Source organism: Dreissena polymorpha, chromosome 2 (assembly GCF_020536995.1).
Source record: "Dreissena polymorpha isolate Duluth1 chromosome 2, UMN_Dpol_1.0, whole genome shotgun sequence".
Lineage (NCBI taxonomy): Eukaryota > Metazoa > Mollusca > Bivalvia > Myida > Dreissenidae > Dreissena > Dreissena polymorpha.
Window position 1 is genome coordinate 8,305,107 of NC_068356.1, and position 576,716 is coordinate 8,881,822.

The 576,716-nt window shown below is 34.7% G+C and overlaps 21 protein-coding genes and 2 long non-coding RNA genes across 85 annotated transcripts; 11 read left to right on the top strand and 12 right to left on the bottom strand.

Moving 5' to 3' along the window:
- Positions 1-2,232: 2,232 nt before the first annotated feature.
- Positions 2,233-15,724, top strand: LOC127865779 (interferon regulatory factor 1-like). 2 transcript variants are annotated; one of them, XM_052405736.1, is made up of 7 exons: positions 2,233-2,399; positions 7,624-7,907; positions 8,663-8,848; positions 10,742-10,948; positions 11,485-11,544; positions 12,225-12,454; positions 13,242-15,724. In XM_052405736.1, the coding sequence occupies exons 2-7, from the start codon at positions 7,637-7,639 to the stop codon at positions 13,284-13,286; spliced, it is 999 nt and encodes a 332-aa protein (XP_052261696.1). In that variant the 5' UTR covers positions 2,233-2,399; positions 7,624-7,636; the 3' UTR covers positions 13,287-15,724. The 2 variants fall into 2 exon arrangements, with proteins under 2 accessions (XP_052261696.1, XP_052261697.1); XM_052405737.1 differs by lacking the exon at positions 2,233-2,399 and adding an exon at positions 7,148-7,283.
- An 11,132-nt stretch (positions 15,725-26,856) lies between these two features.
- LOC127865793 (uncharacterized) lies at positions 26,857-49,553 on the bottom strand. 2 transcript variants are annotated; one of them, XR_008042769.1, is made up of 4 exons: positions 49,381-49,553; positions 45,971-46,078; positions 35,081-35,271; positions 26,857-27,579 (listed from the first exon to the last, which is right to left on the bottom strand). It is a non-coding gene; the product is annotated as an uncharacterized LOC127865793 (long non-coding RNA). The 2 variants fall into 2 exon arrangements; XR_008042768.1 differs by lacking the exon at positions 35,081-35,271 and having other exon boundaries at positions 49,381-49,544.
- On the top strand, positions 28,831-52,210 carry LOC127865775 (interferon regulatory factor 2-like). 4 transcript variants are annotated; one of them, XM_052405733.1, is made up of 8 exons: positions 28,831-29,286; positions 40,596-40,818; positions 41,137-41,450; positions 41,736-42,024; positions 44,453-44,500; positions 50,208-50,381; positions 50,942-50,982; positions 51,410-52,210. In XM_052405733.1, exons 2-8 carry the CDS (start codon positions 40,623-40,625, stop codon positions 51,446-51,448), a joined length of 1,101 nt encoding a protein of 366 aa, XP_052261693.1. In that variant the 5' UTR covers positions 28,831-29,286; positions 40,596-40,622; the 3' UTR covers positions 51,449-52,210. The 4 variants fall into 4 exon arrangements, with proteins under 4 accessions (XP_052261693.1, XP_052261690.1, XP_052261692.1 ...); XM_052405730.1 differs by lacking the exon at positions 28,831-29,286 and adding an exon at positions 37,077-37,201; XM_052405731.1 differs by lacking the exon at positions 28,831-29,286 and adding an exon at positions 37,274-37,600.
- Positions 52,211-63,326: 11,116 nt separating this feature from the next.
- Positions 63,327-69,923, bottom strand: LOC127865784 (uncharacterized). 2 transcript variants are annotated; one of them, XM_052405744.1, is made up of 3 exons: positions 69,521-69,918; positions 65,352-65,471; positions 63,327-64,653 (listed from the first exon to the last, which is right to left on the bottom strand). In XM_052405744.1, the coding sequence occupies exons 1-3, from the start codon at positions 69,639-69,641 to the stop codon at positions 64,034-64,036; spliced, it is 861 nt and encodes a 286-aa protein (XP_052261704.1). In that variant the 5' UTR covers positions 69,642-69,918; the 3' UTR covers positions 63,327-64,033. The 2 variants fall into 2 exon arrangements, with proteins under 2 accessions (XP_052261704.1, XP_052261705.1); XM_052405745.1 differs by lacking the exon at positions 65,352-65,471 and having other exon boundaries at positions 69,521-69,923.
- Positions 69,924-71,985: 2,062 nt separating this feature from the next.
- On the bottom strand, positions 71,986-302,477 carry LOC127865788 (uncharacterized). The gene is made up of 4 exons (XM_052405750.1): positions 302,464-302,477; positions 76,918-77,106; positions 74,468-74,587; positions 71,986-74,141 (listed from the first exon to the last, which is right to left on the bottom strand). The coding sequence occupies exons 2-4, from the start codon at positions 77,039-77,041 to the stop codon at positions 73,561-73,563; spliced, it is 825 nt and encodes a 274-aa protein (XP_052261710.1). The 5' UTR covers positions 77,042-77,106; positions 302,464-302,477; the 3' UTR covers positions 71,986-73,560.
- Positions 85,672-87,819, bottom strand: LOC127865783 (uncharacterized). Its single transcript, XM_052405743.1, has 3 exons — positions 87,525-87,819; positions 87,224-87,343; positions 85,672-86,391 (listed from the first exon to the last, which is right to left on the bottom strand). Exons 1-3 carry the CDS (start codon positions 87,655-87,657, stop codon positions 85,739-85,741), a joined length of 906 nt encoding a protein of 301 aa, XP_052261703.1. The 5' UTR covers positions 87,658-87,819; the 3' UTR covers positions 85,672-85,738.
- Positions 115,212-119,077, bottom strand: LOC127865785 (uncharacterized). Its single transcript, XM_052405746.1, has 3 exons — positions 118,898-119,077; positions 118,648-118,767; positions 115,212-116,549 (listed from the first exon to the last, which is right to left on the bottom strand). Exons 1-3 carry the CDS (start codon positions 119,019-119,021, stop codon positions 115,936-115,938), a joined length of 858 nt encoding a protein of 285 aa, XP_052261706.1. The 5' UTR covers positions 119,022-119,077; the 3' UTR covers positions 115,212-115,935.
- On the bottom strand, positions 151,859-186,221 carry LOC127865772 (nucleolar RNA helicase 2-A-like). Its single transcript, XM_052405725.1, has 15 exons — positions 186,056-186,221; positions 179,639-179,831; positions 177,745-177,828; positions 177,565-177,584; positions 176,759-176,836; positions 176,338-176,455; positions 174,047-174,232; positions 169,951-170,090; positions 168,367-168,567; positions 166,049-166,153; positions 165,023-165,142; positions 163,316-163,389; positions 156,610-156,769; positions 156,103-156,234; positions 151,859-154,455 (listed from the first exon to the last, which is right to left on the bottom strand). Exons 1-15 carry the CDS (start codon positions 186,185-186,187, stop codon positions 153,910-153,912), a joined length of 2,289 nt encoding a protein of 762 aa, XP_052261685.1. The 5' UTR covers positions 186,188-186,221; the 3' UTR covers positions 151,859-153,909.
- Positions 196,497-207,412, bottom strand: LOC127865786 (uncharacterized). Of its 3 annotated transcripts, none has more exons than XM_052405749.1 (3): positions 207,261-207,412; positions 199,117-199,533; positions 196,497-198,178 (listed from the first exon to the last, which is right to left on the bottom strand). In XM_052405749.1, exons 2-3 carry the CDS (start codon positions 199,511-199,513, stop codon positions 197,805-197,807), a joined length of 771 nt encoding a protein of 256 aa, XP_052261709.1. In that variant the 5' UTR covers positions 199,514-199,533; positions 207,261-207,412; the 3' UTR covers positions 196,497-197,804. The 3 variants fall into 3 exon arrangements, with proteins under 3 accessions (XP_052261709.1, XP_052261707.1, XP_052261708.1); XM_052405747.1 differs by having other exon boundaries at positions 199,057-199,533; XM_052405748.1 differs by lacking the exon at positions 207,261-207,412 and adding an exon at positions 206,474-206,500 and having other exon boundaries at positions 199,057-199,533.
- On the top strand, positions 214,076-215,810 carry LOC127865781 (uncharacterized). Its single transcript, XM_052405741.1, has 2 exons — positions 214,076-214,243; positions 214,683-215,810. Exons 1-2 carry the CDS (start codon positions 214,226-214,228, stop codon positions 215,595-215,597), a joined length of 933 nt encoding a protein of 310 aa, XP_052261701.1. The 5' UTR covers positions 214,076-214,225; the 3' UTR covers positions 215,598-215,810.
- On the top strand, positions 217,743-220,335 carry LOC127865671 (uncharacterized). Its single transcript, XM_052405590.1, has 6 exons — positions 217,743-217,767; positions 217,799-218,179; positions 218,224-218,410; positions 218,811-219,175; positions 219,259-219,755; positions 219,814-220,335. The coding sequence occupies exons 1-6, from the start codon at positions 217,743-217,745 to the stop codon at positions 220,333-220,335; spliced, it is 1,977 nt and encodes a 658-aa protein (XP_052261550.1).
- LOC127865776 (developmentally-regulated GTP-binding protein 2-like) lies at positions 222,300-243,283 on the bottom strand. The gene is made up of 14 exons (XM_052405734.1): positions 243,114-243,283; positions 240,766-240,851; positions 239,756-239,827; positions 239,135-239,224; positions 237,090-237,150; positions 236,071-236,161; positions 235,438-235,510; positions 234,462-234,552; positions 230,318-230,415; positions 228,371-228,447; positions 225,390-225,478; positions 224,776-224,834; positions 223,566-223,619; positions 222,300-222,765 (listed from the first exon to the last, which is right to left on the bottom strand). The coding sequence occupies exons 1-14, from the start codon at positions 243,175-243,177 to the stop codon at positions 222,679-222,681; spliced, it is 1,092 nt and encodes a 363-aa protein (XP_052261694.1). The 5' UTR covers positions 243,178-243,283; the 3' UTR covers positions 222,300-222,678.
- On the top strand, positions 243,382-271,960 carry LOC127865782 (cytochrome c oxidase assembly protein COX11, mitochondrial-like). Its single transcript, XM_052405742.1, has 6 exons — positions 243,382-243,516; positions 245,185-245,622; positions 246,992-247,153; positions 250,668-250,793; positions 252,262-252,303; positions 270,389-271,960. The coding sequence occupies exons 2-6, from the start codon at positions 245,227-245,229 to the stop codon at positions 270,569-270,571; spliced, it is 909 nt and encodes a 302-aa protein (XP_052261702.1). The 5' UTR covers positions 243,382-243,516; positions 245,185-245,226; the 3' UTR covers positions 270,572-271,960.
- Positions 280,502-304,097, bottom strand: LOC127865774 (protein singed-like). Its single transcript, XM_052405729.1, has 4 exons — positions 302,853-304,097; positions 286,816-286,981; positions 284,468-284,757; positions 280,502-283,744 (listed from the first exon to the last, which is right to left on the bottom strand). Exons 1-4 carry the CDS (start codon positions 303,676-303,678, stop codon positions 283,542-283,544), a joined length of 1,485 nt encoding a protein of 494 aa, XP_052261689.1. The 5' UTR covers positions 303,679-304,097; the 3' UTR covers positions 280,502-283,541.
- A 3,099-nt stretch (positions 304,098-307,196) lies between these two features.
- LOC127865794 (mucin-5AC-like) lies at positions 307,197-317,037 on the top strand. Of its 50 annotated transcripts, none has more exons than XM_052405806.1 (11): positions 307,198-307,372; positions 308,344-308,501; positions 308,991-309,108; positions 309,736-309,878; positions 310,247-310,368; positions 311,280-311,676; positions 311,707-311,736; positions 311,974-312,063; positions 312,184-313,765; positions 315,409-315,500; positions 315,843-317,037. In XM_052405806.1, the coding sequence occupies exons 1-11, from the start codon at positions 307,334-307,336 to the stop codon at positions 316,012-316,014; spliced, it is 2,943 nt and encodes a 980-aa protein (XP_052261766.1). In that variant the 5' UTR covers positions 307,198-307,333; the 3' UTR covers positions 316,015-317,037. The 50 variants fall into 50 exon arrangements, with proteins under 50 accessions (XP_052261717.1, XP_052261719.1, XP_052261766.1 ...); XM_052405805.1 differs by lacking the exon at positions 311,707-311,736 and adding an exon at positions 311,854-311,883; XM_052405809.1 differs by lacking the exon at positions 311,707-311,736 and adding an exon at positions 311,854-311,883 and having other exon boundaries at positions 312,034-312,063.
- A 16,116-nt stretch (positions 317,038-333,153) lies between these two features.
- On the top strand, positions 333,154-341,069 carry LOC127865799 (mucin-2-like). Of its 4 annotated transcripts, none has more exons than XM_052405812.1 (6): positions 333,154-333,601; positions 334,247-334,361; positions 334,594-334,745; positions 335,033-335,154; positions 335,374-337,671; positions 337,888-339,098. In XM_052405812.1, exons 2-6 carry the CDS (start codon positions 334,287-334,289, stop codon positions 338,862-338,864), a joined length of 3,624 nt encoding a protein of 1,207 aa, XP_052261772.1. In that variant the 5' UTR covers positions 333,154-333,601; positions 334,247-334,286; the 3' UTR covers positions 338,865-339,098. The 4 variants fall into 4 exon arrangements, with proteins under 4 accessions (XP_052261772.1, XP_052261771.1, XP_052261770.1 ...); XM_052405813.1 differs by lacking the exons at positions 335,374-337,671; positions 337,888-339,098 and adding exons at positions 339,427-339,518; positions 339,788-341,069 and having other exon boundaries at positions 333,172-333,601; XM_052405811.1 differs by having other exon boundaries at positions 333,154-333,682; positions 335,374-339,098.
- A 1,749-nt stretch (positions 341,070-342,818) lies between these two features.
- On the bottom strand, positions 342,819-352,467 carry LOC127865802 (ankyrin repeat domain-containing protein 54-like). The gene is made up of 7 exons (XM_052405816.1): positions 352,323-352,467; positions 351,631-351,678; positions 349,212-349,310; positions 347,804-347,875; positions 347,559-347,606; positions 346,788-346,912; positions 342,819-343,833 (listed from the first exon to the last, which is right to left on the bottom strand). The coding sequence occupies exons 1-7, from the start codon at positions 352,357-352,359 to the stop codon at positions 343,660-343,662; spliced, it is 603 nt and encodes a 200-aa protein (XP_052261776.1). The 5' UTR covers positions 352,360-352,467; the 3' UTR covers positions 342,819-343,659.
- Positions 352,415-372,108, top strand: LOC127865800 (chitobiosyldiphosphodolichol beta-mannosyltransferase-like). Of its 2 annotated transcripts, none has more exons than XM_052405815.1 (13): positions 352,415-352,548; positions 358,096-358,176; positions 358,508-358,611; positions 358,771-358,919; positions 361,604-361,693; positions 362,951-363,061; positions 364,598-364,725; positions 366,459-366,497; positions 366,694-366,753; positions 366,943-367,053; positions 369,373-369,487; positions 370,871-370,946; positions 371,389-372,108. In XM_052405815.1, exons 2-13 carry the CDS (start codon positions 358,149-358,151, stop codon positions 371,536-371,538), a joined length of 1,161 nt encoding a protein of 386 aa, XP_052261775.1. In that variant the 5' UTR covers positions 352,415-352,548; positions 358,096-358,148; the 3' UTR covers positions 371,539-372,108. The 2 variants fall into 2 exon arrangements, with proteins under 2 accessions (XP_052261775.1, XP_052261774.1); XM_052405814.1 differs by lacking the exon at positions 352,415-352,548 and adding an exon at positions 357,115-357,416.
- Positions 372,109-379,020: 6,912 nt separating this feature from the next.
- LOC127865803 (uncharacterized) lies at positions 379,021-383,581 on the top strand. Its single transcript, XM_052405817.1, has 6 exons — positions 379,021-379,192; positions 379,826-379,951; positions 380,561-380,643; positions 381,612-381,697; positions 381,898-382,036; positions 383,248-383,581. Exons 2-6 carry the CDS (start codon positions 379,899-379,901, stop codon positions 383,274-383,276), a joined length of 390 nt encoding a protein of 129 aa, XP_052261777.1. The 5' UTR covers positions 379,021-379,192; positions 379,826-379,898; the 3' UTR covers positions 383,277-383,581.
- A 1,474-nt stretch (positions 383,582-385,055) lies between these two features.
- On the bottom strand, positions 385,056-394,230 carry LOC127865804 (N-acetylglucosamine-1-phosphotransferase subunit gamma-like). Its single transcript, XM_052405819.1, has 9 exons — positions 394,134-394,230; positions 391,619-391,664; positions 390,806-390,946; positions 389,647-389,730; positions 389,139-389,232; positions 388,285-388,482; positions 387,108-387,263; positions 385,896-385,956; positions 385,056-385,647 (listed from the first exon to the last, which is right to left on the bottom strand). The coding sequence occupies exons 1-9, from the start codon at positions 394,192-394,194 to the stop codon at positions 385,604-385,606; spliced, it is 885 nt and encodes a 294-aa protein (XP_052261779.1). The 5' UTR covers positions 394,195-394,230; the 3' UTR covers positions 385,056-385,603.
- Positions 394,231-398,623: 4,393 nt separating this feature from the next.
- LOC127865805 (18S rRNA aminocarboxypropyltransferase-like) lies at positions 398,624-405,773 on the top strand. 2 transcript variants are annotated; one of them, XM_052405821.1, is made up of 7 exons: positions 398,624-398,769; positions 401,623-401,782; positions 402,474-402,681; positions 402,909-403,102; positions 403,447-403,632; positions 404,970-405,045; positions 405,601-405,773. In XM_052405821.1, exons 2-7 carry the CDS (start codon positions 401,662-401,664, stop codon positions 405,731-405,733), a joined length of 918 nt encoding a protein of 305 aa, XP_052261781.1. In that variant the 5' UTR covers positions 398,624-398,769; positions 401,623-401,661; the 3' UTR covers positions 405,734-405,773. The 2 variants fall into 2 exon arrangements, with proteins under 2 accessions (XP_052261781.1, XP_052261780.1); XM_052405820.1 differs by having other exon boundaries at positions 398,710-398,862.
- Positions 405,774-497,056: 91,283 nt separating this feature from the next.
- LOC127865815 (uncharacterized) lies at positions 497,057-497,909 on the bottom strand. Its single transcript, XR_008042774.1, has 3 exons — positions 497,738-497,909; positions 497,460-497,591; positions 497,057-497,314 (listed from the first exon to the last, which is right to left on the bottom strand). It is a non-coding gene; the product is annotated as an uncharacterized LOC127865815 (long non-coding RNA).
- Positions 497,910-528,673: 30,764 nt separating this feature from the next.
- Positions 528,674-539,690, top strand: LOC127865809 (vitamin K-dependent protein C-like). Its single transcript, XM_052405826.1, has 4 exons — positions 528,674-529,102; positions 535,583-536,147; positions 537,182-537,315; positions 537,731-539,690. The coding sequence occupies exons 1-4, from the start codon at positions 528,989-528,991 to the stop codon at positions 538,451-538,453; spliced, it is 1,536 nt and encodes a 511-aa protein (XP_052261786.1). The 5' UTR covers positions 528,674-528,988; the 3' UTR covers positions 538,454-539,690.
- The last annotated feature ends 37,026 nt before the right edge of the window (positions 539,691-576,716 follow it).

Consider the following 576,716-nt stretch of genomic DNA (forward strand, 5'->3'; position numbering starts at 1 on the left):
GTTTCAAAATCGCAAATTTTCGTTTTAGTTTCGATATTTGTGAGGAAACAGTAATACTGAACATTAACCATGCTCTAAAATATCAATTATATGCATCTTTTGACGATTTAAAAACCTGAAAATTATAAAGCGGTGCAACGCGAAACGATTCCATAATTTGGAGAGTTCTGTGGTTGTCGTTATATTTTGGGATACTACGATGATTGCTTATACATCAAGTATAAAACACATCACTCATTGTATGAGCACGGATGGCCGAGTGGTCTAAGCGATAGACTTTTACTCCAGGGGTCAGTGGTTTGAGCCGAAACGTGTTTATATACTTAAGTATGAGACATGTTTCTAGATGACCATCTTTACTTATCAATACTATCTCGTATACTGGGCATGAGGCTGGGATGCAATCGACACCATTCGATTTAAACAAAGATGATATGAAACATGGAGGTGTCGCGAGTGTCCACAATATTTGAATCAGGTAAGAACTCCGCGAACAAGTTATTATGCAATTAATCTGGGGCGCTTTGTGGGGATAAGCGGGTTGGCTTACCAGGTACACACACGTAGCATGTTTACGAATTATTAAAATTAGATATTATAAAACTACTCTTCTTTAAAGGGGCCTTTTCACAGATTTTGGCATTTTTTAACTTATTCATTAAATGCTTTATATCGATAAATGTAAACATTGGATCGTAAAAGCTCCAGTAAAAAATCAAGAATAAAATTAAAAAAAGGAAAAGAACATCGAACCAGTGACCCCTGGAGTCCTGCCAGAGTCCTGAAGTAAAAACGCTTTAGCCTACTGAGCTATTCCGCCGAATACACATGCTGAGCGTATTTTAAACCTTATGTAAGCAATCTTCGTAGTTTCACAAAATTTAACGACAAAAACAGAACTCACCAAATTATTCAATCGTTTCGCGTTGCAACGCTTTATAATTTTTAGGTTTTAAAATCGTCAAAAGATGCATATAATGGCTCTATTAGACCATGGTAAATGTTCAGTATTACTGTTTCCTCACAAATATCATAACTAAAACGAAAATTTGCAAATCTGAAACAACTTTTTTCAATTTTGTCAATTTACCAAAGCGTGAAAAGATCCCTTTAAAAGGGAAGTCTTCAGAAGCGCACAGGAATTCTAAAATTACCAGACAGGATTCCCACAACAGTAACAACTAAACATATTTTGAACCAAACGCACAGTAATTCGTATCTCAACATCTAATCCAATCTACGATCTAATACCACAGTTCAAACAAAACTAATTCATGTTAAACAATGATAGTTGCTTTTAAACAATGACTGTTTTACGCTACGCAATTTTGAAAGGGTTAAAATTGTGGTAGCTTGGTTTGTACCTATTTACCTTTCATTATTAGTGTTATATTCTTTGATCATCTTTTATTTAACATACAATCTAATCCAAGCAAATTAAACTTTTATAAAAATGTCCCCTTCCTCAAACTGGTTTAATGTTAAAGATTTAGACCAGGATTTTTACACACGATTCGGATCGTCTCTCTTTGGCAATATCCTCAAGAAGGGAAGTTGTTTCTGCTGGTCCTCACATCAGCACGTAACACGAGTTACATCCCGTCAAATAATCGGACGTTCTATGATTATGTATAATAAATTAAACACAACGAGGACCAAACACCAATGGCACATGGTATTATTCATGAATTATAACCATAGATTGGATCATTTAACGTGAATCTAATGTTTATCGATGAATTAATATTTTCATTTAATCGCGATATAAAATTAAATTATATTTAAAAACGCATGGCTTTACTAATTATATTATGCATCTTATATATTCGCCCATTTTGTTCTAAAGAAATAGATTGAATTAGAAACATATTCCGCTCTGTAAAATATTATACTTGATTATCTGGTTAACACCTGCCGGTTTTATTGTTGTGGGTTTTTCTGTTAGTTTCACAAAAAAACTATAAATAGAAACTGCCTTTTCGGAAAATCCAAGGTCGCCTTAACTAGGTTAGTATTCTGCTTGATGCAAACACACTATGCAACGCATTTTCAATAAAAGAGACACAGTGCATTACTGCAAGAACCGTGAAAATCAAATTTAACAAATTCCCATAGCAGATATTGTCCCCATAAATAAGCCTTGTTGTGTCTAGCCGAGCCTTATGAGGAAAGTAATGCGTTATTTTCAGAAAATGTAAATACATCTTTTTTTAGAAATTCGGAAAGAGGTTTATTTTTAGAATTCCGGGAAATGAATTTCATAGAAGAAACCCGATATTATGTCACGTGAACACCGCTAATAAGTGGTAAACTGAAACTTCAAACGCACTCTGCAATCGTATCTTGGACAGACAAGTTGTGTTGCGACATTTGTGATCTTTTGTGATAATAAGACATTGGTAAGTGTTGAACATTCTTCATTACTTTGCATTCACGAAACGAGTGGTATTTAATGCTAGTATATGAGCTGTAGAACACGCACTTTCAGTTTCTTGCTAACGTTTAGTAGTTTCGGGTAATACAGTTAACAAAGTAGTTTTTCTGTACAAACACATTTATAATGATGTTTAAAATCTTGTTTTAAAAAACAACAACAAGCATTTAAATGCATGCGATTAACATAAGTAGACTTTAGTTTCTACTATTTGCGCAGATTGTGCAGTCATAGCCTAAGTAAATTCTTATCATGCGACATTACTAAATTTCTTTCATGCACTATAAAGCGATAGATATGCCGATGTCTCAAAACTTAGTCGCACATTTGCCTCTTCTGCGCATACATGTCTAAAATTTGGAATCATTTTCTGAAAATATTTATACAACGAACAAAACGTTAACAAAATTTTAATGACGATCAAAACTTCCTTGTCGGGCAAACTTGCGTTACAGGTAGATTTGCGCGATAACAATGGTGCTAAATCGATATGTTGGGTTAATAAAACTTCACGTCGGTATCTAGCAAATTTACTGATAAACTTAACATTGCAATGTCATTTGAACAGGTTAAAGAGATAAGATATAAACAAAGCTATAATTTTTGGCGTAGCTGTCTTACCTAGGTTTTCGCCTTTATTGATATTAATCAACAGCGAATAAAATCATGGCTAAGTTTCCGGCCAGAAAGACTGAATGAATAAATGAAATGTTTGCATTAGTTAAAAAGACCTTAAAGGGATCTTTTCACGCTTTGGTAAACTGACAAAATTGAAAGAAGTTGTTTCAGATTCGCAAATTTTCGTGTTAGTTATGATATTTGTGAGGAAACAGTAATACTGATCATTAACCATGCTCTAATATAGCCATTATATGCATCTTTAAACGATTATAAAACCTAAAAATTATAAAGCGTTGCAACGCGAAACGATTGAATAATTTGGAGAGTTCTGTTTTTGTCGTTAAATTTTGTATAACTACGAGGATTGCTTATATAAGGTATAAAATACGTGACGTATGTATACTCGGCGGAATAGCTCAGTAGACTAAAGCGTTTTTACATCAGGACTCTGGCAGGACTCCAGGGGTTATTGGTTCGAAACCTGCTCCGGGCAATGTTCTTTTCCTTTTTTTTAATTTTATTCTTGAATTTTTACTGGAGCTTTTACGATCCAATGTTTACATTTATCAATATAAAGCATTTAATACCTAAGTTAAAAAATGCCAAAATCTGTGAAAAGGCCCCTTTAACTAAGCATATTCTGTATTGTCTTCAGCAAGTGTCTAAAACATGTTAAAAATATGTTCGTTAAATGAAAATCATCCACCGAAGTAGGAAAAAAAATCGTCCATATTTTAGCAAAAACGTTTATTTCTGAGGTAGAGTTGAAATAACAATTGAAATGGAATAGCAGACTTGGTATAGTGGTAGAGGGTTTAACATGCATATAGAGGTTACGGTTATTATAATGTCTTTAAACTATTCTAAATATTGCAGTTTTTTTAGTAATTTATTTTATTGCAATTTGACCAAAAATCAGTCCCTTACAATACCGTCATGGGTAAACCCTTTAAGTTATTACGTATCTAGAATTAAAGCATTGAAAGTACCCGATGAGTCATAAATCACTGTTAGAATCGAGACAAATACTTCGTAGATATTGGAAAGAAAACTATAAGCTGCTTCACATAATATTGAGATTTGGTAAGATTAACAATGGTTATATTCTCCTTAGGAGTGGCGTCGAAGAATAGACGTCTGTAGAAAGCCGAGTTCTTCCCCTATATCAGACATAATGTCTGGATGATATCTACCATTGAGTGTTGTTTGTGTGTGGAGAATACACTTAAACTGGATATCTTGATCGAAGACCCGTAACCTCAACGCTTCTGCAAATTTATCTTTGTGCAGACGCTTTAACTGTTGGAATGAAATGTGACACTCGTCACATAAAATGAATTTTGTTACGGACATTATAGCTCTTCTCTATTTAGAGTTGCCCTAAATACATTTTAAATGAGATCGTGCGTTGGTGTGAAAACCGTTGGCATCCCTCAAGGAAACCTCTAACCAAAGCTCACCAGCACCGATAACATAAATGTATCCAACCATAGTCTCTTACATCAGTTTATGATTGGGACGGAGTGTACCGAGCCTTGACTAGCCAAACCGTACTTTTGGGAACCCTGCGATGACGTTGGAGGCAGTGGTTTTCCAAATGTATTTTGCCAGACGCTTTTTTCATGATTGTGCAATCTTTGGTTTGACCTTTCGAACAAAACATTTCTGTTTTCCCAGCTATTGAGCAGGCTCTAACTAAATGTTACAATTTGTTTCCAGAATAAAGCATGATTAGCCAGTCGCCAGAGTGGATAATGATGTTTAATAGTTATAATAATGATCATAAAATACAACTGGGACGAACGAATTTACGTCGTGTACACATTAATTTTATCCTAACCTTTAACACTGCCCGTACAAATTTATACACCCTATACCGTACCACGTGTGAAAACATAATAGTACTGTAATATTGCATTCAAAATGATTTAGTGCCGTAAAACAGATGTTCGTTAACTGCTGCATGTTTATTGACTCGTGCTATTTAAAGGCTTTGCACAGCGGCTATATCGGGTAGATAACTGAACATGCTCAAGGACTAGTTCTTCTTGAATGCTATGAGCCAGACCCGGAGGGTCAATAGCTGGGACTTGGATTATTGCAACTAGCTCAAGGACAAATCAATCTGCACACTTACACGCTTTGTTCGACTGCACACTTTAACGTCCTTAAATAAACTTGTTCAAGATTGTTGTTGATAATATTTGTTTGTGTTTTAACTTCAAATCTTGTATTCAATATGTCGCACACTCTTTCAGTATAGTCAAGTTACCATTACCGGATCATTACCCATAGCGGATCACTTTGATGTTCAAGACTGCGTATCGCGATAAATAGTTGATATTTTTAAATTATTTTTTGCACACAACATCTTCAAGGCCTGTTCTTTAAAACGCATTGATTGAGTCGTAATCGGAGCTACTCTTTTTCAAACATTTTGGTATGTTTTGCTTACATGTATATACCACTTTGTTGACTTCCGTCTCATTTCCAAATCGAGGTTGAACATTATTTGCGGCCACATGCTATAAATCTGTTGGAAAGTAAGACGTTTACGCATTAATTTAAAGGCCATTTAGTAGTCTTTCTGCCTGCAACAGTCCATTTCAGTTTTGATTCGTGTTTAAAATTTTGCAACACCTGAAGTGAAATGAAGAATTAGGGCAATAGCGGATTAAGCGTGATAATATGCGTATTGATATTATACTAAAATATCTGCAAATCTTGTTGATTCTTTCAATAAATGATCTCAATCTTAATGTTTTATTTATGTTCCATGTTCAATATCGATGATTAGATAAGATGGAAACATGGATTATAAGATGCCCATATCTGTTCGATCTATTTAGGATTTTCAACAGATAATTCATTTACGAACATCATGCGGAAAGTGTACATACAATATAACATATGGAAAACAGTTAATAACAAAAAAATGAATATAATTTATAACTGGCAATGTAACTTGGCCATTGTAAACAGCACAGTTCATGTTTCAACAGTTCACACAGCGTGTTAGATGCCCTACTGAATGGTTTCGATCACGTGATCCGTTATGGCTACAACTGATCCGTAAATGCGTGAATTCTGAGGCGAAAAAAAGGAATCACAAATACATTTTGCATGCGCTTTAAAATAAGACTATTCGCCGAAACAGTAAGCAAAGGTAATATTTAATCAAACCGGTGCATTGTCCCCAGGTTTGTTGTTAAAAAGTGTCATTATTTTGGTTAGTATACCAAAAATACTATGAAACTGTTGTTTTAGATTTAAACGTCTGTTGTATTTACTTTAAGCTACCGAGTTTTAAGAATAAAATGATAAATGGAACAGTTTCAGGGCTTACACTTTCCATGTACGGATATCCACGTATAACAGTACTACTGAGGTGTATGCGATGAGCTTAAAATTGAAGTCTACAAGAAGCGCTTGTTGATTAATCAAATTAGCGGCTGGAATTCAACCAAAATGCGATCTGGCGTGCAAGTAAAACGTTTAAATTGGATGCCGCACATGTGTTAACATGGCACGGATATCAGTATTATAAACTTTAAAAATGTCGATTCGATTTGATCGTACCTTGGTCGGTCTTTAACTGTCGTCGTCATATTTCATAAAATCAATATATCTGGAGCAAAAGATATGAGCTGGTTGTTATAAATAATCAGGTCTGCAGATACTTTTCCACGTATTTAAACTTGCTCTTAATAAACTTCCCTGTCCTGACAAGTTATTTGACGTGCACTGAAGTGTACACGGCTGTGTATTTCTTATTTCAACAAACTAATTCGATTAGACTCAAAGTTTCAGTATGACAACTCGCTATTTTGTTCCATTGAACAAAGGTCACATTTGGTGTTGTATTTTAATGCGATTATTACTCATATTTATCGCTCGGGTTACCATAACCCACTTTCACACTTGATCGGGATAGTGTTATGATTTTATCGCTCGGGTTACCATAACCCACTTTCACACTTGATCGGGATAGTGTTATGATTTTATCGCTCGGGTTATCATGACCCACTTTCACACTTGATCGGGATAGTGTTATGATTTTATCGCTCGGGTTATCATGACCCACTTTCACACTTGATCGGGATAGTGTTATGATAAGTGCTTTTTGCTATTTCTTATCAAGAAAGACGGTGCGTCCGAAGTGCGTTTACATGAACTTATTACGTGCATGTGTGCATGTAGCGAAGAGGACCATTTAATTTCAACAGTTGTGAGTTATTTAATACATTCATGCAATGTGAATTTCACTATAGGTCAGTGACAGGACTCGGATTATCGAAGAGAAGGATTGCATCTACAGACCTTGCATATATGTGTTATTCTCTCACTCGCTCACTCGGTTACTCACTTAGCCTCTCACTTATCAATGCACTCAAGCGATCACTAATATAGTGATATTATCTCACTTGTTCTATACAATTTACACAGTTAACAATTATTTGCCCATTTTCCATGTTGCAGCCATTCATGCGGACATCCTTGATAACACACTTAGCAACTTAAATTACATTGTCCTACTCACCAAAAACTTACGCGTTTTTTTTTTATAGTTTTCAGAGAATCATGCCACGGGGACGACCGCCAAAGTCTCAGGCAGGCTTGAAGGGGCGCGCGAACGGGCTGCGAGTGATTGACCGGAAGCCGATCCGACCGTTGGAGCGCCAGAAGATGCGGCCCTGGTTGGTGGACCTACTTGATCAAGGAGTCTGCAACCAGCTTGCCTGGTATAAGAAGCGAGAAAATCTCTTCCGGATCATGTGGAAGCACGCCGCTGGTCAGACGTTCAATGCGACGTGTGACGCTTCCCTCTTTCAGCGTTGGGCGGAACACACTGGTAAGATCCGGTTTTGTTTTTCTGGTTTTCCCGTCCCAGATGAAGTCTGTCAGAACTAGAGCAGTCTCAGTAAAACAGTTGGCAGTGTAGTAAAAATGACTAAATATCTCCCACGTATGGGTTATAAAAAAATCTGGCTCGAAATCTGAAGTGACGTAAGGGCAGGTGTATTATATCCAAAGCTTAAACCTTGTAAACAATTTATTTCGGTTCGGTTCAAAATAAATTATATTTGTAAACATGCACTTGTTACCAATAAAACATAACCTGCACTTGTCATTGAGTCTAAGTATTATTTAAAACCCGAAGAAGAATGGGGGGTTTTCAATCAAAGAACGTTCTGTGAAAACTTTCCCATTACATGTAATCAGTTTTAATACTTCATTTATGGTCATTCTAATCGACAACAGTAATTGTCAAATAAAATGACTTGATTATGAAATATATTAATGAACAAAAAGTTAACTCCTCATTCGTTTGTAATATTTGTCAACTTGAAATACCAGTAATGCGTTATTTTCGAATGATATGCTTATACCGCGATCTTCAGCAAACTAAAATGCGCCAATCTATGTAGTGAAGGGCGGCAAAATGTATATTGCCCTTCTATGTATTGATATGCAACCACTCCTTTGTGTCCATGCACTTAAACCTTGTAAAGCTGCTGCACGAGTAAGCATTTTTTGCACATTTTTTGCACAGCTGTTATAAATACTGCCACTACTGTTCGTTTAAATATAGCTTATGCTTCTCAGGGAAGTTCGTGCAAGGCGATAAACCAGACGCCAAGAAGTGGAAAGCAAACTTCCGATGCGCATTGCATTCACTTCCGGACGTTGAAGAAGACAGAGACCTCCGTGTGAAGCGGGGAAACAACGCTTTCAGGGTCTACAAGTTCCTTGACTCGAAAAAAGCGAAGAAAACTGCGCCCAAGAAAACAGGTGAATATAGACAATCGCAGAAATCGATAACGCCCGGATTACCGCCCCTGAAAACTCGCATGCTCCGCCATGACGGCACTGAAGAACAATGCAGGGGCCTATATGTTTGTATAGGTGGTACTGAAGAACAATGCAGGGGCCTTTATGTTTGTATAGGTTCATGAACAATAAAACGATGTGACGCGATTTTATAAAATAAATTTTAAGATTAAGATGATTTCTGTTATCGATACTACAGGGGTATACTCATAAAACAGTTCGTATCGATACTACAGGGGTATACTCATAAAACAGTTCGTATCGATACTACAGGGGTATACTCATAAAACAGTTCGTATCGATACTACAGGGGTATACTCATAAAACAGTTCGTATCGATACTACAGGGGTATACTCATAAAACAGTTCGTATTATTTAAATAAATATTTTATCAGGTTTGCGTTCGTGTTTTAATATTTTATTTTAAATCTAAACTTTATAGTGAACATTTTAGAAAGAAATTAAAACGTTTACGGAATATGGCGAACATAAATGGGACTTTTTCAGTTTGCGTATGACTACATATGTGTCATTTTGAGCATTTTTATCGTAATTTTAGATTATATCAAGAAAATAAAGTAAAGCTAGCAATCAGTAAAGTAAATATTGAGAAAAAGACAAATACAATTTGTTCAGGCTACAGACTTTGATTTTAACAATAATATGATATTTTAAGAAAAAAATAAAAATAAAGTTATAAGAAAAAGCAGAAATTCACTTAAAAAAAACTACACCTGCCATTAATATCCACTGGACTAGTTCATTTAAAAACAAGCGATTTTTAAATACAAGATATTTATACAAAAACACTAAAATTTTAGATTAAACCTTATACTTTTAATAAAAAGTCTCCCTCTACATGAAATCTTACAGAGTTTCGCTTATTAATATTTCCGGAAACATTTTAGTTTAGATCACAAACTTTATTCCGGCTATAGATTTTACATTACCTTAAAAATGACACTTAAATAAGAAATATTTATAACGAATTAATAAATCTTCAGAAAATCAAAGATATGTACTTTTCAATAACAATCTGTCTCGGTTTTGAATCTTATAAAGTTTCTAAATTACTATATCTGGAACTAATGAAATTCTTATAAAGAAATAATAATGTTTTAAACAAAGGCTGATTTTCAAAGAAATTGTATATCTCGGCCATAAATCTTTAAAAATATCGCTAATTAATATCTCTGGAAATATTAAATCTAACGCTAAAAATCACAAAGTTTACTCCAGACTTTATATGCGGATATAACGTTTATAATTATCTCAGAATAATAAAATTCAATACAGAAATAATTGTGTTTTATGCAAAAACATAACTGAAAGGAGTTCGTAAACTAATCCAGCAATTTCGGCCCTAAACATTACGTGTTTTCACTGGATATTGTTGGCATAGCCACCCATTTTCGCCTAACAATTATTTTATTTGCCGAAATTATTAAATTTTCGCATTTTGCGAATAATTCATAACAGAAAAATCACATTTTAAGTAAAACATTGTTCTATTCATTTTATTTATACTTACATTCATTTGATTACAAAAGTTGAAATCATTGTGGCAAAAGGAGACAATCCTACAATGGCTTTATATATTTGAAACGGAAGGCTCGCATTCTTTCAGAATGGTCTTATTTTAAATATCATGTTTTTTTTACTTTTTTTTACTCCTTTAGTGGTCTCTTAATACAAGGTTGACTGTATATATTTTGTTTTGTTTTCGGAGCTGAATGATCGAATTTTATGTAACAAGTTCTTGCTCATAGAATATAATATTTGCCAAAATGTTTTAACTACGAAAAACAATTATGACTGAGGTAATTGTTGTTATAACATGCGCTTTATTTTAGAGCAACCGAAGAACGTTGCCAGACGAAACGCACGCGTGGAAGATGGCGGATGTAGCGATGGCTACAGCCCATCACACGACGGAAGTCATTCAGACTGGGACATGCGCAGTGAAGACCGCGAGGCGGTGGAGAATTTGTCTTATGATGAAGAGTCGGATGAACAAGGCTCTCCGCTCCCCAAGTTTGAGGAAATCTGCCCATTTGCAGGTTTGTATGACACATTTCCGCCCACAGCAGTTTAGAATGGCGCGTATAACTTAAAAAGTTAATGTAATTTCTAAAACAAGGGTCTATGGTTAAGCCATCCTCGATGCGAACCCACCCCTAATGATGGATATAAGTAACAAGTTTACATACCGGGTAATACCATTATCGTTTGTTTGGATGGGTGATTGGGTATTTTTTGTTTGAATCAGTTTAGGTATGTGCCTTTCGCTTCTGAGTACATGACCTGTGTTTTTGTATGGCTAGCAAATTTGCCGTCTTAGGGGCAAACAACGACATTTTTATCAACGTTAATAGTTGGGTTTAACGTACAGATAGGCACCCAACTATTACCAGTACCTTCAGGTGTGTTAAGGCTATTAGTAATGTCTTTTTGAGAAAAGCAAATAAAGGATTCAGTGACCATAACACAAAGATAACTGGGCAATTTCACCATTGACGGCGCAGTATGATGTTTGGTTTCACATCAATAGTTTTGTCTGTAAAATATTATTGGTATTATATTTTTGTTTTTTCAGTAAAGTCGACTAAGTTTCCAGTTGCGATACCAATGATCTCCTCTTCGCCAACGGATGATGGTGAGCATTAATTCATCACACCATAGTGTGTTGTAGAAAATGAATGAGTACTTGGGTGTCATGTTGCAGAGTTGTGTGTATGCAGGTATGAAACGAGAGTTACCGCAAATCGCCACGAGATCTGTCTTATCCCGACACCCCTTACAAGTATTGATTGTGTCAATAACAAAGAATAAATAAAGTGACTCAATCTGCCTGCTAAGGTGTATTGATTTGTTAACATATTGATTATGTAAAGGATGATGTTCATCCGAGAAAATGACAACACGTCGCAAAGACGCAACTATAGCTTTAATAAGTCATGGTAATCAGTCTTCAAATTTGTAACGGTTATCAGTCTGCTGTTGTAACGGTTATCAGTCTGCTGTTTTGTAACGGTTATCAGTCTACTGTTCTCATACACCAACAAAGATTATGGTACCGGAAACTTCCGTGACTTTGAAGAGTTCACCTTTAACTCTTTCAGTGCTGGAACCGAATTGTGAATGCCTTTGCAAACAGTTTGAATCCAGATGAGACACCACAGAACGTGGCGTCTCATCAGGATCCAAACTGTTTGCTATTCTGATAGTATTTTTGACAAAAATCGAAGAAAATGCTAATTTAAGAAATTGAGCAGACGACATTTTTGCAGACGACATATTTCCCAGCATGCAAAGGGTTAATCTTTTTTGTGGTAGGTCGATCGTATCATCTGAACATCTATCAAACCGACGATTCGTACCAGATCGTACACCAAGGATGGGAGGCAGAAGATAGCGGACACTCGATCGAGGAGTACGAGTTCGATCCGGAACCGGAACTGGACCTGGACGTGCAAGAAGAAGTCGTATGCAGCAACACAGATGTCTGCAGCAGCACAGATGGGCCGCACGTGGTTGTTATGTGCGAGATGATGCCATATTATGGGGTATGTATTCAGATGGATATTTCGCCTCATTAAAACTCGACTTGGAACTCGATGATGTATTAATGTTATTGAACCGGTTTAGGTTTCGGTGGTAAATAATACAATTTGGTTGCAAAATGCCGTTATTTCATTTAACTCCTCGAACAAACAGAACGACTTAAAGGTTTTGTCTCGTCAAAAGATATTTGAATTTACCTGTCGCAAATTTTGTACTTGTCATTGCGGATACCTTTGGGTTAGTAACTCAAATTACCATCGGAAAGATTTTAAATGCATTTAGTCACGGACTGAAACAAAACACATTTGTATTGTCTTCTCATGTGAAATGACGGTTTTAGGATATCACAATCAAATTGAAAATATTCAAGCTTATCGTTTTGTGGACCCTATCAACGTTTTTAAAGAAGTAGTCTAGTCACATGTTTTGCTCTTGCACCTTTGTTTCTGCACTTGTGCAAATGATAACATTATTATGAGACCGGTCCCATGGTTTGCTAATCAATATTTTGGACTGTATCAGAATAAACACCAATTGATAGATAAACTGCAGGTCAAGGGCATATTTTATTGTAAAAAAATGTAGACTTTTGCGTAAGCAGTGTGTGGATATTAAAGCAGTTACTTTTTGTAGAAAGAACTTTGATAATTTAAGTAATTTAATGAGCATCGATCGTGGCTCAATACAATGTTAATAGTTATGTGAAAATGACTCATTGATAGTAAACAATGTAATTTACAAATGTTATTTTAATAATTGGTTCAAATTATCGTTTAATGTTCTTTTCAGGAGTATACGTCAATGGATCTCACAGAGGATATGACCGAGATTTAGGCAGCGGCAGACGGCATTGAGACTTTCTTAAACCCACTAAAACCTCAGACGCCAATTGTGCATAATCGCTATGTGTCTGTGACTTACAAACACTGCCTAACACGTGACAGTTTTACCACTTGACAGAATACCACGTGGCTGTGCTGTGAGAGATGTCAGAATGCAGTTTTAATGCTGTCCCTGGGCCATTAAAACCGCTTTCAGTCATGGTTTCATATATCCATCGGACTAGTGGCCGTCCTTCGACTGACGTCAGGCATATAGAGTGAGGTGTAACCCTTGTGTCTCTACGCGTATGCGTTCTCGACCCGCCCGAATGACAAAGAAACGAAGAACTGGCACATGTGTGTGCTTGTTGAGGGAGGGGGATAGACACGTGCATCACGTTACCGTAAGACTTATAAGTCACGTGAGATTTTGACATGCTGACTGATGTAAATGTATGTGGTGAAGTCAACACGGGCCACAAAATATTCTAAAGTTGAAATATGGTATACGTTGAAGCTTTGACAAAACATTTACAAGCTGAATCTGGCACGTTGGCTTCCAAATAGCATTGTATTCATGTACTGGTTGAGTTGCACCGTTTCTACTTCTTCAGGTGTATGCTGCATTGTTTGAAACAGATACTTATGAACATAATCTTGAATTGCAAAAAGGCAAGCACTCGAACTAGACGTAGCATCATTTTGTCTAAAATTTGTAAAATGTTGGCCATAAAAATAATTTAAGCCGGTCTTAATTTCGCAGCATCAACGTTAAAGTATATAAAACAGTAATTACAAGTTTGAATGTCTTGGTGTGTGGATAATGTGGATTGGGATTCTGTAACATGATATATCATCATATTCATCTGAAGTGTCTAGGGGAAGGATGCATGCGTGTGTGTTCCTTTTTGCTGAAAAGGTTAAGTTACGAGTGCACACGGTTTGTAAACCGAGAAAGACATACTTATATATAAAATACTTTAAAATATCACTGAGGAAGGATAGTTAAGAAAATAAGTTGTTAATTATAGCATGCATTTTTAAGCGAGGAACCTTCAAATTCCCTGATTTTATTTGAAAGTATGTAATAGATGGAAAAACATGAAATAATGACTATCATGTTGATTTATAATGAGATGACATGTAAATACATGTATATTTACAAAATGTACATATTTATACAAAACAATACTGTAAGCAAGGGTTACTTGGATGAGCCAACTTCCTTACTAGAATTACTGCAATTAAGTTTTCAATTGTTCTTAAGACCATGGTTTTAATATAGGTCTTTTAAGTGCCCATTTCTTCTTAAACACTTTTAAGCTGAGTGATACACCGGAAGAGCTCTTAATGAGGCCCATTGTTCATTTTTACGAGGTGATAGTTCTTGGAACCGTTATTTGCCACAATCACTCTAAGTGTGGGGATCTTCATAGATACTATACAATTGTATAGTTATATATATGTATATAAACCGTTCCTCTACTAGTGACCCGAAATTCAGGGAAGACTTATATTGTGTCAATCTGCTTATCCATTAATTTGGTCATAAAGTAGTTATACTTAGAATCACCGGTGTCCCTAAAATCCAGATCTTGGAATGTTTTGGAAGTTATTACGGGACGATATGTTGGCAATCAAGTTAATGTGCAAATTAGAAGTGTTTGTAGTCAAGTGTGAGTTGTTAGTGTACTTTGGAATGAAATTCAAGCATGTTAATTTACTGATTACTTGCGCACTATGATCTCGATTTGAAATGAGAAATCGTTGGGCTGTTGTAAGCAAGAGATTTACGAATTTCAATACATGTGTATTGCATATAATCTATTTTATAAACGGTTAAATCATTTAATTTACAAACCCAACACAAATCACCTGTCAACATGCCAAAGTCACTGCGTTATCTACTTGAAATTGGACCAAAGTTTGGACTTCGGGTTTTGATTGTGATGAATTGTTCATTTGTTAATTTAATTTACTCTTATGATAATTTTCAGTCGCGTTTTAGGAAATCCAGGCTTAATTCATGTCCAATATTAGCCAATGCAGTTCTGTAAAATTGATATTAAATGTATCTTTTAAAAATCTTTATTTCTAGTCAATGAAGTTTCTCTGTATCAATATCTCACCTTTTCACAAAAAGTATTTAATTTAGTACCAAGCGTTGAAAAGAATTTTTTTTAATTTATGGAAACTTTTGATGTTCGATTTTGTTGGTTTTGTTGGTGGTTCAATCATTTTTGTTTATGAATGCGTGCAATGATATTAGTTGTTACTGCATAATTTTTGTCAGGAATGTTAATGTTTGTATGAATATTGGTTTCGAAACTTGTGATATCTTTGTACATATTTGTATACATATGAATTATCGTGTTTAAAATTGATTGCAATGCCAACGTATTAAACATATTAAATATGACTTTAATATAAAATAAAATGCATTTGAAGAAACGATCTCGTCTGCGTGTATTTGTATATTGGGGAATGATATTCTATGAGTCTAACCCTTTGAATGCTGGGAAATTTGTCGTCTGCTAAAATGTCATCTGCTGAATTTCTAAATTTAGCATTTTCTTCGTGTTTTTTTTTTCAAAGAATACTATCAGAATAGCAAACAGTTTGGATCCTTATGAGACGCCACGTTCTGTGGCGTCTCATCTGGATCCAAACTGTTTGCAAAGACCTTCAAAATTTGGTTCCAGCACTGAAAGAGCTAAAGATACCATGACAATGAGACTATTAAATTACCTAGTTCTTTGAAAACTGGGCTTAATGCATCTGCGTTAAGAGTCGTCCAAGATTAGCATACATGCAGTCCGTAATGGCTTATCAGGAAGGACATTTTCCGTGTTAAGGAATGTTTCGTTTAATGGTAGTCTCTTAAAAAAAAATCCATTCAAGGCGGTAAGTGTCGTCCTTAATCGCTTTACGTTCATACTTCAAGTCCTGTTTTCACAGAGCGAGGCTCAATTCTTGTACAACAAGCAAATTCGTTGAATTGATATCCCCCGCCAATATGCTTCAGGACACAAAAGTTTCCGGAACGGATGAACAACGCCCTGTGACCTCAATGTGTGACCTTGACATAAGCCCTTAAGATTATGGGTGTTGAACGTGGAGCACCCCCAGATGATTCAGAACAACTATGGCAAGTTTCATGGCTCTGGCTCATGTGTTAATGGAGATAAAGTTCTAAGCTTATATTGAAAAGCATTTTTCAACATACAAAGGGCCATAACTCTGTTATTAACAGTCGGTGTACAGTGCCGTTTGGCGTGCATCATCCTTTTATCCATATACATACTGATACCAAGTTTCAATGTAATCCGCCAAAGCACTTCCAAGATATGGTTCCGTAAGGACGGACGCCAAAACAATATCCCTCGGCGGGTGATAATAAATACGCGCACATCATACACGTATATACGTGTACCGTTTTAAAGCACGTGCGCTGAAATGAAATATTTCATTCGACTACTCGAATCGTACTCGAATCGTTCTTGAAGATTGCACGAACACACGTGCAAATGGTGCAACTGGTTTGTATTTAAATATTCTATCTAGTTCTAAAAGGAAACCAACGGACTGCATCGGACTGCATGCGGACTGCATGTGTTTCTATATTGCACGATACTAAGATGGTATACATGCGTTACACTGAATAATTATAACTTACTAAGTAGAAGCTCTATTTGCGGAGAAATAACAGTGCTATTAAGTCCTGAACTGGACATAATGCATGTGCGTAAAGTGTAGACCCAGATAAGCCTGTGCTGTCCGCGGACTGCACAGGCTAATCTGGGACGACACTTCACGCACATGCATTATGCCCAGTTTTCTCAGAACGCGACTCAATTTAAAACGAGCCTCAAGGAAACAAAATAAGAGCATGAACAGGGAAAAACGCACAAAACCAAAAAAACGCGCAGTTTCCGATTTAATTACAATAAAAAGACTGCTTTACACTTAAAGCTTACAAACGGAAGTAAAAGCATAACCTTGATTGTTGTAATACGTGCAGGACTGCATAAACATGTGCATAAAAACGTACTGCTAGAGAACATTACTCCGGGACGCAATATGATTGAATTGTAGAGATTTATTTGTTTGGGCTTGGCAAAATGTATCAATGAACAAATAATAAGCAAGTAGATCTCAGGGACGGGCTTTTAATACAGCCTTTCACATATGAACTTGCGTGACTCTATAGCGGACATCTTACTCGCTCGGGAGACAAACTGTCGACTTTAAAATGTCAACTTGAAACGCGCCTGCTATGCATAACCAGCAGAGCGGATCGACATGCTATGTTCAAGTTGGTCTATACATTCTAAACTATCCAAGCAGTCTGGGCGCTTTCCTCTATCCTTAACCCATTTATTCCTAATGAACTCTCCCATCCTTCTAAATTGGATCAATTTATTTCCAAAACTAGGGATGTCTAGTATATTTATTTCTATATTTAGAAGATTTCTTACAGAAATTCCTTTCAGCAAACAGCGCAGACCCTGATGAGACGCCGCATCCTGCGGCGTCTCATCTGAGTCTACGCTGTTTGCAAAGACCTTTTTCTAGACGCTAGGCATAAATGGGTTAAGACCAAACAAGGGCTGTCTGGCTAGCGCAGTTGTTGGTACTCGCGCTTCTCACCTAGGCGTCCGGGTTCAATTCCCCACCGAAAGCATGTGAGTTTGCTCGGTGGTCGGCATATCGTTCGTGTTAGGGATCTTTCGGGGGAACTCAGACCTCCCTTCACATCACAAGACCATACCAACATTGACATCATTTCAGTAACAACAAATTAGCTGAATATCGCTTCTATATTCAAAATTCGTTCCAATTTTCGCGAGTCTCGTAAGTTTATTAGGTAGGCGTTTTGGGATACACTCAGGTACCAAACATAATGTAGCATAACATTAGCGGGCATTGGATTGCACTCTGGTCTGCAGCTACGCTTGCCGCTTATGGCGTAAGACTCTTATTAAGTGCGTTTTATTAATCAAAATTGTTGACGTATAATAAAAATGAGAATTATTCAACATTTAAGTGGTCTCATAAATCTGAATGTTCAAGGACATCGATCTAAGATACTGCGAAAAAAAAATCAGAGTGCATGTATGTGCCTATATAAATTATGAAGATTAGTTCTGTTTCATTCCACGAAACGGCAATTTTGTTTGTTTGTGTTTAAATAATATCAAGTCGGTCCACTGATACCCGCGCCACATTGTGGAAATCTGTAATGGACTTCAGCATTTAAACTTGCGATATAAATAAATATCAAATCACGATAAAAACCGTCTAATATTTCGTTGGTGGATATCGTTGTCAAAACAAACAAAAATGTAAAACGCATGAAAGCAAAAATTGAACACTGGTATACAAAATTGCGATCGTTAAAGGTTGTTATATATCCCATCATTTACCACGTATATGCGAGTTATAACAATATGCGAGATTAATATAGGTTTATCGTTTTCGTACAACGGCCGTACTACGGCTGCAAAAAGGGAGAAATATATTAATTATTATTTTAATATTTGATATTAAAAGCACTTTTGTCGTCGTGTACGTTCATGTACAGAAATCTTAGAAGGCGTCGACACTCATGCTGTATATATGAAAACCCCGTATGTAATTAAACCACATGAGGTTCGCCTGCCATTCCGTGTTGCCATTGATTTTCTTCCTTTTTAATCGGATCATTTATGGTTCGATCTGCAAAAAGAGATGCTCTTAAATGATCCTTCTTAAAATAAAAATCCATGTAATGGTTCTACCCAGGAAACAGCATCGAAAGTGTTAATATTTGTCTATATTTAAACGCAATTTAGCTATAATCCATACATTTAAACATTGCACAGGTGTATGGTACGGTCAGATTAAGTGTGTAAGCTACTCACGGTCCGCTCACACACTCCAGTGCCCCCACCCTCTCACACCTACCGCACATCCTTACCCCCCAAACTACGACTGTTACCCCCTTACACTTAGGCATAACTCTATGACTGTAACCCCCTTGCACTTAGACATAACCCTACGACTGTAACCCCCTTGCACTTAGGCATAACTCTACGACTGTAACCCCCTTACACTTAGGCATAACTCTACAACTGTTACCCCCTTACACTTAGGCATAACTCTACGACTGTAACCCCCTTGCACTTAGGCATAACTATACGACTGTTACCCCTTACACTTTGACATAACCCTGCGACTGTAACCCCCTTGCACTTAGGCAAAACTCTACGACTGTAACCCCCTTACACTTAGGCATAACCCTACAACTGTTATCCCCTAACACTTAGGCATAACCCTACGACTGTAACATCTAACACTTAGGCATAATCATACGACTGTAACCTTTAACACTTAGGCATAACCCTACGGCTGTAACCTCTAACACTAAGGCATAACCCTACGACTGTAACCCCTTAACACTAAGTCATAACCCTACGAATGTAGCCCCCTAACACTTAGGCATAACCCTACGGCTGTAACCTCTAACACTTAGGCATAATCCTACGACTTTTACCTCTAACACTAAGGCATAACCATACGACTGTAACCTCTAACACATAGGCATAACGCTACGACTGTAGTTCTAACACTTAGGCATAACCCTACGACTGTAACCTCTTAACACTTAGGCAATACCCTACGACTGTAGCCCCTTAACACTTAGGCATAACCCTACGACTGTAACCTTTAACACTTAGGCATAACCCTACGGTTGTAACCTCTAACACTTAGGCATAACCCTACGACTGTAACCCCTTAACACTTAGGCATAACCCTACGATTGTAACCCCCTAACACTTAAGCATAACCATACGACTGCAACCTCTAACACTTAGGCATAACCCTACGACTGTAACCCCTTAACACTTAGGCATAACCCTACGATTGTAACCCCCTAACACTTAGGCATAACCCTACGACTGGTATCTTTAACACTCAGGCATAACCCTACGGTTGCAACCTCTAACACTTAGGCATAACCCTACGACTGTAACCCCTAACACTTAGGCATAACCATACGATTGTAACCCCCTAACACTTAGGCATAACCATACGACTGTAACCTCTAACACTTAGGCATAACCCTACGACTGTAACCTCTAACACTTAGGCATAACCATACGACTGTACCTCTAACACTTAGGCATAACCCTACGACTGTAACCCCTTAACACTTAGGCATAACCCTACGACTGTAACCCCCTAACACTTAGGCATAACCATACGAGTGTAACCCCTAACACTTAGGCATAACCCTACGACTGTAACCCCCTAACACTTAGGCATAACCCTACGACTGTAACCCCTAACACTTAGGCATAACCCTACGACTGTAACCCCTAACACTTAGGCATAACCATACGATTGTAACCCCCTAACACTTAGGCATAACCATACGATTGTAACCCCCTAACACTTAGGCATAACCCTACGACTGTAACCTCTAACACTTAGGCATAACCCTACGAATGTAACCTCTAACACTTAGGCATAACCATACGACTGTAACCTCTAACACTTAGGCATAACCCTACGACTGTAATATATATACGAATATACTTAAAATTGCTACACGTTTTAAAGTTCTAGCACAATGAGTGTGTGTGTGTGCATTTAATTTGAGCGCATAACATGTTTTATTTTTTAGTGCGTTTCTTTCTATACGATTCATCTTTCTCAATTTGCTTCGTTGCTTTACAAATGTATTTCTATTTTCATTTGTTTTTTTCACTCAAACATGGTTCAATGACATATATAAAGCATAGATATATTATGTAGATTAAGGTATGGTGTGTCATTATTTATTTCCCCTTAAAATAGAAAAACATTCGAAACTGAAACATAGAACTGCGACACGCAGATTCTTGTATGTAACATGCATATTTGGTTTCAAATACCTGCTTTATTTTTTGATCATAAAATAACATGACTAAAATTAAACCTGAAACGGGAAATAAATATTCTAATTTTGATATTTTAAATTGATTTTATCTGTCCCCTTAACACTTAGGGGAATTTGGTTTTCCCAAATACCATTCCTATATATGAATTATTTGCGATAAATTTCAAACAAAACCATTGTCCGTGTGTCCTTCCGGGCTATCTAAACTATAGTCAATTGAATTGTTAGGACAGTTTAGTTCAAATCCGTAAGGTGTATATTATATGTGTCGTATAATGGCCTTAAAGATGCCTTTACGTGACACTATTAAGTAACATACCTGTCGTACTTTCTCAATACGCAGGCACAATATTGTCAGTGAAGAGCGATATATTGGCTCTTTTTGACAAGGGTACTTCGGTTGGAGGGTTCACATTCTTTCACCTGCGCTTTTATTGCGTTCGGCTGGAGTCATATCATTTAGATTGAGAGAATAACGGCCGTTAATCACGGGCGCCATCTCTTTTTGGCGATCCATTATTAAATGAGCCAATGCTACTTCCGGGGTGGCGCTAAGGACCGGGTGTTTTGAAATTTCATGGATAATTCTGCAGGGTGAATATATGTTATTTGTTGTTGTTTTTTACAACTTATTTTGCATGATTTTAAAACTTCGGCAATGTAGTGCGATTAAGCGACGATTAATTCATTTACAAATGTATAGCAACATGCAATCACAATCCATTTGGAAATGTAGGGACCTTAACTAGTTGTGCCATGGTGGAGTTTTTGAAAACAAATTGATGTTTTTGCCTGTATGACAAGAAATTGTCATAAAACGATTGCGCTCAATATATACTAGTTGCAACATGCACAGACACATTGGCCTCTTGCGGATCCGTTAGATAATTTTGTATTTTTCCAAAAAAGATGGAGCCAATTCTAATGATGTGGCGCAAAGGACAGATGGTGACGCCAATGCCTGAATCACGACATGACCTACATTTGATAGATAATTTTCCTTTTCATATTTATTTTTATTTTTAAAGATGTATACATAAACCATAATACGTACAGAACATAAACACATTCTATAAAAAAAGATGTAAATATATAAGAAACCAACTCAATTAAGATGTCAGCAGCCTGAATAAAACATATTGTTCTATAAAAATCCAAAATGTGTGATACTAAATAAATCCAATAACAAAATTATCAACATTCTCAAAACAGTTCTCGTACAACAAATGTGTTTATACAGAAAGATAATTCGAGAAATAATCAAAACATGTTACTATTGCTTGAATCGATGAGATTTGTCCCCTTATCCAAATGCTTTATTCACCTTAATGGAAAAGATGAACGAATCTTAATCGTTAACTTTGTTATTATACTGAAGTTCCAGTTTAATTGCATATTCAATGGTCGAAATCATCAAAATATTTTTGCAACAAAGTCATGTTTCTTCAGAATTATGTAAAATTTAATTCTTCGATTATATTTCATTATCATCCATTTAAGTAAAAAGATCGAGCATTCAACCTGGAATACCACACATAAAACGTAGGTCGGTAAGTTCCTAAAGAAAATTAAGACAGCTAAAATTGTGCATTGGTGCCACCTCCTGTCATTAGCGCCACCTCCTTGGCATTGGCTCCATTTCAATATACAAAATTATCTATTTAATCGATTAGTGGCAAATGTTTTTGTGTGTGCAACAACATGTATTTGTACAAAGCAATGGTTTGATGTCTTTGGCGTATAATTGGACCGAAATTCGCTCGTCTCACACAAAATAAAACATCGATATGCTTTTTAAAAATGCCACCATGACATAACTCATAAAGGTCCTCACGTTTGCAAATGGGTTGTAGTTTTGTGTTTCTGTACACGTGTGGATAAATTAATCTTCGTTGCATCGCACAGCATGCGAACTATGTTGAAAATAATATAAAACTTACGCATCCTTTAGAATTATCCGTGAATTTTCAAAAACATGCGGTTCTTAGCGTCACCTCGAAAGTAGCATTGTCTCATTTATTAATGCATCGCCAAAAAGAGGTGGCGCCCGTGATTAACGGACCTGCCGTAGCTATCTACGAAAGTCATCATGACTCTCTCTCTCACTGTCTGCTCGTGCGTCCGTATATATAGATATATACACAGATGTCTCAAAGACACATAAGCATGCATTTCTTTGAATATTTAACGTGGCTAGATACGTCTTTTGCGGGGGGGGGGGGGGTCATGAAATAACGAAGTTGTCACTAAGTATCCGTCCGTCCGTTCTTTGTGAATCATACAGCAGGAAAAACAACAACATACAACTCATTCGAGCAAAACAAGCTCCAAATGAACATCATTAAAACGAGCAGCAAAGCGACATTTGAGCCCATAAGGTTAACTAAGGCACACACTAAATTGGGAAACAAGTAATCCTCGCGAATCGAATAAATATCAGCCTGTTGCGTAAAATACATTCATTAACATGCCCACACATTTCGGAAATGAGTAATACTTGTATTTACAAATATGAACTGAAGGTTTTGTGAACTTTAAAAGTCGAAACCGAAACCTGTTCCTATAAATAGAGGTGATGGAAACAACATTTTTCAAAAAATGTGTCTGGGATTCCAGTATTACGAAAACAAAAATATGTGTTGCATCACTGATTGCCAGCACACGGTTGAACATGGAATTTGATCCTTTTTTATTGCAATAATATATGTTTCATATAACGTTTTAGCTTTTGTTGCAATGCTGCTCTGAAGGTGGTTGAAGTTACATTTTATTGTATTTATTTTACATTGGATTTATCAATACATGAATTCAGAGATCGATTCGCCTATTGTTGTCATATGCTGTTTAAAGGGGCCTTTTCACAGATTTTGGCATATTTTGAAGTTTGTCATTAAATGCTTTATATTGATAAATGTAAACATTGGATCTTAAAAGCTCCAGTAAAAAATCAAGAATAAAATTTAAAAAAGGAAAAAAAGTAGCCGGTACCAGGGCTCGAACCAGTGACCCCCGGAGTCCTGGAGTTAGTCTGAAGTAAAAATGCATTACCCCTCGCGGCTATTCCGCCGAGTATACACTGTTTAAGTATTTTATACCTTATATAAGCAATCTTCGTAGTTTCGTAAATTAAAACGACAACAACAGAACTCTCCAAATTATTCAATCGTTTCGCGTTGCAACGCTTTATTTTTTTTAGGTTTTCAAATCGTCAAAAGATACATGTAATGGCTATATTAGACTATGGTAAATGTTCATTTATACTGTTTCCTCACAAATATCATAACTGAAACGAAAATTTGCGAATCTGAAACAACTTTTTTCAATTTTGTCAATTTACCAAACCGTGAAAAGATCCCTTTAAGCCATATCGTGCAACAATGTGTATTGTGTCATACGCGGTTAGAAAAGGATGCGCACTCACACAGTACTATGGAGTTACCCTGTCCGCTTTTAGACACGCAATGTGTTTGGTCTCATTAATGGAAAGGGTAGCTCCTTATCAGACTGCACGAATGAGGTCACGCTGGTCGCATATGATATGAGAGACGTTTTGACCTGTTTACCCTGTTAAATTGAGTAAAAAAATGTCAATTTCTGTGAACGGAAAACGCTTTAATTTGAAACAATTATCAACTTTCTTGAATGTGTGCTTTAATCGTAATGCGACCTTTAACATAATGTTTGTCAAGCCACAGTCTTTAATCGTTAAATGCTTTGACTAAACGTAGAACATAGAGCACAATTCATGTTCCAATGTTTTGATTCCAAATTTCATTCCACCTCGTTGTTTTTAACAAAATATTTTGCTTCTCGTTTCCATTTTTTCAAGGCTTATTAATTTACAATATTTCTAATAAGAGTGTTGAATAATCTGCCTGTCTCTTTATGTTAAAAATTGAACACTTATTTAAAAACATCAACAACAGTTTACATGCGTCTGTGTCATTGATAGAATTATATACCCGTTTGTTGTTAACAAGTGATTTGTCAGTGGTTATATCGTATGACATTTGACGTGCACTCATGAAAATATTATTTTGCATTTATTGGTTTACCTAAAGGTAAGCTGATACCTTTCTATGAAAACATGCTATGCAGGCATTTAAAAAATCCAGAGCTCTTTGTTGAATCAACGTTTTTATCTTCGTCAACAAAACAGTTTGAATATGATCACATTCATGTGACATGACTGATTTTGCAACATTGCCAAAAAGCAATATGCTAATATTTTAAGCGGAAAAAGAAGCCGTTCTAAAAAATGCTTTTTCAAAATCACCCCATTTACGCCGATTAACAAAACATGCAGCAGATAAACCAAACTGAGACAAATGGAATCTTAAGTTTTGTGCAAGTTTCATATAGCATTATTTCGTTTTCTCTTCATTAATATATTAACATAACTGTTTTAACAAATGCATTTGCTTTGTTTGCATTTAATACTCAAAGGCAACACATATACACGTGGCTGTGTTACTATATAGCTTTGTACATTTTGAATATCATTGTTATTCTACAACTTATTATAATAAATGGAAGGAGATAATATATCAAAGCAAGTGCATGATGTTTATGTACTTAATTGTTTAAATATGCTCATCAAGGTTGAAGAAAATAGTCAAAATAGTCCGCACAGGCTAATCAGGGACGACACTTTCCGCTTTAATGGTATTTTTCGTTTAAAGAAAGTCCCTATTTACCGGACTGCACAGGCTAATCTGGGACGACACTTTACGCACATGCATTATGCCCGGTTTTCTCAAAACGCGACTCATATGTACATTCCTCAAAACTGCAGATTGCACTTTTGTCTACAGTTTGGTTTATTTGCTGCAAGTTAGATTTTTCAACAACTCAAACGAGATAAATATAACATAAAATACATAGAACGAAGTGATTTGTGTCGATCTAATTGTCGTCTGCTTGCACGCAAAGAATATTTGTTTTTCGTTTGAGAGTTAGTCGTTAATCGATTATTGACATTACGAAATTTATCGTATTGTTGAAACGTCAGCACAAATTAAAAAGCGGGACATTGATGTGGCAAAACAAATATAGGTGCTTGCACAATGCACAGTATAATTGATTAAAAAACAGATAGGCATTCTTATTGGTCCACTTTGCCAAGTCTGTATACTAGATTTCTGGTCTGTGAAAGACAGTGTTCGCTTCAACGTTATCGAACTCAGTTGAACTAAACATGTTAAATCTCACTACCTTGGCTTTGGATAAAAATAGAAACTTGAGTTGCTATTCTTGAAATGATTAAGCCGACTTTGCGATGGTGTCCGCAACTTAGGAAGTGTAAATGACAAATGAAAACAGGGAAAACGGGGTTTAATGCAAATGTAGTCCGCATAGGCTAATCAGGGACGACACTTTCCGCCTAAAATGGATTTTCAATTAGAATATTTTCTTTAAACGATTAATTCCATAAAAGCGGGCAGTGGCGTCCCTGATTAGCCTATGCTAATCAGAGGCTAGTCAAGGGCGACACTTAATGCACATTCATTAATACCCGTTTTCGCATAACGAGGCTCCAATATTAGTACTGGTTGTTCCGAGAAACATGACTCGATAGTTTGTTTATGTACCTCAGGCTTGGATGAATTGGACTTAAAAATATAATTATATTGTAACTAACTGTATCAACAACAAAGCATTTTGCTCCATGCCTTGTTTATTTTTTTTAACAAAATCTTAAAATTGAAATAGTAATTACAGTTGAACTGCGATAACTCAAGATAGCACGGGACTGTCCTCGATGCTCGAGTAATCGCAGGTTTCGCGTAATCCATGGTATTATTTGTTTTCACTGTTTCGGTTGGTGATGCTTAACTTCTGACCGCAAACGCTAAAAATATTTACAGGTTACAGTATACTAAATAATCTTTTCACTTGTAATTACATTATTATGCCCTCTCGCGCCGCGGCAAACATAAAGCGTTATGATTGATAATGGTGATAAAATGATGCACCGACGAGACATTGCGGTGGTCTTAACATTTCTGAAATATTTAAAGTACGTATCTATTTTTTGAATGTTTTGTACCAGTGTTGGCAAATTGTCAGTTTTGAGACAACAATTAAGTAAAACGATCTTTAACTCGCCAGCCATGAAGAAAACAGAGCATTGTTCAATAGAATTTTGCACATTCAATAGATTGATAAACTTTGGCAGGTTAATGTGTTTTTTTAAGTTGAAAATATAGACTGTACACAGCGCTGAACTAGAAAAAAAAACAACACAATATTGTTCCAAAACTACGTTCAGAAACTGTTTAACCAAGTGCGGACTGCACAGGGTATTCTGGGACGACACATACATCAAGCCCCGTTTTCTCAGAACGAGGCTGAAATGGACGGTGAGACTTGGACGCTGAACCTGCAATATACAAAATAAGGTTCACAATAAATAAATAATTCTGACTGAACATCTATAGGGAAGAACGGTTAAGAGTAGTTTGTAATAAATAATGGCTCTATAAATAAACATGAATCTACCAATGTAAAATATCATTAATATTACAACATATGGATGCTGGATTGCGGGCGTCTGACATCAACTTATCACTACAATTCCTCATTTGATGCAAGACAGCCACGTGGAATCCCAACGATGTAAACACATTCGACCTCATATAATGGCATCGCCGTAAATTTCCATGTTCTTATCCGACTCAATGATCATGAAAATTTAAGTGCAAGCGATTTCATTTCATTTTTGTTTTAAGTTTTAGGTTTGTTTTTCATTATATTCGTATCCGAGGTGCCAGAGCACAATGAGCAGGCAAATTGATTTGTTTCCCAATGTATGTATTTAATAAGTCTGATTCAAATACGGCACAAACGTGATCGTCTCCGTGGCATACGGGTTAAGGGCGTTCGCCTTCCGAGCGGGATTACAAGGTTTGAGTATCAGGCGGTGCTTGTTCGGACATGGTCGGTTACCACCAAGCAGTAGCTGATTTGAAATAGGAATCTGTAGCGATAGCCTTCATGGCGTGTTGGTCTTTTAATGTGTGTTATTAGTTAAAACTAAATGGTCGTTAGTCGTGAGGTGTGACAAAACAATTAACAAGTGCTCTTGTTATCGCGCTAATAGCTGGTTCAAAGACAAACACTATAATAAAGATAGACAATAAAAGACTTATGAAAACATTCAGGATTTTTGTTTTGCAAATACCACAGTCTGTAAAATTACAATCATTTTTGTTAAGTGATTAAGAAAACAATGTTTAAAATTACATCGGCTTAAGCTTTTTTCCTCAAAAGAAGTAACATATTGATTTTAAAATCATATTAAACTCTTTTGGGATATTCTTTTAAACTTGCATATAAACAAAGTCTAAATTTGACATTTAATGTAGTGCTTCTGAAGGACTATTTATGTGGTTGAACACTGAATGCTAATAATTGTATAGTGCATCAAATTGCCACTAAATTTTAATAATTATTGTCTGTGTTGATAGTATTTTTCGTCTTGAATGTCAAACGTTCGAGTAATATGGGATGTTGAAATAAATGTCTCAAGCCATGAGCCGCTGATCGGTTCCGTTTTGGATTTTCCGGAAATTCCAACCAATACAGGGAAAAACCTCTTCCATCTAATTACAGTATATACGTTAATCATGGTACAAATGTACGTTTCATAAAACATGTGACGTTAAAAACGCTAAGTGTAAGAATAACATACGATATTGGAGAAGGTTTACGTTAATCGCTTAAAGTTTTATTAACAACACAAATGTTCAGATTATTGTGCTTATTATTTAGATTACAGATAGCAAACTATGCGGAGACCGAGTTTAAATATAGCCTATCGTGATACATCGACTATCTCCGGAAATTGTTATATGCAATAAATCGTCAGTTGATCTAGAGTGTAAATATAGCGAGCCGAAAACTCACGGAAACGATTTTGCATTCACAGGGAATAGTGTTTACAAATCTAGCCGTTTTCTGAAAACGATGTTAGGAGAATACAAAGTGTCTTGCACCGGTCTTAATAACGTGCTGTTTGACTTGTACCGGTCTAAAGAAATTGTTGTTTTACGGATTTAAAGCGCGTTCACCGATAAAACAAAGCAAGGTAGGTACATTATATACTATTATGTTTATATGTTAACTCGATGAATACGTTTCCAAAGTTTTAAGATAAGTCTTAAATGTTGTTAATGTTTATGCTATCAGAGATGGTCAGTGTGATTCAAACAATGTTATTTGAATCAAGAGTATCTGCAACATTCAATAAACTGTTATTGATTCATGAACACAATTATCATGACCCATGTAGAAATACAACTACATGTAGACATTTTTATCTACATGGACTTCACATATTAGTGGACTTTGAAATCGGTTAACGCAATTAATCGAGTAACATTTTGACATCGAAGAATCGATGCTGAATTAAAGTGTATTATGAAATCGTAAGACGTTTGCTATTATCGTAATTTGCATTTTAATCTTAAAACATGAAGTTGCATTTTTTTAGAAATATATCATCATCATCGCAACAAGACATACACAAAAACAGCAAACGCAACGTTTTATGAATATACAAAACAATCACATCACAACCACCCCACTACCATAAACTTCTTCAACCACCAATAATCTCCACCCTTTCAACCAAAAACTAGTACAACAACCTGCCTTAAAACCACCAACATCAACGAAACCACAAAAACCTGCACAACAACGACCTTGGCAATCAACACAACCTCTACCCCAACCATCTAATAACCACAAGAGCTACACCCATGGTCACTTATCAACAACACTATAACATTAACATACACTGAAAACATCACAAACAACCACCACCGCCGCAGCCGCAACCATTAAATCTGTAAAGATCACAATCACCACAAATTACGTCAATACAACAACAGCCAATACCACAACCACGACTACAACCATCATCCAAACCTACATAACCATAACCACCATCACTACTCTCGTTAACAACAAACAACCCATCCACCACCACCACTTCTACCGCTAAAATATTATCGAAACAACCACCACCAAACAAACGCCAGTATCACAACCACTAATCATAACCTATACCACTGACTCAACAACCACTGCCATTTAAACAACTATCATTACAATTTACACTTCACAAAAAACAATCTTACCACAAAATAATTGAACGTAATTCACAGCCACATAACACAAACTACCTGTACGATAACCACTTATCACAATCACACCCACCTCATTCACTTAATAAAGCACTAACTACCACCTTAACAAACAACAGCAGCCTCCACAACAGCCCCCATCGCAGACACAAACCATAACTAAATCAATAACCCAACAGCGACAACCATCGATTAACCTGCCACCAATAAAACAAACAACCACAACCACGATCACTGCAACCATAACGAAAACCAGCTCATCTCAAACTACATTCACAAGCTCTGTAAACAATACAACGACCACAGTAGAAACAGCGCTTGAGCCAGGACTACCAGCCCATGCATTAAAAGCACAAATTGCCACCACAACAACAACTACCACAGCAAATGACACACACCTTATTGCAAGCACATTCACAACAACGCCAAATACTACAGCGTTAAAACTACAACCACTACTTATTACGCAACCAATACGAAGACCACCACATCCACCACTACAACCACCACGAACACAGTAACACTAACAGTAACAATAACGCAACACTCACAACAGCCACCCGAATCATCCGAACTACCTCAACAACTACAAATACCCCCATAGTTACAACAACAAACACAAAAACAACCACCACCACCTCCAAATTATCATCGTCAGAACGACACTACTACAATCACAACCACCACCATTACCACTCACAAACACCGCGACCACAGCCACAAACCACCACTATCAAAAGCAACTACACTTCATTGCTCACCACCCAACACCACTACCGCCACCACATTTATGACTCAATTTTAATGACTGTCTGTCAGAATGTTAATTTTGATAATATCTAGGCCAAGTTTAAATCTGGGCCATGTGCGGCCCAGTATTAGGTCACCAAGGTAATATTAGGGAAAAACATCATTATAGTAGCCACATGCTCTGAAGGAAACACATTGGGTTATAGATCATCATATTTTTTACGTATTGTGTGAAAATAGGGTATCATTTTTCATTTGAGTAGTAATTGATATTTTACTCTTCATGCATTACATTATTGATAGTATTCGCGTGTTTTGTAAAGTTTGTGATTGTATGCATTTTTTAATGCAATAAAAGCACAACAAATGAAATAACTTTCTTACCTTTACCCCTTTTTGCCTATCGCAAAAATACATATACTTGTGTGAACAATCTGATTTTTTGTGAAACATATTACTTTAGGATATGAATCGTCTCATTTTATCAGGTGTTGCGCAATTTAATTGACAGTTAGCAGAAAATGTGATATGTAACCACTGTCGTTGTTACAATATATGAAAAAAAGGTTTAATCAACAATTTGTACATAAACTAATTTCTTTTACTGTTGCGTGTTCACAAAACCATACTTATATCGCTGATTGGCATTTATGTAATCCCCGATATAGATATCAATAAAATTTTACTCACAATATGAGTTTTAAACTTTGCTTCACAATTTAGTTACGTGGTATACAGCTTTTGACAATGGCTGTGCAAACAAAAGTCCAAAGGGTCAGCGCGGTCCATGTTTGAATAGTGAGGAATTTATCTAGAGATCAAAGCGCTGATAACCGTTAAAAATTTAAAATCATGTTGGTCGATGTGAACATTCCTACTTGCCGCGTGTCATGCTGTCTTTGGACTGGGCTGTTTAATATGTATAACCTTTCAGTTGATCGTTGTTTAGAGGGCAATAAATAATATTCTTGAATTTTATGCTTAAACAAAATCAGCTTAAGTGGTTTAAAATTTTAAAGTCGCGCATCAGTTGTTTACTGAACCGATGTGTTTTGAAACTTAACTTATGCGATTAATAGATGCACGCACTTAATCGAGAATGTTATATTGCTAAATGGGTCGCATCAAAACAGCGTTTGATTCGATTACTCTTCATTTTCAACAATGTGCCTTAAGGTAGCGCACCTCTAATGGGCACATATCCAAATATAATCTAATTAATTATTTTCTTAATCAGCATCATTTCACTGAACTACATGCAAATTTGTAGGTAGGCTTTCCATGTTTTTTAAAAAAATATACCGATTTTTTCAAAACCACCCCCACGCTCGGCTTTTGTCCAATTTATTTTCACACCTGGGGTATATAAAAGTTCCGTAATTTATTCAAATTTCCAAATATGGGCATGCAGTTGGTGTGTACAGATGCTGTAAAGGTGTTTAAAGTTTAAACAATATGAAATAAGTATTATTTTACAGACATTTATTTTTTACAAATTTTTATCTATGGAAGAGCGCCATGAAATGTAAGTGATTTCAGCCAAGTAAAAATTGGGTCGGTTAAAAACAAAGTGTCATAAAATTCAAAATAGTATCATTTAAGTCATATTTTAAACTTAGTTTTTATTGAAACACTATAAACAGCAAAAATACCAAGAAATAGACAGATTTACCGTTCACTTTTTGAAATAAAAATAAAAATGCAACATGCATGGTTCGTATTTTCAACAGTAAATCACCCAATTTCGCCATAACGTTGTTTTAATTTTAGTAATTGAAGAATGTGCATAAAAATTGCAACATATTTAACAATAAATATGGCTTATATGCCATATTAAATCAAATTACGTTAGAAAAGAAATAAAACGCGTCGCAAAAAAGGATACGTCGTCGGCAGGATTCGAACCTGCGCGGGAATATCCCAAAAGATTTCTAGTCTATCGCCTTAACCACTAGGCTACGGCACCTAATAGTAGGCTCTTCAACCTTCGAAGAAATCGCGGGAAATCATTAGAGGTGCGCTACCTTAAATAACAAAAATCGCTGTATGATAATTTTCTTTTTGTTTTGTTTCTCACGATGGGAATAAGATTTTTAAGAAACGAAATATGTAAAGAAAGTAACTTGTATTATCCAACTCGTTTTCATTCCAAATAAATAAATAAAATAACAAGTATTCAAATTAAACAGTTTGTAGACTGATTCCAAACATGTTGCGTGTAAATTCCAAATTAGCAAACGCCTTTATTGGAAGCTTTTCAGCGTATATATCCGCCAACGTTCACAAGGTCGATCTCCACGCTGCAATAAATCGTCTTTTGCATGACACGTTAAAGGGGCCGTCCAGAATTTGGCATGTATTGAAGCTTGTCATTAAATGCTTTATATTGATAAATTTAAACATTTGAACAAAAAATCTCCAGTAAAAAACAACAACAATACAATTTAAACTAGAAATGGCGAGGCAGAGGCCGACGCGTATCCCCACGCCGCAAGTCTGACCCAGGGGCGCCCCAGGGTTGGTAATGGGGCCATGCATAGTTGAGATTGACCGTATTGTCATAAGAGAACTTCAGTATCAATTAGAAGTGAATCGGTGTAGAAATGAAGAAATTATAGTAAAAGGCAATTTTGGGTGGGCGTAGCCTATTTAGGCGGGCGCCCCTTTGTTGGTAATGGGGCCATGCATAGTTGAGATTGACCGTATTTTCATAAGAAAGGTTCAGTATCAATTTGAAGACAATCGGTGTAGAAATGAAGAAATTATAGTAAAATAACCTGAAAAAATGAGTAAAAATCTCTGCCCCGGCCCACCCCGACCCCCATTACTTTTGACCCAGGGGTCAGATCAAAATTCCAAATAGTTCACCGTCGCACATATGCTCATAGCTACCATGTGTGTAAGTTTCAAGGTTCTAGTGCTAATAGTGTAGAAGGAGCAGGTGGCCAGGACGGACATAACCACAATATCCCAACTTTTTCTCCGAAAAGCGTGGGGATAAAAAGGAAAAAAGTAACCCTCAACAGGGCTCGAACCACTGACCACTGGAATCCTGGAGTAAAAAGTCTCCCGCCTAGACCACTCGACCATCCATGCTCATTCTTAGAGCGGATGTATTTTTTTTACTTATATAAGCAATCCTCGTAGTATCCCAAAATAAAACGATAACAACAGAACTTTTCAAATTATTCAATCGTTTCGCGTCGCATGACGCTTTATAATTTTCAGGTTTTCAAATCACCAAAAGATGCATATAATAGATATTTAAGAGCATGGTAAATGGTCAGTATTACTATTTCCTAAAAAAACATAACTAAAACGAAAATTTGCGAATCTGAAACAACTTTTTTTTATATTGTCAATTTACCAAAACGTGAAATCTGTTGGACGGCCTCTTTAAATCGAGTTGAAGTGTGCTTGGTGCTTCACATGGGACACGGGATGGCCTCTGGAAAGGGACGCCTCCTGTTTATCGCATTATTTCCCGTAACCCAAGTAAGACGTCTTCTGAGGACGATGGCTATATTGGAGAATTCCTGATGACCTCGATACAAGGTCTCACGTTAAATGCTCAGATGTGTACGCAAAAGAACGAAGAAGACAGTTAATTACCATGTGGATAATTGTCAATAACCTCCGAGCTGCGTGATAACATTGGTTGTCCTGGGACGTCTTGGTCATTGGTTTACATTTATACACAAATACGGGTAATCACAGAAATTCGTGAAAACAATTCCATTAACCCTTTGCATGCTGGGAAATGTGTCATCTGCTAAAATGTCGTCTGCTAAATTTCTAAAATTAGCATTTATATTTCGAATTTTTTTCAAAGAATACTATAAGAATAGCAAACAGTTTGGATCCTGATGAGACGCCACGTTCTGTGGCGTCTTATCTGGATCCAAACTGTTTGCAAAGGCCTTCAAAATTTGGTTCCAGCACTGAAAGAGTTAAGCCGCAAAAAGGCGCTCTTAGTACGCATACCTCCTAATAGTAGTGTGCTATCCTTATACGTTTTAGAATATCCGTTCGTTTTGAAAAACACCTGGTTCCAGGGGGGTGGGGTGGCGAACAATTGATGAATATGTCCATCTTTGACTGTGTATGCAGTTGACATGGAAAGAGTATGTGCACAAACGTTATATACAGCATATGCAGAATCAACCAATTTTTCACTGGAACAGAGTAAAGCTCCACGATGAAACAGAATGCCGTGCAAGGAGATAATCTTTTAATTAATTTAAATACATTTGTTGCTTTCATTTATTGTTTCTTTAAGCGATTTTGATATAAATAGATAAAATTAACGATATAATATGCTTGTGTACGTAGTCTAATATGGTTTTGCGAAGTGAGTTTGCAGTAAGTTATTAACCCATTTATGCTTAGGGGACTCTCCCATCCTTCTAAATTGGATCAATTTATTTCCAAAATTAGGAATGTCTAGTGTATTAATTTCTATATTTAGAATATTTCTTACAGAAATTCCTTTAAGCAAACAGCGTAGACCCTAATGAGACGCCGCATTATGCGGCGTCTCATCTGGGTCTACGGTGTTTGCTAAGGCCTTTTTTCTAGACGCTTGGCATAACTGGGTTAATCACCGATTTCACGTTAGTATTACTTGTGTTGTCTAGTGCGACGTATTTTGAACGTCTGGTAATAGTTTTATAAATTAATAGTACGCATCGTAACCCAGATCCTGTAGCCGCGCACTCACAAATTATTTTATGACTCGGAAGAAAGTGTTTATAGATCCAGTACTATTTATAGTCAAGATGTTGATATCGTGGAAATATCCAGTTCCGAACGAATAAGTCGACGTTGATTTAGTTTATACTTCTGGTTCTGATTTTTTAATTCATTTTATGATTAACATAAACCGACCTTGATTACTTTCTTATGTCATTATGAGCATTACATGTCCATACTTATATGCCCGAACTGTTCACATTCCATTTTCATGGAATTTCAGTCCCGAACGTATGCGAACGTATTCAACCACCATTTAACTCAATAGTCCGTATTGAAAAACGTAAACTTCCGAACCAAAATGACATCCTCCGATAAAAACACTCTCGTTCGAATATATCCAAATTTACTTGAAACACGGTAACTAGACCGGTTTGGTTGTCGCACGTAGCATGTGTATTTCCATAGTTCCTTGAAACACGGTAACTAGACCGGTTTGGTTGTCGCACGTGGCATGTGTATTTCCATATTTCCTTTAAACACGGTAACTAGATTTGTTTTGGTGTCTCATGTGTATATCCATATTTGCGTGTAACTCTATTACTAAACTGATTTGAATGTCGCATGTGTACCGGTATATCCATATTTCGGCGTAAGACGGTCACTAGATGTGTTAAAGAGAGAAATATCGCAACATGTTCCAGTCGACGAGAAAAGTTGTCGAGTCAAAATCTAACTAAGACAGCTGCGTAGCATACATTTTTAACAATATCCATGTGTGTGTGATTTAATGCTTTCATTCCATCTGCGTCCTATGAGGGGAAACTCGATATCCTTGTTATATTATTCGTTGTGATTGTACGCAAACGTTGTACAATATTCCCATATGCATTTTTGCAAATCAGACTGTAAACAAATTGTGTTTGTCGTGAAAGTATTCCGAACATTACAACGAAAAATCCTCACATTTCTTATACGCTCAGTTCCAACACAACAGTTAGAAAACTTTAAGTCTATTCCAATACTTGAATAACAACAATAAGACTTCCAGAAAAGGAGAAATTTCGAAAACATTTCTGATAGATCTGTTCTTACTATTAGGTATTCAAAACAACACAAAGAAAATGTATCAGTAAAATTTAACAATCGGCTCGATTATCTGTCGAAAGTCACGACTTGGCGTCTTTTAAGAAATGCATTTTAACAAGCATTTTCAGAAATTGGCGGATTTCCTTTATTGATTGAACTGACCACTCTCTCATATAACCAAAAGTTTAAGTTTCGGTGACATGTACAACTTTCGGTTAATCTCATTGTGCAGGCGTATGAACATGCATTTTTTGAAAACATGGGAAAACGTTCTCCGTCCATTTGGAATTGTATACAATGGTCGTTCCATTCATAATCACAGTCGTGAGTATAATATTTTAATATTGTGTAGTGATGTTGAATGTGCAGATTGCAAATAAAAGATGTTCTTAAATTTAAATAATTGCATCAGAATAAATCAAATGCGTATATAACATCGTGTTTATTTTATATCTATGATTTCAAGTGTTATTAAATTTTCATTTGATTAAATTCAAAAATATATATATTAAAACTTTGCTTTCTGTGGATAAAGATTCCAGCTCAATGAAATAAATTTGTTTTCTCTGGAGTTCTTACTCATTATCACATTGTGCAAACACTGTAGTCACGTGATAAAAACATACCCAATATGGCGACGATATGGACTGAATTTTATTTTTAACGGAATAATTACTTACACTTTAGCTGAAAACCCAAACTTTCGCAAAAGTGTGCCAAATGGTGAGTAATTTGATTTCGTTTTTGGTGACATAAGATTCGCATTGTCTGGAAAATCGTCGAATGTTTGTGCATGCACTTGTATGGCGCAAGGCACCGAAAATGGCTGTCGATTCTGATGTACCTCTTGTCGCTATGGTCTCGAGTGTATGGATACATATAAAAAAGCATTTTGTATATTGAAAAAATACAAATACAATAATGCATAAGAGTAAGTCTACTTAATTGTTGTTGTTTCAAGTTGCATTAGTTGGTTGTTGTTGTTATTGTCGTTGTCAATAGTGGTGATGGTGTCACTGCCGATGACAACCCTTGCAAAAGTTTTGAAAATTCTCCAAATACTAACAATAAAAATTACACAGATGTTGATAATAACAACATAAATATAATATACATTAATATAATATCATTTTTTACTGTTATATTTTATATTCTCTAATGTTATTTTATATTTGATAGACTGACATTGTATTTGCTAAACAATAATATAATATAATATAATGATATATTATTTAATATTATATAAACTAATTAACTATAATATAATAAATCTTTATTATTTATAATAAAATAATTGTTTAATATAATATAATAAATATTTTTCAATATAAATTGTTGATGACCCAACATATATTTTTGTGTGTGTAAAACTGTGTATGCATACCTTTATTAATATTATACCTTATTGAAGAAAGTAATTGTCATGAAATGTGGATAACGAATGCTCATATATGAATTAATGTATTTTTAAGTCATTACAAGATGTACAGCTGTAATGTTTAATTAAAGATGCGTTGAAAAAGAGAGAAGATTTCACTATTTATGAGGATTTTTTGTCATTCATTCAAGTGAAAATAAAAGAAAGTTTTGAAAATTCTCCTACTAATAAAAATTACACTGATGTTGATAATAACAACATAAATAAAATATACATTAATATAATATCTTTTTTTTTCACTGTTATATTATATATTCTCTAATGTTATTTTATATTTGATACACTGAAATTGTATTTAATAAACACTAATACAATATAATATGATATATTATTTAATATTATATAAACTAATTAACTATAATATAATAATTCTTTATTATTTATAATAAAATAATTGTTTAATATAATATAATAAATATTTTTTCAATAAAAATTGTTGATGACCCAACATTTATTTGTGTGTGTGTATGCATACCTTAATTAATATTATACCTTAATGAAGAAAGTAATTGTCATGAAATGTGGATAACGAATGCTCATACATGAATTAATGTATTTTAAAGACATTACAAGATGTACAGCTGTAATGTTTAATTATAGATGCGTTGAAAAAGAGAGAAGATTTCACTATTTATGATGATTTTTTTGTCATTCATTCAAGTGAAAATAAAAGAATAACGTTTTTTATTTAAAATGCTAGTTATCACACAATAACAATAATTGTCATCGTAGATATAATAAAAAGGCAGACACGATCGCAAATTTATTACTTGATACATGGAATTATGAAATATAATATAAACCCTTTAAAAAGCCACTTCAAATTGCGCCGATAATTGAAGATATCTCAACCATTTATTTATTAAACAAAAGAATGAAGACTCATATATTAATGTTTTTAAATTTGCAAATATATTTAAACGTAACTTGCAGAGGCATTTTGCCATTTAATAAATTAAAATATTGTCAGAAATACCAACCTAATATTTAAAATAGATATAAATTAATAAATTAAATTCAGATATTTTTTTAATGGATTTCGTTGTTTCGTTTGTGATTAAATAACACATTATAAATGGTGCTAGTATTTTTTTTTATAAATAACACGTACAGAAAAAGACACTAAATTTCCGTTTTTTATTAAAAAAACCCAGATATTCTATGGTGGTTTGATAAAATATTCAGTACATTTTAGATTGTAAATTCCCGTCAACGGATACATTCTGCTCGTGAGTTGGAAAGAACTTGTGTTGTTGCTTCTTAATTTGCAATTGTGAATTATGTATCTAATTATTATTTTGTTTTCCACTTCGTCCATTAAATTCATTATTCAATTTTCGAATCATTTTATGCATTTGATTGCCGTTAAAAAACAATTTTAGTAATTTATCAAGCGACATGATTGAAAGCCGAACAACACATAATGGACAGTTAATCCGACATTTCCTGTAATATATCGTTTTTGTTCTCATATCTAATTATTCCATATTTCACTCGCATTCGCTGTCTGAATTGTACCTTGACCACAAAACGATATCATTATGATTCTATTTGTTCGTCGTTTCCTGTATCAATTTTCTTTGAGGACTTCAAATGAGTCTTTTTGTGTTATTCCTTCTCTCTTCCCTTTTAGTTCTTGCTGTCAAAATTATCGAACTATTACAATATTTGTTCGCTGTACATGAATTAAGTGTTGATTTTTTAAAGAATAATATTCTTAAATGCCCGGGTGTTTCCGACGGTCAAAGCTGTCAATAGAAACATTTAAGGTTTGACCTGGACCTTTCTCGATTTAGATCCCGTGTTTACCATTATCTAGACAAGTCGTTATTTTTATTATTCATGCATTTACCACATATTTTCCTTTCCTTCCATTGTTATCTTCTCAATGTTTTAGACTGTTTTCCGTTTTTCCAAGTCTCGTAGTTGCCATCTTTTATTTTGTTTGACTAGATTCATATGCCGTGTTTTTCATTGTCCACACCAGCTGATTTTTTTTTATCATAACGTCTTCCATTTCCTCCATTGTAATCATCTATGTTTTCCCTTTCCTTACCTTTTTAGTTGTTGTTTATGCTATCGAAAACTGTTTTAAATCTATTCCGAACGTGTGTTTTCATGGTCCACAACATCTTTCAGTTCAAAAGTTGCCCATTATCCGGACACATTTTCATTTCAAGCGTTTATCATACTCCATACCATCTTCAATTATTTCAATTAAGCGTTTCCATTGATCAAGACTATCTCCCATCATTTCATATTCGTGTTTTCCGTTCCCAGTTCCTTATCCCACAACAAAGCCAGCGAATGGCGCCGAAGAGACCTACAGAGCGTCAGTGCATGAGGGATTGGTTAATAGACAAGTTGGAGTCGGGCGAGTTCCGGGGTCTGCGCTGGCGGGACCGGAAGGAGAAGATTTTCAGCATCAAGTGGTTCCATGGTTCCCGGCACGGCTATAGCGAGAAAGAGTCGGCTGTGTTCGAAGCTTGGGCAGTACATACTGGTGAGTTCAGTCCTTAACTCGGACATGTTTAATTTTTTTGGAGAAAGAACAAAGTTTTTACGAAACTTATATAAAGTTGTAAAATGCATTTTTTCATTTTATCGCGTTAATAAGACTAGCAGTAAGGGCAATAGTTAATATTATTGTTAAGAACAAATATAATAACAATACTACACATACTAGTATTATCATTTGATAGTTTCATTAATTTTGTAGAGTAAATTGTACTCGTGTATACACGACTAAATTTAATACAATAACGTTTTATCTTATGTAGCAATGATATGTTTCTGTTTTCACACACAATTGGCATTACAGGACGTCGAGATAACAGCGACGCCAGACGGTGGAAAGCCAACTTCCGGTGCGCAATAAAATCACTGAAGGCCATCCAAGAGCTTGACAGTTCCATTACCAAAGGCCAGAACGCTGTTAGAATCTTCCGGTTCCTTGATACTCCCGCACCTAGGAGGCGCGCTAACAACCAGAACTCGCGGAGTACTGATAGCGGCCATAGTTCCGGTCCTTTAGACAAATCACCGACGAACAGCCACGCTGACTCTGGGATTTTTGACGAAAGTGACGAAACCAATGACGCCAGCACATCTTGTGCGGATGGCGATATTGTCACGGTGCGTTTGTGGATTGCATGTGTTATTACTTTGCCGTGAGTGATAAGCTAAATGAAATATTTCTCTTTCCATGTAAGAAGTACTTAACTTATTTAATATGTACTTAGAAACTCGTACACGTATGTTTCTGTAATCATAGTGGCTCAATCCATTTTTGGCTTTATGTCATTCTGGCACTATATTCTTTCAGATCTTATGTAGATTACCGTCATCAAAACATGTGACTAAACGCTCAGCCCTACCTGTTCTTTGATTACTTTCATTTAGGAGTGGTTCTAATTGTAGAATGAGACCAATGCTGCCGTAACCGAGCCTTTTGTTACTGGCAACAACGGATGGCCGACAGATCCCGTAACAATTGCAACGCATGCTAGCCCTTCCCCTGTGGCCCATACGAGTTATAATGCGGTCTCTACAAACGCGGCGTTTACATCTGCAAGTATTTGCAACGACAAATACAACGCCGAATATCACACCGCCGGACATGACGTCGGAGACTTTGACGTCACAGGAAGTTACGTTTCTACGGCATTACCGATGTTTGAGGAGATTTGTCCTGGCATTACAAAAATAGGTTAGTACATAATAATATGCACTCGCTGAATTATTTGCGTTTTAAAAGCTCACATTAAAGTAGGAGCATTTTGGGTAATGAGGAGTTAATTTTACCAGACATATAAGTTCAGGTCACATTAATGTGCAATTTTCTGTGATATATGTGATGAATCATTAATTTAATGATACTTGTGATATACAACTCACATCTAGGTTCAATCGTCTGTGATATGTGTGCTTCACTCATTTAATAAATGTTCAATTGTATGTGAACTGTGTGATATATGTAGGCGGACAAGCATTTTTCCTTTTGCCGTATTTGCCCTCTCCCTTTTAAGACAGGGTCGTAAGAGAAAACACGGTCATCGCTTAACAGGCACTCGCTATAAGCATTTTGTTGTCTTTTATTATCATAGTTTTAGGTCAAATATTTTAACAGAACGATACATATTTACAATTTAAATTAGTATCGACCCGAACCATCGATCATGCATGTTGTGCTAAAACGACTACACCTTCTTTATTGATATTGCTGCGAATTGTATATTATTTCGTTTGCTCAATAATTAAAGTTAATGATGGTTACCTTTAGGAATAATGTCAAGACATATACATTTAAAGTGTAATATTCTCCAGCGTTTTAGTTGTCACTATTTATAATATCATATGCGATATATTTTTGCCACATGTTTCATTTTCAACATTTGCCAATTTTGTCTGTTGTAAGTTTCAAATATGTTCAAATTCGATGCGTATTTGTGAATTTAAAAAAAGTGTACTCCGATGATTTGCCAGTGTTCAAATACCGAATATAATTCGATCAGACAGTAATTAGTTAAATAACTCTTTATCAAGACTAGTGTCGTCTTGCCAGTCATTATATATATATATATCATATTCATACTCGGGCGAACATGTTCAAAACGGTTTTTGTTTGTTTGTGTCGCACTTGTGAAGGACGTCGTGTAAATAATGACCCAGAGTTTTTTCCCCATATGTGGCCCCATCATTTTAGTGAAAAAAAAGTAACAAACTTTTAATTTTTGTGAATAAAATGAGTTCAAATATTTCAAATATTCAATTTAAATATTTTATTTAAGTCTCAATCACATTGCATGTTCATACTACAATTTACACATACAATATAACACAATGACATGAATGTAACCAGTCATAAATGACTTATTAGAGACTGTCCATTTTAAAAGACTTTACATTTAACTTGACTACAACATTTATAAGAAACCAATTTTTCATTTTAATTAAAAACATTTTTACCATTAAACATACTAAAAGATATTCTAACTAAGACTCTGTTTATACATGTATACAGTAAACGTATGATGATGTCTTTGAGTATAAAAATTGTTTGCGTTTATATAAAATCTTAAAGCAGGTTTTGGCAGCAACATATGCGTTATTATCATTTTTAAAAGTCGCAAGAAATTTTTCATCATCTGACAAATTTTAATAACTGACACTTGTCATATTATTTATTACAGAAATAAGTTCCGTTCTACACTCATTGTACAGTGGATAATGATATAGGACGTGCTTTTCCTCTTCTATGACATTCTGGCAATAAAGACAACATCTATTTTCTATTGCTAAATTCTCATATCTTCCCGTCTCAACTCGTAATGGTGCAACACCGCATCTAAATTTTGTAAAAGCTGAACGGTAATTAAAAGGTATATTCATTTTCAAATAATTCTCTGTACAAAAATCTGATTTAAAAATTCTGTAAGTTCTCAGCTTGTTTCCACTATTTCCTCTGATAGATGTATTTCTATCTAACAATGCTTTCCATTTCAACTTTTCAACATCAAACAATTTATCTTCAATGAGTCGCGAACTGTTCAAAATTGTGATGAAAATGAGTCGGCCACTTTTTTAATTGTGAAAATTATAGTCGATTACTATTTAAAATTAAACAAAAAGAATCGCGAATGCAATTTTGTGAAAAACGGCTTAAGCAAGTTGTGTTAAACACTTTGTTCTGTGTGAAAATCATCTGGTTCAAAAGGAAGACATATTTGATCATTATTCCCACTTCCAAGTGTATTCAAAATATTGATAGTCCCAAAGGGATATTGGAATAAATTTTATTTTTGATATATTTTTCTATGTACATAAGCTTTTATGGATAGCAACCATGACATATTCGCTGTAATTGAAGTTGTGTTATATGTTATATTGGAACAATGATCGAATCGCAAATACTCCAAACGATAATAGAGAAGGCTATAAATGTAAAACTATTGGTTGTGTCGTGAGCACTTACAGCAGTTTCACTTCAAAGCCTTGATATTCTCAAACTTATTATTGGCAGTGCAAAGGAGTTAGTTCAAGCAGTGTTTTTTTTGCCATAATTTCTATTCGTCGAAAAGTTTTCCCGTGACATTAGTGTCTTTTTCTTTGTTATTTCTGTGTTATTTTTTCACCAGATGTTTCCGAACGGAGATCGAAAGCTGTGACGTCATTTCCGATATATGGTACATCCTGTTCATATTGGTGATAGTGCATGTGCTGTTAAGCTAGTGTGCATATATTGTTATCGTGGTGTCATAGCTTCTGATATGATCGAAATAATAAATAACGCCATATGTTTATTTGACAGTATAAATCATACTTCAAATGTCAAGGTCACACTTAGAGGTCAAAGGTCGACTTTGGTCATAAAACAACATGAAAGTTCCTGTCTCAGCCATAATTTTGCCATATATTGTTGGATGTTCAAACAACAATGCACAAATATTAACTGCCATAAGACAAAGACCAGTGACTTGTTTTTAAAGCTCGGAAACAAGGAGACACAATCACATAATCATGTTTCAATTTTAAAAAGCGCCACATATGTATTCTGATTGGTTGTTAATGCCGCTACCACGAGTAAATTAACGCGTTCCCACGAGTAAATTAATGGTTCCAATTAGGTAACTATGTGGTTCATACGAATAGTTATTTTGTACATCGTTTCCACGAGTTTGATATATCGCCATCACGACATCGGAATCAGTTATTTCATCTTGGTAAAGCAATTTAGCAATTATTATTTTCACTGACTGATAACAATGACTATTTAGTCAGCAGCACCAATTAACAAATATCACTCTTTATGATTGCGAAAAAGTCTTAATTAATTCGCTGCTTTATACAGAACTATACATAATTAATATATTACAAAATGTTAATTTAATGTTTGCGATAAAATTAAGAAAAATAGTTTCATCATACATATATTTTATTCAAATATAAAATATTTGTGAACACATTTTTCTAAGAATTGATAGTGGTTTGTTTATTTATTTATTCAATGTGATTTCTATACCTGCAGTTGGAGATAATTATACAGATAACGATGCAACTTAAGTTGCAGTAATTGATTTCAAATGTCGAGTGTTTTATCAGTTGTCTGTGCATTTCATCGGGTTGCAAAAGATATTCAATACCGACTACTGTTTAGTATTTGCGGGTCGTTTACTGTAGATAGTAAAGACATTGTTTCGTAAATTCCCCTGCTTACAGAGTGATATCGCATGTTAAAGTATCTTTTGAATTGAACCGGTTTCAGCTGTGTGTTTTTTTGCATATTTGTCAGCACATTTTTATAAGAGAATGAACTATTCATGCGCGTTTTTCATTTCGTTTAATCAAGCAGCGTTATGAATATATGCCTTTATATGAATGAATGCTTATGCCCTGTTTGTTGTCATATTTCATTCAAATCAGAATATGCAAGTCATTGAAAGTAAACATCAAAATGCATGAAAAATAAATAAATAAGAATGATCATAATTGCCTATTGATATCATGTACACGCGATGTCAATAGGTTACTTTACTATTAATGGTCACACATCACAATATGTATTGAATTGAAATTGAAATGTGCCAAAATAATGATACATTTATATTTAGCAACATCATAATTTCGAAAACAGTAAAAAGAAGTGCAACACTTACAAACATGTGTCATATGAACAGCAAGTTGAAGTAAATAGTCTCGAGCCTTGGTTTGGAAGAACTATACGTGGGCTGTCTAATAGTTACCCTATATAATTATCAAGTAATCTGCAAAGAAAGAAACCGATGTTGGTGCAAAGATATAAATATTTGCAAAAGTACGGCGCAGCATATGGTTTAGACGAGCAGTTTACTTGTATTTATTGTTTAAAAATTTATATATGCATATGTAGTTTTGTTTTGTTGAGTTTACTATTGTTATGCATGCACGAAAGTTATTTTCAGTTATTGTGTTTGTTTTGCATGTAAGCATATTACCGGGTATGTGTCAAATCATTGCATGCAAAACAAGACAGTTAAGTTCTCTGTTTAATTAAGTTTTAAAACAGGTGAAATTCGTTTCAATTTACGGCTGTTGGACTTGCAGCAAGGGACACACTCATTCTCAAACATGAACAGTAGAATGGATCCTTATCGTGTTACGCAATACCCCGTATATTTTACATTAATATATATGAACGGGTGTGGGCGGTTTAAATGAGGGAAGTAAATGTTGGGAATAAATGTTGAAACTAAGCAATTGTTTCAAGGGCATGGTATGACTGAACCAGCGAACAACGTTTGTTAATCTAATGTGTTACAAGTGTGCGTGTTTTGTGAAAGTTCATAAGGTTCTTCTTGTCAAAACTGAATTATGTGAGAACTCGGCGTGTTTCTAAGTACATCTTCCTAATTTACTTGAGAATAAGCAAAATCAGAAAAAAAATATCTTCATTTTAACTTTACAGCTGCTTTATATTTATGCCCCCCCCCCCCTTCGAAGAAGAGGGAGTATATTGTTTTCATAGGAAAATTGATCATGACTGGCAGATGACCCCTATTGATTTTCAGGTAACTAGGTCAAAGGTCAAGGTCACAGTGCCTCTAAACAGTAAAATGATTTCAGGATGATAACTCAAGAATGCTTACGCCTAAACAGAGCTCCATATAAGGATTTGTGAAATTAGTAACGGTACTGCCACTGACAGAAAGAAAAGGAGTAACGCTGAAAATCAATAAGTACCTGTACTACCATATCCAAAAATACAGGTAGTACTGTACTACCCGTGTTCTTGTATATTGAAGGGTGTATAACTGACTTTACAGAAACATTTGCAGCAATTATAATAAATATATTTAGCTTTTTAAACAGTTACTTTATTAGGTTTTCCATTCTGAATTATGATACAAATAAAACTACACATTAAAACGCATGACTTAATACTATTTCTTCATTTTTCTTGACAAGAAAACACAAGCCAACTAGTAAGCTAAGTTAATGAACACTAATGTCACTGTCCCATTTCAAAAGAGTGATTGCTTTAGCAGTTTACTGTCAAAGTTGCAAAGTAGCCACCGATGCAATCAAATCGTTTAATATCGGGGCGACAATGTCTTTTTCTGGGTTTACATATTGAATATTAGGATAGTTAGACGACCGTATGTAGCCATTCTATGACAACAAAGTGTTTTTTTGAAACCGAAAGTTAGCCGGCCTTCCCTTGCGAGCAGACATATTGTTTTGACGGGTTTTCGAGTTACTGGAAATCACGCGACAGGATAGACAATAATATCGGAACCCAGTCTACAACTTTTCGGTAATTTAAATTAACGAAAAGCGCCGTTAGGTTAGAGACCAACAAATCATGCCGCGCTGACGGCCAGATTTTTTTCGTAAATGAAACTTCATAGGTACATTGATCATGACTGGCAGATGAACCCTATTGATTTTCAGGTCACTAGGTCAAAGGTCAAGGTCACAGTGACAAAAAACGTATTCACACAATGGCTGCCACTACAACTGACAGCCCATATGAGAGGGCATGCATGTTTTACAAATAGCCCTTGTTATATTTGAGACGCGTTCTGAGAAAACTGGGCATAATGCATGTGCGTTAAGTGTCGTTCCAGATTAGCCTGCGCAGTCCGCACAGGCTAATCAGGGACGACACTTTCCGCTGTTATGGTATTTTAAGTTTCAAGGAAGTCCCTCCTTACCGAAAATCAAGTTTAGGCGGAAAGTGTCGTCCCTGATTAGCCTGTACGGACTGTACAGGCTAATCTAGGATGACACTACGCACATGCATTATGCCCCGTTTTCTCAGAACACGACTCATTTATACTTGTTTTTTTATATCCTGGTATTGTACTGTGCATAGGAGGCGGGATGGGATGGCTGAGTACGAGAAGGAAACAGTCCTATGTGGTGACAACGTACCGAACTCAACTATGTTCCTTTCACTGTGTTATCCGGACTCCAACATAATCGCCCATTAAATGATTACATGATGCAATATAATTATATCGAATTATGGTATACAAATGCAATCATTCGTACACAATTTAGACTTAAAGATACATTTTATTGGGCTGTTACGCAAGCTGTATATAAGCGAAACATGTCGGGTTTAATGGCTCAGTTTGCATTGATTCTATAAACACATGAGGGGCGTTTATGTTTAACGCGTTTTGTTTAATACATAAATTCTGCCTTTATGATCATACGAATTGTTACACCCCAACATCAAATATGCAAGTGGCGACCGGTGGTAAAGCATGCTCAAAATTATTAATATTGTCGGAAGTTTGAACTTTACTTTAAGAGCAGTGTTAAGTATTCAAGCGAGACAGTGCTTTTACGGCCATTCGTAATTGGTTATATATCGTCGACCTAGAACACCTTCTTAACATGTTATTGGGATTCATTTGCTGTGCATATAGAACCAAAAAATAAGGGTCATTGCTTTTGAAAAAACGAAATGTACTGTGGAGAATATGACCGAGCTTCCGCACAGTCTGGTCAGGAGATACGCACGTTAATAAGACCACGGGAACTTGCGTTATGTTAGAGCGCACAGCGTAGCTCCTTGCCAGCGCAGGCTTGTCTGGAGCTACGCTGGCCGCATTTGGCATACGACCCATTTTCGCATGACGCGGCTCATCTTTGAATGAGACCATGTTATCTCGTAATGTTTTATGGTATACTTATTATTATTTGTTCTCTATATAGGGCAAAAGTTTCTGTTAGTTTCAAAAACAATTGTGATGTTGCTTATTTTACACCCACATTATTTTTTTTTTAAAGTATAGCTATTTGCATCAAACAAAATTCAAATTGCGCAACTTTTTCTAAAGATATTGACACAATTCAGAACAATTCATTATTATGAATAGAGAATTCGACGAAACTTGACTTATTGTACATCTATGCTCTTGCTTTATAATTCTGTGTTTATTTCATAGCTACTTGTATCCTATTAATTCAAATAACGTTTCTAAAGATTAAATTCAGTACAATACATAAATATGAATCAATCATGTTACGAAACTAGAAGCAATCTTAACATTTCCAATTATTAAAATTAACCAACCTCATTTTTTGAAAATCAAGTCCCATGAATTGAGTTAATCAACAACGTTTCTTATTTCTGTTCTGCAAATGGATTTAAATTCATTTCATAGCAAGACTTATTTCTAGGAAAATTGTCAACGTCTAAAATAACCATAAACGACCAGTTTCGGTTTCGGGTACTATTAATAGTTAGTAATTACATGGCACTCTGTTACCTGTGTCATTACATGCTGCACTTTGCAGTATTCTCTGACACGTGATGTCGTGACACACAAGCGCCGTGTATGATGGATAGGGTGGATCGTGTTTACCCGGCCAATAATAAAGCAACGATTTGCATTTCACATGCATGTTATGTTGTCGGCATATTTGTATGTCAAGATGTGAAGTATTCAGCAAATAGTTAACTATCGACAAAATATCAAAACTTATGAAAAATGCTAAGATTGATAGCGTTATTATAATTATACAAGCACATAACTAACTATACAAGTGATGCATTTCCGGTCCATGCTAAGTTTTCACGAAACATGGCATACGTTTATCTTTGTGGTTAAGTAGTTTTGACCTGATTTGCCGACACTCGTACGGAAATAAATAAATAAATATATATAAAGATGATATAGTTAAATTCATCAACACTCGTATATTACAATGTATGTAATCATAATACACACGTTCTTTAAAGACTTATTGTTAAGCAGCTTATGTTTATGCTTATTCTAAATATTGCATATTCCATAAAGGTTCAATCTTTTGGCTATGGGGCCTGACCTAATACGTTCAGCATTTTCACACTGACAGTTGTATTGCATAAGCTTATTACCGGTATATCGTTCTCCGCAGAGTATGGAAAGGACCACATCATTCGTCGCCATCTTTGCGGATTCAAAGTGGAACTAGGTTGCGCGGCGCCTCTAGCGACGACAGCAATCCCTGTGTCGTCATCACACTCGCAGCCGGATGTGAGTTCATCCATGGAAACGGTTGGAGGTTATGACAAATCAAGCGACGACGATGGTGAGATTGTTGAATCTGAAAGTAAAACAATAACAAACAAACGACAGTGTTTGCGTAATAAAATCATAAATTCGCTGTTAAGACCGAGAAGACTGACACTCATCAAATATATAGCTTTTGCAACAACTATTTCATGTATACGATTTACACGTTAGTGAATGTTTCATATATATCACTCGATAATTATGCCTTTATTTTAATGGTGAAATACGCACTTGTTGTTCAATTAGCTTTTAAGAAGCACTTTAGTGATAGGCAGAAAGTGAACTTAGGAAACTTACCTTCATAAGTTGTTTTATATAGACCCTTAAAATATATCTTAGAATCATTGTTATAGCATGTTTTGTTACAAAAACCTATATTTTGTGCACGAGTATGACAAATGCCAAATTATTATCAATGAACTAGAACCACATGCAGTTGCAATAAATGCATATTTTGTGCGGAAGTTTTTCGATAAAATATTTTATCATGTGAGTCAATGTTTGCATACTTAAAATGTGTGAGTACAAGTATTTTTATTTGGGTTGCTGCACATTATTTTTCGTTGATATTTACAGAATCCCAGTCCAGTCAGGCGCCAGAAGCTGACATTGATCTGGTAAATATAGACTGGTTTGATATTTTATTAAAATTCTTATCATACACTAAAGAGGAACCAGTTCGTCCATTTCCAAGTACAAAGGGACCATCAGCTTTCTTAAAAACTATACTAATACACCTTGTGGCTTTCAATTTACGACTTTAAATTAACGGGTCAAACACACTTTTGACATTACGATCGCAGATAGTCCCTTTGAGGATTCACTAGGAGTCTTTTCAAAAGAGGTGCGAATTAAAGTCATCTCAACTACATGTCTAATAGATAATAATACTGCTTAACTTTATTAGTTTCTTTTGCTAGATGTTTGGATATACATATGTACTTATTGCACATATTGGAAAGTATTATTTAAATATTTCATTCATATTGTTACATTCAGCAAGCTAAGCATATAAACTAGAAATTTCTCGACTTTTTATTTCAGACCTATGTTGCCAATGAAATCATCATCTATCATTCGTAGCCGACATCTGCATTACAATGTTGTCACGTGATATCCTGTAGACATGTGACAAGGTTATCGGCTAGTGAACAATACCCACATAACATTGCTGATACTTCTTCAATGTTTTTGTATGTAAATAACTAGTAGTTTGTAAATCTTTGTTATTGATGTGCCATAGTTTTGTTGAATGTTTCCATCACATTAGTTTAATCATGTTTAGATTGTTATTTTTATTACGTTGTTATTTCGGGTTTTCATTGACTCGATATTTTTGAACGGGTGGGGAATCTCTTAATCATGGTTCTTGAATATCAAATGACAGATGCACATAACTTTACACTTCTGTTTCGTGTACATGATGCTTTGTTGGGCCCCAATTTCTTCACACAATCATAATTTCACATCTGTGCATATTGAGATATTATTGTTCATAGATCAAACTGTTCATATTTAGATTATCGGCATGCGGCAAAGTTGCATATTGCCTATATATGTTTTTAGTTACACGTTGATATTATTCTGCTTTCCTTACTCACGGATCTCGAATTACATCCATTACAAGCGTAAAAAGTGATCGTACAACACCTTTATTGTAGCTGCAAAAATAATATTAATACTATTTGAGAAATTCCTCGTCTTTTCCTTGCGGGTCAAGTGAAATCCCTGTTATGTTGTTTTTATCACTTCTATTGGTGCATTTATTATCGCTGTCGGCATTTTCTCTGTACATGTACATATATCACTCATCGGGCATTTAAATAAAATGTTGCATATTTACAATCTTTTTTCGATTGTTCTTTATTTGCCGGCTACTTTTAGTTTGAAAGATTGTGTGTGTGTGTGTGTGTGTGTGTGTGTACACAACGGAATTCTCTCCCATATTACCTTCGCCACCATTAGACTTTTATTTTGGTTGTGCCGTATAGTTCATGGCAGAAGACGCAACATTTCGGAAACAAGCTGGAGTGTGTAGTGCTCGGTGTGAATCGACCATTTGGTACTTTGATTGAAATCATCGAAGCCAGTGCGTTACCACTACACCACTTGTTCGCTTGTTGTCCCCTACCGGTTTTACCGGAGGGGACTTATGGTTTGCGCTCTCGGTGTCCGTGAGTCCGTCAGTCTGTCACACTTTTCTGGATCCGGCGATAACTTTAAAAGTTCTTCATTTTTTTTTTCATGAAACTTGAAACTTGGACAGATGGCAATATGGAGATTATGCACGTCATTTCATTTTGTTCCTACGTCAAGAATTCTGGTTGCTATGGCAACAAATAGACTAGAAATACTGCTGAAAATGGTGGATCCTGCACACTTTTCTGGATCCTGCGATAACTTTAAAATTTCTTCATATTTTTTCATGAAACTTGAACAGATGGCAATATGGAGATAATGCACGTCATTTAATTTTCTTCCTACGTTAAAAATTCTGGTTGCCATGGCAACAAATAAAAAAATATGACAAAGTGAAGCCGGTAGGGGGCATGTATTGTTTAGCAATAGTCTTGTTATATTAATCATAATTGTTTTTTTGAGGGGGTGGGGGCATCTGCTAATCTGTTTTCTATGATTACCCAAAAAGGTAGAGGATAATTATCAGTCCAGCTTATATCATGCGATATCACATATCGTTACTATAAATAGTAACAAAATGACGTCTCGAGCGGGCCGTTATTCGTATCTAGCGGGCCAATATAAATTATATCAGCCCGCCGGGCCGATTTTTCATATCAGAAAAGAATGCAATCGCGCGACTAGAGCTTCTGAACAAAATAGCGTCCACATTCAGTCTTAGCCAAAGGTGATCAATAAAATTAAGCTCCAACTCAATGAAAGAATCGAACATAATTATAATTACACGTAGCACAAGATTTGGATAATTATTACAAATATCGATTTAGACTGAAACTCATCTGTACACTAAATTGATGCCTCTAGGCCTATATCTGCTTTTACAAGATTCATCAAACACTGAAACAGCAAAATTGATAGAAAGAGACACATATAACTCGATGACAACCTTAATCCGTTTTTATAATAACAAAATAACACAGATTTGTAATTCCTTTTTCTGTTATTCTATCCGTTTATCTTTTTGATTTTAAATCACACGATTGCATCGATTGCTAAACACTGTCCCCATATTGCCATAAACACGATTTACGAAATCGAATGTTGAAGCGATTACTTTTATTTTTATCGATGCTTTTAATTATGCATGACAACAGAGACGTAGATAACACGTCTCTGATGACAAACACAAAATCCGAAATACGTTTTAAAATCGCTCAATGTTTAAAAAATATCTAACTGTTAAATAAAAAACTTTCACGTCCGTTGTCCTAAAAACCAGAGATTTTACATGTAGGTAGTTTCGTCATTAAAATTACGTCACATGAATTACGTCATGAAGTGCGTAATCAATTGAATGAAATAAAAGTACGGAATACTGGTTATGTATAAATTTTGGTTAATGACCAAAAAAGAATGAAATATGTGATATAAACGATTGTTAATGTCCAAATATAAATATCTGTAAAAGTTCTCAAGACTAGATTGTAAACGTGAAACAATTGTCGTCAAATTCTTCCAATCATATCACAAGGATACAAAACAATCAAGTAAGTCAAAGTGGCGTAGCTTTGTAATATTATTGGCTTGAAAATAGATGTCATTACTGAATCAGGACATGACGTTAAATCATAAAATAGCTTCGGGGATTGATGTAACGGAAACGCGCAGTTAGTTTATTCTTGTAATCTTTTAATAAATCTCATTTGATTGATTGGGTTTTCAAGCGTTGGTTTCCCAGGTAGCCTATAGCACTTTGATGTTAGCCGGGATCCCTTCAGTCATGTTTGGGATTCAGAGTATTGCAGGGAATTATTCCTGTAACGCGAAGAAAACGAATGATTAAATCAACAATGGCATGTTTCCCCGTATGTTCATATTGTTAATCTGAAAGTCCTATTATTTCGACCGTTGGGCAAACATTTGATTGCAAATGAAATCAAGGACTTCACACTGCACATTTGCGTTCTTAACGGTTTAATGACTTTATTTGTGTTAACGAGTTGTCATTTTTATACATTTTAAATTTTATAATTGCATATGTAAAGAAATTAATTTAAACAACAATTTAAGCAAAAATACCACAAAAACAAATATTTCTTGAAATCGCTCGTACACACATAAACTAATAGGCAATTGTAATAAATGTAAACACGTGTACACAAAATTAGTAATTGAGAGTCTGGTTTAGCTTTGTTTCATCTACGATGTTTATTTTAAATCCTTTCAATGGTAATATCAAACGATCTTACAGAAAGACGTCGATGATATAAACGTTATTTTTAGTAAAAAAGCGCGTTGTTTGTTTAGTCTGAGTTGCCGCCGTTTCAACACTATTTCAGTCATATCAGGATGGTCAGTGAACGAACTGACCTGGGTTAGCTGGTTTACCAGATATTAGTGCACATTCTATCGCCCTTCCTTGACAGCTGCCCAACTTGTGTATGCGATATTGGGACAATGGCCGTAGAACGGATTTTATGTCCAATCCCCACTTAATTTATGTTGCCTTATCGGACAATGAACCCGCGATCATCGGATTTTAATTCCAGCGTTTTACCAACTGTTTAAGACGACCCACATAAATATAAGTTAAATTGTAGTTTAATGTACAAAAAGGTCTTTTGATCCGTTCGGTAATTCAATTTAACTTCGACTGCTGTGATTGCGTGTGGGATATTTGAAGGCATAATAAAGAGGACAAAAATTGCCTATTAAGCATGCGCAAGATTCAAATGCTCTTTAAAATTGGTAAATATTGAATTGCGTACGAGACGTAATCAATTTTTAGTATGAGCGTTAGCTCACACTTATGTTACAGACCATATTTTGCAAATCAGTATGTGCTTAGAAGCCTTAGGTACGGTATGGAAAGACAACCTCTGCCTGTTGCATTAGACGACAAATGCTATATAGAGCGTCTGCTAGGAAAGATAATTATAGTTCACCACTGGTACACTGCAGAGGGTTTATTTGACTAATAGTGTTTAACAGCTTGTAAGACGAGATTGGCCAGTCTAGTGTTTATCATTGAAATCTGTACATATTGGCTGCTTTTAGGGAAAACGGGTCTTAATGAATGTCAAATAAGATTAGCCTGTGCATACTGATTAGCCTGTACAATGCGCACAAGCTAATCAAGGACGACATTTTACAACAGCGAACACCTACTGTGCCTTCAGCGCTTTGATTCTTTTCAAGTGAAGAGTACACTCAGCTGAATAGCTCAGAAAAAATCTCGACAATTCACTTCGGGCTTGTATTCACCAACCGATTCTTAGACATAAGAATACAGAATAGACTTAGAACAAGAAAATTATGCTCAGTGTTTGAGTCTTTACAGTCTACCACTGGTGATTTTACCATAAACAAAGCATTCTTCTTGAAGAATGATGTAGATAGTGGTGATTAATGCCAAGTGTGACTCAGAAATTACCGTAAGCAGCTCTTGAATATCCAATTTAAAGAATATTCTTTATTCTTAGACTTAAGTCTAAGAACTGGTTGGTGAATACGGGCCTATAGGTCACAATTTGTGTAAGAATAGCAATGTTCTTATTAATACAAATGAGTATTCATAACAGCCATACAATAAAAACAACTTTATTCGTAATGTACCCAAATACTCGTCGCTAATTCCAACTTCTTCAATAATTGTGTCAGAAAAATTCGCATTTACAAATAACTGCATTTTACGCATTTACTGATTAATGTTTGCGGGAAACCACTCTATACCTTATTTCTAACGTATTCGTCAGAGGACAGCGTACTATTGGTTTCCAAATTGGCCACTTGCCAAATGACATGAAACTGAAACCTGCTCAAGGTTTAAATGTGATACGTTTTGTCACGAAATTCCAAATAGACACAAAGAATGAAATTTCAAAACAACTGTTATAGCACACATGTTAAAGGGGCTAATGGCTACTATAACATTTATCACATTTAAAGCAAATTGTCTGACGAACTGTTTCTGAGCGTTGCTATTTTACAAGGTGTATTAAACATTGCAAGCAATAGAAACACTTAATTGTCCTTATTACATAAAAACATGATTACATAGGATGTTTTCAATTCGACGGATAATTACATAGATTCACAGATATCCGCGCTTTTATTTTCGTCAATTTTTTTTCCCTACCGTCTGCAATATGTGGACTGGATTATTCAACCTTGACTAGCTATTATTTACCACTGTAATAAATCTTTTACTGTTATTATTTACCAAATTTATACAACGTTGGTAAGCTATTAATTTCCACTGTTATACAAGCTTGTGTATCTATTATGTTCTACTGTTATGAAAACTTGGCCAGCTATTGTTTACCACTGTTATAGTAATTAGATACCACTGTTATACAACATTGGCTAACAATTATTTACCTCTTTGATACAACCCTATCTAGCTATTATATATTATCTACACTTAAACAACATTGACAATATATTATTTTCCACTGTTTTACAACGTATGCTATATTTAATTTAAAGGTAATATATAACCTTGGATAGGTACAATATAGATCTGATATAAAACATTGGATAGCTATAATTTACAACCGTTATACAATTATAGCTACCGGTAAATATAATTTATCACTATAAGAAAACCAAGGATAACTATAATTGACCGACTGGGATAGCACTGATATACCACTGTTATCAATTACTGACTACAGTTTCATAACATTTGCTACCTATTATAACCCAATAATAAGCAAACTTGTACAGATATTCTTCGCAAGTGTCAAACACCATTGTTAACCTATCAGTTACCACTATTTAACAACATTAGTTAGCTGTTATTTTTAACCACTGGCATAGCTATTTTTAACCACTGGTATACAACTATGACTTGCTATAAAATTCCACAGTTATACAACCTTGACCTGCTATTACATACCACAGTTATTCAACCACGACGTGCTAATAAATACCACAGTTATACAACCATGACTTGCTATTAAATACCACAGTTATACAACCATGACTTGCTATCAAATACCACAGCTATACAACCATGACTTGCTATTAATTACCACAGTTATACAACCATGACTTGCATTCAAATACCACAGTTATACAACCATGACTTGCTATTAAATACCACAGTTATACAATCATGACTTGCTATTAAATACCGCAGTTATACATTCATGACTTGCAAATACCACAGTTATACAATCATGACTTGTTATTACATTCCACATTTATTCAATCATGACTTGCTATCAAATACCACAGTTATTCAACCATGACTTGCTATTAAATACCACAGTTATTCAACCATGACTTGCTATTAATTACCACAGTTATACAACCATGGCTTGCTATCAAATACCACAGTTATACAATCATGACTTGCTACTAAATACCACAGTTATTCAACCATGGCAAACTATTATTTACCCATGCTTTTATTTATCACTAGTATACAAGCTTGGCTTACTATCAGTTACAACACCTAACCTTTGGCTAGCCATTATTATCTACTGTTATACAGCCTCGACAACCTATTATGTATAAATGTTATGCCAACTTTGTTTAGAAATTATTGCAATTACCACTCTTATACAGCATGCGTCATCTTTTATTAACCACTCTGTAAGGATTGATTGTGAACTCCTTATTAAAAAAATGAGAAAACTGGGCATAATTCATGTGCGTAAAGTGTCGTCCCAGTTTAGCCTGTGCAGTCCGCACAGGCTAATCAGGGAAGACACTTTCCGCCTAAACAAGAATTTCGGTAAGAAGGGACTTCCTTTAAACGAAAAATATCATAAAAGCGGAAAGTGTCGTCCCTGATTAGCCTGTGCGGACTGCACAGGCTAATCTGGGACGACACTTTACGCACATGCATTATGCCCAGTTTTCTCAGAACAAGACACAAATGATCTTATAGTCAACTGCAAGTGTTTAAACGATATACCCCTTTAACAATGTCGTTTATAACATTAATAATGTTTTTATCTGTATCGACATAGCCGTGTTTTGTTGTTATTTATAGATGTTTAAGTTCAATGAAAATTGCAATAAACACGTTAAGATTGTAACGTTTTTGAAGAGTGTAGCATGTTTGTTAACTTGCACTTCATTTTATTGGAATGATGCAAAAATCTATAAGGCCGTGTTTTTTTAATGATATTTACTTACGTTGGTATAAGACTGGCCCATAAATTCAAACTGTCAAAATCTCATAATAATAAACAAAATTGAACTTGGATGATCAAAGATGAAAGAGTTTCCAGTAGGGTTGACACCTTTCACTCAGACCATTCACGATAGTGACTTCATTAAAGAGGCATCTTATTATGATGACATTTAAATTGAATCACCTTTAGTACTTGCCCCCCCCCCCCCCCCCCCCCCCCTCCCCTCCAACAAACATATACCGAAAGCACTCACTAACACACTCATATATAAAAAAGACTATAATCTATTCCCCGAAATCGATTTAGCACAGGGACAATGTTCAAGTGGGCAAAGTGTCTTTTGTATCTTATGTTATCGCACTTGACGTTAAGTTTTATCTACTGTTTACATTATATCAGATCGTTCGAAAAAAACGAGAACATGCACAGGGCAAACTTAAGAAATGTAACACTGACAATGCAAAATCGTCCATCTGAAAGAATGAAAGAAGAAATATTTGTTTCAATTGTCGGTAAGAATGTCTGACGCACGCAGTTTCAGTTTGCGTAGCAATGTTTAAAAAAAATCAGCATTTGACTAATAATTGTTTTTCATTAAAGGGGCAACAACGGGGTCACCCATCTCTGCAGTGACCCGCGCAATGTCTGATCATCATATTGGTTGAATGCGTACGTTAGTATTAAAGATAACGTATTAGATCGAGAATAGACGATTCAATGTCAACATTTTATGCTCGCGATCGAAACCAACATATTAATATAATCGAATGCTGTTGCATAAAATTAACTAACAAACTTGACATGATACCTTTAAAATATATTATTTACTTCAATGAAATAAATAGCAAACACAATTACGCCTATACCGTCTATTTGAAAAATAAGTTAATCAATAAATGCTGACAAATCATTTTTTTCAAATGATTTTTTATAGTTCTATTCTTCCTTTTGTAATGCTTGAAATACCACCGTCGTTTGTTTTGAAGTATGATCAAGATCGATAAGCGGACAAATACAATGTAGTGCGCATGATTTGGAACATTGCCACGTTCAAACGACACCAACCGTCACAGTCGGAGTCAATACCAAAATTAGAAAACTGGGACATCATTAAAATAAGTCTCTAGACTCTCTGCACATGTATTTCTGATTAATGAAAGGGGAGTTATCGCAATAAAAATGCATTTGTTGATATTTTATTCAATATCGGTTGTCTACCGTTATTTGTTGTGCAATACTGCAATACCTCGTATGTAGAATCTACGTTTAGAGACACACACATATTTGTTTTAAATGTCAAAATACGTATTCACTAACAACACTATAACATTTTGAATAATCATAAATTCCTAAAACCCGAGGAGCAAACTTCGAATTCGGTGTATACCTCTCGAACTTCAGATTTTCACTGGCAAAAGCATAAGCGCTACCACTGGTCCTTATAGGCGCTCGAAGTCAACGTCTTATTTTATATTAAAGAAACGTAAGATTGACTCGTTATGTACACATTTGCAATGGGATGAGTTAAAAATATAAAAAAAGTTCATGTGTTGTTCTATCACAAAGTTGCGTCCTAAGACGTTTTTTTACTCAACCAGCAATACACTATGCAGTCAGATCGGCAATAACGGAATGCTCGATATTTTTCTTTCGGTTTATCAATTGAAAGAAAGTTCAGCTGACAAACACCAAGTACAACATTCTCTGGATTATTTTACTTGCAATGTACTATTTCATTATGTCGGTAAGATGGATTATGTATGTGCATGGACTCACTACACAACGACTATTTTCTTCAGCGACTGTCCACGAATACCAAATTCTAAAAAAAATATTGTAAAAACAAAATGTATAGTTCTACAATAACCAAAACCACAGCAAATTATAGGCTTTAAATCGATATCTAGTTACATGCACTGCTTATATATTTTGTTGACAGTTGAATTCCATAAATCATTAAATAAAATAACAATTACTCATTATAATGAATGTTAACACGCAACTTTATTTTTTATTATTTTTTAAGTTTTTGATGTGACCACATGCGATTCAGGAAAATAAAAAAAACAATGCCTAATTTGACAGGTCGAAACACTGTTGAGACAACGCCTGAAAATCGACGCCATGATGATTTCAATGCTATATGCTACTTAATCTTGTTGCCAAACAATTAATTGTACAAGAAACAAGTTGCCGGTAAACAAATTAAGTGCATTAAATTGATTATACGTACTTTCAGTATTCGATATACGTTGGTGCATTTTGAACAACTACCACATTGTCTTCGAGATTGCTAGTGATACATTTGTTAAACATCGTTTTTCGATTGAAAGCTCGAATCTGTTATTCATGGAGTCGGGAATGCAGAGCATTATTTATTATGCTGTGGTGCGGATTGTAACGTTTACAGAAACACGTCGCAAAGTGACTTGAGCATAACGGTAATCATCTTTTTTAGACTACATCTATGAAATTTCACCGTGAATGTGTTCTCCGTTCGTCGCTGTCTGTGTTTCTAAACTATGTGATGCCTGTATAAAAATCGTTTCAATTTTTCTTATGTACTTCATTTACCGTATGCATCAGTTTGAAATTGATCCCGTTAACATGGGTACTTGAACTCTACTATAAGGAAAGCATCTTATGTGTATTGAGCGTTTGAGAGGTAGTAGGTTTTCCTTTGCGCATGTACATGATGACAATTCGTTGATGCAAGATGACTTGCCAACGTCCAAAAAAGAACCAGGCCTTTACAACATACTGCATCACGTTCCAAAACATTCTCGTTCTGAGGCATTCATAAAACCTGGGACATACTATCTGCCTGGTGCATTTTACAGTCAATTTTACCCTTGTATTACAACCATAAGAAGATGCTGCAATAATTAGTACATGTGTATAACACAACTTTGTTCTAAATCAATTAAAGTTGGATACCAATGATACCGATACAACTCTGGGAGACGTCTTGAAGACAGCAGAAGTTATTCCAAATATCAACGCACCGGCTCTACATTGGTGAAACACAATCAGTGGGAAACCATCTATATAGTAAAGGACACCAACAGAAGTAAGCGTTAATAACTACAACTTGGTCTTAAAGAAAGTTTCCAGCTTGCTTTGGGATTTTAGTTTATGTCAAACCTCTACTTTATTTATTTGTCGCATTTATCTTCTGAATAAAAAACATTTTTAGGAATGAACAAAGTCATAGCCCACTACTTATATAAGAACATATTTAAATCTAAACTGTTCTTCGCTTATTAGTGTTATTTTTAAAAATATATTTTCATAAAGATCATACAGACTTTTATGAATGTCCAGATAACTTTATGCAGAAAGTTACTTCTTTGAAACAAGATGTGTTTGTGAAACACTGTCCCCTCATATATTTTACCTTTACCTTGAAGGATGACATTGACCTTTCACCACTCAAAATTTGCAGCTCCATGAGATACACGTGCATTGCAAATATCAAGTTGCTATCTTCAATATTGCAAAAGTGTATATTAAATGAGCGATGTTGACCCATATATTTGACCTTTGACCTTGAAGGATGACCTTGACATTTCACCACTCAAAATGTGCAGCTCCATGAGATTCACACGCATTCCAAATATGAAGTTGCTATCTTCAATATTGCAAAGGTATTGGCAAATGTTAGAGTTTGACGCAAACCAACAAACCAACAAACAAACCAACAGACAGGGCAAAAACAATATGTCTCTCACTATTGTGGTGGGGGACATAAAAAGGCTTGTGAAAACAATTTTAGCAATTAACAACATGTAAGAAGATAACAGAAGAACATTTGTGTGTAGAATGCTTCTAAATGATACTGACATAACAATATAGGTCGGAACTTGCATTGGAACCAAAGATGCTTAACTCATAATTTGGTTAGAATAATTTTAAATCGACAAATGGCGAGGAAAATCGAATAATCGAAGACACAAACAATAATTCATTATCTGTTACAGGAACCTTTTTACAGATTTTGGCGGATATTGACGTTTGCCATTAAATGCTTTATATTGATAAATATTAACATTGTATCATAAAAGCTCCAGTAAAAAACATGAATTAAATTTAATAAAGAAAAAAAGTAACCCTCAACTGTGCTCGAGCCACTGACCCCTGGAGTAAAAGTCAAACGCTTAGACCACTCGGTTATCCGTGCTCGCTCATACAATGAATGATGTATTTTACACTTTATATAATCAATCCTCGTAGTGTCACACAATGCGAGATTGCGGTGTCACTTACCTTTTAGATGTTACCTACAAGATTAATTTTGTATATTACACACGGGTTAATTGACGGTTACATAGAGATCTTTGACCAACGCAGTTTAGAACTGGCTTACACGCTAAAGGAGAACGGACAAGGCGTCGGTAAATATCAATCAAAAAGAATTCCACCCGTGTATAGGCTCTTGAGAAATTATTATGTTTATTTTACATACAAATAAAAACAGAAATGTTCCAAATCTTTTTCACAGACACTCCGCTCCGGAAGTGAGAACACGTTTCCTGGCGCGAATATAAGGACAAAACGATAAGCGAATGAGCGTTTTCGTTTTTGCTACCACAATTGAGACCCGAACTTAGACTGAAATCCTTTGTGAGGAAGGAGTGAGGAAGACTAAATCAATGGGAATCCATCGATCCATGTAGTTTCTAAGGAAGATTTTTTTAAATTGTAGAACAAACAGAAGATAGAAACAATTGTATTTAAGAAAAAATTATAAGTTTTTTTACTACATTGGCTGCGTTAACTCAAAACAATATAATAAAACATATATGTTAAAAATTTATAATCGAAAGAGAACAAGCTGTTATATTTTTGTACATGCTGTTTCAGATATATATGAAATTGGTATCAATGTTATGCTATATTTTGTACAAAAGTAATTGTAAACATATGTTATACTATAATGCAACCATTACGTCCTTCAATACGTCATAAAGTATGTTAAAATTGCAAAGTTGACGAATATAGTTGAATTTTACGTTGATGATTGAATACAAAACACTTGTCCCATGTTCGTTTCACTGTCATCGGTTTCCCATAAAACGAAGATGGCACCTCTTTGGTGCAACGTGAATACATGTGCAGCGTCTTGTATTGAGTTATGCTTCGTTTGGCTTGATTTTTAAAACGTTTACTGCATGAACAACTGAAAACATGCATAGACTTATTCTTTTCAAAAGTTTCACTAGCCAGTGTGTTATTTCTCAGGGAAGCTCAATCATACAATGACTGCGCCACACACATATACTTTCACATTTTAACTGATTTTCAACTTATGTAATCTAGATTGAAAGGTTCAACTATTTTTTGCTTTGTGTGCGTCATTAATGCCTGTAATCGTTCGGACTCAGTCATATTTCAGAGACATTTCCATTCGTCGAATGGTGTCTTCAATCATTTCGTCAATACTGCTTTTACTGGGACACATTTCAAGCAGTTTGTCAGCTTTAGCAGAAATTTCCTTCGAAGTGTCCGGCATTTTATCCGTTGCCACGGCATGCGCGGAGTGCACAAGGAAGCCAATGTCAAGAGGAATTAGAGCGATTCCCACGACCCCGCCTGCTATATGTAGACCCCTGGCAGCAGTTGAAGTTGCTGCCTTCACAGAAACTACGGTCAGTCTTCCCACAGTAGCAGTGCCTTCTAGCGCTAGCTCAGCTGCGGCTTGACCAAGTCGTACACCCGTGACAATGTTGGAGATTAATTTCCAGGCAACAGACCAAGCTATTTTGGCTGACCCTCCGACGATCTGAGCAATAAATCGACAGCAAAGTGGAAATCGATGATTTAAGTCCTTTTGCCCAAGATGTTCTGCAAGTTCAAGTAATTCTTGTAGGACATCATTTCGCGTCTTTTCGTATCTTTCAATCAGCGCCTGTGCCTTTTCTACAGTTCTCTTTCTCCGGACTCCTTCGCCTATAGCAGCGCCACCAGCTGTTATTCCACCGGCAGCAGCAATCCCAGTACCTTAAAAAGAAACGACATGGCAATAATAAAGATAATGTTAGTTTGAACCTCCACTTCTTTGCATTGAACTTTTTCAAGCGTTGTCACCAACATTAATAAGTTTTATTGATGTTGTATCGCATGTTTTGTTCAGTATTGTATTGACGATTGATCACTTGCCTCACATGCACGACTAGGGCTAGAATATGTTTCATTAATTTCTCTTCTGTTAATGTTTATAGAGTTATTTTGCATTTTCCATGTAGTCATTCAAATGATTTCCAAACAGTTTTAGGGGTTTTGCCATTTTTTACACAAAATAAAAAAGTTAACAAATCATCTTTTAGCTCTAAATCACTAAAGTAAGTTGATTGATTAAAGTACTTTCATCGAAAATACTCAAATTCTTTCTTCTATCTTCTACATTATACGTGTATTCTTTGTAATACCCATCTTGCCGCATATTCCATGTAGTAATTCAAATGATTTCCAAACAGTTTTGGGGGTTTTGTTATTTTTTACACAAAATAAAAAAGTTAAAAAATCATCTTTTAGCTCTAAATCACTAAAGTAAGTTTATTGATTAATGTACATTGATCGAAAATTCTCAAATTTCTATCTTCTACATTATACGTTTATTCTTTGTAATACCCATCTTGCCAAAGTTATACAATTCGAATCTACTTGAATTGTGTTTTTGTTACCAATTAACAACTTACCAACCGCTGTTAATATTAGCGACGCCCCAAATGTGAAAAAGGAAAGTCCGAATCCTACAGCACCCAGTGTTCCCCCGACGATGCCGGCCGTCGAGCCTGCTATGGTCGCTTTCTTTGCATCTGTGACAAATAAAACAAGAGCACCGCATAACGGGTGCCAACGCTCGGCTGCGGGTGCAGTTTTTAATAAATGAAAGATTGTCAGAAGTTTTTTTTAGAGGTCACAGTGACCTTGACCTTTGACCTAGTGACCCAAAATAGGTATGGCGTGTAGAACTCATCAAGGTGCATCTACATATGAAGTTTCAAAGTTGTATGTGGAAGCACATTGATTTTAGAGACAAATGTCAAGGTTTTAGCAGGACGCGGACGGCAGACACCGGACGGTGGAGGACGAGCTGGCTATGATAATACCTAGGGTTTTGTCCGATAACAGCCGAGCTAAAAACGAGGGCCAGAGGTCCATGATCGATTACCCGAGACTTCATAGAACTGAATTGCTCTCAGCAACTTTTGAAATGTTTATGAAATATTTTTTCAAACTTGGCAAAAATATCAACTAGAGAGTTAACAAGATTTTACTAAAGCCATAGAAGGTAAAATGCCCACCCATAGCGGCAATATTTTTAAAAGAACCATAACCATTTTTGCATTTTCATCATAACTATCATTAGAACAAAACTTCTGACCAATTTTCATACAGATTTGACCATAAATTTGACTTCTAGAGAGCTAGCAAGGTTTTACGATAGCTATAAAAAGAAAAACGCTCAGCCCCTTTACGGCTATGTTTTCAACGGACGGGAACTTAACCAAGGTATCATAAGAATAAATGCTCGCACCAAGTTTCATGAAGATTTACTTAATCCATGTAATGAAAATTGCCCCGGCCTCTGGCGGCCATGTTTTTCAAAAGACCCAAAAGACCCAAACTATTTTCGAAATACTAGTAATTAAAGATATCATGCGTACAAGTGTTCAGACCAAGTTTCACGAAGACTGGACTATAAATGTGACTTTCAGAGTTTAAACAGGGGTTTATTATAGCCATATGAGGACAAACGCTCCGTCCCCTGGCGCCAATGTTTTTCTACGAACCAGTTTCGAACTCAGCCGAGCTTTTATTATTATAACAAAAGTTCTGATAAAATTTCATAAAGATTGGACCATAAATGTGATTTCTATAGAGTAAGGAAGGTCTTACGATAGCCATAAAAGGAAAAATGCCCCTCTACACTGCGACCTTTCTTCAACAGACCGGAATCGTTTTCGAACTCATTCAAAATATTATAAGAGCATATGTTCTGACCAAATTTCATGAAGATTGGACTTAAGATGTGACTTTTAGAGTGTTAACAAGATTTTACTATAGCCATATAAGGAGAACTGCCCCGACCCTTGGCGGCTATGCCATAACAACACATTTTCTAATGAAGTTTCATTAAGATTGGACAACAGATGTTACTTCTAGACAGTTAACAAGGTTTAACTAGAAACATATACAGAAAATGTTTCGCCCCTTGGTGGCTATGTTTTTCAATCAACCAGAACCAATTCCTAATTCGACCAATACATCATTGCAACAAATCTTCTAACCAAAGTTCATGAAGATCGAACAATAAATGAGGCCTCTACTGCCCTCTAGTATGTTTAAAAGGCAAATTTTGACGACCCACGACGCACGAAGGACAAAAGGCGATCATAAAAGGTCCCCATGAGCCCCGTGCGCTCAGGTGAGCTAAAAAAAACTTAACGGCTTATAGAAATTAAATATTATCAAAAGGTGTACGCACAATATTTCGCTAAATGACAGGTTAAAAAGCATGTTGTTCTTCAGAGTTTTATGTTTATTCATCATTTCATAAGTAATACAACTTTTAAACCTAGCATACACAGCATAAATATCAAAATAATTAAATATTTATCATACATAGCATATTCAAATGCATGTAGGTAACGATGTTCATATAAAATGTAAATATTATATATAATACTATTTTCTTTCTAAATGAAACTGTTAAATTTTGTATTTCATAAGAATTCTTGTGTTGACAATGCACACATTCTGTTTTATTACTGTTCATAGAAAGTCATATGACTGAGGAGCACCATAGTCATAACTAGGATGCAGAATCAACGGGGTTTTCATGGGGTTAAATACGGGCTAGACAGAATGTAAACACACCGTTAAGAATTTTATTTTTGCAAATATCTGAAGTTATTGAAACACATTTGCAAAAATCTTTATTGCATAAGACAGTTTTTCTTGCAGTTTATGCCGATATCTTAAGGTATAAGAATTAATCCTTGAATACGTCTGAAATCGGTGACAAAATTTCACCTTGCGTGACGCATAGTCGTGCAGTATACATTTAATTTTGAACAAGAACACAGGCTCATTAAATAAAGTAATTCTGATGTATTTCACATTGCCACAATCAGCATAACAATCTGCCTTATGCACTAGTTGAAGTTCTTAAGAAAACTTGTTTTAAAAAGCTATTTGGAAAAAAGCAGCACTTACCGGTGTGTTACTTCCAAGAACGTTTAAAGGGGCCTTTTCACAGATTTTGGCATGTATTGAAGCTTGCCATTAAATGCTTTATATTGATCAATTTAAAAATGTGACCTAAAAATCTCCAGTAAAAAACCCAAAAAGAATACAATTAAAAATAGAAAAAAACTAAGCCTCAACTGGCCTCGAACCACTGACCCCTGGAGTCCTGGGACAAAAAGTCTCCCGCCTAGACCACTCGACTCTCCGTACTCATGCTATGATAGGATGTATTTTTAACTTGTATAAGCAATCCTCGTAGTTTCACAAACAAGGGCTGTTTGTAAAACATGCATGCCCCCATATGGGCTGTCAGTTGTAGTGGCAGCCATTGTGTGAATACGTTTTTGTCACTGTGACCTTGACCTTTGACCTAGTGACCTGAAAATCAATAGGGGTCATCTGCCAGTCATGATCAATGTACCTATGAAGTTTCATGACCCTAGGCGTAAGCATTCTTGAGTTATCCGGAAACCATTTTACTATTTCGAGTCACTGTGACCTTGACCTGAAAATCAATAGAGGATATCTGCCAGTCATGATCAATGTTCCTATGAAGTTTCATGATCCTAGGCGTGAGCATTCTTGAGTTATCATCCGGAAACCATTTTGCTGTTCGAGTCACTGTGACCTTGACCTTTAACCTAGTGACTCAGTTATAGTGGCAGCCATTGTGTGAATACGTTTTTGTTACTGTGACCTTGACCTTTGACCTAGTGACCTGAAAATCAATAGGGGTCATCTGCCAGTCATGATCAATGTACCTATGAAGTTTCATGATCCTAGGCGTAAGCATTCTTGAGTTATCCGGAAACCATTTTACTATTTCGAGTCACTGTGACCTTGACCTGAAAATCAATCGAGGATATCTGCCAGTGATGATCAATGTTCCTATGAAGTTTCATGATCCTAGGCGTGAGCATTCTTGAGTTATCATCCGGAAACCATTTTGCTGTTCGAGTCACTGTGACCTTTAACCTAGTGACTCAGCTGTAGTGGCAGCCATTGTGTGAATACGTTTTTGTTACTGTGACCTTGACCTTTGACCTAGTGACCTGAAAATCAATAGGGGACATCCGCCATTCATGATCAATGTACCTATGAAGTTTCATGATCCTAGGCCTTAGCGTTCTTGAGTTATCATCCGGAAACCAATTGATGGACGGACCGACGGACCGACCGACATGTGCAAAACAATATACCCCCTCTTCTTCGAAGGGGTGGGGGGGGGCATAAGTATAACGACAACTACAGAAATTTCCAAATTATTCAATCGTTTCGCGTTGCAACGCTTTATAATTTTCAGGTTTTCATATCGTCAAAAGATTCATATAATAAATATTTTAGAGCATGGTAAATATTCAGTCTTACTATTTCCTCACAAATATAAATAATACAAAAATTTGCGAATCTGAAACAACTTTTATAAATTTTGTTAATTTTCCAAAACGTGAAAAGGCCCCTTTAATGGGAAAACCCAACACAGTCGCGTGATCCTGCACCCTGATAACGATCAGTAACTTTGTCCTCAGTTCTAATGTCAAATAATACAACAATTTATTTCATAAAAGGTACGAATATAAAAAGGTTCAGTTACTGCTTTAGTTTTGCTTACCTTGAAAGGATTTGTGAAACTCCCTTGCGACATCTTGCAAACAGCCAGCAACTTCCATTGTCTCTTTTCTAAACTTATTAAGATTTCGATGTAATTTTCGTAATTTTTCCACGTCAGACATATTTGTCTGTTAGCATAAACGAAATTTCAATACTAATAAATAATCAATCCTTAAAGCTACGACTGTATCTGAAAATATCACTATTACAGAACTAAATTCACAATGTATTTATATGTTGTGACATGTGATACCGCGCGTGTTTATGTAAATGTTATACACAGCTGGCTATGCATCAATTGCGTGTTTACTTGATGACTAAAAGCAAAGCTTGAGTGAGATTAATTATGTTGAATGGCAAACGAAAGTGTAAGTTGTCTTTGTGTACAGGTCAAACGTTTCGGATTCTCAAACACAACATGTGGTAACTCCATCAGTTTTCAAGAGTTTAATAGTTGTATTCAATTAAAAAACGTATTTATTAATAACCAGATGGCTTGATTGTAAATTAAGCTGTATGCCTGTTAATAAAGTTGGTCTGCATCTTTTTGCGGTTGATAACATAGGCAGAAAAAACTGTATGCATGTATTCTAATAGTGTGTGGATTTAGGCAGATGGTCATTGCTTGATTTGCATTCTCCGTTCGTTTGGTTGTTTAATTCATTATCACTCGCCAGAAAAGGAATTGTATAACACATTTTTCCCCAAACAAAGTTACTAGAACTATTATATTATTTATACCATTAAAAAGGAGTCAGTAGCTGCCAGTACATCTCCTTTCAAACATTTAATGTTATTTTGAACATATGGAGTAAGTTGTTTCGGAACATCACAGAACATCCTAAAACATTAACAGTGTTTCCAAAAAAAAGCAAAATGTATTCTATGGCAAGATGAGAGAAAAAATGATGAAGCTTATACTGCAATGGTATGTAGATTAAATATTCACATGGCAGTGAAAGGAATTCAAAACTTTAGTGACTATTGTGAGCATTTTCAGAAATCGTTAACTGTTTGTGTATCCATAATAACGACTGCATTTCATACAAACCTTGGACGTGAACATAAATCCTCTTTTTAAAGGAAGTTTTCTTTTCCATATTATTGCACAACCCCCCCCCCCCCCCAATATATTTCATTAGGCCTATATTTTTTGTGTGTAGATCTACATCAAGATGCTTTACATATAAGAATTCTTTGTTTTCCCATATTTGTTAAATTGTAAAAACATTAAAAACACTTTGATGTACAATTAGCAATACATGAAAAAATCCGTGCTCATAAATTGAGTGATGTATTTTATACTGTATATAAACAATCCTCGTAGTGTCACAAATATAATGACAGCAATAGAACTCTCCAAATTATTAAATCGTTTCGCATTGCAACCCCTTTGTAATTTTCATGTTTTTAAATCATCAAAAGATGCATATAATGGCTATTTTAGAGCATGGTAAATGTTCAGTATTACTGTTTCCTCACAAATATCATAACTAAGACGAAAATTTGCAAATCTGAAATAATGTTTTTTTCTTATGTGGTCAATTTACCAAAACGTGAAAAGGCCCCTGAATGCCAAGATGTCATTACAGCCCTAGTCCTCAACTTTCAAATAAAAACTACTGTTAAATCATTTTCGTAAAATAATAAGAGGGCCATGGGCCCTTAGGCCTGAGACCTGTAGGACTAATATTTCTCTATTACACTTTCTATATACTTTAAGCATGGCTTCGTGTCACAAATAAGTTAGATGGACTAATATAATGTATTTAGCCTATACATAATTATTGTTCAATTAAATGGTCGAAATAAGTCCTTCACTGCCCTAAAATTAGCTATGGCTGCTGAAATTTGGCTAAACTGGGACCGTCTCTTTCATGGAAAATAATATCACAAGACATCTTTTATGTTTGGATATCATTCTACACATAGACACAATTATGGTTGGAAAACAAATGCGTCTGTCACTATCGACATTAACTCGCTTCTTTTCGATTTCACTGACGTAAATAACATTTGATTGATGAGACCATTTTAAGATTGATAATTAGTTTTATTTAAAAATCTTCGTTCATAATTATATGTTGGTTTAAGATTGCGATGAAACAATATTGAAAGTCAAATGCAATATATCCGCTTTGATTTATGCAACTCATATCGCTACACATCAACTACACCCGGAAATATAAACAATGTTTAACACACATTAAATTAATTCAGTGGATTACTCTAGAATGACAGTTTAGTTCAGAGTCTGTTCATAAGTTTAACTGAACATTCGCCTTTGGTTAAATAAACAACATGTTTATACTTACCATCAAGTAAAATATAAACACATTTCTGAGTTAACCAGTCCAGGGGACAGCAAACGTGAATTTTATTATGAGCAGGCTGTAGCATTTTTAATTTTGTTCTTAATATTTCCGTCGACTATAACCTGGAATTTTCAAACAACAAAACAGGATAGACCCATACATTATTTTATTTCTTAGCAGAGCATATGATTCGTACAAATAATATGGTACATCGCAAATAGGAACATATGCCTATTCAACATCTTATTTTATCCTTATTCTTATCCCCATCACCGTAAGCCGCATACCATCTTAATAAGCAGCAACAACAGAAACGCATAAATTTTATCACCGTGTTCATTATAATCATTAATAACAAAGACAACAGGTTACCATCATCGCCATCATCTCAAATGTCTTCGTTATCAAGATTTCATAGTATCATCATGCTATCACTATTATCAACATATCACACACAATATGTTCGTCATCATAATTATAAGAGTGTGGATCACAGAGCAATACAAGAATAAGCAGACGCAGGTATTCATGTTATTTCATAACGAAGCGAATTGGTATTGGCCGATAAAGTGCAATACTGATAATCTGGTGACGAGAAAAATGCTGCGTATTATGCTTATATTTATTATGACGGTGGTGATGATGAATGCGAATATATAATATGACGATGGTTATAATATATAAAAAAAACAACAGCGATCTTGATTTTGATAATGATGATGATGCTATCGAGCTATGACAACGATGATTATGACGAAGGATATGATAATGATGATGAAACTAACGAAATGAGGATGTATACGCGCTTTTTTTCCCCACTATGTATGACCAACTTCAAAGTACTGTGGTGTTGTCCAAAGAGGCGAACGATCTTTGGTTTTGACGACCGCAGTTGGGTTTACACCAACGTTGGTACTACAGTGCCATCTGTTCAGACAAACGCACACAATTGCAATACTTTAAGCGATTTGATTGCTTTTGCAATTCGGGTTTACAGACTGATATACTGTGAACTTGGAGCTGCCAGAATTCTGTACTGCTTGGCCTCTGACTGCATGCTGTCAGGCAGCTAGACTGCTGGTCTTCAGCTTTCACGCCGCCATGCTGTTCATACCATCATCAAAACACAGTTTATACTGCATTATCACACTCTCTAACAGTCCGGCTATTAAATTTCGGCGTACGCGTACTCGCTGATGAATGTATGAGGATATAGATATATTAAAGCAATCGATGCAAGTATGATTTATTAGAAGTCTCAAAATCTCACTGACCTGTTGTTTTGATGCCATTCAAACCGTGAAACACGTGTACGGACAACATAGGGCTTGCAAATAGTAGCGTATAATACATATATAGATTTCACAAGCTCGCAGCTATTGCTGGTAAGGAATAATCATCAACAATTATAACCTAAACTTCAACTTGGTTCGTAAAAAAACCCTTTCCAATTCGTGCGTTATCTTTTTGTTCTGCAAAATGTTACATTTTCTCAAACATGTGAAAAGTACGTCATCAGACGCTGGTCCATGATCATCTACCTAAATATGAAGGTAATATCTTATGAACGTAAACAGTTCTGTACAGAATGATAAAAATATCTTTTTTCTTTATCTAGAATTATTTTTTTATATTCATTTGTTGCAGGAAAGTCAGTGCATATATTTTGAAAAACAAGTGGAGTGATACCTTGGTCATCTTCACATAAAACAATTATGCTTGTAATCTATAATCTTTGAAGAATATCCTCAATCATTTCATCAATTTCTCGGTCACTCGGGCACGTGTCTAGCAGTTTTTCTGCCAGGTCACAAATCTGTTTAGCCGTTTCAGGCAATTGATCTGATGACACGGCATGCACTGAGCGATAGAGGGACCGGATATCGACTGCAATAACTGATATCCCGAAAAACCCGCCCGCCATGTGGATTGCTTTTGTGGTCGCGCATGTCATCTTATTCATAGCTGAAGCCACTCTGCCTGCAGTACCAGCAAATTCCAATACACATTTTGTTGCCGGCTCTCCAACCTGTTTAGTTGCTGAAACATTAGTGTGCATTAACTCAGCGATGCTTATGCCTCCTTGTCCACCTATTTGACGCGTTATAACTGTAAGACATCTATTTTCAAATCCTTCTTGTTTAAGTTTATCAATTATCACACTGCAGCTGTCTACGATGTTTTTGCGAGTTTGTTGAAATTTGTTCAATAGCTCCCCCGCTTCCTTGCAAGCTTTTGTTCTGTATACGCTTTCAGCAATCGATGCGCCTACGGAAACTGTGCCTCCTAATGCACCAATTACGGCTCCTATAAAATTTCGATGAACAATAAGTACAAAAGGTGAAATTCGCATATTGAATCGGCTAAAGAAAACGTGCATGTATTAGTAAGTCACCACTTTAGCTAATCATGAGTGTTTTATCTTGCAACTGATAATAAAAGCAGATTAAGCCAACTGGTTAATATTTGTATTTTAGTATTTTTCTTGGTTGGTAATTAAAAAAAAAAACGAAAACGAAAGCAACAATTGACCGCTCATTTTAAAACCAATCGAACGAAGAAGAATCACGTGGTATTTTTATCTTCATTTGTCACAATTATGTACACTTGTTTATGAATCGATATTAACTTACCATAAATAATTAGTCCCATGGAAGCGTCGCTCGCGAAATCAGCAATACCCGTTCCCACGACAGCGCCCATTCCACCAACCACACCAGTAGTGGACCCAACAATTGTTGCTATGTGACTTTCTGTGAATGTGATACAATATGCGAATATATTATATCGTACTTATGTATTGTTTAACATGAATGGTCATGGTCCGTACTCAAGGTTAACTGTAAATATATTTTGAGGTAACATCAATTATCAAACTGTTGTAATTGCAGTTTATAACTATAATACATTTAAATCACTCATGTTAGTTGATAAGACCATATAATTCGATTGCTTGTTTATTGTAACTTGACCTTTCGAAACCTACCAAAAAGGGAGGAAACAATAGTCACTATAAAGTATTTATTTTATAATGATACAATATCAACATGCCAAACTGACCATAGTAATACCACCCGCAAAAGAAGTTTGACAGGGGTTATATAAGAGTCACGTTCTAGCTCTAGTTAAATACATGAGCAAATCTGAACGATTTGAGCAGCTTTGAAAGATTGCCATTTCTGTACCATTTTGAGCTTAATCGATCGAAATTCGATGTCAATAAGGACATGTCTTTTGACGCAAATAGTAGGCGAATGCCTCTATACAACACACAAAAACGGACGTCATACAGCCACGCAGCTGAAAATGTGACCATGGATTGTGTTCTGTTATTTCAACTTACATTTTTCAAGACTATTGTCTTATGCAACAAACCATCTATCAAAGCTCTTTGTCCTTGTTATTTCAGAGATGTTTACATTTACCATGCTATATAGGTAACCGTGTACTGCGGATTCACGTTTGAATACATATACAGTTTTCATGTGAAACAGACTAGTGTACATAATTCACCCTATTGGTGCAAAAAGGTACCACGTGACATTGAAATTAGATGGCAAATGATACCCTTTTTATTTGTAATTTTAAGTTTGATATTAAATGCTTCAACTTGTTACATTGAGCACCTTGAAAAGAGAGAGATTATAACAACATGAGCTTATTTTTTTAATGTTGGTATAGAAGTACGGCCAACGCGACAGTTGTATTGTATCGCTTAATAATGAAAAACTATTATTACATTTTGACAAACATATATTTTCAGTATACGCCGATGTCGGTAGTGATATTTTGTGTCACTTGTGCATAATGTTCTTTTATTTTCTTCGGCGCAGCTACCTTACCCATGATTAATTCATACTTAACATTCAATCAAATGATTGGTAGGTATCCATACAGTAGCTCCGAACGAATGAATCCTTACGTTTCATGTGTAGATTTTAATGCAATCCAAAGAAACGCCGGTTTGTTCATTTTTTCATGATGAATGACAAAATTAACCAATGTTAAAAATCCTAAAGTGATATGATAAATGTTTTTTCTTTAGAAATCAGATTAAAAGCTCGGAGATTGCAGTGTTTAAATCTGTTTTTATCTCCGGTATGCAGCGCAGCTTGTATACCTGTATTTACTGGCTATGTATACGCGATTTAACAAATAATGGCAACAACTTTGTTGCTAGACATACATATGTTGGAAATACGAACGCAAACTTTAAAATAAATAACCGACACGTTCAATACATGTACGTTTGTGAAGCTACACATATTTTGAAGTTCTTGGTTTCCGACACAGCGGCGTTGTAAACAACCAAGATTTATTAATATGCACTAATCTTATCAACACAAGCATGCAGTTTTGTTTACTTTTTCCCGACTACATTAAGCTAGTGTCTGATAGATAAATGCATGTATACAAAATCATTGGTATTTAATTCTGACTCATACGTAGACCGTCATTATATATCATGTTTAGTGATAAAGGCTTTTCAACAAATGGAGCGTTGGTTTAGACGCAGTCATATATTTATAGAACGTCCAAATAACGACCTTTTATCCGGACGAACCACATTGGTTCTATGATGGAGGTTAACATTAAACCTAAATAGTTATTATACTTAGTTGTGTTCTTGTCGGTTTAATAAATATAACGTAAGGCTTGCGTGGCTACATGATTATTCATTAATACCCAAGCTACAAGTGTACAACAAACTATGAAGCATAATCATAAAAAATAAAAATACAAGAAATAACACAGTAATGTCTCCTGAACTATGTCTTGGCAATATGCTTCATACTGGATATCTTTCATTCCGTAAAATATGTATAATTATATTCAATGTAAAAAATGCCAGCAATCGTTGATAAGTTGATTTAAGGTTCGGAACTCAGAAGTTCGATTTTATAACTAACTTTGTGATTCAAAAATAGATTTTATACTGTCCTGTACATTATAGGACAAAAAGTAATGATTTACTTGTAAAAGAGCAATATAAACAAGTTTTTGTATGTATAAATTGTTTATTTAAATTGTTTATTAAAATTTACTGAATTACGAGTGCTAGTTGAATTAAATTAAATCTTACTTTTAAAATCTCTCTGAAATTTGTTTGCGACATCTTTTAAGCTCTTAGAAACATCGTCCACCTCTTTTCTTTGGTCATGTAGTTTGGTTTGCAGGTTGCACAACTGTTTTTGCCGGTTATCCATGATAAGAAGTGAAACAAGTCTCTCAAAGCAGCATATTTCGACACTCAAATCAACAACAAAATATTTCTGAGTATCTGAATAGTTCCGTTTTACTTTTACTTTCGAATTTATACTACCATGTACATAGGCGTATAGTTTACAAAGTTTAAAGACACTTGTTCACTATTATGATATTGGCAATAATCCAACTTTTTATCACAGTTTCACCATAGAAAGTAAAATAACTGACAAAGACTTACTGTGTACGTTTGTACAAAATAATCTTTTGAACGTGAACGTTTAGAGTGCAAAACAATCTTTTGACATAATTATAGCGACTGACTAGCAAATTGGGTTATATGTAATGTGTGTCAGTGAATGCCTTACAATTATGGAATTAAACATCTGAGGTGTAGAGCTTCAGTATTATAACAATAATGTAATTTAAAGAAAGGTTGTGTCTGTTTTGCGTTCGAAACAGTGCTCTTTGGGTGAAAAGGCTATCATTATAACTACTCAGTTTTATGAACTCGTATATGATCTAACGCATTTAATGTGATACTTAAAATAATTTGATCCACGTGTTGTTACAAAAGTTTAAAGAAAACAACATAAACATTCCACATTCTTCGATCGTTTGTAACGCTTTAAAATTTTAGTAATTTTAAATGACGAGTATTCATCAACGAAACCTTAGTTTAGTATATATCTACGTCATTTGTGTTTTTTACTTCCTAACGTACAGTGTTCGTTTATGAAATATTTTACACAAAGTTTGATAACTTATATTTCGATAAAGTGAACAATATGTTTGTTAGGAAACTTAGCAGATGTAGCAGACCTAGCTGTCGTTTAACTCTGCCATAGTCCGAGTAATATACACTTTGACCCCTCAAAAATTGCTACAAAAGGTATTTTGACTGATCCTGGTAGGGTAGGATAATAACATATCAAAAGTTTACCAAAATCCGACTTTCGGAAAGTTGTTTTTTTCAAGATGGCCGCCAATATGGCCGCCAAAACCTATTGATGATCATAACTATGTAACTATCCACTCAAAATTGATTATTTTGGTGTCTTTACCTAGGTTTCTGGGGTCAAAAAACACTTTAAGATCACCAGAAATAGTATTAGTTTATTATTTGACACAGAAATCTAACATGACATAAAAAAATATGCACCGCCACAATAAGAAGGACCGCAAGTACATAACGATTGACTAAAAGGTGATGATTTTTTTTATATCAAACACCATATAGTTTTGGATACAAAGAACGCTATGATTGAATTGATGATATAATTAGGCAGTTGAGTAAGTATGAAATTCAATTTATGACATTCCGCTGTCCACTTATACAACATAACCTATGTCCAGTAAATTTGTCTCAGAGCGTTAAACAGTCCGTGACGTCCGCATCTTCTTCAGTACAGACCTCTTGTGAATTGTTTGGATTGTCACAGTTTTCAGTTTGGCAAGGGCCACATACAGCAGTTCAGGGGAGTCCATAGCGTCGGCAGCTGTATCGAGAGGATTTACATCCTACAGAACAGTTACATTGTATATAGTTCGTCAGGTGCAGGATTGCTTTGGGTCATGATTGGAATTAATTGGTCGTTTTCCTGTTTCCATCCCCATTCAGTAGGTTTCATATTATTTGCCATCCCCATCCACTACATGATTTGATAATATACGCGTTGGCTATGGCATTCTGTTGCATGCGATATCGGGGGAAGTCGCTCAGGAGTGACAAATGTTTCGGCACTAGCCACTTTCTTTGTGAAAATGTTATGGCGCAGTGATTCTAAGGAATCTTTGGACTTTCCACCAAACAGTTCCACCATTTAGCCTTTTCCAAGATTTGATATTTCCTCTTTAAACTTGTTTGGAAGGAGAAATGAACTAGCGCATAACTTCATGATTGGAACAGGTTTTGTTAATTTACAAAAGGCTAACTTTTTACCAATGCCGAACATCCTTGAAGTTGAATCACAGCCTGTGTAAGCATGAACAAAGAGCAACTGATTGCACATTTCGTCTCCTAAATGTTCTTTCAAAAGATTAATATTATACACTTTGCTGGCTCCCCTGGTGCAAAATATGCATCATTCCCTGCCAATTCGGCGTTGCCTGCGTGAAGCTAAAGGAGACTTCCCACAAAATATCGACCCTCTTTTCATAATCCAGAAATCGCGGCAGGTCCCCGAATACTACCTCATAACAAGCATGTCTTTGTAACCGGTACTCCAAGATAGGAATTTTTGTCTTATTTCTAGTGTTCAGCACTGAGGTCTGTTTACGCGGAATCAGAAAGTTCGTGCGTGCTCCAGGGGTGATAGATGCAATGATACCCATCCCATGAAATGTACATTTGCCATCAAGGGTGACAATATTGTGGTCAGCATTATCTGCGACAAAGTGAACAGACTTCTCCAACGAATCTATATCACTACCCAGGACATCATGTTCCATAAAATCCGCTGCATTTTTCTCAAATCTCGTAACTTCTTTATATGAACAACACAATCCCATTTCGTGAAGAGTATCGACAATGAACTTGGACCGATATAGATGATGGATTTGTACAGCAAGTCCCACTCGCAGTAGTGCAATGACAGCTCGTGGGCAACCTGCTTCAATAATAGCATGACCAACTGTCGCAACCTTGCGTCTTGTGTCTTTTCCATAGAATAATGTCTCCAGTAGTGTCCGCAGACTACATGTAGTCGGAAGGAATTATAGAGCTGACTCAAGCTTTAAATCCTCACTACTCGTATACCAATTCGTCAAGGTAACAACCTCAGACTTAATATCGCTTTTGATTAATCTAGAAGCAGTTTCAATGATAGCACGTTTCGGGACTCTTCATCTAATTCCTCACACTTTTGCTTGAAATACGATCTCAATATTTGCGATGTGTGTTCTCTCATCGTAACAATATCGTCCAAACCTTCTCCTACGGAAAAATGAATAGTGTCGTTGAAGCGTGTTTTAAGATGCTTTTTCAAACTGTAATTGTCATATGGTTCCGAATCAGGATTGCAAAGGTACCCTCTCATTATTTCTCTCAAAGACGTAATAGTTAGTTGTTCCTCACTGTTTAATTCTAGGTAAGAACACGTCTTCTGAAATGCTTGATACTTATCTTCATCTTTAGGACGACCAGATTTTCTGCGTTTGATTTCGGGGGCATTTTGAAACTCTATCGGAACAGATCTGAAAGACCGAAAATTTCCACTACATGAATGATGATAAAGTCCGTCTGCTGCATGTAAATCTCGTATATAGTATTTAATCCGGCCCTTTACGGTAAGTCCCCACTCATCTGAACGGGAATCACAGACCTCTAAAATAGTCTGCACAAATTGGTCAGTGCGTACCCAGCTAATGCCCTTTGTCCAATTCAACCTTACAAACGCAGAGTATGCAGTCTTTATGACTTTCAAAACCTCCACTTGATTGCCTTGTGGTTCTCTTTTGCACAGACCTACAACTTTGCTTTGCCACATAACTTTTTATGCTTTTATTATTTGTGTACTGCTGACGACATTTTTTATGTACTTTAGTGCCAGCCACAATAACAAGATTATCCTTCCGCTTTACACTAGCTTCATTTATTCCCTTCACTCCCTTCCACTGAATAGCTACCCAGTTTATCTTGGAAATCTCAACCTCCTCCTTGCATATTGGACACAAATCTTGTCTGGATGTGCTCGCACTCATTATTAAATCATTTATGGACAATGAGACAATAATTGCTTGTTTAAAGCTGTGATTTAAAATGCTGTAATGTACACAGAATGGGTCCAATATACTGGCATTGTTGACACAACCTATAAAAAAAAATAAGTATGAGGCAGTGTTTAGCAAACGCAGGTCTGATTTGTTTGTACAATGGAAGTCTGTATTTACAATGTATATTTTGTTGTTTATGGTGCTGGAGCTTCAGTTTCAGAATATTCAAACAATGTTTTACTGGGGATTAATATTTAAAACAAAACATGAAAAAACATTTATAATAAAATTACGAAAATAATACACAGTTGAGTTAATAGTTATGCACTTGCGGCCATAGCGGTCATTTTGACACTATGCTGTATTTCTCTGTCACGTTATAGGCTAACATAATTTTTTATTATCTAAATGTGTTATTTGACCCCCGAACCTAAGTATAGACACCAAAATAATGCAATTTGAGTGAAGTCACAGCGTTATCATCATTAATAGGTTTTGGCGGCCATCTTGGACTCCATCTTGAAAAAAAACAACTTTCCGGAGGTCAAATTTTGGTAAACTTTTGATATGTTATAAAAGGCATCCTACCCTATCAGAATCAGTTAAAATACCTTTTGTAGCAAATTTTTTGGGGGTTGGTTTTTTTCTTCATATTTTCACCCGACTTCCAGCAAAAGCAGGAACTTAGCAGACTTTTAAATTCTCAATAAGAATAAAATAACTGTTTAAGCGCTTTCTTTATACCCCGGAACGTGCAAATGAATTAATGAGCCACCTACTAAGAATGGCATATGGTTATTTGGTCTCCAACCTGTGATAGGTTGTTATACAGGAAAATGTCTTGTGTTTTAAATGAACAATACAGCAATAATTTACAGTTGACTTACCTCACGGTCACGTTCGAGTACATAAAATAGACGGCATATCATCTAGCCATGTCGATAGACACTACCAATATCGTATATGCGAAATAGGTTATCATACGAGGAAACATCTTGTTAGTCGGAAATAGGTACTCAAAATTGACAAAAATGTTACTCCTTGTCACATGCGCCTATATACATAAGACGGCTGATCACCTAGTCAGGGTGATGGACAGTACTGATGATCCAGTATACATAAGACGGCTGATCACCTAGTCAGGGTGATGGGCAGTACTGAGGATCCAGTATACATAAGACGGCTGATCACCTAGTCATGGTATGGACAGTACTGAGGATCCAGTATACATAAGACGGCTGATCACCTAGTCAGGGTGATGGACAGTACTGAGGATCCAGTATACATAAGACGGCTGATCACCTAGTCAGGGTGATGGACGTTCTGAGGATCCAGTACACATAAGACGGCTGATCACCTAGTCAAGGTGATGGACCAGTGATGAGAATCCAATCTTACACAGTTGGTACGTGGGAGAAACTATGGTTGATTAGAAATATTGTAAAAGCACAAACACGATTTTCATGTCATAATCACAGTTTAACAAACAGTCTCAATTTTTTTATATTTGATTTCGAACAGTGGGTCGCATTTTTACATCAAATATGGTTACCACAATCAGAGTGTTTACCCGCACAATAGGCGGTATTGCGCCAGAGGTGCGAGGCAACATGCCGTTTATTTTATATTAGTGCACCTGGCAGGGGATCAAGGTCACGATAACACTATTTGTTAATGCTCAAGTCGGACGGATTGAATGTATAAACAAGAATAGTATTACCGAATAGCGACCCATTATGGATTATGACCCATTACGCCGCATTATGAACGCATCTTTGGCCCAAACAGCAAGTACTTACACACGTACGCTATGCACTAATTCCCCCTGATAGCTAACGTCGTGAGTTTTAGCTAACGTAAATATAAGGGTACATAGGGCTAACTTGGCAAGAAATGTCTCGATGGGGTTCGGGAACTTGTTGTGCATATTCTCCGAATTAAGGCATCATTGGACAAACCAGCGAGTACACAAAAAAAAAAACAGATTTAATATATATAATATAATATATGTAATTAAGAAGTAAACATAACTACATTCTTGTGTTGATAAGATAATTGCCTATTAAGAAGAACTACAAAATATGTGTTGCTTCACATCCGTATTGAAATTGTCGGATATTTTTTTGTAAAGTTTGCATTCGTATTTCCAACAGATGCATTTCTAGGAACAAAGCTGTTGCCAATATTAGTGTAATCGTGTATACATAGCCTGTAAATACAGGTAAACAGGCTGCGCTGCATACCGGAGGTGAATAAAGATTTAAGCTTTGCAACTTCTGAACTTTTAATCTAATTGCTTAAGAAAAAAACAACATTTAACATATCACTTTAGGATTTTGACTAATGCCCTGTCCTGAGCCCCGCATTGGACGTTACATTGATTAATTTTGTCATCAGAAATGTTCATAATACAATTGTCAGTGGTTCGATCCCAGGTGTGGTTAACTTTTTTTTCTTTCTTTAATTTAATTCTTGTTTTATACGGGAGCCCTTTAGTCCTGTTGTTTACATTTATCAATTTAAAGCATGTAATCACAAAATTCAAAACATGCCGAAATTTGTGAACAAGTGCATGTAAGTTATGAATGATAAAGGTCGAGTTTCATACTGGTATTATGTTTGTGATTAAATATTGTTTTTTATTAATGTCTTTTGGTAAGCTGTTGTGATCCCAGTTAAGATTTAAAACAATTTCTAATGTTTGTGCATAACTATAACAATCTGTGTACCGGTACTTGAGTTTTGCCTAATTGCTGTATTTTATGAAATTTGACGCAGATGGTAGGGAAAGCTAATCCAAAAAATATCTGTTAAAAGTGCGGTGACCCCCTTTTTTATTTGTGTTTTATGATGACAATAAGTAGATAAACATATTTGGGCAGTTTCGCAGAATTCTATTTGACAGAAAAAAAATTCCATTTATGTGGTTACAATAGTAAAAAAATGACGTTTTTTTGCGTGACGTACAAATTTCTTAAAATTTAACTTGTGTACTCCATTTTATTGGTAGTGTGTGCTTTAATTAAATGGTATATGATGTATCTTAGCTTATATAATATCTACATGTTGCCAATTTCATATGTTATTAATTATTTTTACGCAATTAGAGATTGTTCAGTTGTATTCAAAAAGTACATGTTATACAATGGTGAATAAAATCAAAACAAGGCCGCTGACCAAATGTTTTTATTTCATTTTCCATAGAGTATTTGTTTATATATCTTAAATATAAATTTTGGACAAAATCTATTAGATGGAAAAAAAAACCCGCAAAACTGCAGCGACACCCCTTAATTGACATTTACCAATGAATGTCCATCTGTGTGTGTTTTGTAGAGGTTTTCGCCAACTATTTGCATCAAAAAACATGTCGATCAACTGAGTTCGACATGGTACAAAAATGACACTCTTTCAAAGCTGCTCAAATCGATCAGGTTTGCTAAGCATGTATTTCGCTAGAGCTAAAACAAGTTATTAATATCCACAGATACCTCTTCGACACAGACCTACAGCTTGACAACAAATGCTGCCTTTTGACTTATGATCTTCAGCATGATCTTTAAAGTAGCGATGGGTAAAACCGTCTGATATAGATTAACATTTAGGCCATGCTGTTTAAAAATCATTAAATGCAATCTTAAGTTAATGATTACACAAGCGTTATTTCTTAAAAAAAACATCTTCTGTAGTTTGGTCTTTGACCTCGCAGCATGATATTGACCTTGACGGTAATCAAGTTGTATTTGCGACTTGAAGGTAGACTCGTGTTTCTTGCGCACGACACACACTTTTATATTGTCCCACAAAAAAAATAAACAAAAAAGAGCCTTTTGTATCTTGTTAAATCTATGTTACCAGACCACATCTAGCGTTGAAAGCTTGACTATTGATGTAGGAAACATTGATTGTTTATGTGTTACTTTATTATTCGAAATATTGTACGAACTATTCGTTGATTTTGAGTGTTAATGGGCTTTTAAAATCCTTAGGGCGGTCAGGAGCTATTGTGAAATACCATTCTGTATTTTGATATTCGACCTCAAAGTTTGACCTTGACATTGAAGGTAGCAACACTTTTCCTTCGCATGACACACCGACTCAAAAAGGTAAATGTTAGCGACAAGTTTTTAATCTTTCGCTGCATGGCGAATTCACATGAGGGACATTCGCTTTTGAACAATAAAGCGCAGTGTAAACAATGTCTTTTTTTACGACGCACCTTTTGATAGGAGATATATAGATGAATATTTATGCCGAGTGATTAAGAAATCCTTTAGTGATTCTTAATCTTCAGTCCGCACATATTAAGAAGGGACAGACGAACAAACCGATAGACCCACGGACACAGGTCTAATGGTCCGGTAGCGGTAGTATTAAAAGGATGTAAAGAGTTTTCATTTCGTCTAAAACCGCAAGGCTAAGATTTTTTTAATTTAGTATGTTACATTGTAAAGTGTTTGACTACAAAGTTGATTCATGTTATGTCCCTTGGTTCACATGATTTATAATGTTCTATATACTAAAGTATTTTAACATTTTTTTTAATTGTGTAAAAACATAACTCAAATAACAAACACATGGCGTCGTACTTTTTTGTTTATAAGTATTGCCTCCGGAATTGTTTGTGTGTAAAAAGTAAGTAATTGATTGTTTTGCAAACTTCTATTTCAGAATATTTTTGTCAGATCCCACAACTTTATATATGACATGGGAATTATATATGAAAGAGATATAGTTTGCACTTTGGACAGTATATAAAACACTTACAAAATCTTATTGGTGTTTAACTAAACTTCATATGTTATAACGGTTATCCGAATATCCGGCTTCCCAGTTTAAAAAAAAAGCCAATTATTTTGTTAAAGTTCATTTTAATTTATCTGATTACTTTTATAACAAAGTGTTGCATAATAAAAAAGATGTTTCTTATGTTTTACTTATAATACATATATGTTTAATCGTGTAATTGCAAATGTAATTCCCTTTTAATAACATTGAATGGACGGAACAGACTCGTTTGGTTCAAGAGAAATTTCAAGATTCAGTTCACGAATGGTTTCCAATATCATTTGGGAAATATCGTTTTCATCCGGACAATTTTCAAGCAATTTTTCAGCCACCTCAGCAATCTTTTTAGAAGTGTCCGGCAAATTGTCAGCTGCTACAGCACGTGCGGAATGCACGAGGAACCCTATGTCTACGGGAATTAGAAGGATACCTATAACACCGCCTGCTATATGGAGGCCCCTGGCGGCTGCAGACGTAGCCTTCAACGAAGCTGCTGTCACACGCCCAGTAGTAGAAACACATGAACCAAAAGTTAATTGTGACGCTGCCCGTCCTAGTTTTACATTCGTCACAGTAGTGTAGATAGTTTTCCAAGCCACAGACCAACCAATGTCGACCGATCCACTAACTAGTTTGCTGAAGAAACTTTTCCAGGGCGGAAAACGTGTGTCTAGTCCGTCTATGTGAAGTTTCTCAGAAATTTCTTTGCATTCCGTTAAAATTTCGTTGCGTGTGCTTTCGAACATTTTAATAAGCTGCTCTGCCTTCTCGACTGCCCTCTTACTCCGAATACTTTCTTTAATGGCAGCATGACCTGTTACCATGCCACCGGCCGCACCTATCAACGCTCCTTCAAAAAAATAAATGAATGATATTTTATCATGCAAACCCTTTAAAAAACACATCAAAGCATAGTGAAACTAAAAACGACGACAAGTATTATTTACCTGGGTCCAAGGTATACTAATTTTCGACGATTTAACCTCATGCATAATTTTTACGCCATTTAACCCGCATTCACACATTCAAATCGGCCAAAGAATATATCAGGATAAAACTTTTCGACCAAATTTCCATCAAATTGTGCCATAAATGTAGTTCCTGGAGTAGATATGCTTTTTTCTAGAACTTAAAAGGGTGACCAAGATTTCGATACCACTTTATCCAGATTCAAACTTCTATTCTCAAGATAAAAACTCTGACCATCATGCATCATGTTTGAGTAATGGTTTTACAGTGGTAATAAGGTATGCATACACTTACTTTATTAACTATGTTAGACACTAATTAGTGACGATTCGAACAAGACCTAGATAAGATTTAAATTCGGACTATGATTCATCAAGTTTTAGTAGTTACTTCGGTTTCAGAAACGAAAACAATGTTGTTGTTGTTGTTTTTCTAATATCGTACCAGTAGATCTCGTTTTTATCTCACTTGACATATAATTTAATAAGGCAAATCGTCAACATTAAGTTAAATATGTGGTGACATGCAAAAAATTTACGACGCACATCGAGCGATGCCGGACGCCATATAGTTACAAATGCTCACATCGAGCACTTCCTGCTCAGGCTAGTTTGAAATGAAGACTTGTAATGAGACTAACAGCTTAGCAAAGAGGTTTTGCATTCGGCTTTGGCAAATTTTACAAAACATTCTTCTCTTCTACGCCAACTTACCAACTACAGTCAATCCAATCGAAGCACCAAAAGTAACAAACGACAGACCGAACCCAACAGCAGCTATTGTTCCCCCGACCACACCTGCCGTCGACCCCTTTATAGTTGCTTTCTTGGCATCTGTGTGTAAATACCCAGTAATCAAACATGAGTTATGATTCTTCTAAGTTTTATACACGATGTCAATTACCACAATCAAAAGAGTATGATCTATACAACACACAACAAAATAGTTAGTGACCGTATCCACTCAAACTAGTAAACCTTGCTTTTACAATTCAAATTTATTTTTGAGACCTACCTATATATGCTTGGTGGAACTCCTTGGAAACATCTTGTAATGCCCTCGCAACCTCTGTCGTTTCTTGTCTAAATTTTTGAAGTTGTATTCCTAATCGCTCAACCCTTTCTACATCATCCCGACCGATATACATGTTCAGCTGAGCCAATATGCCGTGAAGTCTAGCTTGTCTATCTAAAACAATCACACTCGTATAATTGCGAGATTTTGTTTTTAGTAAGTATTATGTATCCACGAAATACGTGTTTTAAGAGTTACGGATATAATACTGATAACATAATTATGTGTAACTACGTATTCACAGTTTTCACACTCACGAACATCTGCGTGCACAGGCCGATAATCCATCAACACCCTGTACAACCTTCATCCATCACCGTGAGACCTCTAAGCATCCTCGTTATCTTTCTTATACCTTGTGATATAAGCTGTTGATTCTTTCAACTGCTGAAAAAAAATGAACACGTGGCTAAGTATTCTCGACGACAGCCAAGGACCGCAACACAGACCGACAAAATGTTATTCTTCAAAAACAATATAAATAAATCAATAAATGTTGTACTGTCTCATATAAATGGTTGTATATAATGCTGATGCATATTTTGTTCCTTAGTGCATTGTGTTACCAGAAAATGCGCTACGCCAAAAACGTGCTGATATAATTTACTATATGATATGTGTTTGATTGTATTTGTTACTGGTTTAAAATATTGGTAAATACAAGTATTAAGTACATATTTGGTTCTTTATAATTCAAAGGCAGAAAGAAGTACGCAGTAGTACGGAGTTTAAGCAATATGTATACTCTTCAACTGGATGTGAAAATGTACTGCAGATTTGTTCGTAAATACAAGTTTATTAGAAATCGGATGACTCGAATTCCGGATAGCTCGAACTTTGGTTGCCGGTCCCGACGAGTTCGAGCCATCGGGTTTCGACTGTATTTATTAAATTGAGTGTACATACGATAATAACATTCATATGTTGGTCTTCGAAACTTGAACCCAACGTGCAGTGCTGTCTAAAATGATATGAAAAGTATCTCAACTACATTAAACGATGATATCCAGTAAAATAAGAGGTGAACAGAGCCATTATTCGTGGCTTTATAAAACTCCTCAACTGACTGTGCACTCGTCACCTTAAATCGACAGTGAACATGCAAGATTTAAATTCCAAATAAATCTTTTTATTAATTTGTGTGTAATCTTACACCAAAATACACTATTTGAAGCACACACTTTGAAATAGAAACCCAATTAATACTGAACGAATCGTGCATCCAAACGCCTAGATGCTCAATGGTATAGATAACTTATACAAATTGTGTCATATCGACAATGGCGGATGAAAGGTTATTCGTGTGAGATCCGCCATGAACCATAATATAATACGATCCACCGTAAAATAAAATAGTTGTTCAATATTAGTTTACCGTATCCATCAATTTCGGTTCAACAATGCCTCGAATAAATGACGAGGATGCAAAGAAATCCTCGCGGTGATGGATGAAGGTTTTGCAGGGTGATCCAGTGATTAATGTAGTGAGATAATAATCATATTACGTATTTTCTGAAAATGCTCAGTTATTTATGCAAGTATTTGCTAGAGTGAAAGTTGTTTCAGCCGCAAATCTGTTCCTATGTAGAATCCGCTATGTATGTACTTAAAGCAAGTATGTAAGCAATTATTTGATAAAAGGTTATTAAAATATTTGCTAACATTCTTGTTTTAAGTCCATAGATAAAATATCATTACTTGCAAGTGTTTGCCAATAGAAATAACCCGAATGGTTATCTACATGAAAATAGCTTGGCCAGGAATTTCGTAACGTGGATATAGTTACAGTCTTGTTAACACTCTTGAAGTCACATGTCCTTTCATCATAAAACGCGTTCAGAAGCTTTTTTCAAAGTATATATATGCCAAGTTCAGAGATGGTTACGCTCAGTAGAAAAACGTGGCAGTCAGGGGATCGGGAAGTTTTCCTTTTACGGTTATATAAAAACACTTTAGAGGTCGGATTTATTTCCCAATCTATGTATCTCATCTGATTTCGAACAATATTTTGGTCGGTTGAAAATATAGCTGCCATTGGATGTGTTAGTTCAGCTTGTTATTTTGGCTATAGTGCCAACGATTGACGTTTTCTTCTGAAGATAATTACAACTATAAAAGCAATAACTTTTATACTGTAATGTTGAAGTTGTTTCTTAAAGATGATGATGATTATTATCATTATTATATTATTACTATGCTGCTGCTGCTGCTGATGATGATGATGATGATGATGATAATGATGATGGTGATACTGATGATTGATTTAGAAACATGAAGAACAACTTAAATTAAAATATGTATTCAATTACTCAAATATCTCAATAAACTCATATTTTTATAAGTTATTTTCCTAAAAATAACATAGTGCTAAAATAAGAAAAAGACCTGTTTCATTTTGATCCTATTTGATCTTTAAGCATTCATGTTTTATCCAGAGCTGAATATAATCTTACTACTTGATCTTTATACATATAACGGTTACCAATTTTGCGTTTGGCAGCCCCTTGTGCAGGAGTTTCAGCCTACTGACTCACTAGGTTGTTCAAGTAGTGTTCCGTAAAATAAGCGATAGTTTTGGTTGTGTGTTTAAAATGTTTTGAATAATCAAATGATTTTCATATAAAATACCAAGAAATTAAGTATGTATGGTTTATTCTCAAAACATGTTGCAACAGATCACAATAGAAATCAAAGTACTGAAAGTACTGGTGGGGCGATTTTGCTCAAATTTTGTGTTCGTAAAAACACAATACACCGTGATGCCAACCAATCACCTTTGTTAAATAAAACAGATGGAACAAGACTATTGCCAAACAATATATGTCCCCTACCGGCTCCAACATTGTCAGATTTAAAAAAAATATTTGTTGCCATAGCAACCAGAATTCTTGACGTAGGAACAAAATTAAAGACGCGCATAATCGCCATATCACCATCTGATCTTGTTCCAGAAAGTGTGACAGACAGACAGACAGACAGACAGACAGACAGACAGACAGACAGACAGACAGACAGACAGACAGACAGACAGACAGACTGACAGACAGACAGACAGACAGACACACACACACACTGACAGACAGACAGACAAATAGACAGATAGACAGACACACAGACAGACACACAGACAGACAGACACACAGACACAGAGACAGACACACAGACAGACAGACACACAGACAGACAGACAGACAGACAGACAGACAGACAGACAGACAGACAGATAGACAGACAGACTGACTGACAGACAGACAGACAGACAGACAGACAGACAGACAGACAGACACACAGACAGACAGACAGACAGACAGACAGAAAAACAGACACACAGACAGACAGACAGACACACAGACACACAGACAGACAGACAGACACACAGACAGACAGACAGACAGACAGACAGACTCATAGACTCACAAACAGACGCAAACTATAATTCCCCTCCGGTGAAACCGGTAGGGGACAATTAAGGAAGGGTAACAGGCTGCCAACATAATATATCATTTAGCAGCTGATTTAGCTATTGGGGTAAAAAGTAAATGCTTCTTTTTGACGATGGTGGAACAGCATCGTCCAAGGTATGATAACCATAAAAAATTCTTCACAATGGCGACCTATGTAAAAGACCGAGCCAGTCCGATTGAGATAACTCGATTTTTCAGTTACTTCCCTTTTGCATTCGCCACTGCGTAGGAGGTTGCTCGTCATTGATAACATTCTCCTGGCAGAGTTGTCGTTCGTGTTTCAACATTCAACAATGGCCGCGCCCATGAGAGTCTCGATTCAAAACTTTCTTACTGCATAAATTGGCTTGTTTCGCTATCTAGAAGCTGTCATTTATGATATATGAATTATTTATTCACGTAATCTCCGCTAATGACAACAATGGATGGAATTCGAAGGATATATTCGATGTGAATGGATCACTTTCTACAACAATCTGATAACACTCGCGTCAAAACTTTCTTACAGCTTAAATTGGCTTGTTTCGCTATTTAGTAATGCAACAATAAATGGAATTCGAAGGATATATTCAATGTGAAATGAAGCACTCTCTGGATCTCGACAGATTGACAAGGCAAAACTTGCATACTTATGATACAGGTATTTTTAGTTATCAATTTAAGTCACATTTTGCTTTATAAATTTTGTTCGAGCATTTTGCGACTTATTGAATGGCTATGATACCCGATATCAACAGCTCATATGGGATTTGCATATCACCAAGCTGTCCTGAAATACAACATTGATTACAATTTCTTTACTCAAATTACTGGTTTGTATGAATTCTTTCTTCTTTCTATTTAAGTAGTTGATATCATAGTCCAAATAATTAGACGTAATTTACCGTTTAGTCCATGTATATCGACCTCATATTTATAGGAGTAGATATTATGTTAAAGGGGCCTTTTCACAGATTTTAACATGTTTTGAAGTAAGTCATTAAATGCTTTATATTGATAAATGTAAACATTGGATCTTAAAAGCTCCAGTTAAAAATCCAGAATAAAATTCTTTTAAAAAAAGTAGTCCGCCGCAGGGCTTGAAACAGTGACCCCCTTAGTCCTGGAGTAAAAACGCATTAGCCTGCTCGACTTTTCTGCCAAGTATAAATGGTTGACGTATTTTATACCTAATATAAGCAATCTTTGTAGTTTCACACAATAAAACAACAACAACATAACTCTCCAAAGTATTCAATCGTTTCGCGTTGCAACGCTTTATAATTTTAAATCGTTAAAAGATGCATATAATGGCTATATTAGCCCATGGTAAATGTTCAGTAATACTGTTTCCTAAAAATAACATAACTTAAACAAAAATTTGCGAATCTGATACAACTTTTTTCAATTTTTGTCAATTTACCAAAACGTGAAAAGATCTCTTTAAAGTTAAATGAACTGTATCCCAGTAAAAGAGACATTAAGGCGATTGTGACAAGTTTAGATCCAGTTCAGCCTGCAGTTGCTTGAAAGCTGTTTGCTTAAGAGCGGTTTTCTGACAATGACAAATAGTTTAATTGGTTACTGATTAGACTGCCCTTTTCCTGTGACCTGGCTAATTAAATTCAGAAGCCTGGTAACAGTTTAACGTTAATGTTACCAATGTGTCAGACCAGGGCCTTGATTTTGAAATCTAGGACATGCATGGTCAGAAGATGTCATTTAAGATTATACATTTTTTCAAACATATACAAATGCATACAAATATAAATAGTAAAATGAACTAAGTCAGAAGGCATTTGACTTCGGCTGGTGCCTTGGCACACCAGGTGTTTCGGTTGCAATAGTTTGATGGACTCACTACTTGGATGTGTAGTTATATTATTTACAGTATATCAAACAGTATTTAGCATGAACCAATGATTTTTTTCAAACATAAACATTACTGGTTTATATTTTAATAATTTCGATTCTCATTTGATTAAAAGGTAATTTCAAGGCTTATAAACTTGAAATATGCAAGCTATTCTTTCGTTTTGCATATCTCTGTCGATACATCTGTACAGTCGGTAATTTCCGTAACCATTCGTTAAATTGTAGCAGACACAAGTTTAAATGAAAGAAAAATAATGTTTTACACTAATATTCTACCTCTTTCTTGCTAAAAACTAATGCATGAATGATTTAAAAGTAATATTGCATCGTTTTCAGCCAGGAACACTGTCTATGACTGCGAAAAAAACATAACAAACTTTTTGATTTACGATATTTACTTTATAAATAGCTTGCATGCGGCATGGCATTGCATGTTCCGCAAGATAAATATCTCGACTTTATTTATTGGATGATTTCGGATTGTTTCATCAAATCAGATAATAGCTTTTAAACGTAATTTAGACCCATGTTTAGCGAGATAATTAAGTACCGCTTTTTATACACTGCCTAATTGTGACATAACAAGTTGCCTCCCTTGTTGGTTCATTCTACTGTATTATTATGCCCCCCTTCGAAGAAGAGAGGGTATATTGTTTTGCACATGTCGGTCCGTATGTCCGTCCACCAGATGGTTTCCGGATGATAACTCAAGAATGCTGGATGCCACGTTTATATTCCAATCTTCATAAAATTTGGCCAGAATATAAGTCTCTATGATATCTTGGATCAGTTCGAGAATGGTTACAATTGGTTGAAAAACATGGCTGCCAGGGGGTGGGACATTTTTTCTTATATTGCTATAGTAAAACATTGTTAACCCCAAGAGGTCACATTTATTTTCCGATCTTCAAGAATTTTGGTCACAATATTTGTCCCAATAATATCTTGTTATCTCAGGTGAACGACTTTGGGCCTTTCAGGCCCTTTTGTTTGTTCATCTTACCATTTGAAGAAAATATATCATTGCACAGATGTCTTTTACTTTTAGAATGTGTTATGCTGCATTTCTTATGTGGCTTGTTCGGGGTATATTGTTTAGCACATGTCGCTCAGTCCGTCAGTTGGTCCGTCCACCAGATGGTTTCCGGATGATAACTCAAGAACGCTTAGGCCTAGGATAATGAAACTTCATAGGTACATTGATCATGACTGGCAGATGAACCCTATTGATTTTCAGGTCACAAGATAAAAGGGTAAGGTCACAGTGACTATAATGCTTAGGCCTAGGATCATAAAACTACATATGTACATTGATCATGACTGGCATATGACCCCTATTGATGTTCAGGTCACTAGGTCAAAGGTCAAGGTCACAGTGAGTCAAAACAGTTTAATGATCTCCGGATGATAACTCAAGAATGCTTACGTCTAGGATCATGAAACTTCATAGGTACATTGATCATGACTGGCAGATGAACCCTATTGATTTTCAGGTCACTAGATAAAAGGGTAAGGTCACAGTGACTAGAATGCTTAGGCCTAGGATCATAAAACTACATAGGTACATTGATTATGACTGGCATATGACCCCTATTGATGTTCAGGTCATTAGGTCAAAGGTCAAGGTCACAGTGAGTCAAAACAGTTTAATGATTTCCGGATGATAACTCACGAATGCTTACGTCTAGGATCATGCAACTTAATAGGTACATTGATCATGACTCGCAGATTACCCCTATTAATGTTTAGGTCACTAGGTCAAAGGTCAAGGTAAAAGTGACTCAAAACAGAAAAATAGTATCCGGATGATAACTCGAAATGCTTACTCCTAGGACCATTAAACTTCATAGGTACATTAATCATGACTGGTATATAACCCTTATGGATTTTCAGGTCACTTGGTCAAAGGTCAAGGTCACAGTGATTCATAACAGTAAAAATGTTTTCTGATGATAACTCAAGAATAGTAAGGCCTAGGATCATGAAACTTCATAGGTAAATTGATCATGGCTGGCAGATGATCCCTTTTGATTTTCAGGTCACTAGGTGAAAGGTCAAGGTCACAGTGACAAAAAATATATTCACACAATGGCTACCACTACAACTGACAGCCCATATGGGGGGCGTGCATGTTTTACAAACAGCCCTTGTTTGTCTTATGTTGGTTAATATTCATCTCGGTCAATTCTAGGTTAAGTTTGAAAGTAGGTCATATGTGGTTCAAACTAGGTCAACAAACCAAATCACAGAAAAGGTTAGTGAACACTCCAGAGGTCACATTTTCTTCCAGATCTTCATGAAAATTAGACCGAATGTTATCTCGATGAAATAAAGTTTCAGTTTGAAAGTTGGTAGTTTGTCGAAAACTAGGTCATAAGGTCAAAATATAGAAAACTTCCTTTATCTTTCTACAGGTCACATTTTCTTCCTGATTTTCATGAAAATTGCTTACAATGTCCATCTTAATCAAATCAAAAGCTGAATTTGCAAGTTGGTCATGTGCAGGCTAAAGCTAGGTTACAACTTAGTCAAATCATACACAAGTTTTTGACACTATAGAAGGAGTTTTGGGTGAGCGATACAGGGCTATCTTGTTTTAGAACAGCATGTAGTAAGAAAGGGACGGTATTGTATTTGTTTCAAAAGTAACATTTTATTGTTATTATATGATGTCATAGTTTGGGTTATTTTGCTCACTTGTTATGATGTGACAAGGTGAGCTTTTGTTATCACTCTTTGTCTGTTGTATTTTATCCAAAGTTTATTGTGAACACATAATTTATCATTTTACAATGTTTAAATTTGAGTGTCACCTCTTTGCCAGATTCTTATTAAACTAGTCACTTCTATGTCATTTTGGGTTTCATATTCTATCAACAATTAAGGCACTAGGTCAAATATAAGAAAAAGTCTGTTAATACTTTAGTGGTCACATTCTGTCTCTGATCCACTTGTAAATTGGTTAGAACATTATTTTAAATGATTTCAATGTCAAGCTTGAAAGTAGCATATCTAACATTTAGGTCACAAGGTCTAGTCTCAGTGATTTACAGGTCACGTTCCAAAGTGGGTCATGTGCTTCCAAGCATTTGATCAATAACTAAAATCATTAAAATCTATGTTAACACTTACAGTTTTTACCTGATCTTCATGGCAGTTGATCATAATGTTCAAATAAATAAAAGTAGGAACTCGGTAACAAGGCTCAACTAGACCGGATAGACGCAAATAGTTTGTTCATACTAACAATGCCTTTTTTTCTAGATCTTCATGAAAAATTAGTTAACACCACTAGGAAACAATCAGTTTCAGGTGAGCCACATTGTGCTTTTAAAGCTATCTATGTATAGTATAGATTGTTACAAAACCTTGTTTATCAATAAAAATAAATGAAAAAAATGGCTTTCTAAAAGTTGTAGTCTTGGATGATATATTCCTCAACTTATAATCTACGAAAATCTTTTGAGAAGGAAAACAAAATTTGACTATTATTATACCCCAACATACTGTGATTGGGGGCTAGCACAGGAATTCTCAATTATGTTCCTCGAAAAATAATGGGTTAGCACATTGTTGCTGTTTTATCCAGTTGTCTGTACCATTACTCCCAAAAGAATTGTAAGTTCAAATATGAGATATTTAGGTAAATAAATCTCATTGAAGGGAGTGCAGTGTCCAAGAACGGAAACGATTGCACCACAACCATTAACTATTGACCTGCGGATAAATGACAAGCAAAAAAATTACACAATTGCGGTGATGTAGATAAACTTAAATGGATGCTTATTTATTTTATGCGTTCCGGTGATTTATACAGAAATATCAGTGAAATAAACGGGTATTTCACTGTTTTAAACAGTGAAAAATAACAGTGAAAATATCGATATTTTTCGCTGTTTTTCTGGGAAAATCGATATTCCGCCGAATCCAACAAATATCCTCTATATATCCATCCTCTTCAAAAGCATCGTCAAACCAGTACTTTCAGTGCTTTGATTAAAACAAGTTATTGTCGAACGTGCAAATTCATAACTGCGAAACGTTTGTAATACAATTTTGATTATTATCATTTGAACTGGTGACATAGGTTTTTACTCTGACTTAGTGTTATATGTATCTGAGATTTCGTGAAGACAAACGTTGTCATAGGGTTTCTATACATCATGTAGATTCAATAATTATTCGTATTTATATATATTCAATGAATTTATTTGCTGGATTTTAAGTCACACCGACACAGTGTTGGTCATATAGCGAGTTTATAGGAACAAAAAATAAATGTTGATAATGTTCTACTGTTAGGACGGACATATACGAGATTGTTTTGATTACTTAGACAACATTAACGCAAATTAATTAGCTGCTGTGAAGGTGACAACCACAGCATGTATTTCGTGTGTAAGGAAAAAGTTCAAAACTGGCATGAAAAGCATGGGCGAATTGTCATATTAAAGCTTTGTAGTGCATAGAATATTATGATGTTTACTTTGACAGTAAAAGATGTAGCACGTGGTAATTAAATTGTGTCGCCCATATCGCGAACTCATTTGATTTCTTAAAACAAAAGAACATAACTGCGCTGTATCGGTTAAGTGTAGATAGTTCAGTATTGAACCGATATTTCGTCGCTGTATACACCTTCCACGAGGACTGCGTATTACTCGGGTGCTAACGCAACAGTGAAATGACGTTGCCATGGATAGAACGCGCTCATCGGGGCTATTTTGTTTGCGATGGCAGAGTCTGGATGCAAAGTGGTTAAATGCAGTAACGGACTACATTCTTCGGTATACGTATATCATGTTACATATGGGGCGAATTGCAGAAGGCAATCGCCCCCAAAACTGATTTTCTATATGTCAGTAAAAGCATCTAGACCATGTTATAACTCATTAAGTAAATATAAAAATAATTGTATCTTTTAAAATGAATATCAAAATGTTCGTTTTGTGTGCCGTGGCATGTTCTTATTTAAGATTGTACATTGTGAACACTCTAGTACTTATACGAGAATCTTGATAATTGGTAAATTAGTCAGAACAATTTACCTTAAATTTTTTCTTTATGATATCTCAGGTAAGTTCTATACTTGGTCATGTGGGGTAAAAAACTAGGTCAACAAGTAAACTTAAAATACCTTAATAACACATTGGAGGCCACAGTTTTCCCCAATGATCATTCAACTTGAAAAAGATATTAATTTGTACTATTGATACCCATATTGAATTAGAGAATGGTTCCAGTCCATTTAAAAGATTACCGCCAGATGGTGTGACAGTTGTTCTTGTTTGCTTTTATTAAAACATTGTGAACAAGCAAAGATTTACATTTTTACCCAATGATCTTTGCTCAGAACTTTTTATATGTATTATCATACATTTCTCCGGAGGGTCTAAACATTTTCGATAAAATACCTGGCTGCTATATGGTGACAGTTTTCTTGGTATGACATGATAGTATCATTAGTATGAGTAGCAGCTTTTACTTCATGAATCAAAGCTGTCGCCAAACCAGAAGCCTTTTTGCTTAATTTTCTAACTTGGGTAGAACAGTTGTTCCAATACTTACACTGCCTACATAAAATCTTTGTTATTAAGGTAAAACAAATTGGTCAGAAGTAAAATGTATTACACAAACATCATACAAGCAGATAAAATCTTTTTTGTCAGTCTCAGGATGCGTGAACTATTTGTACCGAGCATAACTTTTTCCATCATAAATGGAGTGACAAAGAACTTACCAAAACTGATCAGCATAATGAGATGCAAGCACCATGTCACACGGTCTAAGGTCAAGGTCACAAGTAAATGTCGATCTTATTATTGTAAAAACAAGGATTTTGAAATAAATGTGTAGTAGTTTTAGGCATAAGCAGTTGCGCAACATATAACCAATCCCAAAGGTCAAGTTTAATTTCAAATGATAAGGTAAAATAAAAGAAATCAAATGAAACGTTCAGTCTGCATAAAAAATATACGAATATTTGTTCTTAGTATTCCGCTGGGGAAATAAGATTTAAATCTTATCATAAGGCAAGAATTCCCCATACCTTGTTTAAAAACGTAAGTTTTGTTGTGCATGTGTGGGTCTTGTCTACTATTTTTTTTTGTGCCTTGTTGTATGGCAATTGGTTTCTTTCCATAAATAACAATATATTATGTGTTTGTCAGAAACACTATGTCACCTTCTGCTCCGCTTTGAAGCTATATATTTGACCTTTGAACTTGAAGGATGACATTGACCTTGGTATTTCACCACTCAAAATGTGCAGCTCCGTGAGATACACATGCATGCCAAATATGAAGTTGCTATCTTTAATATTGCAAACGTTATGGCAAAATGTTAAAGTTTGACAAAACACACAAACCAACCAACCAACAGACAGGGCAAAAACAATATGTCCCCCACTATAGTGGTGGGGGACATAAAAATAACTCTTTTAAAAACACAAATCTTATATAATAACACCAAACACACCGAATGAATCGCATGTGACATCATCAATAAACTGTACGCTATACGTATTTACAAGCTGTTATTTACGCTTATCGATTGTTGAATCTGACATCAAAGGTCTGGTATATGAGTGTCCATGTGGGGCTATTTTATAGGGTGTTTAATCTGTTGGCCTGTTACATAATCATTACATGGGCATTTCAGAAGGTCTTAAAACATAACTAAATATAATAAGAAATATCTTTTGAAAAGATATTCGGTGAACATTCTGACTTTGAAATAAAGTTAAAAATCTATGTTTCTAAATAATTAAAGTGAAAAACAAAAGTTAAACTATTGAGTGTGTTTTTTTCACTTGTAAGTCGCATATTCACCGAATAAAATATGTGTTATTGTAGTTATACTAAACATTAGTGTTAGTAGATATAAATGATACTAAGTGCTATCGCTATGATGGGCGCATATGGCGTAATACCCTTTTTCACATGACGCGGGTCTTTTTAAATCTCATACCGAGTTGTAAATAGTATATTTTAGCACAATGCTATTCGGTATAAATTTGAATTTAAAAAAGCAAAAGCAGCAAACTGGCAAATAAGGGTAGCCTATTCAAGCGTTCAGGAACGATCTCTAGACGTGCTGACCGAGTACGGCAAACATTTGTGGTCAGATAATTAAACGATTATCCTTTTAATTTGACACTATACTATTTCCGTTGTTCTTTTTTGTCATCTTGAAAGCAAAACTGTTTTTATCGATAGTCAAGTATGACTTCCCCTGAAAGATTGAGTGACCGAGTACAGACCCTGAAATTCTGTGGGATGGATTTCAACGCGTATTCTTAACATGGCCACAATTTTAAGTTGGTCGCGTTAGCGGCCGACTAAATTTACATTGCATGTTTTGCAAATCAGTATGTGCCTAGCTACGCTAAGGACGGTAACTCACTACGCTAGGAACGATTACCGCTGCCGGTCTGCACTGCAGACGACGAATACTAAGGAGCGTCTGCTTTACTATTGCAGTGTGTGTATTTACCAGTTTGTAAGACGACATTAGCCAGTCTAGTGTTTATCATTGTAATCTGTATATATTCGCTGCTTTCAGAGAAAACGGGGCCTAATGCATGTCAACTAAGATTAGCCTTTACACACTGATTAGCCTGTGCAATGCGCACAAGCTAATCAAGGACGACAACAGCGAACAACTTCAGTGCCTTCAGCGCTTTGATTGTCTATGTGTCGTTTGAACATGTAGATAGTACCGAATTCCGGAATTCCGTACATTGAACAGTGTTACATCCTTTACGCTGTACACAGCAAAATTCAGAGAATTCTCTCGAATCAGCTTATGCAATATTCGAATGTATCAATTCGTGTCTGATTTCGTTATGTAGAGGTCATTGAAGGTGAAAAGCTGGGCAAAACAGCTACGCAGAAAAGGCGCATGAGTGTTCTAAACCGATTTTAAGGTCAGAGACTGGTTGACACCTTGTGAACTACTAGGATAACAAGTAATGCATAATCAACAAAGTACGGACAGCGCTGTCTTTTGACTACCTAATACGTGAGTAAAATGTACTGCTCGCAGATTTATTTAATTTTTTATTTTTATCAATTATTTTATTGTTTGTTTTGAATTGTATATGGTGTCAAACAAGTTTTGAAAAGGGAAGTTCCATCATGAAATTTTATTCTGAGTGTGATAGGTATTCGATATTCCCACAATATTCATTTAATATGATGGTTGTCATTATACCACTTTCATCATATTTTAATCCTTTCAGAACGTCTATAAAAGATACATGTTGTTGTTATTTTGTTAAAGTTATCTCTATCACATAAATATGCTGATAAACAGTGCCCACGCATCTCGACCTGTGCGTTTACAAACACTCTTTATAAATTTGAATGGGTTGTGTTCATGTCAAACTTGCGATTCAAAAAGCTGTAAGATTATTTTGAAAAAAATGAGTTCCGTCTAAGATTATGCAATAGCGATTAACTTTAATGCCTTCAGCGCTTTTATAGTTTATTGTGGGGGGCCTTTTGTATTGTGGGAGTAAATTTCATATTCGAACCGGGTTTTACCACTTTATGAAATTAAAGCCATATATGTCTAATTATGAGTTATTTATATAAAGTTATACTTAATTATTGACATTTCATTCTTTTAATAAAAAAGGTTAAGATAACTTTCATAACATATATTGACTATTTAAGCCATTTAAGGTAAATGAATAAGTATGCCAACATTGGTCATACTTGAAATGCGTACTAGTTGGACATAAAAAGAAAACATGAAAGACACCGTTGAGACGTTCTTTTTTGATACAAATTAATATATTTAGCCGCCTTGTTTAAAGGGGCCTTTTCGCAGAATTTGGCATGAATTCAAGCTTGTCATTAAATGCTTTATATTGATAAATGTAAACATTGTATACTAAAAAGCTCAAGTAAAAAAGCAACAAGAATGAAATTAACGAAAGAAAAAAAGCAATCCTTAACTGGGCTCGAACCACTGACCCCTGTAGTAAAAGTATATCGCTTAGAACACTCGGCCATCGGTGCTTATACAATGTCTGACCGTATTTTATACTCTATATTATATAAGTAATCCTCGTAGTGTCACAAAATATAACGACAACAATAGAACTCTCAAAATTATTCAATCGTTTTGCGTTGCAACGCTTTGTAAATTTCAGGTTTTTGAATCGTCAAAAGATGCATTTAATGGATATTTTAGAGCATGGTAAATGTTCACTTTTACTGTTTCCTCACAAATATCATAACAACAACGAAAATAAGCGAATCTGAAACTTTTTTTTTTAATTTTGTCATTTTAAAACACGTTAAATGGCCCCTTAAATAATGTTGTACTTATTGAAACGATGCGCATCATTAATAGCTTTTATGTTGCGTCGTTTAGATATTAAAAAGAAATTATATTGGGTAAATGTAGATTTGCGACAAACGAAAGATGGCTTAGAATTTGTTTAATATATGCATCATTACGGCAACAGAGAAAATACACTTAACATGACAGCGTGCTTAGGGCATTAAACGCCAGAATAATTATCAGAAGAGAAATGTGTTTAGATTTTTTTTAAAGAGTTATGTGTTAAATTTAGTTAATAGAAAATGATTCAATAAGTGACCTGTTATTGGTATTTTTTTCGCATTTTCAATGAAGCTTAAAATCTTGATGTTTCGGATAAGTATTTGTAAAGCATTCCATTTATGTATGGCAGAGACGTGTATATAGATATATGCATTTTAAAAAACATAATATAGTCCAGCACATTTTTACCATTTACCGAATACTGTCCTTCAACTGTTTGTGGGTGAAGGCTATACATGTAAAATGGAAACTCACCCTTGTGAAGTTTGAAGATACAAATAAGTTTAAGATAACGCCGTTGTTTATCTAGTCTATACCAAAACATCTTAGAGAACGCACGCATATTGCATAAACGGTTGCTAATTAGTGATGTATATTTGGTTTTTACATTTGCATTATTGTTTTGATTAATTTTTGCGAACAACGCATTAAATTGCGATGCGGAATTCAGTATATTAAATATATGGTCGCGCCACATGCCAAATAAGATATATTGTTAAATACATGTGTGACTTTCAGCGAATGCAAATTACCGAATATATTATCAAGCAATGATTCAGAAAGGAACAATAATTGCGCAGTGATTTACATTTGCTTATTTAATTTGTGTGGGGTTTGTTTTTGTGGAGCAGGGGGGGGGGGGGGGGGGGGGTGGGGGGATTACTATTCACAAACATTCCTTTCGCTTAATCTTTATGGACACGATATTAAGGTCCAAAATCCTCTAAAGAACAGCGGAAAAGTTCGATTAAGTTCATGAATATATTTATCATATGAAAACAAACGGGATTGCGAGAACTCAGAAAAGATCGTTTACTAAAACCTGGAAAAAAAAACAATATTCCCAATAAGCAGCATCGGTTCTGTTAGTAAATAATTTTTGTATCAATTGAAGCATCTTTCAACGATTTGTTTGCTGTTTTAAATGAATGGTCACATGTACCTTACGAATTTACACGTCTCGTGTCAATATCTGCGTAATAGGTTATGTACTGTCCACACACGTTTTACCCATTTATGCCTAGCGTCTAGAAAAAAGGCCTTGGCAAACAGCGTAGACCCAGATGAAACGCCGCATGATGCGGCGTCCCATCAGGGTCTGCGCTGTTTCCTTAAAGGAATTTCTGTAAGAAATATTCTAAATATAGAAATAAATATACTAGACATCCATAATTTTGGAAATAAATTGATCGAGTTTAGAAGGATGGGAGGAGTCCACTAGGCATAAATCGGTTAAGTTCATCATATGGAAAAACTTCTGTTTGAAACTTTTGGACACTTAAACATATGCGCTGTTCGTTATAATATAAATAAAGGCACTGCTTGTAAATTTGGATAGATGGTCACGTGCACGCGATACATTTAGACGACTCGTGGCTATGACAGCTTGGCAGGTGCATGTAAACTCTTAATTAACGTAGTATTTAAGAAAACGCTTACTGTTAACATCGCAAAAAAATAAGCACTTCTTGATAATTATAGACCGATTTCCAATGTGCGTGCACAATTTTATATCGATCTTTCACGTAGAAATGCTTGAAAATGCATTTTATAATAACGCCTGATAAGCCATCTTGCTTTCGCGGTCGAAGCTTTGATTAATAAAGGGCGTTCAGGAGTAAAAAGACTACCCCTAATAATAATATTCAGTAAAAATACTGGAATATTGTTACAAGCTATCTCGAAAAAGAAGTAAACAATTATTAAAACGTGTTGTTGGGTCCTATCACCACAAATTGTTGCGAATTGAGATGCTCAAGACGATTTTTTTACGATTTTTTTTATTTTCCTCTGAAAAATCAGGGTTTTTTTCTTAAGAAACTCGTAATGCTCCTTTAATTCATGAGACAAACGCATTTATTCCGTGAAACTTGCCAAAACGCGTAATACCTCGTTCCAAAATGGTGATTTTATTTAAATACAGCTCATTTGTGACGGGGCCTGGTTCACATGTGGTTAGCGTGTGGCTATGATATTAATTAGTGAAAACAGCATTTTGAATGATAAATAATCATATTTTAACAAAAAATCAACTTTTCTGAAGAAAAAAATTCACTACAATATATATATATAACAAGGTATTCAACTCAAAATCACCCGAAACCTGGATGCATCGCTTTGAACAGACATAATTTCATCAATTGTGCAGCGATTTTCATAAAATAAATTAAACTGTTCTCGGTTTACTAATGCTAGAATAATCTATTATAAGTATGTCGATGACAGCAATATTAATAATAAATGGTTAAACATTATTATACACCGTTTAAAAAACCTGTCAGAGGACAGGCGATATCATTACATTGATATTTGAACAGTACAAATATCGTGCGTCGCAACGACTGTCGCGCAAAATATCGAGAATCGCTTCGTGTGTCTAGTGTCGCGGTCTGAAATTTGACCGCGATACACGAGATTCGGATAATATGGGCGATATTTGAAAAATATATATCGTGCGTCGCCGCGACTGTCGCGCAAAATATCGTGTATCGCTTCGTGTGTCTAGTGTCGCCCTTTGAACGCAAGATAGTTTTCTCGACAGTCGCGGCGACGCAGGATATATTTAACATGATATATCGCATTTTGGGCTACCTACACAAGGGCGATATATCGTGTTAAATATATCGTGCGTAGCCGCGACTGTCAAGAAAAATATCGTGCGTCGCCGCGATTGTCAAGAAAAATATAGTGCGTCGCCGCGACTGTCAAGAAAAATGTCAAGTATCGCTTCGTGTGTCTAGTATCGCTTTTGATGAAAGGAGTGCGAGATTAAAGATTATATAGATTATATCCGGATTCCGTAGTTTTCAGCAAAGTCGAAAGGCTACCATTGAATGCACAAAAATATTATTATCATGTATAAATTGTTTTTATATTAAGCTATTGCTTAAATATATATGTATATATTATTATTTAAAAGATATTGTTATATTTTGAAATATTTTTCGCATCTAAACTAATAAACTAAATTTTGTTACGACCGCTTGAGTGTGTGAAAATGTGTAACATTTTCACATTAAAGTTTTCGGTTTTAAATCGAAAGCGAATGCATTTTCTGTTTAGTAAATGCTTTTGAATTTGGTCTTCTTATAACTTTTCAGACGGTTTATATCCGTATCATTTTCTGATTTTTCATATGGATAACAAATAAAACATAACAACGCGTTGCTGGATAATAATAAATGTTTAATTAACTTCAAATGTTATTTGGAAGGGCTGCTACTGGCCGACATAATCGAAATAATAACAAGGGACGTCATATTTTTCAGCAAATTTTACCCTAGTTGAAACATTGATATTATATTTTAATATTTATATATTAATATTATATAAATAAATATATATATTAATATATTTAATATGTTATATTTTCAGCGTGGCGTGGACATTATTTACAATAGGTAGCCGTCACAAAACGGAAACATAGAAGTGTGTTCGCAACCAAGATGAACACATCGTAATATTGTACATTTAAACAGTCAATGATGTCAGATGGAAGAGTATTCAAAACAGGATTAATAATGGGTATTCAATGTTTTCTTATCTCTTTATTTCGAAATGTTAATGGTGGTGAATTGAAAATTTTGAATGGCAAATATAATGTTGATAAGCACACGTTTAGATTAGATTAACAACGACTGTACCAATATGACCAGCTCCCATGCCTGGAGGGTTTGAGGAGTTCCGTCAAGACAATATATGACAGGCAACTTGGGTCATAGACTGACGAGGCGAAAATCGGATTAAAGAGGATACAACGTTAAGACATTAAAACATGTTTACCAATTTAATTTTATATATCATTAGCAAGTATTAGAAGTGATTGAACCTTTTAAATATTCTACTAATTATCTTAAAGGAGTCTGTTCACAGATTTTGGCAGATATTAATGTTTGTCAATAAATGCTTTATATTGATCAATGGAAATATTGGCTCTTAAAAACTCCAGTAATATACAAGAATGAAAATTAAGAAAGAAATTAGTAACCCTCAACTGGGCTCGAACCACTGACCACTCGAGTTACAGTATAACACCTAAACCACTCGGCCATCCGTTCTTATACAAATAATGATCTATTTTATAATGTATGTAAGCAATTCTCGTAGTGTCACAATATAACGACAACAACAGAACTCTCAAAATTATTCAATCGTTTCGCGTTGCAATTATGCTTTATAATTGTCATGTTTTAAATCGTCAAAAGATGCATATAATGGATATTTAAGAGCATGTTCAGTTTTACTGTTAGGAACAAATATCATAACAAAAACGAACATTTGCAAATCTGCAAAAATGTCAATTTACCGAAACGTGAAAAGGCATCTTTAATTTCGTGATTAAGTATGATACATGGCGACAAATATTCGTATAGACATAAGTTGATAAAGGGGATTTATCAAAGAATACTTTATAAACAGGGTTTTATCATACTTTATATTAACATTTTTCACTTGAAATTCTAAGAACAAAATCAATAACATAAACGTATCTGACACGTGGTATATCGTGACTACATACATGTGTGGTTTCCCAATTTGTATATATCTCAAAGTAAAGATACTTTTTCAAAGTGAATAATATCCATACAAAAAAGAATACGTGTTCATTATGCATCTCACAGGAATTATTATTTGTTTCACATCGTGTAACTCTAACTAACCAGTATATTACGTTTGTGTTATATAGTATTGTAGATGATCTATCAAATATTATATTATCTGGGGCACCGAATGTGTTACATAAATTTTTCTTTTGGAGAAACAGTTACAAACAAGTTTACCAAAACAAAGAAAATATAAGATAACTTTTTATCGCATTAACAATAATATGTGTATCGACTGTCCTTACGTTGTGGATGATAGCGGCAAGAATTTGATAAAAGCTGTGCTCGTAACCAGACAATTATCTTCATGTAAGTTGATGGGATGTCGCAGATACTCACTCCCAAGTATATTCTTATTAAAGGATCATATAAATGCCAAAAATATAGAGAAATAATATAAACGTTTAAAAATACATAAAGCTTTTTTTGTATAATGGTATCAAGTGACGAAGCATCACTCATCTAACATAAAAATAAAGGGACTTTTCACGTTTTGGGAAATTTACAAAATTGAAAAACAAATGTTTCAGATTCGCATTTTTCCTTTAAAGTTATGATATTTGAGAGGAAATAGTAATTCTGAACATTTACCATGCACTGACATATCCATTATATGCATCTTTTGACGAGTTAAATTCCTGAAAATTATAAAGCGTTACAAACGCGAAACAATTCGGCAATTTGGAGATTTCTGTTGTTATTGTTATATTGCCTGTCAACTACGAGTAATGCTTATAAAAAGTATGAAAAACACCACTATGTGTAAGGGCATGGATGGCCGAATGGTTAAAATGTGAGACTTTTACTCCAAGGTTTCGAGCCCAATTGCGGATTCTTTTCTTTTTAATTTTGTTCTTGTTTTTCACTGTAGTTTTTTTGTTAAAATATTTACATTTATCAATTTAAAACATATAATGACACACTTCAACACATACCAAAATATTTAAAAATGTTTCTTTAAAGGTCGGAAGAATAACCCTACAACATTTGTAAAAATATGCTTTTACATCGCACACTTTTGGCGCGAAATTTAGTAACAAGTCAGTTAGATGAAAAAATCACAAGCAAACAAGCATATGAAAAAATAAAAACATAAGCAATAACTGTTTAACAAGATTGGTTTGCAAAAAGCATAAGGTTTGTTGATTGTTTGAACGATTAAAGCATAAGCGATTATTGATATTTCAGTCAATTTTTTATACAAGCAAGTTACTTCCAGACATTTAACATGTTAATAAAAACAAAGATCGAATAGAGGATAAAATCAAACAACATGTCCTGCATTCAAAGCTCATTCCTGGAAAATATGATGTATTACAAAATCTAAAATTAGTATACATAGAAGAAATTAACAACAACGTAGAACTGTACATATTCAAACAATAACAAAACATATTATGATAGCATATCCTTGATTGAAAACACTGGTAAAAGTTGTATAAACACTTTTCTGGAAGACAAAACAAATCTATCTTACGACTTTTCTAAAACAGTTACAGAAGCGGGTTAAGTATTCCATTTTATTTTCAGTTGTGAATTACACAAATTAATGGCATTTTAAAATCTTAATATAAATGTAAACTGTGCCATTATTAATATAAATGTATATAACACTTACCGTAATTTCTCTAAGTGTTTGGGTACTTACAAATAATGATTTTGTTTGTGTCCGAAACACCCCAGGAAACCCGAAACCTTGTGAGCAGTGTAAAACCATTGGAGCAGTGTTCGGTATTTTACCATGAACTTACATAAGGTTAGTAAATTGGAAAAAATAAAATTTTCCAAGTCCACTTTTAAACAACTGTGTATAAAAATTTATAACAAAAGTATTGTTCTAAATGTAGAAAAAATCCTGACAAATTTAAAAAAAATGAGCAAAATGTGGCTCCCTATAGTAGAAGATCGGGTAAAATTGGCCATGTTCAGGCATTTAGGGGAGAAAACTGCTTTAATTTGCAAGGCACTACAATAATTAAAGAATTTATACAAACTTACACATGTCTGCCTTGACGTCTCAGCAGGGCTTCTCCAGAAAACTATTTCTTGTGGAGAAATTAGCGTTTTTAATGACCAGGTTGGGAAAACATGGATACCATCTGGAAAAGACCAGGAAACCTTTTTATGAGCAGTGACTTTATCATTCTTTTTGGTGACGAAAAACCTAATTTCCAACCATTTTGTTGCAATTTTGTTGCTTTGTAGAGGCATATAGTAAGTGCATGTGGGCGCATGTGCATACAAATGTACTTTTAAATGCCTTATGTATTATAAAAAAATGTGCCTTTTCAACATTCTCGAGTATTATTTCTCTTTACCAACACATTTTTGGAAAATTTAAAGAAAGACTTGACCGCTTTGTCACATAAATTAATTGGTTTGGTACATAGAATGATGTCTTAATAAGTGTATATGGGGGTTGTATGTATAATATTAAATTAGTCACAGTTTTAAAGTAGGTGGTAGTGATGATCGCAGTAGGTAGTCTGAAGGTTGTAAATGGAAGCATTTTTGTTCTGAAGCCAACATTAAAGTTTTCTTTTAGTTCTGACACTGGATTTGACCTGTATAATTCATAGAAATGCATCAACATATGCATTTTGAAGACTTTATGTGGAAGCACTTCCTTTTTACAGTCAATGATAAAGTTTTCTATAAGAGATCACACTAACCTTTGACCTAGTGACCCAACACAGGGCGTGACGTGTAAAAGTAAACAAGGTGCACCTACACATAAAATTTGCAGGCTGAAGGTGGAAGCAATTCAATTCTGGAGCCTATGTTAGAGTTTTCTATTAGAGATGACAGTGACCTTGACCTTTGACCTAGTGACCTAAATGAGGGTGAAGTGAATATATAAAGGTCATATGGGTGCATCGACTTATGACGTTTTAAGGTTGTATGTTTATTTGTTCAAAAGTTATTTCATAAAAATTAATCGGGACGGACGGACGGACAAAAAATCGGGACGGACGTGACGTACTGGGAAAGGGACATACGAGACAAACTGATTCCTATATGGCCCCCTAAACAGAGTTTGTGGAGGGTATAATAATGTGTATGTGTGTGAGTGTGTGTGTGTGTGGGGGGGGGGGGGGGGGCAACACTAGCATTGTGATACAGTGAAATTTTAGCACAAACTGGCGAACGAGGTAGTAATTAATCAGCTTTACATATCTTAAGTGGATATAGCCTAACCACATTTTATGTAATGTTCCTAAAATGTGAGTCATATAGGTCCGATTGAAACTAATATGGCATGAAATAAACAACCGACACAGTATTGAGATTGAAAAATGGCATTTATTACAAATGCCATAAAAGTGAGGGCATTTAAAACTGGATGCCCTAGAACAATGAATATAATACAAACACAATAGTGTATAAAATATGTACATTCATATAAAAACAAAACATATTGGTATATGTAAACATACAAGTAATGTACAGAATGCCATAATGGGCGATAGAGAACTTCCTGTACATTCATATCAAACAAAAATAGTAAATGTAAACATACAAGTTATGTACAGAATGCCATAAAGGGCGAGAGAACCGCCTGTAAACAAACATAATAAAATACATAATAAAATGATAAGTGGCGGAGGTTGGGGAGGTGGTGGTTTTGAAGCGTAAGCTTGGCGGTGTTACTGCACACGCCGAAATATTACTGGAAAGAATTTGGGAGCATTCCGATTGGATTAACATATCACATGACTTTGAAATATACAATGATTGGCTGATACCTAAGCGTGCAAGGTAACACTGCACTAGTTAAGCATGTTAACAAAGGTATTGAAGAGAACTTATACTAAACAAGAAAAATTATCACAATGACATAAAAAACACTTTATTAGTGCATAAGCTTGGTTATATATCAGACAAAGGATTCGATTTTCTGAAATGATGTTGGATGAAATGCAAAGATTATCATATAATGTATAATAAAGCATTAAAAGTACAAGTGTATGCATATGTACCCACATACTCTTACTATAGGCCTCTACAAAGCAACGAAATTGCAACAAAATGGCTGGAGATTAGGTTTTTGTCACCAAAAACGAAATATAAATGCACAGCTAATAAGGTTTCCTGGTCTTCTCCAGATGGTATCCATGTTTTCCCAACATGGTCGTTACAAACGCAATTTGCACAATAAATAGTTTTCTGGAGAAGCCCTGCCGAGAGGTTATGGCAGACATGTGTAAGTTTGTATAAATCCTTTAATTATTGTAGTGGCTTGCAAATTAAAGCAGTTTTTTCTCCCCTAAATGCCTGAACCTGTCCCATATTACCCGATCTTCTACTTCAGGGAGCCACATTTCGCTCATTTTTTAAGAAAATTTGTCGGGATTTTTTTCTAAATGTAGGCCAATACCTTTGTTATCAATGTTAATACACAGTTTTTAAAAATGAACTTGGACAATATTAATTTTTCCAATGTACTTACCCTATGTACGTTTATGGTAACATACCGAACACTGCTCCAACGGTTTTACACTTCTCACAAGGTTTCGGGTGTCCTGGGGTGCAAAAGTATAGATACGGAAAATATAAGAAAATAAAGCTGTCCGATAATTTAGAGACAAACAATGAACGTGTCGGAAAATTGTGAGACACTATAATTATTGCATTGGCAATCGGATGCAATATGTATAGCGTCCAACTATTAATATTAAGGGCTTGTAAAATACCACGCCGTATAGAATGAAATACTTGTGCATATGTTTACACTGTATTAAAAATAATTTCATATGTTAATTTTACAGAAAGTTACTTCAATGCTGTACCTTGAACCACGTTAGCAAAATTAAGCATTTGCAGTACCGATAATCTCTAATATGGACATGTAATTAATGCAATAATGTTTTGCAAACTATGAATTCTTTGTTTGTCTATCAGAAGTTTTGTTATATTCAACATGCTTCTTCCTTAATACGCTGTTATATCAAATGCTGTCGGGTGAAACCGTGGTAAATAACCGGTTTTAGTGTTATTTACTGAATAACGAAAAAGTTTTGTCCATGGCCCCCGGCATTAATCTGCCAGGTTTTATGACCTTATTCCGGTCGTAATAACGCTCGATTAAGTGTCACCAGATATTTACGCAAAAAACGAGCAGAAATCTGGTATTAAATGTACTGTCCGAACATTTAGAGCCATTTATTATGGATGAAAACACTACTGTCCGGAAATTTAGAGTCACGAGTTGAGCGAGTTCGGATAACTTAAGTTATTAAGGTAGTCATAATTTAAATATTCATAGTAATAACAAACCATTTTTCAAAACATAATACAATATCTTAAATAATTTTGATACATAAGTTTGTTGTAAAACTATAATTTAGCATTACATTTCAGTGTTTATAATCCTAACAGTTTCATCGATCATTCTTGTTATTTCGTTTTTATCTGGACCTTTTTTCAGCAGCTTGTCAGCAGTCTCGCGTATTTGTCGAGAGGTATCAGGTCACTCGTCTGTTGAAAGAGCATTGTAGTAGTACTGCAAGAACCCTATGTTAAGTGGAATCATGGCGAAACCTAGCAATCCGCCTGCAATATGGAAACCCGTGCCAGGTTCAGTAGTCGCCTGTATCGAAGCTGCTATAATTGGGCACCCGGTTGCACATGAAGCAATGACTATTTCTTTCCTTTCTTGAAAAGTAGTAACAGCATTGTAAATTGCAAACCATACGCGAAACTTCTGTCTGACAACAGTGCCAATTAGAAAGCAAACAACGGACAAGCCTACTTTCAACCATCCAAGCATGCTATAGAAACTTGACCTGCGGGGGGGGGGGATGTGATTCAATGCGCTCCGGTTGAAGTCTTTCAGATATTTTCGCAGATTCCTTTAAAATATTTGAAATATTTCTGCGTGTTTGGTCGTATATATTTATTTGCCCATCTGCTGTTCTTTTCGCTTTCATTTGCTGCATAAACTCTACTATTGCAGACCCACCCGTGACTAAGCTTCCAAACCCACAAATGCCAGCTCCTATAAAACGTTAAAATTGCAATTTAAAAAGGCGTATGAAATGTCTGCAAATGCATGAGTTTTTATGACTTTTTCAATCTTCTATATTTTAAGTCGATCTAGAATCGATATTTTTGTTTGTCGATCACCGTCACAAAGACTTGACTTATATACTAGTCAACGCCTTGGTAAAATGAAAAGAAAAAAAGGAAAAAGTGTTTCATATGGTCCTATCGCATAAAAACAATAATTTGTTTTGCATTGACCGTGATTCCTGTTGTGTTAATTGGTGTATGCATGTGCGGGTGTGTGCGCGTGTGTGTGTGTGTGTGTGCGTGTGTGCTTGTCTTGTACTTTTGATATGGATCGACTTCATTGATAATTGGTCACTCCCTCTCCTTAAATTAACGACCAATATATGAAATCAGTTTTCAAAGGAGTGGCGCCATGTCCATGGTTTTATCACATGTGTTTACGATAAAGTGTTCACGTTCTAGTTCGGATGCTCTCTCTTGTAGAAGTTTCGATAAACACAACTTCGGAAATTACATACCCTATAGCAACACCCTTTTTTAAATGCTGACAATGCATCATACTTTACGATTGTTCGTAGAGAAATAATTATTGCTATAATACTTTTCAGTTAAACAAAATAAGCATTTATATTGTCCCTTTTTATGCTGTACGCCACAAATGTCGTTTAAAAATGACGCTTCTCTTTCTCTCAAAATTCTCAAAATGGGCTCACTGTACTCTCAATTAATTTTTTTACACGTTCAAATACACGTTATCAAAATTTAATATTTAATCACGTGAACATAATGTATGCCTCCAATTGTTTTTAATAACATATAACAATTATAAACATTTACGTTTAGCTCAACCGTCTAAATGGTTAGTTTTGAGATTGGTAATGCTTCAATCACTAATAATCCGGTCGTCGGAAGATGTGTCCTATTTCCAGGCATCGGAAAGACTGGAAACGTCGGAGCCGTCCGCCGTCCGATGAGTGACTCAGTTTAATACCTCAGTCACAAATAGAGACCGATAAGCAGACTACGTATTTTTCCGATCATCGGGCTGGCGCACGGCCGATGATCGCACGGCCACAGGGTCATTTTGAAGCATCGGGCGGCGTCTTGAGTAATTTTAAGTATCACTAAAAATTATGCCCGACGACGAGCCCTAAAAGGAATCGAGTTTGGATCGAAAGAAGATCGTGCGATCAACGCACGGTTATCGCCCGGCGATCGCCCGACATCGGATTCGTTGGACGTGTATCATGACGAGCTTTGTCCGGCGTCCGTCAGTCAATGTGCGGGGGCCCTCCGGCCATCAGACGGTTTCCGGCCGATGTATAAGTCCCTGTAAAATACCTTGATGTTTGCCACGTACAATGATCGGACGGTGATCGGTCTCTATTTATGGCTGAGGTATAAGTCAGTGAAAAATATTAGAGATCTTCATCTGGGAAGAGGACAACGACAACAAGCGAGGCATGGTATTGTAATGCGCATGGGGTCGGTTACAGGGTTAGGGTAAGGGGTATGGTAGGGTTAGGTTCGGTTTTGGGTTAGGGTTAGTCTTAACCTTAACCCTAACCCGACCCCTAACCTTAACCCTAACCATAACCCAGGGTTATCTCCCCTATACCATGCCTCGCTCGTTGTCGTTGTCCTCTTCCCTCTTTATCTTTCGTACACTTGAGTACTCTGGTGTTTATTATGATTTCCTGAATAATTTGATAAGAACATTATTGAATAAAAACCTATATGAAATTGTTCGAAAATGCAAAAATACCACACTAGCTGGCTTGTACGGTGCAATGGATATTTCTGTTAACGAGTAGTACTAACATTTTATATCAATATTTCAGAAGCAAATTGTGGATAGTTACATTGTTTACGTATCTTTTACAGACAAATCCGTCATAAACACATTAGAAATGAATGTTGATTTAAACAAGTTTGTTTTGCGAAAAACAGTCATTTTTATTTCAATCACTGATCAAAGGATGGTATTCTGCATTTTGAGTGTATTTAATTCAATCGACTGTCTTTATCCTATAACCCCCCATAGGTTATCTGCATCGTTAACATATTTTGAAACTCGATATAACATAATGATCTAAGAGATATATTAGGACATTAGGTGTTCGTAGGAAAACCCTGATTATGACAATTACACCCGATCTTACGCCAAAATGCGCATTTGTATGCGACAGCTAAACTTATTTAAACAAAGATTATAACTGTAATGTATATGGTTTAAGAAGATTTAGCAAATTTAAAGACCATGAATAGCTCGATTTTTCCGTACGTATTCATTTTTGTTCGGCAAAGTTTGAATATTTGTCAATAAATCACAATACCACTTACAACAACAACACTACGAACCACCAAACAACTAATAACAACATGATTAATAACAATACAGATAACAACTTAAAAAAGGCAGTACAAGATCAACGCAAAAATTAAAGCAAAGAACAATAATCAAAAAAGAAAAACATAAGCATCATAAATCCTTACAACGTGAATAACAAAAACACCAACATCTGGCCCACTCGATAATTTTCAAACTTCCACAAACTATAGTTCAGATGAAGTCTTGACAGTCAAGATATCGTGCAGAAACATAACATGGTAGAGAATCGCAATTTTAACAGGGCATAACGGTATTGTCGATGTCCATATCTACTCGTCCAATATCCGACAATACAATATATCATATTGAAACATATAACTTATGAACTGAACATAAGACGAATGATTAATCCAGAAAAACACTGCAATTTGGAATTATCATATATGTTTTACCTACACAAATAAAGTTGTTATATTAGGTTTTATGAGTGTTGATTTTTTACCTAAAATTTACAACCTGATAAGGAAGCTTTCAATAGTATCATTTATCATATCATCGATTTCTCTTTCACTTGGAGACATTTCGAGCAACTTTTCTGCCATTTCAGTAATTTTTTTAGCTGTTTCTGACTGTTTGTTTGAGGAAACGGACATCACTGAATTTATAAGGAACGCGATATCGATAGGAATCAGTGCTATCCCGACCACTCCACCCGCCACGTGGATTACTTTAGAAGTCGAGGCTGCGATCCTCGCCACCACAGCTGAAGTTACTCTTCCCGCCGCCCCAGCGGATTCCAATGCAAATTTAACAGCTGGTTCTCCACCTTGTTGAATTAAAGATGCAGTATTATGTATCAACTCACAAGCATCCGCGATGCTAATGCCTGCTTTTCCTCCTACTAGACGTGTCAGAAATGTTGCCAACAACAGAAATTTTTCCTCCAGTCCTTCCTTCCCCAATGTATCAATAAGATGATCGCAGATTGACAAGATATCGCTGCGCGTTTTTTCAAAGTCTTTCAGGTGCTTCTCTGCCTTATTGTATGATTCGCTTCGTAAGAAACTTTCTACAATCGAGGTACCCACTGTAACAGCGCCGCCAGTTGAACCAATGGCTATTCCTTAAATTAATCGATTAAAATGAGTTATTAAATACTTTGTATCACAACAAAAATTAAAACTACCACTCAAAACAAAAGCAAACATCTATATGTTTATATGACGCTTGTTGAGCAAGTGTCTTGATGTCAAAATGGGTGATGCATATTTTTGTTTATTAGATAACAGATCAACAAAGAAAACTACATTGTGATTTGGATGGACGATTGTTTTGTTCATATGTCCAAAGACCTATAGAATACACAGATTGGAAACTTCGCGCCTATCGGGCTATCTCGCGGCGGGGTCACGTGGTCGATAAACTGATAAGAACACTTTGGATCAGCAGACGATTTATTCCGTAAATCAATCGGAGGAGTCCGACGATAGCCAATGTATCACGATTGCGATAAGATAGCGACGTGTCCAGTAGCAACGGCTACGATTATCGAGCAAAGTTATGCGAAAATGTTACGGCGCTATAGAAAGGCGGCTGTAACTTGGTCAATAATGATCCGATTTTTATAAAATAAAGTTTAATAGAAACATGAGTAATTATGCTTTTACAAAATATCGATTCTATTAACCTAAAATAAGAATTTATAATGCCGCGATCGTTGAAGTAAAAGCGCTATAAGAATTTCCAAATCGCGGCGAGAAAGCCGTTGAATAATTTATTGAAAGGCTTTTGCTGATAAAATTTTCTTGTATACATTTTTAATTCAAACATATAAAACCTTATAAAATAATATTATTTTAAAACAGATAGATATATGTGGACACATAGATCGAGGTCTCTGATAAAAACAACATTACAGTATAATAAATGCTTAGATCGTTCGATCCAAAAACGGTTTCAGTTAGTCTTATTTCAATATTGATTCTGTGGATTTTTTCAATTTTTTAATTCTCTATTTTTTATTTAGATCTTATTCATGAGTTATAGGTTATTAAAGTTGTGTTTGTAACCTTGTTTTTTTTTCTATTGGCAATTAATAAAAGCTCTAAGTGTCATGGACTAGGATTTCGCGAAAAGAAAAAAAACAACAAACATTTCACGCGCGTGTTAATTGTCGGATCAATTAGCGAACTGAAGATTATGTTATGTTTGTAGGAAAAATGACAAAGGTTTTTACAATGAACCAAAGCACGTTTGGCGACAGGTGTGTACAATAGGGTATAAGAGCTAAAAATTGTACCAACTTTGTACAAGGCCAAAATCCTTTAAAATGAACATTTTCCTCCAGTTTGTTTAATTCAAACCTAGATAAACATATCACCAAGCATAAAAATCTGACTTTATCTATTTGGGATGAAAAATGAAAAAGTTTATCAAAAAGAACATAAACACGTTTGACAGCAATCGTGTACAACAGAGGAAAAGAGCTTAAAATTGTACCAACATTGTATAAGGCCAAATCCTTTAAAGTGAACATTTTCTTCTACGTTTTTGTAATTTATACTTAGATTAACATCTCTCCTAGCATAAAAATCATACTTCAACGATTTAGAATGAGAAATAGAAAAGTTAAAAAAAAGAAACAAACCACTTTGGCGACAGGTGTGAAAATGATTGAATGAAATAACAGTATAAAATTGTACAAAGGCAAAATCCTTTAAAATGCCTTATTTTCGTCTACTTTTTATAAATCATACCTAGATTAACATCTCACCTAGCATAACCATCTTACTCAATTAATCTGTGATGAGAAATGAAGAAGTTTTTGAAAATCGTTTGGGCCTTTCAATTTTTCAAAAAATTATCGAAAATGAACAAATCCACTGTTCTCTTTCAAATTCCGATAAATTAATAATACATAAGAATAATAACAACCAAAACCTGAAGCATTATCAACAAAAAAAAATAAAAACTTATTTTTATTTACACAAAAAAATATTCAATATGTCTGTTTGCGGCGACCGACTTTGCCCATAATTGATTGCTTTAAAACAAAATGGCCGACAGTAGCTGGAACAGAGAAGAATCTACTGGTACAACGGCATCTCCAAAATCAATGTCACGTGACTCGCGTCCGCCGTTAGATATTATCGCATATCGCTATAGCGAAGACGACAGTGTCCAATGTGTGTATTCTATAGGTCTTTGATATGTCTACCTACCAGCAGCTGTTAGTCCCAATGATGCGCCACCCGTGAAAAGAGCCATTCCCATGCCCACTGCAGCCATCACCCCACCTACGACTCCAGCACACGATCCAGCCATTGTCGCAATGTGGCAGTCTGATAAATGTAATACACTGTGAATATGGCAAAGTGTGAGTGAAAAACAAACGTTTTTCATAACTAACGTAATGTTCTTTAACTAGTAACTGAACGACAAGCATTACAATAAAAATATATTAAATCTTACTTTTAAAATGGTTCTGAAACTCTTTGGCGACATCTTTTAAACTCTGAACAACATCTTTCGCTATTCTTCTAAGTTCGTGTAATTTTACTTGCAGTTCACGAAGAAGTCTTTCGCGTGTATCCATGAGTGAAGAATTTCAAAATAAACTATTTCACATCAATAGTATAACAATATACTGCTTTGCGGATTTGTATCATGTACAGCGCATAGAATCAAGTTTCATGTATTGATAAATAGTGCTTTTGTGTTTAGCATCTCGGTGATAAACCAAATGTGTTATTTACACATGTCACAGCTTAACTGCATGAGATGACAGAGGCGTATACAGAAAATTTTCAGAGGGGGGGGGCTCAACAGGGGAGGGTGCGGGAGGGGTGTCCCCTTCCGTTGTCGATTTTTTTTTAATGGCACCTTGAAATGATGCGATTTCCTGCTATCTAATCAGCATTTTGCATGATAAAAGTGCATGTGAAACAAATAAGAATTTGAGTTCACACATCAAGTGTGACAGACACACGGACAGACATACACACAGGGGTAAATCAAATGTCTCTCAAACCACTAAAGTGGTGGGAGACATTATCTTTATCAATAACTTTTTTTAACGGAGTTAGATGGGTGGACCTCCTATTTAACCTTGTTGGATATCCTACTAGGTCAACTTAGGTACAACATTAAAATGTTTATGTCCATGTCCCTATGAATGGAAAGCAGGCACACAGCGGACAACCTGTCCTGACCCATTGATGATCTTAGTTTTGTCTTAACAAGTCCTTGGGCACTGATACTCCTTTCACACTCGCATGATGTGACAGGGAACACACATGATATGGACAAAACAGTGTTAATGGTGGGGTACAGCTGGGAATCACAATGCGCAACAGAGCCCTGAAGGGAAGTAGGTGGGTTGGGTACACCTTTCCACCTAGCCTGCCATATAAAGTGCAACTCGGCAGGGAGGGACTGAGGGGAAGGGAGATCATCATTGAACCATTCAAGGGCACTGACAGGAGAGGAGCACATTTGTTCAGGTATAAACTTCAATCCCATGGCTGCCTTAGTCTGCAAATCACTGAATTGGGTGTCCATTTCGTTCACAAAAGTGTCAACAAAGGGAGTCGTTAGGTTTCTTGTGTAATTTAATTCGGGTGTTGCTGCCTCGATGTTGTCACGCTTTAAGAAAATGATTTAGTTTCATATAGCAAAGTAATTCTTCATTTTTGAGTCTTTTTTTAATTTTAAAAACTATGAATGAACATCAAAGCAGTTAGCCCGATTTGTAAAATAACCAAATCAAAACAAAAAAAATAATTGCCATTCATTAAAGCGGTTATATACGATCTTTTTTATGTGTTTAATTGTAATATATTTATAAAATATGTTACAATAACACAAAATAGACAAGAAAAATTATACATTAAAGCCGAATTTCATAAAATGCAGCAAAGACAAATTAGCGCCCCGAGCCGATTGTGACGTACATATTTTCCTACAATAACCGAAGCATTCGTCTTTGTATTAGGATTGGAGTTAGTGTTCGTGTGTCGTATGAATAGATATTGTTGCAGGAACTCAAACCGTTAAACTAAGTTTAGATTCACATCGTACATGTATGGTATACATGCTGGCGAATTCGGCTGTACAGCCGTTTTCAATTTCAGAATTAAATATCTGGCTTATTTCGCATTTTCGACACATGTTCTTCTTAACTTTTATTTTAATTTATATTGAAATATATATATAATACGTTTTTTTACACATTTTATATAATTTCATTATGAAAATTAGAGTATTATTTAACTTAAAGGGACAGTCAACCAGATTGACAAAAAAAGAAAGTTCTAAAATACCGTATTTTTATACTATTATTATTTTATATTGATTAAAATATCACGACTGGTATTTAGATTCTAACATTACTTGAAATATGTTGTTAAGTTTTCATATTTTAAGTATATTCGGTAATACAATTTTACTGAGTATGTCTACCAGGTAACTATAAATAACGCAAGTCGATTGATCATTTTATATATAAAATATATACAATTATATACATTACACAATATATGCATGCGCAATTTGCATTCCTGTGTTTACCACGTGACGATGATGATCTACTTTCGTTATTAATAGTTAACTGGTAGTTACCTGGTAGACATACTCAGTAAAATTGTATTACCGAATATACTGAAAATTTGAAAACATAACATCAGTTTTCAAGTAATGTAATATACCAGTCGTGATATTTTAATCAATATAAATTAATAATTGTAAAAAATTGGGTATTTTAGAACTTTTCTTTTTTCGTTAATCTGGTTGACTGTCCCTTTAATAACCGATCAATAAGAATATTGAACTGAATGTTTTTCGTGTGCCCACAGCGTTCGTCTAATATTTCCAACGACGTTCACTGAAGCAGTCATTGTTCCTAATGATATGAGCTTGTACATGTGTGATTATTTATCATTCTATGTTTATAATTACAAAAAATACGGACATGTCCATATTTGAGTTGGTAACACGGTTAACACAATGGCATTGTGTCCGCTAGATATAATGCCACTGCAGACAGACAGACAGACAGACAGTTTATTCAGACTTATACAAAAGTACATCGTCTTCAAACTTATATATACACATGCTTTATGTCACGTAAATAGGTGTAACAACATAACATTACATAACATAGAAATAGTCATGTAAGAATACAAATACAAATAAACACAATCAATCGAAAGAACACTAAGGTTCTGTCAAGGCGGTACTGAAATTTATTAAACAACATTATTAAGCAAGGTATTTCTTAAAACAAAAGCTTCTTTGATATATTTACATACATTAGAAATAACTGTTTTGTCACATGAAACTAATAAACTGTGGAATTTATACACAGATGGGTTGATATAAAATATACGGCTTATATATCTTTTTCTTAAATCAGTGAAGCAGCGGCATATACATATAAAATGGTATTCATCTTCTAAATCAGATTCATTACAACATAAACAATAACGTTCATTTCGTGGTATGTTATTCTGAGCGTATCTGCCAGTTTGGATTCGCAACGGGTGTGCAGACACTCTTAATCTAACAAAAAATAGGCGCAAACGTTTAGGAAGTAAGTCCAAATATTCTTCATATTCAAAAGAGGTTTTAAAGACTTTATACATATCTAATACAGAACTGTTATTCATTTTACCATACCAGTCCTGTTTAAAATTATCAACAAGTCTACATTTGAACTCGCTAATAAAACTATTAACGTTAACAACGTTTGGATTTTCAAATACATAACCAAATCCAAAATTATTTAACATGTTCTTGACATTTGAGACCCAATTTGTATAACCTTTATTACAATCATTTATAGCTTGTTTGTAAACAGTTTGCTTTATGATATTTTCATTGTTAATAATTTTAAACCAGTATTTGATAATTTTAACGAACCTGTTTACATACAATGGATATCTCCCTAATTCTCCATAAACAGCTACATTACATGTATTTATTTTAACCTGTAACAATCGTTTACAAAATTTTAAATGTATGCGTTCAATATCATCTGACTTTCTGAATCCCCATACTTCTGAAGCATAACTTAATATGGAGCCAACAAAAGAGTCAAACAACTGACAAAATATTTTCGGTTTTATGTCATAATCATTGCATTTAAACAATAATGCATTCATTGCCTTAAGGGCCTTACCCACTAAATGTTCCTGGTTTAATTTAAAATTTCCTGTATAATTCAAAACCGTTCCTAAGTAGTTAAAGTTATCAACCACTTCAATTTCATTACCATTGTATGTCCATTTTTCGTTATCTTTTAACCCTCTCCTCTTCCGAAATACCATAATCTTCGTTTTTGCAGTGTTAACATTAAGCCCCCAAGAATTGCAATATACATATAAGTTGTCTAAATGTGATTGGACTTCAGCCGGTGACTTGCCTAAAATAGCCATGTCATCAGCAAAGAATAGTAACATCAACACAATATCATCTATATTCAAACCAGAGTTAATGTTGTCTTGTAGGCTAAGTTCAAGATCCTCAACAAATAAAGAAAACAAAATTGGCGACATTACCTTCCCTTGCCTCAGTCCAACCGCATAACTAAAATAATCTGAATAAGAAGAACATGATTTAACACGTGACTTAACATTTGCATACATATCCTTAACTATTCTAAGCAATTTTACTTGTATACCAGACTTAAACATTTTCAAATATAATGAATTGCGGTATATACTATCAAAACATTTAAACATATCGACATATACAACATACAGGCGTTTATTTTAATTTAAATAATTTTGTACAATCGACATCAATATAGAAATGGCATCAACAGTTGAATAACCTTTCCTAAATCCGAACTGCGCATCCGAAATAATAGTGTTTTCATTGCAGAACGTTTCAATGCGCTTGTTTAAAATCGTGGTAAATAATTTTGAAAAGCAACTAACTAAAGTAATCCCTCTATAATTATTAACATCACTAATAGCACCCTTTTTGGCCTGGGGCGAAGCCCCTAGGCCAAAGTAGTTAAACCGTTTTTTTGAAGTGAGCTGACTTGGCTGGCTGCCAAAACAACCGCGAATGAATGAATTTGGAAAAGTCCGATTTACCACTTGGCGGTCATTCATACGCAATCAAAGAAGAGGGACCTATACAAACAAATAGGTCCCTGCAAAGAAGTTCTCAATTACTCGCATTATGAATACATAACATCACTATATAACATGACAGTGTCATAAAACGTGTAAAAAATATTATTAAAGCAAAATTCCTAAGCATTGGATACGGCATAGTTTTTATTATTGTTTGCATATTCATGCGAGAATCTCACTTCCGTTTTATGAATGAAATTCCATTTTGATGACGATGTTCTACGTTTCTAATCACGTGACCAATTAGTGGCATTTGATTGGTTTACTTTTAATGAAACGCAAAACAACATACAACTGTTAGCAATTTTTGTATTCTTTTTCTTTTAAATGTCTGCAAACGTGACGACGGTTGGGGTTTTTGGTTGTGTAATTTGAATGTATTGGATTACGGCGAAATGTGTAAAAAGAGTGTGACTAGTGTCCACTTTTCGATTATAATTTTATAAGAAGTTGACACTGGCTCGATGGACTGCCGACTGCGACAATCAAAGACACGGTTGATCAGCTGTACAAAGGCGTAAAACCTCTTGTATCTTGATCATTTTGGTGAGAAGTAAGTAAAATCCTTTCTTTCCGATTTCCTTGGTATCGGGGGCTTCCGCCCCCAAAAACCCCGCGTTTTGATGGACTAAATGAATAAACATAGCGGACGAATTTTGTTTATCATTTTCTTAGCAACGAAACGTGCACCTGCTGAAAAGTTTTCTGGAATATGCACCAACATGTTAAACCTGTTCAAACATGGTTACAAAATAGTCATCTGCCATATTTTGGATGGTGATTTTATGCATTTGTAACTAGCACATTAACCTTACAACCGAACACAAAAACATGTATGTTTCCGGTTACACGCTTAAAACAATGAGGGTCAGTAAGTTTGGATATTTTTTTATATTTGGTTCGAAAATGTTCGGAATTTTTTGATGTTCGTACTCATATTGTACCAACACGATTCAAATAATTTAAATGAAAGTTACAAACAAAACAAATCAAGATATTACAGATATTACAGATACTGACCATCTTGTGATAATCAAGTACTGTTTCACACTGGAGGTTACCGCACAAAACAAATCAAGATATAACACATACTGACCTTCTTGTGATAATAAAGTACTGTTTCACACTGGAGGTTACGATTTCATTTAATAAAACACAGAAACATTTACATTTAAATGAATGCAGAGCTGTCAAGCTTCGCATCGAGGGAACGATTGGTTTTTATAATTAAATAATAAAAAAAACTACCGGAAATTAAATCACAATAATTTGAAATAATGTTTAAAATGTATTAACATTTTATAACAAGTCTGGTTGTATTAGATATAAACATGACTCTGCCTTGTCATTGGATTTTTTCCCCTACCCTTAATTCCAAAATGGTGGAAGATAATGGCAGCTCTGCCTTCTTGTTAAGCCACTACGCTTGAGCAGACGGCCATTTTCAAAGATAGCGGCGTGGTTTAAACTTCAGGCCTTTTAAGATCTACATAGGGACCAAATAGTGTCAAACAATATCGTTGTTGTCCACTCGCGATTTTTTTATAAAAGAATTGCAGTCACGGGTAAACTCTGACGGTCGATCGGTAACAGGAAATAAACATAATTTTTGTTAGGCCTTACAATTAACTCTCCATTAAAACAGCTCGTAATGACTAATCTTAACCCTTTTACACTCCATTTTTAGCTCATCTGAGCACAACATACTCATGGTGAGCTATTGTGATCGCCATTTGTTTGTCGTGCATCATGCAGCGTCAACATTTACCTTGTTTACACTCTAGTGGCTACATTTATTGTCCATTCTTAATGAAACTTGTCTGTGGGTGTGTCTGTCCGAATATGCTGCGTCGCGTGAACCTCCAAAATGCTTGAGCTAAAGACATGCAACTTAACAGGAATATTGGTCAGCATGTTGTATATCCTTCAAGTCATGCACACCATTACTGACAGCTGTTGTCATTTTGCCATTAACTCAATATGTATGTAATCATGTTATACAGGATGAAGAAGAGCGTGACATCCTGGTAGGAAAGTCGAAAAGTCCGACAAAGATGAGATCAATTTACATACAGGATGCAACGGTGGACAAAGTAAAAGTGGCTTTGTGGAGAAACACCAACAAAGACGTCAGAACTGGGGATTACGTCAAAATCACTGATTTGACAATACACACTTACCAAAGAAAGTACACAACTGAAACCAGCTTCAATTCTACCTACACAACTTCAGTTACTGTAAGTAAATATTGTGACTGCATACTTTAAGGATTTTTCAAATAATTTAGCTAAGATGCACTTATGGTGGGCAGAACACCATGACAAGTTGCCTATTTTTGTGCCCCCCCCCCCCAAAAGAAAAACCCTTGTCCGTCTGTTTGCTGTTCTTCTGTGCGTCTGAGTAAAGTTTGTGATATGCATATCTACACAAGTATAAGACCTTCACCCTTGAAACTTAATAAGATTATTGCTTAACACGTAAATTTGTGCACCTGTGGTTTTCCATTTGCTTTCAATATCTTAAAGCAGAGTAATGGCTCTCAACTTAGTAAAATTATACTTTAAAAAAGTTTGCGCATATCTATTAAAGTATAAGACCTACAGTCTTGACACTTCAAGAAAGAAAAGACCTACAGTCACTGTCTTGAATCTTTTTAGCATTATTGCTCACTATGTGAAGTTGTGCATCTGAGTTTTTTTTATGCCCCCCTTCGAAGAAGAGGGGGTATATTGCTTTGCTCATGTCGGTCGGTCTGTCGGTCCGTCCACCAGGTGGTTGTCAGACGATAACTCAAGAACGCTTGGGCCTAGGATCATGAAACTTCATAGGTACATTGATCATGACTCGCAGATGACCCCTATTGATTTTGAGGTCACTAGGTCAAAGGTCAAGGTCACGGTGACCCGAAATCGTAAAATGGTTTCCGGATGATAACTCAAAAACGCGTAGGCCTAGGATCATGAAACTTGAAAGGTAGATTGATCATGACTCGCAGATGACCCCTATTGATTTTCAGGTCACCAGGTCAAAGGTCAAGGTCCGGTGACCCAAAATAGTAAAATGCTTTCCAGATGATAACTCAAGAACGCTTATGCATAGAATCATGAAACTTCGTAGGTAGATTGATAATGGCTGGCAGATGACCCCTATTGATTTTCAGGTCACTAGGTCAAAGGTCACGGTGACCTGAAATAGTAAAATGATTTTCAAATGATATCTCAAGAACGCTTATGCCTAGGATCATGAAACTTCATAGGTACATTGATCATGACTCGCAGATGACCCTTATTGATTTTCAGGTCACTAGGTCAAAGGTCAAGGTCACGGTGACCCGAATAGTAAAATGGTTTCCAAATGATAACTGAAGAACGCTTATTCCTAGGATCATGAAACTTCATAGGTAGATAGATCATGACTTGCAGATGACCCCTATTGATTTTTAGGTCACTAGTTCAAAGGTCAAGGTGACCCGAAATAGTAAAATTGTTTCCGAATGATAACTCAAGAACGCTTATGGTTAGGATTAATGTCTGATGCTGCCTTATCCCTGAAAGGTAATGTTTGTATTGCCATATGAAGTATTTCCTTATTTTTCCAGAAAGTCGAACAACCAACTGTACATGTGACGGTTACAGTAATAGGTGCCTGTGTACAAGATGACGTTACAGAACTTCTCCTCAGTGATGACTCTGTGAGGGCAATACCTTCACAATTATTAATGGCTGCCCTTCCACAAGAACTTGATGAAGACTTGGATCCAGAATCTTTCTTTGCAGAGAGAAAAACAAACTTAAGGCTGCAATTAAAAGGATCAGAAGTACTTTCAGTGATACTTCAGTAAACTGTTATACATATACATGACATTATTCAGCATTCCTAGTTTACCTTGTTTTTCATAGTGTTTTTTTTATATAAATCTACTACTTTTTCATACATTTTACAACAAGCTCCTACTTTTCCTAGTTATGCCCCTCTTCGAAGAAGGGGGATATTGCTTTGCACATGTTAGTGTGTTGGTCTGTCTGTCCGTCCACCACATGATTGTCTGATGATAACTCAAGAACGCTTAGGCCTAGGATCATGAAACTTCATACGTACATTGATCATGACTGGCAGATGACCAACTATTGATTTTGAGGTCAATGGACACAGGTGAAGGTCATAGTGACTTGAAATAAGAAAATGGTTTCTAAATGTGACTCCAGAATGCTTACACTAGGATCATGAAACTTAATAGAGACATTGATCATGACCAGCATCTGACCCCTACTGATTTTCAGGTCAATAGGTCAAAGGTCAAGGTCACAGTGACCTGAAACAGTAAAATGGTTAACTGGAAATAGCAAAATGTTTTCCGAATGATAACTCAAGAACGCTTACCCCTGGGATCATGAAACTTCATAGGGGCATTGATCATAACTGGCAGATGACTCATTGATTTTCAGGTCACTAGGTCAAAGGTCACAGTGAAACGAGGCAGTAAAGTGGTTTACTGGAAATAGGAAAATGCTTTCCAGATGATAACTCAAGAAGGCTTACGCCTGGTATCATGAAACCATCACCACCTCCACCACCACCACAATGACAAAAAACGTATTCACACAATGGCTGCCGTTACAACTGACAGCCCATATGGGGGGCATGCATTTTTACAAACAGCCCTTGTTCTTTTTCAAGTAACCAGTCTTAAAAACTTTTAATGGGCCAAAAAATAATTTGGTTTTGTTAATTTAATGTCACCTGAATATGTATACATGTATTCATAGTGTTTTAAATATAGTGAACTTGTGTTTGCTGTAGGTATAATGGCATTTTTAACATACCTGAAATTACGCATATACTTGCTTGATTTTGTCATTTGCAAAGATTGCCAACATACAACATGAAGAAGTAATTAGGCAAAATTATTTTTACAATACTTGAGGCTGAACCCTACACATTCAGTTTAATTGGGTCTAGCCACTCATTAGTTATCAATAAGAAAGCAGGGAGATTTAATATTTGAGTTTCATCTACAGATCATGAGATGTAGCATTTATAGGTACAGGAAAAGACTCGACCTTGTATAAATGCAAAGGATCTTTCAGTTATAAAATTAGAAGTTTTAAAATTAAAAACAAGCTTGATCTTGTAAACAGAAAATCATTCATTGAGTACACGACTTTCCATTGATTAAATCAGGAACTCCTAACTTAAATTCTTCTAATTCATCATGTATGCTATTGGTTTCTCTTATATGATCCATAAGAATACTTGTAACATAATAAATGACTTGGTGCATATTTGAGGATGTTGACTGCAATCCACAGTCAATAAATTTGTTTGGTAGCATGTTATATTTAATACCTGACATACAGTTGTCCATTCTTATAAATGGTTAGTTTATTCATGTGATCAGCAAGAAAATTTACATGATCCATTGTTGTAGTGCCGAAAAGTCCTGTTGAAAGTTTATCTATGAAAAGCAAAAGTGCACTTTTACTACTCGATTAGATTATGGTTGATTAAAGAATGAGACTATAAATACTCGAAATTGTACACTTGTATTTTGCTCCTGTTCATTGTCTGAGGCTTTTTATTCGAGTCATCATGTGAGATAACATGTGACACGATTGATTGTTCACTTAACAAGCTTGAAGTGCAGGCACATCAAATTAATTTGTGTTCCTCTTCAATTAAAGCATGATGTCTATTTATTAAGAGGGTGTTATTTTCAACTGCTAATATGTAAAAGGTGATTTTTCTATAAAAGACTATTTTACATCTTAACCATTCGAAAATTTAAGTGCGTTTTCCTTTGTTATTTAGCCCTTTTACATTTACAGTACATATGTTAATACTCATACAAAAGACAGAGAATTACATGATGCTATTCTTGTTCCAAACATTTAAAAATCATTTTGTAGAACTAGATTATTATGCCCCCCTTCGAAGAAGAGGGGGTATATTGCTTTGCTCATGTCGGTCGGTCGGTCTGTCTGTCCACCACGTGGTTGTCAGACGATAACTCGAGAACCCTTGGGCCTAGGATCATTAAACTTCATAGGTACATTGATCATGACTTGCAGATAACCCCTATTGATTTTGAGGTCACTAGGTCAAAGGTCAAGGTCACGGTGACCAGAAATAGTAAAATGGTTTTTGAATGATAACTCAAGAACGCATACGCCTAGGATCATGAAACTTCATGGGTAGATTGATCATGACTTGCAGATGACCCCTATTGATTTTGAGGTCACTAGGTCGAAGGTCAAGGTCACGGTGACCCGAAATAGTAAAATGGTTTCCGGATGATAACTCAAGAACGCATACGCCTAGGATCATGAAACTTCATGGGAAGATTGATCATGACTCGCAGATGACCCCTATTGATTTTGAGGTCACTAGGTCAAAGGTCAAGGTCACGGTGACCCGAAATAGTAAAATGGTTTAGGATGATAACTCAAGAACGTTTACGCCTAGGATCATGAAACTTCATAGGTAGATTGATCATGACTTGCAGATGACCCCTATTGATTTTGAGGTCACAAGGTCCAAGGTCACGGTCACCCGAAATAGGAAAATGATTTTCGTATGATAACTCGAGAACGCTTTTGCCTAGAATCATGACACTTCATAGGTACATTAATCGTGACCCGCAGATGACCCCTATTGATTTTCAGGTCAAAGGTCAAGGTCACAGTGACAAAAATCGTATTCACACAATGGCTGCCACTACAACGGAAAGCCCGTATGGGGGGGATGCATGTTTTACAAACAGCCCTTGTTAGTTAATACTTCATTATGCAAAGTTATATTAAGCTTTGATGTTTAAAACCATCAACTTCCATGTTCTACAAGTTGTTAATGCATTGTATTCATTAAATTGATCTCAGCACTAAATACTTGTTCATTTTTTTCGATGGTATTGGTAACTCTGCCCTGCCTTTATTTAGATTGATCTCGGTACAATTTATAAACATTTCATTATCAATAGCACTTTGCTTTTTGAGTGGTTACTCCTCCGTTGTTATATGAATAATTTAGTGAAAATGTTAAATGTGTTTAAATATTGTTCCAAAATATTTTATAACACTCAATAGTGATGCCATCAGATTCCGGACTTTTGTTATTTGGCATTTTTAAACGAGCTTGTCAATATTCATATTCAGTTTGTAATCCTTCACATCATTGTTATCTTTTCCTTTAAAGCATAATGTGTTATATTAAACAGGTTGTTTTTTTCAACATTCTTTCGTTTATAGTTTTCCGCAAAATAGGCTTCTCCTATAATTTGACTTTTATTTGTTATGTCTTTGCCATTAACTACTAGTCTGTGTATAGTTTTGAGTTTGCTACTACGTTTTAAAATGTTTGCACAGTATTTTGTATTGTTTTCATTGTGTTCAACATGCTGTGCCCATGCTCAAATTAATATGCCGTTGAGGTGTGTGTGATAAATTCCTTCCATTATTTTTTTGGTGTGTGAAAATTTCCATCTTCAATGGAGGTGGTATAATTTGTGTTTCTTTTATGCATCTGTTTTTCAAGTGCTTCAATGACTTTTATGGCTTCATTTTCAAGTTTGTGTGTTTCTTTTTTTTTTAGCTTACCTGAGCACAACGTGCTCATGGTGAGCTTTTGTGATTGCCTTTTGTGTGTCGTCTGTCGTGCAGCGTCAACATTTACCTTGTTAACACTTAAGAGGTCATATTTATTGTCCAATCTTCGTGAAACTTGGTCAGAACATGTGTCCCATTAATATCTTGGACAAGTTCGAAAATGCTTCTTATTGTTGAAAAACCTGGGTGCCAAGGGGCGTGGCAGTTTTCCTAATATGGCTATTGTAAAACCTTGTTTAAGACTGTAGAAGTTACATTTTTTGTCCAATCATCATGAAACTTGGTCAGAACATGTGTTCCAATAAAATCTTTGACAATTTCAAAAATGATTCCGTTGGAAGAAAAACATGGCCGCCAGGGGGCGGGGCAGTTTTCCTATTAAGGCTATAGTAAAACTTGTTCACACTGTAGAAGTCAAATTTATTGTCCAATCTTCATGACTTAGTCATAACATTTGTTCTAATGATATTTTGATCGAGTTCGAATATGGACTAATTGGTTGAAAAACATGGCTGCCAGGTGGCGTGGCAGTTTTTCCTTAAATGGCTACAGTAAAACCTTCATAACACTCTAGAAGTCACATTTTTAGATCCTCACAACATGTTTCCCTATAAAATCTTAAATGAGTTCGAAAATGGTTCCAGTTGAATAAAAAACATGGCCGCCATTGGTCGTGGCAGTTTCTTTCGTTTAGTGTTTCGAAAAATAAGCTTCTTCTATCATTTGACTTTGATTTGTTACGTCTTTGCCATTAACTACTAGTCAGTGTATAGTTTTGTGTTTGTTTCTACGTTTTAAAATGTTTGCACAGTATTTTGTATTGTTTTCATTGTGTTCAACATGCTGTGCCCGTGCTCGAAGTACTATGCCTTAGGGCCTAACGGCCCTCTTGTTTTAAATGACGTGCATCTTATTGTTGTGTTAAGTATCTTGCCTTTAATTATTTCCTATAAGGTGTTTGGATTTGCGTCTTTGTTATCTTAAATTGTATTGGTTATTACCTGTTATATTTGTGTTTCATATTGTGTATTTTTCAAAAGCTATTATTTACTTTTATAAAAAAAAGGAACATTTTGAATAGCATAATTGAAAACTACAATTTCATAAACATATGGCATACAGTTAATCATAATGAAAGAAAATTCACCTGCCACTCAAACACAAAACCAGCAATATTTTGGAGTAAGATTTTTTTTAATATGCGAGTCTATTTGCAACATTATCGACACATGCAACATAAAACCAGGATTTATGACTGATCACTCTGTAGTTGAACTTTAACTGCATGAAATACAACCTGAAATAGCCCAAGGTACTTTAAAGATTTCCATTTCTTTTATCTCTAATAATAGGTTAAAAACAATATTGAAATCCTCTCCGACTATCTATGTTCGGACCATAAACGTTCATTAATGTTAATTGTGTTCCGTGTATTTTTATTCCCCTCTTCGAAGAAGAGAGGGTATATTGCTTTCCTCATGTCGGTCAGTCCGTCCGTCCACCAGGTGGTTGTCTTAGACGATAACTCAAAAACGCTTGGGCCTAGGATCATGAAACTTCATAGGTACATAGATCATGACTCGCAGATGACCCCTATTGATTTTGAGGTCACTAGGTCAAAGGTCACGGTGACCCGAAAGAGTAAAATGGTTTTTGAATGATAACTCAAGAATGCATATGCCTAGGATCATGAAACTTCATGGGTAGATTGATCATGACTTGCAGACGACCCCTATTGATTTTGAGGTCACTAGGTCAAGGTCACCCGAAATACTAAAATGGTTTTTGGATGATAACTCAAGAACGCATATGCCTAGGATCATGAAACTTCACAGGTAGATTGATCATGACTCCCAGATGACCCCTATTGATTTTGAGGTCACAAGGTCAAGGTCACGGTGACCCGAAATAGTAAAATGATTTTCGAATGATAACTCAAGAACGCTTTTGTCAGGATCATGACACTTCATAGGTACATTGATCGCGACTCGCAGATGACCCCTATTGATTTTCAGGTAACTAGGTCAAAGGTCAAGGTAACAGTGACAAAAAACGTATTCACACAATGGCTGCCACTACAACGGACAGCCCATATGGGGGGCATGCATGTTTTACAAACAGCCCTTGTTATATCTATACTTGCTTGTCTGCCAATCATTATTACGTTCAAAAAATCCACTGTTATTCCTCTATGACTTTTACTCAGACAAGCGATGCATTGTTTATTGGTATGTTGTCCGCTAAGATAATTATCTCCGTCCCAACCACTTTTCAATGTTTTTTCTTAGGTATGTTTTAGGTGACTTTCCTGTATAAAAAAGACTTATATAACCTTTTTTTGTCCAACCATTTGAAACTTTTTGTGCAGTTATCTTTGTTTTTTAGCCCTTGTACATTTACAGTACATATGTTAATACTCACACAAAAGAACGAAAATTGCATGATACCATTCTTGTTCCAAACATTTTAAAATCATTTTGTAGAGCTAGATTATTAGTTAGTTCATTATGTCAAGTTATATTAAGCTTTGATGCTAAAAACAATTATCTTCCATGTTCTACAGGTTGTTGAAACATTGTGTTCATTAAATTGATCTCAGCACTAAGTACTTGTTCATTTATTACGATGGTATTGGTAACTTTGCCCTGCCTTCAGATTGATCTCAAAACCATTTTCAAACATTTCATTATCATTAGCACTTACCTTTCAAAATGCCATCATTGTCATTATATTGACTGAAAATAGTCTACCAGTCACACAACTTAATTAATATCTTCCTTTTTAGCTCGACTTATAGAACAAAGGTAGACGGCGTCCGCGTTTGTTTAGTTGTCTGTAATGTCAATTTCCGCAAAGACTATCAAAGATATCCTCTTCAAACTTACAATACTTGCTCAATTTCGCCTGTTTAGTCCATACTGACAAGGCTGGACCATGCTCTAACTTTGTGGTTCATGATTGGATTTACTTTATTTTTGTCCAAAACTCATTTACTTCAGTTTAGTCACTACACTTCTTACCAAGCACCCTAAATCTAGTCCCAGGCCTTCAGCGCCTATGGCGCTTTGATTATGCAAAGGGATTATTATCCCTTCTGTCCACTTATCGGGGAAAAATCCCGATACAAAAATACCGTTAAACACATCACACAAATGAGTTGATAAAATATCACTGCATTCAATAAAATATTCGTTCAAAATACAATCACTTCCCGATGATTTATGTCGTTTAAAATGTTTAATTGCAGAATTAACTTCCTCAACAGATATAGGTACATCAAGTTCTGGAAATGCAGAATTTTCTAAATTAAAGTCATTGTTTAAACAAAAATCTTCTGCTTCAGTATTGCAAAAATCAGACATATTGTTACTAATGTTTTCGAATAACTTTGTAAATTCTTCTAAGGGAATTTTGTTTTTAATAACGTTATTTTTCGATTTGAAAAATCGCCAGAAGTCCCTTGGTTTGTGTTTTCTTAAATTTTCAATCTCTAACATTTTTTGCCTATAACAATATGCTTTCTTCTTACGGATTAAGTCCTTATAATGCTTTTTACTTGTACATAAACGTTCTCTGTTAATATCTGTTTTGCACGAGTTAAAAGTACGTAGAGCTTCGTGGTATAAATTTCGTGCGTTATTGCACTCGTTAGCAAACCATTGTGCATTCTTTATGCAACTATTTACATTGAAACTAGGGTTTGTTTTATAAACACATGTTTTGGAAAATAACGGGTCAGCAACACTGCGAATGGTTTCAGTAAAACTATTTAACATGTTATTAATTGATGTTCTTCTTGAATAATCTATATGTTGTACAATGCAATTAAATACAGGTAACAAAGAAATAATTCCTGAGCGAAATTGCCCACGTAATGCATCTTCCCATTTATACTTGACATCGGTGTATGATTGGTAATCAGAGGGGACATTATTACATAGTAGTGAAAAGTGTAACGGGGCGTGATCGCTAAATTCGTTAAAATCATGCACAGTAAAATCCGATATAATTGGAAAGCTGTATTCGTTTGCTAACAAATAGTCAATTACAGACGAACCGTTATAAGAATAAAAAGTATGTTTACAGCTATTTCCAACTCTACCATTAACAATGCGTAAACACGTTGATTTACATAGGTCTAATAATTTTACACCGTGACTATTTAATAAACAATCAACAGAGGCCCTGACAGAGGTGTTATCTGGAGAGTAATCAGGGTCGTCATATTCAGTATTAATACTATCTTGTACAATAAAATCGCATTTATTTCCAACTCTACTATTGAGATCACCAGTTACAAAAATCTTACCAAATTCAGAAAAATAAGTAATATCGTTTTCTAAAATTTCAAACAGGTCAATATTAAATGTGTTATATGCTGGGGACTCATTAGGCCATATATAAGTTGCGCAGATATAAAAATCTTCTGAAATATTAACAAGAAATATCTTTAAAAAAGATATACGGCGTTGATTGTGGTCGATGTTTATGAACGATCAAAAGTTATCTCTATGAGATAAAAAGTAGCGGATGCCTTTTTTCTGCGCAGGTCTTAGCTACATCACAAGCAAATCAATTACGGGGTGTTGCGCCAGATTTCATGGCTTATTTTGCTTTATGTGATATTATTACTCAGATATCTATATTTACAGAATAGAAAAACACAAGAAACATGAAAATAAACGAGTGCATATAGGTCAGCCGGCAATACTCTAATCCTATTTGATTGCATAATTATAATATAGTGAATTATTGTGCTCATGCTTAAAGCGGGTATATACGATTTTGTCAAATATTTATGAATTTATATAAAATGTGTAAAAAATTATTATATATATATATTTCAATATAAATTAAAATAAAAGTTGAGAAGAACATGTGTCGAAAAATGCGAAATAAGCCAAATATTTAATTCTGAAATTGAAAACGGCTGTACAGCCGAATTCGCCATCATGTATACCATACATGTACGATGTGAATCTAAACTTAGTTTAACGGTTTATTTGAATTCCCGCAACGATATCTATTCATACGACACACAAACACTAACTCCGATCCTAATACAAAGACGAATGTTTCGGTTATTGTAGGAAAATATGTAAGTCACAATCAGCTCGGGACGCTAAATTGTCTTTGCTGCATTTTATGATATTCGGCTTTAATGTATAATTTTTCTTTCCCATTTTATGTTATTGTAACATATGTTATCAATATATTACAATTAAACACATATGAAAAATCGTATATACCCGCTTTAATAAACTGGTCTAAATGGATAAATATTTCTAATTAATTTTATCAAAATTGGTCCTTATCATGCAAATGTTGAAAACATATTAAAAATCGATGATTGACATACCACAATAATATCGCCGAATATCTTTATTTAGTATCTTTCTGATCAAAACAGACTTCAAGTGCACAAAGTTTACGAGACGGCGTTTATATAAAGATTTCTGCAACTGACCGCAAACTGACCTTGATACCTTGCGGATTGGAATGCAATGCATTAAAGTTAGGTAACAATTCTCGACAAAGCGACTAAACGAACTATTTACTCCATCAGACAAAAATAGCATAGATTCCAATTTTTTCTTCAATGAAAAGATCGCAACCCCTTCTGCGAACTCCGGTGATGAACTGTATATAAACTCTGACTTTCACACACTGGCCGCGAGTTGACCCGAAACCTCGTGGGTTGAAATGCAATGCAAGTAAGTACTAAATATGAGAATATAGCCTATAGTATAAACGCTTTTGCGCTGGTAATTCTCTGAAAATAAAAGGTGAACGCACAAACTGTATTTATGTCGAAAATTGATTGTAAAACTGTTCTATCTATTGAGCCTTTTCATTAGAGATAAAATTGTTTCATGCAGTAAGACAAAGTTGAAAAGACGCGGATATGTTTCCAATGTTCTGGTGTTATACTCAAATCAGCCAATGGAATAAATGAAGTGTATTCATTCGTACCTAGTCGCGGGAAATTTTATTTGAATATTATTGGACACTTATAAAGGTCAAGTCAGGGTGAAAAGCTGGCTTAATACAGCTTACGCCGAAAAAATGTGTGATCGAGTTTCAACCAGATAATAGAATCATAATGATTTCTTACAATCTCAATACCATTAGTTAATTCTTCTTTAATAAAGACAACAATTCCACCGCTATTTCTGCGTGCTTTTCTATTTTGAAATTTTCTGAAGAAATTAAATGACAAATAACCACTTAAATTAATGTCACTACTACTTTTCGCCCAAGATTCATATAAAAAACATATATCATATGAGCTTAAAATATTTACAAAATTGGACGATGACTTCTTACTATCGGTAAGTCCATTAATGTTCCACGACAGGATTGAGACTTCACCACCGCCGTGATTCTAAGCGCGCACCGGGGTGCCGTCGATGTAGAGCGTATCGTAGTCTAGGTAAGCCCGTTTACCTAGCCGCCTCGCCTCCTTCATTTTCGGCACCAATTGACGCCTTTTCATGATAACATCCGGTGGAAATTGTTCGAAAACGTTGAACGCCGTGCCGTCAAGTTCCTTCCACAATTTTCTAACCATTTCTCTGTCTTTGAAGTATGTGAACTTGGCTACAATATTTCTGATCTTTCCTTGTGTTGGCGACCCCGGGGACCGATGAACTCGTTCGAACCTGATAGAGGTTACCATCTCTTGTGAGAGCTTAAAAGCGCTAACCAAATGCTGGCGTAGCTTCTCCTCCGTCTTCTCCGGCGTCCACTGCATTGACATGATCATCTAGTAGTTGTGTTATTTCCATCACCCATAGTTATTGACCAGTCGCCAAATTATCCGCTCACATAGTCACGTGGTCTAGTGATTAGAAAACTCCGACAAGCAGATCGCAATTATAGCGGATAACGTCAGTGAAATACTATATTTGTAACGATGTATCATGCTCTTTTCTATAATATAAATTATTAAAGCCGCACACTAAACTAAACTGCTTTGTAAAACTTAAATATAATCATAAATGCTTTAGAGAGAAATTGCGTAATAAAAATAAATGAGTTAACGGCAGACTGACTATCAGAAACGTTTCTTATACATATTATCGAAAGTTGATGAAAAATCCGTTTTAAAAATGAGCATTTATTTCATATTGATTTTGAACTTGTATTTAACCGTCTGACAGTAAATCCGGTGGCTATTCATATATAATTTTGAAATATTTTTATTAAATGCAAATGACACATCCATATCATGATGTGTTTTGTTTAGTAAAAATGTTTAGATCTTTGTTTTATTGTGTTATTTTTAAAAAGACACCGATTTTTTTTATTTAGATATAAATTAAATTTTGATTGTAATAATAATTTAATACAGGCCTAATTTCGTGGTTTCATTAACAGATAGTCTAATATGCATTTTATTTCATTTATTTTTAATGCGAACCTGTTACATTTCAATATCGAAAAATGAAATGTTGGTATTACGGTGCTGTTAACGAACATTCGAATTGAATACATTAAGCATATTATGCATTTGTTTATTTATAACAAGATGGCCCTTATATGTTAATTGCAATTTTCACATTTCTCCCCGTATCAATATATGTTGTATTAGAAATTGTTGTTGTATTATAAGCCGTATATTTTACACTTGAAGTCGCTTTAAATAAGCTGGCTAAGCCGCGTTGAAATCACCTTTTTGTTCTTTTTACTTTAGTTAAAACAATATTTAAGTTAGCAATTTATAATGATTTCCCTTGTTTATGATCCACAAAAAATAAATAATTATTATTTAATTGGAAATCATTTAAGTAGTTAAATAATTTTCTTTTATTGTGTACAGTACCTAACAATGTCTTAATGTTCCTTCATTCTGAGATCCACGCAACATACTGTCATTTATTAATCATCGACAATTACGCTGAGATTAATAAGCACGTGTGGCAATTATTATGTTGCCAAAACTGCTTAATAGTATTGTGCATCAAACGGTATAACACGTTTTATAGAACACACAACTGTTGTGGTTAAACTATTTATTGTGTTTGTTTTCTCATTACTCGTTCATATGTTCAAGAAATAAAGATAAAATAATAACATTTGTTCAAGAAATAAAGATAAAATAATAACCTTTTATAAAGTATGTATAGCACCTACAATTTTGAATAATGATCGAACAGTAATGGTCATGCATTTGATATAAAATCTGTGTAAACTCTTAAAAATTACGTCCATTCCATATGTACTACACGCTTTGTTTGTTGGACAAAATGGCGGCCAGATAAGCGTTGCTGAGGGGTGTGTGAAACATCGATATCTGATTGGCTGATCGGAAACTGTGGGCGGGGCGATCGATACTTTGGCGACTGGTCAATTGCGCACGATAAGTTCAGGTAACCATACGGACATAACTATCTAGAAGTCGGGTACTTCCACCACCTGAATATTATTTTCCCTTACCACTTAGTATAAAGTTTATATGTCTGTATATTAAATAAATACTTAGCGGGCCTTATAACATACGTGTATTTAGTCACTATATGGACATAATCATCTAGAAGCTTGAAACCCCCGCCATAACAAGTTATTGTGCCCGCTAAGTATACGCGTGCATGATAATCTAGTATGTGTGTAACGTAACAGCCCCGTTATTGTTTATCCATATAACATAAAGATTATGTTATATAATATAACAATTGGATATAAAATTAGTTACAGATAATATTAATAATGTGATAGGAATTTATAAGTAAATTTAATTATCATAATTGTATCTCAGAAATTATCATGAGATGTTTTAATAATATGACAAAATCATGTATGCATTTTTAATGTTTTAATAATGTAAGAAAATGTTAAAAGTTTATTTACATTAACATTTACAAATAAAATAACTGTTGTAATTAATGATACATATTATATCATAATAATAAGAGTTCTATAAAGCAATTATTTGAATGTTAGAAACAATAATAACATACGTGAAGTTTGGATTTTAATAATGAGCCTTTGTGATGTGTTGGCCATGATTATAGGATTTGAAAATAATTATTCTTTAATTAACATCTCTCTTAAGTAAAACCAGAAATACCTTTACATTCATTGTTGAAGTAGGCGAAATCAACAATTTGAAAGGTCAAAGATAAGATACTCTCGAATGGGTATGTTGCTCGGCAGCGTGTGTTTAACAAAGTTGATAAAATGATCAAAAGTATTGACACGGGAATTCTAATCTTATACAGTTATCTCTCACATCCATTTAACTATACGATAAAGACGATTGCAATGGTGCCTTATTATTACCACAAATAATCAAATCAGATGTCTAAAAGGATTTTTCGATAAATGGGTACATAGATGAATAATTAGGTTGCTCCGTTCCCGGGGGTGTCAAGGGGAACTCTTTGACTGGGCCAATCATAAATTAACGAATATTCAGTAAAACGCTTTGACCAATGAAATATATTATAAGGAAGATTATTATTTTATGTCTATGTGTATTACAAGGTAGAACGAGATGTTTTATAGAGAAACGACACTCTGCGCTTCGATTTTGAGGTGAACAGATCGAGAAAGATCCAATCATGTAGTCAGACTGTACTTATATATTTGAAAATATGAATTAAATTAGATATTTAATTGGACTGGAATTCACATATGGCGTTGTTGTTGAGTATTTAATTCCACGTTGTTATACGGATAAACTGACATTAATAAAAAGGGACGAACGTGTCCTATTCGCAATACAGCAAAATGTATTTAATGCGAGTCACGTCATTATGGCAATATGCGCGTGACGTGAAATCAAACGATAGGTTACACACTATTAAATGAAAAGAAATGAACTTTTTTTGTAACTTTGTGTTCGCCAAGAACAAGAAGCGATTACGTGACACACAATCAAATGGTGCCGTGATCAGGATTTGAACCAAGAGATACTTCCACTAACAATTGCAAAGCCTTGAACCACAACGCGAAGGACCTCCATTTCTGCAACTGCCGTTACCAGTAACAACGACCGAGAGCCGGGAACAACGACATCAGACCGTACCTATTCTGCAACTTCCGGTGAGTGACTGTTTTATTTCCTAACGCTTGTATCAAAATGGCAGATCAAATAATCCCTCTTTTTTTCAAAATTTAAATGAACACATCAAAGATGGTAAAACGGCCATAAGCACTCAGACTATTTCACAAGTTGTACAATCATTTGATGGAAATCCAAAAGAATCCATAAGAATTTAAAAATTGGATTAAATTGTGTAGAAAAATTTGGAACACTTGCCAATTTAGATGAGAATAAATTAAAATTCGTTGCATACCAATCAAGTTAAGGGCTTGTTAGTGACTACATACATCGCTTTTTAACTGATAATCCGACAGGGACATGGGCAGATTTAAAAGTACAGCTTAAATTAAGATTTGCGGAAATTCAAGACCCACAATATGCTTTCTCATTATTAAGGACGATTAAACAAAAGACGGACGAAAATGTTCAAATATACGCTGAGCGACTTTTATCTCTTGCAACTGATGCATACGAAAATGTTGAAGGAAATTTTGACATTATTGAAAAACAATTAGTAGAAATATTTATAGACGGATTATTGCACGACTATCTGAAACTTAAATTAATGCGTAAAAATCATGTAACCATATCAACTGCTGTTAAAAACGCAATTCAGGAACAAATTATTTGATTTGCGATCGCAATACATGAACTGGATAACATTCCGACTGGAAATATTGAGACAGATATTGATCATTTTAGGTCATCTATTGTTTGCACATATTGTAAGAAACCCGGTCATTCTATAGAAAACTGTCGCCGTAGGCAACGCGAGATAAATGCATACACAGTGACTAAACGTAATCAAGCAAACCAGGATGGTTATGACAAAAATTGGAAAGACAAAACTGATTGTTGGAATTGTGGTAAATTGGGACACTTTAGTTGGGAATGTACTCAAAGTAAAACCATACATTAATAGAAAAACTAGGAAATTCTTACCAAAAAGGGGTCTATGGGTAAAATAAGAAAATCACGACATATAATATTGCTTTGTGTGGTAGTCAGAATTCTTGTGTTATTTCAACAGGTGGTTTTCAATTTAAGCTTAATTGATAGTGGAGCAGAATGCCCCATCAATAACAAACGTACTTATGATATGTTAAAACAAAAACCGGCACTGATAATTTAAAAAGTAAATCTAAAGTCAGTAAATGGAAATTCATTACATGTTCACGGTAGTGTAAACTTGAGATTCAAAATAGGGAGCATATATAAAGAGCACACGTTCTTTGTAGTAAGTTACATCAATAGAAATGTAATTTAAGAAAGAGACTTTTTTATAAGATAATGGCGTCCGTCTATACTTTGATTAAGGATGTTTAAGAATTGGTAACTGTTATGTACCTCTAGAAGAAGATGTGCACCTTTCAACGATAGCAAGATTAACTAGACATACTGTTTTAAAACCACAAACTGCCTATAAACTATTTGCTCAAGCTAAAATAACTGTATACGTTCAATTCAAAATTATGTTTTCACTGGAATAAACAATTCGTTCTTTGATAATGAACCTGGTTAAACAATTGTTAATGCAGTCATCAAAACAACGCGTGATCAAAAATTTCCCATTTTAATTATAAACAATACGCACAAAACAATAAGGCTTAGACGTCACTGTGCCACAGGGCGAATAAAATCGACAAATGATCATGAAATATGCTCCATACTGGAACTTATAAAAAATAGTCAGCCGAAATAAGGCTTATCTAAAGATGAAATCTTATCAGATTTACATGTAGCTGAAGATCAAAAAGAAAATATTCTCCCGATACTTTTAAAACAAAGAAATCTCTTTGCAAGAAGTAATTTAGAATTAACTCAAACGTCGTCCGTAGAAGTTAGCATACCTACAGGAGGCCACCCATCAATAAAATTACGCCCTTACAGAACTCCATTAAACAATAAAGTTTTCATTGACAAAGCCATTGAAGAGATGTTAGATGCAAATATCATTCGACCATCTAGAAGTCCGTGGAGCTTCCCTATAGTCTTAGTAGATAAAAAGAAAAATACACTCGATACAAACAAAGATAACAAAGATGATAAGCGATTTTGCGTTGACTTCAGACAACTAAACATAATTACAAAATCAATAGCATACCCATTACCATTGATTGATGATATTTTGGCTCCATTGGGAAAAAGTAAATATTTCACTTCTTTGGACTTAATATCGGGAAATTGGCAAATTCCCATAAAAGAGGAAGATAAAGAAAAAACAGCTTTTGCTTCAGGATTTAGGTCTTTTTGAGTTTAACGTCCTTGCATTTGGTTTGAAAAATGGTGGTGGAATTTTTTAGGAATTAGCTAAAAAAAGTACTCAAGTGGTGTGAGAGGTTCGCGATAGCATATCAAGATGATATTCTCATTTTTTCACCTGATTTCCCACTTATCGCACGTAAATACAGTACTACAGAGTCTCAGTAAACATAACCTGAAGTTAAAGCTGTCAAAATGTAAATTCTTACAAAGAGATACAAGATATCTAGGTTTTATCATTGATCAAAACGGCATAAGGCCAGACCCATTATAAGTAGAAGCTATTAGACAATTCCCTAGACCGAAATGCGTGCGTGATGTCCGATCTGTCTTAGGTGCAGCGGGATTTTAAAGGAGATTTTTCCCCACACACTCGGAAATGGTTGAACCTTAATTAATCTCACAAGAAAGGATGTCCCATTTGTCTGGTCAAAACAATGTGAAGATAGTTTCATACAATTAAAAGATTCATTTACACAAATTCCTTATTAAAGTTATCAATACCCAAATAAGCCTTATATACTTATACCGATGCTTCTGATAAATGCATAGGTGCTTGTCTAACTCAACAATGTGAGTAAAACGAAACTGGGGACTATGTTGGTGAAAAACCAATATTATTCATATCGCACAGATAAAGCCCAACACAATGTAAATATAGTACCATAGAAAAAGAATGTTACAGCATATTTTACAGTCTCATTATATTACACCACTATTTACACAATGCTGAATTTGTCATCAGAACAGACCATAAACCACTAAAATACCTTCTTGAATCCCCAATGCAAAACAAGAAAGTATAACTTTGGGCGCTCAGTATAGCAGGATACAATTGCAAAATTGAATATATTTCAGGAAAAAAATACTTTTGCTGATTTTCTCAGTAGGCCTCCTAACACCAACGTCACAAGTAACAAAGATGATGAGAACGAATTAGAAGTAGATATCAATGATATACCTTATGTGATAAATTCGAAGATTAAGCAACCAGAACCAATCTACGAAATAAATGTAATTGACTCGACTCATATTGAGCACAGACTAATAATTGATAATAACACAATTCCACAAACAATTCAAAGTGACGAAACAATAGAAATCGATAAAATGAACGAATGTAACATGGAAAAAGAGCAAGAAAAAGACCCTGATATATATGAGATTAAAACAAGAAACAAAACAAAAATGAAGATGATAAATTTCTTATGGTTGATGGGATACTGCACTACATATCAAACGTAGACGAAGAACCTACCATTAGGCTTTTTGTACCTAAACACCTGACGTGTTCAGTTATCAAGCAAGATCATGATGAAAACGGCCATCCCGACTGTCAAAGACTTTTCCATACGATAAAAGAGAAATATTATTGGCCTAAAATGTTCAAAGAATTGAATGATTATGTGTCGAAGTGCATTGTCTGTCAAAGTAGAAACTTAAAAGCAATTAAAGCCCCCATATCGTCAGATACCTCAATACCGCCATTCTCTTTCTCATTTGTTTCCATAGATATATGCGGGCCATATCCAAAAACGCTTTCAGGAAATAGATATATAATATGTTTCGTAGATCAATACTCAGGATACGTAGAGGCATTCCCATCACCAGATAAATCTACTGATAGCGTAATACACCTGGTAATGAACGAAATTTACTGTCGACATTCGTGTCCGATAAGAATAATTACTGATAACGGTAAATAATTCACTAGCACGGCATTCACTGAAACATTAAAATCAATGAACATTGACCACGTCAAGACGACAATATATCACCCCGCGGCTAATGACATGAACGAACGATCCCACTCAACCATGAACACTTTTTGTCTAAAAGAGTTCAAGAAAATGTCCAACAATGGGACTTAAATTTAAACATGTCTTTAGCGGCAATGAGATTTTGTACGTCCGAGACTTCGTAACATACACCGTTCTTCTTAGCTTTAAAGAGAGACCCTATTCTTCCAATAGAAAACTTGTTAAAACCTAGACGTAAATACCACGGTGAAGATTATCATAAGATAATATTAGAAGAACAACATAAATCATTTAAAAAGGTATGTGCCCAAATTCAAAAATCCAAACGTTAACAAGCTGATTATGCGAAAAAAAATACAAAATATATTAAATTCGAAATCAATGACCCCGTTTACTATAAAAACGTTCAACGCACAAATAAATAAGCCAGTAAATGGAGACCATATTATCGTATAATTGAACAAAAATCACCGTTGACATACATAATAAAGAATCAATAAGACAACTCAACTATAAAAGTTCACGCTGACCAAATAAGACATGCTAATATTGATGAATGGCGAATGATAGATAAACCATTAGCAAAAGACGACTTCAACTTGGATTCAACACTGACGTCATTAATTTTTATTATCTACGTACTTATATGTGTGTTACCTCAATTACGAAACAATTATAATGATGCTACAGGCAAAAGCGCATAAGTACTTCAGAACAATATCTGATCGAATACTACATGAGTGAAGTATCCTAAATCGTGCGAAAACCGAAGCTCAACAGCTTTTCCGACCGACAATCGTCGTCTTCAATCGGAAGCCGCCGTCTCCAATCGAAGGGATGTCTTCATCTACAACCAGACTTCACAAACTCTCCAACAGGACGTCTCATCTCTTAACCCTGAAGCAACATCGCCCCCAGCAGGAAGTCACACATAGACACTAGTCATAGTGGATTTTCAAAACCAGATGACGCATTCCACTTCATTGTGATTGACAACGAGACACTCGTTTAAATTTAATTACTGTTTGCAGATTTTCATCATATATGTGTTTTGATTAATGATGTTCTCATCTTTTTCATGGTCAGTAGTTCCATTTAAAAGATTTTTCATCGTTTGTGTTAATATGAACAATGGTTTCATGCACTTCAATAGCTAAAATCTTAATTTAAATAAAAGATGTTAAATTAAAAGATTTGTTTATATCATAAAATACAAAACAAGAGGGCAAAGATGGTCCTAGTTCGCTCACCTGAGAGAAGTCGGTTTATTCAATGTTTTCCTAATGCCAAACTTGACGTAGATATTGACCAGACAAACATCCTGGTCAAGTTTCATCATTATTGAACCAAAACTCTGGCGTATGAAGTGTTTTTGTTTTTGTAAGATTTAAAATGGTGACCTATATTTTGAGTTGACCCCCTTACCAAACATCAAATTTTGCTTACACAAATAAATATTATGACCAAAATTAATAAAATCTGAAACAAAATTGTGACCTCTAGAGTGTTTACAAGGATTTTGTATAATATAATGAAAATTATGACAATCTAAGGGCAATAATTATGGCATTCATGATGTGATTTTTCTCATCATCAAACTTGACTGAGATCTTTCAGCAACTTTGATATAGAATGCTCGTCAAAAAGTTGTAACTCTGTTGCTCTGGTATCTTCAATACCATTGAGTAATTCAATTGTAACAAGGGCTGTTTGTAAAACATGCATGCCCCCCTATATGGGCTATAAGTTGTAGTAGCAGCCATTGTGTGAATACGTTTTTTGTCACTGTGAACGGTCGTGGTGGTGGTGGTGGAAGTAGTGGTAGTAGTGGTAGTAGTAGTAGTGGTAGTAGTAGTAGTGGTAGTAGTAGTAGTGTAGTAGTAGTAGTGGTGTAGTAGTAGTAGTAATGTAGTAGTAGTAGTAGTGTGGTGATGGTGGTGGTGGAAGTAGTGGTAGTAGTAGTAGTGGTAGTAGTAGTAGTGTAGTAGTGGTGTAGTAGTAGTAGTAGTGCAGTAGTAGTGTAGTACAAGTAGTAGTAGTAGTAGTAGTAGTAGTAGTAGTAGTAGTAGTAGTAGTAGTAGTAGTAGTAGTAGCAGTAGTAGCAGTAGAAGTAGTAATAGTAGCAGTAGCAGTAGTAGAGTAGTAGTAGTAGTAGTAGTAGTAGTAGTAGTAGTAGTAGTAGTAGTAGTATAGTAGTAGTAGTAGTAGTAGTAGTAGTAGTAGTAGTAGCAATAGTAGTAGTAGTAGTCGTAGTAGAAGTAGCAGAAGTAGTAGTAGAAGTAGTAGTAGTAGTAGTAGTAGTAGCAGAAGCAGCAGCAGCAGCAGCAGCAGTAGTAGTAGTATGCATTACAAAAATGCAGTTAGCCTTACATTTGGTAAAATTTAAATATATTACAAGGGAGGCAAATGCAGTAACAATAAATTTAAACTTAATGCATTTGTTTCCCCTGTATATAACAAAGATATAATAGTGTATTACCTCCCTTGTCCTGCTTATATTTATATTAATCAACAAAATTAAACATTAACACAATATTTAATATACAAAATATACAAAAAATCTCATATTCTGATAATATTTTTACTGATCCACTGTATTTTACTAAAAGGATGATGTTTCATTGGACTGATAATTATAGATTTAGGATTACAGACCAGTTGCTTCAGTAATATTGTTCAGAGTGTGCCCTGGTGGCCGCCTATGCATTCTTGAGTTATCATTCAAAAACCATTTTACTATTTTGATTCACGGTGACCTTGACCTTTGACCTAGTGACCTCAAAATCAATAGGGGTCATCTGCGAGTCATGATCAATGTACCTATAAAGTTTCATGATCCTAGGCCCAAGCGTTCTTGAGTTATCATATGACAACCACCTGGTGGACGGACCGACCGACCGACATGGGCAAAGCAATATACCCCCTCTTCTTCTAAGGGGGGCATAATTAAATTGAATGCGTTTTAATTCCCTTTTATTATTGTTTGATTTGAGTTACAATGCTATGACGTTAAACTTTATTTACACTTAAATGTATTATGAATATTGTTGGGCCAAGTGTGAGGTTGAGCGCTCTATAACCGGTTTAAACCCCCAATGCTTTGCATTGACCGTTCAAAGGCGGTGACCCCAGCTTTATTCTTATTTTGTGTGTATGTTGGTTTGTATTGTGCTGTATTGTGCTGTTTTGTACTGTTTGGGCAATCGGTCACTTGCCTTAAAGGACCAACTAATTGTTTTTAATGAAAATTAAATACTGCTCCAGCAGCTGGAGTTTCACTTCTTTATATTGAGAAATGTGAATGCTACAGTGTTTACAAACCAAATGTGGACAGACGGACAGCGGACAAAGACCAATCCTAAAACCTCACCTGAGCAATCAGGTGAGCTAAAAAGTGTGTTTCACCGATCTGAGCCATTTCCAACTTGTCCAAGAGTCAATAAAAGCAATTTATTGACTAAGTTTCACGATAATTAGGCAAAATATGTGACTTCTATAGTGTTCGATCACAAGGTTTCTCTCTATATAGTAACATAAAGAAAACTGCCCCAACCCCCTGGCGGCCATGTTTTTTTTTACCGATCGGGACCATTTGCAAACTCATCTGAGATTTATATAAAACCAATCTTTTCACTAAGTTTCATGATGATTGGGCAAAAAATGTGACTTCTAGAGTGTTGTCAAGCTTTTTTTAACTAAATAAATATAAGAAAACAGCCACCCCCCCCCCCCCGGCAGCCATGTTATTCAACTGACCGGAACCATTTTCGAACCAAAATCTCGTATCTAGAAAACAAATGTTCTGATCAAATTTCATGAAAACTGGCCCAAAAATATGACTTCTAGGTGTTCACATGTTTTCACTATATACATATAGAGAAAACTGCCCCTCCCACTGGCGGCCATGTTTTTTCACCGATCTGGACTCGTCCAAGATATCAATAAAACCACTGTTTTGACCAACTTTCAAGATGATTGGGCAAACATTGTGACTTCTAGAGTGTTTACAAGGTTTTTCTATAGCCAAATAAGGAAAACTGCCCCGCCCACTGGCGGCCATGTTTTTTAACGGACCGGAACCACTCTTGAACTCAACCAACAGATCATTAAGACAAACATTTTGACAAAGTTACATGGAGATAGGGCATTAAATGTGACTTTTACAGTGTTTACAAGGTTTTTCTATTTTTTGACCTAGTGACCTAGTTTTTGACCCAGTTTCGAATTTGATCAAGATATCATTGGGACAAATCTTCTGACCAAGTTTAATGAAGATCGGACAATAAATGCGGCCTCTAGAGTGTTTACGAACAAATATGGACGGACGACGGACAAAGACCGGTCACAAAAGCTCACCTGAGCAATCAGGTGAGCTAAAAAATCAAATTAAGGGGGAAGGTTGTGTAACGTAACAGCCCCGTTTTTGTTTATCCATATAACATAAATATTATGTTATATAATATAACAATATGATAGAAATTTAGTTACAGATAATATTTATAATGTGATAGGAATGTTTAAGTAAATTTAATTATCATAATTGTACGTCAGATATTATCAAGAGATGTTTTAATAATATGACAAAATCATGTATGCATTACAGATATTTTAATATTGTAAGAAAATGTTTAAGTTTATTTACATTAATATTTATAAATAAAATAACTGTTGTAATTAATGATACATATTATATCATAATAATAAGTTATACAAAGAAAATATTTGAATGTTAGAAACAATAATAACATAAGTGAAGTTTGGAATTTTAATAATAAGTCTTTGTAATGTGTTGGCCATGATTATAGGATTTGAAAATAATTATTCTTATATTAACATCTCGCAAGTAAAAAACAGAAATACCTTTACATTCATTGTTTAAGTAGGCGAAATCAACAATTTGAAAGGTCAAAGATAAGACACTCTCGAATGGGTATGTTGCTCGGCAGCGTGTGTTTAACAAGGTTGATAAAAATGATCAAAAGTATTGACACAGGAATTCTAATCTTATGAAATTATCTCTCACATCCATTGAACTATACGATAACGACGATTGCAATGGTGCCTTATTATTATCACAAATAGTCAAATCAGATGTCTTAAAGGATTATTTGATAAGTGGGTAAATACATGAATAATTTGGTTGCTCCATTCCGGGGGGGGGGGGGGGGGGGGGGGGGGGGGGGGGGTCAAAGGGAACTGTTTGACTAGGCCAATCAGAAATTAACGAGTTTTCAGTAAAACGCTTTGACCAATGAAATATATTATAAGGAAGATTATTATTTTATGTTGATGTGTATAACGAGGTAGAACGAGATGTTTTATAGAGAAACGACACTCTGCTCTTAGATTTTGAGGTGAACAGATCGAGAAAGATCCAATCATGTGGTTGTCAGACTGTACTTATATATTTGAAAATATGAATTATATTATATATTAAATTGGACTGGAATTCACATATGGCGTTGTTGTCAAGTATTTCATTCCACGTTGTTGTACGGATTAATTGACATTAATACAAGCGAGCCATGGGCCCTAAGGCACTAACCGGAGACCCAAAAAACTTGCCCTATTTGCAATATAGCAAAATGTAGTTAATGCGAGTCACGTCATTATGGCAATATGTGCATGACGTGAAATCGAACAATAGGTTACACACTATTAAATAAAGAGAAATGAACTTTGTTCTTTACTGTGTGTTCGCCACAAACAATAAGCAATTACGTGACATGGGGTTACCCCAGCAATTCCATGTTATTTCGCCATATACATATTTAGTCACTTCACAGGGCTTGATAATCTAGTATGGGGTTACCCCCGCAATTTCAGGTTATTTCGCCATTCACACACGTTATCGTGTATACATAGTAAGTTGGGTAACCTCGCCTTCGCCACTTACTTTGCACGCGAGTGTTAGTCACTATATGAACGTGATCGTCTAGTTGATTGGAACCCTCGCAGGGTTGCAACCATGCGTTATTGCGGATGGCAGGCATAGTCACTGTACACGGTCATGATTATCTAGAAGTTGGGTACCCCCTTCATCTATGTTATTGAACCCGCCAAGTGTATGGTCAATACAACGACATAATCACATTATTGTTGGGTACAACAACAGAATCATGTCCCCGCATATGACAAGCATTTCGTAAATATACGGATGTGATTATCTAGAAGTTGGTTACTCCCGTCATCCCATGTTAATGCGCCCCCAAGGTAAGTAGTAAATATGAGGACATCTATTTACCCGATAGTTTTGCACACCCACTATTCAAATGTCAAGTATTTGACCAGCCATAGAGCACTTGCGAAAGACATGTCTGAGAAATGTATTTGCCCTCTAAACAGATTTATTGTATTTGACCAGACTTAAACGACCACGCACGGTCGTTCAGGTCACGGTGTCTTGAGTAGAATAAATGCATTGTTTATACTAGCAACATAAATTAATTGCACTATAAAAGTATTGACCACGAGTATGTCTGTTTCATTCACTGGTTGTGTCGTATTTAGTTCATTTGTGCTGAACACTGTATTGCGGTGTTGCTTACACGAAACGTAAATCAACTGAAGTTTACGCGAAACACGTTTCATACTCATTGGTTCAAGTAAGATTACTCATGCAATATAAATATGCTTTATTCAATGAAAAGCACACACAAAACAACAAAATCTTTCATCAATTGAAATATTAACAGAAGCAAGGCATTGGTAGCATACCAAGCAAAACTGACGTCCTCTGCGGTGAAACACAACAAATAAAGATGCTCTTTCCCTTGATATTATCCTTAATACAAACACAGACATTTTCTTAATCAGTTCCAGTATAAATTGTCACATCAGTATTGAGATCTTTTCTATCAATATTCACAGACATTTTGAACCTGTAAAACTGTAGTGAATAATATTATATTGCTTTCCATCTCTACGATTACACAGATACGCAATCTCAAGTGAAGTTTTGATGGAACACATCTGTTCATGTAGTTGCATTACAAAAACTCTGTTTGTTTGAGTAACGATGGGAATCCATTTTTATATTTTTAGAAATAGCGACATTGACTTCTTGCACGCCCCATGCATTTCTAACAAGGTCTGGAGGCAAGGATTTTATATATTGAATTGTCCAACAATAGCTCAATTATTTCTTGAGAAAATAATCAGAAACTATTTTTGTTTTTAAAACCATAACCTTAAATATGAGGTGAAACTGAATGGAGATTCATTACAATCATTCAATTTGTTATTAAGAAATTAAGAGAGATTGATTTTTCTATTTGTAGAGTGAAATTTACCTTGATACCTCCTATCACATTCACAATGCCAATGGATTTGGGACAAAAATTGTATAGGTACAAGGAATATAAATTCTTGGGAAAATATTTGAGTTTAATTAGCTCGAACTTGTTGATAAAGCCTACATGTACCATTTCAAAATAAAAAAAGACCCTTTACTATGACAATTTCCATACTAGAGTAAACTGAGCTACCAAACTTAGTCTATGGGGTAATAAAAGCTTCACATTTGAATAATACATCAAGCACTTCCAGGTTCACTAGCCCTCCAAGAAAGATTAATTAACATGACTATTTTGTGTATACCGGTACAAATGTTTTAGTTTAAAATGGCCCCAAATTTGATTAATTTCAAGCTAGAGTTACTAAACTTGTCCTTTATATATATCATTTTAATATAGGGAATACAGATTCTAAGTTCAAAATTGTAAATAATATATTTCAGAGAAAACATTAAATATTGCCAGTGAAACAGTTTTTCTATCAATGTAGTGACTTATTATATGCCCTTACAACAGCACATATAAATTTTCTCAAATTCTCCTTGAACAAATGACAAACAAGGGACAAAATTGTCCAAAAAAAAAGGTTTTCAACTCAAAGTGTGACCTTGACCTTGGAGATATCAACGTAATTCTTTTTCGCGACACACCGTCCAATGACTGTGAACAAATGTGCCAAATGATTTTAAAATCTCACCATGAACGACATAGTTATGACCCGCACAAGCTCATTTATGGCCATTTTTGACCTTTGAACTCAAAGCTTGACCTTGACCTTGGAGATATCGACGTAATTCTTTCGCACGACACACAGTCCAATGATGGTGAACAAATGTGCCAAATGATTTTAAAATCTCACAATGAAAGACATAGTTATGGCCCGGACAAGCTTTTTCCGGCCGCCTGCCAGCCAACATTCGCCAATCTAATAACCTTTTTTATTTTCTTCGGAAAACCTGGTTAACTAAATCACATGAACATATATATGAACTATACATAATCACATGAACATATATATGAACTATACATACATAGATGGATTAAATTGATGCTTTGATATTTTTGTTTTACAAAAACCTTAAGTAATAATTTTGTGCCACAATACATATATATAGAACAGAAACAGCCAGTACTGAGCGAGACAGCACATTATTACAGGTCTTGAAGTACAACGGTTAAACTAAAGTCTTGTTTTCTAGCATTTTTACTTTTCTGAATCAGAGGCATTTCCTGAATAACTCATGTACTGATATACTGTTCCATTTTCAGGATACATGTCTATGTCCAATATTCTTTATTCAGAATGTGTGATGAATGGCAAACCACCAGGCCCTCATCACTGCATTACTTTGTTCCCTTGATATCCAAGGATCTTTTCACTCATCATCTGAGTCATTCCATGATTCCTTCTTTTTTCCACGCTGTTGATCACCCTGGAAGCCTTGTTGGGCCCGTGACTCAAACTTACCACCCATGCTCCTCTCGCGTCCATACCCAGTGTCCATAGAACCATCCCATGTGCTCACTCCAGACCTCCTGTCCTGACCCCAGCCAGAGTCCCTGTTTCCTTTAAATTCCCCGCCTCTAAACCCTTCATTGTCTCCTGTACTGTCCCAAGATTTAAAACCTGATCTCCTGCTGTCTACACCCCAACTGGAGCCCCTGTTTCCCTTGAATCCCCCACTCCTATAATCTTCATTCCCCCTGAAGCCCCCACTCCTATAATCTTCATTCCGTGACCCATACCTTCTGCTTCCATCACTACCCTGTTGCCCATATCGATCACTTTGGAAAGTGTTCGCTGTCATCAGTGCGGGAAGTTCAGTAAGTTTCTCCAATGTTTCGTCTTCACTTTCTTTCAGATCGTTGAACTCCAAGGCGAACGACTCCACATTTGTACTGGGAATGTCGAAAACTATGCCCTAAAATGTCAAACAAGGGGTCAAAACCAAAAACAAAAAAGAGCTAAGTTGGTCCTAGATTGTCTGCCAGTGTAATGGGGCATTACCAGTTTCAACATAATGGAGATCATTAATTTGTACATTGTTTGTAAAGGACAACAATCTAAAGTACCATACTAAATATCAATATTGTGAACTTTATAGTAAAATAAGATTTGTTTATGTTATTAAGCTGTATAAAATGAATGATTATAAACTTCATATATTGATCCGCTTGTACAATTATTAAAATCATCCCCCTAAGTCGAAACTTGCACTGCCTGGCGGTGTGCTGCTGACATGTGTTATATTTGATTATAAAGCATAATAACTTTAAATATTTGGTTTAAATGTTTCATATTGAATTTTTTATTATTTAATATAGCTTTTTTTTTTAAATATACATGTATGACAATATATCTAATATCTCAACCCCTCGAACAGAGGCAAGGCCAACTTTGATCCTTAGGGCTTTTCATCCTTTTATAAGAGGGGCGGAATTTCGACCCCTTCCCAATCGAAAATAAGGTCATTTTTTCCCAAAATTGATAGAGGAATTTCCCAAATTGTAAAAAAAAAAAATTTTTTTTTTTTTTACTAAGGCATATTGGGCATCTCCCAAATTGAAAGCAATGAGCTCTAACATGATAAGAATGCACCACAATGTGTCTTTTAATACTTCTGCACAATGAAAAGACCCTGTTTCAAAAACTTTAAAAAACACTGTTTTCCCAAAATGAGCAGTTATCGCGCATGAAATTCCCAATTTGAAAGGCCCCTGGCCTCTTCCCAATTTCCTGATGAAAAGCCCTGATCCCAGGGGCATGATTTCAACAAACATAATAGAGGACTACTATATGGCGTTATATGCAAAGTATTACACCTCTCGGCCTCTTTTTAGAGATTTTAAGAAAACATATCACTATGTGTATCTATACAAAACCTCAGACCATTGAGCCGTGACTAGTTTTTTCCCTAGGGCTAGGGGCATGAATTGAACAAACTTTGCAGAAGACCACTGAACACACCAAATATTAAATGTCTTGCTGAGCAAGTTAAGAGATTCTACGAGATGATTGTTTTCAAATATATAAGTGATTTACTTCAACTACTGATACAAAATTTATAAATCATACATCATTCTACAAACATTTCCAAGCAATAGTAGCCCAAACAAGGTGGAAAATACCCAGACATTTTAACAATTTCACTGAAAGTCGGCATTTCAATGCATAATGTATGCGTAGCTCTGTTGGTGTATTTACAATACCCCTACTGTTACTATCAGAATAACAAATACAGCTGACCAACTACTTTCAACTGAGTATTAACAATTACCTATAGCAGTATCATGGTTTTGAGCACAGTCAATATGACCACATTGTTCATGAAGAAAGTGACATATGAGTTGTGCCATACAAATATGGATCTTATGACATCTTCATACAGCGTAGCCCCACACCCACCTGCTTGTCAGGGGATTCCCTGTCCACTCTATTAAGATTACGAAACCTTTCACGACTGATAAGCGGACAGGGTAGTTTCTAACTAGACTGTGCTAATACCCAGGCTAGTCTGGAGCTACCCTGGCTGCAAATGACAATTTTTGCATGCGGCAGCTCTAAATACCATGCTATCCGCCAGCTTCACCACGTTTGTTGTTGTCACATTCTCTGCAGCAAGATAGTTGTTTACTTTCCTTTTGGCATCACTGTAACCTTTCACCGGCACCTTGGTCCTTATGCAAAGAGTTGTCTGTCCCTAAAAATAAAAAGTATCAGAATTATTTTTCAGACTTCATCTATGGTAGGGGCAATGTTGTTGTTTTAACAGAATAGGTGTAAAGGCTACATTGATGAAGGACATGAACATTAACATGCAGTTAAAAATCCTTGTTAGGAGGGATCTATTGTCGGTGTGTTCAGCCTTAGAGATGACATTAACATAAGCATTAAGTTAAACACATAAATGAACCCTTGTTAAGAGGGATCTATTGGTGTAGCGTTAGCCTTACAGATGATTATAACATTAACATGTAGTTAAACACATAAAGGACCCATGTAAGAAAAGATATATATAGGTGTAGCAAACCCTTTAGAGATGACATAAAACTTTCACATTAAGTTAAACTCTTACAGGAAGTCTTGTAAGCAGGGATCTATTTGTGTAGCGTTCAGCATTGGAGATGACAGCAATGGCTGCAGCAACAGTTTCTGGGGCTCCATACAGGTCAATCAGCTTCTTTGCCTCACCACTGAACTGAGCCACAATGCTGGCCGGGACATTCTCCAACTGCCTGAAGAGATACCAAGCATTAAGCAAATGAGACATTTCTGTGGTGTAATACAGGAGTAATCAAACCATAAGCCTGCCTTATTGAAAATCGTATGACAATTTACGTTATTTTCAATGAAGCATAGTTGAAAGGCGTCAACCATTATTGATATGTTGCTCTCTAATTTTATAGATTCCTGTCAATCTTTCACATTTTTTATTATTTTAGGAAATTATATATAATTATATATAACAAGCAAATTCGTTACATTTTGACAGACAGACGGATTAACTGACGAACAAAGCCAAACCTATATCCCTCCGCCTTTAGCAAAGGATAAAAAAATAAAGGTCCCTGCTGCCTGGTTAGCACAGATGGTAAAGTGACTTAACTGACTTGACTGATTGAGAAATCAGTGATATGAACATTAAAAAGTGACCAAGTGACTTAACTGACTTGACTGATTGAAAAATCAGTGATATGAACATGAACACATGACAAAGTGACTTAACTGACTTGTCTGATTGAGAAATCAGTGATATGAACATTAACAAGAGGGCCAAGATGGCCCTAGTTCGCTCACCTGAGAGGAGTCGGTTCATTCAATCTTTACCAAACTTCAAACTTTACCTAGATATTGTCCAGACAAACAACCTGGTCAAGTTTCATCATTATTGAGCTCAAACTCTGGTGTATGGAGTGTTTACAAGGTTTTTGTAAGATTTGATCTGGTGACCTATATTTTGACCCCTCACGACCAAACATCAAACTTTGCTTACAAAAATAAATATTATGACCAAGATTCATAAAATATTAAACAAAATTGTGACCTCTTAAGTGTTTTCGGGGATTTTGTAAAATATAATTAAAATTTTGACAATCTAAGGGCAATAATTTTGTCAATTATTATGCAATTTTGCTCATTATCAAACTTGACTGAGATCTTGTGGCCATATAGCTTCTTAGCAACTTTGATAAACAAGAAACCGTCGGAGACGGGTGATGCTCCCCAAAGATTTTTTTTTGTCACAATATTGCACTATATACATGTATTCAGATAAAAGGAAACGTCTTGAGGGGCATAAATACTACGATGGAAGGTTTAGCAATTTAAAAATTTCAAAGGGCCAAAACTCTCTAAATAAATTATCTAACCAAAACCCACAAATAACATGCGCATCTCCTCAACGTAGTTAAGCTTCCCATAAAGCTTCATTGAATTTCAGTCAGTAGTTGGGGAGAAATAGCCCGGACAAGAATTGCACTATATGTACAGTTTATAGAAAATTTCAAAGGGCCATAACTCTGATAAAAATCATCCGACCATAACCGGCTGATAATATGAACATCTGTTGGTAGTGAAGCTTCCCATAAAGTTTCATTCCAAATGTGGATGGACGGACGGACAGCGGACAAAGACAAACCCTCAAACCTCACCTGAGCAATCAGGTGAGCTAAAAAGTGTTGTTTTTTTACTGATATGAGCCATTTTCCAAATTATCCGAGATATCAATAAAACCAATGTATTTACTAAGTTTCACGATGATAAAGCAAAAAACATGACTTCTAGAGTGTTCACAAGGTTTCTCTAAAGTCATATAAGGAAAACTGCCCCACCCACCCCCTGGCGGCCATGTTTTTTGACCGATTGGAACCATTTTCAAACTCATCTGAGATATAAATAAACCAATCTTTTCACCAAGTTTCATGATGATTGGGCAAAAAATGTGACTACTAGAGTGTTCACAAGCTTTTTTACTATATAAATATAAGAAAAATGCGCCCCCCCCCCCCCCCCTGGCAGCCATGTTTTTCAACAGACCGGAACCATTTTCGAACTCAACTCTCGTATCTAGGAAACAAATGTTCTGACCAAATTTCATGAAAATTGGGCCAAAAATGTGACTTCTAGAGAGTTCACATGTTTTCACTAAATACATATAGAGAAAACTGCCCCACCCACTGGCGGCCATGTTTTTTCACCGATCTGGACCTATTTCGAACTTGTCCGAGATATCAATAAAACCAATGTTTTGATCAAGTTTCATGATGATTGGGCAAAAAATGCGACTTCTTGACTGTTCACAAGCCTTTTTTACTATATAAATATAAGGAAAACTGCCCCGTCCCCCTGGCAGCCATGTTTTTCAACGGACCAGAACCATTTTCGAACTTAACTCACGTATCTAGGAAACGAATGTTCTGACCAAATTTCATGAAGATTGGACCAAAAATGTGACTTCTAGAGTGTTGACAATAGACATATACCGAAAACTGTCCCGCCCCTTGGTGGCCATGCTTTTTCACTAATCTGGACCATTTTCAAACTCGTCTGAGATATCAATAAAACCAATGTTTTGACCAAGTTTCATGATGATTAGGAAAAATTGTGACTTCTAGAGTGTTTACAAGGTTTCTCTATAGCCAAATAAGGTAATCTGCCCCGCCCACTGGCGGCAATGTTTTCCAATGGACCGGAACCACTTTTAAACTCAACCAACATATCATTAAGACGAACATTTTGACAATGTTACATGAAGATTGGGCATGAAATGTGACTTCTACAGTGATTACAATGTTTTTCTTTTTTTGTAGACCTAGTGACCCAGCCTTTGACCCAGCATGACCTAGTTTCGAACTTTATCGAGAAATCATTGGCACAAATCTTCTGACCAAGTTTCATGAAGATCACACAAGAAATGTGGCCTCTAGAGTGTTTACAACCAAATGTAGACGGACGGACGACGGACCCCAAAAAGCTCACCTGAGCAATCAGGTGAGCTAAAAAGTGACCAAGTGACTTAACTGACTTGACTGATTAAGAAATCAGTGATATGAACATTAACAAATGACAAAGTGACTTAACTGATTGAGAAATCAGTGATATGAACATTAACAAATGACAAAGTGACTTAACTGATTGAGAAATCAGTGATATGAACATTAACAAGAGCTGTCAGAGGACACCACGCTCGACTATTCGAGTGCTTGAGAGTATAACGTAAGCCATCATGGGGAAATTGTTCATATTCAATAATTTATTAGACGATCTTTCAAAAATAAAAAAAGGAAAAAAACATATTTTTTATTTTTTTTTTTTGGGGGGGGGGGGGGGTAGGGGGGTGAGAGGGGGGTATAATGTGGGGTGTGGTAATTTATTAGATGATGTTTTAAAAAAAATGGGGGGGTAGGGGAGGGGGTGGGGTAGGGGGGTGAAAGGGGGGTATAATGTGGGGTGTGGTTATTTATTAGATGATGTTAAAAAAATGGGGGGGGGGAAGGGGGGGTGGGTGTGGGGGTAGGGGGTGAGAGGGGGTATAATGTGGGGTGTGGTGATTTATAAGATGATGTTTAAAAAATCAAAGTACTGGCAGTACTGGTGTGACAATGCTTTTGAAGAGGATGGATATAAAACATCAATTTAAGTTTATCTATATCACCACAATTGTGTATGTTGATACAACCATTTGGGTACGATAAAAAATTTGTGTACGAAAATTTTGGGAACGAAAAAAAAATTTGGTACGAAAAAAATTTGCGTACGAAACATTTTTGGTACGAAAAAAAGTTTAGGGGTACGGGGAAAGTAGTACCCGTGGTTAACTTGACCCATTGAGCGAAACTGGGAGGCGGGTCACATTCTTGTTCATTAAGTATGGCAATACATTCATGATGATTTTCGAAAGTAGGTATGAGCACATAGCCGGACCATGTGAGCTCAATCGTATGAGCACTTGACTATCCGAGTTCGCCCACGAACATATGGAAAAGTTAACTAATAGCGAAATGACCTTATACATGTATATGCTGAAATCTAACAATCGAACGAAATATCAAACATGGTATGTACACTTAGGTGGTTGTGTAATTTCTGTTAGAATATCGTATTCAATATGTAAATTTTAAATGATTGTGCCCGCACTTGAGTTTGTTGCCTTGTTTGAGTCTATACGCGCCTAGGCTGCACCCAGTGTGTGTATTCGTGTTTTTCCAAGGTAATGAATTACCTCCCCGCTGAGGCTGCATGATGTTGGGACCCGGAGTGTGTCCAGCACTCCTACCTAATAAGATTAGATTGACGACAGTTGGGACGAATTTTGAATGATAGCTTCAATTTCCAGCTATTTGTTTTGTACTGAAATACTTTTTAATTTTTTAAACATACAAAATATAACATTGCGCCGGGAGCGGGAATCGAACCGGTGTCGTAAAGGTGAAAAAGCGAACGTCCTTACCACTGCGCTAGCGGGACGGACAATTATGCAAAGAAATGTTGTTTTATCTATATATATCATAGCAGTGCAGCGTTTACAATTTGCAGGTTCGAAATCGTTCGCATTCTTTAGTTTTGTGATCACGTAAAAAGTTAATTTTACATGTTTTTATTCGCAATTTATTTACTAAATCGAGAACAAATATCAAACAAAATAGAGAAAATATATAGTTGTTTCATTGGTCTATAGTATAAAATGGATGTAAAATTACTAATTTGAAATTAACGTTCTGATACACTTATTGAATCTGTTTCCCCAGGATATGCTGTTCTATTAATATTTACCTTTATCAACACGAACGACAACTTTGCTAGGAGAATGTTATCAATTAAAATCAACGAGCAATCTCCTACGCAGTGGCGAATGCCAAGGGAAGTAACTGAAAAATCGAGTTATCTCAATCGGACTGGCTCGGTCTTTTACATAGGTCGCAATTGTGAAGAATTTTTTTACTGGTTATCAAACCTTGGACGCTGCTGTTCCAGCATCGTCAAAAAATGTGGGGGGGTGAGGTTGGGGGGGGGGGGGGGGGGAGGGATTCTGGTAGGGGCGTGGGGTATTGTTTGGGTGGAATCCATTGTGGTATTCAGGTAAGTGTTGTTTTGTCAAAGTAATAATAAAATGTGATCATAAATAAAGAAGTTATGGCAATTTAAGCAAAATGTTCAATTATCTAAGTGTAAAAGGGGCCATAATTATGTCAAAATGCTTGATACAGTGGTCTGCTCTTGTTTATAGGTTCGGGTCATGTTGGTAAACAAGTATGCAACATATAAAAGCAATATGTCAAAGGATATAGGAAATATTTGGGGTAGTACGCAAACTTTAACATAGATTTATCAATAATATGCTTATTCTAAGTATAAAAGGGGCAATAATTATGACAAAATGCTTGATAGAGTTGTCTGCTCTTGTTTATAGGTTGAGGTGATGTTGTTAAACAAGTATGCAAAATATCAAAGCAATATGTCAAGTGACAATGAAAATAAATGGGGTAGTACGAAAACTTTAACATTTGCTGCATATTCTAAGTGGAAAAGGGGCCATAATTATGACAAAATGCTTGATAGAGTTGTCTATTCTTGTTTATAGGATGGGGTCATGTTGGTAAACAAGTATGCAAAATATGAAAGCAATATGTCAAAGGACAAAGAAAATATTTGGGGTAGTACGAAAACTTTAACATTTGCACGCTAACGCTGACGCAGACGCCGACAAGGGGTGAGTAGGATAGCTCTACTATATATATTTCATATATAATAGTCGAGCTAAAAAGTGACCAAGTGACTTGACTGATTGAGAAATCAGTGATATGAACATGAACAAATGACAAAGTGACTTAACTGACTTGACTGACTGAGAAATCAGTTATATCAACATGAACAAGTGAAAAAGTGACTTAACTAACTTGACTGTGATTGAGAAATCAGTGATATCAACATGGACAAGTGACAAAGCCATACACTTACATTATTAAACTATTCTAACATATTCTTAGTGAATGTGTTAAATTTAGATGTGTATACTTATTTTTTGTTCATACTATTACTCATAACCCTACTATGCTTAGAGTCACCCTTTGACGTTGCCTCATATTCTGGTCCATATATATACTCAAACCATGTTCCAATTATATCTGCCAAAGCTTATCCAAGATGTGTGCCTATCCAGACAGAAAACTGTGCTAATTTGCAAGTAAAAAAAGGGCCAAAACAATATTATTTGCAAATGGCTTGCGACGATATCTGACGTGCATCATCTTCTTATCCATATATACACTTAAACAAGTTTCAATGAAATGGACCCAAACAGTTACAAAATACGGCTCTGGACATATTTGAGTTCTGGATACAAGGAAGGAAGGACAAAGGGAACATGCCAAAACAATGTCCTGCCCCCTAGGGCAGGGGATAATTAGCAGCTACACCATTAATTGTCTAAATTGATTGGCTGCAAAGTTTTTTATTTGAGCTGCCTTAGAAAAATTGAAGTTTGTTGGACACTTCAATTTGTGAGTTGGGATTTCAAAGCCAACATGTTATTGCTTTTCGTTTTGAACAACAACTGATCATTATCACGTATATTCCTACAATTTCCACAATGTTGTCATTCCAATATTAAATTCAATCAACAGAAGATTGTCAATTGATTTATCTTATTGTAATTTCTAGATTTCAATTGCGTGATCAGTTATGATTTTATCCATAAGTAAAAAATTCTGCAGTTTTTTTTATTATAAATAATTTTCTAACAGTGCCTATAAAACAAATGAAATCCCTTGGACAACACTTACTTTTGAACATCCTCGCTACAGACCTTCCAGAGCTGTTGCAGTGTTGGCATTGGCATGGTCTCAAACCGTGTGTTCTGAAGTTAGAACCACAATACACTTGGTGTTTCTCCACAAATAGAAAACTTTATAATACCCGAGTTCATCTTGCATCATTCAGAGAATGCATGTTACTAAATGCTTTATAGCAGAAAATTTGCATTTGGTGAGTGTTAACACTAGAAATTGCGCAGCAGAGGCCGAAGCGTATCCCCATGCCGCATGTTTGCCCCAGAGTTGATAATGGGGCCATGCAGTGCTCCAGCTAGGATTTGAAAAGGGCAGGGGGTGGGACTTTTTGTCAAAAGGGCACTTTGACACGCAGTATTTTGTCAAAGGGCACTTTCAAACGTGCTGGCTTTTCTGGAATGCTTCCTGTTGAAATTAAAATTAAGCATGTTAATTTATATTATATTAATAATTGATAGAATATATTATTCCTATAATTATTAAACCATTTGAATATAATGTCAGAATAAATAAATTACAATGTAATAAGAGATTTATTTATTATATGTAAAAAAAGGGCAGGGGGGGGGCCCTAGGAAGGGCAGGGCGGAGGTTCGGAGGGGCAGGGCGAGGCGCCCTTTAATTTAGGCCTAGCTGGAGCACTGTCATGCATAGTTGAGATTGACCGTTTTGTCATATGTTCAGTATCAATTTAAAGTAAATCGGTGTAGAAATGAAGAATTTATAGTAAAAGGCAATTTTGGGTGGGCGTGGTCTATGTGGGCAAGGGCGCCCTAGGGTTGGTAATGGGGCCATGCATAGTTGAGATTGACCGTATTGTCATAAAAGATGTTAAGTATCAATTTGAAGTAAATTGGTGTAGAAATGAAGAAGTTATAGTAAAAGGCAATTTTGGGTGGGCTTGGTCTTTGTGGGCGGGGGGCCCCAGGGATGGTAATGGGGCCATACATAGTTGAGATTGACCGTATTGTCATAAGAGATGTTCAGTATCAATTTGAAGTAAATAGGTGTAGAAATGAAGTTATAGTAAAAGGCAATTATGGGTGGGCGTGGTCTATGTGGGCGGGGTGCCCCAGGGTTGGTAATGGGGCCATGCATAGTTGAGATTGACCGTATTGTCATAAGAGATGTTCAGTATCAATTTGAAGTAAATCTGTGTAGACATGAAGAAGTTAATGTAAAATAACATAAAAAAATGAGTGAAAATCTCTGACCTGGCCCCACCCCAACCCCCATAACTTTTGACCCAGGGGTCAGATCAAAATTCCAAAAATTGCAGGGTTGCACATATGCTCATAGCTACCATGTGTATAAGTTTCAAGGTTCTAGTGTAGGAGGAGATAGTGGCCAGGATGGACGGACGGACAGACAGACGAACAGACGGCGGAGATAACCACAATATCCCGACGCTTTTCAAAAAGCGTTGGGATAACAAATGGAATAATATGCTAATGTGGATATTCGATGAATTCAGGAAATAATCTATCTTCATGTGATGAATCTTGACTGATGTACTTCACATTTCGACAAGGTCATTCCAACACAGTGGAAACCTGATATATTTTGACAGCAAACTTTAGAAAGGTCCTTGGTCTAAGTTGGCAAAAAATTGTTTATCTTTCATTTCAGACACCTAAAGTGATGCAGAATGCATTAAAATGTCATAGCTTGCTTTCAATGCCTTTCAAAGCACCATCTTACCGCAGCCTGCTCGCACTGAATCACTTTTTCTCTCTCTTCTCTCCCATACAGCAGTATTGACATTCCATCTTTCCCAGCCCGTCCTGAACGCCCTACACGATGAATGTACATGGACCCGTCCTGAAGACAAAAAAGGATCATGGAATAGACGTTTTGACGTATAAGCCCTGTTCAGTTCAAACTAGGCTTTTTGCATTTTGCAGTCCCCACAGGCTAGTCAGGGACAACACTTTCGCCTTTTATTTAATTTTTCATTTAAAGGAAGTCTGTTCTAAAAGAAAATCTTTTTCAGACGGAAAGAGTAGTTCCTAATTAGCATGTGCAGACTGCACAGGTTATCTAGGGTCACACTTAACGCATTTTCATTTTAGTCCAATTTTCCTAGAAAAGTCTCAAATAAAAAGTTCTCAGAAAAAAACACCTTTTACATAATTTCTGACAAAGAATATAAAAACTTATTGAAGGAGGTCTTACATTAAACGATTAATAAAAAGAACATTAACAGAACAAAATAACAACAAATAAATTTAACAATAAAGCATCCAGTGTACCATTCAAAAGTAAAAATATTCAATCAAAAGAAAAAAATGTTTGCAGCATGAAACATGAACAAGAAGGAAGCAACATGTTTACAAAGAAAACATATACAGTCAAACCTTAATGGAAAGAGTTGATATGAAACTTGCCTGAAAGTGAGCTTCAGAGACCAGCCCCTGATTTACCTACTGTAAAAGCTCACCCAGTTAACCCTCTGCTTACAGACAATGCAATCAAAAGCAGGACAACCTCACTGGCTTGTAGGAGACAACAATTTACTTGCATACATGATTCAGTTTTTGTCTCCATAAAACCCCTTAAATATGCATAAACTGTTAATATAACAGAGCCTCCCTTTTGGACAAAGGGGTTTAATGCATATGCGTAAAGTGTCGTCCCAGTTTAGCCTGTCCTGTCCCCACACTTTACGCCCATGTATTAAAGCCCTTTTTCCTAGAACATGCCCAACTATATCTGCTTTTTTCCAACCTTTGGTGGCTCTGCCTGGATGACAAGACCAACATCAGCAATATCAAGTCCACGGGCTGCCACATCTGTGGTGATCAAAACATTGAATGTCTGCTTCTTGAAGTCCTGTTTAATACACAAAGACACATATATATATATATCACGCCATCTACAAAATAATCTTCTCTCATTGGCTGTTTGACATCACATGCTAACCCCATATATTCTATATGGTGTCAGTAAACTATATGGGGCAGTAGAAACATTCAAAATGGCCGCCCGGAATCGTCGATTCAACAGTAACAGCGCATTTGGATTTTCTACTGCTTATCAATATGAGGCTGTATAAAATAACTGGCTGCTCAAATATGTTTAGTACTCTGTGACCTACAAAAGGACTTTCCGTGCTTTTCCTTTCGTTGGGTTCGTTATCAAAAATGAGTTTGAAGAGCAGAAAATTGAGATGCAGAATGACAGCACAATTTTCAGTGAAACTTACAAATAACAATTTAACTAGTGAAGATATTCATATGACATGCATGGATTAGCGAAATATGTGTACTCAACTTTCATGGAGAGTTATTTTAAGCCATAAACATTCAGTGTTCAACATAGATAATTTAAGTCAAAGTGTGTTTCCAAGCGGACCGTTTTCATGTCAACTTTACAAGAAAGAACAGTGGCAGGATTCTTGGTCAAAAATGGTAAATGACAAACATGGTTTGATTTATATGTTAGTGGATCTGCGTTTTATCAGATTCATATGCATATTCTGCTTATTATGTTTGTTTAAACACCAGACCAAAACAACGTAACTGTATACACATGTCTTTAAAAGGTAAATAGTTTTTTGTACTAATAACCCAGCTCCTAACATTACCCCCCACAAATTTTGGCTAAACTCAGAAGCAGAAAATTGAGATGGAAAGTTGTTGGCGTGATATATTCGTTACAGGGTTAGTTACTGACCCGATACATGATATACAGTTCTGTGGAAAACCATGGTTTTGGTTTTCCACAAACCGTATATCCCGTATCGGGTCAGTAACTAACCCTGTAACTATTTATTTATAAAAATTAAAGTAGTGGTAATTGTAATTTTGATTATTAAGTCTCCTTATGATAATCATGGTTTGCTAAATGGTTTTACAATTGAATTTATGAATGAACAAGAGATGTGTTTGTCAGAAACACAATGCCCCCTATTGAACCGCTTTGAAGCCATATATTTGACCTTTGACCTTGAAGGATGACCTTGACCTTTCACCACTCAAAATGTTCAGGTCCATGAGATACACATGCAGGCCAAATATCAAGGTGCTATCTTCAATAATGCAAAAGTTATAGCAAAACTTTGACTAAGGTTAAAGTTTTGGGAAACACACAATGAATGACAGACAGACAGGCAAAAAACAATATACCCCCTATCTTTCGATCCGGGGGCATAAAAAGTCATACAGGCAGACTAAGACATTAGGTAAATATCAGAAAGAGTTTTGAAAAACAAATAAGAAAGTGTTCTTTTAGAGAAAATTGTTAAGGCCAAGACTGTAACTTTGCCCAAAAAAAATAGACCAGACTGAAAACAAGGGTCCTAGGCCTTATTATTCTTGAGTTATCATCAGGAAACCATTTTACTGTTTCGAGTCGCTGTGACCTTGACCTTTGACCTAGTGACCTGAAAATCAATAGGGGTCATCTGCGAGTCATGATCAATGTACCTATGAAATTTCATGATCCTAGGCGTAAGCGTTCTTGAGTTATCATCAGGAAACCATTTTTCTGTTTCGAGTCACTATGACCTTGACTTTTGACCTGAAAATCAATAGGGGTCATCTGCGAGTCATGATCAATGTACCTATGAAATTTCATGATCCTAGGCGTAAGCGTTCTTGAGTTATCATCCGGAAACCGTTTTACTATTTTGAGTCACTGTGACCTTGACCTTTGACCTAGTGACCTCAAAATCAATAGGGGTCATCTGCCAGTTATGAGCAATGTATCTATGAAGTTTCATGATCTTAGGCCTAAGCGTTCTTGAGTTATCATCCGGACACCATCTGGTGGACGGACGGACCTACCGACATGAGCAAAACAATATACCCCCTCTTCTTCGAAGGGGGGGCATAATAAAATGCAATCTGTAAGTCATGTTGGTAGAATCACACATCAAAAATCAGGTAAATATCTGAAAGCGTTGGACAAAAACTCCAGAATGGAATGCAAAATAGGTTGACGGACAGACATTCCTACTGCTATATGTCCTGTGACCAGGGGCATAAAAACACTGTATGCTTTTGCCATTATTTGATTCTTATCATCCATAGACAATAATTCACCTTCATGATGACACTACGGGAGGACTGCTGGATGTCACCATGCAGTACACGGGATCCGCCTGCAAAATCTGTGCTGGCCATTCGGTCGCAGTCAATCTTCTGGTTGCAGAATATGATCACCCGCTTTCCACCCGAGTGGAGCTTGATAAGGTCCTGAATCAGGCTGGCTTGCTCTTGCTGCGTACACACCATTTTGTATTGCTGGAACGGGAAACAGGAAAGTATAGGGCTAGGTTACTGTAATACAGTTAGTTGCCAAACCCAAAAAAATAACAATCTTTAATTTTCAGCGAAAAAAGCGTAAGTTTACCTACTCAATATTTCTCAGTAGGCTTTACCAATCTATGCCATGTACCAGTTAACTTATGCCAGTATAAAATTGTACTTCTTGAAAGGGGAGAAAGGCAATTTAAACAAGACTATTGCCAAGCAATAAAAGTCCCCTACCGGCTCCACCATTGTCAGAAATTCCACCATTGTCAGAATATTTTTTTTATTTGTTGCCATAGCAACCAGAATTTTTGACATAGGAACAAAATGAAATGACATGCATAATGTCCATATTGCCATCTATCCATGTTCCAAGTTTCATGAAAAAATATTAAGAACTTTTAAAGTTATCGCAGGATCCAGAAAAAACACCATTTTCAGCAGTATTTCTAGTCTATTTGTTGCCATAGCAACCAGATTTTTAGACGTAGGAACAAAATGAAATGACGTGCATAATCTCAATATAGCCATCTATCCATGTTCCGAGTTTCATGAAAAAATATTAAGAACTTTTAAAGTTATCGAAGTATAAAGAAAAACCACCATTTTCAGCAGTATTTCTAGTCTATTTGTTGCCATAGCAACCAGAATTTTTGACGTATGAACAAAATGAAATGACGTGCATAATGTCCATATTGCCATCTATCCATGTTCCAAGTTTCATGAAAAAATATGTAGAACTTTTAAAGTTATCGCAGGATCCAGAAAAAAACACCATTTTCAGCAGTATTTCAAGTCTATTTGTTGCCACAGCAACCAGAATTTTTGATGTATGAACAAAATGAAATAACGTGCATAATGTCCATATTGCCATCTATCCATTTTCTAAGTTTCATGAAAAAAATATTATAACTTTTAAAGTTATCGCACGATCCAGAAAAAAACACCATTTTCAGCAGTATTTCAAGTCTATTTGTTGCCATAGCAACCAGAATTTTTGACGTAGGAACAAAATGAAATGACGTGCATAACCTCCATATTGCCATCTATCCATACTCTAAGTTTCATGAAAAAATATTAAGAACTTTTAAAGTTATTGCAGGATCCAGAAAAGTGTGACGGACGGACCATAAGTCCCTTCCGGTGGAACCGGTAGGGGACTAATAATTTCATTACCAAACTGTGTTACGATAAAATTCAAACCAACAATCTCAAGATTGATAATCAAGCAATCTCACATCAAATACAACTATTGGTATTTTTCAAACCAAATTGATCTCTGACCAACAAAACCTAAAACATTACCTCTGCTTACAACATTTCAGTCAAGCATTAGTAGACAACAAATGCTTTTAAATTATACATATAATTAACCTTGAGGGTAGTTGCGGTCTGCTCATTTTTGTCCCCCACCAGGTTAATGTGCTTGTATCCCTTGCGGAGGTAGCGGCTGGCAGTCTTGCTCACCCATGCAGGCATGGTGGCCGAGTACAGCATTGTCTGGGGACGCTTGGCTGAAGGGTTTCAAGTATAATAGAGCCTCCTTCTTAGAAAACCGAGTGTAATGCCCGTGCTTAAGCGTTGTCCCAGATTAGCCTGTGCAGTCTGCACAGACTTATCTGGGACCACACTTTCCGCCTTAAATGGATTCACTAAGACTAGAATGTAGAGTGTGTATGCATTAACTGTTCTTCAAATAAAAGCCATCCAAACAAGAGATGTTTGTAAAACACGTATGGTATGCCCCCAACACACCAAGTACTGGTTCTAGTCCCAGATAACAGACTTGAGGGCCTTTAAAATAAGCCCTAGGCTTTCGATGCAATCGAGCTTAAATAAATAGGTTTAAACTAATTTGATTAGATTTACACATCTCAGTGCTACCTGTACCACAATTAATCTAATAATTATGGAATTAAGTGTCCAATGGGCAAATTGTGTTTTATAACATATAAAGGCCTAATAACGGAATGTTTTTACGTGTATTTATTGTACTAGATATGACCATTGTACCTATATATGTCATTAAACAAACCCCAATGATTTCAATGTCAGTATGATAAACAAGAGCACCGCATAACGGGTGCCACGCTCGGCTGCAAAAGCTTGTCATATTTATTTTTTTAAGAGGTCACAGTGACCTTTCCCTTTGACCTAGTGACCCAAAATGGGTGTGGCGTGTAGAACTCATCAAGGTGCATCTACATATGAAGTTTCAAAGTTGTAGGCGGAAGCACTTTGATTTTAGAGGATATGTTAAGGTTTTTGTTTAAGTTTTATATAAGAGGTCACAGTGACCTTGACCTTTGACCTAGTGACCCAAAAATGGGTGTGGCATGTAGAACTCATCAAGGTGCAACTACATATGAAGTTTCAAAGTTGCAGGTGGAAGCACTTTGATCTTAGAGCCTATGTAAAAGTTTGATATTAGAGGTCACAGTGACCTTGACCTTTGACCCAGTGACCCAAAAATGGGTGTGGAGTGTAGAACTCATCAAGGTGCATCTACATATGAAGTTTCAAAGTTGTAGGTGGAAGCACTTTGATTTTAGAGCCAATGTTAAGGTTTTAGCACAACGCCTACAGCGGACATCACGAGCTGGCTATGACAATAGCTCGGGGTTTTCTCCGAAAACAGCCTCGCCAAAATGGTATTCAGTCATACCATCCCACCATCCGACCAACTTTGCTTAGCAATAAATTCCCCTTCTTCAAGGGGAAGAACAATAACAGTAAAGTTCATGTTTCAGCGTAGATATAATGTTTTTAAACACACAGGAGAAACTTATTACAGACTAGAGTGTTAACAAGGTTTTACTATAGCCATATTAGGAAAAATGCCCCGCCCCTGATGGCCATGTTTTTAAAGCAACCAAAACCATATTTAAACTCATCCAAGATATCATTGGGACAAATCTTCTGACCAAGTTTCATGATGATCAGAAAATAAATGTGACCTCTAGAGTGTTAACAAGGTTTTACTATAGCCATATAAGGAAAATAGACCCGCCCTTGTAGTGGCCATGTTTTTTAACCAACCGGCATCATTTTTTAACTCATCCAAGATATTATTGGGATGAATCTTTTGACTGAGTTTCATGAAGATTGGACTATAAATGTGGCCTCTAGAGTGTTAACAAGATATTACTATAGCCATATATGGTCATATAAGAAAAAATGCCCCGCCCCTCGGCGGCCATGTTTTTCAAGCAAATGAAACCATTTTCCAACTCGTCCAAGATATCATTAAGGCAAATCTTCTGACCATATTTCATCAAGATTGGACAAAAAATGTGGCCTCTAGAGTGTTAACAAGGTTTTAATATAGCCATATAAGGAAAAATGCCCCACCCAACCAAAAACACGTGAACATGAACATTGTTAAGTTCTTTAATTTTTTACTCTTTTGCATTTACACAGGAAAAATAAAATCAAATATATAGCATACATTTACAAAATTATTAAAATAAATTGTATAATGCATTTTATTACGAAACTGGCATGTTATCAACACAAGCATTTTCAAATTTGAGATAACTTTTGTTTCTACCGAGCGGTTCAAGTGGTATTACATTTTTGACGTACTCTTTATCATTTCAACTACATATAAGGCGTTTCGGTTAACTGGTTAATAACCAGTTACGGAAAAAGGTTAACCAGTTAATAATTTTTGTAACCTCTTGCATCCCTACTATATATCCATATAAGGAATAAATGTGGCCTCTAGAGTGTTAAAAAGATTTTACCATATAAGGAAAAATGCCCCGCCCCTTGGAAGCCATGTTTTTCAAGCAAACATAATTATTTTCGAACTCATCCAAGATATCATTGAGACCAATCTTCTGACCGAATTTCATGAAGATTGGACAATAAATGTGGCCTCTAGAGTGTTAACAAGGTTTTATTAAAGCCATATATAGCCATATAAGGAAAAATGCCCCACCCCTGGTGGCCATGTTTTTAAAGCAACAAAAAACATTTTTGAACTCATCCAAGATATCATTGGGACAAATCTTCAGCCCAAGTTTCATGATGACCGGAAAATAGATGTGACCTCTAGAGTGTTAACAAGGTCATTTTCAATATAATTTAAAATAAAAGTTAAGAAGAACATGTGTTCAAAAATGCGAAATAAGCCAGATATTTAATTCTGAAATCAAAAATGTCTGTAAAGTCGAATTCGCCAGAATGTATATCATGCATGTAAGATGGGAATCTTAATTTTGTTTAATGGTTGTTTTTAAATTTCTGCAGCAATGTCTATTCATACGACACACGAACACTAACTCCGATCCTAATAAAAAGACGAATTCTTCCGTTATTGTAGGAAATTATGTACGACATATCTTCGTCACCATCGGCTCGGGGCGCTAATTTGTCTTTGCTGCATTTTATAAAATTTGTCTTCAATGTCTTTCCTATTTTGCTATCTTCCAGAATGTAAAACTATCATTAATAATTAATTCCACTTAATCTTCTTGTGCTTAAAAAAAATATTTTAAAAAGGGAGACAACTCTGTCAATTCAACATAATTTTTCAAAAGCCATTTTGCAGTAACTTCCCTTGACATGCTAAACTAGAGTGTTCACAAGCTGCTTTACAATATAAATATAAGGAAAATGACCCCCCTCCCCAGCGGCCATGCTTTTTTACCGATCCAAACCATTTTCGAACTCAAGCGTCATATCCAGAAAACAGATGTTCTGATCAAATTTCATGAACATTGGACCAAAAATGTGACTTCTAGAGGGTTTACATGTTTTCACTATATAAATATAGAGAAAACTGCCCCGCCCCATGGCGGCCATGTTTTTTCACCGATCTGGACCATTTTCGAAATCAGCCGAGATATCAATGAAACCAGTGTTTTGACCAAGTTTCATGATGATTGGGCAAAAATTGTGACTTCTAGAGTGTTCACAAGGTTTCTCTATAGCCATATAAGGAATACTGTCCCGCCCCCTGGTGGCCATGTTTTTCAACGAACCAGAACCATTTTTGAACTCAACCAACATATTGTGTAGACAAACATTTTGACAAAATAACATGAAGATTGGGCATCAAACATGACTTCTACAGTGTTCACAAGGTTTTTCTTTTTTTGACGTAGTGACCAAATTTTTGACCCAACATGCCCCAGTTTCGAACTCAATCGAGGTGTCAATGGGACAAATGTTCTGACCAAGTTTCATGAAGATCAGACAATAAATGTGGCCTCTAGAGTGTTCACAAGGCAAAATGTTGACGACGCACGACGGACAAAAGGCGATCACAAAAGCTCACCATGTGCTCAGGTGAGCTAAAAAGGATATCTGTATACAGATACGAATGTTGGATACAATTTCCATGCCAAAATCAGGCCCACCATCCAGGTTTTCTATGTTTAAGGAGCCTGTTTTCTAATCTAGTACCTATGATTTCATTAAATCATCAACTCCAATCCATTAACAGCATCATAACACCACCAACCTTCAGTGTAGCATGTCTTGATGATATCGTCCACCTGGTCCTGGAAGCCCATGTCTAGCATCTGGTCGACCTCATCAAGGATCACGTGTTCTACCTGCTGTAGACTGAGTGGGCCCTTCTGTATGAGGTCACGCATGCGTCCTGGGGTACCAACCACCACGTCAACACCGGCCTCTAGTCCATTTACTGAAGGTGAAAAGAGAATACCATGTAAGTGTCATAGTGTACTTTTATTGATCCGTTGAAGAAAGGTTTACACTGTGAGAATAAGTACGTTTAGAGTTTTTTGTAAGCCTTTTGTTAATTATGCACGAGCCTCCATAATGGTCAAGTTTTGCATTTGGTCAAAAAACAAAGCTCAAACCATGCAAAACAAGAATTTTGTTAAAGTCAGGAAAAGGTCAAGTTTATATAGAGTCATCATCAAATCTCTGTAAAAATTGTGGACTAGACCTAATTGTGAATAGTATACATTAACATGTTGCTTTGAAACTTACATCTTGTTCAATTCTGTTTTAAAAGATGCATATGGATTTATATTTCTTTCTTCAAATTCATCTGTCACTGAGTGGCAATAATCTTTAAAAATTATTGAACATATTTGGAAAACCGTTGAGTCAATTATTGTTATTTGAACATGCTAGCTGGCAGTCAAGTGATAATTACATGATGAGAGTACATAATATAGTGTTTTTCCCAGGCCCTACATTGTATTTGTATCTGAGTATGACCCCAAGGCAGAGCAGATTAGCGCCGTTGTGAATTAGTCATGCGTGAATAACCCCGTGTAAATATCAATCAATAATGTTAATGTCTTTGTTATACCTAGCGCACTATCTGGTCTGTAATGTGTACATGTATTCCTCCTCGATATAATCGTGGACAATTACTTCGGAGAATTACAATGAAAACCTTGATGTTATCCTCGTGAAAATTGTGTATTTCTTGCATAATTTATTTATATTGAAACATTTATTTTTACGCGTAATTAAATTAAAGAACAAGAGATGTGTTTGTCAGAAACACAATGCCCCCTTCTGCGCCACTTTGAAGCCATACATTTGACCTTGACATTTCACCACTCAAAATGTAAAGCTCAACGAGAAGTAAGTAAGAGATTGAATGGAGAAATTAATGTTTCTTTTTTAAATTGACCTTGAAGGATGACCTTGACCTTTCACCACTCAAAATGAACAGCTCCACGGATACACATGCATGCCAAATATGAAGTTGATGTGTTCAATATTAAAAAAGTTATGATAAAACTTTAACGAAGGTTAAAGTTTTAGAAAAAAAAAATACAATGATATTTGACCTTTGGCCTTGAAAGATAACCTTGACCTTTGAATGTCGAAGCGATTACAATAATTTTATTTCTCTCGAAGCTCCCAATTATGCATGACAAAAACACAATCCGAAATACGTTTTGGAATCGTTTGATGCTTAAAAATGCTTAAAAAAATATCTAACTGTTAAATAAAAACCCTTCAAGTCCGAATTGTTGTCCTTAAATCCAAAGCGTCTAGCTAGTTTCGTCATAGAAATTAAGTCACATGAGATATGTCATAAATTGCGTAATCAATTGAATGAAAATAAAAGTACAGAAAGCTAGTTCTTCATAAATTTTACTTAAGAACCAAAATAATATGATAGTATGACTCAAAACATGTGCCAACCTATAATTTAGTATAAAATTAAGATATATATTATTGACGTTAATACACGGCTATGCCAGGCCGGGCAGTGATAATCGGCCCCAGGTGGCAAACGTTATGCTTCCTGCGGGCCGATTATCCCTGCCTGGCCCTACTCAGCCGTGTATTAACTTTTAAGTAATCTGCCATGCCCCTTTGCCCTCCACCAAAAAACACTACGCAATAGCTACTAAAAATAAAATTGAAGCTTGCAGCAAAATATTAAGGACTGGGCTACTATAAACATAACATGATGTGTTTGTGAAACACTATGTCCCCCCATATATTTGACCTTTGACCTTGAAGGATGACCTTGACCTTCACCACTCAAAATGTGCAGCTCCTTGAGAAACACATGCATGCCAAATATCACGTTGCTATCTTCAATATTGCAAAAGTTATGGCCAATGTTAAAGTTTGATGCAAACAAACCAACAAACAAACCTAAAGACTGGGGGACATACTAGCTATATTAAAATACTCTATAACATACTCCAAAATACATTAAACAAACTCTGAAACATGGCCAGAACTAAAAACTTATTATTATTTTTCAAAAAGTACATACAATATTTGCAAAAATAAAAGTTGATTTACCTTGTGGAATGTATGATGCACCCCCATACACACACAGCACCTTAATTGTTTTGTCTAGCATTGCAAAATCCTCATGGACCTGCATAGCTAGCTCTCGTGTTGGTGCCAATATCAAAACCTGAGAATATAGAGAAAAAATATATACCTTTAAAGTCACTAACACAAGCTGAAGTTTCTTGTGTGATTAGTTTTTTTCAAAACTAAAAACATGTTAATATTACAGGAGCTTGTATTTTGTAGCACATATTCAATGAGATTCCAATTCACTTAAAAAACAATTGTGGGATTTAACACTTGAAAACCCTGGGAAAAGATAGTAATAATATTGATAATATAACAAATGTTTTCTGAATATGAATAAGACCTAAAATATAAAAGTATTACTTCATGGGTTGACAAGAAGCTGAGCTGCTCCACCTACCATTGGTTTCCTGCCCCTCATCTGCAACCTTTCTGGACTCTGCTTCAACTTCTCCACCAGAGGAAGGGAAAATGAAAGCTGAAATGTGCACCATGAAGATAAATTGGCTGAAAGTTTTGCTGTCGCATTACACACAAAATGTTTGATCAGGTAAGCAAGAAAATAAGATTGAGCATCTAAATTAAATTGATTTTAATTGATAAAATTGTGCAAGCAATATACATACAATGTTGCAATTATACTGCCAAAAAGGGATGCATTACATCAAAATGTAACCAAACAAGCCATGTGTTTGTGAAACACTATGTCCCCATATATATGACCTTTGACCTTGAAGGATGACCTTGACCTTTCACCACTCAAAATTTGCAGCTCCATGAGATACACATGCATGTCAAATATCAAGTTGCTAGCTTTAATATTGCAAAAGTGACATTAAATGAGCGATTTTGACCCATATATTTGACCTTTGACCTTGAAGGATGACCTTGACCTTGAACCACTCAAAATGTGAAGCTCCATGAGATACACATGCATGCCAAATATCAAGTTAATATCTTGAATATTGCAAAAGTAAAGGCAAATGTTAAAGTTGGGGAAAACAAACAAACCAACAAACAAACCAACAGACAGGGCAAAAACAATATGTCCCCCGCTATAGTGGTGGGGGACATAAAAATGATGACAAACAGCATTAAGCTACACTGACACTTATTGAATTGAAAAGTTTTAAAACAATAATTCTTGTGAATGGCTTAACGATTTTTTAATAAATAAATTAATTTTTTTCTTATGGAAATACTCACAGTTTTACCAGTACCAGTCCCTGAAACAGCATACAACATATCTTTATACACTGATCTTAATAACATGGTTATATATAATTGATATACAAATAATGCTCACATGTCAATGCAAAAAGATTAACAGAAAAGGGTATTTTAACATGTCAGTGACTTACAAATATATATATAAATCACCCTTACTTGCTTGAACAACAACATCTGTCCCTTCTATTGTGTGCTTGAATGTTGTGTACTGTACAGGAAATAAATAGTTGATTCCTTTAGCTGAAGAAAAAATCAATTTAATCACCATATAGGCAAGACAGAAATAAACGCCCAGGTGCTTAAAGCGGGACTGCACGATTTTGTCAAATATTTATGAATTTATATCAAATGTGTCAAAAACTTAATATACATATATTTCAATATAAATTAAAATTAAAAAAGTTAAGAAGAACATGTGTCGAAAAATGCGAAATAAGCCAGATATTTAATTCTGAAGTCGAAAATGTCTGTACAGTCGAATACGCCAACATGTATATCATGCATGTACGATGTGAATCTAGATTTAGTTTTACGGATCATTTTAATTTCCTGCAATGATATCTATTCATATGACACATCAACACTCACTCCGATCTTAATAAAAAGACGAATGCTTCGGTTTTTGTAGGAAAATATGTACAATTGGCTCTGGGCACTTATTTGTCTTTGCTGCATTTTATGAAATTTGTCTTCAATGTATAATTTTTCTTGCCTATTTTGTGTTATTGTTACATATTTTTATCAATATATTACAATTTAAAACACATATAACAAGAGCTGTCAGAGGACAGCGCGCTCGACTATTCCAGTGCTAGACAGTATAACGCAAGCCATCATGGAGAGGGGGGGGAGGGGTATAATGTGGATGTGTGGTCATTTAATAGATGATCTTTCAAAAATAAGGAAAAAAAATACATAAATAAATTTGGGGGGGGGGTCTATATAATTATGTCAAAATGTTTGATACAGTTGTCTGCTCTTGTTTATAGATTGAGGTCATGTTGGTAAAGAAGTATGCAAAATATAAAAGCAATATGTCAAAGGACATAGGAAATATTTGGGGTAGTACGCAAACTTAAACATTTGCACGCTAACCGGAACGGGAACCGACACGCCGACGCCGGGGTGAGTAGGATAGCTCCACTATATATATGTCATATATAATAGTCGAGCTAAAAATCATGCAGTCCCTCTTTAAAAACAAACATTGAGGAAGATTATGCCTACTGTGTTTCTGACAATATACCGGTAGGCATATTATCCAAACAGACCAAAAGCTCCTTTATTTAATTTATATCTGATAGTGTTTATGACAAAGGTTTACGATCTGCTAACATACATTTTTTCAATTTTAATATTCAGATTTATTAGTTTACATCTTAAATTTTCAGTGATACATTAACGAAAGCTGTCCCAACATAGCAAGCTCCACTATCCTTCCTCTTTGAAAGTATAATATAGGTTTCCAGTCACTCAAATCACTCATATTAAAAATCTGAAGAAGTTATTTCGTACATGTAAACTAAAAGATGAAAAAAATTAAAGCATTAGATGTGATAATTCCAAAAATTAGATTTTGAAATGTGTACCAATTAATTTAGGGAAATTTACTTAACTTTATAAAACAGAGTCTGTAAATAAGTTACTTTCACAGAGTTATGGAACTTTGTCAGTTACCTTGAACAATGACTCCTAAACACATGTATGACATTTCAATTGAATACCCAAAGTAGAAATGATGATATGCAGATGTTGCAAGCTAATTTTAACCAGAGCATTCAAAGATACCAATGCTAACATTAGGGTGAATATTATAGCTTGGACTATTCTCTATATAGTTGAGCTTAAAAGCACATTTCCAGTCAAATCCAACAAATAAAATTACATGAATTAATCTTTTGGTGTTTTTGAAATTGAAAGTGGCATAACAAACATACAGTAAATTAATAAATTGCAATGGTCATAATAAAAATACAGACACAGCACACTAATCAAACTCACACTAAACCCTCTGCCTATAAATGACTTAGATCAAGATCAAAGGGCAAACCTCTCAGGTTATCTTGTACAGTCTTGGAGATGTTGAATTTCTCAAAGGCTCCTTCCACCTCATCACTGCCTTGCTCAATGCCTAATGCGGCATTGGTTACAGAGTAGCTCCTGGTTGGTAACTGATTTCTTGTAAAACCATTCTCCTTAAAAACTGCAAAAAGTCCTTTGCGAGATTGGTTGGATCCATCAATCTGTAAAAATTATTCATGTAATATAATAACTGTGACACTTAAAACCAATACATATAATTATTCTTATCAGTCCTATTTGCATTCTATGAAACTTACAGGAAACTTCTAATCAAGATGTATGCATCAGGGCTCAACATTAATCGAAAAACCAACTCGCCCTACCGGGCAAGTACTTAAAAAATCTACTTGCCCTGAACCTAAAGCCACTTGCCCAAACATGAAATATCACATCAACTGTAAACCTCATATGTTTTAATAAACCAAAATGATTCACCTCGAAACCTTTTTTATTTTTGAACATTTAACAAAATGATTACAGCAATTAAAGTCTCAATTTAATGCTCTTTGTTCTTTTTTGCACTTTTCCGGGCGGACAACTAGATTATAAAATAACTTGCCCAGACCCAACTTTTACTTGCCAGGGGCAATAGGACAACTGTTAATGTTGAGCCCTGTGCATATGTGCTGTTGTCTTCTAGACTATGGATAGATACAGTCATATGCACTTCGCTATTGATGCATTGTAGTCTTAACTAAATTCATGCTATTTTTGCTACATGTACAGGGAATAATCTAGAATTTACTATCTACGAGTCCCTTGAACTCGCAGATTTTAGACAAATGAGTCCCAGGCCAAAATTAATGAGTCCACCTTGAAAAAGAGTGGGTCCCAAATTTTGAAATATACCAAGTAATGAAGAAAACGAGTCTTAATCACACTAGCTCAATAACTATATTTTGCATTAAACTTTAAAAAATCTCAAAGACATGTTCAAACCAAAACAATAAATTAAGGTTTATCACTATCTTGTTTGCCTTCATATAGGCTATAACATTATCTTTTTCATAAATGTAACCTGTTACAACATTGCAACTTGTTTCAAGTCAATTATAATATTATTGTTAACTTCCGTATTGCAAAACTGATAGCATTATTGTTAATGTCCGAATTGCGAGCCGTTGACTTGTTTGTTTTGGATTTAGCTTCAACACCTTATTTCGGAGGCATTTTTCTGTATTATTTATGACTAAGTTACAGAAAGTTAAAGCAGGTTTTTATCCGGAGACTCTAGAAAATATCATAACACACTCTATTTAAAGGGGCCTTTTCACAGATTTTGGCATATTTTGAAGTTTGTCATTAAATGCTTTATATTGATAAATGTACACATTGGATCTTAAAAACTCCAGTAAAAAATCAAGAATAAAATTTAAAAAAGGAAACAAAGTAGCCGGTACCAGGGCTCGAACCAGTGACCCCCGGAGTCCTGGAGTTAGTCTGAAGTAAAAACGCATTTGCCCTCTCGGCTATTCCGCCGGGTATACTCAGCTGAAGTATTTTATACCTTATATCAGCAATCTTCGTAGTTTCGTAAATTTAAACGACAACAACAGAACTCTCCAAATTATTCAATCGTTTCGCGTTGCAACGCTTTATAATTTTTAGATTTTCAAATCGTCAAAAGATACATATAATGGCTATATTGGACTATGGTAAATGTTCAGTAATACTGTTTCCTCACAAATATCATAACTAAAACGAAAATTTGCGAATCTGAAACAACTTTTTTCAATTTTGTCAATTTACCAAACCGTGAAAAGATCCCTTTAAAAGGTCGATTCTAATTGGTTCGTATTATACAGCAGCTGCTCGACTAGAGCCAATCAAGTCTTGTTGTCGTCTTTAAGCCTCATTCGGTCAAACTCGGCGTTTATCGCTACACTTTTGACTCATACCCAAGATGGTTCGCACTTATCATGATTGGAGTATGCGTCAACGGATTCGTTTCAGCAATGCGTCCGAGTGGACGCACATATTTCAAAATTATGCATCTATTTCGATATTTGTGCGTCATAGACGCGGGACGCGCATGTAGATAAAACCCTGCATGTACATGAAATGCCAGTAATCCAGATAAGCTACGTATCTGCCTCTTTCACCCTATTAAAATGTTTAAAAACGCAAAGAAATACAATAGAATATCGTGCGTATTTGATTTTACGCAAATTTGTCAAATTCAATGCGTTCGATATAACAGCTTTGAAAAATCAAAAATGCTTTTGCTCTATGGAATTAATAGCGTAATGTGGCGACCCTTTTATTAAGTAAGTGCCTGAAAGCAGTCAAAGTTATTCAAACACTGTGTGGACTAGATTTCATAGTAAAATAAAGCGTCTGACAAAATTATTTACGAGGACATACATGCCTTTTTAATATGACTTAATTCATCACTCATTGTGCATGCAATCACAAAGCGTCTGTACTTTCAGTTTCAATAATGATGCGAAATAACTAAAGCACCGCAAAGCGGGTGCCAACGCTCCGCTGCGGTGCAGTTTTGAATAAATGAAAGCTTATCGGAAGAATATTTGAGGTCACAGTGACCTTGACCTTTGACCTAGTGACCCAAAAATGGGTCTGGCGTGGAGAACTAATGAAGGTGCAGCTACATATGAAGTTTCAATGTTGTAGGTGGAAGCACTTTAATTTTAAAGCCAAGGTTAAGGTTTTAGCACAACGCTGGCAGACGAGCTGGCGCGCTGGCTATGACAATACCTCGGGCCACCAACAGATATTTGGAAAAGAATAGTCCAAATAATTAGACGTAAGCTACCCCGCTTACATCTAAACGGCTACCGTCGTTTTCCTATAGCAAATTGAGTTCAACTTTAACTTCAGTTTTTCTCGTTTAATCTTTGCTAATGCATAAAATAATCATTAATTAGACATAAATGTGAGCGATTACCTCTTAAATGTGTAAAAATTGTGCTTTTAAACCACTTATGTACATTTTTAAAAATAAACATACACAACACACAAAGTGTGTTTGTCGTTAATAGAATTACATTGAATTATCTTGAACGAAATTATTTTTTGAATAGGTTACACATAACCAATTGTTGTTGTACAACAAACCACACCACTTTTTAATTTTCTGTACTATTTATTAAATGAAACCTATATGTGTGTGTTAAAACTACCAGTTGTATCACGGAGTGTATATTGATTGGAGATGAATCGAGTATTTGACCCTTACTGTAGTAAATTCAATCTTATGCAAAAACTATTCATCCGATTTTATTGGTTTATACGTTATCTTGTTGCTTATTAATTCCTCTTTCAAAAAATATACGTTTTAGTATATTCCCGTTGTAATTAATGGATTTATAGCGAGATAAAAACAAGAAATACACATTTGATGTTTTACCACCGCGCGTTTTACCGTGTTGTGGCTATCGATCTTGTACAATTAGCGTACAGCGAAGCGCCGAGGTTATACATTTTGATGTACCCACTCACGTCTTTTGTTGAATTATAGTTTCATTTCTCGGCCGATTTTGACAAATTATATATCATTAGCAAGCTTACGTTACGTAGTAAACAGATATATAAATATATATTAAGTTTTTCTTCTGATTTCGACAGCCCGGCGAGTTATAACTTTAACTTTTGCAAATATCATACCGTTTTGGAGTTTTAGAATCTAGATTTACGGTTGACATGTTCGTACTTAATACCAATTTGTGGCGTTTATATTTGGAGTTCAGTTTTAAAAATTACATCTTGCTTAGGAGAATAGAATTCTGTATACGATAGAAAAAAAATGTTTACAAACGAAAGTAATTAAGGAATGAAGGCGGAAGAAAGTAGCGCGCGTTCAGGGGTTCCACTGGCCCAAAAAAAGTTGTCGCCACTTTTTCGCGGCGTGAATACTGTCGGTTATTCCACCTTATTAATAAGAACAATCATTTCAAGAAACCTTACTACATTAATGTCATTGACTATATTATCACTTTATAAAGTATGTTATTTCATAATAAAAAACAATAAGTACCTTCATAAGTCATACCTTCATAAGTCTTAATAAGCTTTATTTGTATATAAATAACATTTTTTTCAACTTGATAAACAACACAGATAACCAAAATAATATAATAATGTTAACATCAATGTATTAAACAGTATCTCACTTCAAAGTGTTTAACAGTTATATTTGGTCATTTGGACATGATATACATCAGCTTCTGTTGTTAACAAGTTTTCTGTTAGTGGTGGATGATTTCCTGGTTCAATTAAATGACTGTTGTTCACGCCTTTTTCCTGACAGAAAGGCCCAGATAATTGCCACCATCTATTCTAGTTGCCTGAAATAACATAAAACATATTTTTACAAACTATCACCATCAAACCAACACATAAATGTCCCTATCTTTAAATGTCCGAATTTAACATATCCGAAATATAGTACATGGAGTGAATGTTTTATATTTATTTCAGAAATTGTTGTAATTTTAATCAATTTATATCCTTCCCAGAACATTACAATAATGAATCTATTAAACAGAAATACTCACAAATACCTGTTGAAACAAGTTTTTATTTGTTGATGTGGAGAAATTAAATGCTTTTGCCAGCCCCATGGTTTTGATTGTAACAAAGAAATAGCGTGTAACAAAGAAATAGCGGCCCTAATAATCATTATAATTATTGATTGTCGTGACAGTTTGTCCCCGTGTTACTTAACTTATTGATCAATATCATAAAGGAGCCGTTAATCCGATAATAACCCCCATAAAACTTGACAATAGCAGTAAAAACACCGTTTGTAACACTTACACGCTTCGGTGATTTCAGTGCACTCTACACTGTAGGTTGCCTACATCGTCGTAAATCAATATTTACAACTGACAGACGCTGGCGGCTAATGCTCGGTCGCGTGCTTTCAACTCGCAGTACATTTTCGGATAGGATTTTACCGATTTTTTTAAATTCGCCACTTTTAAAAAATTGGAGCCACATTTAAAAATTTAGCGACATTTGGCGCCAATGGCGATCGACAGCGGAACCCCTGCGCGTTCCTAACGCACTGAACTGATGCTATGGTCTTGGCGATTATGCTTTTGTTTAGAAACCGGCCATTGAATTTCCTTTGCCATGATTATTATATTTTTTATGGAATATATTGTAGTATTTTGTTCACGAAACATATCAATAAAGCTTATTATAAATAAATCTGAATAAATTAACGATTTCAGCTCTTGTTTATAACACAGAAAGGGTGTTAAATTTATGATCAAACAGCGTATATAGCGGACCCTCTCGATTTTATTCGGCTTTGCATGCATACTTGAAATAAAATGGGTGTCAAAAACATTCATCGTTTGCTGTTAATTATCAACGAGGGAATGGTGTATAATTATATGAAATGTTATTTACCTAAAATTATAAAGATTCTTGAAAATCACGGTCGGTGTTACGCGGGTCATTTCGTATTTTGACATCAGGGCATCATGTCCAACTATTCAAAATCAGATTTTTTTTCACTGGGACGATGAAGGCTTAGATTTAGACAGGCAGACAGATAGTTTATTCAGACTTATACAACAGTGCATTGTCTTCAACTCAAATATATACATTATTTTTAGACGAATTGTTAGGTGATTACACATATAGCAGTGATGATTCTGAGAATGTTGCCATGTTTCTTATACGTGTAATCTAGAGTCCGTGGTTTGAGCATTTTTATCGCGGTGTTCAATAAAAGATATCTCAATAATCTTGTTTATTGATAGATCTGTGGTTTTATTGCCCCTGTGTTCAGCACAAACCAATTATCTCGTTATGATCAGATACTGTGCCGACCAATACTAAATAACACTATGGTGTCATACGCCACAGCAGGGACCTATACTTGTGATCATGGAGTCTAAGTGCAAGACTTAAAAAAAAGTATGTTGTTTCGCTATCATTACTTGTAAGTTTGTATAAACATTTTTCTAATGCAATTAGTAAAATAATGTTTATATTTTATGTTTAATAATTTATTGCATGATTATTCTGTGCTGTTATATGAATTTGATGCCGTTAAAGCTTCCAACATGAATTCATGTCGGAACGATGCTATTGCAAAATAATGTTAAACGATATGTGGTCGATGTAAATCGACCTCATATTTATAGGAGTAGGAAAAGAAGTGCTTATATAATATTGAAATCTAGAAGATAAATTAAGATAAAATTACAGGAAATGCATATAGTCATCTTTACTTTATATTGGAAGAAAAAGGTTAATTTATTTTACTTTATTCAGTAAAAAAGGCAACGAGGCCCTTCTTAAATACAGCTGATGCCAAAATCAAACACATCCGAAACCAAACATCCGAAATCTATGCAGATGCATACACATGAAAAGTGTTTTTACACGATTCCGTATACGCACTTACCTTTGTATCCCTGTATGTTGTAGACAAATAACGACTGGATAGAAACAACGCATTTTTCAGATATGTCGCTTTTCTTTCCGTGCTTAACGTTTGACACAATTCTGCCACTCTTGATAGACCGCGTGCTGCCATGTTTGTTCACCAAGGTTAAACGTGATCGGAAATATACGAAGTAACAGCATGTTCGCTCGGAAGAATATTATTGAAAATTCGTAAGTTCCCGACATCCTTACCGGACATACCCGAGTACTGACGCAACTGAACTTTAAACCTTTGAACAACGTGTGGTATTTATATGCCTTTCGATTGATTTATTGAATCTTATATTAGAGGCGTGTATAAACACGTTGGAATATGTGCCGAAAGGCTATTTTGAAGCGCAAAAGGGGGCCCTATTGTGTTTCTGTTCAAATGAACCCACTATGTGCATTGTTTGGAGAAAACGTGGTTGTATGCATATACGTTAGCCTAAGTTTTGTTCCAGATTAGCCTGCGCAGTCTGCACAGGCTGATAAGGGAAGACACTTTCTGCATAAACTTGATTTTTGTTCAAAAGAGAACTCCTTTAACACGACCGTTAATCGCGCATTATTTTTTAAATAGAGCAATGTGGTGCGATTCAGCGAAGATTAATTTATCCAAAAATGTACAGAAACATACATTATTAACCCATCAAATTTAATCAAAGTTTCAAATGAGCACGCGCCATTCAAGTTTATTAAGAGTGTGTCATAACGCACGGGTCGAGATAAAAATCTGTGTGCACTTTTTATCATCCTATTTATTTTATAGAGATAACTTAAACAAAATAACAACATATGGCCCTTTTTTACGTTCTGAAAGCATAGACAGTATGATGGAAATGGTAATGAGAAATGCATATAAAGACAATATGCAATCACCATCTTATTAAATGAATATTGTTGGAATATCGAATACCTATCTCACAGGTGGTTAGCGTGTGGCTATGATATTAATTAGTGAAAACATCATTTTGAATGATAAATAATCATATTATCAAATATATAATATAATAATATAATATATAATGAGACCATAACACATTGAGTGATTTTATAGCGAACAGATGGATGAAGGTAAGATGGTTGGTATGATATTGTTAGACCTACAGAAGGCCTTCGATACTGTCAATCATAGTATTTTAATCATGAAACTTGAGGCTATTGGTCTCCATAGTGACGCAGTCAGGTGGTTTACCTCCTATCTCTCCGATCGCCATCAGGTTGTTGACGTATCAGGTACTATGTCCTCCGAGGCCTCCATCTCGTGTGGTGTTCCTCAGGGCTCCATTTTAGGTCCCCTTTTATTTTTAATTTATGTGAATGATATGGCCGCTGTGGTAAGAAATAAAATTTTACTTTATGCTGATGATACTGGCATCCTGGTAGCTGGTAAACACATTTCAGAAATTGAATCCATTCTTTCTAGCGATCTCGAACTTATAAGTGAGTGGTTAGTGGACAATAAACTTTCCCTACATCTTGGTAAAACAGAATCTATATTGTTTGGCTCAAAGCCCAAACTAAGGTCATATTCTCAGTTAAATGTCTCTTGCAATGATGTGTCAATTACTCCATCAAGTTCTGTTAAGTACCTAGGTGCTGTATTGGACCAGTTCCTGTCTGGTAAAACCATTGCTAGATCAATTATTACAAAGGTAAACTCAAGGTTAAAGTTCCTATACAGAAATAGTAAGTTCTTTACATTGCACACCAGAAAACTCCATGTCATGTCTCTTATACAGTGCCACTTTGACTATGCCTGCTCTTTTTGCTACCCTGGTCTTATTCAGTCACTTAAAAATAGGCTTCAAACTACACAAAACAAGATGATTAGGTTTGTTCTGAATATGGATAACAGATCACATGTTGGTCAAGAACAGTTTTCACATTTAGGTTGGCTGCCTGTTTCAAAAAGAGTAGAACAGATCTTACTTTGTCATGTACATAAGATTAAAAATGGCCTTGCACCAGAGTATATGGGTGAGAATTTTAAGCCAGTGTCTGGCGTACATAATCGTTGTACTAGGTCTAATATGGTAGCTCAGCCAGAATCTGATCATTTTGCTGAAAATTTTACATTTGAAGATTCTGGTCGTTTTTCCAAACCAAGAGTAGGAAGTTTTGGTTCTAAAACATTTACATATAATGGTATCTGTTTATGGAACAATCTTCCTCAAAACATCAGGGATGTACCTAAACCTAACACTTTCAAGGGTGCCATCAAGAAACAGTTTTTAGAGTCTTTATAGCTTTTTATAGTATAATTTTTATTATGAATTTTATGTTCTGTTAAAATACTGTGATACATTTTTAAGTCTTATGATCAATAAGATGCAAGGATCTCATAATTATTCTTTAACTTATAGTATGCTACAAAGTGTGTTTATTAACTACCTATGCAGTGTGTAACTTTCTTATGCAACTTCTGTGATAATAATGAACATGTGATTATATTTATTCATTCTAAATCAGTAATATACTTTATTAAACAGTACATATTTGATACATATACATTATTAAAATCTAATACATGACTGTTTCATGGTTACTGCCACCAATAACAAGGACCACAATGGAAATAAGTGAAAATCATTTTTCTCTTTTTTGTGTTATCCTTGGTATTGTGTGTGCATTCCATGGTTTGCTATGTATATTGCTGTGATAATATATTTTATATTGTCTGCATTATGTAGTAGCTATGTAATGTTCATATGTTTACCAAATAAAATCAATCAATCAACTGTGTACAAATGTAAGTTTTCTGATTTTTGTATAGTTGTACGTAGTATCAAGTATGAATTTCAATATACAGAAGGGGGCCAGAGGGAAGGGGGGCCTCTGTAACATGTGCAGCCTTGGGACCCAAAACACCTTAATCCGGCCCAGCGTACAACATAATAGATGCTGCATGCACAAAAATAATGGCTTTTTGCCGACATAATAGATAATTTTGCATTTTCCAAAAGAGATTGAGCCAATGCTAGGGAGATACAGTAATGATTGGAGGTGGCGCCAATGCATGATGTATCATTTAACAGTCGTATCGCAATGACATTATCACATGACGTACGTTTGATATATAATATTGTTTGTTATATTTTTTAACGTACATACAAAGGTCCAAATCTTTACAGAACATAAACACATTCTATAATAAATAAGATGCAGTTTTTAAATATCAAAGTTATCAACTCAATTAAGAAGTCACCGACATGAATAAAACAGTGTACGATATTTACCGAAAATTTGTAATACTCAATAAAACCAATAACTAAATTCCCAACATTATCGAAATAGTTCATCGACAGCATTTTTTGTTTACAGTATGATAATTCACGAAATAAATATTAGATAATACTTCTTGAAACGATGGTGTGTGTCCCTTAATGCAAATTCTTAATTTACTACAAGGTCAAGGTCAACGCATCTTTATTAGGCTCATATATGTTGTTTTTCCATCTATCAACTCAACAAAATGAAGATAGCTCGGTCGTTTTCCGGTATTTTTTTGGCATAGAACATGTTCAGTGTTGTTATCTAACAAAGCGAACGTTTAAATCCAGAAAGACATTATTAGAATAATACTTTTTTCTAATTAAAAACGCACGCGACTCAAACGTGGTAAAGTAGTCAACTTACAAAAAATGTAAGTCCAGTAAACATAATAGAAACCATTACATAAAATATGTCACTTAAAAATAGCTTTAAATGTGCATTGGCACCACCTCCTATTTTTAGCGCCACCTACTAGGTATTGGCTCCGAACTATGCAAATTTATCCATTAGATCGGATAGAAGCCGATGTTTTTGTGCATGCATTAACGTGTGCATGTTCAAAGCAATAGTTTTATGTAATGAGGGATTTAATTGGCTGGGAATATGCTCGTCAAACAGGCAAATACATACGAGTTCTACCATGCCACAACTTATAAAGGTCCTCACGTTTCCAAATGGGTTGTGATTGTATGTTTCTGTACATTTCTGGATTAATTTATCTTCGCTGAATCGCACTTCATTGGCCGATTTTTGAAAAATAATGCAAAATATGACGGAAAAAAAACTTATAGAACCAAATCACCTTGTTAAATTATCCGTTAAATTTCAAAACATCCGGGCCTGAGCGCCACCTCGGAAGTAGCATTGGCTTATTTATTAATGCATCTAAAAAGAGGTGGCGCCCGTGATTAACGGCCGTGTTTAAACTCCAATTACAATAAAATGTCATAAGTTAGTCAAGCCTACTTATTTCAATTGTCATAAACACTACTTTCAAATGTCGTAAAAAAAGCAATTAAATTAAAACTTCATCACAATAAAGGGCAGATGTGCAAGACACTTGACAGCCCCATTTACCAACACATTTCTCTGTATATGTCCTTCAACATATACAGGGTGCAGAATCAACGGGGGTTTCAGAGGTTTACACACGGGCTGGACAGAATGTAATCACACCGTTAAGAACATTATTTTTGTAAATATCTTAAGTTATCGAAATACATTTGCAAACATCTATGGTGCTTAAAAGACATTTTTTTCTTGCAGTTTGTGCCGATATCTTAAGGTATAATAATTAATCCTTGAATGCGTCTGAAATCGGTGACAAAATTTCACGTTGCGTGAAATAATACCGTGCTAAATGAATGCAGTAAAATGGAACTTTTGAACACTAAATGGAAATGAAGGTGTGAAAATGACATTTTACTGACCTTATTTATTGTATGTACTAATACCAGTTTGTGTTCAATATTATTAATGCAAAGGAATAAATTGTTTTATATTCTTTATGGTGTTATTAGTCCCTACCGGTGAAACCGGAGGGGACTTTTGGTTTGCGCTCTGTGTGTCTGTGAGTTCAATGCGGGGAATCACGTGGTCAGAATTGAGAAAACATGGCCGCCGATGCCTCGATAAGATGGAAAATTTGAGTGTTTAAACAGGTACATCTTCCTTAGTACTTACTGTACTTGTTTTTAATCGGATGACGCCTTCAATAGGGCCAGCCGGACGCGGTTTCATCGAGTATCAACCGTTTCCCTCTGGTTGGTCTGAGTGTGAAGATTACTCATGGAATATTTTGCGATTTCCTGAACCGTCAATTGCTGTTGTACACGGACTAACAATAATATAACTGTTTTCACACTAATTAGCACTGTTTAAGTACCAGTTGTTCATGCGGACGCATTGAAACTGGCTAAAATGGATACATCGATTGCTAATGGCGTTATTTTCAAGGTTAAGTTGAGTTTCGATTGGTTTTGACGATTGCTGTTGAGCACGCACATGGCTGTTATACATGGACAACTTCTAAAACAACTGTTGTTGAGCACGCACATGTCAGGGAATACCGTTTTCTCCGCCGAATAAGTCTAAAACAACGTCGCATTGGCATGTTCTGGTACATGTGGCTATACATATCGTATGTGTCCAGCAAAACACACATTTTGGTTGAAAATTGCCATGTTTCTTTTAATGGAAATATTATAATAACAAGTTTTTTTCATAAACTGCAAAAACAAAACGAAACACACGAAACAACATTCATATATGCTAAGCATATAATCAACGCATATAATTATGAAATAGATTTTCCTGGATTCTCTAAGTACTAACACTTTTTCAATAAAATAGTTCAGTATTAAAACTATCAACATATTTATAACTGTTTTCACAGAGTCAGAAGCTCAGGAAAAGTACAATACTGCTCACATAGGCACCAAACAGTATTGAAAGGGCCTTCGGGGTTCGGAAGCGAACCTTTCATGTCCTTCATGGTGAGGTATGTAAGGAAACTATTTATATTATTAACGATGAAATTTATTGAAGATTATAAAATAAAATGTATTTAATCAACAAAGAGTGTTAATCAAAATTGACATCATCATATATTTCTAGGCAAATTAAGTCTAAGAGTTGGAAAAAAAGTTATAAATAACTTAATTTATTTTTGCATGCCATAGACACACTTCAGTTCTTAAATTCAACTTACTAATAGACGGAAAAATATGCTGAATATTCTAAATATGAATAAATGTAACTGAATTTGACATATTGAACAAGTCAATGTAACAGCCTGTAAAGTACTGATACATTCCTGAATGCCAGCTAAAACAATTAAAACATTTTTAGATATGTTTTTGTGTATCTGTTAGAGCTCATAAGAAATACATAAGATATTAGTAAATTGTTACACTCGGGGGGAAAAAGTAGTTGTTACTATTTACTCTGCATCAAGCATTGGGGACAAATTTGACAACATTTATAACAATGACTTTTGATGTAACATTATTTTTCAATGTTATTCCTCCAATTTCTGTTTATTACAGATTAGAATGAAGCCTGCCAAGGTCAGCCGCATCATCATTCCCTGTGCTGTTCTTCATAATCTGCGGTTGATGTGGGGGAACCAGCAGTTGATCCGGAACCTTAAGAAGAGGTTGCCAAGGGAGATATGTTTCAGGCTGTATCGGATGGGAGAAGAGTTAGAGATACCAATGTCGCATATAACTTTACTTAGGAAATTAACAGATTAAATAAAAAATTTCCCATTATATTTGCGCTTGTACATATCTCGGAGTCATACACTGATAGTTTGGTTCCTTGTTTGTTTATGTGGGTTTAACAGCATTGGAACAGTCATTCAAAAAGTGAACAAAATATATTATTTCAATGCCTATATAATAATTTTGAAACAATGTTTACGTAATAACCTCATTTGTACTCACTCATTTTTGGATTTTTTTTATGAGAATATCAGTCTGTACTGTGATTCTTTCGTAGAACTTTTCGTGTTTGTCTGCCAAGCTGTTCTGTTTGGCATAATACACCATCTGCATCTCGCTCAGTGACCTGTATATATATGTTTTAATATTTTAGTTTTTCTTGGTTTACTCTATTAACTACTTACAAACATGATAAGCATTGTTCTGAATGATTTTGATTATTGATAGCCATCAGCTAATTTATTATGGTTATTGTTAAACAATGATCTGATTCTATTGGTCCAGTAGGTCAGTTTCATTGTTAGCAAATAATTTCAATTTAAAGAATATGACATTGTCATTATAAAGTTTAAAGTTGAATTTTTAGCTTATATAAATGAAACAAGGTCCACGAATACAGTAGTTATATACATAGATATATATATATATATATACTTAGTCTGAGGTTTTTTCTTGTTACTGTTGCAACTTGGGTGTTCATCTGTATCTGCTGACGCACATCTTGCCTGACCTCTGATTAACATACATTATAGAACACTGTTATAGATCTATTATGTTAAGATCATATTGTTTGTTTCATTGAGTCAATCGAAACTCGACTTTACCTTGATATAACGCCATTAGCAATCGATGTATCCATTTTTTTGCCAGTTTCAATGCGTCTGCATGAACAACTGGTACTAAAACAGTGCTAATTAGTGTGAAAACAGTTGTATTATTGTTAGTCCGTGTACAACAGCAATTGACGGTTCAGGAAATCGCAAAATATTCCATGAGTAATCTCCACACTCAGACCAACCAGAGGGAAACGGTTGATACTCTATGAAACCGCGTCCGGCTGGCCCTATGATAAGCGTCATCCCATGAAAAACAAGTAAGTAATAAGGAAAATGTACCTGTTTATTCCCCGCATTGGAGTCTGTCACACTTTTCTGGATCATGCGATAACTTTAAAAGTTCTTCATATTTTTTCATGAAACTTGAAACATGGACAGATAACAATATGGAGATTATGCATGTCATTTCATTTTGTTCCTTCGTAAAGAATTCTGGTTGCTATGGCAACAAATAGACTAGAAATATTGCTGAAAATGGAGTAGTTTCACCGGTAGGGGACTTTTATTGCTTGGCAATAGTCCTGTTTATATTGCTTCGGTGAAACATATCTCATCTGTCAGTCTCAAGGCAAATTACAGTAACACTGAAAGAAACATTAATGTTTGTTTTGCCGTTATTTTTATGTGCATATCTTAACTGTGCTCAGAACAAAACGTTTCTTCAAATACCTTTGGCAAAAATATTAGTACGATGAGACTGAATGCCGATTTAAAATAACATAGCCATTGAACAAAGCCAATAGGGCACAGTTCTTAGTGTCCAGCATGGATAGTAACTCAGGTTTTATGCTGTTTGCTGCTCATCATTATCTTAGGGTTGGAAATGAACCCCTGGCTTCAAACTTAAATTGAATATATTAAAATAGGACTTGAATTAAATTTGATTAAATTTGATTTTCTTAAGGACTTCAAATGCGTCAAAATGCTTTTATAAGGGGTAAAGGGTTAAAGGGATCTTTTCACGCTTTGGTAAATTGACAAAATTGAAAAAAGTTGTTTCAGATTCGCAAATTTTCGTTTTAGTTATGATATTTGTGAGGAAACAGTAATACTGAACATTTACCATGGTCTAATATAGCCATTATATGCATCTTTTGACGATTTTAAAACCTAACAAGGGACAAAATTGTCACAAAACCAGGTTTTCATTGTGAAAAAAAAATCTGATAAAGGGAGAAAACTCAAACTGAACTTTTGAAAAAAAAAATTAACCCCCTTTGTAAGTTTTTTTTTTTTAAATCTATTTTTAGTCGTGGCGACCTTGACATTGGAGATATTGACGTGATTCTTTCGTGGGACACACCGTCCCATGATGGTGAACAAATGTGCCAAATGATTTTAAAATCTCACAATGAATGACATAGTTATGGCCAGGACAAGCTCATTTATGGCCATTTTTGACCTTTGAACTCAAAGTGTGACCTTGACCTTGGAGATATCGACGTAATTATTTCGCGCGACACACCGTCCAATGATGGTGAACAAATGTGCCAAATGATTTTAAAATCTGACGATGAACGACATAGTTATGGCTCGGACAAGCTCATTTATGGCCATTTTTGACCTTTGAACTCAAAGTGTGACCTTGACCTTGGAGATATCGACGTAATTATTTCGCGCGACACACCGTCCAATGATGGTGAACAAATGTGCCAAATGATTTTAAAATCTGACAATGAACGACATAGTTATGGCCCGGACAAGCTTATTCCGCCAGCCCGCCAGCCAGCCAGCCAGCCCGCCAGCCAGCCAGCCCGCCCGCATTCGCCAATCTAATAACCAGTTTTTTCCTTCGGAAAACCTGGTTAAAAATTATAAAGCGTTGCAACGCAAAACGATTGAATAATTTGGAGAGTTCTGTTTTTGTCGTTAAATTTTGTGAAACTACGAAGATTGCTTATATAAGGTATAAAATACATCATTTACGTGTAATCGGCGGAATAGCTCAGTAGGCTAAAGCGTTTTTACTTCAGGACTTTGGCAGGACTCCAGGGGTCACTGGTTCGAAACCTGGTCCGATCAATGTTCTTTTCCTTTTTTTAATTTTATTCTTGATTTTTTACTGGAGCTTTTACGATCCAATGTTTACATTTATCGATATAAAGCATTTAATGAATAAGTTAAAAAATGCCAAAATCTGTGAAAAGGCCCCTTTAAGGAAGGGTCTTATGTAGAATCCATGTCCCTTGGAAAAAGGTCAAGGTAAGATCATATTCTAAATAAAATTTCTTTAACATCCTATGTGTGATCATGACCATATGTGGTATATTAGAGTTGAATGATATATAATGGATAGACTGCATGGGCTGTCTAAATTTGACCTTAAAGTGTGAGTTAAACCTTTGAACTAAGGAAATGGTTCTTACATGTGACACTCGCCAGCCAAATGGTGAACTTATGTCGCTTTAAAATTGCATGATGAAGATATGACAGACAAAAACACACACAATCATTTATGATACAGTCACATCTGAATACATGCATATATTTAATCAGTTTAAAATGGTTTTCATGATGAAATATCACAACACTGGGATTTTAATAAATCTTGAAATTACAATGGCAAATACCAATCTGTCATATAGCCAATTGCTGGTAAATTTTAAAGAGTACAAATTAACATTTTATAGATCAAAATAGTAATGCACCCGATATGTTCTTCTACATGTATGTAAAATAAGTTTCAAATCTCAATTGTGTTTTTAAATGTTTAGAATATGAAAGTGATATTATTGTTGATTTTAGAGCTTTTGAGATTAACACATGGAAATCCGAAGGATGCAATTTTTACTATACTAGAATTATAAGCAGACTCACGGCACTTTTTTTTATTCAGATCACAGGTTTTGCATCTCTAAATTATATACAACCAAAAATTATTGCTCATACCTTTTGACATCACAGCAAATGGTATCTGCTTAACGATCAGGAGATCACGAGTCCGATCTCAAATGTGGGAGCTTTCTTTAGATCTCCCCCCGCAGACACGGTTTTGGTTCTATTCCCACAAAACACACCCGAGAGCGTTTCAAATATGCCTTAGGCCTTCTATGCAATGGAGCTAAAATAAATAGGTTTAAACTAAACTAATAATAATTTATTGAAACTTTAAGCAACACATACATTTGCAGTTTGGCAGACACCATACAATCTACTAAAGTTTTGGAACATAATAAACCAATATAAATCGATTACTAAAGAACCATTACCAGTAATAACTAAATTATAGAAATGTATCATTAATACATGCTTCGAAAACATTGATTACTATTATCATAAATATTGAGAAAGCATTAAGGGCTTAATAAAATTAAATATTTATTAAACAGTTATACAAACGGAACAGTGCGTTAATCCAATTGGTTTATTATAGATAATGACTTTAATATTAAGCCAAGCAGATGCACCTCTTGAAATTGTGCTTCTAGGGTTCTTAGATTTTTGAGAAAACTCCGCTATGCAAAAAGAAATGAAAACGCAAAAATGGACAATGTCAATTTTTTTGTTAAGTGATCAAAAAGTAAGTTTATAACCCTGTTTACCGAATAGTAATTACAGTAGGTTATATAAATGGAAAAATATTGGACTTGAAGATCTGAAATGATAGTGGTAAACTAAGCAATGAACCAATAATATCAAACTTAAATGTCCCTGCCCTGTTCAAAACAGGGTGCAGGATCACACGACTTTTTGGGGTTCCCAATTAAACCTTAATGGATGTAATAAAACACACTGGTAAGCGGTGCTTTTTTTCCAAAGTGCTTTTTTCCAAATAACTTTTTAAAACAATTTTTCTTAAGAATTTTTATTAGTGCATAAAAGACAGATTTTTAAGCTGCTTATTTAATATGCCTGTTTGTTTTCCTTTTAAAGAACTCCTGGTGTACTGCACAGTTAACTTATGCTTCATGCAACGTGACACTTTGTCACCAATTTTAGACGTATTCAAGGATTTATTCTCATACCTTAAGATGTCAACACACACTGCAAACAAACTGTCTTTTTAATATGCACTAAAGACTTTTGCAAATGTTTTTCAATAACTTGAGATATTTGAAAAAAATAAAGTTCTTAACGGTGTGTTTACTTTCTGTCCAGCTGGTGTGTAAACCCCTGAAAACCCTGTTGATTCTGCACCCTGATAAGGTTTACAATAACTTATACATTAGCTTTATGAAAAAATTTATACAGAAAAAACCTTCTTAATAAAATTCAATACTTTGTATAAATATATATTATGAGGATCTATTAACTATTTCAATTCAACACATCATGATAAAAATCATCATACAAATCTGATAATATAATTAGTAACAAGTAAATAAATATCTAAAAAAACATAATGCAATCCACATGTTTAGAACAGTATACTAATTGAAAAAAAACAACATTATCCAAAGTCTTTTTCTGCATCTTTATCCTTAATGCTCACAAAACCATTCCCCCGTACATAAAAGCGCAATGGCTTTTCAACCCAGTCCCCAGCATAGTCAATATTGATCCGCTTACAACAGACTATATCTTTATCGTCAATATCTTCGCCCTTCTCCAACCAAACTGAATCAGACTCTTGCAATTTAACTTTATTCACCGCATCCTTTGTTATTCCCAAGGCCTGGCATAGTTTTGAAGGGCCATTACATAGTCCCTGGCCCCCTTTCTTCATTAAAGATGCTCCTTCCTTGCCCTTTGTGCGCAGCTTGTCCATGTTCTCCAGGTTTTCAAGGGGCTGCAATGCTCTGATCAGAACTGCTGCTCCATTCTCTGGAAAAAAAGAGTTGAAACCTGGCTTCTTTTCATTGGATAACTTAAATTCAGATGCTTGTGACTGGATAATTTCAAATCAGGCTTGCTTTTCATTGCACTGTGAAATTACAATATGATATTTATTTGAAGTAAAAAACACACATACTTAAGTATGCTTTTAATTGGTCAATGTAAACTATAACTTGCTTCTGATTGAACATTTTAACCTTTAAGTTTTACTTTCAAACTTTTTCATTGGATAAAACAACAGATGTGTTTGTCAGAAACACAATGCCCCCTATTGCGCTGCTTTGAACCCATAAATTTGACCTTTGACATTGAACGATGACCTTTACCTTGACCTTTAGCCACTCAAAATGTGCAGCTCTATGAGATACACATGCATGCCAAATATCAAGATGCTATCTTCAATATTTAAAAAGTTATGACCAAACTTTAACGAAGGTTAAAGTTTTAGGAACGAAAAATACAATGATCTTTGACCTCAAAGGATGACCTTGACCTTGACTTTTCACCACTCAAAATGTGCAGCTCCATGAGATACACATGCATGCCAAATATGAAGTTGCTATCTTCAATATTGCAAAAGTAATAAAATTTTAACCAAGGTGAAAGTTTTGTGACACACACATACAATGACTGTCAGACTGACACAATGACAGATAGACAGACTGGCTAAAAACAATATACCCCTGATCTTTCGATCAGGGGGCATTAAAATCAGACTTGCTTTGTAACTTGCCAACTGTTCAATCACTATTAAACTGATAAAACGTTTTAATATAAAAGACAAACTTTATATTCTGGAACAATATTTCTAGAAGTCTATAAAACAGTAAATAAGTGAAAGAAACATTTAAGCAAACTGTTTTTACCTTCCGCTGATATGTTCATACAGCAGTACATTCCATAGATATTGTACACATAGGCAGTACCTGGGCACAAAAACATGGCCTCGTTCCGGGCTGTTCGCTTCCCATTGTATGAATGGGCTGCTTTGTCCTCTGGGCCAAGATACGCTTCTGTTTCAACTATTTTTCCCGCTACACGAGTCTTGTCAACAATACTGATTAAAGTCTGTCCTAGCAGAGCTTTCGCTAATTCTTTGCAAGATCTGTTGAAAAACATGGAATCAAGTCTGGACCCGGGAGCATGTATAACTGCACCCTGAGAACCAGAATCACAAGATACTTGCTCATCCTTAATGGATTTTCTAATGTCAGGACTAATTGAATCATCTTCAGACAATGTCTTCTTGATTTTGCTGGATGAAGCTACAACATCCGTGTCACTTTTACGCTTTATATTTCTTGCTCCTTTGCCTCGTGGCATTGTAGAATGATAGTTCAGTTCTGAAAATGGAATTACATGTACTATGAGAAACAAATTAGTGGCTTAAATACACCTTTTTATGATGGAATTCTTGCAAAAATGAAACAACTTTCCTAACTATTTATACACTATCCTCACACATTTAACAACAATGTATTGTAAAATGCTAATTAAAATCCAGGGCACTACCCTGTTGGTTACATTACATGTGTATAAAAACATTAAGTAAGATAGGACAAACATAATTTGTCTAATGTCTACTCTGCTATGTAAAGTACAATCCTGCTCAGTGCCACCAAGCAAATAGAGCACAGATTCAAAAGAGCACATCATTCTAAAGCATGTGATTACATTTGTACAACTTGTTGACGCTCTCAACTATTAAGCTACTTTTTATATTGGTAATATTTGGAGCAGAATTTGGTCAATATAAAAAGTATCTCTAAATTCTTTGCGCGTCTTATAAATAAGACTAGTGATGACATGTAGCTGGCAGATCTTAACACGAATGACTTTTAACTAGTTAGCTGACCCCAAAGTTTACGATGACAACTAGCTGACCCCAAAGCCTAAGATGAAAGGTAGTTGACTGATCTGAAAGCTTCTGGTGACAATTATCTGGCTGATTTCAAAGCTAACAAGATAAGTATTGATGCAAAGCATCAAAGGGCGTCGGGAATTTCAGTGTCAAAGGCACTCAATGAAGTTACACGGAACGATTTTTTTTTCTACTGTAAATATTTATATATTGGCCGATAATTTTAAACAAAATTTATACTGTTAAAAGATACTGGTATAACCAGATTGTAGGACAAACGGCACCCGGACAATCGGCACCCAGTGTTTTTTTGCATACGCGGACACTCGGCACCCTGTAAATTTGTCGACCAGGACTATCGGCACCCGATTTAATTGTTTACCCGGACAAACGGCACCCGATTAAATGCTTTTTAATGTTCATGGTCATAGCTATATATATGGGCAGAATCGTAAGAAAACGTGTTTTTATTGAGGATATCACTGAAAATCGATCCGGTTGAAAACCAACGATATGGCGATTTTTATTTTGGGGTCGAGTACGGTAAAGTACAAACACGACCTTATATATATGCATGACTTAACACGTTAATTCAAACCTAAACAAACACAATTGCGGCTACAGACGAATTTAGCGGAGAGAAGGTAAGAGTAAATGCAAATACATCTTTTACATACGGAAACTGATCTGCATGGCTATGTTTTTGCTAAATGTATGTTTTTATCTTCCATATGCTAATTATCTACCATTATCTATGATTTTGTGTTATAACCCCCAAATAACCATTATCTATGATGCTGTGTTATTACCCCCAAATAACCATTATCTATGATTTTGTGTTGTAACCCCCAAATATGTCATAGTTCATTTTATTTACATTGGTTTCCTTTTTTACTGGCATCCGTGTGCAGTTTTCATTAATGGAACAGAACAGTGTAGGTTTTTTAAAAAATCTGCTTCATCTTGTAAGAGTAATTTCATATTTTTCTCAACTTAAAGGGGAGATGATTCTGAACTTATTCTAACGTTGCTCATTTACGATAGGGGTTGAGTACTCATTGATATGAAAACACTGTAAAATTTTAATGTGTTTACGAACCCCCCCCCCCCCTCACACATTTATTTCATGGGCATAATAAAAACAAACAAGAGGGCCAAGATAGCCCTAGTTCGCTCACCTGAGTCAGGTTGATTCAATCTTTACCAAATGTCAAACTTGACCTAGATATTGTCCAGACAATCATCCTGGTCAAGTTCCATCATTGTTTCATATGCGGGTCATGATCAATATACCTATGAAGTTTCATGATCCTAGGCGTAAGCATTCTTGAGTTATCATCCAGAAACCATTTTTCTAAATTGAGTCACCGTGACCTTGACAGCCATTGTGTGAATACGTTATTTGGCATTGTGACCTTGACTTTTGACCAAGTGACCTGATAATCAATAGGGGTCATCTGCGAGTCATGATCAATATACCTATGAAGTTTCATGAACCTAGGCATAAGCGTTCTTGAGTTATCATCCAGAAACCATTTTACTTTTTCAGGTCACCGTGACCTTGACTTTTGACCTAGTGACCTGAAAATCAATAGGGGTCATCTGCGAGTCATGATCATTGTACCTATAAAGTTTCATGATCCTAGGCATTAGCGTTCTTGAGTTATCATCCAGAAACCATTTTACTATATCAGGTCACCCCGACCTTGACCTTTGACCTAGTGACCTGAAAATCAATAGGGGACATCTTCGAGTCATGATCAATGTACCTATGAAGTTTCATGATCCTATGCATAAGCATTCTTGAGTTATCACCTGGAAACCATTTAACTATTTCGGGTCACCGTGCCCTTGACCTTTGACCTTGTGACATGAAAATCAATAGAGGTCATCTACGAGTCATGATCAATGTACCTATGAAGTTTCATGATCGTAGCCATAAGCGTTCTTGAGTTATCATCCAGAAAGCATTTTACTATTTTGGGTCATCGTGACCTTGACCTTTGACCTAGTGACCTGAAATTCAATAGGGGTCATCTACGAGTTATGATCAATGTACCTATGAAGTTTCATGATCCTAGGCTTAAGCGTTCTTGAGTTATCATCCGGAAACCATTTTACTATTTTGGGTCATCGTGACCTTGACCTTTGACCTAGTGACCTGAAAATCAATAGGGTCATCTGCGAGTCATGATCAATGTAGCTATGAACTTTCATGATCCTAGGCATTAGTGTTCTTCAGTGTTCATCCGGAAACCATTTTACTGCTTGGGGTCACTGTGACCTTGACCTTTGACCTAGTGACCTAAAAATCAATAGGAGTCATCTGCGAGTCATAATCAATGTACCTATGAAGTTTCATGATCGTTGGCATAACCCCTCTTGAGTTATCATCTGGAAACCATCCGGTGGACGGACAGAATGACATGAGCAAAACAATATAGCCCCTCTTCTTCAAAAAGGGGGGGGGGCATAATGAGAAAAATGCCACCCTCCCAGAAGCCATGTTTTCAACTGACCGGAACCATTTTTGAACTCAACTCTCGTATCAAGGAAACAAATGTTCTGAGCAAATTTCATGAAAATTGGGCAAAAAATGTGACTTCTGCTGTGTTCACATGTTTTCACTATATACATATAGAGAAAAATGCCCCGCCCACTGGCAGCCATGTTTTTTCACCAATCCCAACCATTTTCAAACTCGTCCGAAATATCAATAAAACCAATGTTTTGACCAACTTTCATGATGTTATGGCAAAAATTGTGACTTCTAGAGTGTTTACAAGGTTTCTCTATAGCCAAATAGGGAAAACTGCCACTATATACATATAGAGAAAAATGCCCCGCCCACTGGCGGCCATGTTTTTTCACCGATCCTGACCATTTTCGAACTCGTCCGTGACATCAATTAAACCAATGTTTTGACCAACTTTCATGATGATTGGGCAAAAATTGTGACTTCTAGAGTGTTTACAAGGTTTCTCTATAGCCAAATAAGGAAAACTGCCCCGCCCACTGGCGGCCATGTTTTTCAGCGGATCAGAACCACTTTTAAACTCAACCAAGATATCATTAAGACAAACTTTTTGACAAAGTTACATGAAGATTGGGCATGAAATGTGACTTCTACAGTGTTTACAAGGTTTTTCGTTTTTTTGACCTAGTGACCTAGTTTTTGACCCGGCACAACCCAGTTTCAAACTCGGCCGAGATTTCATTGGGATAAAGCTTCTGACCAAGTTTCATGAAGATGGGACAAGAAATGTGGCCTCTAGAGTGTTTATGAGCAAATGTTAACGGACGGACGGACATACGACGGACAAAGAGCAATCAGGTGAGCTAAAAATATATCAAACAGTTCAACCAGCTTTTATTACTGACCACAGATATTAACATCTGGCATACAGCACAGTGAGAGGGTCAGTAAGCTGAGTGGTAAATAGTTACACACTGCAATGATTAATATCTGGGGTCTAACAAATTCTATAGCAGAACAAAAAATAGATTGGGAAATATGACTCAGCAGGTTAAACAATGGAGATAGATACTGCAAAATTGTGTACATGTTGTCTTCATTTCAGCTTTCTCAGAGTTGATAGGCTAACCATAAGTAATAATGACTAAAACAGTTGTTAATTATGAAATTCTGTGTTATAAAAAATTAAATAAAACAGTTAATGGTACATAATACTGACATAATAAAACCAAACTTTACTACACAGTACACAAATATTCTGACCAAATTTCATGAAGATTGGGCAACTGAATTAAATAAAACTAGAGTGTTAACAAGATTTTCCTATAGCCGTATAAGGAAAAATGCCCTGCCCCATTGGAAGCCATGTTTTTCAAGCAAACATAATTATTTTCGAACTCATCCAAGATATCATTGAGACAAATCTTCTGACCAAATTTCATGAAGATTGGACAATAAATGTGGCATTAGAGTGTTAACAAGGTTTTACTAAAGCCATATATAGCCATATAAGGAAAAATTCCCCGCCCCTGGTGGCCATGTTTATAAAGCAACAAAAACCATTTTCGAACTCATCCAAGATATCATTGGGAAAAATCTTCAGACCAAGTTTCATGATGATCGAAAAATAAATGTGACCTCTAGAGTGTTAACAAGGTCATAGATTTCAATATAATTTAAAATAAAACTTTAGAAGAACATGTGTCAAAAAATGCAAAATAAGCCAGATATTTAATTCTGAAATCGAAAATGTCTGTACAGTCGAATTTGCCAGAATGTATATCATGCATGTACGATGTGAATCTCCATTTTTAGTTTAATGGTTGTTTTTAAATTCCTGCAGCGATGTCTATTCATTCGACACACGAACACTAACTCCAATCCTAATAAAAAGACGAATTCTTCGCTTATTGTAGGAAAATATGTACGAAATATCTTCGTCACCATCAGCTCGGGGCGCTAATTTGTCTTTGCTGCATTTTATGAAATTCGTCTTCAATATCTTGCCTATTTTGTGTTATAGTAACATGTATTTATCAATATATTACAATTTAACACATATAAAAATCGTATAGTCTCGCTTTAATTGTTTGACAAAAGAATGCCATTTTGTACAGAATCATCAAACAATAAAAAACATATTCAAAAGTTTGCTATCTTCCAGAATTTAAAACTATCATTTATAATTAATTCCACTTAATTTTCTTGTGTTTAAAACAAATATTTTAAAAAGGGAGACAACTCTGTCAATTCAACATTATTTTTCATTTGCAGTTACTTCCCTTGACATGATAAACTATATAAGTATTCAATAGCTGTTATTACTATATAAATATAAGGAAAATGACCCCCCCCCCCCCCCCCCCCCCCCCAGCGTCCATGCTTTTTTACCGATCCGAACCATTTTCGAAATCAATTGTCATATCCAAAAAACAAATTTCATGAACATTGAATAAAAAATGTGACTTCTAGAGTGTTCCCATGTTTTCACTATATACATATAAAGACAACTGCCCCACCGCCTGGCGGCCATGTTTTTTCACCGATCTGGATCATTTTTAAACTCGTCCAAGAAATCAATAAAACCAATGTTTTGACCAACTTTCATTGATTGGGCAAAAGTTTTGACTTCTAGAGTGTTTACAAGGTTTCTCTATAGCCAAATAAGGAAAACTGCCCCGCCTACTTGTGGCCATGTTTTTCATCACACAGGTACCACTTTTGAACTCAATCAAGATATCATTAAGACAAACATTTTGACAAAGTTACATGAAGATTGAACATAAAATGTGACTTCTACAGTGTTTACAAAGTTTTTCCTTTTTTTGACCTAGTGACCTAGTTTTTGACCCGGCACAACCCAGACGAGATTTTATTGGGGCAAAGCTTTTGACCAAGTTTCATGAAGATGGGACAAGAAATGTGGCCTCTAGAGTGTTTACGAGCAAATGTTTATGGACGCACGGCCGGACATGCGACGGACAAAGACCGGTCAGAAAAGCTCACCTGAGCAATTAGGTGAGCTAAAAATGGTTACAATAAAACAGCATATTTATTTAAACTAAAATGTCTACATCCAAAAAAAAAGTTAACATAGAACACAAATAAAATAATTTTATTCTACTGGGGCTCGAACCTTGGGCCTCTCACATGTGAAGCGAGCGTGTAACCACTTCACTACGGAACCGCTTTAAAAATCACCTTCTAGCTAAGATATTAATAAGTGACTGTAGTGTAACAGTTATCAATAAAGCAATAAACCGTGTAATCGCTGTCGTCTTGTGAAATTGAAAAAATACGCGTTAACCAAACCTCGAACCGCAAAAGTCTGCGCTATTGTTAGAAAAACCACAAAATAAATATATTTTGATAATGTTGTTTTTATACAAAACCAGAAAGTTTCACCGGTTTGCGTATTTGCCCAGTCCCTGTGATCTTTTATTATTGCCCAGTCCCTGTGATCAGTTATTAATTAAAAGAATTAGCTTTGCATTATTGGCAATAAATGTTGCAGTAAATGTAATAGGCACAAATGCAGTACTTATTTACACTTATTTTCGTGTATGTAAAAAACGTATTACATAAAAGTCGCCGCACTTCAGTGCGACGCCAATTATACCAATTTGCTTGCTGACCCCGGGCATAGTCCATATAAACGGACTCCCAGAACCTTTGATAATTTTTGCTATGGCGGCCTTAGCTGAGAGTTGAATTATTGCAACTAATCCCAGGCATAGCTTTTGATTAGCTGAAATAATTCGCGTTCAGAATAAATCTGAAGAGTCTGCCAAAGCAAAAATCATCAAAAGACTCTAAGGCGGCAATTTATATTGACTACGCTTTTGATTAGAAGTATATTCTAACTATCAGTTTAGTTCTAAATATCGAAGCATAAAATCAATATCCTAGTGTAACCAGTTTCCGATAATTTACCAATAAAACTCACCTTAAAAAATTTTCTGTGTTTATTGTCCAGGCTTTTTCCGCCCTATGCCACGGGTCCGAAATTCGGCCCCATTCCCAATGCAAATCTGGTTGTTTTTTTTCCCAATTGAAAAAAAAATTCCCAATTAAAAAAAAAAAAAAAAAAAAAAAAAAAAATTTTTTTTTTTTTTTTTTTTTTTTTTTTTTACCCTTTAAATATATAAGTTGACCTGATCTGGTGTAGAAAATAGAAAGTATTGCATGATTAAATTATCTGTTGCCTTGAATTTGTTTTAAGAACTGTAAAATATGTTAATGATTATTTAAGACTTAACTTTTTATCCTCAAAATCCGGCGCTTCCCGCGATTTTTTTCACCTCAAAAAGGCCAAGCCTTTTCCCCAAATTCAGATTAAAAAACCTGCACTAATCACACATGTTCATAATATTTTGTAAAATTTTAATAATAAGTTATCAAAATAGTCGTTATTTACCAGTTAACGGCTTCTTTGAAATATAAGAAACACTGTTTTAAATAATTTACATGCGATAATTTTTCCCAATTGAGCCAATTTTGCGATTAATTTTTTTCCCAAAATGGGGGTTTTCACGACGCGAAATTCCCAAAATTCCAGTGTGGCGTTTTCCCAAAATGGAGCGGAAAAAGCCTGTTGTCGTCTTTTCTGTCACTGCATCATCAAGATGAATGTTCAAAGAGTAATTTACCTATCGGAAATAGGTGTCTATCGGAAACGGGTAACGTCACGATAACTAAATATTGATTCTAGTTTCTACATAGTTTATACTCACATTCAAATATATTGATTTTATTCGGCTTATACACAATAAGTCACATTCAATTGTCCCCTAATTCGATAACTGTTTATAAGCAATGTTTTTGTTTTGTTTATAATGCAAACACCGCCTTCCTTTGAAGAGTATTATTGAGTTGTCGACCCTAAATGATCTGATGCTGTGCGTATTGCGTAATTATGACACCTATGACCTATTGATACTTAGATTTTAAATCAACGTTAATCTCAGTCCAAATCTTATTTTTACGACATGGAAACGTTATATATTAACATTAATCCTCTCAGGGAAGCCATCAGAAAAATAAAATTAATGATTCAGCAGACAACAATATCGTTTTAAAAAGTTTTAAATAGCGACACGTGTAGCTCGCACAGGCACGTGCAATTAAGCACTGCATTGTCAATGGGTGATTGCATAGCCACGTACAAATAGTGCACTGTAATGTGACTGTGTGTAAGGCGTGATTAAGACGAAGTCATATAAATCCTTTACACGATTTTTTACGTGTGATTAAAATTTTTTATATAGTATCTCAAGAAATCATCAATTAAGACAGCGGATCCATGCATACATGTACCGGTATTACAAGACGTTATAAGAGTTAACTTTTCTTTCATAATGTTAAATGTCAAAGTTACCTGAAATATGCAGTTTACAATGCAATAAGTATTCATCAGATATACATATTTTTCAAAGATCAGTAAGAGCTTTGTACTCCTAGACAGACATTAATTACTGATTTTGTGACTTGTAGATCACCGTTATTAATTATGGTTGTACAGCCTCGAACTTTTGAGGTCACGGTCAAGAGAATAAAAAGTATAAAATTAATCCTTATCTGCGGATAAATTGATGAGATTCGGTTTTACTTCAATTCTCTTTGTTGGTTGGTAATAACGTGCATGAACTATACGCTGTGTTCCCTTTCACTGTGATCAACATTGTTAAAATCTTGACTCTAAAGTGATTTTTCTTGTTGTTGTTTGTTTATGCCGTTTTCAACAATATTCAAGTCAGATCACGGAGGTCAGTTAATGTATAATCCTTATAAATAACATATACTTGTACTTTGATAGCTAGTTCACTACTAAGTACTTAGTTAACATTCGTATGCCACCCTAGTGGGTTAAGATGTAGGGGATAAAGAGTGGCAAAATCATTTGTCTATGGCCAATCACCACATACACTTGGATAATTTTCTAACGCAACACTTTTCAACCTCGAATATCTCAGCTATCAGTTGAGATTTTAAATGTAAATAATAGGCATGTGATAATTTGACACCATTTTGGGCAAGATAACCATAAAATAATTCGTCCGTGACGATCGGGCGCTTTAGCACGCGGGAATGTATCGTTTCATCATTTTGCACGTGGAATTGGTGAAACGCGATATCATTTGAAATTTAATTCAATTTCATCACTTTTGGTTGGTTCTTACTACAGGGAAACATAACAATAATTAAAAAGATGTATGGCTCACATAATTATTCAGTAGCGCAACCGCGCATTTTGGCAAATTGCAGGTTATTTTAAACCTAGGTCAACGGGTGTGGGCTTATTGTTTGTTTGTTGGTTTGTTTCGTTGGGTCTCTTCGCCATGTTCATCAGAACTTGAATCAGAGGTCTGTACAGAATGTCGATTGACAATACCCGGAGAAGTTATGTTACCGGGCCGGGTATCTAGCCCGCGACCCGCGGATCTGTTATCCAGCAGACCACCAACTGTGCTACCCGGCCCGGCCTTTTGTTGTACCAATGCCCCGTGTAGTTTTAGACTAGTAAGTTGGTAGAAAAAAAGTTAGCGCCATGAGAAATGAATTGCAAATGAACTCGTGAACATAGCTTCCCCCACGTCTCTTTTGCAATGTATGTAGTTAAATTTCATCAATATAAGTTCACTTTGCTGAAAACGTGATATATATACATAACATGTTAAGCGTTGAATGCACGATTGGTATGCCCTAAGATAATATTAAACACACACCTATTTATTAGACGACGAAGATTAGATCGACAAATACATGTATAGAAGTAAACACATTTTGACAAGCGTATACGAGTGGTGTATACCAGCACGGTAAGCTTATGATATATACGACATTGAATTGGCTATATAGTATTTACAATAACTTTAAATATCTTTATTGTTGAAGAACAGATGATTAAACAATATTCAAACTTAAATACCTCGAACCTATTGTCTGTCATAAATGAAGTTTTTTTTGCAAACTCATCATATTGATAAAATCCATATAGATCTACCCATGATTTATGCGTGCGTCTACAAACATTTTTCAGTGAGATAATTACAATTTATTATTATTTTCATTTTATGAGACATATATTGTAACATTTTGCACTCCACATCAAATAGTTTTTCCAATCATTGCCATCGATTGAGAGTTTGCCTCACCCGAGGGTTGACATGTTCTACATATACATATATAAAGCAGTATTAAAACTGCAAAGCATACAGCTTAGATACTATTTTTCAAAACCAGAAATCGGCGATTTTAAGTGCTTACGAAATAGTCTTTTTTAATAAGACGAATTTTCGTGTGAACGAAAACAAATGGTTTCTTTATATTTGCTACGTAATATCAGAAAGTGGTTCTATAAATTTTCTCAAATCAAGTCCTCCGTGTTAAAATTGTCCTTGACAGAATTCATGTTATTCGTATACATTTAATAAATGAAGGTAACTTTGAAATCTTCTCTTACGCCACAGGACCCAGAAGAATATAATATTTAGTGACAGTGGTTCACTTAAACGTGTGGGTGGCACATTTAATTAAGAGTTAATAAGCATAATTACTGTGACAATACTATTTCAAACTGCACGTCACGTACAGTTTATCATGAAATTAATAATAAGTAACAATTATTTTCCTAAACGCATCAATCATATATAATTGTATTTGGTATTACACGAGTATTTTAATTGTTATTGTTTGCTAAATATTCGGTCATATTCGACCCAATTTATATTAATGTTTTTAACATCAAGAAATAATGTAAAAGCGATTTTTGCAATATGTCTTCCCTTTAACGACCATATTAAAGTTGGAAATGCATAGTGTATCGTAAAAAAGGTTAAAAACAAAAGTTTGTACGTCTTACTAAACTGCGGAGCCTTTGTATGAAAGTATCCGAAAACAAAATACCAACAAAAAGCAGACTCGTAAATAATGAATTTTATACCAATACAATTGATACAAAATAATGAACAAAGACAATATCAACAAATATATCTATGTATAATAATCACAATGTTTCCTCTTTAAAAAAGAGTTAATCCATAGTAGTTGTAGGTTCTCATTGTGAAATCACACACTATGAGGATTTGTCAAATCTATCAGTTACTCATCGTGGCTCTAAACCAGGAGCACGGCCCTTTCTATTGGAGCTGCATATGTTTATGGTGCCGATTTGGACATTCCAGCATATACATTCTTGATAACTTTATTTTGTTTAGTTATATTCCAATAATAACGTTATTCATTCGCTGAAATCTTCCGAATCTCTTTGCAGCATTCAATCATTTGTATAAGTCAAAGTTGAGTTAGCGAATGTTATCAAATGATGCAACAATGATTGAAAATTAAACCTGGAAAACTTATAAAAAGTCTAGGGTTGGTCGGGTGAACAAAAACAAATATCTTCATGAAATACACCAACGCCTTAACAACAGCCATGTTTACTCGCATTTATATAATTTTTTTAAATATCTTGGATAATGCTTTAATTCCTCATTGAAACATATAAAAGACATATAAAAGATTTTCATTCTTTACTCTTCTTATGTTTGGGGCATTGATTAAGGCGTAAAAAGTCGCTTGTTTCAAAACCCGACCGACCTTATTTTGTGTGTGAACATGTGCGATCGAGCGTGTGTAACTATGGGGGCAATTATTTTAATAGATCTTTTATTTAAATGAAGGAAGCCGCAGTACAAATTCCTTTATCTTGCTCCTGTCTTTTCAAATAAACGCGTCTTAAAATAAGCAGCTTGTGATTAGGCTACAATATACTAAATAATCGTTTCATGCTGTACTCTCTAAAAATATATCATAGTTGATTCGAAGGCATGTTTTACACTTTAAACTATTATCCGGATTTTATTTTTCGGAGATAATGGTAGGACATAAAAATGTGTTCACGACCGAATCCCTGAAATATGATAAACTTGGAGACCATACTAAAGCCTTGCACTGAAAAAGGTTACATTCCACTAAGAAACGGCCGACAAAAAGTTGCAAAAACAGTCGATTTTGATTCGTGTCAAGTTCTTTCTTGGATAGAACATGACCTTTTTTTGTTATAGCATAAATCGATTCCGCTTAGAATGACCTTTAAGAAAAGGTATGGTTATGGGGGTCGCTATGTGCAAAATGTTGCATTTATTTTCGCTCACAGTTGTCGCTTTTACATTGAATTATATAGGGAAACTATTTAGTATACTGTGACCACTATACAAAAGGAAGATAACTCATTTTCTGTGTGTACCTTCAAAAGTCGAACTCTTCAATAAGGTTCCCGGCCTTATTGAAATCAGGTTCTGCGTTGTGTAATGCGCATGCTCCGAAAGAGGCCCTGACTCCAAAAATATCAATTTATATGTTTAATCAATCACTTAAACTAAGTGTCCCAGATTGTTATAAAACGAAAACTTTTCTTTCGACAATTAAAATTAAATTCTCTATATATTGGATCTTCAGAGGGAGGAAATTATTAAATCTTGACACAGTCACTCTTTTATTAAATATTTCGTCCACAGGCCTTCTTCAGTAAACGATTATACAGCAAATTTTACATAGCGTTTCCTTCTGTTGACAATACCGAAAGTAAATACAATTAAATGACGTAACGTCACCCGACGTGAACGTGACGTTACGCGTCAAACCTCTGAAGTCACTGCATCAAAATTAATTTGTATGTTAAAAGAGTCATAGAAAAAACCCTTAAATGAGTCAGCAACAAAGGAATATATGTATCTGTTCGCGTTTAATTGTCATGCCTTTTAGAATGTTTGTTTTGTTTAGTTTAAACATATTTCATTTCCTAATTGACAATAAGAAATGAATAACAATTCATAAAATATAATATGGAAAAAGGGGTGGACCTAAAGTTCTACAACATTATCGGGGGTCTTTCCCTAGAGTATAAAATTACATAGATAAAGGTGACTGTAAAGATGTAAATTTTAGTCGTCGTTTTGGAAAGTTTACGAAATCTACTTAAAAAGATAGATGCAACTACCGGGGTACTTATACTTTAACTATATTGATAGTAATAATAATAATAATAATAATAATAATAATAATATGATAATAATAATAATGAATAATAATAATAATGATAGAAATGGTAATAAAAAATAATATTAGCATAGCAGAAGTAATAATGATAATAATAATAATACAATGTAATAATAATAATAATAAATAAATAAAACACTTTGGTGTACAAATAATATAATGATACAAGGTAATACACAATAATGAGTCCTGAATGTTTGTTCGCAGATGGTTAAATCGAGGTGGTTAAATGAATCGCTTTTGTAAAAAAAATCCACTTGTTCGGAAAAATAAATCAAATAAGCCTTTAAGTGACTGAATACACCACTCTGGATCAGCAGCCGATGTATTGCTTATTGATTCCGGACATGTAGTCGATGTATCACGATTGTGAATATACAAGAAAGAGGCTAAACCGGTATATCAATTGGATCAAATTGTTTAGGAAGCCAGTTCATGCATGCGTTTGTGGTTAACCGGTTATAACTTCGTTGTATACATCCATGTTGTACGCTTCCCTTTTAAAAACGTCTGGAGTTGGAAACATTGATATTTTTATCGTGACAATATTTGTCAAACAAGTCCGCAAAAATGGCCATTGGTCACTGAGAATGATATGCTAAAACGCTCATGATGATTGTCACGTTTACAGTACCTCAGCGAGCTGCATTAATATATCCTGAATGCTTATGGGATTACCATCCATTTTAAAATACGGTTCCAATCGAGTTCCAGGGTCATATACAAAGAGATGACGGTCGTGTCTTCACACCCATGTTCAGCTCCTAACAAAATCACAATCCTAACTAACCTATTTTAAAATATGATAATATATTATCTTTAGTGGCGAGAAAAACATGTGGCGACGGCTCCTGAATCCGGTGTTAACCATTGCGATTCATTGTAGCACACTTCACGTAGGCCTATTGACATATGCTAGTTTTGCAAAAATTAAGTTCGTCAATTTAAGCCATTTGTTGTAATTCGAAACGAGGCTAATGCACTAAAAAACACTCCTATGCAACACTTTTATAATTGTTATTCCTAAAAAAACGTCTTGAAATTTTTCAAATTGTGTTTTGATAACATTTTCTACAAAGTTCCATTCACATTATTAATCCATGACGCTCTGGCACCTCTATATACCGTAGACGGCGTACTTTGAAAATGTCTAATTATATTGCCAGCGAACAGAATAATGCTATTCCTATAATTTTACAAGCAGCTTGTGACCTACCTGGATATATAAGGGTTCCCTTTGGTATTGCGGATGATAAGAAAATTATGAAAGGCCATTTTATGAACCAGGTTCCTTAATATTAAAAATTAATTCTACTTAGTAATTTTGTACTTTCAGGGTTGGATGGTAAATTAAACGATCATTAAGCATGTTAATTTGACTCTAGATCTCGTCAGATGTTAGATAGAGTGGTTACTTTTATATGTTCTGTTTGCAAAATAAAAATTGAAGTCTACTATTGAATTTCCCAGCGTACAAGTAGCCTTTTTTAAAACCACGCCGAACCTCAGCGAGTCTGCGCAGAGCTGCACATATCCGGGGACTTCTCGTTGCGTCACGTGGTACTCTTCCTCTTGAAGAAGCCGGTCAGTCGCCAAGTTCGACGAATTACCTGTCGTCAATAACTTGAACTTCATCAAAATGGGTGAACCAGCACTGGTAAGTAATTGCTAATATTATAAATATATTAAAATAAACTTTCACTTGAATATAGATCTATGACAGGATGGACAACAATGTGAAAAATTGTTTTTTTTTAAATGTCAACCGGTGCTGACCTGTCGGGGGTCAAATGAGACAAACTTGTTACGTTCGTTTGTGGATAATAATTTAATGATCGACAGTGATGACTCGGCAATCTTGGGCAATATACTAACAAAATAACGTTTATGGTGCAAAAATTAAACTTTATCATTTAGAGATCTTCTACAATATAATCTCGACCTTCATGGTTTAGTGACCGAGTGGGTGGGGTAATGTATCAAATGTCATTTATAATAGGCACATATTACCAACATTGAAAAAGCATTAGTATCTTTTGTGTTATCAACACTAAACAGCATGATATTTTTTGTTAATATATACATACTTGTTTTAGATTGCAAGTGACAAAATCTCCTTTGTGGAGAACTTTGCGCTTAGTGGTTCTGCAGCCATCATCTCAAAAACTGCTGCTGCTCCCATTGAAAGAGTCAAGCTGCTTGTCCAGAACCAAGATGAGATGATTAGAACTGGACGTTTGGACAAGCCATACAAGGGCGTCATTGACTGCACACTGAGAACCTTTCAGAATGAGGGTTTTCTTCCATTCTGGCGTGGAAACATGGCCAACTGCATTCGGTATTTTCCCACGCAGGCTTTGAATTTTGCCTTCAAAGATAACATCAAGGCAATGTTCAGCAGCGCCAAAAATGAAAGCTATGCCCTGAAGTTTGGCAAGAATGTAATGTCTGGTGGTGTCGCTGGAGCGATGTCCCTTTGCTTTGTCTACTCTCTTGATTACTGCCGAACACGTTTAGCCAACGATGCCAAGGCTGGAAAGAAAGGTGGGGAGCGTCAATTCAATGGCATGATTGATGTGTACAAGAAGACCATTGCATCTGATGGTATAGTTGGACTCTACCGTGGTTTCGTCATTTCATGCGTTGGTATTGTTATCTACAGAGGCTGCTACTTCGGTTTCTATGATACACTGAAACCAATCATCATTGGTGATGGTGGCAGCTTCCTAGCATCATTCGCTCTTGGTTACGTTGTAACAATCAGCGCTGGTCTGGTGTCCTACCCCGTTGACACCATCCGAAGAAGAATGATGATGAGGTCTGGTGAGGGTGTCAAATACAAGGGAGCCATTGATTGCACAATGCAGATTCTGAAGAATGAGGGATTCATGTCGTTGATGAAGGGTGCTGGGGCCAACATCCTGAGAGGTGTGGCAGGTGCAGGTGTCCTGTCCGGCTTCGATAAGTTCAAGGAGCTCTACCTTGGCTGGCGTCTGGGACCGAATAAATAAGCATATAAACTTTAGGCCCACAATTATTCAGTGCTGACATTAAAATTTGCAGTGACATTGGAAAGATGATACAAAATAAATTAACATAACAAGAAAATGTGAATTTTTGATAATAGTTTGTTGTTTACAAGTGTAACAAGGGTGTATTGTATTATCAATGTTCAATGTTTGCTGTTATATTTTCACCAGGAACATTAAAAGATTGTAATAGTTCATGATGTGTTTATTTGACAAAAATAAACTGTTTTTTAACACTCCAACAAAAGGTAATTTGAATACAGGAATACCCTGCATCTGTCAGTCTGTCATACCTCTTTAAGGACAATAAAGTTACAAGTAAGTCCTGCTAGTCAAGGTTGAACTTAAATGTCAAAATTCTGAGCCTTCATCAACATGTTAGCTCCATCTCTGCCCTCTTGAAGGTCTTTGCATCAAATATTAAGGGCATTTAAACAATATGAAAAGACCACGAGTTGGTCACACTGGCTTGGATGTACACAGGTTTGAGCCTCCATTTTTTGTCAGCAGCATATCACTCAACATTTTAACAATGAAGAACCTTCAATCATACAAGTCACTTGTATGATTGAAGGTTTTTCATTGTTAAAATGTTAAAGCCATTCCAAGAACGATGTGTGGAAAACCTGAGTAACGTGGGCTCAAGGTATATTGAAGGTCAAAAGTTTGAGCTTCTCATTTCATAACTGACCAGAGGTCCTGTACCTAATTGAGGATTTTCATGCAACTTTGCTGCAATATTTAGGGCATTGAGACAGTTTGTGGAAGGCACAAGTCAGTCCATATCTGATACATTTGAAGGCTTTTCATGAAGCTTTCCTCAAATGTTAAAGGTATAGAGAGAATGTGCAAAAGGCACCAGTGAATTCTAATGGCTTGAAGTCAAGGCAATACGTCAGTGTCAAAGGTACAAGTCTCCTTTTTTTGGCAGCTTCATATCCTTTATGTTATAAAGCAATTTCATAAAACTTTTGTAAAAGGATGAGGTCATTAAGATAATGTGTGTAGGCAATCCTCAATTCTACCAGCTCAAGGTCCTACTTTAAGGACAAATATTAGAGAATTTATATTAATGTCTGGTTCATATCCGTTTATGACTTTTTGTGAACTTGCCTACTGTAATAAGGTCATTGAGATTCTGCTCTGGATGTGCACCTGGTCAGTCGCTCTCGAAAGTAGATTGTTAAACTACGTTTTTGCGTACGATTCATATCTTAAGCCATTGAAAGATTTTCACATTCTTCATATTTCCTTAAACAGATCAAGCGAATTTCATGAAAATTGAATGTAATTCAGATGTCCAGAAGTCATTAATGCTGGCTAAAAAGAAGGTCATCACTGCAAGTTTAACAAATCTTTGCAAGGGATATAGCTGTCTTTTGTTAGATGTCCCTTTCATGAATGCTGACTCGGGACTTAGTATTTCCTGTACTATTCTTCTCATATTCAAATTCATGCAGAGTTTATTCCCTATACCCAATTTAGTTTTAGAAGCAATTATGGTATCCAGTTATCTATAAATAGACTGAACCTGGTTTGTTTCATTTCCCATAAAAAAAGCATCACATTCAATATTGAAATTATTTCATAATTAAGAAAATTGTTATACCATAGACCATGCCAAATAATGTTTTGTCACATTACCATAGTTTGTAAATACTTTTTGGCAAGCTTACATTCGCATATTTTCAAACCATATTCTAGGAAAAGCAAGTTTGAATCAGTTTTAAGATCTTTAACAGAGGGTGTTTACTTCTAGCCATAAAAAAGCAGGGTTCTATTTATATTTATTATGTTTCCTGAAAGATGGGAGCATAACAGTCACCACTTTGTCGGTATGTCGCAATTAAAATTTGATTGAACAGTTTGCGATGATCTGAAACATATTTCTCAAATAATTGTTTACACCCAGGATGTCTGTCTGTCGTTCAGTAAGTCCCACTTAGTTTCATTGTGAGATGTCAAAATCACAAGGTCGTCCCCACCCCGATAGCAGAACTCTTGATACTAAAGCGATGGATCAGAGTTGGATGTTGGAACGTGCGAACAATACCAGACTTGAAAGCTAGCGCAAGTGGTGGGTGAGCTGAACCGATACAACCAGACCCTTTGGGAGTAACAAGCAATATGGACTGGCTCTGGCAAGCAGAAGGTTAGTTCCGGAGAAGTCATCATCTGGTCAGGAAGAACTGACAACGACCACCGGGAAGGAGTTGCCGTCATCATCAGCAAGAGCAAGGCCAACACCGTGCTACAGTGGAAACCTGTGAACGAGCGCCTGCTGTACGTCAGGATGAACTCCAAGTACGTCAAGTTGTCTGTTGTTGTGGGCTACGCACAAATAGACAACGCGGAAGAAGAGGACAAGAATGCATTCTACGACGCCATTCAAAGTGTTTTAGAGGACATCCCCCAACACGACGTGCTGATGTTGCTCAGCGACTTCAATGCTAAGATTGGCTGCGACAACAAAGACAGAGAGAGGACCATGGGACGACATGAAGTGGGTGTGATCACCGACAACGGGGAGAGACTAGTCAACTTCTGCCAACAGAAGGGACCCTGTTTGCGCACAAGGAGATCCACAAACTAACGTGGACATCACCAGGCGGCAGGACCCAGAACCAGATCGACCACATCATCAATGGTCGGTGGAGGCACTCTCTGCAGGACGTGTGTGTGATGCGACATGCAGACATCGGCAGCGACCATAGTCTTCTGGTGGCCAAGGTGACTTTGAAGCTCAGGAAATCCAAGACAGGAGACATCAAAAACCAACGCTACGATGTGGTCAAGTTGAAAGACCCATAAGTAAAAGAAGATTTCAGGCTAACCCTCGGGAATAGATTTAGTATTTTGGAAGATGAGGCAGCACTGACCATCGAGGGCTTCAATAGAGTAATTAAAGAGACAGAAGAGGAAGTTCTAGGCTTTAGAAAGAGCAAGAAGACAGAATGGATCTCAGAAGCAACGTGGTCTCATATAGAAGAAAGAAGACAAAGACTTATGGATAGAATTTCAAAGGAATATAGTGAGAAAGACAAGGTGGTGAAGACATCAGCCAGAAGAGACAAGAGGAGAGGCTGGCAGAGGAGGCGGAGACAGCAGCCGAGCACAATTACATGAAGACAGTGTACCAGAACACTAGGAAGCTGAAGGGCGACTACGGCAAGCACCATGACCTTCCCGTGAGAGCTGTAGACGAACTCCTGTCACTGTGGAAGAAGAGAAGCTGAAGAGATGGAAGCAACACTTCGAGTCCATCCTAAACCACACAGATCCACCAACCCTAGCCGACATTCCTGAAGCTGAAGAGGACCTTGACATCAACCTTGGCAACATCACTGTAACGGAAGTCAATGAAGCCATCCATAAGCTGAAGAATGGGAAGGCTTCTGGCGACGATGGAGTGTGCCCTGAGATGCTGAAAGCAGCAGACACAGTGACGCCGCAGCTTCTTTGCCAGATTCTTCAAAAGATTTGGGAAAGTGAAGAAGCGCCAAGCGACTGGAAGACCGGTACCATCGTCAAACTGCCCAAGAAAGGAGACCTGGGGAACTGTAACAAATGGCGAAACATCACTTCACATCTCTCACCAGTAAGATCTTCAGCCGCATCATCCTCCAACGCATCACAACAACAGTGGACGGTATCCTTCGCCAGGAACAGGCAGGCTTCAGGAAAGGCAAGTCCTGCATCGACCACATCTTCGTCCCGAGGCAGATCCTTGAGCAGTCCCATGAATGGAATGGATCCCTCTACCTGGTTTTTGTGAACTTCGAGAAGGCCTTCGACAGCCTACACCGAGACTCCCTCTGGAAGATTCTGCGACATTATGGCATTCCTCAGAAACTTGTCAAGGTCATCAGGTCCCTGTACGAAAACTTTGAGTGCAGAGTCATCCACAACAACCAGCTCACTGAACCATTCAAGGTGGAAACTGGAGTGAAGCAAGGATGTATCCTCTCGCCGCTCCGCTTTTCAATGGCAATTGACTGGATCATGCGCCGCACCACAGAGGGAAGGAGGCAAGGAAAACAGTGGACGCTGACCTCGCTGCTAGATGACCTGGACTACGCCGACGATATTGGGCTACTTGCTAGCAGGAACCAGGACATCCAGCAGAAGACACAACAGTTGGCACTGTCTGCAAGCACCATAGGTCTCCGGGTCAATATGGAAAGACTCTGGTCATAAGAAGAACACCAGATTGGGCGACCCAATCACCATCAATGGCCAGCCTCTGCAAGATGTGGACGAGTTCATTTACCTGGGCAGCAAGGTCACCACAGATGGAGACTGTGCAAGGGAGATCAACACGAGGATCAGCAAAGCCAATCAAGCCTTCGTGATGCTGAAGCCCATCCGGAGGACCACAAGTCTTAGCATGCACACCAAGCTCTGCATCTTCAAGAGCAACGTGCTGAGCGTCCTTTATGGGTCTGAGTGCTGGAAGACCACTGCTACCATCGAGCGCAAACTGGAAGTCTTCCAGAACAAGTGCCTGTGCCGGATCATGAAAATCTTCTGGCAAAACATGATCACAAGCATGACACTGCGTGAAAGAGCTGGCGCAAACAGCATCGCTGAGACCATCGCTTTGAGGAGATGGAGATGGCTAGGCCACGTCTGCAGAATGCCACTGGAATCGCTACCCAGGGTGGCACTGAGATGGACTCTACAGGGGAAAAGAAACCGTGGACGACCGAAAGAGACGTAGAGCAAGAACTCAAGAACCGAGACCTCACTCTGCAGACAGCACCCGCAACAGCAGCTGACAGACCAAAGTGGCGCTCCCTTGCCGTCGCCTCAAGTACCAGATGGCGCAGAGAGGATTGATGATTATGATGATGATGTCAAACTAATACTAACTTCTATGTGTTAAACCTATTGGATGGACTTTTAAATCCTTGGATTTGGAGCAAGATAAATTTTATCAAAGTTGAATATACCCTTTGCTTTAAGGGTGAACATATTGTGAGTTCATTCTGCTCCATCTATTGTCTGGGAGTTCAAGCCTTAACCATTTTGTTAAGACATGGACTGAGACCATAAGTTTGCCATTGTGTTTTTTTTTTTAATGAATTGTATTTATCTGTTATTAATTACTACATAACTCTGGACCTAAAAGATTTCACAAAGATTACAAGAAGGTAAGATACAGGGGTACTACTGAATTGAAATTAAGGCACAGGGGAACCCTTGTTTTTAAATCGAGGCTCAACTGTGCCACTGCTTCAAGGCTATGGGGAAAGGCTTGGTGTTATTGCAAATATGTCATTTTTTTAAAATAACCATGTTCCTGTGTCTGATCACAGGAATTAAAAATGCCAATTTGATGAAACTTAATTTGCTATATCACTTCAGGGAAGACTTGGACATATTTTCATGTCTTCCTACTCCAAACATTAAACATTACCCCGAATATGACCAGGTGCCTTTAAGCGTATTTTCCATACCCTAGGTACATTTTAGTATTCTTATAAAGTAGCATAGCAGATATAAAGTGTGCTAACAAAAAATGTTGCTGTTGGATTTGTAAAGTAAGGTAGAATTAAGTAGTGTTTGACCCCAAAGGAGAGCACAATCTACCAAAACCCTTTTTCATGTTTGGTTCAGATTTGTCAAACTTGTTTGCGGAAATCGGTCAATTTTGTCGAGTTTATCTTAGTGCATTTGAGCTTGTCAGGACTGCAATTTTGTCATTTATTGTGCTATCATGTAATGTCTTACCACAAGTGACCATCATAAAAAGTTGTGTCCATTCTGTCCTTCCTCAAAATCACAATTAAAGGTCAAATGTTAAATTTAGGCTTCCGCAGCTTGTCTGTACTGTAAATTTGTCATTCATGGAATGCAAAATGCTTAAGAGGTAAATAACTGGTGACAGCACCAGATATGTTGTAGTGGTAAATATTTGGTTGCAATAGGGAAGTTGTAAGTTACTGGCATAAGTACATGCACTAGGTACTGGTAAACCAGCAAAAGTGAAAGAAAAAGTTTGCGACAATCATAAAATGACTGAAATTCTGTTGTAAAAAAGAAACATAAAACTAAGCGAACAAGCACAATGTAAGCTCTTTACATAATAAATTGAAATGTATATATTGCCTATTAAAAGCTGTTTTAATCTTTATATCTTTTGTAAACAAGCAATTTTTTTTACCAAGAAAACTTTTTAAAGACATTTTGCATTGTGATTTATTAGAAGCTCAATTTATATGTTATTACATATTTTCATGAGTATAATTATGTCATGGACAAAACTAAATGTATGGAAGGGAAATCAATATGCATTAAAAAAGAACGTTTTATAATAGTTACCTTTTTTAAGTGATAAGTTTCTCTGTTATAAATTCATTTGTGTACCAGGCTACCACATTAAACTTTACCCATATCTATGAAATGTTATCATGTGATCATAGTTAAACAAAAAAATAAGTGGAAAACATTCAGCTAAAATCATAAGATAACTCATAAGATAGCACCAGTAAGTTAACTGAATTCTAGTAGTTGTTTTTTACATCTATATTAATTAACACACTAAATGCGACAAAAAGATCATCTTTAAAAAAGCCAAAAATGGTTAAATACTAGTAACTAATTTACTGCAAACATTATTTCTGCTTGTTTATGTTTATCGAGGGAAAGACAAGTAAACAAAAACAATAATGCCGAAAAAAATTCTGATGAAAAATGTTTTATTTCTCAGTGCATACATGTGACTTCAGTTGACTAACAAAGAAGCTAGATTCTTTTGTTTTACAATTTAACATAGCATCATGTATTTTATAGACTGGCTTTTTTCATTTATCAATAAGCCTACCTGTATAATATATACAGGCTTATCATGGCCTTAATGATCCTCTTAAATAACAATGTACAGAACAAGTACAAAATGGTAATCAAATAACAGTACATTTACTCAGAACCCTAATAACACTGAAAGCAGCATCAGTATTGTACAATTGTCTTATGAACACAATACCAATGAGCACTTTCATTGAAGCCATCCTTTGTGACTATAAGAGATGAACTGGTACATTGTAATACCCAGAAGTGTTTATTTCTTTACAACTTGAATCACATCATCGTGACACATCGAATGTTGTAGACCAACTCGCTGTGGACTGAATTTCACACTCTGTCCCTGAAATCACATACCATCTTGTTTACTTTAACCCTTTGCATGCTGGGAAATTTGTCGTCTGCTAAAATGTCGTCCGCTGAATTACTAAAATTGGCATTTTCTTCTATTTTTTTTCAAAGAATACTATTAGAATTGAAAACAGTTTGGATCCTGATGAGACGCCATGTTCTGTGGCGTCTCATCTGGATCCAAACTGTTTGCAAAGGCCTTCATAATTCCGTTCCAGCACTGAAAGATTTAAATGCTTTACAAGCATACACACATCTATTGATATGATTCACAAGTATGATGTAAGTGGCAACAATGGTAAACAGGACTTCAAAATAAATCATTATGATATTAACTGTCCTCTATTACTTGTATATGAAATATTCGAGTTTCAGCCTTGACAAATATGGGCACATGAGTTGAGCTGTGCTCTTTGAAAAGGAGGTTTAATGCAGTCTGCACAGGCTTATCAGGGACGACACTTTCAGCCTCAACTTGATTTTTGCTAACTTTCTTTTAACACAATTTATCATACAAGCAGAAAGTATTGTCCCTGATTCGCCTCTGCTGGTGTCTACACAGGCCAATCTCTGTAGTTTTTTACGTACATGCATTAAACCCCTTTTTCACAGAGCACAATGCATATGTGTAATAGTTATCACAATCAGGTTAAGGACTATCATCAGTCTGCATTATCTACAGCAAGTAAAATTAACATTAAGGTAAGATAACTCTTTCGGGAAACAAAATTAACATATGCTTGCTTTTTCTCGTCAAGAATTGTTAAAGAAAATCATCTTGTAAATCCTTACCCAAACTAATGCGTACTTGAAGTTAGCAACTAATGTTCTGTGAATTGCATGGCACTGGAATAATAAGCATTTATAAAATAATGTGTTATAACATAAAATTAAACAAAATACATGTACATGAAAAACAATAACATACCGGTAATAATAAAAGAATAAACAAGGGCTGTTTGTACAACGTGCATGCCCCCCATATGGGCTGTCAGTTATAGTGGCAGCAATTGTGTGAATACGTTTTTTGTCATTGTGACCTTTGACTTAGTGACCTGAAAATCAATAGGGGTCATCTGCCAGTTATGATCAATGTACCTATGAAGTTTCATGATCCTAGGCCTAATTATTCTTGAGTTACCATCAGGAAACCATTATACTGTTTGGAGTCACTTTGACCTAGTGACCTGAAAATTATTGGGGTCATCTGCCAGTCATGATCAATGTACCTATGAAGATTTATGATCCTAGGCGTAAGCATTCTTGAGTTATCATCCGGAAACCATTTTACTATTTTGAGTCACTGTGACTTTGACCTAGTGACATGAAAATCAATAGGGGTCATCTGCCAGTCATTATATGAAATTTCATGATCCTAGGCCTAAGCATTCGTGAGTTATCATCGGAAACCATTTTACTATTTCGAGTCACTGTGACCTTGACCTTTGACCTAGTGACCTGAAAATCAATAGGGGTCATCTGCCAGTCATGGCCAATGTACCTATGAAGTTTCATGATACTAGGCCTAAGCGTTCTTGAGTTATCATCTGGAAACCATCTGGTGGACAGACCGACCGACGGACCGACTGACTGACATGTGCAAAACAATATACCCCCTCTTTTTCCAAAGGGCATAAAAAGTCACAAAAGTTCTATTCAATTCCTGGGGGCTGTTAAAAACTGTAATAATGAACCTACAACTAATACAATAATGTTTTCTCAAATATTAACTTCTAGTTTTTATAAGTCACATAATTGAGACACAGGAAAAAATGCTTCATAATGTCATCTACAGTCAAAGCGTGGTCGAATAAGCATCTGAAGAAATCCCTGCTTTAATCTGTCACCCTTTTTGTTATTCATATTTACACAAGTGTACTTCAAATTCGATGCATATTTGTCCACATCACCCTTTTAATAAATGTAAAAAGGTTAAATACAATTTTATCATAAACATTTCCCTTACAAGAATATACGAAGTTTCCAGGTAAGCAATACTTACAACATGTTCTACCGTGCATCCTCGTCGTAGAATGAGTCCACCTTCAAAATCTGGGGCCTCTTTTAAGAAACAACATAACTTGTATTAAACAACTTTGTATTTTAAATCATTTAAAGATTTTTTCTTAAATTGAGTTGTAAATGTCAACCATTCCACTATTAACATGAGAACAGAATAAATCATATATTGGGCAAATTTTAAACTAAGAAATAACTGCTTCGACATATTGTTGGAATTCTAGATTAATAATATTATCATACATATAGTGTTACCCAAATCATAAATAAATCTTGTATACACGTATAAGCATGCAAACCAAACAACATTTATATGTTGGACCAGTTTTGTGTAAATGTATGGTCATTTATTAAAACTGTGGCAAGTTTATAGAATACAGGTTCATACTTTTAAAATCAATAATAAAGTATATATATCTTTACAGTCAACCTATTATATTTCTATTCATTTCTTTGAAAAGCATACTTAAATTGAATATTATTTTTTATCAATTCAGCAACGGAATTTAGGTTGCGCACAACTGTGCCCAAATTATTCCCAAAAGCCAAAAGACAATAACCGCTTAAATGCCTCTATGTTTTATATTGCCTCCTTACCTCCTCTTTTCTTGGTGAAGACTCGCACCAGAGCCAACTCCCTCCACAGTGTATCTAGCAGTCCGTCCAAATTGAGCATCATATTGCAACTAAAAGCATCATAGCAATAAGAAACCAGAAACAAGAACAAACAATACCATGCTATTCAGAGAGTAAACTGTACTGAAAAACATTTATACTGGGACATTGGGTCATTATATTGTACAACAGAGGTAGCAATTTCTCTATTAGACATCCATGCTTTATGTGTATACGCAAAACATTTAATTTTAATAGGTTTAAAAAAGTATACTGCAATAAACAATAACTTATAAGTTCACGGCTGAAATTTCCATAATGAATATAATGTTAAACCACAAGAATATGAACACAAATTGTTTAATATCAGAACGCCAAATGCTTATAGACGAATAAATGATGAAAATGTAATCGTTAATTTTATTCCAACATTACGGTACTTTATAAATATTCTGAAATAAAAAGAACTACATAATTGAACTACAGTTCAATACTCACTCAAATTTATATCCTTAAGTTTGATTCAATTAAGACTTTTTTTAAATTGTTTATTCGCAAGTCCATTGAAATATTGAAGAAATAATTGCTTCTAAAAGTTACATGAATACTAGTATCCCTTTAATCCAGATGCTTGCAAGACCATGATAAACTTTCCGTTTAGAGGGGTACTTGAAAATTGATATACAGAACGTTAACTTCAAATTTATATCTTATGATAAAATAAACCATATCAATATTTATTTGCGCATGGAACTTTTCCTGCTTGAAAAGTTTAGATGGGTACAAAAACATTTTAATTACCAGTATCTGGAAATGAAGGGATTACAATTTTGCATGTATATTTATATTGGGAAAATATTGGGACTTAACTTTAATAGTGTAAGATTTAGAAAGGCTTTCATTTAGAAGGTTTCCATTGTGTAGTGAAGCAGGTGTCATCAAACAACAAAAACTTCACAAAACCATTATTGTAAGATTATTTGATACATTTATTGAATATCATAAGCATGTACACGCTTATTTAGATATCACAAGCATTACCATATGATAATTTGGATACCACAAGCATAACCATATTATCATAAGGATATCACTAGTTTCACCATATTATCATATGGATATCACAAGCACTACCATATGATCATTTGGATATTGCAATATTTTCCATATGATCATTTGAATATCAGAAGCATTACCGTATGATCATTTGGATATCACAAGCATTATCATATGATCATTTACATCACAAGTATTATCATTTGATCATTTGGGTACCACAAGCATAACCATATGATCATTTGGATATCACTAGCGTAACCAAATGATCATTTGGATATCACAAGCATTATCATATGATCATTTTGATATCAAAAACATTACCGTATGATCATTTGGATATCACATGCATTTCAATAACATCATTTGGATATCACAAGCATTACAATATGATCATTTGGATATCACAAGCATTACCATATGATCATTTGGCTATCACTTGCGTTACTATATGATCATTTGTATATCACAAGCATTATCATATGATCATTTGAATATCACAAACATTGCCATATGATCATTTGGATATCACAGGCATTACCATATGATCATTTAAATATCACAAGCATTTCCATATGATCATTTGGATATCACAAGCAATACCATATGATAATTTGGAAATAAATGTTAACTATATGATCATTTGGATATCACAAGCATTAGCATTAGGATCATTTGGACATTGCAAGCATTACCTTATGATCATTTGGATATCACAAGCATTACCATATGATCATTTGGATATCACAAGCATAACCATATGATCATTTGGATATCACAAGCACTATCATATGATCATTTGGATATCACAAACATTACCATATGATCATTTGGATATCACAGGCATTACCATATGATCATTTAAATATCACAAGCATTTCCATATGATCATTTGGATATCACAAGCAATACCATATGATAATTTGGAAATAAATGTTTACCATATGATCATTTGGATATCACAAGCATTAGCATTAGGATCATTTGGACATTGCAAGCATTACCTTATGATCATTTGGATATCACAAGCATTACCATATGATCATTTGGATATCACAAGCATAACCATATGATCATTTGGATATCACAAGCATTATCATATGGTCATTTGGATATCACAAACATTACCATATGATCATTTGGATATAACAAGCATTTCCATATCATCATTTGGATATCACAAACATTACCATAAGATCCTTTGGATATCACACACATTTCCACATGATCATTTTGATATCACTAGCGTTACCATATGCTCATTTGGATATCAAAAGCATAAGCATATGATCATTTGAATATTACAAACATTACCATATGATCATTTGTATATCACAAACATTACCATATGATCATTTGGGTATCACAAGCATTTCCATATGATCATTTGAATATCAGAAACAATACCATATGATCATTTGGATATCACAAGCATTACCATATGATCATTTGGTTATCACAAGAATTACTACATGTTCATTTGGATATCACAAGCAATAACATATGATCATTTGGATATCAATCACAAGCATTACCATATTATCATTTGGATATCACAAGCATTACCATATGATCATTTGGATATCAAAAGCATTACCATATGATCATTTGGTTATCACAAGAATTACTACATGTTCATTTGGATATCACAAGCAATAACATAGGATCATTTGGATATCAATCACAAGCATTACCATATGATCATTTGGATATCACAAGCATTACCATATGATCATTTGGATATCAAAAGCATTACCATATGATCATTTGGCTATCGCAAGCATTTTGCACCTGCTCTATTGTATGATTATAGCTTTATTGCTAAATTTGTGATACCCAAGTATAATGATTGAACAATTGAACAGATAAATTTGAATTTTCTTTGTCAGTTGTTACAAAGTCCATACCTGCAGACAACTGAATGTGGCTGCCTGGCCAGTCTGTCTACCTCTTCAATGGATATCTGATCAATCTTGTTATACACCTGTAAATATGATCTAAGAAATAGTTGTTAATGTTCTGTTGCTTGCCTGTCAATAAACACTGAAGTGTCCAGGTTTTAAGCCATGATTCTAGATCTTGTTTGTACAAATTTAATCATGATTTTTAGTTCTCATTTGTACAAATAACAAGGGCTGTTTGTAAAACATGCATGCCTCCATATGGGCTGTCAGTTGTAGTGGCAGCCATTGTGTGCATACGTTTTTTGTCACTGTGACCTTAACCTTTGACCTAGTGACCTGAAAATCAATAGGGGTCATCTGCCAGTCATGATCAATGTACCTATGAAGTTTCATGATCCTAGGCCTAATTATTCTTGAGTTATCATCAGGAAACAATTTTACTGTTTCGAGTCACTGTGACCTTGACCTTTGACCTAGTGACCTGAAAATAAATAGGGGTCATCTGCCAGTCATGATCAATAAACCTTTGAAGTTTCATGATCCTAGGCCTAAGCATTCTTGAGTTATCATCCGGAAACCATTTTACTATTTCAAGTCACTGTGTCCTTGACCTTTGACCTAGTGAGCTGAAAATCTATAGGGGTCATCTGCCAGTTATTATCAATTTACCTATGAAGTTTCATGATCCTAGGCCTAAGCATTCTTGAGTTATCATCCGGAAACCATTTTACTGTTTTGAGTCACTGTGACCTTGACCTTTGATCTAGTGACCTGAAAATCAATAGGGGTCATTTGCCAGTCATGATCAATGTACCTATGAAGTTTCATGATCCTAGGCCTAAGCATTATTGAGTTATCATCCGGAAACCATTTGCTATTTTGAGTCACTGTGACCTTGACCTTTGACCTAGTGACCTGAAAATCAATAGGGGTCATCTACCAGTAATGATCAATGTACCTATGAAGTTTCATGATCCTAGGCCTAAGCATTCTTGAGTTATCATCCGGAAACCATTTTACTATTTCCAGTCACTGTGACCTTGACCTTTGACCTAGTGACCTGAAAATCAATAGAGGTCATCTGCCAGTCATGATCAATGTACCTATGAAGTTTCATGATCTTAGGCCTAAGCGTTTTTGAGTTATCATCCGGAAACCATCTGGTGGACGGACCGACCGACATGTGCAAAACAATATACCCCCTCTTCTTCGAAGGGGGGCATAAAAATATGCTTTGTTAAACCAAAGATTTTTAAGGCCATACATCAGATTGACAAAGTTGTAGAATAGCAGATAAGTAATAATAATGCGAAACTACTTTTTTATTCTTACATAATTTGATTAAATATTTGTGCAAAGCACATTGCTTTTTTGTGCTTTGGCTAATGACATCTTTTTGCATTGTTAATGAATACTTTTACAATATAATCTTTTTATTTTCGGTAGAAAGACAAGCAAGTGTTGGGTAAATATCATTTTCATCCTTCATGAGCAAAAAAACCTACATGCTACTCTGCCAGTTCAAAAATCTTGCTTTACTTTTAAGCGAACAGGGCAGATCCTGATCAGCCTTTGGAAATGCGCTGGCTGGACTGACCCTATACTGGCTGCATATGACATAAGAACCATTTTCGCATATATTTTGCATTTCTCATATCAATCACATACTGAGCCAATTAAGAATTTTTCACAATGTTTGAATATAAATAAAAGGTAATTTTTTTAATTTTAAAAAGGTTTGACAGCAAAACATATTTATTTTTGTTGTTTGAGTTTATCTTAAGAATTTCTTTGAATCAACAGGTTCAATTTACAAAATATCATGTACATTTGCAGAATGAACATGTATACATCTTTAACATAAAGATTATAAGTCTTTTTGGTCAGTTTGCGTTCTCCAGTCAAGAAAATATTTAACATAAATCACATAGTAGCTAATGCGATACTCACATAAAGACATGGCATGTACACCCTGCTTCCGACAAGGACGTCAATAAACTCGTCTGTACTGCAGTCTTCGCGGAACACTACCTCGGCATTGAAGATTTCTTGTCAAAGGTCAAGGAATTCAAGCAATATGGGAGCATCTAGTATTTTATGAGGTCTTTAACACAAATCTTTATTTACTATTGAACACTATCATTGACAATAAGTAATCTTTTCCATAACATACTTGTATAGAATTTTGTTTCAAACAGAATGTAATCTTTGGATGATAATAGAAAAAGCAACTAATGTGTACAATCATAAGAGTATTTTGGTGTATATGTCATTGCACATACTGCTAACATGTATATGTCATTGCACATACTGCTAACATGTATATGTCATTTCACATACTGCTAACATGTATATGTCATTTCACATACTGCTAACATGTATATGTCATTGCACATACTGCTAACATGTATATGTCATTTCACATACTGCTAACATGTATATGTCATTTCACATACTGCTAACATGTATATGTCATTGCACATACTGCTAACATGTATATGTCATTTCACATACTGCTAACATGTATATGTCATTTCACATACTGCTAACATGTATATGTCATTGCACATACTGCTAACATGTATATGTCATTTCACATACTGCTAACATGTATATGTCATTTCACATACTGCTAACATGTATATGTCATTGCACATACTGCTAACATGTATATGTCATTTCACATACTGCTAACATGTATATGTCATTTCACATACTGCTAACATGTATATGTCATTGCACATACTGCTAACATGTATATGTCATTTCACATACTGCTAACATGTATATGTCATTTCACATACTGCTAACATGTATATGTCATTGCACATACTGCTAACATGTATATGTCATTTCACATACTGCTAACATGTATATGTCATTTCACATACTGCTAACATGTATATGTCATTGCACATACTGCTAACATGTATATGTCATTGCACATACTGCTAACATGTATATGTCATTTCACATACTGCTAACATGTATATGTCATTGCACATACTGCTAACATGTATATGTCATTGCACATACTGCTAACATGTATATGTCATTTCACATACTGCTAACATGTATATGTCATTTCACATACTGCTAACATGTATATGTCATTGCACATACTGCTAACATGTATATGTCATTGCACATACTGCTAACATGTATATGTCATTTCACATACTGCTAACATGTATATGTCATTTCACATACTGCTAACATGTATATGTCATTGCACATACTGCTAACATGTATATGTCATTTCACATACTGCTAACATGTATATGTCATTGCACATACTGCTAACATGTATATGTCATTGCACATACTGCTAACATGTATATGTCATTGCACATACTGCTAACATGTATATGTCATTGCACATACTGCTAACATGTATATGTCATTGCACATACTGCTAACGTTCTCTTCTTAACAAAAGAATTCTCTTTTTTAAAATAATTTTTAAGACATAAATTGATTGACATACATGTCATGATTGCAACAAACGTTTAGTATGTAATTGAGCTATTAATAAAAAGTATGGAACATTGAGAAAAAATGAGAGACAAAAAAGTCAGTAAATAATAAACAAGGCTATTGTCAAGCAATATGGTCCCCTACCGGCTCCACCATTGTCAGAAATTCCACCATTTTCAGATTAAAAAAAAATAATTGGTTACCATAGCAACCACAAATTTTGACGTAGGAACAAAATATAATGTCGTGCATAATGTCCATATTGCCATCTATCCATGTTGCAAGTTTCATGAAAAAATATTAAGAACTTTTAAAGTTATTGCAGGATCCAGAAAACCACCATTTTCAGCAGTATTTCTAGTCTATTTGTTGCCATAGCAACCAGAATTTTTGACGTAGGAACAAAATGAAATGACGTGCATAATGTCCATTTTGCCATCTATCCATGTTTCAAGTTTCATGAAAATATATGGATTTAGAAAAGTGTGACAGACTCACAGACGCACAGAGCGCAAACCATAGGTCCCTCCAGTGAAACCGGTAGGGGGACAATAATTGCACTTGTTTATTGTTGTAATGTTAAACAAGTGATGCACAGTCACAGTAAGTGCTGAATGCCCCCTATAATATTGTTTTGATTGTTTTTTGAAAAGCAGAAATTTGATAAAGAACAACAACTCTGTAATACTGAAGAAAGAGTTGTGATGTTAGTATTCTGTACTGCTCTCAGTGGTCCCTATCATTGTATGATTGTAAGATTCCAATACTTATAGAGAAATGCTCCTAAATAGCAAAAAAGATCTTCACTACTTATGCTTATGCTTATCACATACAAAAATCAAAAGGAAATAAAATTAAATGCAAGTCATGGTGCATGTAGTTGAAATTTTTCTTTTATCCATATATGTGTCACGTTCTGAGAAAACTGGACATTATGCATGTGTGTAAAGTGTAGTCCCAGATTAGCCTGTGCAGTCCGCAAAGGCTAATCAGGGACAACACTTTTCGCTTTTATGGTATTTTTAGTTTCAAGGAAGTACCGCCTTACCAAAAATCAAGTTTAGGCGGAAAGTGTCGTCCCTGATTAGCCTGTGCGGACTGCACAGGTTAATCTGGGACAACACTTTAAGCACATGTGTTATGCCCAGTTTTATCAGAACAAGACACCTTAAATACTGGCAGAGTAAAGCTCATAAAAAGAAAGAAACAATACATAACAAGAGTGCCAAACTGTCACAAGATACGCCCGTTTGAAGGCTTTGGACAACTTGATAACTTTACCATGACCCATATTAGAACTTGACCTACATATCATCTAGACACAACTTTTGACCAAAGTTGGTGAAGATCTGATGAAAACTACTTTAATTAGAGAGCGGACACCATGCTAAATGCTTGAAATGCACTAAGTGACCTTGTGACCTAGTTTTTAACTTGGCATGACCCATATTTGAACTTGACCTACATGTAGATATTGTCTAGACACAACTTCTGACCAAATTTGGTGAAGATTGGATGAAAACTACTTCAATAAGAGAGCGGACACCATACTTAATGCTTGAAATGCACTAAGTGACCCTGTGACCTAGTTTTTGACCTGGCATGACCCATATTCGAACTTGACCTAGATATTGTCTAGATACTACTTCTGACCAAGTTTGGTGAAGATCGGATAAAAACTATTTGAAGTAGAGATCGGAAACTGCTGTGGACGCCGCCCGACCGCCCGCCCACTCATCCGCCCGCCCGCCCGCCGCCAAGGTGAAACTATAATACGTCCCGTTTTTTTTAAACGGGCGTATAAAAACATGGACAATACCTCCTAATATACTGACAAAAGAGTTTTGGTTTTTGTACTGTGCACAATATCAATATACAATACAAAGGGAGTTATGTCTGGCACAAGAAAATATAATTGTGACTCTTTCCTCTATAAATATACACAGTTTATTTAAATATCTTCAATACTAAGGCAGTAATGATCTGAACAAGAAAATTGACTAAAAAGCAATGACTCTGTTACAAATGAAGTGAGTCCTTCTCTGTATTCACTTAAAGCTGTGAATCCTTAAATTAAGTTTCATATGATTCTCTTTTATACTTCCAGAGTTATACTCATTACAAGAAATGGGACAAACTGACATGAAATGACAGACAGAAGGACGGACCAAAGGACAGACTGATGATGCATTTACTATATGCCTTCCTTAGGGGGCCTAACAACATTATATCATTATTAAGTAATTACTAGTGTGCGCCATAACATTCTGTGAAGCATATCAATTTATACTATAGGAATACCCTCCACCTTCATAAATCAGAATGGATATGGGAACTTAATGGTTAAAAACAGCAAAATAAAACAACAATCCTAACCCTTTGAGCGCTGGAACCGGATTTTGAAGGCCTTTGAAAACAGTTTGGATCCAGATGAGATGCCACAGAACGTGGCGTCTCATCAGGATCCAAACTGTTTGCTATTCTGATAGTATTCTTTGAAAGAATCAAAGAAAATGCTTATTTTAGAAATTCAGCAGACGACATTTTAGCAGAAGACAAATTTCCCAGCATGCAAAGGGCTAATACACAAATATTGATGGTTTGCTTGAGAGGATACTATAATCATGCAGAATCAATTGCACCATCCGTTCACTTGTCTTCGTGAGCGTGACTGTAGAGTTGAATGATATACCTCCACCCTTCTTCTCCTGTACAATAAAGCATACACATGTTATAACAATTGTAATCAAATTCTTTAATAAAATCAAATTAATATAGTTGGGACTTGCCCTCTGTTTTTTAGTTTTTCAATGCAGCCCTGTTGCTTGACAATCATGTCTGAATGGACAAACATTAAAATATAATGTGACATTAACTTAAAGAAGATGAAACATACCAGGTTATACTAAAGTGACACGAGATGTTTGAGTTTGCTGGGTGTTAAATGAGAGTAAAAAAGCTAATGCAGTATTTTTATTTTTTTTTATATATTTTTTTTAAACCTATTTATTTAAGCTTGATTGCATAACAAGCCTAAGCTTATATGAAACGCTCTCGAGTCCGTTTCCTTGGTGTCTAAGGGGGAGATCTAAAAAACGCTCCCACAGTGGGGATCGAACCCATGACCTCCCGATCGCTAGGCGGACACCATACCCACTATGCCACGGCGATCTTAATGCAGTATTTATGCTAATAAAACTGTCAATTTATATTTACCAAGACTTTTGACCTTATGAATTAGTCCAAAAGTCAAGGTCAGGTTGAAAATGAGATTAGGTGATGTCAGTGAGTTCAGAGTGTATGCAGATAAAATTTATACATTCATAATTTCAAAATTTACCACGCTTTGGGAAAACCAGGCTTAATGCATCTGCATGAAGAATCGCCAATTGTAATCACAGGCTGATCAAGGACAACACTAAATGCTTTTGTCCAATTTTTTGTTAAATGGAAGTCTCTTGTTAACAAAAATACAGTTTTGGCAGAAAGTGTCCTGCAAGCTGCACAGGCTAATCTGAGACAATACTTTGCACTTCAGCAATAAGCCCGGTTTTTGCCAAGGTGGGCTTGAATGTGCTGCAGATGCCATGTACCTTGTAATAAATATTGGGTTTTCTTCGGTTTAATCTGATGCCAACAGTCTCCAGTTCAGCTGTCAGCAAATCTCTGATAAATAGATATGAGCTTTTAGTGCTTCCATTGGGTGTGAAAACTGAGGCATTTTTCTCTGTAAGCCTCATTGGATGGACCCATTTCAAATCCCCATGTGTCAATTATAATGATCATTTAAAAAATGATATAAGAAAAGAAAAACAACATACTCATATGTTGGGCATTATGTTTATAACAATCAAAATTCATTTACTGACATACAATAATTCATACTTAAATTACGAGTTGTCTACTTTATGCCACTGCCCAATTTTAAATCCAGGCATGTTTTTCAAAAAGATCCTTTTTTGACTTATGTTTACAGCCCTCCATAACATTGATTTTTCTTTACAGATTTTATGTTTATACTGTGTTTAACTGAAGAATGACTAAAAAGTTTTGAAGTATTGATAACGAATGCAAAAGATGTTACCAGATATAGCTATGAGTATAATTTATGGGATATCTTTAAAAAATGTACTAAGTACATTCTCTGGCAAGGTAAATCAATGATTGAACATATGAAACAAACTTTCAATCTAAATGTGCCACAAATACTTGAGCCATATGCTTACTTCTGCACATCTTTCTTGGTAGCATCTATCATCATAATGACCAAGTCAGCTGTTCGTGCCACTGCTATGACCTGTCTACCTCTACCCTTGCCTGCAACAATAGGTACAAAACTAATTTCAAATCAGATAGTGGGAGGAAACACAGTTTTTTAATTATCATGATATAAATAAATGTATACAATCAAATACAAGAAACCGTCGGAGACGGGTGATGCTCCCCAAAGTTTTTTTTTGGTCACAATATTGCACTATATATTCAGATAAAAGGAAACGTCTTGAGGGCACAAAAGTTGGGGGGACAATAGTTTTATTATAGAAAATTTTAAAGAGCCATAACTCTGTGAAAAATCATCCGACCAGAACCTGCTGATAATATGCTCATCTCCTCTTGGTAGTGAAGCTTCCCATAAAGTTTCATTGAATTCCTGTCATTCGTTGCTAAGAAATAGCCCGAACAAAAATTGTGCACGGACGGACACAGGGACACACAGACAGACGGACGAAGTGGCGACTATATGCTCCCCCCAAAATAAATTTTGGGGGAGCATAATAAACGAACAGCAACAGACTTCTTACTATGAATATACATGCATGCACATGTAACTGACCAGTTTTGCATCATGTTTAAGGCTGGAAGCATGCAAATTACCACATTTAATAAAAACTGTCAGTTACTAATGAAAGCCATTTGAATATATATATTTTCTCAACAGGCAAAACCAGTTATATAGCAAATAAATAAGGTCTATAAAACAGACAAAATTTGAGCAAATTTATTGAAAACATAATCTTTAACAAACCAAGCACTTGACATTATTTTGTCAAGATATAACAACAGCATATTTTTTCTTAATGTTTAAGTTTTGTTGTCCTTCAAAAGCAGGTGGTAAGAAAGATATGCAGCTGGTTGTAATTTTGTTCCACAACTTACCAGTATTGAACTGGTCCACAAACAATCCCTGATTTTTTAAATATGATATGAAATCCAGATTTGATTAATATATAAACACATATTTTACCTTTAGCAGCACCCTCAATAATTCCAGGTAAATCCAGCAACTGAATGTTGGCCCCATTGTACTGCAGAAACAACAAAGTTTCCTTGTGATTTATTCCTCTAAAATATCTTTAAGGGAAGCGCTAATGGACAAAAAAAGCTTATGACTAGAGATAATCTGACATCAAGTGTGCTAGATAGACACAATATATTATATCCATAGTGATTTTACATTTATAATGGGCTTAAATCTTACAGCATATAGATGCCATTTTACTAAATAAGTAACAACCATTGGTAACTTGAAGTAAAACAAAAAACGCTAAATGTTTGAAAAACTGAATTTTTGAGTATCAATATTTTCAAGGCATGAGATTTTATTATGTGTTACAGACAAAAGTATAAGTCCATAAGAGCTGCACCAAGACACTTAACTATCCTTGCGTTTTAAAAGTTTAATGTAGATTTTCTGTCAGTCACCTAATATTATGACCACAAAGGCATATTTGAATATGTTGAATATTTGTAGTAGTTACATAATTTATGTAGACTTACAGGATAATACCTATATCCAAACAAGGGACAAAATTGTCACAAAACCAGGTTTTCATTGTGAAAAAAATCTGATAAAGGGAAACAACTCAAACTGAACTTTTGAAATGAACAAACAAAATTAACCCCCTTTGTAAGTTTGATTTAAAATAAATATATTTTTAGTCGTGGCGACCTTGACATTGGAGATATTGACGTGATTCTTTCGTGCGACACAACGTCCCATGATGGTGAACAAATGTGCCAAATGATTTTAAAATCACATAATGAATGACATAGTTATAGCCCAGACAATCTCATTTATGGCTATTTTTTACCTTTGAACTCAAAGTGTGACCTTGACCTTGGAGATATTGACGTAATTTTTTCGCGCAACACACCGTCTAATGATGGTTAACAAATGTGCCAAATGATTTTAAAATCTCACAATGAACGACAAAGTTATGGCCCGGACAAGCTTGTTCCGCCCACCCGCCAGCCCGCCAGCCAGCCAGCCAGCCCGCCCGCATTATCCAATCTAATAACCAGTTTTTTCCTTCGGAAAACCTGGTTAATAAAAGTTATGGAGCGAAAACACTTTTTCTAGCTTTAATAACAGTTATCTTTACCCCACTAGGCCCAGATGCAATAACTTGCTTGGTCAGCTAGTAACCTAACTACAAACACAATTTCAGGACAATATGTCCATCCAAACTAAAGTTATTGAGCAAAAACTTGTTTATTTCTTTTTATCAACAGTGACGTTAGCCTTGACCCAACTGGCACCAAAAATGCTACCGAATGCTAGGTCTCATATGTCAGCTAGAGATAGGAGTTGTTGAACACAAATGCCAACCTGAATTTCCTTACTGATATAAGTAGTTGATTCTGCAAAATGCAGCTCAGAGTTATTGGCCAGGACAGTCACTCGCACAAAAATGTGTGGAATTTCAATTCAATATCTGCAGTATTTACAAAGGTACATACTTTTTGCATGCAAACTGTAAATGAATTTCAACTTGCACACAAAACTTAACCTGACTTTCCTTAGTACAAAAGGAAATCATTCTAAAAGGCAATCCTTATTATAAGTCTTGGTCAAAGACGGCTTATTCAGACAATGAACAAAAGGGTAGTTTTATTTCAACATCTGTAGTAACCATAGAGATATGGAGTTGTTTCGCATAAAAGTTAACCTGAATTTTCTATATACAAAGGGGCATGATTTGGCTAAATTGCAGGTCAGAGTTATGGGCCTTGGTGAGTGACCTCACATGATGATCCCAAAGACATGTGTGAAGTTTCAATTGAAAATAAGTAGAAGCATGTACTTGTTGCAAGCAAACTTCAACATGAATTTCAACTTTCATGCAAACCACAACAGGACTTTAACAAGTACAAAAAGGGGCACAATTCTTTACATATTTGATCTAATTTATAATAAAAACTAACAAATGTGTTCCGAATGTAATTTTTGATTCCTAAACATTTTAACATAATAATTGCCTATGGAATGGCCTTAAAAAAGACAGTTACCTCTATAACTCCCGGTATACAGGTCAGGGTGGTGAACTCATAGCTGGCGCACTCACTGTGTGTCTTTGTCAGCGTATTCAACAGGGTAGACTAAAAAATAAGACAATTAGTGTGAAAAAAACAACCTGACCCTATGAGATGAAGATTCTTAAATATAATTATTACATAGTTAAGGAACAAAATTAGATAATTTATTAACATGATAAAGCAACAATAAAAGTGATGTTTTAGTAAATGTGGGTGTAGTTAAAAACACACTTTTATCATTTGATAATGTTATTACAAGTTATTTCAAGTTTCAAAGTATTAATATTTCATAAGCAATTTTATGTTCACATTACATTATTGTGACCTTGTAATAGCATACACTTTCGATGTTCATATTTTGCTTAGTTCAAATAAAAGTCCCAACATTTTCTTCATTCACTGTTTTGGGAATTGACTTAATGTTAAGAAAACTGAAATATTCAAAAAAATATTTAAAATTGTGGTATATGAGTAGAAAAAATTAAATTGAATATATTAAAAAAAGTCATCAACTAAAGAAATCTCCAAGACTATGCGAATGAAGTGGTTTAGTAAGAATCTTAGCACAAGTATCACAAAAGTCACAAATAGTACTTTTCCAACAGAGGGGAATCCAATCAAGGCCACTCTGGCATCTCCAGATTTCATAACATCAAAACCATCTCCCTGAAATATTTATGTTTTATTTAAAGCAAATGGAAAACTGAAACCACATTTATGATACAGATTTCACTACATTAGTACTGCATAAATTATTTATGAGACTAGAAAACATTCCATAACTGCTAATTAAACAGCGTCATCATGGAAAATGGGCTGTATGACACATGCTGCCGACAAAGATCCAAACCAGCCTGCACAGTCGGGTCAAGAGCTAGCCTGACCCCTAAAGTAACAAAAGGTTTTGCAGTCTCATAAGGGGACAGGGTAGCTCCTGAACAGACTGTGCAGATGTTACACTGGCCACATAGGGCATAAGACCCATTTTTGCATGACATGGGTCAATTAAATTAGTTATCATAATGAACACTATAAAAATAAACATAAGCGTTTCTCTGTTTTCTTCTACAACAAACGTTAAGGCAAGAACACTTTAAGTCCCTTATGATGTTATAAATACTACCTTTTATGGCCAAACTAGCATAACACAACTAAAGCTTTTGAAAATGAAGCATGCCTTTTTTGACTCTGTTTGGAAATATATATAATAAAATGTCTCTTTGTAAAAACCAAATTTCATCAAATGTAAGGTACACATTTAAAAAATCAACAGTTTTCACCCAGGCGTAAACAAGTGCACTCGCCTAAAAAATATTTTCCAGACTAGTGCTATGTTTTGTAAAACATGGAGTACATTATTACCGGTATATAGTTATTCAAAGAAGCCCTACCATTTGTAAATACTTTAACAAATATGCACACTAATGAACCTACATGTATAAAGAATGTAACCTCTCTGAAAACATTATTTCTAATACATAGCAGGCAAAAACAAGTCCAGTTGAACTTTACACTTTAATCTGTTTCATAGTCTGGCTGATGTTTATAAAGCCACAACCTGGGACTGAACAGTTTTTTCCTGCCTATGTATACTTGGTACAAACCTTAGCAGATTTCCCAGTGGGTTCCAATAACTGCTGTCTGTATCGTGCAAGTTTTGCTTTTAGCAATCCCAAGTGGTATTCAGTGGCTGAAAATAAGCATGCAAGCAAAATAGTTTTAAAGCATTTACTCTAAGTCCTCACAATAATAACAGTAAATTAAAACAAAAACTAGTAATAATTGTCCAACTATAAGATCTGAATACTGTCAATTGATATGAGCATACATTTAAAAACAACAAATCATCAAAACAACAATCAAATAATGTCAAAACATAAAGCAGTGGTTACATGAGTCAGAATTTAAGTCTGTCCATCTTTTAAAGCATAAACATTGGAAGACATTAATGTTTTCAGCTGCATAAAGACAATTTTTAAGATTATATATGCATTTCAAATGTTTTTGCAACTGAGGTTAAGGGCAGGATAAGGAAGCAAAACTATTATAAGCTGTCAGAAGGTTAGCAGAAGTGTTTTTATCGTGTTCATTTTTTAAACTTTTCTCTCTGTATATTTTTGACACCAGTCAACCTTTAACAAAGGCTTTATTTGTGCATCTTAATGCAATGTGGTATGCTTTCTCCACTATCGGTAGCTGTTCTTTTGTATGTGTTGCATAATTTTTTCAAGTAGAAATTAAGTTTGTTATGTTATTGTAACATTTTGGTCGCAAACAAAAATGGACAAAAACAGTTTGGGCATTATAATTCTGAATAGAAAAAGTGAAAGCGTCATCTCTTCTTCATATTCTGCTATGTTCATGTGTAATATCCCACTCTAGGCAGGTTTTTTTTTCCTTCTTTGTGACCCGCCGAAAATCAGCCCTCGGAGCTTTTTCCCCTCAGCAGGTAAATTTTCCCCTAGATTTCATTTCCCCCCCCCCCCCCCAAAAAAAAAAAATATATTTTTTTTAACTTTTAATACATAAGTTTACCTGATCCAGTGTAGAAAATAGAACATATTGCATAATTAAATTATCTGTTGCCTTGAATTTGTTTTAAAAACAGTAAAATATGTTAAATTGATTATTTAAGACTTTCCTTATTTTCCCCAAAATCCGGCGTTTTTCGCATGATTTTTTCCCCCAAAATCTGGCATTTCGCGCGATTTTTTCCCCTCAAAAAAGGCCAGGCCCTTTCCCCAAAATCAGATAAAAACCCCTGCTAGGGCATGTTTATACAGTGGTTTTAAAATGCAAGGTAGATGTGATACGTGACTATGAACAGATTGAAAAGATTATTAAAAACTGTCTTCTATTGAAACCCTCCAGGTGGTGGCTAAGATGGCATGCTCAGAGAGTCCTTTCTACAGTATGATGCTGGTACACATCAACCTTGAAGGACAGTGATAACTACACGGTTGTTCTTGCTGTGATGGGTCCCAAGAGTGTCAGTGGTCTCCATATGTAAATCAAGTGGTACACAACTCTATACATCATCACCACCTTAGCTTAAGTTCCAGGCTGTTGCAGTGTCTGCCAGCCATGGTCTTGTTTCATCTGGCTAGAAGTGATTGTTGTCCTGCAGTCTATAGTGAGGAATCTGGCTTCACAGCCCTGTACATCTTCCATCTGGTTGATGTCGCTGTAACCTCCCATGTTGTATTTGCATACGGAAGGATGGGACTTGTGAGCATCTTGTAACTAAGGCCTTACATACTTAAGGAAACACAATTTTACGTCTTACAACAGAAAGGGATTCAATTGTCTTTTTCTTTGCAGTGGCAATGATGTCAGGGCCCTCGTTTGGCCGTTTTTGGGGCCGAAATTCGGCCCCATTCCCCCTTAAAAGAGTATACTTTTCTCCCCTATTTCAGCTAAAAATTCCCCCATACCAAATTATTTCTTTTTTTTACTTTTATACCTATGTTGCAAGCTGGTATCGTGCTATTAACCTTTGATTAAATGCAAATGTATGTAAATAACATTCAAATATAGCAATTTTAAGTGTTGAATGGTTGGTGAAAAGATCTTCTAAAATTCCCCTCTTCACCCAAAATGAAGCAAAATTTCCCCCTCTAAGGACGCCGGCCCCAATCCCCAAAAGCTTAGCAAGGGCCCTGGATGTGGGCATTTCAGTAAATATCTTCTGCTATGGGAACACATAATCCATGAAGGAGAGTTCCTTAATTTAATGAAGGATGAGCCCTTGGTGGGATTTCGTTTTTTAAATGGCAAAACATGAAATTATTAGTAACTGATACATCCTTTAACATTGAAATATAAAATCATTGATTTAAAATAGTTCCTAAGTGGTTGACAATACAAAATGATTCTACTTCTAGTGTTTTGATTTCGATGAAATAAAAAATGAAGTCATTTTTCTGTTATGGTGGACATAATTAATGTGAACCTTTGTTTTTCTGCGTTCTAGAGATTTCTCTCTCTATTTCTGCAATTTTCTCCAGAACTCCCATGGCTGCTGTTAGTTGCCTTACGAAAAGATCATGAAATAACGTTGTATGACAAAATGTGTTTGACGTTTCACATGGAAGCTGCCATTTTGTCTAATCTATAAATAAAGTAAATCATAAGAACGTTTGTGGATTAAATAAAAAATGCAACTCTATTATTAATAAGAAACATTCATGACATTCGATTTATGTATTTCTTACAAAATTTGTCTTTAATTTTGTTCATACGAAATGAAAGCTTATAAATAATTATTCCGGTAGTTAGAGACAATTAAAAGATGGCGGCGCCCATTTATTGACAAGATAGTCGGACTCAGATACAAAACTAATTTCTTTGCATCGGTAAGATGTAATGTTTATAGTAGTTTTGGTATTCATCATTGTGCATTTTATCATATATTTTCTTTTTACTAAACTTAAACTGACTGTCATAGTGTTTTAAACGTGACCATTTGTAAGCACTGCCACTGGCCTTGACAGATAAACTGTTGCTATCTTGCATAACTTGGGAGCTAGTTTTTTGGTTACAGGTAAACATACTAAAGTGCCTTGATGGTGTTTTTTTCTTGAAAAATCACTTGCTCTCTTCCATAGCAACACAAACAGACAGTATTTGTAAAAATTACACATGCTACTTAAAATTCCGATTATGTAATACTTGCTCTATAGCAAGGTGTAAATGATAAAACCACCAGTTGTTATGCCCCCCTTCAAAGAAGAGGGGGTATATTGTTTTGCAAATGTCGGTCCGTCAGTTTGTATGTCCGTCCACCAGATGGTTTCCGGATGATAACTCAAGAACGCTTAGGCTAGGATCATGAAACTACATAGGTACATTGATCATGACTCGCAGATGACCCCTATTGATTTTGAGGTCACTAGGTCAAAGGTCAAGGTCACAGTGACCCGAAATAGTAATATGGTTTCCGGATGATAACTCAAGAACGCTTATGCCTAGGATCATGAAACTTCATAGGTACATTGAACATGACTCGCAGATGACCCCTTTTGATTTTCAGGTCACTAGGTCAAAGGTAAAGGTCACGGTGGCCCGAAATAGTAAAATGGTTTCCGGATGATAACTCAAGGATGCTTATGCCTAGGATCATGAAACTTAATAGGTACATTGATCATGACTCACAGATGACCCCTATCGATTTTCAGGTCACTAGGTCAAAGGTCAAGGTCACGGTGACCCGAAACAGTAAAATGGTTTCCGGATGATAACTCAAGAACGCTTATGCCTAGAATCATGAGACTTCATAGGTTCATTGATCATGACTCGCAGATGACCCCTATTGATTTTCAGGTCACTAGGTCAAAGGTCAAGGTCATGGTGACCCGAAATATTAAAATGGTTTCTAGATGATAACTCAGGAACACTTATGCCTAGGATCATGAAACTTCATAGGTACATTGATCATGACTCGCAGATGACCCCTATTTATTTTCAGGTCACTAGGTCAAAGGTCAAGGTCACGGTGACTCAACTAAGAAAAATGGTTTCCGGATGATAACTCAAGAATGCTTATGCCTAGGATCATGAAACTTCATAGGTACATTGATCATGACTCGCAGATGACCCCTATTGACTTTTAGGTCACTAGGTGAAAGGTCAAGGTCATGGTGACTTGACACAGTAAAATGGTTTCCGGATGATAACTCAAGAAAGCTTACGCTTAGGATCATGAAACTTCATAGGTACATTGATCATGACTCGCAGATGACCCTAATGGATTTTCAGGTCACTAGGTCAAAGGTTAAGGTCACAGTGCCAAAAAACGTATTCACACAATGGCTGCCACTACAACTGACAGCCCATATGGGGGGCATGCATGTTTTACAAAAAGCCCTTGTTTTTGTAATAATTTACCGTAAATGAAAATATTTACTTGTAAACACATTTATTAAGCAAATTCATTTAAATGCTAACTACGACTACTAATGATGTTAATTTCTAATTTAATTGCAAACAAATCTTTTTAGTTCTTACTTCTATAACACTTTCAGATTGTTATTGCAAACAACGTTACGCGGAGGACACTGCAGAGAATGGCATTATTTTCAAGACTTCCCACAATAAGCTGTGCCTTGGCAAAAAATTTGCCCAGTAAACATGTTTTCTGCTCACAGAACTTTAAACAGATTCATAGTCTTCCAAAGCAGGGAATATGTGTACAGTTTAAGAAGGCAACAAACTTCTCAAGTTACGTAGTTAAAATGAACCTTAGGTTGCAATATTTTGGACACTCTTCACATGGATCAAACACTATATGTGCCAAACTATTGAAAAAACATGGAACAAACTTGGTTCACAAAAGATTGAAATCTCAACATGAAAGATGGAACATGAGTAAAGCAGATGCTATGCTGTATGCCGTGTCCTTGACCATAGTTGCCTGCGGAGGGGCATATGTTGGAGTTCCATTCTTCAAACTGTTCTGTAGGGTAAGTCTCACAATGTATGTTCTGCGTTTCTATGGAAACCAGTTCAGGTCTGTCTTGTTTTGAATGTTTTCAGTTTGAAAAGAAACCAAAACTTCTATTGAATGCACTCAGCATGAAAACAATTTAAGAATTACTGCCAATATTTATATTGTAAGCTTTACCTATTAACCTGAATGTTAGTATTTGTATGCCCCTGAAGGGCAGCATATAGTTTTTGAACAGTCCGTCCGTCTGTCTGTCCGTCAGTCAGTCTGTTCACCTGTCCGAAAACTTCAGCATTGCCCATAACTTTTGCAATATTGAAGATAGCAACTTGATATTTGGCATGCATGTGTATCTCATGGAGCTGCACATTTTGAGTGGTGAAGGCAGGGGTTTTTCAGCACTGTCTGCGCCTCCGGAAAACGGAGGCACTCCCAAAGCAAACGGACCCGATCCCAAACCGAAATTATAAAAAAAAATCCCAATTTCCAAAAAAAAAAAATTTTTTTTTTTTTTTTTTTTTTAAGAATGAAGTGTCTTATAACCTGTGTGACTAACCAGTGTTTGTTTTGGTCAAAAATATCTGCTATAAGGTTTTGACTTCACAGTTCTTATCTCAGAGTGTAACTGAAAAACAAAACTGCAGTACTTGAATAAACGTTGAACATGCCCAATATTGCATCTGTTTATATAAAGAAGACAGAATAACAAATAAAAACAAATTTATTTTTGTTAAACCGCGGAATTATTTAAGCATGATAAATTCACAATTTTTTCCCAAATGAGCCGTTTCATCGAAGCAAAAATTCCCAAAATGGCCAATTTTGTCAATAAAAAATTCCCAATTCGGTCAGACTCCTTTTCCCAAAATAGGCAGAAAACCCCCTGGAAGGTCAAGGTCATCCTTCAAGGTCAAAGGTCAAATATATGGCTTCAAAGCGGGGCAGTAGGGGTCATTGTGTTTCTGACATCTCTTGTTTATGACCTCTAACATGCTTACAGTTTCTTTAATCTTTTCAGTTTAAACCAGTTTGCCATTTAATGTTTGAAATCCACTAATCTTAATCGGCATTCAACCATAGTCAATAAATAAATTTTCCCCAAAACAGACTGCGTATACCACCAATTATCTACTTACTTAAATTTCTCCTGCCCAGGCCCAAAAGGCAGGTAAATTGCGCTGATGGTTTTATTGTTTATCACTACACAGCTTCTTAAAGCTTCTTTTTTTATGCTTAATGAAAAAATTATGCATTATTATTTATATACTCTCCTGCAGTACTTCTCGAAATAATCCCACTACTTAAGAAATTAATTAAATCCATGCCCTAGAATATTATTATGGTCAGCATAATGACTGTTAACTAAGCAGTTTGGCCTTTTCCAGCAATTTGGCCTAGGTGGTAACCCGGAGTATGCACGGGGCCACAACACAGGGAAGATTGAGCAGATGGCCAGAGTTGAAGACCGTATCCTTACAGTGTACTTTACAGCTGATAAGCACGCGTCCATGAAATGGAACTTCAGGCCACAGCAGCAGTCTATTAAGGTCAGAAGCAGTCCTTTTTCTGGCCATTTTTCTTTGAAAAAAGAAATTCTGCATTGGGAATTTTTTCTGCAATAAGTCATTGTTTTGGCAAAATTAATTTAATATAATTCTTTATAATAATCTTTAAATTATTAAAAAAATCGTATAAATTATAGTTATATACTTTGTTCAATGTATTTTAAATAAAAAAATATGATATTATTATCATCATTGACACTTCTTTATTTTTTATCTGTTTAACCATATTGTTTTGGGAATGGGTCTGTTCAACGGATCGGTAGATACTAGAGATCCGGCCGAAGATGGCTTTAGATAAAACAATACTTTGATAGTATGGCAAGCAATCCAGTAGACTTCCACCAGTAAAAAACTTCTTTAAACAATAAAGAGTGTGAAGTTTTGTAATATATGTTACCCTTTATCTGTTCATTCCAGTAATAATATTACCGTTAATCCGTTTATACCAGTTATTACTTTACACTTGATCTTTTTACACTGGTAATCACATAGACCTTTATCAGTTCATATGGTAATTTCATTGGCCTTTATCCATTCATACCAGTAATTCCGTTTTTCTTTATTAATTCATGCTCGTAATCATACTACCATTTCTCAATTCATACCGGTACCAGTAATAACATTGCAATTTATCTGTTCATACTGGTAATTTCTTGGTATAAATCTTTTGATGCTAATAATTACTTCGCCCTTAATCTGTTCTTACTTGTAATTGCATTGCTCTTTATGTGTATGTGTTGATACAAATAATTACAGTGTCCTTCATATATTATACCAATAATTAAATTGCTCACCATCTTCTCATACTGACAGTTATATTGTCCTTTATCTATTCATACCAACATTTATATTGCCCTTTTCTGTTCATAACAGTAATTATATCGCTCTTTCTATGCCTCCAGTAGGGTCTACCTGCTTGAGTTACAAATCCAGCTTAAGTTTCTTCCAGTCCAATGTTATATGGCAATGTTAATGGCCTGGGACAAATAAATTTTCTCTTTAACAGTTGTTGGAATTTTGTTTGGTCCTTAATTTTTGATGAAATAACAGGCCTTAGACTTTTCTCAAAATAATAATTTTCCAGAATTTTTTACTGGAAAGGATTTCATAAACTGACCTAATTTTGGGTGTTTGAGTCTAACTGTATGACTTTTAGATCAAGGTTGAGTTTTTATTCCCCCGGTAGGGTAGAATATAGAAGTGGCACTGTCCATCCTTCTGTCCATCTGAAATTCCATTTTTGGAATTTTTCTTAGTCTTTCAGGTATTGACCTGATATTTGGTGTGTGAGTCATTCTATATGACTTAAAGATGAAGTGTGATTTGAATGCGGTCCATTAACTTTTGCAAAGTTATTGGCCATGGACTAATAATAATCCTTTTTGGAAGTTTTTTTATGAGACGTTTTCAGAAATCTAGCTAAATTTGGTGTGTGATCCTACCTATATGATTTATAGATGAAATGTGATTTCCGTTGCTGTCCATTGATTGTTGGCAAAGTTATTGGCCTTGGACTAAAAAAAATCTCTAGACTATAATAACCATTTTTCTGATTTTTTTTTTTACAAAACGCTCTCAGATATTAAGGTAGCGCACCTCTAATGATTTCCCGCGATTTCTCTGAAGGTTGAAAAGCCTACTATTAGGTGCCGTAGCCTAGTGGTTAAGGCGATAGACTAGAAATCTTTTGGGATATTCCCGCGCAGGTTCGAATCCTGCCGACGACGTATACTTTTTTGCGACGCGTTTTATTTATTTTCTAACGTAATTTGATTTAATATGGCATACAAGCTATATTTATTGATAAATATGTTGCAATTTTTATGCACATTCTTCAATTATTAAAATTAAAACAACGTTATGGCGAAATTGGGTGATTTACTGTTGAAAATACGAACCATGCATGTTGCATTTTAATTTTTATTTCAAAAAGTAAACGGTAAATCTGTCTATTTCTTGATATTTTTGCTGTATATAGTGTTTCTATAAAAACTAAGTTTAAAATATGACTTAAATGATACTATTTTGAATTGTATGACACTTTGTTTTTAACCGACCCAATTTTTACTTGGCTGAAATCACTTACATTTCATGGCGCTCTTCCATAGATAAAAATTTGTAAAAAATAAATGTCTGTAAAAGAATACTTATTTCATCTTGTTTAAACTTTAAACACCTTTACAGCATCTGTACACACCAACTGCATGCCAATATTTGGAAATTTGAATGAATTATGGAACTTTTATATACCCCAAGGGGTGAAAATAAACTGGACAAAAGCAGAGCGTGGGGGTGGTTTTGAAAAAATCGGTATATTTTTTTTAAAAAGCATGGAAAGCCTACCTACAAATTTGCATGTAGTTCAGTGAAATAATGCTGATTAAGAAAATAATTAATTAGATTATATTTGGATATGTGCCCATTAGAGGTGCGCTACCTTAAGCTGATTTTCGGTATGTGAGTCTACCTTCATGTGTTACAGATGAAGTGTGAGAATTGTTCAAATACATTTATTTCTCGCAATATTAAGGGCCTTGGACTTAGAATTTCTCTATAATAACTGTTTTCTGGAGGGTTTTTTTACAAAACGCTTTCAGATATTTAGCTTATTTAGGGTACATGATTCTACCTACATGACTAAAAGATTAAGTGTGAGTTTCGTGGCGGTCCATTGTTTTTTTTGGTGAAGTTATTGTCTGGACTTAGAAATTTTCTCTATAAAAACCGTGTTTTGGGGAAAAAAAAATACAAAAGCTGTCAGAAATTTCAGATTTTTGGTATGTGAGTCTACTTTCATGACTTACAGATGAAGTGTGAGTTTTGTTCAAAGACATTTATTTTTGGTGAAGTTAGGGGTCATGGACTTAAAATTTCACTAAAATAATCGTTATCTGGAGGGGTTTTTACGAAGTGCTTTCAGATGTTTAGCTGATTTATGTTATGTTAATCTACCTACATGACTAACAGATAGTGTGAGTTTCATTTTGGTCCATTGATTTAAGGCAAAGTTATGGGCCTTGGACTAAGAAATGTTCTCAATGATAACAATTTTTTAAATAACATTTAAAGAACACTTCCAATTGAAAATACTTTACAAAATGCTTTCAGATACTGTCCAAGGCCCATAATTTTTTTCAAATATAGAAGGACAGTAAATTTGTCATGATGTTTTCAAGGGGAATGTAGCTGCTGTGTGGCTTTAAAGTGCAGCTCTTGTTTTACCTATGAGGAGATTTGAGACAAAAGTGGATTGAGGGGGCATCTGTGCCCTAATAACACATATCTTGTTCTGTTAATACTGGTGTTAACCCATATCCAATATTTGTTGTTACAACATGATGATACATTGTAATTGTTTAACATTTTGAATACTTAAAGTTCTTATATGCAGGTGTATGTTTTAGTCATAAGTGAAAAAAAGACTGCTAAAACTGCATGCAAAGTAATAATAGTAGTAACACAGTTTATTCAAAGGTTGATGTCTTGTCTTGTATAGGTGGTTCCTGGTGAGACGGCCTTGGCCTTCTACACAGCTGAGAACCCAACTGAGGAGCAAGTCATTGGGATCTCAACATATACCATAATGCCCTACACGGCGGCACCATATTTCAACAAAATACAGGTATGTGTTCACGATGAAACCTTGACGTGTGTCTACCGGCATTTTAATGACTCAGACTTTACCTCAACTGTAAATAGACCCAAAATCCTTTTAACCTCTAACATTTGATATTTTTAGACTCCTAGTGACGTAAATTTAACTTATTGTGTATTTCATATGAACCTGTTTGCTTTGATTTAAATCATGGGTTTGTTTCTTGTTATGCTTCATGATACTCAAATGCTTTGCCTTTGCGATTGTTTTATAGTTAGATGACAATAATAATTAAAAGTTGACAATCATATTCATTTATGTATTACATAATGAATAGTTCTTTCAACGAAATGATGTTTCATGTGTATGCTGTAACATTAAAAAGATTATTTTTTTAAATAACAAAAAAGTGTTTATCATTGGGATTTCTTTTTGTTTGGTGCTTCGTAAAAGATTGCGAATATTAAAATTTAGTACGAAGGAACACTGAAAATGTGAAAGCTGTTATAATATTTTACCAAAATTCTTTTACTGAAATTATTACATACTACGATGCTCATAAATAATTGTAGAAGATTGTTATTTTAAATAGTTTTTAGCTCGACTATTATATATGAAATATATATATAGTGGAGCTATCCTACTCACCCCGGCATTAGCGTTTCCGTTCCCGTTAGCGTGCAAATGTTTAAGTTTGCGTACTACCCCAAATATTTCCTATGTCCTTTGACATATTGCTTTTATATTTTGCATACTTCTTTACCAACATGACCCCATTCTATAAATAAGAGCAGACAACTGTATCAAGCATTTTGACGGAATTATTGCCCCTTTTATACTTAGAATATGCATATTATTGATGAATCTATGTTAAAGTTTGCGTACTACCCCAAATATTTCCTATGTCCTTTGACATATTGCTTTTATATTTTGCATACTTCTTTACCAACATGATCACAATCTATAAACAAGAGCAGACAACTGTATCAAGCATTTTGACAGAATTATGGCCCTTTTATACTTAAATATTTAAACATTTTGCTTAAATTGCCATAACTTCTTTATTTATGATCACATTTGATTAATACTTTGCAAAAACAGCACTTACCTGACATACCACAATGCACTCCACCCAAACCATCCCCATGCCCCTCCCCAGAATCCCCCCCCAAAAAAAAAACAATAAAAACATTTGTTTTCCTTATTTTTAAAAGATCATCTATTAAATGACCACACACCCACATTATACCCCCCCCCCCCCCCCCGGCCCCTCTCCATGATGGCTTACGTTGTACTGTCAAGCACTCGAATAGTCCAGCGCACTGTCCTCTGACAGCTCTTGTTTTGTACAGGAGTCTTTGATATATTAATCTCCGAAATGAATACCAAGGTATGAAAGAAGATTCCTAGAATGACTTGTTTTCAATAAGATTGATATTTATGAGGTACATGTACAACGGGAAATCTAAACTGAACATTTATTTTGCATTTTCAGTGCTTTTGCTTTGAAGAACAGATCTTAAATCCCCATGAAAAGGTATGTACCTCTTATGTCTTGTTATGATTATGTCTGTCAGTAATCTTAATAGTTGTTCACTAGAAATGCCCATATTAAAATAAATATTTGTCAAATTCTAGTAATTTTTATTTTTATGCCCCCCTTCGAAGAAGAGGGGGTATATTGTTTTGCGCATGTTGGTCCGTCGGTCCGTCCACCAGATGGTTTCCAGATGATAACTCAAATACGCTAAGGCCTAGGATCATGAACATTGATCATGACTGGCAGATGACCATTATTGATTTTCAGGTCACTAGGTCAAAGGTCAAGGTCACAGTGACTCGAAACAGTAAAATGGTTTCCGGATGATTACTCAAGAATGCTTACGCCTAGGATCATGAAACTTCATAGGAATATTGATCATGACTGGCAGATGAACCCTATTGATTTTCAGGTCACTAGATCAAAGGTCAAGATCACAGTGACTCGAAACAGTAAAATGGTTTCCAGATGATAACTCAAGAATTCTTACGCCTAGGATCATGAAACTTCATAGGAACATTGATCATGACTGGCAGATGACCCCTATTGATTTTCAGGTCACTAGGTCAAAGCTCAAGGTCACAGTGACTCAAAACAGTAAAATGGTTTCCGGATGATAACTCAAGAATGCTTTCGCCTAGGATCATGAAACTTCATAGGTACATTGATCATTCGCAGATGACCCCTATTGATTTTCAGGTCACTAGGTCAAAGGTCAAGGTCACAGTGACTCAAACAGTTAAATGGTTTCTGGATGATAACTCAAGAATGCTTATACCTAGGATCAAGAAACTTCATAGGAACATTGATCATGACTGACAGATGACCCCTATTGATTTTCAGGTCAGTAGGTCAAAGGTCAAGGTCACAGTGACTCGAAACAGTAAAATTGTTTCCTGATGATAACTCAATAATTATTAGGCCTAGGATCATGAAACTTTGGTACATTGCTCATGACTGGCAGATGACTCGTATTGATTTACAGGTCACTAGGTCAAAGGTCAAGGTCACTGGTGACAAAAAACGTATTCACACAATGGCTGCCACTACAACTGACAGCCCATATGGGGGACATGCATGTTTTACAAACAGCCCTTGTTGAAAAATAAATTGTATAAGGTTTTTCTGTGTGTCAATGATAGGTTTTCACAGACATCTACTTATTGGAACATCATGACTCTGCTGTCTTGTCAGGTTGAAGACTATGTATCTGTCAGCTTACCCAACTGACCCTTTAATGATATTCCAACTTGCTGATTTTACAGGGATTTTTTTATAAATAGGTTAGGGTTGGATATTGTTACATTATTTTTAAAGGTACCTTATATGGAATATAACTATAAATTTCTTTGTTTTCTATTTACTTACCCAACATTATTATTTGACTGAAAAGTTGAAGTATTACGATTTAAACAATACACTTTGTGAGCCAATTAAAATTTAGTGAATGTTCGTTTTCTACTCCCTGATACATACTAAAGTGGATATACTGGAATAGCCATGGATGTTGGTCTCTGTGTCTTTCTCAAATTCTGTCCATTTGTCTGTCTGTCTGTAGAACGGAAAAATCTCAAAGAGGTGTCAATATAAAACTTAATAAATGTGTAAGTCATGTATGTATATCACATTCAGGGTATTGAAAGTTACAAGAGCCATAAGATTTATTGCTTCCATATTATCCCCCCCCCCTCCGCAAATGGCGGAGAGATATAGAATTGATGTTGTTTGTCTGTATGTCTGTCCATCAGTCAGTCCGTCAGTCACAAACTTTTTAGGGCCATATCTCAGAACCCATATGAGATATCAACATGAAACATCATGGGTTTATAGATATTGATCAGCAGAAGTGCAATGCTTAAGAACCATAACCCTTCACTTTCTTAAATGAGAGTTATTGCCCTTGTTGTTTTTGAATGATGTAACTTTTCAGTGCTACATCTCAGATACGAAGCAAGATATCAACATGCAACTTCATGGATGTATGTATATGTTGTTAGTAGGTTTCAATTAGAGGAAGTGCGAGGTATAAGATTGAAATTCATACTTTTAAAGTCATGGCCCAAGTTAATGATTTGTTCATGCTGAAGTTTTGTGCAGGGAAGTGAAGGAATCTTGAATAGGTTGTTTGGAAATCAGTCCTTAAAACTTAACTGCCAATGCCTTCTTACAAAGTGGCATGCATGTGTATATTTTTTAGCAAGATAGTGACAAATCTAGGTCTGCCTACAACAAACAAATAGATACAAAATAGAAATAAGATTGAAAATCAGTCTGATTTTGTCTGAATGTTTTTTTTTTGCACAAAAAGTTCTAAAATAATTGAAGGCTCAAGTTGTTAAAATTTCTACAAAAATGTATTTTAATACCGGGTACATTCAAGTATTCCGCATTACTTTGCAGAAAGATCAAGATTTCTTCCTTTTCTGTGGTGTTATGTGGTTTGATGTGGTGTTCATTCAAGAGATCCCTAAGTAATAACAACTTTTTGTAAGTAGGTAAAGGTAGCTGTCACACTAAGTGTGAAATCGCTTTCATGCAATAACTCATCAACTGATCCACCGATCTGCTTGATAATTCCCATGTGCATTGACCTGGACAGTAGATGACCCCTATTTAAATTGGGGTCACTTAGTCAAAGGTCAAGGTCACTGTCACAATAAGTGTGAACATAATTCCGATAAATAACTCATCAATAAATTGACTGTTTGGCTTGATACTTTACATGTGCTTGGCCTTGGACAGAAGGTGACCCTTATTGAAATTTGGGTCACTAGTTCAAAGCCCTGTTTGGGGGGACATTAGATACTAATGAGCAGCTAACAGCATAAAACCAGAACAGACTACAAGTTACTCGCAGGCTGTTCTGGTTTTATGCTGTTTGCACATAGCAATTGTCAATTTTCTTCTAAGTAGCAAAGGGTTAATTATTCAAAGGGCAACAAACAATCATTTCCTGATCTTGGTCATTTCAGTAGTTATTTCCCTTGCATATAATTTATTTTAACTGTTGGCAAGTTGTTTGATCATTTGGACCTTATTCTAGTTTCGTTACAATACATGTAATTCAAAATAAAAAAATAATTAATTTTGATGCTCTTTACTCCTCTATAACATATAAACAGTAATCAATATAAAATGTGTGCGCTTATTCATGATTTTCCTATGTGCTTTCAGCAAAATTTCGATTAAAACTTTTTTACAATTGACATATAAAATGAAATTAGCTGGTCTCTGAGAAAATCGAGCTTAATGCATTTTAGTTTAGTAATGTCCCAGATTAGCCTGTGTAATCTACACAGGCTGATCTGGGACAACACTTTCAGTCTAGACCGCATTTTCGTTTAAACCTAATATTCCATAAAAGCTTAAAGTTTCTTCTTTGAATAGCCTGTGCCAATGCACATGCATGAGGTCCTGCTTTTCCAGACACAGACTGACATATTGTTGAAAGTGTTATACTGTTATATCAATTAAACATGCTGCTACATCATGTTGAAACATTAAATGCTAGAGCAGGCCTTTTCCGCTCCTTTTTGGGAAAACGCCACTCTGGAACATTGAGAATTTAGCGTTGTGAAAAATCCCATTTTGGGAAAAAAATTAATCGCAAAACTTGCTCAATTGAGAAAAATAATCACATGTAAATAGTGTTTCTTATATTTCATAGAAGTCTTTAACTGGTAAATAATGACTATCTTGTAACCTTATTATTAAAATTTTACAAAATAAAATATAAAGTGGGTATAATGCATGCATGTTTAAGATTTTAGGACTGCTTTAATGCCTTAAAATTAGAAGAATATCAAAGTTATTTTACAACACAATAATTAACAAATGAATCGATCTATAATCATTTTCAATTAAAAAAAATTAAAAAATCTTATGTTGCATCTTGTTGTTGAATTTCGGTAATCATTTATCTTCATTTATTACTAGAAATATTTTGGTGCATTCTTATACTTACCTCACCCGATGTTGTTTGTTTTTCTTTTTGCTTGTTGAAAAGGGACGAAATTGTTGGCGTATTTTTCTAATCTTTTTCTTATTTTGGCAACATAATAGTTGCTGTTGTGAGACGCCATTTTGATGATTAATGATTACCTGCACAGTGCACGCAGTATTGATCGATACAAAGCCGGGCTCAGAACAAGCGGGTTTCCCCCAATGTTTAGTTTGCGGATTAGGGTAACGTTATTTTGTGCTTTTTTAGCAGCCGAAAAAAATCAACTTTGCAATCGTTGGAAGTTGGAATTGGGATTTTATTTTTCAATTGAGAAAAAAAAACAACCAGATTTGCATTGGGAATTGGGCCGATATTCTGACCCGTGGCATAGGGCTGAAAAGGCATGTAGAGATGAGATTTTCGGAATCAAAGGCTGTTTAGTGGACCTTATGTTCAAGTTTCAGCTGTATTCCATAACATTGCAATTCATATCCGTCAGTCCGTCACACTTTTCTGGATCCTGCGATAACTTTACAAAGTTCTTCATATTCTTTTATGAAACTAATGAATCATGGATCGATGGCAATATGGACATTAAAACATCATTTCATTTTGTTCCTACTTCAAAAATTCTGGTTGCTATAGCAACAAATACACTAGAAATATATAAGTTGATATAACTGCTGAAAATGTTGGTTTTTAGCTCATCTATTTTTTGAAGAAAAAAAAATGAGCTATTGTCATCACCTTGGCGTCGGAATCAGCGTCGGCGTCCGGTTAAGTTTTGCCTTTAGGTCCATTTTTCTCATAAAGTATCAATGCTATTGCATTCAAACTTGGTACACTTACTAACTATCATGAGGGGTATGGGCAGGCAAAGTTAGATAACTCTGGCTTGCATTTTGACAGAATTATGTGCCCTTTTTATACTTAGAAATTTGAAAATTTTGGTTAAGTTTTGTGTTTAGGTCCATTTTATTCCTTAAGTATCAAAGCTATTGCTTTCATACTTGCAACACTTACTAACTATCATAAGGGGACTGTGCAGGCAAAGTTATGTAACTCTGACTGGCATTTTGACAGAATGTTGTGCCCTTTTTATACTTAAAAAAATGAAAATATGTTTTAGTTTTGTGTTTAGGTCCACTTTATTCCTAAAGTATCAAAGCTATTGCTTTCATACTTGCAACACTTACTAACTATCATAAGGGGACTGTGCAGGCAACGTTATGTAACTCTGACTGGCATTTTGACGGAATTATGGGCCCTTTATACTTGAAAATTTTGTTAAGTTTTGTGTTTTGGTCCACTTTACCCCTAAAGTATCATAGATATTGCTTTCATACTTGGAACACTCGCAAACTATCAAAAGTGGGCAGTAAAAGACAAGTTGCATAACTCTGGTTGTCATTTTTACGGAATTATGGCCCTTTTTTTACTTTGTAACTTTGAATATATGGTTACATTTTGTGTTTAGATCCACGTTACTTCTTAAGTATCAAGGCTATTGCTTTCAAACTTGAAATACTTTCATGCTTTCATGAGGGTACTGTACCTGGCAAGTTAAATTTTACCTTGAACTTTGAATGACCTTGACTCTCAAGGTCAAATTATTAAATTTTGCTAAAATTGCCATTACATTTTATTTATGATTAGATTTGATTGATACTTTGACAAAACAACTCTTACCTGACATACCACAATAGACTCCACCCAAACCATCCCCCCCCCAAATCCCCCCCCCCCAATTTTTTTTTTAAAAATCATCTAATAAATGACCATCACACCCTCACACTATACCCCCTTTTTTCGAACATGGTTAAAAAACACAAATATTTATTTTTATTATTTTATTTTTGAAATACCGTCCTACCATCCCACCCAAAAATCCCCCCCCCCCCCCCCACCCCTAAAAAAAAAAAAAATAATATTTTTTGGGGGGCATTTTTTGAAGAAAATTTAATAAATGACCACACCCCCACACTATACACCCCTCTCTACTCCAACCCTCCCTCCTTTGTGTTTGAAATTGAGATTGGTCCCTACACCTTTAAAAAGAAAAATAGATGAGCGGTCTGCACTTGCAAGGCGCTCTTGTCTAGATCCTGCGATTACTTTAAAAGTTCTTCATATTTTTTCATGCAACTTAAAACATGGATAGATGGCTATATGGACATCATGCACGTCATTTCATTTTGTTCCTACATCAAAAATCGCTATGGCAACAAATAAAAATAATTTTAAAAAAATTCTGACAATGGTGGAATTTTTGACAATGGTGGAGCCGGTAGGGGACGTATATTGCTTGGCAATAGTCTTGTTTTTTATTGTATATTTTAGTACAAATAAAGTACAATCTTCTCTGTAATCAATCAGAGAATCTATTTGATCATAAAATCACAATACCTAGTGCTTAGATATTTTGTCATTAGAAGAATCTTATTTACAATTGTTTCAATTATGGCTGTTTTCTATATTTCATTTAAATTTCTTTAAATTACTTTGTTATTGGTCTGCAGAATCATTGGATTATTTTCACATTATGTTTAAACTCAGGTGAGCTACCCAGGGACGTCTTTGCTCTCTTGTTAATAAATTGGTGTTTGTAACTTGGAATGCTTTAATAAATTACATGCATGGTAATCTGAAAAAATATTCACTGAGAGTAACAGAGCAACATTTTCTATGACTGGAAGCTGTAACCCATCCTTTGTGACTGATTTATGCATAATTTGCTGTTAAATGAGTCTTAATACCCCAGAGGTTGGGAAATACATGTATAATCTTATATTTTATAAATTGCAGATGTTGTGTAATGGTTACTATGGAAACCATGTGGGTTTATTTGATAGTTTTTTATTGGTTGTGCAGTGGAGCTTAAAAATATAAATCAGAAAATGTTTCATAATAAAACAGAAATTGCAGAAATTGGCTAAAGCTCTGCTGGCATGCATAACTCTTTTTTTATGTCATTTTCAAAGATTGTAATTGATAACATTTTTCTGAAAATTGAAAATAGCTGACAGGTGCATTACGTAAAAGTAGTCCAGAATTTCTGATTGTAATGAAAATGTTACAAATAATGAATAAAATAATTTGTAGAATAACCATGTTTGAATTTTATATGCAAGGTTGCATAATGACCACACATGCTATTCACACGGTTTATTTTTCTGATGCATTAAAAATGCAATTACATGTACAAACTCCAGCTGTTAAATCTGATACTTGCTTGCAACTTATAAAATATTTTAAATATAGCTCAGTTTTAGTGTTTCCCCTATTTATTAGAAATTTCTCCCCCTGCCAATGTTTTGTTGAACCGCAGGTGGTTAGCATGTGGCTTTTATATTAATGAGTAAAAACATCATTTTGGATTAAAAATAATCATATTATAACATAACATCAACTTTTCTGAAAAAAATCACTATTAAATATATAATTATGTATTTGATAGTGAAATTGTTTTCAGAGAAGTTGAGTGTTTGTTATTAAAAAAAAATTATGCAAAATGATGTTTTTACTAATAATATCATAGCCACACGCTATCCACCTGTGGGTTGAACCAGTATAGTTCTTCATTATTTATGTGAGTTTGCAGGCAAACTTTTAGTTTAATCTTAAATAGTTTGGCTAGTAGATTCATGGGACTGTAGTTTCTTTGTAGTCCCTTAGAAAGTTACCTGGATTAAAGACCTTTCTTACTAGATTAAAATTTTAAAAGCCTTAGATAGTAATGAGCAGCGAAGAGAATACAACCTGAACAGACTGGGAGTTACTCATAGGCTGTTCTGGTTTTGATGCTGGTTGCGAAAGCCATTTTCACTTTGCTTCTTGTGGGGGAAAGGGTTCACCTTTGTTTGTTAACTTACCAACATAATATGAGCCAGGTCATGCGAAAATGTTTTTCTTGCCAAATGCGGCCAGCTTTGCTCCAGACCAGCATTCCAATGGCACAGTCTGGTCAGGAGCTACACTGTACAACAAGGTTGGTTTCATTAGCAGACTGGGTAACTCTTGACCTCACTGCGCTGATGAACAAGCTGGTCTGGAAGGACATTGGCTGGATATGGCATAAGATTTGTTGTCGCAAGACTCTGCTCACATAACAACAAATAATGTTAAATTCAGTTGAGATTTTAAGAAACAATCAGCCAATTAAACAATATTTCATAAAAAACATCTGTTCCATTTGAAAATATATTGTTAGTGATTTTATGTTGTCGTTATATTAATGCAATACTGCCTTCTGTTACACATGTGTTACTTCTTTTTTAATGGGCATTAATTTAAATGTGGTATAAAAGTCTGGATTTGTTTGGTCCTACCGTGCAGCTGCTGCTCACCTTATTAATGACATTTTTTTATCAATAAAATATTATGACTGATTATTTACAGCATTTGTTAAATCAGTATTGGAGAGAAATATTCATTTAAATTTGCCATCACACTCTTTAAAGTAACATCCCAGCTTAACCTGCGCAGTCCACATGTTACTTTCCACCTTTGTGTAATTTTTTGTTAAAAGGAAGTCATCTCTATATGACAATCGAGTCGATGTGGAAAGTGTCCTCCCTGATTAGTCATTTCTATATGACAATCCAGTCGATGTGGAAAGAGTCCTCCCTGATTAGTCGATGTGGAAAGTGTCCTCCCTGATTAATCGATGTGGAAAGTGTCCTCCCTGATTAGTCGATGTGGAAAGTGTCCTCCCTGATTAATCGATGTGGAAAGTGTCCTCCCTGATTAGTCAATGTGGAAAGTGTCCTCCCTGATTAGTCGATGTGGAAAGTGTCCTCCCTGATTAATCGATGTGGAAAGTGTCCTCCCTGATTAGTCGATGTGGAAAGTGTCCTCCCTGATTAGTCGATGTGGAAAGTGTCCTCCCTGATTAATCGATGTGGAAAGTGTCCTCCCTGATTAGTCGATGTGGAAAGTGTCCTCCCTGATTAATCGATGTGGAAAGTGTCCTCCCTGATTAGTCGATGTGGAAAGTGTCCTCCCTGATTAATTGATGTGGAAAGTGTCCTCCCTGATTAGTCGATGTGGAAAGTGTCCTCCCTGATTAGTCGATGTGGAAAGTGTCCTCCCTGATTAATCTATGTGGAAAGTGTCCTCCCTGATTAGTCGATGTGGAAAGTGTCCTCCCTGATTAGTCTTTGTGGTTGCTCAGGCTATTCTGTGAGGATACTTTTTGCTCATAATTTAACTCTGGTTTTCCGAAGCATAGCATAATATTAAAACATGCTACCGTAGTCTGGAACTGCAACACATTTATGAGATGTTTGCAGATTGGAGGAGTCAAGTCTGGCATCAATCAAAAACAGTTTGATAAGTACACCTTAAATGTTATGTTATCAGCATTCACAGTTGCAGGGCAAACTATTTCTAGATTTAATTTGTGGTAATCATTCATTTTGTGTGTTAACAAACAATTATTTGAATAAAGGATGCTATACATTTAACATTTTAAATTAAAGAAACAAAACTCAAACATTAATATCAAACATGAAAAAATTAAGATCATAAACTATACAAAATGCATTTGAACATTTCTAACTCAATGTATAACTGAGAAAAATTAAAACCACCACATCTTGTTTTATTAAAAATGTATGCTATATAGATAGTTTTTAATACTATCAGGCTAAACTGATGCATTTCAATTAAAATACTGCATTGTATATAGACAGTGTTTCTTGCTAATAAAGACCAAATTTAATGATAAATCATATTCATATTTCATCCAATATCCAATATGTACTGTTAACAAACTTTATATTTGGCCTTGCTTTTTGAATCACTGACTGTGTATTTTGATGAGCTGTCATTTACTAATATCTCTTGTTGATAGCTTACAAACATATGTCAGGAATGCTGATTAAGCAAATTACCCCTTAAAGCTACAGAGTTATGTTTTCTCACATTGTTAGAAAGGCCATTGAATATTTATCTGCCTGTGTTAGATATGTGAGTAAGAAGCTCTACAGCTGCTGGATCGCTTTGCTTACTTAAAATGTGGTTTGAGAACCTTCTTGAATTATTCATTTGACATTTGTCTGCCACCTTATTACAATATGACAACATTCCATATAAGCAGTCAATGAAGCATGGATTGTACTGATTCATACTGATATTTTTCCCCCAACTGTGGGTCATGGTTTCTGCTGTATTAAATGTTTGAAACATGCATTTATTTCATAATTGCGTATAGATTGCGTGGGCAGTTTTAACAAACTGTTTTAAGACTTGTTGTCTTAGATAAGATGGAGACAGCCAGAGGTGTTACATGTATCAGTTAAAACATCTGCAGTGCAGTGCACTGGGAGTACAACCAGGAATGTGGGCTGCTTGCAGCTGATATCAGTCCTCTTGTCCTACCACTTGAGGCGCCCACTTGAATCCAGTGACAAAAAGAATGTGTGAAATTGTTGAGCGACATCCCGATGACATTGGCGGAAATGTAGCATTTTTTGCACAAAAACAAGCATGATCCTGAATGCTGCTTTAATATTAGAGTTTAACTTCTTTAATTAATGAAGTAGTTCTTTAAGTTGTTAAGCATTTTTCAAACTGTAAATTGGGGCTTAATTTGGTTTCATTAGCTCGACTGTTTTTGGAGAAAACCTGAGCTATTGTCATAGCCAGCTTGTCGTCCGCCGTCCGCCGTAGGCGTCGTGCTAAAACCTTAACATTGGCCATAATTTTTTAAATATTGAAGATAGCAATTTGATTTTTGGCATGCATGTGTATCTCATGGAGCTGCACATTTTGAGTGGTAAAATTTCAAGGTGAACATCATCCTTCAAGGTCTAGGGTAAAAAAAAACAAAGTCAAGGGAAGTAATAAGCTTTTAACGGACATAGTTATCTGATCTGCCAACGTATATATTTTTGTTAAATAAGTTAAAGAGGAGCAGTAGGCGGCATTGTGTTTCTGACAAACACATTGTGGTAAAAGGTCAACGTCAAGGTCATCCTTCAAGGTCTACGGTAAAAAATACACATTTAAGGGAAGTAATAAGCTTTAAAGGGAGATAATTATTCAATATTGAACATATCCGCTTTATATATTTGGCATGCATGTGTATCTCATGGAGCTGCACATTTTGAGTGGTGAATCGACAGTCACGGTAGTGGCTTTTAATTATTTGCTACTAGAAATAGAGATTTGTTAGAGACAATTATTTTCAAGGGAAGTAATTTATATAATTATAAATCTCATATTATATATTTCCTTACCAAGAATTGAAGTTCTTTTCACAGTTACTGTAAAGATTTATTATTTTGATTATTTATAACTCAAATGATTGATTTGTCAAAGGTTTTTTTTTAAATGATATAATTATTATTTCTTTCATGTACTTAGTTGTTAATAGTAGTGATCATTACATACCTGTGGACTTATGACCATAGATAAATGATGAACTCTTGCTATGATCTCTTTAATACACTACAGGCCTTGGATGTCAGTGATGTCTGACTTGGTCATTTTTGACTGTCTACAGACCCCCCCCCCCCCCCCCCCCCCCCCCGGGATTTTGGATTGGACAAAATGCAAGGGAAGTAATAAGCTTTAAAGGGAGATGATTTCTATACCTGCCAAATGATTAATAGAAATTTTTATTTCAAAGTGGCGCACTAGGGGGCATTGTGTTTTTGACAAACACATCCCTTGTTGGGTCACTAGGTCAAAGGTCAAGGTCACTGTGACCTCTAAAAAAAAAAATCTGACAAGCTTTCGCAGCCGAGCGTGGCACCCGTTATGCGGTGCTCTTGTTTTGTGTATTATTATTAAAGAATACTAAAGACACTAACATATATTCTGAAACAAAAGAATCTTTTCTCACAGACACTCTCACCCCCAAAAATATATTTGATTATATGATGGGCTTCACACAAAGAATCTATGAAGGTTCTATCCAAATCCTGAGAGTTTTTTCCAAAGTTTTCAATGTTTTGGTGGCTAAAATTATCATGTTTAGCTGCTTTTGAACAAATGTGTTTTTTTTTATAAAATATTACAAAGTACCATGTGATTCTTTAACACAAATCATTATGAAAATCACTCCACTGTCATTCCAAAATAAACTAACATCTTTTACTTAAAAAAAATGATTACACATTTTTTGGTAAGGTCTCAAAATCACATCTACATCCTTCACTTGCTCTTATCTGTCTTTGTATTTGATATTAATAATTGATACAGCATAGACCACAAAACTACCATTTATCTTTGAATAACCCTCCGGAGGAATCCTAGATGTTATGTATTATTAAAGGCAATGCACTCATGAATATACATTTCATTGATCTTAACAGTGCTTAACTGGAACAGAGTTTATTTGAATTCTAGCTTATTGTTGTTTTAATTTCTGTGGAATCAGCACTTTTTTGTCACTGTAAGGTTCATAGATTTCTACAGACTGATATAAGGGTACCACTCAATAATATTAAACTGTCATTGCTTTGTCTTAAATATCATGAGAAAACATCTTTAAGAAAAAAGTGACGTTAAAATGGAGAAACCAGCTGAAATTATTATATTGGAAATAATAACTCAAAATAAAGAGAATAACAGGTTACTGACCGTTCATAGGCTTATATATCAAATGAGACTTATTATAAAATAACAAGGAGGATAGCGGAGCCATACCGTATTTTATTCTTGCCAAGCCTGAAGCATAACGAAATGATTGGGCAGTAATCTGTTCTTCTGTATGGCAAGCAAAATGCACATTAATTCCTTAAACCATGGTTTAACAGTTAACTTATATAGTTAAGAGACTTTGAACCCGGGTTCAAAGTGCCGTTTGCACATTAATTCCTTAATCTTGGGTTCAAGACTTTGAACCGCGGTTCAAAGTCTCTTAACTATATAGTTAAAAAACGACCAATGAAATCTTGACATTTGCCTTCTAATTGTGGATTAAGCTCCGCTGATTGGTTGTCTCTGACTAATGTAGATAAGAGATTTGTATCTATCTTTAGACACACTTTGAACCGCGGTTCAAACTCTTGAACTCAGGTTTAAGGAATAAATGTGCAAACAGCACTTTGAACTCGGGTTCAAAGTCTCTTAACCCTATAGTTAACTGTTACAAAATTAATGTGCATTCTGCGCGTCTTAACCCCAGATTAAGACTTTGAACCGCAGTTTAAGACTTTAAACTGCAGTTTAAGACTTTGAACCGCAGTTCAAAGTCTCTTAACCCTATAGTTAAGATAGGAATTAATGTGCAAACGGCACGTTGAACTCAGGTTCAAAGTTTCTTAACTATATAATTAACAGTTAAATAATTAATGTGCATACCGCGCCTCTTAACCGCAGTTTAAGACTTTGAACCACGGTTCAAAGTCTCTTAACCCTATAGTTAAGAGATGACCAATGAAGTTGCGGCATTTACCTTCTAATTGTGGTTTCAGCTCCGCTGATTGGTTGTCTCAGATAACAGATTTGTATCTATTTTTAGACACACTTTAAACTGCGGTTCAAAGTCTTAAACATGGGTTTAAGGAATTAATGTGCAAACGACACTTTGAACAGGGGTTCAAAGTCCCTTAACTATATAGTTAACTGTTAAACTGTGGTTTAAGGAATTAATGTGCATTTCGCTTGCCATACTTCTGGTTATCATACCGGTACCTCTATGACCCTTATTTTTAATCTCATGATGAGCTTTTGTGATGGCCATTTGTCTGTTGTTAAAATTTAAAGTCAACTTGAACACTGTAGAGGCCACATTTATTTTCCAATCTTCATGAAACTTGGTCAGAAAAGGCATCATAATAATATCTTGGAAAAGTTTGGCATGGTTCCGGTTGTTTGAAGTTGTTTGACTTGGAGCGTGGCAGTTTTCCTTATATGGCTATTGTAAAACCTTGTTAATACACTAGAAGTCACATTTGTAGTCCGATCTTTACAAAATTTGGTCAGAACATGTGTCCCCATCATATCTTGGATGAGTTTGAAAACCGGGTGGTTGAAAAACATGGCCACCAGGGGGGCGGGGCATTTATCCTTATATATCCTTTGGCTATAGTAAAACCTTGATAACACTCTGAAGTCACATTTATTGTCCACTCTTCATAACAATTTGAACATTTTTTATGTCCCCCACTATAGTAGTGGGGGACATATTGTTTTTGCCCTGTCTGTTGGTCTGTTGGTCTGTTTGCGCCAACTTTAACATTTTGCAATAACTTTTGCTATATTGAAGATAGCAACTTCATATTTGGCATGCATGTGTATCTCATGAAGCTGCACATTTTGAGTGGTGAAAGGTCAAGGTCAAGGTCATCCTTCAAGGTCAGAGGTCAAATATATGTGGCCAAAATCGCTTATTTTATGAATACTTTTGCAATATTGAAGATAGCAACTTGATTTTTGGCATGCATGTGTATCTCATGGAGCTGCACATTTTGAGTGGTGAAAGGTCAAGGTCAAGGTCATCCTTCAAGGTCAGAGTTCAAATATATGTGGCCCAAATCGCTTATTTAATAAATACTTTTGCAATATTGAAGATAGCGACTTGATATTTGGCATGCATGTGCATCTCATGGAGCTGCACATTTTGAGTGGTGAAATGTTAAGGTCAAGGTCATCCTTCAAGGTCAGAGGTCAAATATATGTGGCCCAAATCGCTTATTTTATGAATACTTTTGCAATATTGAAGATAGCAACTTGATATTTGGCATGCATGTGTATCTCATGGAGCTGCACATTTTGAGTGGTGAAAGGTCAAGGTTATCCTTCACAAGGTCAAGGTCATCCTTCAAGGTCAAACGTCATATAGGGGGACATTGTGTTTCATAAACACATCTTGTTTTAATGATATATTGGATAAGTCAAAAATGGTTCCAGTCTGTTGAAAAACATGGCCACCAGTGGGCGGGGTATTTTTCCTAACATGGCTATACTGTAAAACCATTAAATTTCGTGTGGTACGAATTTTCGTGGATTTCGTTGTTCCGCTGAACCACGAATTTAAGTACCAACTATTATTTTTACATTTTGAATCCGAAATCGGTCCTTTCGGAATGTCATTGCCGACATTCTTTATTGTTTTCGGTTATCTGAGATATTTGATTGAGATATGCTAGGTAATACAATATGTTGTTTTCTTGATAAGTGTTTGGGTAATAATACTTTTTAATTCAAACACGGAATTTAAACTGTACATCAACAATTGTTCTCTTTTACGTGACGTCGTCAAATTAACAGTTTGCAGATTTATCACATATGTCAATTAGTGCCAATTAAAGTTAAAAGAGACATTACGGTTTTCACACCTGTATTTTGGGGACTGTATTACTCAATTATTACTACTAGGGGACCGATTGAGCAGAGAATTGCAAATATTGTCAAAACAACATTGATGGCAATTAGCGAGCGGGATCCCACAAGATCGCCGCTTATTCGCTCTTATCGACAATTACTTGCAACACTTTCATGCTTCAGTGCACATTAATCACAAGCCTTGCTGTCAACACACATTAGCAGATTATTCTTCGTTATTACTCTGGTTGTTTTAAGAAAAGTTTAATTATTATGACTGTCAATCTTCCCCGACAATTTAAAATCCACGAAATTACGTGTCAACGAATAAGTTGTTTTTTATTAAACCACGAAATTTCATACCGACCAATTTCTATACGTTTACAGTAGTAAAACCTTGTTAACACTCTAGAAGTCACGTTTATTGTCCAATCTTTATGAACATTGGTCAGAACATTTTTCTAATGATAGCTAGATCGAGTTCGAAAAATGGTTATGGTTCCTAAAAAAACATGATCGCCAGGGGGCGGGACATTATACCTTATATTGCTCTATTGAAACTTTAAACGCTCTAGAAGTGAAATTTTTAGTGCACTCTAAATGGAACTTGGTGAGAACACTTGTTATAAATGGCTATAGTTCAAACTTGTTGCAGCTATAAAAGCCACATTTATTGGCCAATCTTCATGAAACTTGGCTAGATATCTTGGCTGAGATTGAAAAAGGGCCATGTGAGCTCAAAACCTAGGTCACAATGTCAAAAGAAAAAAATATGTTAATACTCTAGAAGTCGCTTTTTTGGTCCAATCTTCATTAATGAGCTCGCACTTTTTCAGAATTGTTTGGTTCCTTTGGATATCATGAGAGAATAGTCTATTTCCTTTGGGTCATGTCAGAAAAGTCTCGTTCCTTTGGGTCTCATGTAAGATTAGTCTAGTTTATTAGCCCTACTGGCCGAAGGCCTGTAGAACTTATGTCATTGCGTGGTTTCCGTCGTCCGTCCATCAATGCGTGCGTTAGACTTTTTCTTGTTTACACGATAAAGTCCACAGTTTTCATCCGATTCTTTACAAACTTGTTCAGTGTCTTTATATTAATGAGGATTGGAACCCTATTGAAAATAAATTACATCAGAGTAAAAAGTCCAGAATTATCTCCCCTTGAATTTGAGAAAATTGTGAAATAAGGCTTGTTTACGCAATATAGTCCATAGTTTTCATCCAATTATTTCCCAACTTGCACAGTGTCTTTATCTGAATTATGAGTCAAACCCTATTGAAAATGAGCAATATCGGAGTTATAAGTCCAGAATTATCACCCCTTGAATTTGAGAAAAAAATGAAAATTCAGTTTTTTTATGTGATAAAGTCCATAATTTTCATCCAATTCTTGGCAAACTTGCACAGTGTCTTTGTATCAATGAGGACTCAAACCCTTTTGTAAAAAGAGCAATATCATAGCAATAAGTCCAGAATGACTTCCCCTTTTTTGAAATCCCACTTGTTTACCCAATTAATTCCACAGTTTTCATCCAATTGTTTCCAAATTTGCACAGTATCTTTATATCAATTAGGACTTGAACCCTATTGAATATGAGCAGTATCAGAGAAATAAGTACACAATAATCTCCCCTTGAATTTGAGAAAATTCTCCTTGTTTGCGCGATTAAGTACACAGTTTCCATCTTATTCTTTCCAAACTTGCACAGTGCAGTAGAGCGATTTAGGCCCTCATGGGCCTCTTGTTTGGGTCTCATGTGTGAATAGTCTAGTTCTTTTCGGTCATATGTGAGAATAGTCTAGTTCTTTTGGGTTTCATTTGAGAATAGTTTAGTTCCTTTGGATCTCGCGTGAGAATAGTCTAGTTCCTTTGGGTCTTTTGTAAGAATAGAATAGTTCCTTTGGGTCTCATGCAAGAATAGTCTTGTGCCTTTAGGTCTCATGTGAGAATAGTCTAGTTCATTTGGGTCTCATGTGAGAAAAGTCTAGTTCCTTTCAGTCTCGTGAGAGAATAGTCTAGAACCTTGAGGTCTCATGGGGGGAATAGTCTAGTTCATTTGGGTCTCATGTGAGAATGGTCTAGTTTCTTTTGGGACTCATGGGAAAAAAGTCTAGTTCCTTTCGGTATCATGTGAGAATAGTCTAGTTGCTTTGGGTCTCATGTGAGAATAGTCTAGTTCCTTTCGGTCTCATATGAGAATAGTCTAGTTCCTTTGGGTCTCATGTGAGAATAGTCTAGTTCCTTTGGGTCTCATGTGAGAACAGTCTAGTTCCTTTGGGTCTCATGTGAGAAAAGTCTTGTTCCTTTGGGTCTCATGTGAAAAAAGTCTAGTTCCTTTCGGTCTCATGTGAGAATTGTCTAGTTCCTTTGGGTTCAAGTGAGAATAGTCTAGTTTCTTTGGGTCTCATGTGAGAATAGTCTAGTTCCTTTGGGTCTTGTGTGAGAATAGTCTAGTTCCTTTGGGTCTCGTGAGAATAGTCTAGTTCCTTTTGGACTCGTGTGAGAATAGTCTAGTTCCTTTGGGTCTCGTGAGAATAGTCTAATTCCTTTGGGTCTCGTGAGAAAAGTCTAGTTCCTTTGGGACTCACGTGAGAATAGTCTTGTTCCTTTGAGTCACATGTGAGAATGGCCGCTCATCATGGTCAAAGTAGCTTATTGACCGATAAGAATTCATAATGTTACAAATATATACAATTTGACCTGGCAATTATGACAATTATTTGGGGCAATTGAAGTAGGAATCATAGTTTACTATGCAGCAATCAAAACCTTGTAACACAAAGTGTATATTTCGTTTAGACATTCGACTCATTGAAACTAAAATAATTATGTAACTGAGGCTTATGTGATCTCTTGCTTCAGGTGGACATGCCGGTGTTCTTCTACATTGACCCAGATTTCGACGAAGATCCGGAACTTGAGTTCGAGGACAGTATTGTGCTCAGCTACACGTTTTTCCAGGCCAAGGAGGGCATGAGTCTGTCACTACCTGGATTCCTGAGTGGCGGGAAAAAGGAGGCGGCAAAACCACAGCCAGCAGCTTAAGTTGGGGTTATAAAGATGTGTCAAATTGAGACTGAGAGGTGTGAAATAGGCATTGGGAAACACACAGCCAGCTAGATTGATTGGGGGAAAAACACAGCCAGTGTGAAAGTCTTACCTTTACAGAAGTAGTATTGCTGAAATGTTATCTTCACACTTGGTTGATAACTTATGAAACCAAACATTGTTTCACTATATTGTGATTTTTGCAACGAAGTTTCTATACAAATGTGCAGCTTGTGACCTATTTATGATATTAAATGGTTAACTGTAGATTGTATAAGACCTAACAAACTCTATTTTTACAGTTTTATGTAAATTGAGATTTTTATTAGTCATACTTCTAATGCAGTTTTTATGAAGATCAACCTGTATTTGACAGAAAGCAAAAACAGTGCATGCAATTGAAATGATTTTTCCCACTTATCACTGACCATTCACTGATAAAAAATTCACCCCACCATTATTAGATCTTACTAAATTTAACTCCATTATTTGACTAATTAAGCCCAGCCTTGTCAAATGTACAGTTCCTCTATTCTGCTGATGTAGCAGAAAAGGGTTACAGATAAACTCTAAATAACCCTTCAGTGTGATATCCATATCTAAATGAATCTAATGTATCACATTACACTCACAATTTCCAGGAGTTGCCTTACCATAATGATGGTTGAGAGATATTATAAATCTGTGATAGATGTACATTACTGATGAAAGCAGTATGCGTTATATCAAAAGAATAATATTAAAACTGATCAGATGTAGAGACTTGTTTCCATGGCTAATGAAGCTCTGTGATTGTTTAAGATTGGAAAAAGAAAACTAAATTATTTCAAATCCACCAATGCAAACAGTAGCAGGGTGTAAATGACTAGAGTGTGCAACCTGTGATCAAAATAGAAAAGCAGCAAAATTGGGATAGTTTGATCCCCAAAGAGAGAACATTGTATTATTTTTCTCATATGACACTCAGAAATGTATCTTCCCTGACATGAGTTTCAGTAAGCATATGCTACAATCAAGGTAAAATAAGAAGGTTTAATTTGAAACATTGATTTCCCAGAGATTATCATATGTAGTACACATCTGCTGTTAACAATTTTCTGTGATATATGATGCCTTCTGCAGAAATGGATTTGAAAAAAGGATTTAAAGTTAATGTTTTAATCACTTTGTTGATTTGTACATTAAGTACATACTGTGATATGTATCTGTAGCTCTTTTGTAACTTGAAATAGAATATTAAAGGCATAGACTTGTTGTAAACGCAGATTTGTAAATACTGCACTGGAATGGTATTTTATTCACTTGTATGATCGTTACTTAAAATTTACTAGTCCTTTGAATAAGTGAATAATTTGGACAAATAAAATCAAACCTGCTTGAGAGTGACTGGACAATTTTTGTTTTGTTTTCTTTGTTGCACATTATATGATTAAGCAAAGCTTAAAAGTATAATCTGTGATGTCTTAATAAGATTAGGCAAAGATGAGATCTTTTGGGACAAACAAAAATGGAAGATTATGACTATTTATTGTCCCCTACCGGTGAAACCGTAGGGGACTTATGGTTTGCGCTCTGTTTGTCTGTCAGTCAGTCAGTCTGTCAGTCTGTCTGCCACACTTTTCTGGATCCTGCGATAACTTTAAAAGTTCTTCATAAAAATGAAACTTGAAACATGGATTAATGGCAATATGGAGATTATGCACGTCATTTCATTTTGTTCCTACGTCAACAATTATGGTTGCTATGGCAACAAATATATAAATTTAAAAAATACTGACAATGGTGGAGTTTCACCGGCAGGGGACTATATTGCTTGGCAATCTTTTGTTACTAATAGTATTCAAATGTATTATATTGAAACAAGAAACATATTTATAAGATTTCTTCCAATCAGGACATGCTGTTTGTCATCCAATTTTTGAAAGAAGAAAGAAGGTTCCAGCCAAGTTATTGATTATCAAGATAATACAAGATTGTCTGATCTCTATAGAAGTCAATACAATAATTTTCAGTGAGGCTCTACACAGACTGTCTGTTTGCAGTCATCTACCGGTAATATCACAGTACTTGGGTTAACAAAATCACATGCAATAGGCAATAATATGTTTTCAATATGATATTCATAAATGTGCTAGAAACAATCCTGTTTCTGAACACTTTGAACCACAGAAATATGAGTCCAAAGAACATTAATTTGTTGGTAACAATCATATGGCAACAAATGATAGAAAAGGGTTTGTCATAATGTTTTGGTTTCTTACAGTTTAGGGTAAGTGTGCAATATTGTACCAAGAAAACAACATTGTTATGAGAAACTTTGATATACAGACAAGAAAAATTGCTAGGAGTTTTTTCAGTTAGAGAGTGCCGCAAGAGGATAATAAATTATGATATATGTCTGTATACATTCAGACATATTTATAAATCACATAATTTCTCATGGGAAGAAAGATTCTGAGATCATTTGGAAACATGGAAGTAATGTATATGTTTAAAAATTGGTCTAATATCAAATCAATATTGTTTCCTACACTCATAATCTATGTTCAGAATGTTTCGAAATCAAATGCATTTGTTTTATAACATAAATTTATTACATTTAAAAGGTTTGATGGAGATAGTACTAGTAAACAGGTCTTAAGAACTGTTGTTTATAAAATAAGTATTGAATGTTAAACTTATATCATTTGTGAATCAATGACATTTCTGACATTATTAGCCATCAGCATTCAGTCAAAGTTTATTACCAGTATAAGTAAAATTATTAGTTATATATGTAAATTGTAATATAATTAATATGATTTTTGGTAAAGCCTGATGGTTTTCTCAGTGTATACCAGGCTTATCCAAACTTATCAGTTTTGGTTGCAAACATAAAACACAATGTTACTACTGCTGACATTACCTCTTAAATCAGACATATTTGACATAAACATGTCAAAGATAATTGTGTTTTATCAGGAAAGTACATGATTTGTAGTGATGGAGAAAGTACATGATTTGTAGTGATGGAGAAAGTACATGATTTGTAGTGATGGACATATTGCAGCTTCAGCAACAATGGATTGGTTTTAGATAAACTTGATCACTGATATGTGCCATTTTATCTGCCCTGTTCCAGAGATTTTGACATTTTTTGTGGAGCCTGCTTGCAGATAGCGGGATGTAGCAGTGCTTGCAGATAGCGGGATGTAGCAGTGCTTCCAGATAGCGGGATGTAGCAGTGCTTCCAGATAGCGGGATGTAGCAGTGCTTGCAGATAGCGGGATGTAGCAGTGCTTGCAGATAGCGGGATGTAGCAGTCAAAATTGTCAAATGTATGTGCATGCATGAATCCCAGTCGTTCTGGACTATAACATTTCATTAATCATGCAATGTTTAATTAACATTTCACCATCACTAGATGTGCACGTGTAACACTTGTCTCTATGACTTAAAGAACAATGACACAGGTTCAATTTGGACACATATTGTTTCTCCTTAATATAACATTGTTATGCAATTTTCAAATAACTAACCGCAAATGAGCACTTTAAGGAAACTGCCAATCTATGTGGTCCTCTATGTCTCCATGTTGACCATGAGCTTGACATGCTGCCAACAGGCATCCAGCTATTATTAATGGGACTATTCCTATGATATTGTAATTACAATGCAAATTTAATTGGGAACAATTTGATTAATACAATTTTAAGACTTATTGATAAAACTTCATTTACTAATAATATTCTGAACAGATCAGTTAAATGGTTATCACAACTTAAACACTCAATTTCTATAGTGAACTCGTCTTATTGCAATCATCTAAATGCCATATCATAAGTTGGGACTGGTCTGTATGGGAAATGTTTTTCCAATGAGAATTTGACTTATTTATAGCCCAAAAAGTCATTAGTGCTTTGTGTGGTCTTCAATCAAGCATATCATAGCATCAGTCCAGTTAGCTTTTCCAAGTATACATGGTATTGATTCAGGTCATATGTGTAACCATTATGATCACAGACGGTCAATATGGCAATAAGTTTTGTACTTACGCCTATATATACATGATTTTTATCACTATGGAATAATTTAAGGTTTGTTAAAGGGGCCTTTTCACAGATTTTGGCATTTTTTTAACTTATTCATTAAATGCTATATATTGATAAATGTAAACATTGGATCATAAAAGCTCCAGTAAAAAATCAAGAAAAAAATTAAAAAAGGGAAAAGAACATTGCCCGGAGCAGGTTTCGAACCAGTGACCCCTGGAGTCCTGCCAGAGTCCTGGAGTAAAAACGCTATAGCCTACTGAGCTATTCCGCCGAGTACAAATTCGTGACGTATTTTATACCTTATATAAGCAATCTTCGTAGTTTCACAAAATTTAACGACAAAAACAGAACTCTCCAAATTATTCAATCGTTTCGCGTTGCAACGCTTTATAATTTTTAGGTTTTAAAATCGTCAAAAGATGCATATAATGGCTATATTAGAGCATGGTTAATGTTCAGTAATACTGTTTCCTTACAAATATCATAACTAAAACGAAAACTAACGGATCTGAAACAACTTTTTTCAATTTTGTCAATTTACCAAAGCGTGAAAAGATCCCTTTAAGAGCTCATTCCTCATATATTGTGTATCCTATTTAATATTTCCCCTAAGTAATAACATGTTTATTACCAGTTTTCCTGATATCGTTTACTAATGTAATAAAAATAAACCAAGCATTTGTAATGCTGACATTGTCTTGTCGAAGTTGTCGTTAAGCAGCTCTAAAAAGATTGTTTATGATGCAATAATTATTCTGTTTATGATAACTAATTCAAGTGCAACAATGTCATTGATGTGAAGTGTTGCATACACAACATGAACAATATTGTATAGCAAAGGACTCTTTAGATGCAAGTAAATTTTTTTGAAATGCTTCCTTTGTATTATCACATTTCTTTTGAAATAATAATATGACAAAGTTAAGTAAGTATAACTGCAGGTACAAAGCATAAGCCTGCAGACATATATTTAGAAGTACAGACACAATTTTGTGCCTACTGGCCTGTATTTTAAAGTATAAGCACACATTTGTGCCTATGGGCATATATGTAGACCTACAGGCACAATTTGTGCATACAGGCATATATTTAGAAGTAGAACCACAATTTTGTGCCTAAAGAAATAACCTGGCATATATTTAGAATTTGCAAATGTGTCATTTTAGCACTTTTTGTACAATTTAAGTATGTTGGCATAAATTCATACCTTCAGGTACATTATGTTTGAATAATAAGAATTTGTTGTTATTTTTATACCTTTATTTCATTATACTGTAAAAAATATTCATCATTTTGATACCCATTTTTTCTTCAAATTATGAAGCTTTTTATGTCCCCCACTATATTTTGCAATATTGAAGATAGCAACTTGATATTTTGGCATGCATATGTATCTCATGGAGCTGCACATTTTGAGTGGTGAAAGGTCAAGGTCATCCTTCAAGGTCAAAGGTCAAATATATGGGTCAAAATCGCTCATTTAATGTACACTTTTGCAGTATTTCAATATTCAAGATAGCAACTTGATATTTGGCATGCATGTGTATCTCATGGAGCTGCACATTTTGAGTGGTGATAGGTCAAGGTCAATGTCATCCTTCAAGGTCAGAGGTCAAAATTATGTGGACAAAATCGCTCATTTTATGAGTACTTTTGCAATATTGAAGATAGCAACTTGATATTTGGCATGCATGTGTATCTCATGGAGCTGCACAGTTTGAGTGGTGAAAGGTCAAGGTCATCCTTCAAGGTCAGAGGTCAAATATATGTGGCCCAAATCGCTTATTTTATGAATACTTTTGCAATATTGAAGATTGCAACTTGATATTTGGCATGCATGTGTATCTCACGGAGCTGCAGATTTTGAGTGGCGAAAGGTCAAGGTCAAGGTCATCCTTCAAGGTCAAATATATGGGTCAAAATTGCTCATGTAATGTCACTTCTGCAATATTGAAGCTAGCAATTTTATATTTGAAATGCATGTGTATCTCATGGAGCTGCACATTTTGAGTGGTGAAGGGTCAAGGTCATCCTTTAAGGTCAAACATCATATAGGGGACATTGTGTTTCACAAACACCTCTTGTTGTTACTTACGGTAATACAATGTACCTTATACAGGAAAAAGGATTGTAATTGCTTATAAGGCAGTGATCTCTTGCTTTCACTTTGAGCCATTTGTTTTTAAATATATGCCAAAAGACAAACATCTATAAATATAGTCACATAAGTATGCCCCAATGAGCAAACGTGTGCCCATGTGCATAATTTTGTACTTGTAGCATATCTACTTTCAGCTGTTTTTATAGCAGTATATACTGGGGGACATATTGTTTTCGCCCTTTCTGTTGGTTTGTTTGTTGGTTTGTTGGTTTGCGTCAAACTTTAACATTGGACAAATCTTTTGCAATATTGAAGATAGCAACTTGATATTTGGCATGCATGTGTATCTCATGGAGCACATTTTGAGTGGTGAAAGGTCAAGGTCATCCTTCAAGGTCAAAGGTCAAATATATTTGGGGGACATAGTGTTTCACATACACATCTGGTTGTATTTCTGCATTTAAACCTAATTTAATGGCATAGAATAATTTTATGACAATATCAATGGGTTTTACACCAAAAGCCCCAAATTTAGAAGTGCTGAAGTGCTGCAACGAAAAGTGTTGCTATGTCAGACCTGTTCTGTTGAAATCTGTGTTCTTCTGTTGACAAACACATACCATCTAACCAATATGAGATTGAATTTAATGATTGTGAGAAACTTGCACTCTGAGCTTTGTGACTATTGACCCAGATATCTTTAAGAAATAATCATGTTTTGTTAATTGAAACAGGGCTTAATGCATGTGTGTAAAGTATTATCCCTGCTTAGCCTGTGCAGTCCACACAGGCTGTCAGGTAGGACACTTTCTGCTTTTAAGGAATTTAATTGTGTATAGGAAATCTCTTCTAAATGGAAATCCATTCTAGGCAGAAAGTGTCATCCCAGATAAGCCTGTGCAAACTGCACAGGTCAATCTGGGTTGATACTTCACTCACATGCAATCAGCCTTGTTTTCTCTGAGACCAGATCATTTATTGTCAAGTTTAAATCCTATGATGCTGAATACGACATAAGTTTTATCTATCCTTAAAACAATAACAAATTAGAATCTATTTGGCGAATAATATATCTCACAATGTCTCAATAAAGTATAATACAGCAAGTTGTGTAAAAAGCAAGTTCAGCGTTTTAGTTGCCTTGTTTCAGGAAACTGATAGCGTGATAGTTGAACTTTATTCTTAAAGGTACTTGAAAAATGTACATATTCGAATTACTGTTACTAGTTTTGTAACGCAAAAAGGAAGTGTTTCTATTCTTTCCTAAAAGTGCAAGTTACATAGAAGCTTGGTATATTCAGGACTTAAGCAGTTATAACATTTTATACAGGGAAATATTAAATAAGATCATACAAAGTTTAAGGCATTTCAAAAGAGGCATGTGCAAAGATATTTAAACCAAGTATATATGTGTTATATATATGTACTGCAATCAGTTTTGTTCTGCAGTTAATGCCTCTTTTTGTACTAAAATAAAATGGATTTATATATGTCTATTTTTTTATGCCCCCCTTCGAAGAAGAGGGGGTATATTGTTTTGCACATGTCGGTCTGTCAGTCCGTCGGTCTGTTGGTTGGTCTGTTCCTCCGTCCACCAGATGGTTTCCGGATGATAACTCAAGAACGCTTAGGCCTAGGATCATGAAACTTCATAGGTACATTTATCATGACTGTCAGATGACCCCTTTTGATTTTCAGGTCAAAGGTCAAGGTCACAGTGACTTGAAATAGTAAAATGGTTTCCGGATGATAACTCAAGAATGCTTAGGCCTAGGATCATGAAACTTCATAGGTACATTGATCATGACTGGCAGATGACCCCTGTTGTTTTTCAGGGCACTAGGTCAAAGGTCAAGGTCACAGTGACTCGAAACAGTAAAATGGTTTCCGAATGATAACTCAAGAATGCTTACGCCTAAGATCATGAAACTTCATAGGTACATTGATCATGACTGGCAGATGACCCCTATTGATTTTCAGGTCACTAGGTCAAAGGTCAAGGTCACAGTGACTCAAAACAGTAAAATGGTGTCCGGATCATGAAACTTCATAGGCACATTGATCATGACTGGCAGATGACCCCTATTGATTTTCAGGTCAAAGGTCAAGGTCACAGTGACATGAAATAGTAAAATGGTTTCCGGATGATAAATCAAGAATGCTTACACCTAGGATCATGAAACGTCATAGGTACATTGATCATGACTGGCAGATGACCCCTATTAATTTCAGGCCACTAGGTCAAAGGTCAAGGGCACAGTGACAAAAAACATATTCACACAATGGCTGCCACTACAACTGACAGCCCATATGGGGGGCATGCATGTTTTACAAAAGCCCTTGTTAATTATTACATCTTCAACTAAATCATAGACTAATAGGAAATTATGATGTTGTTATACAATGTAGTTTTGTGAAAGTTTTCAAGGTCAATATAAGCGAATACTACTCTTGATATTGAACCAGAACCCAGAACTTTGTTGAACCCACATAAACTTCCGTCCAGTCAGACAGTGGTTTAGACTGTTTTAGTCCATTTTCAGAATCAAACCATTGCATGAAAGCTTACACTGTGTGGTAGCTCCATGACTATGTTGCCCAATCTTATAAGTGTCTACCCACCCATATGCACTGCCATTGTGTTATCAGACCCACATGTACCATCATTGTGTTATCACACCTGTATGAACCAAAATTGTGTTGTCAGACCCATATCTAACATTGTTGTGTTATGATACACATATGTAACACCATTTTGTTATCACAACCAAATGTACCAACATTGTGTTATCACACACATATGTAACACTATTGTGTCATGAGACACATGTAACACCATTGTGTTATCAGACCCATATGTAACACCATTGTGTTATCAGACCCATAAGTACCACCCTTGTGAAATGAGACCCACATGTGAGACCATTGTGTTATCAGACCCAAATGTAACACCATTATGTTATCAGACCCAAATGTAACACAAGTGTGTTAACAGACCCATATGTACCACCCTTGTGTAATAAGACCCATATGTGAAACCATTGTGTTATCAGACCCATATGTAATGCCAATTTGTTATCAGACCCATAGGTAACACAATCGTGTTATCAGACCCATATTTTACAGCATTGTATTATCAGACCCATATATAACATAATTGTGTTATCAGACCCATTTTGTACCACCCTTGTGTTATCAGACCCATATGCAACACCTTTGTGTTATCAGACCCATATGTACCACCCTTGTGTAATTAGACCCATATTAAACACCATTTTGTAATCAGACCCATATGTACCACCATTGTGTTATAAGAGACATATGTTACTTCATTGTGTAATCAGACCCATATGTAACTTCATTGTGTTATCATACCCATAATTTACACTATAGTGTTATCATACCCATAATTTACACTATAGTGTTATCATACCCATAATTTACACTATAGTGTTATCATACCCATAATTTACACTATAGTGTTATCATACCCATAATTTACAATAATGTTATCAGACACCACTTGTTATCAGACCCATATTTTACACGATTGTGTTGTCAGACCAATATGTAACAACATTGTGTTATAAGAGCCATATGCAATGCATTGTGTTATCAGACCAATGTGTAACACCATTGCATTATCAGACCCATATGTAAGACCATTGCATTATCAGACCCATATGTAAGACCATTGCACCATTGTGTTACAAGACCCATATGTAACACCATTATATTACCTGATATGGTTTTGTGGACGGACATTCAGACAGCAGTAAATGACATTTACAATTTGCTAAAGATTTTGGCAGTTTATTACAAAATACACAAGTCATGTTATTCAGTAATATCTAATAAACCTTGTGTTCATGATATTAATCCATTCATCAATATTTATATACAAACAATACTATTAATACCTGTCTTAATACCATTAACACAGATTATACATCAAAAGATTTAGCAAAGACTACCATTTTGTGTCATTCTTCAAAACATCGCAGCGATTTCAAACATAGTAAGACATTATAATACACGCACATATGCACTAACAAAACCTTAGACATACAAATTGCTTGAAAACTTAAAGACAACATTTAAAATGCAAATAAGGTTAGAAAAAAAACATTTTAACAAGAACAGCACAATTCAATGTTACAAATGACACGATTTAAGAATGAACCTCGCCGATAGTATTTGCTGTGCACACATGAACCGATATCTTTCTGGATTCGCAGTTCTAAACATCATGCCCTGCTTAAAAGTTGAACAGGAGATAACATTGCCGTTAACTGAGGAATTAATTATTGGGAGGAATAATCAATAGAATTTGCATTTGTTAATATGGGTATCACTTTCTTTGTTGGCAAACCACCACAATGGAAGTTTTCAGATAAATTAGCATTACGAAATTACATTCAGAATTGGAAAATCACCTTTATCTGTTTGTTTTCTAAATGTTAATAATGCTAACTTCGCAAGTTTTTATTTCCTTGAACAATGAGCAACACTTATGAGGGTTCCAGACTAATATATACTCAAATTAAAATGCCGGTACACGAAGTGCACATAAGAAAGTCGATATCATATAGCCATCTTATAATGCTAATAAAAAGCTCGTTAGAAGCAGCACTATACAACCATAAGTAAATGAATATAAATGATATGACAGTCATATTATCAGACAAGTACATCATTATGAGAAAAACATGCGTCTAAAGGAAGGTGTGGCAAAAGCGTATCGTTGCCATAGTTATAACTTAATATGATAATACATAATGAATGTTCTACAGTATGGTTACAACATTTATTTAGAACAACGAATACAAAATATCATATCACAGAACTAAAGCGTGTTTGATTCAGTTATCAAAGGCCTTTTAGTATCTAACTCATTAATATCAAACTGCATGGTATGGTCCCATTCTATGCATGAGTACAAAAAAAACATAAACAAACTAAGTAATGGAAAATACACTAGCAATTCGACTCGATGGGTCATTGTTGGCTCGGGAACTAGTTATAAGTACCCCGGGTACTCTTAAGTATACTTCATTGTACCCCGGGTACGGAAATATACTAAATAGACTCGGGTAAACAAACGCTCAATTGGTCGCTGTCGGCTCATTCATTAAAAAAATGTTAACACTAATGTCCATATTCTTTAAAATGGCCTCTATAGTGCCGAAAGTTATACTCAAAAAATCATGTTGAGGCAGGTTTTGTTCAAAGTTCGGAATACCGTTAGGGCCATCGTGATTACATATTAAAATCCAGAGGGCTAGAGTGCGAGAACGCGATAGTTCGATGTAGACAATACGATGACGACAGTGCGACAATACGATGGCGACAATGCTATAGTACGATGGCGAGAACGCGATAGTACGATGACGACAATGCGACAGTACGACAATACGATGTCGACAGTGCGATAGTACGATGGCATCGTCGTACTATCGCATTGTCGCCATCGTATTGTCGCAATGCCGCCATCGTACTATCGCGTTCTTGCATTCTCGCATTGTCTCCATCATACTATCGCACTGTCGACATCGTATTGTCGCACTGTCGTCATCGTATTGTCGCACTATCGTCATCGTATTATTGCACTATCGCATTCTCGCCATCGTATTATTGCACTATCGCATTCTCGCCATCGTACTATTGCATTGTCGACATCGTATTGTCCTACTGTCGTCATCGTATTGTCGCATTGTCGTCATCGTACTATCGCGAACTCGCATTCTCGCCATCGTACTATCGCGTTCTTGCATTCTCGCATTGTCTCCATCGTACTATCGCACTGTCGACATCGTATTGTCGCACTGTCGTCATCGTATTGTCGCACTATCGTCATCGTATTATTGCACTATCGCATTCTCGCCATCGTATTATTGCACTATCGCATTCTCGCCATCGTACTATTGCATTGTCGACATCGTATTGTCCTACTGTCGTCATCGTATTGTCGCATTGTCGTCATCGTACTATCGCGAACTCGCATTCTCGCCATCGTACTATCGCATTCTCGCCATCGTATTGTCGCACTGTCGTCATCGTATTGTCGCATTGGCGCCATCGTACGATCGCGTTCTCGCATTCTCGCCCTCTGGATTTTAATGTGTAACCACGATAGTCCTAACGGTATTCCGTAGCAAAGGGATTTTTTTCTTAATGTGTTCAGCGCGTTTTGCAACGTCGGATTTCGGGCTGGTATAAAACTCGGGTACAGTCTATTTTGGTCGGGTGCGCATTTTCCGCACCCGGGGTAAATTGTAGTGGACTTAAAGAGTACCCGTTCTGACAATGACCAATTTAGAGGCAATGCGTTAGGTCCTGAAGTCACGTGATTGCATGCACATATGAGCAAACCGTGGAATGGGTCAAGTAAAGCAACTGCCTATGACGACTACAGTATAGATCAAATGTACAGGTATTTACATCATTCGCAGTTACATAATACACAAACAAATGCTTAACGTAACTGTACGTACCCGACTGATACGTTTGCGTGTCCATTAGAGATTAAAGTCTAGAACGGGTTTTCGAACGAATCCGGAAAAACATGCAAAACATGGATGTACGGACAGCAACAAAAGTTTGCAAAGTAGGTAAATGTACGATTGTGTTGTGTGAACACCATAAAAAATAATTTGATTTTTTCTTACAAGCTCTACTTACTAGAAGAAATATGTCAACATTATCAATTGCACGTCGCATTAAGCTTTGTCTAGGTAATCTACAGATCGGTATCATGTCCCCAGATTTCTCAAATATTAACATTCAGAAAATACCGTCTTAGTACTCTTAAGCACCGCACCCATAAGAATCTTTAAAATTCCCACAAAGTAGTCGAGCCAATTTCGTTTCCATTGGCTTTGAATAGGCCATTTTGCTCCCCCTTCAGAAAGCATCCGTTTGGCGCCCTGATGGCCATCATGGAACCCCCACAAAACTGGAATTGGAATTTGCTTCCGGTGGCGTCAGCGTGAACCAATGTGTCGTCTGCTACGTTCCAATATTTACCGTCTGGTCCTAAAAAAAAGGTATAATTGAGAAATGTACAAAAATGGAGAAATCATTCAAAATACTTATACAAGAATGAGTATCGACATAAATCACACTTTCCCTGGTCTATTATTTAAAACGTCGATGCAGGATGTTAGTAATTAGGATTGAGATGAAATAAGAAATATCTCAAATGGGCGTGAACAATTAACAATGTCTTTATTTTTTATTACAAAGAAATACACAAGAGGGGAAATATTACAAAGGCGTATTGGATGAAAACAATACACTTAAACGCCTTTATTTGTTCGAATGTTGGGATTTTTTTATCGTCGCTACAGCCGACGCCGGAATCCATAAATGGCTCGCTCTTTATCTAAGTGTACAAGAGAGTTGCTGATCATTTGAGCAATGTAAACTTAAAATAATGTCATGCGTTCCTTTTTTGTAAGTATTGATTTGCATACAACATGCATTATCATCATAATCTGTATCATACTCTGGACAAGATATTTACAGTGTTACTAAGACAGAGTCGCCAAAGTATTCCCAACAAGTCTTAACATGCTAAATCCTGTCGACCAAGAGCAATGCATGGCTTACTATGATGTCCAAATTGTATGCAACTTCGACTGTAAATAATATCTTGTACATGTAGACTGGTACATTATGGTAATCATATGCTTAAATTCCAAACTGACAACCGGAAAAACAAACAGATTTTCATAGCTCCTTTTTCGATGAATCTACCTTGAATAGTGTAAAAACCATTGCCCGCAGCGTTCACTGTCAGCACGTCGTACTTGGATTTGTTACAGATGTACTGACTCCCCTTGGTCCCCACAAACCCGAACTCGCTCTTCAGTACCAGCAGCGGCCGGTTGACGATCGTGATCTTGAAGCGGTTCATGTCCTCGAGGGAACTTCCGGTACTGTAGAGAATCCCGGTCTGCTTGTTTGAGAGGTATTTCCCGTCGGAGCCCTTGATGCCGACGGTGCCGTCGTCCTGCCAGTCGATCGTGAAGAAACTGTCCTTTTGCCTGTTAACAAGAGACACAACCGGCGGATAATATTTAACTTATTGCTTTTCTACAAATGCATTTTCCGCTGTGTGTTTAAAATGGTGACTGTCCTAAGGGCGTCTTGTATAGCATGTGTGTATACATCAAAAATCGTTTCCTTACATCAGTTCCTTTCCTTATTTTTTTCAATTTACCATTTAATATTAGGCTTTTTTTTAACGAAAACCGTGTTGTTGTTATTTTTTTCACAAAGGTTTGAATGTTAATAACATTCTCGTTTGCATCAGCTTTTGGGATTTTTGTTATATGCACACAGAAACGAATATTCTCGTTTTCTGGGATTGTCATCCTATCCAAAAGTTTTGGATGGATATAAAAAACTTTATCTACGACAAGTTAGAAAGGTTAGAAAACTTGGAGCTTAATTTTGCAACTATATCATTTTGTAATTTGACCCTAGCTGATGCCAACAATTCGCATGTCATTAACTTTATAATATTATAGTCTAAATATTTTAACTTTAAATGCAAACAGGAGAAAACAACACCACTAGTAGAAGCTTTTGTACCATTGTTTAATACTAGAATTAAACTCGAGGAACTAATCGCAAGAATTTCAAAATAAACTACCTATCTTTAATACTCGCTGGGCGCATTTTATGCTAAATTAATGCACCTACCCTAAAACATCCTTACACATACTCTCTTACATATGTACACCTACCTTAAAGCAACAAACACCAATTTTTTCTTTCTTTTTTTGTATAGTTGTATTATTATCTTTATTGACCTGTTTAATTCTACACCGTATTTGAAAACTTTTAAATAATGTATGAAACTAATTCAAACATATTCATTTTACACCAACCATTGTCTTCATAGATGCTATGTATCACAATTAATATAAAATACTTTGTGAAACATTTTGCTCGATGTATGTATTTCTAGTAAGATGTAATATGCAAAATACATGCTTCATCCACACCAATCATAGTCTTTAAAAAATGCTATGTACCATAATGTAGAAAAACATTGTGAGACAAATGTACTAATTGTGTGTATATTTGACATATTATGTTATATGCAAAGATTAAATGTATTATGTTTACGAAGAAAATAAAAAATGGAAAAAATACATTCTCGTTTGCTCAAAACGTCGTATCCAAGATTTAAAGAAAATGTTACAGACAAATGTTATTGTTTAAAGAAAACACAAATAACTATTGTGAACAAAACTGACGATGCAAAAAACGTTTATTTTATTCGGAACATGCAACAAGCAACACTGAATACTGTTTATTTTCGCGCACAAAACAGATATAGTTTAAACTAGGTTTGGCCATATTTCGAAAAATTGTCGTTATGAGTATAAGAGTATAAGAGTAACATTTCAAATGTATACAATTTCGCCATACTTGGTTTCAAGTTACGTTTCGCATTTGTAAATAACTTAAGTTGGATTTTTAGAAAGTATAAAGGTTAACAATTCGCAATGAGACCACAAAACCTTTCGTGACTTTATAGCGCAGAGCGTTAATTACTATTGCGCTGGCTTGTCGGAAACTTCATATTTTCATTTATAAACATCCTTCAAAAACACAACGAGTATGTTCTTAGCTTTCCACGTTTTACCCATCGTGCAATTCAAAATGAACGACACCTTCCTATCTCTACCCATCAATTAATTCAAACAAAACGTCAGTGACCTACTTATGTCTAATCATCGTGCATTCAATGTCTACTAATGCAATTCAAAACGTAAAGGGCTTCCCACTGTCTACACATAAATCTGTGCACAACATAAGCAATCGTCCAATGTCTACCATCATAAACTGTACAACGTTTACATGATTTTCTAATATCTACCCATCATACAATGCACAACTCATATGACAGATAATTGTCTACCCCAACCTCAGCGAAGATACATGTTTAGTTTCGAGAATAGATCGTAAAGCCGACTTGGGAGTTAAACACTGTGTTGAGGTTTTTTACCCATCGTGCATTGTAGAAATCACATTATCTCCCAATAAATGTCTACCCATCATGCACTACATGACATACGCGCGCAACTCACGTTTCCGCCCTGGTTGCCTGAACGGTGCCTGTGTTTGCCTGTAGGTTCCAGTACTTGTCGGTGCTCGTGCGGAGGGCCCACATGTCCGACGCCTTGCAGTACTCCATCTGAAAGATCTCCGTGTCCTCGATCTCAGCCGCGGACTGATTGGCTGAGACGTCCACGCCTGTAACCATAGAAACAAGAGATGTGCGAATTTATGACAATGCATGACAATACAGAAACATTGTTCAAAGATCTGTGGGGCAACATCTTCTTTAAATCGCGCTGTTGTTTGGTGGCTAATATTAACCAATTTAACAATGGAAACAAGAAGTGATGATCAAAACTAACTATTTGTGTCAATAACTGTTAGTTGCATATTCTTTAAATCCCATTGGTTGAGTGGTTGGCAGACACTTCTATGTATATAATCATGCGAACATACGGTTAAGTTCACGAATGTCATACCATATCATAGAAATGCATGTATGTAAGCATCGGTAACATTTTATACAGTAGGTCCTTAGCGAATAATCGATTGCAGTGCACCCCTAACTCCTTTCGATAGTACATCCACAAAAGTGATGAAAACTCATTAATATTTTTTGTCACTCAAATGCAGCGATATGGACCAAAAACAAACAAACTATTATCATATCAAACAATACCATGAAACGAAATTATTGTTCCATTGCGCCCAGACTGGAATTTCGTTAAGACAAGACTTCCTTCAAATGAAAATTTAATGAAAGCTTGAACTAGAATTTCGCTTAGACAAGACTTCCTTAAATAGAACACTAGTGCTCCATGAAAGCGAATGCTAATCTGGGTCGATACTTCACGCACACGCGCTAAGCCCGAGTTTCTGATGTGCCATTTTCGTTGTAGTTATGTTATTTGCGAGGAAACAATAATACTGAACATCAACCATGTTCTAAAATATCCATTACATCCATCTTTTGACGTTTAAAAAACCTGAAAATTATAAAGCGTTACAAACGCGAAAAGATTGAATTATTTGGAGAGTTCTGTTGTTATCTTAATATTTTTCGACACTACCTGGATTGCGTATATAAAGTAAAAAAATCCACAAGATGTGTATAAGCACGGTTGGTCGAGTGGTTTAAGCGGTAGACTTTTACTCAAAGGGTCAGTTGTTCGAGCCCAGGTTTGGATGACTTTTTTCTCTTTAATTTTTTATTCTTGCATAATACTGGAGCTTTTTAGTTCCGATGTTTACATTTATCAATTTAAATCTTCTTATTACACAATTCAAAACGTTCCAACATCTGTGAACAAGTCCCTTTAAGAAGGGAGTTTTTCCCTGTGTAGTCCGCACAGGCTAATCAGGGACGACACTTTCCGCTTTTATGGTATTTTTCGTTTAAAGGAAGTCCCTTCTTATCGAAAATCTTGTTTAGGCGGAAAGTGTCGTCCCTGATTAGTCTGTGCGGACGGAACAGGCTAATCTGGCACGACACTTTACGCATATGCATTAAGCCCAGTTTTCTCAGAACACAACTCATTTGGACATTTCACCAGATGACATTAAAACCAAAACCACTCGCACATTTAACATGCTTGAATAAAAAGTCGGTTAAAAAGCTCTGCTTCAGATATAATTATGTCAGCCACCGAATACTGTTCATGCAAAATAGCAACACTATTCTTAACAGAAGATGCTTAGATGCAGCATGGTTATGCCTTAAAACATTGATATAGTAAGAACTTTTCAAAAAGAAAACGTCGTGCAAGTCGTCACTATGTCCAATTAAAGCTTAAAAGTATTATTAAAACCGTCAAAATGTTTGCGAACGTATATGATATTTAAGAATCGTCGATCTGTTCTTGCGATGCGCAGGCCAATTAAAATTATCGACAGTGAGGCCATTGACAAACGCGAGCTAGATTCGATATGAATCGTCAAGGCTGTCTGGTAAGCGCAGTGGTTGGTCACGCGCTTAACGATCCTCGTTCCCAGACTCATGAGAGTTTGGAAGACGGTAACCATACCGGATAGGTGGGATTTTGTCCGGGTACTCCGGCTTACCCCCAAAGCACAAGACCACACCAAAATTGAAAATCACTAACAGTAATACACGTATAGCTGTAAATGGTAGCTATAATTCAAAATTCGTGACAACTTTCGTGACTCAAATAATTAATTCGGAGTGCTGGGACGCACTCCGGTTCATCACATTACGGAAAGGCCTCATAAATTAAGTTCGAAATACACCCACACATACAAACACGATAAGCATTGCACCCGGGCGTGCAGGCTGTGCAAACAGCGCCGTTTTGTGGTTTTCAAACGTCATCGATGCATGGTTTTAAAGGCATCTGGTTTGAAATTTGGCCGAGCTGACATGTGATTTTTTTACTTCGAGCATTCGGGCTTATATTCACAAACAGTTGATAATTGTGAGAATAAAGTCATGTTTCATGAACTTGTTGAGCATGTTTATTTCAGTAATTTATGTAAACTCTAGCGTCAATGCGTATGCGTCTGCAGTCAGCTAAAACACAGTCTCTGGTTCTCAGGCCTGGTTACATGGGTTTGGGTGAGAGGGAGGGGCATAGAGTTACGTAGATTTTCACAAAAACATTGAATTCATTACACTAATTATATTAGAACGAGCGACTATGCCTCTGCTTTGCTTCTTGTGCTTTTTATTTTTATCTTTCACAATAAGTAAACTACAAAGGAAAGGAAATGTAAATTGGTATGATGAAAAGAGAAAATGAGAATTGCTCCGAAAAAAAAACTAGGCCTAATGCAAGTGCGTAAGGTTACGTCCCATATTTGCACAGGCTAATAAGAGGCGACAATATCCGCTTTTATGATTTGTGTTCGTATACAGGAGTTCTTTTCTATTAAAAAATCGCGAGTAAACTGAAGGTGATGTTCCTGATAAGACTGCGGACGGCACATGCTAATATGGAACGACACTTTACGCACATTTCGACCCATATTTGCACAGGCTTATAAGGAACGAGACTCTCCGCTTTTATGATTTTTCTCGTTAAAAGGAGGTCTCTGATAAAGAAAAATCGCGAGTAAGCGGAAGGTGTTGTTCTTGATTAGCCTGTACGAACTGCACAGACTAATCTGAAACGAAACTTTACGAACATACGATCGAGACTCATATGTCTAGCATAAAATGTAAACATATGTTTTCGAGATCTAAAATAAGCCATACAAGTTCCGTGGTGCGGGAATAAAAAGCGCCTGTCAACAGACCCCTGAAGATAAATGAGAGGGTACGTGTATCGTTCAGTTGTGGGTACTGGGACAATAACATGTGGTCACGTGTATCGGGGTATTCACCTCCCTACCTCCTCTTTATAAACCCTTCCGTGCTTCGAACTGAGAAACACACTTATCCAGATGAGGAAGGCTCACTTATTTTAAGAGACATGTTCGTCTAGACCGCCATTGACAACGAGTATGACCCAGACAACATAACTTTATATAAAGTCTGACTAAAAGTACAAACTCATACGTTTGAATAATCTCTCCATAATCTATAAACTCATCTGAATCATCACCCAGCGTGAGCGGGGTATTCAACACAAATAACTACGTTTTTGTGTTGTTGTTTTTTACCCACCAATGGAAATGGTTTGTTATAAATAATAGACAAACACGAGTATCAATATCCATCATAAACGCTCCACTAGTAAATAATGTATTTGCTTTTTCGTAAATACATGAATTAACCCATGGGTGACAACAAATCGTCTAGTGAATATTTATGTGGCTTTTTTATCCCGGCTGTAAACGTGTTCATCAGAACCTGTTCGTTAATTTGTGCATCTCCAAAAAGATGTGCCGCCAAAGATCACAGATCCACGGTGAAGCATACTACAAGCCATGAAACTGAAACATTGTTCATGTGATATAAAAAAATGCGCACTAAATATTTTTTGCCACGACTTCCTTAAGAAACTGTTTAATGTATAATATGAGCTGCGTCATGCGAAAATGGATCTTATTCAATATACGGCATTTGCACAGTCTTGTCTTGAGCTTCCCTGTCCGCTCTAAAGCCAAACAATATTTCGTGGTTGCATAAGCGGCCCGGGTAGCTATTGACCAGACTGCGCAAGTTGGTGTGGAGAAACGATGGCCATATGGCATACGACCCATTTTCACTCGACGCGACTCATAATGCATTGCAAGTAATACTTGTCGAGTTTCGCTTGCAAATCGGAATACAATAAAACAAGAGAGACTTTCTCGCTGCATGTAAATGCTGATTTAACTTGGCATCGTTTGTTAACCCATTTATGCCTAGCGTCTAGAAAAAAGGCTTTGGCAAACAGCGTAGACTCAGATGAGACGCCGCATGATGCGGCGTCTCATCTGGGTCTGCGCTGTTTGCTTTAAGAAATTTCTGTAAGAAATATTCTAAATATAAAAAGAAATATACTAGACATCCCTAATTTTGGCATCGGTTGTTAGATTAGTTTCGTACACAAAGACTTTTGAATGAATTATCATAATTGCAGTTAAACGATTTGTACAAAAACCTCAAATGCATGTTGATTAATAATAACAATTGTTCGTTTTGAGCCCAGAATGTACACGATAGAAATTTGAAATCGATATTAATAATTACAGACGCATGTAAAAATGCGTGAATCATGTAATGATGATGCCGCGAACAAAGAGGGAACGAACGATGAGCCATCGATATCTTAAATTGCAGATATCGCAAATGGCGTCGATGTACCTTCAAGGGGCGAAGCGGAGTGATCATAAAATCCTAATATTCCATCAGAAATCTGAATAATGCTGGCTCATCTCCGAATGGTTTGCTTGTAATTATTTAACCAATGAGTAAATTCAAATGCTATTAAAAGTATATCATCTTATCAGTGAACTCGTATTATAAGACGAAGACGTCTTATTTAATTTCATATTTAATCAATCCATGTTGTCAGATAATGATTTATACTGTCAATGAAAGAAACAATGACCCATTCTAACGCTCATGATCAGGGGGGGGGGGGGGCGCTTATCAGTCTAATCATTTATATGCATTATGTACCACTAATGACCATACCCTTTACGATTAGCTGGCACTCTTAAATGGGATTACATGATAACTCGACACTCAATGTTCACGTAAAGGCAGTTTACACAAGAGAACACATTAATGAACATAATTTCTTGACTCTCATCTTGAAGACTAATTCGTACAGTATAGTTCATTAAACAAATGATAAGCCCTCTAGGGCTTAATGCATGTGCGTAAAGTTTAGTCCTAAATTATGCTTGTGCAGTCCGCATTGTATTCGCGTTTAGAAGTGACTTCCTTAAACGAAAAATTGCATAAAGCGATAAGTGTCATCACACGCTTATCTGGGAAGAAACTTTACGCACATGCATAAATCTCCGTTTTCCCAGAGCGCGGTTCAAATAATTGTAGATCTATGGACTCACAAGTTTTCTCTGTAGCGCATGATATAAAGTGTTGTGCTTTCTATATGCATAGCAAGTTAGGCAAACGTTGGTAATGAAATTTCATAAAGTTACATCACTAAAATTGAAATATAAAAACCGAAAGAATAATAACGGACCAAATGATTTTTTTAAATTTTATTTAGACCATAAAATATGTGATTACAGTGAATCAGAAATGAAACAATTTCCCTTCTGCTTCTCTAAAGAAACAGTAGCAGTGCCATGTATTTGATGCATAACACTAATACGGAACGGACAAGAAAATCTATAATGTTGGCGTAATAATAGGACAAATTTTGAAATGCCACCAGGATGTAGGTAAATAACACGTATCACTTTCATTTGTATGTGCATTTGACGCTGGTTGGTTGCCGAACAGAGTAAAAATATGAAATCTATACTGAAAACGTGACAATGAATATAAAGTGTATTCATTTCACTGTTCGTCTTTAAAAATAGAGTAAACGATCGCACCAACTAACCAAAAAACATACACTTTTTCTTGATTTGCATGACCATAAGATTAATTTGAAATTCCACTCTCTACTCGTGCTAAATGTTGTTCCTGTTGATGTGGAGAAATATTTAACAGGAAGAAGCTATTAATAAAGAAGCTGATTTTCATTTAATATCGTGTTAAAATCTCTCGTGTTTACAGCAGTGAGGGAAGTTTATGTGGCATTGCTACATGCATGTGCATGATGAAGAAGATGTATCATTATACAATATCCAAGTCTATAGATATGTGGTGGTCTAAAAATTAAAAAAGTTAATAAAATACTGAATGTTGTTTGACTAATGTTTAAATAACATGTGCCAAATACATGATTGAACTGTAAAAAGGCGCTTCTTCTTAACGAAAATACACACATGTGAACGCGTGTTAGGAGCAAACAGAGGACAAACATACTATTTTGTTGTTATCTATTGAAATGCACACAACAGAAACAATCTATTTTCAACCGATCCGTTTGCGACTTAAATAATGGGAACAATTAAGTTAGTAACACAAGTGGACATGACTCGATAAGTGCACTGCAAAATTTCCAAACGATCGAACTTCCCATGACTGGCCTTATTGAGAATTTGCTTAGAATCAGCCGGCCCATGACGCGTCGAATTTCACAGTCTCTGGCGAGTATCTGAGAGGCCAGAGAGGAATCAATAAGATATGAGTTGCCCAGACAAACTTGCATTGCCTAACCCAGTCACGATGGCAGCCAGACTTTTGGGCTGATCGAAAGAAGCGCTTGAGTCTCTTCACAGTAATCAATAGTGTTCATGTTTGTGAAGATGGAAACAATGCTCTAACACAAGATTCCCGAAAAATATCGCTTGGAATGTTTAAGGAGACTTTTGATTTGTAATGGGCATCAATTAGATTGACTCTTCAGTCTTGTTTTGAATACATCCGTTTACAGTTATTTGAGGAATATGGTGTAGTGTTAGTGTTAGTAGATTCACTAGTCTCTTTAGAAGTGTCCTCTAACGTTTGAGTGCCAAGAAAAAAAGTCACGTGTATTATAATGGTTTTGTTTCCGAGCATGAATTACCAAACGATTTAGTAAAGATTTACATGTGTAACCATCAAATAATGCACATTTAAAGAAAACTATGTAAATTCGGGGGGAAAATTACCAGAAAACCGGTCGTTTGCCAAGAAATGTCAAAATAAGTTATGTTTTCACATGGAATGGTGGTAATTAACCTTAAAGATACAAGGAAATGAGCTTCGTTTATTCGGCTCGTACATTTTTCTTACCTAATTTTCAGATAACAGCCAAAAGGGTACCAAGACCAACGAACCATGTAACATGTTGCATCAGCGTTAAGGTATGATACGTTTGATTGATATATTGCATGATAAGCCCTGCCAGACAGGTGCGCTAATGAACTTGAATAATCGACGAGAAACACGATCGAACAAAGACCATTCAAATTATCGTAGAATGTGTAACAGATTTTTAAGCTTTTGATAATGAGCATTCCTGTCGGTTATATTTAGAGTTAATTAATAAGTATTTTGGCACGTTCGCGTCCTTTGTAGCGTTTTAGACATTCGAAGGACTAAAAAAAGTGTTTCATAATTATAATTCAAATATATATTGATACAATAGGTTTGAGCAAATAGTTAATAGATTAAATATATGTAATTAACATATAGAAGGTTGAACACACCTTTGTAATATTATTGTTTATGTAATAAGTTCGTGGAATAATTGATTTATCAAATAACTGACATATACAAACATATAGTTAAGCCTGGCTCTGGGAAAACCGGGCTTACATTGTAAATAGTATGCGTAGTGTCGTCCCAGATTAGCATGTAAAGTCCGCACAGTGAACTGTGTATGTTTTTTTTCGTTGAAAGGAAGTCTCTTCTATACGAGAAATCCAGGCTGGTCGGAAAGTGGCGTCCATGATTAGCCTATGTAGACTGCACAGGCTAATCTGGGAAGACGCTTCATGCACATGCGTTAAGCCCGGTTTTCCCTGAGCGCGACTCATTTCTATTCACTAAACATAAGTATTTGACGGTTCGAGATGAACAACTATAATGCCAGTATTTCCTTCAAATCGTGTACAACTGTATTTATTGTACAATATGTATAATACGGATAGCCCAACCGCTACATTTATTAACGTCTATTCACCATATCGTTTTACCAAATACGTTTTTATTTCGCACCGAATAGCTTATGATCTTGCCTTTATCTAGCGACTATATTACTTGGTCATTTTATCCGAGATAAAGTACTAATCTCCTTGTATGTCTCTTAAATAAATCTTATACATATGGGCCGTGCTCTGTAAAAAAGAGGTTAAATGCATGTGCGTAAAGTGTCGTCCCAGATTAGCCTGTGCAGTCTGTACATCAGGGACTACATTTTCCGCTTTTATAATCTTTTTTGTTTCGATAGTCTCTTCTTAGTAAAAACCAAATTTAAGCGGAAAGTGTCGTCCCTTATAAGCCTGTGCAGACTACACAGGCTTATCTGTGACGACACTTTACGCACATTAATTAAACCACTTTTTCACAGAGTACGACCCATATATAGTTCGCTTATAAGAATATCAAACCAAAAGCGAAAACCAATAGAAACACGATGTATTCAGCCTTTGTACTGTCACGTTATATTATATACGCACGTGCGGTCATTCACAGGGTCGGCGAACCCACAAACACCTCTCTCAACAAGGCTTATCAGTCAATCACTCATTCGCTGGATCAGACCTCCCCGTGTGAAGATCGGCATCTCAGCCAATGAAATATTAATCATGACTCAGTAGAACGCACCGATAGGTTTCAAAAGCCTAGTTCGTGAAATGCTTGATTTTAGCACGAGCAAATCGTGTTCAGTCGCTCAAAACACCTTAATTTCTGTTTCCAAAGACTTGCGAAAAGTAATGTTGATGCGTCAGTAATAGTTCATATAATATCATATCAAAACCAACTAAGTTAGTCACAATTACATATACAGCCAACTGTGTCTATACCGAGCATGTTAAAGGGGCCTTTTCACGGTTTGGTAAATTGACAACATTGAAAAAATTTGTTTCATATACGCAAATTTGCGTTTTAGTTATGATATTTGCGAGAAAACCGTAATACTGAACATTTACAATGCTCTAAAATAGCCTTTATATGCATCTTTTGACGATTTGAAAACTTGAAAATTATAAAGCATTGCAACGCGAAACGATAGAATAATTTGGAGAGTTCTGTTGTTGTCGTTATATTTTGCGAAACTACGAGGATCGCTAAATATGAAGTATAAAATACGATATTGTAAAAGGAAGGATGGCCGAGTGGTCTAATGCGCAGACTTTTTACTCCAGGACTCCACGGGTCAGTGGTCGAGTCCTGCTGAGGGTTACCTTTTTTCGTTTTTTAATTTTTATTCTTGATTTTTACTGGAGCTTTTAAGATCCAATGTTTACATTGATCGATATAAAGCATTAAAGGACAAACTTCAAAACACGCCAAAATCTGTGAAAAGGCCCCTTTAAGCCATCGCCAACTTAATTGGGATTTACAACTATATGATTTTATTAATGCACTGACATTCCTATTGCACACAACTACAATAAAAAAAAACTAAATACGTTTTAAGAACCTAAAAGTAAATTATATAATTATTATAGTCTTTTTTTAGATAATTACTACAGATTTCCTTCTTTGTCATGTTGTTGAAGAATATTGTTTATTAACATCTTTATCCCTTTTCTGATACAAAACTATCGCCAACTGTATAGCATGCAGGTAAGAGTCTGAATTCATCATACTCTCAACCCGTACCTCAAAAAATAAATAAACAAAAGAGCCTGGTTGAGATCATAAACAAGTTGCGATCAAATGTCTATTTGTTTAGGAGACCGATGATTGACCATGACAGAAACAATGTAACCGAAGAGGCTCTTCCGAACTAGACCTTTTATCGGGTAAAATAAAGTATGTTTGAAGCAGATGATGGAAGCCACATGCTTATTAGACCCTCCGTTTATTTAGCGCTCTGATGGGTATATTTTGACTGCTCGGGGTAAACGGTGTCTGGAAATGTGTGTAATATATTGTTAGGCGTAAAATTACACGTGTCAGACGAACGTTGTACCAAAATGACTGGTAAAAAAGATACAGTTTCATGAAAAGATCTTCAAGTCATAATAAATAAAGCGTTTCGCTTGATCACTTTTTATCAAAAGTGTTTTGCATTGAGAAACATTAGAGTGAAACTCTTATTTTACAGTTCCGATTTAAGTTCTTTGTTTAGACTCTACGTAACATATTATACTACTATGAAACAAAATGTCAGTATATAACATTTTAAATTTATTGTGATATCTACCGAGAATTTAAGTTTTCATCGGTTTGAAAATCGAGCCGTTTTATATCATCAAGATTCTCCAGATACTGCCATTTGTGAGAAAGTTCAGCAGTAAGTTAATACGGCAGATTAAGTGAAATGTTCACAAGCAGTTATCTCCATATCAAATCTGGAAATGTAACCATGGCAACATATTACATTTTATGATCATGCTTCCAGATTTCTGTCTTTGTATTGTGAATTTACTTGTTATGATACGTTTTGTAGAAGAGGCTTTGTTCGACTAATTATAATAAAGCTGAATTGACAGAATCAACAATAAATGGTCGCAACATGAATGTCTCTTGAGATTTAGTGACATCACAAAAATAATTTTATATCGTCCTTTCAGTTTGGAGGAGTTGTGTCTGCTAGGAACTGTCTATACATGAGATTTATAAACGTGACATGTATAGAATAGAACATGCTGGAGCCGGTCTCTAGGAAAACAGTTCCTAATGCATGTACTTTAAGTATCGTCCCTGGTCAGCATGTGCAGTCCTCTCAAGCTAATCTAGGACGACACTTTCCGCCTTGACTGGATTTTTGCTTAGATGAGACATCCCTTTTTTAAACGACAAATTCCATAAAAAGCGGAAAGTGTCATACATCATGAGCCTATGAGGACTTAGGACTAGGCAAATCTAGTCAAGACTAGGACGACTGTCATACATCATGAGCCTATGAGGACTTAGGACTAGGCAAATCTAGTCAAGACTAGGACGACTGTCATACATCATGAGCCTATGAGGACTTAGGACTAGGCAAATCTAGTCAAGACTAGGACGACTGTCATACATCATGAGCCTATGAGGACTTAGGACTAGGCAAATCTAGTCAAGACTAGGACGACTGTCATACATCATGAGCCTATGAGGACTTAGGACTAGGCAAATCTAGTCAAGACTAGGACGACACTTACAAGTTTACATGCATTAACCCGGCTTTCAAAGATACTACTTCTGATTGGACAGTATGAGATCTGTAGGAGATGCAAAAGATTCGTGCACAGACCGATGCAGAGGTTTCTGTCACAAATTGGATTTATCATAATCATATTGGTCAGACTGTCAAATGTTTTTTTTAAGGCAACAAATTTTCCATGTTAATGTAATTAGGTAAAATGAAGCTGTGTTGTTGTTGTTTTGTTGTTGTTTTTTTTTTTTTTTGGGGGGGGGGGGTCCTACCTATAAACTTCACACAGTGTATGTACTGTATTTTCTGAGACTAAAATAAGCAAAACTATTAAAAAATTAATTGAAATCACACCCAATGATTGCTTTAAAACGCGTTTCAGCATTACATTAAGGGGCCTTTTCACAGATTTTGCCATTTTTTTAACTTATTCATTAAATGCTTTATATTGATAAATGTAAACATTGGATCATAAAAGCTCCAGTAAAAACTCAAGAAAAAAATTAAAAAAAGGAAAAGGACATTGCCCAGAGTAGGTTTCGAACCAGTGACCCCTGGAGTCCTGAAGTAAAAACGCTTTAGCCTACTGAGCTATTCCGCCGAGTACACATGTTTGACGTATTTTATACGTTATATAAGCAATCTTCGTAGTTTCACAAAATTTAACGACAAAAACAGAACTTTCCAAATTATTCAATCGTTTCGCGTTGCAACGCTTTATAATTTTTAGGTTTTAAAATCGTCAAAAGATGCATATAATGGCTAAATTAGAGCATGGTAAAAGTTCAGTATTACTGTTTCCTCACAAATATCATAACTAAAACGAAAACTTACGAATCTGAAACAACTTTTTTCAATTTTGTCAATTTACCAAAGCGTGAAAAGATCCCTTTAGTGCAGCATGTGGGAAATGTAACAAGCCGTCAGATGAGTGCAACATGAAGAAAATGAGCTATTGCAGGAAAACAAAGTGTTTACGGAATATTTGAAAATAAAACCAATAGAAGGTATAGGTATTGAACTAACTGTTCTAGCATGATATAAATGTATTGATGTTTCACATAAGTTATAACGTTAGACACATGTTCGAACTTTTTAATGTCCCAAATTGAATACAAATTCATAGCATAAGATGAACTGGAAACGCAATCGGCATCGTTAGACTTAGAAGCAACGAGATGTCAACAGTTAATAGCAGCAAATACCTCGTTCTCTTATCTAATCTCAATGATTTTCTTGAGAATGAATGACTTCGGACATGCCGGACAACATCATTGAGTCTTCACGTGAGTCACCTCGGTAACGGAAACTGGATCACCATAGCAACCGAATCCATGACACCAAACCGCGTTATCACCATAAATTCACGACCGGAAGTATCCATTGCCAATATTTTCAATTAAAGCGACAATTGATAGGTCTAAATAAGTTGATCTTGGATTCAAGTTAATGTAAACAGAGACCAAATGTACGTCCATTTTTCGAATTAATATTCAAGAGGGAATAATTTTATCTGCATTGTCATTGAAATCACTGCGCAGCATCAAGATGTGAATCTGGCATCCCTAATTATTTCTGCGAGTTCTCCGTTTTTATTGCCTCATCAAAATTCATTATCATCTTTCGCCTCTTCATTATCATCTGCCGTCCCCTGAGTCAGAACCTTAACGGATAGTCTGACAAATGTGTCCATTAGATGACAAGTCGATTACTAAGTATAAATCGGAAGCATTTAATGAGTGATTGCTATGTATTAAACTGAACGCTTTGAGGCCAATATAACCCGGAAGTTGATTCGTATGAAAAAATATAGTATGGTTGTCTGAAAGTCATAGTATGTCATAGTATGTGTGTGCTCGAGTAAAAGTAGTTTTTTGCGCACTGATATTACGGTCAACATAACTCTCGTCATGCATGAAGCGAATACAGTAAAACAGGTTTACAACATACGCAATTAACGTCCTTTCAAGCAAACGAGCCTGAAATGCATAACATGAGAATACTCCATTTTTATTTAAAAAAAAAACACACCCGGTGCATAAAGCATACACGAACGAACCAGTGTTAAAACGAACATTAGTAAGTCGATGATGGGATTCGTTTAATTTGTCGTCACATTGCTACATGTTAAAGATAGCGTCCATTTGAAGGATAAACGACAACGAATAAATTATCAAATTACAAGTACAAGGTATTAAGAGCCGCTAAAATATCACCTACAGTATTCAGGATGTTGACTCACACGATCGGGCTTTCTACTCACGTATTTCGTGCGAAAATTCACACCCCGTAGGACAATTTGCTGAGTCAGCCATCGGGAAGAGAAAGGACAAATAACAACTCATAGACAGAAGAATAATACCGCTGTATGGTTGTTGATAATCAACGAGCCTATTGTTGCAGTAGCTGGCGACAAATTACTTAAAATACCGTGAGAGAAAGTGGATGAACGCTGAGGAAGTAACTGAATACGACGAGGAAGATGCGTAGTGTACTGGGGTTTCCTGCACTGTACGTTCTAACATCACCGGGTGCAAACATCATCATCGCCACCATCACCACCACCATCATCATCATCATCAGCAGCATCAGCATCAACATCATCATCATCCCTATCATCATCATCATCGTCGTCGTCGTCGTCATCATCATCATCATCATCATCATCATCATCATCATCATCATCATCATCATCATCATCATCATCATCATAAACATCATAATAATCATTTATCGTCACCACACTAATCATCTTAATTGTCATATTTATTCTCACGAATCATCATATAACCGCCATCATATCATAATACACCAGCTTCAATCAGTTTTCTATAACTGACCAATAACGAAGTTGTCCACATAAAAGGGAGGCCGAAACCACGATATTCGATAATGAAACAACCAATGACATCTTATTGATCGAAAACAATCGTTTGCCTATATCACATGTATCATGCATTAATGATTAATCGTCATTCAATATGGTTTAGCGTAGTGTTGACCGTATTTTAACGAGTATGTATGTATGTATGTTTATGGACCGTTTGTCACGACGTTTTCGACGTGGTCAACACAATTCAGTCATAAAAGACGGTTTGTTAAACCGAAAGTGTATAATATAGTAATATGCCTATGTAATAAAATGTATAATATAGACTGCATGCTAGTATATAACGCCATGGTAACGATGATTGTCGCCAATTCTAAGACCAAACATATACGCAGTTTTTCCACTAATCATTTGGTCGGCCAAACTTTTTCTCCCAATCCGTATTTTTCATTATTATGTTAGTTAATTTGAGGTATTTTATACGTAATTTAGCGAATATGATCGAAAGTAGCAATCATGGTCGCAAAGTATAAAACGTAAACAACGTTTATATTTTTATTTTTGTGACAACACGTGGATCAGTTATCTAAAGTAATGAAAGCACTCTCAAAACAACCTGGATGGCCGAGGGCCTAATGCGATAGCCTTTAAATCTATAGGAAAATGGTGCGAGCCCAAATCTGTACGTTTTTTGTACCGTTTTTTAAATTATATTCTTGTTATTACGGTGACGCGCTATAGTTCCGATATTTATATCTAGCAATTAAAGATATTTACTGAATCACTTAACAAATTCCGTAGTATGTGAACAAATCCCTTTAGACAAAGCAATTTGCGTGCAATTAAGGTTAGGGCAGTGTTATAACTGTATTACGCTATTAAACTAGTTCAATTGCAAGCATGGTTATGTGACAGCGAACAGAGGGTTAATTATCCCAATTTTGACGCTAGTTTCGTTCGAAACGGGTGAATTCACCCACATGTACACCAGACGTGCAGTACACACACTATTCATATCACTCCAGACAGGGAATTCACTGCACAAGCTCACTCGAGCGTACAGTCGTACACGAAGTGTGTGAGGAATTTGAGATTGAATACATGTTGCTTTATCCCATGATGTTGACAAAGCATGAACAGAGCGATATAAACTTCCCGAATTTCATGGAAAAGCTAGCATACTTGCATGCACGTATTTGTAATAAAATAGGTCAAATCAACAAGTTTGTACTGCTTCTCCGCGCTAAAAACTATACTCATAGTATTGAGTCCCTCGAGCTATCGCCTCTTGTTATTGCTTCTTGTTCTCAAGATAATAAGTACATTAAATATCAAGTGTCCTACAGACTGTCAATCAACACCGCAGTCGCTTTCCCAGCTTCCCGTGTGGCAAGTGTTAAAAGCAATTCCAGTCACTGACCCTTATGTAGGATTATTAAATCGAAATACCCATATCTTCGCACGCCGACATGGAGTTCAGTAACCAAAGTTAAAAATTTTCATAAGACACCATATTTGTATGAAAGACACCATGAGGCGTTATCATGACAATTCGTAAAAGACATCACGAGACGTTATCATAAAACTTCGTTAAAACAATCGAAGACGTTATTATAAACCTCACTACCATACATCCTATAAATAGGTAACCATACAATGTATAATGATGCGTTATTATAAAACTGTGTTAGACATCTTAAGACGTTATAATAAAGCTTCTTACAAGACATCATACGATGTTCTCATAAACTTAGTACAGATATTAGGAGACGTTGTTTTACATTTTCGATAAACCATTACAATGCATCATCCCAAATTCATTATATAAACACTGAATATAACTTCGTATAAGACATCAAAATATGCATTTTAATTATTATGGCTCGTATGAGACAAACTAAGAATTCAGTCTAGTATACGATTTTTTTACGAGCACACCATACTAGCACTTAGTATCACACAAGTTCGATCGTACCTTGCTTGATAGAGACGCTCTTCCCGTTGTGCGATACGATCTGGACCTGCGGGTGACTGTCCTCGATCGTAAACAGCTCGTCCTTGGTGATCGTCTTCTTGCTGCCCTTCATCGTCCCCTTCGCAACCGCCGTCAGGTAGCGCCCCTCGCTGTCCTTGAACGCCAGGGAGCCGAAGTGGATCTCCATCATGTAGAGGGTGTTGGCGTCGATGGCGTCTTGCAGTAGGCCGTCGCGGTGGAGGTACCGGTTGTCGCAGGATTTCAATACGTACTTTCCTTCGACGAAATCTAAGAACACCAGGGCGTCGGAGCCCCAAGGCACGATCTCCGTGCACTCCATTTCGTTGGTTTCCTTGTTCAGGCGGGCGTACCGTTTGCGGTTGACGTTCCGGAGATGGATCTGGGGATGCACATACAGCTGGATGCTCCACCAGTTCTTGTCGGTCGGCGTCTTGTCGAAGCATTTCACCTGGTCGTCCATTCCGCTGAAGTAGTTCCCGTGGGTGACGTGCTTGAACGCCCATTTGCCGTCTTTGGAATACTCGACAACAAAGCGCTCGTCGGGACCCTTCTCTTCAGCCTCTACCGTGACGTTACCGTACTTGTCTGACGTCATATAGCGACCCAGGCTGCTCCTGATGTACACGTATTCCTCCGCCGGGTCCTGCTCGATGCTCCAGATTTGCTTCTTTTTCAGGGCGGCCCCAGATGCGTTAACCTTGAATCCAAATGTCTCAGCAGTGAGATATTTCAAAGCACAATTCATAAATCCTACTCTCCACTCCATTCCGCTACTTTTGTGACCGTTTACACCATTCTCTGCCATCCTTAAATCCCTAGTAGAAATATCCAAAGTAAAAAAAAAAATTCAATATTTATTTTTGTTCCGATAGTTTCCACATACAAAATCCTTTAGACGTCTGCCTTCGTTACACATCAAGCGACAAGACGCATCTAAAACTGAATCAGTCGAGAGAGCGAAAGCTTCGATACGATGATTCACCATGATATCCAAGATGTTCCGCGTGAGCGATTTCCGCAGACGACTTTTTCGTGCTTTGTGTGGTTGTATGGAAACAAACCCGCCAGTGTGTTTCTACTGGAAATGAAATCACCTCGCTCTGACTAAAAATGTCTTTAATTTTCGGGAAACTTCAATGAGATTTAATTGAATTTTATTACTTTCCTTCATATAACGAAGTATGTATGTTCGTGAATTATTATAATCGGCATCGTTTTACAACATAAATTAAATTTACAACAGACACGTTGATGTAACATGTTCATTGTATATATAGTGTATACATATAAACAATGGTATCGAAGTTCACAGACTTTGAAATGTAGGTTTCACACAGTTGTCTGACACTTACATAAGGGGAATTGCAAGTATGCGGAAAATTGTTCCTCTGACCATTATCAACACAATGCGCTATTGTTACATGCGTCTCAGATCTACTTAGTTTTAAATCTTCGCTCATTTCAACGAACTTAAATAACCTTGAAGCTTGAGAACGATTTAGACTAGTATACGTTACAAGCTTAGGTTAGAGCAAACAATTATTGTCATTGAATTAATTTATCTTTAAAAAATAATATCCAACTTTACTTAAATGATACCCCTAACAATGTGTTTTTTTTAATTCACTTTAAAAACTCAGCAACCATTAAAAGGCTCGTAAAGAAACCGAGGTATTAATAAAGCCTTAGTATATGATTGATTTAAGCTATGTAATACAGATATCAGAAACAATTAACTGTATGTCTTCACACCAAAACCAAATATTATAAAAACACGTTATTTTTGGTGGAATTATAATAAAGCCATGTATAAAACGATTGTTTAGTCAGTGTTTTAAATATTGTTTTCCATCATATTTAAGTTTTTATTGGGCTAGTATTTGTTATTAAAAAACTATATATTATTTGGTTGAACTGGTTTCCAATAGTTATATTAAACAATATCACATGTATAAATCTTGCAGTACTGATTGATCAACCTACGCGCAGAGATTTGACTGGAACCATTTAGCTGGATCAAATTGTTTGTGAATACAAGGAACAACAACTCTGCGTGGAGATTGGCGATTGATTCGCATGGTTTGCGTCCCTTGTTACATGTAGAAATTTCACTTTTCAATACAGTTCACAGGTATTAGGCATGCGTTGCTACCCTCACCACTGTTACCTCCCTCCCTCAGCTGCTACCACCATCCTAAAACCCTAAAAATCGTCCATTTGTTATACAGAATAACAAAACAAAAGCGGTGAGTCGAACAAAAATAGTTTTTCTTATACACATGACAAGGTCAGCATTAGACCATTGAATTGCTCATCTCGACACACAAGTCCATTTCAGAAGCTTACTGTTTGTCATAGATATGTAATTTAAAAAGCGACTCACTTTTTTGTTTTGTTATTGTGTATAACAAATAACAAATTTACACTTTTGAGGGTTTTGGAAGGGGGGGGGGGGCAGCTGAGGAAAAGGGGGTAGAGCTGTTGTTTTTTTGTATTGCGTTCATTTAATTTATAAAGAAATGTATTTAATTTTATTGGTAACTGACCGATACACAATAATATATCGAACAATCTGATTTCTAACATGATCATACATTGTTTAATAGCAATTGAAATATTGCATTAATTTTTTTATTTGTTTTATCCAGCGCCCAGAATTCTGGCTCTTTTTTATGCCGTTTATTGGATGTATTTAACAACGAAAATGGTATTTTTTGTCTTTAGAAAGATCAACCTTGTATAACTTAGGATCATTTACTAATGTTTTATCATGTCGATGGAATGCAAAAATATCCATGCACGCGACCTCAAAGGATGGTCGATTTATCACTCAATATCTGAAGTGGTTGAGGCTTGAGATCATCCTGTGTTATTAAAACTTTAAAGTTTGTCGAATGCGCTGCGAAGCTGTCGATTAGAATGTAGATTGAAACGACACCCGAAATAGGAAAAATAAACAACAACACACAACACAAACTAACAAGAACATCAAACTCTTAAATCTAATTTGTGTTTGTTTCCATAGATGAGCCTGTGATAATTAACTATTTCCGGATGTTAAATACATTTGTACCCCCCTCCCCCCTCCGAGTCAGATGCATAATAATACGCATCTGTTCAATATAGCAACAAATGAAACCCTAGGAACTTCAGGAAGGAAATATTTGTCTGATTTACTACTGTTATAACAGGACACCAGATCTGAGCACACAATGATCGAAACAGAGATCACCGCCCATGAAAAACATTAGGGTTTTAAACCAAAGTGTGTGCCAGCCGAACCTCTGAGGTAACCCAGAATTAATCACAAACCAAACGTGCCGACGTACCATGAAAACATTAATATTAAACTGTGTCGTGTAAATCGAATACTTCATACATAATTTTAGTTTACTGGTGTCGTGAGTGTCAGAAATATATTAAAACGGTTAGGCGACATGTTTTAAGTTATTAGTATATTTAAAAATATGAGCTGAATTTTAGCAATGTAATATTTACATCAATTAACTTAGACGAATTTGTTTTCTAGCTGATTATTTCTTAAACGACTATGCCACACCGAACAACGGTACATTAGTTTTATGGTCTTTGGAAAGTGTTCCAGTCCGTACGTTGGCTTTTATTTTAAACTGACAGCCCGGACATTGGTAACTTCTTTTTTTGCCGCCCCGAACTTTTGTTCTTTGTTATATGTAATGTAATAATAACCGATGTTTTCAGACATTTGAATGGAAAAGTTTAGTTCACCAGAGTTTACACCAATTAAAAAATGTATAACCTCATAATATGCCGTCATTTCTATTTACCATACCATAGTACAGTAAGCTGATAATTAGCTGACAACTGCTATTTGCCAATGGTTTATCGGTTAATTAAGTTTTAATTTCATAACATATTATATATTAGTTCGTGCATAGTGTCGACAGAACTCTTACACTAAGCGGACATGGAAGATCAAGATGCACAGGCTGGCGTGGTGCCAAGCACGCCGTTTACTGGACAGATTGTCCTGGCTTGAAAATAGAACGAACGTATGTTTTGTGCAATTTATATTAAACAAAACGTGTACATGTGATTTATAAAGCTATTTCCAATTATGTTTTGTTACTTTTCTGTTAGCGTAGTGAATATGTGTGTTAGCGTAGTGAATATGTGTGTTAGCGTAGTGAATATGTGTGTTAGCGTAGTGAATATGTGTACATGGTCCATAATAGTTCGTGTGTTATAAATATCACGTATTTAATGAGTGTTTAAATGAACAAATCAGTCATCAATGACTATCAATGCTCAGCTAGTTGACACAGAAGAGATAGAGTCACTATCTCCTATCCTGTACACAAGCACACGTTGATACAGCCGATATGCAGATATGACATTTACAATATTTACATTAAGCATATTATTTATTTACAAACAGAAGCTACTTGTTGCCAAAGTGTTGTTATACATGCGCGGTTATCATGGACTTACGCAGGGAGTGTTTCTTACTTTTTGTACTGGTAAATATTAATTAAATATTTTCTCTAATAACATTATAATATATATGATAATATATTATAATACCATTTTTATTTAAATATCTTATATTTAATGGAAGAGAAATCCTAATACATCCTAATTTGATTTTACCAATATTCTTATTATTCGCTGATTGTAATATAAAGAATACAATTGTCGTTTTTAAGAACTAAGTAAACGAAGTAAAAATAAGTTCCGACTCAGAGTGAAAAAAGTAAAAAATAGTTCTTAGTACATTTAAATACGTAAAAATATTATTTATTTCCACTTCCCCATCCAAACTTATTATTTTGTGCCGCCCCTTATCTGTTTGTTCATTTTCGTTGTTGGTGTTTCGAAAAAACAAATCCTGGATTTATTCATAATCTCCAAATAAAGTTTTACAAAAATCGAAAGAATGTGGAACATAGTTTTGAAAGGTTTCTGGCATTGAATACCCTTATTAAAGTTGGTTATGACTAGTGCCAAAATAAGTTAATGACACAAAAACGTTAATTCGACTTCATTACCTTTTTCGGATTTTAGTGGAAATTAACAAAAACTAGAGCTGGGCCACTAACGTGACTAATAAGACCGTACCGCTTTGTCAGTTATGTTCACTGGCACTGGGGTGAAACATTGCCTTGCACGTCGGAACGTCAAACTGATCAAACACGTGAATTTTCAATGTAATCGCTTTAGACATGTATAACGTAATTAATATTTTAACTAAGACTATTTTTAGTTATACTACTGCTATAAAATGGCTAAGTTGTGTTTTGAAATCTGCACTTCCTTTATTTACCGTTTATTTAATTTATTATTCGTTTATTTACCGAAAAAAGAACGATAAATCAAAACAATGTTAATTTTGCAATGTTTGAACTGATTTCTAATTGGTATCGTCATTCACGCTTCTGTTATATACGCTCACATAGTCTAGCACGCACAACTCTTTATATGTACCGTACAGGTGTCGGTCAGTCGCTGGCGGGATGTTACATCCGGTGGCACGGTCGAGGTCGGTCTTCTTAAGTACCGGTATGAATCCGACAAAGACTGCGACAATTTCTTTGGTGGCTACAAGTGCGACCCTTACTTCAAAGTGTGCCTGCAGTGGCGAAACCACAGGTTCAGATTTACGGGGAAAATAGGTTTAAGCGGATTATTATTGCTTTAACTATGTCATTCTTATATGCATCGAAATGCCATCATTCACATTTGGAGCTTATTGGGATTAAATGGGCATTCAATACAAAAATTAAATTGACATAGAATGTAAAAGACAGCCCTAAAGGTTTTAAATAACCTGATGGCCTTCCGTTATTTACAACTATATCACATACGAAAGTCACGTACGTACAGCGTCTTCTCTTCGTATTTTTGTAGTCTTTCTATTTGGCCGTATCTATAACCTCCACGATGATATCTTTTATTGCTGTGTTATTTATATATATACGCAGTTTATATATTCTTTATAAAACCCATGCAAATATAGGAACATTATAACCTATACCATTCTGAAACAAGATTTAATGACAGACATGTCTATTTTCCTAGCCTTTGTCTTGATATATAGAAAATAAAGTACTTACTTAATAATATTTTCTATACATTCAGCTGCTCATTAAACCAAGTTAAGACATCGTCAGTGGACAACGAGAACGAGCTGGTTGATATTCTAAACAGCACAAACATCAGCCCCAACCCTATTCCGTTCCATATTCCTCGAATTCAGGTACGTATACTCTGGTTCTAATTGTATTTATTTTGCTGTTCAACTTTGCTGGCTCATTCAAGGTATGAGAACTCTAATGACTTGCATTCGTGTAATATCGCCTTATTTCCTACATTTCCGTTACCTCGAACGGTCTGCGTTTATGTGCGTAAAACTACGATAATTTGGCAAAAATCAACACAAATATTTTCATTTTTTATCAAGGATACATCAGAGAAAATTTCAGTAATTAAACTTTGTATTTTCCTTCTGTTAATATATTTTGAGAAATTATTTTTAAAACAACTTGCGACTAGTGATTGGTATTTTGTCTGGTTTTCTTAGGGGAGAAAACAACTCTTGTGTGCTTATATTTTATATTTTCTTTTTTTCAATTGTTACACATCATTTGCTATCAGGAATGCATACATAAGTCATTTATGTATAAATATAGATAAACAATACGTCTTGCTTGATTAATGTTTAGTGTAATACTAGATTTGAAATCAAATGGTTATGAAAACCAGGAACTGTGCGAAGAAAGAGCAGAACCTAAATGTAATGTATTAAAGTTCTAAGTCCTTGGGAATCAATAAAAGCAAAACAAATAGCAGCAAAACACTTAATGGTTCCCATTGTGCTCTTCAGTACCCAATCAGCGTGCGTGTAGAGGTGTGGAACAAGAACCTATTAAATGACCACTTCATCGACAACGTGGATTTCACCTTTCCTAAATATAGCGACACGCGCCGTCACACTGAGCATATCCGGGGCGTCAACCAGCAGGCCAGGTGGCGGGACATAATTTATAATGGCAACATTTGGCATATTTTTTTGTTTGTACTGTTGATACTCTCACCAATCCCCATAGATGGGATTACTCCGTGCCCCCCTTTGGCATCACATAAATTGACCTAACTTGAAATGATCAGAATTGTAAACTAGTACTCTGAATTTTACATGGATTTATATGCTTACATTTGATATTGGAATGATCATAGGGATCCGGCACACACAAAAATATGATGTTTTTGTGCCGGGTCCCTATGGGTACGATTTCAAGATTTCACTTAACTAATATTAACGACTTCATAGTTATGGCACTATGTTCGTCAGCATTTGATAATTCTGCTCATATTTCATGTTGTCATTTTTTCAGTGTTGATATATACATAGATATCTCGTGCGACTATAATTTCTATGGCATCGATTGTGGTACTCACTGTGTTGCACCTCCACACGGCTCATGCAACTCCGACGGAAATGTTATATGCAACACCGGTCAGTACAGTATAAACCAACAAAAACTATATATGTAGGAACGCAGGAAATCACCATTTAATACAAGATTTATAAATTCATAGACTAAAGCATGAACCAAAATTATAATTTATGTTGTAAAACATAAGTGTTGTTTTATTTTTAATGTTTATTTTTTGTTTACATGTTTTACATATTTACCGAAAAATGAAATGCAAATCATAACCACTATGTCTGCTTGGTATAATCTCGTTATTGTGGTTATTAACCTTTTCATTTTGAGGTTTGTCTCAAAAAACTATTTTTTAATCAAACAATGGTTTAGAATATTGATTCAACACTTTGAGAAAATATCTTACTATAGCCAAATATAATATGTTTCTATGCATACTGGCATACTTATGTTGCCATGAACTTCTCACATGAATTAAAGTTTGTGAATACTGGATTAAATGCAATTTCAAAATTCAAATGCTGTTCTCAATATTTCATAGATTATCCTCATGTTGACCTGTCCAGCTTTTATCGGTTAGAAGTACAACTTTTAATATTTAAAGGAAAACCATGAGACTTGTGAAAATGAACACACAAGCTGTTGTTTATAAATAGTTTTACTTGGGGATTAGTGTCGTTTTCACATAATCAAATGCTTTCTAATTGCAGGGAATGAAAGATCATTTAACCTCAATAATTAAATTTTGCTAGTTATTTAAATCAGATGTCATTGTTTATTTTTTTGTTGTTTTCTAATTTTACTCTTATCATGGTTTTCAAGTTTCTAATACAATTATAGGCCATTAAACAGAACGTTTTACAACAAACCGCATCCGAAAATTCAATGATCGTCTTAATAAATACCATTTATAACATTTGACTAGCCTTTACAATTTAACAACGCATATTCGATCAACATCGTTATTTTTTGCTTTCAGGTTACACAGGTCAACTATGCAATGAAATTGTACCCTCAAGTACACAAAGCCATACTATTTTTTCTGTCCAAACAACAAATACACACACAACATCAAGGCCAACAACTATGATACCCACGACAATATGGTCAACAACAACGAAACCAACAACAGTAAGGTCAACAACAATAACACACACAACAGTAAGGTCAACAACAACGAAACTCACAACAGTAAGGTCAACAACAATGACACCCACACCAGTAAGGTCAACAACAACGAGACCCACAACAGTAAGGTCAACAACAACGAGACCCACAACAGTAAGGTCAACAACAACGAGACCCACCACAGTAAGGTCATTAACAACGAAACCCACAACAGTAAGGTCAACAACAACGAGACCCACAACAGTAAGGTCAACAACAACGAGACTCACAACAATAAGGTCAACAACAATGAGACCCACAACAGTAAGGTCAACAACAATGACACCCACAACAGTAAGGTCAACAACGAAACCCACACCAGTATGGTCAACAACAACGAGACCCACCACAGTAAGGTCAACAACAACGAGACTCACAACAATAAGGTCAACAACAATGAGACCCACAACAGTAAGGTCAACAACAATGAGACCCACAACAGTAAGGTCAACAACAACGAAACCCACAACAGTAAGGTCAACAACAATGACACCCACAACAGTAAGGTCAACAACAACGAGACCCACAACAGTAAGGTCAACAACAATGACACCCATAACAGTTAGGTCAACAACAATGACACCCACAACAGTAAGGTCAACAACAACGAAACCTACAACAGTAAGGTCAACAACAACGAAACCCACAACATTAAGTACAACAACAATGCAACACACCACATTGAAACCAACAACTATGAGACCCACAACAGTAAGGTCAACAACAATCAAACCCACAACAAAACGATCAACAACATTGAAACCCTCCACAGTGCGGTCAACATCAATGAAACCCACGACAATAAAGCCAACAACTATGAAATCCACAACAGTACGATCAACAACACTGAAACCCACGACAGTAAGACAAACAACAATGAAACTCACAACAGAAAGGCCAACAACAATGAAATTAACAACATATAGTTCAACAAAAATGCAACACACAACATTGAAACCAACAACAATAAAACCCACAACAGTACGGTCTACAACAATGAAACCCACAACAAAACGTCAAACAACATTGAAACCCTCAACAATACGGTCAACATCAATGAAACCCACAACATTTAGTACAAAAACAATGCACCCCACATCAAAAAAGCCAACAACAATTAAACCTACAACATTTACTACAACAACAATGCAACACACAACATTGAGACCAACATCAATGAAACGCTCAACATTTATACAAACATCAATGAAAAGCACAACATTAAAGCAACCACAAATTCAAAACACAACAGTGACCCCAACAACAATGAGAAACTCAACTGAAACACCCATGATATACTCAACTGGAACACGAATCTCAACACAAAACATAACCATAACACCAACAACAATTAAACATCCAACAGTGTCACCTACAACTGTGCATACAGCAGCAATAAAATATTCCACCGTAAAGACGACAGCAATAAATCAAACAAATTTAACTTCAAAGAAACATTCAACTCCACTTCCAACAACAATAACGCACACAAAAACTAACATACAAACATCAACAATGAAAAATACAACGGTAACAACAACAACAGAAGCAACAACAATGAATCACACAACTATAGCACCGACTTCAATGAAACTCACAACAGTGGCAACGACACCACTGGAAAACACAACTGTAGCATCTATGACAACAATTAACCAAACAACTAAAAGCACAAACACATCGATATACCCCTCAACCAGACAAACTTCAACAATACATACCACTACTTCAAAACCGAAAACAACAGTAAAAGCAAAAACATTTAAAAATCCATCAACAACAACCTCAACGCTAAATCATTCAACACTCAACCAGACAACGGCGGAGTCAAAGGTCAACATTACAACGCCAAAACAAACAGTCTCACATTCCATGACGTCGCTTTCAGTCAACCACACAATGGCAAAACCAGAATACCAAACAACGGAAAACCCAATAGCTGGCAACACAACGGCAAATCCAAGAACCGAAAAAACATCACAAACACGAATATCTAACAGCACAGTTGCAAACCCAAAAGCTAACCACACAACAGTTAATCGAATAGCCAACAACACAACGGCAAATCCAATAGCTAACCACACAACGACAATAACAATAGCCAACCACACAGCGGCAAAAACAGCAACCAACCATACAACTGCAAGCTCAACGCGTATTACCTCAACAGCAAATCCTGCAGCTACTCAAACAGTTGGTCCACCACACACACGCGTTCACACTTCCCGTTTATCTACGTATATTACAAAGCAACACGGCAGAAGCAAAGATGCACAACAAACGGATGATTCGCCTAAGGTATTCTTAACAGTCATATAATTGTGTCTGAGGCATGTTAGTGAGAATATATTTTAAACTTGCATCAACTACAAGACTTTTGAGTTGTATATGAACACAACACCTTTAACACATAATGAACACAATTAAGATTCGTCTATGTAAACATATTTAATTTAATATAAGGCCACAACACATTGCAAATGTGTTCCTCAGATTTGCCGCACCAGAAATGTTTATTCGTTATGTTAAGACTAGATATTTTGCGACAAAAACTGTTATAGATATGTTATATTATATAGATATTCTTTGCTGAAGAAAATGGTAGTATGTTTTTTGCTGAAGCATTCCGCTCATCAGCCACTGCATTTGTTAAGGAATTGTCGCCCGTATTGGCTCTTTGCATATAATAAAAATACCTCATATATTGAAGATATGGCGCAATTAATTACTACATGAAGTACACACATTAACAGATAAAAACATATCTGTAATATACGATTGCCAAAAAATCCTGTGTGATAATTGAATAGTCTGAGGATATACTGTACATGGTTGGCTGGTCGGCTAAATATTGTTCTTGTAGATAGGTCTCCAGTTGTAAAATCTGACAATATGACAGAACAGGTTGCGGAACTAAAGTTTCCCCTTATTTTATTATCAATAAGTGACAACAAACGCAAAAATTATTACAAGTCAATGGTATTTTGGGACCATGGCTCACAAAAGCCAAGGAGAAAAATCAATTTCATAGTATAAAGTGGAAATACAGAAATGAGCCGCGCTCTGGGAAACATTTGAGCTTCGGACTGGATGCATGTGTCACCCCAGAAATGCATGTGCAGTGCAGTATACACAGTGGTTTTCGTTAAAAAGAGAATTCCTCTACTCGAAAAATGCCATAAAGGCGAAAAGTATCGTCCCTGAATAGATAGTCCGGACTGCACATGTTAATCTGGGACGATGTTTTTCGCCCATGAATTAAGCACGGTTTTCCCAGAGACCTGCTCTCATGTATTGGCGATATACATATACGAGCCTTTTTCTGAGAAAACTGGGCTTAATGCATGTGCGTAAAGTGTAATGCCAGATTAGCCTGTGCAGTCCGCACATGCTAATCAGGGACGAAACTTTCCGCCTAAACTTGATTTTCGGTATTGAGGGACTTCCTCGAAACTAAAAATACCATAAAAGCGTAAAGTGTCGTCCCTGATTAGCCTGTGCGGACTGCACAGGCTAATCTGGGACGACACTTTACGCAAATGCATAATTCCCAGTTTTCTCAGAACGCGACTCATACAAACATGTTCGAGCGTTTTGCATGATGCATTGAATGTATTCGGTAGATATGTTCAATAAATATTGACAATCGTATTTTTTTTTCATCTGCCCATTTTGTTTGCCACTGATACTATCGAAAAGGGAATAGACATTACCTTTTTAAAGAGCTCGCTCGCTACAATTTTTGTGATCAAATTCCGTCGATCAACTGTTGAAAACTTTGTGTGGCCTTACAGCTTTATGTGCAATATTCTGGTGTTTTGTACTTATTAAGTGAAGTGCAATTTTTGTTTTAAATGTTTTATTACACAATACGCAATTCGATAGCGTTCTCTTGTTAATCATATACCGTTTGCACTAAATATTCCTACACATTGTTACAGCCGAATAATTACGTGGGAGTGGCATTGGGTGTTACCGCCGGTGTGTTGCTGATTGTTCTGATGGTGGGGGTTGCTGTGTTCCTAAATAGAAGGTACTTTGGTAGTTGTCCATATGCGAGATTATTTGATTGAGCCATTCAGAACAGATATATAGAACTCAATAGTTTGACGACCATGTCGTGTAGAAACATTTGTTCAACAGATAGTATCGGACATTATCCTAGATGGTTGACTTATCGAGAAGCTTAAAAATCCATCAGCATCATATATAAATACATCTTTGAGCAACTGAAGATACATTTACATGTTTTCTTTTCTTTTTTACATTAATTAAAATCTATAAAGAGGTGATTGGAAAATTATCGTTTAATAATAGATGTCGATGGTTTAAATCTTGCCTAGTCTAAACTAAGGTGATTTATGTGTTCACACAGAAAGCGACCGCTAGAGATAGACCCATGGAACGACCTTGAGACTGTCGCTTCCGAAGACCATGAACCCATCACCGGCAGCCTGCAATTAAAGTTGGATGACATGTACCAGCCGAACAACCGCGGCTTCAACAACCCCGCGTACGGGAGTACCATGGGCGAGTCACAGTCATAGTGCCTTCAACAGATCTGGTTACTTAGTGATGTGTGCGTGCTCGATGTGTATATATACGAGTGACTGTGCTACGATCGTGTACGATAACAATCGATAAATGTACAGCGTCTGTAGAGACGACAAGTCAGATCGACAGCTGGTGCATATGCATTTCTTACATAGCATTCAAACTTATTGCTGTCCGTTATCATAAAACAATCGCAATTTTATTCTTTAAAGGAAATTTTTACGGGTAACGAAAATGATAATTTTCATGTTTGTGAAAATAGATTGAAAAGTCAGTATATATTGTAGAACAAATGACTCATTACTTTGAAACTTAATAGAAGTATCGGTCCATCTGGGTATGATCATAAATTTAATAAATGCATGTTAAAGCTTTTGTAATGCTTTTCATCGAACATTTCCCAAGTTATGTGTTTCATTGCAATAGTGTACTAAAATAATAAAGTGGTCAGCGCGTTTGGATTTTGTCCTCAAAGTTCCCGGGCTCGAATCCACACAAGGACAAATAAATAGTATGTGAACAAGTCCATTTACATTTTGTTGAGGTAATGGAAACAATAAGCATTTCAAATCCATGAACATTTGTCGACACGTGAACTATGAGGACTTACAGTATCTGTGACAGGCTCTGTGTTTTAGTAATTATATACGCACTTGAGATGTTGGTTGCAAATATTGTTCTTGTAGATTTCACTTGGGTAAATTTGATTAAAATATAGACTTGAAGATTGGTCGATATAGATCCCAAAGTATCTTACTCACGTCTTGTTATATACTTGTATCACCTTCATCCAGTGCTGTAAACAATACCAAGCTGGACTGATTCTATCAGATTTTCGTGCTTCTTATTTAAGTGAATTTTTGAAACTGCGGTCACTCTCGCGATAGGTGAATATGGAATTCGATTGTAGAATATAAGTTGAAACGTCTATGTTAATTTTATAATCCTCAAACATTTGTCAAATATTTTTTTCTCAATGTCTTTCTCAACGATCACCAAATATAAATTCAAACGAAGTTTGTTTATTATTTTACTCTCAACGGTCGTCGAATATAACTTTAAGTATTGTGTTCATTATGTCACATGATCAATTGCGGACTGTGAATTTAAACTATTTTCTTTATTATGTCACCCTTAACCATATTTGAATGTAAATTAAAATGAATGTTGTTCATTATTTCACCCATATTTTAAAATATGAGTTTAAACGTATTTTGTTTCACTTAATCACTACCATCAATTTCAGTTTAATGACAGACGAATCTTCGTTGTTTGTGCATAAACTTGCATTGTTAGTCTTGATTCATACACCAGACTACATACCCATCAATGTTTCCAAAACTGGTTATTGTTATTTGCAGAAAAGGTACGTTATCTTGCAAAAATGGGTCTTAAGCCATATTCGGCCAATATAGCTCCAGACTATCCTGTGAATTCTGGTCAGAAGCTTCCCTGTCCACTATAAAGTCACGCACGATGTCGTGGTTTCATTAGCGGACAGGTTAGCTTCTCACCAGACTTAGCGAAGGTGCAGACCCATTTGGCTCATATCATGTAATGTGTAAATGAATCTGTTTGAATCTTCATGCCATATAAGGACTATGCACACGTATCCACGGTGACCTTGACGTTGAAGCGACTGACATAGTTATTTCACGCGAAAGACCAAACAGATATTATAAAGTTTGGTTTTATGATTTTATAGGAGCTAAAAAGTTTGAAGAGCAATTTGGATTATTGAAGTAGTAAAATTCTTCTGTTTAGTCATATATGCCATACTCCAATACATTAATTGATCCCGTTGAAACGCCAATGTGCTAGTTCCGGTGAATGTGAATTTACTCAATTCTGATGTACACACATAAAAAAAACAATTTGTTGTGTGCACCTGTTTGATTCACTAGAATCAGCCTCTCAGGTCAAATACAAGCGATAAACGTTGCCTTGCCAATAAAATAGTTTAAGCAATTTTTTAGATGAATGTGTTTTCCTTGTTGATTGGCTCCTGAGTGATTGATTGGAAATTGGCAACTACCGGTTCATATTTTAGTAGCCCGGTCATTGAATCCAACAACGATTTTTTAATGCAGTGTCCCAAAATCCATTAAAAAATGCATGTACTTCATGTCTTGTCTGTGTGCATAAAGCTATTGCTGTGAAAACGCCAGTATTATTAATATAAATAGAAATAGAGAATACTATTTTAGTGTGAACGTGTACTTAAATTTATCCCACGAGTGAAGAAAGGTTTACATGGCGAGGCTTCACACTTACATAGTATTCTATTTATCCTACACTATTTTTTAATTTGTATTTAATTTATTCCTGATGCAATCAAAATAGTAGTCTTTATTTGATAAAATAAAGGCAAAAACACAAAATTAACTGAATCTAACATTGCGTAGTTATATTAATTGCGATCTTTCCCGTTTACGAAACTCGAAATAGTCCTTAAGAATTCCACGCAAAGAAGAGTAACGAGACAAAATATCGCTATACGCCTCGATTCAAATTAAATCAGCGTAGAACACAGACGGTTTTGTTCAAACTACAATTCTTGTTTCACCACTGTAAAATACCAAAAACAAACATGGCTGCCATTTTGAAATTTACAAAATGTGTAGACCAGTCTATATATTATATATTATATATGATTTTTTTTTGTGCCGGGTACCAATGGTGAAGACATCTACGTGAAGCATGATTCAGCATTTATCCCCGACGATATTGTTAATTCTAGTCTATAAACAACTCTTTTTACACACGTTTTACTTACTGACATAAAAAAGTAAAACATCTTCTGGTTATTGTTCTACTAACCGAAGTTGTGTAATTACCATGTTTATTTTCGTAAAGTTTAATTTGCTCCCATGACGAGTTAAACTTCTGGACACATTTCTTCATCGCCATCCATCTTTTCCATTTTAAAGCACTGGATTTAAGCAGCCAATTCTTTGTGGATAGACATTCTTTGATCGAGTGACAAAGGAACGACTTATACATCAAAGAAATTACCCTTTTAATTCAACATTGATTTCCTTCGAAAAGTTAAAGAACAATTCACTAACACTTTTCTTAAATTTAGGCCTAATCCATCAATTGTTCAACAACACATCGCGTTATTCGAGTGCATTCGACATTTTAACGACATCGAAAATGCAGTCTCACCAGTTTCATTAAATTTCATATCCCAACACTGTTATTCACATTCATAATATTATAATAATCCATCGTAAACACACACACTCTTAAACGACTGCGTACCCAATTTATTTAATAAATTTTACAAAATTGCGGTCTCTGTCTAAAGACAGATCAGCCTTGTTTAGCTTAGAATCATTTACTAATGATTTATGATATCGATGGAAGGCAACCATTGCCGTGCACGCGACCTCAAAGGATGGTCGATTTATCACTCAATATCAGAAGTGGTTGAGGCTTGGGATCATCCTGTGTTATTAACACTTACAATTTTGTCAAATGCGCCGCGAAGCTGTCTATTAGAATGTATATTGAAACGACACCCGAAATAGGCAAAAAACAACAACACACAACACAAACTAATAGTAACATCAAACTCTTAAATTTAATGTGTGTTTGTTTCCATAGATGAGCCTGTGATAATTAACTAATTCCGGATGTTAAATACATGTGTATCCCCCACCCACCCACCCCGAGTCAGATGTTTAATAACACGCATTTGTTTAATATAGCAACAAATAAAACCCTAGGAACTTCAGGAAGGATAGAATTTGGTTGATTTGCTACTGTTATAACAGGACACCAGATTTGAGCACACAATGATCGAAACTGGGATCACCGCCAATGAAAAGCATTAGGGTTTTAAACCAAAGTGTGTGCAAGCCGAACATCTGAGTTAACCCAGAATTAATCACAAACCAAACGCGCCTGTTAAACAAGCAGACGTACCATGAAAACATTAATATTAAACTGTGTCGTGTAAATCGAATACTTCATACATAATTTTAGTTTACTGGTGTCGTGAGTGTCAGAAATATATTAAAACGGTTAGGCGACATGTCTTAAGTTATTAGTATATTAGTAAAAATATCAGCTGTATTTTAAAAATGTAATATTTACATCAATTAACTTAGACGAATTTGTTTTCTAGTTGATTATTTCTTAAACGACTATGCCACACCGAACAACGGTACATTAGCTTTATGGTCTTTGGAAAGTGTTCCAGTCCGTACTTTGGCTCTTATTTCAAACTGACAGCCCGGACATTGGGTGACTTCTTTTTTTGCCGCCCCGAACATTTGTTCTTTGTTATATGTTATATAATAATAACCGATTTTATCAGACATTTGAATGGAAAAGTTTAGTTCACCAGAGTTAACGCCAATTAAAAAATGTATGACCTCATAATATGCCGGCATTTCTATTTAACATAACGTACAACAGTAAGCTGATTGCTTATAAGCTGACAGTTACTATTTGCCAGTTGTTTATCAGCTGATTAAGTTTTAATTTCATAACATATTATATATTAGTTCAGGCTCCAAGTCGATGATACCGTTCGTGCATAGTGTCGACAGTATTCTTACACTAAGCGGACATGGAAGATCAAGATGCGCAGGCTGGCGTGGTCCTGCGCTGGCCGCTTACTGGACAGATTGTCATGGCTTAGTAAATAGAAAGAACGTATGTTTTGTGCAATTTATATTAAACAAAACGTGGTCATGTGATTGTTAAAAGCTATTTCCAATTATGGTTTGTTACCTTTCTGTTTGCGTAGTGAATATGTGTAAATGTACATTGGTCCATGATATTTCGTGTTAAATAAATATCACGTATTTACTGAGTGTATGGATGAACAAGTCATCAATCACTGTTAATGCTCGGCTATTTGACACAACAGAGATAGTCACTATCTCTTATCTTGTAACCAAGCACACGTTGATACAGCCGATATGAAGATATGACATTTATTTTATTTACATGTATTAGCATATTATTTATTTACAAACAGAAGCTATTCGTTGCCAAAGTGTTGTTATACATGCGCGGTTATCATGGACTTACGCAGAGAATGTTTCTTACTGTTTGTACTGGTAAATATTAATTAAACATTTTCTCTAATGACATTACAATATATAATAATAATTATTATAATATATATCATATACCATTTTCTCAATATACGATTTTAATACAAAGAATACAATTGTCGTTTTTAAGCACTAAGTAAACGAAGTAAAAATAAGTTCTGACTCAGAGTAAAAAAGTAAAAAAAATAGTTCTAAGTACATTTTAATACGTAAAAATATTATTTATTTCCACTTACCCATCCAAACTTAATAGTGTGTGCCTCCCCTTAACTGTTTGTTCATTTTCGTTGTTGGATTTTCGAAAAAGAAAATCTTGGATTTAATCATATTCCAAATAAGTTTTACATAAATCGAAAGAATGTGAAACATAGTTTTGGAAGGTTTCTGGCATTGAATAACCTTATTAAATTTGGTTATGACTAGTGCCAAAATCTGTTAATGGAACAAACACGTTAATCCGACTTCATAACCCTTTTTGGATTTAAGTGACAATAAACAAAAACTAGAGCTTTGCCTCGAACGTGGCTAGTAAGACCGTAGCTATTTGTCAGTTATGTTCACTGGCACTGGGGTGAAACATTGCCTTGCACGTCGGAACGTCAAACTGATTAAACAAGTGAATTTTCAAGTTAATCGCTTGAGACACGTATAACTTTATTATTTTTTTTTAATTAGAATATTGTAAGTTATACTTCTGCACATAACTCAAGAACGTGCTAGAAAGTGGTGTTTTTAAATATGCACTTATTAACTGTGTATTTAATTTAGTATTTGTTAATTTACCGAAAAAAGAACGATAAATCGAAAAAATAATTATGCAATGTTTGAACTGATTTTTAATTGGTATCGTCATCCACTTTTCTGTTATATACGGCCACATGGTCTAGCACGCATACTCTTTATATGTGTCGTACAGGTGTCGGTCAGTCGCTGGCGGGACGTTACATCAAGTGGAACGGTCGTGGTAGGTCTTCTTTCGTTCCGGTATGAATCCGACCAACATTGCGACAATATGATCGGCGACTTCCAAAAATGCGACCCTTACTTCAAAGTGTGCCTGCAGTGGCGGAACCACAGGTTCAGACTTATGGGGATAATAGGTTTAAGCGGCTTATCATTGCTTTAACTATGTCATCCTTATATGCTTCGAAATACCATCTTCACATTTGAAGATTATTGGTGTTGAATGGCCATTCAAGAAAAAATTAATTAACATAGAATGTAAGAGACAGCTCAAATGGTTTTAAATAAACTGATGGCCTTCCATTATTTACAACTATATCACATACGAAACTCACATACGTACAGCGTCTTCTCTCCGTATTTTTGTAGTTTTTCTATTTGACCGTATCTATAACCTCCACGATGATATCTTTTATTGCTGTGTTATTTATGTACGCAGTTTATATATTATTGATACAAATGCCAATATTGGAGCATTAGAAACTCCATTAGAAACATTATGAAACAAGGTTTCTGATATAGAGTAAATAAAGGTCTTACTTACGAGTATTTTCTGTTCATTCAGCTGCTCATTAAATCAAGTGGATACATCGTCAGTGAACAACATGAACGCACTAGTGGATATTCTAAACAACACAAACATCCGCCCCAACCCTATTCCGTTCCAAATTCCTCGAATTCAGGTACGTATACTCTAGTTCTGATTGTGTTTAATATGCAGTTCAATTTTGCTGGCTCATTCGAGGTAAGCGAACTCTAAAGACTGACCATCGTGTGATATCGCCTTATTTCATACATTTCGGTTACATCGAATGGTCTCCGTGTATATGCGTAAAACTACGATAATTTGGTTAAATTCAACAAAAATATTTTCATATGTTTCGATCAAGGATACATCAGAGAAAATTGCTGTATCAAACTTTGTATTTTCATTCTTTTAATATATTTTGAAAAACATATTTTAAAAATAACGTAAGACTAGAGCTTTTTGTCTGGTTTTCTTTGGGGAGAAAACAACACTTGTGTGCTTATATTTTTTATATTTATATTTATTATTGCTATCATGAATGCATATATAAGGCATTTATGTATAAATTTAAACTTTCGGGACCTTTAATTTTGTATACCGAATACTATAGTTATAGGAACTGTGCGAAGAAAGAACAGAAAATAAATGTGATGTATTAAAGTTCTAATACCTTAAGTATCAATATATAAAGCAAAAGAACAAACACAATATTGTTGATTGAAAACGGGCATTTATTATAAAATGCCATAAAAAAGATAAAAATCCATTCAGGGGCAACTACCCCCTTTTCGAATTGCGGTCCTCTCCCGTACTTCATGGGCGGCGGGGTTCCCGTTCCGGTCCCCTTTGTGGCGTGTTTTTACCACCCATTATGCCTTTCTGGAAAGAATCTGTTCTATTTTTATCTTTTTTATGGCATTTTATAATAAATGCCCGTTTTCAATCAACAATATTGTGTTTGTTCTTTCCTTCAAGTCATACGAGTCCGTCCGGTCTATGACCTTTTCATTACCACCGAGGACAATACATAAATAATATTTTATGCACACATAAAAGATTTTTTGTCATTGTACGATTTCTTAATTGTTGAGCATTATATTGGTTCAAGCCTTATATTTAATTACTTGTGTATAACCTCAGTGTGGGGTCACATGGGCTCTTTTGACCAATCAAATTCAGTGTTGGCCATTGTGGCCCTTTGGATCCTTCTAGACTAACGTGGCAATACAATATGGTCGAAATTAACAACCCACCTCCACCCCTTCTCCGCCATAAGGTTTTGACTCCCGTACTATGTATGTTTTTACCTGTGTGTAAAACACATTTGTTTCTTATTTTACTGTTATACGCATCAAATATTTTTCTTTTATACTTATTTTGGGCGTGTTTTTCCCGCCGTAATCTGTTCTATTTTTATCTTTTTATGGCATGGCGTGTTTTTACCACCCATTATGCCTTTCTGGAAAGAATCTGTTCTATTTTTATCTTTTTTATGACATTTTATAATAAATGCCCGTTTTCAATCAACAACATTGTGTTTGTTCTTTCCTTCAAGTCATACGAGTCCGTCCGGTCTATGACCTTTTCATTACCACCGAGGACAATACATAAATAAAGCAAAACACATATCAATCTAGAGCAAAACACTTAATGGTTCCCATTTTGCGTTTCAGTACCCAATCAGCGTGCGTGTAGAGGTGTGGAACGAAAACCCATCCACGGACAAGTTCATCGACAACGTGGATTTCACCTTTCCTTAATATAGCGACACGCGCCGTCACACTGAGCACATCCGGGGCGTCAACCAGCAGACCAGGTAGGCGGAGCATAATTTGTAATGGCAATAATTGGCATATTTTTACGTCTGTACTTTTGATTTCTCACACCAATCCCCATAGATTGGATAACTCCGTGCCCCTCCCCCCACCCCCCCACACACACACACTCTTGGCATCACATAAATTGACCTAACTTGAAATGATCAGAATTGTATCATCTGCATTTTAATTGGCGTTATACGCTTACATATGATATTGGTATGATTCTAAGATTTCACTAAACTGATATTAACGACGCCAGACTAATTCCATTACTTACGTCAGCATATGATGATTCCGCTCATAATTCGTGCTTTTTTTTAAGTGTTGATCTGTATATAGATATCTCTTGCGACGATAATTTCTATGGTACCGATTGTGCTACTCACTGTGTTGCACCTCCACACGGCTCATGCAACTCCGACGGAAATGTTATATTCAACACCGGTCAGTACAGTATAAACCAACAAAAATAAAATATGCAGGATAACATACAATCAATATTTAAAGCAAGATTTATAACAGCATAGAATGAAGCATGAGCCAAAATTATAGTTTATATTGTAATACAATAAAGGGGATAAGTGAAGTTTTATTTCTAATGTTTATTTTTTATTGACATGTTTTACATATTTACATAAAAGGAAAATGTAAATCATAACAATTATGTTTTGCATGGTATTATCCCGTTATTGTCATTATTAAAACAATTACATTTTGAGGTTCGTCTAATAAACCTTTTCTCGAATCAAAAAATGGTTTACAATATTGATTCAACACTTTGAGACCATATATGATTATATACAAAATATACTATGTTTCTAAGCATACTCGCATACTTATGTGGTCAGTAACTTCTCACATGAATTAAAGTATGTGAATAATTAATAAAATAGAATTTCAAAATTAAAATGCCAGAACAAACAGTCTCCCATTCCACGACGTCATTTTCAGTAAACCACACAACGGCAAAGCCAACAGAAAGCCAAACAACTGCAAAATCAACAGCTAGCAACACAACGACAAACCCAATAATCTATTCCGCAACGGCAAAATCAATATCTGATAACGCAATGGCAAATCCAAGAACCGATCACACAACGGCGAAATCACTAGCTGATAACACAACGGCAAATCCAAGAACTAACCACACAACGGCAAATTCAATAGCTGATAACGCAACGGCACATCCAAGAACCGATAACACAACGGCAAATTCAATAGCTAACAACGCAACGGCAAACCCCAGAACCGACCACACAACGGAAAAACCATTAGCTGGCAACACAACGGCGAGCCCAAGCACCGAAAACACAACGAAAAAACGAATAGCTTCCAACACTTTAGCAAATCCAAAAGCTAACCACACAACAGGAAATATAATAACTAACCACACAACGGCAAAATCAATAGCCGACCACACAAATGCAAGCTCAACGGGTAACATTTCAACGGCAAATCCTGCAGCTACTCCAACAGTTGGTCCACAACACACACGCGTTCACACTTCCCGCGTATCTACGTATACTACAAAGCAACACAGCAGAAGCAAAGATGCACAACAAACGGATGATTCTCTTAAGGTATTCTTAACAGTCATATAATTGTGTCTGGGGCATTGAGAATATATTTTAACTTTCATCAAATACAAGACATATGAGTTTTATATAAACACAGCAATGTTAACACATAATCAAAACATAATCAACACAATAAAGATTCGTCTATGTTAACATATATAATTTTAAAAAATGCATATTTGTTCCTCAGATTTGCCGCACCTAAAATGTTTACTCAGTTATGTAAAGACTTGGATATTATACAAAAACTGTTATGGATATTCTTTGCTGAACAAAATTGTAGCATTTTGCTGTGTGGTACAAAAACAAGTATGTTATTTTCTCTTTGTTCTGAAACAGTCTGTACTAGTTTTTTGCTGAAGCATTCCGCTCATCAGCCACTGCTGAATTGTCGCCCGTATTGGCTTTTGCATATAATAAAAATACCTCGTATATTGAAGATATGACGCAAATAATTACTACATGAAGTGCAAACATTAACAAATAAAAACATATCTCTAATATACGATTTCTAAAAACTCCTGTGAGATTATTGAATAGTCTGAGGATATACCGTCTATTGTTGGTCGGCTTACATTGTCGTAGATAGGCCTCCGGTTGTAAAAGCTAACAAAATGACAGAACTGGTTGTGGAACTAAATTTTATATCCATTATTTTATAATCAATGATTGACAACAAAAGCAAAAATTATCACAAGAAAATGATACTTTGTGGCAATGACTGACAAAGGTCAAGGAGAAAACTGGATCAATTAGTATCAAGTTAAGGATACAAATGAGCCGCGCTCTGTGAAAACATGACTGGATGTAAGTGTCGTCCCAGAATTTCCTGTGCAATACAGTATAAACACTGGTATTCGTTTAAAAGAGACTTCCTTAACTCGAGAAAACAAATCCATAAAGGCGGAAAGTATCGTCCGGACTGCACATGTTAATCTGGGACGATGCTTTTCGTCAATGAATTGAGCACGGTTTCCCCAGAGACAAAAAGTATTGGCGATTTACATGTACGAGCGTTTGACTGTGTTCGGCGGATATGTTGAATAAATATTGACACTGGTATTTTTTATTCTGCGCTATTCGCTCGCCACTGATACGATCACAAACCGAATTGACATTATTTTCGATAGAGCTCGCTGGCTACTTTTGTGTTTCAAATTCAGTCGATCGACTGTTGAACATGTGTTGTGGCATTACAGCTCTCTGTGGAATATTATTAAGTTTAGTGCTTATTAAAAATAAAGCGCAGTTCAATTTGCGTTCCTTATGCTTTATTACACAATATGCAATTTTAGTGCGTCTTCGTGTTAATCATATACCATTTGCACTGAATATTCCTATTGTATTCCTGTTACAGCCGAATCATTATGTCGGAGTAGCATTGGGTGTTACCGCTGGTGTGGCGCTGATTGTTCTGATGGTGGGCGTTGCTGTGTTCCTAAATAGAAGGTACTTCCGTAGTTGTTCATATGCGTGATAAGTTGATTAAGCCGTTCAAAACATATATATAGAACTCCATTGTTTGATGACCATGTCTTGTAGAGACATTTGTTTAACAAATAGTATCGGACATCATCCTAGATTGCTGACTTATCGAGCAGATTAAAAATCTATCACTATCATCAATTAATAGTTCTTTGAGAAACTACATTTATTTTATACCTTTTTCATTTTTTAAATAGGTGATTTAAAAAAATGGTCTTTAAGCAATAGATGTCGATGGTTTAAATCTAGCCCAGTCTAAACAAGGACATGTATATTTTCCCACAGGAAGCTGAGGAAAGGGTCATTTGATAACACCACGACTATCTTCGAGATCGATAACGTGAACCAGTCGAACAATTGCGGCATCGATAACCCCGAATACGGGAGTGACGAGTACCATGACGAGTCACAGTCATAGTGCCTTCAACAGATCTGGTTGCTTAGTGATGTGTTCGTGCTTGATGTCTATTTATACGAGTGACTCTGCTGCGAATTTGTACGATAACCATCGTTTGAATTCACAGCGTCTGTAGAGACATCAAGTCAGATCGACAGCTGGTGCATACGCTTTTGTTACTTCTCATTCAAACGTATTGCAGTCCATTCTCATAAAACATTCGCAAATTTCTTCTTTAAGGAAATTCTCACGGGTAACGAACATGATAATTTTCATGTTTTTGATAATGTATATAAAAAGTCAGTATATATTGTAGAACTTTGCAAACAAGCGAAAATCACTCATTACACAGAAACTTATTAGAAGTATCGGTCCATCTGTGTATTATAATTAATCTTAAAAATGTATTTACAGCGTTTGTATGGCTTTTCATCTAACATTACCAAAGTTATTTGTGTCATTGGCATAGTTGCAAAAATATTCGCCAAAGTTTTGAATATGCAGTGGGTAAGTGGTCAGCGCCTTTGTATTTTGTACTCAACGTTCCCGGACTTAAAACCACACACAGACAAAGAAGTAGTCTGTGGACAAGTCCATGTACATTTTGTTTCGGGAATGGAAACAGTAAGCAATGCAATTCCATGAACATTTGTCGACACGTGAACTATGAGAACGTACTGAAGCTGTGTCAGGCTCTGTGTTTTAGTAATTATACACGCACTTGAGCTGTTGGTTGCAAAAATTGTTCTTGTAGATTTCACTTGGGTGAACGATCTCCGAATATGAATTCAAACGCATTTTAATCATTACGTCACCATCTTATACTGTCAAATATGAAGTAAAGGGACATTTTCACCTTTGGTAAATTGATAAAATTATAAAAAAAGTTTTAGATTCGCAAATTTTCGTTCTACTTATGATATTTGTGAGGAAACAGTAATACTGAACATTTAACATGCTCTAAAATATCCATTATATGCATCTTTTGACGATTTACAAACCTGAAAATTATAAAGCGTTGCAACGAGAAACGATTGAATAATTTGGAGAGTTCTTATGTCACGCCGGGTATGCGAATACTTCGTTTACGGATGGCACTTCACTAACAGAGAACAACAAACGCCACGCGCTAGGGGTAAGTTCCTCTGTTTTATTTAAAGTTATATCCTAAAGATTAGTTTTTAAGACAAGACACATGGTCGAGTTGATAAATGGTGTATCCTTTTGTATTGGGAATACACAATTTCACGGAAGAATGGAACAGTTTTGCCCAAAAAATAGAAAATTTGATCGGAAAACAGCATAAACTAGATGAACAGTAAACATTTTAACAAAATAAAACTACTTAGAATAATTGCAAGAAATTTTTTGCTATTCCAGCATGTAGAGTAATCACTGTGCTTCAAATACTGAAATTTTGATAGCATTCAATGAAATATAAACAAAGATAGTACATTTTGTAATAGGTGGCATACATAAAGTTGCAGCCACTTTGTTTACCGATAAAGGGCACTTCAGATTACGGAGACTTTCAACAAAGCGGGCACTCTAATAACTGAGTTTTATCTTCTACCTCAAATGCATTTATTTATATTATGGCTATTCATACAAAACATTTTTAAAATATATTTTTCAAAAATCACATGACTATTAATTTATACTATGTTTATTATAATTGCAATTTTCAAATAAGATAATATTTATTATTAAATAAATGTGTACGGATAATGCGAATCAACACAATCGTGTTTAATTTTACTTATAGCAGGGCTCTAGATAACGGTAGTGAAGGGGTCTTTATGACGCAAATACACATTTGTTCTTCATAAAATCCTATGTCGGTTGTGCTTATTTGAATCGCATCATCAAGACGATACTTATGCGTAGCAACAAAATTAAAAAGAGAATGGTAAAACTCCCTGTATTTTGAGCCCTGCTTATAGGGAGCACTTCCCTTTACGCAACGCTAACGTTTGCTCGAAGTGCGATTCACCTGACCCTAAATCACTGTATTGGTTGAGTTTTAAGAATCACGGTTAAAATTAAATCGTAAAATCAACTGATTCTGGAAAAAAAGGAATGCGTACATAAAATGTTTAAATGTCATATTATGGAGTCAGTACTTAGTATACCCACACAAACGAAGTTTAGGGTGCTATATTGGATAGAACTTCATAGGCAGCATGTGTTGTGTTTATATTAAAAAAAAGACGGATATGCATAATTTTTACACCACTATCGTGTGATTAAATCAACCCCGCCCGTTCTTTTATTGCTATTTTCGTTTATTGGCATTGAGCCAAAAAGTTCCAATAGAATTTCGAACCTGCATCGCTGCTGATATTAATCTCTGAGAGGCAGTTTAAGCAGAGTGATTATTCATGACATGCTATCTAATATAAAAGAAAATAGCCTTAGTACCTTCATTTGGACATAAAGATAAATGCTTTAGATCAACCGCTTAGAACGTAATTTAAAATATATGGTCATATAGATTTTACTCATTAGACATATCCAATTTGTTTAACATTTATCTTTCACATTTATACCAAATCATAATCATATTTCAAAGGGATAAGAACATGCTTCGGTTATTCGTTTTTTATTTGCGTACTAAGTACATACATTTTTATTTATTGCCTGCTTACTTTAACAGTATTCCACAGCGAATTCTGCATTTTTGATTAAAAAAATACGAGTGTGTTATATCTGGAAAAAAGTGTCTAGATGTCAGGAAACGAAGTGCCATTGTTTTTTAGATGATCGGTAAACGAAGTGCAGATGAAAAATGTGCATGCGACTCTTAAAACATTTGAATTTTCTCAAATACATTAGTAAACTAAAATGTAACATGTTGTAACATTACTGGATATATTGATCTTTTATTTCGAATAGTAAGCACGTTCTTGATTTATTTCCAAGTATGTTTATTTTGTTTAAATATGTACTGATCATTCAATTCATGCTGATTATCGATGAAATTTTATCGTTTTTTTAAAATAATTCACCGTTTTTCCGCGAATTTCTTTCTTCGCAATACGAAGTGCTATACCATTACTCACCCAAACAATGTTCTGTGTCTAAAAACCAAATAAACAGAACATAAATACAAAAAAGCTGAAGAACTCACCTCTCGCGCGTGGCGTTTGTTGTTCTCTGTAAGTGAAGTGCCATCCGTAAACGAAGTATTCGCATACCCGGCGTGTATGTTGTCGTTATATTTTTTAACACTACGAGGATTGCTCATATAAAGTATAAAATACATCACTGATTGTATGATGGTCGAGTGGTCTAAGCGTTAGACCTTTACTCCAGGGGTCAGTGATTTGAGCCCAGATGAGGGTTGATGTTTTTCTTTCTTTGATTTTAATTTTGTTTCGTAACGGAGCCTTTTAGATCTAATGTTTACATTTATCAATATAAAGCATTTAATGAAAAACTTCAATATCTGCCAAAATATGCGAAAAGGTCCCTTGCAAAGGACCTTTACAGGTTTCGGTAAATTGACAAAATTGAAAACAATTGCTTAAGATTTGCAAATTTTCGTTGTTGTTATCATATTTGCGATAAAACAGTGATACTGAACATTTAGCATGCTCTAAAATAGCAATTAGATGCATCTTTTGACGATACCTGAAACTTTTAAAGCTTAACAAACGCGAAACGATTGAATCATTTGGAGAGTTCTGATGGTGTCGTTATATTTTGGGCCATTACGAGGATTGCTTATATAATGTATTAAATACACCACTCACTGTATGAGAACGGATAGCCGAGTTGTTCAAATGTTAGACTTGAACTGCAAGGGTCAGTTGTTTGAGCCCAAATGAGGATTCCTTTTTTTCTTTTTTTTATTATTGTTTTATATTTTCTGGGGCTATTTAGTCCCAATGTTCGCAATTATCAAATTTAAAGCATTTAATGACAAACTTTAATATATACCAACATCTGTGAAAAGGTCCCTTTAAAACGTTTTTTGTTAATCAAGCGACCCTATACGATTGTCATACATGAATTTCAAGTAGGATGTTCATTATTTCAATATCGATGGTCGTCGAAGATGAATTTAAACGTATTTTGTTCATTATGTCACCCTTAATATTTTAAAATATGAACTTAAACGTATTTTGTTTCACTTTAGCACTGCCAACAATTCAGTCTTATGGAAAACAAATAGTGTTACACGTGCAGAAATTTGCATTTTTAGTCTTTATTCGTACACCAGACAACATAACCGGCTATATATCCCAAAGTGGTTGTTGTTATTTACAGAAAACGTACGTTATCGTGGTCTTCAGCCACATTCTGCCAACATGGCTCAAGACACCTTGCGTATTCCCTATCCACTATAAAGTCACGCAAGATGTCGTGGTTTCATTAGCGGACAAGTTCGCTTCTCACCAGACTTAGCGAAGGTGCAGACCGATGTGCACATGACGCGGCTCATATCGTGTAAATTGCATGTTTACTGTTTGAATCTTCATGCCATATAAGGACTATGTGCATAAACTTCAAGTGCCACTGTGACCTTGAAATTGCAGCTACTGACATGGTTATTTCACGCGACACACCAAACAGATATTACAATTTGGTTTTGGTTTTAGGATTTTATAGACTGAAGCTAAAAAAGTTTTAGGAGCAATTTTGATGAACAGTTAAGATCTTCTGTTAAGTCATATATGCCACACTCCAAAAATGTGTATGATCACATTGAAACGCTTATTTGCTCATGCCGTTGAATGTTAATGTACTCAATTCTGAGGTACAAACATAATAAATCTGCTGTGTGCACCAGTTCGATTCACAAGACACAGCCTTTCAGGTCAAATACAAGCAAGCGGTAAACGTTCTCTTCCCAATAAAATAGTTTAAGCAAATATTTTAGATGAATTGTGACTCTGGATTTTGGCAACTACCGGAACATACTTTAGTAGCCCGGTCATTGAAGCAAACAAAGATCTTTTAAAATGCAGTGTCCCACACTAAATCACTAAATTCTAATATATCTAGTGGTGGCGATCGACATACGTTTTAGTAAACAACACGCGGCAATATGTTTAAGTAGACTATTGACAATTTTGTTTCGAATTTGTTCTTTTGGGATTTTTGTTTTATTAAGGAACATGGACCTTGGCTAATGATATTTCGTATTAAATAAATTTCACTCATGCAATACGTGTTTGAATGTATATTTCGATCACCAATGTCTGTCAATGCTCGTAATCGGGAGGTTGCCAACCCCAGAGATATAGTCATTATTTCGTATGGCGTACACAATTACATGCTGATAATTATATCCTCTGATATGACAATTACTGTACTCAATATTTTATTTTATATATTCACAGTAGCTACTTGTTGCGATGGTATCTTATACATGTACGACTGTATTGGACTTATGCAAGGAATATTTTTTACTTTTTATAATGGCATATATCAGTTAACTATTCTTTGTATATGCGTACTCTCTCTGATAATTTACCGTTAAACAACGATAAATAAAAACAATCTTTTATTTGCTATTTTTGAAAAGATTTGTGTGTATTTCTTTTAAATAATTATGCAATCGACTAACGGGATTTTTATTAAATGACATTCAAATCCCATAATACGTGAAACCCTTCGTAAAAACAAGGTGCAAATCCGCTCTTTATTACTCTCCTTTACATGTGTCGCTCTGTCGCTGGCGGGAGGCTACAACCGATGGCACGGTCGAGGTCGATCTACTCCAGCTCCGGTAAGAATCCCATACATACTGTAACCCTCTCCACAAGTGCAACCCTTACTTCAAAGTGTGCCTGACGTCGCCGAACCACAGGTGCATTTTATGTCGGATCGGAAATATATTTTCATGGTTACTGTGTATATGTAACGTTCAACTATGTTATACTTATGCGTGTCGAAATAGTATTTTAACATTTGAGGTTCACTTCTGCTGATGTAACGAGGTAATGAATTTACATTTTAATACGGTAATATTACGACTAACTTGGCTTTTGTTTTTCCTAGATAAGTAAGTTATACATAAGGCACTAGCCGAACTCTCGCTTTTTGTACTCTTAAACCAAATTATTTTACATTAAATTGTAATGCAACGATGCAAACTTTCATTTCTGTAACATGCTTTCATAAAGATGTACGTTTCTATGTTTTATGGAATTAATGCAAACATATTAAAATGATATATACTCAAACAATGCTCCTTCAGCCATCGTCAAAATATATTATTTTAATGCTATTTGGCCGTAAATGTATAAATAAAGTACCGGAACATAGTTTTGATATTCTCTTTGTTTGATAGACGAATGATTGATGTCCTAGTCCTGGCTCTTCAATACTACAATTTAAGCACTTACATACGAGCCTTTCTCCTTATATTCAGATGCACAACCAACCTTATTCAGACATCGTCAGTGGACAACATGCACGAGCTGGTGAACGCTCTCAACTTGACATACATTCGCCCAAACCCTATACCGTTCCATCTTCAGATTCGGGTATATCTTATATAGTTCTTGTCAAGTGACATCTAGTCAACAAATATCACAATATTCGTGATATTTGCTACATGAATACATATACGTTTTAAAATTTAAGGCATACGTACGTATAACGCCCAAAAAAAGAGTCTTCAACAAAACTATCGCCAATTATAATGGAATAACACTTACCGATTTAATTGTTAATAAAGTACGCAAAATTTACAGTTGTCATTTTGCACGTTTTCAGTACCCAGTCCGCGTGCATGTGGAGATCTGGAACGGTTACGCTGTTAACATGGTAAATGACACACTAATTGACAAGGTGGACTTCACCATTCGCGCGCTTAACGAAACGCGCAACCACACAGCGCACGCCCGGGGCGTAAACCATAAGGCAAGGTAGGCGTAGTTCATTATGGGACTTATTTGGAAGTTTTATTTGTTTGCGAGTTGTTTTTCGCTCACTAAAATGTGAAGGCTTAAATTATTCGTGTCCCCCCCCTTGACATCATAAGAGATTGACCCGAGGCTGGGCACTTCCAGTATTATATCGGATGTTATTAGTGTGTATATAATATTTCCATTTGAGTGATTCAGTCTAGACTAGTGTTTACGATAATAAATATATTCAACGATTTACATTAGATAATGAATCCGCTCATCAAAGCGTTTTTTTCTCTTTTTAGTATTGATTTGTACATAGATGTTACCTGCGACGTGGATTTCTATGGCCCCGCATGTGGGACGCACTGTCTTGCGCCACCATACGGCACATGCGATTCCCACGGTCGCGTACACTGCAAAACCGGTCAGTAAACTATAAAAGCAACTGGAACCTTTTCGTGTTTTCCTAAGAAATTAAGTGTTAAAGTTACTGGCCACTTGCAGCTTAACTGAATATTTCAAAGCCACTCACAGCTTAAATTGTTGTAATGGTCGACATCACTACTACAATTTTAATTAAGAAAAGCCTGTAAAACTTCACGAAGTAATAAATATAAGAAACAATGCCCATCATTTTTTTCAGGTTACACAGGTCCGCAGTGTAATAAAATTGTACCGATAAATACAAATAGCCATACTTCATTTCCCTTACGCACAACAGTAAGACCAACAACAATGAAACACACTACAGTAAGACCAACAACAATGACACGCACAACAGTAAGACCAACAACAATGACACGCACAACAGTAAGACCAACAACAATGACAAGCACAACAGTAAGACCAACAACAATGACACACACAACAGTGAGACCAACAACAATGACACGCACAACAGTAAGACCAACAACAATGACACGCACAACAGTAAGACCAACAACAATGACACGCACAACAGAAAGACCCACAACAATGACACGCACAACAGTAAGACCAACAACAATGACACGCACAACAGTAAGACCAACAACAATGACACACACAACATTAAGACCAACAACAATGACACGCACAACAGTAAGACCAACAACAATGACACGCACAACAGTAAGACCAACAACAATGACACGCACACCAGTAAGACCAACAACAATGACACGCGTAACAGTAAGACAAACAACAACGACACGCACAACAGTAAGACAAACAACAATGACACGCACAACAGTAAGACAAACAACAATGACACGCACAACAGTAAGACCAACAACACTGACATGCACAACAGTAAAACAAACAACAATGACACGCACAACATTAAGACCAACAACAATGACACGCACGACAGTAAGACCAACAACAATGACACGCACAACAGTAAGACCAACATTTATGACACGCACAACAGTAAGACCAACAACAATGACACGCACAACAGTAAGACCAACAACAATGACACGCACACCAGTAAGACAAACAACAATGACACGCACAACAGTAAGACCAACAACAATGACACGCACAACATTAAGACCAACAACAATGACACGCACAACAGTAAGACCAACAACAATGACACGCACACCAGTAAGACCAACAACAATGACACGCACAACAGTAAGACCAACAACAATGAAACGCACAACAGTGAGACCAGCAACAATGACACGCACAACAGTAAGACCAACAACTATTACACTCACAACAGTAAGACCAACAACAATTACACTCACAACAATACGGCCAACATCAATGAAACAAACAACAGAAAGGCCAGCAGCATTGAATAACACAACTGTACTGCCAACCTCAATTAATAACAGAACAGTAATGTCAACGTCAATCAATAACAAAACTGTAATGCCAAAATCAATAAATAGCACAACAAATTGGCCAACATCCTTGAGGCACACAACTGTAACACCAGCATCATCGACACACTTAACTGTTACACCAACAGCAATTAAACATTCTACAGTACCACCACCAACAATTAATCATACAAATGTACCTTCCACAACAATCAAAAACCCAACTGTAGCAATAACAACAATGAAACACTCAACTATAGCACCGACAGAAATGAAACACACAACTGCAGCACCGACTACAATGAAACTCACAACTATAGCACCAACAACAATGAAACTCACAACTGTAGCACCAACAACAATGCAACTTACAACTGTACCATCGACAACAATAAATCTCACAACTGTAGCACCGACAATAATTAAACTTACAACTGTAGCACCGACAACAATGAAACTTAAAACTGTAGCACCGACACATATGAAACTCACAACTGTAGCATCGTCAACAATGAAACACCCAACTGCAGCCTTAACACCAATGCAACACACTACTTTTACACCAACATCAATAAACCACATCACAATAAGCACAAACACAGCGACAAACATACAAACCAGACATGTGTCAAGAGTACAAACCAATAGTCGAGAGCCAAAAACAGCCAACAGATCAATTTCAAATCATACACTCACTTATAAAACGGGAAACTCAACAATCAACATCGCAGAACGAACAGAAACCGCCCTACACTCCCCGACGACGCTTGCAGTGAACAACAAAACGACAAAACCAGCAGAGATCCACACGACACCACTTACAGTGAATAATACATCTATCATCCGAACATCAACACCTCTCACAGTAAATCACACAACTATCAAACCAACATTCGTCCGCACTATAACACCTCTTACAGTCAATCACGCAACTATCAAACCAACATTCGTCCGAACATCAACACCTCTCACAGTAAATCACACAACTATCAAACCAACATTCGTCCGCACTACAACACCTCTTACAGTCAATCACACATCTATCAAACCAACATTCGTCCGCACTACAACACATCTTTCAGTCAATCACACAACTATCAAACCAACATTCGTCCGCACTACAACACCTCTTACAGTCAATCACACATCTATCAAACCAACATTTGTCCGAACATCAACACCTTTCACAGTAAATCACACAGCTATGAAACCAACATTCGTCCGCACTACAACACCTCTTACAGTCAATCACACATCTATCAAACCAACATTTGTCCGCACTACAACACATCTTTCAGTCAATCACACAACTATCAAACCAACATTCATCCGTACTACAACACCTCTTACAGTCAATCACACATCTATCAAACCAACATTCGTCCGCACTACAACACCTCTTACAGTCAATCACACAACTATCAAACCAACATTTGCCCGCACATCAACACCTCTTACAGTCAATCACAAACCTATCAAACCAACATTCGTCCGAACATCAACACCTCTCACAGTAAATCACACAACTATGAAACCAACATTCGTCCGCACTACAACACCTCTTACAGTCAATCACACATCCATCAAACCAACATTCGTCCGCACTACAACACATCTTTCAGTCAATCACACAACTATCAAACCAACATTCATCCGCACTACAACACATCTTACAATCAATCACACAACTATCAAACCAACACTCGTCCGCACATCAACACATCTTACAGTCAATCACACAACTATTAAACCAGCATTCGTCCGCACTACAACACCACTTACGGTCAATCACACATCTATCAAACCAACATTCGTCCGCACATTAACACCTCTTACACCCAATCACACATCTATCAAACCAACATTCGTCCGCACTACAACACCTCTTACAGTCAATACCACAACGACTAAAACAATATTCGTCCATACATCAGCTTCAATTACAGTCAAGCACACATCTACCAAAACAACATCAGTACACATAACACCACTTACAGAAAACCAAACAACGACGAAACCAACAGTTTTCCACACAACAACAACACCTAAAGTCAATCACACATCACCTACACCAACATTCGGCCTCACAACATCACTGACAAATAATAACATAACTACCATACCTACATTTGTCGACACAACAACACCATATACTGTCAATAACACGTCGCAAATACGAACATTAGTCCGCACAACGGCACTTAAAGTCAATCACACAACGACAAAACCAATAGTTGTGTACACAACACCACTTACAGTCAACCACACAATGGCAAACCCAACCATTGACCACACAACAACAAAACCAACATCAAACTAAACTACTGCAAAATCAGTTCCTATCCACACAACGAAAAAAATAACACCAAACATCACAACGGCGAGACCACCGGCAAACAAAACGATTGCTCACAGAACGACAAAACCATTAGCCAACGACACAGCGGAAAGCTTTACAGTGAACACAGCAACACTTTCTCTCACTTCACGCGAATCTTCGTATACTAAAAAGCCAAGTGACGGAAGCAAAGAAGCACAACAAACGGGTGTCTCATCGAAGGCATGTGTTACTTGAGATTTTTACTGATCGCACGTTGTAAAACAGCAATGCAAAATGCAACAGGGGATGGTTATGTAGAATATATGTAAAAGATTTAAGAATTCTGAGTTGTCTCCGAAAACAGCGACACAGATTTCTCAACTTAATAAATGCAATAAAGCTAACTGTGTGCTTTTACTAATAATGAGTTATTCCACAGTGCAAATGAATGTGTTTTGTTATTGTACTGGCGTACTAAAGGTAATAAAATTGCAGTTTACTTTCAAACAAATCGATTTAAGTTACAATTAAGTGGTAATGTTTTTTTGCATTCCTGTTACAGCCGAATCATTATGTCGGAGTGGCATTGGGTGTTACTGCCGGTGTAGTGCTGATTGTCCTGATGGTGGGTGTAGCTGTGTTCCTAAACAGAAGGTACGGGGATTGACGTGTTAAGCCATTAACACAAATTCATGTGTAAAGTGTGACTGTCATGTCTTGTAATAACATTTGTGTCATGGATTGTAAAGGAATTTATTCTGGATTGCTGACTTATTAAGCGTTAGGGCGTGACTTTACAACATTTATCTTTTGTGTTAAATAATAACAATCAAGAGATAATGGAAAATGATGTTTCAAAAATAGCTTTGGATGATTTTTCTCTATCCTAGGCAAAACAAACTAACATGCATATTTTCAAACAGGAAGCGATCGCTGATGCCACTGGACGACGACTACTTGCCTTTTGGCGGCCGTCTGCACCTCCATATGGACCACATGAACCAGCCGACGAAGGGGGAGGCCTCGAAAACCCCGTGTACGTGAGAACAATAGGCGAGTCAGTGTCTTAGTGCTGTCAACAGATCTGGTTGCGGCGTGCGCACGCGCAAAGTGTATAAACACGAGTGATTCTAAACTACTATTATTTTAACCGAATATGCATAATCCATGTACACGGACTCCCAGAGCATTTGATAATTTTTGCTGTGACAGCAACCGTTTGAGTTATAAGGATGACAGTTGAATAATTGCTATTACGAATATACAGGGTATGTAAAGACGATCAAGTCAGATCGACTGCTGGCGCATAACAAATTATGATATTCTTATTATCTCCTTCAAACTTGAGTGTAGTAATTACGCATATAACAATAAGACATTTATTCTACAAAGAAAATGTTCACAGTATACCAAAATGATTTTTAGCTCTACTGGCCAAAGGCCAGAAGAGCTTATGGGATGGCGTGGTTTTCGTCCGTCCGTGCGTTAGACTTTTTTTTGTTTACGCGATAAAGTCCACAGTTTTCATCCGATTCTTTTCAAACTTGTTAAGTGTCTTTATATTAATGAGGACTCGAACCCTATTGAAAATGGGTTACATCAGAGTAAAAAGTCCAGAATTATCTCCCCTTGAATTTGATAAAATTGTGAAATAAGGCTTGTTTACGCAATAAAGTCCACAGTTTTCATCCAATTATTTCCTAACTTGCACAGTGTCTTTATCTGAATGATGAGTCAAACCCTATTGAAAATGAGCAATATCGGAGTTATAAGTCCAGAATTATCTCCCCTTGAATTTGAGAAAAAATGAAAATTCAGTTTTTTTATGTGATAAAGTCCATAATTTTCATCAAATTCTTGGCAAACTTGCACAGTCCCTTGACATATTGCTTTCATATTTTGCAAACTTCTTTACCAACATGACCCCAATCTATAAACAAGAGCAAATAACTGTATCAAGCATTTTGTAAGAATTATGGCCCTTTTTCCATTTACGATATGCATATGACTTTAGTTACATTGCCATAACTTCTTTATTTATGATCAGATTTTATTAATACTTTGACAAAACAACACTTACCTGAATACCACAATGGATTCCACCCAAACAATACCCCACGCCCCAACTCAGAATCCCTGCCCCCCCCCCCTCCCCCCAAAAAAAACACCCAAACAATACCCCACGCCCCAACCCAGAATCCCTGCCCCCCCCCCCCTCCCCCCCCCCCCAAAAAAAAATTTAAAAATAAATATTCTTTTTCCTTTTTTTATTTTTGAAAAATCATCTAATAAATGACCACACCCCACATTATACACCCCTCTCAACACCCCCCTACCCCACATATTTATTTTCCTTTTTTTATTTTTTAAAAGATCGTCTAATAAATTATTCAATATGAACAATTTCCCCATGATGGCTTACATTATACTGTCAAGCACTCGAATAGTCGAGCGCGCTTGCCTCTGACAGCTCTTGTTTAAAAAGAGCAATATCGAAGCAATAAGTCCAGAATGACTTCTCTTGAATATGAGAAAATTTTGAAATCCCGCTTGTTTACGCAATTAATTCCACAGTTTTCATCCAATTATTTCCAAATTTTCACAGTATCTTTATATCAATGAGGACTTGAACCCTGTTGAATATGAGCAGTATCGGAGAAATAAGTACACAATAATCTCCCCTTGAATTTGAGAAAATTCTCCTTGTTTGCGCGATTAAGTACACAGTTTCCATCTTATTCTTTCCAAACTTGCACAGTGTTTATAGCAGTAGAGCGATTCAGGCCCTCATGGGCCTCTTGTTTTAATTTAAGGTCATAGATTCAAAAAGAATGTATACATTGTATATCTACACAAAGAAGGACAATGATTAATTATTAAGAAAATAATTAGAAATATCGTTTTGTTTGTGTATACTAAGTAATCGTCCATCAAATAGATTCTTTTTAAAGCGTTTGTAACGCTTCTCCGCGAACATTTTGAAGTAATGAGTAGTTTTATCTTGGTGTTGAAAAATACGCGAACAATTTTGAAGTCTAAGCGGTCTGGTGGTTAGCGCGTTAAAATATTGTTCTCGATGGACTCGTTTTTGAATCTGAGAAGGAGCACATTTGCATCTGTGAACAGTGGTTGAAACAACAAGCATTGTTATTTTATGCACCATAGCTGTTGAACACGGTTCCTGTATTTGTGTTAATAAATACAGGTGGCCAGTTGTAAGAAAAAATAATACATGAAGATTAACACTACAGTGGTTAAGATATACACTGGGAGATTGCACAATCTAGATAACAAAAGTGTTTAAGACAAGTCTGATTGTATTCTAGTAACACACACTTCCCGTATTTTTTATAAAGTAATTAGCTAGACTGGTGCTATTAGATTTTCGAACGTATTAGAGAATCTTTGGGTCTAGGCAAGCTTTCCATTACGAATAAAAATGAATTTGATTGCCATGATTTGAAACGTTTTTTGTGCATTATGTCCCCATTACCGATTGTCGAATACTAGTATCAATATAAAAATATTATGCTCTTACTGCCACATTCGACGATTGCCGAATATGAATTTAAACGTAATTCGGCCATCATGTCGCACTGATCGGTTGTCAACTACAACTTAAGAAGTAAATTGTTCATAATGTCAACCTGAATGATAGTTGAATGTGAATGTAAACGTCTTTTGTTCTTATGTCACCACTATACGATTGTCGAATATGATTTAAACATGCTTAAATCACATATTCTTGTCAAGATTGTTGAATTCTTGTTTAAAGAGGTAACATATTTTGTTCATTATATCACTAGTACCCATACGCAAATATGAAGTTAAACGATTGTGTTCACTATAGTCGAATATGAGTTTTAACGCATTTTATTCAGTAGGTATTCAGTAGGTATTGAACAATAATTTTACATCATAACTAACTACCAACAACTTTAAGCAACAATCATGTTTCTAAGAGCAGACACTATAAAGTTTTATTCATAATCAGAAAAATAAATCATCCACATATATCAAGAGGTGAATGTTCTCATTTACTAGCAAGCGTACGCTGTATAAGGTATGGTCTACATGTACACCGTAACAATCTAAACAATATCAGACGATACAGTACGGTGATGTGCACGAGACACTTTCCGGTGTGTATTTCGAAGAGAATGAGGTTTTTCTGCGCTTAAGGCTGCATTATGTGGGGACTCAGAGTGTGTCCCAGCACTCAAGCCTAATTAACTCACTAGACTCATTAACATTGAGACCACGAACCAAACTCACGTGATTCCGGGAAAGAGTATTGAGCGTGGGTAGCCTAGGCGTGAAACACGTGTACCAAGCACTTGTACTGACCACTGCGCTTAATTGACAGGCCTTTGAATTTCTTGAATGTATAAGCATTACATGAATTAGCTTTTATAGTGACATGGTTGAGGGTGCGTCATGAAAGCATCACCTGGGATAATTCCCATATAAAAGTTTGTCACTATTTAAGCTAGGTTGGATAGGCCCACTATGCATTATGGTTTAATAAAATATTCTGAATGTTAATTGTGCATGATCAGCTGCTACAAAAATCAGATGTTATCTACATTTGAATTTTATGGGAGCTTAACTGATTAGTCGTATATGCCAAACTTAATTTCCCACTCTCATAATTTTTACCACTCAATATTTATATGACCAAGTATCTTTTTTTGACAGGTAGATCTCAATTTCTGAACGAGCATTGGTCAATTTTGTTCTTGAGCCATACCCGAAAGTTACACATGAGCCACTCTGAAGATAAACTGAGCCACTTTTATGTTTTGTTCTTTTCAATCCGCATGGACGCAAAGTCTGACAAGAGTGTGTTCACTTGATCGACCTCCTCTCTTGTTGTGACATTTGACAGTTTTGAACACAGCTCATCCAGTTGTTCAGCCTCCGATTGACAGCCTGACAAACTGAGGTAGGTACGCATCATGTCCGATATCTGCAGAACAAATGACATTCTCTGAATTATACTGACTCATTAGAGTAAAACAAAATATGTTGGCAGCGTGTTAATGGCCTTTGTGTTTATAATTAACGCTCCCCCCCCCCCCCAAAAAAAAAGATAGAATAAAATAAATAACAAGGGACAAAATTGTCACAAAACCAGGTTTTCAATATCAAAAAAAGTCTGATAAAGGGCTTGTTTCAAAATCTATTTTTAGTCGGGGCGACCTTGACCTTGAAAATATCTACGTAATTCTTTCGCGCGACACACCGTACAATGATGGTGAACAAATGTGCCAAATGATTTTAAAATCTGACAATCAATGACATAGTTATGGCCCGGACAAGCTCATTTATGGCCATTTTTGACCTTTGAACTCAAAGTGTGACCTTGACCTTGGTGATATCGACGTAATTCTTTCGCCCAACACACCGTCCAATGATGGTGAACAAATGTGCCAAATTATTTTAAAATCTGACAATCAATTACATAGTTATAGCCCGGACAACCTCATTTATGGCCATTTTTGACCTTTGAACTCATAGTGTGACCTTGACCTTGGAGATATTGACGTAATTCTTTCGCGCAACACACCGTCCAATGATGGTGAACAAATGCGCCAAATGATTTTAAAATCTGACAATGAACGACATAGTTATGGCCCGGACAAGCTTGTTCCGCCTGCCCGCCAGCCAGCCCGCCCGCATTCGCCAATCTAATAACCATTTTTTTTATTCGGAAAACCTGGTTAAAAACATAATGTTTGATATCTATAATTGTGCATTTGATTACGAGATAAGATAGAGCATGAGGAAATACTAATTACTATAACAATGAGAATTCTAATCGTGAACACAGATTTTCAAAGGTCATTACTTTTACAGGTTTAATTACCTTTGAGAAAGTATACCAATGAAGAAAAAAAAGTACAGATTCTCCCAGCTAGTGCATGTTAAACAGTGTTTTCATGGAAAGGTCCCAAATGCAACCTTCAAACATTTGTCCACCACCTTAAAAGACATTACTATGTGACTGCACACACATGAGGAACATTGGTACATGTCAGACAGAATGTATTCAAAAACTTAAGTAACTATCAGCTTACACAAATTATCGAACATCAATTATCAATGTCATGCAAAAATGGGTCTTATACAACATGAGGCCAGCATAGCCTAAGATGGTGCATTATGCAACTAAGAAAATTTGATGACTACAGTAGACATGGAAGCTCCTGACAAGACTGCAAAGATGGGCAGGCTGGTCTGGAGCTACGTTGGCTGCATTCTGATTAGGACCCAGTTTCGTTTAAAAGCTGCTGCTTCACACTCTATTATTATCCTGTATATCCCAGAACAAACCAGTACTGAACAAGAGATGTGTTCGTCAGAAACACAATGCCCCCTATTGCGCCGCTTTGAAATTAAAATTATTTTTTTTGACCTTTGACCTTGAACGATGACCTTGACCTTGAACTTCCACCACTCAAAATGTGCAGCTTCATGAGAACCCCTCTTTGAATTAAAAAAAATAAATTGACCTTTGACCTTGAAGGATGACCTTGACCTTGAACTTCCACCAATTACAATGTGCAGATTCATGAGAACGCCGCTTTGAATTAAAAAAAATATATATTTGACCTTTGACCTTGAAGGATGACCTTGACCTTGAACTTCCACCACTCACAATGTGCAGCTTCATGAGAACGCCGCTTTGATTTTTTTTTTTTTTTTTTACCTTTGACCTTGAAGGATGACCTTGACCTTGAACTTCCACCACTCACAATGTGCAGCTTCATGAGAAAGCCGCTTTGAAAAAAACAACTTTTTTTTAACCTTTGACCTTGAAGGATAACCTTGACCTTGAAGGATGACCTTGACCTTGAAGGATGACCTTGACCTTAAACTTCCACCACTCACAATGTGCAGCTTCATAAGAACGCCGCTTTGAAAAAAATTATTTTTTTATCTTTGACCTTGACCTTGAAGGATGACCTTGACCTTGAAGGATGACCTTGACCTTGAACTTCCACCACTCACAATGTGCAGTTTCATAAGAAAGCCGCTTTGAAAACAATTTTTTTTTACCTTTGACCTTGAAGGAAGACCTTGACCTTGAAGGATGACCTTGACCTTGAACTTCCACCATTCACAATGCGCAGCTTCATAAGAACGCCGCTTTGAATTAATTTTTTTGACCTTTAACCTTGAAGGATGACCTTGACCTTGAAGGATGACCTTGACCTTGAACTTCCACCACTCACAATGTGCAGCTTCATAAGAACACCGCTTTGAAAACAATTTTTTTTTTTACCTTTGACCTTGACGGATGACCTTGACCTTGAACTTCCACCACTCAAAATGTGCAGCTTAACAAGATACACATGCATGCCAAATATCAAGTTGCTATCTTTAATATTGAAAAAGTTATAGCCAATGTTAAAGTTTTCGGACGGACAGACCCGATTTATTTGACATTTGACCTTGAAGGATGACCTTGACCTTCACCTTTCACCACTCAAAATGTTAAGCTCCGTGAGATGCACATGCATGCCAAATATCAAGTTGCTATCTTCAATAGTGAAAAAGTTATGGCCAATGTTAAAGTTTTTGGACAGACGGACAGACGCCATATATTTGACATTTGACCTTAAAGGATGACCTTCACCTTCACCTTTCACCACTCAAAATGTGCAGCTCCGTGAGATGCACATGCATGCCAAATATCAAGTTTCTATCTTCAATAATGAAAAAGTTATGGCCAACGTTTAAGTTTTTTTTCAGAGGGACGAACAGACTGACACACATACTGACTGACTGACTGACTGACTGACTGACGGACAGTTCAACTGCTATATGCCACCCTACCGGGGGCATAAAAAGTCCATAGAACACATGCTACTGATTCTGAGTGTCTGGGCTCTTTTTTGTAAGCAAGCATACATTTACCTGTAGTATTTCTGTCTTCATTTTGTCACTGTTAAAGCTGGCATTTTCCCCAAGCATTTTGAGACGTGACTTAGCTAATGTAAGTGGGCTTCTCCCATACTCGTCAACCAAGTTCAGATCTGTACCTGATTTAAATAGCTAGTGTAACCTTCTAAAGTATTGTTTACAAACAGGTAAAATGTACAGTTAACAAACAAAAAACTCAAAAGAAGTGGATTTTAAGTTAAAATATACTTGAACAATGACTTATGATGTGTAACATCTTTTCAAGTAAGATTCATCCAAATTAAACATAGCCACATACAAATCAACACATACAAGTGCATAAATCATAACAAGATAATAGTTTCATTTTTATGATGAGTTTTTATCAATAGTAAAAAAAAAGGTTTAATTCCAGTTTGATGCATAGTGATAAAACCATCAGAGCTTTTGCTGCAATCACTGTACAACATGTCAGAATGAAAAAGAGTTGTTTATTGACTGATAAACAATAATAATTGAGAACATACAATTGAATACAGAACTAAATAGTACTAAACTGCGTTCATATTACACATTCTTCTTGCAATACTTTTTGTTTATTTAGGTTTAACACACATTATATATTTAAGGTTTCAGTTTAAGCACTTCAGAAATGTGGAAGCAGTTGTCTCCATAAACCTATAATATTTCATATAACAACGGACCTACAAACTGACATAGCAACTGAGTAATTCCAATGAATATCATAATATAATAATCAGTGGATTCTTTCTTGTAGGAACTTACCAGCTTTCAACAGCAGGGTCACTATGGGAACCTGACAAGTACAGGTGGCTTAAACAAACAGAGAAGAAGATGAGATAGGTGGAATATGTTCTTACATAACTAAAATTGTATTTATGAGCAGAGTAAGTTTAATTCATGTGGTATGCAATGCAAAACTCACATTAAATGGCCACATATCATTTGCAGGAAATGTACTAAGTAGAATCTATGAACATAGGAATACATGCCTATGTTTCAAATCTTACCTAAATGAAGTGGAGTATTGCCAATAAAGTCTTTCTTGTTTGGGTCTGCACCTCTGTCTATCAACACTTTCACTACAACATTCATGATAAACTTGTAGTAAGACAATAAGAATATGAAAGTTCAACAGTTCCAAAAATCACTCTTGTGAGCATATCCACCATAAATAAGTTACAAAGCTAAACAGTCTGAAATATAAAATATATTTAAGTTAGATCTACTGAAAACGTTGACTGATAGATAAATGAACCTTTTAGGGAAAGAAGCTAAAAGATGCAAAAATCCACCCCATAGTTGCTGGGAAATAACATTAACAAGCAAGTACCAAAATTTGCGAGATATATTAATAAATAAATCGTCCCATAACAAAGAGAACAAGATGTGTTTGTGAAACACAATGTCCCCCTATATGACGTTTGACCTTGAAGGATGACCTTGACCTTGACCCTTCACCACTCAAAATGTGCAGCTCCATGAGATACACATGCTTGTCAAATATAAAATTGCTAGCTTCAATATTGCAGAAGTTAAATTACATGAGCAATTTTGACCCATATATTTGACCTAGAAGGATGACCTTGACCTTGACCTTTCACCACTCAAAATGTGCAGCTCCATGAGATACACATGCATGCCAAATATCAAGTTGCTATCTTCAATATTGCAAAAGTATTCATAAAATAAGCGATTTGGGCCACATATATTTGACCTCTGACCTTGAAGGATGACCTTGACCTTGACCTTTCACCACTCAAAATGTGCAGCTCCATAAGTTACACATGCATGCCAAATATCAAGTTGCTATCTTCAATACTGCAAAAGTATTCATAAAATGAGCGATTTTGGCCACATATATTTGAACTCTGACCTTGAAGGATGACCTTGACCTTTCACCACTCAAAATGTGCAGCTCCATAAGATACAAATGCATGACAAATATCAAGTTGCTATATTCAATATAGCAAAAGTTATTGCAAAATGTTAAAGTTGGCGCAAACCAACCAACAGACCAACCAACCAACAGACCAACCAACCAACAGACAGGGCAAAAACAATATGTCCCCCACTACTATAGTGGGGGACATAAAAATCATTGAACATCCAGGGAATATGTACAACACTCCTATGTAACGTTTTGTAAGAAGCTTACTATATTGTTTTTGTGAATTTCAGCCAATTCAAGGCTAATGAGAAATAGTAAGTACAAGCAAATTAAGAAGTTTGTGCTATAAACTTTCTAAAGAAATCTTTTAAGCCCCATTACGCTGATACAAAAATGTATCACTGAAACGGAGCCTCTTTTCTACATAAACCACCCATCTTATGCTCCTTCTAAATTTGATAGGTAGAATAATGAAATTCCATTTGCAAATAACACCTATTTCATGTATCGGTTTATACAAAACATACCTATTGCCTCATATCCCTGGGATGCAGACAGATGTAATGGCGTTCTTTTCTTCTCGTCACAGCATGATGGGTCAGCCCCACCATCTAACAGCTCTACAACTAATGCAAAAAGTGTTTTTTGAACAGGTTTGTGGAAAAAACATTTGGACAAGGACAAACATACTGACAAAAGTCGACTTGTCCGAAGCTCAATTCACTTGTCCAAATACACATTATCTTAAAACTAGGATATTTCTTGTGAATTCTGTCTTTATAAATAGTATACATACATAAATTGCATTTACAGTGACTTGTTCACAGTTTGTCAAAATGAGAATTTTCCAACTTTGTGTCTATGGTTCAAAAAGTAAATCAACATTATACATCCTCGAGCGAAATAACAGAAATGACAGAGACTTTAACTGCAAATACATTTTGGTATACGAAAAACCAGCGTTACATACACATAACAATTCAATAATTTGGAGAGTTTTGTTGTAACATTTTTTTGACAATATGTGGATTGCTTATATAAAGTATAAAATACATAGCATTTTATAGCAGCACGGATAGCTGTGCGGTTGAGGCACTAGTCTTTGACTCCAATGGTAAGGGGTTTGAGCCCATGTGAGGGTACCTTTTTGCTTTCTTTAATTATGCTGTTTAATTGTTATCATACAAAGAAGGTTAAACAAATATTTACATTTTATTTATAATTGTATCAAATTCAATGTTTTGTATTGGAGAACTTAAGTTACATTTATCAATTAATTTTTTTAAATGACAAACATCAAAACATGCCAAAATCTGAGAACAATTCACTTTAAATGTGGATAGAATAAAATTGTCTTCACATTTTTAAACTGTTATCTCTGAAACTACAAATCTGTTTTCTTTTCTTTTCTTTGTATGATAAGAATTAAACAGCATAATTAAAATGATAATATTAAAAAAAAAACACTTTTTTCTCAACTTGACTGGATACGGTTAAATGTCTATACGTAAATTAACGCATTTTAGACAACTGCTATTCACAAACTAAAACCTAAAAATAACTCATTATTCGCAAATGTACTAGGAACTACAAATGATTGCTGATAAATAAAACTAGAACTGTTCCGGTCATGACTGAAATACCTCCCACAGGCTGCTGTGCCTGACTTACTCTGAATAATCTGGGCAGGAGTTATGATTCTTATGTAAGGCACTTCCTTTCATTGAGATCAATCTACCTGTGAGATGTCAAGAGTCTCCCTCTAATAGTTTGCAAATTATTCATCAGACAATTAATTAACAAAGGGAAATAACTATCAAAATACGGAAGCAAGATTTATGTCTCTTGTGCAATGTCCAACAGCCCTTCAATAAACAAAATTTAAGTGAAAACATAAACAACAAGAGATGTGCTTGTCAGAAACACAACGCCCCCTATTGCGCTGCTTTGAAATAAAATTTCAATATATAATTTGGCAGGTTTAGAAATTATCTCCCTTTTAAAGCTTATTACTTCCCTTGGATTGTATTTTTTGAATTTTGACCTTAAAGGATGACCTTGACCTTTCACCACTCAAAATGTGCAGCTTTATGAGATACACATGCATGCCAAATATCAAGTTGCTTTCTTCAATATTGCAAAAGTAATGGCCAATGTTAAAGTTTTCGGATGGACGGACGGACAGACAGACGGACGGACAGACTGACGGACAGTTCAACTGCTATATGCCACCCTACCAGGGGCATTAAAATCTAAAAATATGAGACCAAGTGTTATGGTTCTTGTGCAAGGCATCCATCAAAGAGATCTACTAAAGTATGCAGTTTCAAGTAGATACCTTTTTTAGTTTTAAGATATAAGTAAAGCAACATTAAATTACAAAATAATAATAAAGAAAACTCACTTTACAAATATGAAAGCAAGTGATATGGCTTATGTGCACTGCACCCTCCATGAGCTGCACCTATCAATCAAGTTTGAAGTTGATACCTCTTTTGGGTTTTGAGATACAAATGTGTGCAAAGACTAACAATTTTCCAAGCCATAAAATTGATAACTTTCAATAGTTTTCAAGAAATGCTTTCAACAAGAAATCCAATGCCCATACAGCCAGACAGAGACAATCTGAAACCAGCACACACCCTGAACAACTTCATCATGCGACGGTATCATACAAAACACCTGCAGACAAATCTGGGAATTTCACATGGGAATGGTCTATAAAAATCTAAAATGTTAAAACAGTTGTAAAATATTGGCCTGTAAACAGAAAACAAATGAGCAAAATGCACATTTATATTTTAATACAACAGTATTGCCACATGCTACCAGTATGATTAAAACATGCGAGGAATACATTTTGACAGAAAATTATGAAGATCTGGAGGTAAAAGTGTGATGCAATGTTTGAGATTTTTCCAATGAGAAAACATCTATATTTTTTACCTGTAACAAAGTCGTTTTGGGAGCAAGCAGTTCTTAATCGTCTTTCATCTGCAAACAAGGAAAAAGATTGCATGCATGTCTTTGTGTTTACATGTTGTATGTTTTAAAACTTTTGAAGTTCAAGTAAATATTTAATCAACTGTTCAACATCATTTATTTTATTTTCATGTTCTAAACATACTGAAATATGTTATTTGTGTTGTTCAAAATGAATACTGGTACTGTTTTTCAAGTTTTATTAAACTCATAACTTTTCAAAAAATCAATTTAAATCTTAATTGACAGTACCTTATTAGAATTTAATAAGGTACTGTCAATTAAGATTTAAATTGATTATTTTTAAAGTTATGAGTATTAACTCTAATCATTTACTTAAACTGCTAAACTGCTAAGCAAACTTCCTTTACCAAGATTATTATTTTTATGTGTATTATCATTATGCATATTCCATGTAAATGACCTTCCCTGTAAGTACTGTATAGGCAGTTTACAGTGGATTTCAGTAAGTTGTGTTACCCTATGTACATGATTTCAATATTAAACAGAAGGTTCTAATTTAAAATTTAAAAATTTAGTTAATTTGTTCAAAAAACATTCAGAATATTGTTTAATTTACTGTGTTATCAATTGTAATTGACAGCTCCAATATAGAAATTAGATGTTTTAACATGTATACTTCTATTTTGCCATACCAACAACATTTCTGCATGAGGTCTGTTTTGTTTTCATTTTTTAATTCGCTGCTGTCTTCGAATCTGTGTCCTGGAAGCTTTTCCTCTGAGGTCCCATTGGTTGCTTGTGTCATACACTGTACATGGTAGAATAGAAAGGTACTGCATGGCAATACTACCTTCGGGGTTCCAAGAAGTCATGCTGAAGTGTGGAACTTGAAATGCAGAACCCTGAAAAATATACTTGGTAAATTTGTAATCATTTCATAAATATGCTGACATAAATTGTATACTATTGTATGGGCATGAGGACTTTTTTTTTTTAAGCAACTTGCTTATGATACGAACAGGGGCAGTTTTCAACAGGTAAACTGTTAATGTTCCATTAAATATCAAGTTCAATGTTTTATAATAGCTGTTACGGTTACACAATTGAAGCTTCATTGCAGATATCATACATTAATTTAACTGTTATTTAGTTATTAACTGTTGACCTACTACATGTACTGTGATAATACCTTTATGGAGTCACACCATAACTGTGGGCAGAATGGTGTCTTTACTGCCTTACACACAATATAAACACCATCTTTTGATAAAAATTAGATTTATATTTTCTCAAAGGAGTCCACAATTTTTTAAGTTAGTTTTTGTTTAACTTTTATTTACATGGCTGTATATTTGAACTTAGAATACCGCAAGAATATAGATGACCAATATCATATTTACAGTGCCCAAATTCTGGTGGGTACCTAATTCCAGTGATACATGTACTTGTTTACATAACAAACAAGAAACAAATTGAGGTCACACGCATGAGCTCCCTGTATTTTTTATCTTTCATTTCTATAATTGAAAATAACAACAAACACACAAAAATGAGGAAAAAAACATGTTTTCCTTAATTTCTAAATCTCCCCCCATCTAAAATAATCCATATTTATTTATTGTCCACACATTTTGACATTATTTTAGTCCCCTTAAAGAATTTTAAAATTTCCACATTTCAAAGTTATTTTTAAGTTCCCTTAAATACAAACAAAACACTTATTGCAGTGTGTATGGCACTTATTTCATCGCATGTTTAATTAGCAAATAAGAAATGGATTTCACTGTATAAAAAATAAATAATTATTTGAAGGTAAATCGTTTGTTGTTCGATTGTTTGCATAAGTTCAGAAATTATGTTACTGGTTTTCTTATTGGAATTAAGTCACTGGGGGATATCAGTAAATTAAGGTCCTTATCATGAGATGAACTCATTGTCATTTACCCTGATTTCTTTAAGCTTTCAGACACTTAATGATTTATATACAAACATATTTAAAGAATACTGAAGTGGCAGAGACAAAAATACATGTGTTGAATTTTTTAGAGAAGTTAACAATGCATTGATCATTCAATACGGGTATGCAATGTGTATATAATTGTAAATTGATTCAACTAATAAAAGCAAGTGCTTGTAAAATACTATGCTGTGTAGTGTAAATTACTTTTATAAACGTTTCACTTTTTGACGATGCTGCGAAGCAGCTCGTCTAAGTTATTATACCATGAAAAAATTCTTCACAATGGCGACCTATGTAAAAGACCGAGCCAGTCCAATTGAGATAGCTCAATTTTTCTAATCGGCATACTCCCCAGTGCTCCAGCTAGGCCTAAATTAAAGAGCGCCCTGCCCTCCCGAACCTCCGCCCTGCCCTTCCTAGGCCCCCGCCCTGCCCTTAAAAAAAAAACATATGATGATGAATAAATCTCTTATTACCTTATTACAATACATTGTAATTAATTTATTCCTCATTGTTGACATTATACTTAAATTGTATAATAATAATGGGAATAATATATTCTAACAATTATTAATAACATATATACTAACATGCAAGAGGAAGCATTCCAGAAACGCCTGCGCGCTCGAAAGTGCCCTTTTGACAAAATACTGCGCTTCCAAAGTGCCCTTTTGACAAAAAAGCCCCCCCCTGCCCTTTTCAAATCCTAGCTGGAGCACTGCCTCCCTGATTATCATTGATAAAGGTAACGGAAGCTCATCTATAAATAGGACAGCATATTCTGGGAAAAATATTAACGTTTATTTTAAATCCGTTATATTCAATCCATTACATGTATATGTTTATAGATCAATGAAACAACTATGCATTTTTTGTATTGTATTTGACATTTGTTGTGATTCTGTAAATAAATTGAGAATGAAAAGTGCGTTTAACACGATCATGAGTTTAAAGAAAACTAATTATTTCGAACCTGCCATTTGAATAGGTTATAGCGAGTATTTTATATAAACAGCAAAATTGCCTTAAGACATCAATGAAACTTGCTCTTATGTGTGCTCTCTCATTTTGCATATTTAATAAACTTTTCAAACAGAAATTACAGAGCCACATCAGTGCACACACTATGTTTGATAATTCATTCGTTTGTTGGATATTGTTTGCTGTTTGAAACACATATTAGGTCATATCACGGAGATTTAGTTAACCTTACCATGTCTTCATGGGTGAACTCACGTATTCAAGTCGTATTCGACTGTGTGCTCATACCTACTTTCGGAAATCATCATGAAATTATTGCCGTACTTAACGAACAAACATGCCTAAGCTTATTGAATTAGAGAAAAAACAATAATCAAAAGAGAAAAATTGAATGTTCATGCACATGGGTATGTGAAATCACGTCCGTACTCCGTACCCATAACATCATTAACTTAGGAAAGGAAACATCAAAATATAAAGTTTGGTATGATATACATGTGAAATTAAAGAGCATGGTGTAATTAAAGAGCATGTCAAGTTTTGAATATTTCTGCTAAGTAACGTAATGTTATAACCCACGAATGTTTTACTGTAACAGAACGTTTTTTTAAGATAAGTGGTACAGAAAATACACGTCGAATATCTTTTAAAAGATATTTCTTGTTATATTTGATCGAGAAAGTAACCCCAGGGGTTTTTTTTAGAAAAAGGGGAAGACGCTGGACGCTGGGTAAAAGGAGAAAATCGAGCGCGAAAGAGACATATTTGGGGAAAAAATAAAAACTGTTCATTTTAATGTCTATAACTCGCCTACAGACTTCAGGTTTTGTTTAAAAAAAAGAGGCATGTCTCTGACCTTTTTGTTCTTAAACACATGAACAAGTATGATATTAAAGTCAAAGTCCTAAATAAAGTTGCAGGTGTAGATCTAATAATGAGAAATGTTTTCAACTGGGGTCGGGGAACGATGTCAATATTATGATTTCAATTTCATGATGAATGGGTTGACGATATAGATCTGCTACAGTATTGGAAGGGAAAGGTGCGGCAGCTGCCGATTGTCTACTTTCACTTTCACAATAATCTGACAGTATTAATCGATGTTGATTACATGTACCTCCGAATCCTGCTGGGTTTCAACGGTTTTTGATGATTCATTCTTAAAAAATGCGTCAACGCAATTTATATTTTCCGAGTCCGATCGTTTTATTTTGTTCGTGTATGAACGCCAATTGTGAGACTTTTTTTCTGTTTTAACGTTTATATCTTGGCTTTCATATAACCCGGATGAAAATTCGACTGGTTTCCGGTAATTGATTGACGAAACACCCTTCTTGCGCAAGACCGGAATCCAGTAAAATAGTCACATGATTAATACGATTAGTTGCCCGGTTTCCATGACGTACTTTAAGAGCTATATATAGAATCACTGGGATTCCCAGATTTCAGTGTTCGTCGGGAGAGAGAGAGAGAGAGCGAGATGGTTGTACATGGTACAAATTGGATACGTGTCGACTTCCCAAAAGAAAAAAAACATGTCTCTGAGGGTAAAATATTATATTTGGGTGAAAAATTATATTTTTTGGGGGGAAATGTTATTTTCAGGGGAAAAATTCTGGTAGGGGAAGACGCCGAATATCGGCGTCACTTTCTTATTAAAAAAAACCCCTGAACCCGCCTCCCAGTTTCGCTGAATGGGTCACTACTTCCCCGCAACCCCAATTTTTTTTCGTACCCAAAATTTTTCGAACAATTTTTTTTTTCATACCCAATTTTTTTTTCGTTCCGAAATTACTTTTCGTAACCAAATTGTTTTGGCATAATTTTTTAACCCAAAATTTTCATACCCATTTTTTTAGTACCAAAAGTTTGTGTACCCACATACACAATTGTGGTGATGTAGTCTTTAATTGTAGATAAACTTAAATTGATGCTTTTATATCCATCCTCTGCAAAAGCATTGTCACACCAGTACTGTCAGTACTTTGATTTAAATATGTTTCACTTTAATCTGTTGGATTAAACCGTATTCTATTACCGTTATGCATTGTTATTTACCCGATTAATAACATACATACCTTAATCCAGTTGAAAAAAACACATGATTGAAGTGTCACCAGATAAGCGTAACAGTCAGAATTTGGGTTAAATAGAATAGAAGTAAATTGAACTAACAAAAAAATAAGGGTAATTTATCATGGACAAAACCCCGCACGTCCGAACATTTAGAGTCCCGAAAAATACTGATTTTGGCTTAAAAACAGTGATATCCGAAAATTTAGACTGTCCGAAAACTTACAGTCTAAATTAACGGTAATAATTATTCGATAAGGATTTTGCAAAGAAATCCTAAAACTCATATAAATAAACGTACAGTGTGATTAGATTCACCGTCATCTGACTCGGGACTATCTGAATCCATGCCTTGTATTAAAGACATAAAGGGTATCACAATTTTTATTATGACATTTCCAGTCGATCTCAATGGTTGCGACGATCATTGACTGCAAAAACGAAATTCATTGAGCGTCTGATTGATTACGATTTCTTTGTGAAACCGGAAGTTGTCAAATTAAAACACGTCAGATCAGATCTACTTTCATTTTCTGGACCGGTATCTTTTAAACGATTAAAGTTACAAACAAAATGATACTGGTCGGCACGATATTATTGGCGTTGCCACCAATAATTTGTATTTTGTACATCATATTAAACTACTATGTTCCCGGAAAAAAGAGCGTCTGCATTGTGGTGTTGGGTGACATCGGCAGAAGCCCAAGGATGCAGTACCATGCTATTTCATTTATGAAATCTGGGTTTGATGTGGATATAGTTGGATATGGTGGTATGGTATATTTGAAGAAGGTGATCTTTATTGCCTGCTTATTTGTAAATATTAATTAAATTTATTCTACTTATTATTTTATGTCGCGGTGAGTTTTTCCATGTTTAAGGTTTATGGTGCGGTTTATAGTCTGCTTCAATAATGTATGCATCTTCAGCCGACTTCAACATTTACCCCCTCGATCACTGGGATTTAAGTCATTTGTTTACATATGGCGCTGAAGGCAGCCACGGCTTTTTGGCTTATTTCCCTCACAGGTACCCATTAATACACCTGGGTGGAGAGGAGCAAGCGTGTGATTTATTGTTTGCTCATAAAAATCCAGTGCCCCTAGCGGGATTCGAACTAGGGACCTTCCGATCCGTAGATCAGCATCCTACCACTAGACCAATGTCCCTGCCTTAAAATGTTTCACCGTAACACATCAAGATCAAGATAATTTTATGTCATGGATTATATCAATTACATCATTTAAAAATTTAATTCAACCTTACATAATTTAAAAAGCTGGATGGCATCAAATCCCTGTTCGGTCATAATGGCAGCATGTCCTGAAAACATATTTATTATCTTTTGAATTATGATAAGTGTATAAGCTCGAGCATTTAACAGAAAGACAATACAATTATACAAGATTAAACTTGTGTGTTTTGTGATATTGTTTTCTTGATTTTTCTAGGATCAGAAGTTCAGGCAGAGCTCAAGAAAAATGAGAAAGTTTCTCTGCACTTAATGCTGGAGCCTCCTGTATATTTTAAAAGTAATTTCTTTTTTTAATTTATATTATTATTGGCTTAATGGTAGTAGACACATTAACACAAAATATATAATTAAATGTTACTACTCATTGAGTTTTCAGTTGATACCGGAATTAATTGTTTAATTGTTGTTTAATTCTGTAATAACAAGAGATGTTTCTTGTTCAAAAGTTAAATGTAGTTATAATGACAATCTTATTTATGGAAATGGCATGCTTTGGTCACGACATTTACCATCATAAATATTCCTAGTTATACACAAAACATTCTACCATGGTATAACCAATCAAATAATTTAAGTTATGATTAATCACAACAGTTATTTTATTTCAGTATTTCCAAAAATAATACAGTATGCTACAAAAGTGATTTGGCAGTCTATTACATTGGCAATTGCTTTGCTGCTGATGCCAAAGTGTGGTCACATTTTTGTACAGGTAATGACGATTTTGTATTTAAATTTGAATAAAAAAAGATAAGTGATATAAATGGACATTCATCCAATGTTGTTGCTCTTATGATAGATAAAGGTCACACCATGTCTTTTCACAATGTAATGAATCAGCTAATTTAATACTACATGTGTATTCTTGCAGAATCCCCCGTGCATTCCCACATTTATGGTTGCCATAGTAACAAGCTGGTTGCGAGGCAGCAGACTGGTGGTGGATTGGCACAACTATGGATACACAATCATGGCGCTTTCTCTTGGGAATAGCCATCCCCTGGTTAAATTTTCACATTGGTGAGTGAAACTTGTTTGAACTTGTTCAAGGGTTTAAGACCTTCTTTTAACTGTTTGCAAACTGTTCTGCACTTGTTCCATACTTTGGTACTTAACTTGGTTTAATCAGATGTTAATAGAACAATTTTGCAAGTGCTTTGTTAGGTGTTTCTTATTTATTTGCTAGATTTTAAGTTTGTGTAGTACATACCGGTAGATGCCAAACAATTTGAGTATGTTTGTCTAGAATAAATAATCAAACTCTGGTAGTTCAAAGAAGCAAATCACTCTCTATTTTTTGTTGTTGTATAATTGAGATATTACTGCAAAGTTACCAGTGACGGTAATTTAACAGCACAAAATGTGCTCAAACCTTATTTGGGCTTTATGTCAAGGGTTGGGCATCATACTTTTTTTGTCTAACTTGGTATCTTATTAATGGCAAGCTGATGAAATTATTTGTTTAAATTGTGATATTTTGTATATACCATAAACAACAAGACTATTGCCAAGCAATATTTGTCCCCTATCAGCTCCACGATTGTCAGACATTTGTTATTCATTTTTAGCCGGATTTTTTTCGAAAAAATCTCGGCTTATAGATTGATGTTGTCGGGCTGGCGGGGGGGGCGGGCGGGCGGGCGGGGTGGCGGCGTGCTCGAAAATGTTAAAGTTCTTATTTCATGGTATAACTTTGGTATGCTTGGACCTAGAGTCTTCAAACTTGACATGAAGGTTGGCCAGGATTAACAGATGACCACTGGTCATTTCAAGGTCATTCATTTGAAGGTCAAGGTCACTGTGACCTTCAATATAAAAAATGTTAAAGTTCTTATAACTTTGGTATGCTTGGACCTAGAGTCTTGAAACTTGACATGAAGGTTGGCCATAACTAGTTAGTAACCACTGGTCATTTCAAGGTCATTCATTTGAAGGTCAAGGTCACTGTGACCTTGAATGTAAAAATGTTAAAGTTCTTATTTCATGGTATAACTTTGGTATGCTTGGACCTAGAGTCTTCAAACTTGACATGAAGGTTGGCCAGGATTAACAGATGACCACTGGTCATTTCAAGGTCATTCATTTGAAGGTGAAGGTCACTGTGACCTTCAATATAAAAATGTTAAAGTTGTTATAACTTTGGTATGCTTGGACCTAGAGTCTTGAAACTTGACATGAAGGTTGGCCAGAACTAGTAAGTAACCACTGGACATTTCAAGGTCATTCATTTGACGGTCAAGGTCACTGTGACCTTGAATGTAAAAATGTTAAAGTTGTTATAACTTTGGTATGCTTGGACCTAGAGTCTTGAAACTTGACATGAAGGTTGGCCAGAACTAGTAAGTAACCACTGGACATTTCAAGGTCATTCATTTGAAGGTCAAGGTCACCGTGACCTTAAATGTTAAAATGTTAAAATTGTTATAACTTTGGTATGCTTGGACATAGAGTCTTCAAACTTGACATGAAGGTTTGCAAGCACACTTAGATGACCACTGGTCATTTCAAGGTCATTCATTCTAAGGTCAAGGTCACTGTGACCTTGAATGTAAAAATGTTAAAGTTCTTATAACTTTGGTAGGTAAAAATGTTAAAGTTCTTATTCCATGTTATAACTTTGGTATGCTTGTACCTAGAGTCTTCAAACTTGACATAAAGGTTGGCCAGTACTAGAAGATCACCACTGCTCATTTCAAGGTCATTCATTTGAAGGTGAAGGTCACTGTGACCTTCAATATAAAAATGTTAAAGTTGTTATAACTTTGGTATGCTTGGACCTAGAGTCTTGAAACTTGACATGAAGGTTGGCCAGAACTAGTAAGTAACCACTGGACATTTCAAGGTCATTCATTTGAAGGTCAAGGTCACTGTGACCTTGAATGTAAAAATGTTAAAGTTGTTATAACTTTGGTATGCTTGGACCTAGAAAGGTACTTTCCTGTCATTTAAATCAAAAATCCGGCTTCAATGCGGTCATCTCCGACCGCGGAACTCTTGTTTTTTATATATTTGTATATTTTTATATAAGAGCAGAATTTTTTACGTAGGAAAAAAATGAAAAGACCTGCATAATGTCCATATTACCATCTATCCATGTTGCAAGTTTCATGAAAAAATATGAAGAACTTTTAAAGTTATCACAGGATCCAGAAAAGTGTTACGGACTGACAGACAGACAGACACACACAGCGCAAACCATAAGTCCCCTCCAGTGAAACCGGTAGGGGGCAAAAATAAGAAGGTAGTAAACAAAATTAAACATAGACATTTGTTGGTTGGTCTGTTTTTAGTTTTGTCTTTCAGTTTGTTTGTGTGTTTATCAATCGACCCACACTAATGTACAACAATCTTGGATAAATTGTTCCTTATAATATGAATGTATGCATGAGCAATATGTATTATCCTATTTAAAAATTGCTCAATTTAATGCCCAATTTTACAGGCTAGAAGTTCTAAAACTTAATAGGTACAATTTGGTAATATCTCGCCATGTTGCATTGAAGAGCTTTTCATTACCATTGTGGGAAGCTCTTGTTTTCTTCATCAACATTACAATACACAAGTATGCCCCTTAAGTGTAAATCGCAGGCCTAATCACTGCCCTTAAGTTTAAAACTGCGTATTTAATTTGATAATGACAAATCTGAGAATATGTAAGCAGATTCACACTTACCATTATATGTTCACATTCTTTTCATACCCAGGTATGAGCGAGTGTTGGGCAAGTGGGCGTCTGCCAATCTCTGTGTCACCAAGGCGATGAAGGAGGACTTGTCAGCAAACTGGGGCATCAGGTACTGATTGCTGGACGATTGTGTAGAATACTTAAAGGAGTATGGAGGGTTTCCAAATAATTTTTTTTTATTGCCTAAGTGCAGTAAGAAAAATACATATCACCAAAATGTTTCTGCTTTATGCAGAGTAAAGGCAAATGTCATTACAAATTCTGAACTTGCATATCTTTTTGCATGGCATGTACTGGTTTCTGTTTGCCCCAAATCCATGTATAAATCAAAGAAACTTTGTAAACCTTTTTTAATGGTTAATACAGCAATTGTGTTACGTTGCCTTTTTATACCCCAATAACATGGCAGGCATTAAGTTTTGCATTAATCATCTGTACAAACATTTAATTTTTTTTAGCAATCATATGCTCTTTAATTACTGGGCAGATTTTGCTCAAACTTCACGGATGAATGACCTAAATTTGTAGGTGATTGTTAAAGATTGAAATTAGGATGTGAACATTGCCCTGTGTCTTGATTCCATTATTGAAATAAAGAACTCTTCATTGAACTGATTAGCTGTTTTTGCTTGAACTTTCACAATTGAGGAACTTATATATAAAGATGATCTTAAAGGAAATAAATTTGACTATGACCAATCTTGGAAGAAATATTGTCCTTTTTTTTCATTTTACACATATATAATATTTTATGTAAAATTTGTGTTTGCAACTCTTTTTAACTGGCTTTTGAATTTGCTCAAAGTTTCACAACTGATGTTTTATTTGGTTTAAGCAAGTCCAATTTGCTTTATTTCTATGCATTTAAACTTGTGTTTTGTTAATGTGTAATTATTCAAAACTTCAAAATTATAATGAAATTTATTTTATTGCTCAATAATAGATCTGTTAATGCATTTAAATTAGATATGGTTTTACATGATACCTGTTTTGTGAACTACCTTTATTCAAAATGTTTATTTTGCGGTACTGTTTGTGTCTCATGGCATGAAATTTTACAGTACATTGTTATTTAAACCTATTTATATTTTAAACACACTCTGGGAAAATGGGGCTTAATGCATCTGCTTAATGTCTTGTCCCATATAAGTCTGTGCATTCTGCACTGGCTAATCAAGGGCAACTTTTTCCACAGTAACTTGATTTTTGTATAGAAGATACTTTCTTTAAATACACAGGCTCTCCTAGAATGACACTTTATGAATATGTATTAAGCGCTGTTTTTCCAGAGCTAATTTGCAAGAATATCCTTGTGCTTATTGAACCTTAACTGACGTTTGTTTTATTGTCCCTCTCTGGTTCCCAGGTGCAGTGTGTTGTATGACCGCCCTCCAGAGATGTTTACAACTGCAGGCCTCAATGACAGACATAGACTCTTTGTGCGTCTTGCTGCTGAATATCCTGTCTTCAGACCAGAGTATGGAAATTAATTCTTGCAAGTTGTGTACACGGATTTCATTAAATGAAGAATCCTGCTTTTATCAGGAACAAAATCATCACATCATTTAACTGAATCTTGTTTGTTAGTTTAAAAAAAAAAATTATCCTCTCTTGTTATGCCCCCCTTCAAAGAAGAGGGGGTATATTGTTTTGCTCATGTTGGTCCGTCCCTCCGTCGGTCCGTTCCACCAGATGGTTTCTGGATGATAACTCAAGAACGCTTAGGCGTAGGATCATGAAACTTCATAGGTACATTGATCATGACTGGCAGATGAGCCCTATTGATTGTCAGGTCACAAGGTCAAAGGTCAAGGTCACAGTGACTCAAAATAGTAAAATGGTTTCCGGATGATAACTCAAGAATGCTTAGGCCTAGGATCATGAAATTTCATAGGTACATTGATCATGACTGGCAGATGACCCCGTTTGATTTTCAGGTAACTAGGTCAAAGGTCAAGGTCACAGTGACTAGAAATAGTAAAATGGTTTCCAGAGGATAACTCAAGAATGCTTACGCCTAGGATCATGAAACTTCGTTGGTACATTGATCATGACTGGCAAATGACCCGTATTGATTTTCAGGTCACTAGGTCAAAGGTCAAGATCACAGTGACTCGAAACATTAAAATGGTATTCCGGATGATAACTCAAGAAATCTTACGCCTAGGATCATGAAACTTCATAGGTACATTGATCATGACTGGCAAATGACCCCTATTGATTTTCAGGTCACTAGGTCAAAGGTCAAGGTCACAGTGTTTTTCATTAATTGTGTTTGTCCAAAACTTAAATCTTGGTTAAAGTTTAGCAATATCTAAAATGGTTTCCGGATGATAACTCAAGAATGCTTATGCCTAGGATCATGAAACTTCATAGGTACATTGATCATGACTGGCAGATGACCCCTATTGATTTTCAGGTCACTATGTCAAAGGTCAAGGTCACAGTGACTCTAAACAGTAAAATGGTTTCCTGATGATAACTCAAGAATAATAAGACCTAGGATCATGAAACTTCATAGGTACATTGACCATGACAGGCAGATGACCCCTATTGATTTTCAGGTCACTAGGTCAAAGGTCAAGGTCCCAGTGACAGAGAACCCTTTCACACAATGGATGCCACTACAACTGACAGCCCATATGGGGGGGCATGCATGTTTTACAAACAGCCCTTGTTTACTTGTTGTTTTACAGTTTTCAGAGCATTTTGTAAAATTGCAAATACATATCTTTGTATTTAAGTATTTTGAATCTGTAATTTTCCAATTTGATTCCTCAATACTTCAACAATTTTATAATTTGTCCCGTGGTTGTCAATGTCTATTGAAGTCTTGGGAGAACACTCTTTATTGTACATGAAATTCAATTGTAAGGGAATCACAAGCATCATTGACAATGGGCTACAGATATTACATACAGGCATTTAGCTAGTTATAAACTTTTGCAATACCCTTCTTGGATGTAGTATACAGCCGTGTTTTTAGTTGCATGCACATTGTTCGTGGTTTTAGAAATGGTGAAATCTCAAACGATGAGACTGCATTCACAGTTGCAAATGGTAATGGTGAGGCCACCAATGGAGACGCGTACTACCTGCAGAAAAGGCCAGCACTTCTCATCAGCAGCACAAGTTGGACTGGTAGGTAACTGTATAAGATTCGGCCTTAATAAATTCATGTTTATATTTTGGCGTTATAAACAAAATATAGGAATTATGATCCTAAAGTTTCTGTAATAGTATCTATTAAATGTGGTGGCTGTCTGTCCAATGTTGTGTATCATCTTCCAACACAATTTTGCTCCAAAGAACATCTCATCCTTACACCTAAGCTAATATGATGATACTTCATAAGAATGATACTCGGGTGATCCCCTTATAAGTTTGCACTAATTATTCCAGTCCGTTGAATGTGTAGACCACCAGCGCTAAAAATAAATATTTTAATGGAAAGTTTGACAATGCCTCAAACTGCAAGGCTCAGAGATTGAATATTTTGTATATAACATTATACAGTCAGAATCTTGCTTCTTGGGTCAAAACTGGTCATGCCCCAAGGTATAAATATATAAAGACATGTGTTTCTCCTGGGATATTCTTATCAGTTTTGTTATTAAGCTGCATATTTCTTGAACAGAGATTGAACAAATACATGAAGGTTTTTGGGGCTACCAGAATTCTATCCTCTTTTTATCATCCGCCATAGGCGGAGGGATATTGTTTTGGCGTTGTCCGTCCGTCTTTCCGTCCTTCCATCCGTCCGGTACTTTTGTGTCCGGAGCCATATTTTGGAAGTGCTTTGGCGGATTTCAATGAAACTTGGAATGAGTATATATATGGATAAGAGGATGATGCACGCCTAATGACATTGTACACCATCTTTTAATAACAGAGTTATGGCCCTTTGTATATTGGAAAAATGCTTTTTTGTGTCCAGAGCTATATCTTGGAAGTGCTTTGGCGGATTTCATTGAAACTTGGTATGAGTATATATATGGATAAGAGGATGATGCACGCCAAATGGCATTGTACACCATTGGATAATAAAGGAATTATGGCTCTTTGTATCTTGAAAAAATTCTTTTTTGTGTCACATATAAGACGTTTGTGCCCAGAAGCATATTGGCGGGGGATATCAATTCAACGAATTTGCTTGTTCATCTTAGGATGTGTATAATGACTCTTTTAGGCAGAAATGTTTCATTCCCTGTGTAAAGGAGTAATTGCTATTATACAGTTGAATCAGTCTGAAATGTAATTCTAAAATGTATGCTATATAGTTTCCAAGCCTCTTGTTATTTCTTTACTAGTAAACCAAACTATAAATTTTGTTGAGCGTATCATGAAACTTCCTCTTGTACTCATTAAATGTTTTTTGTTTATGTTAAAAAATAAGTATTTCAACACTCAGGTGAAACAGTGCTTAATTCATGTTCATCCCGCCTAAACGGGATCTTTACTAAGAAAGTAATGCTACCTGATGTACATGCATTTAGCCATGTGTTCACAGAATGAGGCTCATTCTTCTGAACTATTCACAATGTACAGAGGTTCCAGTTAACAATGATTGCAGTGTTTGTACTGTACAGAGGTTCCAGTTAACAATGATTGCATGCAGTGTTTGTAATGTACAGGGGTTCCAGTTAACAATGATTGCAGTGTTTGAAATGTACTAAGGTTCCAGTTAACAATGATTGCAGAATGTACAGAGGTTCCAGTTAACAATGATTGCAGTGTTTGTAATGTACAGAGGTTCCAGTTAACAATGATTGCAGTGTTTGTAATGTACAGAGGTTCCAGTTAACAATGATAACAGTGTTTGTAATGTACAGAGGTTCCAGTTAACAATGAATGCAGTGTTTGTACTGTTTCAGAGGATGAAGATTTTGGTGTTTTATTGGACGCACTGCAAGGTGATTGTTCAGTATTTTAACTTATCATCAAGATTGTTTACATTTTGGATTTAATATTAATATATGTATAGTATTGTTTAAAACCACAGTTATGCCTTATAAAAGTGTTGTTAAGTACTGTATCAACAATGAAAGCATAATATTTTACCTTTTGATGAACTAAAAAATATCATTGAAGGAACAATATTTTTTTCAGAGTATGAAAGCAGTGTCGAAAAATCATCAGATCTACCAAAAATTGTGTGTGTGATAACAGGTGATATATATTATGATTTTCTAATAGATTTAATTTACCTGATTACAAATAAATAATATTTCTCTATGAAAATATATTTTATACATTGTGCCATGAACTGATTAAACTTATTGACTGGCAAGAGATAAAGAAAAAAAGAAAATATTTTTGTGAGTTTGATAATTTTACACAGAATTTCATTATTTGCAGGGAAAGGACCTTTAAAGGAGCATTACAGTGAGGTAATACGATCTCAGAATTGGAAGAATGTATCTTTTTGCCTCCCTTGGCTTACTCCAGAAGATTATCCAACATTGCTAGGTAGGAGATTCCTGTGTCATTGTCTGGCATTTATAGATAGTGTCAATGTATTATGATAATTTCATACTAGAATTAACATTGTTTAATCAGTAAATCAATGTAGGAAAATACTATTCTTATTATCTGTATATTAATATGTCCTCCACAAAAGGAGATAATACAGTTGTTTTGCCCATTTTGAAATGAATGTTTATTGTTTCATTGGGTCTTGACGTTTTTTTAGCTCACCTGATTGCTCAGGTAAGCTTTTGTGACCGGTCTTTGTCCGTCGTCCGTCTGTCCACATTTGTTTGTAAACACTCTAGAGGCCACATTTATTTCCGATCTTCATGAAACTTTGTCAGAAGATTTGTCCCAATGATACCTCGATCGAGTTTGAAACTGGGTTATGCTGGGTCAAAAACTAGGTCACTGGGTCAAGAAAAATAAAAACCTTGTAAACACTGTAGAAGTCACATTTTATGCCCAATCTTCATGTTACTGTGTCAAAATGTTTGCCTTAATGATATGTTGGTTGAGTTCAAAAGTGGTTCCGGTCCATTGAAAAACATGGCCGCCAGTGGGCGGGGCAGTTGTCCTTACTTGGCTTTAGAGAAACCTTGTAAACACTCTAGAAGTCACAATTTTTGCCCAATCATCATGAAAGTTGGTCAAAACATTGGTTTTATTTATATCTCGGACGAGTTCGAAAATGGTCCAGATCGGTGAAAAAACATGGCGGGGCATTTTTCTCTATATGTATATAGTGAAAACATGTGAACACTCTAGAAGTCACATTTTTGGCCCTATTTTTATGAAATTTGGTCAAAATGTTTGCCTTAATGATATGTTGGTTGAGTTCAAAAGTGGTTTAGGTCTGATGAAAAACAAGGCCGCCAGTGGGCGGGCAGTTTTCCTTATTTGGCTGTAGAGAAACCTTGCAAACACTCTTGAAGTAACAATTTTTGCCCAATCACCATGAAAGTTGGTCAAAACATTGGTTTTATTGATATCTTGGACGAGTTTGAAAATGGTCCAGATCAGTGAAAAAACATGGCCGCCAGTGGGCTGGGCATTTTTCTCTATAATATGTATGTAGTGAAAACATGTGAAAACTCTAGAAGTCACATTTTTGGCCCAATTTTCATGGAATTTGGTCAGAACATTTGTTTTGTTGATACAAGAGTTGAGTTCGAAAAACAGTCAGTTGAATAACATGGCTGCCGGGAGGGGGGGGGGCAGTTTTCTTATCATTATATAGTAAAAAAAGCTTGTGAACACTCTAGAACTCACATTATTTGCCCAATCATCATGAAACTTGGTGAAAAGATTGGTTTTATATATATCTCAGATGAGTTTGCAAATGGTACCGATCGGTAAAAAAACATGGCCACCAGGGGGGTGGGGCAGTTTTCCTTATGTGACTAGAGAGAAACCTTGTGATTGAACACTTTAGCAGTCACATTTTTTGCCTAATCATCGTAAAACTTAGTCAATACATTGGTTTTATTGATTTCTTGGACAAGTTGGAAAATGGCTCAGATCGGTGAAACACACATTTTAGCTCACCTGATTGCTCAGGTGAGGTTTTAGGATTGGTCTTTGTCCGCTGTCCGTAAACACTCTAGCATTCAGATTTCTCAAGCATTCTTTATCAAAGTTGCTGAAAGATCTCCGTCAAGTTTGATAATGAGCAAAATCAATTAATTAAAGCCATAACTATTGCTCAATATTGTTCAAATTTTCATTATATCATACAAAATCCTTGTAAACACTCTAGAGGTCACAATTTTGTTTCAGATTTTATGAATCTAGGTCATAATATTTATTTTTGTAAGCAAAATTTGATGTTTGGTAAGGGGGGTCAACTCAAAATAAAAATAACCAGGTCAAATCTTACAAAAACAAAAAAACTCGATACGCCAGTGTTTTGGTTCAATAATTATGAAACTTGACCAGGATGTTTGTCTGGACAATATCTAGGTCAAGTTTGACATTTGGTCAAGATTGAATAAACCGACTCCTCTCAGGTGAGCGAACTAGAGCCATCTTGGCCCTCTTGTTTTACTGTCCTTCCCTCTCTCCTTTGGTCACACTTGTGGTGACCGCATAAAATCACATACACTTATGATGATTAACTTGTACAGATCCTTGTCAGGTTGTTCCATTCCAGTAATTTTTCAGGGATATATTGCCTTTTGATTATTAATATGTCATGTTGTGATCTGGCACGAGTTCTCAAATCCTATTTTTATTAAATTTATATGCAGCATCCCTTTATGGTGGACCTGTGCAAGAGTAATTCAAAGTATACTCATCATATTGATTTAATCTTTCCAGGATCAGCAGATGTAGGTATCTGCCTTCACAAGTCGTCTAGTGGCCTTGACCTGCCTATGAAGGTTGTCGATATGTTTGGGTGTGGCCTGCCTGTGTGTGCAATCAATTTTAACTGGTACGGTCCAACACCTTTTTTTTTTACCATTTGGTTAGAAAAAAGCTTCTTTATAAAATTCTGGATAATTTATTAGCTCCCCCAAAAATTTTCGGGGTGAGCATATAATCGCCGCTTCGTCTATCCGTATGTGTGTCCGTGTGTCCGTCCGTGCACAATTTTGGTCCGGGCTATTTCTCAGCAATTAATGACCGGAATTCAATTAAAATTTATGGGAAGCTTCACTACCAAGAGGAGATGTGCAAATTATCAGCCGGTTCTGGTCCGATGATTTTTCACAGAGTTATGGCCCTTTGAAATTTTCCATTAACTGTACATATAGTGCAATTATTGTCCAGGCAATTTCTCAGCAACAAATGACCGGAATTCAATGAAACTTAATGGAAAGCTTCACTGCCAAGAGGACATGTGCATATTATCAGCCGGTTCTCGTCGGATGATTTTTCACAGACTTATGGCCCTTTGAAATTTTCGATTAACTGTACATTTAGTGCAATTCTTGTTCGGGCGATTTCTCAGCAACTAATGACTGTATTTCAAAGAAACTTTCTGGGAAGCTTCACTACCAAGAGGAGATGTGCATATTATCAGCCGGTTCTCGTCGGATGATTTTTCACAGAGTTATGGCCCTTTGAAATTTTCCATTGTACATATAGTGCAATTCTTGCCCAAGCTATTTCTCAGCAACTTATAACGGGAATTCAATGAAACTTTATGGGAAGCTTCACTACCTACAGGAGATGTGCATATTATCAGCTGGTTATGGTTGAATGATTTTTCACAGAGTTATGGCCCTTTGAAATTTTCTTTAAACTGTACGGGCTATTTCTCCCCAACTACTAACTGGAATTAAATGAAGCTTTATGGAAAGCTTAACTACCTTGAGGAGATACGCATGTTATTTGTGGGTTCTGGTTAGATGATTTATTTAGAGAGTTATGGCTCTTTGAAATTTTTAAGTTGCTAAACCATCCATCATATTATTTTGTCCAAAGTTATGCCCCTCAAGACGTTTCCTTTTATCTGAATATATAGTAAAATATTGTGACAAAAAACACTTTGGGGAGCATCACCCATCTCCGACGGCTTCTTGTTGTGTCTATTGCTAAAACATCTCTTTGGATATTTGCCCCTCCTATTTTAATTAAATAAAATCATTTTTGGATACATACGATGAGTAAGTATATGAGTATTTAGAGAATCTGCTTGTCTGAAGAGTTGCAGCATAGATTGATTAAGGTATGGTTGGTTATGAATATTAACAAAATTTATATTAGCTCAACCATTTAGATCTTGTGAGTTACTTGTACTATCCTTTCAGTCTCCGTGTTGTTAAATTAAGCATGGCACAATGTATGTTTATTATCATATTTAATATTTCAGCCTAGACGAACTTGTTCATCACAACAAAAATGGGTTGATATTCAATGACAGCAGTGAACTTGCACACCAGATAATGGTATGGATTGTCGGTTAAATTCTACAGATTTGCCTACATCTGATTCAAGTTTGGCAATAGTCACTAAGTAACTTACTGGCATATAAAAATGTACATAAGCATTAATGACTGCCTCAGTTGCCAAAGCGTGTTAAGGAAATGTGTGAGTAGGACACCAGACAGGCATTTTAAGACTGAAGTAAAGTTCAGAAAAACAAAAGCAGCAATAAACAAATACAACATATTTTAAATAAATTTATTTTAGGTTGGTAAAGCTTTAGCATCAGTATATGCATATTGCATTTGCAGAGTAAAATCATGTTCATGATGAACTTTGATTGTTAGTTTTGATTTATGGATTAATTAATGATGATCAATTGCAATATCCATATAAATACTAATGTGAACTTTTAATATTGCAAGATAAAATATAAGTAAAGAGAAAGGATTAATATTCTTTCAGGACCTCCTGCAGGGATTTCCAGATAAAAGCAAGAAACTGGACACACTCCGAAAGAATCTCACTGCCTTTCAGTCATCTCGTTGGCATGACAACTGGATCAAGGTCGCTCTGCCATTATTTGAAGGTCAGGATCAGCAGAAGGCAGAATGAGCTGACCTTTCTGAATTATTTCGTACCGTTGAAATGAAACTATGAAAGGGGTGGAAAATATCGTAGTTGTTTTATCAGTCAAGAAAAAAAACACGCCATCAAAATGGCAACCAGCTCTTAGTGTCTACATTTTAGAACAACCTGAAAGTAAGTTGCATGTTCCGCATATGCATTTGTTAGAACAGTGTCAATAATTGCTTTGTACTCAGATTCTATTTCGATTTGATGATTGTTTGGTAAATATCTATGCAATTTACAAAAACAGCCCATTGGTCTAACAAGTTGTTTAATGTTGTCCATTGCATTTTGAATATTTGTTAAAGATGTAGTTGTATATCATGTAACAACTTTTCATGGGTCTAATATGTAATTTAAAAATGGTAGCTTTTATTAGCCTTGATGTTTATAGTGTTTTTGTAGATCGGCACATTTGGCTTTTCGTCAGTGTATCCTTATTATGTTGTATGATATTTGTGTTACATTATTTTTTCATGAAAAAAGAAATAGCAAAATGCATTTGACCTATATTTGGTAATGTCATATGAAAAATAAAACATCTACGCATGTCTTCATCCACTTTAAATGCTTATCTTTTGATTCCATTGTCCGTTGATAAACAAGCAGGTTCAATAATTATTTGTTAACATACATTTTGGTGGAAGTACTTGCTGTATTTGTGATTTTATTCATTTATGCCACATCATTATAGACTAGGTACAGAGTGTATTCATTCATCGTTTTTGCTTTAGAGTAAATTCTCTTTCAAAACATAAATCATTCAAAGAGACTGAACATTCCATTGAATACTATCAATGAAGTTATGCCAATAGGGGAAATTAAGCCAATTAAGTATGCAGACAAGAAGAACAATAACTTATCAATTGTTGAGGAGTTGTTGCATTATTTTCTTGTGCGGATCAGAGATGCGTTAATATTTTAAGTTATTGCATTATTTTCTAGTGCAGATCAGAGATGCGTTAATATTTTAAGGCTTAAAATAAAGCCAAATTCACAGATGATTTTAGCTCCTAGTGAAGAGTATATAATGATTTTTAGCTCGAATTTTCGAAGATAAATGAGAGCTATACTACTCGCCCTGGCGTCACCGTCGCCGTTGGTTTAAGTTTTTTTATAAAGTCAAATAGCTTTAACACTATCAAGGATAATTAACTCAAACTTCGAATACTTCTTTATGGCAACAAGACAATTGTGTATGTCAAGTTGCATAACTCTGTCAGCATTATTTTTAGAGTAATGCCCCTTTTTATACTTAGAAAATTGAACAATTGGTTAAGTTTTGTGTTTAGGTCCACTTTATTCCTTAAGTATCAAAGCTATTGCTTTTATACTTGCAAGTTGCAACACTTACTAACTATCATAAGGGGACTGTGCAGGCAGAGTTATGTAACTCTGACTGGCATTTTGACAGAATTATGGCCCCTTTTATACTTAGAAAATTGAAAATTTGGTTAAGTTTTGTGTTTTGGTCCATTTTACTCCTAAAGTATCATAGCTATTGCTTTCAGACTTGGAACACTCGCAAACTATCATAAGGGAACAGTAAAGGACAAGTTGCATAACTCTGGTTGTCATTTTTACAGAATTATGGCCCTTTTTTTTACTTAGTAACTTTGAATATTTTGTTAAATTTTGTGTTATGATGCACTTTTCATATAAAGTTTCAAGGCTATTGCTTTCAAACTTCAAATACTTTCTTACTATCATGAGGGTACTGTACCTGGCAAGTTGAATTTGACCTTGACCTTTGAATGACCTTGAATCTCAAGATCAAATAAATAAATCTAAATTGCCATAACTTCTTTATTTAGGATCAGATTTGATTCATACTTTGACAAAACAACACTTACCTGACATACCACAATGGACTCCACTCAAACCATCCCCCAGGCCCCACCCCAGAATCCCCCCCCCAAATTTTTTTGTATTTTTTTTAATGCCCCCTTTCGAAGAAAAGGGGGCATATAGTGATCGGACTGTCTGTCCGTCTGTCTGTCCGTCCGTCTGTCTTTCTGTCACACTTTGCGTTTAGGTTTCGAAATATGCCCATAACTTCTATGTCCCTTGAGATATAACCTTCATATTTGGTATGCATGTGTATGTGGACAAGGCCTTTCCATACACACACAAATTTTTACCCCTGTGACCTTGACCATGAACTTAGGGTCCGCGTTTAGGTTTCGAAATCTGCGTTTAGGTTTCGAAAAATGCTCATAACTTCTATGTCCCCTAAGATATAACCTTCATATTTGGTATGCATGTGTATATGGACAAGGCCTTTCCATACGCACAAAATTTTTACCCCTGTGACCTTGACTTTGAACTTGGGGTCTGCGTTTAGGTTTTGAAATCTGCGTTTAGGTTTCGAAAAATGCTCATAACTTCTATGTCCCTTGAGATATAACCTTCATATTTGGTATGCATGTGTATATGGACAAGGCCTTTCCATTCGCACACAATTTTTTGCCCCTGTGACCTTGACCTTGAACTTAGGGTCCGCGTTTAGGTTTCGAAATCTGCGTTAGGTTTCGAAAAATGCTCATAACTTCTATGTCCCTTGAGATATAACCTTCATATTTGGTATGAATGTGTATACGGACAAGGCCTTTCCATAGGCACACAAATTTTAACCCCTGTGAACTTGACCTTGAACTTAGGGTCCGCGTTTAGGTTTCGAAATCTGCGTTCGGTTTCGAAAAATGCTCATAACTTCTATGTCCCTTGAGATATAACCTTCATATTTGGTATGCATGTGTATACGGACAAGGCCTTTCCATACGCACACAAATTTTAACCCCTGTGACCTTGAACTTAGGGTCCGCGTTTAGGTTTCAAAATCTGCGTTTAGGTTTCGAAAAAAGCTCATAACTTCTATCAAAAGTTTATAGGGGGCATAAGTCATCCTATGGTGACAGCTCTTGTTTCCTTTATTTTATGCCCCCGGTAGCAGTTGAACTGTCCGTCAGTCTGTGCATCCATCCGAAAACATTAACATTGGCCATACATTTTGCAATATTGAAGATAGCAACTTGATATTTGGCATGGATGTGTATCTCATGGAGCTGCACATTTTGAGTGGTGAAAGGTCAAGGTCATCCTTCAAGGTCAAAGGTCAAATTTTGCAATATTGAAGATAGCAACTTGATATTTGGCATGCATGTGTATCTCATGGAGCTGCACATTTTGAGTGGTGAAAGGTCAAGGTCGTCCTTCAAGGTCAAAGGTCAAAATTTGCAATATTTAAGATAGCAACTTGATATTTGGCATGCATGTGTATCTCATGGAGCTGCACATTTTAAGTGGTGAAGGATCAAGGTCGTCCTTCAAGGTCAAAGGTCAAATGTATGGCGTCTGTCCATACGTCCGAAAACTTTAACATTGGTTATAACTTTTGCAATATTGAAGATAACAACTTGATATTTGGCATGCATGTGGATCTTATGGAGCTGCACATTTTGAGTGGTGAAAAGTCAAGGTCATCCTTCAAGGTCAAGGTCAAAAGTCAAAATTTGCAATATTGAAGATAGCAACTCAATATTTTTGACAAGCATATGTATCTCACGGAGCTGCACATTTTGAGTGGTGAAAGGTCAAGGTCATCCTTCAAGGTCAATGGTCAAATTTTGCAATATTGAAGATAGCAACTCGATATTTGGCATGCATGCGTATCTCATGGAGCTGCACATTTAGAGTGGTGAAAGGTCAAGGTCATCCTTCAAGGTCAAAGTTCAAAGATATGGCTTCAAAGCGGCGCAGTAGGGGGCATTGTATTTCACGAACGCAGCTCTTACCTGACATACCATAAAGGACTCCACCCAAACCAGCCCCCACCCCAGAATCCCCCCTCAAGTTTTTTGTCCTTTTGTTTTCTTCTTATTTTTGAAATATCATCTAATAAATGACCACACACCCACATTATTCCCCCTCTCCAACCCCACACACAAAAAGTTATTTTTTGAAACATGGTAAAAAAACACAAATATTTATTTTTATGATTTTAATGTACCACTTCTTTAAAACATAAGCGATCAATATGTTTCAATTATGGTCCTCTTCCAGTTAAATATGACTATATTACCTTGACCTTATTGAATATGAACAATTTCCCCTTTATACTGTCAAGCACTCGAAAAGTTGAGCGTGTTGTCTTCTGACAGCTCTTGTTCTTTCTTCATTCCTTATTTATTGTCCAGAAATGCGCTCATGTGCGATGTTTATCTGAGCAAATGACGCACGTGGTGAGCTTTTAGGATAGCCTACGATATGTTACGTCGTCAGTCAGCCGTTTCGTGCATACGTCCGTTAACTTGGTCTTCTAACGTCTTTTTTCTCATGTACCTTTTGCAAATTTTAGTGAAACTTCGCATTTTTTATATGAATGTCGCCGACGATAAAAATAAATAAAATGAAATCTTAAAAATTCTTCACTAAAATCACAAGAATCGTTAGTTTAATGTTTGACATAAACATAACATATTTACATTGTACATTATGGTTTTATGTTTAACGCATTTTGCCTTTGACTTCGTTGATAGTGTTAGTAAAAGCATCCATTATACAAAATGACGTTTTCCGGACGATTGTCACGAATGGTTGAGTAGATAGCATTCAAAGTCATTATACATTAAGGCGGGTCATGCGGAAATGGGTCTTAAGGCTAATGCGGTCAGCGTAGCTCCAGCTTAACCAGCCTGTGCCGATTTGTCAGCTGCCACGTTCGGTATTAAGACATGAAATTTTGCGTGACATCATAACGTTCAGGATAACTCATGATCAGACTGCGCAAACGCAAAGGATAGTCTGTAGAAACTCTTGACGTATTGAGCATATGACACATTTTCGATAGCATGTGACCCATTTTCGCACGACTTGGTTCAATTACCGTTGTCCTCTACTTTACGATCGTCCAGTGAAGACGCAATATGACGGATAAATGTGATCCGTAATTCTAAATCAATGTACATGGTTTCTTTGTCAATGAACTGTTTTAATAGATGTATTTTTTGGAAACTTTTTATTAATGACAACACAATTAACCGTTATTTTATACGCCATGATATTGAATGTGATTTATCATTTGAATGATGAATATAAGTAGGCCACACCAACTGGGTCATGCGAGTTTTGTATCATGTTATTTCTTAAAAGTTGACACAGCATTTGTAAAATATTGCAAGACATATACATGCAAAATATTGCAAGACGTTGAATAAGACCGAGATCGTGAAAATCGCTGCACAATTGATGAAGTTTTGGCTGTTCAAAGCGATGCACCCTGTTTTGGGATGATTTTGAGTTGCATACCTTGTTATATATGTTATGAATTTTTTTTCCATAAAAGTTAATTTTTCGTTATAATATGATTATTTATCATTCAAAATGATGTTTTCACTAAATAATATCATAGCCACACGCTAACCACCTGTGTTCACAGAGTGCGGCACTTGTTGAAGTTCTTCATCAAATGCATTAACGTAGCAAACGTAATCATCGGAACTAAACATCAAACTTTTAAACAACAATGTAATTCAAGAAGGAAGAAATTTTTTTTTCTCTCATCACATCTGGGCTCGAACCCTGACATTTGTGTTAAAAAGTTATCACCGAAACACCCCTCAATCTACATGTAAGATGTACGGGTTGTCATTCATTGTTTACTTAATATAAGCAATCCAAGCTTCATCATGTAACGTAACAAAACAACAAAACGCCCCAAATTATTAAATCGTTCCGCTTTTGTATATAGTATATTTCAAATGATGATTACTCATAAACGAAAACTTACTTCGGTATAAAATCTACGTTATGAGCGTTACTTCGCTCACGGACGAACATCGACATATATAAAGTTGGAGACTGGTCACTTTGACAATCTGAGAACCAGTCTCTTTAATGAAAAGGATTGTAATAATAAGGCGTTTAACATCAAAACAAACTAAAAAGTCGTTAATGACTTGGTATTCTTAATTACGAAGCTCTCAGATTTATGCCGATTGTAAATGCATGATTGTAGTTCATCCAGAGCATAATGGTGACGACAGTTGGATCAGAACATTGTTCAGCCATGGGTTTTATTTGGTAGATTATGTTCCTGTTCCATGTGATTATTAATCAATATATTTATTATTAAACAATAAATTGTATTGTTCAACGTAAATTCGTAATCTTAAATATATACAGAAAATACACACGTCGACATCCCATCAAAGAAAATCAACCGTTGTTAACATTTAAACATGCAATTAAACAACAAGGACAGCAATCTTAATTAATCAGTTTGTACGATATAAACATCAATTTTGTTACACGCGAAAGGTCACCCATTTAAGATGTCACTTCTGTCTTTTTTTCTAAATCCACACATACACGCAAGCACGCGAGCTTCCCCCACACACAACACCATCTCCTTAAAGATGGGTTCATCTCTATTGTAATAATCGCGATTTTATGTATATTTTACTGTACACTTGCAACAATACTGTTTTATAAGAGAAAATGATACTTGTTCATCATATTTCTCGAACGTCACGTAAGAATACAGCAAATTAGTTGACGTTTTTTATTACTTTTTTATCCCGACGTCTACAATATTGAAACAAAAAAAAACACGCGGGAATCGCAAACACTGTAAAACCGAAAGTGCGTATTCATTTAAAAGAAATAAAAATATAAAGTGGCTTACCGGGTGAAAATATCCGCTACTCCGTCGCGAATTAACACGAAATTAAAACGACGCCATTTTGGAAGTAGGTTTCAACTACCGGTAATCTCACTTGAACACAGTCAGCTCAAGTTTACGCATGCCCCCCCCCCCCCCCCCCCCCCCCCTGCATAACTGTAGGTCAAACGTGATATACGTAGACCTCACCGAAACAAATGTTGACCTTTCGGCCGTTTTTATTAACAAAAAGGTTGTTCATCAAAATCGATCAAAATTCGTCAAAATCGATCACGTCCTATAAATTGAAAGATAAATTAGTGACGTTTGCTTCACTTACGACTTGACTGTAAGTGGCATATATAAATAGCATTGGTGCGCTGCAAAACAGAACGCTGGTTTGGAAAATACAACTCATCGAGGTACGTATGCACGTGTTGTTATTACATTTGTATTTATCTTTTACAACCTACTGGTTTTACTTTTTCAGCTCCTTTATAACCTGCTGTTTGTTCAAAACATGCAAAGATTTGTCATACTTCAAAATTCGTGGCCATGATTTTTTTTCAAACACGAGTCAATAAATATTTACCATTATTCAAATATAGTAATATAAGAAGTAGTTAACAAAACCAACGTTTGCGATCTTCTATTGTTTGCTTAGTAGGTCTAATTATTAGCAGGAATAAGCATGATCGAAATCTTAAAAATGAAGAAAATACAATGCAGCTAATTAATTGTTCAAACACTTCAATCCACTTAATACCAATAAGAAAGCACTTGTTTCAGATGCTGCGATTTGTCGTCTTGGTAACTCTGGCGGGACTGGGGAGTGCCCGAAATAGCTGGGATTTACCAGCACCGGCGCCCGTTCACCTTCAGGTCCTGGTCCCGGCTCCAGTCCCCGCTCCTGCGACGCAACTTGCGAGACCGGACCCGTTTGCGAATCCTAGACCGTATCCAACAAAACCAGCCATGGTAAGATCACACTTCTAACAGTCACACGTGTTACCACCTCTTGAATGATCATCATGTGATATTTGCAAACAAAAGTAAGTATATAACATAACTTTTTAAATAAGTTTTACTTTTACTTTTAAATAACTGATTTCAACAATACAAAATGCTTAAAATAGTTGAATTAAACACCATCACGTGAAATGGTAAGAGCTATGCTCGAACGGGTAAAAGCGCGGATCTCATGAAAGATAAATTGGAAGAGGTTGGAACATTTTATTCGCAGATGCAAACGGTTTGTTTAAATGTTTGTTCATCCACATTTAGATCGGGTTGATCGTCCATAGACTTGATATTTGCAGCTCATGCACACACGATAGCTCACCCCTATCATTTTCGCAGAGGAAGAATGTACAATTGTACATGTATTAATTTATATACCGGTACGTGTAATTTACAATGGTGTACAAATAAGCGAATTTAGACGAAACGTTTACCGATTCTTCTCCCATTTTATATGATTGTGTTCAACACTGCCCGTTGGGGTTTCATCACTGTGATTAAAATAACGCATTTCAACGAAAATCATATACAATAAAGGTGTTTGGACATTCGAGTCTTGAAGAAAGTGTAACATGTCCACATGTTTTTCAGCTTGCTGGTACCTGGTACACGCAGGTGTACGGGCCCATGCAGCTGGGGCGGGGCTCAAGACTTCAGTAATTTCATGCAGGTGATACACCCGGAGGAGAACCGCATCAAACTGGTCGATGAATTCAGGTAGGTACTAGCTTTCCATTGAAATGATGATGTAGTCGTGCTATTCGACATTTATCTAGGTAGGGAAGAATGGTCAAGTAATTTCATCACTAATATCAACATAACCCTAACCTATTGATCGAACCAGAGATCTCGGGCTTTGTAGTCCAGGCTCTAACAAGTATGCTTTTCGTAGGGTAATGGATATATTTGCAGTTACCACAAAGGCCATGTAGCACAACAGAGGTTTGGCGAGTTAAAGCGGTATACATAAAATAAAAATCACTAAAACAAGATGACGTCTGTTGTGTAACTGAATAAGTCAAGTAACATATATAATTTATATGTGTCGCGTTCTGAGAAAACTGGTTATAATGCTTGTGCGTAAATTGTCATCCCAGATTAGTCTGTGCAGTCCGCACAGGCTAATCAGGGACGACAATATCCGCTTTTATGGAATTTTTCTTTTTAATGATGTCTCTTCTTAGCGTAAATCCAGTTTAGGCGGAAATTGTCGTCCCGGATTAGCCTGTGCGGACTGCACAGTCTAATCTGGGACGACACTACGCAAATGCATTATGCCCCGTTTTTTCAGAACAAGACACATATATGCACATATAATTTGACCAGGTCCGAAGGCGAATGCACGTCCACCACCGCAAGCCTTTCGTTCACGAAGGTACCGGGTGTGTTCCTGTTCAAGGACTCCGTTGGTATGTTTGGTTACATCGACATTGAAAGGTGTAAGAATACGCGTCTGATATGCTTTTATATCTTCTTATGCTTGGCTTATTTTAATTCAGTTATACATGTGTAACGAAAACACACACGAGTCTGTATGTTTTCCGTGTTAAGAATGAACACTAATTTATCGTGCAAGTGAATAATGCACATCTTATTACTTAAAATATAAGCACAAAATCGCATTTAGCAATTGCTATATTTAAAAAATGAGTCAGAGAAAAGCGAAGTTCAGTTGAAGTCGCTAAACTACGCATTTGTACTTTTTTACTTTTCAGTTTACATATATATTTTTCAAACAAACTGTTTCTATTAAAGTGAACACGTTTTGGTAAATTGACAAAATAAAAAAAAGTTTCAGAATCGCAAATTTTCGCTGTAGTTATGATATTTGTGAGCAAACCGTAATATTGAACATTTACCATGCTCTAAAATATCCAGTATATGAATCTTTTAACGATTAAAATTCCTGAAAATTATAAAGCATAGCAACGCGATACAACTGAATATTTGGAGAGTTCTGTTGTTGAATTTATATTTTGTGACACTACGATCATTGCTTACATAAAGTATAAAGTACATTATTAGTTGAACGAGCACGGATGGCCGAGTGGTAAGATGTTTTCTCCAGGTGTAAGTTGTTCGAGCCCAGTTGCGGGTTACTTTTTTTCTTTCTTTAATTGTATTCTTGTTTTTTTTAACGGAGCTTTTTAGCTCTTATGTAAATATTTATCAATATAAAGAGATTGATGATAAACTTAAATACAAGTTAAAATCTGTGCAAAAGGTCTCTTTAAACTTCGTCATAGGCCGTTATTAAATGAGCGATAGTAGATTAACAGTAAAACACTTGACACCGGAGCGCAATTATTAGACATCGCAATTTGTGAATATGTATGTGATTGACGTTTGCCAAACCGCCTACCATTTTTATTTGCAGGAGGACTGAACAGCGGCGATTACGTGATTGTGGCCATCGAAGAGTCTTGCTTCCAGGTCGTCTGGGCATGCGTGAAGAGACACGTGGTGCGTACAGCTTTGAACTGGCATTATACCCTCGAAAAAGAATTTCAATTAATCATATACGTTTAAACCCAATCAACGTACCTAGTGATTTCAACGACAGCAAAATTATTTTTAATTTTAATTAAAAGAGGGAAATCTAGTTTATTGATTAGAGCTCGTTTATGCTTGTTTATATGCTGTTACCCGTCTATATTTGCCAGGAATCGGGTAAATGCAAGGACTACTGGGTGGCGGCCAAAACCAGACAGAGGATCCCGGACGCTGCCACCTGGAAGAAGATTGACAAGGTGCTGCAGCACATCGGTGTTCAGAGCTACGAGCCCGTGAACCAGTCACAACGTATGTCTCCGAAATGCTTTCATAGAAAATAAATATATTGGCAGAAAAATAACAGGAGGAAAAAATGCATATGCCTTACGGGGCTTCCCAGATTAGCTTGTGTAGTCCGCACATTCTAATCAGGGGCGACACTTTCCGCGTTTATGGAATTATTCGTATAAAGGAAGTATATTCTAAACAAAAATCCAGTTAAGGTGGAAAGTGTCGTCCCTGATAAACTTGTGCGGACTGCACGTGCTAATTTGGTCCGCACACTGTATGTACGCACATGCATTAAACCCAGTTTACCCAGAACGAGGTTCATACAGTTATTGGTGGGATAAATCTTACCTTTCAGTTAGTAGCGTGTGCATATAAGTTGTAAGATAAAAATATGATATATCAAAGACTTTAACAGTTACTAAAGTAAAAACACTATAAGAAGATATTGTTTCACACAAATATACACAAAAGATCAACACTATAACAACCCAATTTACAACCATGATGTGTGTGACACAATACCGTTTTTTATAAATGTGTTTGTATTTATTTGAGTCATCCTTCCAGCGGTTTTTGATCGACTTAATTGTGTACAATCGTTTAACCCTTTTCCATAAATTTTTCTCAACTTTGACATATAGACCGAATTTATTTTATAACGTCTTCTGTTTGAACGACCTGACATGAATTCAAAGTTTGATGGAGATGGCCAATTATCGACGATTTTAAATACATAGGTTTACACAAAACTAGCGTCTGTATTATAAGTTGAATGCCTTTTTCTTGTTCTAGCCTTTAATATGTTTAACAATAATCCAATTATAAGCGTGTTTTGTTTTGGTGTTCAATTACACATTTACAAGTGGTCAAAAGCTTACTTCGTTTTTTAAGCCTTTAACACTTTTAACAATTGCCAGTGAATTTCGTTTTAGTTGTCTTTACACATATTCAAGTAATACAATTCTTAGTTTTTTGTTTTAGCCGGACATTTTGAACAATAGCGCCATTTGTTGTGCTTTTTGTTTCAGTTGTTTAAACGCATGCACTAGTGTTCCTGTACTTAATTTGTTTGATTTAAAGATAATTATTTTATTGGCATTAAAACATGAACTACAGGTATTTCGTACGTCTCAATTGCCATTACCATATGTCCAGGCTATTCGGTGCTAAGTTTCTCCAGTTGCCTTTGCAGTATGAACCCGCCAAAACAATGCATTTGTCTATTGCAGCATGTTCCGCTTTGAAGAAAACGTACTAGATGTTATGTGCAATCGATATCGTCGACGTCGGGTGACAGTGGAAGGATTTCTCTATAGTAATCGACAGTTAAGTCTATCAGTGTGATTTTGGTATTTTCGAGTCCGACAATCCACACAAATACGCCCCGAATAGTATCCAAAAAATTAAAGACAATATGATATATATATTGATTGATTTGATCGACGGTCGGATATTCTTGTGTATCGTGTCACCTGTCGAATGGTTATCGTTTGATTTACATGCACTATACAATTGTAGTATAAACATTAAATTTTATAGAACTCAAATAAAGTTTGGAAATTATGATTTCGTTGATTGTATTTGAATGGTTGTCTTTTACACCTGTAAATATGGCGCAAAACATGTGCAGCCCTTTGGTAACACACGCGTTTTGAACAGGACATGTTGCCTAATATAACTATTTTGTTTAGCAGCGTTAACTAATTAAACACAATTTTTTTCCAAAAGCAATCGAATTATCACACTTGGCTCTACTTGACTAGTGTGATCAAAGTAATTGTTATTTGACATCAAACCGAAAATGATACAAATTGTGAACCGATATTTTATTTCATATCATTTCAAATGCATAAACTTAAAGCTATTTGGTCAAACCATGTTGATAACCATATTACTTGACTATTTACCATAAATAACCGTGCTTTCGTCTTCCAGATTTTATAGCTGACATCCGGTTGTAGAGACAAATGTGTTATATTTCACTGGTATAACATACACCTGATAAAATTCAACTGTCCTCCAATTGAAAGTCATTATTTAAGGGGAAAATTGAAGTGTCCGATTTTTTTTGTGTGGATAAAACATGAGGCTTTCAGAAAACTTACAGTAATAACGCTTTTTTTATTTATTGGAAGCTTTCCTTAAACATGCATGCATAATTTGACCTGTTAATGAATGATCACTTAGGACGCGATATTTCTATGTAAAATATATTTTTTTGAAAGCCTTACCTATCGCATTATCAATAGAAATTTGATCAACAAGAATAAACAAAAACATTATCAAAACTTTACGATATAGAAATCGCTTCAGTAATTTAAATGCCCATTTACTCGCTAATTATCTAAGTGAAAATCCAAAATGTTTGCAGAATAGTTCTCTTCAAGATGCTGAGCATTACATCTCAAATGTCTGCTGCTTTTGGTTCGTTTTCTTTACTAACACTCGTCGAGTTCGTCCCCCTAGTGATTTATATATATATATATTTCAGGATTCAGGAGTGTTAAAGCTTGGACATTTCTTGCAAAGCAACGAAATGATACACTTAGCCATACTTTCAAAATGATTTCTTTATACAAGGTGTTCAGAATTGGTTTTTATTTGCTGAAATGTTTACGCTGCAATCTCGTATTAAGTAAAATGCGGACTGCAGCAACCATAACATATGTTGTTAACTTCATAATTATTAAAACATCCTTTCTTTCTAAATTATATTTTAGTTAATGTACTTAGGCTTTTACTTCAAATTCAGGAAAGATATGGTGTATTATGATTTATGTGCTTATGTTTTATTATTATTATAGCTTTTATACTTGTACAGTATAGTAATGCTTCTACAAAACATTCTGCATGTTTCCTCAAACCAGTCCAGATATGTTAGGAAGGGTCGTCATATGTTTAAAACAATTCTTAATCAACCATTTTGCCTTTTTCGCAAAGGGCACAGCTTCCTAAACTAGTTTAAGATCTGTATTTCCTTAATTAATAATAAACTTAAACCATCACAAACGGCTAACATTGTTGCTAAAAGAACACATTTACAAAACATAGTTTATTTTTAATAAGATCTCAATATCATATATGCATACGTACACAGGGAATATAATAATGAACTGATAACAATATTGCACGTTTTACATTACATGGCCCATTAACCATTACAAATTTAGAAACTAACCTAAACATGCATTGAAGGAAACCAATGAAAGTAATTGAAATAAATAAATAAATAAAATTATAGTACAACCATAAAAAAATACACAAAATAAAACCCACATGTGGACGTTGCGACTACTATACGACCTCCTTTTGAGGTAAAAATACGGTACATTAAGTAACAGTAAATATTATTTGAAACATAATTTCACACATGTCACAGAGGATCAGTAATGCTTCAGTTGTACAAAGTAATGGAATGACTTATATGGGATTACTTTTGCTCTCCACATATTTACATAAATCATGATAAACAGAGTCAATAGTAACAAATTCTACACTTATTTAATTATGCCAAATTACTCAGACGTTGGTGCAGTAATTATTCCCTTCTCATTAAAGTTTATCTTTTAATACTGCCATACTTCTTCATGCGTAGTCCAGATCTACGCCATGCTCTACGATATCATCATCTGTAAAAAAAAAACAAATAAAATAATAAAAACACTCTAAGGCCATATTATAAAATAATAAAACATCTTGACTTGCTCTAAACTCACACAAGTTCATATTTTGGTACATTTTTTAAATGGAAAAGACCAGCAAAGCATGTTATAATGCTTTTGCTTATAATTCAGTTTCATAAATGTATTAATATTAAGTTTAAATAATTATCAATTGTAGTGAAGTATTTTATTTAAGTAAATATATTTAAAGTTACCATGTTTATTATCAACTAATTGTCGCAGTTGATCTATTTCAAGTTTCAGTTTCCGATATTCCTGAAACATAGAGAACAGCATAAAATAAAAGCATGGCAAAATGATCCCACAATATGTGTGAAGTTTCCATTGAATATCTGTAGTACCAGTAGATACAGATGTATGTACATGTTCCATACAAACTTTAACCAAGATTTTATCTTTCACAAACATTATAACCTGACTTTATAAGTTCACAAAAACTATAACCTGTCTATATAAGTTCACAAACACTATAACCTGACTTTATAAGTTCATAAACACTATAACCTGACTTTATAAGTTCACAAACATTATTACCTGACTTTATAAGTTTACAAACACTATAATGTGACTTTATAAGTTCACAAACATTATTACCTGACTTTATAAGTTCACAAACACTATAACAAGACTTTATAAGTTCACAAACACTATAACTTTACTTTATAAGTTCACAAACACTATAACGTGACTTTATAAGTTTACAAACATTATAACCTAACTTTATAAGTTCACAAACATTATAACCTGACTTTATAAGTTCACAAACACTATAACCTGACTTTATAAGTTCACAAACACTATAACGTGACTTTATAAGTTCACAAACATTATAACCTAACTTTATAAGTTCACAAACATTATAACCTGACTTTATAAGTTCACAAACACTATAACCTGACTTTATAAGTTCACAAACACTAAAACCTGACTTTATAAGTTCAAACGGGATTTAATCCTGTTCAAATTTCTGGTTACATTTCAAAGGTTGTTTTCATTGAATGTTTCTAAAAATGTTGCTTGTCAAAGTTAGGGAACTTGGTCAGTGACCTCACACAATGACCCCAAACCCATGTGTGATTTAGTTGCAATCAAATACATGAAGCAGAAACAGTGATATGGAGATGTTCACCCCAATAAATTGTTCAAGAACAATCAAAGAGCATAACTTCACTACCGGTAAATTGCTATTCAGAGTTATGAAACTTGGCCAGTCACCTTACAAAATTACCCTTAACACATATGTTAAGTGTACATTGAATATCTGTGGTAGAAACGGGGATGTTGCCTTAACCAGAGCATTATAGATAAGCCGACATTTGGGTGAGTAGTGTAGCTTGAACTCTATTAAAAGTTAAGGTAAACATTTGAATCAAGTATATACGTAGTCATGTCAGATAAGTACATACTTCAGTGCACTGGAACAGATTATCAAAGCGTCCATCTTTTTTCTCCACCTCTTTCTTTTCCTCTGCCGCTGCCTGTTCCAGTAGAGACTTCTTGGCATCTTCCGACATCATGTAACCGGCCTTCACAAATATTCTTGACAAGTATTTCTTGTATCCCTGTAAAACAAGGCTTTGAAAGTGTTGCAAGCAATACTGGACTGTCCTACCGCAGACAATCACTATCAAATACTTATCGTGTATTATCTTCTTATGCCTTTTATTTGTGCATGTGAACTGTTTCATTCTCAAATCAAACTTATTTGTAACAGAAACATTAAACTATCTGCCATGTTTAAACTTTGTTTAATGTCTACAGATTTTGACCTTTGGTGAATTATTTTGCAATAAACCTCTCAGTTTCCTCTGTACAAGTACTGAGTTTCATAATTATATCTAAAGTACTTGAATTATTCCAGCATTTAGTGTAAATCTATTTTTGTTTACTATCAAAAAGGCATTTTGACACCAATCAATCTGTTCCTAAAAAGATTTTCAAAATCAGTTGTTCAAGCTACTGGTTGCCATGGCAAAGTTATTTTTAAGATAATCCTGTCAGTAAAAGGAATGAAAGAAAGTATTTACACAAAAAAATTCCTGCCTAGTGAAAATCCAACTATGTCAGAGAAGTACTTTGAAGCAAACTGTTGACATTGAGAAATGGACGATAGATGGTAATTGACCACCATGAATGATTAATTGTAAGAACTTTATACTCAGGTGAGCAAATAAAGTAACATTGATGTTCAGGTATAGCATTTATTTTCTGTAAAAAACAACAAAAAACATACTGTAAATATGTTATAATGTAAAACAGATTCTAGAACTATGAGCAAAGGTAAAGGTTGGGTTAATAGTCTGATATTGATGATGTTACATCTTCAGCTGACTTTCAAAGTTACCCTTCAAACACTGGAATATAAGTTTACACAGGTTTACACACTGCAGTATGCAGCCATGTCACATTGGCATATTTCCCTCACAGGTACGCATTTATACTCCTGGATGGGGAGGAGCAAGCGTAGTATAAACTTTTTGCTCAGACAAATTTCAGTGGTCTGAGGAAAATTTGAACCAAAGACGTTCCTATTTCTAGACCAGCATTCTACCACTAGACCACTGTTCCCAATCACCACTGTACCTTATGAGTAATCTCCCCTGCCGCCAGTTCTCCCTCTAGGTGTCCCCACTCTGTCTGCAGCTCCTCTCTCAGAGTGGGGTACACCAGCATGGCCTGGGGGTGGCACACATACGGCGTGCTGAAGTTCATGTGATAGTTACATGTGCTCGGCTCACTCACGTTCAGGACCTTGTTGTCCTTTCCACATTGGAAAAACACCTGAAAGTTTGTTTAAAGTTAGATTATAGAATTTTTACAAGATGACTATTATGGCCCTGAACTGTTCATCTAAGTTCAAGGCACTCCAATGTCAACATGGACCAAGGACCTAGTTTTGGATCTCACTTTACCTGATTAAAACTATGGGTTGATATTGTCAAGTTTTACATTCTTTTACAAAGTTTCATCAATATTTAGTAAAAGTACATTAGGACTTAGGGTAACCAAAATATAAAAACAGTTGTAGTGAACACATTGGTTTCTCTATCAACTGTAGGCTGAAACTTTTAGAAATATTCAAACCAGTTTCAAACCATTAATGTTACAAAGTGTTTGTCCCTATTGACCCAGATTTACCCTGTAAGCAGACCAGTTAATACTCCACACTCGTATGTTTAAAGTTGGATCTCAATATAATTTTTTAAAATTTCTATTCTAACTAGCCAAAATCAACAAATTGGATTCCCAGCAAACAAGATATAATAATAACTTATCATAATTATTGCCATATAATTGCAAATCAAAAGAGAACACACTGACTTGAATTGTTAGATCTGGTAAATGTTAAGACTGAAGATTATGGAGTATATTAATAATTAGTCTATGTTCTGTACATGCTACCTCAAACATTAACAATGATTGGACAATATGCTTACCTTCATAGTCCTGTGTTTGTTCCCACATGTATCACCCTGCCTCATCACCATGGCAATAAATGTGTTGTTTTCAATCTCCCATTCCTGCCATACTCTGTAAATTAAAGCAGAAATACAGAACCTGATTGCTAGAAATAATACATCAATTATTGGATTGGAGTCGTTGTTTATTGGTTAATTTCCTTAAAAACATCTAATTACCAGATATCATATTTATAATTAAGCTTAAACAGCTTGAAGCAACTGGAACGTATACTTGCATTAAATTTACTGGTTGTATGACTTCGATTATTTAATGTACAAACTCAATTTTCTACAGAAAAATGGCAATTTTTATATAGCAACCGAAAGACAAGACATATTATAATATGAATAGAAATTCATAATTTCATTTTTATTATGCAATTGAAAAAAGGACTTTTTCCAAAGATTCATTTAAGCATAAATATTTGCAGAATGGGGTTTTATGACTTTAGCCCATTGTATGTTACTAATTCAGTAATTGTACCCTAGAATTCCACTGTAAGGGTTCCATCTCAGTGACTGCTCATGTTGGGTAATGTTGGAGAAGGGACAGAACTCATACTTATAACTGAAATATAATTAGGAATTATAAATGACAGTCAAGATTTTCACACAGTGCAGATTCACACCCATCTCAATATTTACAAAGATAATTGAATAAAACAAAATGTGTTTATAAGATTCAAAGATCTGAACACCTATCTGATTTGGCTAGTTATTTACATGGGATGAGACACATGTGTGAAGCCTGTAAGCATTTCAGTAAGGTTGTAAAACTAGAACTTAACTGTTGTGCATAAAATACTGGCAGTAAAGTTTTGATAACCGATTTCCCAAAAAAATTAGGACCATGATGAGCCAGAAGCGCTTACCAGGGTTGAAAGTACACCATTTCATCAAGAGTTGACTAAGTTACAAAATTTTCGTCCCAATTAACGTGATTAAAAAATGACCATTATACTGTAGAAATTTACAATCTGACCAAGTGTCATTAAAAATGAGTAATAAATGTGGCCTTAACATCATTAACAAGGTTTTGGAAAGATCTAGTTTTGCGCAAACCTGACCCAGATTTTTCACTCAACCTAGACCATTGTTAATGCAGCAGTCCTTCAGAACAAATGGTACACATAAAGCATTTTCTATGAATGTGACATTGATCTTTAAGCAAGCACCATCACCTATACCATATTGATAAGGAGCATGCAGGACTTAAAGGCTTCAAGCATCAGACATTATTCATTCACATGACATCACCCTGATATAATACTGCTTATTTGTGCCAATTTATTTGAAAATCCTCCAATGCACAACAAAGTTAGAGGAAATATAAGGAATATGAATTAACCTCAAGTTAGGTCCACTGTGACCTTGACCATGAAGACATTTACAGTAATACCAGGTACGTTGATAAAATATGTGACAATTAAATGTAAGTATATCTGTTGTTCAACTGATAACAAATGTTGACCCTATAACTCTAAATCCTGTATCTGAGCCTGCAGGAAATATAGCGAAATGCTCCAACCTTACACCCTGACAAGTTTTGTGAATGTGATTTACTGATTGCAGTTACACCTTACACAAAATATTTGGTTACAGAAACTGTAAATATTGTTACTAAAGGATAAAAGAATGCTTACCTTTCATCTGTTTTTGTAAAACATTTGCCATTCAGTCGACTGAACAATGCTGGGCCAGAGAAGTTGGAGGGTTTGACCCGCATCTTCAACTTTTTTGCGTTTGTATCTGCTACTGCCCCCCCTTGATAGCTGTTCATAATTCTGGGGACAGGAAGAAGCATCAATTATTACTTTAAATATTGCACACAATTAAAATAATTTTAGAGTTTCTGTATTTGGTAATAACTTCGACATACAGTTGCAGTCTAAACAAAATATGCACAGCATGAAACAAAATCCAGTAAGACTGTAGAGATCTAGTTAAAATTCTGGTCAAGGTATTACTTGTATAAAGCTAGATATTTTGAGTGGTAAGTTAAATGGAGTTTAGGCAAATAATAATTCCAACATAACCATACCCTATCGGAAAAAGGGCTTCTTTTATTCTTGCTGTACGCCCTCAGATATTTGTTTAAAGTAATGCAGTTTATTTTCTGCCATGACATCTGTGGAGAATTGGACAGACAATCTGCTGAGGGTTATTTATGTTGAATACCTATGTAATCCATCTTGAAAAATCACAAGCCTTAAAATGTCACAGAATGTGTTTTGAGTTATTTTTAATGGAAATGAAAGAGCCACAGTGTAACAAAATGATGCCAACCGTGGGATCAAACCCAGGACCACTAATTTTTAAGGTGGATGAGCTAGCATTTTAATGCTATTAAATTTAGCTCATGTACATGTAGAAACACAGTTAAAGTAATTTTTAAACCTCACTCTACTATATAAGTTTCAGTTATTAATGATGGGTAAATTACTTCATTTACCAACCCATATGTGGATGGCTCCTCCACTATTTTAATAGAATGCCGTTCACCTGAAATATTCAAATAAAACAAAAATATATTACAGAGGAAAGTTTGGATGGTTACACAAACATCACAAAATAATTTTGTCCTGGTATGTTTTAGTTTCTTTTTGAATGTAAATTTGAATTTTTCTCTTTAAACAAGAAATGCAGATAAAGTCTAATTAATTAAAGCATGTTAAACAAGCGATGTGTTTGTGAAACACTATGTCCCCATATATTTGACATTTGACCTTGAAGGATGACCTTGACCTTTCACCACTCAAAATGTGTGCTCCATGGGATACACATGCATGCCAAATATCAAGTTGCTGTCTTCAATATTGCAAAAGTGTACATTAAATGAATGATTTTGACCCATATATTTGACCTTTGACCTTGAAGAATGACCTTGACCTTGACTTTTCACCACTTGAAATGTGCAGCTCCAAGAGATACACATGCATGCCAAATATGAAGTTGCTTTCTTCAATATTGCAAAAGTTATGGCAAATGTTAAAGTTGGAGCAAACAAACACACAAGCCAACCAACCAACAGACAGGGCAAAACAATAATTATGTCCCCCACTATAGTGGTGGGGGACATAAAAATTTGATAAACCAGTTAACTTTGTTTTCTTATACACACCCAATAAACTTACTAGGCTAAGACTAAACAAGATGTTATTATTTAACCTGCAATCCAGTATTCTTGTGTTACTTAAATAATAAACACGTCTGAACACCATGTAACTATATCGGATAAACAATATCAATAAGAATAATTGATGATATTGGTAAAGAGAGATGTTTACGGTCAAATTTAATGGTTTGATAACGCAGGTTTTTTTTTTTTTAACAAAAGCCAGCAGGCACAATCCCGGGTATGAGGGAAAAACCGTGGGCTAGCTGACACACAAGAACAGGAGATGAAAGGTTACGGTATACAAAATATTGTTGGTGTTCAATGCTGTAATCTCTACAATCAATCAACAGCATTTATTTGAAGAAACAATTCTCTGTATGGGCTCTTGCCATGTCTATATTTTTTATATTTATGTGTGCATGTGGTACACCGTACATGTAGGGAAAATGTTGTTGTTTACATAAAATTCAACGTTTTGCTTTAAGGCTTGAGACTACATGAGACTTTGACAGTTGGCTGGAAACTCTCATCAACTGGTAAGCTGGTTAAAAGATGGCTGTAAAACAAAATAGTGACCATTGATTTGCGTCGAGTTCTTTCTTTCATACCACATGACCAATCTCAAGAAGGTATGGGTATGAGGGTCTCTATAGGCAAAAGTTGACATAATTTTTTTGTTTAAGTTATTGCTTTTACATTGAATTTGTTAAGGAAAGTTTAAGTACATGTATACTTTGACCTGAGAGGGTACTTGAGGAACCATCCCCACCCGCTATTTTAACATTAACCGATGTAACTTACCGTATTAACTCTATGTTTTCGGACACTTAAATTATTTTTTTTCGTGTCCGAAAACTTAAATATGAAAAATATTCACAAAATACAGGTGTCAGAAAACTTAAGAGTCGAAAATTGAAGTGTCAGAAAATAGCGTCAATTGTATCAACGACTACCAGTAATAGCCCGCGCTTGTAAAATACCATGCTGTATGGTATAAATTACAGTTATATATGTTTGCACTGCATTTTAAATAATTTTAAATGCTTAATTTATTTGAGACCAAAGTTACTACAAGGTTGTACTTTGACCAACGAGTTCAAAGATGAACATGTGATGTACCGATACTTGCTAGTATGAACCTTTAAGTCTAATTAACACAATAAAAAAGGCAAACTATGAATTATTTGTTTGTGCATTTCCGCAGAGACGCAGATCTCTGATGTCTGATAGTTGTTGTCTAACACCTTCCATTGTTTGTAAAACTTGCAATGGGGTGCATCACACTTTGAAGCGTTTAGTTTTTGTCACAGTTATTTTACTGAGAAGGGGTAGTACCATTGTGGTAGATAATTGAACTGTTAATTGGCACTACCCCTGGTAATTGTCATAACGCTTATGCTATCGGGAGAAACCATTGTTTAATACCGGTTTACAAGGTTATTTACCCAATGACGCCAATGTAATGGTCCGTTGCCCTCAGGCATGCACCTGCCATGTTTTATGTCTTTATGACGTTAATCTGGTTGTAAAACCCCATGATCGAAGTGTCATTAGATATCGAAAACAGGATCGAAATTTGGTAAAATAGCGCTATAAAATATACTGTCCGAAAACTTAGAGACATTAATTATGGACGAAAAACTCGTTTGTCCGAAATTTAAGAGTCAAGAAAAATAATTATTTTTCCTAAAAAAATGGGTGTCCGAAAACTTACTGTCCGAAAACATAGAATAATTACGGTATACCTTGATATTTACAAAATTAACAGGAATGCACCATATATATTGTTTTAAAGTAATTGAATTATATTTAAAGTACAACATTTACAAAAATACCGTAAGAATTACTCTTACATAAGACAGATATACAATAGCAAATAGTGGCCAATATAAGGAATATGTTTTTGGCGTCCATCTTGAATTGATTTCCTAATTACCGCACTCGCTAGAGCGATTTTACTGTTTGCTCGAAAAATTGTACAGTTTAATAAAAAGTGTATATTTAATCAAATTAACAAAGTGTGGCGTTATTGCCAAACATCTATAAATGAAACGTATTTTGGGCTCAAACCAGTTTAAATGTATGCAGAATCTCACACTTATTGCGTTGTTGAATTTTTAAAAATGAAACAACAGTTTAAATGAATAATAGTATCATAGATGCAGTTAACTAGTGTTATTTACGTAATGGCAAACATCAAAGAAGCAATAAAACATAAACCCAGTGGGTCTATGTTGCTAGGTCAATAAAACTGCAAATTTCTGAGGCATGACAAAATAACAGTAGGACATGTATCTCCTTTTACTCTTCTTTTTAACAACATTTCAGCATCATATGGTTAAATGCCAGATTGGTGTTTTGCATTTCAGGAAGCTGCACACTTACAAACAAGAGATACGTTCTACCATGTTTCATTAATTACTACTTTGAAGAAGTCTTACTGATTTCATAATAATGTAACCACCGGGGGCTGACGATGTGAAAGCGTAGTCCGTTTCTCAACGACGTCGGGAATATGTTTTACTACGAAAACATTGTGTAAATACACTACTTAATCAGGCGAGTTTCATCTTTTCTAGTATTTATGGATTAGAGAACGGAACATCCAGTAATAACAAACTAATAACAAATGCGCATCGTTGCATCTTTTACATTTATTTTGAGCTTAAATCGAATTATTTTGATTTAAAGTAATGCATAGTAATGTGGTTGTTCTGTTAAAATAGCCAATTACAGTAACTAAAATTAAATAAAACTACACGTTCCTTTGATTCAGTCTACATTACACATTTTAAAGTACAAAACAGGTTACGAACATATATTTTAATTATTCAAATGCTTTGTTTCGAAGAAAATTACAAGTCGCGTTATGTATAGGTTTCGCACAGAGTATGTATTGGTTGTGCAACGAAGTACAAAATTAATGTAATATATAGATTACTCAACGAAGTTTCTGTATCCATTTCACGACATAGCACATGCAGTTTGCAGTTACTGCAGACTGCCATTTTCCAGTGCTATCGCGTTATCGTACTGTCGTCATCGTATTATTACATTGTCGCCATCGTACTATCGCACTGTCGCCATCGTACTGTCGCACTTTCGTCATCGTATTATCGCATTGTCGCCATCGTACTATCGCACTATCGCATTGTCGGATTGTGGCCATCTTACTATCGCACTGTCGCCATCGTATTGTCGCACTATCGTCATCGTATTATCGCATTGCAGCCATCGTACTATTGCACTGTCGCCATCGTATGGTTGCACTGTCGCCATCATATTTTCGCACTGTCGTCAGCGTATTATCGCATTGTCGCCATCGTTCTATCGCGATATCGTACTGTCGTCATCGTATTATCGCACTTAACATTCAAATTGCTATTTGCTATATAATTGAACTGATTAAAACAGTCTGTTGAAATTGTAACATGGGCGAAGGTGTTAATTATAAATTTAAACGACCCTTCAATGAAAGGAGTAGGGAAACATTTAACAAAACAAGACATTTTTCACAAAATGTTTCAACTCCACTTTTAAAGTCGTATCCTGCAAATCGGTTGAATGTGGAGCCTATTTGGTAAAGACCTGCAAATGACGTCTTCTGGAATCTTAAATTTTAGGTATGATGCTTATGTAATTGAACGCATGCAAAATGATTTGATTTACCGTTGACTCTCATTATCTCGAAGTTGTAAGGACATAAAAAAAACAGTTGGATATATCCGGAGTTGGAGATAAACATTCGAGGAAAACCGCAGACGGAAACAGAAAAAGGAAAACCGAAAGTAGCCGCAATGTAACACGATGTAAATTTACCGGCCGTTATGTACGCAGCAAACAATAACCTAGCTGTGACAGATACCGACTGCCACACCTTTACATCAATACATTGATAAGGCAATTGCGGATTTGTACGGTGGCATAGAGGTGACATTCACTTCTCTTTTTTTAATTGCTCTCCTCTTCTTTTCTATCCACGAGTTAGCTATGTCGTGGCCACGAGATAGAAAACGAGGAGTGCAAAACTAAATAAAAGCGGCGTACAATTAAAAAAAGAGCGGTGTTTCTCTTTTTTTAAATTGCTCTCCTCTTTTTTTCTATCTCGTGGCCACGACATAGCTAACTCGTGGCCACGAGATAGAAAAAGAGGAGTGCAAAACTGAATATCAGTGGCGTACAATTAAAAAAAGAGCGGTGCAGTAAATAAAAATAGTTGTAGTAGTAGTAGTAGTAGTAGTAGTAGTAGTAGTAGTAGTAGTAGTAGTAGTAGTAGTAGTAGAAGAAGTAGTAGTAGTAGTAGCAGTAGTAGTTGTAGTAGTAGTAGTAGTAGTAGTAGTAGTAGTAGTAGTAGTAGTAGTAGTAGTAATAGTAGTAGTAGTAGTAGTAGTAGTAGTAGTAGTAGTAGTAGTAGTAGTAACATCAGCAACAACAACAACAACAACAACAACAACAGCAGTAGAAGTAGTAGAAATAGTAGAACTAATAGTAGAATGTTATGTTATATCAGAGCCTTGCCTGCTTTGACCAGCTATATATATGCGTACAGAATATTTACACATGTTACGCAAAATTTGATTGGTTGACTAACTCGGGATCTCGAGATAGCGAAAATTCTCTCCTCTTTCTCTCCTCTTTTGTTTAATGCACTCTGCCTTTATTTACTGCACCGCTCTTTTTTTAATTGCACTCCGCTTTTATTTAGTTTTGCACTCCTCTTTTTTCTATCTCGTAGCCACGACATAGCTAACTCGTGGCCACGAGATAGAAAAAAGAGGAGAGCAATGAAAAAAAGAGAAGTGAGTGTCACCTCAATGCCACCGTAGATTTGTATAATTTGGGTCCTACTATCCACACCAAACGGCCGTTACAGGTAAAATCATATATACGTATACTGTCAGACACATTATCATGCCTAATACTACCATTCAGCCATTATTTCTGATAACTGGGTCACCCTACACATTTCTAAACACACCTGCGGCTTAACGATACATAGATCAATATGGAAATTGTAAAATTGTGTCAATTAAAAACAGTTGAAAACCTTAATTGCATTTGTTAAATTGAAGTTGACTTCGGTTTGATATATCAGCGGCATATTTTATGTTTAACCGCATAAACCACATGTTGGAACGGGAAGCGGAACATAATTTGAAGTAACAGACGTATGAAATGTCATTGTGCTTAAATTCAGAGTTTTGTTATTACAAAAGCATAATCTTACCTGTTTAAAACCCAATATTTCCACCAATCTGTACTTCGATTAATACAATGTTTCGTAGTAAAACATATACCCGACGTCGTAGAGAAACGGACTACGCTTTGACCTCGTCAGCCCCCAGTGGTAACCATATCAATAAACTGATCTAGAAAAATATGTTTGTATCATGGACTCGTCTTAAGGGCTAACACACAAGCAGAAGTCAACGGGTCTCGTCTTAATGGTAAAATTTGACGTTCAGCGAAGCTTAAGACTGTGTCATGTGAGACGTTTCATATAATGTCCGCCTGGGAGGTGAAACTCTCTATTTACAGTACATTCATAGTGGAAATGTATTCAGAGGCAGTCAATAAGTGAATGAAATCGGGAAAAGGTGAACTTCTGCTTTCGTCATCTTGGATGACACCTTGAAAGTTTGATGTTGTTTGATTAAAATATGGTTGAGGCCACGCAGTATTGTATTATTTATGTCACCAGCAATTGTTATATGTTGTTCTGTGTATTTTGAACACTGTACTTTGTAAACTGTATATTTTATTGCACTTATGATATATGTGATTGTGTCTTCAATGCTGGAATTGCCTCCTGTCGCAAAGTGATTCAATGTGGTGCATGATTACTTCTCGTGAACATGTTTTGAGCTTCTGTAGCTAGAGTAAGATGCATTCACTAACGTTTGTATTGAAAAATCTTTGTTGTAAGACTCTCAGAAAAAGAAATGTTTTGCACCTCTCGTTTTTTCTTACTAGATAAAGTAGTATGTCATATGTAGTATAGTAGTATATATGTAATCGTTTAAATTGAATGTTCACAGTACATTTAAGAATTATATGAAGAAAACATAAACAATATTTTACGATAATGAGTATGTATGTTATTTTTGTACTAAACCAAAATGCACTATATTAAAATGTTCTGTCTTTAATTCTATTAACAATAAATATCGCAAAGAGTAAGATCTGCCGAGATATACATATCGAGTAACATAATTCATCGTTTGCCCCTAGATTCCTGATCACAATCTGAGCTCTTCGGACAGTGGGCTACACCACACCGTCGGTATGGCGAAATTTTCCGAGGATTCCCGATTGCTCTGATCATTCTCCTAGCAGAGTTGTCGTTCGTGCCTCAACATACAAACTGAAATGAACCGCAGTGTAAGAGAGTGGATTCCTGATCTGCAAGATAGGATGCATGGAGACGTCAATTATTCAATACCGATTTGCCATGTCACATGATCAGAAAATGGCTGCGCCCATGAACACGTAACTTTTCTATTTCACACCTAATTTTTCCAATTATTTTGGAAAAGGGTTACATACAGACTTTTGGCTAACGTGGAGTTTTAAGCAGACAATGTAGGTTATTATTTAGTTCGTTAAGAAGTGATTCAAATAGTGCTCTTACTGTTATAGTCAGCAATTGACTGTAGGAAGTAAAGAAGTAGAAGAATTATATTATGGTTGTTACTGGTTGAGTCGTGGGTTCTGTTTGATTCGTGGGTATAGAAATCACGTGAAATCTCGTGATAGAACGTTCGCACATGATGCAGTTCGTTACGAAAAAATGTTTTGACACGGTCACCATTTTTTTCCGATCAAAAATGCGTCAAAAACAAGAATAAATAGTGTAATTCATCAAAAATAAATAGTGTAATTCATCATAACTTGATAGGTCCTTATGAAGTATTTCCTCATTTATGTATTGTTCTTCTTTTATGTTCATATAGTGTGATTACTTTCCATAATGCATCGTCAGTTGACATTTTTACACAAGAAATGAACCTCCCCTGCAATTTATTTTTTAAGGCTATTTATAGTTAGTCCAAATAAATTTACTCCCAGAGCTTTTGATAAATTTTGCTATGGTGACTCTGGGAATACATATGCACCCCTTCATAAACACAATTGCAGTTCTGCGCACAGATTTCATGTGCATCGCTAAACAGATGTCGTTTGTTACCAATTAAGGAAAGCCATGAATAAACTTCAAAAATACATTAAATTTAGCTAAATGGCACCCTACTGACGTTATCCTTTGCATGCAACTTTAAAAACACACAACAATGTTTCAACACACAATTCTTGCTGACAAGAAAAGTACCGGTACCAGCCCAACTGGGAAAAAAGTGCGCAAAAACATTGACATTGGGAAATTTTGCAATGTGAAGTCTTCATAGTCTTCATATTGGGAAATTGGTGTACATGTATTAAATTTTTTGCTCCCAATTACTTTAAAAATGATAACTTAGTGTTGTCAAGTTGTCAATATTTAATTTACATAGATAAAAGCCATAGAGCTGAATAGGGAAACTAACTAAATGTTGCGTTTTATTTATAAAAAAAATAAAATGAAATATTTCCGGTATATATAATGATGGAAAAAACTTTCTGTGTAAAAACTTTATGAAAATTATCCACGACTCCACAAGCATATAGCATACTTATAATAATGAAGATGATAATACTACTAATGTATGGAATGATCTCATTTTAAAAAGGCACTGCCTAAAACGGCTTTGGGTGGAAAGCTGAACCATTCTGATGTCATTTTCTGATAACAAGTTTTTTAGACCAAGGAAAATCACAGTCTTATACTCTTACAATTGAAATAGAGGGCTTTTAGTTCAATTATAGCTTCTTCATTGACTATTGCAAATTTGCAAAAATGTATTGAATGTCAAATGAATACTTGCTATTATACTCGTGATATTAAATACAGCATGAGTACATCTTTTTTAACTTGAAAATCTCAATTAAATCTGTCCTGATGTCATTATTTTTGAATTTTCAATTTTTAATTTTGAAACTCAGCATCAATAATTTGTTAACTTAAGCACATATTTTAGTCTTTTATTCTCTACAATATTGTAGTTAATTCTCCATAACTTGAGGAGGTTATTCACAATCCAGTGTAAGGACATTGTGACACTGTAAAACTGTTCGCGCCTTATGATAGCTGCAAACAAGATTATGAATATGTGTTTTCAACTGATGTCTCTTCGAATAATTTAGTGTACAAAGAAACAATGTCCTCTTATGAATACAATTCATCAAATTAGTTTCATTTATGAAATGATCTCCACAAGATACAAATGGCAAGATGTAGATAATGGGAACATTCACAATAGCATGGTTGAGTAAGTTCTTGGACTAAGAGCCTGTTTATTGACTTTGGAATTTTCGAAGATATCACATCTTCTTCATCAGCTGATCACTGGTTGACTGACGTCACAGTCACATGACCGGTGAAGGGTCACGTGACACAAGGATACACTTGTGGTAGCTCCAGTCCCTCGTCCCTGTTAAGTGATGGCCGCCCCTTTTTGATCTCAATTGCTTCTTTAACTTTGCGTTTCCATAGATGTTCTTTGGAAGTGAGAACTTTGGTGTTGTTAGGTTTGATCTTGTGTCCTGTTTGTTTACAATCTTTATATATGGCGGAAGAAGTTCATGTAAGGTGTTCTTTCAAGCAAGTGTCTTATTATCTCGCTGTTTCACCTACATAGTCATTTTCACAATCCTCACATTGGACATGATATATCACACCACATGTCTTCATTTTGTCTGTTTTGTCTTTAACTTTGGTGAGGTTCTGTCTGATGGAATTGAATGGTTTGTGGAAGATGTTGGCTCCATGTTTTTGAATACTCTAGACAATACTTCTGAGGTGCCCCTGATGTAAGGTATGCCTGCCGTAGGTCTCTTCTGTGTCCCTTATCTTTGTCTACTACAGCTGATAAAGAAGACGTGATATCTTCGAAAATTCCAAAGTAAATAAACTGGCTCTGAGTCCAAGAACTTACTCAATCATGCATCAACCAGAGCAGAGAAACCTACATGAGCGTATTCACAATAGTGACTTAAATTTAAAATCGTATAACATGGCATTTGTATTTTATTTGTTTCATTAATAAGAAATAATGATCTTAGACTGTTTTGTGAGTGTATATATTAATGACATTATTATTCTGATAGCCTCTGACATTTTAATGATTCTGAATTCTTTACTTGGAAACCTCAAGAACTTAATACCTTTGAAATGTTGAGCCTTTCTGTCATCCTGATGCGCCATTGAATTAAAGACGTTTAACTGTTGTTATTATTTCTATCTTTCAGCCAAGATATCATCAACCACAAGTGAATACAAAGGGTAGCATGAGTAAGCAAAGAAAGTCCCACAAGGGCGGTAACAAGCAAAAAAACAAGGGATCTTCTTTTAGCAGAAACAAACAGTTCTCATCAGGGTTTGATGCAGAAGTTGGTGCTGGGAATGATGGTAATCAAGAAAAGGGCTTTTCTTCACCCTTTGTTCTTAATGTGGGTGAATATCATTTGGCTTTTTGGGCAAATTTTTTTATCAGAGAAATGATTAATGATGAGGTAAGCTCAGTTGTAGGGGAACACAGCATGATTGAACATATTTTAATGACCACTACTTGTTATAACAACGCCTGGTTATGTCAAAGCCATGTAACCGTCAAGTACAGTACTGAGACCTGTTCGAGGGATTCTGCATTCTGACACAGCATTGGCGTCAGTTGCTGGCCAGACAGTTTGGCAGTGATTTGCTTGTAAAAATCCTACACCCTCCTGAATGGAATTTTAAATTTTTACCACCAATATTGCTCAATATTAGTTTCCCTTTTTCTGGTCTATTAAATGCTCAAACATGATGCTGTCCATAGAACTCTATTGGATACAGTTTATAGGAATCAAGATAATCTCCCCAGCCCAACTGACCAATCCCGCCTTCAGTTTACTGTGCAATTGAAAATTTCTTCATACAAATGAAATGATATATAAATAAATCTAATAAAGAAGGTAACTAATGAAATGAAAAATAAATAAATAGTCAGATGTTTAGTGTTTAGGTGCTGTGCATTGATATTTAATGTAATTTAGCATATTATTTATTAAATTTACCCACTTGATTTATGCATTTGTTTATACATTATATTATTTTAAAGGTTCATCATCAGATAGCAGTACAGAGACAGCAGATATTTCTATTGACTTCCCACTGGCAATGTGGGATTTGGAACACTGTGATCCAAAGAAGTGCACTGGACGTAAACTCATGCGTATGGGTCTTGTGAAAGAGTTGAAATTAGGCCAGAAATTCAATGGCCTAATTCTTTCCCCTATGGGGACACAGTGCGTGTCTCCAGCTGACAGGTGGAACAACTATTTTTTATCTGAATTGTTGATATTCTCAGAAAATATGAACACACTTTTAAAAATAAAATTGCATGCATTGCTGAAAATTGTGTTCCTTTTCATTGCTGATGAAGAGTATTATCACACCAACAATATACTTAATATCCTCTCTACATTTTCAAATGATAAAGAATGTACTGTATAATACATGTTATAAATATACCCAGTTTAATCAATTGATGCAGGGACATTGTAAAAGAACATGGAATAGCAGTGGTGGATTGTTCCTGGGCCAGACTGGAAGATACACCGTTTAACAAGATGAAGGGCAACAATCCAAGACTGTTACCATATTTGATAGCCACGAATCCAGTCAACTATGGAAAACCCTGCACCCTCAGTTGTGTGGAAGCCTTTGCAGCAGCCATGTTTCTTGCTGGTACACATTTATAAGGATGTAGTTTTTTTTCTGAAAATGGTGTGAAAGGGTTGGCCTGTTTAGATTGTTATAATAGATAAAAGGCTTGATATGACGGTACAATTTTTTTTCAAACTTTAAAGTTGACTCTCTAAATCAATTACTTAAAACAGCTAGTTATATGTCAATTTAATTATGTGTCTGTTTTACAATAATATTAAATCTCGGGTTTCTCAGATGACCTTTAATACTGGCATGCGCTTTATTTTTTTTCATATAATATTGGTAAGGGAGCAATGGGATAAATTTACCTCAGATTTCAAGATAACCATTTATATAAATAACCCTACATGTATATTTTTCAGGGTACAGAGATGAGTGCAATGTAATTCTTGATAAATTTGGATGGGGCCGGTCATTCTTTGTGGTGAACAAAGATCTTTTTGAATTGTACGGCGCTTGTAAAGACAGCAAAGAAGTTGTGGCTACACAGCAGGCATATTTAGAGGACGTTCAAAGGGAAAAAGATGAGAAAACTGTGGCTTATGAAGGTAAGGTAGATATGACCTAGGATGTGAAACATTGTTGCGTATTGTTATTGGGAAACAAATTTACACATACATGTTCCAACTTTACAACTTAATTAATGTGTAGCTTAACACCCTTGCTCACAACATGTTTCGGTGGGGATAACCTCCATTGTCCTAAAACATTAACTTCACAGTTGATTACCTCACACTGTCCTCACCGATGATATTTTGCAGTTGGATATCCTGAAAAACGGTTCCTCGCTATCATAAGTAGATTTTGAAGTTGCTCTCCAGCTTGACCACAACAAGTTTATTGGAGGTTTTTACCTCTTGCCACAACTATGCAGTTTTGTATCTAGATGTTTACCTTGCAACCTTTCTCTAACATTTGATTTTTTTTGTCTGATTCTTACTCCTTCCTAAAAAATATTTTTGCAGGTCACTTAATTTATTTATATCTGCAACAGATCTGAATAAGATTTTTATCATATCAATTCAAAGCCAATTAATGTTGCTTTGTATACTTTATAGACATTTGTGTTGCTATTTGTTTGAAAAACAAAGAACATTGGGGCATAACTAATACTAATTATAGCAGAGACGTAAATAACGTTATATACGTCTCTGATTATATACTACTCAAAATTTGCTAACGATCACTTTAAATTTTCACATTATCTTCACTTTTATTTTATTTAATTTAAATTGTTATTTTGCAGGTTTTGATATTAGAATGTGTATTTTTTTATATTTTATTTTTATGTTTTGATTTATCATTGATGCGTGATGCTGGCTGAATCTAGCTAGGTGTGAACTTCAAATTACACATACTATAACAAGTGATCCTTAGCAAATTTTTAGTAGTATATAGTTACACAAACTAATTTTCTTGATGAATATACTCAGTGTAACGAATATATATTTTTTATGTCCCCCACCACTATAGTGGGGGACATATTGTTTTTGCCCTGCCTGTTGGTTTGTTTGTGTGTTTGTTTGCTCCAACTTTAACATTTTGCCATAACTTTTGCAATATTGAAGATAGCAACTTCATATTATGCATGAATGTGTATCTCGGGGAGCTGCACATTTTGAGTGGTGAAAGGTCAAGGTCATTCTTCAATGTCAAAGGTCAAATATATAGCTTCAAAGCGGCACAGAAGGGGACATAGTGTTTCTGACAAACACATATCTTGTTTTAATTTGTAATTTATTCTCAACTTTCTGTGGTTAACTTCAATATGACGAACTTTCTCTGACCTGAAGTATTTTAATGTGAACAGGCTCTTACATGACAAGTTCAATTATTTATTTTCAAAGGCTGTTTCATTTTTGTGATTATAAAAATCTTTCCTCAGATCTTACACACCTTAATATGGATGGCAAATCTCACAATCCAAACAGACAGAGAAATAGCGATCTACCTCCGTCCAGGTAAATTAAAACTATTTTTTAAAATTATTGTTTATAACGCATATTCGAGAAGATACTTTTGAACAATAATTGCTCAGGCAAGATTTTTCTAAAGAGTCTCTGTGGATACTAACATGTTGATCAGGAAGTTACTGGAGTCTTTCTTTGTTCCACAAGGCGATACGGCATCTTTAGGTGAATCTATTTACTGAAATTGATGAACATAGGATCCTATTGACAATGAATTTTAAGAAACTTATTGGATGTTAATCAGCGAAAGATAATAAGTAAATCCAATATACTAATATAATACGGTGCTATCAATTGTGTGGAAAGCCTGAACTCGCAACGAGTTGCTTGGGTACATATGAAAGATAAATTTCAATATGAAACAAACTAATTCATAAAAGCAAATATTCATGTGAAGCGTACTTTTAATTCGACATGTAAAGTAATGAAACTTATTAAAGGGTCTCTTTAAATAACAATTGTAATTCTTATTTTGGTTAATGTGCAATACGTTTGACGCTCGACGTATGGTTTGAAACTGTTACGTCTATCTCTTTATGTTTTCAGCAGTGAAAGTTGTTCCGAAGGTGAAGAAGCTGAACTTCTTGTTGACAAATTTGGCAATACCATAATACTGAATGATGACAATACAAAAGTCAATGCTAATGAATCTGATGAACATGTAGCGTGGTCACCATAAGTACATGAGAGTGATTAAAGAAATAAAAAAAAATACCCTTGTGGATTGTGGTTCATTTTTAACGTGTTTATGCTAAAAAACTTAGAAGATGTGTTATACCCTCTACAATACAAACATGCAATAATGAGTGTACTAGAATCAGGTTGTCCGGACGTCCGTCGTATTTCTGGTTTGGTGTATTACTAGTACTCGAAAACTGACTATAGAGATATCTCATAAGGCGACCGTGCAGATCACACAATCAATAACTTGTGCTTCCATATCATTAAAGTCCTTACCAATTTTTTATAATACATATAACATTCTTTATAATGCATGAATATTTTTTGTTCCTGTATGCCCAAAGCTCAAACTTAAAACGCCGTTGGTACATAGATCTCACTGGAACAAGAGCCGTTACTAAGGCTTCCATATATTTTGTTAATTTTTATACTTGTCAGAAGCATATGTTGCAAACAAATTATGCACACGACGTTTATCTGTAAGAAAACATATTAATACTTGTACCAGCCTTAATGAATGTGGGCGGCTACCAGCATGTGTTACATATTTGTTATTTGTATAAAGCTTTTGCAATAAATATCCTTAACAATGTCACCTTAAAGTTAAAAGGACGTATTTGCTGGGCCACACAAGCAAAATCTTTATTGTTCAAATATGGCTTCGTATACAAATGTATCTCATAATATGTTGACAACGTAGATTTATTCATTTATAGTATTCCCCATCGCACAACTGATAATTTTACCTAAAAATAGGAATAATGATATACATTTTTCATCCAAATGTCACCATAATGTTTTAAATATGTATTTTGCCTTTGCTAACACTGACTGATATTCACAATCAGAATACTGGTAAGATATAAGGTTATCTGGATTTTGATGTGCGAACCACACATTTAAGAGTGAACATTAAAAGCAGTTCAATATTGCTAAAGATTTTCTAATATGTACCCATTGTTTCAACGAAATTAACGTCAGTTATTGATTATGAATTTCACGCCATTTTCACCATATTGATTATGGTGTTGTTTTTTGAGATTTTTTTTACAATGATGAGTTTAAATACTAAAATAAAACGATACTTAAATTCTGCATGTTTGTCAATCATCTTATGACTGCTATTAGTATCTAATCATGTACTAGTTTCATATGTTAGAACGCCACTACATGTATGTGCTGTAATTTGTGTACACTAATGTGTATAGTTGACAATTTGCATTTATTAACTTTATGAAGTGAATTGGGTTAAGTTATAAGAGGTGTCATCTTGAAACTTTATAGATGTAAAAATATAATTTAGTAGCTGTGCATTGCACAATAGGCATAAATCGTGCGTTCTAATTTTGACATTAATTGCCCTTTGTCAATGTATAACATTTATTTTTTGTCTGTGGTATATCTTGCAAACGGTCAACTTTCATATGTAGATAAGTCTCAAAATAAGATTAGTTCAATGCACGAAAGCCAAAACATGTGATGTAATTTGCAGAGTTGTTTTCCTTTGGTTATTCTTATGCTTAATGGTTATCTGAGTCATATCTTGAAAACTATTTTCAACTTAAAACTTCATAGGTATATATATATATCTAATTGAAGGGAAGTGCAGTTAACAACTACAATAACTCCTGTTTTAACAATTGTAAAGTTATTCACCTTGTTAATTTTCATTTTGATATTTTGTCCAGGGCATATCTCGATATAAGCTTGATAGATGAAGATGAACTTTCATAGGGAGGAAGCTTGCCTTGATTAGAGAACATCTGAACTAACGATTCCATCTTGCATAGCAACATGCGCGGGTATTTACGACATGAAAAAAGCAGTTCTAGCTTATTTAGCATTGTGAATGCAAACTCGATCATCGAACAGAATAGATGCTTAAGACAAAATAGTTTTGATGATTGTTGTCATAAATAAAATAAACGCTTTGCTTATATAATGATATACTTATGCCTTTTGGGTGTTTTGGCTTAATGTCATCATTATCACCATTATAACATCACACTTATAGTTTGACTAACATTTATATTTTCATAAGCGTACTTATTTGTAGTGTTTTTTGTCGAATAATATCATTTCAGTGTACTGAAATTTGGTTCTCCAGAAGTAACCATATACAGTGCATCCGATGTAGTTTGCTTTTAGTTCATATTAGCACAACGTGTCGTTTTGAGCTTTTGTGATTGCATTGTGTCCATCGTGCGTCGTCCGTCGTGGGTCGTCAACATTTACCTTGTTTACACTCTAGAAGCCACATTAATTGTTCACTCTTCATGAAATTTACTAAGAACATATTTTCTTATTCTGGATGAGTTGAGAATGGTTCCGGTCTGCTGAAAAACATGGTCGCCAGGGGGCGGGTAATTTGTCCTTATATGTTTATAGTAAAAAGGTTTCCGTATATGGCTATAATAAAAACTTGTGAACACTCTTGAAGTCACATTTATTGTCCAATCTTTATGAAACTTAGTCTAGACTTTTGTTATAATTATATTGTGCACGAGTTCAAAAAAGGTTTCGATCTGTTGAAAAAAATACGGCCGTGAGGGAGCGGGTCAAAAACCTTGTTTTGTTTACACTCTAGAAGTCACATTTATAGACCAAGCTTTATGAAACTTTGTCAAAACCTTTGTTTTAATAATATCTCGGCTGAGTTAACCATGGTAATGGTTCGTCGTAGGAGATTTCCTTATATGGCTATTTGGGACACTTGTTGACGCTATATTAGCCCCATTATCGGCCGATCTTCATGAAACTCGGTAAAAACATTTATTTTAATGTAACCTTTGGATTGAAACCGGGTCAGGTGAGCTCAAAAACTAGGTCACCAGGTCAAATTAAAATATACAGTTAATACTCTAGAAGTCACTTTTTAGGTCCAATTTTTAGGTCGCCCGTTTTCAGAAAAGTCTAGATCATTTGGGTCTCATGTAAGCGCATAAGGAAAGATGGCCCTCTTGTAACAAATATTGCCCTCTTAAAAAAGCGGGTTTAGAAATATGTTTTGATGGAATCCTAGAGATGAAATTTAGTGCAATAACCGTAAGTGCTGGCGGAACATATGAGAGAAAGTGTCTGTTTCTTTCCCTTTGACCAAAAAATACAATTTATTTTTAATTGCGTATAACTAATAATTATTAAAATTCAAATTTTCCAATTGTTAACGCTCTTGCGTGTTAGTTTTAAGCTCACATTAGCACAACGTGCTCAGGTGTTTAGTATCTAAAAGGCTGACCGTCCGACGTCGTCTGACCTCGTCATTATTTCGTTTAACAACTCTTAAACTGCTAAGTGTATATTTTCCTAACATGTATCTTTCCCTCAGAAATACATCTTGGGATAATTCTGTAACAAATGTATCGATTGATTTTAGTATCTGTTTCAACATACAACTGATAGCAAATCTTTAATTCTACACCATATTTCTTCAGCTTCATTTAATTTACATGAAGAACTGCCTTTAAACTCTATAATACTTAAACAACTTGACTGCTTAAATAACTCCAGAATCAACAAGTGCTTTTTGTCCTTTTAAACTTCATTTTCCGGTGTTGGATGTACTTTTGCAGGGAACTAAGGTCTTGATATGCTGGTTAACGTCGAGGATCCAGGTACACCATCAAGAACACAATTATCAACGCGTCAGCAATTCAAGTGTCATTGATGAGAACACTTGTCTACAAATATTTAAAACTTCTTGATCTATTTCAGTAGCTCGGCTTTAAACCGGTTTGCACTCGAAGCACTCCTTGCCAGAAATATGTTTAACAACATAAATTCAAATTATAATAAAAGACCAGGCCGTTAATACATATATGGATTTATTTATTCGTTAAAGACTTTGAACTTTACCTGCGAGATAACATTAACTTTGCTTTGAATATAGCTTCGGTCGATTTAATAATTATTTTCTAATTACGGAACTTTTTTGATCAAGTCAGCTGCTACAATAACGCACTGCAAAGAACTCCAAAAAAACGGTATTTTGGATGGGATGGATTAAAAAAAGGCACAAAATGGATATGCAATGGCCTCGATATTGAAATACTAGTAGCTGCTTACCGTAATCTAGCCAAATTCTCGCAAATTGTTGAATTGAACTGGACGTTTAAAATTTAAATCGGGAAAAATTGGTTGGTAAAGCCCTTGAAGCGAATCTATACGATCTTACTCATTCTTTTTGTACTGTATATTAATCAAGAGGTTTTGTCGACATATATTTAATAACCACCTTAGAAGAACTTAATTGTTGCCATCAAGAAGTACATTCGATTTTTATATGGCCATTTAATGTTATATAATTTGGATCAGCAAACGTTTATTCCACCTTACGGAGGGGTCCGGAGATAGCCGATGTATCACGATTGGTAGCGTGAGTTAATTGATATTTTTATTATTATTATAAAGACGATGTACTGTTGTATCAGCCTGAATTATCTGTCTGCCTCATTAACGCAGTGTTTGCATATGCGGTTTGTCTTCCAGCAACTAGTTCACATTTAAAAGGTCCAGAATATGGACGCTTGAAATCTAATCATATAATCATTTTACAAAAATGATTATTTATAGGCATCCTTTCAAAAATTTCCAAGACCAAAGCTTTAATTGGTTATTAAAATAAGAGGTGTGTCTGTCTTATGAACACAATCGCTGCGAAAAACTAAGACACGCGCCAATACAAGCTTACTATTCTGCCAGTGTCAAATTCTCATCTAAGAAGTCGTGCTGGAGGGAACCATTAAGATTTTCTTTGATTTTGAAAATAGCTTTCCAAAAAGTGCTTTTGAGTGTCTGTAGTTTTGTCTGCCGTCGGCACGCTTCAAGAACATGTGATTGCATGGTAATGAGGTATTTTCATCCACTTTGGTATAGCAATCATGAATATTTTTCAAGCATAATACGTCTGCCAGAGTGCAGAAACGGGAAACTAACCTTTTTTAAGGCAGCACCTAATCACGCAAGTAATGTATTCGTTATAAGCCACATTTCACTACTTTGTCATCTACGTTTGCTTGTTGACGGATCATATTGAAACACACATGGTGTTTACACATACTAACGCTGCTCAAAACAGCACGTGTTTTGCTGTTTTTACAAATATTCAGCTATAATTAACAGTGCACATATAGAGAAAATGAAACTCAAAGAAATTTATCCGCTAGTCTGTTATGGAAGACAAGTGACCATATGCCTAAAATACTGGACGGTGCATTCAAAACGACATAAAATAAAACGTTTTTATATAAAACGACTTAAAGAGACTTTTTACAGTTTGACAATATGGCAATTTAGAGAACATTGTAATAGATTCAACAAAGAGAAAGGGAAAAAGAATTAATTAAACTCGAACAAGCCGATTTACGTTTTGACTTAGAAAACTAACGTCAAAATTATATGTTCGTTTCATGATAATCATCGATGGAAATCGTAAAAAAATATCATCAGATTCTAATAGCGACAAACAATCATGCTATCGTTAGGATTTGATTGTAATGAGTAAATCTGAATTACCGTTAATTGAATATGTGGAAGATTCAATGAAACGAGGCAAAGAAATTGGCCATGTTTGCTGATTGCACTAGGGATGTCACGAATGAGGCGTTTAATCAGATTCCAAGTGCATATTGTGTCGTATGAATATGTTATTTTAATTGCAAACTGTATATGTATATATGTTTCTTATATTATTTACATTTATATACAACGAACTGCTTGACATTGTGTGGTGTTCAACTGGATTAATCTGTTTCTATTATCTTTTATGGATATTTCTTTTCAATACGTACGTAAGTTATTTAAAGATACATTTTTGAACTGGCGCTGATAACTGACTTAATATAATCACAAGTATTTGTTAACACAAAAGGGCGTAATGAATAACTAAACATATTTTGAACCAAGATATAATACTGTACAACAATACTTAAAAAGACACGTTTAGTATTTCAATCCTTCCACAATACAAACCTAATACATGCCTCCTAGACATATACACTCATACAGAGTTTGCTTTTCTAAGAAGGCAAAATCATTCGTGTACTAGATTAGTTCCCAAACTGGTCTTCAATCTTATATTAACAGCTTTTATATTTTTATTTCATGTTGAAAATTTGAACTTTTGCAAAAAGTTACAGTCGACGACATCGTGGATGAACATGCACTTTAAATCGATCACGACATGTCAGATAAAGTTTGCTTAGACTAGACGGTGAACGTTAGTGCATATAATCGAAGGTTTCCAGTAAAATGGACGGACATACCGCAATAGAAATGGCAATTGCCCGCAACGTATGTCAGTTATTTGCAAACATAGTATTATATTAGTATTTTTACTGCAGTTTAATGCAGTATTATATAATATTTTTTACTGCAGTTTAATGCTATGCAATGCCATTTCAGTTCACTGTTCAATTTATGGAATATTGAAAATACTATTGTAATTGTTTAATTTTTGATAGACGATTTTATGTGCTGGTTAAATCGTTCATTTTACTCTCTCGTGCATGCTGTTCTCGAGATTATCTTGTTATACCCCCGGATCGAAAGATCGGGGGTATATCGTTTTTAGCCTGTCTGTCTGTCTGTCTGTCTGTCTGTCTGTCTGTCTGTCTGTCTGTCTGTCTGTCTGTCTGTCTGTCTGTCTGTCATAGTGTCAGTCAGTCATTGTATGTGTGTGTCACAAAACTTTAACCTTGGTTAAAGTTTGATAACTTTTGCAATATTGAACATAGCAACTTGATATTTACCATGCATGTGTATCTCATGGAGCTGCTCATTTTGAGTGGTGAAAAGTCAAGGTCAAGGTCATCATTCAAGGTCAAAGGTCAAATATCATTGTATTTTTCTTTCCTAAAACTTCAACCTTCGTTAAAGTTTTATCATTACTTCTTTCATATTGAACACAGCAACTTCATATTTGGTCTGCATGTGTATCTCGTTGAGCTGCACATTTTGAGTGGTGAAAGGTCAAGGTCAATGTCTTCCTTCAAGGTCAAAGGTCAAACATAAAAATAATATAAATTTCATTTCTCCATTTAATTTCTTTCTTATTTCTCGTGGAGCTGCACATTTTGAGTGGTGAAAGGTCAAGGTCATCCTTCAAGGTCAAAGGTAAAGTATATGGCTTCAAAGCGGCGCAATAGGGGGCATTGTGTTTCTGAAAAACACATCTCTTGTTTCAATAAAGCATTATGTTAGTTTTAAACCATGAGTTCTTTACCAAGACACGCATAATTCTTTACCAAGACACGGTATAAAATGATGCAATGGTTGTGAAGTACAGTATGAACTCTGCGCAATCATTATTTAATTGATTGTATCAATTGTGGATTAAAATCTGTTCAATCATGCCTTGGTTAAAACATACTAAACATTGTGAACGCATGCATGTATATTGGTTTCTTTTGTTTGTACATGTACAGAAGGAGCTTTTGTTATCGCATTAATTCGTCGTCCGTCGTCTTTTGTTCTTTAACGGTTCATTAAAATAAATCGCTGGCCAGATTTTCATGCAACTTTTCATAAATGATCCTTGGACTGTCGACTGTCATTCATAGTTTCTCAAATAGCTACGGACCACTTAATATTTAGGTCTCTTAAACTAAAGAAGATTTTTTAAATTCAGAATTTAAAAAAGTATTCTTCTCTGACACCGCAAGGGTGTGTAATGTTACCGCATGGGGGTCCTCTTTTACGAATCTTCAAATCTGCCAGGGTCAGGAGTTCAATAACTCCACACTTACCCGAGTATTTTAAAGAGTATTTTAAATGGCATGTTAGTAGTGCACATATTTTGCAAATTTTCATCGAAAAGGATTAAAAACGTTTAATTATTTTTCCGACGTCGATTGATGAATATAAAATAAACTATATTTGAAACTTTTGTTGTCAGGGGTAGTATTTCGCTTGTCTAAATATAATTTATACATTTAGAGAAAATATGTCAATTCTTTTCAAAAATATCATTTTGCCAATCTGTTAACACGTCTCTTTAATATTAAATGTATAATCATGTACCAAGCCTTTCTTTTCTTTAACTAAACTCAAAGTGTTAAACTCATTACACACACAGCGCACATGCTTCAAAAATACAAACAAAGCACATTGAGCATGACTAATTGCTGGCGTCGCATTGAAGTGCGGCGACTCGTATGTAATACGTTTTTTTCGCTTATGGGAGGAAAAGTTATTTTACAGATCAATTTATATATTTTTGTTGTCAGAATATCTTGCATAGTGGTGATTTTTGTGTGTAAATTAGTGTAAATAAGTACTGCATTTGTGCCTATTACATTTACTTCAACATTTATTGCCAATAATGCAAAGCTAATTCTTTTAATTAATAGCTGATCACAGGGACTGGGCAATAATAAAAGATCACAGGGACTGGACAAATACGCGAACCGGTGAAACTTTCTGGTTTTGTATAAAAACAAAACATAATCAAAATATATTTATTTTGTGTTTTTTCTAACAATACCGCAGACTTTTGCTGTTCGAGTTTTGGTTAACGCGTATTTTCTTCAATTTTCACAAGACGGCAGCGATTACACGGTTTATTGCTTTATTGATTACCGTTACAATACAGTCACTTATTAATATCTTAGTTAGAAGGTGATTTTCAAGCGGTTCCGTAGTGTAGTGGTTACACGCTCGCTTCACATGTGAGAGGCGCAAGGCTCGAGCCCAAGTAGAATCAAATTATTTTATTTGTGTTCTATGTTAACTTTAGTTTAAATAAATATGCTGTTTTATTGTAACCATTTTTTTGTTTTTATTATGCCCATGAAATATATGTGTGAGAGGGTGGGGGTTGGGGGTTCGTAAACACATTTAAACTTTTACAGTGTTTTCGTATCAATGAGTACTCAACCCCTATTGTAAATGAGCAACGTAAGAATAAGTTCAGAATCATCTCCCCTTGAAGTTGAGAAAAATATTAAATAACACAAGATGAAGCAGATTTTTAAAAACCTACATAGTTCTGTTCCATTAATGAAAAATACGCATGGATGCCAGTAAAAAAAGGAAACCAATGTAAATAAAATGAACTATGAAATATTTGGGGGTTACAACACAAAATCATAGATAATGGTTATTTGGGGGTTATAAAAAAAAATCATGGATAATGGTTATACCAGTATCTTTTTCTACTTTGTTTAAAATAATCGGCCAATATATTAATATTTATAGTAAAAAAATTCGTTCCATGTAACTTCATTGAGTGCCTTTTACACTGAAATTCCCGACGCCCTTTGATGCTTTGCATCAATACTTATCTTGTACTAAATAGTTATCACACAAAAATACTTCATATCAGTTCGATTTAAAGTAATTTTGTTACTTGCTAAATAATGTGGATCAGTTTGCCAGAAATGTTACACATGCATGTATTCTTTCCAGGTATTGTCTTCCTGACGAGTAGCTCTACTTTCCGCACCACTGGCCATGTCAATCTAGAAATGATCACGTATTATTGCCTAAAATACAATTGATAATAAACTTTTCAACCTTGTTAGATGCTTTGTAGAGAAATTGATAGCTTGTGTTTTTGATATTTTTTACAGGGAAAATGTCTAACCGTTGCGTTTTCATGTGTTTTTATCATCGCACTAACTTGCATTTGGTATATATCTTGTCTACATGTATACCTAAACATACGCTAAGTATAGATAGTAAGTCATTTTACAATAATTATGTAAGGCTTATCATATTCTTTGGTGTAATTGTTAGAAATACGCCGCATGCTCAATGATTGATAGGATGATGACACCGTTGATGTTTGTTTTATATGTCAAACATTTTGCAAAAAAATTTATCAGATATTTTCAAGAGAAACACTTGAATACATTTTGATGGAAATGTACATGTGGTGCACTTTCTGTCAGTTTTGGGATACGATTTAGAATCGAAAAAATCATGTTAAATATTCAAGCAAACTCAAGTACAGTACACTCAGATTTATACACATGTTGCTCCTGACGGATATTTCTCAGGTAATAATGGTTACAGAAATAATTTCTTAAAACATATACATAAGATATGTTTGATAAATATGTAGGTTCGTAAACAACAAGATAAACATGCGTATATATATGTACTAAATGTCTTGATACATTTAACGATTGTTTCCGCGATTGCTTTACAATTATAAACTGTGAAGGCAATATATTTACGTTTTAACAGTGATATAAGTTATTATTAACATTCCAATCATGTGGTCGAAAATCGCCAAATCATGAAGTATTTATGGAACTACATCAGTTATGTGTTACATCTCAGAAGGCGTGTTTGTTGGCAACCTTTCCTAGAGTATTGATGTAACTAAAATTTACAAGTTTGTCACTGTGCTGAAGACACGTTTTTCGCCGAACTATCTGCCTTAAATTTAACAACGAGGAACGGAACAATATAATGTCGTTTCGCGTATCTAGTTTGGGCGCAAAACATGTCAATACATTTACACCGATTGGAATGACGTGCCTTAATAAAATATAGATGACATTTGCATGTAACGTCCTACCAAGTTGTGATAATGTAGATGTTATTATTGAGACAAGTATTAACCGCATCAGACGCACTAGCTTTAGAATGTTGCAAACAGGCAAACAAACATTTATGTCTTGCTTTATTTCAGTTTAATATCACCCTGACAAATACAATAGTTTATAAACTTATCCAAATGAAGTCTAAATTGTGTAGAAAGTTAAAATGTTTTGGATCTCTATTTATAACTTACACTTAATAAAACATAACGAAATACATATTAGTCATTCGCATTCAAGAGCGATCTTTCAATTCGAATGTGATTTAATAATCTGCTAATCGTTTTATTCAAGGATCGTTTCTTTCATTCGATCACATTCTGTTCGTTATCAGTATTAACTACCGATATTAAATTTACCTTTTTGGAGTAAACCATGGATGCGGCTATTGTTGGATATCAGGATTTACTTACAAAATCTCATAACTTCACAACTTAATGGTATTTTGTAAACATAACTCAAGATACTATCAAATATTTCGCTGATACAAACGGGAATATATGTAAATTATTGTTTTCGGAATCCGCATGAACTTAGTCGAAAATGTACACGTTTCAGTAAAAGATAAGACCACGATTTTTTTTCATGATATAGTTTTTGTGTTGCTAAATTTTCTTGGCATTGTTTGATGTAAAACGGAAATAATCAAAAGATGTTTCGAAAGAATAAACTTTATTTAGTAACCTAAAAATTGAGCATATATAATTTGTATCAATTTGCATTGCATCGGACTAAATTTAGCTGTCAAATGGATTTGTCAACTGTTCCAAACTATTTTTTATATTGACATAATTTTGTTTAAGAAGAAACGACCAAATACATTAATAACTTAATTATAAAATTACAATATTCTATTGTAGCAGACTGTGAAGATACTCTCTTCACAACTAAAATATCGGTTTTTTATATAACAACAACAAAAACAACAACAACAACAACATTTATTCAGCAATAAAACTTACAATAAAGCTTCTAGCCTACATTAGTGAATACAAATATACTTCTGGTTCAGATGATTGCATTTAGTATCTGATTGAGGAGGAAGAAAACTTTTAATCGATTGCTTTGGTGTTTCATTCATTGAAGTATTAAGGTGAAAAGATCGTTAAGGGAGAAAAATCAGTAAGTCCCGATGCGTTCATATATCGCGATTGCTTCCCCTAGACTGTTAGTTCGTATATAATAAATTACATTTGTATAAATGAGCGCAGGAAGCGTTAAAAATGTTTATACAATTTTCTTTTCTTTCATTTTAATATAGTCTGAAATCTGAAAAATGTCAGTGTTTATGTATTAATTGATTGGATGCAAAACCTGTAATGTGGATATGATTCTGTCATATTGAAAAAAAAGCTTAAAGATTAAATCAACAAAGTTCTCATTGAATAATACATGCGTGAAACAAATAATGTACATGTTCCTTTTACTATATATATGTATCAGATACCTGTATTACAGACAACACGTAAATATGAATCATAACATGTATACTTTAGATAGGAATAAGTATGCATATACAAAGGATTTTATTTAATAATAAACAAGATATATATAATCGTAGGTGTATGAACAAAATCGGTAGTGTGTGATGAGTGAATTCATTGATCGATTAATCACATACAAGTTCTTCTCTTAAATTGTTTGCGTGATATATGTATTTTGCTATGTTTATCAGTTCACTTTTATTGTTTGTGGACATAAGGATTTTAAATTTTGTTATCGTTGGCCATCTGCAATCGTATGGTTTAAAGTATTTTCTTCTTATGTGAGAGTATAAGGGACACGCTAGGATAAAATGATATTCGTTTTCAACTTAATGTGAATTACAGATTTTGCATTTTCTGTCGTCTCTGTTTATATTATAATAACGCCCTTGTTCAATTTCCAGTTTGTGTGAAGATAGTCTAAATCTACTTAATGCTATTCTATATTTATTTTGTTTTATGATTTTTAAGTATGGTTCGAATTCAAAATTAATTTTGAATGTACAATACGCGCTAAGCTTTCCAGATTGATTAATATTACTTTTCCAGTTCTGTTTGAATTGATCTAGTATCCTGAGTTTGATGGTATCTAGTGATGGTTTAGCGATCCTTTGGTTTATCCATAACTCCGCAAGGCCCATATGTTCCAACATTTCTTTTATTTGTGATGCCCAGTTATTTTTATTGTAATTGACTCCATTTTCTGAGTCCATTTTTAGCACGAGATAAACCTTTTTTATTATGTTATTTTCCAGTAAGTTTAAAATTTTTATCCAGTATCGAAACATAATAATTTTTCGGTGCTCATTCATAGGGATTCTTCCAAGTTCGCCATACAGACCCATTAGATTAGTTGATGTTTTTACGCATAGTAATTTTCTAAAAAATTTCGAATGGATTTGTTCAATGTCTTTAGCTTTATGTTGACCCCATACTGCAGCTGAGTAATTTAAAATTGGACTTATTAAGACGTCAAATAATTTTTTTTTGTGTGTTTGAAATTCATACTGATTAAAAACGGAAAATAGTTTATGCATTGCCCTTGACGCCTGCTCTGATATACACTTTTGAGTTCTATTCCAGTTTCCGTTTTTGAAAAAATAAACCCCTAAATATTTAAAAGATGAGACTACTTCAAGTTTTTCGCCATATAGGAATATGTCAATATTTGCGTGTCTTGTACTTTTTTCAAATATCAGTATTTTTGTTTTTGTTGTATTTATCTTTAGTTTCCACGTGTTACAGTATACCTCGAAATCGTTTAGCATGGATTGTAAAGCGGTGGGTGATGTTTCGAATAGAACTTGATCATCCGCGTAAAGTATTAAAAATAATTTAAGTTCATTGATTGAAAATATATCGTTAATGTTCGAGTTAGTATTATCTAAAATATATACCTTACTAAATAATGTTATCATCAACGTTTGCAAAATTTTACCCTAGCTCTAAATTGTAGGACATTTTTTCCCGAAAGTCGGTTAAGATTGAAGGATAAAACAATTTATGCATCAAGTCGAATAAACAAAGATGCTTAATATATTAACGCTGTAACGTGTAGACTAATTGTATGTCTCTTTTATACTTAAGTCGAGTACCTAACAATCTGATAAAGAAGGTCACGTATAATGGGCTTAGACATATTCTGATAAGATGTATGGCAATCGAGTAAGACACATTAAAGAGCTCTTTAATGTGAAGATAACTTAGTGGAAGAAACATGCTGGTTAGCTGATTTTTTCCACAGGTTTCCAAATATTTCACTTGTTTATACGTCTTATGTCGAGTTTCTTTGACTTTTTTTCCCGACGAGTGTGCGAATGTTTAATGTATACATTAAACAAAAAAGATAAGGCCTACATTATTAATATCAATATGAGTATTGATATCATCGCATAATTGTGTAATTACTACTACTTGTAAGTTTTGCATCTTCGTAAATCTAAAAAGGTTATATAATATTGTATTTGAATGTGAGTCTATTATTATAACTTCAAGTAACATATATGGAAAAAAATATTCATAAGGGGTTAAACTACACTTTAACTCCTTTTTAATGTTGTAAGTGGTGAATTAGTACAAAAAATAAACTGCATTCAAAATAATTTGATCATTATTTTTTTGACGACTCACTCTTTTTGACTAAATTATCCCAGTTAAATTCCATAATTAATGATGCTTAAGATGTTGAAAAATCATCGTTTTTTACGACACAGACATGTCATGTACTTCGGATATAAGTTATTTGCAGCTGCAACTGATGCCTTCAGCAAGGAGAGAAAACTATATTCGTGAGACAAATGTACTAACAGCTCGCATTATGCTTGTAACTTATCACGGCACATACCACACCGTATTACGCGTCACGTCGATGACAGAATGTTCCGTCGATGACAGATAGCTTTACTCGACCGCGTACAACAGGTAGGTTACAAATTCGTTCAATATAATTATATAAAGCAAGTAAGGCCAAACTCGTTGCTACGAACATATTGTTCATTGACTGAGGACGCCACCAGGTAATTTTGGACTCGTAGTTCAAGTTTTTAAAGAAATGTGAACAAGATAAAAGTGACAGTTTCCGAAAAATCATGAAAAATGACTGATTTTTGTTGAAAATATCTCAAATTTGAAATAAATGACACGATTTCGTGTTATACACATACGCATTTATCTCTTAGGGATACGTAAGCCAAATATCCGCCCTTTGAGTTGTTTAATGAACATGTTACAGGCGTCCAAACTGACCCCGTCGAAACAAAATTGGTGCCGTAGTTGGCAGATATGTATTTTAAATGATGCCGCTGATGGCAGAAACGCTGTAGAAAATGCTAACTTAGATGACAGATTGTCAAAATAACTATTTCGTTTATTTTTCTCTTCTTTTTGTACTTTTATACACAATTGAGAAGCGAAACTGTCCTTTGTAATATATTCTCAAGAAAAGAAGGTTATGTATGCTGTAGGTGTATGAATATTCTGTTCAATAAACTTGATTGTGATACCTATATAATATATATGACGAGGCTATAATATAATATAATGAGGGTGTTTTTTTGTAGAAAACCGTCACCATGAAGAGGTTCAGGTGTTATAACTGTGACTTTTGAGTTTGATGTCCACAAAGACACTGTACACCACCTCATAGAATACCACGAATCTTAACCATTAAGTACAGGGAGCTGGAACTGAATGAGAAAATGGGTCGTCACGGCTACAGAACAAAGGATTATGACCATATTTTAAAAATATGTGTGACCATACATCACAGTGGCATACACTGTATTTGATATTTATTATAATGATGCGGTATGAACTTTAAATGTTAACTAGTGCCTTATTTATCATAACAAGTGTCTGTGTTGAATCATGATTTCGTATATACGCAATTAATTCAAAGGGCCATGTTCGTCGACATAATAATGTTTACCTCTTTTAAGATTTTCAGAACAATCTTTATAAGATTTTTTGAGTTTTAAGAAATCTTTTTGTTTATTATCAAATGTTTAATTGATTTTCATTGTTAATGTTCTTTTGAAGCTAGTCACACTGTTTTAAACTCCGACAAGTCATATTAGTATACCAGTAAGTCCTGTAGGTCCGTGCATTATAACCATTACAATTTTTAAGTGAAAACAAAACAAAACACATAATCTGATTTAAAATTTAATGATAACAATTGTATTTCTAACATGATAATTATCTAATATTGCTTTTATTGAACAAGTACGTTTAAAAATATAAATACAAGTCAAACGTATTTTGATGGAGATGGTAAGTCATCTAGAGGTTTTGTTTTGTATGTTTTACTTGTAACTTATACGTATGATTATGTTATTTTTTGCATCGGGCGTTTCTTGTTAAGTCGTCTGGAAAGCCAGCGATAGAGGTAAAACTAAAAGTTTTGGACTCGAAAACACGCTGATAAAAATTAAAAAATTCTCAATTTATCTATATCGGTGGGTTTCCAGATGACTAAAGACGAGACGCTCAATGCAACGTATAGTAAAATAATTCGTTGAAGTAACACTTTAGATGTACAATCTAAACCCCTCTCACATTATACGTTTTCACAGACATGCCATTCTAACACAAACAACGATGTCTCTAACAACATACACGGAATTTTATATCTCAGAATTTTAAAGTCGCAGTATACGTTATATAGGAAAAATGACGAACCCGATAGTGTATGAGATGTAACAATACTGTTAAACTGTCCATAGTCGACGTTTGTTTTGAGAATAATGTAACACAGTTGTAGCAGGGAGATTGCAGATTTTATGTTTTTGTTTACATGTTTTTACTGTTACAGTTCTAAATAAAGTTTTATCAGATGAATTGTGATGTTTTGTTGAATATCTTTAAGACCTTTGCGGATATGGGCTAAAATCTTGGATTCATCGCATGCATGAAATTGTCTCACGCCCCTTTGTCCATGCGCAAGTTGATCTGGAGCCGATATCTGTCCTTTCTTTCGTTTCTGCTTCTTGCGATTTCTTTCTGTAGTGTCAAAGACGTGGTCTCTGAAAATTTAAATAAGCTTTTCTATATAACAGGTATGGACAGTTACATGATAGCGATACATAGTTTATATTTTAATAGCACTAAATATGATTCCAACTATCATTAAATATACATGTACTTATTCATTGTCATTGTTACATATCTTAGAACATATTAAGACGGAACATTCTGCCGGATAAATATCAATTATATCATAATCCTTTGTTCAGTAGCCTTGACGACACGGTTTCTCATTCAGTTCCAGCTCCCTGTACTTAATGGTTAAAGATTCGTGGTGTTCTATGAGGTTGTGTACAGTGTCTTTGTGGACATCAAACTCAGAGTCACAGTAATAACACCTGAACCTCTTCATGGTGACGGTTTTCTACAAAAAAACACCCTCATTATATTATAATATAGCATCATTATATATATTATATAGGTATCATAATCAATTTTATTGAACATAATATTCAAACACTTACTGCATACATAACCTTCTTTTCTTAAGAATATATTACAAAGGACAGTTTCGCTTCTCAATTGTGTATAAAAGTACAAAAAGAAGAGAGAAATAAATAAAATAGTTATTTTGACAATCTGTCATCTACGTTAGCATTTTCTACAGCGTTTCTGCCATCAGCGGCATCATTTAAAATACATATCTGCCAACTACGGCACCAATTTTGTTTCGACGGGGTCAGTTTGGACGCCTGTAACATGTTCATTAAACAACTCAAAGGGCGGATATTTGGCTTACGTATCCTTAAGGGATAAATGCGTAAATATATAACACGAAATCAAGTCATTTATTTCAAACTTCAGATATTTTGAACAAAAAGCAGTCATGTTCAATGATTTTTCGGAAACTGTCACTTTTAACTCGTTCACATTTCTTTAAAAACTTGAACTACGAGTCCAAAATTACCTGGTGGCGTCCTCAGTCAGTGGACAATATGTTCGTAGCAACGATTTTGGCCTTACTTGCTTTATATAATTATATCGAACGAATTTGTAACCTACCTGTTTACGCGGTCGAGTAAAGCTATCTGTCATCGACGGAACATTCTGCCATCGACGTGACGCGTCATACAGCATGCGTTTCTGACTCAAATAATGTTTTTAGTACACTGCTCTTTATTTCGAATCGATTGCAATCTCACTTTAAAATTGGTGAAAACTAAATCTTCTGCGAAAAATATTTATCCAACATTTTATAGTTGCGTAGGTAGTATGAATTTGATTAGACTTAACATAAAATGATAAATAACAATACTAATGATTAAAAATCATGAAACGGGGAATTAAGAAGTTACATTACAACACTTGAATGGAGAATCTTAAAAAAAGATCATCATGACATTTATTTCAATATCAGAAAACATATACTTATGGATTAAGCATAAAACAATATATGCATTTAATGATAAGTAGGTAATGTTTTATGTATTCATCTACAATTATTGTTTCCAAAAACGCAACCTCCACTCTGAGATATGCTTGGTTCCGATCATAAAATATTACAAATGGTCAGATATGCGTACCATAAATGAACACGTTGCAAATTAGAATCTATAAGGATCTAGAATCTAGTGTTTTCCGGTAAGAACTATTGGGTGGTAAACACTGCGAGTAGTTGGTATTGAAAGATGTATGAACCTAAAACCCAGCGCCATTTACAATTATTATCGAAGATGAATGTATTTTTATGATTGTAAAAATAAATCTGTAAAATTTTGTATCGTGATTTCAGGAAGATATTATATTGACCCCTTCCAATCACGTACGATAGCACAAGTATATATAAAACATCTTTTCGATAGTTCATTTTATATGAGGACAATTATGGAACAAAGCATTTGCAGGCTATACTTGGCATTTTACGATCAATGGGTCTAAACTAAAATACTTTTTTTGTACATTTTTTGTGGGATTGAAATGGTATTTTTTACATAACAGTTTTTGTAAAATCGTGTTCCTGCTCGTTGCCTATGTTATCAACACGCATATTAATTGACTCTTTGATACTGAAACTATACGCACGAGGTCGTTTCAGTCCAATACATACGGTATCATTTTTATGTCGCATCTACTTTGCTCTAACATGCATTTGTCGACAGTTACATGTTGTATATGGCTCCAGCAGTTGATTATAAGAGACTTAATAATTCATGTTTGAAAACTGCATAACTCGTAACGCTTTGACACCAAGACAAAGAACAATTTACTTGCCAAGAGGAAAGAGGTAGTTGCGTGCTTTCTTAGTTGTTGGCGTTTGTTTCAATCTTAAATGAAGAGCTGTTCAATAATGTGATATCAAGTGGATAATTGAATTTTTTGCAAAATAATTACAAACGAAGACGGTCTGGGCAAACTTGCACTTAAAATGTATGGCACTTTGTTACATAAAGTTGGCGTCGACCGTATAAGAGTAATTTAGTGAGTTTAGTAGCTAAGTTGTTGTTGTATAGAACGCAAACTTCACACGCAAAAATCGTTTAACAGAAATTAATTTTCAGGGAGCTGCCCTTTACGCAAGACCATAGATGCTAAAATATTCCTACACTAATTTTGCTTGCTGAAACTACAGAGATTTGATGCACTACAATACAATTAGTTAATTGTAATTTGATTTAAGTTTGACCAAATTATTTATTTTGCAAATATTTGTTTTGATCGATTATCATAGTAATAATAAAATCTTCCTTTCTTCTCAAACATGCATGTTCATGTGGTCTCAAAAGACTTTTCAATATGACGCTATTTGTATTGGTACCAAAACAAGAAACGCAAGTGCGCGGGAATATAATACTGGTGCAAGAGTGGCACTGTACTGTCTAATACGTATGCATCCTTTATATTATTTGTTCTTGGTATTCTCTATTTTTCATAGTCTGAAATATGTAAACAATATCTTGGTGAAGATATCTTTATTAACATTCTCACCAGTTACGGTGTCTTTCTATTCAGTATATCCGCTACTTTTGATATGCAACCAGAAAAAGAAAGATTCTCTCCCAACATCTAATCGAAGCATAGCTTTAACCTTAAAACCTGACCAGATCCCTATTTTCTGTACCCTATTAACACCAAAGTATGAAACAAACAGGGTTGGCGAAACAGACAAATTGTTTTAAAGACTTCTACATGTAAACATTGTTAAATGCATGCGGTTAAAATAGATAATATAAAATAAAGTATTATGAAGTAACGAAGCAATTCACTTTAACAAACTCCTTTTGAGCAATTATATTGAATGATGTACTTATGTACAGTGTTATAATACGGAGTGGGTCTGAGGTGGTAATTCAGTTTTGTTTTACATAGTATTCCGGAAAGACTATTTGGCATATTCGATATAAGCATTACGTTAACCGTATCAAGATTGTGAAACTTTGCATACGGACAGGCTCTCAATTACTGTGTACATAGAAGTGTCTAAAATATAGACCAGATGAAATTTTTACACTCTCAATGGCGCAAAAAGTATTTAAAGCTAATACAATTGTTCAACCTCATTTCATTATTAGTTTGTGCTCATTAATTGACGATTATTTTGGTTGTAAATAGTAAACAACATTTAAAGTGTAAAGTTTATAGTTTTAGTTGTTGATTATGAAGCCTTTTGTTAGCCGTTTTAAATTAATGGTTTTTCCATCCTGAAAGGAATCTGCTAAACGAAATTCGCGACCTAAACTGTTCTTACTCACGTATCTCGTATGCTAGAAAGCTTTGTCGATCGTACCTTGACAAATGTTAAATCGCCGTTGCAGTTGCAATCCGGCAAGAGAATAAAAGAGATTAAACTCTCTCGCTGTAACATATCAACAACACAAATGACTACTTCTGTGTGCCGATAATTTACTCAGAGAATTAATAGACAACAATGAGTTACATCATGACGCAAGAAAGGTGTAATATACCGAAAAAGAAATAAATCGTTATATGCAAGCGCACTCGAAATCGAGTGAGGTATAAACAAATGTATGAAAGCCCAAGTTCTAATGAAAAAGAATTCTATGGATGACCACGAAGGTCATTTAAAAAGTAATATGAAACAACCACTATGTTGTTATGTAAATTTCTCATAAATATATTGCACTAATAAGAACTGGTAACTAACATATAGTTTGGCATCTATGAAGATTTTCTGATCGTTAAATTGTAAGCATTCCGTCGAAAAACCAAATCGCGATACTGTTTTATTTACCGAAATTGTTTTCGAGGAAACTGTCGTTTTTGAAATCGGTTGCAAGCTCTTTGTGTACTTGCCCAAGAATGTTGGCCTCTCATTTTTATAAATTATGTTTGTGCCAGGAATGTTTCAAATACTTATATAACATCAAGAGAGTGTCAGCATGAGTGACATCAGTACCCGCAATGCTGGTGCGTAGGAGTTCCAGCTCCCTGTACTTAATGGTTAAAGATTCGTGGTGTTCTATGAGGTTGTGTACAGTGTCTTTGTGGACATCAAACTCAGAGTCACAGTAATAACACCTGAACCTCTTCATGGTGACGGTTTTCTACAAAAAAACACCCTCATTATATTATAATATAGCATCATTATATATATTATATAGGTATCATAATCAATTTTATTGAACATAATATTCATACACTTACTGCATACATAACCTTCTTTTCTTAAGAATATATTACAAAGGACAGTTTCGCTTCTCAATTGTGTATAAAAGTACAAAAAGAAGAGAGAAATAAATAAAATAGTTATTTTGACAATCTGTCATCTACGTTAGCATTTTCTACAGCGTTTCTGCCATCAGCGGCATCATTTAAAATACATATCTGCCAACTACGGCACCAATTTTGTTTCGACGGGGTCAGTTTGGACGCCTGCAACATGTTCATTAAACAACTCAAACGGCGGATATTTGGCTTAAGTATCCTTAAGGGATAAATGCGTAAATATATAACACGAAATCAAGTCATTTATTTCAAACTTCAGATATTTTGAACAAAAAGCAGTCATGTTCAATGATTTTTCGGAAACTGTCACTTTTAACTCGTTCACATTTCTTTAAAAACTTGAACTACGAGTCCAAAATTACCTGGTGGCGTCCTCAGTCAGTGGACAATATGTTCGTAGCAACGATTTTGGCCTTACTTGCTTTATATAATTATATCGAACGAATTTGTAACCTACCTGTTTACGCGGTCGAGTAAAGCTATCTGTCATCGACGGAACATTCTGCCATCGACGTGACGCGTCATACAGCATGCGTTTCTGACTCACATAATGTTTTTAGTACACTGCTCTTTATTTCGAATCGATTGCAATCTCACTTTAAAATTGGTGAAAACTAAATCTTCTGCGAAAAAGATTTATCCAACATTTTATAGTTGCGTAGGTAGTATGAATTAGACTTTACATAAAATGATAAATAACAATACTAATGCTTAAAAATCATGAAACGGGGAATTAAGAAGTTACATTACAACACTTGAATGGAGAATCTTAAAAAAAGATCATCATGACATTTATTTCAATATCAGAAAACATATACTTATGGATTAAGCATAAAACAATATATGCATTTAATGATAAGTAGGTAATGTTTTATGTATTCATCTACAATTATTGTTTCCAAAAACGCAACCTCCACTCTGAGATATGCTTGGTTCCGATCATAAAATATTACAAATGGTCAGATATGCGTACCATACATGAACACGTTGCAAATTAGAATCTATAAGGATCTAGAATCTAGTGTTTTCCGGTAAGAACTATTGGGTGGTAAACACTGCGAGTAGTTGGTATTGAAAGATGTATGAACCTAAAACCCAGCGCCATTTACAATTATTATCGAAGATGAATGTATTTTTATGATTGTAAAAATAAATCTGTAAAATTTTGTATCGTGATTTCAGGAAGATATTATATTGACCCCTTCCAATCACGTACGATAGCACAAGTATATATAAAACATCTTTTCGATAGTTCATTTTATATGAGGACAATTATGGAACAAAGCATTTGCAGGCTATACTTGGCATTTTACGATCAATGGGTCTAAACTAAAATACTTTTTTTGTACATTTTTTGTGGGATTGAAATGGTATTTTTTACATAACAGTTTTTGTAAAATCGTGTTCCTGCTCGTTGCCTATGTTATCAACACGCATATTAATTGACTCTTTGATACTGAAACTATACGCACGAGGTCGTTTCAGTCCAATACATACGGTATCATTTTTATGTCGCATCTACTTTGCTCTAACATGCATTTGTCGACAGTTACATGTTGTATATGGCTCCAGCAGTTGATTATAAGAGACTTAATAATTCATGTTTGAAAACTGCATAACTCGTAACGCTTTGACACCAAGACAAAGAACAATTTACTTGCCAAGAGGAAAGAGGTAGTTGCGTGCTTTCTTAGTTGTTGGCGTTTGTTTCAATCTTAAATGAAGAGCTGTTCAATAATGTGATATCAAGTGGATAATTGAATTTTTTGCAAAATAATTACAAACGAAGACGGTCTGGGCAAACTTGCACTTAAAATGTATGGCACTTTGTTACATAAAGTTGGCGTCGACCGTATAAGAGTAATTTAGTGAGTTTAGTAGCTAAGTTGTTGTTGTATAGAACGCAAACTTCACACGCAAAAATCGTTTAACAGAAATTAATTTTCAGGGAGCTGCCCTTTACGCAAGACCATAGATGCTAAAATATTCCTACACTAATTTTGCTTGCTGAAACTACAGAGATTTGATGCACTACAATACAATTAGTTAATTGTAATTTGATTTAAGTTTGACCAAATTATTTATTTTGCAAATATTTGTTTTGATCGATTATCATAGTAATAATAAAATCTTCCTTTCTTCTCAAACATGCATGTTCATGTGGTCTCAAAAGACTTTTCAATATGACGCTATTTGTATTGGTACCAAAACAAGAAACGCAAGTGCGCGGGAATATAATACTGGTGCAAGAGTGGCACTGTACTGTCTAATACGTATGCATCCTTTATATTATTTGTTCTTGGTATTCTCTATTTTTCATAGTCTGAAATATGTAAACAATATCTTGGTGAAGATATCTTTATTAACATTCTCACCAGTTACGGTGTCTTTCTATTCAGTATATCCGCTACTTTTGATATGCAACCAGAAAAAGAAAGATTCTCTCCCAACATCTAATCGAAGCATAGCTTTAACCTTAAAACCTGACCAGATCCCTATTTTCTGTACCCTATTAACACCAAAGTATGAAACAAACAGGGTTGGCGAAACAGACAAATTGTTTTAAAGACTTCTACATGTAAACATTGTTAAATGCATGCGGTTAAAATAGATAATATAAAATAAAGTATTATGAAGTAACGAAGCAATTCACTTTAACAAACTCCTTTTGAGCAATTATATTGAATGATGTACTTATGTACAGTGTTATAATACGGAGTGGGTCTGAGGTGGTAATTCAGTTTTGTTTTACATAGTATTCCGGAAAGACTATTTGGCATATTCGATATAAGCATTACGTTAACCGTATCAAGATTGTGAAACTTTGCATACGGACAGGCTCTCAATTACTGTGTACATAGAAGTGTCTAAAATATAGACCAGATGAAATTTTTACACTCTCAATGGCGCAAAAAGTATTTAAAGCTAATACAATTGTTCAACCTCATTTCATTATTAGTTTGTGCTCATTAATTGACGATTATTTTGGTTGTAAATAGTAAACAACATTTAAAGTGTAAAGTTTATAGTTTTAGTTGTTGATTATGAAGCCTTTTGTTAGCCGTTTTAAATTAATGGTTTTTCCATCCTGAAAGGAATCTGCTAAACGAAATTCGCGACCTAAACTGTTCTTACTCACGTATCTCGTATGCTAGAAAGCTTTGTCGATCGTACCTTGACAAATGTTAAATCGCCGTTGCAGTTGCAATCCGGCAAGAGAATAAAAGAGATTAAACTCTCTCGCTGTAACATATCAACAACACAAATGACTACTTCTGTGTGCCGATAATTTACTCAGAGAATTAATAGACAACAATGAGTTACATCATGACGCAAGAAAGGTGTAATATACCGAAAAAGAAATAAATCGTTATATGCAAGCGCACTCGAAATCGAGTGAGGTATAAACAAATGTATGAAAGCCCAAGTTCTAATGAAAAAGAATTCTATGGATGACCACGAAGGTCATTTAAAAAGTAATATGAAACAACCACTATGTTGTTATGTAAATTTCTCATAAATATATTGCACTAATAAGAACTGGTAACTAACATATAGTTTGGCATCTATGAAGATTTTCTGATCGTTAAATTGTAAGCATTCCGTCGAAAAACCAAATCGCGATACTGTTTTATTTACCGAAATTGTTTTCGAGGAAACTGTCGTTTTTGAAATCGGTTGCAAGCTCTTTGTGTACTTGCCCAAGAATGTTGGCCTCTCATTTTTATAAATTATGTTTGTGCCAGGAATGTTTCAAATACTTATATAACATCAAGAGAGTGTCAGCATGAGTGACATCAGTACCCGCAATGCTGGTGCGTAGGAGTTCCAGCTCCCTGTACTTAATGGTTAAAGATTCGTGGTGTTCTATGAGGTTGTGTACAGTGTCTTTGTGGACATCAAACTCAGAGTCACAGTAATAACACCTGAACCTCTTCATGGTGACGGTTTTCTACAAAAAAACACCCTCATTATATTATAATATAGCATCATTATATATTATATAGGTATCATAATCAATTTTATTGAACATAATATTCATACACTTACTGCATACATAACCTTCTTTTCTTAAGAATATATTACAAAGGACAGTTTCGCTTCTCAATTGTGTATAAAAGTACAAAAAGAAGAGAGAAATAAATAAAATAGTTATTTTGACAATCTGTCATCTACGTTAGCATTTTCTACAGCGTTTCTGCCATCAGCGGCATCATTTAAAATACATATCTGCCAACTACGGCACCAATTTTGTTTCGACGGGGTCAGTTTGGACGCCTGCAACATGTTCATTAAACAACTCAAACGGCGGATATTTGGCTTAAGTATCCTTAAGGGATAAATGCGTAAATATATAACACGAAATCAAGTCATTTATTTCAAACTTCAGATATTTTGAACAAAAAGCAGTCATGTTCAATGATTTTTCGGAAACTGTCACTTTTAACTCGTTCACATTTCTTTAAAAACTTGAACTACGAGTCCAAAATTACCTGGTGGCGTCCTCAGTCAGTGGACAATATGTTCGTAGCAACGATTTTGGCCTTACTTGCTTTATATAATTATATCGAACGAATTTGTAACCTACCTGTTTACGCGGTCGAGTAAAGCTATCTGTCATCGACGGAACATTCTGCCATCGACGTGACGCGTCATACAGCATGCGTTTCTGACTCACATAATGTTTTTAGTACACTGCTCTTTATTTCGAATCGATTGCAATCTCACTTTAAAATTGGTGAAAACTAAATCTTCTGCGAAAAAGATTTATCCAACATTTTATAGTTGCGTAGGTAGTATGAATTAGACTTTACATAAAATGATAAATAACAATACTAATGCTTAAAAATCATGAAACGGGGAATTAAGAAGTTACATTACAACACTTGAATGGAGAATCTTAAAAAAAGATCATCATGACATTTATTTCAATATCAGAAAACATATACTTATGGATTAAGCATAAAACAATATATGCATTTAATGATAAGTAGGTAATGTTTTATGTATTCATCTACAATTATTGTTTCCAAAAACGCAACCTCCACTCTGAGATATGCTTGGTTCCGATCATAAAATATTACAAATGGTCAGATATGCGTACCATACATGAACACGTTGCAAATTAGAATCTATAAGGATCTAGAATCTAGTGTTTTCCGGTAAGAACTATTGGGTGGTAAACACTGCGAGTAGTTGGTATTGAAAGATGTATGAACCTAAAACCCAGCGCCATTTACAATTATTATCGAAGATGAATGTATTTTTATGATTGTAAAAATAAATCTGTAAAATTTTGTATCGTGATTTCAGGAAGATATTATATTGACCCCTTCCAATCACGTACGATAGCACAAGTATATATAAAACATCTTTTCGATAGTTCATTTTATATGAGGACAATTATGGAACAAAGCATTTGCAGGCTATACTTGGCATTTTACGATCAATGGGTCTAAACTAAAATACTTTTTTTGTACATTTTTTGTGGGATTGAAATGGTATTTTTTACATAACAGTTTTTGTAAAATCGTGTTCCTGCTCGTTGCCTATGTTATCAACACGCATATTAATTGACTCTTTGATACTGAAACTATACGCACGAGGTCGTTTCAGTCCAATACATACGGTATCATTTTTATGTCGCATCTACTTTGCTCTAACATGCATTTGTCGACAGTTACATGTTGTATATGGCTCCAGCAGTTGATTATAAGAGACTTAATAATTCATGTTTGAAAACTGCATAACTCGTAACGCTTTGACACCAAGACAAAGAACAATTTACTTGCCAAGAGGAAAGAGGTAGTTGCGTGCTTTCTTAGTTGTTGGCGTTTGTTTCAATCTTAAATGAAGAGCTGTTCAATAATGTGATATCAAGTGGATAATTGAATTTTTTGCAAAATAATTACAAACGAAGACGGTCTGGGCAAACTTGCACTTAAAATGTATGGCACTTTGTTACATAAAATTGGCGTCGACCGTATAAGAGTAATTTAGTGAGTTTAGTAGCTAAGTTGTTGTTGTATAGAACGCAAACTTCACACGCAAAAATCGTTTAACAGAAATTAATTTTCAGGGAGCTGCCCTTTACGCAAGACCATAGATGCTAAAATATTCCTACACTAATTTTGCTTGCTGAAACTACAGAGATTTGATGAAAGGAATATTAAATTATCAGGGCTACAACTTTCAATTATTCATCCATCTAGAAATGCCCCGATTATATTGAATAAGACACAACTAATATGAAGCTGTTCAATCTAGATAGGAGTAATGTATTTAGCTCGTGTTTTTGAATATTTTAGAGTATCTGTAAGACAGGAATGAGCAACGCCCTTACAAGACTGAAACATGCTTTACATTTAAGTAAGCATATTAGATTTAGAATTAAACAAATTCCAAACTGTTGCGTTTACGTTTGTATTTATAATCCAAAAATTGTTTTTGTCTGTAGGTTGTATCTGATCAAAACCACAATTCTATGTTCAATTATATGTTCAACTTTTTCCACATAGATATATGTACATATATATCAATAGTTCAAGTAGTATGAATTATCAATATCAAAATATGTTATTTAATGTGTTCACTCTGTTTAAAGGCCACACTAGCATATCTTACTAAAGGGTAAGCTTTGCAAGACATTTTCGTCGAAGTCCCGTCTGGTTGTTCCCATCGACTCTCAATTCGCTGATCGGATCGTACCCGAAATTTATCCTGTATGGGGGAATATTCATTTGAGCGTCTTTACACATATTTATTGAATTCATTTGAAAATAAGGTTCAACTAAACGCTTTAACTCTGAAACGGTGATTTCCACTAGATTTATACTATTTGATTTGTGAAGATTAACTTCTAATTAACTTCTGCTTTAAAATTATGCCTGTTAGAGCAATGTATAATTGATTGCAAGTCCTATTAAAATGTATATGCCTGTGTTGGCACTACTTGTTAAATTCAGGCTGGTATTTGAGGTTTATTCATGTGAATATTCATGGGAAAAATTGTTAAAACATCAGCTATTCAAGTAATATAGTCATACAATTGGAAAACTTTAATGTTAAGTTAATCTTGGCTTTAGACCATAATCAGTAATATATTTGTCAACATCCGTTCAAATATTCATAACTTTTAATTCTTGTAACACATGCACGGATAAGCGCATCTGTCTTTTGTTTTCCAACAACAAATTCAAATTTTACAAACGTTCCAAGATATGTATATTACTTGAAATAAAATTACCTAACATATTAAAGAAATCCGATTATTTATGTGATTTATTTAATAAATAATCAAGGTCAAAGCTAAGATAGCTTGTTCATCTTACAGTTTTATCTGCCTTATCCAAACAACCAATACTAAAATGTCATGCAATCACCGACATAATCATAGACATAATAAAAGAATCATGCCAAAATTAACAATCTCGTCACAACATCAAGTGAATCGGTAGGTTGAAGCATAAAGATACTAGATATGTTTCTGTAGATTTCGTAACAGTGCAGTTCAGTACAGCTGGTGTTGCAGCTGTTATTTTTGACTCCTAAGCATATGTTTAATCAATCATGTGTGCATGTTAATAAAGGAATGAGAAGCATCTCTCTTGCTAGGTACTGCTTTGTGTCCGCCTAGTTATCACTCTTTCCCGGATTCGACATCCGCTCTGGGATTGTGTTTAAGTGTCCTTCAAAGACACAAAGTACTGGTTATAATCAGGAAACGGACTCGATGTAGTTTCAATAATTATAAGGCTTCTATTGAAATTGAGCTGAAAAAATAAGAGATTTAACTAATGTTACCAATACTTCAGAAACATTTTGACATTTTTTATGAAGCCACACGTGGCAGTTTATGTAAAATATGTTTATGTTTATTTATATCGTTTATACATGTACGTACAGCCGGAACATGCATCTTTTCATCTAGATTGCCGGTGAAGATTGCATGCAATTAATTCTAACTTAACCGTGTAAAACAGCTGTTGAACATCTCTGAGGCAAGTGGAAAATTGAAATATTTGCAAAAATAATAGCATGCACTAAACTCTGTTACATATTGTACGTTAATTAATTTCATTAAAGTGTTGTTGGTGCTAAGTCAGCGACTCTTTGTTTAATGCACTGAAAAAGCATAAGTGATGTTTCAAAGCTTTATAGTCAATTATGGCATATCATCAATGTTTTTTTTCTCAGTATGAATATTTAACATCAGTTTGTATAATTTTGAACGCCATTTCAACTTTTGTCGAGTTTGAATAAAAATAAGGTTTCTTTAACGAGAACACCTGTGTGTTTATTGATGGCCTATAAGTTTTGAGGGTACCCTACTTAAAAGATAGATAACCAGCAAAATAACCAACGTCTACTGTGAAGTCAATCTGCAAAATAGTCAGTGTTTGTATTACAAAAAAACAAGACCGACAATAAAACATGGTTGAAAGGACTTTCGTGATTTAAGCAAGACAAAATAGCAATAACTTTTTTTAATTCAATATAAGTATACATGTATATGATCATAAAACAAAGTGATATCACGTAGTAGCAACAATGTTCAAACATGTTATACAAGATATGCTAATGTATACTTTTTTGACCTTGTGGTTCCTGTTTGATAAAAAAAGTTAATATATATTTTTTTCTTTGGTTGTTTGTGATAGTTGTTTAAAAATACCAACATAATATTTATGAATAAATATGAGTTGCATAAAGTGGGTAGAAAGCAAACTGGACTTGTTTATGAAAGTTTAATATGTTTCCATTTAAGTTGAAATATATGAAGTGTATCGTTGTTGAGGGCTATTTCTTTTTCAATTTGAATCTTTGATTTTAAATAATTGATGAAACAGTTCGTGGTGGGTGTTTGTTTACTGCATTTCATGCTGAATATCAAATATTTCATTAATATAATAATGTAATTCACAGCGTTATTAACCTCTTGTATTTTGAAGGTATTTACCCCTAAACTGATGTCTAAGAGAGATAGTTTAACATTTAATTGTTGTTTCTCTAGAATGTTTGTCAATGGATTCCATAAAGATTGAATATTAACACTCACAGAAAAGTGTTCTGTTGTTTCAATATATTCACTACACATATCACATAGATTTGTGTTGGATAGGTTGCACTTTAAAAGATATTTATTTGTAGCTATGATTCTCTGGATGTATTTATAATGGACATTTCTCAATGTGCTATCAGTAGTTGATTTATATGGCATGACATATATTTGTTTCCAATTAAATTCTTGTTCTCCAAGAAGGTTTTGCCATTTAGTTCGAGCTTTAGAGAATTCGGTAGGGTTTTTGATTTGAAATGTGTAAAATATTTTGTTCGTTTTGTTTTGTTTTGCAATTATGTTTTCTACGAATGTTTTTTTGAGTACATGGTATGTAATTTGCATTGGTAACAGCTTTAAAATGTATGGGTATACTTTTGATCAATGTGTAATATATCAGGAAATAACTTGTAGGTATTCCGAATATGTAGCATAAATTATCAATGGAATAGAAGTCGTTTATTCTGTAGTCGTACTCTTGATCTACATATTTTATGTTTCGTTCAAACCAATGTTTTATAGAAAAAAGTTTTATTGTAAGTAGTTATGTCTTCATTGTTCTATATAATGGTTTTACTTTTGTTTTGGTTTCTAAATTATGAGTCACATTACACCATGCCGATAGAACATTTGATAAAACATATTTTTGGTTGAAATTTCATTTAAAATATAATTGTTGATATTACATTCAAAACGTAAGGAATCACCGTATGTTTTTATAATTTTCTGGTAGAATAATTTCCATTTATTCGTATTGGTATTATCTTAATACATTTTAACCCAACTGCATTTGATTGCGTTCAGGAATGAATCTATGTCTGTTAGTTGGATACCTCCATATTCTACTGATTAAATTAATTTAATTCGCTTAATTTTATCAGGTTTACCGTCCAATATGAAATTAAATATTTCTGATTGTATATCTTAAATAATATCATTCGGTGGGTTCGGGAGAACTGTTAGTGTATAAATCAATTTAGGGAGTTCAAATGTTTTCAACATTTCAACACTGTGTTTTTTTTCCGATTAGTGTAAGTTTACGATGTTGCAATGATTTTAAACAATTTTTAAATGTTTGTTATTTAGGCAAAATATGTTTTTTAGAACTGTTTCATTTTCATTGTTTGTCAAAGTAATTCCTAACGTTGTTAGTTGTGGGCATCCTTGTCTTACCCCTCGTTCGATGTTTAAACTGTTTGAAAAAAAAGCCATTGTTTATAATAATGCTGTTAATATCGGTATTTAATAGTTTAACCCATTTAATAAGACTTTCACCAAAATTCATATTTTCTAAACAAGAGAACATAAACGAATGGTCTAATGAATCGAAAGCCTATTCGAAGACTGCAAAGAAAATAAGGCCTGAATTGTTTGGTTGGTTGAGCATATAAAAGCAATAACTTAATGGCGCATAGTATAATATGGCTAATTATAGTTTCCAAGATTGCTTGGTAAAACTCAATATGTGTATTTTTTCAAGATTGAATAAAAATGATAAATCGATCGCACCAATATTTGAAAGTGTACTCTTTCTGGATGGCGGATACATGAGTGAAGCTTTCTTAAAAATGCATAACCGACAACATAACCGCCACATGTTGATTACAAAAAAAAATAACAAAATACATGCATTGAAGTATAAGCAACGAACAAAGTAGCCAGCGGCATAAAACTAAAAATGTGCCTATTATATCCGAAAAAGCGGCAAAAACTCAATTCATAGCGGATCAAAATCCAATTAGCCGGCGACCTAACATGCATTCTCAACTATGCATTATGTTTCATTTTAATTATTCCAAACGATGTAGAAAATTTGAATGTTAAATTTCCGGATTTGATCTATCTAGTTTAAGCTCAACTGTGCATAACGTGCTTTGAGTGAGCCTTTGAGTGAGCCTTTTGTTGTCCGTGCGTCGTCAACCGTCCTTCGTCCGTTGACTTTTTACTTATGAATGATTCTTCGGTGATTCTCTTTCGAATTTGTTATAATTGTTCCTGTCCGCTGTATATATAGCCAACACGAGCTAAAACAGAGTTTTAAAAATAAAAAAATCAGCTCTCAAACCGAAGGGGTGATGGCTTGTTTTGCATCATCATGTAAACTACCCCTTCAAAGTTTTGTTTCATATTATGCCTCTAGGGTTGAAACAGGCCAAGCCACAAGAGTAAAATTATAAATATAGAAGAATACGGTATATAACTGAATTTGTTAATTCTTCAGAAAAAGCATATGTTTCAGACCTTTGTTATTTGGTCGAAATTATATTGATATTATCCACAAAAAACAACGGAGTATGGTAATTGATTTCGCGCTGTCTGGCCATGTTCGAGCTTGTAAAACAAATCGTATTTTGGCAGTATTAAATGAATTTAATATTTAGATAAGTAACTTATGCATTAACGTTCCGACATTGTTTATAGTATGCACAATTTATCGCAATATTGCTAATACAATAATTAAGTGATAACTTAAGTACACATTTATTTTCTTTAACAAAACCCGAGTGTATTGAAACACCTTTGAATATTGTATTACAGAACTTACAAACGAACACTCATTATTTAAATTTTAATATGTTTTGATGTCAAACAAAAAAAAAGGACAAGATACAGTACCTTCAATTCAATATATCATCTGAATGTTAATGTATTGACGCAGAGGAAGTGCTGCTATATTTAAATTTAGTGTATATAGTCGGCACTGAGCGAGAATAACTTGAGCGTAAAGGCGACGATTTTTTAGATGCAATTGATTTGAAATTATATATAAATTACTTATAAAGCAACATTATATAACTTCTCTGTTTGGGCGAGTATTGATTTTTAATATATTATTTTTATCTCAATTAAATCGAACTCCTGAGACTCAATGAGACGCTCAGGAGTACGTTTTCATCTTAAAACTAGAAGTTGGTATATTTCGGAGAGAGCTTAAGAACGGCCCATTCTGGCGATTAAATCCTCTAGTACCTCCAAGTCGCTAGGCGGATATTGTTTACGCTACGCCAAGGGAATGGTATTTCAATAATTAATTTTGATATTGTTAAAGGGGCCATTTCACGCTTTGGTAAATTGACAAATTGAAAAAATGTGTTTCAGATTCGCAAATTTTCCTTGAAGTTATGATATGTGTGAGGAAACAATAATATCCATTATGTGCATCTTTTGACGATTTAAAAGCCTGAAAATTATAAAGCGTTGCAACGCGAAACGATCAAATAATTTGAATAATTATGTTGTTGTCGTTGTATTTTTTGATACTACGATATATATAAAGTAAACCAGAAATGTGTTTGTCAGAAACACTTTGTCCCCTTCTGCGCCGCTTTGACTTAGTATTTTTGACCTTTGACCTTGAAGGATAACCTTGACCTTTCACCACTCAAAATGTGCAGCACCATGCATGCCAAAAATGAAGTAGCTATCTTCAATATAGCAAAAGTTATTGCAAAATGTTAAAGTTGGCGCAAACCAACAGACCAACCAACAGACAGGGCAAAAACAATATGTCCCCCACTATAGTGGTGGGGGACATAAAAATACATTTGTCATGTTATGAGAGCGGATGGTCTAGTGGATAGAGCGGTAGGCTTTTGCTCCATTGCTCCAGGGGTCAGTGGTTCGAGCCCCGTGGAGGGTTCCTTTTTTAAATTCTTTAATTGTATTCTTGTTTTTTTTTACTGGAGATGTTTATTCCCAATGTTAACATTTATCAATATAAAGCATTTAATGACAAACTTCAATACATACCAAAATCTGTGAAAGGCCCCTTTAACAATACGAGCAACCAAACATATTCATATCTACTTCTAAAGAAAGTCTGATACATGAATTAACCGTTCGTAACAGATCTTTGTAATGAAATCATTAAATGAAATGCGTATTACATCACTATGAATATCCCGTCAATTATGTAGTTGGTCCGAAAATAGGACGGACCATAAATCTAATGTTTTGCAGATCGGCTATATGTCTCATGTGATTAATGCATTACCGATGTTACGTGTTGACGTATTACATAAATTGCCTATAAATGTCAATTACTAAACCATCTTACAATATAAGTGCAAGTGTACGTGGTAAAGACATGATGCGTTTATCAGATGTACTCCTTTAAAGTAAGTCATATTCTGGAGTGCTGTTCTATCAGCATTATTTTGTTAGTGTGAGATTCATCATTTTACAGCGAATACTTAACATTTATATATGTGTTCTGAATGGCCATAATTGAACACTTAATGATAGGCTTACCCTCAAAACTATACAACTTCAGATATAATAGAAAAAGCGATTACTAGTATTAACCAGTGAAAACAAACTGCTTCCTGCATACTACTTTCCTTATTTATAACACAAAATAGTATTTGCATACTGTTTCTACGATCATTTGTTGAAACAAAAGCAACTTGTCTTACTTCCGATTTGAAGCTATTTATTTAAATCATATAATTTTGCGTAGTTACATTTGATTGAGTTCATGTTAGGCATGCGTTTGGTTTGTTAGTGATTAAGGGGTAAATGGTAGGTTCGGCTACCCAGGTTTAAACCCTAAATGCTTTGAACTGACCATGCAAAGACGGTGATCACGGTTATTATTATTTTATAGACGGTGTTCTGTTATACAAGAAATGGCTAAGAACAATATTCTCTCTGGTGTTAAATTTTATGAAGTTTTATTTCAATATTCTAAACAACAACAGTTTGGTTTATGCTGTACGATTGCAGTAGAACGAATTCGCGTACATAATATTTTCATATTCCAGTTTTGAGAGGCTGTGTGCAGTAGAATTACTTTAGAGGAAGTTGACATATTTAACTCCTCTAACCCCTGATTTGTTCGACACATGTCTGTAAATACATCACTTACCTGATAGTTGTGATTTTGTTGTGTATCATATTTCTAGGTATACTATTAATGTTAAGATCTTTCCCCCACACTACACTACAATTAAGCGTGAAATATTCCATTCGCTTGTAATGTGGCATTCACGTTTAATGTGAGTTAGTTTAGGTATATTGATCTTAACCGTCTCAGATGCGCGTGTGTGTTGTTATTTATCCTGGGGTGCGTGTTAACTTCGGGATGCCTTCAAACCGGATTAAACCTCAAATGCATTTCACTGACCGTTCCAATTCAGTCATCATTTTGTGTTTTTAATAGATTGTCTCGTAGTAGTAAATAACAAAACATTATTCGTTTCTTTGTAAAGCTTCGGGAATTCCATTGTTTCTTGTGTGTTATACTCCACTTACATTGGGCTGGCATTTGAACGGCGACCTGGATGCGTCGGTGTATTGACTTCCAACCCGTTATATACGTAATAATAACGCTGATTTATTTAACTTAATTTAATTCCAATGACGTCTTTACTCATTGAAGAGGAGACGTCAATAAAAATTTCTTTTAAACAATAAGCGTACTCATGCACTCAGCACATACGATGTGAGGTCGAAGTGCAATTGCAGTGCGAACACCAAAGACGGTAGGATTATATACGCAAAGAAAGTAGTAGTGTGGATTCTGTAACATTGCCACTCGAGTCGCTGCTTGAGCGCAGATAGATCACAGTATAAACGCGGCAAAATGTGTAGGACTGTGAAAGGGGTATATGACCTAACTGTTTTGTTTTGTCCATTTACACAATTTACACACCATTCTGTGGTAGACATATTATTAACATTACCATGAAGGCATTGCACATAAGCAACACCTTACATTGATTTAATAATTAAGATTTACACTGACCCATTAATTGTTTACCTTTCTTTTTAGTTATTCTTTGTTCATTAGTTTTTTACACTGATATCGTTTACATAACAAACGATAAAACCCATTCATAAATACGCATATTGTTTCTGTATATTTCCTTTATAACAAAGCAAATAACTTATTTAACATGGAAACCCCATCATAATTTACGAATTGCACGAGCAATGTTTGTAGTAATGCATGCTTTTAACAGAACACAATTTAACAGAATTGTGTCCAGGAATTCGGTTAATGTTTCCAGAGATTCTATTATATGCCTCAATGCTAATAATGAACGTGCCAATTATAACTTTATAACCACATTATCGAAAAGACATTTGTAGCGTAGATTCACTGTCATTACGAACGTAATATTGTGGAGTGCAGATAAACCAATGACCTACAGACTTAAAATATATGCGAGTGTTTTGTCCTCTGAACAGTACAATGCATGTACTACATCACGAGATTAAAAACACCATAGTGTGCAAGACGAAGATACCGTGGTTTGCTAAAATACTTTTTGAAATTGCGTAACATGAAAGACTTAATGCACAAGAGATTTGCTTAGATGGCTCAGCTTCAGTCTGTGTTATTAATAAGTGCTAGCTATTAAGTAATTGTTGTTGTTGTTGCTATAACTTGCCGAATTATCTACATGTCATGACAAGAATAATTCCATCATGTGAGTTGACTGCTTCGTGTCAATGTATTGTAAAAAAAATGTAAATATTGCTTACTTGACATGCTGTTCTATTATTGAGTACAAATTACTTCACATTAACATTTATAAAGCGTCATTAGTACTCTTTCATTTGTGAAAATGCCATAAGAAAGAATTTCTACAACAGTTTATTTCAAGATGGAACTACAAATGCCTACCACGGGTACTCCCCGACCACCTAAACAAGAAGTTGGAAGGATTATTTATAAAAAGGCCCGAAAAACATAATGTTGTACTATTTAAAACACACGTTGTCCGTGTTTTTTATTCTTACTAAAAAACCTTAATTTGATTATGCTCAATAAAATGTTTAACTTTGTATGTGATTGTAGATAATTTACATTCACAACTGCCTTAAGAAATTCCTGTAGTTGACAAATGTTTAAACCGAATTGATTATACGAGAACATTCTTAAGATTCCTTGAGTCTTGCTAAAATAAAATAGACGTTTTTATATAGGACTTCTAGAAATGCATGTGTTTTGCTGTTTGTTTATGAGTCTGTTTTGTTAATTGATTATGTTTGGTAGAAAAAAGATTCGAAGATGGGAACACTTCGCCTGCTCTGTTCTTGGAGTTTCATGTTTCAAATACTGACCGGACGTTGTTTTTTATATTTCTAGACGCTGTTGCTGAGTTTAAATAGCATACATTTGTCAATTTTAGCAAATGTTTACCAAATCATGCAGACATGCGTGTCACAGTCCATTCACGCTCAAAACGCCTCCGTTCAGTGTCACAATCTAGGTTATGTATAGACGTAAAAACGCTATTTGTATTCGGATATTAAAAAAAATGCATTTGAGAATAGAATTTATATGGGAATATTCTATGATCCGTTATCAATTTGAAATTAATTTCGAACATGCAACAACAAAAACAACTTACAGATTTGCAATTGAAAACAGACACTCGGTTGTGTTTTTTGCAAGAAACTTAATTGTTTTTTCATTTGTTGCTTAAAAAGGCGATAAAACCGATGATAAGGTAACAAAAATGTGTTGTTAATGTATTCTCATTTTCATTAATTCTCAACTTGAAAAAAAACTACAGTTATCTAACTGACAATCTAAACTTGTGTGTCTGAATAATTTTTAATTTCGCGAGACATGAACTTAGTTTTTATCTACCAAACGCTGAGTATGATTTATTTTATTTGTTTGAACTTGCTCCGTTTGTTATAATTGAATTGGCTATACTGTGGTTCTCAAAAGCATGCTATTAAAAAATTAACATGCATATAATACTCTCGATATGATATTGAATTTGGATTGTTCACAACAATGATCTAACGTAAACAAAATCATATTTCATTGAAGCGAATTAACATACCAATAATGTTTAATATTCAAATAATTTTACACTGTACCTGTAGAATATTATGCAATTGTGCATTTTCATATTTATAAATAAACTGAGTAAATTTAATTAAGTACTGCCGTCGTTTCAACTTAAAATTTCTAAAACATGCCTATTGCAATTTCCCTCGTATTCCTACTAGTTGCGTCAAGGCAATTACACGCCCTAGTTACCTGATTTAGAATTTAGGTCAATCATCTTCACAAACCATATCAGTGCCACGAATCTTATGAGTTTTGACATGTTACCGAGGATCATTCTATTTTAAATATATACAGACAGTGAATCGTGTAGTAATATTGCATCATATTGGCTTCGCTTTATTACCCCGTCATCTGGAGGGAGACCAAACGTTATTAAACTTGACATACTCTTACCGATGAGATGCTTTTCTATCTTGGTTAGAGTTGTATGCAATGCATCAAGCCTGTTTTAATCATGCTACAAGATATCGCTGTTTCGACACAAAATACCGACGCCCTATCATGAACAAGAATACAAAAAAAATGATTTATGCCATTTGTTTGCGGAAGCTAAATTGTACATGCTATAACATCAAATATCATCAAATTGTACCAATATCAATAACACTGAATCCAAATGATACCATTATGTTTGTACAAAATGTCGGGTACATCATCTGTTACTCTCTGTATAGCGACAGATTTTGCCATATCATTCTGGCATGTTGGCAGGTTTTAAGGTCGACAAGACCAGGATACACAAGAACGCCTAAAGGTAGGCTTACATGTATGTCATAATTGTCAGATTTGTGCCCATTTTCACCTTCTGGCTGGTATATTTGTCGTTCACTCGTGTAGGTTGGGTTAAATGTCGTCAGCACATCAACACGCTAAAATGAAATATATGCTCGCCAGAACGAAGGACGACAATTGTCGGCAATGTCGTACAAACACCTTTTTATCGGTTTGGGGCTATGCTAATAATCCTCGCAAGATGGCGTGTTGGCGGGTTTAAAAAGTTTAAAGTCAGAATGACACATATAACCTCATGAACGAACTTTAAATTTTGAAATCTTATGACTTTTTCTAAGCAGTAAGCGAGTTCTTGAAATCCTCGCAGTACATATATTCAAACATGTATATTTGAAAATTGCCAATTTATTAAGATAATTGTCTTTATTGCGATGGTTATATTGCAATGTGTTAGCGTGCACAATGAATGCTCAAATATAATTTTACCTGTCAGAACGATTGCTCTGTGTATTTAATTTATTTTACATGTCAAAAAAGGATTGCAAAACATTGTTTAAAACTTCTCTCTGTAAATTAATTACAAATACCCTGATATAATAGTTCAGTAACAGTCATGTTATTTTACTTGTTAAATTGACATGGTGTAGGTATACTGATTTGCAGTCTTTTTTTAATCACAGATCATTTTTAAGAATTGCGCAAGTACAAGTTATCGATATAAAAGTAGTTTGTTGTTTGGGAAATCAATCATTTATGTCTCAAACGCCTAGCCATTCAAATAAATATAAAGTCACTGCGCCGAAAGGCAACACATAAACATATTTTATACAAGTCGATTCAGTGAGATTTTTGAAATCTGTTATATGTATTAGCAAATACGGTATTACTTTTTTCAGGGTTTCAGGGTTGTATGTGCATATAATGAAGCCTGAACACACTACGCCGTTTTGAAATGTGGAATAATTTTAAGCCAATATTGAACATATATGTAACACATGACTGATGTTTTTTTTCTGTAATATATTTGCTTACTTTATCTTCCAAGCTTGATTGGATAGGCCAAATAAAAAAAGGCACATGCAATACTTTCATAAAATTGTATTAATATTTGCATATGTTACACAGTATGGTTCACATAAAAAAATGAAAAAAATAAATAAGTATGGGATAAAGAGTACCATAGCGTGCTTCCTAATACCAATCACAACGCAATAAATAGGAAGCCCTTATTTCAAGTGTGTGGTACTAGTAAGTTTGTGGCATGGCAAAGAGAGGTACAACTAATTTCGGCGTATTTTTACAACAGACTAATACAAATTGTAGTCTGAAATTAATAATTATACTGAATACAAAATCACTCATAAACAATGTTTACAGTTAAAACATTATACATAAATCACAAACCGTATTACGTACATGTAGAAATCAGTCTAAGATAGTTGAAAGATACAGCTTTAACAAACCTATTTTAAACATACTATAATTGGGTTAAAGCTTATTCAGGCGATTGCATCGCTCTAAAAAGAAACGCATTGACCCGGTACTTAGTGTCATCAACAATGCTGTATGAATGCACAGTTTCCTTAAAAAAGAAAGTAGTCAATACAGCTGGTAGAAATCTTTTGTTTAACTTTAGAACATGTGAAATAATTATTTGTTCGACTCTTTTGTTAACTTGTGAATACATAAGTGTTTGAACTTGTTCGTTACCAACATGCACCTTTTGATCAAGGCTGGGAATACACTTGATTATATTAAACTGTGTGACATGGTGTATCTTGTTTAGTTAATGTGTTAACACATTATACCACAAAGAAAATGCATAGTCAAAATGACACTGTATCAGTGACATTTATATTAAGCTTTGATTTGATGAGTAATATACTCTCTTTGACGTATGAGAATCTGTAACTTTGAGTCTGCCTTCTATTAATGACTCGGTCATACCCAATAAGGACAAGTTTTTATAGAATGTTAAGACCAATTGATTTGACTGAAAACTAATACGCAATTGATGTATCATTACAAGTTTTTTTATACTAAGCTTTCACAAAAAACATTTACTTCGAACTAAATACGAAAAACTAAGTTTTACTCGTTTTTTCCACAAACCTGTGCCACTGATTCTGATATTGCACAAGAAATAAGTCTTTTTTTCGGAAACAAAAATGGAAGAATTATTCTCATAGAATTAATCGCATAAAACAGTAAATTAGTTTTTTTCCACTGGTCACAAGTCATTAACATAAATTAGAAATAGACGATGACCCACAATTGATTACGAAAGAGCATCATAGGATTTTTTTGAATGGCAGAAAATGTAACTGAAGTATCAATAAAACATTTTTCATTTGACAGATATGACCCTTACCACCTTTCTATACATTAAACAAGGCCAAACTTGAAGTTACACCAGGAGAATTGAATGATCTACTATATCTATCGCCTTTTATATGTCTAGTAGTTAAATACCTACAACATAACCTATATCAGTTTCGTTTCTATTGAATATCTTAAGTAGATCAAACAGGTATCTGCAATGAAACCCCTTCCGGAAACCTGATTTGAAATCATAATCAAAATTTTGTCTTTAAACTATTTTTCAACTTGGTCATGAAGAACCAATTCTACAATTAGTAATTGTTTAGAAAGAAACAGATCCATACTTACCAATGGATAATTAATATTTTTTGTAAAGTGGAAAAACTCTTGCAGATCATCAGATAAAACACATTGGTTTATAAGATGACTATATGATTAGATGGACCAATATCTCTTACCTATCTTGACAAACAAGTAACATTACTTATTCTAAGGCGTTTATGTACTTTATAACTTTATTGTTTTAAAAAAATAATGAAAATGAAACATTCTTAGGAAAAACATATTGATTGTATACAAAATAAAAAACCTTTCCCGAGATTGTGCCCACCTTTTGGTACTTTATCAACACGTTTACAATCAATATAGAAAAATTAATTAAAAGTAATTTGTGTGAACCCGTCAGTTATTTGTATAATTCTTAATTGTTATATCTGCACTTTATCGTCATTCACATATAAAATTAATGTAAAAACACATTGCTAAGCCTCATATGCATCTTTACTAAGTGAATCCGGTTACACCGTAATCAACTGACGATGTTTGTAATACCAAACTGAGAATTATTTATAAATTATATTAATAAAGTCAAATGTAGTAAAAATTGTATCATTAATCCTAGTAGGACCAGACTTTAACTGTATTAAATGAAACATTTTAATGAAAGATTTATACGAATGTAGAGGGAACAACTTTTTTACACAAAACGCCTGTATTTGAATAAGAAATTAATATTTTGTCATATTTAAAAAAAACGATTAAATTATGAACACAAAGCGTCTAAACTTTCATTTTAAGTTCTGCACAGAGGAATGTGTGTATTAAAATTCATTAGGTTAAGTATTTAGAAGTAGCTCAACAGAAATAGCTTTTAAATCTTCATGGTTTAAATCATGCCGACTGTTGAATGAAATAGCCATGCGATTTATATCGTTTGTTCACGCACCACCCACGTCGATTCCGATCTCCGTGGTTTGAAAACGTTATCAATATACATTTATGAGTTTGGAAAAGATGTATTCAACAATCTTAATTACAGTGTTGATTTACAGGCAACCGTTTTTGATATACGATTTATAATATATAATGTTAATAGAATCGCACTAGAAAGCATTAACTAGAGAAATGTTTTATGATGCGAAGAGTGTACCATATCTATACACATCGAATTGTTACATGATTGAAACAGGTGGAATAAAAGAAATGTTGTAAGTTGTTTATTCCATAATAACTTTAATATCACAGCAATTTGTATCTGAAAATTGTAACGTGGTTAACAAATATACACTTGCGAATTTAAATATAATTACATGTATTAAAAAAAATATTTTCAAAATATCGTCATTCCTCATTGATTACATATAAGTGATTAATGAATGTGCGTATAGAACCGTATCAGATAAGCCTGTGAAGTCAACACATGGTAATTTTGGACGACACATGCTGCATAAACTGGATATTTTCTTAGAAGAGGCATATTTTTTTACATGATGTACACCATACAAGAGAAAAGTTTCATCAATGATTAGCCTGTGCATATGCTAGCAAAGTGGTATGACGCTTATTTTCAAATAGTTTCGACCAATTACAGTGTAAAAGATATTGTGCCCGTCTTTCGCCCGATACTTCCCGGGTTCGATGCTCAGTTGGAATGCGTTTTCGTGATGTTTGCAATGAAATCAATTAATGTTTATTCCCAGGGAGCGGACAGACTGTTTCGATCAGCGACTGGCTTTCGATTAAATCGTTTTTAATTAAATAGTTTTACATTAATTAGATGCATCTGATATTTACTCTAAGCAAATAACACACAGTAATAATTAAGCATACGGACACCGAGGTATCAAAAAAATAATTCGCTCTCTCATAACGTTAACGGGATTGATGAGTTTAATTCCACCATGTTTAAGACGTCACTAATATATGTATTCGCAATGCCAGTAATAAAAAAACGATCGTATAAAATAGTTCTGAACAACTGAAAAGCACCCAAACACTGGAACAGTTCATTTACAATCCTGTCCAATTACTACTTTAACTTAATTTTTTTATTGTGTTCTTGATATGTGCAGGCCACTATCTGACTTTTTAAATAACACATTGATCAACGTTTAAAGCAGCTGAGTTACATGTGATACAAATGATATAAACACATTATGTAATCTTATTTATTAGAACAACTTGTTTTCATTGAAGCCATTTAACAACGTGGCAACTTTCAAACTGTGTGAATGTTAAATGATAATTCGATTTCAGTGTGAATCATATTGGAATTTACATGTTTTGTGTGTGTGTTCAAAACACATGCTTGCATTAAAGTCAATACATCTATTAATGCCCTTATTATTTTTATAACAGTTTTGACGAATATAGTTTGATGCAAATGAAGAGTTTTTACTTTGTGTTATTTTAAGTTAGATATTTGAATATACAAAAACCGAAAAAATATCTGGAGAATTATTATTTTCAGCATCTGAAAAACCTTTATGATATGGCAAGTGACTAAATGCCTTTAAAATATAGAACAAAATGTAGTTGATTAGCATTATACATATAACTGAATCAAGCTAGAGTCATTGTAAAGCACTGGGGGATGTTAAACTAGTTTAAACGCGCGCAAAACATCACAATAAGCCCAGTGAGAGATTCATTCGAGCTCCAATGAACGAAATAAAGACAAGCTTTTAAGGGGCATATTGTCTCATATCCAAACTAAGTTCCAGCAGCAATCTTCGTATAATATCTGGTCTCAAATATCATACCATCTTGCAGCAATTTATAATTTATCACTTTTATCGATATATTTGTATCAGTTAATATTATTTTAAAGTACACAAATGCTACAGAACATCGATCGATCGTTCAAGACATCAATGTCATGTTTCACTAATTGAGTGTTAATATAGAAAGAAAATGAAAATACCGACACTTTTATCAAGCTTTTATCAAGACAGACTGACAGTTTTTTTTCCGTACAGCATATAAATTTATACATAAACTGTATAAATCCGCATTTAACCAGAAATGTATTTAACGGTTCCAATAACATTCAAACTTAAAGGGGCCTTTTCACGTTTTGGTAAATTGACAAAATGTTAAAAATTGTTTCAGATTCGCACATTTTCGATATTATTATACTTGTGAGGTAACATTAATACTAAACATTTACCATGCTCTAATATAGCCATTATATGCATCTTTTAAAACCTGAAAATTATAAAGCGTTGCAACGCGAAACAATTGAATAATTTGGATAGTTCTGTTGTTGTCGTGATATTTTGTTAAACTACGATGATTACTTATGTAGTATAAAATACATCGTGCATTGTATCCGGAAGAATGGTTGAGGGGTCTAAGTCGGAGACTTTTTACGCCAGGACTCCAGGGGTCAGTGGTTCGCTTGATGTTTTACTGGAGATTTTTAGAGCAAATGTTGACATTTATCAATAGAAAGCATTTAATGACAAACTTCAAAACATGCCAAAATCTGTTAACAGGCACCTTTAAGCGCATGATATATAATTTTAAGTGTTCCATTCATGATCTCATGTTTTAAAAAGATAGCAACCGATATAGACCATGTGTAATACAATCTTGCTCGATGTATAACATGCAGTGTGCATTTAATAGATGCCTGGCTGCATATTGTTAAACATCATTTGTAACCATAACGTCTGATACTTATCCATGTAATACATGATAGAGCAAAACACATATTAAAATGCCATGAAACTACGTAGTAATTCATTCGATTTTAATGCATACACATATGAACATAAAATTATCAATAGACATTACATGATCGCTTATTTGATAAGTTTTTTCACGTTATGCGTATGTTGTGCATATCTGTGCATTTTTGTGACTATGAAATGACACTAACTTCACACTGATGTACAGGTATGTTAGGCCGATACTGTAACTAAACGATTGTCATTGTCATCGCATGTCCAACAATCTCGTGTCTTACTCACTTTAAGCTCATCTGAGCACAATGTGCTCATGGTGAGCTTTTGTGATCGCTTTTTGTCCGGTGTCCGTCGTGCGTCGTGCGTTGTGCTGCGTCAACAATTACCTTGTTAATACAAGGAGGCCACATCTATTTCCAATCTTCATGATATTGCGTCAGAAGATTTGTCTCAACGATATCTTGGACGTGTTTGAAAATGGTAACGCTTGCTTAAAAAACATGGCCGCCAGGGACGGGACATTTTTCCTAATATGGCTATATATGGCTATAGTAAAACCTTGTTAACACTCTAGAGGCCACATTGTTTTTCCTATCTTCATGAAACTTAGTCAGAAGATTTGTCCCAATTATATCTTGGATGAGTTTGAAAATTATTCCTGTTAATTAAAAAAAACATGGGGGTGGGGCATTTTTTTAATATGGCTAAAATAAAACCTTGTTAACACTCTAGAGATAATATTTATTGTTAAATCATCATGAAACTTGGTCAGAATATTTTTTCCCAATGATATCTTGGACGAGCTTGAAAACGGTTCCAGTTGGTTGAAAAACATGGCCGCCATGGAACGGGGCATTTTACCTAATATGGCTATATATGGCTAAAGTAAAACCTTGTTTACACACTGGAAGCCACATTTATTGTCCGATCATCATGAAACTTGGTCAGAACATTTGTCCCAATTGTATCTTGGATGACTTCGAAAATAGTTCCAGTTGGTTGAAAAACATGGCCGCCATGGGGGCGGGGCATTTTTTCCTTTTAAGCCTCATTTATCGTCCGATCTTCATGAAACTTTGACAAATGATTCGTCCCAATGTTATCTTGGCCGAGTTCGGAAATGATACAGGTTGGTAGAAAAACATGGCCCCAGGAGGCGTGACATTTCTCTTTATATGGCTATTGTAAAACCTTGTTTAAACTATAGAGGCCAAATTTATTGTCCGATCATTATGAACTTGGTAATAATTTTTTTTCCAATGATATCTTGAACGAGTTCGAAAAAGGTTCCAGTTGGTTGAAAAACATGGCCACCAGGGGGCGGGGTATTTTTCCTTATGTGGTTATATATGGCTATAGTAAAACCTTGCTAACACTCTTGAAGTCACATTTATTGTCTGCTCTTCATTAAACTTGGTCACACGATTTGCCCCAATGATATCTTAGGAGAGTTTGAAAATGGTTTCATTTTTTTGAAAACATGGCCGCCATTGTCGGGGCATTGTTCCTTTTATGGCTATCGTAAAACCATTGCAACACCCTTGAGGCCACATATAGGTTCGATCATCATGACACTTGGTCAGAACATACGCCCCAATGAAATCTTAGTTGAGTTTCAAAATGATTCTGGTCTGTTGAAAAACATGGCCACCAGGGGGCGAGGTATTTTGCCATATATGGCTACATATTGCTATAGTGAAACCTTGTTAACACTCTAGAGGTCACATTTATTGTCCCATCTTCATAAATCTTGGTCAGAAGATGTGTCTCAATAATATCTTGGTTGAAAAACATGGCCACCAGGGGGCGGGGCATTTTTCCTTATATGGCTATAGTTAAAACTTGTTAACACTCTAAAAGTCACACTTATTGTTCAATTTTCATAACACTTGGTAAGAAAATTGGTTTTAATGCTATCTTGAATCAGTTTAAAAAAAGTTCCTTCTGTTAAAAAACAGCCATCAGGGGTCGGGGAATTTATCCTTATATGGCTCTAGTAAAACCTTGTTAGCTCTCTAAAAGTTACATTTATAGTTCACTCTGCACGAAACTTGGTCAGAACATTTGTTTTAATGATATCTATGGGCTGCACTTAACAGGTTAGTTCTTTTGTATCTCAGGTGAGCGACTTTTGGCCTTTCAGGCCTACTTGTTTCTAAAGATTCCACTTTGGACTAAAATGAAGAGTGTTTGTTTCTCCTTCAAATATATCAAATAAGCCTTCCCAATGCGGGGAATCATGTGGTCAGATTTGAGAAAAAATGACCGCCGATGCCTCGATTCGATGGAGAAATTGAGTCTTCAAACAGGTACATCTACCTTATAACTTACTTGTTTTTATTCGGATAACGGCTATCATATGGCCAACCTTAAGCGGTTTCAGCGAGTATCAACCGTTTTCCGCTGGTTGATACGTTAGGAAATCGCGAAATATTCAATGATTTATCTCCACACTCAGACCAACCAGCGGAAAATATGTTGTCAGATATGTTATGTATATGTGATTTTAACTGCAATCGCACCTGTTTTATTGAAAATATCAATGCTAATTGTAGACATGCTATATACATGAAATGCGCGCCTTGTCTTGACCGTGCCAATGCGGTTATCCCAGTTATGATCATATTATATTTATCGCTAAGTTCTGTAATGGATGTAGTGGATAAGAGCAACAATCTCTATTGAAAGATGTTCTCATGTTTCATCTGTTGTCGGTATATTCGTTTATTAAGAAATCATATTTTGGTCGTTTGGAAGTCGCTAATTTGGTTTATAACTTGTAATTCAAGATGACAATATTAAGCAGTATTTGTATTACAGCAATAGTTAAATACTGCGCCCTTTGTTTTTAAGTAAGATTCTTTTATTTTTACTTGTGTGTGTAGTTTTTTTTGTACATGTAAATATCAATCAATGCTATATGAACTCAAAGTATATGTAGAAGAAGCATATGCTATATTATTGTGATTAAGTTCATGTTTGCCTATTTGCTTATTTTTGAAGCATTTTTTTGCAAAATGGACAAAATTATCTTTTTTATTTGGTTTTAATGTTTAACTTTACGTAGTGTTGATTACAAATCAATCGCCTTTCAGAGTGTACTCAAATGAGGCTAAATAGAAAAACACTTCTTTCGTGGAGTGTTTTATGGCGGTACGGCAACTCAATAATGTAGTCTCCTTTCGGTGCGTTTATTTTTCCATACCGTGCATTCGCCTTCTTTGCATGCATGTCTGTTTAAGAAACAAAAACTGAGTCAAACTAAAAACTTTGGCATATGTTGTCGAACATTTTACTCTTTAGTATATGGATTTATGTCAGAGACATGATTGCGTACGATAAAGTGAATGATGGATGTATACGAATTGAGAGACTAGTTTTAATGTTTTCAGATACATATTGAGCTGAAATTATTAATAAATATTAGACATACATAATCTTCATTCAATTGTTGCCTTAACATATTGCATTTGGAAATAAAAGTTATGTCTAAAACAAAAAGCCCAAGTAAAATTAGTTTATTTTATTTTAACTTTATTAAAACGAATGTTCAAATATTGTTCATAAGTTTATTTCACAAACCATCGTGTGTATTTGATTGCTTACTAACCACCTGTTGTAAATTTAAAACACCATGAATGTTTGTTTGTTAATCAAACATGCCCAATCGTTAGGAATAAAATTGTGAGCAAATGGAATTTATCCAATAGAAATGTCTCTGAGATGAGATGTCAACTTAAAATGTTGACCGCTTGTTTGAAGAAAATGTGTTCATCGATAATATTTGATAAACGCATACCATTCAACATATCTTTTAAAATGATACATTATAATAATAATTTAATACAACAGTTCTCACCTAATTACGAGGAAAAAAATCAACAATTTATCAATTTATAGCGAACAGCTAACGTTTTGGATGTTTAATAAAATATGATGAGATGAGTGTAAGCTGTTTACTAAAATGATTTGAAACATGCAAGACTTCTAATTCTATAAAATGATGCTAATAACATCTAATCTGACTTAGTATTACGTAGATGCCGTTTTTTGATTATGCAGTTAATTAAACGCTTAAAAAGGTTATTTTTACATTGATAATGTGTTATTTCGCCAGCTCCAAAATGTTGGAAAAGGTTCCACAAGAAATGCACGATATGTGTGACTTTTTTCTTCCGTCATTATTGATTATTACTCGCAGCTAACTATTATATATTTTGTAATACAGTTTTTCTATAATTCTTACCAGACATTTTTTTGTGCATTCGCTCACCTTAGTTCTAAATGGGTTTTTAACTGGAACAAACAACATAATATATTCTGCGAGTTATCTGATTTATTTATAAGATCATTTTGTAAATAAATCCACATCCAAATACTAAAAACGTTTAACGAACCAAAAGTTCAGCAGTCATGTTTATGTTTTTGATTTAGATTCAATGTAACAAATGCGAGTAAGAGACCGTGAAAGGAATCCAGAACTCACAGAACGTGGGAGAAAACCAGTGCGAAACCATACTCCCCTTTTTTTCAACAGGTGCAGACAGAGATAAAAGAAAATACTGTCAATTAGCGCCAGGTAAGAGGTGCATGTGTGGAAATATGTAAATGAGTATGCTGTGAGTGGAGCTCTTTTATGTGTTGAATTAATGTTTAGTGATCACATTTGGTAGTCTTAAAACAATTCAACATCATTATGTTTAAGTATGAGCTGAAACGCATATTCAGTTAAGTTAAACATTTAAACAAGGTAAATGAATCGATACGTTAACACGGTTGAACTCAATGTGGAGTTCAAGATGTTGTTAAGATTACGGCGATTAAATGACAAAATGTAGGATTATACGTAAATTCCAATAGTATGTTACACTATTTCACATAAACATACTACTTGCAAAAGATGAAATATGTAGTCGCATATATCTAGAATAATTTAGATAAAAGCCCCATATCCGAACATTTACGAGCGAACGCACGTACTTAAAAGAAAGCTCTGGCAAGTGCGCTCTAAATTAAAGAAAATGAAATTTAAATAAATACAGGTTGTGCTCGATCTCTTTTCTTTTTCTTGCTGAATCGCTATGAGCAGGGCGTCCTTGCTTGATAACATAATGATATTCATGCGAACTAAATCGTGCTTCCAACGCTGTCCGAAGCAGATCTTGATTTCGCTCGTAAAAGTTCGGATATCGTCGCGGTAGATTGGAATGGAATAGATTGTCACACATACGAAATTAAATCAAGCATTATGTTTCTCGTTTAATCTGTGTTACCAGATCACATCTAGCGTTGACATTTCGGCTTTTGTAATAAAGAACACTGTTTTTTTTATAGGTTATCTTTATTTTACGAAATAGATTACGGAATAATCGTTGATTTATAGTGTTTTGGGGACTTTAACGTAGTTTAGACCGTGTACACGTTGATTATTGTACTAAGTGCATCAGTCGATCCGGCCCTCTTAATAAATAAACTTCTTACTTTACGTTAACATATTTGTAAACACACAAGTTTATATGTAAATCTATAGTTAAGTGTATATTATCGGGCATAACAGCAAAACTGTATTTATAGCGGCAATATTTTGTCAAATTACTGGCTAGATTAAGCTCTCTGTTGTGATCTGTGTCAATGTTTCTCATCGGATCGGTCCTTCGGATTGGTTTTTAATGTTTGTTTCTATGCGGATGTACTTGTTATATAAAAAATTCATGTACGGAAATAAGAAACGTTTGTTTATGTTGTTCTAAAAGTATTGTTGACATTTTATTCACTAATTAGTGATAAATATTTTTTTAATGGCTAATAGACCCTAATAACACACACCAAATTATGTGTTATGCAATTTAAGTATACGTTAAATCAGTCTGGATACGCATCAAATAAATTACAACTTCTAAAAAAAGAATTTGTTTAAGAGTCTTCTAGAGGGCTTTTAAAATAGCTGCACTCGTTAAACTCACCTACCAATAGGAAGGCCGGAACCAGTTACTGTAATAAATAGTACTTTCAAAAAACGAAAAAGTATGCTCATTTGTAACCTCAAATATACAAATTGTCTACATATTTATGTATTTATTTAAAAATTGAAAATAATTACCTTTTATTGGCGACTTAAAAGTCCGACTTGTATGTTTATCGAAAATAAATGCATTTTAGACAACTAGTTTATATTACGATACAACGTTCTTTGTCTAAGTAGTAATGTATCATCTAATATTAATTGTATACCACTAAAATCAACTATTTTTGATGGGAAACACAAGTTGAAAAAAGCAGTAAACTTTGATATGTGGAGGACTTTTTTGCATATCACATGACACATCTTTTTGTATTTAATGGTTTAAGCGTATAATGATCTTTAAAAAAAGTACGGCTTTAAGGGTCACATCATTATTCTAAGCCAACAAAAAATTAAGGTTTTAAATTAAATTACCCAAGGATCGGTATTAGAATATTGCAAACATATTGTGACCTTTATTATTATATTACACCGATAGAAAATTGGCAATAGTTCATGAAATCCTATTGAATTGGCATTGCTTATTTGAGTTTATAGCGTTACAGGAGAAACAAGCGTATGCAGTTAAATTTAGTTCTTAGTACGAATGCATCAGCGCATTACTTATTTCTTTTTGCAATTCATATTTGAAGTACTTGGTTGTAACAAAACAATGAACTCTAAATTGTGTCTTTAAGCAAATTGTTTTTGAAACACTTGAGCCAAAATCAATAGTTTTAACTGAATTACATTTCACTTTATGAAAATTAACGGAAAATAATGCAGGAGACTCTCAGCCTTGGCAACCACAGGTGCCAAGGGTCGGCTTAAAATTATACCATGAAAAGAAAATCGAAAACAATCATCTCAAATTATTGGAATAATCAAAAAATGTTACCACCATACCTTTATTTGCTTTTTTAACTACAGCTACAACTTGTGCTGAGGAACTCCTTAAGGAAAGCCCTTTTAAAGTCTTAAACTTCTTGTTGTATTTGTTACTAACTTTGTTTCCGGACCGTTCTGTTTTAACAATCTATATGTGATTCCTATGCCTTTTTTAACATGGTTCTATATTATTGTTTATTAATTTAAAATAAATATATAGACAAGTTCATTTATTTCGCAACGACTAAATAATTATCCATAGGCAAAAACCGTTTCTAGATGATTTTGAAGTTGGCTAAAAAGAACGTTTTTAATCAGATCAGTACAAAGCACCTGTTTTAACCCAGTTTTGTTAAATAAGATCAGGATTTGAAACAAACGTTTGCAATGTATTGTAATTTTCCAAACGTAGCAGCTTTAGGTATGTGGCTAATACACTATTAATCGAAAACAGATTAAAACGTCGTGTAATATCTTTCTTCAACAGAATTGTAAAACGACATTGCGTTGAAGTCAACATATTTTTTAAGTTTAGAAAATCAAGTTTGATGCAATCGACAGCTTTTACCCAACCTTGTTCCAATTTATTCCCATGACACAAACCTAATTGAGAATTATACCCATTCCCTTCGATTGGCCATCCATCATTCTGTCCGTCCCCAGTATGTCCGTAACGCTTTCGTGTCCGCGAAATAACATCTATACTTTTGGACTGATATCGCTATAATTTACAGCAACTATTAAGGTTGTCGTGACGATGTGCAGAGCATATTAGTAATAAACATCGGGGCAAGGTCAATGTTGTATTTTAAGGGAAAATGTTTGCGCCTCCATTGTCGCATGCGCTCCATAGCTCATAAACCCTTTAAAAAGTGTGTTGGAAAATGATCAGGACATTTAGGTAAATTATACAATGCATGCATCAGTCACGATTGATCAATGTCAAGGTCGTACTTAAGAATCAAAGTTTTTATCTCTATTATTATGCCAGGTTTCTATCTCATGCACCATTTAAAGGATTTTTATTTTAAATGAGTACAACATTGAGGCTCAGATGATTCTCCGAAGGCATGATTTGTAAATCTGGTTAAAGGTATAGGTAAAACTTTAAGGTTAAAATCTACTTTTGAGTCCGATTAATATTCCCCATAACAATTAAAGGATTTTCGTACACATTTGCAACTGTGTTTTTGGTTATTGAGGCGATGAACAAACGAGACACAAAGTAATTCCAGATATATGCCATGGTCACATTTCCAGGTTAAACGTTCAAGCCTCCTTTTTCATTTCCGCTTTTCCCCCCAATACCACTTGACTACTTTCATGCAAGTTTGCTACAATATTTAGGTTACTGAGATTATCTTTAAAATGTAGTCATAAAGGTTAACGATCAAGATCCTGTTTCAAGATTGAAAATTTAAGCATCTGTTTTTGTACCGGCTCCGTATTTTCCATTCCCTCTGATGAAACTCGGCCACAATGTTCAGTTCAAAGATAAAATGTGTAAAAGGCATTATTCAATGTACTTGAACAATGTGTGGAAGACATTTTTCGATCATGCGGGCACAAGAAGAAGGTCGCACAGGAAGGTCAATAATTAGCACTTAATTGTTGTCTTTCGACTTCCTATAAGTTAAAAGTTAGGAGTTTAACATGCTTGCTCAAAATTAAGGTCACCACTTCAAGGTCAACGAAATCTTGATAGTAGATATAGCTTTTTTGTGGACTGTCTTGTTTCACTGTTTCCATATCGATTGATTGAAAAAACACACAAAAAAACTGATCAATTGCCTCTTGTCCGTGAAGTATAAATATGCAACAATCATAAATCTTATGTTATCTCACAAATCCTCCTGTTCTTAATAAATGACCATTGGAGGTTAACAAGAAATTCTCTCATGAAAATGTATCTAGAGTTCTTTCCTGGAGTGTTGAGTGTTATCTTCTTAAGTATTTAGCCTTTACATTATAGCAAATATGAATAATACTAGTATATTCCAGGATTTTATTAAAAAAAACACCTCTCAAAACGCATTTCTGTATTATTTTTTTTTCAATGCGCATTAATTCCACATTTTCCTTCAAATTAATAAATCACATTCTCGATTTGATGAGAGTTGATATCAAACAAGAAGCGATTCATAAACAGAACAAGTTTACATATAAATGCCCCCAGACATGATATTAATCTTTCTTACACTACGTTCGTTCGACAAATTTCTGCAGATACATGGCTTACTTGATAGTTTAAAATATTTTATAGATGGGACATATTTCTTTGTATCGTTTACCTTCAAATCTAGCACCTAGTCGTTTAAAAAGAATCCTATTTCTTACGACAATAGGACACGAACATCGTTAATAATCGATTCACGCGTCGTGGTTTGCAATAAGCGTTTCTTATTCTCTGTCTCCATAGGTGCATCTGATTAGAATCAATTAAGAAGCGCGGTTTGTTTTTTATAAATTCTGGGGAAAGTGTTTTTGTGCCAACCTTAAAAAAAACTCCATAAATAAATGAATTAATTAACTATATATATATATATATATATATATATATATATATATATATATACACAGTGCTCCAGTTAGGATTTGAAAAGAGCAGGGGGGATTTTTTGTCAAAGGGGCACTTTGGACGCGCAGTTTTTGTCAAAAGGGTACTTTCGAGCACGCGGGCGTTTCTGGAATGCTTCCTCTTGCATGTTAATTTATATGTTATTAATAATTGTTATAATAAATTATTTCCATCATCATTAAACAATTCAAATTTAATGACTAGAATAAGGAATAAAATAATTACAATGTATTTTAATAAGAGATTTATTAATCATCATAATTTGTAAAAACATTTTATTTATTTTTTAAGGGCAGGGGGGGGGCCCTAGAACGGGCAGGGCGAAGGTTCGGGAGGGCAGGGCGGGGCGCCCTTCGATTTAGGCCTAGCTGGAGCACTGTTATATATATATATATATATATATATATATATATATATATATATATATATATATATATATATGTTTGTCATTTTAGGAAGAGTCCATTTGTACTTTCCTATGCTATGTTTACATTTTTGTAGTTTTATTATCACTGTTTGCTTAAACAAACGCAAACGTTGTGAAGAAGAACCTACTGCAACATTATTTTGATTTATGTTATATTTGAATATAATTGACGCTTTTTTCATGTTTGATAAGATAATCGTTAAGATTAGGTGCACATGTGTTGCACGAAGTATCGATTATAAATCAACCGCCTTTTTAGGTGTGCTTTGATAAAGAAAACTAGCAAACCATGCGGTTATATGGCGGTATGCTGACTCAATAATGCGGTCTGTTTGCGGTTCGATTTGTTTTTATAAATGCATACGCGGTAATTGGATGCATGTCTATTAAAGGAACATATCACATAGGTATTAACTAAATATTATGCTGAATCTCTCAAAGACTTTGCTTTTTATTTCAGGGATTTTAGTAGAAGATTTGGTCGCATATAAAAACCGTTGTGATGAACGCGTACAATTTGAATTAATATTTTGATACTGCAGACGCATGCTGTTCTGAGATAAATAATCTTACTTTATCTTCGCTTAATGTTGCCTATACACAAAGTCTCTGAAAACAATATATGAAACAAAAAGCAATACGCTTAACAGGGCACCATCATCATCACGATCATTATCATTCCCTTAACCGGTTTGGCCTTTGTGGGAAATGAATAAAGAAATCCTCCCCCAGTCAGGTTTGTTGTTTGCTGCTGTGAGTAATTCATTCATGGACAGGGATGTCCACTCTCTTAAATTGTTTAACCGGCTTTTAATATAACGGCCTGGACGTCGACCTCCCTCTAGCTTGCCCTGAAGAACAGTCTTGAACAGAAGATCGTGTCTGGTGACGTGTCCAAACCAAGGCAGCTTTTGTTGTTTGACGGTCGCTAGTAGGGGCTCTTGTGTACCAACAAGTGTTGCAGTCATGTTTCGGACGTTCTCGTTGGTCTTGTGCTCCGTGTCGGAGATGCGGAGCAGTCTTCGGAGACATTTATGTTCAAATGCCTTTATCCTACGTTATGTGTCCGCATGAGTCTCACAACCAGAGTAGGATGGAGACTATGAGGGACTTGTAGAGCCTGTACTTGTTGGGGAGGCTGATGGAAATGTTTGTCCACAATCTGCTCAATCTGGCTATTGCTGTTTTCGCCATGGCAATTATTATTCGGACCTCAGCGGTAATGGTACCATCCTTGAACAAGGTTGCGCCCAAATACTTGAAGCTGGTCACTTCTCCTAGCATCTCGTCGTTCATGGTGATGTCTGCACTGGTATTGGTCGTGCTCTTCACCATGATCTTCGACTTCTCCGTGTTGACCTCCATCCCGTGTGCTCCTTAGCATAGAGATACATATTTTTAAAATATATTTTTTGTCTTCATTATGTTTGTCGTCCTTGTTTACGTATTATTGAAAATAAGAACAGCTCTCTTTTTTCTGATCAAATGCAGGTTTACTTGAAGCAAGCGATATCTTTTTATTTATCAAGTTATGAAAACACCCTACATTGCAAAATGTTTTTAAGATGAAGTTATCGCTTAATCGACCCATTTACGTCAGATTTTATAGTGAGAATTTGCTTTAAAACATGATTTGTTTTCAAGATATCGGGATACATTATTCAATAAATCCAGCACTGATTATATTAGGCTTTTGACGTAAGTGTTTTTTGGTTGCATGAGGATATATTTCGAAAAAAGATAAAGGCACGTTGTTAAAAAAGGCTAGAAGCTCCACGTTTCACAACACCGTAAGGAATATTTTAAAAAGTTCTCAAATAACATCAAAACTGTAGGTACAAATAAAATGCCTTAAAATAACAAAACCGGCAATCGCATTGTTGACACGCAGGAAAAGTTAGAACTAACAGCTGATATATTTAAACACACTGACTATACGCATCAAAATGTCATTTGGCATTTCCATTTATTAGTTGAGATTGTGTGTATTGCCTAATATATTTTGTATGCCTCATTGTTTGGCAATTTGACGATCAGGTAATTGGAATAAATTAAAGACCGTATATTATATTATGTTTTTTTTCGTGCAGGTGCAGCCGAAGTATCACTTTGATGACATTTGAGTATATATCTTTCTTGGTTTGTATAATTCTTCCATATTCATGAATGTATCCATACGTAACTACTATTGGAATTCAGCTAGTTTCGTCTACAATTTGATCTGAGCCGTGTGGGGAAACATTCAAACAAAGCGAGGCATATGAGAAAATTGGTTCGCTTAACGAATTCACTACATGCCAGATCTGCAATTGGCTATTGGGTTTGCTATTTTATTAACTTAGAATTACTTTTCAAACTGAAAATGATTACTGATTTCAAATTCCTTTATATATTTATTTTATTAAAATTCAACTAGTATTTTAATTGATTCTCATTACACGACGGGAAGTATGTGCACAGCTTAACATTTTTAACACAACAGCAAGAAAAACATACGCAGTCGAAAGTGTTGAACACAAAAACTATAAAACTTCTTATCGAAAGTGTTCAATAGAAAGCCAGGCAATATATTAAGAAACTCTATTTTCTATTCTTCTATTTTAGCTCTTTTTTTTTATTGAACACGCATGCCACTTATTTACCCTTATTACTTAACAACTTACACAAATATTATTATCATTAAACATATGCAATGATTTAATTTATTTGTCAAAATGCAGTATAATTTAGTGTTGCGCTTCAAATCCCATTAACATATAAATCACGAGCATGATGTATACAAATAATCAATGGCATTCCTTTATCGTTCGTCGCAAATAATAGAAAACATTTACACGCTAGTTGCTGTTATTATTTTATGCGAAGACAAATGTGCATGTTGCTGTCGTGAAGCTTTTAAACGTATACGAACCTTTATAAATATATTATTTAACTAAAAAATTATAACGTCATTTGCTTATGTTATTTATTTTTTCTTTGTAGTGCTATGTGTAATGGATAATATTTATATTTAGACAATGAAGGTTGTTAAACAATATATTGATATTGTTTTAATTTTATGTTGTTATATCAAGTTTATGGTCCGTAGGGGGGAAAAGCCTCAATGGCAAGAAATAATGGACATTCATTCTCTCCGTTAGAGCTTTAATCATTATATAAATGGAATTTCTACGTTTTAAAATATTATGAGCATATTCTTAATTATTCAAAGCCGATTAAACCAATAATCTATAAATGTTACTTTTCATATTTTACATAACGTACTTTAAAGCCATTGTAGACAAATTTAAATTTCTAATGACAGTGTATGATATCGTTCATAAAGATAAACTGTGCAAGTAACAACGAATTTTGGCTATGGGTGTTGGTGTTATTAGACGAAACGATTTCAATATATGGCCCTTAAACTTTTCGCCGACATGATAACACCTGTATGACCTATACATTAATATTCAGGGAACATAAACCAAGCTAAATTAAGTAGTATAGTTCTTGTATTGTTCTTTCGTATGTCATCTTGTTTCTAAAACATAAAAAAACATAATAGTCTTTTTCAATGCGAACGATGAACATTCAGTGAAATATTTTCTATATTTACTAGTTCTATAAAAACATGGATAATGACATTTTATACGCATACTATTCACCAATAGTGATTGATCTTGACAAATCATATGCTTCATATGCCCCCTGTACGTGTTGGTTAATTATGTAAAAAAACATAGCATCTATTCATTATTGACTGTAAAAGCTTTTAAACTTCAATCCTTAAAGTCCTAACAATAGTTGAAACTAAGCACACACGCTAGAATTAACTGTAATACACGTAAATGTAAAAATGAGTTTGGAAGGCACTTACCTGTCGAATGAAACAAAACACAAAAGACAATTACAATGGAAGACACTACAACATGCTAAGATTCAAACTTAACATCATTGGTATAATTCAGATGCGCGTGTGTTTGAAGATGATTTATTATTGTTGGTGACTGTCCGTCTGCGGTTGCTGATGCAATTTAAAGTAAAATTTCTAGTTTTCCAATTCATTCACGGGTCAGATATTGGATTACAGAAGCCTCATACTTGGCAAGTATATGCCTAGTTCGTATCTCTTAGCTGATACAACTTAACCCCCTTTCTTCAGCTTACTAGCACGGTTTAGCTTCGCTTTTGACAATATTCATTAATGAAAGAAAATGATTTAACTGCAATACTACTGTCTCTATGAAACATTAAAATGCGTGTTTCTTTATGTTATAACACGCTTATTTCTTTCGAGAAAAAAATTGTATGCATACATGTTAACATGTTTTTATTCCATAGAATAACATTTAGAGTAGTTGTGATACCCTACTATTAACACTTAAGTTGTTAAAAATGTTGGTATGGCTAGGCGATAGTTTGCAGCTACAACTTCTATTTACATAGTATAAACATTTTCTCTATGTCAACTTGTTCAAGACATGCTGACAAAATAAACTTCCTCAATATACAGTGTTTCTTTTCACAAAAACTTATAGCCATTTTTAAATCCAACTGGACGACAGAGTGGCAGAATGTTTGTTTTCTGCTGTCCGTTCTATTTCCTTAATCAATGTATTTGATATGTTACCTGAAAGAAATTGTTCTCTTGATCTCTTCTTTTATAATATTCTAAAGAAAACACAGCACAAGGAACCACCACTAGTGCAAAAAAGTTGTTTTATCGACACTGGTAATTATAATATTGATTAAGGTAAGTAAATATGAAACTTAAAGAGCAATAATACAGCGCATTATAATTTACCGTAATATGTGTGGCTTTATAGCAATTACATCAAGGATGAATTACAATTACTTGTGAATCCTCAAGCTTCTTATTTAAGAAATGATAAAATATCTACATGTCCAACTTTTGTATAATCTGGCCATATGTTGTTTTAAATACATTTTCGTACCTCGAGGTTAATAATTTAAAGCATATGTTCGGATAGAGTGCGCCAAATTATGACTATTTTATCTCTAAAGGCGTTTACTTGTGATATATGTTGTTATTTGCTTTGTAAAATGTGTAGTTTTTCGTCATTTAGTTGCATTAAATTATGGAATTTTAATTATTTCATTGGTGCTAAATTCCTATATGTGTATGCTTATGCCGGCCAGATCAATCGCTAGATTGACAGGCAACAAATCGTAGGTTCACACGTTAAATCTCTTTCAAGGCCTCTCAAATCATGGGGGAATACGTCATGAAACCCTTTTAACGTCCCTTCTTACCCTACCTTGGATTCAAGTTGTCAGCTCCGCATTTCTTAGATATACATACAAGCACAGACAGATTTATAAATGTTGTTATGATTACTGATCCGAATCCAAGTCAGTTACTTATTAAGTACATATTTGGAATCTACTTGAAATTATTACCGGTCATGAGGGTCAGTATTTTTACATACTTTTTTCCTCTTGAATTGGTTTAACTGCGTCCGATGGTCCTCGGACTTTTGCGGAAACTGATGCGTACTATTGTTTGCTTGTATAACACTATGCAGCTAACTGTCTTGCACTTAATAAGTTTTTGGTTTATTTTAATTAACCGGAAACGACGTCATCGGGATGGACGACGGCGCTTGGGGCATGCTGTTGCGACGTATAACTAACGAGACATGCATCAACAATAAAACAAACACCATGTTTCCTCTGGAAAGTCTGGTCATGTAAATGTGTCAGATTAAATTATGGTAAATAGCACAAGGTGGAAAGTTCATATGTAGAAGATATATCAGATGTGTTTGAATGTGATATTAAATTAAGGTTATTGATAAAGTTAACATCATAATATTTTCTAATATGACATTTCACGAACAATCAGTTGAATGTAGACATCTCGTGTAACATTAGAGCGCTACATTGCATACATTACAAGTGTTTTACTACTTTGTAAACATGTAATAAGAATTGAAACATAAAATTGCCTTCAGTGTTCCAAATGTATATCAAAACATGATTCAAAACATCTTTAATCAACTAAATATGTTTCATAATGTCTATATTTTATATATTTTATTAAATCGGAATCAAATTGTTTATGTTTTCAAAAGGAATATGTTTAGTTTTCTAGACCAATTTAATTTTTAAAATAAATGCAGTTAATCAATGTCTTTGAAAACAACCAACAGTGATATGGGGAAACGCGTGTGCGATGTAGAATTTAGATACCGGTAACATAATGTGGGGGTTTTAATTGGTAATATAATGATACACGCGCTTAATTAGATTCTTACGCAATGGTCTCTTATGTGGGAGTGAGCAATGTTTTATAATGAAGGGTGATGTTCACTTTATAGAGTGCAATCTTGAGTCAGGTTTCATAATTTGTACCAAGTGCATGTGCAAAATGATTGATTGTATTGGTATTCATGTGATTTTTTTTCTGCTCTGTCAAATTAATAAAATAGTTTTATAAGGTGAGGGACAATATTGTCGTCTACAAATACATATATTTGTATGCCATCACATTGAGTCATTTAAACCAATACATTATTTGATCGTGTTACATGTAACACAAAACAAATTTGTATATTGTGTAAAAACTCGTAACATGTATAATGCCGTTAAGGTATCAGCAATAACTTTATCAACATCTTATTGTCTTTGGTTGGGTACTGTTACCTTGAAAAGAGACGTGCACACAATGACAACTAGTTAAGCTGCTATCCAGTTCGCTGCGTTGCTGCGTCTGCAATTACATAAGGGCCGTGTGTAATACATATGTTCAAATCTATTAACTAGCCCCAGGGCTGTTCGCTGAACGCCTGCTATATAAAATTGAAATATGGGAGTAGACTGGATTAATTATAATCGTCAGTTCGTCTGTCAGTCCATTTGTCCATGAACCATAACAAACTTTTTCGAAGGCGATCCCCTTAAAGTTTCAAAGTACGAAATTAAAACTGCCAGAACTAGAACTTGATGAATGTGATAAAACATGATTATTTATGTACGATTTGTATAATCCTTCACTTACAATTACTAAACATCATGCAAATCGTTTTAATAATATTTTCTATACCATTATGATTATTCATTTACATTATGAATAAATTATTTTCGTTGAAAGTAAATGGCCCGTATGTATTATATGAGGTATCTACAAACGATAAGTAGTATTCTACAGTTTCATCATTATTCATATATGTAAACAAATTTCCACACCCTGACCGTCACATTGTTAATTAAGACTTATAATTGTATGAAAAAGGAACTAAATAATATTTTCATTGAATTCAAATGGTGATATGTATGTTATTTGACATGTCAACTCGAATCGAACATTTTAGTATTCTTCAAACGGTGTTCCAATCATTTCCATACGTTCGAAACATTTCAAATAACTTCAAACGAATCTAATCATGAAACCACAGTTTAGTTTACGCATTAACATTCGATGGCGGGCATCTGCAAAGTTTTATAAAATATGCGTCTGTGGACAAAATTAGAGACGCTCCAGGGTGTCACTAACTGACGACACAAGTTTCTTAATACCCCTATAATTTGCTAACACTAGTTTCCGAATATATTGATAACACAAGTCTTTAAATTATTTCAGTTCCTTTTATTACCGAAGTCAAATAAAATAAACAAGATGCTCTTAGCCTAAAATGTCCCTAGAACTCCGTATTTCGGCTTTTCTATACGTCCTTTTTATACCAGGTGTTGAGGAAATATAAACGGGAAATTAATGCATATAAACTATCAGTGCATCGTAACCGTATCGTAAGAACATGTCAATAGCTGGGAAACAACCCGTCTACTGAGATGTAATTTACGGTCATTTCGGCTTGCTTATAACGTAAGCGTTCTATTAATAGAAAAAGGCGGAAGAAATTTACTCGGGTTATGAATGGGTTATGAATATAAATTGACAGCTCACCTTTTGAAACAGAAAGCATTACGCGTTAGTACGTACTTTGATAATATTTTCCGAAACTTACACAAATTTCAGATTTTACGAAATTGTTATTTAAATTGTACTGCGTAGTATTGTATTTAGTAGTTGTAATTAACAGTATAATTGGATTGGGTGAGTCATTGCCTGCATACTTTCATGTGTGTTTCTGATTTTGTCGTCGAGTTGTCTAAGTGTGGATAATAAAGTATTAATGGAATGGCGATTTTCAGATATGTATTGTTGAGTAACATTAAGAATCGATAAATTATTTTGAAACACATGGATAACAGTTTTCTGACTTTCTTGAAGTTGATTTACATGTTTTTGAAGATATCCGATATCAGAATCATCAGCAGTGCCAAAAAGAAATTTAAATAACCACCGAGAGATAGTAATGAGCGTTTTTGGGCATGACTAAGCGTTTTGTAATCTAGATCAAGTACGTTGTCATGATCAGAACGGATGTATTCAATTTCTGTCTGGAGTTGTGCTAGTGATTGTGCAAAAGCGTCAGTCTGTATAACTATGTCATTTCTGCGGAATTGGTCTGTCATGTCAGTTGTGGCATTCGTGATATTTTCTAGTCTTATTTCTAGTTGGTTGAGATACGTAGAGAAAACAGTGGTATCAAGGCGTAGGGCTATTTGCCAATGAGCTCTGGTAAGAGACACTTCGTTAGCTTTTTGAAAAATGTCAGTTTCATTAATTGCGAGCCTAGCGATCATGCCTAACGACCATACAACAATAAATAATGGAAACATCATCTGAAACATTACACAAATAATAATTATAGTAGAGTGACATATTTATTATACCATAAACTATGTAAATAATTTGGAGTCGTTTAAACGTGTCGACCTAATTTGCTTTACTATGGAGCCTCTCATGTAATCATTTACAAATGATCAGCCATTGACTCAAGGCAAGTAATGATTTATTTCTTCATAGCGAAATTTGAACGTTGAGGTTTCCGTGTCAATTTTTGTTTCCTGTGTTTTATTGCTACTGCATCAATTTGCATTTGGTCATCAGATGTGTCAGTTTCGAATTTGTGCGTAATTTGGCAGTTTACAATGGTATCATAGTGACTGATACTTGATTCGTCAGAGCTTGAATTTGCGTATTTAAATTGTTTAATCCTTAAGTGTTTTTGCAATTCCACTAAGGGAATATCTTCTTCGTCATCAGAGTTTTCACGAATTTGTCGGGTCTGTTTAGTAACGTTAGGTAATCCGCGTGCTGATGTATTTTGAGTCATTATCAGAAGAAGATGTATCTTGTGCGAAAGCTAAACTGGCTTTTCTTATTGGACGTGCTAATGGTTTATCTGTAATTGGCCCTTCGTCAATATTAGCGTGCCTTATATGTTCTGCATGTACTTTAATTGTGGACTTGTCTAATTGATTCTTTATTACATATGTCAAAGGTGATTTTTGTTCAATTATACGATAATATGGTTTTCATATTCTGTCTAATTTATTATGGCGCTGGAAGATTTTATAGTAAACTGGGTCATTTGTTTCAAATTTAATGTCCTGTGCATTTTTATTCGCATATTTGGCGCGTTTACGTTTAGATTTCTGAATTTGGGCACACACCTTTTTGAATGATTTGTGTTGTTCTTCTAATATTATTTTATTGTAATCTTCACCGTGATATTTGCGTCTTGGTTTTAATAAATTATCAATTGGGAGAAAAGAGTCCCTATTAAAAAGTAAAAAGAATGGCGTATGTTTCGAAGTCTCGGAAGTACTGAACCTCATAACTGCTAAAGACATGTTTAAATGCAGGTCCCATTGTTGAACATTTTCTTGAACTCTTTTAGATAAGATGTTATTGATAGTGGAGTGTGACCTCTCATTCATGCCGTTAGCAGCAGGGTGATATGTTGTCGTTTTGACGTGATCAATGTTTATTGATTTTAATGTTTCCGTGAATGCCGCACTAGTAAATTCTTTACCGTTATCTGTAATAATTTTGATTGGGCATGAATGCCGACAATAGATGTCATTCAAAAACATGTACAATGCTGCCAGATGATTTATCAGGGGACGAAAATGCTTCAATGTGTCCCGAGTACTGGTCTACGAAACATATTATGTATCTATTGACAGACAATGTTTTAGGGTATGGACCACATACATCTATTGATACTCTTGAAAAAGGGAATGGTGGTATTGGTGTATCAGATGAGATTGGAGCCTTAATCGCTCCAATAAATTTCTACTTTGACAGATGACGCAATTTGATACGTATTTATTGAGTTCATAAAACATTCTGGGCCAGTAATATTTCTGTTTGACAGTATGAAATAGACAGTATGAATAGCTTAACAACTACTTTCTGAACTTTTTAGGTGCAAATAGCATAAGGGAATGTTCATCTTCTACATTTGAAATGTAGTATAATATATCATCAACTATATGACATTTTCCTTCTTCATTTTAATTGGTTTTCTTAAACGTACTCGTGTCTTAATTTCAGAGATTTCAGGGTCATTTTCTTGCAATATTTGCATGATATATTATCGTTGGATGTTGCAGCATCAGTCGGGGCTGTTTGTGACCTAGTGTTGTTACCAAATTCACGCTGTCACGTAACTGACGACACAAGTTCCTTAATACCCTTATAATTTGCTCGCACTAGTCTCTGAATATATTGATAACGCGAGTCTTTAAATAATTTCAGTTCCCTTTTTTACCCAAGTAAAATAAAATAAACAAGATACTCTTAGATGCATTAATTTCCCTGTTATATTTCCTCAACACCTGGTTTAAAAAGGACGTATAGAAAAGCAGAAATAGGGAGTTCTATGGACATTTTAGGCTAAACTATCAGTTGATCGTAACCGTATCGTAAGAACATGCCAATAGCCGGGAAACAACCCGTCTACTGAGATGTAATTTACGGTCATTTCGGCTTGTTTATAACGTAAGCGTTCTATTAATAGAAAAGGCGGAAGAAATTTACTCGGGTTATGAATGAGTAATGAATATAAATTGACAGCTCACCTTTCGAAACAGAAAGCATTACGCGTTAGTACGTACTTTGATATTTTTTTCCGAAACTTTCAGATTTTACGAAATTGTTATTTAAATTGTACTGCGTTGTATTTTACAATAATAATCTTCCATAATAATAATCCTGTACCATAATGTCATAAGTATAATCGTACATATTCTTTGAGGATTATTTCTACACAATTTAATACAAACAATTCTTATTTTATGAACATAATTTACGCCTGATTATAGTTTTCATTCAATCATATAAATAATCATATTAAAGATAGTTTTTACACAATTTAATAATAGCAATTGTTGTTTTATTAATGTCTTTACGATTATAGTTTATACAATAATACTCGTGATCTATATTACAAAGTTATGTGTGATTTATTATTTGTTCTACTATCTATTATACTCGTATTACGTGACTCCACAATTTAATTCTAAAAATTCTTGTTTTATGAACATAATTTACGCCTGATTATAGTTTTCATTCAATCATACATAATAATCATTTTAAAGATAATTTTTACACAATTTAATAATAGCAATTCTTGTTTTTATGAATGTCTTTACGATTATAGTTTATACAATAATACTTGTGATCTATATTACACATTTCAGTGTGATTTATTTTTTGTTCTACTATCTATTTTACTTGTATCACGTGACAAGGGGAAACAATTTTATTTAAATTGGTGACACATTACGAAGAGGGCGTCGGCGTTATTCGCGCCACCATTGTGACAAAACCTATCTTGCAAAATACAGAATTAACTGCGTTAAACATATACAAGCCATGTTAAATTCCCGGGACTTCCAAACAGTATCGCAACATCATGGAGATATCGAACATAACATGGGAATAATTTTGGGATATCTTAGCTAATCATTGATAGAAAATCAATATCCCAGGGACTCCCAGACAGCATGGAATTATCCTAAAATATCCTTCATGTTCCTTAATATTGTTGGAATATCCTGGATATAGCATTTAAAATTCCAGATAGCCTAGCAATATCCCAAAGACTCTAAGGCAGTCTGGAAATATCCTTTATTATACATACTCCTAGATCGTCTAGTTTAGCTGATTTTATACCTACACACGTTTTTAAACGTCTAAATCATTCTGAAAAGATTTGTGTTATTGTATGTATAATAGCTAGTGAATGTTCATTTATAACAAGCTAATTGTTTTAGTCTGTTTCAAACAGATATCGCACCCAGAGAAAAGAGTATCTCAGACGTTGCAAGATGAATAACACGAGTGGGAGTGTTATTCGTCTTCCAGAACGACCGCATCTGTTTCCGTTACTCATAGTCTTTAGCTCTTTTGCTAAAGTAAACTGACACAAACTAACAGCTCGTTCCATCGAAATTAATGGGACAGGTTATCATTATGGTTTTCCATTGTATAAGAAACAATCAAAATCAACATAAGATTATCTCGATATATTGATCAATCTTTATATCTGTAAAACCTTTAAATCGTTTTGACCACGTTCACTTATTGTTAAAAAGTAAGTCTTTCGACAGATCGATCATGTCGTTGTTTGTAATTTGTTAATTGTTTCAACGCGTATACAAATGCCATTTAAAAATGGTAGCACAAACAATATTTATCCAGAACTGAAGAAAGTAAAAATACTCTTTTAACTTGTAAAAATCGTCATGTTTTTATCATGAAACGCGCTAGCATAAATTGGTTATTGCGGCAATCATATATCTAGTACATGAATACTACACAACTGAAAAATCTAGAAATGCACGATATAAATTTTGTAGTTTATATACAATAAATGTGAAGTACGGGCACAAATGTGGAAATATAATGCTATTCGTTCGTTGAGCAGGCACATTTTGAAACACACTCATCAGCAAAACTATTGTAATCTTACGTTGACACCTGAAAAGTACGATGTGACGTCACATGTGCCCATTGCCATATGTTTTTACCAAATGTATTTATTAAAGCTAATCGTAACGTGTGGGCTTGCTTTACAGATGTCTGGAAAATGCATTTGCTGTGGTTGATCAAAGGCTATACGATAGCAGTTAAGATACCGGTTGCTATTTTTGTCTGCTTCAACAATGCGCGATGCTCGGAACTATATTAATTGGACGGCATCGCTTACAGAAGACCTACCCACACTTATGTGTAAACTCACTGGACTGGTTAATTCATCGGTTTTTACCTGGGTCGGGTGAACTTATTCACGTATATGATAAGTTTCTTATATAAATCCAGATGTGAACCAGTTACGATAACGGCTCGCACGCAAGACCATTTCAAACACTGTCGATTAGATACAATTGTAATAATGTTAATAAACATAATCAGGAAAGACAAATGTCAAAATCAGAGCTGCGTACATTTGACATGTCTTGAAAAGCAGCGATTAATTGTAGAATAAAGTATACCTAGTGTCATTTCTGATAAGCAAGTAATCATTGAATAATATGCCATATATATATATATATATCTGAATATATGATACCCAATGGCAGGTCAAATTAAACAATTATAAAACCATTTTGGTTTTACGTTGATTATGAGGTAGCTTCATTTTATAAATTATAAATTGTCCAAGTATTAATCTATGTCCTTGCAACTTATTATTTCTCTTGTTTTCATAATGAAATATCTGACGACCGGTAAACGTTAAACAAGCACGACCTTTTGGTTCATCTGGTAAAAACATACGTCACATTACAAAAATCAAAGTACTGACAGTACTGGTGTGACGATGCTTTTAAAGAGGATGGATATAAAAGCATAAATTTAAGTTTATCTACATCACCACAATTGTTAAATTATGCAAAAAAAATTGGGAACGATAAAAAAATTGGTTACGAAAAAAAAATTGGGTACGAAAAACAATTGGGTACGAAACAAAATTTCGGTACGAAACAAATTTGGGTACGAAAAAATCATTGGGTACGAAAAATTTTGGGTACGAAAAAAATTGGGGGTACGGGGAAGTAGTACCCGTGGGGAACTTGGCCCATTCAGCGAAACTGGGAGGCGGGTTACATTCTCGAGCAAATACAACAAGAAATATCTTTAAAAAGATATTCGATGTGTATTTTCTGAACCACTTATCTTAAAAAAAAACGTTCTGTTACAGTAAAACGTCTGTGGGTTATAACATTACGTTACGTAGCAGATATATTCAAAACTTGACATGCTCTGTAATTACACCATGCTCTTTAATTTCACATGTATATCATACCAAACTTTATATTTCGTTGTTTCCTTTCCTAAGTTAAAGATGTTATGTGTACGGACGTGATTTCACATGCCCATGTGCATGAACATATAATTATTCTCTTTTGATTATTGTTTTTTCTCTAATTCAATAAGCTTAGGCATGTTTGTTCGTTAAGTAAGGCAATAATTTCATGATGATTCCCGAAAGTAGGTATGAGCACATAGTCGAATACGACTTGAATACGTGAGATCGCCCATGAGCACATAGTAAGGTTAACTAAATCTCCGCGATATGACCTAATATGTGTTTAAAACAGCAAACAATATCGAACAAACGAATGAATTATCAAACATAGTATGTGCACTGATGTGGCTCTGTAATGTATGTTTAAAAAGTGTATTAAATATGCAAGATGAGAGAGCTCGCATAAGAGCGAGTTTCATAGATGTCGCACGGCTAATATGCTGTTTATAAACCATATTCGCTTCAACGTTTACAAATGGCAGGTTCGAAATAATTCGTTTTCTGTACACTCATGAACGCGTTAAACGTTAATTATAAATGTTTTCATTCGCAATTTATTTACAGAATCACGACAAATGTCAAATACAATACAGGAAATGCATAGTTGTTTGATTGATCTATAAACATATAATGGATTGAATATAACTGATTTAAAATTAACGTTTTCAAACTATTATTAAATCCTTTCCCCACAATATGCTGTCCTATTTATAGCTGAGCTTCCTTTACCTTTATTAATGATAATCAGCGAGGTATGCCGATTAGAAAAATCGAGTAATCTCATTCGGACTGGCTCGGTCTGTTACATAGGTCGCCATTGTGAATTTTTTTTTAATGGTATGATAACTTTGATGAGCTGCTTTGCAGCATCGTCAATAATGTTAATCATCAAGATATCGCAAAATCGACACGTTTACGTCATTTTATTTACATTAAAAATAGTGTACGGGCGATTGAACATGGGAATACATGATGCAATAAATCAAGAGCTGGTAATATTTAGCTGCCGGTGTGTTTATATGCTAATGATGTTTCATATCAATTAATGATCAACTGATAAATATTTGTTTAAGATGGTAGGTCCCACGTTTAACAAACCATCAACAACGATAAAAGAACACACAAAAATCAACACAGTAAACACGTTTCGTAATGGATTGTACTCTTAGATACGACAAATTCAACGGAAAACAAAACGTCAGTCACACATTACAGACACATGTAGTATAATAAAACTAAAACATTTGCCAATGACAACCTTATAATAAATCGAGGAATGTATAACGTACGCAGCTGTCATAAACATATATTATTCAACACAATTGTTATTCATGCAGGGAACTTGATTGTTTTATTAATCTAGAAAATATATCAGTTTACCTTTGCTAATAAATAAAATATCTGCCACCGGAATAAGAATTAATGACACATATATAAAGTGATCATTTACCATTTCTCGTCAGGATTAATAGAATACGGTATATTATGGGTAATGTTAACTATATTTATCATATGTTTTAAAACGATATCGACAACTTCTGGCGTCATATGAAATTTGCTTTCATGGCGTCATTACGACAAACAATGTCGTGTGATTGGTCATTCAAAGAAAATGAAGCCAATGGTAAGGTTGAAAGAGTACGTAAAGTATGTTTTTTCTGTTTTGTTTACCATCCAAATGATTTGAACTGTTCAGTAAACACTTTTTGATATCGCGACATTATTTATGACGCCTTTCACACGACGCATGTTATATTGATCTATATTCTTCTTTTATACCTAATGATAAAATATGACATTTCTGCAGTAAAATAAACAAATTGTTCTTCTCACCGGCGAAAAGAACAAATTTTCGAAACTCCTATTTCTATTTTTAGATTATCATAAATAATTATATATTTTTTTTTGATGATCACGAGTGAATTAAAATCGACATTCCACCGAATCCAACATATTTTCTTTTATTTTAGGCTATATCACCTTTTATTTAGATTATAAGAGTTTAACTGGAGAATTCCGCTGGTATAATGACGTCATTTCGTCACACTAATGACGTCATTTTGTGTTTTGAATGTATTGAGGCACGCCACGGGTAAAAAGGGTAACTTTTCAGCGAAAGGGAACAGCTGTTGAACATTTTCTTGAAAAAAAGGCATAAAAGAAACAGACTATTATTCTCTATTTCTTCATCGGTTTTTTGTAAACTCTGTTCCAATATAGTGTAGCTTACTTGCAAAACAACTGGCTTTCCATTACCTTTATGCGTTATGAACTGAATGTGAAATTGAATCAAATAATTGCCCTTATCCTGCTTAATTGTTATACATATTTTGGCCTGAATGCGTTCATTAAAACATGAACAGTATTATGAAATTCATTGCAAATCGTGTAAAATGAACGTAAAAGACATTAACTAAAGAAAGAAGGCAGAATCTAGTGCGCATACATTTTCAACTAATTTTAATAGGCGCGGAAAGTTATAAATGCACGTACGGAAGATATTTTCAATGTTTACCAATGTGATACCAGACTCGCACCCATTAAATACAGGTAGAAATAGACATTAGGATAGTTTCGTCTACAATTATATCAGAGTCGTGTGGGGATTTAATGATAGATATCTATACATTTAAAGCAAATTGGTTTGTTGCACGCCCACGATCCAAACATACATTGTGATTCAGTATCGCTTCCTACGATTGAACTCGAAGAGTTCTTTCAACTAGTAATCCCCGTTTGGTTGTTTCTTTCAAAGAGGGTATATTTTTGTATAATTATAGTTTGAAGAAAAAGTAGTAACATAGTGTAGTAATTTGATCTTATTAATCATAAATAATCGCCAAAAAATAATTATTTTAGAAATTATTATCGAATGTAGCAAATATATTTGAAAACTCAACCTGACATACCTGAACAAACTAAAGGGTGTTCCACATTATATATTTAGTAAGATTAATGAAAACAAACTACTTTTAGTTGTTTACGCATTAGAGTTCTTATGAACCAAAACGATTAAACGTCTACTTTAATCAAGTTTTATTATAAGTAAAAAAAAGTACGGATAAAGTTAATAAATCAAACTACAGTATAACTTTAGTTAAGCACGTCTTTTTAAATACATATATTTCACTAGCTTTAACTTTATAAATATGATTTAATTCCTTCGTCAATTTTTGAAAATGAAAGTAAATTGTAACAATGAATATAAATATTTATTTGTGAGAATGCACAAATATATGCAACCATAGCGTTATGCCGTCTTCATATGATGATAATGTGTGTCATGTTTATTATACAGCAAGCATGAACAAGTTTTAAGTTGAAAACGAAACGGAAATACCCACAAATGCATAGAAACACGAGTATAATAGTATTTGGCATACAACTAAACATAAATACGCTATACAAAACACATACACGGACAGTGCAAACGATTTATTTACTTCCGCCATTATCACGGCGAAGCATGCAAACGTACATCTTGCATTTACCCAATACGAATGTCACAGATTGGTACAGTAACACCCTGTCGCGGTTATAACTGTTTGTGTACATCAATATATTTGTATATTAATATGATCTGAAAGAATCGTAGCTGCATGCTTTGATATAATGATACTTGCCCGATGAATCTGGGTTAGTACATAATGAAATGATGCAATTGATACTAAAATGATGACGATATCATTCGAAAATTGGGATGATAACTTGGTGGGTAAAACAACATACATTTATCTTGATTTTTGTTCGCGTTTTTGGATCCCTTGCACAATATAATGTGTTTAAAAAGTGTCCATAATTCACTTGATCGTTTAAGTGACATTATGGGCATCTAACAGTATATGCTATGTTTATAGGTATCTATCGCAACCGTTGTTTATTTTTGGTGTTTTCACTTCATATACACTTATAAGTGTTAATGCAGCATCAACATACTAACACAATATCCCGGAAAGAGACAAATAATGCATTTGAATATCAAGCGTACTTTCGTTTTGACAACTGACAACAGAAATGACTCGATGTACGATTTGAACCTAAATTTAGTTTTATTACAGATCCGTGCATACGACACAAAGACACACTTTTGTTTTACGGATCATTTCGGCTTAGAGGACTGGGGGAGTCATGTAAAATATCGAATATAATATATATTTTTTATAAACAACTGGTAGCAAGATGAGTTGCAGATAATTGGTCAGTTACCACATTTTAACTAACTCTTTTAACCTGTTGATTTTTCAGCTCAATTCAACAGTGAAAAAATGCCCGTATTATCACTTAAAGGGGCCTTTTCACAGATTTTGGCATTTTTTTAACTTATTCATTAAATGCTTTATATTGATAAATGTAAACATTGGATCGTAAAAGCTCCAGTAAAAAATCAAGAAAAAAAAATAAAAAAAGGAAAAGAACATTGCCCGGAGCAGGTTTCGAACCAGTGACCCCTGGAGTCCTGCCAGAGTCCTGAAGTAAAAACGCTTTAGCTTACTGAGCTATTCCGCCGAGTACACATTCGTGACGTATTTTATACCTTATATAAGCAATCTTCGTAGTTTCACAAAAATTAACGACAAAAACAGAACTCTCCAAATTATTCAATCGTTTCGCGTTGCAACGCTTTATAATTTTTAGGTTTTAAAATCGTCAAAAGATGCATATAATGGCTATATTAGAGCATGGTTAATGTTCAGTATTACTGTTTCCTCACAAATATCATAACTAAAACGAAAACTTACGAATCTGAAACAACTTTTTTCAATTTTGTCAATTTACCAAAGCGTGAAAAGATCCCTTTAACAGAATTCTGAATTAAGAAAACATTTTATGTAATACACAACACAATCCTTTGTAAAACTCCTTATCTGTTATACAATGTTTTAATATATTATTGTGTAATTAAAAGAAGAGTGTCTTGTTACGTATGATGAACATCATATATGGTATATTCAAGATGACAATTGTTGATAGCATGCGTCAACTTCTTAGATGGTGTATGGTTTGATTCAATTGATCATTTAAATAATATTTCGTTGTGTTGGAATATTATATGGTCCAGTCAAACAATGAGATCGCATATTTAATGTTTGAGTACGGAAAAAAAACTAAATGTCTGCATTTATATTAATTAATATTCTGTGTTTTCTCGTACAACACAACGCGCTAGGTTTCAGATAAGAAAGGAACTGCGAGGCCAGTTTAAAGTGATAGTATGGGCACTTTTCACTGTTGAATTGAGCTGAAAAGAATTAACAGGTCAAAAGAGTTAGTTAAGATATGGTAACTGACCAATTATCTGCAACTCATCTTGCTACCAGTTGGTTATAAAAATATATATTGTATTCGATATTTTACATTACCGTCCCTGTCCTCTACGCCGAGCGGAACTGTCTTTTTATTAGGATCGGAGTAAATGTTCGTGTGTCGTATGAAAAGATATCGTTGCAGGAAATTAAAAGGATCCGTAAAACAAAATTGTGTCTTTGTGTCGTATGAACGAATCTGCACGAAAACTAAATTTAGAATCATATCGTACATCGAATCATTTCTGTCGTCAGTTGTTAAAACGAAAGTCAACGCTTGACATTAAAATGCATTATTTTTCTCTTTCCGGGATATTGTTTTAGTATGTTGATGATGCATTAACAAATATAAGTGCATATGAAGTGAAAACACCAATAATAAACAACTGTTTCGATAGACACCTATAAACATAGCATATACTGTTAGACGCGCATAATATCACTTTAAAATAGATCTGTTTAAAAGTATTTATAAATGTACAGGCATTAAATATAATGTATCGTACATACACGTTAATTTTGTTTATTTAAATCAAACGTTAATATGTACATTATACTCACTATTTGGTATTTTAAGTCATAAGAAGCAATATAAACATACACTTACGAAGTTACATCAACGTATTTTGTTGATATTACGTCATTTTTGAGTATATATATAAAAGGCATGATATGTTAAACGAAATGATGGATCAATATACACAGTTTATACGTCAATTGAATGCCATGGGTTTTAATGTCATGTGGGAGCTCCTTTAATATCTTAATGTTGATATGAAATATGTAGCATTTCAACAACGAGATGTCAATTAAAAATAATCTCAGATATTATCACTAGAAATACATATGTAAAGCCAGTGTTTATTTCAATTGTTTTTTATAGCTTATGGTCCTTAATTGCACAATATGAAACTGAACATAAGTTTTAATGACATTGTTTACGTATAATCATAAGATGAGTTCAAACAGAAAAATGCATCGTTCGCCTCATTTCAAATAACAAGTCTGCAAGTCGAAAGATTATCACGTCGCATTGATAACACACGCATTTGATGTTTGTTATTTTATAAGATGCGGTTACACTTTCCCGTCTGAATGTTGAAGGGTAGACGCCAACCTAACCACATAAAACTAAACTCAACTTAACAGATTCAACTTGTTTTGTGTTTCCTATCTCAATCCAACTATTCATTTTGTTTTACAGGCATTTCATTAAGTATATGAGTGTATGTTATTTCTGTTATTTTTCCCTGTGTTATAATAATATAATAATCGCGTCATTTAATACCTATTTAAAACGCTTTTCAGTCAGACTTATGCTAGATGCCTAATCTACTTAATTAAAGAAACCAAACACATTCTTTGAAACATTGCCTAGAGTTTACGCGTTTACATCGTCACGTCCGCTAATTTTTCAGTTTAAGAAGTGGGTCTATTTTTTTATGCTGATTTTGCGAATGTAAGCATATTTAATATTAACAATATGTTACGCGTACAAAATAAGTTACAATACAGCTGATTTTAAATTCAAGAATACGCGTTCAATCTAATGCCGATGTATAAGATAGTGCGATAATCCGGTATCATGCGTTTTATCATGACTTATTTAAAACAATAATGGAAATAAACCCTTAATATTGCTGTATAAGTATATTCGTCATAAGCAAATCTTGTGTGAATGTACAAGAGTGGTAAAACGTTATTTTCTGTATTTGCCTGGTGTATATGATTTTTGAGGCACACGACCTGTATTCATTTTTGGCCTATATATTGTCAATATAAACATTCTGACCAAGTTTTATCAAGATTGAATATATAATAATAACTAAGCTATCGGGGTAGGCATTATTTTTAAAGTTCATACTTGTTTATCTTTTTTTCTTTTTTTTGTGTCAAGGTAAACATTATGACCAAGTTTTATCATGAATGAATAATACATATAGTCCTCCAGAGAGGAAACACTATGTCGCTAAGATTTAACTAAGTGACCTAGTTTTGTTTATCATATGACCTAGATTCAAGCTCGGGCTAGATATTGTAACGATAAAATATAAATCACGATAAATCAATATTTTTTGGCCATACATGTTGATTTTATGGTGGTTGCAAGGTTTTCCTTAGATTTTACCTGGTGACTTTGTTGTACGACGCGCTTGACGTCGATACGAATTGTTCCAGATATTGTCAAGACAAACATTCAGACGGTGTTGATTAAGATTTATTCATAGATGTTGCCTCTTGAGTAGTAACAATGTGTTTTTAAGATTTGACCTTGTGACATAAATCATTACTCATCGGACCCAGATTCAAACACCGCCTTAAAGTGCCAAAATAAACAATTTGACCATGGTTCATCAAAATTTAGTCATAAGTGATGCCTCTTAAACGGAAACAAGGTTTCCTAAGAGTTAACACGGTGAACTAGCCTTCATAAACACCTTACTCAGATTGAAACTGTTTTTGTCAAGATAAACATTCTGACCGAGTTTTATCAATATAAAATCATACAAATTGCCTCTGGAGAAATACCACGGTTTACATAACATTTAATAAAGCGACTTTGTTATACATTATACCTAAGTTTCATTAAGATTTTATATGAACATATTAACTCTGGAGTGATGAAATATTATTATATTTGAGTGGCAACGAGCTCAACGTTGACGACGCACACGACAGGTCTATCGACAGATAGAAAGAGCTCACGTTGAGTTATATTGTGCACTATTTTGCTTTATCGGGCACTAATTTGATAACGTAACTTTCGCTTTTGTGAACAGGACAGATCTCTAAGTCGTAAGTTGTAGTTAAAAAATTATTAAATACTTGGTTTTGTAACGAATTATTATAATTATATTTTATATTTTTTATTATTCAAGGCTTAAAGCCTTAATAATATTTGAAACTAAGCACACACGCTACAATTAACAGAAATAAACGTAAATGTAAAAATGAGTTTTGGAAGGCACTTACTTACCAAATGAAACAAGCGACAAAAGCCCATTAAATGGACGACACTACAACATACTAAAATTTAGTTATTGATACTAAAATTCAAACTATACATATTTGGTATAATTCAGATCGCGCGTGTGTTTGAAGATGATTTATTATCGATGATGACTGTCCTTTGTCTGCGGTTGCTGACATCTTAAAGAAATATTGCTTGTTTTATCATGCATGCACGGGTCAGATAGTGGATTACAGAAGCCTCATAAGTGGCAAGTATATGCCTTGTATATCTCTCATATCTGATACAAGTTAACCCTTTTTCTTCAGCGAACAAACACAGTGTTGCTTCGCTTAAGACAATTTTCGTTTGTGAAAGAAAATGATTTGACTGTAATAATACTGTCTCTATACACTATTTATAATTGTGTTTCTTTATGTTGTAACATGCTTATTGCTTTCGTATTTTATAAACATACATGTATACATGTTTGTATTCCATAAAATAACCCTTAGAGTAGGTGTGATACCTTACTATTGACAATTAAGTTGTTAAAAATGTTGGTATGGCTTGGCAATAATTTGCAGCTACAATTTCTAAATACATAGAAATTATTTTTCTCTATGTTTACAGGTTCTACACATGCTGTCAAAAAAAACTTGCTCAATATACAGTGTTTCTTCCACAAAAACGTGTAGCCCTTTTGAAATCCAACTGGGAGACATTGTGGCAGAAGTTTTGTCTTCTAATGGGAATTCTGCTGTCCATGCTCTTTCTTTAATCCAGAAATGTGATATTTTACCTTAAAGAAAAATATTCACTTGATCTCTTCTTTGTATACAGTTCTAGAGAATACAAAGCATAAGGATCTACCACTAGTGCAAAAAGTTGTTTCATCGACACTGGAAAATATAATAAATCAATAATAATAATATATAAATATAATAAAACGCATTACAATTTAGTTTATAATATTTGTAGCTTTATAGAAATTACATCAAGGATGAATAACAATTACTTGTGAATCCTCAAGCTTATATAAGAAATTATAAAATATCTACATTTCCAACATTTGTATAATCTGGCCAGATGTTGTTTTAAATACATGTTCGTACATTAATGTTAATAATTTAAAGCATATGTTCGGATAGAGTGCGCCAAATTATGAATGTTTTATCTCTACAGGCGTTATATGTTGTTATTTGCTTTCTAAAGTTTGTAGTTTTTCGTCATTTAGATCCATTAAGTTATGGACCCTTAATTATTTCTTTGGTGCTAAATTCCTATATATGTATGCTTATGCCGGCCAGATCAATCGCTAGATTGATAGGCAACAAATCAAAGGTTCACACGTTCAATCTCTTTCAAGGCCTCTCAAATCATGAGGGAATACGTCATGAAACCCTTTCAACGTCCCTTCTCACGCTACCTTGGATTCAAGTTGTCAGTTCCGCGATTCTTAGAAATGCATGCAAGCACAGACAGATTTATAAATGTTGTTATGATGACTGATCCGAATCCAAGTCAGTTACTTATTAAGTACATATTTAAAATCTTCTTGAAATTTATACCGGTCATGAGGGTCAGTTTGTTTACATACTTTTTCCCTCTTGAATTCCCTCTTTAACTGTGTCCGATGGTCCTCAGACTTTTGCGGAAACTGATGCGTTTGTTTTCTTGTGTTGGAATATGCAGTTAACTGTCTTGCACTTAATAAGTTTTTGGTTTATTTTAATTAACCGGAAATGACGTCATCGGGATGGACGACGAGTCGACGACACTTGGGGCATGCTGTTGTGATGTTCAGCACCCTATAGATGAACAATGTTCACTTTATAACTAATGATACATGCATCAAAACTAAAACAAACTTCATGTTTCCTCTGGAGAGACTGGTCATGTAATAGTGTCAGATATAATAAGGGTAAATAGCACCTGGTGGTAAGTTCATTTGTAGATGATATATCAAATGTGTGCGAATGTGATATTAAATTTAGATTATTTATAAAGTTAACGTCATAATATTGCCTAATATGACATTAAACGAACATTCAGTTGAATATAGACATCTTGTGTTACATTAGAGCGCTACATTGCATAGATTACAAGTGTTTCACAACTTTGTAAAAATGCAATTGAAAATTGAAACGCGAAATTACCTTCAGTGTTCCAAATGTATATCAAAACATGATTCAAAACATCTTTAATCAACTAAATATGTTTCATAATGTCTATATTTTAAATATTTGATTAAATCGGAATCAAATTGTCCATGTTTTCAAAAGGAATATGATCAGTTGTCTAGACCAATTTATTTTTAAAAATAAATGCAGTTAATAAATGTCTTTGAAAACAACCAACAGTTACGGGGGTAGGCGTGAGCGATGTAGAATTTAGATACCGGTAAAATAATGTGGGAGTTTTAATTGGCAATATAATGATACAAGCATTAGTAGTTTCTTACGCAATGGTCTCTTATGTGGGAGTGAGCAATGTATTATAATGAAAAGTGATGTTCACTTTATAGAGTGCAATCTAGAGCCAGGTTTCATAATTTTTACAAAGTGCATGTGCAACATGATTGATTGTATGGTATTCATGTGATTTTTTTCTGCTCTGTCAAATTAATAAAATAGTTTTATAAGGTCAAGAAAAATACAGTTGTCTAAAAACACATATATTTGTATGTCATTACATTCAGCCATTAAAACCAATACATTATTTGATCGTGAAACATGTAACACAAAACAAATTTGTATATTGTGTAAAAAAACTCGTAGCACTTTTAATGCCGTTAAGGTATCAGCAATAACGTAACTAACAGCTTATTGTCTTTGGTTGTGTACTGATGTTTGGAAAATAGACGTGTACACAATAACCACTAGTTAAGCTGCTATCCAGTTTGCTGCCTTGCAGCGTATGCAATTACATAAGAGCCGTGTATAATACATATATTCCAATCTATTAACTAGCCCACGGGCTGTGCGCTGAACGCCTGCTAAATAAAGTTGAAAAATGGGAGTAGACTGGATTAATTATAATCGTTCGTCTGTCTGTCCATAAGTCCAAGAACCGTAACAAACTTTTTCGAATGTGATCTCCTAAAACATTCAAATTACGAAATTCAAACTGGCAGAACTAGAACATGATACAAGCGATAAAACATGATTACCAATGTGCCACTTGTATCATCCTTCGCTTACAATTACTAAACATCATGCCAATCGTTTTCATAATACTTTCTATAACAGGATAATTATTCGTTTACATCATAAACAAATTAATTTCTTTGAAAGTAAAAGGCCAGCATGTATTAAATAGGTATGTACAAACGATTATTAGTCTTCTACAGTTTCATCATTATGCATCTTTGTAAAAAATGGTCCCACCCTGACCGTCACATTCTTAATAAAGACTTTCACTTGCATGGCATTGTAACTCAAATATGTTTTTCATTGAATTCGCAAAAAAATATGTATGATATTTAAAATGCTAAATCGAATTGAAAATTATAGTATTCTTCTCACTTTGTTCCAATCATTTTCCTAGGTTCAAAACATTTCAAATAACTTCAAACAAATTTATTTCTGAAACCACAGTTCAGTTTAGGTAATAACATTCGATAGTCGTGTTGATTATATGTTTATATGCGGGCATCTGCAATTTTATTTTAAATCATGCATGTGTGGACAAAATTAGCGACGCTCCAGGGGAAACAATTTGATTTCAACTGCTGTCACATTATGAAGAAAGCATCGGCGTTATTCGCTTCACCAGTGTGACAAACTATATCTTGAAAAATACAGCATACACTGCATTACACATATAAAAACCATGCTAATAGGCAAAATCCCGGGACTCCGAAACAGAATCCAACATGATGGGGATATCGAATATAGTCTGGGAATAACTTTGAATTATCTTATTTAATCCTTGATAGTTTAGCAACATACAAAAGACTCCAAGACTGTCTGGGATTATCCTACAGATATCCTACAGACTCCTTAATAGTGTGGGAATATCCTTGATATAGCATCGCGAATTCCAGATAGCCTATTAATATCCCAAAAACTCCAAAACAGTCTGGAAATATCCTGAGATATTATACAGACCGTCTAGTTTAGCTGATTATATACCTACACACGTTTGTTAACGTTAAAATCATTCTGAAAAGACTTGTGTTATTGTATGTAAAATGGATTGTGAATGTTCATGTATAACGAGATAATTGGTTAAGTCCGCTTAAAACTAATATCGCACCCAGAGAAACGCGTATCTCATACGATCGCATCCAGAGAAACGCGTATCTCATGCGTTGCTAGATGAATAACACGAGTGGGTGTGTTATTCATTTTCTAGAACTACGCATTAGTGTCCGTTACTCATAGTATTGAATATACCAGACATAGTTCCGGGTTAACCCGTGTTGTCTGTAGCAATAAAAAAAATCAAAATCAACATAAGATGACTCGATGTTTCGATTAATCTTTATATCTGTAAAACATTTTAATCATTTTGACCGCGTACACTTACTTATATTGTTAAAGTAAGTCTTTCAACAGTCGATCAGGTCGTTTTTTGTTATTTGTTTATTGTTTAAATGCGTATACTCATGTCATTTACATATAGTAAAACAACCACTATTTATCCAGAAATGAAGAAAATTAATACACTTTTTACTTGTAATAATTGTCATGTTTTCATCACAAAACGCGCTAACATGCATGAATTAGCTATATGCCGCAATCATATCTTTAGTATATGTATATTACACAAGAGTAAAATCTAGAAAAGCATGATATAATTTTCATAGTTTATATGCAATGAATGTGAAGTACGGGCGCAAAATGCGGAAATATAATGCTATTCGTTCGTTGATCAGACATATTTCGAAACATATTCATCCGAAAAATATTGTAATCTCACTTTGTCACCTGAAAATTACAATATGACGTCGCATGTGCCCATATCCCTATGCTTTTACCAGATTGATGTATTGAAGCAAATCATAACGTGTGGGCTTGCTTTTCAGATGTCTGGAAAAATGCATTTGCTGTTGTTGATGAAAGTCTATACGATAGCAGTCAAGATGCCGGTTGCTATTTTTGTCGGCTTCAACAATGCACGATGCTCGGAATTATACTAATTGGACAGCATCGCTTCCAGACGACCTACCCACGTTAATGTGTTAACCCAATGGACTGGTAAATTAATTGGTTTGTACCTGGGTCGGGTGAACTTATTCACATATATTATAGGTTACTTATATAAATCCAGACGTGAACCAGTTACGATAACGGCTCGCACGCAAGACCATTGCATACACTGTCGATTGAATACAATTGTAATAATGGTAATATCAATCAGGAAATAAAAATATCAAAATAAGAGCATCGTTAATTTGACATGTCTTGAAAAGCAACAATTAATTATAGAATCAAGTATACCTAGTTTCATTTATGATAAGCAAGTAATCAGTGAATAATATGTCAGCAATTTTATCCGAATGTTAAACTATTTGATAAGCAATGACAGGTCAAATAAGACAATTATGAAACCACTTTTGCTTTACATTGATTATGAAGTAACTTAATTTTATAAATTGTCCAAGTATAAATCTCTGTCCTTGCAACTTATTACTTCTATTGTTTTCATACTAACGACCGATAAACGTGAAGCAAGCACGACCTTTTAGTTCATCTGGTAAAAACATACCTCACATTACAAAAATGTTGTAAATCATCAAGATATCGCAAAATCGACACGTTTACGTCATTTAAATTACATTAAAAAAGTGTACGAGAGATTGAACATGATATTGGAATACAGGATGCAATACATCAAGCGCTGGTAATATTTAGCTCTTTGTGTGGTTATATGCTAATGATGTTTCATATCAAATAATGATCAACTGATCAATATTTGTTTAAGATGGTAGGTTCCACGTTTAACAACACCATGAACAACGATAAAAGAACACACACAAAAACAACACAGAAAAAATATTTCGTAATGAATTGTACACTTTGATTCGACAAATCCAACGGTAAATAAAACGTCAGTCACACATTACAGACACGTAGTATAATAAAGCTAAAACATTTGCAAACGACAACCTTATAATAAATCGATGAATGTCTAACGTACGCAGATGTCATAAACATATGTAATTCAACACATTTGTTATTGATGCAGGGAACTTGATTATTTTTTTAATCTAGGAAATATATCAGTATACTTTTGCTAATAAATAACATATCTGCCAACGGAATAAGAATTAATGACACATATATAAAGCGATCTGTAAACATATTTCGTCAGGATTAATAGAATACGGTATATAATGGGTAATGTTAGCAATACTAATCACATGTTTTAAAACGATATAGACATCTTTTGACGTCATCTGCAATTTGCTTTCGTGGCGTCAAAACGACAAACAATGTCGTGTGATTGGTCATTCAAAGAAAATGAAGCCAATGTAAGGTTTAAAGAGTACGTAAAGTATGTTTTTCTGGTTTGTTTATCATCCTAATGATTCGAATTTTTCAGTTAACACTTTTTGATATCGCGACATTATTTATAACGCCTTTCACACGACGCAGGTTATTTTTTTTTCTTCTTCATGTTTTTTTCCCTGTAAACTCTGTTTCAATATATTGAAGCTTACTTGAGAAACAAATGGCTTGCCATTACCTGTATGCGTTATGAACGAAAGTTAAATTGAAACAAATAATTGCCCTTATCGTATCCTGCTTATTGTTTATATATAATTTGGCCTGAATACGTTCATTATAACATAAAACGTTTAATTAATTTCAGTGCACATCATGTAAAATGAACGTAAAAGACATTAACTAAAGAACGATGGCAGAATCTAGTGCGCAAACATTTTCATGTAATTTTAATAGGCGCTGAAAGTTAGCGCCAGGTGATAAGTGATACCAGACTCGCACCCATTTATTACAGGTAGAAATAGGCATTAGGATAGTTTCGTTTACAATTATATCAGAGTCGTGGGGGATTTAATGATAGATATCTATACACTTAAGTCAAATTGGTTCGTTGTACGCCCCCGATCCAGACATACATTGTGATTCAGTATCGCTTCCTACGATTGAACTCGAAGAGTGCTTTCAACTAGTGATCCCCTTTTGGTGGTTTCTTTCAAAGTGGTGACATTCCATTGCGTGTATTTATTTTTTATAATTATTTTTGAAGAAGTAGTAACATAGTGTAGTAATATGATCTTATTAATCATAAATGATCGGCAAATGCATTAGTGTTATAATACTAAATGAGTCTGTAATTCGTGACTGATGTTTTATTTTCTGTTGGATTTGTCGAATCTATGTGTACAGTGCATTACGAATCAAGTTTACTGTTTATTTGTTTTGTTATCGTTCTTGATGGTGTTGTTAAATGTGAATCCAACCATCTTAAACAAATGTTTATCAGTTGATCATCATTTGCATCACAGAACGCGCTAGCATATATTGGTTATTTGCCACAATCATATATTGAGTGCATGTTTATTCCACAACAGTAAAATCAAGAAAAGCACGATATAATTTTCATAGTTTATATGCAATGAATGTAAAGTACGGGCGCATAATGTGGAAATATAATGCTATTCGTTCGTTGATCAGACACATTTTGAAACGCATTCATCCGAAAAAAATATTAAATATAATAATACAATGTGACGTCGCATGTGCCCAGTCCCATATGTTTTTTTACCAGATTTATTTTTTAGAGCAAATCATAACGTGTGGGCTTGCTTTTCAGATGTCTGGAAAAATGCATTGCTGTTGTTGATCAAAGGCTATTCGATAGCAGTGAAGATACCGGTTGCTATTTTGGTCGGCTTAAACAATGCACGATTTTCGGAACTATATCAATAAGACAGCATCGCTTCTAGAAGACCTATCCACGCTAATGTGTTAACTCACTGGACTGGAAAATTCATTGGTTTGAACCTGGGTCGGGTGAACTTATTCACATATATTATATGTCTCTTAAATAAACCCAGATGTGAACCAGTAACGAAAACGGCGCTCACAAAAGACCACTGCATACACTGTACAATACAATAGTAATAATGGTAATAAACAATCAGGAAAGGAAAGACAAATTTCACAATCAGAGCATCGTCAATTTGACATGTCTTGAAAAGCGATATTTAATTATATAATATAGTATATCTAGTTTCATGTATGATAAGCAGTAATCAGTGAATAATGTGTCATATATTTTATCCGAATAAAAAACTATTTGATACGCAATACAGGTCAAATTAAATAATAATGAAACCATTTGGGTTTTAAATTAATTATGAAGTAACTTCATTTTATAAATTGTCCGAGTATTAATCTCTGTCCTTGCAACTTATTATTTCTCTTGTTTACATAATGAAATATCAGACGACCGATACATGTGAAGCAAGCACGACCTTTTGGTTCATCTGGATAAAACACACCTCACATTACAAAAATGTTGTAAATCATCAAGATATAGCAACATTGACACGTTTACGTCATTTTAATTAAATTTAAAATAGTGTACGGATGATTGAACATGGCATTGGAATACATGATGCAATAAATCAAGCGCCGGTAATATTTAGCTCTTGGTGGTGTTATATGCTTCTGATATATTGCTGCATTAAAAGTCTGTCATGTTGGCAATGTGTTGCTCAATAATTTAAAGAAAATAGATAAAGTATAAGATACACATAACACAACATGTACATGATTATAGGCTTGTTATTCTTTATCAAGGCAAACAAAATTCTAAAGATGGTTGCCAGTGCAGCAACCAATTGTGAAAAAAGACATATTGTTGTTATTTTGTCTAAGTTATTTCTATAACATAAATATGAGGATAAACAGTGCACACACATCTCGACCTGTGCTTTTAGACACACTCTTTATAAATTTAAATTTGTTGTGTTCATTTCAAACTTGCGATATAAAAAGCTATAACATAATTTTGAAAACTGAGTTGCGTCTAAGATTATGAAATAGCGGACAACTTCAGTGCCTTCAGCACTTTGATTTATTTTCATTGTCCGCTTTCTATCAGCTACACGATTCTTAAATTAATTTAATTTTATATATATTTTATAATGGGGTTCCTGTTTGGTTAACTTAAAATGAATAACTGTTATTGGTAGTAGTATTTTTCACATGGACTTTGTTGGTACGACCCCCATATATTTCTGCTGTCAGACTCATTGTAAAAATTGACATTTCAAAACTGTTGGATATCAATTGCGGAAAACTTCACTAAACTAACAAAGCACAATAACATTCCTAATGCAGACATACATGTAGTCTCCAAAGCATTTATTTGTATTCTGTTAAAACGTCGAATCAAAGGACACATCTGCGTGCCTTTCAGAAATACAAGGCGAGCACACAAACTTATTTATTTATAAGTACAGTTCTTGTCCGAACATGTTTAAGATTGAATAAAGCATACCATTTCGTAAATGTAGTTCCTATGCCAATTGATATATCTTGGCAACATCAATGATAATGTTCAATGAAAGTCGGTTGTTTTCTCAAAATGTTTTACGGTTCATAATAGTCGACACAGAACGTATACTTGCAATAAATCTGAATGGAATTATTGAAACCTTCAATACGTTATAAAAATGTGCTGAAATCAAAACAAGGGCATGTGTAGATAAAAGGGACCTTGGTGCGACAGGATGCTGCAACCCTGTGTTAGGCCCTAGTCTGAAAGCGATCAATGTTTATAGACAATCCCAGAATCGATAAATTGATCACTTGAACCGCTGCCATTATCAGAGGGGGTAATCACGTGTTAGTCAAGATGGCGACGTCCATACCGAGACAGTTTATTTTCGCCGTTTTATACCCTTTATTACTTCTGTTTATTTTTTAAATGACGCTCACTTTCCAGCCACATCAGTAAAAAGGTGATTAGCGTTTATTTCGTATTTAAATTCGCTTTATATCTCGACTTTACTCCCCGCAAACTTTCTTAGTGGAGCCCTAATTGGATCATCCCGCTAAGAAATTTCGCACCGAGTAAAGTCGAGATATAGAGCGAATATTTCTATGAAATAAAAGCCAGTAACTGTCTATCTAATATGGCTGGAAATTGAGCGGAGTAAAAAATAACAATACAAGTAATACAGGGTATAAAACGACGAAAAATACCTGCATCGGCATGGACGTCGCCATCTTGTTTGTCACGTGTTTTCCCCCTCTGATTATGGTACCGAAGAATTTGGCAGATTACAGCGTAATCATCATGTAAACCCACTTTATTCCAATAAACAGTATTTTATGACTCGCACAGTAGGTTTGAAAATAAGTCAAGCATGAAAAAAGGTTTCGATATGTATCACATAGTTAATCAATAACAGTTACATAAGAAATATACACGATAGATTTATAAAAAATGTGTTTCTGCAACTATATTCAGTGACAACACGTACTTTTTGAGGCCGATTTAGTTTTTTTAAGCACGCCTTTCAGTAAAGCCTTTGCATAAAATGTAATTATTTCTTTATGGATTTAATTATTCAATGATAATTATAAAGGTTATATCAATATCTAAAGTCTGAAGTAAACTTTGGGTTCAGAAGATACTCATTAAGAAACTTTGTAAGATTCAAGACCTAGGCAGACTTTCTTTATTAAATACAACATTTCTTTTTTGTCTAAACATATACTATTTTGTTATTAATATTTCAAATGTAAGTGTCACTTTAAAGGTATTAAACAATCTATAGCCGAAATGGAGTTCGTGATTTTAACTAAAATTGGTCCGGAACTTTTTATTAGCGAAATTCTGTAGGATTTCAGGTAGAGGCAACTTTAAAAAAAATAAAAGCATGTAACTGGTTTAACCTAACATTTAAGTTAATTTTAATTAATATCTTTTATTTAAATTTTCGTAATAAAAACTAAATTTAAAGAAAAAAAATCACTAAAGATAGGTGATGATTTTCTTCGTTAATTACGGATTATCAATTTAAGAAAGATAATGGTCTTGAAAAAACATCTGCGATAGAGGCACGAACGTATTCGCTCAATGGGAGGCGATGTCCCAAGTGTGTATTAAAAGCGTTTATCGGTATGTCCGTGTCACCACATGTCTGCACATGTGTGATACCGTTATTCAGATATGATATCACGCGTCATCTTCTAATAGCATGTCAAATCAAAATCAAGACCTAATAAATGCCGAGTTTTATTACTCTTCAAAGAATGCAGATGAACATTGTTTCTATTATATATGTATAAAATAGCATTTTTTCGTTATAAAAACGGCATTTCTCCTTTAATATTGGCGATCTGTATAATATGTCAACTTATTTTCGGCCGTGGCTCAGTGGCGAGTTGAAATAAAATTATGACTCTTTAAATTCACCGCGATTTCTTATCAACAATTCTTTTCGATACTGTATCAATGTTATATACATTTACATTGTATTGCACAGTGGTTTACATGTACAGCAATCGAAAACGCATCATTTAAATGTTTCACTCAATGTAATGCACAACAATATTGTAATACAATATGCACCACTACATGTATGTAACGATGTTTTCTTAAACGCTTTTTTTACAAACAGTGTATGTTTCAAAATGAACTTGTTATTGAACAAAGAACAGGTATACAAATAGTAACTCGCCAATATGGCAACTGATCTTTTCGGATGACTATGATATTAAAATATCGCGGAATGTAATACATAATGCGGATGTATCGAATTTGTTCATGTATATTTGTTCGATCCAATACATGTAACAGAAGAAACAGGAAATCGCTTAAATAGTCTGATATCAAATTACATGTAACATGTTTTTATGTTATTGTTGGCGACTTATATATTTACACAAATGGACAAGGGTTTTCGAAAACAAATCTTTAATAAAAAAAAAACAAGTGAAATTTCATGCAGAAACAATTGAAACAAAAAATTAAGCATGAAACGCAATCTATACTCACGCTCAATGTAAAACATGTCTGCACGTGTGTAATATCGTTATTCAGATAAGATATCACGCGTCACCTTCTAATAGCATGTCAGATCACAATCAAGACCTAATAAATGCCGAGTTTTATTAATCTTCAAAGAAAAGGATTGAATATTCGGCAATTTAAATATCAAGTGCATGTAATACATGTACATACAAAGTAAAAAAAAACCATTATACGGTCTGCAATATCTGAATGTACATGAGCATGTGAATGAACATGTACATTTCGAGATTGCAGACCGTACATTTGTATAATGTTGTTGTTGTTCCTGTACCTGTATTTCACCGCAAACCACCGAGACCGCGGTGGTCCACTGCGGTCGCGGTGGTCCACCGTGAGATCGATTTCCCGATAACGCCCGCGCGCGAGTTCTTATCAACATTTTTATCGAGACAAGACGACGCAATTCGCCACGGCGACATCACCGTCGTTCACGGTGTATCGGGTGAGATAGTAATCTTCTACGCTGGGCGGAATCACGGTGATGCGTGGAAGAAGGCAGAAATCGCGCTAGACGTACTGTACATGCTTAAGTCATATGTGTTATAATAACAAAGGACTATAGTTTCGATATAACCGTGTCAAATTATGTACATGTGTTCGTTAAGGTTCGGTCATTTTGTATAAAACAACATATCCTTCCACATTAATTGGCATCTGAATGTTAAAGAACCTTTGTTTGCAGATGTTCATTACTCCATTATTTCTGGATAAATGCAATCCCTTGTTTTCGGTAATGAAGTTAATTGCATAATAAAAAGCTTTTCTCTTCCACTAAATTAAATAATTGTTGAAATCTACTGTATTAATTATCTTTCTAACCTTAAAGAAGCTCACATTACAACGGTGATATCGACCTGATAAGCACAGACATTACTAAGAAGAAAAATACAACGTTCTGTTGGGGAAACTCATGTGTTTTTCTGAGTGGATCAAATAGACTTATGTTTGAACGCTATCCAAATATTAAGTTGTGTTGACTTTAAATTACTATGGCCCTGTTGGCCCATTGTTTGTTTGTTTACAAATGATATGTGCAATATATAAATATATAACGATGATGTTGGCTTCTTACACATCACAATATTGTGTGCACGTTTTTTATTACTCACACCATTACGGCAATGTCGATGGTTGTACGTCAGTTTGTCGAAGTTCAATTCGTTTGAAAAAGGGAAACAACCAAGTTGTTATTGAAAACAAAGGAGTAGTCAATCGATAACAACACACCAAATAAAATGCACTATAGCAACAATTCTGCAATAATTCTGAAACAAAAGCAAGGTTTGACCACTACGTGAGCGAACTGTTTTTTTAATCATCAAGACTTTACATGTATGACGTCAACAATCATCTGACGCTAAATCATATATCTGGAATCTTTGTATTAATATTTGTCGATCGTTATATCGCATTTTTATTTCATTAATAGTAATGTAAACAAGAATTCCCTCAATGTTTTTATGTTCGTATGGTTCAATACCTAAAAACAAACCACATTCAGAAGTAAATAAACTATTGGTATTTATTTCATCTCACAGCCTGTTATCCTATACAAATGTAACTGGAGAATTAAAAAGATTTTAAATCGTATGGTGTTACAAAAAACTATTTCCGCCAATAATTATTAAATACCCAATGAACGCAGATCGAAAAAAGAACCTACGTCATTACTTTTAAATCCGAAAACCTAGAGCCCATGATATCCACTCAGACAATGCAAAGATGGAGAACATAAAAACAAGAATAACGTATGCCTCATCGCTCCGCCTTTTTACGGTTAAATGGTCTATAACTACGCTTTGAGCCTCCAAAGGTAAAATGAAAATATATATTCTGAAATGCAAAGGTAACAAGGGCTGTTTGTAAAACATGCATGCCCCCCATATGGGCTGTCCGTTGTAGTGGCAGCCATTGTGTGAATACGTTTTTTTGTCACTGTGACCTTGACCTTTGACCTAGTGACCTGAAAATCAATAGGGGTCATCTGCGAGTCACGATCAATGTACCTATGAAGTGTCATGATCCTAGGCAAAAGCGTTCTTGAGTTATCATCCGAAAATTATTTTACTATTTCGGGTCACCGTGACCTTGACCTTTGACCTTGTGACCTCAAAATCAAAAGGGGTCATCTGCGAGTCATGATCAATCTACCTATGAAGTTTCATGATCCTAGGCGTATGCGTTCTTGGGTTATCATCCGAAAACAATTTTACTATTTCGGGTCACCGTGACCTTGACCTTTTACCTAGTGACCTCAAAATCAATAGGGGTCATCTGCGAGTCATGATCAATCTACCTATGAAGTTTCATGATCCTAGGCGTATGCGTTCTTGAGTTATCATCCGGAAACCATTTTACTATTTCGGGTCACCGTGACCTTGACCTTTGACCTAGTGACCTCAAAATCAATAGAGGTCATCTGCGAGTCATGATCAATCTACCCATGAAAGTTTCATGATCCTAGGCGTATGCGTTCTTGAGTTATAAGCCGAAAACAATTTTACTATTTCGGATCACCGTGACCTTGACCTTTGACCTAGTGACCTCAAAATCGATAGGGGTCATCTGCGAGTCATGATCAATCTACCCATGAAGTTTCATGATCCTAGGCGTATTTATTCTTGAGTTATCATCCGGAAACCATTTTACTATTTCGGGTCACCGTGACCTTGACCTTTGACCTAGTGACCTCAAAATCAATAGGAGTCATCTGCAAGTCATGATCAATGTACCTATGAAGTTTCATGATCCTAGCCCCAAACGTTCTTGAGTTATCATCCGGAAACCATCTGGTGGACGGACCGACCGACCGACAGACCGACAGACCGACCGACCGACCGACATATGCAAAACAATATACCCACTCTTCTTCGAATGGGGGGCATAAATATACTTCAAATAATCGATCTAGATTTTAAATAATGTATGCTTTTTTACTGTGGGAAATATGCGTATGTATGTTATATAATAGGCGGTCACTTAAACAGGAGAAAATATTTCCATTACGACAGTTCTGTCAAATGCCTTTCTTCTTACAATCAGTTCGGTACCAGCTCGCTTGAAAATTTTGAATAATTTGTACGCATTTTTGATGTTGCTGTTTTGTATTGTGAATGTATGTTAAATATAGGGTGCTTTATTGGTATGCTTCACTTTTTTCATCTACTCTAAAAGTATAACAATAGATATAAAACAAAACAAAAAACAACAACACTTGAAACGCGTACAAACAAAACACAAAACACATCATGCACAACCAAATCAATTGAAGATTAAACTAGCTTATCATAGTTGTTTAAGATAATACTTTGATAAACAACTTATTAAACTTATGAAACTAAAACAGCGTATATTTCAAACATTAAGAACAACAATCTGAATAAATAAAATAAAATATAAGATGCAACCTTAGATGGAACATGGGATAACCATTTAATTTTTGCTTGCTAAGAAAGACCCAAATTCTTTAAATTACCGTTGGAAGTCCCCGAGGCCTATTGCAATCATTATAATATGCTTTTTAATGAATATTCTTATCGTTGATAGGCCTTTAGATACTTAAGTTCAATGCCGCGCGTTGAACAAGCGCCAAACTTTCCTCTAAACCTTTGCTATAAAGAGCACTGTCAACGTTCATTTGTTTTGCATTTTGACCTATTAATATGACGATTTACTTTTCCAACATAATTTTACCATATAAAAATGTCTACTTTTGAAAATAAATTTACCGTGTACATAACATAATTCGTGCACATAGATTTGGGGCCGAATATGCTGGGATACTAATCGACCCAAGTTTTAGGCCAAGGCAAAATCAGACTGGGTAGGAATGAGCCTGCAATACTATGAATACACAAATGATTGGTTCTACTCAGGAAACAGGTTTGAATGTTTAAGAAAGCCTAAGCTTTGAAGTTCAATATATCTAAAATAAATTAATAAGTAAATAATTATTAATGATATTTTTATAATTATGTTTTGATAAACATGCCACTAAAATAAACATTTGCACAATTATAATTACCTGTATACAAGTACCATTCCAATTTTGGTTGTAAGTGAACTATGACACAGCACAATAAGTTTGAACCACTAGTATTGTGCATATCGCAATATTCCACAGAAATGATGCTGATGATAATTCACCATCAAGATGAATGATTCTATATTTTTTAATTTCCAATGCCATTTTGATTTTAACTCACAATTCCGCTACTTGTTGCAATAATTCAAGTCTTAGCTTTATAACCGAAAGGGCTGTCATAGCAATAATATTAAAAGGCTCTGTGAGTCCGAAAATATGGACTATTCTTCTACCTGTTTAATATTTTCGAACACAGTTGACAATAATAATAACCGAGTGAAGAACCGTACCACATATAATAAATTGCCGCAATTTAACTCGTCTTCCACTGTTTTTTGGAGCTTCCTTGTGATTGAGAAATTTTCTCTGGCATTTGCCACGCAAACGTTCGATGTTCCCGGACGCGGACATTTTCAAAGTAGTCCAAATATGGCGATCATTAAACCATAGGCTGATTTAAGCAATAAATCGTCTGCAGAGTGGTATTGATCCAGGTGTTCCCTAAACGCGACTGAATTAACTTTTAAATTTTAGTTTTAAACAATTTTAATCATTTTGCAATTTAATAAGACCATGTCAAGGAAACATCTAGAACATGTATTACGATTTGTGAAAAACGTTGAGTATCATTTTGCAATTTAAAAGAAATATGTCAAAGAGAAATTAAGACTATGTATTAAGATTGGTGAATTTACCAAAGAAATTAGGTACACATTTTACACTATTTTGCGAGCGTGACATCTGCTATAACGACTAGATTCAACCGTGTACATTATTTAAGACTCATATTAAAACTTCCAGTCAAATGTTATTTATATTATAAGAAATAAGAAAATAAATACGACATTATGGTTTAAATGAGATTTGATTTTTGTCGAAACAATGTTCGCTTTAATGTTGATACAGTTAAGCCTAAACAAATAAAAGGTGGAACAAATCAGTGAACATTATGCTCTACCGCAGATTTCTACTTAAACATTGAATAAATATTTAGTCTGGTAGGAAAGATAAATATTGAGTTATTGCCTTTACAAAAAAACTTCTGAACAATGCTAAACGGCGATCACACAGTGTTCATAAGAACTTTGTTCAGTTTGTAAAAACAAAATCGTGCTAGGATATAAAAGAGGATCATTTGTTTTGTAAAAACACAGATAGTCGTCAAATAAAAATGCATTTGATTGAAACTCACTTGAGCCCAGCGTTATTATACGAGTTTTTGTGATCATCTTTTGTCGATCGGTTATCTCAACATTTACCTTGTGAACACTTTTAAGTTATAATTTATGGCACAATCCTCATGAAACGTACTCAAAATATTTATCGAAATTATATATCAGACTTCATGAACACTTACGAAAGTACATGTTATGTCCAATCGTCACGAAACTAGCTCAAAAAGTTCGGTCGAATTAGACAGAGTTTGAAAATGTCTGCAGTCCTTTGAAAAGAAGGCCGCCAGGGGCGGGAAAGTTTTCCTTATAATTTATAGTAAAACTGAGAGTACATTGCGTATCTTTTACGCAATATTTATAAAACTTTTTAAGAAAATGTCTCTTAAGGATATAATATAACTCTATAATAATGATGTAATACAACGTGCATTTATTTCTTAACTGCTTTCGTACTTAAACATAGAAACCATTTGCCCCAAAGAAAGTACAAATGTTTGCGTTGAACTAGAGGATGTGGGTTATAATTAAGGTCGGATGAAAGGACAACTGCGATATTTAATAAGCAATGTTGGTGAAGGAAGGCTTAAAAAACAAGAGGGCTAAAGGCCATGATGCGCTGACCTGATACAACCAACAGTTTTGAGAAGGTAGTATATTCGAGCTTTTATAAAAGGTTTATACGGTCAGCAGCCCAAACACCATTTAGCAATTTTATCGAAAAATACGCAATTATTAATAATCTAAGCCAAGCGATCACAGTCACACAAATCTTTAGCATTCTGGGTATGGAAGGGAAAGCCCGCCAATAAAATTCATCACCAGAAATGTTGTGTTAGGTACTAATTGTCATTAGTAGTAGCCTGTCTTTTGTTATCGTGGAAGAACTTACTTTCCATCTTAACTGCATAGTCTTGATAGGTCTCAGGTAAGGATTTATTAAGATTTCAAATCATCATCATCATTGTTATATTTATGGATGCAGATAGGTGTTAGGCACATTGGATCACACAATTAGTGGTTCTCGACCACCTGCTCGCTGTAAACAATGTATCTGGTAACACAATGAAAAGAACAATTCACATTACATTTATTAATTTAGATATTTTTTCTTTAACGTTTTAGGTTTAAACATTAATTCTGTTTTGAGATGGAAGTCTGCCCCCATTATCTATTGAACACAGACCAGACTCAGCTTGGTTACGTTCGTTGTGGTGGAGTGACATTCCCATATAATGCGATATTCATGTCCTTTGTATTGTCACCATCTAATACAGGTCAATTGTGTTCTCTCTTACCAAAGACGTACAATGGAGACAGGGCTTTCATCTTGTATGAGAGTACATACAACCACAGGACGGAGAATTTGTGTGATACATTAGTTCAAAGAGGAATCATGTATTGGTCCCCTTTTCAATGTGTATTTTATAAAATAGTCTGTTTGGTATCTGACGTGTGATATATTGTTTTAATTAAATTTGATGGTTAGATTATAGTAATTTATTTGAGGTTGATTCTGAAACAAGTTTTGGCAACTTATATTAATCACACTCGACACCTTAATCCTGATGGAATCCATCACCACGAGGGTCTCATTTCATTTTTGATAAGAAGCAAGTGCTTTGCTGCATATTGGTATGCGTTAACCACAGAAGGCAACTGGTACCGTTTTTGTACGTCTTTGGTATGATGTAGCTAAGGATTGAACCCACAACCTCATGCACTCGAGGCAAACGCTCTACCACTGAGCTGTTGAGGCAGTTTTAAACTGTGGTTTCTTTGTTATAAGCTTGGTTTGTTAACAATTTTACAGATAATAGACATGTATATTGCCTAAAAATTACCTATATATTTTTACAGCTCGACGCTATCCAAAACAGATCAGATAGTGCTCCAGAACTGATCATGGATGCGTAGAAACTTTCAAAAAATCGACTGATAAGGCTGATTGTTTTGCTGGAATTATGCAGATGACAATCCATCGTTTTAGGTAATAATATCAAATATCATTTAAAATTATTGTAAATAATTGTTATATGTGTGTGATAACCTTTTTTAATATGTATACTATTGACTTTGATGTCTTGTCAGCCGTATAAAAAACAAGTTTGTTTCATACACAAATAATAATGGTTATAGTGAGTGGGGTAAAGTTTATTGATGTTGATTTATTTAAAATAGAACTGTGTGGAGAATTTAACTACTATAGCAATGTGACATCAAAATAAGTATTTTTATGATTTTTGAGGAATTGATTACATTATAAATGCTAGGTTATATTGTATGGTAAACAACGCTGGACATATACTGGACATAAAATGTAATCATTGTCACTGTGCAGCTGAAATTGTTATTTGTATTTACTTAGGGACACTTGTGCAGTAAGATAATTATACAAAAGATTAAAATTCATATGACTACACAGAAATAAGTAGGTTTTATTTATATAAGTTAATTGTCTATTTTAAGAAATTCGAGGCCATACGACCATGGCTGGAGTGCCAACTACTACTACACCTAAAAATAGAAGATGAAACATATCCGACCGGCCTTCTCTTGCGCAATACAACGTAGAACAGCGAATGACTAAAAGAGTCTGATAACAGTCATAAACATGTCAATGTACTCCGAAGAGATGCGTACCCTAGAAAACATCTTTTGCTGGACATGATTTTATATGGTGTGATAAACAAGCTTGAAAAGACTGTGCATTTCCTTCCAAACCTTAGTTCACGAGACTGCTCAGCATATTTTGTTTGAGGTGCTTACTCATATTCTCTATTTGTTTGTTTACACATGGTCATCTATATCACAATCATATATTTTCTAACACATTTTGTTATAATATATATGATTATGCAAATTATCTGTGCAGCAAGCAAACCATTTAAGACTTGTATTTAGGTCATTCAAAATTAGTTGTTGCTTTTTACCATCAAACAATTGTGTGGTTGTAACAATATACATGAATTGTTAATGTAAACGTTTATTATATTGGTTGTCAGCATTGTGTGAAACGTGTATTTGCTTATTATTTTTAATGGTTTTCAGTGGGTTTGCCTTCATATGATTTACATTCTGTATTTTGTTCCTTTCAGGGAGGAGATGAAAGCATCTTCTAGAGACTTGAAGTGATATCTTGTTTAATAAACAGTTAACATAAAATAGTACAGGTTCAAAAGTGTCATGGTCGGAGTAATGTTCTTTTAATTCTTTGTCATTGACCAGTCTTGACAAACCAGAAAACTGTTATGTTTAATTAACAGATGGTGCAAGTATTGCAGTTAAAGAAAAACTCAAAGTAAACATTGAATAAAAATGTAATCACAAACTTTGACAATTCAACAAATCGAATAACATTTCATGTTTTATTACTTGGTGCAGTGGTAATAAGATCGTGCAGCCCCCTTTCATGACTGGGGCTGTTGAATATTTTCATTAAGTATTTTCAGATATTCAGATGTCATATGAAATTGATTTAATTTATTAGTACAATTAAATATGTTTGTTGTTATAGTGAACCCTAAAGTCAAGAAATGTTGATGATGATAGTTTGTTCAGTGTCAATTGGTGCTTTTATTTGTTAATATAGAAAGATTTGCAAATTCATAAATTGACAGATTAAACTTTGTGAATACTGCTGTATTTCTTTATGAAGTTGATACAGAATTACTACTCAAACATGTTCGATTTGTATGCTTATTAAGTTGTAATGTAATTATTAATGTAGTATATTTAAATATACTAAAGAAACAAATATGGGTATACATGGATTTGTTTCCTTCTTTAGCAAGGGCGTTATATAAGCCCCTTCCCCCAAGAGAAAGGCCCCTTCCCAGAAGTAAATTTCTTTAAAATGATGCAATTTTCCCCAAATTCATAGCTTACCGGTACTTAGGGAAATTTCTTCCCCTTATTCAGTTTTGTCAATATTTCCACCCCCCCCCCCCAAATTGAAAGGCCAGGCCCTTTTCCCAAATCAAGAAAAAAAAGCCATCGCATATTGGAAACAAAAAAAACTTTAATAGACCACAAACAAGCATCAATGGGTTTATAGTGTTATTTGTTTTGAAATCACTGTTTTATTAATATGAATAATCAGAGTTCATATACATCTAATCAATATCAATAATAACATAGAAACAAAAACATAAATATATACCTCTATTAATACATACACGTTGTATTTATTATGCAAAAATAAATATGAAACGGTTTGTTTTATATAGTTCCTCAAGAGAAAAAGCTTTTTATAGTCCCTGTCTGTCACTGCAGTTGAAATATTAAACTTGCTGCATAACAACACCTTCTGTGTAGTTCGACGGTGTTCATGTTCTTCTTACACAGCTTCGCACCTTAAAACTGGTACAAATCTTTCGACGAATCCTTTTCAAGTCTGAAAAAAACAAGAGAATAATAACACTTAACACAATTTTAACTTAAGTGCTTTTACTTTTTGTCTTTTATTTATACAAAAAAGTGTGAACAAATAATTAAGCAAAAATATGAATCATGATATTAAAGAAAGACAAGTGAATAGGAAGAAAATCTTATATTTTAACGAAACGTGTTTCTTTAAAAAGATAATAGATAAAACCAGAGATCTACGTCTCCAGAGATTTAGAGTAGTGCGGTATTCTAGTGGTAACACACTGGTGCACCATTCCAGAGGTCCCCGGTTCAATTCCTGGCCGGGGCACTTGAAATTTCAGAAATGTTTTAAGTGTTTCCCACCCAACTAGAGATGTACTGGTATGAAACCCAGGTAATTCTCGCGTGTATCGGTGCTTTACACTGAGCACGTAGTAAAAGAACCAAGGGATCTATTCGCAAAGAGCTAGGGTATCGCACCCGGATTCCTTGTATCACAATACTGTCTCTTCTGCTTGCTGTCTATTCTGCAAAAAAGGACCCCATTGGAAATAAGTGCTTGCACTTTCAAGGTCAAAATAAATACATACATACATACATACGTCTCTTATAAACATTTAACCGTGTGGTTTATTTAATATGTTCAGTTTAAAATAAATTAGTTTGGACAATACACAATTAATTTAGTATTCTATCATGTAAAAATTAGTTCATTTTACATATAATCAGTACAGACTAAAACGTATGTTTTAGAAACTTATAATAATTTGTTCATGTACATTGCTGGATGTTATTTTAGTATACACTTTCCTTGGACATTTATCGCTTGCACACACAAAGTCTTAGTGAACAGGACCATCATCATCATGCTCATCTGCCATGACGGTTAGGCATATTTGAAAAATACCAAAATGGAATCTGAAACATAATATTTATGTGTCAATTGTTGTCCTCAAATTAAAATAAAAATACTAACGAAATCTGCTACATGAAAATGTGTTATTTCAACCCACCCACTAATTAAGTAAAAGTCAGCTGAAAACCCATATACATAACTTGATTGAGTGAATATACACCGAATTTAATGTAATTTTGGTAAAATATCGCACTGTTTCTCATACAAAAACAATTTTGATACATACTTTAATCACCGAAGTTGACTATTTTTATCCGGGATTAAAATGTTGTGTGGCGTCATGTCAGAATGGTTCCCGGCCGGTATGAATAGCATTGGTTCCTGGCTAAAACAATAAATACTTTTGTCGCTTCCACCGCGTATCGATTACAGACTTTGCAACTGTGCAAATGTAAACTTGTAACATTGCAAGACGTAAAGTTACGCGTTGACCAATCTAGACGTGTTTACATGTTCACAGTGGAAATTGGCAGTTCGTTAAAGTTACTGTTACAATTTTGTATACTTTAGCATTCACCTTTGTAAAGAAGCGTTAGAGTGGTGAAAAAGTTTTGTGCGTTGTGTTTGCGATTCAAAAATACAAGTAAATGTTTATTTTACATTTTGAACATTTAATTTTTATCCATTGAACAGTTTTAATTGGGAAATGCACAACATGAATATTTGAGATGTTTCCAGCTTAAAAATTAACCTTGTTGAAAATTGAAACATAAAATATGAAACCTTGTTTATTTGAACGTAAATTATTTGACACGTATGTATAATGTATAATTGCAACATGGAACATATCAGCTGAATACTAAACACGTGCAAAATTTCTGGTGATAAATAATATTGGCGATCTTGCCCTTCCATATCTGAGAAGGCTTTACGATGCTTGGATAAACATAACTTCTAGAGTAACAAATGGTTGAACTATATCCGCATAAGGAAAGCTACCTCCCCGTTGTCAGACCATGTCTTTCAATGCAAGTAAACCATATAACACTCGGATTAAACACTATTTAATTAGTTTATTGAAAGTACATATAAGCAATACAATACAATACAAACATACATATTATATTTGAAAAAATATGCTAGGCAGGTAGAATTGCAGTATTGCTTAACATAAAGGCTGTAAAATCAATTGGAAAGAATTGAGAAGGAAGCTCGAGGCTTATACTATGTCTCTCTTCTGTCAGTTAGAAGCGCTGCTGTAATGGTGTAAACAACCAAACGTATAACAACTATTTAAAGACATGTCAAAATTACGAACAATATATTACAGTGATAGGTAATTGCATACCGTTTACAAATTAAAAAGTAGTATTAGTTATAATACAAAAAGTATAACAGAGTAATGTAGATAGCATAATAGCTAATAAAATGAGAAGAAAAGGGACAGAAGTGAAAGAGTTGAGTTTCAGAATAAGAGAAGTTGCGGTAATAAAAAGAAGCAGTTGCGGGAACGGGAACGGGGCATCGTTAGCAGAATATGGTTTGTTCCTGAGATAGAGTTGGGTTAGAATCTATGACTATCTCGGATGAAAGACTGAACATGTTTGAATATTAATGAGTTTACTTCATATGATCCCCCTTTAACTCCGAAAAGAAGTAGTTGCAAAGTTATGGGTTGGAAATTGGACAGATTGTTAAAAGGGACAAGTCTTTTAATGATTTTCTGTATAAATGGGACAATTGAAGAAAAAGTGATATGTATCTTCAATCGCACCGCATTGACAATATGGACTTTGTACAATGTTTTTTGCATACAAATGTTCATTTAAACTGCTACAGTGCATTCGAGAGAAGGAGCCGTTCTTACCGATTCCGGTTGATTGTTGATCCAAAAGTTTATAGTTTATGGTAGGAAAGATCGTGTAAAAAGTTGTGATTTGCATTGAATAATGCGAGTATCGTTAAAGTTACGAAGAGGATAAGCCGATCTTTCTCCCACGCATAAAACACTTGGTGGACAAATCATTTAAACAGAATGTTCTGATCACGTTTGTTGACAATTTAGTAAAGAAACTTGACTTCTACAATGTGAACAAGCATTTCCTTTAATTTGACTTATGCACCTGAACTTTGATCCCATTGGACTTCTAGAGTCTTAGCAGACATGTCATTTAATTTGACCTATGCACCTCAAGTTTTATCCCATGGGACTCCTCTTCGAAATATTGTGAGATTCCATGGACACATGTTCCATAGGTTAGCTAAACCACAATGAACACATTGTTTTAACCTTCTTTTGAACAGCTAGTATATATTGCATTGTATGCCTATTTAAACAAGAAATAGGTAGCCAATCAAACCTAGCTCTCACTTGTTTTCGCCTTATTTTGGGTCACAAGGTACACACTAGTTAAATATAATAACACACATATTGTTTTGATTATCATAAGAGTTCAGAAAAATGTTTAAAACGGGTGATTTGAAGTAAATATTGATTACTGGAGATACAGTTAGCTACTTTTTACCATATGGTTGTTCCAAAATGTGATATCAATAGTTCACGGTTAAAACGTAATATTATTAATTGCAATCCGGATGTAATGGCTGTTATAAAGTCCGCTTTATCAGACCTCACATGTTAAATTCTGTCTGGTTTAAGTGTGAAATGCCTATTTGGGGTTATGAGTAAAGGGGTTTTAAGATAACACATTAAAACATGTATTATGTTGTAATTTATTTTGTTAAGGCGTTGCTGTTTTTTGTCTAAATCAGCAATCTCTACCAGTCAGCAAGTTCATTTACAATCCAAGCCACCTACTAGATAGAAAATGTACCTTATCAATATATGTTTTATTCAATTATGTGCGTTCCATTTGTAGATGGTGGCGTAATCAACAAATGTATCACTGGTAATGCAATAAAGATGCCAAGTGAATACTCTATATCTGAATGAGTATTAACCGATTTGTTCAATAAATAACTTTAACGACTTTAAGTGCTTAACATCATATAACATGATGAAATTGATAACAACTGCTGAACACACACACTAATTTAATAAGACATTGACGTCTTAAAGTATGCATTTGGCGTTTTGTGCGCATAAAAAAGTTTTATTAAATATAACTTGTCCTTTTTGATAACATGATTATTATAATAGTAGATCATAATGAGAAATAAACGTACTCTATGTTGCGAATATAAACACGTTCTTGTTCGAACATGGGGCTTACCATCGCTGCATAGGTATCAGATTAATATTACTCTTTTTTTATCTTGTACTATAACATCATTTGCTATAGTCCATACGAGTTGACTTAAGAAAAAATGTTAGTATTAGCGTAAACAATGACAATTTTATTCATTAAGTGAAATATCAAAATACTTTTTTAATAGTAAGGTTATTTGGTTAATCATGGCATGGCATGTATGTATCCGTGATCCTTATTGTTGTAAAAGGCCGAGAATATGCTTGACATGTCCTCCTTTTTTCAAGTTTAATGAATTTATAAAAGATTGCATTGTCATAAATATTGAAACTAACAAATAACATTATATGACAAAAAATCAAATTAGTATAGATTTAATATTTTGACTAGGATACAATTATAAGTAAGCAAAGGAGAAATACACAGGATGGATACTACCAGGATAATTGCTTGACTTTGTCGCTTTCCAGCAACAGGTAGAAAAGGTATGCTTGCGCAGCTGAATTTTGATTCAGTTGATTTTATTTGACTTGGAGAATATTGAAATTATGTGAATATCATTTTAGATACAAATATATTTGAGTGTGAACATAATTTGTGTAAACAGAAAGAAACACAAATACACATTTTAATAATTGCATTAAAAATACTGTGTATGTAAAACATTTTTTATCAACTTCAACACCTGCTGCCAGTGATAATTCTGATGAGCGATTGCCTACTGACAAGGGAAAAAGTAAGTGAGTAGCTGGGATTGACAAAGAGAGAGGCTTTTGTTGCTTCATTGGCAAAGAATCGTAAATTTTGCTCCGACACTGTACTAGCTATATATTGACATTTTACAAAAAACTGTCATAAATATTTAAAATGATTTCATGCAAACATATTTTTTTATCTGTACGTCTTATCTAATTTTAGCTTTTTGTTTATAAAATGTATTGTATTTTTGTTTACATACAGAACTGTCTTTTCTATGATATCATAGATCACCTTACTTCCGAAGAAGCATTGGTGATATTGAAAAAATTGCTTCCACAACGTTAGCACTTATCACTGATTTCAGCTTTTGACAAGTCTTTATTTCATTGTGATGGTATGTTGAAGTTAGTTAAAACAACTAACACCATGTAACAAAATCTATGAGTTAATCTACAAATTGTTTCTGCCTTGCTTGACCTTTATTATTGACCTCTTGAATGGATAAGGGGGTGTAGAGGCAACGTGGATGAGAGGGAATGAAGAGGCAATTGACTTACTCTGAAATAGCATATAAGCATACTTATAATTCTGATGTGTACATTCAAACTATGTATTAAATGTTTTGCTATTTAAAACAGTTGTTCATTCATATCATGCCAATCAGTTAACCTATCAATATCTTTTGATAACTGGGTTACTTGATTTACCAGTAACCTATAAAGCGATCATACTTGAGTCAGTAACTGACAATACCTGTACTACTAGAGATTGGAGGAGAATTGCGGTGAAATAATTTCATGACCAATCACCATACCAGTTATGTGAATGGTCCAGGAACCAAACGACTTACTTAATATCCTCTTATTTTCATAACATAATTATTTTCCGTCAAAAAAGTAAATCAATTATATAACCGATGGCGAACATAGACTTGTTTTTAAATATAAATGTATTACTTTATCAACAAAATAAACTAACATAGGGTTGTTTGCATACTCGAAGTTAGAATACATTTATCCAGTTCCTGCCACGTCACCAGGTGTGTAACTTCCTTGCGACAAAGAAAACAGGCCAGGATCTGGTGGTGACTGATGGCCGTGCATAGTTGTTAAGCTTGCTGTTCTAACGTTAGTACGTTGAACAGTCAAACTTTCCAATGGTGGGTCGGTGCGCATTTCTAACTATCTAAAAAGAAAAAGGATTGTCTAAATGTACTGACAGAATATCAAATCGATCATATATTAAAATTAAAAAAACAACAACTTTGATTTTAGATTGAGGAAATATACTATTCTGAATAGTCAAATAGTTAATCTCCTGACACTTTATACCATTATATAATACATAATTTATAAATTTACATACACGTATATTTTATTATATACAGATATTATTAATCATTCATAATCAAACCTTGTATAATGAAATTAATAATTTATATACTATATCATGGTTCATTTGACTCATAATGGAGTGTTAATAATAATGATTTCCTTTAAAATGGGTACGAACGTCTTGAGGCACAAAATCATTTTAACGCGCAAGGATCAAATTATGTTATGAATACTTAGGTAGTTTTGTTGCAAAACAAAGTATCAATACGATCAAACTTAATAACTATCTGAGCGTTAGCTAAACTTCCGCTGTAAACGTTCAAAATGTTATGTTGTTAGTGCGTTGAATGTATGTGTTGTTAGTGCGTTTTAACGCTTTATAATTTCCGGGTTTGCAAAACGTCATAAAATGCATTTGATGGATATTTTAGAACATGGTAAATGTTCAGTATTACTGTGTCAACGCAAATATGACAACAACATCGAAACTTTGCAAATCTGAAACAATTTGTTTCAATTTTGTCAAAGTACCCAAACGTGAAAATGTGCCTTTAATACCTTTCTTCTTAATTCCAATCAGTAGCAAAGCATTTATACTTAATGGTTTAAAGGACTCAGAACAATCTTAATACATATTTGCATGAATTTACAAACATATTACAAATATGCGGCCGATACAAAACGGTTACGGCATTTCACTAAAGAGTTTTGAAGTTTTTGTATAAAAACGTTGGCTTAACATGAAATGACAAGTTTTGATAATAAATAAATATGTTGCCAACAACTGTTTCAAACTATTTAAAACGCTGTAAATAATGATCACGCGAGACGCACTTGGATACTTATGTGATATGATTTATTTTCTTTCATCGAAATCACAAACAAAACAACACTGGGAAAATCAATTAAACCAGTTTATGTGAAAAATCCATTATTTGCTAAACACATGATATACCTATGCAATCAAAGTATTGCATATTAATTTTGGATATGATTGATAATTCTGGAAAGGTCTTACGGGATATCCCCACGACGGGAACAATTCATCGACAGAATAATGAAATGATGAAAACAGGCAATTATAATATGATCTATTCTTCGAAAAATGTCTATTTTCAAATTATGTCGTGGCTGTTTTGTTCTGTAAGATCTATATCGGTACTTTTAGATATTCAATGAATGAAGTTTGTTTGTAAATAATTAGATTGAATACTATTCGAATATTTGCAAACAATTCACACTGTATACAACATTTTAAAAATATTTCACAACTGTCGTTTTTAGCGTTAGTCTTTGTTAGGGATATTGTGTCGAACGAGAAATATACTAAATACAATATTTTACTTTTATGGCGTTATGAGACCACGTATAGGTCTCGTTGGTTTTGGAATGTCAGGTCGCACTTGAAGTTGCGTCTCTCGTGCGATGCTGAGTCAAACAATTAATTTGACTCGTATATTGCATAAAAACACTATACTAGCATAATATATATATTCATTTTGTCAGTTTGTTAACAGTAAATTATATTATATTATTGAATAATATCCCATACGCTGATCGCAGTCCATTCACAATTTTTATTGTACTTATCAAACAATGTCGTTTGGGTGCAGTGTATTTCAGCTAAAAACACAATTCCCATTTCATGTTGTCTACATAGCTTGCAGCCTCTTACTTATGCAGTCTATATTTGCTAATTATTTTTTTATTGTTTCTTTATTTGTTAAGGCGTCGCATTCAGCTCTTCAAGGCGATGATTACAGTTGAATAGAAAAGTGTTTTCCTTTGTCATGTGATTTTGTCCAGTGTCTAGTTGTATGGCTATTGGTCACTGGCCTTAAATCAATTGCATTGTAGTAATGCTAAGAATAACCTCCTGCTGATTAATCATATTTGCCAGTATGTTGCTATATTATTGTGTCAGCTTAGAAGAAAGACAATATTTATGACGAATCGTTTTTTAAACGGCGTAAGATGTTTTAATCAAATTATGCCTTGAGACGATACATGTTAACGACACCAGAATGTCGTGAGTAATTAATAGAAATGTTAAATGGTATAATTTCTTATATTAATATATTATGCTCTAGCGTTATTTAATTGAACAAAGATGCTAACACATAGACAAAGATGTATTGATATTTATTTTGCTCCATAAATGTTAACATAAATACTTTCCAAAGTCCAGTAATGTTATAATCAACAAGATACTAGCGAGACCCTTAACGGGCTTCAGCCGTGACAAGAAATTGTGAAACTACATCCCCGCTTGTGCAGTGTGAATTTGCTTCCTCCATTATACAAAAAGTGACTGTTTATATACCCATTCAATACTAGACGCTAGCATGTAAAATAAGGAGAGATGCGTAACTTAGACAGGAAAAGTTCAGCTATCTACCAAAGGAGTGTAACTAATAAATGACATTTTTGCCTATCTTCTTGACAGTACATGGGTTAAACTAAGAAATGTATATTTATAAATGACATAAAGGACTGAGCCTTGTCTGTTCAATGTAACTATGAGAAAAATTGTATGGATAAATAATTTAATAAATTGACCATACGACCACACCATTAAATAGATGTTTTTATAAACATAATGACAAAAATGAAATTGTTATTTTTTTTAAATAACTGATTTTCTAATGTTTAATAGGTAATGTTCCAATAATCTTTACATTACAACCCTAATAATGTGTGGATCAATAATGATATACATAACGGAGTTCCTAATGAGTATCCTTTTTTGAGACAATATAACAAGCACGTCAAATCCAATGGCATGGCGCTTAAATAATGATGATGCCGGCATTGTAAAAGGAAAACAAATGAATTATGACACGGATATTACATTTCAAAACAAAATATACAAAATAACTAGCAAACAAATTATGCAATTTCATCGAGTGCAGCAGTCAACTGATTGCTGAACAGATGAATCAGTCAGAAAACGTTTTCATTTAGAAACTAAATAAGTACCTAACAAGTTTGTTATTTACACCAAAGTGTTTTGTTACGCTGAATGATCCATTGAGTTTCTTACATCTTGCAGTCAAAGCTGTTTAATAATGAATGAATAGGTATGAATGAATGTATTTGTGAAGGCGAATATACAAAAAGATTTATTTTGATGATGGAAGATAACATAAGCCCTTTCAAGTATTTTTATCGAATATTTGCTTAATGTTTGTTATACAAAAAATCATTTGGGCAATTAAAGCTGCTATCCTGATCGTTAAGTGTTTGTGCGACTAATTTTGTACAGCAAAACACGTATAGGTAATAAGTCAAGAAAGAACTTTTCTCGCACGGATACGGGATACACGTTCGAAATAAATATGTGCAATGCGCACTTGGACGTTTTGTAAAATTATATATAATATAAATATACACATAAAAAATCCGTTCACACTTAACACGTTTACTGAAATGTGTGTAAAGTTTTGGAGTAACTAATTTTATCATTTTATTGAATATAATTAGTTTAACCATTTATTGAAATTTACTATAGTTTGAAATTATTGTTTACAGCGTGTAGTTCAAAATTGAAAAAAAAAACAATATCGCAGATTGGAGAGGCGTGTATTCTTGTTTGGAGGTAATTTGGTAATTCGTACCAAACGGCTGTTACATGAAGGATAAGTAAGTGGTTCACAACGAATGACATTCAAATAATGCCTTTCGAAAAGTTATCATGTTTCATTGATATCATTAGTATTTGATAAGTTTTGTTTTTTCAGATGTGGTTACATTTTTTCCGTCTGATTTCGAAAGAACTGGCGACATCTAAACCATATGAAACTAAGTTCAACACATGTGTTTGAAATTGTGCGCTGGACCACGTAATGCCTCTCATAAAAAACTTAACCCATAATTGGCATTAAATTGTATGTTTTCTGTAAAGAGTATTTTCAAGATGTGTCTGTGTTTGAAAAAAATACAGTCAGCCTGGATGAAAAATATATTCAGCATTTGATTCAGTTAAACAGTGTTTAGTCCCAATTAAATTATTAAAGAAATGAAAGAAAAACCAAGACACTTGAGGGTTGTTTAAAAATAAATAGGACTGATGTTGCTTTTAAACACACTCGAAAGGAAACATGATATGATATATTATTTTCGTCACTAAGGTGGTACATGTAAAAGTAGAAATACGCTCAAGGAAAAAAAGCAATTACATTACATCAAGATGAAAACCTATAGAACTTTGTTTTTCTATCTGTCGGTGTAGGCGTCTAGATAACGTTTGATATGCATAATTCCATTCGCTTTGTTATCATGAATTATATTGGATCAGATCATGCTATAAAACATACTATTTCAAAACGTCTGGAGGATATAAATAGATCGTTGCTTTATATTCCAAATTAAAGGAATGAAAAGAACTCGTGTGATTTGTATAAAACGCCCACAACGCGGAGGTAATGATTCCAAGAAGACAATCGCAAAGTTATGAGTTGCCACATCAAACACATGAGATGCATTGTTCGTGGAATGTTTTATCACAATATAATAGCATGGATTTGATTACATATGTGTGGTTAATTAATTGTAAAGCGCAAAGCCATAAACCCTTTGTTGTGTTCTATATACAGAATTCTGAAGAAGTAAACTGACAAAACATGCTGTGATACAACACTAAAGTGTTAATAAAGTCGATGGTAAAAAGGTTAGCCATGTGGCTTGGCAAGTTAGGACCCTAGGAGCGTGCTTTGAACAAACTTTGTACAGGCCTATTAGATCACAAAAATGTCTAGGCCCTCAACATAATACTTTTGTAAGAAGTTTTTTTAAAGTATACATATAAAGACGACTATGTTTATGATATAACGCCAATGTGATTTTTCAGTAAAAATTGCTCTTGATAGCAGTTCCGCTGCAGGTACATTCAATATTCATATACAAATGTACGTAAACGTTAATGAAAATTATATACACTAGCACTAGGTGATACATTTAAACAAACTAAAACTTAAAATATATAAATGAGGAATGAATCAATGGTATCAAAATCAACGAGAGTAATCACATCTACGCCTACATCTTCAGTAGAATTGACACATTACCAACCACACTGATGAGCCTTTCAGTAATACAAAGTACATTGACACATTATCAACCACACTGATGAGCCTTTCAGTTATACAAAGTACATTGACACATTATCAACCACACTGATGAGCCTTTCAGTTATACAAAGTACATTGACACATTATCAACCACACTGATGGGACTTTCACTTACACACAGTACATTGACACATTATCAACCACACTGATGAGCCTTTCACTTACACAAAGTACATTGACACATTATCAACCACACTGATGAGCCTTTCAGTTATACAAAGTAGTGGGAAATAGCACGAATTACTCTCCTGATAGAGTTTCTGGAAATTCATGACATTCTATAATGAAGTTGTAAAGAAAGGGTTTTAAAAGTGTTCACAACAACAAGTTGCCTTACCATCTACACTCAATGGACATAGATATGTGAACTATTGAAGTTGATAACCTTAGAACATGTAAGATCGCGTTCCTCCAAAGAGATTCTTTAACCCTGGTTGTGGTGCATTCATATGTGTTTCTTTAATAGCTGATAATTGAGAATGAACATCGCTTACTGTCCATAAGCAATATTTTATTAATATATTACTTAGATCAGCCTTGCGTATGTGAACAAAGATCGTGTAATAAAAACATACTATACTAAAATAGTATATTTTCGTATTCGACTGTGTACGATCTCTTTTAAGGAGAAGAACCATCGAAGACCGTGTCTTTCGTTCCCATCCGATTCGAATATGTACATATTTTAAATATTGTATTAAGTACAGAAATTCTTGTTTGAAATTATTATGTTTAAACTAAGACCTCTTTTAAGCCAGATTTCATATAAATGTGTATATATAAATATGTTATGTTAAAAATCGAAAATTGTGTAGTTGCTGCTTTATTTTTAGTATTGTGTGTGTTTTTATTTAGTCAATATGGCACTAATATGGTTACTTTTTCACATGAAGTGTGGGAGGCTAAAGCCATTACAATATGAGCGGTTGCAGTTTCAAATTGATTGTTCCTTCGTTATGAACCAATTATTTAACCACTTATTGTTTGACTTTTTGACACCATTGATGTGGTTTCCTGAGCATTTACTTATTATAAATAATGACAGAATGCTTGTATTAAACTGCACTACGTCGCTACGCACATAGTTGACCGAAATACGTATAGTCGTGCCACAAGAATGCGGCCTTGAAACTGTTTTGAAAACGACAAGCGTTGAAAGATGTCTTAGGAATTTAACGTATGTGTGATATGCATAACCTTTGGTTTTGAAAACTGTTTCTGTTGGTTTGCTCGTCAGCGTGTCTGATATGTTATAATCGTTCCAAAATGTCGACATTTTTATTCTGCAAAAGCATTTGTTATGAATAAAAATTGCGTATCTAGGATAACCTTTCGTTGTATTATATACCAGCAACAAACACATGTATGACGAGGATTATGTACCTTCTTGTATGTAATTGTATAGACTCTTTCTATAATACTTGTCACTTAAGTGTGAAACTGTAGAATGCACTCTGCATTTTTTAAGTCAATATTATGCAACACTTATTTCTTTATTATTAGTGTATGTAATGATTTTTTTCAACACTTGTATTAATTTAGAAAAATGAAGAATTAAAAAATGGAAAATATACTTTGATTTTTCATTACTGTATTACTGTTCAAAGACGGTGCCCGCAGATTTGTATTCATTTGTTTTTGTTTTTAGCTACCGGGATGTGTTTTGTCCTGTGTCTGATTGTATTGCAAGTGATCACTTTCTTCAAATAAGCGACATTATATTAATTATAATAATGGCCTTCTGCTGATGGAACTTTAGTTTCACTTTGTTTTTCTTTGTTTGAAGATTTAATATATGCATTTGATAACAAATTGGTGAACATGCTTTGTGGATAAAAAACAACTTTTACCAGTAAGTAAAAGTACATGCGCAGAGGAACGCATTTTAATATTGTAAGTTGCTTGTATCCTACTTCAAGGAAATCGTACCAAACTATTTTTATTTCGTAAACGGTAAAGGCAAATATATTGCCCATTTCGGAATATATGACATGTACATTATTTTAAATAGTCAGATCAAACATCTTTGTAAACTTTGTATTTATTTTGTTACTATTTAGTCTGGTAGAAAGGAGCTAAACTGTGCTTTTGTCTTTCAACAATACAATTTTTCTATGCTTAACGACGAGCATTTAGAACAGGTGCTCAATTCTTGAAAGCGAAAACATATTTACATCGGCAAACAGACATCACATGTTAAGCGTTCAGGCATTATACGACATATGTCCAATCTTTTGAACGACGCAAAACAAATGAACATTTCTATAGTAATATGAAATTTCTACTTAAAATCCATACAATTCTTAAGTAAACTTTTAAAACTCTGCAACAACTGCTAACTCAACTACAACAGATGACAAATATCAATTGAGGGAGTCTGTTTTAAAGTTAGCCATGAAACACACTCTACCGCAGAATTCTTACTTCAATAAAAATGTTTGTTTAGTCTCCAGTCGAGGATAGGAATAAAACAGACGTATTCCAGTGTAGTTTGGTTTTGATATAATCGTTCTTTCCCTAGAAGCATTTAAAAATGTAACCAATTGTAACATACGCATGTTCGATGCGTTTAAAGCTTTCAGACAATTAACTGAAAATATTTTTTCACGTAGTCAGTAAACAACTTCGCCGAGGCTTGACGTGTAACTCAAGGCACTTTATTGACGATTACTTACATTTATGATGCCATGTTTTCAAATGGTGGACATATATCTAACCAAAATATATATACTTCATCAAAATCAAAATGAACTTTCTTCAAGCTTGCTGCATGAATATTTGTTTCGTTTTTTAATTTCCTTTCAGAAGCACATATGACAAATGATATGGTCGAAATTACGTGAGTGCTTCCACTAGGCGCACACACGAAGGGCTTAGAAAGATTGTGAAAAAAGACAGGCATTAAAATGTCCATTTTTTTACAGCAACACTTCATTGTAATCGTGGGCCGTTTGAAACCTCTCACGAAAGTATACTGTGATCAATAGTTAGTGCACGTAGATACGCAATGCAAAATGGATTAAAGATATTCGTTTGAAATGTTACAATTTAGTACAGTCCTTTAATTAACAAACATGCATTTAATTTCCAAAAACTGTTTTACTTATAAAACTTTAAGTTATTTAAATATCTAATTCAAAGATCTCAAACTGACGGACACGTAAACAAATTGAAACCAAACATATTGTTACAAAATACATTCAATTCGCTCCGAATAAAGCCGCATGCTATATCGTTTATAAATCTGTTTCGTTTTGCTTCTGATTTTCTGGTATAATTTTCAATATCAAGTCGTCTTTGAACGTGCAATATAACTCCACTGACAAATTTTGAAGACGATATTATCGAATAAAAATACTGTTTGGTATTCAAACAATATTGACTTGGCCCGTAAGTTTTCTTGTTGCATGATGAAAAATTTACCTTATCTATAACGTACGGATAATTATAATAACGTCAACAAAATTAACACCTATATTTCATATTGCATAATTTATGGTTACCATTGTTCATTTGCATCATTATCAGGTCAACCATGTTGTTTCCATCCGCTGGTCTTTTATTTTATGCAAGTCAGCACTTGTCTATTACATTAATCTATTAACTGCTTTTTTTTTAAAATAAACTATGAAAAATTTATTTGGTTTGGCATCAAGCTATAATGAAGGGAAAAGTTAACTCTTTTTGTTGAATGTTGTCACAAAATAATATGTTTTGTACAAAGTCAAATGTAAGGATCCTTAATAAAATCGACGGTCATTTAGAGTCCAAGGATATTAAATCTTCTGTGTATGTCATAAAGTCATATAAAAATCTGGTATTCTGACCAGCGTATCTGCTTTCAATTCATAATGTCTGATCTTCAGAAATTAGGACAGCAAATACAGAATTTAAAATGTCAGCACACGTCCCACAGGCAAGCTTGTAAATAACATTTAAAAGGTTTTATGAACTAAGGTTTTTTAGAAAATGTCACGGATATTTTCTTTAGGTATACATGTGTTCACACCTTGTTTTTGAGTCCCAGATGTAAAACAATAGTTGATGCTCCTATAAAGTGTCCTTAATCTTCAAAAAAACTGTTTTACAATCCAATTCAAGGCTTTTTTGATGCTTCATTTTTTAAGAAAGTCCTTTTTTTTCTTTAATCGTTAGTAATCCTTTCAATGATTGAAAATATTGTGAAGTGCTTAGTTTTATAGTGTTTATGCCTTTGAGGTCTTCATGAACAAGAGTCATTAAAAACATAATTTGTATTTATTTGGAAATAGGGACAAAAATACCGTTGATTATGTTTTACCTCTGAAATCCATTTTCGGTCATTTTAAGATATTCCATATTGTTAACTCGGAAGACATATTGCTGCTTAACTTCGTCAATGTTTTTCTTGTATGCAATAACAATATTCTCAGTCATAAAATCAGGAATTATTAAATGTCAATAGGCCTTTCCCATGTTCTATTTTGCGAAAATTCAATTCTAAAGTAAACGAGCAAAGTTCGGCTCTGAATCTTTCGTGTAAAATGCCAGATTTCCTGGCTTGTTGAGATTTTCACTGAGTGCATGTGTTAATTGATAATGACGGAATGCAGTGTTCCAACTTAATAACTGTTATATATCTGTATTAATATGAATTCCGTACAATAGACTTTGGTCTGCGTCCGATCTGCTTCACAACAGAGCCTGCGATATCACTGTGAGGCCGAACTAGAACTGAGATGATGTCGCGCTATGCAAAAAATGGTTTTATGTTATATACAGACCAGCCAGATTTCATACGATACGTGTGCTTTGGGTATTCCTCTAAGTCGGCACTCAGAAAAATAGCGATCAGGTGGCTCGCACCAGAATTAAACACAATTCTACAACTTGTTTATATCGATGCACCTTACAGCATTGAAAATAAAATAAACAACAATGAAATAGCAAATTAATTCGATTTTATTTCAATTTAATTGCTCAAATTTTGTATCCACCAGATATTCAGCTTTAAGTTGCACCTTAAAATGAAGAAAATATAATTATAAGCTAAATCCCGTCTTGTTGACGAGATTTCGGAATCTAGCGCCATATAGTATATATGTAGTATACCATTATAAAGACATCGTATATGTATAGTACACCATATATTTATATACAGTACATATTCCGGATTCGTATACTCCATCTCAGGAACCACCGTAATGCAACGAGAAATATGCCTAATTACATAGCTTGGATATTTTTTTTAGAATATGATATTAATGATTTCGTTTTTCATGACTATTCAATAAACACATGACATCTTGGGCGATTAATAACTAACATTTTTTTGCGCGTGAAGTTACTATTTATTATTCTTATATCGATTGTAACTTTTAATCGTATATACATTCCTCGCGAGGTCTTTTAAAACACTCTCGTCGAATTGTGGATCAACTCCAGTATTTTTAAACCGCTTCTATTTAAGCGAGAAATCGAAATCTGCGGTCGAGTGGCCGACGCTCTACTATTGGACTAATGACGCCTACGAATCCACCGGAAATGACAACTTCTCCAGTTTTGAACAATGTGTTTAAGAAAAGAGATTATTGGACAGCATTAAATTATGAGAAACCGTTAGAAACCGTTTCAACACATTGACGAAAGTGTGTGTTACTTCAAGGCAGTACACCTCCTTCAACGCGTGTATGTACTTGATCCGGAACGTTTGCAAGAACGCTCGATTGAAAAAAAAGGAAATGTATTTAAAATGAAAATTTTAAAGTGAAAATGACTATGATTATATGCATTAACATATAATTTCCACTTCTGTGTAATAATTACTCTTTGAGAGTCACCTAATCGCCGCATCTACACATAGTACATGATATCAGAGTTCCCAATTTGTAAAAAGTGTCCAGTATCCTACGTGTCTTTTATCGGGAATTAAACCTCATGCATACCACCTTTTTAAGCATGCTCTATCTTTGATCATATTTGATTCAATACTATCAAAAGTTCAGTATTTGAAGCACATTCAATACTCATCTTGCTGGAATAGAAACACTTTCTTGCAATATTCCTTGGGATGTTTAATTGCGTTGAAACGTCCAGTGATCGTCTAGTTAATGTTTTTTTCCGACGGAATTTTCTCATTTTTTTGGCAAAAATCTACCATTCTTTCGTAAAATTATATCTTCACAATACAAACCGATATACCATTTATCTACTCCACCATGATCCGTGTCTGAAAAGCTCATCTCGCTGAATCAAATGAGGACCTTACCTCTCGCTCGTGGCTTTTATCTCTGTTATCGAAGTGCCAGCTGTATATTGTAGTATCCGGATGACCAGCGTTTAACCCATTTTTGCCTAGTAGACTCTCCCATCCTTCTAAATTGGATCAATTTATTTCCAAAATAAGGGATGTCTAGTATTTTTATTTATATATTTAGAATATTTCTTACAAAATTTCTTAAGCAAACAGCGCAGACCATCAGGAAACGCCGCATCATGCGGCGTCTCATCTTGGTCTACGCTGTTTGCCAAGGCCTTTTTTTCTAGACGCTAGGCATAAATGGGTTAACTAAATCTCATTCTTTTCAGGCCACTGAGAAGGAGCACTTGAGAAATCTTTCTCATTTGTCCAATTCAAAATAATAATTTCGATAAACGCTTAAATAAATGTATTTACTTGTTATACGGTAATAGGGGTATGTAAGATAAGGCTTACTAACGCTATCTTCATGTGTACAAATACGTCCCAGTGAAACTAGTTTATATATGCTTAAAAAGTGACGAAACATGCATGGATTTCATTTTAGTTATATTTAGTTGTTATTCTGTTTCTATAAAAAAAAGCGAAACAATTAACAATCATGAATTTCATTTGGTATTTTTGTTGAACGTTTTATATGCATGTGTAATTTATTATACTCACACGAGTGTGTGTCTAGGCACTGTGAATAATTGAATGTATTAAAAAAAATATAAAAAAGCTGGGGAATTACAAATGTGATTGTCTGCATACGGCCAATATCTTGTTTAATCTTAGTAAATTGCTTGATACAATTAGTTTATCTCTTTGTGTGTATTGTGTAATTAATAACTGCGGCCACAACTAACGTCGAATTAGTCTTAATGAAACAATCATTAAAACGTTATTATCTATCTGTTAAAGGTCATTGTTTCACCACAAGTCGGTTGCTTAGGCGCAATTTCGAGCGCTTATTTCGTTTTAGTGACAATGTGCTTTACGGTGAAAATAGAACAGCGCGTTCTTTACTATTAAAGTTTAAAGGAACATCATGGTCCAAAATTATATACTACAAAAAAGAACGATGTAGAGATGTCAGCTCGGAGAATCTCAACGAAATATCGAATTGTAGCGACGTCGATTCAAACATTTAAAAATTTGCAATTATTTCGAAAATCGGAATCATCAGCAATTAAAATATCATGTAACTTAGGCGTTTATATTGTTGTTATCTGATATGACTTTTGCTAATTATGACATGCGTCTGGAAAGTGATAGATTAATTAAATTTGATTCGCTTTCCATGATTTAATATGAAACATACACTAAGAAGTATACAGTGTGATTGATCATATCGTATCGTGATATAAGAATTCATTGTCGAAATGCATCATAATTTAACATAAAAACCGTTACTTTTCTTGGTAATATCACTTATGTAGCATAGCAATAAAACAAATTACGTTATTTAAATAACCGTTTGGAAATAGTTTGATTTTATTTTATATTAATCGTATTAATTGTTACACAATACCAAAGTAATTATAATTGAGTGGCAGTATAGCAATTCACTATGTCATTTTAACGTTTCTTTGAAAATATGATTACGAAACATCAATTTGTCGCATGTGATGTCTTTTTTCTAGACGATAAAAAACTACGTCTATTTAAAATGGAGATTATACGATTTTTATATGTGTTTAATGGTAATATAACGATACAAATATGTTACAATAACACAAAATATGCAATAACCGAAACATTCGTCTTTTTATTAGGATCGGAGTTAGTGTTCGTGTGTCGTACGAATAGATACTGTTGCAGGAAATTAAAATGATCCGTAAAACTGAATTTAGATTCACATCGCACATGCACGATATACATGCTGGCGAATTCGACTGTACAGACATTTTCGATTTCAGAATTAAATATTTCGCTTATTTTGCATTTTTCAACACATGTTCTTCTTAACTTGTACTTTAATTTATATTGAAATATATGTATAATAAGTTTTTCTTTACACATTTTATATAAATTCATTAATATTTGACAAAATCGTATAATCTCCCTTGAATGCTTTTCACTCATCTTTAAAACCAAATTTAGTGAAAAGCTTATGCAAGCGAACAATCTTGCAAAATAAGTATTCGTCTGTATTAAACTTATTCAATTTACATATATCATCTTATGATAAGTGTACATATATATTTGATTTGGTGATTGATACGACAAATGGCAAATGTTTGGCTTTTAGAAGCACCTAAGACCAGGCAAATATTGGCCTAATGTCAGCATTATCATATCGTGTCGGAAACTGGATTTATGTAACTCCCTTATTTGGATTCGTTTACCTTGATTATAGCTCAATATCCATAACATAATTAGTAAAGCGTAGGATGCAGAAACAGTCAAGTGTTATAGTTCATTATGTGAATTGAAACCATTGTTGAATATGCCAGAAATATGACCATATGAATTCAATCAGTTGTTTTTCTTAGCGCAAAAAATACTGTCTGACGTCATGTTTACGTCAGCGCCTTTGTGCACAGAATCGAATATCAATTAATCAAAATCTATTCTGAATAATAAACCGGAAAGTAATGCGGATTAAATTATATAATATTTTGCTCAAACTAGATTCATATTACCGATGAAAGAATATTTTAAGAAAAATGCATATTGAACGGATATAATGTTTCTATTAACTGGCATTTTGAGACGGTGCTTTAATTTATGTTCTATTTGAATGCATCATGCAAAACATGTACATAAAGTGTTTAAATGGATTTATTGGTTTCTGAAGTAAGGAGTGCCGAAATGGACACCCGTATTAGATAAGATAGGCCCCTGCCTTTGGCGGCCAAGGAAGCAAGGTGCAATATGTACATTCGTTAAAGGGACCTTTTTACGTTTTGATAGATAGACAAAATTAAAAAAAAACTTTCGGATTTTCAAATGTTCGTTGAAGTTGTGATATTTAAGAAGAAACAGTTATTTATTATGCTCGAAAATATCCATTATTTGCATCGTTTGCTGATTTAAAAACCTGAAAATTATATAGCATTACAAACGCGAAACGATTGAATAATTTGGAGAATTCTGTTGTTCTTGTTATATTGTGTGACATTATAAGGATAGCGTATTTAAAGTATAAAATACACCACTCGCGATAAGAGCACGGAAAGTCGAGTGGTTTAAGTAATTGACTTTTACTCCAAGGGTCAGTGGTTCGAGCCCTGTTGAGAACCACTGTTTTTTTAATGTATTCTTGGTTTTTTTTTATTGGAGCAATTTAGTTTCAATCTTAACATTTATCAATTTAATGTATTATATGACAAACTTCAATACATGCCAAATCTGTTATAAGGTACCTTTAAGACATGTTTGAACATAACTTGCATCTTGCCTATGACCTTGCCCTTTGACATGCTAACCTCAAACTGTATAAGCGTCTTTTTCCCCCGATGAACAGCGGACAACTCAGGTTGTTCGGAAGTTAGATACAATGCGGATATTACTTTAAGCTTCAAGCGAGCGACGTTGGGTTTTGAGCTGTTGGCCTCAAAATTAATTCGCATATTCCTCGCTAGTAAACATTAAAACAAGTTGGTTTGACGTACAAAAAACAATAAAAGCAAAACAGTGCATAAAATCAATTTAATGTCATAAACCCTGTGACATTGATCTTCGACTTAATGATCACAAAGTTAGTAGGAGTCTATCTTTCCTCGTATAAAACAAGCATTCCAATTGGGATTAACGTATATGGAACGCCATAGCTGTCTTACGTTGTTACATTTCTTTCTGTCTTCTTTAGAAGGTGTCTTATTATGTCAAACGGTCTTGTTATCTTGTCTAACTGTGGTGATGACTTGTCTAAATACAATCTTATTATGTCAAACCGTCGTGTTATCTTGTCCAAATGTGATGTTAACTTGTCAAAACACAGTCTTATTATGTCAAACAGTAATCTTGTCCAAATGTGATGTCTACTATTTGACATTTCTACTATGTCAAACCGTCTTGTCCAAATCTGGTGCTGACTTGTAAAAAACAGTCTTATTATGGCAAACTGTCGTGTTATATTGTCCAAATGTGGTGTTGACTTGTCAAAATACAGTCTTTCTATGTGAAACAGTGGTGTTATCTTGACCAAATCTGGTGCTAGCTTGTCAAAATACAATCATATTATGTCAAACCGTCGTGTTATCTTGTCCAAATGTGATGTTGACTTGTAAAAATACAGTTCTACTAAGTCAAACCGTCGTGTTATATTGTCAAAATCTGGTGCTGACTTGGCAAAATACAGTATGATTATGTCAAACCGTCGTGTTATCTTGTTCAAATGTGATGTTGACTTGTCAAAACACAGTCCTATTATGTCAAACAGTCGTGTTATCTTGTCCAAATATGATGTTGACTTGTCAAAATACAGTCTTATTGTATCGAACTGTCGTGTAATCTTGTCCAAATGTGATGTTGACTTGTCAAAATACAGTCGTATTATGTGAAACAGTCGTGTTATGTTGTCCAAATCTGGTGATAGCATGTCTAAATACAATCCTACTATGTCAAACCGTCGTGTTATCTTGTCCAAATGTGATGTTGACTTGTAAAAACACAGTTCTTCTAGGTCAAACCGTCGTGTTATATTGTCACAATCTGGTGCTGACTTGTCAAAATACAGTCTTATTATGTCAAACCGTCGTGTTATCCTGTCCAAAGGTGATATTGACTTGTCAAAGCACATTCCAATTATGTCAGACAGTCGTGTTTTCTTGTCCAAATCTGGTGCTGACATGTCAGAGTACAGTCCTTTTATGACGAACCTACGTGTATTCTTTTCCGAATGTGATGTTGACTTGTCAAAATACAGTCTTATTATGTCAAACAGTCGTGTTATCTTGTCCAAATCTGTTTGATATAATAAGACAGTGTTTTGACATATCAACGCCACATTTGGACAATATAACACGATGGTTTGACATAAAAGGACTGTATTTTGACAAGTCAACATCAAATTTAGAAAAGATAATACGACGGTTTGACATAATAGGACTGTATTTTGACAAGTCAACACCACATTTGAACATGATAACACGACCGTTTGACATGATAAGATTGTATTTGTAAGTCAACACCACATATTGACAAAATATCACGACGGTTTGACATAATAAGACACCTTCTAAAGAAGACAGAAAGAAATGTAACAACGTAAGACAGCTATGGCGTTCCATAAACGTAGCTCAATTTGTTTTGCATATATCGTGCGGAAACTATTTTCTTGTAAATAAGCTCCTGTAACCATGACCATTAATCTGTTGACCACAAAATGTATAGTCATATTTCCTTCCGTGCGAAAAACATTCTTTAAATATTGAGCGAACCATTAATTGCATGTCATTGACATTGACCTCTATAAGATGGCCTAACAAAACAATTAGTTCTTTCCTGCCAAGAAACAAGCCTACGAATTTATACAATCGTAGGTCATATTATTCCCATGATATCGTGCGCAAACTAATTACAGGTAGAGATCCCCTATTACATTGAGCTTGTCCCTGGTGAATTCAACTTCAAAGAAATTTTATAAGAAATAACGATCAAACAACATTACATGATTGTAAATTAAAGCATTATTTAGATATCGAACGAAAATGAAAATTTCAAAATTCCATGTTACAAGCCCCTGCAACCCATGGTCTATGATCTCAAAATTGATAAACATGTTTCTTTGATCCCACATAAGTGTTATACCTTATTGAATTATCTTAGGTCAGAGCGCACTTTAGATTTCATGCAGGACCTAAAAATAGGTCTACGGACGGAAACTCCGACGGACAAGTGCAAAGAAATATGCTGACGTTTATTCGAGTTGGTCAAAAGTGTGTTGGTAAACAATCGTTATGGACACTAACCTCTATGCGTAATTTCTTGTAAAGCAAACATGTTAAATACCATTTTTTTATTAATGGTTTATTGCCGGTTAGGAATCTGAAATATCAGGGTCGATTTAATTACAAAAGGACAATTGATGATAGTATTTCATCATTAAACATAAACAGCAAGTAATTCAATTTGCTGCTTTTTCATAGGCTCCAACATAGTTTCTTATGTTGTTATATTGTGCTATTGAACATAAACTTCACACTTCATCGGTTTAAAACGTTGCACTCGCATGCCATATTCAACGTTTCTCAAAAACTATTCATGCAAAATTGTCATTATGTTACATACTACATTTTAGATCAAACATACAATCAAATATATGTATGTATGTAGTTCGTTGTCAAACAAAAATCTCATCTATACTTTCGCGATTCGAACTAAAGAATACTCCAATAGAGAAACCTGTGGTAAAGAGAGGATATATAAAGCCTGCAAGAAAGTAGAATGCTTTTTAAACCCGTTGAGCAGGAGTATATATAGGAGCTATATCTATCAGTTTGTTTGAATATATGCGAAGTATTGAATGGTTTAAATTTTTAAAGATTGCAACGCTTAAACCCTATAATAGAAAGTACATTCTCACGGAATATTTGTGTACCTTCAAATTGATACCGAACCGCTTCATCGATTGATTTCAATCATAGATGTTTTGGCACATACATTAAATCGAATTTCGCTATATTGATACTGACTTGTAATTTCGGAGTGGTACATTTCTGTAGATTTAAAATCTAAATATATGTCACTATAGATGTGGAGTCTAGGGAATAACAGTGGTCTTTATCTGGAGTTGATACTAGCTGTGGCAATGCTGTCAATGCAAATTATTGCAACGAACGAAGTACACAGGATCGAATCGGATGAAGTAAGTGTACTTTCATATACGTTATAATTACTGCTAACGAATCAACGACATAACGTATACAAATTGACTTGATTGAAAGACATTGGGCAAATCCAGATTAAACCTAAAAAGTAAACGTGACTTAACTTCTAAAAGAAGGTGTATATTTCGAAGTGTTGTAAAATGAAATTCTGTAAAAGCTATGTATTTAGCTTTATATATTTAATGTTCGTTTCCCTATGTATTTTGACATACTTTTTATGTCAATATTTGTCTCTTCAATCCTCAGATATATTTACTATTCGTGAATGACTAAAACCGAAACAGGAATGTTTATTAGGAGTGAGGTTATCATCCTTTCAACGAATTGTCGTGAATAATTCTTAAATAAACATACTCATATAATTCCCAGTATGTTGGCTAAAAGGAAATACGCTAGCTATTCATAAATACAATGTTCATTGTGACAAATGAATAAATTAATCAATCCGGAAAAAGCACAGATAATATAAACCCCAATATGTTCAAATATATTTTATTCAAATCACAATTTACTACTTTTACAATTACAACACCACTACTATCACTAGTATAACTACCACTTCTACAACAACTACTGCTACTTTTATGTCTTTTCCTGTCAGTTTAAGCTTATAAACAACATATATCTATGAAATTAACCAGTTAGTAATATGCACATAATCCGTACTTTTATAATACTAGAGTGTTATGTGCGCCTGGACGATATTTCAATTTTACGCCAGGTTGGCAGCAGTTTTCTTGCCAGACACGTTTATTTCTTTCACATTCTTACGCCACTCATTAGATGAACGTCTGTTTTGACAAATTATCCAAATTTAAATTTTCTAGAATTTATCCATTTGTCTTCTGTGCAATAAATGTTCACTCATCGTACGACAGTTGGAATAAGAGAAATAAATACACTGTGCGAGGATCGGAGAACTTAATCGCACTAATTTTTCTGCGTGTTGTTTCTACCGACATTTATTTCAAATCTGACATTTAATGAATGAATAAGCAGTTAATTTGAAATTAAACAAACATGAACGATTGGCTTATATTTTGCTATAATGTCAATATGGTGTAACATACTACTGCTCGCAAGGAAAGTTACGCTAGACCCATTTATTAGACACAAATTTAATGCTTTCGCGCTGTTTACAAGTATAGCACAGTTTGAGGTAAGCTCTGGCGGCTATGAAAAAGAAATACAACCATAAAATGTATACAGTTATTTTATAAGACAGTGCAATGCAATTTCATGAAATGCAACATAAATTTGCAAAAGATTCGGACAAAATACCCCGCTCTAAAATGTTCATCTAACTTTCGACTACGAACTAATAATAACGAAGTAATAGTAATAAAATGCTCACAACATGACACCGCTTTATGCATTTATAAATGTCTTAATTCATGTAAGTCGCTTTAAATGTAGAGGAAAAATATGTATACGTACAGGATAAATATGTATAGACACGTTTATCTCGATCATTCTTTATTTAGTTTCACATATATAAATAAATATTTGTAAACGCGTTGTTTATAAAGCCATATCGATCCTCGAAACTTTGGGGGTTTTCGTCCAAATGCCGCATATCTACCTACTTACTTGTTGACATGACTTAATCATGTGTTGGACAATATATTTATCAATAAAAAACGAATAATACGCAATAGAAAACGAATGCAAGATTATATCGATAGCAAAAAATGAAGTTGCATCATCATACTTGGTGATCTTTCTTAAATCTCGAAATTTCTTTAAATATTTATAGCGCACTAATCGGGAAAAAAGAGTAAATTATCATGCTTCTTCTTTTTCGTGTTTGAACGTTCCAATACATTTTTAGTATTTTACAAAAGTTTCTTTCGAACTAATAAAATAGTATGTTAGCCGCTGGCTCCATGTTTTATTTAGCTCAAGTGCCCGCTTGCAGTTGTGAGGTTTGTAAACTAAACTAAATTAAACAACACAGATATTTTCCATTTGTCTGGTCGATTTTTAGTCTTTCAAAACTTATGACATGAGATCTATGTTTCTAACGTTTCAATGGCTTAATAATTGTGCGTTTTACTAAAACAAAATCATTTTATTAAGCCCTTAAACACTTGTCCCAATGATATCTAGCATAAGTTGGAAAATGGGTCGAGTGGATTCAAATACAAGGCATATCGGTCAAATAAAATAAAAAAGAGTATGAACACACTAGAGGCCACATACATTTCCAAATCGTCAAGCAACTTTGTAAAAAAAAAGTATCACTGTGATGGGAAGAGATAAGCAACTCGTTGTGTCATAACTAAGTCGTTTGAACGAGATACTTGTACTTCTTAGTTGGAACGACTTACTATATAAATAAATCCAAATTAATTAGTGAAAAGGACATGCAGATATACACAGTATAAATAACGAACAATCCTCCGTACGATTGGAAACAAACAAACTAGTGCTTTAAATTTGAAACTGTAATAATTGATTTTAAATGTGTTTATTTGTGGGTTTAATTATAAATTACATGAAGTTATACAATACTATCTGAATTTGCATGTCTATCTCGGACTTTTAAACACCGTTGGCAGATCGTTTCCTCTGCATAAAATGCAAGTCAGCATTCACCGAAGACTTACAAACGTAACTTTAGCTTGTCTTAATAGCAACCAACGTGCATGCGACCTGTAATTACTTCAAAGAATATGTTTAAATCATTTTCGAACCTCTGGTTGTCTGTTCGGCATCTCCACTTAGATTTATGTTCAAGTTAATTTCACCAGTCGGCAGTGCCAGACAAATATAAAGAGTAAATATTTCAAATTACAAACTTCTCAGGCTATTCTAGACAAGCGCTGCTGGCATCTAAGTGGATGCGTTTCTGTGGGATCCATGATAATTAGGTTCTATGTAAAGCGGTTCCCAGCTTATTTAGTTTCAATATTCAACATTGAATCAACGACCCATGGCATGGATGTCTAAGCACATGTTTCCAAGAAAATCAAAACACGGACAAATGAAATCACTTTTCTCAGATCTATATCATACACGAACCCAGCTTTGTGACGCTTTATGTTGTGTTAATTATATTTTCATTTACTGTGTAGGCCATGTATAACTTGCCTTATAGAAAATGATAACACATACTTCTTTACGATAATTTTTGGTCATTTTCATTGCAATTAAGTTACATACTCTTAAAATTAATGTTAATATAAGAGATATATAACGTCAGTATGATTTATAAACTGCTACGTATCTCAATTAGCTAATAAATACCAGTTGCTTGCTAATCTAAAGAACATAAACTTAAATGATACTTATTCATGGCATTTATGTCGGAATATTACATTCTGTACTAACAAGGATTGAATAAATATCCAAAATCATTTTATCTTCACGTGCTTCTATATTTCTTTTTTTCTATGAAATACGCTATAATAATAATATAACACGTGTATTTTAAAAATAATTTTAACTCGTCAGAATCATTTCAGTATCATGTACTTTGTTTGCACGTATACATAAACATCAAACATGCCCTGATTTCTATCCCAGACGAGTTTTCCAGCACCACGTGGTTTCTTGCCAAGAAATGAGAAATTACCTGAGATATTCTAAGAACAAAATAGAAGCTGTAGGAGGAGTAGAAGTTGTGATAGTAGTAATAATAGTAGTAATAGAAGTAGTAGTAGTAGTAGAAGTACTCGTAGTAGTAGTAGTAGTAGTAGTAGAAGTAGTAGTAGTAGTAGTAGTAGTAGTAGTAGTAGTAGTAGTAATAGAAGTAGTAGTAGTAGTAGAAGTACTAGTAGTAGTAGTAGTAGTAGTAGTAGAAGTAGTAGTAGTAGTAGTAGTAGTAGTAGTAGTAGTAGTAGTTAGTAGTAGTAGTAGTAGTAGTAGTAGTAGTAGTTGTTGTAGTAGTAGTTGTATTAGTAGTAGTAGTAGTAGTAGTAGTAGTAGTAGTAGTAGTAGTAGTTGTTGTTTTTGTTGTTGAAATTGTTGAAGTAGTAGTAGTAGAAGTAGTATTTTAAGAACTTTTAGATAGGAGTTAATTTTGGTACGTCTGAATTGAATCACTTTAGTGAAAATGCATATTACCTTTCAATTTGTTAGCACGTTCTAAATTATATACTTAATTAACAGTTAATTGACACGATACAGTTTGGAATACCTTAGGCACAGCGCCAAACCATCTGTACAGTGTACATTGTCAAGCCTATTCCTAACAGAAGTTGGTATTAGTGTTCTGCTCTACCATTTAAACAACGAGTTCAAATCAATATAAATAGTGTTCCTTGCATTCAAGGAAAACACTAATATAGTTTTAATATATAAAAATGACACTCCCGACGTATTTTGGAATTATACTGCGTGTATTGTGTGTCGCATGTTTCAACGCCTTTGTTTAAGTTTCTACACAACACAAAACTTTTAATCGCTAATGTTAAATAATGTATCTATGACTTCCAGTAAGTATCGAGCTTATATAAACAGGCCATATGTAAGTTTGAGAAAACATCAAAATAATATTTCATTTTTCATTTTGTATAATTTTCATGCAAGATCATAAACAAGTCATTTTGATTTATTCTGGCAGGGTAACGATTCAGTATCCATTTACCGTAGTTTATGTAGAACTAAGGAGGCACAGAAAAGTTGTTATTTCTAACAACTGTATGGCTTAAACATTATAGGACAACCTTGCATCTGTTATTCACAAAGTATGTGGAATTGCATCATGTCTGGCTCTTAAGGCCTAATAAGGCTAGAGCTATATAATGAAGGCATTACTATGTCAAGTAAAGCTTTACAACCAGACTTATGCGCCGGGCTAGATTCAAACTATGTACTTTCTGAAAGGTTCCTTTCCTGGAAATATTTGTCTCGCCATTTCCAAGAAAATCTTATCAAATGAGCCATTACTAAACTTAGATTTGGCGTGTTGTCTGCTTCAAGACAAATTTACCTAATGACGCACAAACAATATGTCTATGATGGTCGTAGTGGCCTTAAATGTATATTTAAAAGCTTGCCTACGGCCAATGCTTGTCCTTAATTTCAGTCTGAAACCGTCTGTCTGGCAATAGTCTTGCACTTTCATATAAACGGTGCGTCAAACGACAGATATATCGCACTCTGTAATGATCGCTTAGATCTTATGTAATATGTGCTTAAAATGGCGTACAGTTTAATGTATAGTATCCACAAGGTCGGTTTCAACGAAATGTTACATGCCACAGTTTGTAAACTATAAACAGCCCTAGATAAACATAACTTTATAACTTCAAACGTGCTCTAATTCACATTAACAGACCATTAAAAATTAAATGTCAATAGAATAGTGTGTGTTGTAAGGGGAACGTGTAAGCATTCTCCGCGGGACATAGGGGGCACTAAAAGATTACAGGTTCTCAATTCACATCAAGTAGATCTTTATCGCGTATTAATAGCGCACACTTATAACAAGGCTTTAAAAACAGTTGAGGCTCCATGTTTCATACATGTTAGTAGATAACTCAAAATATATCCTTATTGAGCCATTTAAACACCACTTTTCGAAACCAAGTGCAATGCCGTTTTCATGATGCGTCTAGTCGGCACGATTATGTCCTACTACAATAATTTTGTATAAATGGTTGTACAAAACTTATTCGCTACACACTTTTTATAATAAAATTAAATATCGATCCCTTTGATGTATTGATAAAGTGTATTATTTGTCCGAAATCGAATAATTAGTTATACGTAAATATCTTTATTAATTGCTATTTATTAATTCTAGTACTCAAACAGTGAAAACATGCAACGAATGGCTAACATTTTAAAGGGTCTTCTTCCATGGGGACAAACTTCCTATGTAGCATATGTCAGTAAGGTTATCAGTCAGCCTCTTAGTATATATTTGAAGACGTTTGGCAGTTTGTTTAAAGATTAAAGTCAACGCGGCATTTGTGTATTAATTTCTTGATCATAAGTTTGAATCCATTGCCGTGTCAGAGTGCATTGTGCATGCGCATTTTTTGTTTCCCTATGTCGGTTCCGTATACGATTCCGTAAATGTAGGTGATGTTTCAAGTTACACCCGTATTAATAAGGTTGTGTTGTGAATGATTGAGTGAGGTAGTGGATGAATGAATTAATGATGATAGACTGTTATTTCACTAGTTTACTCTTCAGTACCGACTTGTTCCCCCTCCCCACGCGGACAGGTATCTCTGAATCCGGGCATTATAATTAGAAACAAATAGATAAATTCTAACATGTTTGTTATAACTTTTTTATAGACGTTGATTGAATAAAATGTAATATGTTTTAAAAATCTTCTTATAAAGATGATTTTTGTTGTATTTTATACGTCGAAATTAAAGAGTTATCATGTATATGGTACGTGTTCGTATCACACTTACATGTTATCATAGATATATGTATGTTCAAGATTAATACTTAATATTTACAAATAAACATAGATGCAGTGTTGTTCATTTTAGGCTAATATACGCAACCCAGGCAGTCGAAATGTAACACATAAGGCAACTACCCCCGAGAAGCAGTTCGACCCTGGGAATCTGCTAGTGACCATGTACCACCCATGGACCGCATGGACAGAATGCAACAACAAGTGCATTCAATCTAGGAAACGACATTGCAAAAAGTATCTCCATTGTGGCAACAGCTATATAAAAGAAAAACGCAACTGTCATAAAGACAAATGTTCACACAAAAGTTCCAGAAATCGAATGAAATTGTTGCGTTTACACAAAAATGGTAAATTCGTCAAACAGATTCTTTACAAATATTTATACGGCGCTTGGTCCGCCTGGACTCCATGTTCGCGAAGCTGTTCAAAGGAAAGACGCCGCAACTGCAAACAGCCAACGATGTGCGGCGATAGCTATTTGCTGGAGGAAAAGCAATGTCGACGAAACAGCCCCACGTGTAAGCGGCAGTACGTCTTGGGGCTATCTGTGGACGCCGATAAATCAGATGCGCCGGGAAACGATATTGAAGAAGACGTTAAGAAGTTTGTCAATGGCACAATCATTATTAATAATGGTAAGTCTGCTAACGGTTTATGATTTGTTGTTTGATAGTTCATTTCTCCTAAATTAGTAATCATGTCGATTGGTATGTATTTGTATATATCCACAGATACAAAAACGTAATGCAAAAACAATGTTATTAAAGAACAATCGTTATCTGTCTTAAGATGGTTTTGTAAAAAAATTAAAGTCGGTGTAAATTTGCCTGAAAATCACAGTTGACCGGAGAATGGTCTTATTTTGATCTTGAGTTATGTGATCAAACAAATGAATGTTAACTATAATACCTCCGAATGATTACATCTTGTTTATGACGGTTAAAACGTGCATTTTACTAATTGTAAAGAAAACGTTATAACCACGACATTAATCATTTTCATAAATCGAATTATTTAAAAGAAACCTTAATGCATTCTCTTCTCGATTCGCAAACAAACATCAAATTCATCAACAATCCTTAACTTGGGTCTACATTTTATAACACAAATTGCATTATCTTCATATTGGTATCAACGTAAATATTGGTGATTGGAGTTCGTTTTGTATTTAATTCTAAAAAATATGTTAAAAAAGATTTACTAAAAAACTACAGTCATCGATTAAATAAATCAACTATACGCGTCCACACAGTCAGTATTTAGTTAAAATACAGAATGGTTGCAGCCATCTGCACAATAGGGCTTGAACGGCGCACATGTGGCATCTAACATGCAAACAATAGGTTAACTCGCTTCGTAGAATTGTGTTACGGCACACACGTGTTCTTCATCAAGATATTTTGAGATAACATACTAAAACATGCTTCTGAATTCGACTTTCCTAGTTCTAGATTATAAAAACACCTGTGCTGGATTCCTGACACAAATGAATTTTATGCTTTGTTATTCAGACATGTTTAGCTTTGTATTTCCGCGAACTGGTCTGTGAAAATATGCACATTGTTTGCATGACGTAATTACGTATTTGCGCTTAAAACAAATGTTTAATAGATGCATCATAACATGCTAATAAGTTCTAAGAATTTGATACATATTTGTATCGCTTCAGAGATAAAAAAGCATATGAAATCCAACGTGCTGTCATCGATGTCCGACACATGTGGTCTTAAAAAGCCACAACAAAGAGGAAGTTATAGAATAGTCCAAGGGCATGAGGCGCGGAAACATTCTTGGCCATGGCAGGTGTGTGTGCATTTTAATTTTTTATTCATATTTACCCACACATCCGATTTAAGCGAATATTTCCGTTTTTGAGTGCTAACAACCTTTTTGTGATCGAAACTATACAACCAGTTAAATGCTTGAACGTTATATTAAGTTTATTATTAAAATGTCGTCATAATGATTAAGATATTGTCGGAGAATATATTATATGTAATTCACTTTATATCACATGTATATATCATGAACTTTATCGTGTTTACTGTTTTAAGAAGAAATTGAAATGAATGTATTTCATTTTAACATTTTATTTTCATTCCAGAATTAAATTGTAAATATAATCGGTTAATGCTATCCAGAATGAGGTGATCAGATTGTCATGAACTGGTCACTAATTCACCGCAAAAATGAACTATATGTGTTCTATATTTTGCAGGTGTCAATACGTGAGAAAAATGGCCAGCAGTTTTGTGGAGGCACTTTAATCGCTCCGCAATGGATTCTAACAGCTGCGCATTGTGTTAGAAAACGCAAACGCAAACGTCACGTTCTTGTTCGCGTCGGCGATCATGACATTGACGATTTTGACGCCGGGGAACAAAAGTTGAAGATCGAAGATTTCCCACATTCGAGATATAATTATAACACTATTACAAATGATATAGCTTTGTTAAAACTAGAAAAACCTGTACTCGAATCACACGCGGTAAGCTTTGCCTGCCTACCTGAGGCAAATGATAAAATTGAGAAGCGTTTTGCCACTTCCGGCGAACTACCCATATGTTATATTATTGGATGGGGAAAGACTAAAAACACAGATTTAAACGGGTCAAGGATGCTGCGGGAAGCACAAATTCCACTAGTGGATAGAGACACTTGTCAAAAAGCTTTTGAATATCCAATATATAAAACCCAACTTTGTGCTGGTAGTAAAGGAGGGGGCATAGATTCATGCGCAGGTGACAGTGGTGGTCCGTTACTTTGCCAAAAGAGTGAGGAAACAGTCGGAAACACGGTGGTTAAACGATGGACCGTTTATGGTGTAACAAGTTATGGAGAGGGGTGCGGAGAAAAACAAAAATACGGAATATATACCAACGTTAGAAAATACCTTGATTGGATACACGAAACGATTTCTAACAATACATCTGGTTTTTAGTACATCAACTTGTGTAATATTTTATATTAATGTATAGGTCTTACGACAACACAGGCCTATAAATATCACGGGTATTTTTGTCGCATTTCCGTTGATCTTTTTGAAATTCATTTCGATATTTATACAATGTAATCTTATAGGGCTAATAAATGTGTTCATTTTCTTTAATTTAAGAAAAGGTGTCTTTATGAATTTAATATAAATGAATAAATAATACATGTCTTTAGAATAGACAAACGGCGTTAAAATCTATATTTCAATTTCAATTATGCCTTGAAAAAAAGAGACTGATGGCCGAAATGATCAGTTGCGTGATTGCTCGGTCGCCACGAAAAAAAACATATCGGGGTTAGAAAATGGCTGACCCTTGATAAATTATAATATCAAACATTCATATCAGACCCCGTATTCACAAACGAATTGAGTCGCGTTCTGAGAAAACTGGACATAATGCATGTGCGTAAAGTGTCGTCCCAGATTGCCTGTGCAGTCCACACAGGCTAATCAGGGACGACACTTTCCGCTTTAATTCCATTATTCGTTTAATTGAATTCCTTCTTAGCAAAAATGTGGACTGCACAGGCTTATCTGAGACGACACTTTACGCACATGCAGTATGCCCAGTTTCCTCTGAACACGACCCAATGCTTATATTTCATAACAAGTAATATACTGAGACCTAGGAAAACATACTTCAGTTTGAATATATACAGGCTTAAATGATGTTTATGTCATTACCAAAGTTTCAAATAAAAAATGGTGTAATTATAGGCGTTAAAATGCCAGGATATACTTAACTTTTAAGATCTTCTAAAATATTACAGTTTAAGAATATTCTTTATGTATAGACTAAAGTCTATTAACCCATTTATGCCTATTGGACTCTCCCATCCTTCTAAATTGGATCAATTTATTTCCAAAATTAGGGATGCCTAGTATATTTATTTCTATATCTAGAATATTTCTTACAGAAATTCCATTAAGCAAACAGCGCAGACCCAGATGAGACGCCGCATCATGCGGCGTCTCATCTGGGTCTACGCTGTTTGCCAATGCCTTTTTTCAAGACGCTAGGCATAAATGGGTTAATCGGATGGTGACAACAAATCCTGTACCGGGAACAAACCACCGTTTATGCCCCATGTTTTCACCATAAGGCACCTTAATATTAGTTATTCATGGAAGCAAAGTTATAAATGAATTTGTCAGGAAAATTGAAATAAACAATAAATGTACATATTTGTTTCAAATAATGCAAAGATTGTATTTAAGTTACGTAGATGATAGTAAAAAATATGGGTAACATTAAGTCGTATTACAAGACTTCGTTAACGAAGTTTATTTGATTGTATGTGAATGGGTTAAATATTATAGACAGCATGTACTTGAGTTGTGGATTTAAGGCACGATTAAATGATTTGCCATAAAATGCAATCAAATGCCAAGACAAATTGACATGCATAATACTGGTATAAATATAACTTCACTAATCCGTTTATTGAACACTGTCAAAAGGATCCGGGACGCAAGCTCAAAGGGAATTAGTATGTCGGATTTGCAAGCGCTCAATGAAAAGAGACAAGTAATCGTGTAGGCTAAATAACGTATTAATTTGCTTATGTCAATGAATACAGAAATTTGCTCACGACACGCAATTTGTAACAGTGTTAATTATTATTTTCATCAGGCGTAGTTTTTTTTTGAAAATGTATTCATATCTTGTTGTAACAACTGACGTACATTATTTTGTAAAATTTAATACCAACGGTATGCACATTTATAAGTGGAAATTAACCCATTTGTGTAAGGTTTCATTCCGTAAAAAAAATCCAAATTATTTTGGGAACTAAGTTCTCAAGTCGCAGTTTTACCTCAATAAATCGAAGTCAAAATTGATCTTTGTAAGTTACACCGACAAAATACAGTTACATATATGTCTCGCGAATGGCTTGTGTTTTGCAATAATAACATCAAGGTAAAGGATTGACATTTAAATTATCCACTAAAAATAGTTTCAGTATAATGAACATAACGTCATCAAATAAGTTTTTCTGTAACAATATATAGACAAAAAATAAATAAATGTTTGATAAATTATTGTATGTGTTCCCTATAAGAAGTATTATTAAAAGAAGTCAAAGAGTGTAACGCCGAAGGTGTTTTTCATAGTCATGACGAACATATTGCGTTCAGCAGACAGCGTGCATCCAACTTTATGGAATAATGCCAATAACACGTTTTGAATGAAAACATAGTTTCTATTAATGAATGCAAATAGTATTTATCGTATCAAACTTGAAAAGATGCAATTGATAATTAGGTGTAAACGTTTTTAAGAACATATTTGTTCTACAATGCAATTAAATAGAAAATGTACAAATTTTAACATTTATTTATTAATTTTTAAAATTATTGTGTATCATTTTATTGTTAACTGGTCATTTTAAATTACATGACCTTTGATACCAATATAAATCTTTTATCAATACCTCTGGGCCAAGTAAGAGCTTTGGGATGGTTCTATAATCTCCGTTAACGGAAAGTAATGAAAAACATTATTTATACATGTAAACAAACTACTTATGTTGGTATTAACCACTGTGTATGTGTTTTTTCCGAATCGTTGCGTCAATAGTAATGGAGTGCTTTATAGGAAAATGAGTCAAAAATACGTTCCTTACATTTTTAGCTACGCTAAAGTTTTAAACATTATAATCGTAGTTTTCATTAGTTTAAACTAATACACATAAGTAAGCGTTAACGTACAATGTTAACACGCATATTTCTTAAATTTATCCTAGTTATATCTGTTTTCACTATGTCGTTTTTATTTGACAAAGCTTATCAGTATTTTGATGGGACGATTAGTTAACCACAGCCTTAGATCACCAATCAAGGTCCTACATCTCAGTCAAACATATGTGTTTTCACTACACTTCCTTTGTTGTTGTTGTTTGGTACAGAAAACCAGAAGGTGAACCATAACAAAAATGTTTACAAATGCATCTGGTCCTCATCTGTTTTCTCGATACAACTTCCAAATGCGTAAAACAGTATGGAAGGTAGCCAAATACTGTCTTCCAGATACACGTGTTGCCTTATAAATTGTTTACATATTGTGTATACATTTATTTTACAAGTATGCCATTCATCGTCTTAATATAACAAAGTTAAGGAAAATAACGTAATGTTTTGATCCTATTAAACAGAGAAAAAATTCGCAAAAAAGTGCTATTCTCATCCATATTCGAACCATGTTCTTTTGGATCAAGAGACACACGACTAGCCTGTACAACTCCATTTTTAGGTTTTCTCAAGAACAACTAAGGTTAATATGGGTGTTTTGAAAATTGGTGTACAGGGCACTTCGATTCACAAAATCACACTTAAGCCGCATCCGCACCGAGGAAGAGTTCGCGACGCCGAAGAGTATATTTTAAATAACATTTTTGCCAAATGAAAATAGTCCACTGCGTGTTACGTTATAATCGCCTAACAAAGCTCTCATTAGAGGTCAAACGGGCTGATCAGCCAATCGATGCATTCAGGAACACGCAGGTATATGAACTCTGAAATATATGGCGCACCAAAGTGGTCGAAACTTTAACTTCTGCTGCAGCAGAAACATTTCTGCTCGAGCAGCATCTAGATGCTGGTCGAGCAGGAATTTACTGGTCGAGCAGCATCCAGAAAATTCCTGCCCTAGCAGCATTTTTTTCTGCTACAGCAGAAAAATCCTACTCGACCAGCATTTATTTTAGATTATGGCATCAGCCAATCGGAACTCTTGTTATATTTGCCATTTGCTGCGAACCTGGTTTGTTTGGACAAATGGCTGCCGCCGTGATAGTGCCTTTTTCAAATCTTCTGCAAGTTTATGTGACGACCTGTTTAAAGTTTAACATTGACACGCGGTAAATGCTTTATATTTCGGCTGCAAACTAGTCGATCAAAAAGTTGTTCTTGCCATTTGCTAAATAAGAAAATCGATCATTAATGTCTAACGGCTGTTAACATTTTTGTGCAAATTGCGACGATGACTGATAAGAATGGGAATGCAAGTGTAGGTTCTCTGTTTCTATCGATTTACTTACTTAATGATTCTTAATTATGGGTCCGACACAAATTATCTGTTCGTTTCAGTTTTTCTAAAGTTATTTTCAGGTCTATTTCGTTTCCGTAGAGGTAGCTTATGTCGTCCATTTGTAAGCTAAAATTTGATTGGCTGACGGGTTCAAGGGCTTATTCTACAAATAAATGCTGGTCGAGCAGGACTTTTCTGCTGCAGCAGAAAAAAAACGTATTTTTCTAACTTTATTTCAAACTCAGGATATTTGTTATTTGTAAGCGTTTCTGAACGCCAAAAATCCAATGGCGATTGAACTTTTCAGATGGCGATTTAAGTTGAAAATGTAAAAAAAAAAGGCCAATGTAAACAAAAATCAAGGTTCCTCTATAACCCGTTTTTCCTATTTTAAAAGAGCACTCGGTACCTACTTCTACGCGTAATTGCAATAATTGCACCATGGGGTATTAGATAATCCACTGATAAGAGATAGCATGACATGCTTATCGAATATTCAAGCCACATTAAACAGTCATATGTTCTGACACAGATGCGTCACGACAAATTCTCATGTAACTTTCTAGTCGACAGACTGTGATGTTCGCCGTCCAATCGGTTACGAGAATGCTAATGAAGGCGAAAGCGACTATTTATTCGGATTCGCGTCGGTCAATGAAGTAAGCGTTTACCGCAGATATACTTTACGTAATATAAAACGGTAATTAATATAGTTCATTACAGACAATGTCGGGCATCACCATTACTCTTTCAACTGTAAACAATAGTTTCTTATGAAAAGAATGAAGCAAATGGTGAGCAATTGAATTCTTATATCGAGTAAGTTGTGAAAACAAAAACCTTAAATAAATTTACGTGGTTGCAATTTAATTCCAGTGCATGTATATTTCATCATGTTCATTTATAAAATTTATTAACACCGTTTCTTTATAGCCACGTGATAATATTTACTGCTTAAAGTACTTTCGTACGCATCTACAGGGTACACCATGTACAACCCGTGTTTTAATAAGAGCGCACAATTGTTGCTGTCGTCTGTCAAGTTCCACACATGGAAAGCGTGAGTATTGCAACAGGCCAGGGGCTGTAACTAAATATAGACGTGCAACTCAGTACATGTAGAATTTTGTAATGAATTTTATGATTAAAAACTTAAAACGGAATTAATGCACACGATGAGAAAGTATTGTCCCATTAAAACTTTAAGAGAATACGTCAATTTACGACTTATACATTGCAGTAGATGATTAAAACATATAAAACATATCGGTGACGAGGAGAGGGAGAGTAGATGAGTTACACGTTACTGTCAATACTTGAAAATAAATAAAAATGAAATGGAAATAAATTAAATGAAGCATTTAATTTCAGGCGAAAATTATTAAATATCTTTTTATGTGGTTTGCTTGAGAATTTAATACAAAAATCGTTGATTCAGATACATTTTTATTATAATTGTGTTGTGGTTCATTCTTAGTTAGACTCACACAAAGCGACAGGTACACTCATCTATAAAGAAAATAAGCTTATGCGCTGGGTCGTCATCGTAACGCTGAAACTTAGCGCCAACTAGAAAAAAAGTTGTTAAAGATATGTCTTGTTCAAACTAAGCTTTATCTTTGTAATCATAGGTGGAGTTTGTGTGAATCCTGTATGGAAATATGAGAGATGGTAAATCAATATAATATTCCTTCTTGATTATTTTGCAGAATCTCACTACTGTAGACAATAAACAGTAAATTACATTGGTGTTTGAACTGTTCGCGGCCGTTCGATTAACCTTCGCTCAAAAGTCGAACTTCATGCCCTGTGACTTTAAGTAACACTAAATACATTCAAAGAGCGAACAACCTAATGCCTTCAGCGCTTTGACTCAAACATGTCACTTTAAGCGATCCATGGAAGAAAGCAATGAAAACATTCTAAAAAAAAAAATCATTCTTCTTTATTAACGCTTTCTCAATTCTCTATATGAACTGTTTAATAATTAATATAATTCAAGTATTTAAAGTGTATTTCGATGTTTCTATGTTGTAATATATTCTAACTAATGTATACTCACTTTTCATTTATTATTGGAATCGAAGCCATTAATGTGGAGCATTTGCTATTCGTAAATCAGTGAACAGATTACCGGTACATTAATCTTAAGACACAATGGGGTTTAATGTTTTACGCATAACACGATTTTTTTATAATTATATGTCCAATTAAAACTCTCAAATAACACATTTTAAACAGCAAATAATAATGTTTAAATCTCAACAAAGCTATGTTTTAACAAAGTGATCAAATATTTACATATCAATGATATCACACAAATCTTAAGTAAGCGAAAATGTATATTATATCAAGTGGTGTCACATAAATAAACCGATTGCGAGGATGACACGACACACAAGCACTAAACACAAATTTCTCCCTTTCTTGCGTTCCATTAATTCTATATTTCCTTTCAGCGAGTACTCATTTCAGCGCGTTAAGACCAGCATGACCCTTTTGATAAGTATTACGTCATTATGGACCCATGGCTGTAAGGAATGTCGGAATTGTGTATATCGGTCTTCTTTTTATCAACGATGATACAGCAACACGATGATACAGCAACACGATGATACAGCAACACGATGAAACAGCAACACGTGATACAGCAACACGATGATACAGCAACACGATGATACAGCAACACGATGATACAGAATCACGATGATACAGCAACACGATGATACAGCAACACGATGATATAGCAACACGATGATACAGCAACACGTGATACAGCAACACGATGATACAGCAACACGATGATACAGCAACACGATGATACAGCAACACGATGAAACAGCAACACGATGATACAGCTACACGATGATATAGCAACACGATGATATAGCAACACGATGATACAGCAACACGATGATACAGCAACACGATGAAACAGCAACACGATACTACGACGATACTACGGTGAAATTTCTTCATCCGAATACTATTATACCTGTTACAAAAACCTCAATTTATATAGAACTGGGTTTGGAGTGTCTTTACGCCGAATGCAATATATTAATTTATCTTCCTCTGTCGCCGTTCACGAGGTTTTGAACAATATATCAATCTTGACAAGTAAACAACCAGCACAATGTCTGACACCTCGGTTACCTGTCGCACTTACATGAGTGCCACATACCGAACGCTGTACTTTTCTTGTACCATCAGCGTCAGTGGTGCTGAATGATTGCGTTGAGAAATGGTATCAATAACAATATAATGTCTTAACTAACACGCGTGCAATTCTCCATATTCGACTTTAGTTCAGATAACCGCGGTTTTCAGGATGAATCTGATCAACATATCAACATTTTGTATAGCATAGACTACTAGTTCATTCATAACACGACAATTTTTACTATAAGCTTTCGCCAAACTCGTTATCACTCATGTCATAAAACCTCTCCATACCAGCGTACATAACATTGTTGACATGCTTAAATTAATTCTTCATTAGTGTCAACTAATTGGACTGCTACGTAGCTCAGCGGTAAATGTTTGTATTCAGATGTTTTCGTTAAGCTCACAGGCAGTAATGTTAAATTCATCAAGCAAAGGTCGGTGTTCTACATTTAAGCATACATTTGAATACATCATAATAAATGATATAACGTTCTATAGTAATTGCTAGTAATTATGGAATGTATTTTCGAACATTTAACGTTCATAATACATATGTACAAACTAGTCTTGACACAAGTAGAACACATTACGAATTAATTTACGGCTCGGCAAGCCTCGCCCTTATATTATTCTAAGCCAAGCCTGATATATTACAAAACGATGGGACAGTAACATGTTATTCTATATAAATACAGGTCGGCAAATTGACAATTATATAACTACAGGTCAGCAAATTGATAACTATATTATCACGAATATTTGCACAGCTGTCCATTAACCGACCTGTATTTATATTGTTGTCAATTTGCTGACATGTAGTTATGTAGTTGTCAATTTGCCGACCTGTATTTATATAGTTTTCAATTTGCTGACATGTAGTTATAAAGTTGTCAATTTGCCGACCTGTATTTATATAGTTTTCAATTTGCTGACCTGTAGTTGTGCCGAGCCTGATATATTACAAAACGATGGGACAGTAACCTGTTTTTCTGTTTATCATACCACATTTTCCTATAAATCTGCAAAACAATCCATTTGTTTATATTTAAAATGTACGGAACTTCGCTGATTTTGCTGATCCGGCTTTTACACGTTGACATACATGTTTAGACACGACACGAATAATCGTTTATTTTAAACATCGTATAGAGAAAAAGTTGTTTGCACTGCGAATGGAAAGAGTTACAACAACCGCTTTAATTATAAGCGTCTTAAATTGGAGATCAGGAATGGACTGCAGCGACGAATTTAATCGAAGAATACACTTCACCGAATAGTTTGGAGACGCCATTTTTAAGATGTGTATTGAAATTGACATTTTATGATGGTGTCAATATTGACATAAGCGTGTTAAATCGTTGTTTAAATAGTTGAGGATTAGCATACAGTTATCATTTGTCTTTAATTTCTGTGCAACACTTGCGAGTGCAATGACTATCGATATTTAAGATGTATTGTCTATTTATGACATCATTTAACTTCTGTAGTGCGGGCTGTAGTGATTTTTAAAAAATAAACGTTTTTGTGATTTATGACTTGAAACTAGAATAAAATATGTACGTTCTTGATATCAAATTGTTTGATTTGTTGAACCTGATTCATGTTGATAGAAATTGTTGACTTAATTGCAAATCCCACGTAACTCCAAACATTGACTGATACAAGAACTTCCTGTTGACCATGATATAAAAAATACATATCAGGCAACGTTATATCATGCAGATATCAATGCGGTGGTATGATAAATATAGTTGTCCATTTACCGACCGGTATTTATATAGTTGTCCATTTACCGACCGGTATTTATATAGTTGTCCATTTACCGACCGGTATTTATATAGTTGTCCATTTACCGACAGGTATTTATATAGTTGTCCATTTACCGACCGGTATTTATATAGTTGTCCATTTACCGACCGGTATTTATATAGTTGTCCATTTACCGACAGGTATTTATATAGTTGTCCATTTACCGACCGGTATTTATATAGTTGTCCATTTACCGACCGGTATTTATATAGTTGTCCATTTACCGACCGGTTTTTATATAGTTGTCCATTTACCGACTGGTATTTGTACAGTTGTCCATTTACCGACCGGTATTTATATAGTTGTCCATTTACCGACCGGTATTTATATAGTTGCCCATTTACCGACCGGTATTTATTTCGTTTTCCATTTACCGACCGGTATTTATTTAGTTGTCCATTTACCGACCTGTCTTTATATAGTTGTTAATTTGCCGACCTGTATTTATATAGTTGTGAATTTGCTGACCTGTATTTGTTAAGTGTTTATTTTAAAGACCTGTGTTTGTGCAGTTGTCAACTGCTCGTATTTTGTATGGTTGTCAATTTGCTGACTTGTAATTGTTGTTGATCTGCCATCATGTATTTGTATAGCAGTCGACTTTCCGACCTAAGTAACTTTTTTTAATTTTGTCAATTTACCAAAACGTGAAAAGGCCCCTTTAAAGAACACATTGAACCATTTATAAAACAATACCGCGTTCGAATATATTAAATATTTTACAATAAGTTACACAATAACTTTCACTAGACAAACACAATGTTTTGTTACATTATAATATCATAATCATGTTACATCATGATCGTGCTTTATGGGAAAATACATTTGTCTTTTAGCAGTGAAGTTTTTCAACAGCATCAAATTGCTTATGAAAGCTCTCCAAAATGAAAACCGTATAAGCGAGGCATTTTAGTGTCTAAATTTTAAGAAAGGAATTCCTTGTTACCTGCATTTTTTTATCTTGAAATGTTCCTTTCCGTTGGAAAGCCCCTCAGTAATAGCTTAATTACTTTCAGTTGTTTTACATTCTCAATTTTCGGACACCGTCGTCTCTTATCGCAGGGAATTATATTTCAACTCTTACTTTTCGGACATCTTCTCCTTATGATAATAACTCTGAATCTTCAATCAGTTCAACTTTATCAAAGTGTTTCATATGTCTATGATCCGTTGATACATAGCAAAATTGTTTTGTTTTTTCAACCGGACGAATGGTCACATAAGCTTGTCGATGACTGCAAATAGTCAGTATGGGTACAAAGGCATGTATACCTGATATCAGGTAGATAATTAATTCAGCCTCACGTGCGTTATGACCTCATTAATTCGAAATGCAGACACACACGGTAAGCTCAATGTTTTTATTCTGTCAAAATGATCGTTGTAGGGAACGAGAACTTTCTGCTTAAGTATTCACAGTAATCGTTTTGTATAATTTATGGAAAAACTGTTTGCTGTAAATTAGTGCCGATGATAGTTTTACTAAGAGCTTGCGAAGGTTTATGCCGCATTATAATAAGAGCTTATCTATGTACTTGGTGGTCAAAGTGCAATAATAGAGGTCGGCGTTGCGTTGTGGATATGGTGTCTGACAAGCGATCGGGAGGTCACGGGTTTGATCCTCACAGTGGAGGCGTTCTTAAGATCTCCTTCAAAGAACCAAGTACTGGTTCGAGTCTCAGGAAACGGACTCGAGATCGTTTCAAATAAGCCTAAACGTTCGATGCAATCGAGCTAAAATAAATAGGTTTAAAGTCGCTATAACGCTTAAAGGGGCCTTTTCACAGATATTGGCATATTTTGAAGTTTGTTATTAAATGCTTTATATTGATAAATGTAAACATTGGATCTTAAAAGCTCCAGTAAAAAATCAAGAATAAAATTAAAATAAGGAAAAAAAAGTATCCGGTACCAGGGCTCGAACCAATGACCCCCGGAGTCCTGGAGTTAGTCTGAAGTAAAAACGCATTAGCCCTCTCGGCTATTCCGCCGATTATACACAGAATGAGTATTTTATACCTTATATAAGGAATCTTCGTAGTTTCGTAAATTTAAACGACAACAACAGAACTCTCCAAATTATTCAATCGTTTCGCGTTGCAACGCTTTATAATTTTTAGGTTTTCAAATCGTCTAAAGATACATATAATGGCTATATTGGACAATGGTAAATGTTCAGTAATACTGTTTCTTCACAAATATCATAACTAAATCGAACATTTGCGAATCTGAAACAACTTTTTTCAATTTTGTCCATTTACCAAACCGTGAAAAGATCCCTTTAAAATCAACGAACATTTCGTAAAGTACTTCGTCAAATAAAGATAACACCTAAACAATTAGCAAAAGCCATAATTTCAACGCTAGATGTGGTATGATTACATAGATTTTTGTAGATACAAAATGCTCGTTGTTATTTATTTGTGAAACAATTAGTTCCATTTTAATTTCCCGCGAATATATCTATTCATACGACACACGAACACCATGTTCGTGTTCATGTTTCGTATGAATAGATATCGTTACGGGAAATTAAAGTGATATTATGGGCATCTAACGGTATATAGGTGTCTATCGAAACCGTTGTTTATTTTTGGTGTTTTCACTTCATATACACTTTTATGTGTTAATGCAGCATCAACATGCTTAAACAATATCCCGGAAAGAGAAAAATAATCCATTTGAATATCAACCGTACTTTCGTTTTTACAACTGACGACAGAAATGAATCGATGTACGATGTGAGTCTAAATGTAGTTTTCATGCAGATTCGTTCATACGACACAAAGACACAATTTTGTTTTACGGATTATTTCGGCATAGAGGACTGGGTGAGTCATGTAAAATATCGAAAATAATATATATTTTTTATATACAACTGGTAGCAAGATGAGTGGTAGATAATTGGTAAGTTACCACATTTTAACTAATTCTTTTGACCTCTAAATTCTTTTCAGCTCAATTCGACAGTGAAAAATGCCCATAATTGAAAATTGAAAAAAACAACGAGCATTTTTTATCTACAAACATCTATTTTACCAGTCCACATCTTGCGTTGAAATTTCGGCAATTGCCATAACGAACACTGATTTTTAATTGGTTTTAACCGTTAAAGTTATTTTACGAAATATTGATCGAAATGTTCGTTGATTTTGAGTAGTAATGTTACTTAAAACTAACCATGGCGTATCGTTCTAAAAAAAATATCATCAAGATGTGTTTGTGAAACACTATGTCCCCCCATATATTTGACCTTTGACCTTGAAGGATGACATTGACCTTGACCTTTCACAACTCAAAATGTGTAGCTCCATGAGATACACATGCATGCCAAATATCAAGTTGCTTTCTTCAATATTGCAAAAGTTATGGCCAATGTTAAAGTTTGACGCAAACAGACAGGGCAAAAACAATATGTCCCCCAGTATAGACTGGGGGACATAAAAATATAAAATGTCTCTATCCGTAGAAAACATATGTTTAAGTATTTAATACTTCACGACGTTGTATTTACTAGCATACGCTATTATGGTCGTGATACGGGGGAATATTCAAACGTCGTTGAAATATGTAATTTTAGGGTGCTTCCAAATGTTTTGTCACTGACTTCTAGAAATTTATTTATAAATCTTATAAGCGTCTGAAACCTTAGAGTAATTACCGTAACGGTAGTTGAAGCTCGTCGGATATGGGAAATGTCGTGGTCGTTTTATTCCTATTGATTTACGGTAATCTATTGATGAAACTGTAAGTAGATAAAACACGGCTATATTTATTTTCTTATGGAAGTAAACATGTTATAACTAGGCCTCATAAATCACACAACTTAGGACAAATGTTTGAAATTGAAATATATCTAAATTAGATTGAAAACACTAATTGATGCACAGAATAAAACATCTGAATTTGTTTCTCATTACATTTTGCAGGTAACTGTCCGGTGATCAATACACAAATTTCATCTAAAATAGATTAAGGTGTATCCGGGTTTATTGTATGTTTGCTTTATTGAGTTCCTATATGAATACATTTGTTTAACAACCTCTCTTATCAGGGATATAATACTGTTAACTGGCAAAATGTTGCGGACATAGGAATCTAGACGTATGTATCATTGATCATTATTCACGAGCATTATCCATTTATCTTGTTTTATTTCACCTATTATCTGGGGCACTGCACCCCTGTTTACTGACACCTCAGTGTAATCTCACTGGGGGCACAGCGATGGTACACATATTTGACACATATTTGAGTGTACATATTGCGATATTTAATAATCGTATAGATCTTTTCGTTGATTCCCCTCTTTGTAGCTACCAGCGATCTCGTGACGATAAGTTACCGTCTGGCTTACACATGTGAACTCTTGTCGAAAGTGACCCTTAAGTAAGTCCGTTAATTTTCATAGTGGAAATTAGTTTTGTCTAAGGTCATACCAAACCAGAAATTCGGTGGAATATGTAAAAGTATGATGTGTAATATTTCGTTTTTGAGGGTTTCTGAGATTTTGACCAAACCAAGCTGAATGTGACAGTTGTTGATAACTTTTCAGTGCAATAGAGCGCCAGGTCATCTGTATACAGCACTTTTAATATTCCTTTAGGTAGTTTTGATAGGAGCTCATGAAGAGAATAAACAGGGTGGGTTACAAAACTCGTCCTTGTGGGATGCCTTGTTTCAGAAATAGAGTTGTATGGTCTTAATGTAATGAAACATGCTTGGCTGATAACTCAGGAGTTTTTACCTGTTTGTTCCATTTCTTCAGGACAGGAATCATCCTTGTCTCCTTCTATCACAATGGTACCTTTCCCTTCGACCCGTCGACGTTGAAGCTTCTACAGGGATGTTATTCCGAGTTGATTTTTTTCATTTCGTTTGTGATGTTTTGGGGAGCTAAAGGTGGCGTTTCCACAGAGAGTAATTGCGTGTTCACTTCCCATTTACCGTGGTGTAACCGTTCTACAAATACTGTTGGGTTGGAGACTGTCTTCTTACTACATAATTGGAGTGCACTATTCATATTATAAAAAGTATAGATCATTTTTAATCATTACAGTACTTTTTTAAATGTATTTCCTTTCATGTTTCTTTTGCGCATTAAACGCAGAATTATTAATTTCCAGCTTGTACTTAATACACATGAACGTGCAGGAAGCATATATGGAATTTGCATGCTGATCATCATCATCATATGAAGCCTTACAACAGGTATTGTATGGATGATAGTTTGAATGAAAAACTGTATTTTGCTACCGCTGCAAACGTTCAATATATAGCAATTTATCAAGATCCAAACTAGCACAATCGTTATGAAAATGTCGACTGCCAAATTCATTTGTAATTCTTGCCTTTCACCTTTCAACAATACATTAATACTGACTAGAAAACAACGAACAACACGCCTGACACCTCGTTAACCTTACGTTGTAACAAGCATGTCGCAGTAGGGAATGTTGTACTTTTCTTTCACAATCAGCGTCAGAGGGCGTTGATTGAAAGAACAAAAAATGCGTACAAACTTGTATATTCGTGAACATAGAACATAGAATATTCACTTAAGTTAAGGCACGATTATACAAATAGCAACAGTTGATTCCTTATTATACTGCTATACTCACAGTACAAGAACTTCGAAATGTTATTATCTTAAAATGATACAAATAAAACTTTTATAACATACAACACACCATGGTTACAAACAGGCTGGGGAAGGATAATATGAAAACATAACGGTTTAATTCTCTGTCTGATTCGATATCTTAAATATCATACATTTAATTTTTAAAAATATAATTAAAAAAGTTATCCTGTTTTTTTTTTTCAATTTAATTTTTATTTTTGATAAACTGGTTGAAATTTTCTGTTTTATTTTTATTTCCCCCCCCCCCCCCCCCCACCGAATCGGTTTAAAAAAAACTCCCGTAAAACAAATAATACAAACATGTTGGGCTTAATTAAAAATGATATTTTTCGTGTATGTTAAGTTAGCAGGATGGTTATACAGTTATCATCCTTGTTACTTAGGTCCGGTCACCAGTTTAGTTTTATGACTTCTGGGCTGTTATAGAGCGTATTCTATCGATGTATTTTCTACACATTTCTGCAACTAATATTAGTGAAACATTATTAAATGTTACAGTTTATTTGTTGAAAAAAACACTATAAGATAACAGTGCCTATACCACGTGACTTTTTAAGATCTGTGTTGGGAAAATAAAGCGCGACCTAGTTAACATTTTTAATGATGTCTTTTTAAATATTTCACCCTTTTTAATGGGATAAAGTGGAGAGCCCGCTCATTCGTGAGAGTTTTCTATAGGTATCATGATCTTTTAAAACAAATAAGTATTTTTTTCAGTAAAGTGCAATCGTACACAAAAAGCTTTTATAATGAGCCGGTAATGGGTACCTGCTATATGCATGCGCCTCGCGTTTTATCTGGGACGACGCATTTCGATATAGTATACACCTCTTTATTTCGTATCGAAGTTTAAGGTCGCGAGCGTATTATATTGTATAACCCTGAATCTATTGCTGTATATACAAAATATAAAGTTTTACGCTCGCTATTTAATAGAATGAGCGCCAATAAAACACTTTGATTGAAGGACTAAATGCAATTTATATAATAACACTCTCATCAGCATGCACACTTAATTAACAAGAATATGCACGTATCTTTAACATTTCATTTCTGAACACTCCAATGCTAGTTGCGACTTAGCCAATGTTTGTATTCGCAACTCGTATTCATTACCATCAGAAAAGTTCACCAAACTGACGATATGCATGCACATGATTCCGAATTCGTCATAATGAACAAAACCCCGTGGCATGATGATTAGAACTTCGGAAGTAAGTTTTTTAAGAAACACTCAAAGGGACCGTCAACCACAAACGACGAAAAAAAGTTCTAAAATACCCTTTTTACAATTATTAGTTTATGTTGATTAAAATATCACAACTGGTATATAACATCACTTGAAAAAGTTGTTAAGTTTTCATATTTTCAGAATATTCGGTAATAGAATTTTACTGTGCACAGGTACCAGGTAACTACCAGTTAACTATAAATAACGCAAGTAGATTGACCATCACAGTCACGTGGTAAACCCAGGGATGCAAATTGTGCATGCGTAGTAAATTATATATACTATATATATATATAATGATCAATCCGCTTGCGTTATTTATTGTGTATATCGTTATGTCACCTATTTTCGCGATGTACTTTCGATTTCACATCGCAAAATTGTATTACCGAATATTCTGAAGATATGAACTTTTTTCAAGTAATGTAATATACCAGTCATGATATTTTAATCAATATAAACTAATAATTGTAAACAAAAAAAGGTATTTTAGAACCTTTTATTGTTCGTCGTTTGTGGTTGACGGTCCCTTTAATTGGATAGAGAAATGATACGTGATATGTATAATATGTAAATGTGATAAACAATGAGGCTGGTTTTTAATTTTGCTTCACAATGCGGACATTTGTAGGGTTTAAACATAAAGAAGACAACAACAAAATATATCTTCTATATATATTTTGGTGACAGCATGTCAACGTATTCCATCTAAATAGAGCTTTAGTAGAATATCCACTTCCCTTGGTTTTCGACCAAGCGATTTAATAACTAGCGATTCGTTTTAGAATAAAACACCCGCCATATTTAATCAAAATCTAAAGTTTACATGTATAAAACTATTTCATATAATTATTTCTTTAAACCATTATAAACACGACAGCGCCAAATCACGTGATACACTTTTTTAACTGATTTGCCAAGGCTAGGCATATCTATCTAAATGACTAGATAAACATTCACACACATTGATTTTTATGTAAGCCTACCAGTCAAATCAGGTTCCTGTAGTAGAATTACTTTATTTGAAATTATTGCCAGAACACCACATGCTTTTTATGTATGTGAACATATCATATTGCTTAAGATAATACTTTCGTCTTAACGAGACAACAACCAGCTCACAGAATGTCAGACACCACGCTTACCTTATGCCCTTACATGAATGCCATATGCCGCATGTCAAACGCTGAACTGTTCTTTCACAATCAGCGTCAACGGCATTTAATGAGTGCATTGTCGGCTAAACAGTATCGATATTGATGAGATCTTGAGACTTTAAACGAAATCTGAACTTACAATAAGTGTGTTATTCCATTTTCAATAACAGCATATGTAATCAGTGTTTTTTTTATCAATTTCATAAACATGTTTCCGGGTACAGTGCATAATGATTTCGACCTCGAATTACATCTCTCTCGTTGGAGTTCAATATTTACTTTATTCTTCATCGGCATGTCTTTCATTGCATTTATTATACGAGAACTACAATTATAAACTATGACTATAACATTCTGAACAGACCAACGATACCGGACGGGATCCCAATACGGAGGTCCCGCAGCTGTAAGATATCTGTAACTGAAATAACTTGCTTTGTTTACTTTCTAAACTTAATGCACAAACTTGTTCATTGTTCATACCGTCATGCCAGTCGAATGCATAATATAGCCTACACAGTTAACCTCTCACAAAAACTGGCAATACATTAAACAGTGCAAATTACGATAAACATTACGGGAACTTACACGTACTAAGATAAGTGCACATTAATGTTATTCAACAATTGGGCATAAACACGAACCGACAGATGTCTACTAATAATTGACGTCTGGTGTTTTGTATATGCTCAATTATGAATTGGCATATTGTGAAAATTAAATTAAAACGTTCAGAAAATAACTATAAGCTGTATTAATATAAAGTTGCGTTACTACGACACACTTATCGTAGTCGCGTCCACAGTCCATATATTATTTATCCCATTTTATACCGACATTGACGGTATAACACCCCATGGAATAAACTAGCCTGTATCCCACCTTGTTGAATATACCTGTCGCGTGCACGGACTACTTTTTATCCTACCACTGAATGATTTTTCATAAGAAATCTCTAGAGTCGAAAAAACTTTAGCTTTCAAATTATACGACCTTCAACCTTTAAATCTAGTCAAGGGACAGAATTTTTCGCCATCCGTATAATGAATCAGCTGATTGATGACGTCATAAAATGACATACTTATTGCGTCATTTTCCAAAAATATGTGATGTCATCTTTTGGTGTTCACGAAACTAGTATGCGATGTCTGGGAATAAAACATTGAAGACGCGCATTATTTTCGTGTTAGTGTATCCTGGATGTAATTATGAAAAAGTGCATATTCTATGGACTACTTACCTCGGATGGAATCGGTGAGACGAAGGATTTAGATCTACATGTATATCTAGCTTATTCGTGTTATTGATTTTGAGAATGTGCGTGCCTTTTTGGATGTGAAATTGTGTGTGTAGAACATACTGATGGGTGTGTATTTTGGTTCAGTAGTCTATTCGATTTTTTTTGCTTTTGGATATAAGTAAACGTAAGGGTATTTTCTTTGATGAATAAACTTTGTCTTTGTTATTTTATCAAAGAAAGTCTATTCAGTAAGAATAATCTGTTTGCAGCAAGTGTTTCAAAGCTTAATATAATTATTACGGATTATCTTCTGTTTGGGTCACAAACTAAAGGATGTAAAGGCTAGATCTAAACGCCATCAAAATATGCAGCGCCCATAAAAATAAGGCGAGTATAGTTTTTTTTTGATAATTTATGTTAAGAACGACTCTGTGTGTAAATCTACATGTACATGTATGTTGAAATCGACATCATTGTGTCAGGAGCAATCGCCGCCATATTGGATTTTGATTATTTTCTTTTGAAAATAAAATGAATTATATAAAAGTAAAATCTTCTTTTCGCGGTCGTAATGTGTTACAATTTGCATGCTGCGTAAACTTGAATCGAGGCATATGATATTTTTTCTCGTTTTACAGTTTTTGTGTGAAATTTTTAAAGACTATTTTGCATACCAGAACAAATACATTCTGTATCACTACGCATGGTTACATTCGTTCGATTTTAAGCGCTTTTAAGAATGAATTAAAATTATTGTTAAGGTTATTAGATCTATTTATGTTAGATGTCACGTTGAAAAAAATGGGATAAATAGAATACTAGGATTAGCGTTGAATAGAGAGCAGTTTATGTTGCTCGGCTCAAACACCGAAAGCGCTCGCCAAGGCTCGCGCTCCAGGTGTTCTAAGCCTCGCAACATAAACTTCTCTCTATTCAACGTTAACCTAGTATTCTCTTTGTTTATAGCAAGTTATATGTACGCGTAGTAATTTAGACTTAGATATTCATATTCAGTTCGTCCCTCATCCCTCCAGTAAAATAACGTGCATGCTATGTGTTCAACATAAACAACATTTTCAATCAAAGCGCTGAAGGCACTGAAGTTGTTCGCTGTTGTATAATCTTATACGCAACTCAGTTTTCCAAATTATGTTATAGTTTCTTATATCGCAAGTTTGAAATGAACACATCACATTCAAATTTATAAAGAGTGTGTCTTAAAGCACAAGTTGAGATGTGGGTTTTTTTTCAAATCATTTATAAAAAAGATAATTTAAGCTTCATTTTTGGAAAACAGGGCTTAATGCATATGCATTATTTGTCATCCCAGTACCAGATACTGTCTTTAAACGAAACACACCATAAAATCAGAAAGTGTCGTCCTTGATTGGCTTGTGCGCATTGCACAGGCTAATCAGTGTACACTGGCTAATCTTATCTGACATGCATTATGCCCCGTTTTCCCTGAAAGCACCAATATGTACAGATTTCAATGATAAACACTAGACTGGCTAATGTCGTCTTACAAGCTGTTAAACACTATTGATTAAATACACATACTGCAGTAGTAGAGCAAACGCTCCTAGCATTCGTCGTCTGCATAATTTTACTGCAGCCAGGGCAGGTAGAGCATACAGGCAGTGGTTATCGTTCCTAGCGTAGCTTACAGCACACTTACTTGCAGTTATCGTTCCTAGCGAGGCTAAAGCAGACTGACTTGGAAACAGTTCTCTTCATCAGTCGTGCGCTAACGCTCACAACTAAAAACGGTACATTTTAAGCTTGAGATAAATTATTAAAAGAAACTTTTTGCATCCAGGACCAGGTGCTTTTCCTTTCTTTAAGGTATGTGACATATTTCCTATACAATATAAGACAAAACACACAACACGACTCTAAACACACGTCTTAACGCCTACCGTATATTATATCAACTAATAATACACTAGAACATTTACTTAAAGACTGAAATAGTTGATAATCACACAAAGAATCCACACATTTATTAAACATTACCTTATCTAAGTGTTTTAGTACGTGCATTATTTTATAGCTAATTTGTTATACTTAAGTTACTCTATAGGCAGTTCTCATATCGGATAAGCCGTGCGTGTATGAAGAAGCTGTGTGGTGTGATTGTAAACATTTGCTATATGAATCTCAAATGTTACGAATGTGTTATATTTCTGAAAATAAAATATAAACCAATTATATAATCAAATGCGATACCAGTCCTAGAGAAAGATCGCTTGATGTTCTATTATGTCAGGCACGAGCAACAGCGCATCTGAAAATAGCTACAATATGTTGTATAAGCTTTAAGAGACATCCTCGTTTATATTCATCCATGAACTCAAGCTTTATCTTTTTTTCTTAAAAGATAATATGTGATTTAGTGTAATATTAATATATATTTACTGAAGCATATGTTAACTGGTTATACAAACCAACATAACAAATTATAACGCATTCGGAGTTTGAAAGAAACACACATAGATCTAAAGCACCAATAATTTTGTACTCGAATCTTTTGTCCGTCAACGGGATGTACTGAATGGACAGGGACTAAGTACAGTCAATTAAAACTGTGGAATTGCTAATAATTGCTAAGGATTGCTTGACGCTGATGCTGTTTATGATCTGGAATAAGGTTTGGACTGAACTGACAGGTCACGAAGTACATGTCAACCAATGAACTTTTAACGAAACGCACATGAAAAGATCAACTTAGTCTATTGTGTCACATAACACTTGTGAAAAATCACAGACACTTAATATGTAACAGAGTATACTGAAGATATTATTTCCCATGGTAAAAGTTTGCAACGCAAACAATGTAATACTTTCATGTGATGCTGTGGATGTTTGTTTTTTCAAAACTCATTGCAAAAAATAATGTCTTGATTTGTTTGCCTGTGTCGTATTAAAGCTTTTTAAATATATAAACGAAATAAATGGAAAGTTTAATTACATGTGTTGTTTGTATTGCAAACATTATGAATGGGGATATCTCAACAGGACTACTTAAGGAATCCGTACGATAGGTCTATTGTCTACTTTTTCTCTTGTACGGATCTTATAGTGATCTCTGGAAATTGAAATCAGAACACTTAATTGGTTGTTTCTCACTAAAATCACCTTTTCGACTTCAATTCACCAAAAACCTTCGTGACACCAGCAAATGTTTATTCGTTATGGGTGAAGAAAAGAGAATATTTTTTTCAACGCAGACATTCTGGACTATTCGACGTGTATACTACAATAAAGCGAAGAATGTTTTGCATTTTGTTGTTATGATGGCGGTGCACCGAATATGACAGTGAAGATGAGAACAACATATGATGGTCGTTCACTTTTTTTTAAAACAAACGCAAATCTTGCTATTCAATCTCCGAACTAGTCATATTCCATTAATAATCATCTGGTTCGGAACATCCATGATTGCAGCCTTTATATATATTTATATAATTTTATATATTTATATAATTATATATATTTATAAACGTTTTTTCCGTTATATGGTTCTACTCTAACTACCTATAATTCCATATTCACCACGCAACCACATAAGCCGGCTGTGATATTTCACAGATTATGTCGATGAAATAGATTATTATAGCGAGGATTGAAAAAAAAACACCCAAGCGCACATGTTTTAATAAATGCGGTAAAGCACGGATGTATAAATATCCATATAAATATCAGTAATTCATTATTGATAGTTATTTGCTTAAACCTGCTTGCTGTCAAATCTGACTTTAATATCTTTTATGCAACGGTTGGTCTCTTTATAAATATTGTGTACCCACCAAGGGGTAATCAGTACATCTACTTTTGTTAAACCACCCACTAATGTAAGATGTAATCAACGAAAGCAGCTTAAACCTCAAGACCAATTAATACAACACCATGACATGTTCAGTGAGTAAAGGTGGTTTATATGGAAGCGTATATGGTACGCCCTGATGTTGTGATGATGTCAACATTCTATGACGGAATGATATGAAAAAGGTGTCATGACGTAAAGAATAACTCATCGTGTCGACTAAAACTATGATGGCAAGTCATTTTCACAAGAGCATGACGCCAAAATTATGTTGATTTGTCGACTTAGATCATGGCGGCCAAATATTTTTTTCGGGAAAAGCCGGAAACATTTACGTCGAGACTTTAAATTAATGTCGTTATGGCGAGTAAAATTAAGTGGGGAAAAAGCTACAAAACTACGTCGACATACCATGTTATTTCACAGTAAGTCGATATAAATTAATCCGGCATGACCATATTATTGGGGTGTACCATATACGCTTCCGTAGGTTTAGGACTCAACAATTACTTTCTTATTTAGCACATGCATATTGCTTGGAGAACTGTTCGACGATTTAATCCAAATTTAAAGCAACTCGGCTACAAATGTAGGAGCACATGCATATTGCTTGGAGAACTGTTCGACGATTTAATCCAAATTAAAGCAACTTGGCTACAAATGAAGGAGAAAACTTTATTCCAACATGACCATGCATCTTAGTTATAGAAAGTGAAAGATTGTAGAAGGTAACAATCTACAGTGGTATAACATATACGTATTTCTTTAAAACATATAGCAATGTACATGTATATATGTATGTATGTGTACATTTTAATACATACCCTTCGCAAAAGGAACGAGCAAGAATTACACTCAGTAAAATGCTGTACAATTTTTCAATTAAACATAATTGATCTTACATCAAAAATGTATACGAATGTGCGCAAATATGGAATAACTAGCATGTGGTGAATAAAATATGCATTATATGTACCCTTATTTTTAATGGGATATGCTAAGATATCAAATAAACTTTATTTTAAAAACAACTTTGTATAATCATACTTAATTAGATTTTATACTTAAAAATTTATTTTTAGATCTTAAAAGAGCTGAGATTTGCTTAAAATAATCGTACACTTGAACGCAAACGAATGAATTGTGATGTAAGATAGCTGTAATTATTTATCGTGATGAACGATAATATCTGTAAAATTTTGCTCATGCTATCTACTGCTGCATTTCAATAAAGGAGATGGTATCGTTTATCTCCAAGAATCGTACTGAATACACAAACTTATCATTTGATATGGTGAAAACCACAATGTCCTACGCTTAAACGCTAGCTACTACGTTGTCTACTGCCGGGATAAATCGGTCAAGCGCAATACGATGACGTCATGTTATGACATCATTAGATTCTAGACGTTTATCTAGTATGTGTTTTTCTGTTAATGTCTGCCTTTTTGTGTTGTTTATTTTAAAATTGCATACCGTTACGTTTGGTGAAATTATAGGATAAATAGAACGCAAGGTAAATGTCACATACGGATAAGTTGATTGGCTCCGCCAAAAAAACAACTTAAACCATTCGCCAAGGTGTTTGATGTTTGTTTTCAATTCCAGGCTTTATTCAACATCACCTCTATTAGTTTGATTTTAAGTACCCGTTCGCAGATATATATATGGGCAGAATCGTAAGAAAACGTGTTTTGATTGAGGGTATCACTGAAAATCCGGTAGAAATCGGTTGAAAACAAACAATATAGCGATTTTTATTCTGTGGTCGAGTACAGTAAAGTACTATAACGGCTTAATTAATATTCATGATTCGGCTCGTTAATTCAAACCTAAACACACACAATATCTGATACGTGCGAATTTAGCGGAGAGAAGTTAATAACAAATGCAAATACATCTGTTACAGACGGAAACTGAGTTGCAACGCTACGTGTTGGCTAAATCTATGTTTTTATCTTCCATATGCTAATAATGTTTAGCGAAAGCTAAATATAGATATAATGTGCATAACTCGCGACGCTGCAATGATTTTCGCCTATTGCATGTATTTATGATTATTATCCCCTACCGGTTTCACCGGAGGGGATTTATGGCTTGTGCTCTGTGTGTCCGTGAGTCCGTCAGTCTGTCACACTTTTCTTGATCCTGCGATAACTTTAAAAGTTCTTCATATTTTTTTCATGAAAGATGGCAATATGGAGATTATGCACGTCATTTCATTTTGTTCCTACGTCAAGAATTCTGGTTGCTATGGCAACAAATAGACTAGAAATACTGCTGAAAATGGTGGATCCTGCACACTTTTCTGGATCATGCGATAACTTTTAAACTTCTACATATTTTTCATGAAACTTGAAATATGGATAGATGGCAATATTATCATTATGCACGTCATTTCGTTTTCTTTCTACGTCAAAAATTCTGGTTGCTATGGCAACAAATATATATATATATATATATATATATATATATATATATATATATATAGTCTTGATTATATATTATTTTATCGATTCAAAACCGATTTTGACCAGGTTTTCGATGTCAACCTCGATAACAAATGTATTTCAATGAGTTTATGTAAAGTTTATTTCTCGCTATACGATTTATATGCAAAACAACGATCTATTCCCCGAACGGGGACTTTAAAGGTTCAAGCATTGGAATGTGTTTAAATGAAGTTTAATTAGAAGAACTATCGTTCAGTTAAAACGTTGAAGTGTAATAAAACGGCATGTAAAACCCGATGTTAAGAAAACGATACAATAATCTGTGTTAAAATTTAAAACAACGCGTGCGTACGTAAACTTACAAGTTTAGATATTGTATAACAAATAATAAGGAAAGTATAGCTTCATTAAGAGACGTAATGAATGTTTAAATCATAATCTGTGTTCGAACATCTGTCTAAGTGGACTCTATTGATGATTTGATACCCCCTCCCCCTCGCAATTCAATCACCTGAACACACGCTTTATTTATTTTTTCAATGAGATCCAAGTTATCATAGCATATTCCTTTCTTTCATATACTTTGTGTGTGCAGTGATCATGTTTCATTTTTAACCAATGAGTGCACATGTGCTGAAACAATGAGCTTTTTCCAAAAACAATAAGCTTTTTTGGTTTTTCAAATTATTAATAAAAAACTTGGAACATCAACGAATTTTTAATGATTCATAAACATTCGAATTTATGAAAGTAACTGTTATAACTAAATTTTAACCAACTATAAGTTATTTGCCATTTAGACAAAAACTTGTTCGAAATAGTAGATCTACTTGCCTCACTGACGCTCTCAGATGATGCTACATGTTTATTACTTTCGACAATTTCAAATGCAGCCTTCAACGTTAATTGATCTTGATAGGGTTTTAAAAAAATGATGGAATTTTGACAGTTCAGAAAGCGAAAGCGGATGCGAACGTTTGGATGGTTCTACGTCGTCTTAATCAACCTTATAGTTCATACACAAGGCAGAGAACCAGTATGAAACGCAGATAAGAATGACGTAGAATGACGTAGTACACATATAGCCGGTGTTATAGTAAAAATCATCTTTTGCGTTCCGATTAAATGTGGAAAATTCGGTCGGTGTTAAGTATTGACAAGTATCTTTCCGTTTTTGTCTATCTTGAAAATCAATATAGGGATAATACACGTTTTCGAGGGCATGATCATCTGCGGGCGCTCGAAAAATCCGTTCCTGCCCGAGTGCGCATGTTCGAGAAAATGTGTATTTTCGCTATTATTGCATAAACAAATCACACATACGAAAATAAATTAAAATAACATTGAAAATAATATGTTTTGTTCATTCGACATCGACAAAATAATTCGATTATTTCAATACAGTTCAATGTTGTGTTTTACATATGCCTCACTCGATCATCATCCGAAATGACGAGCCTTTACCTTCGGAAAATGTGTTTAAACAGCGGATTAATGCAAATTTGAAATGCAGCCGCGGAAAGTAAGCAATGAGGAATTATATTGGAATTTACAGCAGGAACGTTGAAGGTACATAAACACTTACATTTACAGCATTGTCTTTTGAAAGTGTTGAGTAAATAACCTTAACTTCATTGACGTTGCCAATATAATAAAGCTCTTGTCAAGAGAGTGCAGATGGTATTATTAGAAAAGTGGATTGAAATAGTCATTATCCCTGCATGCATGAGGAAACTGGTGCTTATTCAGTTCCCCATTTATGATTGGAAAGTCGTCGAAGGCTGGAGAAGGGAAGTAACTGCGCGTGGACCAGATTATGGATATGAAAGGGCTTGAACGGAACGTGAATGCCTTGTTAATACACGATTTATCCCGTTCAAGCCCTCCTTTTGCCAAGTTTCTGCACCCCGCCAGAGGGCATTATAACGCAGATATTTTTGTCACATGCGCTTTTGTAATTTAAATGCGCAAATAACGACAAACGCACATGAACAGTTATCACTGCCAGTGTGTTTTTTTTCGAATTGATATTATTTTCTGTTCCCGAACAGTGTGACAATACTACATGTAAATAAAATATGTATTATTGCAATAAACTGCTTTCTTATGATACATTCACTATTTGTAACGGAAATAATATTCTCACCATCTACAAATATAATCACGTTTATGTCAATTAACATTTTCAGTGCAGTTGTATTCTGTACTATCTTAAGTAAGTATCATTTAGAGTTAACTCGTTCATTGAAATATATGTTACGTTTTGTCATTTGATTGAACATACGTTATTCACAACGTAGCACTTGACTATAAATTTCTCATTTGACACAAAACGGGATACAACAACAAAAAAACGACAACATGACTATTATATCCCAGCAAACGACCGTTCCCGTTAAGGCCTCGAGCGTACCTCGTAGCTTTTGTATTAAATTACAATTCAAATTCTTACTCATAAACCTTAAAAACGACACGATGTCTGGAATTCTGAGAAATTAGCTTGAACTTCAACCCTAAAACGTGTTAGGCAAGATTTAGGAAGCACATTTTGTTCGCATTGTTTATTTGAAAGTTTCACATGTGGTGGTTTTATTATTTATCTACCGCAAGGTCATCTAACATCATGTTTAAGTAGCAAATACCAGAGCAAATAAATATATTACATATAAGACGAAGCCTCCTTGGTAACACTCGTAAAAATTCTGTAATATTTTTAAGAATACAAAAGGTCGTTAAACTAAATAATCCTGAATAGGTTAATTATTATGTTGATGTGCATGTGATTGTGCCAACTGCGTTTCGCGAATTTTGATAAATGTTGACGTAAGAATATGCTTTGCAGAGATTACGTCACGATTACGCAAATTTTTCTTTGATAATGCATTCCTAGAACAGGGTTCCTTCGAACGAAATGAACTTAAGGAGCGCGTTGTAAATTATCAAATGTTTGTTTCATCATTTGATTTAATTACATATCATAACAAGGATCGAATAGCTGATAAAATTCATTGCCAAAGTGATGATTCCATTGCAAATCATGACTTATCTGTTTGTATGTTAGCGACTAAACAAAGATATCGAAACACTATATTTCTCGGAATGATCTGGCAAGTCACAATGAAGGGAAACGTTTTTTTGAAAGGTGTTTGAATCTGGATCTAAGATTTTTGTAGGATTGGTTGGTAAATACGAGATTAGATCAAATCGATGCTTTTGCAGACGGTCGTGTTATCACGCTGCTTTCTAATTACTACCGTCGAACTAAATGATCATTTCGTAAAAATTAGTTTGTGTGTATAAGTTCCATCGTAAAAATGAATTGTTTGATAAATGCATAAAAGTTAAACATTCATTAGTTTCAAGTATATGTTTGAACTTAAATTGTTAAGCAGACACGCAAATCAAACAACAACAACGTTGAATATGTGATTTTTTTTAATTATTAAAAACAATTAACCACAAGTAGGTTTAGAGATTTCATTCCAGTCATATGTTATCTTAGTCGGAAAAACACATCGCGCATTCATCCGTGGGTTTCTTTTTATATCAGAGACGACTTTAGAACGAACGTGTCGGCAATACAAAATTCCGTTATTTCGAACGTGTCTTATACTGTTTGCGGTTCGCGTGGAAAGAAAACATCAAATAAATGAAAAAAATGTTAAATTGCATTTCGCGAAAATTCGTTTTAATATTGAAATATCTGTGATAAAATTGAATGCATATTTTTACTCAATGTGCTTTATAATGAGCGTAAAATTATTGCATTTTCAATTTGCAATTGTTCACATTTAATCGGTCAGATAGCTATCATACAAGAAACCGTATCATAAATGATTTAATTTCACATTTCAATAAGCTATAGACGTATCAAATTAAAGCAAATGCAAGTTTAGTTCTAGGACGAAAAAGATTAAAAGAAAATCCAACATCAATTGTTCATTACAGTTCAATGGAGTGTTGGTAACGTATCACCGTCTCGTATTACTGGCGTCGCTGTCTAACCAAGGTCTTTAACGGTCAGGGTACCGTTTTACTAAGCTACCTACGCAATTCGTAGACTTAAGCGCATATTTTATATTCAGTGTAGTTCCTTGAAATTTTTTCTACATTGGCATATGGTATGTTTAAAGAAAATTCATAATATAATGTTACATTAGAAATAAAAAATAATTTGCATCAATTTGAAATAAATGGAATGCAATTATAAACTTAATTATATAAAATAATGAACGTGTATAGCAGTTTTACAATCAAATTTCCAAACACACAGATTGGCTATTTACTGAAATTCTATGAATATTACTAAACTTTGCGTAATAAATATACCTGTTTTCAACACTAGTTTATTAATCGTTTTATTTAAATTATTAATTGACATGTTATGGACCATTTAGTGTATGGTATCGCGTTCATTCCATGTACGGAATGTGATTCTACAGTTTCATATGATAGACAAACTCTTAGCATCAAAAATCTTCAATTTAGTTTTCGAAACTCTTTACTATATTAAGTATATTACGCAACACTAAATGTATCCCTTCTCTCTTTGAACAACATTCAAAACACTTTAAAATAAAAAATAATAGTGATTAAAATCAAGAATCAAGCTTCAAACCAACAAATACGCACCGTAGTTTGAAAAAACACAGTGTGAATTACCTTTTCATTAGCTGTTCATTACAGTTTCTAGACGTCTGAAAAGGTTAGGGATTTCAATTTAATGACATTTTCGCACGAACGATACATCAACTGCACATACTTTTATATATGAGAGTATGTCAAGGTATACTTAAAGACTTGCTATTTGTTGAAAACAAACCTCCAGTTGTTTGATCTGAATGTTTAAGTATTCACCGTTGGTCTAGGTTGATCTTAATGGCTTGGTCATAATAGGAAACACAGTGGAAAATGACGATGAGAAATGAGCGTCTTGTTTTTAAAATGTAGCAATGGTTATTTGAAGGAAACCATTCACTTATTTATTCAACAAACCATGCATTTGTATGTTTATCTACATATTAAGATATCGCATGCGAAATTAAAAGTGCAGTTCAATGGGACAAGCGGTTGATAATTAACTCTTCTTGTGAGTCAGTCCTATTAGCGGGATCATATGGTGCTTGTATTCAGTGGGATTGTTCACTTTTTGATAAAAGCAACAAACTTGGCACATTTGTAGATAAACGTATTTTATTCAATTTTAGCTATGGACCCAGCTCTAATTTTCAAGATGGCCACCAAGATGGCTGCCAAAATTTAGGAAATTATATGTTTCTGCCATATTTGATTAAAATATTCTGTTTTTGGCATTGACATTAGCTGTTTTATGTTATTAATGAATTAAAATATGTTTCTACATGAAATAAAAAGAATTAAATATTGCATGTAAGTCAAAATGGCTTCCAAAATGGCCGCCTAAAGTACAAAAATAGGATTTTCCTACTCCAATCTATAATTTCAATATTCATTGAACGTATGTTATACAAGCAAGTGTTTTTCTTTTTTTGTATTTACAGATACCTTCATTTGTATAATATTTTCAACATATTGTTTCATTCCTTTAATAAAGAAATAACTGCATTCAATGAGTTCACACGTCCAGAACTTAAAGCTGCCTTAAAATCTATCCGCGGTCACATCCTCCACCACAAATGGTGCTTTTATTCAGTTGAATTGTTCATTTTTTTTATAAAAGCAACACACTTGGCTTATTGGTAGTTTAAAGTATTTAAGACAAAAAGTAGGCTATGGACCCAATTAATCTTTTTCAAAAGGGCCACCATTTTCAAAATGGCCGCCAACCTATCAAAAAAGGAGAAAATATCGAGGTGCTGATTTTTGTTGCGATCTTTTACAAATCAAATGAAATATTACAATACCTTATTAATAATTATGCTGATAATCAAAAATCTTTGTAAGAAAAACATTTATTTTAAGTATTTTGTTAATTTTGTACTTTTTGTAAGGTCAAAAGGGAGAAATTATGATTTTTTAGCAATTACTCATTTACTTTAATAATAAATAAATCCATAAGGCAGATTATCATGGTCAGAGAGCCCACTGGTGTTTATTGCAAGTTCTGATGCCAAGAATAGTTCTTATATATTTGAAAAGAGAATTTTATATCCTTTCAGAAAACCCATTTCTTAAGTGTCACAGCTGTGCATATCTATTATTTGTTGGGGTAAAATAACTCAAAATCGAAAGTTTACACGCTGCTTTCTGGAATAGTTAAATAAATAGACATTTTCAGTCATAGGAATTTACCCAGTTTTGGGGTATTAAATAGGTATCAGAAACCTTTCTGATAATTCAGTAAAAAAAATAATTGTCCATGTATATTTTTTTAAGTTAAAACCCACCAAATTTTGCATTTTATTTTTGCAAATTGCCCATTTTTCAAATTTTAATTCTGCGAATTCTTTTCCAAGTTAACAATTTCCAACATATTTGTTTAATTAGTGTTTTAAAAACACACAAATGGCCTCCTTGTTTCTTTCCAACAACGACTTTTTATCAACATCTATTACCGGTAGTGATTTTGGGTTGAAATTAATAAAATCACAAACAAAACTGCTGATTTCTGGAATAATTTGATTTAATTAGACTTATGATCATTATAATAATCAAATATTACATATTTATGTAGGTTTAATGTTAGCAGATAGATATCGACATTTGAAATTGTTGTATGAAAATCGCACAAATAAATCAGGTGAAATGACTCAAAAAGCAAGAAAATGTAAAAAATTTCGTGGATTTAAACCTTTAAGTTCACTGTACTCATTGGAATGTTTTGTTTTGAGCTATGTTATACGCACATGTACAAAGACGAACAGTTTGTATTATTATTGTGATTACATGTGTTATAAATCTAACTATATCAAATTATTCCAGAAATCAGCAGTTTTGCGTTTCGTATATTGTTCCTGAAATCTCACAAAAAGTCGTCATTCAAAAATGTTCATGTATCAATTAAATCAGGAGACCCTTTTGTGTGTTTTCAATACAATAGTTAGACTAATTTTTTGAAAATTATTTCAGTAGAGAAAAAAAAAGGAACTAAAACCATAATGGTTTTAACCTAAAATCACACTGCGATCATTGCATTGTTTGTTTAGAGTGATCTTATATGCAGTTGTATATATGCGAACGATATTTGATTATTAAAATGATCATATGTTTTATAAATCTAATTAAATCAAATTATTCCAGAATCAGCAGTTTTGTGTGTGTTTGTATTCATTTCCACCCAAAATCACTAATAGATGGTGATTAAAACAGTCGTTGTTGGAATGAAACAAGGAGGCCATATGTGTGCTTTTAAAACACTAATTAGAAAAATATGTTGGAAATTGTTAACTTGGTAAAAAGAATTCGCAGAATTATAAAGTAAATAATGGGCAAATTCTGCTACAAAAAATGCGAAATTTTGTGGGTTTTAAACTTTTTTTATTAAATACATAGAATATTATTATTTTTTACTGAATTATCAGAAAGGTTTCTAAAACCAATTTAATACCCCAAAACTGAAACCCTGGGTAAAATCCCATGACTAAAAATGTAAATTTATTTAATTATTCCAGAAATCAGCAGGAAAACTTTCGATTTTGAGTGATTTGACCCAAAAAATCATAGATATGCACGGCTGTGACATTTAAAAAAAGGGTTTTCTGGAAGGATATAAAATACCCTTTTCAAATATACTAAAACAATTCTTTGCCTCAAAACTTGCAATAAGCACCAGTGGGCTCTCGGACCATCACCACCAAAGGTAAAAACGTTATGAGTAATATACCGATCGAAGAAAGCAGTAGCCTATCCCAATGTACACACGAAGAAGCAGATTCAATACTCTTACTCCATGCGAATCATGCTTCCAACCAGAACAATAAGAAAATCCTAATACGAACAGTTGATACAGATGTAGTTGTCATAGCTACAGCAGCTTTCCAACATATGAATGTCGAAGAACTTTGGATAGCATTTCGCACAGGAAAACAGTTTAGATATATACCTGTACATAAGCTGTGTAATATTCTTGGTCAGGATATCACGAGCGGTCTATTGGCATTCCATGCATTTACTGGATGTGACCAGGCATATGATGAAGGCATATGGAGCCGCAACAGAAGCATTCAAGATTCTCGTTAAACTCCAACAGACAAGTCCATTGCAACTATCATGCCAACGTTGGAACTTTTTGTAATACTAATGTATGATCGTGCGAATGCTGCTGAATGTATCAATGATGCCCGAAAGGACCTCTTCACACGAAAATTTAGATCAATAGATGGAATTCCACCAACACAAGCAGCTCTACTGCAACACACTAAGCGTACCGCATTCCAGGCTGGATACTGCTGGGAACAGGCACTATTGCCCTCCCAAGAACTCCCTTGTCCAAGTAATTGGGGTTGGGTAAGATACCAGGACAACAATTGGGTACCGTTCTGGACAGCACTACCACAAGCATCAGAGTCGTGACAGGAGTTACTGAAGTGTGGCTGCAGTACCCAGATTGGTTGCCGTGGGATGTGCAAGTGTATAAAAGCTGACTTGTTGTGCAAAGCCCTTTGTCTGTGTGGTGGAGGATGTGACCTCGGATAGATTTTAAGGCAGTTCTGGAAGTGTGAACTCGTTATTTCTTTATTTAAGGACTGAAGCATATAATATGTTGGGAATATTAAACAAATAAAGGTATATGTAAATACAAAAAAAGCAAAACACTTGCTTGCATAAGATACGTTTAGTGAATATTGAAATTATAGATTGGAGTAGGAAAATCCTATTTTTGTACTCTAGGCGGCCATTTTGGAAGACATTTTGACTTACATGCAATATTTAATTCTTTTTTTTCATCATTTTAATCAAATATGGCAGAAACATATAATTTCCTAAATTTTGGCAGCCATCTTGGTGGCCATCTTGAAAATGGCGGCCATCTTGAAAATTGGAGCTGGGTCCATAGCTAAAATTGAATAAAATACGTTTATCTACAAATGTGCAAAGTTTGTTGCTTTTATCATATATATGCAATATTTAATTTATATGTTTTCAAATAGAAACATATTTTAATTAATTAATAACATAAAACAGCTTATTTCAATGCCAAAAACATAATATTTTAATCAAATATGACAGAAACATGTAATTTCCTTAATTTTGGCGGCCATCTTGGCAGCCATCTTGAAAATGGCGACCATCTTGAAAATTGGAGTTGGGTCCATAGCTAAAATTGAATAAATTACTTAAATCTACAAATGTGCAAGGTTTGTTGCTTTTATCAAAAAGTGAAAAATCATTTCACCATATGACCCCAGTATATTTCGCAAATGTTTTATTATCTCGTATAAAACAACCCGTCAGTACTAGATAATAAAATGTGTGTGCTCTATATGAAATTGACAAACTCCTAGTTTAGAAGATGCCATCATAGATTACAATTAAGAATGAATGCAGCCGAAACAAAATAACAATTGCAACTTTGAAAAATGTTAAAAATATCGGTTTGTTCAATACATCCGTTGTATCGCTAAGAATTAAAGCGAGATTATACGATTTGTTATGTGTTAAATTGTAATATATTGATGAAATTTTTACAATAACACAAAATAGGCAAGAAAAATTTTACATTGAAGACGAATTTCATAAAATGCAGCCAAGACAAATTAGCGCCCCGAGCCGATTGTGACGAAGATATGTCGTACAGATTTTCCTTCAATAACCGAAGCATTCGTCTTTTTATTAGGATCAGAGTTAGTGTTCGTGTGTCGTATGAATATATATCGTTGCAGGAATTTAAAATGAACCGTTAAATTAAATTTAGATTCACATCGTACATGCATGATATACATGCTGGCGAATTCGACTGTACAGACATTTTCCATTTCAGACCTAATATCTGGCTTATTTCGCGTTTTTCGAAACATGTTCTTCTTAACTTTTGTTTTAATTTATATTGAAATATAGAGATGCTAAGTTTTTTACACATTTTATATTAATTCATAAATATTTGACAAAATAGCATAATCTCGCTTTAAAGAGTTTGTAACGTTTTTCATAAATATTTTTAAAAAAAACGTGTATTACTAAAATAGCATTTAAAGTTAGCTTCATAATTCACAAGCCTTAGTAATCAATAAATAGAGTGTAAAGATTTTGTTCCCAAGGGTTCCTAGTTCGAATCCCGATGAAGGTTATTGATTTCTTAATTGTTTTTTCTAGCTATTTTAGAGATGTTTTAGACTATTCAAAATCATATACTTATATTTATATTATTAAACTTTTCACATGTTAAAAAAAAATCTGCTAACATGTCCTTAAATGTGGCAATGCGTTTAAGCTAACTGTATGTTTCATTACCTGTTAAAAGGCCAGTAAGTCAAATTAATGAGATGCACATCTTGTTTGCTCGGGACCAGTGACTCAGATTTAAACAAATACTTCATTATCTGTTATACAGGCAATCAGTCGTAGTTAACAAATGATGCAATATGTAAATAGGATCTTTCAGTGGAAGTTACCTTAATTATGTATTATCTATAAAAGTGCCTTTTGTGAAAGTGAGAATTGTTCTCTAAAACTGATTGTTCATGCTTACTGTACAGTTTGTTAACACTTCAAAATTAAGGAAGCATATTGCTTGTGGAATTCTTAATGTTTATCTGTTGGGAGTTGCTGTTTGTGTGTTGTTATTGTTGTTGTTGTGTTGTTGTTTTTTCAGACAAATAACCAAGTTGTATAAGCAGAGAAAGCGAACTTATTATAATATTAAATGGAGAAATATAGTTTCAAGCATCAAGCCACTACATCCACGAATAATACCTTATTTATTGTTATTTGCCATAGATATATCGTGTGTCGCGTTAAGATTTGGTAAGGATATTATGACAGTGAACAACGCTGCACAACGGTGCGTCGAGAAAATATCGTTTTACGGTCAACTGTCCACTAAACGCCAAACGTATGACATTATTATAAGTAGTGTGCATACATGTTTAGCTTATTTCCGTGCACAAGTACATAGTACATATAACTTGCAAACAAATGCTACTGATTATAAAAAAAATATGAGTCACAATTTAATTTTGTGTAAATAACTCAGTGACTGACTCAGGTATACGTATGTGCATACGGTTTATTCAGCATATCAAGGAAAATGTAAGTACATGATTGTAGTTTACTTGGCTTTATTTGATTGCAACACTGTTTAAAGGACGAAGATTTCTAATTATTACAACCAACAGTTTGTCAAAATGTCTTTCTGTTCAGAAATAAATAACGGAGTTTTAATCGTGTATTTAAATATCCGACAAAGGGCGGTAACAGAGACCTAGTAAGTGTTATGTGTAACCGTCGGATCCATGATTTCCGAAGGATTTGGTGTAAGTGTTTCCGTGTTTTTAAGGTTAAACATAATGAGCCGCGTCGTGCAAAAATGTGCATTATGCTATGTAGTCTGTATAAATATATGGCATGTAAGAATGTATTGGGAAATCGACATATTTGCATTTTGCCATTAACAATTTGTTTTATTTACTTATTGCAAGACATATACATGCATACAATGTGCAATAAATAAAATAAATTGCATACATTTAAATTAATTAAACTAATGCGTTTAAGTTCGTACAGACCTTTTTGAATCTTAAATATAAACAAATTAAGTTTCAAACTTCATAAGTAAACAACACAATGAATTAAAACAGCATTAACCTTGAATACACATTCATCTGGATTATAGAATTACTATAAGTAAAACCATTGAACAAAATTCGGTTGATTGTTATTTCTTCATTAAAAGAAATTAAGTATCGTATTCACACATCGCGCGTAAATCGTTAACTTAAAACGCACTTTATTATTGCTTCTAGACGTCTTTATGGTTGATCGTTGATATAAAAATAGAATATTGGAAATACATAACATGAATTTAATTGCGATGTGAACTTGCCTTTCAATTTCACAGGTTCTCGTGAAAATAAAATTTGGTCCACAAAGGTTAACGGCCGAATTAGAATATACAGCCCAAGCATGTTCATTGATTAAACATATATTTATCGTCATTTTATGATCTAAATAAAGTTATTTCTTTGGTTTCTAAGCTTGAACATTGTTGTTAAATAACATCAAATGTGGAATGAGTGTTATTCATTGAAGCTGGTTGACTCACATATAGAGATTCCACACTGATTGGCTCGATTATCGATCAAAGTCGTAAACGTTTCGAACCAGGGGGCCGTTTCATTAACGATCGTACGACAACTTCAACTTACGAGAGAATCTTGTAATCTCAAAATGTAGATGTATTTGATCGCCATGCTTATCAAATATAAACGTCGTAAGAAGTGCCAAGAACTTTAATTAAGTATTGATAATTTGTAATCATATGATATGAAATTAAGCGATAATGGATCTTCGAAAATTGGATCGTATCGTAAATGGATACTACGATGTTTGTTGAAACGGTCCCCTGGTTTGCTCGCTACTTTGAGTGGACGTAGAAGGATCGTAGTAGAAATGCAATGAAAACGCTGATAACGTGGTTCGAACGTCGTTTACATGCGATGGAAACAAACGGCAAGACGCCGGGGCTCGTTGATTGATTGTTAATGAACTTTTCGAGAGAAAGAAATTGGCCTTCTTCGTACGAATATCGGCGTTTTCTACTTACTGTTTACATACTTTGCAAGTCCTACTGAGGGCGCCACAACGGTGTGGCGGGGGGGGGGGGAGTCTTGGAACAAAATATGAAATACGTTAACTTTGAGCGTTATGATAGATAGTCTTGGGGAAACACAGACTGGTAGCACGTTGAGTCTTAACAATAAAGATAAATAATATTGTGGTGTTTAGTGCGTAAACATTGTATGATATGAACAACACACCCCAATAAGACTGACGCAAGGTTGGTTCGGAATGATGTAGAATACATTTGAAAAATTTATTAATATCGATTAATCGTCTATGAAAACAAACTAAATTTGAAAAAAAAACTCCCTTTGAGTATATGTCCATGCCTTATTGAAACATTTCTATACGTATAACTTCTTTTCATGTGTTATAAGCAACAGGCGTCAGAACATAGTATAAGTTGTTTATATTTAATGATTAACCGTGTAAGTTATAACATGATGTATTTATTCAATAAATACCGCAAGGTATTGGAAGATAGATCATTGTTTTTGTACATGTATAACAAACATCATTACGAACATAATTTTTTTTTCAATACGTCCAATCTTTAGATTTTTTTATTTGCTAGGACAATTGCTCGCATCTGAATATAAATTGTGATTACAGGAAATCCAATTAAGACCGTTTAATTGTAGTAAAAAAACAGCAAATGGCTAGTATCAGAATGTCCGGCAACATATATTTACATTTAATGTTTAAGCAATAATAACCAGGCCCAGCGTTTTTAAAGATTTGATTATTGAGTTACTACTTTTTTTCATAATGTGTTTCTTTCTGAATCCACTACCTATTCATGTATATTATGTATTTATTTTTTAAACAGCTGCTAGATTGAATGCGAAATATGCGGCTATCCGAATATCAAATTTGTATTCGAGTCTCAACGGTAGTAAAAGATGTTTACATGTATTTACTATGTACAATTTTGAACGCAGACCGCGAGTATCCG

Coding starts and splice junctions, on each gene's coding strand:
- LOC127865788 (XM_052405750.1), bottom strand. CDS start 77,041: ATGGATAACCGGCAAAAACAGTTGTGCAACCTGCAAACCAAACTACAT. Junction 74,588..76,917: donor ATTTCAGAGAGATTTTAAAA/GTAAGATTTAAT, acceptor TCACATTCACAG/AAAGTCACATAGCAACAATT. Junction 74,142..74,467: donor CATGGGACTAATTATTTATG/GTAAGTTAATAT, acceptor GAAATTTTATAG/GAGCCGTAATTGGTGCATTA.
- LOC127865776 (XM_052405734.1), bottom strand. CDS start 243,177: ATGGGAGTTCTGGAGAAAATTGCAGAAATAGAGAGAGAAATCTCTAGA. Junction 234,553..235,437: donor AACCCAATATTTATTACAAG/GTACATGGCATC, acceptor TTTATTGTACAG/GAGAAGAAGGGTGGAGGTAT. Junction 222,766..223,565: donor TCAAGTACGCATTAGTTTGG/GTAAGGATTTAC, acceptor ATGTGATTTCAG/GGACAGAGTGTGAAATTCAG.
- LOC127865800 (XM_052405814.1), top strand. CDS start 357,218: ATGATACTGGTCGGCACGATATTATTGGCGTTGCCACCAATAATTTGT. Junction 366,754..366,942: donor AATTGTGTGTGTGATAACAG/GTGATATATATT, acceptor CATTATTTGCAG/GGAAAGGACCTTTAAAGGAG. Junction 367,054..369,372: donor AGATTATCCAACATTGCTAG/GTAGGAGATTCC, acceptor TAATCTTTCCAG/GATCAGCAGATGTAGGTATC.
- LOC127865809 (XM_052405826.1), top strand. CDS start 528,989: ATGTGGAGTCTAGGGAATAACAGTGGTCTTTATCTGGAGTTGATACTA. Junction 529,103..535,582: donor ACAGGATCGAATCGGATGAA/GTAAGTGTACTT, acceptor TGTTCATTTTAG/GCTAATATACGCAACCCAGG. Junction 536,148..537,181: donor CACAATCATTATTAATAATG/GTAAGTCTGCTA, acceptor GTATCGCTTCAG/AGATAAAAAAGCATATGAAA.
- LOC127865802 (XM_052405816.1), bottom strand. CDS start 352,359: ATGAAAACAAAACAGACCTCATGCAGAAATGTTGTTG. Junction 351,679..352,322: donor CTCATGCAGAAATGTTGTTG/GTATGGCAAAAT, acceptor CCTTGTTTGCAG/ATGAAAGACGATTAAGAACT. Junction 349,311..351,630: donor CCAAAACGACTTTGTTACAG/GTAAAAAATATA, acceptor TTTTTGCATTAG/TTGTAGAGCTGTTAGATGGT.
- LOC127865799 (XM_052405811.1), top strand. CDS start 334,287: ATGCACGAGCTGGTGAACGCTCTCAACTTGACATACATTCGCCCAAAC. Junction 334,362..334,593: donor CGTTCCATCTTCAGATTCGG/GTATATCTTATA, acceptor GCACGTTTTCAG/TACCCAGTCCGCGTGCATGT. Junction 335,155..335,373: donor TCGCGTACACTGCAAAACCG/GTCAGTAAACTA, acceptor CATTTTTTTCAG/GTTACACAGGTCCGCAGTGT.
- LOC127865804 (XM_052405819.1), bottom strand. CDS start 394,194: ATGGACGCCAAAAACATATTCCTTATATTGGCCACTATTTGCTATTGT. Junction 391,665..394,133: donor CTATTGTATATCTGTCTTAT/GTAAGAGTAATT, acceptor TGAATATTTCAG/GTGAACGGCATTCTATTAAA. Junction 389,233..389,646: donor CCTTACAGTGGAATTCTAGG/GTACAATTACTG, acceptor TTTAATTTACAG/AGTATGGCAGGAATGGGAGA.
- LOC127865786 (XM_052405747.1), bottom strand. CDS start 199,513: ATGCCACGAGGCAAAGGAGCAAGAAATATAAAGCGTAAAAGTGACACG. Junction 198,179..199,056: donor TATGAACATATCAGCGGAAG/GTAAAAACAGTT, acceptor CTTTTTTTCCAG/AGAATGGAGCAGCAGTTCTG.
- LOC127865783 (XM_052405743.1), bottom strand. CDS start 87,657: ATGTATATCGGTCGGGATGATGTAGAAAGGGTTGAGCGATTAGGAATA. Junction 87,344..87,524: donor GTTCCACCAAGCATATATAG/GTAGGTCTCAAA, acceptor ATTTACACACAG/ATGCCAAGAAAGCAACTATA. Junction 86,392..87,223: donor GATTGGATTGACTGTAGTTG/GTAAGTTGGCGT, acceptor ATTTTTTTGAAG/GAGCGTTGATAGGTGCGGCC.
- LOC127865774 (XM_052405729.1), bottom strand. CDS start 303,678: ATGGCAGAGAATGGTGTAAACGGTCACAAAAGTAGCGGAATGGAGTGG. Junction 286,982..302,852: donor GAGCGTCTCTATCAAGCAAG/GTACGATCGAAC, acceptor CTATGGTTACAG/GCGTGGACGTCTCAGCCAAT. Junction 284,758..286,815: donor CAGGCAACCAGGGCGGAAAC/GTGAGTTGCGCG, acceptor TCTTGTTAACAG/GCAAAAGGACAGTTTCTTCA.
- LOC127865784 (XM_052405744.1), bottom strand. CDS start 69,641: ATGTCTGACGTGGAAAAATTACGAAAATTACATCGAAATCTTAATAAG. Junction 65,472..69,520: donor GTTTCACAAATCCTTTCAAG/GTAAGCAAAACT, acceptor TATTTGTCACAG/ATGCAAAGAAAGCGACCATA. Junction 64,654..65,351: donor GCTAATATTAACAGCGGTTG/GTAAGTTGTTAA, acceptor TTTCTTTTTAAG/GTACTGGGATTGCTGCTGCC.
- LOC127865805 (XM_052405821.1), top strand. CDS start 401,662: ATGAGTAAGCAAAGAAAGTCCCACAAGGGCGGTAACAAGCAAAAAAAC. Junction 403,633..404,969: donor GAAAACTGTGGCTTATGAAG/GTAAGGTAGATA, acceptor ATCTTTCCTCAG/ATCTTACACACCTTAATATG. Junction 405,046..405,600: donor AGCGATCTACCTCCGTCCAG/GTAAATTAAAAC, acceptor TTATGTTTTCAG/CAGTGAAAGTTGTTCCGAAG.
- LOC127865779 (XM_052405736.1), top strand. CDS start 7,637: ATGCCACGGGGACGACCGCCAAAGTCTCAGGCAGGCTTGAAGGGGCGC. Junction 8,849..10,741: donor AACTGCGCCCAAGAAAACAG/GTGAATATAGAC, acceptor GCTTTATTTTAG/AGCAACCGAAGAACGTTGCC. Junction 12,455..13,241: donor AGATGATGCCATATTATGGG/GTATGTATTCAG, acceptor TGTTCTTTTCAG/GAGTATACGTCAATGGATCT.
- LOC127865772 (XM_052405725.1), bottom strand. CDS start 186,187: ATGGCAGCACGCGGTCTATCAAGAGTGGCAGAATTGTGTCAAACGTTA. Junction 176,456..176,758: donor TGAGGGGCAGGAAACCAATG/GTAGGTGGAGCA, acceptor CTATATTCTCAG/GTTTTGATATTGGCACCAAC. Junction 174,233..176,337: donor TGCATCATACATTCCACAAG/GTAAATCAACTT, acceptor TTTCACCTTCAG/TAAATGGACTAGAGGCCGGT.
- LOC127865775 (XM_052405730.1), top strand. CDS start 37,175: ATGGTCGTTCCATTCATAATCACAGTC. Junction 42,025..44,452: donor TCCTGGCATTACAAAAATAG/GTTAGTACATAA, acceptor TTTTTTCACCAG/ATGTTTCCGAACGGAGATCG. Junction 50,983..51,409: donor CAGAAGCTGACATTGATCTG/GTAAATATAGAC, acceptor TTTTTATTTCAG/ACCTATGTTGCCAATGAAAT.
- LOC127865803 (XM_052405817.1), top strand. CDS start 379,899: ATGCAGGTGATACACCCGGAGGAGAACCGCATCAAACTGGTCGATGAA. Junction 379,952..380,560: donor AAACTGGTCGATGAATTCAG/GTAGGTACTAGC, acceptor TAATTTGACCAG/GTCCGAAGGCGAATGCACGT. Junction 380,644..381,611: donor CCTGTTCAAGGACTCCGTTG/GTATGTTTGGTT, acceptor TTTTATTTGCAG/GAGGACTGAACAGCGGCGAT.
- LOC127865785 (XM_052405746.1), bottom strand. CDS start 119,021: ATGGATACACGCGAAAGACTTCTTCGTGAACTGCAAGTAAAATTACAC. Junction 118,768..118,897: donor GTTTCAGAACCATTTTAAAA/GTAAGATTTAAT, acceptor TACATTTATCAG/ACTGCCACATTGCGACAATG. Junction 116,550..118,647: donor ATTGGGACTAACAGCTGCTG/GTAGGTAGACAT, acceptor GATTAATTTAAG/GAATAGCCATTGGTTCAACT.
- LOC127865671 (XM_052405590.1), top strand. CDS start 217,743: ATGGACTGGCTCTGGCAAGCAGAAG. Junction 218,180..218,223: donor CTGCCAACAGAAGGGACCCT/GTTTGCGCACAA, acceptor GGACATCACCAG/GCGGCAGGACCCAGAACCAG. Junction 218,411..218,810: donor CAACGCTACGATGTGGTCAA/GTTGAAAGACCC, acceptor TTCCCGTGAGAG/CTGTAGACGAACTCCTGTCA.
- LOC127865782 (XM_052405742.1), top strand. CDS start 245,227: ATGGCATTATTTTCAAGACTTCCCACAATAAGCTGTGCCTTGGCAAAA. Junction 247,154..250,667: donor CACAGCAGCAGTCTATTAAG/GTCAGAAGCAGT, acceptor TGTCTTGTATAG/GTGGTTCCTGGTGAGACGGC. Junction 250,794..252,261: donor CATATTTCAACAAAATACAG/GTATGTGTTCAC, acceptor TTGCATTTTCAG/TGCTTTTGCTTTGAAGAACA.
- LOC127865794 (XM_052405757.1), top strand. CDS start 307,334: ATGGACTTACGCAGGGAGTGTTTCTTACTTTTTGTACTG. Junction 307,373..308,343: donor GTTTCTTACTTTTTGTACTG/GTAAATATTAAT, acceptor TGTACCGTACAG/GTGTCGGTCAGTCGCTGGCG. Junction 311,884..311,943: donor ATGAGACCCACAACAGTAAG/GTCAACAACAAT, acceptor CACAACAGTAAG/GTCAACAACAATGACACCCA.